General features: G+C 42.7%; 2 protein-coding genes and 1 pseudogene across 8 annotated transcripts; 2 read left to right on the plus strand and 1 right to left on the minus strand.

Annotated features, from left to right (window-relative positions):
- The first annotated feature begins 207,804 nt into the window (after positions 1-207,804).
- Positions 207,805-208,454, plus strand: LOC110139329 (cytochrome c oxidase subunit 5A, mitochondrial pseudogene; annotated as a pseudogene).
- Positions 208,455-225,926: 17,472 nt separating this feature from the next.
- On the plus strand, positions 225,927-318,780 carry B3GAT2 (beta-1,3-glucuronyltransferase 2). Of its 3 annotated transcripts, XM_020897083.2 has the most exons (4): positions 227,534-228,231; positions 259,279-259,423; positions 318,154-318,302; positions 318,391-318,780. In XM_020897083.2, exons 1-4 carry the CDS (start codon positions 227,632-227,634, stop codon positions 318,475-318,477), a joined length of 981 nt encoding a protein of 326 aa, XP_020752742.1. In that variant the 5' UTR covers positions 227,534-227,631; the 3' UTR covers positions 318,478-318,780. The 3 variants fall into 3 exon arrangements, with proteins under 3 accessions (XP_070306313.1, XP_070306314.1, XP_020752742.1); XM_070450212.1 differs by lacking the exons at positions 318,154-318,302; positions 318,391-318,780 and adding an exon at positions 317,917-318,056 and having other exon boundaries at positions 225,927-228,231; XM_070450213.1 differs by lacking the exon at positions 318,391-318,780 and having other exon boundaries at positions 225,934-228,231; positions 318,154-318,289.
- Positions 318,781-486,651, minus strand: SMAP1 (small ArfGAP 1). Of its 5 annotated transcripts, XM_020897082.2 has the most exons (12): positions 485,954-486,030; positions 429,921-430,054; positions 416,484-416,603; positions 410,707-410,792; positions 398,741-398,816; positions 395,254-395,334; positions 389,172-389,252; positions 350,021-350,111; positions 329,053-329,180; positions 323,094-323,265; positions 321,942-322,246; positions 318,781-319,710 (listed from the first exon to the last, which is right to left on the minus strand). In XM_020897082.2, the coding sequence occupies exons 4-12, from the start codon at positions 410,787-410,789 to the stop codon at positions 319,567-319,569; spliced, it is 1,161 nt and encodes a 386-aa protein (XP_020752741.2). In that variant the 5' UTR covers positions 410,790-410,792; positions 416,484-416,603; positions 429,921-430,054; positions 485,954-486,030; the 3' UTR covers positions 318,781-319,566. The 5 variants fall into 5 exon arrangements, with proteins under 5 accessions (XP_020752741.2, XP_020752738.2, XP_020752740.2 ...); XM_020897079.2 differs by lacking the exons at positions 416,484-416,603; positions 485,954-486,030 and adding an exon at positions 486,325-486,651; XM_020897081.2 differs by lacking the exon at positions 416,484-416,603 and having other exon boundaries at positions 485,954-486,027.
- Positions 486,652-487,587: the final 936 nt, after the last annotated feature.

Raw genomic sequence — 487,587 nt, forward strand, 5'->3', positions numbered from 1 at the left:
GAAATGAATTGCCAGTCCAGGTTTGATGCATGAGACAGGGTGCTCGGGGCTGGTGCACTAGGATGACCCAGAGGGATGGGATGGAGAGGGAGGTGAGAGTGGGGGTTCAGGATGGGGAACACATGTACACCCATGGCTGATTCATGTCAATGTATGGCAAAACCAATACAATATTGTAAAGTAATTAGCCTCCAATTAAAATAAATAAATTTATATTTTTAAAAATAAATAAGTAAAAAGAAAAAAAATGAAGTCTGTATGACAGTATCTTACAAAGTTAACCACAAGTTTCATCAATCCTACTTTTAAACATTTATCTAAAAGAAATCAAGATCTGATGACGTCCACATGAAGACTTGTACCATTCACAGCAGCATTATGCACAATTGTAAAAAACTGTAAATAACCCAAAAGTGAATAGATGAAAAAACTGTATGATATCCACATCATGGAATACTGCTCAGCAATAAATTTTTTAAAAAAAGAATAAAATATTAATACACAAAACAAGATGGATGGATCTCAAAAACATAGTACGTGAGAGAAAACACAGAAGACTACATAGCACTTAATTCCATTACATGAAATACTAAAAAAAGGTAAAAAGCATACTGAGAGAACTAAGATCACTGGCTGCCGGGGACTGGAAGTCAGAGCTCAGGCTCCAGTGCAAAGAGGCATAAAGAAACTGTTAAGGGTGATGAAGCCATTCTAGGTCTTCAGACAGTTCCCAAACTCATACATACATACCAAAATTCATCAAACTGTGTACAATATCCAACATTCATTACGTGTACACATGAAGTAGGTGACTGTTACAGTATGTCAGCTAAATATCCGTAAAGCTAAACAAAAATGACAGCAACTACAAGTATTGAGAACCACTTCACTTTTATATTTGAGGGCAGAAGAGTGTTTTGTTACTGTTATTGCTTCAAACTGCTATCACATGGCAACAATACAAAGCAGATCAACTTTTGGTCACCCCCGAGGAGACTGGCTGGAGAGGTAGGGATGGAAATGGGGTTCAGTGGAAGTCTGCACAAGGAACGGGTCCAGGACTTCTCCCACAGTGCTTCTAAAATACGAGCATTTCTCATGTCCCACAGACAGCAGAGAGATTCTTTTCTATCAAAAGCAAATAACCCATCTTTGCATGTGTTTATTGGCCATCTGTATTTCTCCTTTGGAGAAATGTCTATTTTGGTCTTCTGCCCACTTTTTGATTGGGTTGTTTTTCTGATATTGAGCTTCATGAGCTGCTTATATATTCAGAGATTAATCCTTTGTCAGTTGCTTCATTTGCAATTATGTTCTCTCATTCTGAGGGTTGTATTTTCACCTTGTTTATAGTTTCCTTTGTTGTGCAAAAGCTTTTAAGTTTTATTATGTGCCATTTCTTCGTTTCTGTTTTTATTTCCATCAATCTAGGAGGTGAATCAGAATCTTTCTGCAATTTATGACAAAGTGTGTACTGCCTATATTTTTCTCTAAGAGTTTTTTACTTTCTGGCCTTACTTGTCTTTAAGTCATGTTAAGGTTTTTTTGTGTATAGTGTTAGAAAGTGTTCTAATTTCATTCTTTTACACAGAGCTGTCCAGTTTTACCAGCACCACTTACTGAAAGTGAAAGTCACTCAGTTGTGTCCGACTCTTTGAGACCCCATGTACTATACAGTCCATGGAATTCTCTAGGCCAGAATACTGGAGTGGGTAGCTGTTTCTTTCTCCAGGGGATCTTTCCAACCCAGGGATCAAACCCAGGTCTCCTGCATTGCAGGCAGATTCTTTACAAGCTGAGCCACAAGGGAAGCCCACTTATTGAAGAGGCTGTCTTTTCTCCATTGTATATTCTTGCCTCCTTTGTCAAAGATAAGGTGTCCATATGTGCTTTCTGGTTTTGTGCCAGTACTATACTGTCTTGATGACTGTAGCTTTATAATATAGTCTGAAGTCAGGGAGTCTGGTTCCTCCAGTTCCATTTCTCTTTCTCAAGATTGCTTTGGTTATTCATGTTCTTTTATGTTTCCAAACAAATTGTGAAATTTTTTGCTCTAGTTCTATGAAAAATGCCACTGGTAATTTGACAGGGATTGCATTGAATCTATAGATTGCTTTGGGTAGTGTAGTCATTTTTCCAATATTGATTCTTCCAATCCAAGAACATGATATATCTCTCCAATATGTTTGTGTCATCTTTGATTTCTTTTATCGGTGTCTTATAGTTTTTTACATACAGCTCTTTTGTCTCTTTAGGTAGGTTTATTCCTAGATACTTTACCCTTTTTGTTGCAATGGTGAATGGAATTATTTCCTTAATTTCTGATTTTTCATTATTAGTGTATAGGAATTTAAGAGGTTTCTGTGTATTAATTTTATATTCTGCAACTTTACTAAATTCCTTGACTAGCTCCAGTAGTTTTTAGGGTTTTCTACATATAGTATCATGTCATCTGCAAACAGTAAGAGTTTTACTTCTTTTCCATTCTGGATTCCTTTTATTTCTTTTTCTCTTCTGATTGCCATGGCTAGGACTTCCAAAACATTGAACAATATTGAATAATAGTGGTGAGAGTGGGTACCCTTGTCTTATTCCTGATTTCAGAGGAAAAGCTTTCAGTTTTTCACGATCGAGAATAATTTTTGCTGTGGGTTTGTCATATATGGCCTTTATTATGTTGAGGTAGTAGCAATATTTACAATAGCCAGGACATGGAAGCAATCTAGATGTCATCAATAGATGAATGGATAAAGAAGATGTGTACATATATACAATGGAATATTACTCAGTCATAAAAAGGAATGGCTTTGAGTCAGTTGTAGGGAGATCAGTGAACCTGAAGCCTCTTACACAGAGTGAAGTATATCAGAAAGAGAAAAGCAAGTATACATTAAAGCATATATATGGGATCTAAAAAGTGGTTCTGATGAATCTAGTAGAGAATGGACTTTTGGACACAGCAAGGGAAGATGATGGTGGGATGAATTGAGACAGTAGCATTGATATACATCATGAGTAAAGTAGATAGTTAGTGGGGAATTGCTATATAACACGGGAAACCCAGCCCAGCACTCTGTGATGACCTAGAGAGGTAGGATGGGGGAGGGAAGGGAGGCTCAAGAGGGAGTGGACGTGTAAATAATTATGACAGATTTGTGTTGTTGCACAGCAGAACCAACACAACGTTGTAAAGCACTTTTCCACCAATTAGAAAATAAAAATGTAAAAACAGGAAATAGCCCAGAGAAAATCTCTCAGAAACAGACATGGGAGTTTACCCAGTTCTCTGGGTCACCTTCCACCCCATAGAGACAAGCCCTGTGAAGGGCAACAGCAGCCTTGCACACAGCTTCAGAATCCTCATGCGGGAACACATGAAGAGCCCAGAATCATCAAGGAGACATGATGAGACCTGCCGTGTGAGGACGGTGGAGGGTGGGGGAGGGGGGCAAGAAAAGCATACAGAACACGGACGTATGAAGCAGGAGGACCCTCCAGAATGAGTTCATTCATTAATTCATTCAACAGATACTGGGGAGACGCTTTCTGCAGTGTTACACTGTGCTGGGCTTTGTATTCTTAGTTAGACTAGATAGACTTAAATTAGTGGGCAAGTACTGCAGCATAAGATCGCCAATAGTGTGTTTTGGCACAAATCATTTACCCAGCGTAGACCTCAGGTTGCTCATTTCGCAGCTGGGCACAGAGATGTGTGACTCTGGGATGGGGCAGGCCATGACTTGAAGGGACCCAAGATGCTTCCTGGAGCTCTGGTGAGCTTTGTTTCTCTGCTGGGGTGAACGTGTTTCCTATATTTTATGACTTGTGCACTTTTTAGTATGTGTGTGTTTGTCAATGAAAAGGTTACCAAAAGGATGAATTTCAGTGCCTCTCCCAATCTGAGTGAAATTCTCTGATTCTATGACTACTTTAGGTAAACTACTATGGTAGAGAAGAGAAATGTGAGCAAGACTTTTAGAATGTGGTCCTAGACCCTTTTAACCAACTAACTGTGATCTTGAACCATTTTCTCATCTACACAAGGAGAAGTGGAATCAATTAGGTTTTCTCTAATATCCCCCATACTCTAAAAGTCTATGATTCCTGCTATAAACATTCAACTCCAACTGATGACGCTCCAAAGTGTGGTCAAGTAGCATCGCTCCCAGGCCTTCTGTGTCAACATGGAAGCACCACATGAGACATTGTTGGTTTGTGAACTGTGCTGATAATGATAAACATGACTTCTTCTCATAATTAACTTTAAAGTCCTACTTGGAATCATCTGGAAGCTATTAATCTACTTAGGGAACCATTCTTAAGAAAACAGTTAACACAAAGTTGAGATTCAATGGTTTTATCATCCACGTAAATATGTTTGTGGGAGCTCTCCGAAAAATATATTTCTTCTCCCCATGTGGCTTTATCGCCCCTTCCTGCTCCTCTCTGTTTTCTCGTCATAGAAAGAGCCTGATCCCTAGCTTTACTTCTCTGCTTGGAAAGCTCATAAAATTTTTTAATTTAAAAATCATTACTCTTTGGATCTGCCTATGAAGCTTTATTTGAAACAGAAATAGCAGGAGTTATTTGGGGGTTTTGACAAAGATTGTAAATTCTTTAATTCCTTTCTCTATAAACCATTTTATTTATAGGCCTAGTTAAGGGATTAATGGATCATCTAGCATGAGCTGTTTCTTGCCTCTGGATAAGTGGGTATTTTCCTCAAATTTTAAAAGTACTTCTTAAAGCCTTAAGGTTATTATCACTGTTAAGAAAGATGAATTTTTCCGAAAACGTGTTAGAGGCATCTCTCCCTAAGGAAGCCTCTTTGGAGACCCTCAAAGGCTATTATTTGGGTCAGTTATTTATATGCCTTCTTTGAACTCTATTTCTTTGAACTTTCTCTTTTATACTTTCTCTTGGAGAAAGGTAGACAGTCTGATGGTCACAATTTCTTTCTGAGCCCCTGGGAATGTGGACAATGACCGTTTCAATCTGGACATTTTCTGTCTTCCAGAGATGTTTGGCTCCTGGTTCTTCATCACCCCCATCTCTCTAGAGAGAACATTTAGAGGCAACATCTCTAGGGGTTCATGCTTAAGACACCAACCTCATGGGAAACCGCCTGAGACATTTAACAAACTAGTTACTAATGTGTTCTCATGACATCTTGCTTCTAAATTCCATTTTTCTTCCTCATTTCTTAGAATTCTTAGTACTAAAAAAAAAAAGTCCTTAAATTCAAGAATTCACAGTAAAAGATAGCTTGTCATGTTATTCTTGAAGTGGATCTACATTTCTACTTTCCCTCACAGAGTTTATAGACTCTGAAGAAAATTGAAGAGACCTTGAAATGAAATGCCCCTAAGTCATCTCAGAAAGGTAATTCCCTCACAAAATCCAGAAACCAGCCCAGCCTGTGTCAGCAATGGGCTGTGTATTACCTCCAAGCCTGGAGCGGACATAAAACTCTCTCTACTGTCCCGTTTTTCTTTTATTCTTTGAGAAAAATCTCCTTCTCCCCACTTTGCTGAACAGCATCCCTTCAGTAATTTTAGGTCCATCTTTCTTAGTTCTCTCCTTCCTAGAGAGGAGGGACCACAGAAAAACCTGCATCTCTTTGTTAATGTGTCTAGAGACTTCTTCCCCCCAAGGACAGATACTCAGGTTGGAGACGGCTCATCCTGGGTTGTGTTTCTGTAGGACCCCCACCCCCACCCCCAGATCTGTAACAGCAGCTGCTAGGTCCCCAGAAAAGAATTTGCAAACTCCAATGTCTCGCTGTTCCTGTCTGTGACACCAATTGTCTTGCTGTTCGCACTGTCCACGCTGTTTGCTAAACTCATGGTAGGCAAGGTGCGAACTAAAAAGCTGGAAGAAAATGCGAGAAGCTGTAGGAACTGCAGACACGTTTATTCCCTCCTGGCTGGCACACGGCCGTAGCCGCAGACATAACAATGCAACATAACCGCACACAACCCTTCTGGACTGCTCCCGGAGAAGCTTTGACAGGCGTACCGCACGTGGTCGCCCGCCACCCAGCGGGTAACTCATGATGCACATGTGCAGTGCTTTAAGTGATCCCGCTGTTCCAGAATCGTTATTTACAAAATGCGGGGTGAGAGAGCCCGACCATGCCATCGTGGCTAATTTCCCCACAGCCATCATAGGGAAAAGCGAGGCTTACCTCAAAAGGAAGTCTGGGCTTTCTTCAGATGAGAGAGTCACATGAAGCACCGTGGTGGAGGTGCACCCTATCCCCCACCACCCCCACCGCTCCATGCAAACCCCAGAGCGGGCCCGCGAACACCACCAGGCCCGGGATGGGTCTGTAGTCAGCAGAACCGCCTTGTCCACCCTATGCCCATCCGCGCTTTTGAGCTCAGCAGGATCTTTCCCAAACGTTACCAAGTATGACCTTTACAATGACCTTCTGTACAGGGCAGATTTTTTTCACCCTTATTTTCTAGAAAACGGAGAATTTATAGTGTGAGAGCACAAGTGTCAGTCGCTTTCCAATGTAGACCCCAAGCAAGCTTTTCTTTAAACCATTCCCATGTGTCAGGTTGGACTGTTAAATTCCTTTCTCTAAGAAAGTTCACGTGGCGTTTCTGAATTTACTAATGACAGTCGTGGCCCCTTTATTCTCTTACTGGTCAACAAGAGGAAAAGCCAAAGCGTATGATTTCAGGAAGATGATCGATTAGCAGCCAAATCTGAAACGTCCCGGTGAGGAAGGAGCCACCGCTACAAGCGAGGCAAGATTTGGAAACCCTGGAAGCAAGTCCTTAGCTCCCAGCTGGCTGAATCCTCAAAGGCTGTTGCTTCTCCAGATCTGACCAGACGGCAGCTTTTTAATGTAATCACCGTGGCTCCTCACCCCTGCACCTAAGAACATTATTAACAGGGAATGCTGTCCTGGGATGCTGCCCCCCCGGGGTGGGTGATAAGCATTCTGTCAGCCTTGGCGTGCATCCCTGCCAGTGCACACTTGGCACAGAACATGCATGCCATGGTGAGAAAGCTCACCAGCATTGTGGAATGGTTGTGTCTGATTATGAGGCTACATGAGATTGTTACACATACTAGCAACAAAAATAAGCCTTTATGGGGTATCTGGCATATTCAGGACATGGGGCTGGGCTTGGAAGGTACACAGTGGCACCAGGCACAGACTTTTTACCTAAAGGAACTGATAACATGGCTGGAGGTGTAAGACATGGGTCTAAAAAATGGAAATTACAGTTGCCATATAGGACCTCTAAATCCAAAATGAGTGGTTTAGAAAATGAGTCTCAGGAGCTCAAAGGCAGAGCAGCCGGAGGGCTGAGAGGGGCAGGGAAACCCAGAAACTTCGGGTAAGAAACTCACAAACTCTACTTTCTGCTAATTTCATCCTCACCACGACCACACGAGACAAAATTCTGCAACTGCCTGCATGCATGCATGCTCAGTCGCTCAGTTGTGTCCGACACTTTGCGACCCCATGGACTGGAGCCTGCCAAGCATCTCTGTCCATGGGATTCTCCAGGCAAGAATACTGGAGTGGGTTTTCACACCCTCCTCCAGGGGATCTTTCCGAAACTGAATGTCTCCCTCCTATTTCCCAGGTGGGGAAATCGAGGCTTGGAGTTAAGTAACTTGCCCAAGTCACACAGCTGTTGTCCAGGCTCTCTGACGCCAGAACCTAGCTCTTAACTGTGATCCCAGATGAGGATCTTGGACATGAAGGTGACTGGGAAAAGTTTACCCTTTGGGGAGAAAGATCAGTTTAGCCAGTGGAGTTTGCAGTGAAACCCAGCAGAGGCGGTGGTTGGCTTTGGTAGCTCAACGCCAGAAGGCAAGGGTGACCCCGTGAGTCACAGCACCAAGAAGGGAACCCTGAGGTGTCCACATACTAAATCAAACCCTCCAGGACACACAGCAGAGAGCAGCCTGGAATTCTGGGAGAGAATCTGGGCGGGGCAAGGCAGCATCTCAGCAGACACTGGTGCACCCACCAGGGTACCAGGAGGGTGACCCCCACACAGTCCGGGGAGGGGACCTGGAGTTCCCCACCCCCAGGGGAGGGTCAGCACCATGAGGACAGACCCAGAATCAGTGACAGATGCCAGTAGCACTTGACATCCAGGGGTATGGCGTGCCCTTTTTAGCATAAAGTTAACAAAAGATACACCAAACTACCACCTGGTGGGGAGGGACGCCAGAGTCATCATCCGAATGACTGAGTAGGAAGGAAATTGGACTCCAGACACGAGACCCACGGACAGAGTTGAGTCACAGCAAAACGAACTTGATGGCGAGTTGTACCCTTTCCTGACAAGGGCTCTAATGAGTTCTGTCTGGGAGAGAATCGAGCCGTGTTGAGGCCAGAATCGAACCCACAAGTGAGCATCAGGAGCCACAGGTGTGGTTGGTTAAGGCTCCTAAAGATGGGAGCAGAGCAGCACTGATAATCATTTGGACCTATTTTTAGCAAATATTTGACGAGCGCCTACTATGCACCAAGCACTGCTCCTAGGGATGGACAGATGGACTTTGCCCCCTTGGCGTTCGCATTCCAAGGGGCGACATCATATCATTAAGATGCGGCAGAAGAGGGTTCTGGGAAAAGCGGAGCCGGTTTCCAGATGGGCAGAGGCAGAAAGCATCATGGGTTGTTCAAAGAGAAAAGATTCGTTTGGTTTCGGCAGGACGTTTTTGGAAGGAATCTAGGGGATTCCATCAAAGGCTGAACCAAAGTCACCAGGTGTTTGGTCCTGAAAAGCCTATGGCCCACAAGCAGAGGAGACCACCCTGCGCAGGGAGGTGGGGTGAGGGGAAGCAGGAGGCACATGAGTCCTAGAGTGGACGAGCCCCATGGCGGTCACTGTGACAGAAACTCTCTGAATCGTGTCCAGCAAGCCTCAAGGTGCTTAAAGAAATGCAAATGGCCCAGGATCCAGTCAGCAAAGCTCTCGCACCTGCCACTCTGACCCTGAACATGCCCCAGAGCTTTCCAGGTTGAGGCTGAAACTCTCAAAGACCCCTTCCAATTCTGAAAGCCTTTAATGCCTCGGAGGATCCTCACCTGGGTACCAGAAATGAACCTTCAGTGACGTCAGATGGGTGGGGCGTGGGGTCGGGGGGCAGTCGGGGAGCAGGCAGCAGGATCCAGGCTCTGTCCTGATTCTGGAGTCCGCTGGGGACTTGAACTCGTCACGTCACTCTCCATGGTCCTCATCCCAGAGGTCGCCAAGCCGCCCCTCAGCTCTCACGTTCATTGAGCCTACAATCTCAGTTTGCTCGGACCATGAAAAACGTCAAACACAAAGACTGCTTACTTTAAAAAAAAAAATGCCAGCTCTCAGTGAAAATGTCTTAAAACAGTGTTAATTGCCTGCTCCTTTGCACCTCATCTTTGCACTGAGGCTCGTAATTTTGCAGAGTCCACGACAGGAGGTGTGGGTTTCAGTGTTCCGGCAGCATTTAAATACATGTCTTTTCAAGTACAATGTGAAGGAGTTAATTCCAAAAAGATGATAGTGAACAAATTATTAAATTTATTTTACACAGATTGAACTCATTGCACCGCGAACATGGAATTCTAATGCAACCAGAACTCCCAGGCGGTTTCCCACGCGGCTCAGCACGCTTTAGAGCCATAATGAATGTGCCTGTGCTAACAATGCCATCAACCATTCCTGAACCAAAGGCTGTCAAAGCTTTCCTTTTCCTTTATTCTAGGTAGAAAAAAAAATTCTCGGGGAAAGTTGTAATCAGAGGAAAAAGTGACAGAAGGTTGGCTAATTTGCCTCTCTAAGGCCTCTTACAAGTCCTGTGGTCTCGCTGCTTTATTATCCCAGTTTCTAATCACAGCTAAAACCATGGTGAGAATTCAAGCTAAATCTTGCCGCTATAAAGATATATTTTGCTTATTTCAGAAAAAAAGGACCCAAGTGTACAAACAAGTTTAGAAAATCTGTGCATTGGTGGCCAGCATTTCTTAGCCTGGCGCTGAAACTGCTGCCCTGCACCCACTGGAGGGCAGAGGTGATCGTGGCTGGCTGGTACGGGCGCTGCCTCTCTGCTGATGGAGTTAGACTTCTCATCTCAGCCTCTAGCAACCAAATCGGGGGGGAGGGGGGGGCAATAAAAGTGTTATCCTCTCCAAACCCACTTCTGCCTCCAGGTTTTGCTATTTCAGTGAATGGCACCATCCCTCCAGGGGCTTTCCTGGTGGCCCAGTGATAAAGAACATACATGCCAAGCAGGAGATGCGGGTTTGATCCCCGAGTCGGGAAAATCCCCTGGAGAAGGAAACGGTAACCCACTCCAGTATTCTCGCCTGGAGAATTCCATGGGCAGAGAAGCCTGGCAGGCTACAGTCCACAGAGTCACAGAGAGTCGGACAAGACTGAATGACTCAACGACCATCCCTCCTCCTGCTATCTAGCCTGAGACCACTGGTATTCTTCCCAGGTGACCAGATCCCAAAAGAGATCCGGGTCCTCTTGGATGACGCTAGTCATCACATGTGTTTTCTTTTTTTCTTATCTTTCATTTTTATATCATTGTATGTATTATTTTTTTTCTTTTTTTCCATTTATTTTTATTAGTTGAAGGCTAATTACTTTACAATATTGTAGTGATTTTTGCCATACACTGACATGAATCAGCCATGGATTTACATGAGTTCCCTATCCTGAACCCCCCTCCCAACTCCCTCCCCATCCCATCCCTCTGGGTCTTCCCAGTGCACCAGCCCTGAGCACTTGTCTCATGCATCCAACCTGGGCTGGCGATCTGTTTCACCCTTGATAGTATACTTGTTTCAATGCTATTCTCTCAGATCATCCCACCCTCGCCTTCTCCCACAGAGTCCAAAAGTCTGTTCTGTACATCTGTGTCTCTTTTTCTGTTTTGCATATAGGGTTATCGTTACCATCTTTCTAAATTCCATATATATGTGTTAGTATACTATATTGGTGTTTATCTTTCTGGCTTACTTCACTCTGTATAATGGGCTCCAGTTTCATCCATCTCATTAGAACTGATTCAAATGAATTCTTTTTAATGGCTAAGTAATAGTCCATTGTGTATATGTACCATAGCTTCCTTATCCATTCATCTGCTGATGGGCATCTAGGTTGCTTCCATGTCCTGGCTATTATAAACAGTGCTGCGATGAACATTGGGGTGCACGTGTCTCTTTCAGATCTGGTTTCCTCGGTGTGTATGCCCAGAAGTGGGATTGCTGGGTCATATGGCAGTTCTATTTCCAGTTTTTTAAGGAATCTCCCCACTGTTTTCCATAGTGGCTGTACTAGTTTGCATTCCCACCAACAGTGTAAGAGGGTTCCCTTTTCTCCACACCCTCTCCAGCATTTATTGCTTGTAGACTTTTGTATAGCAGCCATCCTGACTGGCGTGTAATGGTACCTCACTGAGGTTTTGATTTGCATTTCTCTGATAATGAGTGATGTTGGGCATCTTTTTATGTGTTTGTTAGCCATCATATGTCTTCTTTGGAGAAATGTCTGTTTAGATCTTTGGCCCATTTTTTGATTGGGTCATTTATTTTTCTGTAATTGAGCTTCAGGAGTTGCTTGTATATTTTTGAGATTAATCCTTTGTCTGTTTCTTCATTTGCTATTATTTTCTCCCATTCTGAAGGCTGTCTTCACCTTGCTTAGTTTCCTTTGTTGTGCAAAAGCTTTTAAGTTTCATCACATATGTTTTCAAACCCCTTCCCTCCTAATGCTGTTCTGCCTTCTCCTCTGACCTCTCCTCCTCATCAGAATCCTGGTGCATGAAAGCTTAGCCCAAGGCCTCCTCTTCCCAACTCCTGTTCTCTCTCTTCTCCACCCCTGCCCCTCCAGACACACACCTGTGTGCACCAGCCCTGGCCCCAAGGAGTCTCCACCAAAACCTCCCCACCTCCCACCTCCCAGCCAGCACTGACTCGCTTGTGCAGTTGGCAAGTTTACTCATGTTCACTGTGGGTTCTCCCTTCATTGGTGTAAATCTCTTTCCAAACAAAGTGAAATTCCTAGAGTACGACCATATCCCTGAATCGCATAGCTCAGCAGTCTAAATAGGCAACTCAGGAAAACCAGATACATCATGTACATGGGATATCACAGACCCTGCAGTATGAAAGCTTACATAGTGTTTGTGAGGGGCCAGACACTCTTTCCTTCAGGGTTTTTAAAACCAGTTTTTAAATTGGAGTATAATTAATTTACAGTGTTGTGTTAGTTTAGGTATACAACAAACTGCTTCCATGACACACACATACACACATATATATTCTTTTTCAGATTCTTTTCCCTTTGCAGATTATTACAAAACATTGAGTAGAGTCCCCTGTGCTATACAGTAGGTCCTTGTTCGTTATCTATTTTGTGCATGGTAGTGTGAATCTGTCAAGTTCTCCATTTATCCTGCCCCTGCCTTTCCCCTTTGGTAAATGAAAGTTTGTTTTCTGTGCCTGTGGGTCTATTTCTGTTGTGTAAATAACATTTGTACAATTTGTTAGATTCCACATATAATCGATATCATATGACGTTTTGCTTTCTCTGTCTGACTTACTTCACTTAGTGTGATTATCTCTAGGTCAATTCATATTGATGCAAATGGCATGATTTCATTCTTTTTTATAGCTGAGTAGTATTGGGTTGGCCAAAACATTCATTTGGAGTTCTTTTTGTAACATCTTATAGCCTGTATAAACTTTTTTGGCCAACCCAGTATTTATTGTATTTATGTTCCATACCTTCTTTATCCATTCCTCTATTGAAGGACATTTAGGCTGATTCCATGTCTTGGCTATTATAAATAGTGTTGCAATGAATGTTGGAGTGTATGTATCTTTCAGAATATGGTTTTCTTCAGATATATGCCCAGGAATGGGATTGCGAAGTCATATGGTAGCTCTCATTTTAGTTTAGACACTCCTCTAAGCACTGTAGATAGATTAACAACCATAAGAAACAGTGAATATTATATATCCACATTCCACTGCTGAGGAAACTAAGGCACAGAGAGGTGAGGTGACCTTCCCAAGGTCACAAAGCTGGTGGGTAGTGGGCTCAGGACTTGAACCAGGTCATCTTATTCCAACATACGTGCTCTTAAGAAACCAAAGAAAGAGTATTGGAACTGTCTACCTCCAAACACATCAATATATTTTTTGTTCCCTTTCATTACATTTTCAACTTCTGATAAAATAAGAAAACACTATGTGCAAAACAGAAAAAGAGACACAGATGTACAGAACAGACTTTTGGACTCTGTGGGAGAAGGCAAGGGTGGGATGATCTGAGAGAACAGCATCAAAATATGTACATTATCAAGGGTGAAACAGATCACCAGCCCAGGTTGGATGCATGAGATAAGTGCTCAGGGCTGGTGCACTGGGAAGACCCAGAGGGATCGGGTGGAGAGGGATGTGGGAGGGGGGATCGGGATGGGGAATACATGTAAATCCATGGCTGATTCATGCCAATGCATGGCAAAAACCACTACAATATTATAAAGTAATAATATTACTTTATATTATAATATAATATAATATAATATTATATATTATATAAAGTAATTAGCCTCCAACTAATAAAAATAAATGGAAAAAAAAAATTTTGTATCAGATGCAAGCTATTGTATATAGGATGGATAAACAACAAGATCCTACTATATAGCACAGGTAACTATATTCAGTATCCTGTGATAAACCATAATGGAAAAGAATATGAAATATATGTATATATGAGTTACTTTATAGTAGAAATTAACACAATATTGTAAACCAACTATACCTCAATAAATTTAAGAAAGAATTTTGTATTAAAAAAAAAAAAGAAAAAACATTTAGTTGACCGGTATTCTGGCCTGGAGAACTCCAGGGACTATATAGTCCATGGGGTCGCAAAGAGTCGGACAGGACGGAGTGACTTTCACTTTCGCTCACTTTAGTTGACCAGATAATCAGAAACACACCAGAATTCTCTTATTTCCTTGTCAGTAAAATGCTAGCTTTTCATGAGTAAAAGAAGCATTAGTGTTGGATTTATCCTGATGTGTTTGGGCACTTCTCCATTTTGCTAATTTGCTTTTATGTGGTCTGGACCCAGGAGAGTCTGCACCCAGGGGACAGACCAAGGGTGCAGCCACCTTAGAGAAAGCAGACGCTTGCTTGGGGCCTGTCAGAACTTGACTACTTTTTGAAATTTCCCCACCATAGCGTCATCCTTTAGAGTAAGTTTCCAATGTTTGTCAAAAATAAAATTCCCCTGGAAAAAGCAGCGCCTCACCTGCAGCAGAAGTCATTTCAATAAAGAGCTAACATTTCTTCTCAATTAGTGTGGATAGGTGAGGGGGTTATTAGTACCTAGTGTGTGCAGAGAGGCAGCCTGAGATGGGAAGGCGTACGTATTTCAGAATGCCTGGATTCAATTTTGAACCTTGGTGCTACATCTGAGGAGCTGCAGGTGGCCAATGAGGTCCTCCGGAGTCAGTGTCTACTGCACAAGGAGATGCTCAAATGAACGTTACAGGACATCTCCAGGTTACAGCACACATCCCACTCAGATGTGTGTATGTGCTGAGTCTGCTCTGAATCCCAACACCCAGAACATCGCTGGAACGCCAAGGAGTAAATGAATCAACAGTCTTCACTTAGAGCTGTGAGGATCTCCTCTTTCACAGCCTGGGACCTTTACACTCAACTGCCTTTCTGGTACTGTTACCCATATAGCTCATTTTCATTTAAAACCCAAGCCACCACAGTCCTCCCAACACCAGATTCTTCTCCTTACATCCTTATCAATATCCTTGGCTTCACCGTATCAACATCTCTGACATGTTCAAAGTCCGTGGTTTGAAATTATCAGCATCTCCTTTGCTTCTCTCTCTGAGCAGTCCAAACCCTATTAATTCTTTTCCTGGATGTTCTCAGCTCTCTCCTGTCCTTTCCATCTTCTCTGCCAACGCCCAGAATCACTCTTTTTCCCTCTCAGTGGCACATACTGGTTTTCCCTCTCCCAGAGAAGTCAGCCACATTTAATTTAGTGACACAATGCCTGAAGACCATCATCGGCTTTCTCAAAAGCCCTTTGGCAGCTCACCAGTGCATGTAATGTTTGATTCTGTTCCATGGCCTCGGGTGCAGGCATGGCCTGCGTCAGCCTGCATCCAATCAGCAGACAGAAAACACACCGATCAATTGAGCTGGTAAAATGTAATATAAAGAGCTGTTACTAGGGAAAAGACTGTTAACTACTGAAAGGTATAAGCTTTAAAATGTGCAAACGGAGCAACTTCAGGAGGCAGCTAAAGCCCTTAGGACTGAAGGAAAGTGAACTTGGAAATCTAGAGGAAAGGTCCTCTAATAATATCTAATAATGGACATCATTGCATCTACTATTTCATCCTATAGAATGTAAACCTCTTTCCCAGCGTAGTCCATTATGGAGAATATTGTACTTTGCTTGGTTGCTAAGTTTTGTCTGATTTTCTTTTGCGACCCCATGGACTGTAGTCTGCCAGGCTCCTCTGTCCATGGGATTCTCCAGGCAAGAATACTGGAGTGGGTTGCCATTTCCTTCTCCAGTGGAACTTCCTGACCCAGGGATAGAACCCGGGTCTCCTGCACTGCAGGTGGATTCTTTACCACGGAGCCGCTGGGGAAGCCCTATGGTGAATATAATTCTAAGTAATTATGTGTACAATATAGCATGTAAAAATTACTTAGAATATTATGACAACTATTTCTGTCAATATTATGTTTATTTATTTACAGTTAAAATACCTGTGTGTTCACACTGATACTGCTTATTCAAAATTCTTATTAATGGAAGCTCTTCTCTTCTTCATCTGAGTCTCCTTTTGTTCACAGCAAGGATCGTGAGTTTTCTCTATGTCACACAAAAATTTCTCAGAATCACAATGCCAAAACTTCTATCAGGATAGTTACTAAAAAAACTGTTTTAAATATTTTTCGTATACTGTTCCCATTCTCTCCTCATTTTTCAGAATTACACCGTGTCTCTAGTGTCAGAGTGTGGAGCCATCACATACTCCACTTCAGTCCTAACGCCTTTCCTCCGTCCTGTGTGGAAACGTACCATCTCCAGTCTCTTCAGCTACCACCCCATTTGGCTGAAGTTCACTTTCTATGTATTCCCAGGTAAAAGCTCCTGGGAACCTCCTCCTTCAGGGTCTCACATGTTCAGGCCAATTTGCTGCCATTCTAATTAAAACTTGATTTGAATAAATATATAAAGTCCTGGGCTCACTGTTTCTTTCCTTGCACATCCTGAGCATCGCTTTGTCTTCCTCTGGTCTGAGGCATTGTTCTTGAAGAGCCTGAGGATGGCCTATTCTCTGTCCCTCGTAAAGCTACTGCTTGGATATTTGTTCTGGGTCAGTTTCCCATCTATGCAAAGGGCTCTTTCTATACATGATTTTAATATTTTATGCCAAGAAAGTTTTCTTGAATTATGAAAGTATGATTAGGTACTTCTAACTTATTTTATTATTCATGGATTTCATATATATATGAAATATATATATATATGCTATATATATATACACACACATGCATTGGATTTTCCCTGCCTATTTCTGAATTTATCACACTCTTCTTAACACATTCCATCTCTTTATTCATTTCCTTTTTTCCATCTCTTAATTCATTTCCTTTCTTCCTTTCAATTTTTTGCTGTGGTAAAACACACGTAACATGCAATTTCCCATCTTAACCATTTTGAAGAGTGTGGGCTCGGGGCATTAAGCTCATTCTCACTGCTGTGCAGCCATCGTCACCATCCATCCTAAGAACTCTTTTCATCCTCCAAAACCGAAACTCTATACCCATCAAACAACATCCTCAAGGACCACTCTCCCCTCCCCACCTGCGTCTTCATTGTTTTTAATCTTTAAATTTTCTCCTTTGAAGTATTCCACGACATCCCTTTGGAGAAGGCAATGGCAACCCACTCCAGTACTCTTGCCTGGAAAATCCTATGGACGGAGGAGCTTGGTAGGCTGCGGTCCATGGGGTTGCAAAGAGTTGGACACAACTAAGTGACTTCACTTTCACTTTTCACTTTCGTGCATTGGAGAAGGAAATGGCAACCCACTCCAGTGTTCTTGCCTGGAGAATCCCAGGGACAGGGGAGCCTGATGGGCTGCCATCTATGGGGTCACACAGAGTCGGACACGACTGAAGCGACTTAGCAGCAACAGCAGCAGCATGACATCCCTTATAAGTGGAATCTAAAAAGAAATGATACAAATGAACTTACTTACAAAACAGAAAGAGACTCACAGACTTAGAAAACAAGCTTGTGGTTACTGGGTGGCACGGTGTGGGGAGGGATAGGTAGGGACTTTGGGACGGTCGTGTACACACTGCTCTATTTAAAATGCATAACCAACAAGGACCTGCTGTATAACACAAGGAACTCTGCTCAATGTTATGTGCCAGGCTGGATACATGGAAAGTGGATTCATGTTTGTGTATAGCTGGCTCCCTTCGCTGTTCAGCTGAAACTACCACAACCGTGTTAATCAGCTATACCCCAATACAAAATAATAAGTTTAAAGTCTGGAAATTTTTTTCCCTCCTTTTCATCATCTATTTATTGTAAAATATTACCTACTGTGCCTGTTTACTCTTTGCCCTGGTGGCTCAGTGATAAAGACTCTGCCTTCTAATGCAGGAGACATGGGTTCGATCCCTGGGTTGGGAAGATCCTCTGGAGGAGGAAATGGCAACCCACTCCAGTATTCTTGCCTGGAAAAGCCCATGGACAGGGGAGCCTGGCGGGCTACAGTCCATGGTATCGCCAAAGAGTCAGATATGACTTAGTGACAAAACAACAACAAACTTACAGTTAGTTTTAGTATCTGAAATGATGTTTTTTCTCTTATGCCTAATTCTTTCTTAAGTTCTACCACTTCATTACTGAGTTTTCTTCAATATTCATATCTTTTCCCTCATTTTGAAAGAATGTTATAGTTCTCATTTTTGTAAGAATATCTCCTGATGTCTTCATTATCTACAGAGATTCTACTTATTCTTTTTATCCTGCAATACATTTGAATATGATTTGAGAGCTGCCCTTTTCTGTTGCTTTAGAATAAGATTCTAAGAATTAATTTATAGAATGAGATTTTTCTAAACTTCTCAATAGGAGGCTTGGCTTAGAGTAGCTTTCCCAGTTGAACGTCTCTAGACCACCCTCTTCTGGTTATTTTGTTATCCATCCCACAGTAAGAGCTCCTGCCTCCTGAGATGGCGTGGTTCTAGTCTCCATCACCACTTCCAGGTGGACTCATATTCCTTTGGTCTCTGGCGTCCCTGACAAGTTCAGCTGAGATTCTCCCCTCGGTGGTTTATCCTCAGCGTGGACTGTCACCCAGCTTGTTCTGGGAGAGACTCTGTTTGGCTGCGTTGAGGATGAAGACAGCTCAGGCCATTCAAGCTCCTTTACTCCACGGGCACTCTGGGACCATCAACATCCGCAGTTTGCTGTTGTTCTCAACCCAGTGCTTTCCAGGAAAATCCTTGTTTGTTATTTGGAAGCCGGCAGGTTGTCAGACACCCCACTGCTTCTCTCTGCTCCACTTGGGCAGATGCCATTCCCAGGAGGTCCCATTGCTGTTGGAAATTTGTCACGACTCACCCAGGATTTGGGATTTGTGTTATGAAGACTGTCTGTGCCCTGGTGTTTTTCTATCCTGGCTGTTCTGCATGTTTCCTAGGGGAACCTGGGGAGCCACCTCTGTGTTCTTCACAGATCCTCAGGGAGTACCTTTTACATTTCCAAATCATACACCTATACATGCATGCATGCAGGCTAAGTCACTTCGGTCATGTCTGATTCTTTGTGACCCCATGGACTGCAGCCCACCAGGCTCCAGTGTCCATGGGAGTCTCCAAACAAGAATACTGGAGTGGGTTGCCATACCCTCCTCCAGGGGATCTTCCTGACCCAGGGATCAAACCCACATCTCTTATGTCTCCTGCATTGACAGGCAGGTTCTTTACTTCCAGTGCCACCTGGGAAGCCCGCCTTACACATGGAAAGGCTTTAATAAATATTTGCATAAATCACTTTAAAAGTCTGATGTCTCATTTCCTTCACACTTTATAATGTGAGAGCAATAAGTGGCAAAATTATAGAGGAAGTGAGATTTCTCTTTGGTATCAACACTCCAGCTTCCTGAGAACACCTCGAGCTATGCTTCTGACAGCCTTCTTTCACCTATGGTTTTTCTTCCTCTTCCTAAGGACCCGTCTGTTCACCTATTCACTGCAGGATTCAAGTGGCTACATCTGTTAAGACTTTTTTCTCCCAAGTGTGCAAGTTAGACTTTACTTTCTCAAACTGTCCTCATCAAGTTTAATGTCAAGTTTATAAAAACTAAACTCTTATGATGATTTGCCAGGTGTTCCTTTTTCCTCTATCTGCTGGAAGTGTGCATGAGTTTCGAATTACTCATTTTTTTAGTGTTTCCTGAATACATGTTGGAGAAGACTCTTGAGAGTCCCTTGGACTGTAAGGAGATCCGACCAGTCCATCCTAAAGGAAATCAGTCCTGAATATTCATTGGAAGGACCAATGCTGAAGCTGAAACTCCAATACTTTGGCCACCTGATGCAAAGAACTGACTCATTGGAAAAGACCCTGATGCTGGGGAAGATTGAAGGTGGGAGGAGAAGGGGACAACAGAGGATGAGATGGTTGGATGACATCACCGACTCAATGGACATGAGTTTGAGTAAACTCTGGGAGTTGATGGACAGGGAGGCCTGGTGTGCTGCAGTCCATGGGGTTGCAAAGACATGACTGAGCCGCTTAACTGAACTGAACTGAATGCGTTGATAAAGCAATATGTGTTTATTAATAGGAAGAGTTTTAACTACAAATTTATTAGTTTATCGGATCTGAAAATACTGACTTTTTCTGTTTCTTCTTTGGTAAATTATACTTTTCTAAGAATTTGTCCATTGCTGTAATAAATAAGGCTGTTTATAATACTTCTTATCATTTTGTTCTGCTGTTTTTTGTCCCTGTCCCTGTTTTTTGTCTTCTGGAGGTTTATTAAATGTACTTTTTTCAGATAATCAGCTTTTCCCTTTGCTGGGCCTCTCTATGGCATGTTGGTTTTCTATTTTATTAAATCCATTTTCTTTATTATTTCCTTCTTTCTACCTTTTAGGTGTTAATTTTGTTGTTGTTTTCTTACCTTTTGACTATAAATGATTACTTTATTGACTTCTATGCTTTCTTATCTAATACAAATACTCAAGGCTGAGTGTTTTTCTGGCACTGCTTTAGTTGCATCCAAGTTTCAATAAAAGAATTTCCATTTTTAATCAGTTCTAAATATTTTCTGATGTGCTATGTTATCTTTGGGCTTCCCTGGTAGCTCAGCTGGTAAAGAATCTGCCCATAATGCAGGAGACCCCAGTTTGATTCCTTGGTCAGGAAGATCCCCTGGAGAAGGGATAGGCTACCCACTCCAATATTCTTGGACTTCCCTGGTGGTTTAGTTAATAAAGAATCTGCCTGCAATGTGTAAGACCTGGGTTTGACCCCTGTGTTGGGAAGATCCCCTGGAGGAGGGCATGGCAATCCACTCTAGTATTCTTGCCTGGAGAATCCCCATGGACAGAGGAGCCTGGTGGGCCACAGTCCACGGAGTCACAGAGTCGAACGCAACTAAGCACAGTACATAATATCTTCCGGTCCATAAGTTATTTATTGAAAGACTCTCATCTTTCAATATTCTAACACAATTATAATGTGCTCAGAGAATATAGTCTCTATAATAACAATCCTTTAAAATTTGTTGAGACTTGCCTCATGCCCCAGGATGGATCAATTTGTGCAAATGTTCCATGGGTCCTTGAGAGGAGTAAATTGTGTTCCGCAGCTGTGGATATAATGTTCTCATGTCCACTAGATCGAGCTTGCTTAATTCTTCACACAGTTAAGTGAACTATTTTATGTACTCATTGACTTTTTTGTCTGCGTAACCAACCCCTAACACACAACACTCCCAGCCTCACTACGATAGTCTGTTTATGATACCATTAGTATTAAGGAGGCTGAACTTGGAGCTGGTGGCACATCTCCCCGTAAGAGAGCAGTGGGAGTAAACCCTCGACGCTCCTGCCTTTGCCTATCTCAGTCACCGTGAGCAGTTCAAGGTGCCGGGTCATCCTCATTGTGTCCACGTCCTCACAAGTCCTGTACATCCCCTGGAAGAAAGAACGTGAAAATGAGAGTTGCTCATTCGTGTTCGACTTTTTGAGACCCCAAGGGCTGAAGAGTTGAGAGGGTAACAGGCAGGAAGGCCAAGGGTCTCCAAACGGAGGAAATAGGCTGTAAGTATCAGACATTTTTCTCTCTCTTAAGTGGCAGGAGGAAACAAACCAGCAATATTTTTTTCTTCTCTATACACATTTAAAAGGAGGTTTCTCTTAAAATGCTGTGTTGCCATGACACCTGGTTTCACCTGAAGCTAACTATTCTCAAACCTTGAGTTAACCAATACATTTTTTCTTATGGAAATGTTTGTCTTAAGATATGTTAATTTACCCCAGACTCTGTAAATTCTGCCAAATGGCCCAACCTACTTACTCAGATGTTGTTCCCCTAATCTATGTAAACGAAACTATTTGTTTGGTAATCTGCCCTTCTACAAGATTCAAGTCAATCATTTATGGCCAGGGATGAATTATCTGGTGCCATTCTAAATTCTAAGACATTCCTTTCTTTTCATTAACAGACTGTGAGTGACTATATAACATACAGCTAAAGACTAGAAGGGGGGTACTCTTTCTGCCCCCTTCTGATGCCTATGTCAGAAGCTTTCTCTATCTCCTCTATACTTTAATAAAACTTTATTACACAAAAGCTCTGAGCGATCCAGCCTCGTCTCTGGCCCCGGATTGAGTTCGTCTCCTCCAGAGGCCAAGAATCCCGGTGTCTTATCGTTCAGCAACAACCTTTCAGAGTCCATGGAGTTCTCCAGGCCAGAATACTGGAATGGGTAGCCTTTCCCTTCTCCAGGGGATCTTCCCAACCCAGGGATTGAACCCAGGTCTCCCGCATTGCAGGCAGATTCTTTATCAGCTGAGCTACCAGGGAAGCCCCTACATCCCCTAATCTGACCTAATCCTGTTATAGCCACGCTCTCTGGGAAACAAACTCACTCAGCAGGACAATGCAGATAGTGGAGTGCAGTTTATAACACCGCCGGGCCCAAGGCAGAGTCTCCTGTTAGCCAAGGACCCCAACCAGCATTTGTGAAAATCTTTTATACTCCATATATACGTGTCCAAACCCATCACCCCAATTTCCTTGAGACTTACATAAACAAAGGAAGGGTAAATACAACTACAATAACCTCATCATTCACGTGTTATGTTTTCAAACAGTTAATCAATAAGCCCGCAGTTACATTCCAACCAGTTAATAATCGACAAGCCTGTGATTACATCCCAATAGATACAGAAAAAAATTATGACCTGTCCGGAGGCAGGGGTGATTACGGTGTGCTTCCTCTTAGGCAATGAGTAACCTGGATGTGATCTTCAAGGTTCCCCTGTCCGGAGCGGGTCTTATCCTTCCATTGTCGTTCCCACCGGCGCTAAGCAGAGTTCAGAGTCCACTGGAGAGGTGGCCGAGCACGATCAGCACGGACAGGTCTCAGATGGAGTCCAGGCCCTATGAATTCCTTCTTCAATCCCACACAGCAACTGCCCAAGAAAACCTCCAGTGTGCCCTCAGGAATCAGCCATAAACCATCAAAATCGGTGACATCTTCTCAGAAGGTTCCTGAATGTTCCCGCTTGTCTGGAGCCAGCCCCTGCCCTTGTGCTCATCCCTCTCAGCAAGCTGCTTGCTCGCATAGCCCCGGGTGCCCAGGGCCTGGAGTTGAGTGAGCACTCACACCATCGCTTCCAGACCATCACACTCCAAGCCCGGTCTCGGACCAGTCACAACCTCATCACATGTCGGAAACATCACCTCTCAAGTCCCAGCCCAGAACTCCCGAGTCAGAAGTGGCTCTGTGAAATGTCTCCAGGGTCTTACATTGACATCATAATCCCTGTTTCAAGCAAACCACTCAAGATAGGACAGCACCTGCAAGCTTCACACCTGTGCCAGACGTTGCCCTGCGTGACCTCCCTGACTGAGCCGCCTCTCTCCCACTTTTCCCCCAGTTCTGCCCAGGCCCCCTGCCTGTGGCTCCTCAAACACTGCGCCCTGCCCCACTGCAGGCCTTCTGCTGCCCGGGACACTCCCCCGTGAGAATCCGAAAGCATCCACGCATGCTCATGACATGGATGGACGGACGTGGGAAAATACCTGGTGAAACTTCATTGTAGTAGTTTTCTTCCTGCAGGAGGATGAGGGGCGACTCTGCCTTCTTTATTTTATTTTATTTTTTTTATTTTTTGGCCTCACTGGGTCTCTGTTGCTGAGAGTAGGTTTTCTCTAGCTGGAGGGAGCAGGGGCCGTGTGCTAGCTTCTCATTAGCTTCCCAGGTGCCTCAGTGGTGAAGACTCCACCTGCCCAGCAGGAAATGTGGGTTCTACCTCTGGGTCAGGAAGATGCCCCGAAGGAAGAAGTGGCAACCCACTCTAGTCTTCTTGTCTGGGATATTCCACGGACAGAGGAGCCTGGGGGGCTACAGTCTGTGGGACCGCAAAGAGTCCACACAGCTCAGCGACTAAACCACCGCCAGCAGCTTCTCAATGTGGTGACTTCTCTTATTGCAGAAAACGGGCTCTAGGGGGCATCATGGTTCAGGAGCTGTGGGCTTCAGCAGTTGTGGCCCGGAAGCTTGTTCGCCCCACAGCATGTAGAGTCTTCCCGGACCAGGGATCAAACCCATGTCCCCTCCACTGGCAGGTGTGTTCTTAACCACTGGACCACCGGGGAAGTCTGAAACCATGCTTTCTCATGCTCATTTTTATGAGTCTATAGACTTAGTGCCGTTATAGCTCAGTTCCACAGCCATTTCTCAGAGCACCCTCCCAGATCGCCCTGTAGACGTATAGAACTTGCCTGCTTCCCTCTAACTATTGCCGACCTTTTCCTCAAAGAAATATGATATATCATCCTATATTATTATATTACATTATTAAATTATATTATCAGCCATTTGTTTCATTTCTTTATTGTCAATCTCCTGTCCCCTTCTGTGTCTCTCTCTCTCTCTCTCACACACACACACACACACACACACACACATGCATACACGGCAACTTCTATTGTGTTTACTGCTGTGTCTCCAGCACAGGAGACACAATTTGTAAACATCAATGAAGTGTTTTTTAAGAAGGTAAAAAATGAATGAGAAGCAGAGAGACAGAGAACATTTTTCACAGTATAACATTTACACCCTTCCCATTTTTACTCAAAATATAAGTTCCTTACATGTTTTATAAGCTACTTTAATATCTCTCACTTCCTTCTGTCCAGAACTCACTGGTGGCTCAGACGGTAAAGCGTCTGCCTGCAATGCGGGAGACCCGGGTTCAATCCCTGGGTCGGGAAGAGCCCCTGGAGAAGGAAGTGGCAACCCACTCCAGTATTCTTGCCTAGAAAATTCCATGGACAGAGGAGCCTGGTGGGCTACGGTCCATGGGGTCACAAAGAGTCAGACACGACTGAGCAACTTCACTTCCTTCTGTCCAGTCTGAGGAAGACAGGTCCCCTTCAGGCTGAAGGCAGCTCACCATGTAGAATATATATCCCACTCCCTCCTAAATTCTCTCCAGCAGCAGCCTTCCTCCCTTCACCCCCACAAACCCACCCCTAACCGTGAAACTCACCAGGTTTCTGTTCAGAGGAAATGAACTTCTCCATCCACACTCAGCAGAGTGTCTCACCTGCCATTCACTTCTTAACTTCCTGACCCCCTCCCCCACCAACCCACTGACCACTGAAGCTAAGCTCCAGTCACCTCTTCTTGGCCAAATACACTTGCTGGCTTTGGTCCTGCTGGACTGTCCGAGGCCCTGCGCAGGCTCCGTGGGGATGCTGCCCAGGGATCATCCTGTTCCCCAGCCTCTTCCTGACCCTTTCTCAAACTCGCTGATGTCCGGGTTCTCCCGTGCCCTCCTGCTCTGTACAGACCCTCCCTGCCTGGTCCCATCCATTCTACGGTTCCTACAACACGTCGATGACCTCCAGGCCTCTGATTCTGTCTCGGAGCCTCCCATGAATCTCTTTCCCATAAACAGACGAGACGTGGAATAAAGTCCGCTCCTCGAGACCGTGGCGTGGGAGGTCCTCCTTGGCCTGGGATATGGGCCCTGCTGGTCCCTCCAGCCAGGGGGCCGCTTCTTGCTCCATCTCCTGCCCACGAGGGTCTTTTGTACTTGGGACGCTCTCATGCCCCTACTGCATCCTTTTCTTTGAAAGAAAAGCGTTCCTGCCTCCAGGATTACCCTGGGTGCTTTCTCATATTTAGTATGCTCTGTACATACATCTTTCAGAGAATTGTGTGTATTGTATGTGAAGTGCAGGTCACTGAGTTTTGTCCAACTCTTTGCGACCCCATGGACTTTAACCTACCAGGTTCCTCCATCCATGGGATTCTCCAGGCAAGAATAATGGAGTGGATTGCCATTCCCTTCTTCCCTTCTCCAGGGGATCTTCCCGACCCAGGGATCGAACCAAGGTCTCCCACATTGCATGCGGGTCCTTTATCATCTGAGCCACCGGGGAAGCATTGTATTAAAATCATACTCCAATGAAGTTCCTGCCCTTCCTCTGTGAGGTTCCTCCGGGCAGACGTTTTGGGTCCCGTTCATCCTGGGATCCCCAGCACCAAGTGCAGAGGCTGCCATATAAAAAGTGCTCAGCAAACAGGTGCTGAACTGGGCTCTCCTCGCACTGCCTGTATCAGACTCTTAGAAACACTAGTGCCCCAAGACGTGGTCTCCTCCACTTCTCCTGTAGGAATGAAACCACTGCAGTGAAAGCCTTTCTAGATATTTTCACTCATGGGTCCGTCTGTTTTCTGAGTGTCCTTTGGAAGTTGTTTGCTTAGATCAAATCAGGCTGTAAAAAGAGAGTTGAACGGCGATCATGGGTAGCCAGAGTATAGCGTCTTTAGAAACGATGGACAGCTCCGGTTACAGACTTGGTTTCTAGGGAGGGGAACTGGTTCTGCGTCATACTGCTGCAGGAATGGACTTGTGTAGAACAGACCCGAGTGTTCAGTCTCTCCCGCTCTGCCTGAAAGAGTGTGTCCTGCAAGAAGAGATAACCCGAGTTTATTAATGGAATGAAATTCTTCATAAGACCCTGTGGGTACTTTTAAAATAAATGGAAAGCACTTCCAATGATAGATGAGATAAATTTTGTCCAAGATGCCCTGGAGCTATTTCTTATATATTTTGGAGGATATAAGATCGATAAGTAATGGCTTATTGTATTTTCTTAAAAGGTATTAAAGGCACATAGTTCTTTACCATGATTTCATTCCTCATTTATACAATTTAAAATTACTCTTCTGAGAAGTGGTTTCACTTTCCCCATTGAGAAGTAAAAATGAGGACTTAAACCAGTAATAAAACCTTCATAAAGTCCTTTAAATTTTAATTCCATCCCCACCAGGTTGCTGGTTGCTGTAGTTAGTAGATTTCACATTTGATATTAATATCCACGTTTAAAGAGCTCTCTGGTTACTTACCACAATTCCTTTATTCCTTTTAGCAACTTATTTAAATTCTGAAAATGCCAGCATTATTAAAAGGTTTTTTTTTGCTCTTTTTTTTTTTTTTTTGCTCTTTTTTTTAGTACAAATGTTTTTTTGCTCTTTTCCTAGTACAATTTTACTGACTTGAAAGCACCATATAGTTAGTACATCTTCCAGTTTTACTCCTTGGAATTGGAATATTTTACTTCCTAGGAAGTAAATGCCTTTGAAATATATACACTTTGGTAATGATTAGTAACATAAACTAACTTCAGGCTTCCCAAGTGGTGCTGGTGGTAAAGAACCCACCTGCCAATGCAGGAGATATAAGATATGCAGGTTCAATCCCTGGGTCAGGAAGATCCCCTGGAGAAGGGAATGGCAACCCACTTCAGTATTCCTGCCTGGAGAATTCCATGGAAAGAGGAGCCTGGCAGGCTACAGTCCATGGGGTCGCAAATCAGACATGACTGAAATGACTTACCTTGCAAAACTAACTTCAAAGATTATTGGTAAGAAGGAATATATAATAATGTTTTCTTATTAAAGAAAAAAAGGTATTACAGTATAACTTCACAGTTTGTCATCATAACTACATCAAATATGAAAGCCAAAGAAACTGCACAATCTACAGCTAGTTTTTTCAATCATTGAGAATAATAAAACCTGTTCAGAATCCATCCTTCTCCCCAAAGAACGTGCCCTTTTCTAGCAGATGTTTCAGAGCATATCAACATGCAGAGATCTGTAGCCATTATTTATAATTTCTTAAAATGAAACCAGACTCTTTCCATACTAAGCATGTTTAAATAAGAGCCTATCAGTGAAATTCAGGGACTGTTATCATCCAAAATTGTCAGCCAAAAAAAATTTGTTTGCATTCTCCTGAAGAGAGGCCCAGGAACTTATATCAGATTTTCACTGTGATAAATAAAATGCCAAATCCCACTGAAATAAAGCCTGCACATGGGTATTGCTCTTTCCACCCTTTCTGTCTTTCCTTCCAGCATCTTCTAAACTCATTGAAAATTCATTGAACTAGAAATTGCAAAACCCAGTCTCTAGTTTCAAACTCTGTTATTTACTATGGATCATGTGGCTTTGGGCAAGTAGCATGTCTCTGAGATCTAGTTTTCTTATCCTAAAACATGAGTAGGAATGCTCTAAGTTTCCTCCAAAATGGGGAGATCATGACCTGAGTTGTCCAAAGCCAAGATTCTCCTTCACTGAATGGAGACAGACATCAATAAACCAAAGTAACAACCTGAACATGAAGAAAGAAATCATTTTCAGAGTTAAGACTTTTTTTTAATTCACTCAGCAACTCTGTACTGAAGAAGATGTCAAACAAGGAAAGAAGAATGGGATTGTAATTACTCACCGAGGAGGAGAGACACAGGCTGGGTGCCAGGCAGCGCTGGCTCAGACTGAGCGCAGTGGAAGACCGTTCCTGGGTGGGGTCCTTCTGCCAGCATCCTTACTGATTTCTTTATAAGGGGCGTTTGGCTACAGTTGATTAGATTTAATTTCCATTATAAACGATATTAAGGCAGCTGTCACCAACCCAAAGTGTCACTGTCTGTGTTCTGAATTACTCCGTTTTATAGCCTTTGTTTACTGTGCGTCTCAGTCACGGGCTCTAGTCCATCTCATACGGTACACATCACAGCTGCGGACCTTTTGATGGTTAAGAATCAACCTCAAATAAAAGAAGGTAGGCATGAAGACCTCCCCGCCAAGGGTTTAGTTCATATGATCTTGCACAGAACACAGTAATCTCTACCAAAATAGTGTTTTTCTCTCATTTGTATCTTTCTCTCTCATTCCTTCTCTCACTAAAAGACAACACTACAAAATGAATTTAACAATGGTCAGCATATAGTAGACTTTACTATCTGCCAACCCTTGAACTCAACTCTAACGAATGTATTTACTACATTAATGAATGAATAAAATATAAATATACTTAATGCTCATTATAAGCCTATGAAGTAGGAACAACTGATAACTCACTTTAAAAACGAGGAGACTGAGGCACAGAGAGTGTCACCCTTGACCTAAATATTAACTGATAGAGCCAAAACTTAAGCTCCAACATCAGCATCTGAGGCTCAGCTATCAAACAAAATGTGATACTACAGTAAGGATAGAACACTGACATTCATACAATGGTCAACAAGTATTTCTTGAAGTCATAGAAATGGCTAGATTCTGTTCTCCGGCATTGGAAATTCACAGGTTAAGTAAGATGCAATCCTTGCTGTCAAGCTTACAGTCTAATGCAATGCTGTCCAGTTTGGTAGCCAAAAACTACCATGTGGCTATTTAAATTTAAATCTACATAATTTTAATAAGCAATTTAAAGTATTTATTTAAAGTTAGTTTGTGGCATTTGTATATATTTATCGTCTAAATTTAAATAGTTTAAATAAATCTAAGATCCATATCTCAGTCATACTTGCCATATTTTGAGAGCTTACCAGCCACATGTGACTAGTGGCTACCAGGTTGGACAGCACAGATTAGAGCATTCTGCCACCCCAAAAAGTTCTCCTGGAAAGTGCTGACCATGCTTGGGTGGAAGTCAAGGGCACAGTAAGGATATTTTAAGGAAAATTGAATAGCCTTGTATAAGTGCTCGGCATGGTGGCAGGTGTCTCAGGAGCAAAGTAAAGGGCCCTGACTCAGGCCACAAGATCCAGAAATGCCTTCCACCGTAGGTGACATCCAAGCCAAGATCCAGAAGGTTAAGAGACAATTAGGCAGGCAAAGAGGCTTCCCTTGTAGCTCAGATGGCAAAGAATCTGCCTGTAATGTGGAAGACCCGTGTTCGATCCCCGATTCAGGAAGACCCCCTGGAGAAGGGAATGGCTACCCATTCCAGTACTCTTGCCTGGAGAATGCCATAGACAGAGGAGCCCAGTGGGCTAAAGTCCTCGGGTCGCAAAGAGTCAGACATGACTGAGCGACTAACACACAGCAGGGCAAGGAGAGGAAATGGGATGTTTGAGGCAGAAGAAAGATGCTTCTCAGCTATATTCTAGCCTGGGTCTTCCAGATCAAACACTTGGTACTGAGGTTCCATCCTCAAAGAACCTGGAGCCAAAATACAAAGCCAAAACACATGGGAGCTCAGGTACAAATGGGCTGATGCTTTATGCTCTGTACTGCGGAGATGCTGGGCCATGTTACACAGCGCAAGGCCTCCTGGGGCTTCGATCCTGTAACCCCATTAATTAGAGATCTTGAGCTCTAATTTTAAATAGCATCAGTGTGAAACAGTCCAGGCTGTGACTCAGTCCTTTTAGAGTAGGTTCTCTTCATTTCACTGTAGTCTATTTCTTAAAATGGAGAAATGTCAGAAAAGAACGACAGTAATTAGGCTTTCGAAGGTTTCTTTGCACGCCAAGCTGAATTCCTAACAGCCTGGTGGAGTATCACTGCATCACTCATTTGTATCACTCATTATTTTCACAAGAAAGAATAGTTCAGCACTGCACTTTGGCAAGAAAGACTATTGAATACTGAAATGATAATCTTGTAACTTTTCCTCCACATTTCAAGGGCATAACTTTGACACATTCATTTATATGGCAAAATCATAGATATTAACAAGGATTGAACTATATACACAAAAATCTATTCTCCAAGGAACTGACTGAGAAGAATATTATCCATTAATTCACCGGTGAGGGATTATATGAATTCACAAAGGAATTAGAGTTGAATGACTTATGAGATTAAGTTGAAGAATATACAGATTTTCACATCTAGGTCATCAGCTTTCATTTTTTTGAGTTGAATAAGACTAAGATTTTTGACTGAAAATGAACTTTGGCATATGAGTATGTCTTAGTTTAAATTTGCCCCATTTTTTTCTTTAACTTTTCTCTACCTGGAAAACCTCATGGCAGTGGTTTTGCTTTGTTCTATTTTTTAATTAGGTCCCTATGATTTTCCTTCTTGTATAAAAAGACAATGGCAGAGGGAAGGCAGGGAACAGGTCTGGGATCAAACATTTAAACTTTATAATAATCTCCTGAATTTTTTCCATAAATAGTCTCAGTGTGTGCATCTCTAGCTTTTTCAACCTACTGTTCTGTGAACCTCAGTCAGAAAGCTCACTGACCACCTTTAACAGCATCTTCCTTTGCAAAGCTCCTACAGGACACAGCACAGTTGCCTATTTATTATTACCCTGAATCCACAGAGGAGGCTTATATGTAGATGTAACAGCATCACCACCATCGTAGGAAGGGGATATCAAGCCTCAGATGGGCTAACAAGGAAAGCAACTCACTCCCAGCAGCAAAGAGAAGCCTCATTTGGTGTCAAGGGAAGCCACGTGGGGGATCCAGACTCCCCCTCCACCTGTCATTCACAAGGAAACACCCTCTCTTTCTCTGCTTAAACAGAAGATTTAATTAAGATCCAGATTCATATGATAAGAAAATGTCCAAATTTCAATTAAACATGACTCAACATACCAAGAACTGGGAAGATCTTAAATTGAAAATGAAAATAAAATGATAGGAAAATGAAAATGAAAAATACAACTGAGACATAAACCCACAAATTGCAAATAAACCAAAAGAAATCTATGCCAATGTATATCATAATTAAATCTCTAAAAGCTAAAGACAGAGAAAACATTTTGAAAGTCACTGGAGGAAACTCACACCCCACATGCAGGGGAAAGCAATTAGAACAAGAGCAGATTTTTCATCAGAAATCACAGAGACCAAAGAAAGTACTACAGCATTCTTCGAGTGCTGAAAGGGAGGAGCTGCAACCCAGAATCCTACACACAGCAAAAACATCCTGCAGTATCAAGACATTTTTAAATAAAAGAAATGAAGGAAAACTAAGAGAATCTTTCATGTGCAGACCTATCCTATAAGAAAAGCTAAAAGGAATTCTCTAGACAGATAGGAAATGATAAAAGAAAGAACCTTGAAATATCCGGAAGGAAGAAGACAGTAAACAAACAAAAATAGATAAAGCAATAAGCTTTCCTTTTCCTCTTAAATTTTTTAAATTATGTTTGGCAGTTAAAGCAAAACTTATAATACTGCTTAGTTTGGGTCTAAATGTATGTACAGAAAATATGTAAGACAATTTTATTATGAATAGGGAAGGGCCAAGGGAGGTAAAGGGAAGTTAGATTTCTATATTTCACTTGAACTAGCAAAATAATGACACCAATAGATTATGACAATTCTATATATAAATTGTGATACCTAAAGCATCCATAAAGTGACTATACAAACATATATATACTAAAAAACACTGTAGCTAAGTCAAAATGGAATCCTAAATTGTGTTCAAGTACTACTCCACAGAGAGCAGGGGAAAATAAAGCAGAGAAATTAAAGAGAGAGAAAACAGAATAATAAAATGACAAATCCTAACATATCAAAATCACATTAAATATAAATTGTCTAATTATGTCTATGAAAATACCAAAACTGGCAGTGTGGATTTGAAAACAAGGCTCAGCAATGTGCTATCTACATGAAGCTTCCTTCAAATATAATCTAGGCAGGTTGGAGTTTTAAAAATGAGAAGATACACATCATACAAGCATTAATCAAGGAAACATAAGTCACTGTATTACTATCAGGTAAAACAGACATCAGAGCAAAGAAATTTATGAAAGACTGAGGGGGCATGATATAAAAGATGTAAAAGAGCTAAATTCACCAAGAAGATATAAAAATTTCAAATATGTATGTACCAAATAAAAAAATTATAAAATATATGAAGAAAAAAGATAGAACCAGAAGAGAAATATATCACCTATAATTATATTAGGAGACGTTAATACTCCCTCTCAACATCTGATAGAACAATTAGAAAATCAGCAAGGATATAGAACTCACTAACCTCATCACAGTCTAATCAACATTTATAAAACACTCCACCCAACAACAGCAGAATATACACTATTTTCAAGAGCCCACAGAACACACATCATTGTAGACCATATCCTAAGCCATAAAAATATCTCAACAAATTTAAAATAATTGAAATCATACAGAGTTTGTTCTCTACCCCCACTTTGATTTCACTCTAGAAATCAAAAATAGAAAGATAATAAGAAAATTTTCAAACACTTGGAAACTAACCAACATATTTCTAAATAACTCATGAGTAAAAGAGGAAGTCTCAAAAGAATATTTTTAATCTATTGAATGAAAATGAAAATACAATATATCAAAATTTGTGGGACATAACTAAAACAGTGCTGAAAGGGAAATTTATAGCACCAAGTGAAAATGTTATAAAGAACAAAATTCTCAAATCAATCCTATTTCAAGAACCCAAGGGGGAAAAAAAGGAAAGCAAAATAAACCCAAAGCAAGCAGAAAGAAGGAAATAATAAAGGTAATGTCAGAAATCACTAAACTGAAAACAGAAAATCAATGGATAAAGCAAACATACAAAAGAGCTTGAAAAGATTGATAAGACTATGGCCAAACTGATACAAAAAAGAGAGAAAGAAGACATAACATGTTCATACCAAACCTTGTCTACAAATGTTTCTACGTGGATTTATTCATGATAGTCAAAACCTGGAGTCAGTCCAAGTGTCTTTCCACAGGTGGATTGTATGGTGCATCCATATCACGTAGTAGCATGCAGCAGTGGAAAGGAATGAACTCCTGATACACACTCTATGTGTTCTCGGGCTCAGTCATGTGAAGCTCTTTGGGACCCCATGGGCTGGAGCCCACCGTGGTCCTCTGTCCATGGAATTTTCCAGGCAAGATTACTGGAGTGGGTTGCCTTTCCCTTCTCCAGGTGATCTTCCCGACCCAGGAATTAAACCTGAATCTCTCGCATCTCCTGCATTGGCAGGCGTATTCTTTACCACTATACCACCTGGACAGCCCAATACACGCAACAAACTGAGTGAATTCCCAGAGGGTTACAGAGTGGAAAAAACTGGCCCCAAAGTTTTCATACTGTATGATTCCATTACATAACATTCCAACTGAAACTGATAAAATTGCAGAAGTGGAGAACTGAGTCAAGGAGGTGATGAGGTGGGGAGAGAGGAGATGAGGTGGGGAGGAAGCAGCTGAGAAGCAAGCCTCATGGTGGTGATGTTCCATGTCTCTATCCTGTTGTGATTTCCTGCCTGAGTTTTTCAAGATGTTACCACTGGAGGAAGCTAGCTGAGATCTCTCTACTGTTTCTTATAACGGCTTGTGAATCTTTCATTTTTATAAAAAATCAATTTAAATAAATAAATAGAATAAAGAAGAGACTATAAAAATGATCAATAATATTTAAAAAAGGAAAAGGAACATTTAGAAATTATGTAAAATTTCCAGGTGAAAACAAAGAATTTAACACAAGCATCCATTTTGACTTCTTCTTTAATTACCAGAATTCCTCCCTGAAAGAGTGAGAGGTGGAAATTGCTGCTTGGGCTTTGCGGGGGGCAGGGTTTGGGGCAGGGAGGAGCTAAGCAGCCCTCCTCCCTCCGCACAAACGCACAACACTCAGTCTCCTCCTTACAGCTCTGCTGCACACACTTGAAAAGTAATTAGCCTCCAACTAATAAAAATAAATGGAAAAAAAAAAAAAGAAACAAGAGCAAAAGCCCCAGCAACGATCCTGGAAATTCAGTTCTGCACAAAGAGTGTCCTCCGGACTCTTCCAAAAGTAGCTTACTGGGTTCACTGGCAACATGTGGCGTTTACTAAACCTCTCACAGACTTAAGCCCCAAAGAGCGATTTCTGGAAATTCCCCCATGCTAGGGAGGGTTAGAAGGGAGCCACAGGGTCCCACACCTGCGAAGCTGTCAGCAGCGCTGGTTTACCAGGAAAATAGGCTCAAAGGGCAGCAGCAAAGCCTTGATTTCCAAGTGGGTCTCCACTCCACCTTCCCTCTCTCTGTGGCCCAAGGGGCCAGGCAGATAGGCAGGGACAGGGACAGTGGGTCCAGGGCAGAAAACAGCGTCCCCCCAAAGTCTCAGTTCAGTCACTCAGTCACGTCCAACTCTTTGTGACCCCATGAACTGCAGCACGCCAGGCCTCCCCGTCCATCACCAACTCCCGGAGTCCACCCATCCCCATGTCCACTGAGTCGGTGATGCCATCCAGCCATCTCACCCTCTGTCATCCCCTGCTCCTCCTGCCCCCAATCCCTCCCAGCATCAGGGTCTTTTCCAATGAGTCAGTTCTTCGCATCAGGTGGCCAGAATATTGGAGTTTCAGCTTCAGCATCAGTTCTTCCAATGAACACCCAGGAATGATCTCCTTGAGGATGGACAGGTTGGATCTCCTTGCAGTCCAAGGGACTCTCAAGAGTCTTCTCCAACACAACAGTTCAAAAGCATCAATTTTTCAACACTCAGCTTTCTTCACAGTCCAACTCACACACCCATACATGACCATTGAAAAAACAATAGCCTTGACTAGATGGACCTTTATTGACAAAGTAATGTCTCTGCTTTTTAATATGCTATCTAGGTTAGTCATAACTTTCCTTCCAAGGAGTAAGCATCTTTTAATTTCATGGCTGCAGTCACCATCTGCAGTGATTTTGGAGCCCAGAAAAATAAAGTCAGCCACTGTTCCCACTGTTTCCCCATCTATTTGCCATGAAGTGATGGGACCGGATGCCATGACTTTAGTTTTCTGGATGTTGAGCTTTAAGCCAACTTTTTCAGTCTCCTCCTTCACTTTTGCCTGGCCACTCTCATCCTGTGAGGTCTTTCCCTTCACAGAGAGAGCAATCACTCACTCTCACAGTGAAACACCTTAGTCTCAATCCACGCCTCTTCAAATCAAGTCTGTAGGGCTTCCTAAATCAGAGTTCACCAAATCTCCTGTCATTAGTGTAGTCCCAGAGACACTGTGGACAACGTCTGTCAGAACTTTGAGCCCACATCTGCTATTTTCTCTGGTGCCAGAGTACAGGAAGGAGTTTCAGCTCAAATGCAACAGGATGAAATAGAAAACAAGACATCCCTGACAGTGAAATGGTTAAGATTCTGCCCTTTCACTGTAGAGGACACATTTTTATCCCTGGTTCGGGGACTAGGATCCCACATGCTGCGCTGCACACCCAAAAAAAATTTTGTTTTAATAGAAACTAAATGAAAGTAAAAGAAGTGTAAACAGTATTGCCAAGTTGACCCCACAATGTAAAATGGTACAGATTGGGTTGCTTGAACACCTCAGTTACACTCACATTTTCTCCTGATGGCACTTGACATGAACTTCAATATCTTTTGTGGAGGGATTTGTAATGTAAAACCATGAGGTAAAATCTTATGATTCAGAATGGTGTTTTGCTTTCATAATAGAAGCGTCTATCTATAAAGCAAAACTCCATGAAAGGGAAAGGAATCTTCTATTTTGTCTAGCAATACATTGACAAGTAAAGCAGGGGTGAGTACGTTTTATTAAAGTTTTATTATGTAAATAATAAAACTCACTCACAGTTGGACTTATAACCTCTTGAAAACGCTGTCATTAGAAACTCCTCATCATGCATATTCTCCTGTGAAAAGTTTATATTTATTCAAGAAGTCATCAAAGAGCAGTAACAAGCCCAGGACTCATTAGCCGTATGATCGTATATTAGCTGTGTGATCACTTATTAGCTCCATGACCTTGAGCAAATGACTTTTTCTTCCCCATTGGAATTTCCAGGTGAGTAATATCTGCCAGTCCTTCTTCTTGAGGCTTGCTGGTGGTTTAGTCGCTAAGTTGTGTCCGACTCTTGCGACCCCATGGACTGTAGCCTGCCAGGCTCCTCTCTCTGTGGGATTCTCCAGGCAAGAATATTGGAGTGGGTTGCCAATTCCTTCTCCAGGGGATCTTCCCAACCCAGGAATTGAACCCAGGTCTCCTGCACTGCAGGCAGATTCTTTACCACTGAGCTATGAGGGAAGCCTTATGATCTTGAGGCTTATGATCAGGCAAATCTCCATTTCACATTGATAATACCAAATTACACATATCCTGTTCTATTCCATTCTGCAATATGAGCTAATTGATTTAGGAACCAATTCAAAATACAATGAGGAAAAAAAATGCATATTCCCTAAACTCAGTTTTTGATGAATTATGTCTATTTGAAATAAAATCATGGTAGTTAAGGTTTTGATTAGAAATACTTTCCTTAATTCTAAAAACAGATTGCAAGAAAATCTGGTATGCGGGCAGAATTAGAAAAGATAAATGACTAACGGAGGGGAAAGTCGTTTAGCAGTAGATTCCTAGGAAGCTGCATTTGGAAAAGACCTGAAAGAACATTTGGTCCAGTCTGAGAATTTTGTATCCCCACGGCTAGGATGGATGGTTTTCTGGTGGGTTCATGAGTACTTCTCCATGTGACCAAGTCAAGACCATGCCGGGCAGTTCTCTTGCTCCCGAACAGCTTGCTTAGAAATGTTTTTCTTAGGATGAACCTGCTTCCCTTCTCCTCACTGTCAAACATCAATCTTACTTCTGCCTCATGTTGTAAAACAGAAGCATGGTCCCCTTTCCTGCATGGCAGCCCTTCCAAGGTCTGCAGACGGTCAGTCTGTGTTCCCTCATCTTCTTTATTGCACCTTAAATAACCTCTGTACAAAAATCCTGGTGCATGCTGCTCATAACAAAATCAGTGTAGCCACCACATGCCTCTTTGAGAATACCCCACAAAGAAGCAGGATAAGATCTCAGGGGAAAAAATATTGTTGGGTCTCAGACATTTGTACTTGGGTCTTGGCTCCAGGCATCTCTAAATGTGTGACCTTGGGAACATCCTCTAACTTCTAACTCCTTATATTGCCCTTGGAATGTCTTGCTATCAATGTGAATTTTATCAAATGACTTGGGTAGAGTTCTCTTTTTTTCTATAATCTGTCTCAAGTGAAAAAGAAAATGAAGTTCCATAAAGTGACAAATAACATTTTTGACAAATTCCCATCAGATAAGAGATCTCCTTTCAAACCTACCTTCATACCAATATTAACCAAGAATTATTAGTTAAACCTCTATTCTAGTTGGAGTATTGCAAGTTCTCATTAAGGGAAAATGTAAGGTAATTATATGGGGGTTTTAATGGGAAAAGTGAAGCTGTAGGGATAGAGTTTCTAGCATTTTTAACCATCACTCAATTTTATAGAAATATATCTATTTTAGCCATCACTGATTTATACATGTAATATTAACAATCAACCAATTATATATGTGTATCCATTCAGTTCAGTTCAGTCACTCAGTCTTGTCAGATTCTTTGCCACCCCATGGACTGCAGCATGCCAGGCCTCCCTGTCCATCACCAGCTCCCAGAGTTTACTCAAACTCATGTCCATTGAGTCGGTGATGCCATCCAACCATCTCACCCTCTGCCTAAACACATATGCACATTATATATATATGTATATATATATACACACACACACATAGACATATTGCATATATATACATATGTGTGTATACATATACATATAAAGTGGCTCTGTAGCTCAGAGGTTAAAGCACCGGTCTCCTGAAAATGCACAAATACTGCACAATATATACTCTTATTATGTGTGATGCACTATGGTATTTTGTATTCTAGTCTAGTCTCTTTCTTTATAAAAACTTTCTGGTTGTGACAATCTTTGTTGATTTCATACACCATTAATATGTTGTCAGGTATGGCTTAAAAAATTCTACATTAGGGGTCTTGGGATTTCCTTCAAACCATAACATTAATTCCCTGTATAATCAAGTTACTTGATGTTTCTGTGTTTCAGTTTTCCTTTAAAATGCCATTGAGCTTATAGATTTGCTTTAAGTATAAAATGAGATCTAAGTTTTAAGACTATTTTGCAAGAGGCAAAAAGACTAAAGAGGGAAGAAAGTTTTATTCAGGGATTCCTATCAGAGCCACAACTGCTCCAGCAACTGGACTTTGAATTGTAATACAAAAATATAGAGTAGGAAAACAATATTAAATAACGAGTTTAAGCTAAACATGCAGCTACCTCAAGACCTGGCAGTTGTACTCTTTGGCACTTATCCCAGAGAAATAAAAGATTATTTTCACACAAGACCTGTACACTTATATGACTTCTTATTTCCAGTATTCTTGGGCTTCCCTGGTTGCTCAGACAGTAAAGAATCTGCCTGCAGTGCAGGAGAGCTGGGTTCGATCCCTGGGTTGGAAAGATCCCCTGGAGAAGGGAACCCACTGCAGTATTCTTGCCTGGAGAATTCCAAGGACAGAGGAGCCTAGCGGGCTACAGTCTATAGGGTGGCAAACAGTCAGACCTGACTGAGCAACTTTCACTTTCACTTTTATTTTATTATTATTTTTTAAATTATTTATCTATTTACTTTACTTTACAACGTTGTATTGGTTTTGCCATACATTGACTTGAATGCTGCCATGGGTGTACATGTGCTCTCCATCCTGAACCCCCTCCCTACTCCCTCTTCATCCCATCATTCTGGGTCATCCCAGTGCACCAGCCCCAGGCATCCTGTATCATGCATCGAACCTGGACTGGTGATTCATTTCACATATGATAATTTACATGTTTCAATGTCATTCTCCCATCTCACTCTCGCCCTCTCCCAGAGAGGCCAAAAGACTGTTCAATACATCTGTGTCTCTCTTGCTGTCTTGCATACCAGGTTATCATTACCATCTTTCTAAATTCCATATATATGTGTTAGTATACTGTATTGGTGTTTTTCTTTCTGGGTTACTTCAGTCTGTATAATAGGCTCCAGTTTCATCCACCTCACTAGAACTGATTCAAATATATTCTTTTTAATGGCTGAGTAATATTCCATTGTGTATATGTACCACAGCTGTCTTATCCATTCGTCTGCTGATGGGCATCTAGGTTGCTTCCATGTCCTGGCTATTATAAACAGTGCCGCGATGAACATAGGGACACACGTGTCTCTTTCAATTCTGGTTTCCTCGATGTGTATGCCCAGGAATGGGATTGCTGGGTCATACGGCAGTTCTATTTCCAGTTTTTTAAGGAATCTCCACACTGTTCTCCATAGTGGCTGTACTAGTTTGCATTCCCACCAACAGTGTAAGAGGGCTCCCTTTTCTCCATACCCTCTCTAGCATTTATTGCTTGTAGACTTTTGGATAGCAGCCATTCTGACTGGTGTGTAAAGTGAAATTCACTTTTAAAGTGAATCAGTCCAGATGTCCTTTGGCAGGTGAATGGTTAAACAAATTCTCACGCATCCATACCCTGGACCTCTGTTTAGCAATAAAAAGAAATTACCAATATAGATTATAATCAATATAGATAACAAAATATCAATATAGATAACAATTAGAATAACAATATAGATAACAATTAGAATATAACAATATAACTATCAATATAGATAACAATTAGACTTCCGCTGAGGGAAAAAAAGTCAGTCCTGGAAGGTTGCATACTGAGTGCATCCATCTATGTAACATTTTTGAAATGACCGAATTTGGAAATGGAGGACGCATACACAGTGGCCAGGCCTGAGGAGTAGGAAGGCTGGAGGAACAGAGTGAGGGTGGCTTGAAAGGCCAACAGGACTGGTCCATGTGGCAATGGAACTGTGCATGTCTTGACTGTGATCGTGGCCACACGAACCTTCACGTGATGAAATTGTGTAGAACTAAACACACACACACACACACAAATGAGTGCACGCAAACTGGGGGAAACCTGAGTCCACTTGGTGGGTTGAATTCACGTCGGTGTCCTGGGGATGATACCCAAGTGGAGCTGTGCAACATGTGCCCGGGGGGGCAATGCACGCAGGGTGGGGCAATGCACGCAGGGTGGGGCATCCCTGATCTCTGCTCTCCGCTAGATGGGAATCTAGTTTTCTCAATAAAAATTCAGTTAGGAAAAGGTGATACACACGTTGGCATGCTCATCCTCATAAATGCCCCCCTCTGCACACACACACACATACACACACACTTTTTCAAATCAAAGGTGGAAGCTCCCCAGACTCTTGGTGGTGGTGGTGGTTTAGTTGCTATGTTGTGTCCGACTCTTGCAACTCCATGGACGGTAGCCCGCCAGGCTCCTCTGTCCATGGGATTCTCCAGGCAAGAATACTGGAGTGGGGTTGCCATTTCCTTCTCCAGGGGATCTTCTCTACCCAGGAATTGAACCCAGGTCCCCTGCACTGCAGGCAGATTCTTTAGCGACTGAGCTACAAGGGAGCCCAGACTTTTACTCGGTCCTGAAGACCCCAGGAGAAGCAGCATCCCGGCCCCTCTCCAGGCCACCAGCCCTGCCCTTTGTACAGGCTGCGGTCTGCTTCCTCCCTCCTCCTCCCAGACTGGAAACATTCCCTGCTTCTTCAAATTCATTAGTCATTCATTCACTAAAATAAGCAATCCATTTGAAAACATGAGGCAATGCAAGAGCAGCATTTGTGGTTCAGAATGTTATGGCCCATCCAGAAATCAAAGTTGCCGCGTGTAGTGAACACAGGTCTCTGCCCGACTGGACGCTGAAGACGTGGCTTCCTGGGGAGGGGACGAGTCACGGAGGGTGAGCAGCCGGAACACAGGCCAAATGCTGTCGGATGCTACGGGCAGGGTCTATGAGACGATGAGCAAGGACTTCATTTCAGAAAGTAGTCCTGTGAGCGGGCAGAGACAGGGGGCCCCAGAGAGGGACCCCAGAACACGCCAGGGGCAGGCGGACACCAGTGCCAGCTGCTGTATCTATGAGATTACTACAGGAACAGAAAGTTCAGGTTTAGAAACTTGATCCTTCACCGTGGATTGTCTGAGAAGCACCATGGACATCAAGAGGGGATGCGATTTGGGCCTCAAAGTGACAAATGAACCCTGATGGAAGCCGGTGCATCAGATTTGAAGCTGTGATAAAGATCTGAAGGACGATGTAGCACCATAAGTTATATCAGAACACTGAAATAAAAAAGAATGACTGGGAAAGCATTTCCCCCAAAATGACTATAGCAATTTCTGAGAAGAAAAACCACAAGAATTCCATTCTTCTCCCCCTCTTCCAGACAGGGCCTCTATTATTTTTCAAGAGAACATTAACTGAACTAGGAATGTTTAAATAAACACTCAGTGAAGGAGAGAACAGGCAAAACTGATTTTTTTCAAAATCAAAAAGCCATTTCAAAAAAGCCATTAAAAGATTTGGATGCTTGAGGTATTACATAAATTATCCTATTATTATAGTAATGAAAGGATTTCACATCCATCCATTTACTTCTGATTTGAATTCCCTCCATGAAAATTCTTTGTTTTTGAAAAATATTTGTCATACTGCACATATAATTCACATTAATCAAGGAGTGTATTTAAAAGGTAAGACTTTAAGTGCCTTATTAGGAGGGAAAAAAACTTGGCCTAACATAGGTACTTAACAATCTACTTCTTTTCAAAGTGTATTCACCAGCATCTTTTTAAAATTAATTGTCCTTAGAAACTTATAATAAAATGGTAATTTCACTGCACGGCTAACAATTTGGATCTCTTCTACCAAATAGGCTATTCAGTACATGACAAAGGATGTGTGAACACTTGTTGATTTCTTGTTGCTGGCAGACCCTGCAACTTAAAGGAAAAACCATTAGCATGGTGATCTGGAATAGCTCTCACAGAATGAAACACATACATCTAGACCCCAGGACGGCACAGAGTTGATCTTTGAGGTATTTTTCTGCTTTCCTACCAACTCCCTCCCCATCCTGTTCACATCCAGGTCCAATGCCTCAGGAAGGTGCAAATGGACCCTCCAGCTGAAACTCCAGTCTCAGTCCCCAGGAGCCAAGAGCAGAGAGGATTGAGGGTGCACAACGTGAATAAAGATGGGTTACAGACCAAGTTTGGAGGGAGGAACAAGGGAAACAGAAAGCAGGGGTCCCAGGAGCAAAGAGAAGTGGTCAGTTTCAAGGTGGTGGCTGTGTTGTGTTTCTAGGAAACAGGACCATGGACAGCACAGAGAAGACTCCCTAAGGATAGTGCCAGGCAGCAGAAGGTCAGACATGAGGAGGCCAGAGGCTCCAAGACTCTGAGACTCCTGTGGGAACACAGGGACCTGGGACCATTCCTCTCTGCCACTCAGCACTCTGAGGCCGGAAGGACCTTGGATGATGGAGTAGCATCAGGGAGGGAGGCAAGGAGAACTCCAGGCAGGGGTGATGGCAACACTGCATCCAGCAGAACATTGCACCCAGCGGAACACTGTTCCCAGCAGACCAGAGCACAGGAGCAAAACATGAAGTTGAGTAGTAAAATATAAAGTTACGTTTCTTTTTTTTTTTTTTTTTCATTTTTTTGGATTTTATTTTTTTTTTTAATTTTTATTAGTTGGAGGCTAATTACTTTACATCATTACAGTAGTTTTTGTTATACATTGATATGAATTAGCCATGGTACGTTTCTTGCCCACCTAAGACTACAGATTGAAACTCAGCCCACCGCAAATAAACACATGCACACAGTGTGTGTATGTGCTGTACAATAGTATGCTAAGTGCCGTTTCCCACTTTTTATTCGTTGTTGTACAAGTGCAATGTACTACATCATTAAAGTAATTCCCATAGATTTCCAAATTCAAATTGTTTATAAAACGGTTTGTACTAAAGGCAGAGGGATATATGTATATGTTTTGTACTAAAGGCAGAGGGATATATGTATATGTCTATGTATACATGAGAAACGTGCTGATGGGGGCTGGAGAGGGAGACATGTCAGAGAAAGAAACTCTAAGCCCCTTAATTCAGAATTTGAATGCACTCCAAATGGTTCTCTCCATTTCTTCATTATGATGGCCTAGTCAATCCATGGGCACAAGATATTACTGGAATGAGAATAGTTTGATATGGACCAGTAGATTTTCCAAAGTCTCTTACACTCACCAAGGGCAGATTTTTTTTCCTACTATTACATTTTAGACCTAAATAAAAGACTTTCCAAGTCAATCTAGGACAGGGGTAGCAAGCTGGTTTTTATACCTCTTACCTGTCCAAATACACCTACAAAATGATCTCTTCCTCCACATGTTATCGTCAACATCAAGACATGTTTCTTCTTGTTGTTCAGTCACTAAGTCCTGTCTGACCCTATGACCCCATCGATGGTAGCACACCAGGCCTCCCTGTCCTTCGCCATTTCCCAGAGTTTGCTCAAACTCATGTCCATTGAGTCAGTGATGCCATCCACCCATCTCATCCTCTGTCACCCACTTATCCTCCCATCCTCAATCTTTCTCAGCATCAAGGTCTTTTCCAACGAGTTGGCTGTTTGCATCAGGTGGCTAAATTATTGGTGCTTCAGCATCAATCCTTCCAATGAATATTCAGGGTTGATTTCCTTTAGGATTGACTAGCTTGACCTCCTTGATGTCCAAGGGACCCTCAAGAGTCTTCTTCACACCACAATTTGAAAGCATCAATTCTATAGCACTCAGCCTTCTTTATGGCCCACCTCTCACATCTGTATGTGACTGCTGGAGAAACCATAGCTTTGACTACTCGGAAACACATGGATCACAGCCTTGTGTGACTCAATGAAGCCATGAGCCATGCTGGACAGGACCACCCAAGACGGACGGGTCATGGGGCAGAGTTCTGACAACATGTGGTCCCCTGGAGAAGGGAATGGCAAACCACTCAGTGTTCTTGCTTTGAGAACCTCGTAAACAGTATGCAAAGGCAAAAGACATGCTTGGGAACTCTTAAGTAGGCACATCAAAATAAAAATTACAACAATGGCAAAGCAGATTGAAAGCCTTGAAGACCTAACCTGTTTTCCTCTGGGCTCTGAATTCATTATCTGAGAAGTAGTCTTGATCCAAGAGGCAAAACTATAGGATAAACAAAAACTTTGAGTAAAACCCCCAGTTTTAAATGAAGCTCAACTCAAAACAGGCCTAAGGAGAATCAGCAAGCCAATTTGTTTCCTATTAGCAAAAATGCAAAACGAAACAAAATCAATCAGTGCCCATGAGGTGAGAAACACAAGCAAATTGAAAAGGACCTCAAGTTTAGCTAAAAGGCAATTAAGATCAAGAGATATGGCTAAATGGAACACAGTGCACATACAGCCTATTAGCCTATTTCTGAAAACTTGAAAGCAAAATTGGAAACAAAAATTGCATTTAAAATTGAAAATGGCATAATCAGGGGTCTTCAGGACAACTGTTCCCCAAGTGCTGGTCCCCAAACCATGTCTTTCATGCCCTGGATATTGCTGGTCAGACCCCAGAGCCAAAGTCTTCTCTGCCCTTCATCCCCCACATCCGTTTCTGCTCTGACTTTGCCTGAAGAAACATCTTCTCCCCAAGTGTCTGGACTCCCAAGGCCAGACTCACAAAAGACAGAGCAGGTTCCACCATGGGCTGAGATGTGGAGATCCAGGAGCCATCTCCACAACTGCCACCATGCATGTGCACATATGCATACTCCATGCACATGGTACACACACACACTATACACACACAATACACACACACATATGTACTATACACATATATACTATACACATATATTACACATACATACTCCATGCACATGGTACACATACACACTCCACACACACACTATACACACACACTACACTCACACACTACACACACATAATACACACTTCACACACATGTTACACACACACTTCACACATACATACTCCACACACACACTATACACACACTACACATATACACTCCATATACACACATACTCCACATACATGCACTCCACACACATGTTACACACACACTACACACACATGTTACACACACACTACACACACATGTAATACACACATACACACTATATACACACACTACACACACACTACACATTTCCACTCCATATACACACATACTCCACATACATATACTCCACACACACACTCCACACACATAATACACACTTCACACACATTATACACATATTCCACACACATACACACACACTATACATATCATATATACACATACTCCACTTACATATACTACACACACACACATAACACACATATACACACTCCACATACACGTACTACACAATCACTCGGACACACACACTGCACACACTGCGTACATACTACACACACACCACACACACACAGTCCACATACTCCACACACATAGTACACACATGCACTACACACACACACTACACATATACACTCCATATAAACTCCACAGATACACACTCCACACACATAATACACAAATACACACTCCACACACACACATCATACACACTACACACATACTGCACACACCTAATATACACACCACACACACACACTCCACACACTTCACACCCATAGTACACACACACATATGTACACACACCTTATGTCCTAAAGCACATGCTCACCAATCCTATGAAGTCTAGAATTTCCCCCATAGGAGTGCTTCTGTTGAGCAAAAAGTTTATGTTCAGAAATCCCTGCATGAAAGGTACACCTCCGAGGTCAACCAGGGACGTAGTCAGTGTTCAGCAAGCCTACTGGAACACTGAGTGTGGGACAAAGCACGAGGCTCCCCCCGGGGAGAGGAGGACGGGGTCTGAGAGTGACCCCAGTGCAGCCGCTGGACTTGGACCTGTCAGGGGTGTGAGCACCAGGGGCCAGAGTGGGCTGAAGGAGGGGGAGCCTCCCAGGCCTTTGCTGCTTGGGAAGCTCACTTCTCCTTAGGGCCCAGGCTTCAGAATCAAAAGGTCTGGGCGGGAACCCTACTTCTGCGATTGTGGAAGTCTTCTCACCTGTGAACGGAAAATGAAGGAACTTAGGTTTTAAGACTCAGAAGATAGTGGCTCATTTCCCACGCACCGGTTACTCCATCTGCACTGTGTCTGTGCTTCGCAAACATCACCATGCTTCCCAAACACCCCCCCGCCCCCGGTATCTTACTGAAGCACAGTTGACTCCATCCACCCAGGCAGCCTCGTGTCTGAGTTTCTGGAGGGATCCCGGAGTCTCTGCCGTCTTGACCCACAGCGCACGCAGGGCAGAGCAGGGCTGTTGTCACTTTACCCTCCCAGGAACCTGGGAAGCGGGCCTGTTACCATCTATACAGAGCCCACCATAGGTGGGCTAAAAAAAAAAAGCACTAAGGCTGCCATATTATGAAACTTTTTCTAAAGTAAAGAGTTACACTGGCTTGTGTGTGGTTTCTTACACAAGTGGAGCATCACCCAGAGCTCGTTAAGAAAGCAGAATCATGGGCTCTGTGCTGGCTCCACTGACTCCTAACTGCTTTTTAACAAGATCTCAAGTGGGTCAAAGGAGTTGGTGATGGACAGGGAAGCCTGGCATGCTGCAGTCCATGGGGTTGCCAAGAGTCAGACACAACTGAGAGACTGAACTGAACTGAACTGACAAGTGCGTCACATCAACAAAAAAGTTTGAGAAGGTCTGGATTATACAGAAATTTGCCTTTTTTGTAATAGGTATGCCTGTTGCTTCCAAGAAATTTTCTCTGTATCCAGTTAAAATTTGTATAGAATAAAGATGCTGTTGCTGCTGCTGCTGAGTTGCTTCAGTCATGTCTGACTCAGTGAGACCACGTGGACTATAGCCCGCCAGACTCCTCTGTTCATGGAATTTTTCCAGGCAAGAATACTGGAGTGGGTTGCCATGCCCTCCTCCAGGGGACCTTCTCCACCCTGCATTGCTCCTGCATTGCAGGTGGTTTCTTTATCGCTGAGCCACTGGGAAGCCCATAGAATAAAGATAAAGGATAATTTTAAATTTTAATTAATTTAATTAATTTTAACATAATTTTATAATGAATAAAATTTTAAATTAATGGGGAATGATTAAATAAATTCCCGACCTCACTCCCCACCCGTGACATACATACACACACCCAGTAACAAGTGGGAAATGTCTTTTTGTCAGAATGGCTGAGTTCCTTCCTGAAGTCAGCAATCTTGACCACAAAAAAGAAAATCATTCTTACCAAAAAAAAAAAAAAATTTTAAGGCCTTTCAAAATCATTGCATTTCCTACAAGCTCAGCAGGTAAAGAATTCGTCTGCAATGCAGGAGACACAGGAAATGCAAGCTCGATCCCTGGATCAGGAAGATCCCCTCGAGGAGGAATGACAACCCACTCCAGTATTCTTGCTGGGAAAACCCCATGGACTGGGGAGCCTGGCGGGCTACAATCCAATGGGTCACAAAGAGTTGGACACGACTGAGCGACTAAGCACAGCACATCAAATAGGCAGAAAGTTAATAAAATTCTCTTCCCCTATTGATGCTACTTGAAATTCACAAATGGCGATGACACATGTCCCATCACACACGTCTGCCAGGCTATTCTCGAGAGAGACAGCCCGTCCCACGAAGGGGAGGGAAAACCAGAAAGTTCAGATCCTGCACTCAAGGAGTTTATTTTACCTAGGAGGTGACACAGGTTGAAAGGAGCTACTACAGAGGCAAAGGAAAAGAGACATGATCAAACATTGTGGAGAAAAGGCGTTTTCACCATGCATGTGTGAGTACCAGGGCAAGAGTCATTTCTTGGCATACTGGTAGTTGACTGCAGCAGCTTCACCTGGGCCCCAGGGGATGGGTGGGCCTGACCAAGGTGACCTGAGCATCCCGGCTTCAGGGTCTCCAGTGAGGGAGGAAGAGAACAGGGCTCAGAGACCAGGCCTGGAGCATATGCTACGGTCCCCACCTCACCACCCACTGCCTGTGCAAGGGAGTTGCTGTTGTTCAGTTGCTGAGTCGTGTCCGACTCTTTGCAACCCCATGAACTGCAGCACGCCAGGCTTCCCTCTCCTTCACCATCTTCCAGAGTTTGCTCAAACTCATGTCCATTGAGTTGGTGATGCCTTCCAACCATCTCATCCTCTGTCCTTTCCTTCTCCTCCCACCTTCAATCTTTCCCAGCATCAGGGTCTTTTCCAATGAGTCAGCTCTTCACATCACGTGGCCAACGTATTGAAGCTTCAGCTTCAGTATCGGTCCTTCCAGTGAACATTTAGGGTTGATTTCCTTTAGGATGGATTTGGGAGTCGATGGTCATTAATGCCTCTGTTACTCTCATCAGATGTGGCATAATAAATACTTTTAGCCAGGAAAGGCTGAGATGCAGACAGTGACCAACACTTTGTGAGAAAAGCATCATCCCAAGTTCACTGCCACCTCCCAAGACTGCCTTCCCCATCCTCAAACCCAGGAAATGCTGATGCAAAGAATAAGGGAAGCAAACTGGACCCACCAACACACCAGGCATATGCATTTCTGGCTTTTGGACCAAAAGTGTCAGGCAGGAAATGGGCAAGAGATGCTGTCTTTGTGTATTTCAACTCTCTCCATTTTCACTGCAGAAAAACCACTGGAAATCTGTATGTCCTCAGGCATGTATGTTTTTCATTTATATTCAAGCCTGCAAAATTATAATTAATATTGTTATGGTGGCCACTGGCCACTGCTGTAAAAGTACAATTTCTCCACGGGAAAGGAGTGTAGGGAAGTGTTTCCAGGCCCCACTGCTGCTCTTGTCGTTTCTAAAATTACCTGTCATTTCTGGTGTTCGCATTGTCAATCTGCACTTATTTTGAATCTGGAATGCATACTAAACTTTCATTTGAATAAATAGTAGAAATGGAGCCCACGGCAGCCAGAATCATCCCAGCTCCAAACACACTTCACGTCCACGAATTCTGAACAACGCAGAGGGGGCAGTGGGCACCCAATAGGTGACCCAGACAAAGACCCAACCTCAGGTGTCCTGGTCCCCTCGTCCTCAATTCTGCCAAAAGTGGAAGCTCCTTGTTTTAGAATAAGGTGCTGGCCTCCCCTCAACTGGGGCAGGCCTAGGTTCAGGGAGAAACACACACGTGTAGACGTGCTGCTCTATGAGAGCGTGAGTGACCGGGCCCAGGTGACCCAGGCCCACTGCACGTCTCTACGACCCAAGGAAGAATGGAAGGCTGGGAACCAGCCGACCTCGGAGGCTTGCCGAAGGACATGGAACCTGGTTTCAGCTGTCAAGGACCAGGGGGCTTCCAAAGGCAGAAAGGAGGGAGGGCCACCATCCACACAAGACAAGCACAGATGCAGAGACATGACCAGGAAGAGCCCAGACTCCAGGGTCAGGCTGGGTCCCAGTTCTGGCTCCCCCACTGCCCAGCTGATGCTCCAGGGCGGGTCACTCAGCCGTGAGCCCCCCGGTGCCTCCTAGACACTTACACATGTTCAGTGAGCTAGATTCGCAAAGTGCTCGAATCCGGTGGGTTGGAGAGCATTGCCCTGCTAATGAGCCCTGGAATCAGAATAGGGTCTGAAAAGGTAAACTGGGCTCAGCCGGCTGAGGCCCTAGAATGGCAGGCCCTAGGCTCCTCCTAAAAACCAACAGGAAGCCGTTGAGGGAGCTGAATGGCATAAAAGTCAAAGTAACAGAGACCATCCCCACTGATGTCCAATCACAAGGATTTCTTCCTGGGTCCTTCCCTCGAAATCCACTGTTTTGTTGTTTTTGTTTTTTTTGTGTGTTTGTTTGTTTTGTTTTTTATTTATTTTGATTGGAGGCTAATTGTTTTACAATATTGCAGTGGTTTGGCCATACACTGACATGAATCCGCCATGGGTGCACATATGTCCCCCATCCTGAACCCCCCTCCCACCTCCCTCTCCATCCCATCCCTCAGGGTCATCCCAGGGCACCAGCCCTGAGCACCCTGTCTCATGCATCCAATCTGGACTGGTGATCTGTTTCACATATGATAATATACATGTTCCAAAGCTATTCTCTCAAATCATCCCATTCTCGCCTTCTCCCACAGAGTCTAAAAATCCATTCTATACATCTGTGTCTCTTGCTGTCTCGCATATAGGGTCATCATTACCACCTTTCTAAATTCCATATATATGCATTAATATACTGTATTGGTGTTTTTCTTTCCCTTTTACATGGATCTTGGGAAACACTCAGTTTTCTCACTCACCATATCTTTCCATTCCAGTTTCCTCTCCTCATTTTCATAATTGTTTTGTTCAAATTTGTGAGGGTTTTGCATTCACACTGCTTCAACAATCCTCTAATTACTAAGCTAAATTACAAGTAAGACTGAAAATAAGCTAGTCCACAACAAGAGACATTACCCGTCTTATCTGTTATGAAGAATATCAGTTTAAGCAAGCACGCCTTAATTAGTATATACCCATTATCAGCAGAGTATTAGGTTCATTGAGTTCATAATTCAGAAAAGTGAGAACAAAGTGCCCCAGGCATGTGTTCCAAATGAGGCTAGACTCAGGAATACAGGATTAATCACCCTACCTAGTGTTCAAGCAGCAGATTTATTATATTTAATTAAGTAAGTCAATGATCTCTCAAACTCTGGTGAGGTGTCTTTGTACCAAGTGTGGAAACACAGATTTCAGCAGTGAAGGAAAGTGGCTAATCTTCAAACAGGATCATTTTCCTTACGAATCATTTCGTTCTGTTTGATCTTTTGTTTTGCAGCTAAACACTGGTAGCCCTTGCACACTCTGGGCCCCGACCTCAGCAGCCTCCTGGGAACACAGTCACGTCACAGGCAGCTCCCCGGGGCCCCTCCCCTCCCCACGCCCACCTCACCGCCTCTCTCCTGCAGCCAGCTCCCCGTGTCCAGTGTGGGTGCCGGCTCTACCACACGCAGGCCCCAGAGACACCTGCAGGGGACTCAGCACCTGGGGGGCGATCCTCGGCCAGTGGGAATGGAGATGAGCACACGCCCCTCCCCTGGCCTCCCCAGGTGGCAGTTCTGACCAGCATCATCCCAGTGCAGCAGCCTCAGCCATAGCTGCGCTGGTGCCAGGATGCATCCTCACCTGGGTTCTCCTTCCTCCTGTTTCACTTCCAGGCTCACTTCTGACATAAACTACATAAACCTGGGTCCAAGCCTTTCTCTCAGGCCCTGCTTGAAACCACAGATCCAAATACAAGGAAACAGAGTCGATTTTGGCAAATTAAAGTGATGTCAAATATCCATAAGAATCCATAACTATGGACTATAAAATTCTAACATTATAGAAGGTACACTTATTTTAATTTAGAAAATGAGCAGTGTTGTATAAATATTCCCAGCATCAGTATAACTTTATTTCCTTTTTTTATTATTTTAAATGCTATTTGGGAAGCTGTGAGCATACAGCCATCATTGTGTCACTGTCCCTGACCTTTCCCCAAGTCCTCAGCAACCTCATATTAAATCAAAGATTGTGCAAAATTGGGTGGTCAGGCAGCAGGTTAGGTTTACACAAGGTACAATGACTGTTTTCATTTCCATTCAGTCAGTCACTTGTGTCTGACTCTATGTGACCCCATGGACTGCAGCACACCAGGCTTCCCTGTCCATCACCAACTCCTGGAGCTTACTCAAATGCATGTCCATCGAGTTGGTAATGCCATCCAACCATCTCATCCTCTGTCATCCCCTACTCCTCCCACCTTCAATCTTTCCCAACATCAAAGTCTTTTCCAAAGGGTCAATTCTTCTCAGGTGGCCAAAGGACTGGAGTTTCAGCTTCAACATCAGTCCTTCCAATGAATATTCAGGACTGATTTCCTTTAGGATGGACTGGCTGGGTCTCCTTGCAGTTCAAGGGACTCTCAAGAGTCTTCTCCAACACCACAGTTCAAAAGTATCAATTATTCAGTGCTCAGCTTTCTTTATAGTCCAACTCTCACATCCATACATGACTACTGGAAAAACCATAGCTTTGACTAGACAGACCTTTGTTGGCAAAGTAATGTCTTTGCTTTTTAATATGCTGTCTAGGTTAGTCATAGCTTTTCTTCCAAGGAGGAAGCATCTTTTAATTCCGTGGCTGCTGTCACCATCTGCAGTGATTTTGGAACCAAAAAAAGTAAAGACTGTCACTGTTTTTGTAGTTTCCCCATCTATTTGCCATGAAGTGATGGGACCGGATGCCATGGAGTTAGTTTTCTGAATGTTGAGTTTTAAACCAACTTTTTCATTCTCCTATTTCACTTTCATCAAGAGGCTCTTTAGTTCTTCTTTGTTTTCTGCCATAAGGGTGTTGTCATTTGCATATCTGAGGTTATTGATATTTCTCTGGGCAATCTTGATTCCAGCTTGTGCTTCATCCAACCCAGCATTTCTCATGATGTGCTCTGTATATAAGTTAAATAAGCAGGGTGACAATATACAGCCTTCCCAATTTGGAACCAGTCTGTTGTTCCAAGTCCTGTTCTAATTGTTGCTACGTGACCTGCATATAGATTTCTCAGGAGGCAGGTCAGGTGGTCTGGAATTCCCATCTCTTGAAGAATTTTCCACAGTTTGTTGTGATCCACACAGTCAAAGGTTTTGACTTAGTCAATAAAACAGAAGTAGATGTTTTTCTGGAACTCTCTTGCTTTTTTGATGACCCAACAGATGTTGGCAATTCCATCTCTGGTTCTTCTGCTTTTTCTAAATCCAGCTTGAACATATGAAAGTTCATGGTTCACATACTGTTGAAGCCTGACTTGGAGAATTTTAAGCATTACTTTACTAGCTTGTGAGATGAGTGCAATTGTGTGCTAGCTTGAGCATTCTTTGGCATTGCCTTTCTTTGGGATCGGAATGAAAACTGAATTTTCCCAGTCCTGTGGCCACTGCTGAATTTTCCAAATTTGCTGGCATAGAGTGCAGCACTTTCACAGCATCACCTTTTAGGATTTGAAATAGCTCAACTGCAATTCCATCACCTCCACTAACTTTGTTCGTAATGATGCTTCCAAAGGCCCACTTGACTTCACATTCCAGGATGTCTGGCTCTAGGTGAGTGATCACACCATCGTGATTATCTTGGGTTGTGAAGATCTTTTTTGCACAGTTCTTCTGTGTATTCTTGCCACCTCTTCTTAATATCTTCTGCTTCTCTTAGGTCCATACCATTTCTGTCCTTTATTGAGCCCATCTTTGCATGAAATGTTCCCTTGGTATCTCTAATTTTCTTGAAGAGATCTCTAGTCTTTATTTGTTTGCATTGATTCCTGAGGAAGACTTTCTTATCTCTCCTTGCTATTCTTTGGAACTCTGCATTCAAATGGGTATATCTTTCCTTTTCTTCTTTGCCTTTCACGTCTAATCTTTTCTCAGCTATTTGTAAGGCTTCCTTGGACAACCATTTTGCCTTTTTGCATTTCTTTTTCTTGGGGATGGCCTTGATCACTGCCTCCCATACAGTGTCATGAACCCCATCCGTAGTTCTTCAGGCACTGTCTATCGGATATAACCCCTTGAATCTATTTGTCATTTCCACCGTATAATCGTTAGGGACTTGATTTAGGTCATACCTGAATGGTCTAGTGGTTTTCCCTACTTTCTTCAATTTAAGTCTGAATTTGGCAATAAGGAGTTCATGATCTTAGCCACAGTCAGCTTCCGTTCTTGTTTTTGCTGATTCTATAGAGCTTCTCCATCTTCGGCTGCGAAGAATATAATCAATCTGATTTCGGTGTTGGCCATCTGGTGATGTCCATGTGTAGAGTCTTCTCTTGTGTTGTTGGAAGAGGGTGTTTGCTATGACCAGTGCATTCTCTTGGTAAAACTCTGTTAACCTTTGCCCTGCTTCATTCTGTACTCCAAGGCCAAATTTTCCTGTTACTCCAGGTATTTCTTGACTTCCTACTTTTGCATTCCAGTCCCCCATTGTGAAAAGGACATCATTTTTTGGGTGTTAGTTCTAGAAGGTCTTGTAGGTCTTCATAGAACCACTCAACTTCAGCTTCTTCAGCATTACTGGTCAGGCTATAGACTTGGATTACTATGATATTGAATGGTTTGCCTTGGAAATGAACAGAGATCATTCTGTCATTTTTGAGATTGCACTCAAGTAGTGCATTTCAGACTCTTGTTGACTATGATGGTTATTCCATTTCTTCTAAGGGATTCTTGCCCACAGTAGTAGATATAATGGTCATCTGAGTTAAATTCACCCATTCCAGCCCATTTTGGTTCACTGATTCCTAAAATGTTGATGTTCCCTCTTGCCATGTCCTGATTGACCACTTCCTATTTGCCTTGATTCATGGACCTAACATTCCAGGTTCCTATGCAATATTGCTCTTTGCAGCCTCGGACTTTACTTCCATCACCAGTCACATCCACAGCTGAGTGTTGTTTTTGCTTTGGCTCCATCTCTTCATTCTTTCTGGAGTTATTTGTCCACTGATCTCCAGTAGCATATTTGGCACCGACTGACCTGGGGAGTTCATCTTTCAGTGTCCTATATTTTCACCTTTTCTTAGTGTTCATGGGGTTCTCAAGGAAAGAATTCTGAAGTGGTTTGCCATTCCCTTCTCCAGTGGACCATGTTTTGTCAGAACTCTCCACCATGACCCATCTTGGGTGGCCCTACACAGCATGGCTCATAGTTTCACTGACTTAGACAAGGCTGTGGTCCATGTGATCAGATTGGTTAGTTTTCTGTGACTGTGGTTTTCATTCTGTCTGTCTTCTGATGGAGAAGGATAAGAGGCTTATGGAGGCTTCCTGATGTTTTAGCCTTTGTCTTAAATAAAGACACATCAAGGATGACTCATGAATATTCTCTGATTACTAAGTAGTGACTTATTATCTTGGTGAGCTGATTTTCCTACAGGAATATCTTTATTAACCAAGAGAGCATGTAGAATACAACTTTGTGAGAAGCTTCATTATCACAGGTAGAAATAATGCACGAGCCTAAGCAATAAAATCTAAGTTATGAGGACAAGGGTCTTTTTGTTAGAAATGTATTAAATAGGGCTGAATATAATCTTGAATATTCAAAACAAAAAGTTCCTGGCACAGTGCCTGCTTACGTGATGAGCGGTAATTTTATTTCTCACAAGTGAATGAATGAATCAGAAAGGGGCTCCATCACCGTATTCCCAGCCCTCCAGGAGCATCAGCCCCCCCATCCCCCACCAAAACAGTCACCGTGACCCCTCAAGGTGAGCCTCAGAGCTGGCTCAACCAGTACTGTGAGCCACAGCATCCCTGGGGGTGCACCGATGCAAAACCTCTGGCTGATAACTAAAATGCCTTCAATGGGAAAAGGCTTTAGTTTCAAATTGGAGATTAAATGCTTAGGAAGAAAATGCCTACCAGAGGGAGATGACAATGCCCTGAAAGTCACTGCAGTATTAACCAATCATATCATGAGTGTAGATGACAGATACTATATTTTCTGCTGTCTCACTGTTTTGTTGGGTGCAAGCAGGTGGCAAACCTAAGATCTCAACCTGACTGGCTTCTGTGAAGGACAGGGCAGTCACCCCATGAGGGAGGGAGGGTAGAGAACAGAGCAGGGGGAAAGCAGCCCCTGGAAGCTGCATAGCTGCCTCTGCAAGGTGCAGTTACCTTGGACTGAGCCATGGGGAAAGAATCAGCTCTTGGAGGAATTGCTATCATGCATGCTAAGTCGCTTCAGCTGTGTCCTGCTCTTTGCACCCCTATGGTCTAGAGTCCACAAGTCTCCCCTGTCCATGGGATTCTCCTGGCAAGAACACTGGAGTGGGTTGCCATGCCCTCCTCCAGGGCATGTGGAGATTGAACCTGCATCTCTTAAGTCTCCAGCATTGGCAGACAGGCTCTTTACCACTAGCACCACTTGGGGAGCCCAACTGCTACCATGCAGAGCTCAAAAGACTCGCTGCTCTGTTTGATGAGCATATGAAGATTTTTCTGTTTTCTCCTAACTTACGGTCAAGCTCACTATGTGTGTTTATATATGTATATAAACTCTTTCCTGTAAGTCTCATTACCTGAATACATCAATCAGTTTCAAGCCAGGGAAAGAGAAAGGTTTCTGGTTATTTTGAATGGAGTGATTAGTAACGAAACTGTGAAAGCAGAATTGTGACAGTGACTTGGCCATAAACGTGTTGGAAGGACTGAGGAGGCAAAGCGGGGTGGAGGCGGTGCTGGAGACTTGCACTGTCACCGAGCATACTCAGGGGCCAGAACCACGGTCCACTGGTCCTGGTGGAACCACCACTGCTCCTCCTGACCACCCCCCCAGCAGCTCAGAGGTCTTCCAACACTGACCTCTCATCCACTGTCACTGTCAGTTGGCGGGAGCTCCAGAAGCAAGGAAGGAATCACAGTCAGGCAGATGACTGTGAAAGTTGGTCGTTAATTAGGATACATTAGAGATCCTTATGAAGTAACAGCTGAAGGGTGACGCCTTGTATTTGAAATGGAGGCATGGCGACCTGGTAAACTATACAGTCACTGGCCACTGCATTTACCTTGAACACTAACAACGTATCTACTCCTTGCACTAGCTACAGTGAATGAAGCTAGTTCTTTGAAAAATGGCTGCAGACAGGCTCTAATTTCATCCTGGTAAGGCGACAGTTGGGCTTACCTGGTGGCTCAGTGATAAAGAATCTGCCCACGAATGCAAGAGATGCGGGTTCGATCCCTGGGTCAGGAAGATTTCCTGGAGAAGGAAATGGCTACCCACTCCAGTATTCTTGCCTGGAGAAGCCCATGGACAGAGAAGCCTGGTGAGCTACAGTCCGTGGGGCTTCAAAGAGTTGGACACGACTGAGCGCCTAAACGACAACAATGACAAAGTCACAGGTGGGAGGTTAGGCTGTAAGCATCCTGAAGAAGGGGTTGGTGAGTCTCCAGTTGTACTTGGTGGAGTTGTATCCTGCAAGGCAGAGTTACTACCTTGGTGTTGTCTTTATTTGGAGATTGAGTGTGGGCTCAGGAGCTGTGTACAGGTGCGACTACCCAAGGTGGACTTTCCAACTGTATGTGTCACTCTGATTGGACCACTGGGTGCCCAGATACTTGGTTAAACGTTATTCCTGTGTGTGTCCACACCAGTGCTTCTGATTAGATTAACATTTGAGTTAAGTGTACGTAAAGTATGTTGCCCCCCACCTCACATGGGTGAGAAGACCTGAATGGGGTAAAATGCTGAGTAAGAGAGAATCTTTCTCTCTGAGCCAGGACAATGGTCTTCTCCTATCTTCAGACTCAGACGATAATTTACACATGGTTTGGTCATCAGACTTTCAAACCAGACTGGAGCCACACCATCAATATTTCTGGGCCTCCAACCTGTCAGCTGCTGATCTTATATTAATCTCTCAGCCTCCGTAATCACATGAGTCAATTCCTTAGAGAAAATATAAGCATGTACTTAAGAGCTGAGCATCTAAGGACTAGAACATTCAGCAGGTGAATTCAAGTGGAAGAAGGTCCCACTGGAGAACCCTGTTAGGGAATCACAGAATCAGGTGGAAGAAATAATTCAAAGCTCAAAGCAAACGGATGAAGATGTGGAAATAATAAGGGTAAAGGCAGATCAGTTGGAGATGAATCTAGGAGACCTAAACAACCCTAGACTTGAAGGCAGGAAAGGACAAAATGTGGTAAGACAAGGTAAAACCCAGCCCCACCGTGAATAACAGTCTTAGCGGAAAACGAGTGGAAACAATGAACAGCCTTCAAGGTCTTAAGAGGACGCTGAGTTAGACAGCCGAAGATGGAGCTCAGTGAACTCTGTCAAGGAGATGATTAAAATGTCGAGGGATAGAATTGGATAACAGCATGTCAAAGGTGGTTGGAAAGCCAAAGGTCTGGAGCATGTGTGTGTGTGTGTGTATTTATGTACACTTCTTTTATTCACAAATGGGTAGAAATTTTGTGATTTCTAGTAATGCTGGCCATAGGAGCGGTATGAAAAGAAAATTGGAATCTAGGAAATATGGGTTCTGGCCCAGCTCTGCCACTAACCAACCCTTGGACAAGTCATTTAATTCTATTAAACCTAAATTTCTCCATGATACACAATCCCATCTCTCCAGACCTTTGTTACCTAAAGATGTAAGACCAGATCACTGACCCCCCAGCCAGAATCACCAGGGGAGACTGCCAGGCCCACTCCTGAGAACTCAGCTCCACCTGATCTGGCATAAGCTCAATGGCGTGGATTTTTTAAAAGCTTGTCCAGTGACTCTGAAACAGAGCCAGTTTGGAAGCCACTGGTCTGTGTGATCTGCATGATCACCTCCAGCTCTAAAACCCGGGAGCGGTCCCTGAGCACCGAGAACAGAGGCTCTAGGTGCCCATTGTCAAATTGGGCTCTTGAGTCCCACGAGCCACAGCCTCAGAAGGGCTGTCTGGTTTTCAGATAGATCCACACACCAGGCACTGTCAAGTTTGTTTTACTATTTGGCTGGAGGAGAGAAAGGACACATGGCATAAACCATCTGTCTTTGCCTTTGTGTCCACAGCGTATCTCCAAGCCAAACAATTACAAGAACTGAAAGGGACCAAGCAAACGTCGGGAGAAAAGTCTATCACGAGATCTAGAAAAAACTGGTACTTTTTCAAGAGGCTGAATGAAAGTCCTAAGAGTAGAGAGAGCAGATGTTTTCATTTGATATTAACTTTCCTTTTCTGAGATGCCATGGTGAGCTGTGCAGTGGGCACAGGCATCAACACACATGTTTGGGAATCTGATGATGCAGTATCGGAGGGGAAACATCACACTTAGAACCCTCCTCATCCTATTAGTTACACTCACTAAGGATACAATATTGCTGGGCTCACAGTTCTATTAGGGGCTTCTTACAATCATAGACACGAAGATTTAATTTTGTTCAAAACATATGTATTCTGACTTTAGATTCAAAAATCCACTTTGTAGCTAAAAAACATTTTTATTATTTGTGACTTCTTTAAAATATTTTGACGGAGAAGGCAATGGCACCCCACTCCAGTACTCTTGCCTGGAAAATCCCATGGATGGAGGAGGCTGGTAGGCTGCAGTTCAGGGAGTCGCGAAGAGTCGGGCGTGACTGAGCGACTTCACTTTCACTTTTCACTTTCCTGCATTGGAGAAGGAAATGGCAACCCACTCCAGTGTTCTTGCCTGGAGAATCCGAGGGACGGGGGAGCACAGAGTCGGACACGACTGAAGTAGCTTAGCAGTAGCTGTAGGAGTAAAATATTTTGAAACGTCTATTAGACTTTTAAAAGATTCATACTATGTTTCCTTACATAATTTCAATTATGCTATAATAATTCATTTTCTCAAACCTCCCCAGGATATCCTGAGACTTTATGGGCTCACCACTATGATAATTTGATTTTCATTTATAGGAGAATATTACTACCTAGTGCTTCTTATTTTCTAAGAAACCCACTCTCTGCTCTTAAATTAGAAACCATGTATGAATTTTAACCTTTTTGGTCTGCAGTGAAAGTGTTTGAAAGGCTTCCTTTTCATAAGCAATATCATTATTCCATGATTTTTATTTATCTAATTTTGCAAAGTATCCCAGGGTAACAAAGCATCTATGAAAAGCAAATTAACACTGTGTACTGCTGTATATATACTTGACACTAATTAGCTTCTTCCAAACTCATCCACTCCTCAGTTGCTCTTCAGCCTTGTGACACACGTTCATCCTCATCCAAAAATCTGGAAAAACAAACTATTGAGTTCTGAGAGCTCACCAATGCTACTTCTTCCTTATTTAGAAGCCTATCTATATTTCTACCCTGAAATATGTGTGCCCAGCTTCTGCTTGAACTCCTGGGATCAAAAGAGAGCCAACACCAGTGTTGGAAACTCTAAGACTCATTTGCAAGAAGCATCCTCATATAGAGCTATTTACACCTGACTTCACAGTTCTGACATCTGAACAACAGAAAATGACTACTCTCCTTCCCCCAAGAGTTTTCCAAACATTTGAAGACTGTTGCGCCTACCAAGGTACCTTAAAGTTGCATGTGCCTACTGCTATCGCTCCCATAACCTGGTTTCTCTGGATCCCTATCACCCAAGACTTCTAGAACTACTGTAATTCCAGGAATGTTTTGTCCAGAGAGGGAAAAAAATTGTTTATTATAGAAGAAGCAAAAATTGTATTTTATGCTGTATAAGGACTTATCAGGCACTGCATGTCCTTTTTATGAGCCTCTTAGTGGAATACTGCTGTCAAGCAAAGAAAATGCAATAGACATCTTTGTATTCTCAGAAGCTAACAAATTACCAGCACATGATGAGTATTCAGTAAATGTTTGCCTTAATTAATGAAGTTGAAGATGCCACAGTTGAATTTTTAGAAATCCTGTCATCCTTAATTAATTGCATAATACACACCTCTCCAGTCCAAGATCTCTAAATGAATGAAAGTCCAGCTGTTGGCATAAAATAAAGGGTCTTGTGGATGCAATATGGAAGTTCTGTATGACTTTTATTTCCCCAGTAATTTTTCTTCTGTACAAAATCCATTATTTTTCAGGATATTATTTCCCCAACTTTTCAAAAATATGTCCGAAATATATGACATTATCACCAACCAATCCTTGTGAGATACGTGTCACTCTCTAGTCTTCCTTCCTTTTATAAAGAAAGGTTATAAAATTCCCTTAAAAAAAAAAATCCTTGACCTAAGAAACATCCCTTTAATCCTTAGTTGTCACACTCCAAAATCCTCTGTTAAGTATCTCTGAGACCAAGACTATTTTGCACCCAAAGATTGAGAGTGCCTTAGCCAGCCCCACAGGCACCCAAATAGCAATCCCTCATTTCTGTAACCAGTTTATCCAGGCCCCAGAGATCACCCTCCATCCTGTCCAACTTCAATTATGAAATTAAGGTAAACTTTAAAAGTGAAAGTGTTTGTCGATCAGTCATGTCCAACTCTTTGTGACCCTCATGGACTATAGACTATCAGTCATCTGTCCATGGAATTCTCCAGGTAAGAATACTGGAGTAGGTTGCCATTTCTTTCTCCAAAGGATCTTCCTGACCCAAGGATCAGAGGAGAGTCTCCTGCACTGCAGGCAGATTCTCTGCCATCTGAGCCACCAGGAAGCCCCAAGGCAAACTTCGGGCTTCTGTAAATTTCAGATCTCTTCAGAACATATTATGCAAATTCTCAAGGTGATAACCCTCAGACAAAGCCTCCAGGAAGTGGTAAGAAAGAAACTGAAGTTACTCAGTCCAGTCCGTGAACTGTAGGCTACCAGGCTCCTCCGTCCATGGGATTTTCCAGACAAGAACACTGGAGACCCACTGGAGTGGGTTGCCATTTCCTTCTCCAGGGGATCTTCCCAACCCAGGGATCGAACCCAGGTCTCCCACATTGTAGGCAGACGCTTTATCATCTGAGCCACCAGCGAAGCCCAATTCACCCTGCTTCTGCACAGCAGGCCAATAACTCAGGAGACAAAGTGCTGTGGCAAGGAGGGGAGACTTTATTCAGAAAGCCAAACGACCAAGGAGACGGTGAACTAGGGGAGACGAAGGAACCATCTCCCCAGGTTAGAATTCAGGCTTCTTTTACGCTGAAAGGGTCGGGGAGGCTGTTGCTGTAAACTTCTCAGTGCAGGAATCTTTTATTCTTGCCGCTGTCCACGTAGGTCTGGCCACAGTGTCCCTGTAAACCTCCAACAAGACAAATGTTATTTTCTGTTGTGCAATTTCTCTCGATAAGAATGGAAAAGTATTATACCTTTAAAGGTCCAAGCCTTGAGAATGGGCTTTCCTGCTTATTTCAGGCTATAGGTAACATTCTTAAGCAGAGGCAAAAACAATGGAACATAAAAGTAAAAGAAACACATCCAATAGAGTCAGATTTGGTCTTCCGTTTTATAGAAGGGCAGCTTGCTCCAAGTCCCACCAATGATCTAATGAAAGACCTCACTACTACAAAGGCCTCCAGAATAAACAGGCTCAACTCCACCTCACGGAAATGATTCAACCACTGTTGCTAGAGACATGGAAAAAATAGCAACCAGGAGTAACTGCACTCCCTAAACAAAATCATTTTATTCAAGAAATACATATTGTACTCCTTCCATGTAACAAATAATTTCTAAAAATTTAATTTTGAGCAAATTAAATTTGCTTGCATCTTTCCTCATATTGATATAATTCTGAGAACCAGAAGAGAACGTCATTTACTTGTCTCAGAGAAGAATCAAGCCTAAGGTTGAGGTATCAATATTCAAAGTATCTTTTGTTGACTCTATTTTATTTCTTCTTCCTCATATTATATAATCATCTTGGCTAAATCCTTGGGCCTGAAAACATCCTATTATGTTTCTGATCAGTTGCAGTGGATGTCGCTTTCATCTGCCTGGCAGGTTATATCTTGACAGCGTTCATTTCTTTCTTAAAGCTCCCATATTTCTGTTTAAATATAACCAGATTTTGAAACTCATTAGAAAACATTATAAAATAAAATTGTGCAAGTTCTTAGTGATAAGGGGACCAAAATGCCACCATAAATTCAAAATTCAAACCTAAATACCCTCAAGGGAAGGTACTCAATCAAGCCTTGCTTCATCAGACAGACTTCTGTCTACTGTCAAAATTTTATTGACAGGAAGAAATTGTAAATGTCTCTTAAAATTGTTTTGCAGAGGTGAAATTATTAATATAATTTCTATAATATTTTAGATGTTGGGAGAATGAAAGCTTTCATATACAAATCAAAGGGCGTTCCAGCTGACACTAGTGGTAAAGAAGATGTAAAAAACATGGGTTCGATCCCTGGGACAGAATGACCCCCTGGAGGAGGACATGGCCAGTGTTCTTGCCTGGAGAATCCTCATGGACAGAGGAGCCTGGCAGAATATAGTCCATAGTGTCACAAAGGGCTGTCCATGACTGAAGTGATTCAGCACTCATGCATGCAAATCAAGAAAAGAATGTACAATAGATTTTTTCCCCTGAGATTCTTTAGCCATTTTGTTCATCAGAAATTTTGTGTCAGTAACTTGAGGGAGCTCCCTGGCAGTCTAGTGGTTGGGACTCCGTCTTTTCACTGTGATTCTCAGGGAGCTGATACTGAGTGGTCAAAAGAAAGACAAACTCAAACCAGACCAAACCAAACCAACAAAAATGAGATTAATATTAACCACCCACTGCTCTGGTAAAAAAAAAAAATAGTAATTTAAAAAATATATTTGCATGAATTTATTACATAGTTACATTTGGAGAAAATCAAAATAAAAGACTTTGGAGGAGAAAATAAAATAAAGACATACCATAGAAAGAATCAAATTGATACACAAAAAGAAAGAAATAGTTGACAATCATTGCCCTTGCCAAATTGGTTCCCAAAAGGGATCTCAAATCACTGTGAAATTTGTGTGATAATCAACAATTTTTTATAAGGAAATTTATTGCTCTTCCTACATTTGTGCCAGTTCCAAAGACTGTCATAAGTTTTCCCCATTACAGTAATTATTGCCTGGTATAGGGCTTCCTAGGTGGCACAGTGGTAAAGAATCTGGCTGCATCCAGATAGGAAAAGAAGAAGTGAAACTCTCGCTGTTTGCAGATGACATGATCCTCTACATAGAAAACCCTAAAGACTCTACCAGAAAATTACTAGAGCTAATCAACGAATACAGTCAAGTTGCAGGATATAAAATTAACACACAGAAATCCCTTGCATTCCTATACACTAACAATGAGAAAACAGGAAGAGAAATTAAGGAAACAATACCATTCACCATTGCAACAAAAAGAATAAAATACTTAGGAGTATATCTACCTAAAGAAACAAAAGACCTATACATAGAAAACTATAAAACACTGATGAAAGAAATCAAAGAGGACACAAGCAGATGGAGAAATATACCGTGTTCATGGATTGGAAGAATCAATATTGTCAAAATGGCTATACTACCCAAAGTAATCTATAGATTCAATGCAATTCCTATCAAACTACCAACAGTATTTTTCACAGAACTAGAACAAATAATTTCACAATTTGTATGGAAATACAAAAAACCTCGAATAGCCAAAGTAATCCTGAGAAAGAAGAATGGAACTGGAGGAATCAATCTGCCTGACTTCAGACTCTACTACAAAGCCACAGTCATCAAGACAGTATGGTACTGGCACAAAGACAGAAATATAGATCAATGGAACAGAATAGAAAGCCCAGAGATAAGTCCACGAACCTATGGTCACCTTATCTTCGACAAAGGAGGCAAGGATATACAATGGAAAAAAGATAACCTCTTTAACAAGTGGTGCTGGGAAAACTGGTCAACCACCTGTAAAAGAATGAAACTAGAACACTTTCTAACACCATACACAAAAATAAACTCAAAATGGATTAAAGATCTAAATGTAAGACCAGAAACTATCAAACTCCTAGAGGAGAACATAGGCAAAACACTCTCCGACATAAATCACAGCAGGATCCTCTATGACCCACATCCCAGAATATTAGAAACAAAAGCAAAAATAAACAAATGGGACCTAATGAAACTTAAAAGCTTTTGCACAACAAAGGAAACTATAAGCAAGGTGAAAAGACAGCCCTCAGATTGGGAGAAAATAATAGCAAACGAAGCAACAGACAAAGGATTAATCTCAAAAATATACAAGCAACTCCTTCAGCTCAACTCCAGAAAAATAAATGACCCAATCAAAAAATGGGCCAAAGAACTCAACAGACATTTCTCCAAGGAAGACATACAGATGGCTAACAAACACATGAAAAGATGCTCAACATCACTCATTATCAGAGAAATGCAAATCAAAACCACAATGAGGTACCATTATACGCCAGTCAGGATGGCTGCTATCCAAAAGTCTACAAGCAATAAATGCTGGAGAGGGTGTGGAGAAAAGGGAACCCTCTTACACTGTTGGTGGGAATGCAAATTAGTACAGCCACTATGGAAAACAGTATGGAGATTTCTTAAAAAGCTGGAAATAGAACTGCCATATGACCCAGCAATCCCACTTCTGGGCATACACACCAAGGAAACCAGATCTGAAAGAGACACATGCACCCCAATGTTCATCGCAGCACTGTTTATAATAGCCAGGACATGGAAGCAACCCAGATGCCCCTCAGCAGACGAATGGATGAGGAAGCTGTGGTACATATACACCATGGAATATTACTCAGCCATTAAAAAGAATTCATTTGAATCAGTTCTAATGAGATGGATGAAACTGGAGCCCATTATACAGAGCGAAGTAAGCCAGAAAGATAAAGACCATTACAGTATACTAACACATATATATGGAATTTAGAAAGATGGTAACGATAACCCTATATGCAAAACAGAAAAAGAGACTCAGATGTATGGAACAGACTTGTGGACTCTGGGAGAAGGCGAGGGTGGGATGTTTCAGGAGAACAGCATTGAAACATGTTATTATCTAGGGTGAAACAGATCACCAGCCTAGGTTGGGTGCATGAGACAAGTGCTCGGGCCTGGTGCACTGGGAAGACTCAGAGGGATCGGGTGGAGAGGGAGGTGGGAGGGGGGACTGGGATGGGGAGTACACGTAAATCCATGGCTAATTCATATCAATGTATAACAAAAACTACTGTAATGATGTAAAGTAATTAGCCTCCAACTAATAAAAATTAAAAAAAAAAAAAAAAAAGAATCTGGCTGCAGATATAGGAGACACCAGAGAAATGAGCGTTCGATCCCTGGTCCAAGAAGATACTCTGGAGAAGGAAATGGAAACTCCCTTCAGTATTCATGCCTGGAAAATTCCATGGACAAAGGAGCCTGGTAGGCTAGAGTCCATAGGGTCACAGAGAGTCAGACACAGCTGAAGGACTGAGCACACACACTCACACACACACTCACACACACAGAGAGAACAGACCATAATTGTACAATATATGCATTGCTGTGGTTTTTCAGTTGCTGAGTCGTGTCCGATTATTTGCAACCCCATGAATTACAGCACTTCAGGCTCCACTATCCTCCACTATCTCCCGGAATTTGCTCAAATTCTTGTCCATTCAGTAGGTGAGGCTATCTGACCATCTCATCCTCTGCCACCCACTTCTCTGTTTGCATTCAATTTTTCAAAGCATCAGGGTCTTTTCCAGGGAGTCAGCTCTTTGTAGCAGTGGCCAAAGTATTAGAACTTCAGTTTCAGCATCAGTCCTTCCAATGAATATTCAGGGTTTATTGCCTTTAGGATTGACTCGTTTGATCTTCTTGCAGTCCAAGGGACTCTCAAGAATCTTCTCCAGCACCACAATTTGAAAGTATCAATTCTTTGACACTCAGCTTTCTTTATACTTCAACTCTCACATCCATACATGACTACTGGGAAAACCATAGCTTTGACCTTGTGGACCTTTCTCAGCAAAGTGATGTTTCTGCTTCTTAATACACTGTCTAGGTTTGTTATAGTTTTCCTTCCACAGAGCTAGTGTCTTTTAATTTCATGGCTGCAGTCACCATCCACAGTGATTTTAGAGCTGTGGATAGATAAGAAAATAAAATCTTATTTTTATTTCACTGCTTATTTAAGTCACTGCTTATTTCTGTCACTTAAGTGAAGTGAAGTGGAAGTCATTCAGTCGTTTCCAACTCTGCAATCCCATGGACTATACAGCCCATGGAATTCTCTAGGCCAGAATACTGGAGTGGATAGCCTTTCCCTTCTCCAGGAGTTCTTCCCAACCCAGGGATCAAACCCAGGTCTCCCACATTGCAGGCAGATTCTTTACCAGCTGAGCCACAAGGGAAGCCCAAGAATACTGGAGTGGGTATCCTGTCCCTTCTCCAGCGGATTTTCCCAACCCTTAAGTCACTGCTTATTTAAGTCACTGCTTATTTCACTTATTTAAGTCACTGCTTCCACTTTTTCCCCTTCTATTTGCCATGAAGTGATGGGACTGGATGCCATGATCTTAATTTTTAATGATAAAATATGCATACTTTCATTTCAAAAAATATTCACTGTGTACATACTAAGAGCCTGGCACTGGGCTGGATGCTAGAGATACAACTGAAGGCAGAACAGACCTCCCCCTGCCCTCAGGGTTCTTTTTGTCTAGAGGTACAGTTAGACATTCATCTCACAAGTGCATCACTGCAGCTGTGCCCAGTGCCAAAAGGCAAAGGTCCGGGTGTGATGAAAATGGCCACCCGCGGAACTTGACCTAACATGAGAGGGTGAATAAGAGCGGCTTGCCTTCCAAGCCAGGGAGATAATGAAGATGAATGCAGACAAAGACCTAGGAGCTTGTTTTGTTTCCTTTTTTAAAATTTGCTTATTATTTTAATTGAAGGATAATTGCTTTACAGAATTGTGTTGGCTTCTGCCAAATATCAACGTGAGTCAGTCATAAGTATACATATATTCCCTCCCTCTTGAACCTTCCTCCCACCTTAATCCTCATCCCACCGGGGCTCTGCTTTTTGTTTTATTTGTTTTTTTCAATTTGTATTTTATTTTGGACTTTAGGGCTTTCCAAGTGGCTCAGCGGTAAAGAATGTGCCTGCTAAGTGGAAGACATGGGTTCATTCGTTCCCTGGGTTGGGGAGATACCATGGAGAAGAAAATGGCAACTCACTCCAGTATTCTTGCCTTGATAATCTCATGGACAGAGGAGCCTGCTGAGCTACAGTCCATGGGGCTGCAAAAGAGTTGGACACAATTTAGCAACTAAATAGTCAACAATAGTTGATTTACAGTGTTGTCTTAGTTTCAGATGTAGAGCAAAGTGATTCAGTTATACATACACATGCATCTATTCTTTCTCCAATGATTTTCCCATTTAAGTTTTTATGGAATATTGAGTATAGCTCCCTGTGCTTTACAGATATCCATTTCAAATATATTAGTGTGTTTACAAAACAGAAACAGACTCACAGACACAGAAAACAAACTTCGGTTTCCTTTGCCACTTAAAAGTCTGATACTCTAGTGGACTGAATTTGCACAATTTAATGTTATACTAGACTGTGCCATGACCCCTCCCCCACTCAGGGAAAGAAAATTATTTTAAAAATCAAGGTGCTTTCTATGCAAAGAATCATGAAATAGATCTTTTTTCTGAGACTCTTCTCTAAAACTGTGCCAAGTTTGTATTTTTTTAAATGCTTACCACCTTATTAAAAAAAAAAGCATTTAAAGCATTCTTTTTTAAATGCTTACCACCTTATGGGGCTTCCCTTGTGGCTCAGATGGTAAAGAGTCGGCCTGCAGTGCAGGAGACCCAGGTTTGATCCCTGGGTCAGGAAGACCCCTTGGAGAAGGAAATGGCAACCCACTCCAGTATTCTTGCCTGAGAAATCCCATGTATGGAGGAGCCTGGAGGGCTCATGGGGTCGCAGAGTCAGACACGACTGAGCGACTTCACTTACCATCTATGAGACAGAGTTAAACAGAATGACAAAAGATGTTGTAAGATAGTCTCTTGCTTTGTATAATAAGCTATTTATTATGATAAATAATCTTGATTTTGACAAAGCACATCAAAAAAGAGATATGATTCACATAGAGCATAGATACATAGAGAATAGGTACATAGATTCACATAGAGCATAGATATATATAGCAGAAGCAGTGTTGTTAATGTCAACCATCAAAAGAATGACATCATTTGGTCATGGTTGTATCACCAAAGTAAAAGTATTTAAATATCCAAAAGCTTTCCAATTCTACTCAGCACTACTTAGAAGTTTAAATATAAAATAAAATGTGAAAATACAAGGCTAATTCATCCTGAAACTTTCTGCATTTGTGAACTAAGCTCTGTGGATTTGAAAGTTTGAATATGTTAGAAATCTCAGCTAGATAAGATGTACTCAACCTCCTTACCTTGTCAGATATGTTTTGATGATTACTAAGCAAGATGGGGAGTCAGTGCATACCTACATGTTCATTCAGAGAAGCATTATTACTACCTGGATGCTCTGGAAGTCCCTGCTTCCCTAGTCCAGTTTCCCACTCCATTTTTTGTTTCAGAATCTTTACCAGTTTCCACATTTCCTCACCTTCCTGCTAATGAGCTCTGAGAGGATGAACTCAGCTTCTGGCTTACTCAGATATTATCTGCCTCCACCTAAATATCAAGGGATGGACCAGAGCTTATTTCTCTTGTCCAAGTTCAGAAAGCAAGAAATATGGAAAAATTGGAGAACCTCTAGCAGCATGACAAACTGTGCTAAGGCACATCACAAGAATCCGGATGAAAAGATAAGATTGATGACTGTAATCAAAGAACTAAAAAAATGGAAAGATATTCCATGGTTGTGGATAAGAGACCTAATATTGTCAAGGTGTCCGTTTCCTAACTTGCTCTAAGAGTTAAGGTAATCCCAAGAAAAATCCCAGAGACTAGCGTTATAGATGTCAACAAATCAATTCTAAAGTTAACAGGGGAAGGCCCAAGATAGCCAGCACAATACTGAAGAAGAACAGCAAAGCAGAGGAGTGACGTTACCTGACTTCAGAACTTACTCTAAAGCTACGGTAATCAAAGCAGTGTGGTGCCAGTGACAGACTAGACAATAAGCAAGGGACAGGACAGACAGGCCAGAAGGAGACCTCTACAAATAGAGTCAACTGTCCCTTTGACAAAGGAACCAGGGCAATGCAATGGAGCAGAAGTAAGACACCAAATGGTGCCCAAACAACTGGACATCCACACGCAAAAAAAATAAATCTAGACACAGACTTTACACCCTTCACAGACATTAACTCAAGGTGGACCCTACACCTAAATGTAAAATACAAAAGTATAATAACTCCTGGAAGACAACAGGAGAAAGCCTAGATGACCTTGGGTATGGTGATAGCTTTCTGTATACAACACCAAAGACATGATTGGTGAAAGAAGTAATTGATAATCTGGACTACATTAAAATTAGACCTTCTGCTCTGCAAAAGATCCTGTCAAAAGAGTAAAAACACAAACCACAGAGTGGGAGAAAATATTTGCAAAAGACGCATCTGAGAAGGGACTGTCATCCAAAACATTAAAAGAAAAACTCAACAATAAGAAAACAAATAGTTCAATTCAAACATGAGCCAAAGACCCTAACAGAGACACCTGACTAAAGAAGTTATACAAAAACACATAAAATGGTGCTTCACATCACATGTCATTGGAGAAATGCAAATTAAAACAAAAATGAGACACTAGTATAGACTAAAAATGACCAAAATCCAGAGCATTCACAACACTAAGCACTAGAGAAGAGTGGAGCAACAGGAGTCGGCATCGTTGCTGGTGAGAATCCAAAATGGTGCAGCCACTTTGGAAGACAGCTTGGCAGTTTCTTATAATGGTAAACTTCTGTCCTCACAAAAGCCTGCACAAGGATGTTTATAGCAGCTTTATTCATAATTGCCAAAAGTTGGAAGAAGCCAAAAGATGTCCTTCAGTAGGTGAATAATTGGAATAAATACACTGTGGTGACACAGTGACAGACCATTTTCTTGGGCTCCAAAATCACTGCAGATGGTGACACAGTCATGAAACTAAAAGATGCCTGCTCCTTGGAAGGAAAGCTGTGATAAACCTAGACAGAGTATTAAAAAGCACAGATGTTATTTTGCCGACAAAGGTACATATAGTCAAAGCTTTGGTTTTTCCGGGAGTCATGTATGAATGTGAGAGTTGGACCATAAAGATGGCTGAATGCTGATGAATCAATGCTTTGAAACTGTTGTGTTGGAGAAGACTTTTGAGAGTTCCTTGGACAGCAAGGAGATCAAACCAGTCAATCGTAAAGGAAATCAGTCCTGAATACTCATTGGAAGGACTGATGCTGAAACAGAAGCTCCAATACTTTGGCCCCCTGATGCAAAGAGCCAACTCATTAGACAATACTCTGATGCTGGGTAAGATTTAAGGCAGGAGGAGAAGGGGATGACAGGATAAGATGGTAGGATGACATCACTGACTCAATGGACATGAGTCTGAGCAAGCTCTGGGAGGTGGTGAAGGACAGAGAAGCCTGGCATGCTGCAGTCCATGGGGTCGCAAAGAGTCAGACACAACTGAGCAACTAAACAACAATAACACTGTGGTACATCCAGACAATGGAATATTATTCAGTGCTAAAAAGAGAAAGGGAGGCAGAATTCAAGCCACTGCCGGACACAGAGGAACCTTCAGTGTATATGACTGAGTGAAAAAAGCCCAACTGAAAAGGCCACATACTGTATGATTCCAACTATGCAGCAGTTTGGAAAAGGCAAAAATATGGAGATGGGAAAAAGATCAGCAGTTACCGGGTGTAGGAGGGCAGAGATAGCGGAGTGGGGAGATATGAATAGGCAGAACACAGAGGATTTTCAGGGCAGTGAAACTACTCTGCATGATACTGTAATGATGGATATATGTCATTATACATTTGTCAAAATTCATAAAATGTACACCACCAAGAGTGAACTCTAAGGTAAGCTGTGAATTTGGGGTGATTATGACATGTCAGGGTAGCTTCATCCCTGGTTGAAAACACACCATCTGGTGAGTGATGTTGATAATGGGGAGGATGGGGACATATGTCCCGGAGGAAGGGAACATATGAGGAATCTCTGTACCTCCTTCTCAGTTTGGTTATAAACTTAAAACTGCTCTCAAAGATAAAGTCCTTGAAAAATAGTAACAGTCCTTGAAAAATACAAAACCCTATAAGGCAGAAAGACAGAAAGGGATCACCAAGTGGTCAGAAATCATAAAAACGTCACATTTAAATCTAAGGTGCAAATTTTACAATGTGCAGGGGCCCAGGGAGATCGGAGGGAATGAGTCATGGTTTCCCCTGAAGCTTGTCTTAAATTTCACTTATCCATATACCATATACCAGCCAGTGTTCTCTATACTTATCACAAAAGCTACTTTTATTTCATATATACCCAAGTGATTTTTTAAATATTTTATTACTTTAAATGAGAACTGTATTAATTTCTGCTCTTCTTAATATTTTATAAAAGTCAGAAGAAACCTGACTCTCAACTGATGTCATTAACTGATCTGTTTAGGAGAATACATACTTAAATAATCATTAAAAGAATACAGATATAAATTAAAATCCACAGGTTCCAATTTCCACTAACCCTGGGAAATTCACTTGGTATTTCTCTGTCTCAACTTAGCCATTTGTAAAACCAATGTAATAATATTCTTAATTTACTTCTAATGTCAGTAGAAACATAATTAAATGTTGGCAAACTAATTTTCTTTGCTTAAAAAGGCTAGATAATTATGTACTACTTTTTAATTTTGAAAGTATTTTAAGATGTTTAAGTGATTAAATCTGCAAACTTTTAAAATGATCTTTATTTTATTTAATTAATCACAGCATATTTTTATTTTAAAAATATATCTATAGCTTTTCAGAGTGATAAAATCTCTTCCACTCAGGTTAACACAAACTATACCCAAATATCCTTTCATAAATTTAAAAATGTATGCACCTCATTTCTAACATGTATCCATTGTTTTGTTTTTAATTTTGTTCAAAGCCAGTATAATTAAGATAAAAGGATTCATTTGTCAGTTAAGAATATATATCAATAGATTTTAAATTAGACTTAAAAGCCAGTCTTGCTCATCTTATTCCTTCAAATATAGTGTGAATATGTGTGCCTATGTATGTGTGTGTGATGGGATGTGGGGACAGGTGTGTAAATTCCACATTTGTGTGTTAGAAGCAAAGTTCATGAACTCCCCTACACTATTGGTAGGACTATAAATTGGTGCAGCTGCTATGGAGAACAGTATGGAGGTTCCTTTAAAAAGTAAGAATATAACTACCATACGACCCTGCAATCCCACTCATGGGCATATATCTGGAGGAAAAAGTGATCTGAAAGGCTACATACACCCCAGGGTTCATTGCAGCACTGTTTACAATAGCCAAGACATGGAAACAAGAAATTTCATTGACAGAGGTGTGGATAAAGAAGATAGGGTACATACATGTAATGGAATATTACTCAGTCATTAAAAAGGAGGAAATAATGCCATTTGCAGCAACATGGATGGACCTACAGATTGTCATACTGGGTGAAATGAGTCAGATGGAGAATAAGAAATATCATATAACATCCTTTATATGTGGAACACAGAAAGAAGCACAGATTTAGAGAATGAACTTATTAGCTGCTATGGTGAAGGATGGGCAGAGAGGGTAGTTATGAAGTTTGGGATGGAGATGTACACACCTCTGTATTTAAAATGGATAACCAAAAAAGACCTACTGTATAGTACATGGAACTCTGCTCAATGTTACGTAGCAGACTGGATGAGAGGGGAATTTGTGGGAGAACGGACATGTGTACATGTATGGCTGAGTCCATTTGCCATTCACCTGAAGCTATCAAAATGTGGATATAAATGTTAATATAAATACATCAGAGAAAGGAAAATAGGACTTGGGTATTTAAGAATATATATTGTCTTATTAGACCTCTTCTTCCAATAAATTAACAGAAAAATAAACAATTTAATGAAAGTGACTTGTGCCTGTGTTTTACCACAGCACCACTTTTTCCTAATATGCTAGCCTTGGTTTTGCCTAATGCATTTTCCTCACTCCCTTTCATGGCTTCAAATGATGAAATCTCCTTCTGAGAAAAAGTAATGTGGAGAAAACTGCCTTAAAATTAGCTTTCCACAAAAGATGACATGAAATATCAGTGCAAAGAAAGAGATAATAGAAGAGCTAAGGAAAGCATGTCAGGTTAGGCATTCTGCAGCATTTCCAAAGGCAGGATGTGTCAGTCCACTGATAATAATTTCAATGAGATTTGGGTGTTCCAGGAATGATGCTGAGGGACATTGGCAAAGTCTGCCTGCACCAACTGAGCTCCTTTCTATATTTCCTGGGTAAGGACAGCCTCTGTATCCAGTTGTCCCATTTAAGAACATCCGTGTTTGTTACGGACCCAGTGCTTTTGTTCATTCCTAAGTCATTAACCCAGCTACCTGTTCTGTCTCATTAAATCTCTCAGCAAAACATTCGTTGCTGCTTTGGAGGAAATATAAAATGCGATCAGGTCTCAGCTACCCACATGGAGATTGTGTGCTGCACATGACCTTTTACTTCCTCTCCACTAAATTAAAGGGTGAGTGATGAAGGGTTACATGACCTCATGCTCAAAAGATGATCTGAGATCATATTATAGCAGCCCCAAATGTTGTCATATTGTCCTTAATAAAGACCAGCAGTTGGGAGCCACAGAATGTGCTTGAGCAGTGGAGGGTGATCTTCTAACTGTACTTAGAGGAGATGTTCAGAAGATTAAGGTAATTTGACATTATTTTTATATGAAAATAAATAGACTGAAAAGATGGAGGTTGAAGCAGGGAGAGTAGTTGGGGGATCTGTTCATTAGTGGAGCAAAGATGAGGGCGCGAACTAAAATGACACGATTGGAGACGGAGGAATAAAGGGCAGATGGGAGAAGAGCTCAGAGGTGGAGGTCCAAGGAATCAGAGGTGACCCCAAGGCATACTGAAAAGGGTGACTAGGAGAACTGGAGTGGTGATAACAGAAGGAAGACCTGGGCGTGCTGAGGCTTTAGAAGCCAGTGGGTCAACCAGGTGAGACGGGATGAGGATGCAGATGTGGGCTACTGAGAGCATCCTCTTCGAGCACCCCTGAGGTGGACAGAGGGTGCCAGAGCCCCAGGGGCAGGAAGACCACCCTGTGGGGAGGTATAGGGGGCTGGGAGCAGGCAGAGCCCACCAAAGAACGCTCAAGAAGCAGAAGAGGGCCCCAGTCTCAAAGGTGGTGAGAGGTACGGAGGAGGGGATGAAGTGGGGCTGCAGCCTGGCCAGCTGGGAGAACTGTCGACTTCTCAGGCATCCAGCTCACGAGAACTGAAATGGACTCTAAAGACAGTTCACGCTGCTGCGTGTCATTGCTGCCACTTCCCTCGTGTTACAGGCTGTGGTCCTGTTTGTAACCTGAACCTGGATTGTAAAACCCACGTTTGAGAAGCTCAGCTGTTCCCCAGTCCCATGGGAGGCCAGGTCCCCGGTGTCTGAGTGATGCAGAGCCAGCGACGCCCAATTAGGTCTTCTCCAAGGAGCAGCCCTCACTTAGTACAAATCCAGTCCTTTAGAGGAGTGGTTGAGATACTTCTTTTCAGAACAGAGTGTTGGTTTTCTAGGAAGTGCTTTTATCACAGCTGTGCAAGAACTTTTCTAGGAGCAGAAAGGTGATCTGTTCACAAGTGGCCACTGACGTTAAATAAGTGGATGACCTCTTTCCATCCATCTTATTCACAACAAGTATGGTCCTTCTGTCTTCTTTGTTACTTAAGTGGACACAAGTACTTAAACCCACAACAGGCAAAGCAGCCCTGACCACATGCGATTTCAAAGTCGTCTGCCCCCGAACAAAGATAACAGCCACCACTATCCCCTGTGGCACAGCCAGTTCTGTAGTTCTGCCGTGTGACTGGCATGATCCTGGGCTCCAACTGGGGGGACTGTCAGATGCCAATGCAGTGAGGTTTATTCTCAGAGGTAGATTTACGCAGAAGCTAATGAGGGTGAAGTTTGCGTGGGTTCACTCCACATCTGCTGTTGTTTCTGCTTAGTCACTACTCTTCTACCATAGCCCACCAGGCTACTCTTGCCATGGGATTTTCCAGGCAAGAACACTGGAGTAGATTGCCATTTCCTTCTCCAGGGTTCTATGTCACATGTTCTTATTAATTTTGCAAAAGTGAAGAGATTTTAACACTGACCCACTTTGTGTACTGTCCCTTTCCACTCCGGCTTCCCCGACCCCAAACTCAATCTCTTTGTCCCCCTGCCTATTGGTTTTGTAGCCATGAGTATCTTTGGAATCCAGCCCAGAGGAGGTTGAGTTTGGGAATCTTTCGTTTGAGATGTCACTTTCACTTTACTTCCAGCTGTTCTGATGAAGGACAGAAGCTCCCTTTTCTCCACATTCTCTCCAGCATTTATTTATAGACTTTTGATGATGGTCATTCTGACTGGTATGAGCTGATGCCTCATTGTAGTTTTGATTTGTATTTCTCTAATAAGGAGTGACGCTGAGCATCTTTTCATCATTTGTTAATGGCTTTATGGCTACCTGTATGCTTTCTTTGGAGAAATGTCCATTTAAATTTTTGGCCCATTTTTTGATTGGGATTTTTTTTTTTTTAGCTGTATGAGCTGTTTATATATTTTGGAGATTAATCCCTTGTCAGTCACATAGTTTGCAAATGTTTTCTCCTATTCTGTAGGTTGCCTTTTCATTTTGTTTATCATTTCCTTTGTTGTGCAAAAGCTTTTAAGTTAAATTAGGTCCCATTTTTGTTTTTATTTTCATTACTTTAGAAGGTAAATCCAAAAGGATCTTGATGCAATTTATATAAAAGAATGTTCTGCCTATGCTTCCTTTAGGATTTTTATAGTATCCAGTCTTACTTTTAGGTCTTTAGTTTATCTTGAGTTAATTTTTCTGTATGATGTAAGAGAATGATGCAGTTTTCCCGGCACCACTTATTGGAGAGACTGTCTTTTCTCCATTGAATATTCTTACTTCCTTTGTTGTAGATTAATTGACCATAGGAGTGTGGGTTTATCTCTGGGCTTTCTAATCTGTTTCATTGATCTATATTTCTGTTTTCATGCCAGTACCATACTTTTTTGATTACTGTAACTTTGTAGCACAGTCTGAAGTCAAGGGTTCTGATTTCTCCAGCTTAGTTTTTCTTTCTCAAGATTGCCTTGGCTATTTGGGATCTTTTGTGTCTCCATAAAAATTTAACATTTTTCATTCCAGTTCTGTGAAAAAAGCCATTGGTAAATTTGATAGGGATTGCATTGAAATATATATATTGCTTTGAGTAGTAATGAACTTTATTTATGAAACAGAAATATACCCACAGACATAGAACACAAATGTACAGTTACCCAAGGGGAAAGTGAGGGGAGGGATAAGTTATGGGTTGGGATTAACATATACATACTGCTATATATAGAACAGATAACCAACAAGAACATACTGTATAGCACAGGGAACTATACTTCATAAGAGCCTATAAAGGGAACATATCTGATATAAATAGCTTTGCTATACATCTGAAACCAAACAACATTATAAATCATTTCAATTTTTAAAAATTTTAAAGAACAAATGAAAAAATGATATTGCAGAACAGTTATGACATGAAGTGGCAGTGAAAGAGTTTGGCACCAAAATATGTAGGGAAATCATATCATAGACATGGGTCTGTTATTAATTTTAAAAGTTGCATTATTTTTCTGTATCCTATGATGTTGTGAGAATGGGCTTAAAGGGCACACAGCTTGTGTGATCACGCAGAGTCCTGCAGGCAGTAACACCCCATGCTGGGTTTAATGCCTTGCTGTTACCATCCTGAAATCCTTAATTTTTAACCAAGGAGTCAAGACTTTTCATTTTACCCCGGGCCCTCCTAATCATGTAGCTGGTCCTGACAGCATCTCTCTGGTGGCGGTGAAAACAGAAAAGGATTAGGGCAGTATTTGAAATGAGAAATTTCAGGTCTTAGGAAGGGAAATAGTTCCCAACTTTTAAAACTGTATAATTCCTCGTGATTTCTCATTCTGAATAAAATGGTACACTTTCACACCTACTATTGATTTCATAAACTCGTCTTCTTCCTTAAAAACCTACCCTGCCCCCAAAATGATATCAGCACCCCACGTACACACCTCAGCCAGGGCGGGTCCTTCAGGCTTTAGTAACTCAGAGCTAAACAGCAGCTGGTACATCGTTCAGTCCAATTTGTGATTATTTCTCAGCTTTTTAGGTTTTATTCTTGGCAGAAGCTATGAAGAAGCAGTAAGAGGTAAAACACAACTTGGTCAATCCTTATCATTTATGAAGAGCTCCAGAAATCAAAGAGAGGGTTCTAATATTGTTTGCCATTTTCCTTTAAGAGGTGGCCCCATACCTTGGTTTCCAAGCTACACCCTGGAAGGAGGGGTGTCTGTCTGTCTAGTAATCTCCCTGTCTCCACTGGCCCACGGAGTGCCTTCCAAGTCTTGGAGCACAAGTCTCAGTTGTGGATTTCCCTGGTCTGTTTCCTTCTTCTCCATGCGCTGGTCATGGTGGGGAAGCTGGGGACCGCAGCCTCTTCCTTACTTGTCTGAGGAAGGGCTTGGTGCAGTCAAGCAGAGCCAAAGTCTGGATCTGTGTGGCCTTCACTGCATCCTTGCTCCATCCATCCCTGGGAAAGACAGCCCTACATTCAGCCTCCTGCTGGTACAGGGCTCACCTTCCAGTCTATTTTGAGGCTGAATTCACACAAATTATTCACTTTTATTAAAAGGCAAAATTGCTTTCTTCGGCTGATAAAACGTGAAAGGCACTCATGCCTTTGGATAATGTGACGAATTGTTTCCTAATATGTACAATGGCAGTGCACAGCCTATTTACCACGGTCAGTATATGCAAAAATAGAAGGAAGCGACGATTTAGCTCCGACTAACTTTCTTCAAGAAATCTATTACCGATGAATTCTAAAGAGTTGAGGAGAAAGCTAGATAGTGAGGCAGGGAGTTTCTTCAATATATTAATCTCTATTTTTTTTAGATGAGATTTGAAATGAGATTCAGATTGCAAATTACAGCTTTGGACAGGCTCCCCACTGCTGGCTAGTGAAATCCTCTGGCTTCTGGGGATGAAGCAATTTAGTTTTCTGTAATAGGACCATGAGAACCTTATTTCCCACTGCTAGAATTATATGTCCACAGCCTGAAATGCAGGAATCCAACATGGGTCACCAGTAGGGATACATTAAATGCAAAGAAAACAGGCATGGAAAAACCGTGATCCACCTGCGCATTTCAAATTTATCCTCAAGCCTGCCCTCCAGCTCATTTCTCTCGGTTCCTCGGATGTAGCTCACAAAATTGCATTTTCCCGTCTGTGAAAACAGTTAACCTCCTGGTGGCTTCTGGCCGTGTGACGTGTGTACAGAGTGATGGATGCCCCCGTGGTTCTTTGTCCAGACACAAGTGAAGTTTCTCCCTGTTAGCAGATGGCTGGATGAGAAAACGTGTGGTGACTAATTACTGTGCAGGTGACTTATGGGGCCTTTAGGACTCGCTTAGGAGATGGCTAACATCATACACCTTTCACATTTACAAATTAAATATATACTTCTGACTGCCTGCCTTCACAAGACATCACAAATTGCTTTCTCTCTAAGGGATATTTCCCTGATGGAGATCATTGATTCAGTCAGAGCATCTTATTAAATATACATCCTTTCTCAGTTTCATGGAAATTCTTTCATGGTTTCAATTAACTTTCCTGCTTCTTTTGGTTAATTGGTGGGGGTGGGAGCGGGACAGAGGGATACAGAAAAAGAGAACAGATTTTATAACCATTGCCCCAAATTGTTTGGCCTCGTGTGGCTTCTGTTGCCCTTTCTACTGCATCCCTAAGTGTTTCGAAACCATTTGTGTTGCTCTAAGACTGTTTTTCTTTAAGAAGTTCCTGCATTTGAAATTCAAATCTCAACAGTCAGCAAGCTGTTTGCTCCAACCTTGCCTTTTCAGCAGGCCCTTAGAGGTGGTCCCTGATGGTGTATTCCTCAAACTAGTTTTCTTACTCTAAAAGCCCAGAAGGCTCCTACTCCAGCTGGTGGAAAGAGAGAGGCTTACAACAGGGAGCTAATCCTCCTTGTTTGCAGGAGGCAGCTCCTCCTGAGAGTTCTTTGCCTCAAACTCAGGCCACACCACCCTCCCGGTTATCACCCTCCTCTGATGGATTCGTACCTGGTCTGTCTTGTCCTTCCCTGGGCCTGTGAACACAGGGTCCAGCTAGAATGGGACTCAGGCCCAGGAACTACCCAGGACATATTTCTCTGTGTCTTTCTCTTTCTTTTGGCCTCACTCTCCCTTTTAACATAAGCTTGGTGGTGTTTTCTTAAAATAGAAAGTATGAGATTTCTAAATCTTAAATAATCCCAACTTCAATCAGATTTATCAAACTATATTCTTCTATCTGTAATAGTCTCTTGACTACCTTATTTAGAGTTGCTTTTAACATCTGCTCATCCAAAAGGGCCATATTTACTACCTTCCTGAGGAAGGGGACCTGATGATTGCGATAGGCCAGCGGGCACGAGGTCTGGAGATCCCTGTGTCACCTGCAATGCTCACCAGAGATCAGCCGCCACAGAAGAGGCAGTAAGTGAGAAGGCAGAGAAGGACTGGGCCAGTTTTCCTCACCGGCTACCCTGGAACCAGCTCTGAGGCTCACGGATGCTGTCACAGACCCCAGCCAGCCCTTCTTCCACCTCGACCACCCATCCTGCCGGCAACAGAAACCCATCTAAGCCCCAATACGGTTTATCCCTCAAAGAGGACAGCTGGCCGCTTGGCGGCAAGCTGACAGCTTTGTACCCCCTCCATCCCGAAAGAATCATTGGTTCCCCTTACAGGGCTAGGCACGTATTACACCGTGGTTTTGCCTGTCCTGCCCTCAGACCCTCAGCCAACACCCTCTCCAAGGGCTGACACGACACCTCACCCACTTAGGCTTGGGACCCACACAAGAGAGCATCCACCAGGGGGCAAGCTTACAGGAGACACTGAGAGGGGCTGCTGCCCCCAGGAAATGGTGAGCTGGGTCTGATGATGCAGCAGCTGCAAATCATGCGGAGGAAAGACACAGGCCTGGATAACTTTTGTCCCAAAGCAGGAAGCCCAGCATAAAATCAGGTCCTGCACATTCTCTCCACTTTCTCTCCAGCACTGTGCTCCTGCTCCCCACCCTGCCCTTCCCCAGCACCTGAATCCAACCCAGTGATGCCATCCCAAAGGGTCAGCCTCCTGGGGCACAGACCGAGGCCTGGAAGGGCAGAAAGCAGGCCCAAGAGGGAGGGTGATGGAGAGCCCAGTCTCCCCTCCTCCTGCACCGCCCCGCAGGGCACACGCCCTTGGCCCTGGTGACCATACACAGCCTAAAAAGAACCCAGAAATGGCTTTCCAAGGGAAATGCTGAAGGGCCAGCTCTGGGGTCACCCTCTGAGAGATGGGCTGCCTTCAGCCATGGTGTGGCATTGGCCTTAGATCAGAGTCCTCAGTACGATGCTCTGTCACAAAGGAAGAAGTCACAGGGCCAGGAGCTGATAGAGACTGCTCTCTCTTTGGTAACCCTAAGTTTTTCTATGAGTCAGTTTCTGTTTTTTAAGTAAGTTCACTTGGCAATGGCACCCCACTAGGCTGCAGTCCATGGGGTCGTGAAGAGTTAGACAGGACTGAGTGACTTCACTTTCACTTTTCACTTTCATGCACTGGAGAAGGAAATGGCAACCCACTCCAGTGTTCTTGCCTGGAGAATCCCAGGGACGGGGGAGCCTGGTGGGCTGCCGTCTATGGGGTCGCACAGAGTCGGACACGACTGAAGCGACTTAGCAGCAGCAGTAGCAGTCATTTATATAATTTTTTTAGATTCCACATATAAGTAATATCATATGATACTTCTTTCTCTTTCCCTGTTTCTCTGTCTGACTTACCTCACTTAATATGACAATCTCTAGGCCCATCCATGTTGCTGCAAATGGCACTATTTCATTCTTTTTATGGCTAAGTAATATTCCATTGCATACATGTACCACATCTTTCTTATCCATTCACCTGTTGATGACATTTAGGCTGCTTCCATGTTCTGGCTATTAAAAATAGTGCTCCCATGAACATCGGGGTGCAAGTATATTTTCAAATTATGGTTTTCTTTGGGATTATGCTTAGGAGTGGGATCGCTAGACCACATGGTAACTCTATTTTTAGCTTTTTAAGGAACCTCTGTACTGTTCTCCATAGTCGGTGTACCAATTTACATTTTCACCCACAATGTACGTTTCTCAACATCCTCTCCAGCATTTGTTTTTTCTAGACATTTTTTTGATAATGACCTTCTGACTGGTGTGAAGTGATAGCTCATTGTAGTTTTGATTTTCATTTCTCTAATAATTAGCAATGTTGAGCATTTTTCATGTGCCTGTTGGCCCTCTGTATGCCTTCTTTGGAGAAATATCTATTCAGGTCTTCTACCCATTTTTTAAAATCTTTATTTATTCATTTACCTGGCTGTGTCGGGCCTCAGCTGCAGCACGTGGGCTCTCATTGAGTCATGCGGGACCTGCCGGTGTGATGCATGGGCTCTCTAGTTGTGGCTCACAGGCGCCTGAGCACACGGGCTCAGTAGTTGCTTCGTGGTAAGTGCAATTTTAGTTTCCAGATCAGGAATCAAATCTGTGTCTCCTGAATTGGCAGGTGGATTCTTAACTGGACCACCAGGGAAGCTCCTTCTGTCCGCTTTTGACTGATTTGTTTGGGATTTTTGATATTGAGTTATATGAGCTGCTTGTATATTTTGGAAATTAATCCCCTGTCAGTTTCATCATTTACAAATGTTTTCACCCAGTCCCTAGGTTGTCTTTTCATTTTGTTTATGGTTTCCTTTGCTGTGCAAAAGCTTTTTAAGTTTAACTGGGTCTCATTTGTTTATTTTTATACTATTTATACACAAAATTGTATAATTATATTAAGATAATCAGAAAATGCATCAGTTTATAAGTACATGTATTATATGAAAATAAATAAATTATTCTACAACTATATGATGGAGTATTATTTAATAATGCCAAATTATGATGTACAAACAGACATATTTATTCACAAGGAAAGATGACAACAGTAGGTTAAGAGAAAAAAGACAACAATATGTTTCACATATTACACAGTTTTCAGTTCAGTTTAGCTCAGTCGTGTCCGACTTTTTGTGACCCCATAGACAGCAGCACACCAGGCCTCCCTGTCCATCACCAACTCCTGGTTTTACACATTACAAAAAACTGTTCTACACAATTTTAGGCATTATCTGAAAGCAATATGTAAAGTAAGATAATGTTTTTATAAAAATACATGTGTATATATATATAGGTGCTCATATATAACACTGAAAAAGTCTGAAAGAACAGAAAATAAGCATAATTTTCTTATGGTGAGATTTCAGTGATTTTTAATACTTTTCAATATATTATAAAACTTACAAACAGGATACTTATAATAACGAAAAAAGTAAGTAAAATATTGGAAATATTCTGATATGTCTGGACCTGGTCTCATATGAGCCATTGTAAGTCCTCCATTGGATTTAGGATTCCACTTACTAGAGGAACAGTGGCGGTGCTACCATGCCTTATTTTTAGACAAACGTTATTTCTCTTTTCCTGTAAGTTCTCAATGTACCTACCTGAGAAGAGCTTAAGTAATCTTCATCTTTACACGTTATCCTAAGAAAGACAATTAAAAACTTCTAGAAACTAAAAATTCTGACAGGAAGAGTGCACATCAACGTTCAACAACTGAGCATTTCTCGTCCAGCAAGAGAGAGGGATGAATCAATATGACAGCCCAGCAGGGTACGCTGGGCATACCGGAGGGCTCCTCAGAAGGCGCCGACCTAGCCCTGCATCCCCAGCCCCGACTTCTCAGGGATGCCTGGGGACCCTCCAGGGGCGGAGGTTCCTCGAGGAGGACCTCGGCTTGAAGCTCTTCTGATCCGCGTCTGCAGACGGCAGCCTAGAGGACTCCACCCCATAAGCCTCAGTCCTCTGGTGCTTCATCTGCAGCAAAAAAGCCATCCTCCTCTGAGTGATTTCCTCCGCCTCACCGTTGGGAATGACATCCCTGGATGCAGAGCCGAGGCTGGAGGATTTCACCTCATCCGGGCCCCTGATGAGAAGCTGTTGGCGCCCCCTGATGTAGCAGACATGCTTTCAACCTACTGACGAGGGAGCGAGGCCGGCAGAAGGAGCAGCTCTTGATTTAGAATGTCATTTATCTTTCTTCCTGTCGCATACACACACTGGATTCTGTAAAATGGATGTACTGTAGCCCATGCTTATTCATGAGGGTTTCTCTAATTACCGCAAAACCCCGGATGTAAATCACTGCTGCCTGGGTGATTATATTCAAAAGCGTCCACGCTCTTTGTGCTGCTTCTCACACTGACATTAGTGGCTCATTAATATTAAAGAGACTGGCGACATCGTGAGTATTAGCTAATCACACCGAAGACTGTCTCTGGAATGTGTCAGTCTTAGATCTGGCGTCTGTTTTTACAACTTGACGGGCAGGATAGGCTGATCTGACTATTTTTAAAACTATCTATCAATCCCGACTTTGATGAGGAGAAATTCGTCCGCTTTACGATGCATGCCTTAACCAAGGTAAACATCACCTGAGAGTTGCTATTTTTGAGTTGCTATTTTTGAGAAATGAAACAGGGCATGTACACGTTCTGTTCAGTTCTCCAGGCTCTCAGACCAACTTTTGTAAAGCTAAAGGGGGCATCCCTGAAGAGTTTGTGTAACATAAAAGCACACATAAGGCCCACCATCCATCAGGTACCATGTGCCCGCACCTTTCTGGGAGGTGGAGGCACGTTTAACACACGCCTCAATATTCCTCGGCACGTGGAATTATACCCCTGATTCCTCATTTGCTGACGTCCAGGGACCTTCAAAACTGAACAGAAGAACATCAAAGTCAGGGTGCAGAGAACACGTTTTTATTGACTGCACCCTCTGGTCCCTGTGCACACAGAGAAAAGACTTGAAAGCTTCCTCCGCTCGATGCAGTGTTTATCACATGAGTGAGTGTTGTTATTGTGTCCAGGAAGAAATCAACCATCGCCACCTGCCTGCTTCATAAGGCACCCTGCCGGACCCCGTGAGAAAAGGTCACAGAGAACCTGCTCGTAGCCCCTACAGACCACCTGAGGGCCCAGAGTGATACTGGGACGCCATCAGCCAAAGGAGGCCTGGCTGGATGTGTCTGCAGACACCAGGGCAGACTTTGGAAGGGAATGCTTATAAGAGCTGCTTATTTGATGCCAGCCAGAAAGTCCAAGGGCTTCCCAGGTGGCTCAGTGGTAAAGAATCCGCCAGCCAATGCAGAATATTCGAGAGACGTGGGTTTGATCCCTCGGTCGGGAAGATCCCCTGGGGAAGGAAATGGCAACCCACTCCAGTATTCTTGCCTGGAGAATCCCATGGACAGAGGAGCCTGGCAGGGCTACAGTCCATGGGGCTGCAGAAGAGTTGGACATGACTTAGCAACTCAACAACAGCAACAAAAAAGTCCAAATGTTGGTGTTATCTTATACTCGTTAATTCTCCCTGAGCCTAGTTGCCTTACTCTCCAGAAGGCAGCTCATCCCTGTTATCCAGCCAGTAAGTCAAAGAGCCAAGACCCAAATCCTTACTCCGGATTCAGAATTCTTTCATTGTTTGCAAAAATAAGGACCTCAAGAGAAGCATGCTGCCTGCAGAAGTGAGTGCAATTTTTAATCTTTTTTTTTTATAACTGGAGGGATTATGAAAGGATTTCCTCCTCCATAAAAAGCCAAGGTTAAGCAGCGATTGGTAACAGATGAATTGCTCTGGTGTAGCAAAGTCTCTGGAAAAGAGGCGGGTTAATAGTGTTTCTTTCAAAATTCCCCCTCAAAGCTCTGTTTAACTCCTGTGTTATGTTAGTCGCTCAGTCGCGTCTGACTCTTTGTGACCCCATGGACTGTAGCCCACCAGGCTCCTCTGTCCATGGAATTCTCCAGGCAAGAATACTGGAGTGGGTTACCCTTTCCTTCTCCAGGGGAACTTCCCTACCAATGAACTGAAGCCGGGTCTCCCGCACTGCAGGCAGATTCTTTATCACCTGAGCCACCAGGAAGCGAAGTGAAAGTCGCTCTTGTTGTGTCCGACTCTTTGCGACCCTATCGACTACACAGTCCATGGAATTCTCCAGGCCAGAATAGTGGAGTGGATAGCCTTTCCCTTCTCCAGGGGATCCAAACCCAGGGATCGAACACAGGTCTCCTGCATTGCGGGCAGATTCTTTACCAGCTGAGCTACAAGGGAAGCCCAAGAATACTGGAGTGGATAGCCTGTCCCTTCTCCAGCAGATCTTCCTGACCCAGAAAGCAAACTGGGGTCTCCTGCATTGCAGGCAGATTCTTTACTAACTGAGCTATCAGGGAAGCCCTCCAGGGAAGTTTATGATTCAGTTCAGTTCAGTTGCTCAGTCATGTCTGACTCTTTGCGACCCCATGAACTGCAGAACACCGGGCCTCCCTGTCCATCACCAACTCCCTGAGTTTGCTCAAACTCATGTCCATCGAATCAGCGATGCCATGCAACCATCTCATCCTCTGTCATCCCCTTCTCCTCCCACCTTCAGTCTTTCCCAGAATCAGGGTCTTTTCCAATGAGTCAGTTCTTCACATCAGGTGGCCAAAGTATTGGAGTTTCAGCTTCAGTATCAGTCCTTCCAATGAATATTTAGGATTGATTTCCTTTAGGATGGACTGGTTGGAGATTAATCCTTACCATTATTTTAAGGTATTTATTTATTTAAAAAAAAGAATTCAATAATTTAGAAATGTTTGTATCTCTAATTTCTGATATTTTGAGAAGGCTGAATTAGCCAGTGTCACAGTCCAGGTCTTCTAGAAGGCAGAGCCCGAGGCGAGGATTATGTTGCTAACCATTTATTTGAGTAGCCCCAGCCCAGGTCTGGGAGTGGAGAGCAAGGAGAACGTGATGAGTGGCCCTCACGGACTGGACCGCCACGGCTCCACAACTGGCTCTGCAGAAACGCAGGAGACCCTGGACAGACATGGTCACTCAGCACATGGGTCTTCTCCAGGACGGCTGAGCGGAAGAAGTGCCCCAGGAAGCATCCACAGGCGGGACAGAGGAGCAGGGATTCTTCGTCCACCCCCTCCCATCTCCCTTTTCTCTTTCTCACTCCCCTCCTGAGTTCTCAATGGGTGCTCGGATCCTGTGCAGCCCCAGGGAGACAGCCAGCCCCACTCCCTGCAGTGATGTCTCTCCCAAGTCCAGAAGTGGGGCCCAGCCCATGCAGGAGACAAGGGAGAGGCATATTAAGAAAACTGGAGAAAGTATGCAGGATTTGTGTCCACCAGGGATGATTTACACAGCACAACTTCAATTTCTCATAGCATCTCTCATATTATTTAACGTGGTATCTTTTAAACAGTTAGTACTCTGATAGCTGTCTACTCAGTGAATTAAAAAGAGGTAAAAGGCACCGCCGGATGTCCCTGCTGGTAATCGCCACCACGTTTCAGGCTCAGAGTCTGTAGCAAGCAGAATAGTGGCCCCCAAAGACGTTCCTGCTCTAATCTTTAGAACCTGTGACTACGTTACCTTACATGGCAAAAAGGACTTGGTCAAAGCAATTCAGTTTGAGATGGGGATGTCGGCCTGGATTATCCACGTGAAGTCAAGCTAATCACGTGCATGTGTGCATGCTAAGTCACTTCAGTAGTGTCCGACTCTTTGTGACCCCATGGACTGCATAGCCTTCCAGGCTCCTCTGTTCATTGGATCCTCCAGGCGAGTATACTGGAGTGCGTTGGCATGCCCTCCTCCAGGGGATCCTACCCACCCAGGGATCAAACCCCTGCCTCTTTTATTTCTCCTGGATCTATGGGCAGGTTCTTTAGCCACCTGGGAAGCCCCAAGCTAAATCTATGGGTCCTTAAAAGTAAAAGAGGGAGGCAGGAGGCAGGTCAGAGTGATACGATGTGAAGATTCGACCTGAAGTCACTGCTGCGAAGGTGAAGGGAGGGGCCGCCAGCCAAGGAGTGGAGACCACCGAGCAAGGCTAGACGGAGACCCCACCCAGAGCCTCCGGAAAGGACGTCTTGCCTTTATTCCAAAGAGACCCATGACAGATTACTGACCTGCAGAACTCTAAGAACAAAATCATGCTGTTGAAGCTGCTAAGTCTGTGCTAACTTGTAAATGGCACCAAAACACATGAATGCAGCGTCTGGGGGAAAATATTAGGCTCTTTTTCCAAAGCTGTACTGTCCTTCCATCACAAACCTGAGTTCATTCTCACCATAGGATCACTTCTTTCATGAAATATGACTTAAAGAGCTCTGTTTTCATCTGATTTAAGTTTTATAACCTTTATTAGAAAAGTAACATGTTATAATGTTTAATGATGCAAATCAAAAGCCATGTTCATTAGGAGAAGGAACAATAGGAGAACTTCTGAGATGGTAAAAGAGCCCTTAACAAGAGCTGGAAGAAAAAGGAAATGTGCAAATAGCATCATTGTTGGCCAGATATTTATATCAAAGAAAGCATACTTAAGAGCAATGAGGTAATTTGGTGCAATATAGGTTTGACCCAATGTAAGGAAGAAATTTCTAAAAATTCAGATACCTATGAAAACACACTTGGGAGACAGCAATCATTCAAACACAGCTGATAAACATTTGAGAGGAAATTTAAGCTTCCAGTGGGTTATTGGACTGGATGACATTTATCATTCTCTGACCTTGAAATTCTATGATTAATCTAAGAAATAACTTTATTGACTTTATTTATATTCATGACACACACAAAAAAAGAAAAACAGACCTTACATATTATGAATATGTCTACAGGCAAATGTAAGATGGAAGAATAAAATGAAAAGTCAAGCTGAGATAAGAGGAAAATCCAAAATGAAATGTCTATTATCCAAACCATAGCTGGAACAATATATTAAGATTGATTTCTGTAAGGTATCTCTTTAAAAGAAAAAAAAATGTACTATATTCTTGAGATTACAGAGGCATAGTTAAAATAAGAAAGTGGTAGCAGGGAGGATTCAAAATATCAAAGAACTGTATACAAGAAAGACATAAACATGCTAAAGAGGAGATGGGTGACATTAATGATGATGGATGACACAATATTTTATAAGAGAAAAGATTATATTAGTGCTCTGGTTGACAAAAGGAAATGGCTTTGGCAGAATCTGCAATATGGGGAAAAAATAATAGAAATCTAATCCTTAGACAAGATAGCATGGTGAGAAGTGCACTTTAGAGTAGGTTTTCTGAAAATTATGAAGGATGGGAATGACAAGACCATTGACCACAGGAGGTTTTAATTGATCAGAAATCATTTAGAGGATATTCTATAGGAGAAAATGAAGGGAAATCTGTTTCCTAAATGTACGGAAATGTGCCTACAGCCTCACATGAATTATTGAGCAGTCAACATCCTGAAAGCGCATTCACACTGTCATCTTTGTAAATGAATCAGATGTGTAACGAGGAGCGGGCCTGCAGCAGAGATGCTGTAAAAGCATTCCAGCCTGTCGACACAGTCTGCTGCGCTTCCTGGGATTAAGACATGCCTCAGAGGTTGGCTTCCCTAACCTCTTTATGTCTCATCTTTCTCTCTGTGCAATAAAAGGTCTGATTCAGTGGGCTCTGTGTTCTTACAGCCCAGAGTTGGAGAGGATGCTTGTCAGTCATCGCCGCATAATACTCTGTTGATCCAAATCTAGTTTTTTTAACTTAAGCCTCACTGTGATAATTTATGCTCGTGTCTTTAAACTTCCACTTAAAATAATTTGAAAGTTCCCTCTTCCTTACACATTCACACTTACTCATTTCTTGGCCTAATCTCATAGTCCACAGATTACTATTAGGGTCGTAGCTGGTAAGCGTACTCTAAAACAACCTGGAGTTGTTTTCCACCTCACTCCATCACTCGCCATTGGTCACATTGGTTCCTGGACCACAAGGAAACCTGTGACCCTGTGCTGGATCTCCATTGCTGCGTAACAGGAGTCAGAGATGGGGGGACAGTCGGGTGAGACTGAAAAATGCAAAAACAACTCTGACTCCATAACATCCGTTACTTTAACTTTTGTATTCTATTGTTTTTGCTACAAGATAATCACTAAAGGAAGGTTGCCTGTAGCTTACAGTGAACATAATGGCCCACTTCCAGGAACTCTGCCGCCTGTGCAATGAGTATTAACCTAAATACCTTTATTTAGCCCGCAAGAAACATCCTGACCAGGCCCACCTGGGAACAGCTGCAGGCAGTAAGAAATTGGCACACCTCATCTAGAGTTTCAGCAGTGGCCACAGGACTGGACAAGGTCAGTTTTCATTCCAATACCAAAGAACAGGAATGCCAAGAATGTTCAAACCACCATACGGTTGTACTCATTTCACATGCTAGTAAGGCTATGTTCAAAATCCTTCAAGTTAGGTGTCAGCAGTACATGAACTGAGAACTTCCAGATGTACAAGCTGGGCTTAGAAAAGACAGAGGAACCAGAGATCAAGTTGCCAACATTCACTGGATTATGCAGAAAACAAAGGAATTCCGGGAAAACATCTACTTCTGCTTCATTGATTATGCTAAAGCCTTTGACTGTGTGGATCACAACAAATTTGTGGAATATTCTTTAAGAGATGGGAATACCAAACCACTTTACCTGTCTCCTGAGAAACCTGTATGAAGGTCAAGAAGCAGCAATTAGAACCTTATATGGAACAACTGACTTGTTCTAAGTTGGGAAAGGAATATGACAAGGCTGTAAATTGTTATTTAACTTCTATGGAAAGTACATCATGGGAAACGTTGGGCTGGAAGACTCACAAGCTGGAACCAAGATTGCCAGGAGAAATATCAACAACCTCAGATATGCAGATGCTACCATTTCTGTTATTAAAAGAAAATGAAAAGGAACTAAAGAGTCTCTTGATAAAGGTAAAAGAGGAGAGTGAAAAAACTGGCTTAAAACTCAACGTTCAAAAAAACTAAAATCATGGCATCTGGTCCCATCACTTCATGGCAAATAGAAGGGGAAAAAAGTGGAAACAGTGACAAATTTTATTTTCTTGGGTTCCAAAATCACAGCAGACAGTGACTGTAGCCATGAAATTAAAAGACTCCTTGGAAGGAAAGCTATGGCAAACAGTGTATTGAAAGCTATGAAAAAGTGTATTGAAAGCTATGGCAAACAAAGACATGACTTTGCTGACAAAGGTCTGTATAGCCAAAGCTATGGGTTTTTTTCCCAGTATCTTGTACAGATGTGAGAATTGGACCATAAAAAATGCTGAGCGGTGAAGAATTGATGCTTTTGATGCTGGAGAAGACTCTTGAGAGTCCCTTGGACAGAAAGGAGATCCAACCAGTCCATCCTAAAGGAGATCAGTCCTGGGTGTTCATTGGAAGGACTGATGCTGAAGCTGAAACTCCGATAGTTTTGGCCACCTGATGCAAACAGCCATCTCATTGGAAAAGACCTTAATGCTGGGAAAGATTGAGGGTAGGAGGAGAAGAGGGGGGCAGATGATGAGAAGGTTAAATAACATCACTGACTCAACAGACATGAATTTGAGCAAACTCCAGGAGACAGTGAAGGACAGGGAAGCGTGGCGTGCTACAGCCCATGGAGCCAAAAAGAGTTGGACATTCCTTAGCGATTGAATAGCGACAACAACTCTAGAATCTGGCTGGAACTAGGAAATATTTGCAACTACTTATCACCTTTTTTTACCTTGCCTCTTCATCTCACCCCTCTTTCTTCTGCCAAAGGACATCCTAGCATCCAGGCCTGGGTAAGATGGCTCCTTAGGATGCTAGTCCACCATCTTCTCATCAGCTGCCTTTCTGAATGAAGTCACTATTTCTTGACCCAACAGCTGTCTCTCGATTTATTGGCCTGCTGTGTGGCGAGCAGTACAAGGTTGGACTCAGTAACAAAAGGAAGCAGGAAGGGCAGCTTCCTTGAGAGTCTGTACAGAAATCCCTGTAGAGCCTACATTCCCATCTGGAGCCCCATCCACCGCCCCCGCCCCCAGCACCCCAGCGCTGAGAGCACAGTGGGGGTGTTTCACTAAAGCCTAGGCAGATGGAAGGCTCCTCTCTAAAGAAACTCAATAACCATCTGGGGACGCTTAAGGCTTTGGTGTGCACGTCAGGCTGAGATCCTGCACACACGAATGCCCTGAGGTGAATCCCCTTACGATGCCTCTATTGCAGCTGGGGAGACTGGGGAGGCAGTGTCCGCCGAGTCACTCAGCCAGGATCACGTGGTGAGTCGGGAGCAGAGCCAGGAGGTGAAGACCCGCAGGGAAGACAGGTGCTGCTCACTTGGGGGTGTGGGAGGCCGTGAACAAGTGCAGGCGGCGCGGGCTCCCGGGCCGGGCACCACCCTCTGCGAGGAGTCAGGAGGGGCTCGCGGTCTCTCGCGTTTCCTTGTCGACCATCCCTTCCCCTCCCTGAGTGCTCCGCCCTCTGCTCTGGCGGACCCCTTCAGCTGTAACCAAAGGTCCTGTGTGGTCCAGTAAGTTCTTCACCTCTTAATGTGTCTCACTCTGGAACTCAAGTTTTATCTCCCTGGTTGTTACTTTAAGGGGGGTGGGGGGGGGGGGGGTGTCTCAAAGAGTCAGATATGACTGAGCGACTACCACACACACACACTCTCCCTATTAAACTACCATCTTTTTCACTTGCTTTCAGTTGCTTTCTGTCTATTTATTTAACTTACCCCTACAAAATTAGTAATGCCTGATGATACCTCTTTGCATGATGTGTTACCTGCTAATAGTCAGGAGGAAGTGACTCCAAGGCATGCTGCAGTTGGCCAGAGGAGGGGAAACGTGTGCACACAATACACACAGGTTGGCGACAGCCGTAGGCAGTGGTGGGGAGTGGGGGGGGATGGGAAAGACTGCGGAGGAGGGGGCGGGTAGCTATTGCTTCCTTAGAACGTGAGTTTCCTTTCCCTTCAATCATTTAATCATTTTTTTTCCTTCCCCTAAACTAATCCTATGCATCGTTAAGAGGTTTTGATTAAAGGTTTATAGATCGAGTTGCTTGTGGTCAGTTCAGCAGATTTTATGGCAAATGTAATTCATTTTCTTTTTCTCTTGCTAATTAAGAAATAATGCATGAACTAAAAGATACACAGTAAACAGACTCTTTGAAAGAACTGTTTGACATAAAATGGCACTTCACATGCAATGCAAATGAATAATTACATTTTTCTGAGAGCAGTTACTACTGTTAAAATTGAGACAAAGAAAAGTCAGAGATGTTGGTAATATCTTTTTAAGAAAAAACAACTGCCTACACTGAAAAAAAGATGCATTGCAAAGAAACTTATGGGAGGCAAACAAGCAAAAATCACAAGTATCCCTTACTTAAATGCCCTGATTTTAAATTCAGAAGCAAGTAAACAATCATAAAAAATATATACTGTAAAAGCACCTCCAGCATAAGCATTTAAGCATAAGGAATGTCATTTCCCCACCAAGTCTTTTCTCTTCCTAACAGCCTTGCAGAGAGAGAAAGCTGCATTCTACAGGGGGAACATGCGTGGCTTGGATTGTGGGACCTGCGAGCCCTCTTCCAAGGTTTGTTGCATGTGATCTGGAAAGCTCCGAGTTAAGAGTTAGGGAGACATGGGGTCTAGTTGTCTGTCAGTCAGTAACACTGAGCAACTTCAATGGTTTAACACTTGGGGCCTCAGTCTTCATCTGTTAAAGTGAAGTGAAAGTCGCTCAGACGTGTCTTGACTCTTTGCGACCCCAGGGACTGTCCATGGACTTCTCCACGCCAGAATACTGGAGTGGGTAGCCTTTCCCTCCTCCAGGCAATCTTCCCAGCCCAGGGATTGAACCCAGGTCTCCCGCATTGCAGGTGGATTCTTTACCAGCTGAGCCACAAGGGAAGCCCAAGAATACTGACTGGGTAGCCTTTTCCTTCTCCAGGGGATCTTCCCGACCCAGGGATCAAACCAGGGTCTCCTGCATCGAAGGCAGATTCTTTACTAACTGAGCTATGAGGGAAGCCCACTCATCTGTTAAAGGAGACCACTTATGTTTTAATTTTAGTTTTATTGAATAATAGTTGATTTACAACGTCAGTTCCGGGTGTACAGCAAAGTGGTTCTATATATATTCTTTAGATTCTTTTCCCTTAGAGGTTATTACAAAATACTGTGTATAGTTCCATGTGCTATACAGTAGGTCCTTATTGTTTATCTATATTACATATAATAGCTTATGCATTTTAGCCCAAACTCCTAATTTATCCCTCCCCCCATTTCCTCTTTGGTAACCTAAGTTTGTTTTCTATGTATGTGGGTGTGTTTTGTAGATAACTTTATTTGTATCTTTTTATTTTTAGATGATCTATGAGGCCCATTGTAGCTACAAATCTGATAGTCTGATCAGATCAGGGGTCCACCCTTATTACCTCATTTGACCTAATTATCTCCTTAGAGGCCCTGTCTGAAAATCCAGCCACACTGTGAGGTTAGGGCTTCAATATATGAATGGGGGGAGGGGGAGAAGGGGGAGACACATTAAGTCCATGCCAGATAGATGAGTGGTAGGTAAATAGATGACAGGCAGATCCATCCTCCTCTCTCCCTTCCCACATCGTGGTGGTGGTTTAGTCACTAAGTTGTGTCCAACTCTTGTACCCCATGGAGCCTGCCACCCTCCTCTGTCCATGGGACTTCCCAGACAAGAATACTGGAGTGGATTATCATTTCCTTCTCCAGGGGATCTTCCCAACCAAGAGATCAAGCTTATGTCTCCTGCATTGCAGGTGGATTCCTTTTTTTTTTTTCCATTTATTTTTATTAGTTGGAGGCTAATTACTTTACAATATTGTGGTGGTTTTTGCCATACATTGACATGAATCAGCCATGGATTTACATGTGATCCCCCCTCCCGCCTCCCTCCCCATCCCATCTGCAGGTGGATTCTTTACCACTGAGCCACCAAGGAAGCCCCCTGGCCAACCCCTAGTCTGCTCCCGTCTCAGCGTAGCCTTTACTCACTAGTGAGACCCTCCTTGACAGCCTTCTTTGGGCCCCCACTAACCCCACTGAACCCGCATGAATTACCCACACTGGATTGTGTGTGATGTGTTGGTGGTTGGGTTCATGTCCCCTCTCAGTCAGGGAGCTCTTTGAGGGAAGAAATGCTGACTTGTCATTCAGGCTACTCTCAGGCCCAGGCTAAGTACTCACTGCACATCTGCGATCAAATGAGTGAAAAGACATGGGTCTTAGAACTAGACCAACCTGTGTGTCATCGCTTTGTCACTATTTCCTAGCTGGGTGATCTTGAGCTAATTTTGGTTTTTGGATAATCTGAATGTCAGATCACCATCTACAAAGTGAAGGTGATGCTGTGTAATTTTTAGGGCTGCTAAGAGGGTTGAGAAAAGCACGCATAACAGTGGCCAGCACTGGGCCTGGTGCATTTCCCTTCTCCCATATATCTGAGGTTAAATTAATCAGAAAACAGGTATTGAATACCAAAAAAAAAGTACAAAGATTCATTCTTATTCAGATTTATGAAAAATAAACAGGATGTATTCTCACCAGCTGGGGCTAATCTGGAGGGAGACACAATTTCACATTTTATACTTTTAAGAACTCAGGTTCTTTTTTGCCTGAAGAAACAGCTGCTTTCCAGGCAGCAAGGATAAGCTTTCTGGTAGTTCAAGGCACGCTAAAGAATCACTGTATGTTGCCACCAGTTAACGCAGCCAACTGAGGCACAGTTCAAAGGAGCCTGTTAATGGAGTGACTCCAAAGTCCCAAGCAGCACGTTTAAATGCTTGTAAAAATGAACATCCCACAGGGATGGATTTTTAAACACTTAAGGGTATATGAATCCTTAAAAGCACAAAGGAAGTAGGGATTTGGCAACCTTCCCTCACAGGCAGCTCTCCGCTGCAGAGGCAACCCGGGACCCAGGAGTAGACCTTTCTGACGGCCCTGGGGCTTCACCACTGACCCCACTGTTTGGGAAGAATCCACAGGAGCCCAGAGAACCAGGAGCCAGCAAGGAACAAAGTAGGAAGAGGTGTAGCCCGGACCCCACCCCCGCAGCTCCCCAGACAGCCACCCTGACTCTGCTCACGGACCCCACTGGACTCAGGCTCTGCCTCAACCCCTTTCTGCACTTCTCAGGACTCTCCCTCAAGACTCACCCTTGCTCTTACAAGGCAACGGGTGATTCTTTTCAGCAAAATCTACCTCCTGCCGGGCGTTCTGGCTCCCACAGGTAAGGGCCCACATCTCCCATCTATTTCAGGAATCCTTCAGAATTTAAAGGATATTTGGCCACTGTGTAGCCAAATGGCAACTGCCCTTTGCAGGATCTATTAACTCTACCTGTTTTACAGTGAAGGAGATTTTCCAGGAGGCCATGGCAAGTGATGGGGGGACTTCTTATGTCTCCACTGGGCACTTTTCACTGTGCTCACTGACCATTCAAGTTTGATTTTCTCAATTGATCAAATTTATCAGTTTCCTGTCACGCTGTTTTCATTGTTCTATAAGGACATTGCCTGGCATTTATAATTGTTCCAATTTCTTTAGCCACTTAACTGCTTTTCTCTTCTGTTTTAAAACCATTTCCAGATATGTCAAAATCTGAGAGTCCACATCTTCCTCTTCATCCAAAAATTAATCCCAGGGGTGATACCCCCAAGTTGTCACTGAACCAAACTTGAGTCAATAAACATGGTAAAGTCAACCTACTGACCCCAGGTTGTGGTGAAGGAAAGCGCAGTGTTCATTACAGGCACCAAGCAAGGAGTCCAGGGCAGCTAGTGCTCAAAACCCCGAACTCCCAGTGGGTTTCTGGGAAGCATTTTTAAAGGCCAGGTGGGCGAGCGTGATTGCAAAGTGTGTGATCAGCTAGCGCACAGTTCTCTGGTTGGTTGAGGTGAGGTAAGAAGATGGTGTCACAGGGATTAACTGCATCCTCTCAGGCTCCAGTAGGCGTGGGGACTATGTTCTCATGGTCATGAAGCAGTTAACACCTTCCATTTGGTGAGAGTCTCAGCATCCCTGAAACGACTCAGGAAGACATGCATCCGATGCTTTTATCTGGGTACTTGAGGGGGAGCTGGGGCAGGGAGTAGGGAGAGTGGTGTCTGGAGGGCCCCCAACGGGTCCTGCTTTACTACAAAGTTACAGCAAAATGCACAGCTGAGGGTCAGCCTGACTCACTCAGAAGCCACTGGGCTTTGGGTCAGGATGCTTAATTACAGAGCTGAGTGAAGCCAAGCATCTCACCCTCTCAGATTCCAAGATCATTTAAATGGATGACTGTATGTCTGACTCTAATCACAGGAATCCGGGATCAATTACGGAAGTTAGTCAATCCTGAAATTTATTTGCTATCCGACATGGCTGTTTACTTTCACTCTCAGATTTCACAGTCAACTGGAAAATGCGTGTAATTCCCTCCCCAGATAACCATCTCCAGGTGTAATCTTTCTCTCCAAGAGCCTGCAATAGTTTGGTATCTGCTGTAGATCTTGGCACTGGAGGGGTAACTAAAGTTCTGCAACAACCCTGCTGTGAAAAGTAACATAGGCTGGCTCACTCAGATTCATTTCAACCTTAGCTCCTTTTCTTCCTTGAGTATTGGTGCTGCTGAGTGCAATTCATCTTTTCTGACTACCAAGCCACTAAAAGTCTCACCCTGGGCACAGTTCAAGTCAAAGTGGTAAAAGCAGACTTCCAGGAGTGTCTGAGCAAGTCTCTGATTCCCTGATGCAGGCACCATCCCGGCCTCCTTCCCCTGCTTTTTCTTACCTGGGCTAGGGACGTGTTGACAGGAGCCGCAGCAACCACCGAGGGACCACAAAGCAGGAGATGAAGAGAACTGCAAAGTGGACTCAGATATAACTTGTCTCAGAACCACCACCTGCTCTGGCCTTGCTGCTTGAAGCAAAAAATGATAATAATCATAAATGAATGAATAAACCCATATGTGTTTAAGGCTCTATTAGTCTGGCTATATGTTATGAAGAGCTAGAAACAAGCTCTCCCTTTACAGTATGATAAATGAGAAGTTGTTCATCTCCTCTGCAGGACACACAGTCACCTTGAGGTCAGAGGCTGAGTGCTGCCCTATCGTGCCCAGGTGGCCCAGTAAAGAGTCCACCTGCCAAGCAGGAGACACGGGTTCAGTCCCTTGGAGCAGGAAGCGGCAACCCAATCCAATATTCCTGCCTGGGAGATCCCATGGACAGAGGAGCCTGGTGGGCTCCCGTCCATGGGGTCGCAAAGAGTCAGACACAACTGAGCAACTAAACAACAAGAACAACATGATGGCATAACAGTATGGTGGTTTCTGCCTAAAATAATAGTACGAATTTAAAGGGTATTTATCCTCAAAAGCAAAACATCACCTAAACCTAGCATACTAAGGAATCTTTTAGATGCAATCTTGCACTACATGCTTATATGGTGATACCACCCCGGATATAATCATTTTCATAATGAACATGAAAGAAGCTGGAAACTGTAAGACATTTTACAATCATGAGTATATTGGAAGCTACTGATTTGGCAACAGTAATTATTCTGATGAGTAACTGTCCTCATCCCCATGTACGAGTTCTTTAGGAGGAAGAATTGTGTATAATACTTGCTTTTGCTAAGAGATCAAGACATGTTCATTGGTGCTTTTTGGAAGGCAGAGGAGGTGATTTCTGCTTGACTAAATTTGTTCTTCTTTTATGAATCAGAGTCAACAGTCCTAAAGGTTTTGACTTCTCATAGAGTAATTAATCCTGTCCAACAACAAATAGTTTCCAGCTGCCACTGCAGTCCAGGCCGATGCTCAGCACCATGGAGCCCAGAGCAGTGAAACCAGGTTTCACCCGGGAAGCCAGCTAACCTTTGAGTTGCGGAGACAAAGTTAGTGCGCCTGAAGCAATCAGATAGCAAGACTGGGCAGCATAGAATTTATGCTGAACCCTGTGCTATAGGCGATGCAAGAACTTAGAAAAGGAGAAGCAGAGGAACACGTAACACACAGGCTACTTTCTGCACACGGGCCTACAAGACATGCATAAATTGGTGCTTTCATGCTTTAAAAATGCATAGCATTCAGTCAGTGACTCAAATGGGGTGGACAGTAAGAATAACTATACCTAAGAGATATATGTATTTGAATACAGTACGTGGGCAGGAGGATAGGGGAAGTGTCTGAGCCTTTGACTCAGACTAGAGGTCACCATGCTGAGGGCTTAGTACAGCGTGAGTAATACCCTGTGTACAAAGCTCCCAAAGCTCCCCTGTTAAAGTCTGAATACCTCCCAAGTAACTTCTCATTTGTTTTATTGTTTTATGACTTTCATAGTTAGACACATGTTTGAGCTCAACTGTTTTTAAAATACCAAGTTGCTTGTGTATTTAAAACTAGAATCTTTTAAAATTGTTCTAGGCAGAAGCAAATCTAAATTTTCTCTAGGAAAACGTAACATCACCCTAAGTGTCAAATTCTTCTGAAGTTTTGCTAATAAAGTGCCTAGCACTCCATCAAAAATAACTAGGCAGTACATATGTTCACCAAGGATATTCTTAGCAACACTGCTAGTTAAAACCTCAAAGTGAAATCTGTAAATAGTAGAATGCTAAATTAACTATGATATAAACACAGTAGAATACTAAATAACAGTGGGAATGAAAAAGCCACAACTACTACATGAAATAGTATGGATGAAGCTCGCAAACATGATGTTAAGTAAAAAATCAAAACACAAAAACTGTATACAATTGATATAAAGTCCAAAAATCAGGCAAAAACTCACACATTCCATGACATGACAGGGTAATGGCTCTGCTTGGGTGGGTGGAGTAGAAGAGAAGGAAGAGAGAGTTTCTGGAAAGGTTCACACAGGGCTTCTGGAGTGTTGGTGATGATTTTTTTTTTTTTTTAGGTGAAAGTTATATAAATGTGCTTAGTTTGTGGAAATTTATCATGCTATATGCTTATACATGCACTTTTCTGCTTGAATAGCATATGTCAATATTTTTTTTAAATAACAAAGTATACAAGGGTATAAGTGATTAAAATCCTACTCCACCACCACCACCCCTGCAAAAGAGTGATATATCCACCCATGATGCTCCAGCCAAATATTTTTGTTATCAGACATAGACTTTAAAATAACTAGGGCTTTACATTAAGGGAGAGATCAAAGACAATTTCTTGGAGTTCTGAAAACTATACAAAAAAGAACAAATTGAGAGTTCTGACCTGAAAAATACAAAAGCCAAAACAAAGCATTCAATTAATGTATTTAGCGAAGATCAGACACAGATGTAGGAAGAATACTAATTCCTCCTACATCTGTGTAACTGGTAAATAAGTAAGAAGAAATTGCTCAGCATCAACTATGGAAATTCAAAAAAGATGAAAAATACAGAAGAGAGAGAAGAGACATAAGAGATCCGGTGAGAAGTCCTAACATAGGTATAAATCAAATCCCATTAGTAGAGAAGAGAGAGAGTATGTTAAAAACAGTATTTGAGGAAATGATGGCTAAGAGATTGTTCTAAAACAGATAAAAAAATCAAGCCAAAAACTCAAGAAGTCTGACAAATTCCAAAAATGATAAAAAAAAAAAAAAATGTTCAGCACACCATAATAAAACTGCCAAAGACAAAGGGAAAATTCCTAAGAGCAGCCAGAGAAAAAAGACTGCTTAGCTTAAGAAAAAAAACAGAGTGAAAGATAAAACAATTACACTGACAGTCGGTTCTTAACATAAGAATTGGCAATAGAAGCTGGAAGCAAATGAAAAAATGCCTTTAAGTGCTGACAGGAAATGACTGGTAACCAATAATTCTATACACCATAAGAAGAGCTTTCACGAATGAATGTAAAATTATATTCTTTGTGTATTTATGTATTCCTTATATATTTATATATTCTTTGTATATTTATACAAAAAAGACCAGAAAATCTGTCATCAGCAGACCTGCACTAGATAAAATGCTCAGAGACATTCATCAGCCCCAGTGAAGATGTTCCCATAGAGAGGTCAGGGATATAAAAAGCCGTGAAAAGCAATTCTTGGCCTCAGAGGGCTCTGTTGAGATTAGCCTCATCTGCTCTTCTTTGTTGTCAACCACGCCTCTGTTCTAACGATAGAGAGGGTGGACAGCGACCCTGTTTCTCACCCTCTGGGTTGTGCTGCTTTGGACAATCAAGCCCACACCACACGGTCAAATGTGAGTCCAAGAAACATCTCTAGGATGGTTCAAGGTGGTTCCAGGTCAAAGACTCCAAGTAAAGGTGATTCCCACAGAGAACAAATCAATACCTCTGAAATCCAGCCCCGTTTATTGGACGTAAGCAACAACATCATCTGCCTCCAAACGGGTTTCATCTCATTCCAGCCACTGGGTCACTGGGAAGGAGACACAGCTGAAGCTCCTACTGATGCCTGAGAGGCCATTATGCCAGATGCCAAAACCTCCCTGAAGATGCTGGCTTTCTCGAGCACGTCAAGCTGGGCCTGGGCCTTCACTCCACAGCCCAGCATCCAGTCTCGGCATGGTGTACCTTAAAATCCCCTTATTCCCTCCATATTCCTTTTCCTCCTGTGTCAGCATTTCAGCTTTACCTGAATTTCTCAAAACTGCCTGTCACCTTTTAACAGCCTATTTCCACTGCCTCCAGTTCATCCCTCAGCCTCACTCTCTCCACTCCTCCACAGATGCTACTTTTTCCTGCTCACTTCTGAGTGCCTTCATTTCCAAAAGGAATTTGTAGCTCTGATACTCATCTTCAGTGACAAGAAACCAGGTGTCTTGTCTTCTGAAAAGGTTAGCACTCCTCACATCTCTTTGACTGCACAAGAAGTCATGTCCCCAGGAACCTTCAGAGTGGAGCTGAATGAAGCCGCTGTGAATTGCCCAGACGTCATCCCCCATCCTCATCCCAGAGGGGCCATCTGAAGCCCCACCGTGTGGACATCTTATTTCTCCCTGGAGTTAGGGTCAACCTCCAGGGTCTTCTCTGGCTCCCCCTGTACCTCACTGGGCCACGGAGCCGGGGGACCCTGGCACCAGCATCCACTTTCCGTGGCCAGCACGTATGCTGTGTGCTTACTTGCTCAGTCATGTCCAACTCTTTGCAACCCCATGGACTGTAGCCCACCAGGCTCCTCTCTCCGTGGGAATTCTCCAGGCAAGAATACTGGAGTGCGTTGCCATGCTATGCCCTCCTCCAGGAGATCTTCCCAACCCAGAGGCAGAACTCAGGTCTCCCGCATTGCAGGTGGATTCTTTACCAGCTGAGCCACCACGAAAGCCTAAGAATACAGGGGTGGGTAGCTTATCCCTTCTCCAGGGGATCTTCCTGACCCAGGAATCCAACCAGGTCTCCTGCATTGAGGCAGATTCTTTACTAGCTGAGCTAGCGCTGGAAAATGCCCTGCTCTCGGGACGTGCAGGTACTACTGGATTTCCACTCTCCCACCTTGACACAGGCCCCCTCTGGCTCCTCTTTTCTGGACCTTTAATCTCCCGTTCTGAAACAGGGACCATCTAGAACCGCAATACCAAATAACACCTTAGCACTTACAAACGTCACCTTCACACTCCCTTAAAATAGTAATTTCTTGGTAATTCCACAATTTTGTACTCTCCTGTGCTCCGGGATTTTTCTAAAAGGGAAATCTAATCAGTCACCAGCCCTAAAACTTTCCATGATGCTCCTTCTTGAAGCAAAATGATCTTAGTTATACGATGTCCCTCTGTGCCAGTACTCCCAGCGTCTGTCTGCTCAATGTTCTTGGGTTCCAGTCCAGTTTTTGTGATTCAGGGCCATTCTTGCCTGTCCAGCCCCACCTCTTACCACCCTTGGCTCCGGCATTCCTCTATTCCACACCTCACCCAGGCAGAACTGCCTTTGGAGACTCCACATTGTTTCATCAATCTGGAGCATTCTCCTTTATCCTCACTCTTGCTAACTCCCACTCATCCTCAACTTAGATGTCACCTCCTCCAGAACGTCTTCCTTGCCTTCCAAACCTACTTTCAGCGTAAACAAGCACACTGCACCTCCCTCAACACACAGAATTATTTTAAAGAATGTGAGAAAAAAAAAAAAGAATGAATGGGAGGTAAGAAAGCAGAAGAAGCATAGATATTTCTAAAAGAGGACCAACTAAATGATGGGGGTAGGGCAGCATGAAAACCAGATATAAGGAGGATGAGATTGCAGTCATGGCAACTGAAGTCACGGGGAAAGGGCTACTGTTGATGGCATCGAGTCCCTGAGGAACGTTGAGTGTTTTAGTCTCTATTATTTTAACAGGTACCATTTACTGAGTACTCACCACACACCGGGTGCTGATTTAAGTCCTTTATAAATGAAGAAACAAGGGGTCAACCAGCCTACAAAACTGCATTTAAGGAGGCACATTTTCTTCTTTAACCCTAGGGGAGCTATTTAACCAGAAGTTAGTTTATCTAGAGGTGAGGTTGGCAGCGTGAAGAGGCAGCAGGCCCCTACCTGCTGGCTCTTGCATTTTCAAGGAGAAATGAATGTCATCTGAGTATGGGTGGGGGGAACTTGGAAGAGTAGAGAATTCTTGAGCTCTGCTTGCATTATTTCAGGATAGCTCATTCATAGATGCTTCTCTTAGACCTGAGTACTCAGAGTGTGGTCCATGCATCAGCGCTGGTCTGCACTTATCAAGGACAGAAGTTGAAGGTAAGTATTCAGAGACTTTCCCAGCAAGGTAGCATTGCTGGATAGCCAAGCGCATGAGACAAGCTCCTTGCCACAATAAAGAGAGCCTAAATGAGTTCAAAGATTAGAGAACCACCAGTGTGGCAAGAACATTGGCAATTTTAAAAACAGTAACTATTTTACAAGACAGAAATAGACTCACCGACATAGAAAACAAAGGTATGGCTACCAAAAGGGAAAGGGAGGGGAGAGATAAATTAGAGTTTGGGATTAACATATACACATGATAATTACAAAATTGATAAACAATGAGGACCTGCTATATTGCACAGGGAACTATACTCAATATCTTGTAATAACCTATAAGGGAAAAGAATCTGAAAAAGAGGATAAATATGTAAAACTGAACACTTTGAAGTACATTTGAAGCTAACACAATATGGTAAATCAGTTATACTTTAATTTTAAAAAATTTTTAAATAATAACAAGCAGAGAGTTTGAGAAGCATGGGTTAGGGCGGAGAAAGGAGCAAAAAGCCCTGGAAGTCTGCGCAGGGGATTCCCACGACAATCCCACGTGACTGCTGGCATCACACGCCCGAGAGGAGGAAACCCAGCTCCCCTGGAAATGGCTTTGCACCTCCCGGGAGGGGCTGGGAATGAACAAGCATGGTTCACACAGAGCCTGGAGGAAGCAGAGAGCAAAAACGGGGACCTCAGAGTAAGGAGACCCTGCTTCCGCTTTCAGCTCTGCTTCTGACAACCTCTGCAGTCTTGAGCACCTTTAATTCCTTTGAGCCTTGTGGATTCATCTGGTAAAAAAAATTATATGAGGGAGAAGAGGGGAGAGGGGTTTCGCCCTGGATAATCTTAAGGCTTTTCTACTGTATCATTATCCAAGCAATAATTCAGAGAAATTCCACCCATAAACACTAAAGCAGATTTAACTTGTAGTGCTCAGGCAACCACAATAGAAACACAAATTATAGCTTTCTTTTCCTCTTTTTTCAAATTTTAAAAAAAATTTTTTAATATTTCAAAAATTTTATCAAAGCACAGTTAATTTACAGTGCTGTGTTTCAGTTGTACACCGAAGTGATTCAGTTTTATATATATAGGTGTGTGTGTGTGTGTGTGTGTGTGTGTATATATATTGTGTTTGTGTATATATGTGTGTGTGTATATATGTGTGTATGTATATATATACCCTTTTTCAGATACTTCTCCATTATAGGTTATTACAAAATATTGAGTATGGTTCCCTGTGCTATACAGTAGGTCCTTGGGTTTTTTAACTTTAAACTTTTATTTTGTGTTGGGGAAGAGCTGATTAACAACGCTGTGGTAGTTTCAGGTGAACAACAAAGAGACTCAGCCATCCAAATACATGTATCCATTGTGTCCCACACACACACCTTCCCATCCAGGCTGGTGCATACCATCGAGCAGAGTTCCGTGTGCTTATCTATTTTATATATAGTAGTGTTTGTCTATTTGGAGAAGGCAATGGCAACCCACTCCAGTAGGAGTTCTTGCCTGGAGAATCCCATGGACGGAGGAGCCTGGTGGGCTGCAGTCCATGGGGTCGCTAAGAGTCAGACACGACTGAGTGACCTCACTTTCACTTTTCACTTTCCTGCACTGGAGAAGGAAATGGCGACCCACTCCAGTGTTCTTGCCTGGAGAATCCCAGGGACGGGGGAGCCTGGTGGGCTGCCGTCTATGGGGTCACACAGAGTCGGACACGACTGAAGCGACTTAGCGGCAGCAGCAGCAGCTGCAGTGTGTATCTGTTAATTCCAAATGCCTAATTTATCCCTCCCTCCCCATTCCCCTCTGGTAACCATAGTTTTGCATCTCTGTGAGTCTGTTTCTGTTTTATAAATAAGTTTGCTTGTATCAATCTTTTACACTCCACATACAAGCGATATTTTATGGTATGTCTTTCTCTGAACGACTTCACTTAGAATGATCATCTCTTTCGGTTGTGGTCCCAACTTAAAAGGGATCATGTGTTCCTTATAAGTGAGTTGAGGAAATATCAAAGTAGTTTCCCATTACTTCTTCAATTTATACTGTGGATACAATATTCTTTTCTCCCATAGGAGATGGTGTGTTCCTGGTGTATTTTGCTCATGAGAAATCTTGGTTATATTTATATATAGAAATTCTCAGAAAAAATAATTGCCCATATGCGTCCTAAGTTCCATGTCTAACTGTTGCTATATTAAGCCCTCCTTGTCTCAGCTCTTTAAGAGCCAGAAGAAAAACATAATATTCACCTAATAAGTACATAGTATATTCACTTAAATATATAGCATTTGGGGGTTTAATGATGGTGTTCGGGTTTTCCTACACCCTGATTCTTCTGCTACTCTGTCATTTGACAGCTTATCTTTTGTGTGGACTGGGGAGGAACCGAAGAGCCCTGAGAAGCATACATTACCCTCCTCATAAAGAGTTAGATAATGAAGGACCCAGTTTGGGTCACAGCCCAAACGTTTCTATTTTGGTGAAAACATTTCATTATTTTCATAGAGGAGCTAATAAAATGCTACTGTGAAAACACTTCTCAGCGGCTCTTAGACTGTCCTGCATCCTTCCTTTACTCACTTTCAGTTCAGTTCAGTCGCTCAGTCATGTCCAACTCTTTGAGATCCCAAGAACTGCAGCACCCCAGGCCCCCCTGTCCATTACCAACTCCTGAAGCTTGGTCAAACTCATGTCCATCAAGTCAGTGATGCCATCCAACCATCTCATCCAACCATCTCATCCTCTGCTGTCCCCTTCTCCTCCTGCCTTCAAACTTTCCCAGCATCAGGGTCTTTTCCAATGAGTCAGTTCTTCCCATCAGGTGGCCAAAATATTGGAGCTTCAGCTACAGCATCAGTCCTTCCAATGAATATTCTGGACTGATTTCCTGTAAGATTAACTGGTTTGATCTCCTTGCATTCCAAGGGACTCTCAAGTCTTCTCTAACACCACAGTTCAAAAGCATCAATTCTTCTGTGCTCAACTTTCTTTATAGTCCAACTCTCACATCCATACATGACTACTGGAAAAACCACTGCTTTGACTAGATGGAACTTTGTTGGCAAAGTAATGTCTCTGCTTTTTAATATGCTGTCTAGGTTGGTCATAGCTTTTCTTCCAAGGAGCAAGCATCTTTTAATTTCATGGCTGCAGTCACCAGCTGCAGTGATTTGGGAGCCCAAGAAGATAAAGTCTCTCACTGTTTCCATTGCTTCCCCATCTATTTGCCATGAAGTGATGGGACCATATGTCATGGTCTTAGTTTTCTGAATGTTGAGTTTTAAGTCAACTTTTTCACTCTCCTCTTTCACTTTCATTAAGAGGCTCTTTAGTTCTTCTTTGCTTCCTGCCATAAGGGTGTTGTCATTTGCATATCTGAGGTTATTGATATTTCTCCCAGGAATCTTGATTCCAGCTTGTGCTTCATCCAGCCTGGCATGTCACATGATGTACTTTGCATATACATTAAATACAGCCTTGACGTACTCCTGTCCCAATTTGGAACCAGTCTGCTGTTCCATGTCCAGTTCTACCTGTTGCTTCTTGACCTGCATACAGGTTTCTCAGGAGGCAGGTCAAGTGGTCTGGTATTCCCATCAGTTTAAGAATTTTCCACAGTTTGTTGTGATCCACACAGTAAAAGGCTTTGGTGTAGTCAATAAAGAAGAAGTAGATGCTTTTCTGGAACTCCCTTGCTTTCTCGATGATCCAACAGATGTTGGCAATTTGATCTCTGGTTCCTCTGCCTTTTCTAAATCCAGCTTGAACATCTGGAAGTTCACAGTTCATGTACTGTTGAAGCCTGGCTTGGAGAATTTTGAGCATTACTTTGCTAGAGTGTTGGATGAGTGCAATGAGTTACTCACTTTAGTTTAAAGAATATCTCCAATTGAATTGTGATGAAAAGCAACTCAAGATTGCTTTCCACAGAACAAACTAATAAGTCCTTAAGTGAAAATGCCTCTCTTTGTAATCTTATGTTTTGGTAGGTATTACAGAAACTCTTTGGCTTCCATTTAAATAAGATGCTAATTTGTTCCTTTATATAATTTTTATAAGAAGATAATAAACCTAGATTCAAGATCATTTTCTAATCTGTGGTTTAATATTTACATACTTGAAATGTTATTTTGCTGCCAGCATCTGGTCAGTGTCATATTGTTTATTTCCAGATATGCTATCATATCCAGTTTGGAATAATAAAAAGTAGATTATGTCCATTCTTTTTCTTTTTCTTTTTTTTTTTTTTCCATTCTTTTTCAACAGAAGCAAATTCCACAATTCTCACTCAGTAGCCATCTTAGAAGACTTGAAATACAGTCAATGAAAATAAATTAATCATTTTTGCCATTTACTTTATCTACACAGTAATGTTAATTATCAGTTCAGTTCAGTTCAATCGCTCAGTCATGTCCGACCCTTTGCGAATCCATGGACTGCAGCACATCAGGCCTCCCTGTCCATCACCAATTTCTAGAGTTTACTCAAACTCATGTCCATTAAGTTGGTGATGCCATACAACCATCTCATCCTCTGTCGTCCCCTTCTCCTCCTGCCTTCAGTCTTTCCCAGCATCAGGGTCTTTTCCTATGAGTCACTTCTTCACACAAGGTGGCCAAAGTATTGGAGTTTCAGCTTCAGCATCAGTCCTTCCAATGAACACCCAGGACTGATCTCCTTTAGGATGGACTGGTTGGCTCTCCTTGCAGTCCAAGGGACTCTCAAGAGTCTTCTCCAACACCACAGTTCAAAAGCATCAATTCTTCAGCACTCAGCTTTCTTTATAGCCCAACTCTCACATCCATACGTGACTACTGGAAAATCCATAGCTTTGACTAGATGGACCTTTGCTGGTAAAGTAATGTCTCTACTTCTTAATATGCTGTCTAGGTTGGTCATAGCTTTTCTTCCAAGGAGCAAGCATCATGTTAATTATACCCAAGTGAAAATGTCTCTGTTCTGAACTTCTTCCCTGAAAACATTACATCTGAGTTTTTTCTCAATTTTCTGGTTTTATTTGGATAATCAGAAGGTTATCAAAAAAAAAAAAAAAAACCAACCAGAATTTTAGTATGTTTATATTGATAACTCTGTACATTGAATCTGAGATTTGGGCTTTACCAAGGCAAAAGGAAACCAATGTCAGTTCCCATTAACACTGAAGCTATAGCCCCAGTGTCAATTGTTCTCAGTTTCTTTAAAAGGGTAAAAAGGATGCCTTGAGGGCCAGAAGCCTAGGAAAGCTACATATGGAAATGCAGAAGTTGAGTAAAGAGATAATTGAGAAATAAAGGAAAAAAGTTGTAACATTCACCAACAATCTGAAGATTTAGTTCCTCTTATTTCTAAAATTTTCTGTTTGATCTCAAATCCATGACCATAAAATTATTTGGACCTTTTATGACTAAAGCCCCAATACACTAACTTGAAGCAGTACAAGTTGACCTCTGCTTGAAGGAATTCATCATTTATATTACAGGTTTTCAGAATTTTTGTTATCTGTATGGCCATATTTGAAGGGAAATTTTTGTAAATTAAAATCCCCAGGGAGCGATAAATTAGGAGTTTGGAATTAACATATACGCACTGTGCTATACTTAGTTGTTCAGTCGTGTCCAACCCTTTGCGACTCCATGGACCGTAGCCCACCAGGCTCCTCTGTCCATGGGGATTCTCCAGACAAGAATACTGGAGTGGGTTACCATGCCCTCCTCTAGGGAATCTTCCCAACCCAGGGACCAAACCCAGGTCTTCCACATTGCAGGCAGATTCATTGCCATCTGAGCCACCAGGAAAGCCCAAGAATACTGGAGTATTCCTTCTCCAGGGGAACTTCCCGACCCAGGAATCAAACCAGGGTCTCCTGCTTTGCAGGCAGATTGTTTACCAGCTGAGCTACCAGGGAAACTCCATATACACACACTGTGAAAAGAGAAGTGAAAGTGAAAGTCACTCAGTCATGCCCAACTCTTTGCAACTCCATGGACTACACAGTCCATGGAATTCTCCAGGCCAGAATACTGGAATGGGTAGCCTTTCCCTTCTCCAGGGGATCTTCCCAACCCAGGGATCGAACCCAGGTCTCCCGCATTGCAGGCTGATTCTTTATCAACTAAGTCCCAAGGGAAGCCCATACACACACTATTATATATAAAATAGATAACGAACAAAGACCTATTGTATAACACTGGGAACTCTACTCAATGCTATGTGCAATGATCTATATGGGAAAAGAATCTAAAAAACCTGAATACACACACACACACACACACACACACACACACACACACATATATATATATGTACATGTGTAACTGAATCACTTTGATGTACACCTGAGACTAACACAACATTGTAAATCAACTAAACTTCATTATAAAATTAAAATTAAATTTAAAAAATAAAAGTTCATAGGATTTGACCATCCCAACATCTCATTTGCCCTCTAAGATATGGAGGGGGTGATTTCATCAGTTTACAGATGAAAAGCCTGGAACAACCAAAGGCTGGTTTACTCTTTCGCCGAAGATCACACCATCTGTGACAAAGTTGGTTTCCCCACTCACAAGTATTTTCTAGATTTCCAGGTTTCGGCTGATGATCTTCCATCAGGTTTCAAGGTTACTGAGTGGGCATTTAATGATGAGGAAAACACATGCCATCGTAACAAAGAGAAGCATATGATGGCTGTGCTCAGACAATCAAGTGGTTTCAGTGTTTGTGAATCTCCATCTCCTCTGCTACCCACAGAAGCCAAGGGTATTTAATACTATCAGAGATGCATTAATACCTCTCACTGATGCTGGGCCATTTGTTACTGGTTTTGTTCAACTTGCAGTTCTTTAGTACTTGAATTAGTACCTGAACAAGTCTTCTTTAATACCTGAATTGTGCCCCATTTCAGAGTTCATATTCACTTACTCACATCTTCGAAACATAAAAGTTTATCCATATTACAACATAGAAAATTATGTGGTATATCACATTTAGATTGTCATCTAGGCAAAATGACTCCAGTTTTCAAAAGGAGATGAAGGGAGAGGGTCAGAGAATGTTGAAAAGATGAGAAGGGACCCAAGTTAGTCTGCAGAATTAACTGAGAGTTGAAATGAGGAACAGAGCCCTTCTTTCCAGTATTTTTAATATCACTCTGTCATTACCGACTATCTCACTTAGTAGTTTGATCACTGGGGACTTCCCTGGTGGTCTAGTGGCTAAGGCTCCATGCTCCCAATGCAGGGGGCCCGGGGTTCGATCCCTGGTCAGGGAAGTAGATCCCACATGCTGCAACTAAGACCCAACACAGTCAAAGAAATAAATAAAAACAAATATTGTTTAAAAAAAGAAAAGTAGTTTGATCACTGGTGCTGCCCTTTGTCACTTGCACATTTTTCTCTGACTTCTATATCCTGTTACATCCAATGATCCCTGTGTTGCTTCCTCATCCTTATTAAACATTTGTTTATCCTATCATTCAGTCTCAATTAGAGATGACGTAGCTGGAAAGAAATGCTTTGATTAACCTCTGAAGGTTGAAGCTGAAGTTAAATCCCACCTCTAAGGTGAAACTACCCCAGTTCACAAGAAGACACATTGAGGAAAGACCATGTGAGGCCATAGGAGAAAGTATCTTTCCCGTTGTACCAAAGAGGAAAGGGAAAGCAGGCCAGGAGGATGGTGAAAGGCTGAGGGTTCCTGGATTCGACTCCTCCTTGCAACCCCTGAGTTCTCAGAGGAGCTAAAAATGTAACTGAAAACCTGAGACTTCTTTAAAGATGATCAAAGGACTGGGCTTTGCACACAGACCAATATAGCCAAGGCTGAGGCAGCATCTATGGCCCTGCAGGAGTGAGGGAGCGCAGAGAACATCACAGAAAATGAGGTCGAGGCCGGGGCGGGCTCTGGGAGGCCCCTCCCGGTCTGCAGAAGTGTGGGGCAGGTGCCCCCGGCTCCGGGAGAGCCGCCCCGGCCGGCTCAGCTGCCCTGGCAGCTCACAGCCGCGGCCTCCCCGGGGCGCTCACAGCCAGCCCGGCTCTCTGTCTGTGAAGCCCCGAGCTCAAGGGCACTTCAGGACGCACCGCGCCTTCTACCACCTTGGACTCGCAAACGGCCATGTGAGAGCACCCTGCCCGTCGTGGGCTAGGGTAAGGTAGGAACAAGGAAGAGAAAAGGCAACGAACAGAAAACCCAGCACACTTCGTGCAGGGCCGCCCTGCTGTCTCCATGTGCCAGCGAGCCTGGAACACTGGTATTTAGTTAACATTATTTTTGGGAAATATTTTTAAGTACTTTAAAGACTTGTGCATCTTCTAGAAATTTATTTATATATATATATATATAAACTAAGTTGCCTCAGTCATGTCCGACTCTGTGTGACCGTATGGACTGCAGCCTGCCAGGTTCCTCAGTCCATGGGATTCTCCAGGCAAGAATACTGGAGTGGGTCTTATACACACACACACACACACACACACACACGTATGTATATGTGTGTGTCATCATAACTAGAGGGGCAGGATGGGGGAGGGGAGGAAGGTTCAAGACGGTGTGATATATGTATAATTATGGCTGATTTGTGCTGTTGTATAGCAGAAACCATCACAACACTGTAAAGCAATTTTCCTCCAATTAAAAAATAAATTTTTAAAAATGCTATGATAATATACAGTGCTTCCTTGGTGGCTCAGCAGTAAAAATCTGCGTGTAATGCAGGAGACCTGGGTTTGATCCCTGGGTCAGGAAGATCCCCTGGAGAAGGAAATGGCTACCCACTTAGGTATTCTTGCCTGGAGAATTCCATGGACAGAAGAGCCTGGGGGGCTACAGTCCACAGGGTCACAAACAGTCAGAAACAACTTAGTGACTAAACAACAGCAATATATATATATATATATATATATATATATATATATATATATATAGCAGAGAAATATATTTGCCAAGAAGATGCCCTTTGAATTACACTTATGACTATAGAATAAGTTATCATTTATGACTAGCACAGGCAGACATCTCACAGCAGCCAAGCCTCAGAATGCTTCTCACCTCCTTCACTTTCTGATTGTTTCCACCCACTGGCTCTTGCTGAGGACACCAGGCCTGCCACATCATGCAGAAACAGGACTATGTTCTAAACCACACAGTCCAGCATCCTGGCCAAAGTGTTTAAACCACAAAGACACTACATAAAGAGTAATTAGTCTATAAGTGGCCCAGCCACCTAGAAAGGAGGGTGGTATGAAAATTCTTCCTAAATTACTAACAATAATTTGAATTTAATGACCAGAAAGAAGCTGGGCAGTGGGTAGGGGCAGGTAGAAGTGACCACATGCAGAATAGAAGGCAGTGTGCAGACTCTTACTATACAGAAACAAAACCTAAAAGGGAAAAAAAGGGGGGTGTACAAGGCAGGATGAGTAAAGCCCTACAGAGCAAAGGTAGTGATAGCATGTTCAGTGGGTCACCTAACTCAGCTTGTCTTTGACTCTTCCCCATGGAGGATTAGGAGATCTTCTGGGTGCTAAATCACTTCTCTTTTCATAAGCTACACGTTTAAGGACATAGGGTGGTGGGATATACACAGGCTGGTGAAGGAGAGCTCGGAAGTTTCCTTTAGAAAACAAACAGTTTCATTATTTCCCCTGCTACCATTAGTCTTCCTCATGGGGAAGCAGACAACTTTATTTGAACATTTCTGAGTGATTAAAATTGTAAATAAGATGCTTTGCACCCGCAAGGTTGTTCATGAGTGTGCCCATATGCTACACACTCAAAGGGATATGCTTGCCCCCAAATTGAATTTTTGTTCCCGCATCCAGATTATCATCTTCCTTGAGGGTCTCATTAAACTTCTCCTACAATACTGTTGGGCATTCAACATCAAGTATAAACCTGACAAAGTTTTCTTGTCCATATGGTCCAGTCTGCCCCTACATCCAGCAGATTCTTACCCAGGGAACCGACTATACTTTATGCATACGTATTGAGTGCTCGTATGTGTGAGATGTCTTGCTCAGCTCTCTAGAGAAGTTTACCAAATTCATCTGGTGTTAAGAATCATCCAGGACCCATGTTTTTAAGAAGTTCTGGAGGCCCAATCCAAACACTGAACCAGAATTTCCAGGTAACAAAAAGCCATGTTATTCTGATCTCCAAGAGGGTTGGAGAACAGTTTATAGGGGATGGAAAAGTGAGCAAAAAGTTCAGCTCAAGGATGGGGAGAACGAGGTATGTCTGAAAGAGGAAGGTAAGACAGAAAGAAGATCACCTGCTGGGGGACAGGTGGCTAAGATGACGCATCACAGTTGACAGATTTCACACGGCAGACACTCCAGGATTTCACTAGGAATGTGCAGGCAGTTCAATCCTAAAGGAGATCAGTCTTGAATATTCATTGGAAGGACTGATGCTGAAGCTGAAACTCCAATACGTTGGCCACCTGTTATGAAGAACCAGCTCTTTGGAAAAGTCCCTGATGCTGGGAAAGATTGAAGGCGGAAGGAGAAGGGGACGACAGAGGATGAGATGGTTGGGTGGCACCCCCGACTCAATGGACATGAGTCTGAGTAAACTCCAGGAGTTAGTGATGGACAGGGAGGCCTGGGGTGCTGCAGTCCACGGGGTCGCAAAGAGTTGGATATGACTGAGCGACTGAACTGAACTGAACTGAACTGAACTATACAGATAGCAGTAGACACACACAGAAGAATGTGTGGGATTTGCCTGGGAAATAGGGAAGTGGTCCAGCCTAACCAGACTACAGGATGTGAGTTTGGCATAGAGTGGGCACACAAACAGTGTGGGGGATATTGACACACTACAGAAGGTCTGGAGTACCAAGGGCAAGAGTCTCTTTTTGTGCAGGGGCATAACCTGATAAAATCTGTTCCTTAGAAAGACAAATCTGCCAGAGTTAATTAGAATAGTCTAAAGTCATTCAAGACAGTAAATCCAGAAGCCCCAGAAGGATGTCCTCTCAAAGGACCAAAGGACAGGTAGGTAATAAAGGGCAGTGAGGAAGGACTGGAAAGACCATCATTTATGTGAAGTCCCTGGAGAAACACTGGTACTTCATCCTCACTGATCTATTTCTTATTTAGTGCAAATTTACTCAATATTCATTACAGAAATAGTTAGTGAGCCAGACATGTTGTGAGGCTCTAGGGGCCCCTCGCTGGGAGCTTCCTGGGGCAGACGGAGGAAAACTCGGCCATCATGGTGCACAGAGGCGAGCGGGGGCAGTGGTCAGGAGGGTGTAAACAACGCCTGGAACATTCCTTCTGAGGAGGCACCCATGATGCATTCTGACCTGCAGTAAGGAAAAGGCATCTCCTCTTTGCCACCAATCATATTCATCTCAATTCACTGACACTGAAAGTTAAAGAGAGGACTCCCCAGACGGAACCCTGGAGAAGGCTTCCGTGACTCGTGGAGTCCCCAGCCTGGACTTCACCATCCTCGGACACGGATTTAAGGGCTGCCACTTCCCTGGCCCCTCCACGCTGGGCTGGTGTCACCTACAGTTGGGTTTCACTCCCACGATCCCGACACCTGTCTGAACCACACACGGATAGGTTTTTCATCCCAGTCTTAAAAACAATAAACAAAAACGGTGATGACTGGGAACTGATTGAACTCTACTTGTCACAGAAAATGTTAAATGCCCTGAAACTCTGTATGTGTGGGTATAAATGCACACACAGGGTAACTGCATCCAGTGTTCGAACATACTCACCCAGGAGCAAGGTAGAACTCACCAGTCCCTCCATCAGAGTGCTGGCAAAGTCCCAAGCTTGCAGTACCTCTGAGCTTGCAAAAAGAAACTAGGGATGCCATCAGGTCAGTATGGTTTTTTCCGCTCTTGTGCATGGCACACCAGGGATCCATCGCCACAACACGCAGACCTACATCCCTGTGTTCTTTCATTGGAGCCGACAGGCTAACTGCACACAACTGTTCAGATCTCTGTGTTTCTGGACTTGATTTCTGCCAGGGAGGATGGATACTTCGAAAGGACTCCCTCAAGATACCTAATGCATAATGGTTAGCGGTGTCTTCCATGACCCCCTCCTGCCACAGTTTGTGTCAGAAAATAAAAGACTACAGCCCTGGAAGCCCCTCCTGTGTCACCATGAGACATGCCTTCCACCACAGCGGCCACAGTGAAGAGCAAGTCCACTAAAACCTGGCCAGTCCTTCTGAATACCTGGATTAGATGTATAGAGTAGCTAAAGGGGACCTAATAATTCCATCACGTGGAAGAAAATATCCTCTAAGTTTTCTAAAGAATTGTTTAGATATTAGAAATTTTTTCTTTCTACTTTCCTATGTGGCTCAAATTTTTAATAAGCCTTACATCTTTATAATGAATATGCTGTTTTTAAGAACCAGATTCTCTTAAAGGGATCTATATTGATTTTTGCTTGACTATGTGTTAAATTGATGGAAGAAGAGGCAAGAAACCAATAACGTGACTGCCAGTGGAGAGACAAGCTGGGTAGATGGAACACGGCAGGGGGCAGTGGGGATGGGGGAGGATGTCACTGCATGCTCTCTTGTGTCTTTTGGGTTTTGAATATGTAAATGTACTAGTTAGTCAAAAAAATTAAATTAAAACCCAAATCATTAGATAAGTAGGAAGATAATGAGGGAAGAACTCATGCATTTGGACATTCATTCCGCACACACCGTTCCCCGCCTCCCACCACCCCTGGTGTTGGACATAAAATAAATTCAATGGTGACTGTCCCCACAGATTGAGTCAGAAAGTAAGTGACAACTTACCGTGACTCTGACTTGGGTATGAAGCTTCCATAGCAAGATTTTTATCACTTTTTGAAGACCAATAAAGAGAAAGCCTCAGGGGATTTTGATACCAGTGGTAGAAATAGAATCATCCATACTTTCCCTTCAAAGTTAAACTCCCTGGTTAAAGGCAACTTGGCCTTCCAAAATTTACTCTGCTCTGTCCCTCTTTACTCCCTCTGTGAACTTGGGTAAGTTACTCAACGTTTCTAAGCCTCATATGTCTGCAGAATGACAATTATTATGGTAACCAGCTCATAAAGTTGTGGTGGTCATTAAACTTCCAATGTATGCAAAGCATTTTTCATAGGTAGCATTACTATCATCCAGAGAGGAATCTTGGCTTTTCAACAATAAAATGAGTCTACTGCAAACCTCTCACAAAGGTTTCTGTTAAAGAAAATAGGATTCCATTTCTGCTGGCAGATTCCTCTCCAAAGCTGTGTCTTTTGCTCCCCAAAATGAACATTAGGCTGAGAGTTTAGCCAGAAGGCAGGATGGGTCTCAGGGAGATGGGGGCACCTTCCGAAGATCCATGATAAATATCCTTTGGCTTTCTAACTCCAAGGGCTTAAATCCTACTTTGTAGCCAGGGCCTGAGGCATTAACCTTCTTGGCAACTTCAAAGCAAGTTGTGTAGAAATCAATTTCTTTGGGGAAAATATAATACACATTGGAGCACATTAAAATTCATGATTTTTCTGCATCTTCTGCACAGGTGTTTTTTCACTTTTTAACTTTACATTAAAAGAAGTCTACAGTGCCATGAAATAAAAGACTGATACATTTTACTATACATACCCAAAAGGAGCCCATCCGCATAACAAAAGAAATAAGTGGAGAGAAATATTTGCACTGATATAACAAAGGTCCGCAAAGTCAAAGTTATGGTTTTTCCAGTAGTTATGTACAAATGTGAAAGTTGGACCATAAAGAAGGCTGAGCACCAAAGAATTGATGCTTTCAAGTTGTGGTGATGGAGAAGACTCTTGAGAGTCCCTTGGACTGCAAGGAGATCAGACCAGTCCATCCTAAGGGAAATCAACCCTGTATATTCATTGGAAGGACTGATACTGAAGCTGAAGCTCCAATACTTTGGCCACTGGATGCAAAGAGCTCGATCATTGGAAAAAAAAAACCCTGATGCTGGGAAAGATTGAAGGTAAAAGAAGAGGGTAGCAGGGGATGAGATGGTTAGATAGCATCACCGAGTCAATAGACATGAATGTGAGCAAACTCCTGGAGATAGTAAAGGACAGGGAAGCCTGGCATGCTGCAGTCCATGGGATTACAAAGAGTTAGACATGACTTAGTGACTGAACAACAACAACCATATAAAATACAAAGCTAATCTTGCTAAAGATTAGCTAGAGAGCTGCAATAAATTGAGAAGAAACTCTCTTTGGAGAGTAATCTGGCAATATCTACCTGAATAAAATTTCATTGCCTTTGATAGAGCAACGCTGCTTTTGAGAACTTACCCTACAAATACATTTGAACACTAAAATTATGTGCATACAATGTTATTCATTCATTATTGTGTGTAATCAAAAGATTAGAAACAACCCAGATGGCCATTTGTAAAGGATCAATGAAGTAAAGAAACTATGGTATTTCTATACAATAGAAAGAATATTTGATACTGTATCAATAGACAGATCTAATTTTTAAAAGGAAAGTTCTCTATGTACCATTATGGGAAGAACTGCTACATATTTATTGGATGAAAACCGTGAAATTTAGTAGTTTGTCTTCTCTGACACATTTTGTGTAAAAAATGGACAACCAATAATAGCCAATGTTAGTATTTGCTTGGAAGTTTCAAACAAATTTCAGCCATAAAAATCTCTGAAAGAATTGATATTGCAATTGATATTGCAACTACTAGCAGTGATTAGGCAGAAGAAGGTAGGAACAAAGAAGATCAAGGCAAGGATGAGAGGAGGAAGAAATGAACATTTTTTCATACTTTTTGACTTTTTAACTCACAGAGGCTAACTTGAATTTTAAACAAATAAAATTTTTTAAATAAAAGAAAAGCTTTAAATGCCTTAGCCTTTTCCCTTAGAACATTCTTTCATTCTTTTTTTTAAAATTTATTTTATTTATTTATTAATTTTTAGTTGGAGGCTAATTACTTTACAATATTGTAGTGGGTTTTGTCATACATAACAGAAGGCGAGGGTGGGATGTTTCAAGAGAACAGCATCGAAACATTCTTTCATTCTTTTCACAAAGTATATTCAGAGATGACCCCCACGGCCACTGTGAGTGGCTAGAAGGCAGAGAACCACTACAGTTACTCTCTTGGGTCAAGGCTGGTCATCTTATCAGAAACACGAGTTTAGAAGAGGGGGCTGGATGCGGACACAGAGGACAGACTTGCAGTTGCCAAGAAGCGAGGAAAAGAGGGGTGAACTGGGAGACTGGAACTAGCAGATGCAAACTATTATGTAGAGGATAGATAAGCAACAAGGTCATACTGTATAAACCATAATGGAAAAGAATATGAAAAAGAATGTACATATTAACATATGTACAACAGAGTAACTTTGTTGTACAGCAGAAATGAACACAACATTGAAAATCAACTGTACTTCAATAAAATAAATCGAAAAGAGAGGAAGAGGGAGCCAGAGAGATCACCCTTTCCCCACCGCTGGCCCCTGCAACCCCACTGAAGCCCATCTCCATTTCCTTGTGATGAGAACTGTGTTTCAGGCTGGTGGTTTAGGCTGGAGCACCCTGAGCGTCAGGAAAGGCACTGCATGACCACAATTGTGTCATCTGTGGACAATGTCACTGAAAACAAGGGGTGTGGCATTCTCTAAAAGATTCTGCAACAGTCTGAATGTCTTTTAATAACCCTCCAATTTTAGTGTCAGCGCGGAGTTGACATCAGTTCTTTCTCATGATTGAAGACTTTTTTTTTAACCTTAGCAGTTTATCAGGGAAACATGAGTGACAGCACGACATGGGAAGAAATTAAGAATCTGAGTTCTGGGAGCCAGGCTGTGCTGTGCCGTGCTGTGTTAGTCACTTAGTCTGTACAGTTCTTTGCGACCCCATGGGCTGTAGCCTGCCAGGTTCCTCCGTCCATGGGGATTCTCCAGGCAAGAACACTGTAGTGGACTGCCACGCCTTCCTCCAGGGAATCTTCCCAACTCAGGGATTAAATCCAGGTCTCCCACCTGGCAGGCAGATTCTTTACCTGTTGAGCTAGCAGGGAAGCCCATAGCCTGGAGCCAAAACCTGGCTTGAAACCCCACTGTCTGTGTGACTCTTGGTAAACTGCATTGCTTCTCTGGACCTCAATTTCCTCTTAGGTATCACAGGAATCACAGTGGCATGTATCACATAAGATTACTGTGAGGATTTACCAAAAGGCTCAGAAAGGAATATGTACATTGGGAGCCACATTGAGCACTTTCTGTGCAGGACAGGATTCAAATCCAGCCCTGAGTCCAGAGTTGACATGACTAGAGCAGAAGAAACTCAAACTTGAAGGGACACAGAGTTCTAATTAAATGTCCATACACCCTCCTCTATTTCAGTGCAAAAAATAGAGGGAAACAACAGAATGGGAAAGACTAGAGATCTCTTCAAGAAAATTAGAGACACCAAGGGAACATTTCATGCAAAGATGGGCTCATAAAGGAAAGAAGTGGCATAGACCTAACAGAAGCAGAAGATATTAAGAAGAGGTGGCAAGAATACACAGAAGAACTATACAAAAAAGATCTTCAAGACCCAGATAATCACGATGGATGATCACTCACCTAGAGCCAGACATAGTGGTATGCGAAGTCAAGGGGACCTTAGGAAGCATCACTATGAACAAAGCTAGTGGAGATGATGGAATTATAGTTGAGCTATCTCAAATCCTAAAAGATGATGCTGTGAAAGTACTGCACTCAATATGCCAGCAAATTTGGAAAACTGGCCACAGGACTGGAAAAGGTCAGTTTTCATTCCAATCCCATAGAAAGACAATGCCAAAGAATGCTCAAACTACTGCACAATTGCACTCATCTCACACGCTAGTAAAGCAATGCTCAAAATTCTCCAAGCCAGGCTTCAACAGTATGTGAATCGTAAACTTCCAGATGTTCAAGCCGGATTTAGAAAAGGCAGAGGAACCAGAGATCAAATTGCCAACATCTGTTGGATCATCAAGAAAGCCAGAGAGTTCCAGAAAAACATCTACTTCTGCTTTATTGACTACACCAAAGCCTTTTGCTGTGTGGATTGCAACAAACTGTGGAAAATTCTTTAACAGATGGGAATACCAGACCACCTGGCCTGCCTCCTGAGAAATCTGTATGCACGTTAAGAAGCAACAGAACAGGATATGGAACAACAGACTGGCTCCAAATTGGGAAAGGAGTACATTAAGGCTGTATATTGTCACTCTGCTTATTTAACGTATATGCAGAGTACATCATGATAAACACTGGGTTGGATGAAGCACAAGCTGGAATCAAGATTGCCCGGAGAAATATCAATAACCTCAGATATGCAAATGACAACACCATTATGGCAGAAAGCGAAGAAGAATCACAGAACCTCTTGATGAAAGTGAAACAGGAGAGTGAAAAAGTTGGCTTAAAGCTCAGCATTCAGAAAACTAAGATCATGGCATCTGGTCCCATCACTTCATGGCAAATAGATGGGGAAACAGTGACAGACTTTTGGGGGGGGGCTCCCAAATCACTGCAGATGGTGATTGCAGCCATGAAATTAAAAGACGCTTGCTCCTTGGAAGAAAAGTTATGATCAACCTAGACACCATATTAAGAAACAGAGACATTCCTTTGCCAAAAAAGGTCCATCTAGTCAAGGCTATGGTTTTTCCAGTAGTCATGTATGGATGTGAGAGTTGGACTATAAAGAAAGCTGAGTGCCAAAGAATTGATGAAATTCTTCAAGAATTTTGAACTGTGGTGTTGAAGAAGACTCTTGAGAGTCCCTTGGACTGCAAGGAGATCCAACCGGTCCATCCTAAAGGAAATCAGTCCTGAATATTCATTGGAAGGACTGATGCTGAATCAGAAACTCCAATACTTCAGCCACCTGATGCAAAGAACTGACTCATTGGAAAAGACCCTGATGCTGGGAAAGATTGAAGGCAGGAGAAGTGGAAGATGGAGGATGAGATGACTGGATGGCATCACCAACTCAATGGACATGAGTTTGAGTAAACTCCAGGAGTTGGTGATGGACATGGAGGCCTGGTGTGCTGCAGTCCGTGGGGTTGCAAAGAGGACACAACTGAACAACTGAACTGAACTGAACTAAAAACACTGCTTGTGTTCAATGATGAAAGCATCTGTTCACTTCCTAAAGAGGTGCTGCTTGTTGCTAGATGAACATTTATGATGTTCTGCCAGATTCGTTGCCTCCTAAGAAGAAGATTTAACTCCAGGACCAAAGACAGACTGTCACTCAGAGTTTTGTGCAGTAGAAATTTTATTAAAGTGATAGTGACAGAAAAAAAGCTTCTGATGTAGACTTCAGAAGGGGGTAAAAAGATTGCCTGCCTTGCTGGCTTTAAGCAGAGTGTCATATACTTTTCTTATAGCTGCTGAGAATAGGAAAAAAACACCTCAGGGCTGTGAAAATTTCATCCAGACCCCTCCCTGTAACATATATCCTGGGATGACATCAGCACGAGATTAGCCAGAAGGAATGGGTTAACCCAGAGCTCAAGGCTGTGGAAGTTTTACCCAGACCTTCTCCCATTACATACACTCTGAGCTCAAAAAAAGGCATGTCCTTGAACAAGAGATGCTGCTGCCTATGAGGCCTACTTGTCTAAGGCAAAAGAATGTGAAAAAGAAAGAACGTTCACCTCCTCTTTAAAGGGGCTTTAGGCTTGGACTCCTTGTCAACCTGGCTAAGTTAACTCTCTCAATGTGATCAGAATTTCCCACTCAAAGAAAAACCATTGACCTTTCCTAAAGCATTATGGCTTTCTGCATTCTAGAGAGGCCACCACTGCTTGTGGTTGAACTGGAGAGAACAAAGACAAATCTACTTTTCAACCATGTGCCTCAGTACCTGGAGCCTGAATGGGGGACCTAAGACAGCTTCCTACTTTGGACTTAGAGGAACAAAAAAGAGAATCTAGTTACTCAAGTGGGGAAATGCTCAGGCTGCCTGCCTTCTTCTCTGTGGTGAGCCCTATCAGCTTGGCTGTCAGCATGACCAGCATCCGGAGTTGTCAGCACTGCAGGCTGGGAACTGATACAGCTTGCTGGATTTCCATGAGAATATACGCAAGGCCCTATTTTCGCAAGTCTTCAAAAATGCACAAAATCCTGAGTTCAGGTTTTTTGAGCACGAGCTACCCATTCTTCTTGCTTGGCCCTACAATAAACTTTTCTCTGCTCAAAAAACAAACAAGCTAACAAAAACCCTACAAAATCCTGCCTACTACATCCCACCAATTTTAATTATTCTGAAATGCCATCTATAATTTTTACTGTTACCATGTTTTACTGTTACCAAGTTATATTATGAGATAGGAATCATAACAAAGATCTAGCCAAACTATTATACTAAAATTGCTATACTAACAATGAATAATGATGTATTCATACCAATATATAGAGCTACAAAAAGAAGCTGCAAACTGGTTAGGATATCACTTGTAAGTGCATTCCAGCAGCTGTGGCTTCCAGATACGCTTCAGAGACTCACGTCTGGGGTGAACTCTGGCACTTTACATTATGCTAATGGAAAGTCATGTTCATGAGTCCATATCCTATTATGTACTGAGGTCAATAATCAGAGACAACATCGAAAGCAATTAAGTGATTCTTAAATTATTGTGTAGGAAGATAGTATTTAGATTTACTCTACTTAGATTTTCTGATCAATTAACAGGTCACAACCAAGCAGAGCTTACATTATTCCAAGTGCTCCAGTGAATGGTTTCCTTCATTAATAAAATGCAACCATCCTAAGTTCACTCAAGCAGCTGTTGCATTTATCATATTTATATTTACAAATGACTATAATGATTGCATAATGTTGTTTTTATCACTTTTTGGAAATGATCCAGGACTTGTTTTCTTAGAACTCCTGTGGGACCTTCCATTTCAGATGTAGAATACATAAAATATTTAGTGTGTTTCAACTGAGGAGAGGAAATACATTTCACCAATTATTTAGATGTAATAAATATACAATAAATCAGACAAAGAAATTCAGTCCTTTCAAGTCTCACTTATCCCAATACAGTGTCATAGGAAAGATTAAGATACAAAGTTGGGGAAAATTGACTTGCTATTATACTTTCTAGTAGCTGGGGTCAATATTTTCTGACAGTTGAGATAAATCCAAATCCCACAAGTGAATTTATATCCATCATAATTTTCAAACCAAAGTGGGCTTCACTGCTCCCCTGCACCTCCTCCCCACCCCCAGCAGCCACCTTTGTCTTCATCTTGTTGACTAAATCAGAGTCCGATGATTCTAAGTATCCTGAGAATTTCAAACCCATCATAGTCAATTTTACTGGAAACTGGAAATGTACACCAACTAGAAACTGGAAATGTATGCCAACACATTATACCTCATCATCATCAACTCACCCCTGCACTGACATCTCTGCAGCATGAAATAGCAGTTCCCCTTTAAACTAACACAGAGAAACTGTGATGCTAATGAGGGAATCAATATTCAAAGCATTCTTTCTATGTCTTGAATAACTACATCTTATGTAGCTTTAAACTATCTTGTGATATGCTTTTATACTTACGGTGTTAAAAATAATAGCTTTATCATAGAAATATATCAATTCAGAAAGAGAGAAATAAGCATTAAAGTATTTTTTAATTTGGGCAAAACAGAGGGTGGTGATGAAAGAATCACAGAATTCCTACTGGAAGTAACAAGATTTAAATTCCACCTGAAGAGAGCCTGTCTCTCTTCCATGCTCTTTCTCCTCCCTTTCAGCCCTCCACTCGAGCAGGGTATTCTCTCATTTCTTCCATCTGTTCAGACAGCTGCTCAAGACAGGCTATTTTGGATTTATTGATTTATTCATAAATTAATCACTTTGCAACAAGAATAGAGCAGATTAAATTACCCTATCCATGTAGGCTACTGTGAAAGAAAATAAGTTATATATACACACATACATATACATACACACATATACACATAACATATAGAGATACACATATATGTACATACATATACACAATACACACATATGCACACACATGAATGCATACACCCATACACACGTGTATACAAGACATACATACACATACATATATGTGCACATACCACATACACATATGTGCACATACCACATACGTGCATACACACGTGCACGTACATGCATACATACACATGTACACACACAGAGAAGCATTCTTCTCTCTCCCTAAGGCTTCCCTCCCATAGTATATGAATTATTTATGATTTTGCATCAGTTAAGAAACCTCAATAATGACAATGCTTAAGCAATGATATTTACCAAAGTATTTACAGTCATCGTTTTCACTAAAATGATTCTATTAAGGAGGTTTTTGGCCTTTGTGTACATAGAACCCTCCAAAAATCTCTATTTCAAGATTTTCTAACTCAAGACACCAAATATGTATGTAGTTTTAACTTAACAAGACAATATCTTTGGGAAACAGTCAGAGTATTTAACATCTTTTTCAGAAAACAGCTCATTAAAGCTGATTTTTGAAAGCCAAGGTCCAAATGCAAGTTGTTTAGTCATCATTGATTCACAGTAGGGGCATGATTTTAAGACTAATAATTAAGCAGTTACTTCTTCAGTCTGTGCACTGGATATTTTATTATTCAAATTTATTATTATTCTGTTTGTTAGAGTTACAGATATAAAGGCTCCAAAACAAGTAAGCTGGCACCAGTGCAGAGGAACCAGATGCCCTTGGGAAGCAGCAAGTGCAGGAAGCTGCAGCCCTTGTGAGAGGGCTGGGGTGAACAGGGGAAGGCTGCTGTTGTCACTATCGTACCTCTGCGGACACTAACTCAGCTTCAAAAACTGCTCCCCCGGAAAAGGCTCCCCAGGTGGTGCTAATGGTAAAGAATCCAACCCAATGCCAAAAAGCAATGCAGGAGATGCAAAAGACGTGGGTTCAATCCCTGGGTCTGGAAGATCCCCTGGAGAAGGGAATGGCAACCCACTTCAGTATTCTTTCTTGGAAAATTCCATGTACAGAGGAGCCTAGTGAGCCATAGTCCATGGGGCCACAAAGAGTCAGACACGACTGAGCGAATGCACCCTCCAGGAAAAGTCTATCAGTTATCATATTTTGTGATCATTTGGGGTATAAGGAGTTGGGAGAGGGGAGAATATATCCAGAAAAAGCAAATTTAGGTTTGTTTCATGTTGCTTCAGGACACAACTCAAAATGTGAAAAAAAGAAAAATCATGACATCATGATCATGGCACCATATGTGCATATGCATACTTTTTACTGACTTTATTCAATTATTATTATCATTACTTTAAATGCTGATCTGTTACCAATTCTATGTTCCTCCTTATTGTGAATACATTATCTTCTAAGACACTGATGAGCTGTAGAAATCCAAAAAACATTTTGGATTTATTTCTATAACATCTCTATAATATTAACAACACTGGCAATGATACCTACACATGAGTGAAAGCTATGAACAGAAGGTGCAAAACAAGTTCTCAAAATCATTTGAAGAGTTATTTTGCTGGCTATCTATGCCTACGTGTTGTCCGTTAATCCTCAAGACGTAATTAGTGCTCTTGGCAGGAAATTCGATAACCTATACGATGCTGATGATACACATGAAAATTCCTAGGCGCAGAGCCTCCCTCTTTGTACAGCCAACCTATCTCTACAAGCACACAAGAGAACACGGAGGCGTATACAGAGTGTCCACACACCCAGAAACAGGGGGCTTCAGCCAGGTTGGTTGGTTGGTGGGTCTTGGCAGGAAATTCGATGACATATACGATGCTGATGATACACATGAAAATTCCTAGGCACAGCGCCTCCCTCTTTGTACAGCCAACCTATCTCTACAAGCACACAAGAGAACACGGAGGCGTATACAGAGTGTCCACACACCCAGAAACAGGGGGCTTCAGCCAGGTTGGTTGGTTGGTGGTTTGGGTTTTAAACAGAATCTTTTTTGTCCTTCACAGAAGCTTGTCAGTTAAGTATACTGATAGGAAATGTTAATCCCTACACATTAAAAAAAAAAACAGTCACCAACACTAGACATCCTCTCTGTGGCCTTGAGCAGGCCACCTAACTTCTTAGAGCCTTAGGTGCTTCTGTTTAAAATGAGGATGTCATAATCTGTAAGCTTCCCTCCAGTCCCTAACTCTAGATCTATTTCACCCTTAGCACAGTCCTAAAAGGTCTGAATCCTCTCCTAACTCAGATTTCTCATTTGACACTCAGCTGGGCTGCTGACCTGGGGGCTAGGTAGCACCTGCTTGTGAGTGTCATAAGAAGCCATTTGGGTCCTGTAAGTTACAGCTGAGCTCTGCTTTCTGGACGAGCACGGCGGCCAACAAAGAACTCCCTTTAATTATCTGAGGCTGTGATCATTTCCAAAACCTACATTCACCAGTGTACGTATCGGGAAGCAGGGCTTCCTACATTCCAGCTGGCCCAGAGAGTGGCTGGGGGATAATTCCAGAGAATAATGCCAGTTATACTCAAATGAGGCCCTTCCAAAGGAGGGAGCAAAGTAATATTTTCCCCCAATTATAGCTCTCTCTGCCAGTCCCCTTATTTTACACACCACAAGTATGCAAATTAGCCTTTGGGAAAAATGTTGTCAAGCATATTGGAAAGAAAGGATGACAAAGCTGGGATGTGGATTAGCTATTTTAATAATACAAGGGGCCAATCACTTATTCTTTGGAGAGTGACTACAGCAAGTAATTAAATTTCTAAAGTGTCAATAAAGCGAACGTTGATTACATCCAATGTAAGAATCTGTAATAAAACAGAAACAACTTTTTCCCAGTATCTATTTTCAAGCTTGTGGCATAGGTATTTTTGCTGTTATTGTTCAGTCACTAACTCGTGTCCAGCTCTTTGTGACCCCATGGACTGCAGCATACCATGCTCCTTTGTCCTCCACGACCTCCTGAAATTTGCTCAAATTCACGTCCATTGAGTCAGTGATACTGTCTAACCATCTCATCCTCTGCCACACCCTTTTGCTTTTGACTTCAATCTTTCCCACACAAGAGTCATTTTCAATGAGTCAGCTCTTCCTCTAAGGTGGTCAAATTATAGGAGTTTCCATTTCAGCATCAGTCCTTCCAATGGATATTCAGGGTTGATTGCCTTTAGGATGGACTGGTTTGATCTCCTTGCTGTCCAAGGGACTCTCAAGAGTCTTCTCCAACATCACAGTTCAAAAGCATCAGTTCTTTGGCACTCAGCCTTCTTTATGGTCCAACTCTCACATCCATACATGACCACTGAGAAAACTAACTTTGACTATACAGACTTGGTTGGTAAAGTGATGTCTCTGCTTTTCAATTCGCTGTCTAGTTTGTCAGAGCTTTCTTTCCAAGGAGCAAGCATCTTTTAATTTCATGACTGCAGTCACTATCCACAGTGATTTTGGAGCCCAAGAAAATAAAATCTGTCAGTGTTTTCCTCCTCTATTTGCCATGAAGTGATGGAACTGGATGTCATGATCCTAGTTTTTTGAATGTTGAGTTTTAAGCCAGCATTTTCACTCTTTTCTTTCATACTCATCAAAAGACTCTTTAGTTCCTCTTCACTTCCTGCTATTAAAGTGTTATTATCTGCATATCTGAGGTTACTGATATTTCTCTGGGCAATCTTGATTCCAGCTTGTGATTCATCCAGCCCAGCATTTCCCATGATGTATTCTGCATATAAGTTAAATAAGTAGGGTGACAATATACAGCCTTGTCATACTCCTTTCCCAATTTTGAATCAGTCCTTGTTTCATGTCCAGTTCTAACTGTTGCTTCTTGACCTGCATACAGGTTTCTCAGGAGGTGGGTAAGGTGGGCTGGTATTCTCATCTCCAAGAATTTTCCAGTTTGTTGTCATCCACACAATGAAAGGCTTTAGCATAATCAGTGAAGCAGAAGTAGATGTTTTTCTGGAATTCTCTTGCTTTCTCCATGATCCAACAAATGTTGAAATTTGATCCTGGTTCCTCTGCCTCTTCAAAACCCAGCTTGTACATCTGGAAGTTCTCAGTTCATATACTGCTGAAACCTAGCTTGAAGGATTTTGAGCATAACCTCTTTATCCTGCGAAATGACCACAATTGTATGGCAGTTTGAACATTCTTTGACATTGTCCTTCTTTGGGTTTGGAATGAAAACTGACCTTTTCCAGTCCTGTGATCACTGCTGAGTTCTCCAAACTTGTTGGCATATTGAATGCAGCACTTTAACAGCATGATCTTTTAGGATTTTAAGTGGCTCAGCTGGAATTCCATCACTTTCACTAGCTTTGTTTGTAGTAATGCTTCCTAAGGCCGTCTTAGTTTCACATGCCAAGATATCTGGCTGTAGGTGAGTGACCACCTTTTTTGTATAATTCTTCTATGTATTCTTGCCACCTCTTCTTAATCTCTTTTTTTTTTCTATTAAGTCCTTATAATTTCTATCCTTTATCATGCCCATCCTTGCATGAAATGTTCCCTTGATATTTGCAGTTTTCTTGAGAGATCTCTAGTCTTTCCCACTCTTTGTTTTTCTCTATTTCTTTGCATTGCTCACTTAAGAAGGCCTTCTTATCTCTCCCTGCTCTTCTCTGGAACTCTACATTCAGTTGTGCATATCTTTCCCTTTTTCCTTTGCCTTTCGTGTCTCTTCTTTTCTCAGCTGTTTGTAAAGCCTCCTCGGACAACCACTTCACCTTCTTGCATGTCTTTTTCTTGGGGATGGTTTTGGTCACCACTTTCTGTACAATGTTATGAACCTCCAATCCCTGGTTCAGACTCTATCAGATTTAATCCTGTGAATCTATTTGTCACCCACTGTATAAGCATAAGGGCTTTGACTTAGGTCACAGCTGAATGGCCTAGTGGTTTTCCCTACTTTCTTCAATTTAAGCCTGAATTTTGCAATAAGGAGTTCATGGTCTGAGCTACAGTCAGTTTCAGGTCTTGTTTCTGCTGACTGTATAGAGTTTCTCTATCTTCATCTGCAAAGAATATAATTAATGTGATTTCAGTTTTGACCATCTGCTGATGTCCATTGTAGAATCATCTCTTGGGTTGTTATAAAATGGTGTTTGCTATGACCAGTGTATCCTCTTGACAAAACTGTTAGCCTTTGCCCTGCTTCATTTTGTACTCCAAGGCCAAACTTGCCTGTTAATCCAGTTATCTCTTGACTTCTTACTTTTGCATTCCATCCCCTGTGATGAAAAGGACATCTTTTTGGGCATTAGTTCTAAAAGGTGTTGTAGATCATCATAGAAGCGGTCAACTTCAGCTTCTCTGGCATCGCAGTTGGGGCATAGACTTGGATTACTGTGATAGTGAATGGTTTGCCTTGGAAACAAAGAGATCATTCTGTCATTCTTGAGACTGCACCCAATCTCAAAACCCAGATTCTTTTGCTGGCTATGAAAGCTACTCCATTTCTTCTAAGGGATTCTTGCCCACGGTAGTAGATGTAACGGTCTTCTGAATTAAATTCACCCTTTCACATCCATTTTAGTTCATTGATTCCTAAGATGTCGATATTCAATCTTGCCATCTCCTGCCTGACCACATCCAATCTACCTTGATTCGAGGACCTAGAGTCCAGGTCTCTATGCAGTATTGTTCTTTACAGTGTCAGACTCCACCTTCACCACAAGACACATCCACCACTGGGCATTGTTTCTTCTTGGCCTGGCAGCTTTGTTCTCACTGGAGCTGTTAGTAACTGCCCACCGCTCTTCCGCTGGAGGTATTGGACACCACACCCTAGCTGTGGGTGTCCAAGCTGAGGGTGCTCATCTTCCACTTTCATATATTTCTTTCCTGTCACACTATCCGTGGGGTTCTTGTGGCAGGAATACTGGGGTGGTTTGCCATTCCCTCCTCCAGGGGACCATATTTTGTCAGAACTCTTCATTATGACTCATCCCCCTTGGGTGGCCCTGCATGGATGGCTCATGGCTTCACTGAGTTACACAAGCCCCTTTGCCACAGCTAGGCAGTGACCCATGAAGGAGGCATAGGTATGGTACGTGCTTATTTTCTATTCTTAAATAATAAGACTTGCTTTCAATTATTAGCAAGAAAAAATTAAATTCTGGCTTCAAGAGAATTATCTTTAAAAGATGGTAAATTCCCTTGCTCTGAAATGGTTGTGATTTTGTTTTCTATCATCCAAGTCTTAATCTTCTCAAAATATGGCCAGGACTTTTATTTTATCCAATGTTCCAAGTCAGAATCTCCACACTTAGTTGCTAAAACAGGAGCATAGGAAATTTAACTTAGGTTGCAGAGATCTAAGTATGTTGCAAAGGTTTCCTGGCTCAAGAGTGTATTAAAATAAAATGCATTATATTTTATGCTGCTGCTTCCAAAAATATATTTTTCGTGTAATGTTCCAAATTAGACCTTGGAAATATGTAATTTGGAAAATGAAAACAATATTTGTGAGACCAGATATTATAGATAAAGAACAATTATTAGAATCCTGAGAAATCCTAAGAAGCCAGAAACAGTTTTCTACTAAGTTATCAACCAGGATTGGAGAGAACATTTGTCTGCTAAATCTCCTAACTCAGTGCCCAAAATCTGGACACATGAAGGAGAAGCTTGAATGTGTCCTGAGTAGCACTGAATGTAGTGAATGCCCCACAAGGAGGCTCAACGACCTGGAAGTTTGGAATAAGGCAAGGAAAAGTTTTGGTTCAATCTGAGCATTTATTAATGTCAACACAGTCTCTCTGAGTGCTGATTTCAGCATCTGGATATGATCTTTTAAGAATCTTTTGCTGAGCAGTACAAAAATGTGATCATGCACAAATGACTTTACAGTATTAATAGTATCACTATTTGTCTTGTTACTCTTCAGGGTTGTAGGGAAGGATGTTCAAAGACTTTTATATATGTATTATCTTTTCAATTTTCAAAACTCTATGAGATGGATTAGAAGGGTCCTCTCACCTTTGTTTTACAGGTAAGGATGCTGAGATGCACAGAGGTTAAGAAACCAGTAAGAGACAGGGTTGGTGATGAGTTAAACAAAAGGCCCATCCACATCTCCTGTTACCATTCCCCAAATGCTTTCACCCCTCTTATCCACTGCAGAGTTTCTCAAAAGGATCATTCTCATCGCCCTCCCTCAGCAAACAAAAAGCTCCAAAAGAATCCATGTATCCAGTGGGCAAAGATCTGAGACTGGAATATTCAAGACTCTGAGCCCCTTTCACATTCAAAGCATTTGCCTGAAAGGTAACTTGGGCTGTCTCTCCAGTGACATGATTCCACTTAACATGAGAATGACAGTCCTGTTTAACTGCATCATGGTTTATAATTTTTCACTTGGAAAGCTTTTTTCCACAGTCAGGTACAAGCCATGGTGGTTAAAAAAAAAAAAATTATGTATTTGTCAGTGTCTTAAAGGTAGACAGTTTCAATGCATTTCCCAGTAGCTCATCACCCAAGAGAAACTGGAGGGCTGTGGCTCACATGACCTCATTTTCTGGATGCACTGCAGTCTGGCTCACCCATTAGCATCTAACCTTTTGTGCGAGTAACTCAGACCCTGAGGTTTGGGGAAAACTGTCTGTATTAGGAGCTGCATCCTACCCAGAACTGTGTGGGTCAGGAAGCCAACAGGTCAGTGCTGGGTGTCTCTGAGCAGATGGCGTCTTCAGCAGAGTCAATGGCAGAAACCTGTCATGTGCCTGGTAATTTGTTTCAGCAGCATTTTCTGGGGTAGGTGGCTAAGGATTGAAACAGCCAAGGCTTTCATTTCTCTCTGCTGGTTCCAGCAAGAGCCAGCACTGTCGGAATCAAAGCTTGCTCTGTATCAAAAGGTGCTCTGTCTTTTAGGAACTTATTTTTATCACTTGACATTAGTTTTCAAAGAGTGATTCCTTTCACTGTCACCCTTCACATTCCTCCTTTGCTCTTGAAACTTGTTATGCTTGATACCTGAGGACAAAGCAGATATAAAACAGGGGGGAAATAGCGGTGGCGGGGGGAGGCTCTGTGAGTGAATTGTTGCTGCAGGAATTTGATGGAGATGATTCCCTTGATCATAATTATAACCACACAAATGTGGATGTGATGGCAGGCAAGCATGCATAAACACATTCTCCTACAAACCCCTGTGACCTCCCAGGAATGTCCTCTGAAGTCATGAAATCAGTGACCAGTAGATCACAGGTCACTTTTTCAAGGAGAAGAAAGGAGGCTTTTTTTTAAATAGAGCACTTTTCAAAGCTCTTAGGCACCTCTGAGGCAGATGTTGTCAAAAATACAAGAGTTAACCTGAAATCCCCACGCTACATGCACACACACTCCACAAGCCCTACTTGTTGTATGGCGTTTATTCTCTTGCATAATCAAGAAAATCATGGTTGTCCTACTTTGGGGAATTTTCCTAGCTTCATTAATCCCCGCATGTCAGAGCTGGAAGGGACCAGGTCTGCCATCCTGTTCTTCAAGACCCCTGCCCAGGAAACCAGAGCCTGGGTGCTGTGACTTTACCAAGACCCCATGACGTTGGCCACTGGACTTTGCATCTCAGTCCGCCCTCCTCCTTGAGGAACAAAGTCTGAAATATTTCATTCCTTCCACAGACCCTTAGTAGCCAGTACTGTGTGGCCCTAGGGAAGGACATGGGCAAGAACACATGGGCACCCATGGCGGATTCAAGTCAATGTATGGCAAAACCAATACAATGTTGTAAAGTAAAACAAATTAATTAATTTAAAAAAAAGAATAGGATAAGAAATAGTCTTCAAGGGTTGCTCAATTCTTAATGGTTTTGTTTTTAAGGAGAGACACTAAGTAATAAAGATTTTGTGGAAGATATTTTTTCCTGTTTGGTGATGTTAGAGAAAACTAATATTTAATATTCATATAGATATCACCCACAGTGTAGACACTCTTGAAACAAAATGAATGTCTTTGAAAGCTAGAAAGAATAAGTTGACAGCGTCTTGGAGAGTTTTCAGAAATTAGAGAAAAGATAACTGTACCATTTGCAGCAATATGGAATTAGAGATGATCATACTAATGAGGAAGTCAGACAGACAAAGACAAGATACGGTATGATGCCACTTAGATGTGGAATCTGAAATATGATGCAAAGGAACTTGTTTACAAAACAGAAACACACTCACAGGCATAGAAATCAAACTTATCATTACCAAAGGGGGAAAGAGGGAGGGATAAATTAGGAATTTGCAATTAACATATACAAACTGTGCTGTGCTGTGCCTAGTCGCTCAGTCACATCCGACTCTTTGCGACCCCATGGGCTGTAGACCACCAGGCTCCTCTCTCCATGAGCACTCTCCAGGCAAGAATACTGGAGAGGGTTGCCATGCCCTCCTCCAGGGGATCTTCCCAACCCAAGGATCGAACCCGGGTCTCCCACATGGCAGGCAAATTCTTTACCATCTAAGCCACCAGAAAAGCCCCTATATATAGTAGTATGCATACTACTATATATAAAATAAATAAATAACAGGGACCCTTTGTATCACATAGGGAACTATACTCAATATGTTGTAATAGCCTAGAATGGAAAAGGATATGAAAAGCTACATATGTATATAAACATATATATATGTATATGTATATAAAACTGGATCACTTTGCCGTACACCTGAAGGTAACACAATATTGTCAGTCAACTATACTTCAATTAAGAAAAAATTGTACACATTCTATTTGTACCCGTTTTTACATGTTTGTGAATTTCATGTTAAATTAATATATCATTAATATATCATAATTAGTGCTAAAATTAACACTAAATCCATAAACATTCAAGTACCTTCCATTTTATAAAGAATTCTATCAGAAATACATGGCCAAAAAATATTAATGTGTTTGACTTCACCCTTTTGTTCCCTGTTTCAATGTTTGGGAAGCAGAGTATACTGGGCTTATTAAATCTGGGGGGGAAAAGATCTCTAGGTACCAAGCCTTTGCTTCCTCTTCTCTCTTGCATTTCTGAACTCCTGTATGAATAGACAGGTTCTCACTGTTAGAGGTGATGCCCAGAGCCTCTGAAACGGACCGCTTCCTCCTCCTCCGCAGCGGGGTCAGGTTGGAAAGCCACGTTTGTGACTTGCATCGCTTCCCTTCTGTGCCCTCCATTTCTTCATCAGCGGTAGTTTCAGCTTCACTTTTGAGTGGCCTGGGGTTCAGTCAGATAGACAGAACATTAAATTCAAAACAGGAACAGAATCTGAATAGACCTCAGGCGGCTGACACATAACCCAGGGATGCAATCTATTTTCACTCACTCTATCTCCAGGCTCTTTGAAGGTTTTCCCATGAATAAAATCTGGTGGCTGAGTACCTGTGAGAGCTGGTGACCCACAGCAAAGGCTGGCAGATAGATGCATGTTGCCCTCGATGCGCTTTGCTTTTTCTCGTCCTTTTTGCGGTCACAGTCCTTTAACAATCCCCACCACATTTCCTTTTCAATTAGAACAATAATATTAGTGACCAGTATTAAATATTTACTATGTGCTGGAGCTGTGCTAAACACCGCATTGCAGTAAAACTACACAAGTGTACAAAGTAAATATTTGTATCCCAACTTCGACAAGGGCTTTAGTAACTTGACCAATGTCCCACAGATAAACAGCAGGATGAGGGAGTCCAGACCCCAGTGTCCTGGCACATGATCACTATGCTTATTCTATGTTGTGTGTTTAGTTGCTCATTGACATCTGACTCTTTGTGACCTCATGACAGTAGCCCACCAGGCCCCTCTGTCCATGGGGATTCTCCAGGCAAGAATACTGGGGTGGGTGGCCATGCCCTTCTCCAGGGGATCTTCCCAACCCAGGGATGGAACCCAGGTGTCCCGCACTGCAGGCAGATTCTTTACTCTCTGAGCCACCAGGGAAGACAGCTAAAGTTTTTCTAGGTTTTTCACACCAACTTTCAGTGGCACATTGGTGTCTCACTGTTGATGAGCCCTGTTTTAAGGCTGCCTCATCCATCTAGTGGTCTCAGAGTTCTGTTAAGTAGACCTAAGGAAGCCCAAGTGATTTCAGAGAATGCCTGGAGCACAGTTGTATTCCTTTTCTTTTGCTGTGTAGTAATTTACCACAAATTTAGCTGCTTGCAACAACACAGGGACGTTATCTCGCCATTCCCAGGGGTCAGTAGTCTGGAACCATTTAGTTGGGTCCCCTGCTTAGGGTCTCCTAAGGCTGAAATCAAGATTTCAGCTAGGCATGTAATCTAGAACCTAGACCTGGACTAATTCCTGCCAAGTTCCCTCAGATGACTGGCAGAACGGAAGTCCTAGTGGTGGTGGGACTGAGGTGCCCTTGTCTTGCTGGCTGTCGACCCAGGGGTGCCTTCAGCTCCTGGAGGGTGCCCTCAGCTCCTTGCCATATGCCTCCTCCTTCCCCACAACAGAGCTCACCCCTCGCAGGAATTCCACCTGCCATGCAAATCACAGCTTATTTCTTTAAAAAAAAATATTGCTTACTTATTTGGCTGCTCTGTGTCTTAGTTGAGGCACTCAAGATTTCTGAACTTAATTGCAGCATGAGGCATCTTTAGCTGCAGGATGCAGGTTCTAGTTCCCCAACCGGGGATCAGACCAGGGACCTCCGCATTGGCAGTGTAGGGAGTCTTTGCCACTGGACTGCCAGGGAAGTTCCAACACAGCTTGTTTTGTAATCCAGTCCACTGCGCTCTTCCTTTATTTGAAGAACAGATAAATATTAATGAATGAAATTTCACCATAATGGAAGTTTTCACCCATAGATGAAAAAAAGGGGTGGATTCGAGCCTATGTGTGGGTGGGAAGAAGCTCTTCTCCAACTCTGCACTCACTGCCTAACCATGCCCAACATCTGGCGGGATCTGACTTTCCTGGACCTATCTCCAGACCCTCTGCAAGGAGCAGTTGGGATCTCTGTCAGCCCCTATCACTCATCACTGGCCCACGTTTTATATCAATCCCAGGACACACCTGCTGACAAAGTCATTCTCACTCCCATTTGCTGATGGAAGTGTTTTGTGGATGACTATCTGGCCAAAAGTGCATGATTTCTGAATAAAATAACAAACTATTATGTCTGTATTTACTTGGATTTTTTATTTCAAGCTGAATTTCAAAGAATGAGTTCTAAGGGGCTATCCTATTAATGTTTTTTATAAGTTCAAAGATTGGTACCATTGTCCCCATCTAGTCAAGATGCCAACGATGCCAAAATCTATGCCAACACATCATCTTTACTATTCTCCACAATCTTTATCACCGTTTGCTTTTTCTACATAGCACGAGATAAATTGGTAAGGTGTCCCTAAATAAATTCCTTTAAATAAGAAAGAATTGGAAAATGCTTTGAAAACCCAAAGTTCCAAAGGCTTGTGGTATGTTTGATCAACATATATTCAGTTTAAGAACATGTTCGCAAAATTTAACTCAAAAATAGCAAGTGTATAGACTAGAAGGGGGGAATCTGGATTTTAGTTCCAGTTCCTATTGCTTACTTCAACTATAAACTAAAAGATTTAATTACCCAGGCTCCAGGGGGAAAGTAGAAATCATTGATTTGGGGTGATGGGGTGTTGCTACTGGACACCAAATGTCAGCTCCCAAAACTCTCCGCTCTTGTCTTCTCTGTCAATGAGAGTTATCCTTTGCTAATAAGATAGGACGCTGTTAAGGGGGGCTGGGGGCTTGATGAAGGCATGGAGACTATCAGACAGCTTTTAGCGTCTCTCAGTGGGCTTAAGTCTTGGGTTATGTCCCAAACGTGAGAAGACCCACAGAGGTCCCTAACCCCCTGCTGAGCTCTATGCCTGAAGATGGGCAAAAACTGTTCTTATTTTTGTCAAAACTAGAAATTCTATAAACTGTAGACTTTCATCTGATAAGCTGCAAGTGGATTCTCACATTAATAATTTTCAAAAGGATGGTTTGAGAAGGTTGAAGAAAAGACACCAGGATCCTGAGATCCAGTATAGATTCTCAGTAAGAACAAGTATTGATGGGCTAATCACATTTCTTGTGCAGACTGGGTCACTAGTTGAAGAAGGAAAGAAGACAGAAGACAAATCTTGTGTCTGAGTAAGGAGTTCCCAGAGGGAGTTTGGATGAATCGAGAGGGTGGGCGAGGGGGTGGGTGATGGGCAGAAAGACAGAAAAGAAGAAACAGGCTTAGAGACCCAGGAAAGTGCCCTTTACACCTTTATGTCCAGTCCCCTGGAGCCCCCTTGAGCACAAGCTGCTCTCTTTCCAACACCCCACATACCCGCGCTCAGAAGACAGGTGGCATTTTCTTTGCTCCAGCCTCTCCCCCACACCACGATTCTTCTCTCTTGAACACAGTTCTGCAGAGCTTCCTCTGAGGGGCCTGCCTTTCAGCTCTACCACCTGGAACCCTCTCCATCCTCCTGCCCTGACCTGCTGCCTCCCTTCACTATCTCTTGGTTCCCTGAGGACTTTGGAGTCTGATACTGTCTCCCTCCTTCCTCACACCCTGCCATTACCCTGAGTTACTGCAGGGAGCAAGAGCACCCAGTCAGAACCCTGGATTCACGTCCTCCACCTTCTCCCATGCATCTCGGAGCATCTCCCGCTAACAGGACCACATGGACTGCCACCACGAGACTGCAGGCCTCCATCTCTGAAATGCAGACTCTTCTCGACGACAGCCATCTCTCTGCCCGGATTTCTCTCTGCCCCCTCACCCCGGGGCCCACTAAGACCTCCACCTTCTCCACTGGAGCATGTCTCCTTGTCTGTACCATGCCCTCTACCTCACCCAGGTTTCACACTCCCTACTTTAACCACCCTCTCACGGTATCAGATTCCTGTTGCTGCTGCAACAGAATACTACAAGGACAGAGGCTCAGGGCAGGAACTTATTCTCTCGTGGGTCGGGAAGCAACAGCCTGAATCAAGGCACCCCAGGGCCGCACCCCCCTGAGGGACCTGGGAGAGAATGAGTCGGAGCCCTTGCTGATGGTCAGGAGGCGCCAGGCCTCCTTGGCTTGTGGTCGCAGCACTGCAGTCTCAGCCTCCGTCTCCACACTGCCTTCTCCTCTCTGTGCCTTTCAGGCCTCCTCAACCCCTCTCTTAAAAGGATGTGTGAAGACACTCGGGGCCCACCTGGGTAAGCCAGGATAAGCATCTCCTTTCAAACCTGTTAATGGAACCACACCTTTTAACATATACAGTAATATTCACAAGTTTCGGAGGTTGGGAAGTGAATAGGTTTTCACAGAGCTGGTTTTTTTCAGACCACTACCCTTGCTTCGGGCTTTCCAGGTAGCTCAGCTGGTAAAGAATCTGCCTGCAATGCAGGAGACCCCGGAATGATTCCTGGGTCAGAAAGTTCCCCTGGAGAAGGGATAGGCTGCCCACTCCAGTATTCTTGGGCTCCCCTGGTGGCTCAACTGGTAAAGAATCTGCCTGCAATTTGGAAGACCTGGGTTCCATCCCTGGGTTGGGAAGATCCCCTGGAGGAGGGCATGGCAACCCACTCCAGTATTCTTGCCTGAAGAATCCTCATGGACAGAGGAGCCTGGTGGGCTAGAGTCCATAAGCTGCAGAATCGGACATGACCAATTGACTGAGCACACGCATTCATCAATATCCTCTACTCCTTTGCTTCCCTGATCCTTCCCTGCCATCCAGAAACCCTCAACATTCTTCCCACCCACACCTGGGCCACTGCTTGCTGCTGGACAGTAATATACTCTCATGGAGAGATGCCACTGCCAATTCCCAGCATCCAGCCCAGGAAATTCAGATGTCACCTCCCTTCTGGGTTAGGCTACACTAGAGAGTCAAGTCAGAGCTATAAACAGGCTAGGATGAGGACTTGGATTCAGGTCGAAATTACTTACGTCTCCTTTGATTTGTTTCAACAAGCAAGGCAAATAGTACAGAAAATGGATGTCCCTTGAACATGGGTGGACACAGTCTCCACCACTGGCCTCTTATGGTCAGGGTATCATGTCTCAGCAGCTCTTGTGAGGAAGACCACAGGGCTCCAGGCCCACAGCGCTGTGGGCACATGCCCTTCATTTTTTTATTGGAGTTTAACTGCTTTACAATGTTGTGTTAGCTCCTGCTGTAGGCAAAGTGAATCAGCTACACATATACGTATACCCCTGTTTGTCACCACAGAACATTGAGCAGAGTTCCCCGTGCGGTGCGGTACGTTCTCACTGGATACGTGTTTTATACACAGTAGTGTATACATGTCAGTCCCAACCTCCCAGGCCTTCCTGCCTCCACTTCCCGCCTTGGCATCCATGCATTTGTTCTTTACATCTGTGTCTCTACTTCTGCCTTGCAAATAGGTTCATCAATACCACTTTTCTAAACTCCTCATATATGCATTCATGTACAATATTTGCTTTCTCTTTCTGGCATCACTCTGTATGACAGTCTGTAGGTCCAACCTCAGTGTCCATTAACAGATGAATGAATAAAGACAATGTGGTACGTATATACAATGGAATGTCGTTGTCGTTGTTGAGTTGCAAAGTCGTGTTCATCTCTCAGTGACCCCATGGACTGTAGCCCGCCAGGCTCCTCTATCCATGGGATTTCCCAGGCAAGAATACTGGAGTGGGTTGCCATTTCCTTCTCCAGGGGGATCTTCCCAACCCCAGGGATCCACCCAGGTATCGATCTAGCATCTCCTGCATTGGCAAGTGGGTTCTTCACTGCTGAGGCACCAGGGAAGCCCTGGAATACTACTCTGACAAAAAAAGGAATGAAATTGTGCCATTTGTAGACGGACATAGAGACAGTCGCACCCTTTCACGTGCCCGGCGGACTCAGCTCCCAAAACAACCTGTATTACCGTGTAGAGCTGTGTAGAGCTCCCCCGGAGCCACGTCACTCAGGCCCAGGACTGCCTTTGGCATCCTGCGATCCCCGCCGTGCAGGTCTGGCAGGCCCCCGTTCCTGCTCCCCTGGAGGTTTCCCACACCTGCTCAGCAGAGCGCCCAGCGCTTTCCCTTTGTGTTCAGAATAAAATCCAAAGCCTCTGGCCAGGATTACATCGGACTCCCCTCAGTCCCCGCTTTCCATCTCCATCACCCAGACTCCCAACCCCACGCCCAGATGCTCTGAGTGCCAGGAGTATGTTTCTCTCCTGCGCCTGCTAGTCCCCCCGCCTCCCACCGCCCACCAGGAACCAAACTGGCTGTGTCTCCCCTGAGGCCGCCCCGCCGTCCTCCCCCAGCCCAGCATCCCCATCACCACTGCCAGCCGCAGGAGAGGCGCCGCTCCTCTCTGACTCCAGCCCTGGATTCCCTCTGCCACACACTTCCTCATGCCAGTTTCCAACGAGCCACATTAGTGTCATCTGCTCGCTCCTACCACAGAATTCCACCAGGCAGAGGAATGTGCACCCGGCACTATGCCTGACACATGTCAGACATCAGTAAACGCTGGAAAACAGTGTCACTTCATCAATCAACTGTAGGCTTTGTTTTTTCATTCTTATTGAAATATAGTTACTGTTTTTTTATTTGAAAAAAAATTATCTTTTAAAGGGTAATTTTAAATTACCCTTTTCACTTTTAAAGGGTAATTTTGCTGAATATGTAAATCTAGGTAAGCAAGATTTTTTTCTTTTAACATTTAAAGATCCCACTCCAAGCTCTTCTTGCTTCCTTGTTTTTGATGAGAGTTCCATTGTAATTCTTTTTCTTAATTTCTTTATTGAAGTATAATTGATTTGCAATGCTGTGTTAATTTCTACTGTAAAGAAAAGTGACTCAGTTATATACATATGTACATTCTTTTTATATTTTTTTATTACAGTTTATCCCAGGATATTTAGTATGGTTTCCTGTGCCATACAGTAGGACCAAAATATAGTTGATTTACAATGATGTGTTAATTTCAGCTGTACAGCAAAGTGAGATAGACATATATCTTCTTTTTCAGATTCTTTTCCATTATAGGTTATTATAAGATAGCTTTAGACCCTGAAGCTTTCATCATCTGCACAAAATGAAATACCAGGAATGAGAAAGGTGCTAATCCCACCGCGGTCTGTACAAGTCAAGGTGACCACGGTATTCCACACGTGGATACCAGCCTTCCAGGAGGAAGTGGATCCTGAAGCCCACCCAGTGAAGCCCAAACAAACTGAAGGACTGAAAACCATGAAGGCTTATGAACAGCTGGAGAAACTAAGGATGCTCACCTCGAAGAAGGCGACCTTCACATACTTGAGACTCTGCCACATGGTCGCAATGGGGCTGCACCACAAGGCAGAAATTCCTAGCGGTCAGACAGGAAAGGGAGAGAGGGCCTTGAGGGCCTGAGCATGGGCGCGTCCCTGGGAGACCAGGAGGGCTGTGGACACTCATCATGAGGGCGCTCGGACCGGAGGCTTCCTACAGACTTTGCAACCCTGCCACCCCAAGAGCCGAGTTAATTAGCACGTCAGGCACTTGCTCTGCCGCATCTCTGGCCCAGCCTGGACTCTGTCAAGCTGCCAGGGTGCCCTCGGCATTGAGTAAGGCTCCCCAGCCGGGCCCATCTCTGCTACCTGAGTGGAGACGATTCCAGCCAAACCTTTCAGCATGACTGGGTTTCTTCTCCCTTCCAACTGTCTGTCAGTGATTACAAAATTACATATTTTGCTTTGTAAGACTGTGACAAACAGCCTCAAAAGTAATGCAAGAAAAAAAAAAAACAAGCAAACAAACAGCAACTACTTTATTAATATTTTCCTAAGAAACCTTAGAATGAGATTCTGGCCACTTCCTCAACTGATATTGTTCTTTCTCATTTACACAGAATGCTATCATTATTTTCCAGCTGACATGTCTGATTTATGGTTCCTAATATCTTCGAAGTAATGTACTTGGTAATTGTAGTCACTCTATTGATTTTCACAAAACTGCTTTGTTCTCTGTGAAGCCACATCTGAAGCTGGTGATTAACATACCCTCCATCCCCAGCTGCTGTTGAGGGCGTGGGTAAAGTAAATATTCGAACAGGGCTTCCCACCAGCTCTGGACATCATTCGCCCTGGGACTGAATCTTTCAATCCCGTAATGAATCTACACATTCACAACTGTGTGTTGCTAACAAATTCACACAGCCTTTGTGTGTTCAAACAAAGAGGTGCACCAATAAAAATAATCAAATGGAGCCAAGAAGGAATTAACTTACCTTCAGAGAAACACAGGTAGTTATTAACTGTTATTCTGGGAAAGGAAGGTCAAAACTACTAAGGAAGAGAACACTGAAGACAGACACTGATGTTTCATCTCTCTCTGCTAGAAGCCCTGTCCTTCTCAAGATGAGTTTTCTTGGTGGACTTCAAAGGTGTTCAGCTACCAGGCTGGGTGTCTTTTCATCCACGCATGTATTTCCCTGTAAGGCCCAACCCATGGACTAATTTAAAGGTGCTCATTTCCTCGAGGCTTAATGGGCCTGGCAAACCTGCTGCTCTCACCTTACAATCTGCTCAGCTTGCCACCATCCATATTCAGAACATAGCTCTGGGGACTGGGCAGAGTGGTCACCCACCGGTGCCACTGCAGAAGGAGATGGAAGCCGCACGCTGATGGTGTGGAGCCAGCTCAGGTCCAGCAGGTTCCAGTCTCTGCAACTTTGCTGGATGCTCCCTGGTCTGTTTTGCAACCGACGTCCCCGGAATAGCCCCACATCAGGAGTCAGAGGGAAACGGCCCTGCTTCCCGCTCCTCCATGGACCAGCTGGGTAGTAACAGTCAAGCTTTCCTCAACCTCTGCCTCCTCTCTGTAAACAAATGGCTAATTCTTCTCTCCATTTCACCAGATCGATCTGAGAATCCAGTAATACAGATAAGCAAAAGCTCTTGATAAGGAATGAGTCATGGACTGAATGAACATAAGGTCAAGGCATTTGTCACCCAAGATGCTGTGGGGAGATATTCCCTGCTGTGCCAGGGAGGCAAGATGCTGGGCAGGGCAAGTGTCACAGGTGAGCGCATTTGGGCCTGTTTTAAGTCCACAGGATTTTGATGTGATTTAAACATTAGGTCAGCCGAACATGGGGGCTTCCCTGGTGGCTCAGATGGTAAACAGTCTGCCTGCAATGCAGGAGACCCAGCTTCAATCCCTCGGTCAGGAAGATCCCCTGGAGAAGGGAACAGCAACCCACTCCAGTATTCTTGCCTGGAGAATCCATGGACAGAGGAGCCTGGTGGGCTACAGTCTATGGGGTTGCAAAGAGTCGGACATGACTGAGCGACTAACAGAGACACCCACAGTCGAACGTGGAATTTTCTTAAGCACAGAATCAGATGTCTCTGCAGATTGTGCTGCTGATAAATAAGGGGATATGTCCAAACTGCATGCACACAAAACATGCCCCCCACAGAAGGGGCAGGATGGAGGCAGCACCCACCCTGCTCTGGATGAATATGCCAGCCTGGTGACGCTGCAGCAAGGATTGACCCCCAAGGGCCCTGACTGTGTCTGTCTTACTCACCCCCGTCCCTCATCAGGGCAGTTTCCTGGGCTACCTGTGAGCAGAAACACCTGACTTTGTCCAGCAAAACTAAGAGGTGAACATATGTCCAAACTATGATCTTAAAGGAATGGTAGCCAAATGTAGTTCAGTTCAGATAGGGCCTGGAAGATGCTGACGGACCCCTGAGTCCAAGAGGCTGGCAGGCTCTCAGGCCCCTTCCTGACCTCAGATCTCCAGCTATGGGTCTAGGAATCCACATGTTGAAGGTCCTCTTGGTCATTCTTACAGAACCTGAGATTTGAGGAGCTTGCTGGAAAGTCTGTTTGAGAGACTGTTGTGGCCAATTTCCAGATATCTCCACGGCCAAGACTTGTGTCTGAGTATGGCTTCTGTATCTCCGCAGGGGCCTAAACGTGGGTGAGTCATTTAGCTGAGGTCTCATTCGTGAAGTGGGAATGACAATCTATCCTCAAAGGGTTGTTAAACGGGCAAAGAGGACAGTACACGTCAAAGTGCTGCATAAACTATGAGAGTCACACCAGTGATGGTGCAGCCACAATTTTTGTTGCTGGGGTGGCAGCTGCCTGAGCCCCCAGACACTGACCAGCGTAGAGATGAACCCTGACCACAGCCAGGGGATACGATCTGCAGCTGTGGGACCTGCTCCTGAAAGTTCTCTCACACACAGTCGGCTCTGGGGTCTCAGTATCAAGAATCAGACCCTTCTAGGGCCTTCCCTGGTGGTCCAGTGGCTAAGGATCTGCCATACAATGCAGGGGATGTGGGTTTGATCTCTGGTTGGGGAGCTGGGGCCCCACGTGCTATGAGGCAAATAATCCCACGTGTTACAACTGCTGAACCCACACACCACAACCAGAGAGCCTCTGTGCTGCAAGCAAGACCTGACCCTTCTCATTGGGGTTTCATTCAAAAGCGAACATCCTGTTAATAAGATTAACATTGTGTATTTACTACATGTTACTTGGCAGACACTTTTTGTAACATTACCTACTTTACTCCTCAGAACACCTGATGAGGTAGTATTGTTAGTATCTTTATTCCATTTTTTGTAGAAGAAAGCAAGGTACAGAAGAGTTAAGAGTGTGTACATGCTCAGCATTCAATCATGGTCTGACTCTTTGCAATCCCATGGACAGTAGCCCACCAGGCTCCTCCGCCCATGGAATTTTCCAGGCAAGATTATTGGAGTGGGTTGCCATTTCTACTCCACAGAAGAATGAAGAACTTGCTCCCAAATCACACTTTGATTGCTGGCTGGGTCAGGGCTAGAATCCATCCAGGCATCCTGACCCCAGAGCCTAAGATCGCTGCATCGTGCCCTCCTCTACGTACAAAGAGCACCTTGGGCCCGGCCTGTCCTGTCTCCTCTAAGACATGCAGACCACCGAGGCACAAAGAAACAGGGACTACAGTCCTGTCAGCCTAGCAACATCCCTCCCACAGCACTGAGCTGACGACGCCCTGGGCAACACTCCTTTTCTTTCTTTTTTCACTTAGACTTTGGTTATATACGGAAAGAGTAAAAATAGAGTCTTGATTGTATTAGTTTCAGTTTAGGAAGCCACTGCCATGCATTCACATAAGAAAATTACTCAAGAACCATTATGAGTCTTGCAGCCAAAATGTCATACCTGAGAGCAGGAAATGCCTGAGCTTCTAGATGAAGTGAGCCCAGAATTGAGCATTGATTTGCCGTTTCTTAAGGAGAAAGTGGAAAACCCTTCTGTTGTTAATATAAACATACAGAGCTTTCAGATCTCATAGGACTAGTTCAAGATCTAATTAAGTTTCTCAAGAGTGACTAAAAGTACCAACACGTTTTCCTTTCTTTGAAAGGGCAAAGTTCCGCCCGTCATTAGTGATTAATACCCACAGGCATTCTTCAGAGCCTCATCCAGCAGGCAGTGTCACTACCCAGGCGGCAAGGGGCTGAGCATGCGTCTTTCCTGAACCACAACGATGGAGGCCAGCCTGCAAGCCGGGGTGCAGTGGGAGACAAGCCCAGGCTGAGACCATCCAATAGCAAAATGAGAAGCCTGTAAAACAGTTTTAAATGGCCAAGTCAAGGTAGCAGTTCTTCTTCTCTAAAATATCATGTAGAAGCAACAAGGAAGGATAAGAGACAGAAATGCAAATTCTTTCTTTCAACTTTTTATTTTGTATTGAGGTATAGCCGGTTAACAATGTTGTGATAGTTTCAGATGGATAGCAGAGGGACTCAGCCATACATGTACATGTACCTGTTCTTCCCCAAACTCCCCTCCCATCCAGGCTGCCGCACAATATTGAGCAACGTTCCCCAAGCTGCATAATAAGACCTTGTTGGTTATCCATTTTAAATATAGGAGTGTGTGCATGCAGATCTCAAACTCCTTAACTCTCCCTTCTCTCCACCCTTCCCCCCGATAACCACAAGTTTGTCCTCTAAGTCAGAAATGTAAATTCTATCTTCACAGAAACTCTAGCATTGAAGAGCAGTCAGATGCATGAGAGTCAGGATGGGTTCTGGAGGATACTGAGAGACAAGAGCCATGGCCACAGAGCTCAAAGCCAAGCAGAAAGCATGGTTCTGTCAAGTGGTACCCTCTGATGGGCAATGTCAGCAGGAAGGGTGTGCATGTGAGAGTGGCAGGAGCTTCCCTGGACCTGATTCAGCAGAAAGGAAAATTAGAGAAGGCAGGAATGAGTAAACACTAATGGTCTGCAAATGTTAGACATAGCAAGTCAGTGAGACAGGACAGGGATGTGACACCCCAGCAGAGGAGACTGCAGCTGCTAGTATCAATCAGGAAGAGAGAAATCAAAATCGAAATAATTCACACTTAAAAAGCTGTAACATAAGGAGAACTCCCAAAACATGGCGCCATGAAAATGTTGCCATGAGACAGATGAGGTTGTGAGCTCATAAACGTACTGAGAAGCAGCTGCCAGGATAAAAGTGAAGCTCAGAGTAGAGGCAGGACTCGATGAAGGCTGAAAACACAACACCAGGAATAGCAGCATCCGGGAAAGAAGAGAAAAACAAAATTGTTATCAGAGTGAAGGCCACACTGAGAGCAGCCCCGAAGATAACAGACACCAGGAAAACAAGCAAAAGGGACCCAGAGGCCAGGACTGAGAAATACAAGCAAATAAAACGCTAATAAAGAGCTAAAAATAGTTATAGCTAAAATAATAAATATGGAGTGAAAGTCGCTCAGTAGTGTCCGACTCTTTGCAAACCCATGGACTATATAATATATAGTCTGTGGAATTCTCCAGGCCAGAATACTGGAGTGGGTAGCCTTTCCCTTCTCCAATGGATCTTCCCAACCCAGGGATCAAACCCAGGTCCCCTGCATTGCAGGCGGATTCTTTACCAGCTGAGCTACCAGGGAAGCCCATAAATTATTTAGTCACCTTATAAGGAAACTACTTGCTATTAGCATCGCCATTTGATAAAAAATAAAACCCAGGTCCTCCGCATTGCAGGCAGATTCTTTACTGTCTGAGCTACCAGGGATAAAGATTTTAAAAGGAGATCTAACATAGTTAGCTCTTGCCCACCACCACCACCAAAAAAAAAAAAAATTTAACTGAAATAATAGAACAGGGGGCTTAGGTGTCGCAAGTGGTAAAGAACCTGCCTGCCAATGCAGGAGAGGTAAAAGATGCGTGTTCCATCCCTGGGTAGGGAAGCTCCCCTGGAGGAGGGCAGGGCAACCCACTCCAGTATTCTTGCGTGGAGAATCCCATGGACAGAGGAGCCTGGTGGGCTGCAGTCCATGGGATTGAAAAGAGTCAGACACAACTGAAGCAATTTATCACCCCCACACACAATAGAACAGGACAGATATAATTCAAGACATTTTTCAAAAACAAAAGCTAGATTTGAACCTGCACCTGAAAGCATGTGCCATATTCCTTGAATTAAAAAAATGAAACAAACCCATGAACACTGTGACATTTCCTGAAAATGTGATTGAACTTCAGAAATAACGCAAGAGTTATGTGGATCTCAAGGCAAAACATTCAGCTACTAAAGGGAAAAAAAATCCTCTGACCTGAGACCCTAGAAAATAGTACAATGGTCCAAAGTCCAGAAAGTTACTAAGGAAAGAACATATGACCTAAGAATTTATACCCAGCAAATTTTATTATTCAAGTATAAACTGAAAAATATCCTGGAGAATATTACTGTCATGAACATCTCTTGAAGAAATTTTTAGAGGACATCTTTTACACAAACAAAAGAGGCTAACAAAACTACGAAGGACAGACTAGCAGTAAATCCTGGCTCTAACTCTAGGAATAAAACTAAAACAAATGTAGGAATTACAGCTGAAGAACAGAATCTAAATGCTATAACTATAGACAATATGACCATGATGTAATTAATAAGATTTAGGAAGAAAAGAACTGGTTAAGTAGTACATTGAATTCCTCATCTTTTACAGAAGTGGGTAACAATAGCAATTAAAGATATTACTCCAAAAGCAAAATGCATGTGTGTTTTATATAAAGGCAGACACATCATCAGATAAAGGGTGGTGGAGCAAAAGAAAAAAGAATGGAGAAGATGGAAATACAGTTATTTCATTTTTCATAAAGACAAAAATTAAAGATTAAAAATAAACCCTTTTTTCAAATTAGGAATAGAAGGGAACTTCTTTAATCTCATTAAAAGTATGTATAGAAAAGAAAAACATAAAACATATACTTTATCCTGGAATGCTGAAAATGTTGTTTTGGGAATTAAGAACGAGAGATGCTGGGACTTCCCTAGAGGTCCAGTGGTTAAGACTCCACACTTCCAACACAGGGGGGCACAGGTTCAATCCCTGATTGGGAAGCTAAAATCCCACAAGTAACACCAAAAGGGAGACCAAAAAAATTAATTAAAAAAGAAAAGAAGGATGTTGTGTACTATCACTGCTTCTACTAGACCTTTTATAGAGGCATTAGGATTGGAAAGGATGAAATAAATCTGTCATTATTTGCATATGATACACTTATCTACATAGAAAACACAGAAAAATGTACACCCTTGCTGGGTACTAAACCAATATGAAGAAGTCAGTTGCTTTTCTATTCACCTGACCTGATTAGTTGGAAACAATTTCTAAAGGCACCATTTTCAATAGCAGCAAAATATGAACTATCTACAGAAAAGTCTAAATATTTGAAAGCCCATCATGAAAAAAAAATACATAAATTTTACTTTACAGCAGTAAGGAAAAAAGTAATAAAGTAACAGGTATATGTGTTAGTGGCTAGGAAGATTAAATACTTTATTTTTTTTTCTTTTTTTTTTTCTCTCTTTTTTTTTTTATTAGTTGGAGGCTAATTACTTTACATCATTACAGTAGTTTTTGTTATACATTGAAATGAATCAGCCATGGATTTACATGTATTCCCCATCCCAGTCCCCCCTCCCACCTCCCTCTCCACCCGATCCCTCTGGGTCTTCCCAGTGCACCAGGCCCGAGCACTTGTCTCATGTACCCAACCTGAGCTGGTTATCTGTTTCACCCTAGATAATATACATGTTTCGATGCTGTTCTCTTGAAACATCCCACCCTCGCCTTCTCCCAGAGTCCACAAGTCTGTTCTATACATCTGAGTCTCTTTTTCTGTTTTGCATATAGGGTTATCGTTATCATCTTTCTAAAGTCCATATATATGTGTTAGTATACTGTAATGGTCTTTATCTTTCTGGCTTACTTCGCTCTGTATAATGGGCTCCAGTTTCATCCATCTCATTAGTACTGATTCAAATGAATTCTTTTTTAATGGCTGAGTAATATTCCATGGTGTATATGTACCACAGCTTCCTCATCCATTCGTCTGCTGATGGGCATCTGGGTTGCTTCCATGTCCTGGCTATTATAAACAGTGCTGCGATGAACATTGGGGTGCACATGTCTCTTTCAGATCTGGTTTCCTTGGTGTGTATGCCCAGGAGTGGGATTGCTGGGTCATATGGATTAAATACTTTAAAGATGGCAGTTCTTTCCCAACTGATTTAACTCAACTCCAACCAAAACTCAAGCAGGGCTTTTGATGACTTGAAAGACTCTCAAATCTCTATGGAAGAGCAAAGCACTAAAAGGATGAAGTGGAGGAATCAGTTCCATGAGATGTGAAAATTTACCAAATTATAGTAATTAAGAACGTGTGGTATCAAGGTGGTCCAGACAGGTTGACCAAGAAGCGAAGGGACACCTGAGCAGACCTACACAGATATGAAACTCTGATTCACGATAGAGACAGCTGAAGATCAATGGTAAACGAGGGAACAACTCAATAAACTGCCCAGGAAAAAGGCAATGAACCAATTATTTATCCATAAAGTAAATATGAAATGGGATTCCCATCTCTCACTATATAAAAGTTTAATTTTAAGCAGATTAAAGACGTCAGGGGTTCAAGATGGGGAACACATGTTCACCCATGGCAGATTCATGTCAACGTATGGCAAAAACCATGACAATATTGCAAGTAATTCCAATAATTGCAATTATTCCAATTAAAATAAATAGATTAATTTTTTTTTAATTTTGCCTGTCAGATGGCAAAGAGTGGTAAATTCAAAGATCCACAGACTTGTGTACTTAGCTGGTGGAAGTGTAAACTGGTACAACCTGTATGGACAACAATTTGTCAATCTATTTCTAAATTAAAATTGTACATTCTCTTAGAGTCTGTGCTTGCACTTCTAAAAGATATTCACCAACATGTGAAGCTAGGTGCAAGAAAGAAGTTGCTTGTAATATCAAAATATTAGAAATATTCTAAATGTCTCTCAAAGAAAACAATTAGATGAGCCCGAAGCCCTTAAAAAGACTAATTGACCTCAATATGTACTGATATGGAAGAATCTCCAAGACATATTCCTAAGGGAAAAAGGTTCAGACACCCCATTTGTGTTTTTAAAAACACAGAAAACATATACGTGTGAATGTGTGTATTTATACATATATGAGTGTATGTATATATAGGTATGTACGTACATACAGAAATAAAATATCCCTGAAGTACATGCAAAAAGCTGATTAGAGAAACTGACTTCAGGGATGTGGATAAATGAGTCAGGGGCTCACTAGAGGGAGTTTCACTTTTCCTGCACACTCTTTTGTATCTTTTGAACTTTGGGCGATGTGCATGTATGGCCTACTCAAAAAGCCAAGTCCTCTGGAAAGGAAGGCAGCCACTGGTTAAGGTGAACCCTGGAGTCTGGAAACCAGGGATCAAGACAAAAGAGAAGCATGGCTGCTTCTCAAGTTCATATCCAGAAGAAGGACAACAGGAGAAGATGCAGACAGCAGCTGTCACGGCCAGCAGAAGCCTGCAACTGTGGGGCTACAGGATGAGGCATTCACACTCCACTGGGCGAGAAGCCAGAGTCCAGATCGGCCGACTCGGCACCAGCTCCATTCAAGTTCTTGATGCTGAGCCAGTACTTGGTCTTAACGGGTAAGATTTTGTTACTGAACGCAAGTCTGTATGCCTGAAGAAAAGTGAGACCAAATAACACCTGAACATCAGAGTTTGCAGCAAAGAAAGCTTTACTTCAGGACTATGCAAGGGGATGGGTGACTCAGCTCAGTTCAGTTCAGTTGCTCAGTCGTGTCCAACTCTTTGTGACCCCATGAACCGCAGCACGCCAGGCCTCCCTGTCCATCACCTTCTCCCAGAGTTTACCCAAACTCAGGTCCATTGAGTTGGTGATGCCACCCAGCCATCTCATCCTCTGTTGTCCCCTTCTCCTCCTGCCCTCGATCCCTCCCAGCATCAGGGTATTTTCAAATGAGTCAGTTCTTCGCGTCAGGTGGCCAAAGTACTGGAGCTTCAGTTTCAACATCAGTCCTTCCAATGAACACTCAGGACTGATCTCCTTTAGGATGGACTGGTTGAATCTCCTTGCCGTCCAAGGGACTCTGCCCCCTAAAACCGCAACTCCAGGAAGGGTTTCAGCAAAGCATTGTTAAGGGTCAGGTGAGGGAGGAGCCTGGCTGGTTGTTGCAAACTTCTTGGCCCAGGAATCCTTTGTTGTTACAGCTAGCCACATAGGTCAGCTCAGGATGTTTCTGTAAACTTCCAAGACAAATGTTATTCTCTGTTCTGCAACTTTGTATCTCTATATGAATGGGAAAGTGTTATACTTTTAAAGGTCAGAGCCTTCAGAATGGGCTACTCTATATATTTCAGGCTGTAGGCAATATTCTTAACTTGAAGCAAAAGCAATAAAAGGCAAAATCAAAGAGAAAGAAACAGATTCAATATGGAGTCAGATTTGTTCTCTGTGATTATACATATATGTTTCCAGTGCCACAGTGCAAGTCTCCACCTACAGAGAGCCAGAGACAAGCTAATGGAAAAAAGTAGAAATGGCCAGCTGGACAGGAAATTGGTCATTTTCCGAAGGCCGCAGAGACGGCTCATCCAGGCAGGGCCCAGTGCAAAATGAAAATGAGGGTCCCTTGTTCAAAAAGCACAGGTAATGTGTTGTGAAACACACTAAAACGTAAAACTTTTCCCTCCTGCGTGCTCTCTTGATTTTTCATGGTGTTTTATATAAGCTGTGTAATGTCATTGTAAGTAAAGAAAATTAAATTTTTTTAATTACCGGCATACGTTTTGCTATTTATCTTTATATCATGTGATGCCCTTTTAAATGCAAATAGAAAAGCATTTAACTCAAATGCTGAATCACTGAAAGTACACAACTTATATTTTGTAGCTCATGCATGCATATGTATTTTGTTCTTACCAGAACAGTGGAAATGCCACACAAAATTTAACATAACTGTGTTGTTTCACTTCTTGATATGCACATATTCTACCAACACTCTCTACCTTCAGCTGGTTGTTGAGGAAGGACACCGAAAGGAAAGGAGCTGTGGGTTGCCCAGTCTTTCCCTGTCCTTTATGTCACTGACATCACGGTGAGAGGTTGGCTAACACAAGGAAGTGACATGAGGGGAAAAGGATGTGCTTGGGTTTATTGGTCATCCATGTACTTATGACACAGGCCTGGGCCTTGGGATCCTGGGCTCAGGGCTTGCACCTGGACACACCTCTTCCCAAGAAACAAAATGCAAAAGAAATTGTATGGGACCAAAAACAACTGCATGCATATGCAGTTAGGGCAAATTCTGGACAGAAGATACAAAGAGACCAAAAAAGGCACCTGCCACTTTCGAGGAGCCTGGAGCAAATGTAGGGTGTCAGGAGCAAAAGCAGGATACTGAGCATGCCCCCTGGACACAACACCACCTACGGGGTGGGCAAAACACGTAAGCCCCCACTCCAACTCAACCGCTGGACATCTCCCAACCCTCACCCCATGCAAGGAACAAGCTTGCCCCACCTATGGGAGCAAGGAAGCAATGGAACCCGTTGCTTGTTCTTGCTCCTCCCTGCTATAGCAGAGGTCCCAAAAGAACCTGGCCTGAATTTCTTGTCCGGCCTCTAATCAATTTCTGTTGGTTGGGGAAGGCCAAGAACCCTGGGCAGTAACATTTAGAATGCTAGTGCCTCCTTTCTGGGCTGGAAGCAAGCTCTGGTTCACATGGACATGCAGCCTCTCCATCTCCACACGGGCAGCATCTCCACGTGCTCAGCTCTGTGCAGGCCAGGTACTCCTCCAACTCCCAAAGCCCCACGTACTTGAATTCCATGCTCCCTGGAATTCCATATTCCTGGGCATCATCAACACTGCATGTGGGTGGGCCCAGACCCCCCTGACAAAAAACAAGCTCAGGGATAAAAGTATTAAGAATTTCCTGATGCTGACAGCAGGGCATTGAAGTTTGGGGAGCATTGAAGTTTGGGGCCTGATGCAATCACCGGCACCATGAAGCCAGCCCTCCGTTCCGGAATCTGCTGTTAAAGGAGAAAACTGGAATACAGAGACTGGCTCTTCCTCACCAGCATCGCTCTTGTCTATTTAATATCATAATAAATGTTTAGGAGGTACATCATTAGAGTCATCATATCGAAAATGTCTGAATGACAAGATTTATGCTGCAAATTTTGATTTTCCAAGGTCCTATTTTTCAGTTCATTATCGACCTGTCTCTATATGAGAGAACAGAATAATCTTCTGAGGGTTCTTAGTGACATTGCTACTGAATTTCTATGATTATTAATGCAGGATATGGAAATTTCCCCTCCAGAATAAGAATGAATTCTTAAGCCTGGAGTTACTCTTCAGGGAATAAATTCAAACTGATGGACTCTGAGATTAGCATGCGGCGAGTTTGGAAATGTGCCTGCTCTTCACCCATTGATTGGCAGCTGGTGAGGAAAACCCTGGGTTTCTCTGCATCCTGTATTTTGCAGTGCAGCTGAGGCCACACAAGCTGAAGAAGATTATTCGATCATCATGATGCTTCTTCTATTGAATACTCTATATTTTCAAAATATATTGAGTTCCAATTGCCCCAGAACCAATGTCGGCTCTATTACAGAAAGTAACCAGATGCCCAGGAAGGGGAGGAAAGGCTCTTCCTCTTGATGAACTGTATTGGGTGCAAATTATGTCTAGTCAAGGCTACGGTCTTTCCAGTAGTCATGTACAGATATGAGAGCTGGACCATAAAGGAAGACTGAGTGCCGAAGAATTGATGCTTTTGAACTGTGGTGTTGGAGAAGACTCTTGAGAGACCATTGGACTGCAAGGAGATCCAACCAGTTCATCCTAAAGGAAATCAGTCCTGAATACCCATTGGAAGGATGGATGCCGAAGCTGAAGCTCCAATACTGTGGCCACCTGATGTGAAGAGCCAGCTCGTTAGAAAAGACCCTGATGCTGGGAAACATTGAAGGCAGGAGGAGAAGGGGATGACAGAGGATGAGATGGTCGGATGGCATCACCAATTCAATGAACAAGGACTTGGGCAAACTCTGGGAGATGGTGAGGGACAGTGAGGCCTGGAAAACTCCAGTCCATGGGGTCACAAAGAGTTGAACACAACTTGGCAACTGAACAGACAAGAAAACTGGATGCAAACATATCTGCAGTGTGTGCATAAGTGCATGCTCAGCCGCTAAGTCATGTCCAACTCTTTGTGAACCCATGGACTGTAGCCCATCAGGTTCTTCTGTTCATGGGATTATCCCAACACATGGAAAGCCCCACGTCTGTTGAAAGGGTCCTTATGAGTGACGTGAGGCAAGTCACTGAATTCCTAAGTGTAAAGAGACTGATAACAACAGTATTTAGTTATGGGCTATGTGTGATTTAAGTAAGATACGGAAGACCTAGCCCAGCCCTGGTGCATAGAAAGTGCTCCTAACTGCCAGCTCTCGTTCTTGGCTGTTGTTTGTGGCCTGCTCCTATCTGTCATCTAGAGGAAGAGACGGGGACAGAGGCCCACAGGCACCGAGAGGCCCACCAGCCACCCACTGCTCCTCTCCTGTTGACATTCTCGCAAGTGTTTATAGCAGAACCCTCCAGCAAGCCTTCCGCCCTCAGAGAACTGTTTCCTGGACTCCTCAAAAGGCCCAGATGACACAGAGGCTGAGCATCCTGCCCTCCGGCCCCTGGATCCACAGCCAGGCACAGAAGCTCACTCTTCCACTGGCGGTTCTAGGGGCCCCTGGGGGCTCCACTTTGTCTTTGGCTCGGATCAGATTTTCTGTCCCTTTCGGAAACAAAGGTAAAGACTGGACCCTCAAAATATCAGAACACGTCTCACCACATAGTAAAAATAACACTAGAGACCAACAGTGTGCCAAAAATATGGGCCATGGAAATACCTTCTCAGAGAATGATGCAGGTGTCCTCAGCCCTAGAAACTGGAAACATTTACAATCGAGGCTCCAGGAACATACTCTCCACCTCTAGCCAGGAGGCTAGCCCCAGAAGCTTTTGGTAAGGAAGATCACAATAGCAATATCTAGCCAACAATACTTCACTTGGATTGGCTAATCAGTTTAATAATTATCCTCAAAGCAACAGCCTTTCCTCATGTTCTTTTACTTTTGGGTTCAACAGAGTTCTTTTTCTACTTGATATTTGTATATATTGCAAAATGATCACCTTAATAAATCCAGTTAACAGCTGTCACTATATGTAGTTACAAAATTCTTTTTCTTGTGATGAGCTCTTTGAAGATTCACTCTCCTAGCCACTTTCAAATATGAAATACAGTATCATTAACTAGTCATCATGCTGTGAACTACATCCCAGGACTTATTCGTTTCATAACTGGAAGGTTGTACTCTTTCACCACCAAAATCCATTTCTGCCACTCATCCTTACTCATCTTATATAAACGTGTAAGTAACTGCAATTACAATAGGCAGGAAGACTGCCCAAAAGGGAAAGGCAGGAGCCCACAGGAGAAACACGAATCAGAAAACAGGCTACGAAATGACCCACAGATCCCAGGAATCACAATGCATATTAAGAAATGTTTTGAGCTGAACAAAAATTAAAACAAAGCATATGAAAATGTGTGAAATGCAGCATTCCCTTCTGAGAGGGAAATTTATAGCTTAATTTGCTTATATTTGAAACACAAAATGCCTAAAAGTCGGTGATTTCGACTTCCAACTTAAACACCTAGAAAAAGAAAGGCACAGTAAGCCCAAAGTAAACAAAAGGAAGGAAATTAACAAAGATAAAAGAGACATTCCTACACCAATGAAATAGATATGTAGTAGAGAAAATCAGCAAAGGGAAATCTGGTTCTCGTTCTGATTTTTGTTGGAGCATATCTGCTGAATCAGCCATATATACACACATATCCACTCTTCTTTAGAGTCCCCTTCAACTTGGATGTGCTCAGTCGCTCGGCCGTGTCCAACCCTTCGTGATCCCAGGGACTGCAGTCCCGTGGAATTTTCCAGGCAAGAATACTGCAGTGGGGGCTATCATTTCCTACGCCAGAGGATCTTCCTGATCCAGGGATCAAAGTTTCATCTTGCGCCTCTCCTGCGCTGACAGGCAGACTCTTACCACTAGCCGCGCTTGGGAAGCCCAGGGTTCCTTGTTTTGTGGTTTTGTTTTTTTAAAGATAGCAAGATTTGTAAATTCCTAGTGAGGTCAGTCAAGAAGAAGAAAACACAAAACACAAATTACCAACACTCAGAATGGAGCCTAACTACTATTAAAAAAAACAAACAAACAAAAACATTAGTAATACCAGCCTCAAATAGAGTCCCCGGTGGCCCTAGAGGTAAAGAGCTTGCCTGCCAGTGCAGGAGACAGGAGAGACACATGTTCGATCCCTGGGTCGGGAAGGTTCCCTGGAGGAAGAAATAGCAACCCACTCCAATATTCTTGCCTGGACGATTCCGTGGACAGAGGAACCTGACGGACTATTGTCTACGGGGTAAAAGAGTGGGATGAGCGACTGAGCGCATACAAACGGAGCCGGGAAACCAGCAGGGGGAGCTCTGGTTCCAAATCGGGAGAGGAGTACGTCACGGCTGTGTATCGCCCCCTGCTTATTCAACTTACATGCAGAGTACCGCATGAGAAACGCGGGGCTGGATGAAGCAGAAGCTGGAATCAAGATTTGCGGGAGAAATATCAATAACCTCAGATATGCAGATGACACCACCCTTATGGCAGAAAGTGAAGAGGAACTAGAAAGCCTCTTGATGAAAGTGAAAGAGGAGAGTGAAAAAGTTGGCTTAAAGCTCAACATTCAGAAAACAAACATCATGGTATCTGGTCCCATCACTTCAAGGCAAACAGATGGGGAAACAATGACAGGCTTTATTTTTCTGGGCTCCAAAATCATTACAGATGGTGACGGCAGCCATGAAATTCAAAGCCACTTGCTCCTTGGGAGAAAAATTATGACCAACCTAGACAGCATATTAAAAAGCAGAGACATTCCTTTGCCAACAAAGGTCTATCTAGTCAAAGATATAATTTTTCCAGTGGTCATGTATGGATGTGAGAGTTGAAAGAAAGCTGAGCGGAGTTGGTGATGGACAGGGAGGCCTGGCATCCTGCAGTTCACGGGGTCGCAAAGAGTCAGACACAACTGAGCAACTGAACTGAACTGAAATGAACTGAGCACCGCAGAATTGATGCTTTTGAACTGTGGTGTTAAAGAAGACTCTTGAGAGTCCCTTGGACTGCAAGGAGATCCAACCAGTCCATCCTAAAGGAGATCAGTCCTGGGTGTTCATTGGAAGGACTGATGCTGAAGCTGAAATTCCAGTACTTTGGCCACCTGATGCCAAGAACTGACTCATCAGGAAAGACCCTGATGCTGGGAAAGATGGAAGGCGGGAGGACAAGGGGACGACAGAGGATGAGATGGTTGGATGGCATCACCAACTCAATGGACATGAGTTTGAGTAAACCCTGGGAGTTGGTGATGGATAGGGAGGCCTGGTGTGCTGCAGTCCATGGGGTCAAAAAGAGTCGGACACGACTGAGCAACTGAACTGAACTGAACTGATGATGGTGCCAGAGCCCAGCAGAAAGAAGGAAGACTCCCATCTTTCTTGGCAAGGACTCAACCGTGAAAAGCCAGGGGACTTTTTGTTTGCAGCCCTCCCAGCTTCATTTCCCCTCTATAAAGGTCTTCTCCTTCCCTCACTGGGGGTGGGGGTGGAGGAAGCGAGGGGAGGCTTGCAGCCTGCTCACATGGCTGCAGACCCCAAATTGCAATTCTCTACTGATCCCCGGATAAACGCATCTTTACTGAGACACATCTGGCAGTCTATCTCAGGTCAACACTACAAAAACTATGTTTTTCGAAAGGATGATGAGAATTGTTGTAAAAAGTTTTATGACAATAAAGGCGACAACCCATATTAAGTGGAAAAATTATTAGAAAGACTCAAATTACCAAAAGTGACACAATAAGAAAATTTTTAAAAACATGAATAGCCCAATATCTGTTAGAGAAATTGAATTTAAAATTAAAAGCCTTCCTACAATGAAAACATCAGGGCCAGATAGCTTCACTAATGAAGAACAGCCAAAACAGCTTCAAAAAAAGGACATTGCAGAATTCATACAACCTGATTTCAAGACTTAATATAAAGCTACAAAAATCCAGGCAGGATGGTATTGGTCTAAAAATAGATAAGTCAATAAAATGAAAAGAGAAAAAAATAGACTCATATTTATAAGATTGGTCAATTTTTAACATATACTAACAAGTTTACAATGAAAGTGAAAGTTGCTCAGTGGTGTCCAAGAACACTGGAGTGGGTAGCCTTTTCTTTCTCCAGGGGATCTTCCAGACCCAGGAATCTAACCCAGGTCTCCCACACTGCAGGGAGATTCTTTACCAGCTGAGCCACAGGGGAAGCCCAGGAATACTAGGGGTATCCTATCCCTTCTCCAGGGGATCTTCCTGACCCAGGAATCGAACCAGGGTCTCCTACAATGCAGGTGGGTTCTTTACCAGTTGAGCTACCAGGGAAGCCCATAATTTAGTCACCTTATAAGGAAACTGCTTGCTATTAGTATCACCGTTTGATAAAAGACAAAACAGAGAGTTTATATAACCAGCCCAGGGTCACACAGCTAATAAGCCACAGAGCCAAACTTCAAAGCCAGGCAATCCGCACCAAGATTTTATAATCATAACTCACTATACTGTTCTGTTGCTATGATGTGTTTCACTATTGGGTCAGCCTTATAATATCCTGGGAAATTTTGTAAGTAACTGTACAAATGGTGATATAAATCAGACCTATGATATTAATAGTCTGAGTGATGTTTGGGGGAAAGTTACTGAATATCTGATATTTTAATTATTTATAATATTTAATGGCATCAATACATAAGCCTAGGGAAACTAGATTTATTTTCCATTGAAAAGCAAAAGAGAATTTGTCTAAGATTTTAAGTAGTTTGGGAATACTAAAGAGAAATTAAGATGAGGATAGATATACCAAGAGGCACAGATAGTAAGTGTGGTCCAGCCCAGCACAGAGGGGTGTTTCATCACAGTTATTGTTAGCATGTCGGTACACAGGAGTAATAAAAAGAAGACTAATAAACATTTTATTGGTTTTATTATTGTTTTTAATTCTCTATGAATAATGCACCTCTTTATTGTCTGTACCCAGAGCAGACTACATTTACCAACCCCCCATAGCTACACCACTGCTTAAGACTCTCCATATTTATAAGCTTGATGTTCTAGATTTATGAGATACATTTAGGTGATTGATATGGTTTGTTGTATAGATAAATGAATTCCTTAAAGAAAATAAGGAATCCTGGATTTAGAAATGCAATTGAGAGCATATACAGTAAATCAAGTTGTTGTGATGCTGAGGTTTATAATAAGAAACATATATATTTGATCTGGTCCTCATTTCTAAATTTGGAACTTCCTAAGTGAAGCATACTATAAAGGTGTCATCTTTTATGTTAATGAGGTGACTTTTGGAATGTCCATAGGTCTCCTAAGGTTGGATCTGGTCAACAGAGGAGACAACCGTGTGATTAGAGGGTTAAAAATTTTAATCTTACCTTTGACCTCCCAGGAAAGGGGCATGCGAGCATCCTAAGTCACTTCAATCATGTCTGACTCTTTGCGACCCCATGGACTATAGCCCTCCAGGCTCCTCTAGCTATGGACTTCTCCAGGCAAGAACACCGGAGTGGGTTGCCATGCCCTCCTCTGGATCTTCCCAACCCAGGGATCGAACCTGCATCTCTTATGTCTCTTGCACTGGCAGTCAGGTTCTTTACCAGTAGCACCACCTGGGAAGACCCAGGAAAGAGGTGCTTGAGTTCAATTAGTACATGGATTTCCCCCACCCCTACTCCCCACCTCCAGTGGCTCAGAGGGTAAAGCATCTGCCTGCAATGCCAGAGACCAGGGTTCGATCCCTGAGTTGGGAAGATCTGCTGGAGAAGGAAATGGCAACCCACTCCAGTACTCTTGACTGGAGAATTCCATGGACAGAGGAGCCTGGTGGGCTACAGTCCATGGGATTGCAAAGAGTCAGACACGACTGAGCGACTTCACTTCTCATGAATGATTTAATGAATCCTGCCTGTATAACACTGGCTTTCCAGGTAGCTCAGTGGTAAAGAATCCGCCTGCAGGAGACGTGGGTTCAATCCCTGAGTTGGGAAGATCCCCTGGAGAAGGAAATGGCAACCCACCCCAGTATTTTTGCCTGGGAAATCCCATGGACATAGCAGCCTGGTGGACTACAGTCCGTGGGGTCACAAAGAGTCAGACACAACTTAGCACCCACGCATGACTGTGTAACAAAGCCTCCATAAAAACACAAAAGGATGAAATTTGGAGAGCTAGGTTGGTAAGCATGTGAAGAGTGGCTCTCTTGGGGAGGGCGTGGAGCTCAGTGCCTCTTCTGTGCGTCTCCTCCATCCAGCTGCTCTTGACTAGTCGCTCAGTCATGTCCGATTCTTTGCGACCCTGTGCCCACCAGGCTCCCCTGTCCATGAGGATTCTCCAGGCAAGAATACTGGAGTGGGTTGGCATGCCCTCCTCCAGGGGATCTTCCTGATCTGGGAACGAACCAGGGTCTCCCACACTGCAGGCAGATTCTTCAGCATCTGAGCTACCAGGGAAGCCCCAGGCTGTTCTTGGGTTGTATCTTTTTATACTACACTGGTGATTCAGTAAGTAAAACATTTCTGTTAGTTCTGTGAGCTTCTCTAGCAAATTAATTGAACCCAAGGGGGTTCACGGAATCTCTGATCTATCAGTCAGAAGGTGATAACTCGGACTTCTGACTAGCACCTGAAGGGGGTGAGCAATCTTGTGAAACTGAACCCTTAAGCTGTGAGATCTGATGCTACCTCTGGGGAGATAGCGTCAGAACTGAGTAAATCATTGGACACCTACCGGTGTAGGAGCATGGCTCAGTGGTAAGGGGGAAACTCCCAATCCATGGGCAACACCACATTTAGCCATTTGACAAATGATTGTTAAAATTTCTGGACTTATAAACAGAAAGCTAAGACTTGTGAGTTGCACCCAAGGGCTTAAGGAACAGTGCTCACACAAGCTTTCTCACACGCCAAGAATTCTCTGGGTGTTTTCAACATGAACTCACAACCACGCCGTTAGTATTCCAGTTTAGAGATGTGGAAACTGAGACCCAGCTGGGGATGGTAATGTCATCCATACAGGGTAGCGGTGGTGATTAAATGGGTTGCTATCTATGAAGACAAGTCAGTAGTCCAAGGATGGAGCTACTGAGTGATACAGCTCAGACTCAAAGCACAGCCTCTGCCTCCTGGGTCCGAGCTCCTAAAGTTCTGAATTCACAACTTTAATTAACTTAAATATTAGTTTGTAATACCAAAGAGTCCCTGAAAACTTTTACTTGTATATAAAAGCCATCCTCAAAAACGCCAAACATGCCAGAGATCACGTGGATAATGACAACCCTGAGTAAGATGCTATTGTTACAGAAAAAAACTCAACTGAAGTTAAATAACTTATCCAAGGTCATGCATGCGTGCTGTCTCTTGTGTCTGACTCCCCGTGACCTCACGGACTGTAGTCCACCAGATTCCCCAGGCAAGAATACTGGAATGGATTGCCATGCCCTTCTCTAGGGGATCTTCCCCTGGGAATCAAACTCACATCTGCCCTTGTCTCCGGCACTGCAGGCAGATTCTTTCCCACTGAGCCACCTAGGGAGCCCCGGTGGCGTTGACCATCCAAGGTCAAGTGCCTAATAACCGACAGGCCCGATATTCCACCTCAAGCCCATCTCAGTCTAAAGCTGGTCGTCTACACCAGCCTGACAGCATCCTAGCACTTGCTGGTAGCGTGGTCTGCACACCAGCAACACTGAAGCATCACGAGAGACGCGGGGTCTCAGCCCTAGAGAAAACCAGAATCTGCATTTTAACAAGATCCCCGGGTGATTCCCCTGCACTTTGGACAGAGAGGCTCTGCTCTCATCAACCTGACCCCCAGCTTCCAGCTGCTTGGAATTTTCTGGGCCTCTGAACACAGTTGAACTATGTCCCAGTGATATTTTCTGCTCAGACTCACAAGCCAAAGGACACGAACATGGGAGGGGGTAAAATAGCTGACTGCTGAGTGTCAGAGAATAAAGGCAACTGATAAAGGAGCAGGAGGAGGTGATTTTGCAGTTTCTGTGACTATTTCAATTAGAAATCTCGCCTTTATCTAAATCACTCATTGCATAGGTAAAGTCTGACTTTGTTATCATTTCAAGAGCCCTCGCCTATTCTCCTCAATCATATTTCAAGCATATTGTAAGTAGTATGTCTGTGAGTAGTAAGATGAGTCATTTCTTTAAAGAAGCCCTGATTACATGAACTTCTGACCTCCACTAGCTCTGTTGAAATGAAAGGGGAAAGAAAAGCGGGAATCCATCTTCTTTGGCTTAATATTAGTTTCTTCTTTTTAATGGAAGTATAGTTGACTTACAAAGTGGTGCTGATTTCTGCTACACAACAAGGTGATTCAGTTATACATATCTACATATATATATATATATACACATATATACATATACATTCTTTTTCAAACTTTTCCATCATGATTTATCACAGGATAAATATAGTTTATCCTGTTCCCTGTTCTATACAGTAGAACTTTGCTGTTTATCCATCCTGTTTATAACAGTTTGCATCTACTAATCGCAGACTCCCAGTCCAACTCTCATCCACTCCTCTCCCCGCTGGCAACCACAAGTCCGTTCTGCATGTCCTGAGTCTGTTTTTGTTTTATAAGCATGTTCATTTGTGTAGCTTTAGATTCTACATATAAGTGATGTCATATGATATTTGCCTTTCTCTTTCTAAGTTACTTCACTTAGTATGATAATCCCTACGTGCCCAGGATAGGATTGCTGGGTCCTACGGTAGCTCCACTTTTAGTTTTTTAATGAAGCTCCGTATGCTTCTCCATAGTGGATGCACCAACTTACACTCCCAGTAACAGTGTAGGAGGGTTCCCGGTTCCCTTTTCTCTGCACCCTTTCCAGCATTTACTGTTTGTAGAATCTTGGAAGATGACCATTCTGACTGGTATGAGGTAACACCTCATTGCAGTTCTGTTTTGCATTTCTCTAATAATCAGTAATGCTAAGCAACTTCTCATGTGCTCTTTGGCCATCTGCCTGTCTTCTTTGGAGAAATATCTGTTTAGTAGGTCTTCCTCCAATTTTTCAATTGGGTTGTTTTTTGTCGTTGACTTGTAGAAGCTATTTTTATATTTTGGAAATTAAGCCCTTGTTGATTGCATGTTAGCAAATATTTTCTCCCAGTCTGTAGTTTGTCTTTTTGTTGTATTTATGGTTTCCTTTGCTATACAAAAGCTTGTAAGTCTGATTATGCCCATTTGTTCATTTTTGCTTATATTTCTATTGTCTTAGAAGACTGCTTTAAGAAAATATTGGTACAATTTATGGCAGAGAATGCTTTGCCTATGTTCTCTTTTAGGAATTTTATGGTGTCCTGTTTTATATTTAAGTCTTTAGCCATTTTGACTTTATTTTTATTTATGATGTGAGGGTGCATTCTAACTTTGTTGATTTATATGCAGTTGTCCAGCTTTCCAAACACCACTTGCTGAGGAGACTGTCTTTTCTCCACTGCATATTCTTGCCTACTTTATCAAAGATTAATTGACCATGGGTGTGTGATTTATCTCTGGGCTCTCTATTCCATTCCATTGGTCCATATGTCTGTTTTTGTGCCAATATCATGCTGTTTTGATTAGCGTAGCTTTGTAGTATAGTCTGAAATTTGGGAGGGTTATGTCAATGGCTTAATATGTAAAGCATACATATAAATATCAGTCTTGCCACCAAACATTAGTTTCATTCAGTTGAACATAGGTACTGTGTGAGACTCATTCCTTTTCCTTTTCTTTCTTTCTTTCTCTTCTATTGGCAGTGCTTCAAGTTTAATCTTTCCAAAATTCAATGAAAACATTTTCCTTCAAACATTGCTTTTTATCTTACAGCATCTCCACTCACATCAAGCTTTTCCACACATGGCCCCCAGGGGTGCCTTACAAACCATCCCCAGCTCCTCTTTCTTCACCTCTTAAATGCAACACTGTCTTAGCTGTTTCTAATCATGATGGATTCTACTTCCCCACAGATCTTCCTCATTTGCTCCCACCTTTTCACCCCAATAGCCATGACCTCAGTGAAGGCCCTTACTGTCCATCTCCTGGACCATTGAAGCAGCTTTCTAGTTGCTTCTCCTGCCTCTGGTTCTCTCTTCAAATGGTAGACAATTTCCTCTCTAAGAAACAAGTCCAATCATGACACTTTCCTGAAAACCCTCCGATGGCTCCACTGCTCAAAGTCCAGGCTCTGCACCCAGCACCCGAGACCCTTCAGATCCGGCCAGCCTGCATCCTGGGCCTCACTCCTAACCACTTGCCATGTACCCAATGCCTTAGAGACCCCAAAGTGTTGACCACCCCCCATGTGCCTCCTCACACCATCTGTGCCTTGGGTGCTCAGAACCATCCCTATCAACCAAACTTCCAATGCCGAGCGCACGTCCCAGCAGAGACGCCACAATCTGAAGCGTTTCCTGCTTCTCCACCTCTTAAATAGCAGTCCCTAGACAGGATTGCCTCACCAGAAAACTTGTTGAAAATGCAAATTCTCAGAATCCACCACAGACCTTCTGAGGCAGAACCTCTGGCCACAGAGCAAAACGATCTGCAGTTTAACAAGCTGATTCACGTACATATCCAAGTTCACGTTCAAAGTGCCATGGTCATGCCACCACCCTACCTCACATCACGCTGTAATCACCTGTGGTTCCTCCTCCTCACTGCTTGACAAGGAGAGCCTCACATGCAGGGAATCTCATCCTTATTTCCTCAATGTCCAGAGCACACAAGTCTATCAACCTCTTCTGCAAATTCAGCAAGAAGTCATATTCCTGAATTTTTATACTCCTATTCATGACATTATTTTTTAAAAGACCACCATAACTTTCCTCCTGACTCCATCCAGCCCTCCTTTTTTAATTGCCAGATTCTACATGGATGTCAACCCTGAGAAGGATGGTTGAATAACTGCTTTTGTGTCCAAAGAACAGACTATGAAATCCTGCTCACCTAGCCAGGCAGCCTGAGCACCAACTTCTTTTCCTTGCAATGGACCTAGTGAGCAAGTTTTTAGGGAACTGGCCTTTGTCCAACAGCTTGAGGAACAGGTAGTCATTTATCTGTAATTGGCCCCAGACTGGTTTCAGAGGATAATTGTCACAAGGAAACCTTCAGGCCCAAACATTTCATGTTCTCAGTGAGGATAACCTCATGACAGATTGACGGAGGGGAAAAACGAGTCAGCAAAACTGGATGTGCTTGGTTATTGTCTCTCTTTAGACACACATATCTCACGCCATAATGCTATTTTAATATAACTTTGAGACGTGTTTATACAAAATGAGAGAAACATTGAAAACAGTGGTGGCACCCTGGTGTCTATATCACCCGACCCAGAGTATTAAATACTAATAAATAAGAAAGGGCAGGGATGGTATCAGACGATACCATCTGGTATCAGAGTATCCAGACCTGGGTAGGCACTTGATAACTGTTGATGACTGATTATTTTTCCCTTCATCCTAGTAATTCTATTTTAGTTAAGTAAGAGAACCCACATGCCATAAATATGCAGTTTTCACTTTCCTTTTTTATGTAAAGAGAATGAATAACCAGCCCCACTTGAACTACAGAGTGCAAATTCATTCTGTGTTTTGTTTCCAATTCCTCAGCCTCCCCCAGTCACACTGGGGATCCCCCACCCTTAATAATCTGCTGACCGAAGCCTGGGGCACAGAAGCGCTTGGGCAACTTCCCAGCACACTGGCTGTTAATAGGAACAGCAGACACACTGCTTCCTGGCTGGGAAATCAATAGTTCTTTGTTGATTAATAACTGATTTCTCCACTGATCAGGCGCACAGATCAATGCACCGCCCCACCTCCCAGGCCTTCCAAGGAGCCAAGGTGCATCAGGGGCTCCTGCCGTCTTTCTCAGGTTTCACCCTGCTCGGAGGATGGCCGAGACACTCCAAAAGGAATAGGAAGACTGGGCCACACCCAGAATCCCGCTCTCACATTTTAAGAACCAAGTGTCTCTGCACCACCCCCCGCCACACACTTCCTGTCCACTAGATGGCGCTGGAGACCCGTATTTGTTCTCGGTGCTTGAAGAGTGAAAAATAACAGGCGAAACGATGTGGAATGCTGAAAATTTATGAAAGTCAATCCTTTCAACATTCTGGCCTTGCGTGCGTCTTGGCAGGCCCTTGAATAAAAGGTCCATCCAAATGAATGTAAATATACAACATGCCCATTTATTTATGACACTGCCAGCCTGAGCATCCACAGCCTCCAAACAAGCACCTCCTGGCACTTTTGTGTATAAAATAAAGCAGCTGTTTGCACGGTGCATAACAATAAATGTATCCCCTAAAGAGCATGATTTCTGACACCGAATATGGAAGAGAAAGTCTGCGATGTCCCAAGACACTGCTCAGTAAAGCCAACCCACTGTCAGACCTCACACTCAGTTACTCTTAGCATCCTAACACCCAGCAGAAAATTAGTAGGAATTTAGTCAGAGGTGAGCCTCTGTGTTCCCACTGATCACTTTCTCCTTAGGACTGAAGGGCAAATTCATGTCAAAATCCAAGTAATTCAAGGCTATCGTGGCATTTCTTAGACTGTGGTAGCACTCCCCTTCTGATTATTGCTTCTCACATTTTGCTGGGGGGAAGAGGCGGGTATTGGCCAGTAAATGCGGCTTATTTGGAGAGCGATCGGAGTCTTCTGTAAAAAGATGAATCATGTCGTTCCATTGCTTGCATTCCTTTGGGCCCTGAGAGCCTGTCTCTGCAGCAACATAAATACACTGGGCTTGGCTGGGGGGCAGCTACCAGCTTCCCGTCCACAGAATGGACGGGGGTTAACCTTATTTGCAATGGGCCACCCCCTTCTCACCAATTTTGAACTGTCTGGTTAACTCACTTTGGAAAGGAGTATCAATAATTCAGCCCGTTAGCCCTTTGGCATGTCACCCTGACAGATGAAACAGCTACAGGGCCACTGATTGCGCAGCAGAAGAGAAGGCCCCCCTGCACCCCCACCTTCCTCCACAGGATCAGTGAGAAGAAGAAAGCCTGTCCAGAGACCGACACACCTGAGGGGAGACCCGAGCATCCGAGGGCCGGCCGAAGGCCTCGGTGCAAAGATGCGCAAGGCAAGTGATAGGTTCATGAGTACGGCTGAAGCAATCTGTTCCTTGCTCTGTGTTCCAGCTGTCTTTGGAGTCATACGAATTAACAGCTCCATAGAGAACTCTGATCATGCCACCTAATGTTTTTATTCCTCATTCTCCAAAACCGTGCCTCTGAAAGTGATTAGAAACAGATTTCTGTATTTCCGTAAGAAAAAAAAAAGCTATCGTTTGACCAAAGTGTTGTCCATCCTGGGCACCTGAAGCCCCTACCTTTGCTCGGCTCCTCTGGGTATTTTTGCTGGGTGTCCCCGAGTTCCCCCCGCCCCGGGGTCTGGGCTCCAGAAGCACCTCCATTTCTGCTTCCGCAGGGTCTCTCAGCCAGGAGCAGTCGGTGAGCAGCACGGATTCCACACGCCTATCGGGCCCCCACACCCCCGGCCACTGCGCACGCACAATCCCAGGCTACCCACCTCCCCCAGACTCTCCCTGCTGAATTGGGGCCCCACCCTGCAGCGTGACTTCACTGCCTGACGCCCTTTGTCTCAGGGAAGGGTCTCTAGAGGCTTTACAGGCGGCACTGATGAAATTGCTAAAGATGCTTAAAAGAACAAGTGCGTCCATGCTTTAGGAGTGAGAACAAGAGGGTGCAATGAGTGTTAAGCCATGTCTCTTCCTCTCAGCTAGAAGCATCTCCTAGGCTCCCAAAGGACATGATCAATCTTATTAATGATTTGCTCTGACCTACTAAACAGTCTTCTGCCTAATACTAATAATGCTGCTGCTGCTGCTAAGTCGCTTCAGTCGTGTCTGACTCGGGGGGACCCCATAGATGGCAGCCCACCAGGCTCCCCCATCCCTGGGATTCTCCAGGCAAGAACACTGGAGTGGGTTGCCATTTCCTTCTCCAATGTGGAAAAGTGAAAAGTGAAAGCAAAGTCGCTCAGTTATGTCCAACTCTTACCGACCCCATGGACTGCAGCCTACCGGGCTCCTCCGTCCATGGGATTTTTCAGGCAAGAGTCCTAGAGTGGGGTGCCATTGCCTTCTCCAACTAATAATACACATTTGCATAAAGTTTTTAACTTTGAAAAAGTCCTTGGTTCCTGTTACTCATTTAAACATCGCAAACCCACTTGATAACACATTGCTTTTTAAAAGTCACAAAAACTGGGATTCTGTGGACTTAACTATCAGTGACAGGGCCAGGTCTTTGGAGTCTAAATCCTGTATTTGTTTTCCTGCCTCTGTCTTAAAAAAGAAATTCACTGGCTTACCAGTGCTGAGTTCATTACCTGTGTTGGAATAATATTGGAAATAAATTTCAAAAATGTTGCAAAAATATTTATAGCTCACAAATCTATGGAGATGCCACAAGAATAAAGTAGGATCATAGCAGAGTGGAAAGATTAATAGCATGAGATTTAGGATCTGACAACAAACCTGTGCCAATCCTTACTACTCTGTGCAAAGTATTGAACAACCCGAGACTGCTTTCTCTTTTTTAAATAAATGTATTTATTTGGGTTGTGCTGGGTCTTCACTGTGGTGGCTTTTCTCTGGCTGCTGTGAGTGGGGGCTTCTCTCCTTGCTACATGTGGGCTTAGATGCCCCACAGCATGTGGGGTCTTAGTTTCCTGACCCAAGGATCGAACCCATATACCCTGAACTGCAAGGCAGATTCTCAACCACTGGACCACCAGGGAAGTTCCCTGTTTCCTCGTATGTAAAATGGAGGTAATTTCTACTGAATATATGGGGGAGGATTAGAAATCTAACAGATATAAAAGAACGCCTGTTAGATTTATTGGCACCTAATAAATACTAGCTTTTATCAGCTATTTTGATTTATCTTTATTAACATCAACATCATTGAAACTACAGAATTAATACAACTCCAGGATAATCTGTGAGCTCATGATGATGATTTCAGTAGGTGCAACTGTACAGAATATGAGAAAACTGGCCTTTCATCCTGACGGGTGGTCCAGATTGGCTGACTGGCTCTTACTAACAGCTTAATGTTTTTCCATCCTCTGGATACTGAAAGCTATTTTATTGTCTGTAAAAGTAAGTTTGGCCAGAGAAACAATTATTTCCAGAACTCTGGAAACTCTGGAAGACACGGGCAATTTGTTTTGTTAACAATCTGCCAATGATACACCAAACTCTGCCTGTTTTTCCCCCTTGTCCCTGTCATTGTCAATTACTTTGCACGATATCAGGATCTGGAAAACAGTTAATCAGGTTGGATTGCTAGGCAGCCTTGAGTTGGCTTTGATTTAATCACAAAACATGCTGCTGCATCCATCAATTTTCCTTTTATGTAAGCTTCATTATTGTGACATTTTACCATTGTTCATGGCAAACGTGTTTGCCGACTTCCATGTCACAGAAGAGAAATGTGGTGTAAACAGAAGAACCCATGGGGAAGGGCAGCCAAGACAAAGGTGTGAAGAGAATTTAAAGATGTAACTTAGTGAAAAACCCAACTAGTCCAAATCCGTGAAGCCTGTGTAAGAAAATGTGACCTATCACAAGCCAGTAACAGCAAGCTTGCATTCCACCAGAGCAGAAGTATGATGAAAACATCAGGAAGCATCTCAGAGGTGGGCTGAAGGCATTGATCAAAGAGCATTGCAGACACTGCTTGGAGAAAGATAGACATTGTGCACTTCAGATGTGGTGAGAGGGTAGATCTCATGGTAAGTGCTGTTACCACAAAAAAGTAGGGAGACAAAAAATTTGGAAGGTGCTGGATATGTTGATTACTTGATTATCATCTGTGTGATGGTAATATGAGGTCTACATACATCCAGACTCACCAAATCATATTATGTACAGCTTTTTTTTTTTTATTAGTTGGAGGCTAATTACTTTACAATATTGTAGTGGTTTTTGTCATACATTGACATGAATTAGCCATGGATTTACATGTGTTCCCCATCCCGATCCCCCCTCCCACCTCCCTCTCCACCCGATCCCTCTGGGTCTTCCCAGTGCACCAGGTCCGAGCACTTGTCTCATGCATCCCACCTGGGCTGGTGATCTGTTTCACCCTAGATAATGTACATGTTTCGATGCTGTTCTCTTGAAACATCCCACCCTCGCCTTCTCCCACAGAGTCCACAAGTCTGTTCTATACATCTGTGTCTCTTTTTCTGTGTACAGCTTTTATATACTGATTATACCTCAGTAAATCTAAGGGAGGGCATTTATTGAGAACACAAAAGCAAAGAATGGCACAGAGATCATGAAGGTAAGAAGACCATGGCAATATTCTTTTTTTAAGACCATGGCCTCATTTTGTTTTAATTAAGGGCTATTCTATTTGTTTAGAGGGTCTTCCCCGGTGGCAGTAGTGATAAAGAACCCACCTGCCAATGCAGGAGGAGACACAAGAGACACGGGTGCAATTCCTGGGTCAGGAAGATCCCCTGGTGGAAGAAATGGCAATCCACTCCAGTATTCTTGCCCGGAGAAGCCCATGGACAGAGGAGCCTGGCAGGCTACAGTCCATGGGGTCACAAAGAGTTGGACACGATGCAGCAACTTAGCATACATACAGCATCTTCGAGAACACCTGTGTATGAGGCAGGGAGACCCACCCTCGCCGCCCCTCGCTGGACCATGGCCGCTTCGGCTGGGAAAGAGCGAGTGTGAAGGCTGCTGTGTCCCCGTCGTCAGCGTGGCAACTGCCCCGGTATCCCTGATACTCCTCTGGGGCTCACCTTCTGTTCACAGGGGGGAGCTGAGACTTCGAAAGCCTTGCTCAGTCCACTCTTCACAGATGTCTACAGTGTTGGAGCCCTTTCTATGAACTTACTGATTTTCTCTCTTGGGACTCGCATTTAAGCTTCCGGGGTAGGCCAGCAAGGACAAGTGTGTCTACGTGGCCCACAGAGGAGTCTGTTTCCAGAAGCCACTGTTGTGCTTCCCTGGGCTGTGCTGGTGAACACTGGCCCCTGGGCCTGCTCAGCCTGGGGCGGCAGGAGGTGGTGCCGGAGCCCAAACAGTCTTGGAAGAGCCTGTGGACAAAATGTGTAAGACAGAGACCTGTCTCATTATGGTCGATCGGTGAATACAAAGGAGTGTGGGCTCACACGTGCCCGTGTGTGTGTGTGTGTGTGTGTGTGTGTGTGTGTGATGTCATCAAAACACACTGACCCAAGCTTGATCACTGTATTCACAAGCAGTGACTCTGGGGATCCTGGAAGTATTGAAAACTCAAACCCATATTTAAAAGTAGAGTATGATATTCAAAGGGAACTGTTTCCAGTCGGTGCTGTGTGCTAAGTCACTCAGTCATGTCTGAGTCTTCGCCACCCTGTGGACTGTACCCTGCCAGGCTCCTCTATCCATGGAATTTTTCAGGCAAGAATGCTGGAGTGGGGTGCACACCCTCCGCCAGGGGATCTTCTCAACCCAGGAATTGAACCCACATCTCTTGTGGCTCCTGCGTTGGCAGGCGGGTTCTTTACCACTAGCCTCCACGTGGTGAACTGAGATAAATGGGAGACAGGCTTGGAGACGGTTACCAAATTCTCTCCTGCTCTCGCTGGCACGCGGTGAGCCTTCCCATCTCAGACAGAAGAGGATCAGGGAGCTCGTGTTTGTGGCCGTTGGGGCATAGTCACTGGGTCCTTGGTGCCCGAGAAGGAGCCTCATCACCATCGCTGGCGCCTGAGCACCGTGAGGCCGGAGGGGCCTGGGGGCGCATGGGGGGCCAGAATAATGACCTGCTCGGAAGGGCTTAAAGGGCACCCTTCTCTGGGCGCGCTGCGGCGGTTCTGAGGGCGGCAAAGTCAACTGGGGAGGCGTAATTTTTTACATATATATATATACATATATGTGTATATATGAATACATTTATTTATATATATGTATTCAGAAAAAAGAATATCTATGAATTCTATATAGCTTCTGAATACATATGTATGTATATATATATATATGTGTGTGTGTGTGTGTATTTATTCTTTTTCAGATTCTTTTCCCTCATAGGTTATTATAAAACACTGTGTATAGTTCCCTGTGGTGTGTAGTAGGTCCTGGCCGGTTTTCCGTTTATATATAATAATGTGTGTCTGTCTGCTAATCCCAAACTCCTAATTTATGCCTCTTTCCTTCCCTTTGATAACCATGTTTATTTTCTGTGTATATGGGTCTCTCTCTGTTTTGCTTAGATTCATTGTATCATTGTTTTTAGATTCCACATATCAGCATATGGTGTGATATTTGTCTTTCTCTCTCCGGCTTATTTCACTTAGTATTATAATCTCTACTTCATCCATGTTGCTACAAATGGCATTATTTCATTCTTTTTTTATGGCCAATATTGCATGTGTGTGTGTGTGTGTGTGTGTGTGTGTGTGTGTATCACATCTTCTTTATCTGTTCATCTGTCAGTTAATATTTAGCTTGTCTCCACGTCTTGACTATTGTGAATACCGGTGCAACGAACATTGGGGTGCATGTATCGTTTTGAATTATGGTTTTCTCTGGATATATGCCTGGGAGTGGGATCACTGGATCACACGTCGGCTCTGTTTCTAGTTTTTTACGGAAACTCAGTACTCCGTAGTGGCTTCACCACTTCACACTCCCGCCAGCAGCGCAGGAGCGTCCCTTCCCTCCAAACCTCTCCAGCGTCTGCTGTTTGTAGACTTTCTGAGGATGACCATTCTGACAAGTATGAAGTGATACCTCTGTGTAGTTTTGATTTGCGTTTCTCTAATTACTCCTTGGAAGGAAAGTTATGACCAACCTAGACAGCATATTAAAAAGCAGAGACATTACTTTGCCAACAAAGGTCCATCTGGTCAAGGCTATGGTTTTTCCAGGGCTATGGTCATGTATGGATGTGGGAGTTGGACTGTGAAGAAAGCTGAGCGCCGAAAAATTGATGCTTTTGAACTGTGGTGTTGGAGAAGACTCTTGAGAGTCCCTTGGACTGCAAGGAGATCCAGCCAGTCCATCCTAAAGGAGATCAGTCCTGGGTGTTCATTGGAAGGACTGATGTTGAAGCTGAAACTCCAATACTTTGGCCACCTCATGCAAAGAGTTGACTCATTGGAAAAGACCCTGATGCTGGGAGGGATTGGGGGCAGGAGGAGAAGGGGGTGACAGAGGATGAGATGGCTGGATGGCATCACTGACTCGATGGACATGAGTTTGAGTAAACTCCGGGAGTTGGTGATGGACCGGGAGGCCTGGCGTGCTGCGATTCATGGGGTTGCAAAGAGTCGGACACGACTGAGCGACTGAACTGAACTGAACTGAATAATGAGTGATGTTGAGCATCTTTTCATGTGTCTTCTAGCCACCTGTCTGTCTTCTTTGGATAGAGGTCTAAGTATTGATACTATACATTTTTTAAACAAATTGAATTCCTTTATAATCATATTTCAGAGACCTCATTTTTTATGGGTACCTTGGTATATATGTAATTTAATGTCATTTCTTTTCACAACAATACTTTCTTGGTTTCCATTTATTTTATGTGGCTTACACAGTGTTATTTCTCTCCTTTCATCTGAATTAGCTAACAGGAAAACCCAAAGTGAGTCTTAGTGATCCAAGTGATGTTTGTCATAAAAAATGCAAGCTGTCAAAAACCACCTCCAAATCTGCACAGAGTCAACTAGCTTCACTGTTTCTCTATCTCCTAAGTTGCCACAGCACATTCATCCCATTAGGCTTTCCCAGTGGATGAAGAAAAAGGGAGAACCTGATCTCTTATTTTTTTTGCTATTATTAATGTTTCATTACATAAAAGGAAAATATCAAACAGATTGGGTAGAGTAGTCACTTTTGTAAAAGGAAGTAGGGCAGACAGCTTATCAGGCAGAAGAGAGAACTTTAGAAAGGCAGAGAATTTGGTGAACAAAGAATGCATTCTGATTAAACACACATTATTCACCAGCTCAGCTCAAGTCTGTCATTAACCCCCACAAAGGCCTTTCAAATGACATACCTGAAAATGAGTGAAAAAAAACATCCTCGAAAGATGACATCCATTTTTTATATAAAGGTGAAGGTTTAAAATAAAATATTAAATTGTGCCTGGCATCAGTCAGTGGTTTTTCAGTACCCTTACTCGAGTCAATGTCCAGGCAGGATGTGAATATTGCAGCACCTTTTGGAGGGAAGCTATGAAAAAAATTTTGGCCTGGTTCGATAATTTGCTGCAAACACAGACATAGAGGTAGTCAGCTATAGAATTTACAAAATGTTTAGGCATACTTTCATGCAGATTTTCTTCTTCCTTAAACATTAAAACAGTAGTAAACCTTCTTTTCAGAGACCTGACCTCAGGTATGGCAAACCTAATTTTTCAATAAAGGCAGGAAACGATAATACCCTTACAACATATGTACCATTTATCTTGAAAACTATATAAATATAATGTGTTTATTATCAGCAGGAATGTTATGTTTGGATAAATAACATTTTATGGAAATGAAGACTCTAGCGGAGGTGATGAGACTTAAGGACACACACAGCACATACAGGCAAACTCACTCTGGAAAGAGATCTGCACATCTATCCAGAGGAAACTCTAAGCTGAAAAGTTACACACACACCCGTGTTTACTGCAACACTGTTTAAGAAGCCATGACACAGAAGCAACCTAAGTCTCCATCAGCAGGTGAATGGATAAAGAAAATGTGGTGCATGTACACAGTGGAATATGATGTGGCCATAAAAAGGATGAAATAATGCCCTTTGCAATAACATGGATGGACCTAGATCTTATCATACTAAGTGAAGTCAGACAGAGAAAGACAAATACCATATGATATCACTTGTATGTGAAATCGAAGATATGATAGAATTGAACTTACTTACAAAACAGAAATAGACTCACAGACATAGAAAACAAATTTATTGTTACCAAGGGGAAAGTGAGGGAGGGGGATAAATTGGGAATTTGGAATCAATTTATACAAAACAGATAATCACCAAGGACCTACTACATTCTGTTCAGTCACTCAGTCGTGTCTGACTCCTTGTGACCCCACGGACTACAGCACAACAGGCTTCCTTATTCTTCATTTCCCAGAGCTTGCTCAAACTCATGTCTATTGAGTTAGTGATGCCATCCAACCATCTCATCCTCTGTCATCCCCTTCTCCCACCTGCAATCTTTCCCAGCATCAGGATCTTTTCCAAAGGGTCAGTTCTTCACATCAGGTGGCCAAAGGATTGTCGTTTCAGCATCAATCCTTCCAATGAGTATTCAGGATTGATTTTCTTTTGGATTGATTGGTTTGACTTATTTGCAGTCCAAGGGACTCTTAAGAATCTTCTCTAGCACCACAGTTCAAAAGCATCAGTTCTTCGGGGCTCAGCCTTCCTTCTGATCCAATTCCCACATCCATACATGACCACTGAAAAAACCATAGCTTTGACTATGCAGACCTTTGTTGGCAAAGTAATGTCTCTGCTTTTTAATATGCTGTATAGGTTTGTCATAGCTTTTCTTCCAAGGAGCAAGTGTCTTTTAATTTCATGGCTGTAGTCACCATCTGCAGTGATTTTGGAACCCAAGAAAATAGTATTTGGTAATAGCTTGTAAAAGAAAAGACTCTAAATGACCTTGCTATACAGCTGAAATTAACACAACATTGTAAGTCAAACAAACAAACCCAACAAAAAATTTTTAAAAGAAAGAAAGCAATTATGACTAAGCCTTTCAACCTAAATTAAGAGGTCTTTTGCTTTAAATATGAATGATATAGTAAAAAGTTATGAAACATTCAAAAATGAATAAGTAAGAAAGATATCCACCCAACACATATGCAGGTCTCTGCTTTGGGGATCTATGATTGATGTCCTTATAGACTTTGCTATCCTTATATCGCTGTGGTTCCCAGCAGTGCCAGAGATCAAATCACCAACATCCATTGGATCATAGAAAAATCAAGAGAGTTCCAGAAAAACATCTACTTCTGAATTATTGACTATGCCAAAGCCTTTGTGTCAATCACAACAAACTGTGGAAAATTCTTCAAGAGATGGGAATACCAGACCACCTGACCTTCCTCCTGAGAAACCTGTATGCAGGTCAGGAAGCAACAGTTAGAACTGGACATGGAACAATAGAATGGTTCCAAATCAGGAAAGGAGTACATTAAGGCTGTATATTGTCACCCTGCTTATTTAACTTATATGCAGAGTATATCATGCGAAATGCCGGGCTGGATGAAGCACAAGCTGGAATCAAGATTACCAGGAGAAACATCATTAACATCAGATATACAGATGACACAACCCTTATGGTAGAAAGTGAAGAACTAAAGAGCCTCTTGTTGACTGTGAAAGAGGAGAGTGAAAAAGTTGGCTTAAAACTCAACATTCAGAAAACTAAGGTCATGGCATCTGGTCCCATCACTTCATGGCAAATAGATGGGGAAACAATAGAAACAGTGACAGAGTTTATTTTATTGGGCACCAAAATCACTGCAGATGGTGATTGCAGCCATGAAATTAAAAGACGCCTACTCCTTGGAAGAAAAGCTATGACTAACTTAGACAGCATATTAAAAAGCAGAGACATTACTTTGCCATCAAAGGTCCATGTAGTCAAGGCTATGGTTTTTCCAGTAGTCATGTATGGATGTGAGAGTTGAACCATAAAGAAAGCTGAGTGCTGAAGAATTGACGCTTTTGAACTGTGGCATTGGAGAAGACTCTTGAGAGTCTCTTGGACTGCAAGGAGATCCAACTAGTCCAACCTAAAAGAAATCAGTCCTGAATATTCATTGGAAGGACTGATGCTGAAGCTGAAACTCCAATACTTTGGCCACCTGATGCAAAGAACTGACTCATTGGAAAAGACCCTGATGCTGAGGAAGATTGAAGGTGGGAGGAGAAGGGGACAACAGAGGATGAGATGGTTGGATGGCATCATCTGTTATAGCCACGTGTTCCAGGAAACAAACTCACTCAGAAGGACAATGCAGATAGAGGAGTGCAGTTTATTACACCGGCGGGCCCAAGGCAGAGTCTCCTCTTAGCCAAGGACCCCGACCAGCATTTGTGAAAATCTTTTATACCCCATGTGTACATGTCCAAACCCACCACCCCAAATTCCTTGAAACTTACATAAACAAAGGAAGGGTAAATACAACTACAATAACTCCATCATTCACGTGTTATGTGTTCAAACAGTTAATAATCAATAAGCCCATGGTCACGTTCCAACCAGTTAATAATCAATAAGCCTGTGATTACATCCCAATAGATACAGAAAAAATTTATGACCTGTCCGGAGGCAAGGGTGATTACGGTATATTTCCTCTAGGTAATGAGTAACCTAGATGTGATCTTCAAGATTCCCCTTCCCAGAGGGGGTCTTATCCTTCCACTGTCATTGCCATAGGCGCTAAGCACAGAGTTCAGAGTCCACTGGAGAGGTGACCACGCACGACCAGCACAGACAGGCCTGAGGTGGAGTCCAGGCCCTATGAATTCCTTCTTCACATCGACTCGATGGACATGAGTTTGAGCAAGCTCTGGGAGTTGGTGATAGACAGGGAGGCCGGGCGTGCTGCAGTCCATGGGGTCACAAGAAGTCACACAACTGGGCGACTGAACTGAACTCCCAGCAGTGACCTACCATGCTGTATGGTATTATTCTTAGCTTTCTGTGTATTAGGACGTCTTTGCATCTTAAAGAACCCTTGTGGCTGGGGAGAGTCTGCCCTCCCAGGGCGGCCAGCATTAAGAGACAGGAAAGGGTACAGCTGGGAGCAGGCCATTGACATGCAAACTAAGCAACCCAAAGCCCACGTCCCTAGGAGCCCAGGAGGCAACAGTCCTGTGCCTCCATCATCCCAGGGCAGGTACCAGGCAACTAGACACACCCCTATAGCCCAGAGCCACCAACGTTTGAATAAACTAGCCATTCCTAACCTGTTTTTCCTGCCTGCCTCGCCTTTCCTCAGGAAACCTCAGTAAAGGTCCTGGCATGATGCCCCCACCCCGGTCATCCACCTCCTGAACACCCGGGGCCTCTGCCACTCTGCCCCGCATGTGTGCCTCCTGCTTCAGGACCTGACTGTGTCATCACCCTAGTTCTCCTCAGCTCTGTCCCCCTGCTCCTGCGGCCACGCTGACCAACCACCTCACTTAGAAACTACGGACAAATGCTGATAGCAGACACACGTAAAATTCCCTAAGCAAGCGTATTTGCATAATTGGAGAGTCCGTTTTTCTGTCTGTCACAATGGTGCCCACTCCTTGGGATGCTCACCCCCGGGTGTAGTGCACTCACGAAATCTCACATTCACAGGAAAGACGCATCATCTCTCTCTGCCTCTCTCTCCCTCACTCCATCTAATGGCCTGCTTTCTGAACCCTAGGAAGTGCTGAAGGTCACCAAAAGATTGAGGAACCAAACACTAAAACTTGCTAAATCACGTCCTAAGATAGTTCAGAGTGCATTCTGAGATGGGTTCCAATCTACCCTGTAGAATGTCCTCAGCACTCAGAAGACCTTCCTACTTAAACTGCATCGTGTGGGAGACGGAACATCATTCAGAGTGTCAGGTACCCCCCACCTGACAGACAAGACTTTTTATCTCCATCCATAATTGAGTTGAAATGTCCTTCCTTATTAGAGACCAACTGTCCTTACTGGGATCTAATTATCCTGTTCACTGGCCAACAAGAGTCCTTTTTCTAAAAAAAAAGAAAAAAAAAATTCTCTTTTGCACAAAAATACATGATTTGCTTAATTTAAAAATTCCCAAGCAATATTTTACTGAGTTACCACAGACAAATTGAGTATAAGAGAGCCGTTCCAAGTTTACCACTCCACTTTAGGAAGGCATGATCTCATCCCCAATTGTACCGCCAATAGCCCCAAACCTGTGAATAATAGTCTCAATCAAAATAACCAATGAATCAAACAAAGTGACCTCAACAAGGAAGTCTTTAATTAAGTATCTGTGTTTCCTTGCAATGGAGTGGTGAGGGGATTTGATTTGCTATCAATCACTATGAGGAAAAAGAAATGAGGAGCTAACAACTAAACTGAAAGAAGAAATTTAAGTTTTTTTAATCAACTTACAATGTGTCCTGGGGTCAGTAGAAGTTCAGCCTCATCTTTTAACGTGTAGACAACTCTGACTGTCAGTCAGTTCAATTGCTTAGTCATGTCTGACTCTATGTAACCCCATGGACTGCAGCATGCCCGGCCTCCCTGTCTATCACCAACTCTCAGAGCTTGCTAAAACTCATATCTATTGAGTCAGTGATGCCATCCAAACATTGCATTCTCTGTCATCCCCTTCTTCTCCCACCTTCAATTTTTCCCAGCATCAGGGTCTTTTTCAATGAGTCAGTTCTTCGCGTCGGGAGGCCAAAGTATCGCAGCTGAAACTGCAATGAACATTCAGGACTGATTTCCTTTAGGACTGACTTGCAGTCAAGGCCTTGGATCTCCTTGCAGTCCGAGGGACTCTCAAGAGTCGTCTCCAACATCACAGTTCAAAAGCATCAAATCTTTGGTGCTCAGGTTTCTTTATGGTACAACTCTTACATCCATGACTACTGGAAAAATCATAGCTTTGACTAGACGGACCTTTGTCAGCAAAGTAATGTCTCTGCTTTTTAAAATGCTGTCTAGGTTGATCACAGCTTTTCTTCCAAGGAGCAAGCATCTTTTAATTTCAAGGCTGCAGTCACCATCTACAGTGATTTTGAAGTCCAATAAAATAAACTCTGTCACTATTTCCATTGTTTCCCCATCTATTTACCATGAAGGGATGGGACCAGATGCCATGACCTTAGTTTTCTGAATGTCGAGTTTTAAGCCAACTTTTTTCACTCTCCTCTGTCCACATCAAGAGGCTGTTTAGTTCTTCTTCGCTTTCTACCATAAGGGTGATGTTATCAGCATATCTGAGGTTATTGATGTTTCTCCCACAATATTGATTCCAGCTTGGGCTTCATTCAGCCTGGCATTTTACATGATGTACTCTGCATATAAGTTAAATAAGCAGGGTGACAATATACAGCCAACACAATATACAGTACTCCTTTGCCAATTTGGAACCAGTCTACTGTTCCATGTCCAGTTCTAACTGTTGCTTCTTGACCTGCATACAGATTTCTCAAGAGGCAAGTCAGGTGGTCTGGTATTCCTATCTCTTGAAGAATTTTCCACAGTTTGTTGTGATCCACACAGTCAAAGGCTTTGGTGTACTCAATAAAGCAGAAGCATATATTTTTCTGGAACTCTCTTGCTTTTTCTATGATCCAACAGATTTTGGCAATTTGATCTCTGGTTCCTTTGCCTTAGCTAAATCCAGCTTGAACATTTGGAAATTCTCAGTTCACATACTATTGAAGCCTGGCTTGAATTTTGAGCATTACTTTGGTAGCATGTGAGATGAGTGCAGTTGTGTGGTAGTTTGATCATTCTTTGGCATTGCCTTTCTTTGGGATTGGAGTGAAAACTGACCTTTTCCAGTTCTGTGGCCACCGCTGAGTTTTCCAAATTTGCTGGCACATTGAGTGAAGCACCTGCACAGCATCATCTTTCAGGATTTGAAATAGCTCAACTGCAATTCCATCACCTCCACTAACTTGTTTGTAGTAATGCTTCCCAAAGTCCACTTGACTTCATACTCCAAGATATCTGACTCTAGGTGAGTGATTACACCATCGTGATTATCTGAGTCATGGTCTTTTTTGTACAGTTCTGTGTATTCTTGCCACCTCTTCCTAATATCTTCTGCTTCTGTTAGGTCCATACCATTTCTGTCCTTTATCAAACCCATCTTTGCATGAAATATTCCCTTGGTATCTCTAATTTTCTTGAAGAGATCTTAGTCTTTCCCATTCTATTATTTTCCTCTATTTCTTTGCATTGATTATTTAGGAAGGCTTTTTATATCTCCTTGCTATTCTTTAGAACTCTGCATTCAAATGGGTATATCTTTCCTTTTCCTCCTTTGCCTTTCATGTCTTTTCTTTTCGCAGCTATTTATAACGCCTCCTCAGACAATCATTTTGCCTTTCTGCATTTCTTTTTCTTGGGGATGGTCTTGATCACTGCCTCCTGTACAATGTCATGAACCTCTGTCCATAGTTCTTCAGGCACTTTATCAGATCTAATCCCTTGAATCTATTTCTCACTTCCACTGTGTAATTGTAAGGGATTTGATTTGGGTCATACCTGAATGGTCTAGTGATTTTCCCTACTTTCTTCAATTAAAGTCTGAATTTTGCAATAAGGAGTTGGTGATCTGCTGTTGCTGCTGCTGGTAAGTCACTTCAGTCATGTCCAACTCTGCGCAACCCCATAGACGGCAGACCACCAGGCTCCTCTGTCCCTGGGATTCTCCAGGCAGGAATACTGGAGTGGGTTGCCATTTCCTTCTCAAGTTCATGATCTGAGCCACAGTCAACTCCAGGTCTTTTTTTTTTTTTTTTTTGCTGACTGTATAGAGCTTCTCCATCTTCAGCTGCAAAGAATATAATCAATCTATTTACAACATTGACCATCTGGTGATGTCCATGTGTAGAGTCTTCTCTTGTGTTGTTGGAAGAGGGTGTTTGCTATGACCAGTGCATCCTCTTGGCAAAACTCTATTAGCCTTTGCCCTGCTTCATTCTGTACTCCAAGGCCAAGTTTGCCTGTTACTCCAGGTATCCCTTGACTTCCTACTTTTGCATTCCAAGACCCCCATGATGAAAAGGACATCTTTATTGGGTGCTAGTTCTAGAAGATCTTTTAGGTATTCACAGAACCATTCAACTTCAGCTTCTTCAGCATTACTGGTTGAGGCATAAACTTGGATTACTGTGATATTGAATGGTTTGCCTTGGAAATGAACAGAGATTATTCTCTTGTTTTTGAGATTGCACCAAAGTACTGCATTTCAGACTCTTTTCTTGACTTCTAAGAATCTTCTTGACTTCTTGAATCTTCTAAGGGATTCTTGCCCATGGTAGTAGATATAATGGTCATCTGAGTTAAATTCACCCAATCCAGTCCATTTTAGTCCACTGATTCCTAAAATTCTGATGTTCACTCTTGCCATCTCCTATTTGACCACTTCCAATTTGCCTTGATTTCTGGACCTAACATTCCAGGTTCCTATGCAATTTTGCTCTTTACAGAATCAGACTTTACTTCTATTACCAGCCATATCCACAGCTGGGTATTGCTTTCACTTTGGTTCCATCTCTTCACTCTTTCTGGAGTTATTTCTCCACTAATCTCCAGTAGCATATTGGGCACCCACTGACCTGGGGAGTTCATCTTTCAGTCATATCTTTTTGCCTTTTCACGCTGTTCATGGGGTTCTCAAGGTGAGAATACTGAAGTGGTTTATTGTTCTCCAGTGGACCGTTTTGTCAGAACTCTCCACCATGACCTGTCTGTCTTGGGTGACCCTACATGGCATGGCTCATAGTTTCATTGTTAGACAAGGCTGTGGTCCATGTGATCAATTTGATTAGTTTTCTGTGATTGTGGTTTCCATTCTGTCTGCCCTCTGGTGGATAAGGATAAGAGGCTTATGGAAGCTTCCTGATGGGAGAGACTGATGGTGGGGGGAACTGGGTCTTGTTCTGATGGGTGCTCAGTAAATCTTTAATCCAATTTTCTGTTGATGGTCGGGGCTGTGTTCCCTCCTGTTGTCTGACCTGAGACCAAACTGTGGTAGGGGTAATGAAGATAATGGCCACAGTCTTCAATAGTGGCCCAGTTCAAATGGGTGTTCACAAGTGACACCCACTGTGAGAGTCTTAATCACCTAGGAAGAAATCAATTATGTTCAATACTTTCCACTGACAAGGGTCAAAGAGCCGCATGGTAACTTCAAGAAGTTTCTTAGCAATGGTTCAATCACAAGTGCCTTCTGATTTCCTCTGACTTAAACCTGGGGTACATTTGACCAGAATTACCTCTTTATCAAGTTGGAATCAATCAAAGTCTTATCATCAGCTTACTCTCTCTTGAAAATATTTTCATGTGGTTCTTCAAATGTCAAATCTATTATATGTGTGCTTTCTGAAATTTGCTTATGATAACCATCTTATAGCAGAAAAGACTTGACTACTTACAAAATTCAAGTAATACAACCAAGTAAAATACATTCAAATAGGTTTTTTTAAAAATTCATAGATAAAATAAAAGTTAAACTGGAACCAGGAGTGAGGTAGGCACAAAAAGTTAGGCTATATAACCCTCACATTTGGAAGTATAAACTATAATTTTGTCTTCAACCCTATAGAAACCAAGTATTTGCTCTAGAATTCTTCAGTTTCATATAAAACCAAATAGAGCTCAAGGGAGCAAGCACCCATAAAAACTAGCTAAAAACCAGCCTTTGAGATTCCAACATGAAAATTAAACAGGACAAAACTTTCCTACAGTCTTTACAGATCAACATGCCCCAGAAGTATAGTGTGAGGGGTTGGGAGTGGGGAGTGGGGGATGGGGTCTTACAGAGGGGATTTGTGTCTCCTGAATCCAGTCAGTCCCAACCCACAGAGACACCAGACTTAGCAAATCAGACAGCCAAGAAAGAGGCACCTGTGCCTGACTCTGCCCACTGGGCACACTTTCTCCTTCCTCTGTCACTGTGAAATGCTCTCATTGAGAAGATTCTATTTTGTCTGTTTTTCATACAGTCTAAAAAGAGCCTCAAAGGTAAAAGCCTAACCAGCAAAAACTCAACCCGTACAAAGCAAAAAATAATAAGACCCACATATGGAAATCCACTTCATTAGTTTTTCAAAGAATATTATGAATATTGAGAAAGTAATATTATTAACTCCAAATTAATGAATCCCATTCACATTACTTTGTTGTTGTTGTTCAGTCACCCAGTCGTGTCTGACTCTTTGTGACCCCATGAAATGCAGCAAGCCAGGCTTCCCTGTCCCTCACCATCTCCCGGGGTTTGCCCAAGTTCACGTCCATTGCATCGGTGATGCCATCCAGCCATCTCATCCTCTGACGCCCTCTACTCCTTCTGCCTCAATCTTTCCCAGGGTCAGGACAAGGAAAAACTATAATATCCCATTACCTAGAATATCATAAGATTCCCTCCCTGCTAAAGAAGTGATGGGCTCTGGAGAGCGATAGGGGGAATCCTGGCAGAGTCTGAAGTCCCTTTCAGACCCTACATGGTACACGGAGGGGAGGGGAGGAGACAGAGCCCTGGAAGGCAAGAGAGGGCCCTTCACACAGCACTTTCTCTCCACTCTCAAGGCCACTGATACGGACCAAACTAGAGCAGTTAGAAGGAGCAAGCAAGGATGAGTCAAGCGGCTCCAGATGCCACCTAATGGTATCTCTCTCTGTGTGTGTCTCACACACACATGCATGCACGCACTCACATTCAGCCAGACCCAGTGGGCCCGCAGACGATAATGTTACAGAACCAAACTTGGATCCAGTCGCCCGAGTGCAGTAACGCTAATCTAGCCATCATCTCATGATGGTTTGGAGTTACACGTTTTCTTGTCAACTTGAACATCACTCAAACTGCAATATATAATCCAATCAACATTTTTGACCACCTTCTACGTGCGGAGCCTCAGCCTCAGTGCTGTGGGTGATAAAAATACACAAACATGCCCCCGGTAACTCACGGAAGGTGGGGAGTTCAGAGGAGTTTGCAGGAAAACAGCAAACACATATAAAGTACTGAGCAGAACATGCCAATGCCAAAGGGTGCCCAGGAGGAGGGACTGCCACGCAGGAAGCAGAGAAGAGCCCTCGATTGTCCATGCAGGGTCCAGACATTGAACTTGGATAGGACTCCAACAGGAGGGCAGAAGGTGGCGGCCGCAGACTCGACAAGGCAGGAAAGTGAGTGGAAAGTATGTGATGAGAACAGTGACTGAATGTGTCCTTGTGGTTATTACAGTCACACGATTGCTGTCGAATTTTGTTTGTAAAAGACTTAATTGTCTTGCAACTTACCCCAAAAGGTCAGTAAAACCTTAAGTAATTAATTCTAATTCTTATGCTAAGGCCATGAAAGATTCAGTGCTTCACATATAAATTTTCATGGGCTGGTTCGAGGTCACCTTTCCCCACTCTAGGGGAAGGTAGAGTGGTGAGTTATTTACAACCCACCTGAGACTCTTATTGGGCTTCCCTAGGGCTTAGATGGCAAAGAATCTGCCTGCAAAGTGGGAGACCTGGGTTGGGAAGATCCCCTGGTGGAGGGCCTGGCAACCCACTCCAGTATTTTTGCCTGGGGAATCCCCATGGACAGAGGAGCCTGGCGGGCTACAGTCCATGGAGTTGCAAAAAGTTGGACACGACTGAGTGACTAAGCACTAAGAATGTTAACTTGCCTATTTTGCAGCATTCTGGTGTGGTAAATTTCCAGATACCTTGAGGAATGTCCATGAGAAACAATCACGAAGCTGTTAAATGAATCCCTTTCACAGGAGAGTCACATTTTAGAGTCCCAGTTTAGGTGTGCCCAAATTGTCAATTGCAGCATCTGTTGTGGTACATTTTGCATTTAATAGTTACAGTGGCTACCTCTTCATTGAAATAATCAGTTTATATACAGAGAAGAAAATTGGTTTTGCAGCCCAGAAGTAGTGCAGTAAGCAAATGAAGCAGAATGAAACGTGATTATAACAAAACTGATATGGTAGGTGACATATTTAATAAAACTCATGGCTCTTCATAGATAAGGAATTGCTAATATAGATGCGTCAAATAAAATGTTAATTGTACCACAGGAGAATTACACAGTATCTCATCGTTAGTGGAAAAGATAGGAAGACGACATAATTGCTTCACTGAAAAATTAAATAGTGTTATCTTCTTTGTAAAAAGTAACGCCAGGAATCTTAATAAATTCTTAGCTTAACTTTTCAGGAAAAAAGTGTATTTTATTTTTAAGTGGTGCAATGCAAAACATTTTAAGTAGATGATATAAGTATCACCGAGATTCATATTTCCAAACTGTAGAACAATGAGGAAATGAATTCACCTATTTAACATACTCTCCCAGTGTGACAAATCAAAATCATTCCATTGTAGGGCTTAAAAAATTGAAAAAGTTGAATTACTTTCCTGGGCTTCCATCCTTAAACAATACAAGTTAAGGTTAAAAGCTTAGATAACAGAGATTTGCTGGGATTTGATTCCTGAATTTCATGCCTTTATTTTCTAGTTAATTTGGTACTGAGAAATTTTTTTTCCCTCTGGAGGTCCATTTTAGTTCATTTATATCTTAGTCTTCCCCCTAAATTATTTGCAGTAATTCAGAAAGATGCTTAAAATGTTGTAAGATAAAAGTTGATGAGGAGGAAAGGAAAACAAGGAGAGGAAAACAGTGTGAAATAAAAATTTATATTTTATGTCAATACAAGAAATATCTAAACATAAAAATTCTTCACTGCCCTGTGGCCTCCTCCGCCCCAACCTTGCATCATACATATGCGTTATGCCTCCACCAAGCCTCCCCACCATCAGGAATACCTGTGCTGTGCTTAGTCGCTCAGTTGTGTGGAACTCTTTGCAACTTCATGGACTGTAGCCCACCAGGCTCCCCTGTCCATGGAAATCTCCAGACAAGAATGCTGGAGTGGGTTACCATGCCCCCCTCCAGGGGATCTTCCCAACCCAGAGATCAAACCCAGGTCTCCCACATTGCAGGCATAGTCTTTACCGTCTGAGCCACCAGGAAACCCAAGAATACTGGAGTGGGTAGCCTATCCCTTCTCCTGGGGATCTTCCTGACCCAGGAATCGAACCAGGGTCTCCTGCATTGCAGGTAGATTCTTTACCAGCTGAGCTACCAGGGAAGCCCCCAAGAATACCCACTCAACCATAAAAAGCAACATTCTCCTAACAGCAACAAGACAACTCCTTAACACATAACATCCTTTCTTGACCTTGTGAGGGGCCACGATGATGCTTAGATCTGCACTGGATAAACTGTCAGTAATACCTCATTTAGTCTCACAAACTTGTCTAACCATGTCTTGACTTCTAAGGGGCGCAGCAGTTCTCAGAGCTTTTGACAGGCTACCGCCCAGGGTTGTATTCCTCAATTTGGCTCGAATGAAGTTTTCCATTTCTTTTTTAGATCAACCGATGAGTTTTTCATGGACAGCAGTGAGGGGCTGTGTATGAGGCAGACATGATGTGCTGTCCACAGATTTGCCTCTATGGCTTCTGGGTAGTTTAGTAAAGAGAGTGGACCATGCGTCAGAGTCCTTGTGGCCCATCAAACTTTCCCAAAATGGTCACAGCAGCATTTCCTCGCTCCCAGTCGGGAGGCGGGCTCTCTTCGCATCCCCTTGAGCCTGGTATGACTCTCTAGCCAGCTGCCCCAGCACACGTAAGGCAATAGAAGAAATGCTATGTGGTGTCTGTGGCTACATCATTAAAGCTGATACATCCCCTCCCAGCAATCTCTTTCCCTTCTCTTTCCCTTTAGTTCTCTCACACTAAGGACCCAGCCACCACGTGTGCGGAATCCCTGGCCACAGGGAGAAGCCACATACAAAGGTTCCAGCTGACAACACCAACCAAGGTCGCAGCCAAAGCCAGCATCAAAGGGACGAGCTCACAGAGGATTCCAACACCCCGCTGAGACCCCAGACATGGTGAGCCGAGGAGGCAAGACACCTCACTGTGCCCTGGTGGGTTTCCTGGCCCGCAAACTCCCTGAGCATCATAAATGATCATCTTACACCACTGAGCTTGAGGGTAATGTAATATGTGGGCATCGCCACTGCCACAGACCTTTAGAGGAAAACTAATCTGGAGAGGCTCAACCATTCCCAGCTCTGAGGCTAGAGACAAATTTCTCTCATGTGTCTTCACTGGGAGAGCACTGTGAGGCAAGGAACAGGGTTCTCAGTGATGTTCGGATGGCAGACATGGGCAAGGTCTCCCCTGATAGTAATTCTCTGATTGTTGGGCTGATTGCATCAGGGCGAAGGACAGTGTGGCCAAAGCAAATACCAGAAGGGAGCATCAATGCAGTTCACATCTCTAGCTCTCCGATGGCCCAGCCTGCTGCACAGATAGCTTATAGTGGGGAAAGTATGCACTTAGATGCCACTCAAAGATGCTAGCACCAGAGAGGCCAGAACTTAGCACAGAGGGGAGGAGAGGCTGGTGGCCAGAGAGGTCACATGAAAGTGGAACAACAGGGAACCTTTGGGACTTCCCTGATGCTCTGGTGGTTAAGACTTCCACTTCCAGTGCGGGGGTTTCACATTCTATCCCTGATCTGGGAGCTAAGATGTCCCATGCCTTGGGGCCAAAAAACAAAAACAAATACTAAAAAGTAAACAATATTGTAGCAAATTCACTAAAGACCTTTTTTAAATCGTCCACATCAAAAAAAAATTCTTAACAAGGATATTTTTTTTCTTACTCTTCATTCTGTTTGAAAATGTGACCCTAACCGTGTCATTAAGAGTTAATGAGGCTTTGCATCTTATATGAGAAATTTATAGTCTTCTAAATTTGTCTTTTTTATTTTTTTTTGGTTATTTTAACAAGCCTTATATTAATAATATACTTTGTCCTTGTCAAGCTCTCTCCCAAATATAGATATCTGGGGACATATACAATCTTATTTTCCTGTGTTTGTCCTAACCACAGGCACTTTTTAGTTTAATTCACTTTTTAGTTGACCCGTGTTGCTTCTCTCATGCTCCATTCATTACCAGTGTCCTTTAGTTACTGAATTCTGAGAGCTGACATCTGTGTGATGACCAGGCATAATCAGGGCATTGTGGCTTCTGATTGGCTGAATTCCCTGGAGTTCTAATTAGTCAGAACCTCAATCTGTGGTGTCTCTTCTCATGCAAGCACTTCCAGTGACATGACGCTGAGTTCATTTGCAATTTTAAATGGCACATACAGTATTTATTTGTTCTAAGTAGCTGGCAACGGCTAGTTGCACAAACCTTAACGATTAGGTCTCTCCCTACAAGACAGCAAGACTCTGTCCTCATGTGTATATTAGAATGTGTGCACTAGAGTGGCTGAGCTAGAAGCGTGCCTGAGTGAGACCCCCACCCGGGCAAAGCTTCAGAGGTGGCCTGCTTGCTTCACGGGTTGCGTGAATTCTGCATCCATTTGGCCATCGCCATAAACATCCTTTCTCTCAGCTGAACTGTTGATTCATAGAAAGTCTGAAGTTATACCCCTTGAAAGGCGGTATCTCTATGCTGTCAGTTAAGTTCAGAGACTTAGTGGGGATGGGTTTTACTAATACATCTTCTTCTGGAGATTCAGATGGGATGGGATGGAGTGCCAACTATGCGACCTGCCTCTCCAAACGCTGCCACTCTGGGCAGCACACCATAACCAGACTGGTCTCAGTAGTGTCAGTAAAGGATTTATCCTTGTCCAGGGAGATGTTTTGGGCTTCCCTGGTGACTCAGAGGGTAAAGAATCCGCCTGCAGTGCAGGAGACCCGGGTTCGATCCCTGGGTCAGGAAGATCCCCTGGAGAAGGGCATGGCAACCCACTCCAGTACTCTTGCCTGGAGAATTCCATGGACAGAGGAGCCTGGTGGGCTACTGTCCATGGAGTCACAAAGAGTCATCACGACTAAGTGACTAAGTACACAAGGAGATGTTTGGCCTTTGCCCTTGGACCCTGGAGGTGTAATCTCTAAACCCTTGGGATGTGCTGCCTCATGAAACTGTTCACCAGGGAGCTCTGAGTCACCCCAGCAATGTGATTTAGAGGGAAGGGGCTTTCAGCCCTTTTAGAGGGCAGTCAGTATGGAATCAGCCCAACCTCCCAGAGGGCCAGAGGTTGAGGTCAGCCTTGTGGGTGGCCAGCCAGCTTTACACAACTGAGCCCCTGTAAGGACTCTGGACACAAAGACTTGGGTGAGCTTCCTGGTGGGCAGTTCTCTGTGTCTGTATCCCTCACTAACGCCAGGAAAGTGACGCTGTCCATGAGGAGAGGACAATTGGACACTCTGAACTTGGATCTCTCCAAACTCTGCCCCAAGAGCTTCTTCTCTGCTTGATTTTAATCTGCATCCTCTAGATCTAATAAACCAGGACCATGAGTTTAACTTTCAGTGAGTTCTGTGGGTCCTTCTTGTGAAGTACTAGATCTAAGGATGGTCTTGGACTCCCAAGTTTGCAACTGATGTGGGAAGTGGGGGCAGTTTTGTGGACTGAGATCCTTCTAATGTGGCAATGACAGGGAATCCTATAACCTTCTTGAGCATTAACCACAGATGTTATCAAGGATTGTAGAGAAAATACAACAGGAGGAGGTAGTAGACACACGTGAACTGAGGAGCAGTTCCTCAGCCACAACTGGTGGGGCTTCCTGAGGCTGGGTGGGAGGTTTAACAACCAGGTCAAACGGAGCTCAGTCAGACACAGCCCACTGTGCGAGGGTCTTGGGAAAAGATCCACATACCCACCAGGAGAAAATGCCCAGGTTGGAGACTTGGTCCAAACTTCAGGGGCTGTACCCTTCAGCAGGCTGCCAAAAGTTTGGAAAAACCCAGACTCAGATGCCTCCTGGAATCCAAACACCTTTCCTACAAGTGCCAGAGCCCCAGGGTTGGACCTTCCTTTCCTTTTCTTTATACCTGAGTCTTCTGAGAAGGTTTGCAGAGGCCCACAACTAAATCCTAATTAGTTAAGAAAACCACCCAGCATAGGCAGAACGGAGCTAGTTATTCAGATTTAACACTTGCTTAAGCCAGTTTCTTAGGAGGGAGTCACATACCAAGACCATCTATGATGACTCTGCCATTGGAGAAAGTGGCCAACAAGGAACCAGACCACCAAGAGGCAGGAACACTATCGTAACTCCTGAGCTGACTCCCTGCCATATCTCCTGGGTCCAGAATCAACCAGTCATTGAGGTCAGACCAGAGTCGGTGCACAGAAGTGTGACCTCTCCCCTGCCCATGTGAGCTTGCATTCTGGCTCATGCCATCATGGGCCCAATTTGTCCAGATACCAAAGAGTTTAGGTACCAGAGATCAGGGGTTCTAAGACACACGACTGAGATGACTTTCAGGAGCCATCATCTACGAATGAAACCCGTGCATTAACACCTCCCCCATGGCTGATTCATGTGAATGGATGGTAAAAACCACCACAATACTGTAACGTAATTAGCCTCCAATTAAAATAAATAAATAAAAAAGAAAGAAAAATAAATAAAAATAAAGATTAACACCTGTGGGTCTTGTGAGACTTGCTGCAGGTATTTTACGGAAATTTCTCTGAGCATGGGGCTTTCCTGGTGGCTCAGTAAAGAATCCACCTGCAATGCAGAAGACACAAGATAGGCAAGTTCAATTCCTGACTTAGAAAGATCCCCTGGAGGAGAGCGTGGCAATCCACTCCAGTATGCTTGCCTGGAGAATCCTATGGATGGAGAAGCCTGGTGGGCAAAGAATCAGACACGACTGAGGTGGCAGCATGCACTCTCTGAGCATACTGGGAACCCCATGGAGGGACGCTACCTGAACCATAGTCCCTGGGTCAGCGGCTGTATCACTTGGGAACTAGTGAGAAACACAGATCCCCACAGCAGACCTGCTGAGTCAGGAGTTCTGGACATGGGGGCTCTGAACACTGTGCTCTAGCCAGCCCTGCAGCTGGCTGTTTCTGATGCATGCTCACGTCTGAGCACCATCACCATGGAGGGGAGGAGAGGCCACCGCTGGAGCCGGAGGAGGGGTGGGTGTACGGCTTCCCCTGGGTCACCCCTGCTGTGTTTATCCCACTGACCATTAAAGCCTGCCTTAAACAATCAAGAAAAGTGAAAGAGTGGGAGGAAGGAAAAATGTTAAACAAGACAATAAAGAGAAGGTAAATTTAGCAGAGGAATGAACAAAGAAGACAAAAGGAGGGAAAACAGAAAAGGAGCAAATGTTTAAGAAGAAAGTAAAATTAGACAATGCTTTGGCCACCTGATGTGAAGAGCTGACTTATTGGAAATGACCCTGATGCTGGGAAAGATTGAAGGCAGGAGAAGGGAACGACAGAGGATGAAATGGCTGGATAGCATCACCAATGCAACCGACATGAGTCTGAGTAAACTCTGGGAGTTGGTGACGGACAGGAGGCCTGACGTGTTGAAGTCCATGGAGTCAGAGTCGGACACAATTTAGCGACTGAACTGAACTGAAAAGACAAGGCAGATGCAGGAAGCGTGAACTGGAGAGGTACAGGCAGCACTGCAGGAGTTTCAAATCATGTGCAGATCCAGGCAGGGCTGTGCTCATGTGGCCACTCCACCGCCTGCAGTGAAACCACCCCTCGGGGCCTCAGTTTCCCTATCTGTAAAGTGGGTACAGAGGATTCAATGATGTGTTCGTGTATGCTCAGCCTCTCAACTGGGCCCAGCTCCTCGCAAGCCCTGTACTATGCATCCTCTGTCCATGGAGTTTTCCAGGCAAGAATACTGGAGTGGGTTGCCCTCTCCTACTCCAGGGGATCTTCCCAACCCAAGGGATCAAACTAGTGTCTCTTGCATCTCCTACAATGGCAGGCAGATTCTTTATCACTGCACCATCTGGGAAGCCCCTTCAATGACATAAGACACATTTAAAGTGCTTACCACAGTGACTGAAACATAACAACTACTCAATCACACTGGTTCTCTCCCTCTCTCTCTTTTTTTTTTTTTGGTTGCTAAAGAATAGTTTATTTACAAGAAGCCTAAAAATGTTGTCAAAGGATCAGATCGCCAGTCAAGGTTGGATGCATGAGACAAGTGCTCAGGGCTGGTACACTGGGAAGACCCAGAGGGATGGGATGGGGAGGAAGGTGGGAGGGGGGATCGGGATGAGGAACACATGTAAATCCATGGCTGATTCATGTCAATATATGGCAAAAACCACTACAATATTGTAACATAATTAGCCTCCAGCTAATAAAAATAAATGAAAATAAATAAATAAATAAATAAAATTAAAAAAAGAAGGATCAATTTTTAAACATTCACAAAGGACCAGAAATTTATGTTCCACTCCTAAAGAAAATATAAATACATCTACCTCTGAACACATACATACAAATGTGATTTTTCATAGCCCACATGCATACTTTTAAAGGAAAAATAGAATTTTGCAGCCTCATGGGTGCTTAAACTTTAGCTAGTCTACCAGTTTATTTTTTCAAAAAATAAAACTGAGGCTTAAGGATGTTTTATTTATTAGCCTTGTTTTTTTTTTTAATTAGAAATAAAAATCTATCACTAAAACAATGGCATCACTAAGCCACAGTAAATTCTGAGGTATAGAAAGGTGTGTTTGTAAGGAAACAAGTAAAAAGCAGCAGGGAGAGGGGGAGAGGGAAAGACAAACAGAAAAGTGAGGAAACTGTTAAACCCAGTGGAACCGAATGATTGCGACCCTCATCGAGTCTTGGGAGGAGCTGGCTTCTGGTGCCTGCCTCCCGCGGCTGGGCTGGATCCAGGCTCTTTTCTGAGCCCCTTGGGGAGGCGGCCAGCATCCCTTCAGCTGTGTCTTGCCTCCTGACTTGCTCCAGAAGAGAAACTTCATCCACACTTGTGCCAGCCAAGGCCTTGGCTGTCAGTGCAGCCGACCCCGGCTGAGCAGCTCTGATCTGATCAGTCTGAGACCCAAGCCTTGCAGGGCTGCTGTAACCTCAGGGGCGCCTGAGGCGCTGCACCCGTCTCCTGGTTCTCTTCCTGGCCCCAGAGGGGACCCAGGTGGCCAGGCAGTCAGGCAGGTCAGGTAACTACCCTACCTCTCTTGGGCATGCCATATAGGATGGGAGTGACCGTGTTTTCCTAGGAATACAGACAGCTGGTCTCCTTTCTCCCGGTGTGCCCTTGGGCCGTGCCTATCCTGAAGGTCCCCAGGTTTACACGGATGAGGGGAAGGCCCCTTTCCAAAACGCCCACCCCAGCTGTGTATCAGGGCTCAGCTCTGGAATACCAGGGCTTATCCAGACACCAGTACACATGTGTCTTCATTCTGCTGCTTGTGTGTGCGGGGGGTTCCCTTGGTAATCACTGAGGTAGACAGGGGTCAAGATTTTGATGGTCCCTTGCCATAACATGGACAAAATTTCACCTATAAGCCTAACAGCAGAGATCGGCCCCTTTTTAGGGGAAGACAGCAGGGATACCCTCTATGGAGGAGGCCCCACCGCCTTCAGTAAACCTCTGTGAAACCACGCAGGACAGGAATCAAAGCAGCAGGAGCTGGTCAACCGTGCTCCTGGGAACTTGGGTCATTCATGAGTGCTTGGACTGAAGGCTTTAATTGCTAATACTCACAGAATGCATTGATATAGCGGCTGAGTTCATTGTTTCAGGGTTTCCAAATATTCATGCAAGCATTCAACAGACATTTAAGGGCCACCTACAAAAACATAGCAGGCATGCTAATTGCCATCACAGTGCTGGGTCTTGGGGACAGGGGTTTTTATAAAAAAAATTTTTTTAATCTATACCTCAATGAAAAACAAACCAGTCATAGAGGGGCTTTTTAAAAAAAAATCATTGAAGTACAGTTGATTTACGGTGTTGTGCTAGTTCAGGTGTACGGCAAAGCAAACCAGTTATCCGTGAAAGTCGCCCAGTCATATCCAACTTTTTGCGACTCCATCGACTGTATAGTCCCTGGAATTCTCTAGGCCAGAATGCTGGAGTGGGTAGACTTTCCCTTCTCCAGGGGATCTTCCCAGCCCAGGGACTGAACCCAGGTCTCCCGCATTGCAGGCAGATTCTTTACTAGCTGAGCCACAAGGAAAGCCCAAGAATACTGGAGTGGGTAGCCTATCCCTTCTCCAACGGATCTTCCTGACCCAGGAATCAAAACACGGGTCTCCTGCATTTCAGGTGGACTCTTTACCAACTGAGCTATCTGGGAAGCCCCAGTTATACGTATATCCACTCTTTCCTTTTTTTTTTTTTTTTTTTTTTGGATTCTTTTCCCAAATAGACCATTACAGAGTATTGAGTCAAGTTCCCTGTGCTATTAGAGGGCCTTTCAAAACTATTTTGAGTGGGTATAGTATGATTCACAGAGTCCTTGGGTAAGGGGGTTGGGGGCGTGTTAATGAGAGACAAACATAAGAATTTAATCTCAAGTCTCAGGACTTACTCAGAAGTTCTGACTCATGGGCCAGAGTTGATGACCTGATTGCAGTCCATCCAGCTCCAGGGAGGTTGGCAGCAGTCCTGTTGGTGCCTGCACTGGGGGTGCAGAAGGAAGCACTGTCCTAAAACCTGGATGGCTGGCTCTGTGTGGGTCCTGGGTCCGTGTGTGCCCAGGGCTGTGACCGTGCCTCCATCCCCCACGTCTGTTAATGTACCCTTTCCACAGTCCCTTTTCTTTAGCACAGTGCTGCCCCCCCCACCCCAAAACAGCATGAAGTGAGCAGTGGATGCTTGTTTTTTATTGGAGTAGAGTTGATTTAGAATGTTGTGTTCGTTTTGGGTATATAGCAAAGTGAATGTTATATGTGAGTATATGTGTGTGTATGTACGTATGTATATATATACACACATACACTTTTTCAGTCTCTCTTCCCATAAAGGTTATTACAAAATATTGAGTATAGTTCCCTGTGCTATACAGTAGGTCCTTGTTGTTTCTCTTTTACATATATAATGTGTATCCGATAATCCCAAATTCCTGGTTTATTCCTCCTCTCCTTTCCCCATTGGTAAACATAAGTTTGTTTTCTATGTCTGTTGGTCTACTTTTGTTTTGTAAATAAGTTAATTTGTATCATTTGTTAAGATTCCACATACAAATGATATCATATGATATTTGTCTTTTGCTGTCTGACTTACTTCACCAAGTATGATAATCTCTAGGATCCTGGATGTATTTCAAATTTCCTAGTAAATTAAAAAAGTAGAAAGGAACAAGTAAAGCTACCTTTAAAAATATATTTTATTTACTCCAGTCCATCCAAAATATGATCACTTCAACCCACCATCAAAATAATAATTAATGAGATATTTCACATTCTGATTTTGCACTAAGACTTTGAATCTATGTGTCATTTCACACGGACAGCAGGTTTTTCCGTCCAAACAAGGGCCTTACAGGCACTCAATGGCCACGTGTGCTGGCCAGTGGCTACCCTGCTGGACCCACAGCCTGAGCCACTCTTTCTCCAGTTTTCTCCTTCCTTCAACATCCGAACTCTTTCTCTACCATGGCTGCCTCTCTTGTATAACTTATAAACATCTGTCCATGGTGCTCAAAACTTCCACAAAGGCGTTGTTCTCATTACCTGCATCCGAAACGCAAAGTTGCTCGCTACCCATCACCATCTTACACATTCACAAATGTCGCCATCACAAGAGTCTCTGGAGCAGGCAGAGCTGGCTAGGATTATTTGCTTCTGTCTTGGTCCATTTGAACTGCTTGAACAAAATACTGTAAAAATGAGTGGTTTACCAACCACAGACACTTATTTCTCCCAGTCATGGAGATTCAATGTCTAAGATCAAGTGCAGCAGGGTCAGGGTTGAGTTCTCTTCAGGGTTGTGACCAGCTGGCTTCTCTTGTATCCTCACATGTTGAAACAACTGCTTAGCTCTCCATCCCCTGGCGAGGGCACCATCCCATCATGAGGGCTCTTCCCCTAATGTGTCATCCAAATTGAATCACTTCCCCAAAGTCCCACCTCCACATAGTATCATGCTGGGGATTAGCTTCAACATATGTCTCTGAAGGAGGACAAAAACTGTATAAAGCATCCCTCCTGGTCAATTTCTCTAAAAGCAGCATTAATAACAGCAGCTAACACACAACTCTTATCAAGCACAAGCATTGTTTGAAGAACTCTACCATATCAACAAACAATATGCTAAATGAATTTTTAAATATATATTACTGGAGGTTGTCCACTAATAGTCAAATGCCCTTGTTAAAATGGAAAAAAGGAAGCAATTCTTTTAAACCCAAGCCTTGTATGCCAGATTACATGAGTTACAGACTGTGTAAGTACCCCTTATTCTGTTGGCAACAACAAAGAGAAAGCAGTATCAATAAACCCTTAGGCCCCAAAGAGATTACTTTCTCTAAACATTGACCGGCATTGTTAAATTGTTGTGCCGATTACAAACAGAATCTCACGTGTAGTTGAAAATCCTCATGAAGACCCCCAGGTAGTTCTTGTTTTGAGTGACAAAATGCAAGAGGTCAAAACTGGGACCCTGATCATTTGACCTCAAATTTATCATCTGACCTCAAACCCAGGTCTCTTTCTCTCTCCAATTTGTGCTTTTGTATAACAATGACCACTTGATTACTCATCTTTAAAAATGTGTGTAATCAATTCTATCTAACCGTCACCGACAGTGCATATTCAGAAACCAAGAGTGCACCCCACATGATGACTATTATCGTCAATATCATAGCTGCAGCCACACTTACAGAACAGTTACTATGTTATTGTTCTAAGGGTTTGACACCTATCAACTCAACCACAAAGACTTTAAATGCTAAAATAACTTACAGATACTTATTATCCATTCAACCCTTTTTACGTCTGTGGAGAACAGCTATATAAGAAAGAATGTTAGCTGTGGAATAAAAAAAAAGGAATTGGATAAAAATTCAGTCCATACTTACTGGCTGTATGACTTTCAAAATGTTTCTCACTCTCTGTTCAGATCTTGTAGGGTTGTGGTGTGGAGTATGTTTAGTGCACTGAACAGAACCTGGTTTGTGATAATCCCTACAAAGCATCTCTTAGTTTCAGGAGCAGCAGCAGGAGGTGAGTGATGGTGTCAAATTCATCACATAGGTAACCAGTGAGTGGGTATCCAGGATGTCTACTCAGGTCTCCTTGTTCTGAAGTGAAGTGAAGTGAAAGTTGTTCAGTTGTGTCTGACTGGTTGCGACTCCTCAACTGTATAGTCCATGGAATTCTCCAGGTCAGAATACTGGAGTGGGCAGCCTTTCCCTTCTCCAGGGGATCTTCCCAACCCAGGGATGAAACCCAGTCTCCCACATTGCGAGCGGATCCTTTACTAGCTGAGCCACAAGGGAAGCCCAAGAATACTGAAGTGAGTAGCCTATCCCTTCTCCAGGGGATCTTCCCAACCTAGGAATCAAACTGGGATTTCCTGCCTTTCAGGCAGATTCTTTACCAACTGAGCTATCAGGGAGGCCCCTGCTCTGAAGCGGTTCTTTATCCTGAGTGCCGTGTGCACTTGGCAAGGTTGACCTGGGATTCAGGTAACTCCTAAACTCGGTAGCCAGCAGGGCTGGCAGAAGCATCTCCACACCGAGGTTTCAGTGTTTTATTACTGCCACTTTCTAAATACTCAAGTGCTACAGCGTGACAACACCTTGACTGCAACGGCCCTGACACCTAGGTGATTGAAGATTGTGTCAGAAGGTGGATTTCATTTGGAATTTGAGGGATTTGTTTTCGGTTAGTTAAAGAGAGACTCTAAGCAACTATACCATAGTTTGGGAACAATAATTGCACAGGCTTAATTGCAGTCTATTTAAATAGAATTCTAAGCACTTTCCTTGCAAAATAATGGACTCAACTTTGCAGCCCTTAATTCTATTTCTGCTTCAGAATCAAGAGATTTTAATGAGCTTCTTTTCTGACTAAATCTGTGTGGGTAAATTCCTAGATTGAGGCTATAAACTTCTGATGAGCAGAAGAATAAAAGCACAAACACCCTGTTCATTGTGCTTAAGGGATTCATATTTCATTTAGAACCCTGAATACACATCCAAGCCAAATCATACTATTTTTGGCACTTCAGAAACAGAAACTAATAATGTACATGTTTCAGGTGTCCAACTGCATGCTCATAAATTAATTTTTTTATGAAAATAGAGGCAACTAATTCAAGCTATTGGGCCACCATATTTAGAAGAAATTGTACTTGAAACATTGACAATGTTCTATTATTTTAATTCTTATATTTTGGAGGTGACATGCTTATATAACGTGCTTTTACCTACAGGAACAAGATTTACCTTTAAAACATACGGGAGATATTTTCTTATTTGAGAAGATGCTATAAATCCTCTTTAACCTTGTGTGGTGTAAAATGTTTGTGTCCCTCCAAAATTTACATAATGAAATCCAGCCTCCCAATGTGATGGTATTCAGTAGTGAGATCTTTGGGAGGAAATCAGGTCATAAGAATAGTGATCTCAAGAATGGGATTAGAAGATCTCATCACATACACAAAAAAAAGTTGTAACTATATGGTGATAAATGTTAACTAAACTTATTGTCATTATCATTGCACAATATATGCATATATTGAATCATGTTGTATATCTAAAACATATAATGTAAATGTCAATCATACCTCAACTAAAAAAAAACTGTGGGATTAGTACCCTTGTAAAAAGGACCCCAGAGAGCTCTCCCACTCTCTTTCTGCCCTACAAGGATACAATGAGAAGTCAGAAGTCAGCAACCCAGACGAGGGCTCTCACCAAGCACCAAATCTGCTGGCACCAGCCTTCAGAATCTTGACAAATAAATTTTATTATTTATATCACCCACTATTGGTTACTTTGGTGTAGTAGTCTAAAGGGTGGCAGAATATGCCACCTAAAAATATATCACTTTGACATAAGGATTATTTCAAGCTAAAGGCACTTAAAAGCCAGCAGATAGAAGAGAGACCCTCTAATCTGCCCCCTTTCTTCCTGAAAGAAGGAGATAAATCTCCCTTGTGAAGATGTATTCCCTATACCAGTAGAAAGGAGACATTCTTATTACCAGAGATGAGGAGCTGAGGTTGAGGAAATCTGTACCAACAGACCTTGGGAAAATAATTGGGATCTTCCGTTAGCATCCCCACATACAAGCCTCTCTGTTCAAGCTAGTATAAAAGCTTCATTTTGCCACTTCTTTGAGATCATCATGGGCTGCCATATCACATAAAACTTACACATTAACTTTGTTTTTTCCCTCTTTTCCTGGCTAATTTTGTTTCTTTCCAGTCTGTTTTAGGCCTACTTAATTCTCAGGGTCAGCTCGAGACCCTACATGTTGCCTCCCTCACAGTTTCTGGACAATGAAGGTGTCACCTTCAAAGCCTGGGATGCCCCATGTCTACTGTCTCAAGGGCTTGTGGGGAGGGGTCCTGGGAGAACTGACCAAAGCTAGCAGAACATAAAAATTCTTAAAAAGTCAGCTCTCCCGAGTCTCTAGCACTAATCAAGAGGGAAGAATTTTCTTCTTGTCCTTTCTGTTCTATGGTCAAATTGGCAGGAGAAAAACATTTGTAAAAATAATTAATTCTCTGCGTTGCAACTCTTGTGAGTTTTGTTTTGGGTGCCCAGAGATGACTGATCCTTTCCCTCTCGGGGACATTTTCTTCTATGTGTGTTTTACGTACTGAAAGCTTGATGGGCTTTGCCTTTGCCAATGGTCAGAGTGAAGGCCCCAAGAATGGGCAGGGCAGAATGCGGCAGCACTCCATTGGCCGCTGGCATCCTACTGCAGTTAGGGGTCCTCTGGGAGCTTTGCCTAAACCTTTGTTTTGGCTGCCAGTGGGAGTAGCTCTGAACCTTGAGAGGGCTGCATCTTTTGCATCATCTTTAGGGTTGGCTCATGGGATCATAGGGAAGCCATTGAAAGCCTTGTTGGTTTTAAGCCATAAAAAGGTTTCTTGGCCTGGAGTCACATTGAAATAGTCACATTGAAATCTTGCGAGATTTGAACTTTTATATCTCAAACAACTTTTTAGAGGTCTGCCATCCTAAACAAGGGACTTCTCACATGGTGCTAGTGGTAAAGAACCTGCCTGCCAATGCAGGAAACATAAGAGACACCTGTTTGATCCCTGGGTCAGGAAGATCCCTTGGAGAAGGAAATGGCAATCCACTCCAGTATTCTTGCCTGGAGATTCCCTTGGACAGAGGAGCCTGGTGGACTGCAGTCCACAGGGTGGCAGAGAGTCAGCTGAACATAAAGCAACTTAGCACACATGCATGGACATCCTGAACAAATGTCCTATAGTCCCTTATGGGAAGATCAGACTGAAGGGGAAGAAATTAGGCAAAGATGAGCATCAACTCATATAAATTAGTAAATGTGTTTCTCTATTTATACCTAACTCATAAGTACGTCAGTCGCTCAGGCTTGTCCAACTCTTTGCAACACTATGGACTAGAGCCTGCCAGGCTCCTCTCTCCATGGGATTATCCCAGCAAAAATACTGGAGTAGGTTCCCATTTCCTCCTCTGGGGGATCCTCCCAACCCAGAGATAGAGCCCACATCTGTGGTTCCTGCCCTGGCAGGTGGATTCTTTACCACTGAGCCACCTGAGAAGCCCTAAGAAAAATAAGAGCTTAAGTATTCATATAAATCTCAGAAACATAGCAATAAATCCCAATGTTTTTCAAGTTTGTGTGGTCTGGGATAATTTTCAATAAATAAAAGCTAGTTTAGGTTGGGATCAAGATGGCAAAGGAGTGAAGCAGAGCTCACCTTTCTCCACAAAAACATTGAAAATACATCTACAAGTGGAATGATTCACACAGAACAGCTACTGAATGCTGATAGAAGACCTCAGATGTATAAAAAGACAAGAAAACTTCTATGTAACTAAATAGGACAAAAGGGAAAAGAAAAAGAAGGAGTCAGAACAGGGCCTGTGCCCTGGGGAGTGAGCTATAGAAAAGGAAAGATACCCACCCCCTGGGAAGGCCGCTCACCAGTGTCGAAATTAGACTGGACAGAGGGGGAGCTCAGAGCCTAAGAAGGGAGGGCAGCAACTGGTTTGTGAACAGCAAAACATAGAAGGAATCAATAGCAAAGAAAGAACCAATAGCAAAATAACTGAGGCAGAAGAATGGAAAAATGACTTGGAAGATAGAGTAGTGGAAATCTCTGCATGGAAAAGAATAAAGGAAACATAATGAAAAGAAATGAGGACAGTCTCAGAGATCTCTGGGACAACATGAGTTGCACCAACATTTGAATCCCAGAAGAAGAAGAAAAAGAGAAAGGGCCTGAGAAAATAGTTAAGGAGATCATAGTTCGAAACTTTCCAAATATGGGAAAAGAAACAGTCAACCAGGTCCAGGAAGTGTAGAAATTTCCATACAGGATAAACCAAGGAAGAAAACGCTGGAACAATCAAATTAACAAAAATACAAAGACAAAATATTAAAAGCAACAAGGTTCATAAAAATAGTAAGTAAAGTAAATAAATAAATGCAACAAAAGAAAAGCAATAAGTAACACACAAGGGAATCTTCATAAGGTTATCGGCTGATTTTTCAACAGGAGTTCTGCGGGCCAGAAGGGAGTGGCAGGATATATTTAAAGTGATGAAAGGGAAAAATCTACAACCAAGAATACGCTACCCAGTGAGGCTTTTGCTGAGATTCCACAGAGAAATCAAAAGCTTTACAGACAAGCAAAAGTTAAGAGAATGTAGCAACACCAAACCACCTTTACAACAATTGCTAAAGTAACTTCTCCAGGCAAGAAACAAAAGAGAACAAGAGAGGAAGGGAAGAAAAAAGACCTCCCAAAACAATTAAGAAAATGGCAATAGGAACATATATATCAATAATACCTTAAATGTAAATGGATTAAATGCTCCAGCCAAAACACATAGGTTGGCTGAATGGATAAAAAAACAAGTCCCCTATGTGTGCTGTCTACAAGAGACCCACTTCAGAACTAGGAACACATACAGACTGAAAGTGAGGGGATGGAGAAAGATATTTCATGTAAATAGAAGTCAAGAGGAAGTTGGAGTAGTAATACTCATATCAGACAAAACAGTCTTTAAAATACAGACTGTTACAAGAGACAAGGAAGGACACTATATAATGATTAAGAGATCAATCAAAGAAGAAAATATAACAATTGAATTATTTATGCACCCAACATAGAAGCACCTCAATACAAAAGATTGGAGAAGGCAATGGCAGCCCACTCCAGTACTCTTGCCTGGAAAATCCCATGGATGGAGGAGCCTGGTAGGCTGCAGTCCATGAGGTCACAAAGAGTCAGACACAACTGAGCGACTTCATTTTCACTTTTCACTTTCATGCATTGGAGGAGGAAAAGGCAACCCACTCTAGTATTCTTGCCTGGAGAAACCCAGGGACGGGGGAGCCTAACCGGCTGCCATCTATGGGGTGGCACAGAGTCGGACACGACTGAAGCAACTTAGCAGCAGCAGCAGCAATACAAAAGATAAATGCTAACAGCCATAAAAGGGGAAATCAACAGTAACACAATAATAGTGGGGCACTTTAACACTCCACTTACGCCAATGGACAAATTATCAAAACAGAAACTTACTAAGAAAATACAAGCCTTAAATGACACATTAGACCATATAGACTTAATTAGTATTTATAGGACAATCTATCCAAAAGCAGGAGACTAAACTTTCTACTCAAGTGCAACACGGAACATTCTCCAGGATAGATCACATCTTGGGTCACAGATCAAGTCTCAATAAATTTAAGAAAATTAATACTGTAATCCAGCATCTTTTCTGACCACAACACGATGAGATTAGCAATCAATTACAGTGGGGAAACTGAAAGAAACATAGACACATGGAAGCTAAACAATATACTACTAAATACCAATGGATCACAAAAGAAATCAAGAGGAAATTTAAAAATACATAAAGACAAATGAGAATGAAAATGCAATGACCCGAAACCTATGGGATGCAGCAAAAAATAGTTCTAAGAGGTAAGTTCATATCAATATAATCTTACCTCAAGAATTAAGAAAAATCTCAAACAACCCAACCTTATGCCTAGAGCAACAAGAGAAAGAAGAACAAAGCCCAAATTTAGTAGAAGGAAAGAAATCATAGAGTGAGAGCAGAAATAAATGAAAAAGAAACAAAGAAATAATAGCAAAGATCATTGAAACTAAAAGCTCATTCTCTGAGAAGATAAATTTGATAAACCTTTAGCCAGACTCATTGAGGAAAAAAAAGAGGACTCAAATCAATAAAATTAGAAATGAAAAAGGAGAAGTTAAAATTGACACCACAGAAGTGTAAAGGATCATAAGAGACTACTACAAGCAACTGTATCCTAATAAAATGGACAACATGGAAGCAATGGCCAAACTCTTAGAAAGATACAATCTTCTCTAAACTGAACCAGCAAGAAATAGAAAATATTAAAAAAAACTGATCACAAGCAATGAAATTGAAACAGTGACTGATAATCTTCCAACAAACAAAAGTCCAGGAAAAGATGGCTTCACAGGCAAATTCTATCAAACATTTAGATAAGGATTAACACTCATTCTTTTCAAATTCTTCCAAAAGACTGCAGAAGAAGGAACACTACTAAGCTCATTCTATGAATCCACCATCACCCTGATACCAAAACCAGACAAAAATATCCACCAAAAAAAAATTACAGGCCATTATTACTATTGAACTTAGACACAAAAATTCTCAACAAAATCCTAGCAAACAGAATCCAACAGTACATCAAGAGGATTATACACCATCATCAAGTAAGGATGCAAGGATTCTTCAATATATACAAATAAATCAATGTGATACACCATATTACAAAATTGAGGGAAAAAAACCCATATGATCATCTCAACAGATACAGAAAAACCTTTGATAAAATTCAACACCCTTTTATGATAAAAGCTCTCCAGAAAGTGGGCATACAGGGAACATACTTCAACATGATAGAGGCCATATATGACAAACCCACAGCAAATATCATATTCAATGGTGAAAAACTGAAAGCATTTCCTTTAAAATCAGTAATAAGACAAAGATGTACACTCTCACCACTATTATTCAATATAGTTTTGGAAGTTCTAGCCACAGAAATCAGAGAAAAAAATTAAAGTAATACAAATTTAAAAGAGGAAGTAAAACTATCACTGTTTGCAGATGACATGATACTATACATAGAGAACCCTAAAGATGCTACTGAAAACTACTAGAGCTCATCAATGAATTTGGTAAAATTATAGGATACAAAATTGATACACAGAAATCTCTTGCATTCCTATACACTAACACAAAATATCAGAAACAGAAATTAAAGAAACAATCCCATTTACCATCACAACAAAAAGAATAAAATACCTAGGAATAAATCTACCTATGGAAGCAAAAGACCTGTACTCAGAAAACTAAAAGATACTGATGAAAGGAATCAAGGACAACATAAACAGAGGGAGAGATATACCATGTTGATTCACCATAGTCAAAAATAAACTCAAAACGGAATAAAGCCCTAAATGTAAGAATGAACACTATGAAACTCTTTCAGGAAAACATAAGCAGAACACTCCTTGACAGAAATCACAGTGAGACCTTTTCTGAACCACATTCTAGAATAATGAAAATAAAAACAAGAATAAACAAATAGGATCAAATTAAAAGCTTTTGCACAGCAAAGGAAAACTATAAACAAAATGAAAAGACAATCCTCAGAATGGAAGAAAATATTTGCAAACAAAACTACTGACAAGAGATTAATCTCCAAAATATACAGACAACTCATGCAGCTCAACATCAAAAAAACAAACCTAAGAGAAAATGTCCAAATAGACATTTCTCCAAAGAAGACATGCAGATGGCCAACAAACACATGAAACAGTGCTCAACATCACTAATTATTAGAGAAATGCAAGTCAAAATTATAATGAGGTACCAACTCACACCAGTCAAAATGACCATCATCAAAAAATCCATAAACAATAAATGCTGGAGAGGGTGTAGAGAAAAGGGTACCCTCCTACACTGTTGGTGGAAATATAGTGGTACATCCACTATGGAGAATAGTATGGAATTTCCTTCAAAAGCTAAAAATAGAGCAATCATGTGACCCAGTAATCCCACTACTGGGCATACATCCTGAAAAAACCATAATTCAAATAGATACATGCACCCCAGTGTTCATTGCAGCACTATTTACAATAGCCAAGACATGAAAGCAACCTCAATGTCCATCAACAGGAGAAAGAATAAAGAAGATGTGATACATATGTGTGTGTATGTTTACACAATGGAATATTACTCAGCCATAAAAAAGAACAAATAATGCCATTTGCGGCAACATGGATGAACCAAAGATTGTCATATTGAAGTCAGACACAGAAAGACTAATATCATATGATATCTCATATGTGGACTCTTACCAAAAAAATGGTACAAATGAACTTATTTACAAGACAGAAGTAGTCACAGATGTAGATAACAAACTTGTGGTTACCAGGGAATAAGAGGGGCAGGGATAAATTGGGAGCATAGAGAACCTACTGTGAAGCACAGGGAACTCTACTCAATACCTTGTAAGGGTCCATATGGAAAAGAACCTTTGAAACAAAGAGCAGCTCTTCAGCCTTAACCTGTGTGCCGCCATCGCCGTCATGCTAGGCGCCACTGTCTGCCACTGTTCTGTAGCTGCAGCCGCAGTCGCCCGGGCCAGCCCTCGAGGCTGCTGCACCCCACTCTGGCCCCCGGTCCCGCCACCGCTGTCCAGTCACTTCGCTGCTACTCCCATGGGTCACATGAGACAGGCAAGGAGTTTGATGCTCGCCGGGTGACATACTTCAATAAGCCAGATATTGATGCTTGGGAGTTGCCTAAAGGGATGAACACACTTGTTGGCTATGACCTGGTTCCAGAACCCAAAATCATTGATGCTGATTTGCTGGCATGCAGACATTTAAATGATTTTGCTAGTGCAGTTCACATCCTAGAGGTTGTTAAGAACAAAGCAGGACCTCATAAGGAAATCTACCCCTATGTCATCCAGGAACTTAGACCAACTTTGAATGAACTGGGAATCTCCACTCCAGAGGAACTGGGCCTCGACAAAGTGTAAACCCCATGGGTAAGATGGGCTTCCCAAGGACTTATTGATAATGCTACTTGATTGTAAACACTCACCTGGAAATAATAACATATTACCTTATTCGAACAACTTTTCTTTTGTTGAGTACCAAACCATGTAATGTAACTTGGACTTTAATAAAAGGGAAATGAGTTTGAACTGAAAAAAATAAAATAAAACAAAGAGTAGTATATGTACATATAACTGATTCACTTTGCTATACACCTGATACTAACAAAACATTGTAAATCAACTATACTCCAATAAAATTTTTCTAAAAGGCCAGATTAAGTTTGTTGGCTTAATAAAAATAGGCATGACTTCAGAGTTGTCTGCATTAAACATACTGCAGTCATGCAAATTTTTCTACCTAGGTTTACTAGTCAAACAAGCTTATGTTATCTCTATTAGATGTTGAAGATTGTAAAATTATAAATTCAACATGAGACTTAAACATAAAATAAAAAATAAATTATGAATTTATTTCAAGAAAGGCAATAAAAAAGTTTAGGAAGAGCCATATGTTCCAACTTTTAGATTTTTTGCTTCTCTGTGTGGGTTTTTTTTCATACTTCTCTGATTTGTCTACAGGAAAAGCAACTCAAGATGACGGATAGCTTTCCTGACTGTCTCATGAAATTTTGATGAGCAATTCAAGCACAGTTTGCTAAAAAACAAATGAATTAAATGGATGTAAATGGGATAAAAGTATATAAGTGAACTTTCTCAATAGTAATTGCTTTATAAAATATGTTAAAAATAATTTCAAAGCCTTTTTTGGTATCTTAAAAGTTACACTAACAAGTTAAGTGATGGATATTCATTGAATATCAAGGCCCTTTCCAAATACCATAAAATACTGAAACACTGATTTCTAAACTTAAGTTTATCTATTCATGACTTCTTCAATTTTACAGAACCAAAGGATATTTGAGTCTGCTGATATATATATTTATTTTGTCACATGGAAAATTTGTATTATGAAAAAAAATATATACCTACAAATTATGAAATGATATATTCTTTAAATGTATTCACTTGCTATAGAATGCTAGTATTATGATAGGCAATCAATAAATAGAAAGGAAATTACTAGAAACTAGAAAGGTGAAAGGAAAGTAGTATGTATTTTTAATTAAAAAATGAGGGGGAAGGCATGAGATATGAATGACTTGTTTCTGTTAAGGGAAAAAAAAAGACTAGTTTTGTCCTAAAATAAAGTGACTGGTTGTTCCAGGCCCAAGAAACAAGAAATGAAAATGATTAGCACAAAATCTAAAAGGATATATTTAGGAATTTGCAGAAGATCTATGGGGGAAAAGTTTTTTATGTTGCAAGGTCAAAGATGACTCAGATGAAATGGATTTATTTATGAGTTTTCTAAATGAGCTCAATAATAGGCTGATGAAAAGCTAGTATCTCATTTGCTCTCAGTTAAAATGAAAAAGTTGCAGTTCTGCTTGGTGGGGGATCAAGGCAATGGGGTAGGAAGACCCTGAACTCATCTTCTTCATGGTAACACCAAAACTGCAACTACTTACATAGCAACTATCTACTCCCTGAATACTAGAAGAAAGATGCAGAGGAGCAAGAAGACCGGTAGGAGGAGTGCAGATATGGTTTTTTGGGTCAGCAACCCACAAATGGAGGGAAACCACAGCCATCACCATCCTTAAGAGTGAGGAGCCTGGGGCTCCCAACATGGAGAAAGAGCCCCCAGCAAGTCCAGCTTTGAAAACACGTAGGATTTGGGGTTGAGGGAGCAGAAGGACAGTAGGCAACAGACTGTGCTCTTAAAGGGCATGTGCAAAATCTCACATGCCCCGAGTCCCAGCACAGATGGTTTGACAGGAGCCTGGGTCACTCTCATTTACTGATATTGGAGGCAGTCCTGAAGAGGCCGGAGGCATGTGGGGTCCCCCTAGGAAATGAGATGCTGGCAGCAACCATCTGGGGGATCTCATTCAATCGTGATAGCACCAGCAGTGGTTAGAGCTATTTCTTATTTTGTTTTTTTCTTTTTAATTTTTTTGGCTGTCATGCACAGTATGCAGGTATCTTTGTTCCCTGACCAGAAATTGAACCTACACCCCCTGCACTGGAAGCAGGGAGTCTTAACCATTGGACAACTAGGAAATTCCTCATTTTATTTTTAATTGAAGTATAGTTGATTTATAATATCGTGTTATTTTCAGATATATAGCACAGAGATTTAGCTATATATATATGTAGATAGATAGATATGTTGAAACTAATGTATTTACTTCAGATAGACATCACAGTAACTTTGTCATTATATACATATAATATGAAATACATATAAAATAATCTGAAAAGAATATATATATATTATTTTTAGATTATCTTCCCTTTTAGGTTATTCATAATATTGAGTATACTTTCTTGTGCTATACAGTAGGTTCTTGTTGGCCATCTACTTTTTAAATTTATTTATATTTTTATTGAAGGATAACTGGTTTACAGAATTTTGTTGTTTTCTGTCAAACCTCAACATGAATCAGTCAGATGTATACATACATACCTTCCCTTTTGAAACTCCCTCCCAACTCCCTCCCCATCACACCCCTCTAGGTTGATACAGAGCCCCTGTTTGAGTTTCCTGAGACATACAGCAAATTCTGTTGGCTCTCTATTTTACATATGATAGTGTAAGTTTCCATGTTACTCTTTCCATATATCTCATCCTCTCCTCCCCTCTCCCTATGTCCATATGTCTATTCTGTATGGCTGTTTCTCCATTAATGCCCTGTAAATAGATTCTTCAGTACCATTTTTTTAGATTCCATATGTATGCATTAGAATATGATATTTATCTTTCTCTTCCTGACTTACTTCACTCTGTATAATAGGTTCTAGGTTCATCCACCTCATTGGAACTGATGCAAATGCATTCCTTTTTATGGCTGAGTAATATTCCATTGTGTGTATGTACCACAACTTCTTTATCAATTAATCTGTTGATGGACATCCAGATTGCTTCCATGTTCTAGCTATTATAAATTGTGCTGCAATGAACAATGGGATATGTGTGTCTTTTTCAATTTTTATTTCCTCGGGGTATATGCCTAGGAGTGGGATTGCTGGGTCATATGGTGGTTTTGTCCCAAGTTTTTAAAGGAATGTCCATACAGCCTTCCACAGTGGCTGGATCAATTTACACTCCCACCAAGAGTGTAAGAGGGTTCCCTTCTCTCCACACCCACTCCAGCATTTGTAGACATTTTGATGATGGCCATTCTGACTGGTTTGAGGTGATATCTCATTGTAATTTTGATTTTAATTTCTCTAATAATAGGGGATGTTGTGCATATTTTCATGTTCTTGCTAGGCATCTGTATGTCTTCTTTGGAGAAATGTCTGTTTAGGTCTTTTTTCTCCTTTTTGATTGGGTTGTTTTTCTGGCATTGAGTTGTATGAGCTGCTGGTATATTTTGGAAACTAACCCTTTTTCAGTTGTTTCATTTGCTATTATTTTCTCTCATTATGAGGGTTGTCTTTTCACCTTGCCTGTGGTATCCTTTGCTGTGCAAAAGCTTTTAAGTTTAATCAGGTCCCACTTGTTTACTTTTGTTTTTATTTCCATTACTCTAGGAGGTGGGTCATAGAGGATCTGCTTTGATTTGTGTCATCGAGTGTTCTGCCTATGTTTTCCTCTAACAGTAAGACAGTTTCTGGTCTTACATTTAGGTCTTTAATCCATTTCAAGGTTATCTTTGTGTATGGTGTTAGGAAGTGTTCTAATTTCATGTGGCTGTCCAGTTTTCCAAACATCACTTATTGAAGAGGCTGTCTTTTCCCCATTGTATATTCTTGCCTCCTTTGTCAAAAATAAGGTACCCATATGTGCATGGGTTTATTTCTGGGCTTTCTATCTTGTTCCATTGGTCTGTATTTCTGTTTTTGTGCCAGTACCATACTGTCTTGATGACTGTAACTTTGTAGTATAGTCTGAAGTCAGGAAGGCTGATTCCTCCAGCTCCAGTCTTCTTTCTCAAGACTGCTTTGGCTATTCGCGGTCTTTTGTGTTTCCATATGAATTGTGAAATTTTTGTTCTAGTTCTGTGAAAAACACCACTGGTAATTTGATAGGGATCACATTGAATCTGTAGATTGCATTTGGTAATATACTTATTTTCACAATATTGATTCTTCCTACCCAAGAATGTGGAATATCTATCTGTTTATGCCATCTTTGATTTCTTTCATCAGTGTCTTAAAATTTTCTGAATACAGTTCTTTTGTCTCCTTAGATAGGTTTATTCCTAGATATTTAATTCTTTTTGTTGCAATGATGAATGGGATTGATTCCTTAATTTCTCTTTCTGATTTTTCATTGTTAGTATATAGAAATGCAAGTGATTTCTGTGTATTGATTTTGTATCCTGAAAATTTCCTAAATTCACTTATTAGCTCTCGTAATTTTTTGATACTCTCTTTAAGATTTTCTACATATAGCATCCTGTCATTGGCAAATAGTGAGAGCTTTACTTCTTTTCCAATCCAGATTCCTTTTATTTCTTTTTCTTCTCTAATTGCTATAGCTAGGCCTTCCAAAACTATGTTGAGTAATAGTGGTGAAAGTGGACACCCTTGTCTTGTTCCTGATCTTATAGGAAATGCTTTATGTTTTTCACCATTGAGAATAATGTTTGTTGTGGGCTTATCATATATGGCCTTTGCTATGTTGAGGTAGATTCCTTCTATGCCCATTTTTTGAAGAGTTTTAATCATAAGTGGGTGCTAAATTTTGTCTCTTTTTCTCCATCTGAGATTATCATATGGTTTTATCCTTCAATTTGTTAATATGGTGTATCACATTGATTGATTTGTCTATATTGAAGAATCCTTGCAACCCTGGAATAAACCCAAGTTGCTCATGCTGTATGGGCTTTTTGATGTGTTGCTGGATTTTGTTTGCTAAACTTTTGTTGAGGATTTTTGCATCTATGTTCATCAGTGATATTGGCCTGTAGTTTTCTTTTTGTGTGTTGTCTTTGTCTGGTTTTGATATCAGAGTGATGGTGGCCTCATAGAATGAGTTTGGAAGTGTTCCTTCCTCTGTAATTTTTTGAAAGCATTTTAAAAGGATAGGCATTAACTCTTCTCTAAATATTTGGTAGAATTCACCTCTGAAGCCATCTGGTCCTGGGCTTTTGTTTTTTGGGAGATTTTTGATCACAGGTTCAATTTCAGTGCTTGTAATTGGGTTGTTCATAATGTCTATTTCTTCCTGGTTCAGTCTTGAAAGATTGAACTTCTCTAAGAATCTGTCCATTGCTTCCAGGTTATCCATTATATTGCCATATAGTTGTTCATAACAGTCTCTTATAATCCTTTCTATTTCTGTGTTGTCTGTTGTAACTTCTTTTTCATTTCTAATTTTGTTGATTTGATTCTTATCTCTCTTTTACTTGATGAGTCTGGCTAAAGGTTTGTCAATTTTGTTTATCTTCTCAAAGAACCAGCTTTTAGTTTTATTGAATCTCTCCTATTGTTACTTTCATTTCTTTTGCATTTCTTTCTGCTCTGATCATTATGATTTCTTTCCTTCTTCTAAGTTTTGGGGTGTTTTGTTCTTTTTTTGCCCAGTTGTTTTAGGTGTAAAATTAGGTTGTCTATTTGATGTTTTTCTTGTTTCTTGAGGTAGGACTGTATTGCTATAAATTTCCCTCTTATAACTGCTTTTGCTTCATCCCATAGGTTTTGAGTTGTCATGTTTTCATTGTCATTTGTTTCTAGGATTTTTTTTTAATTTCCCTTTGGATTTATTTTCGTTATTTAGAAACATATTGTTTAATCTCCATGTGTTTGTGTTTGTTTTTTTTTTTTTCATTTAATTGTATTAGTTGGAGGCTAATTGCTCTACAATACTGCAGTGGTTTTTGTCATACATTGACATGAATCAGCCATGGATTTACATGTATTCCCCATCCCGATCCCCCCTCCCACCTCCCTCTCGACCCGATCCCTTTGGCTTTTCCCAGTGCACCAGGTCCGAGCACTTGTCTCATGCATCCAACCTGGGCTGGTGATCTGTTTCACCCTTGATAATATACATGTTTTGATGCTGTTCTCTTGAAACATCCCACCCTCGCCTTCTCCCACAGAGTCCAAAAGTCTGTTCTATACATCTGTGTCTCTTTTTCTGTTTTGCATATAGGGTTATCGTTACCATCTTTCTAAATTCCATATATACAGCCGCTATGGAAAACAGTGTGGAGATTTCTTTAAAAACTGGAAATAGAACTACCAAATGACCCAGCAATCCCACTTCTGGGCATACACACCGAGGAAACCAGATCTGAAAGAGATACGTGCACCCCAATGTTCATCGCATCTCTGTTTATAATAGCCAGGACATGGAAGCAACCTAGATGCCCATCAGCAGACGAATGGATAAGGAAGCTGTGGTACATATACACCATGGAATATTACTCAGCCATTAAAAAGAATTCATTTGAATCAGTTCTAATGAGATGGATGAAACTGGAGCCCATTATACAGAGTGAAATAAGCCAGAAAGATAAAGACCATTACAGTGTTTGTGTTTTCTACAGTTTTTTTTTCTTGTAATTGATATATAATCTCATAGCATTGTGGTCAGAAAAGATGCTTGATATGATTTCAGTTTTCTCACTTTCAGTATATATGTGTCTTTAGGTCTGAAGTGGGTTTCTTGTAGACTGCATATATATAGGTCTTATTTTTGTATCCATTGAGCCAGTCTGTGTCTTTTGGTTGGAGCATTTAATCCATTTACATTTAAAGCAGTTGTTGATATAGATGTTCCTATTGCCATTTTCTTAATTGTTTGGGGTTTGTTTTTGTATATCTTTATCTTCTCTTGTATTTCCTGACTACCTAAGTCACTTTAACATTTGTTGTAAAACTGGTTTGGTGGCACTGAATTCGCTCAACTTTTGCTTGTCTGAAAAGCTTTTGATTTCTCCATCAGTTTTCAACGTGATCCTTGCTGGGTAGAGTAATCTTGGTTGTAGATTTTTCCCTTTCAGTACTTTAAATATATCCTGCCGTTTCCTTCTGGCCTGCAGAGTTTCTGCTGAAAGACCAGCTGTCAAACGTAGGGGGTTTCCCTTGTATGTTACTTGTTGCTTTTCCTTTGCTGCTTTTAATGTTCTTTCTTTCTGTTTAATCTTTTTTAGTTTGATTAATATGTGTCCTGGTGTGTTTCTCCTTGGGCTTATCCTGTATGGGACTCTTCATACTTCTTGGACTTGATTGACTATTTCCTTTTCCATATTAGGGAAATTTTCAACTATAATCTCTTCAAAAATTTTCTCATACCCTTTATTTTTCTCTTCTTCTTCTGGGACCGTTATGATTCGATTGTTGGTGCATTTGATATTGTCCCAGAGGTCTCTGAGACTATCCTCAGTTCTTTTCATTCTTTTTAATTTATTCTGCTCTTCAGCAGTGATTTCCACCATGTTACCTTCCAGCTCACTGATCTGTTCTGCTTCATATATTCTGCTATTGATTTCTTCTAGAGTATTTTTAATTTCAGTAATTATGTTGTTTGTCTGTTTATTCTTTAATTCATCTAGGTCTTTGTTGATTGTTACATTTTCTCCATTCTGTTTTCAAGGTTTTCGATCATCTTTACTGTCATTATTCTGAATTCTTTTTCAGGTAGTTTGCCTGTTTCCTCTTCATTTATTTGGACTTGTGTGTTTCTAGCTTGTTCCTTCATTTCTGCAGTACTTCTCTGCCTGTTCATAATTGTTTTAAACTTACTGTGTTTGAGGTCTCCTCTTCCCAGGCTTCAAGGTTGATTCTTTCTTCCTCTTGGTTTCTGCCCTCTAAGATTGGTCCCGTGGTTTGTGTAGGTTTCGTAAGGGTGAGATATGTGCTGAGTTTTGTTTTGTTTTGTTTTTTTCCTCTGATGGGCAGGGCTGAACGAGGTGATAATCCGTTCTGCTGATGTTTGTATTTTTGCCTTGTTTGTTGTTTGGATGAGGCATCCTGCACAGAGTGCTACTGGTAATTGGGTGGTGCCAGGTCTTGTACTCAAGTGGCTTCCTATGTGGGAATCCTCACTGTTTTATATTCCCTAGGGTTAGCAGTTCTCTGGGAGTGTAGGGTGTTGGCATGAGCGCTCCCACTCCAGAGGCTCAGGGCTTGATCTCTGTCTGAAGCGAGGTCCTGAGGCAAGTGACACCTCATTGGGTGCAGCGGGTGCAGGAGCAGTCATCCGTTTTCATGTATAGTATTCTCTATCTGCTAATCCCAAACTCCTAATTTATCCCTTCCCCCACATCCCTTTCCCTTTCGGTAAAGATAAGTTCTTTTTTCATGTCTGTGAGTTTCTGTTCTGTAAATAAGTTCATTTGTATTATTTTTTTAGATTCTACATATGTGTTATCATATGATTATTTTTCTCTGTCTTACTTCACTTAGTATGATAATTTCTAGGTTTATGTTGTGGGAAATTGCATTATTTTATTCTTTTACAAGGTTGAGAAATACTCCATTGTATATATGTACCACATCTTTATCCATTCCTCTGTTGATGGACACTTGGGTTTCTTCATATATTGGCTATTGTGAATAGTACTGCAGTGAACACTGGGGTACATGTATTTTTTCAATTATGGTTTTCTGTGTATATATACGCCAAGGAGTGGGATTGCAAAGTCATATGCTAGCTCTGTTTTTAGTTTTTAAAGCAAATTCCATTCTATACTCCACAGTGGCTGTACAAATTTACATTCCCACCAAGAGTCAGAGGATTTCCTTTTCTCCACATGCTGTCCAGCATTTATTATTTGTAGATTGTTTTGATGATGGCCATTCTGACTGGTGCGAGGTGTCACTTTATTGTAGTTTTGATTTGCATTTCTCTCATAATTATCAATGTTGAGCATATTTTCATGTGTCTTTTCACCATTTGTATGTCTTCTTTGGGGAAGTATCTGTTTAGATCTTCTGCCCATTTTTTTATTAGGTTCTTTGATTTTTTTGACAATGAACTGTATAAACTGTTTTGTATATTTTGGAGATTAATCCTTTGTCAGTTGCTTCATTTGCAAATATTTTCTCCCATTCTGAGGGTTGTCTTTACATCCTGTATATGGTTTCTTTTTCAGTGCAAAGCGCTTAAGTTTAATTAGGTCCCATTCACTTATTTTTGCTTTTATGTCCATTACTATAGGAGAAGGAGCCAAAAAAATCTTGCTGCAATCTATGTCAAAGACAGTCCTATGTTTTCCTATATGAGTTTTAAAGAATCTAGTCTTACATTTAGGTCTTTAATCCATTTTGTGTTTATTTTTATATATGTGTTAGGGAGTGTTCTAATTTCATTCTTTTATAACTAGTTGTCCAGTTTTCCCAGCACCACTTATTGAAGAGGCTGTCTTTTCTCCATTGTATATTCTTGCATTCCTTGTCACAGATTAATTGACCAAAGATGCATGGGTTTATTTCTGGGCTTTCTATCCTCTTCCATTGATCTATTTCTGTTTTTGTGCCAGTAGTATACTGTTATGATTATTCTAGCTCTATAGTATAGTCTGAAGTCAAAGAGCCTATTCCTCTGGTTCCGTTTTTCTTTCTCAAGATTGCTTTGGCTATTCTACGTCTTTTGTTTTCCCATACAAATTGTAAAATTACCTTTTCTAGTTCTGTGAAAAATAAAATCGGTAAATTGATAGTGATTGCATTGTATCTGTATATTTCTTTGGGGAGTATAATCATTTTGACAATATTGAAGACTTGAAGACAATACTGACTCTTCCAATCCAATGACATAGTATATCTTTGCGTCCATTTGTGGCATCTTCAACTGCTTTCATCAGCATCTTACAATTTTCAGAGCACAGGTCTTCTGCCTCCTCGGGTAGGTTTATTCCTGGGTATTTAATTCTTCTTGATGAGATACTAAGTGGGCTTTTTTCTATTTCTTTTCTTATTGTCACTGTATAGAAATACAACTGATTTCTATGTATTAATTTTGCAAATTTACAAAATTGATTAATGAGCTCTAGTAGTTTTTCTGGTTGCAACTTTGTTGTTGTTCAAGTGCTCAGTCATGTCTGACTCTTTGCGACCTCATGAACTATAGCACATCAGGCTTCCCTGTCCTGCACTATCTTCAAGAGTTTGCTCAAACTCATGTCCATCGAGTCGGGGATGCCATCCAACCATCCCATCCTCTGTCGTCCCCTTCTCCTCCAACCCTCAATCTTTCCCAGCATCAGGGTCTTTTCCAATGATTTGGCTCTCGCATCAAGTAGCCAAAGTATTGGAGCTTCAGCATCAGCATCAGTCCTTCCAATGAGTATTCAGGACTGATCTCTTTAGGATGGACTGGTTTGATCTCCTTGCAGTCCAAGGGACTCTCAAGAGTCTTCTCCAGCATCACAGTTCAAAAGCATCAATTCTGCAGTTTCAGCTTTCTTTATGGTCTGACTCTCACATCTGTACGTGACTACTGGAAAAACCATAGCTTTTACTATACGGATCTTTGTCAGCAAAGTGATGTCTCTGCTTTTAATACTCTGTCTAGGTTTGTCATAGCTTTTCTTCCAAGTTTGCCTCTTTAGGATTTTCTATGTATAGTGTCACATCATCTACAAGCACTGACAATTTTACTTCTTTTCCTCTGTGAATTTCTTTTTTCTTCTCTGATCACTGTAGCTAAGACTGCTGAAACTTTATTGAATAAAACTGGCAAAAGTGTACACTCTTGTCTTGCTCCTGATCTTAGAGCAAATGCTTTCAGCTTTTCACCATCAAGTATGATAATTACCTGTGGGTTTGTCATGGGCTTCCTTGGTGGCTCAGAGGTTAAAGCGTCTGCCTGCAACGTGGGAGACCTGGGTTTGATCCCTGGGTTGGGAAGATCCCCTGGAGAAGGAAACGGCAACCCACTCCAGTATTCTTGCCTGGAAAATCCCATGGATGGAGGAGCCTGGTGAGCTACAGTCCATGGAGTTGCAAAGAGTCGGACATGACTGAGTGACGGCACTTTCACTTTCACTTGTCATATATGGCCTTTACTGTGTTAAGGTAGGTTCCCTCTTTGACTCCTGGTCAGGAAGATCCCCTAGAGAAGGGATAGACTACCCACTCCAGTATTCTTGGGCTTCTTTGGTGGCTCATTGGTAAAGAATCTGCCTGCAATGCTGGAGACCTGGGTTTGATCCCTGGATTGGGAAGATTCCCTGGAGGAGGGCATGGAACCCACTCCAGTATTCTTGCCTGGAGAATCCTCATGGACAGAGGAGCCTGGTGGTGTGTGGTCCATGGGGTCACAAAGAGTGACCACTCATTGGACACAATGAGTGACTAAGAATAGCACAGCACAGTCTCCCTCTATGTCCTTTTTCTGGAGAGCTTTTATCATAAATGGATGTTGAATTTTATCAAAAGTTTTTTTTGTATCTAATGAGATGATCATTGGTTTTTATTCTTTAATTGTTAATGTGATGTATCACACTACTTGATTTGCAGATACTGAAAACTCCTTGCATCCCCGGGATAAATAACATTTGATCATTGTATATGATCTTTTTCATCTATTTCTAGTATTTTGTTGAGGATATTTGTGTCTAACTTCAACAGTAATAATGGCCTGTGATTTTCTCTTTTTGGCGGTTATTTTGTCTCTTGCTGTTATCAGGGTGATGGTGGCCCCAAAGAATGAGTTCTAAAGTGTTCCTTCCTCTGCAACTGGTAGAATAGTTTCCAAAGATAGGTGTTAGCTTCAGTTCAGTTCAGTTGCTCAGTCATGTCCGACTCTCTGTGACTCGATGTATCACAGCATGCCAGGCCTCCCTGTCCATCACCAACTCCCGGAGTTTACTCAAACTCATGTCCATTGAGTCAGTGATGCCATCCAGCCATCTCATCCTCGGTCATCCCCTTCTGCTCCTGCCCCCAATCCCTCCCTCCCAGCATCAGGGTTTTTTTCAATGAGTCAACTCTTCGCATGAGGTGGCCAAAGTATTGGAGTTTCAGGTTCAGCATCAGTCCTTCCAATGAACACCTAGGATTGATCTCCTTCAGGATGGACTGGTTGGATCTCCTTACAGTCCAAGGGACTCTCAAGAGTCTTCTCCAACACCACAATTCAAAACCATCAATTTTTCAGTGCTCAGCGCTCTTCACAGTCCAACTCTCACATCCATACATGACCACTGGAAAAATCATAGCTTTGACTAGATAAACATTTGTTGGCAATGTAATGTCTCTGCTTTTTAATATGCTATCTAGGTTAGTCATAACTTTCCTTCCAAGGAGTAAGCATCTTTTAATTTCATGGCTGCAGTCACCATCTGCAGTGATTTTGGAGTTCAAAAAAATAAAGTCTGACACTGTTTCCACTGTTTCCCCATCTATTTCCTATGAGGTGATGGGACTGGATGCCATGATCTTAGTTTTCTCGATGTTGAGCTTTAAGCCAACTTTTTCACTCTCCTCTTTCACTTTCATCAAGAGGCTTTTTAGTTCCTCTTCATTTTCTGCCATAAGGGTGGTGTCATCTGCACATCGAGGTTATTGATATTTCTCCCGGCAATCTTGATTTCAGCTTGTGCTTCTTCCAGCCCAGCGTTTCTCATGATGTACTCTGCATATAAGTTAAACAAGCAGGTTGACAATATACAGCCTTGACGTACTCCTTTTCCTATTTGGAACCAGTCTGTTGTTCCATGTCCAGTTCTAACTGTTGCTTCCTGACCTGCATACAGGTTTCTCAAGAGGCAGGTCAGGTGGTCTGGTATTCCCATCTCCTTCCAAATTTTCCACCGTTTATTGTGATCCACACAGTCAAAGGCTTTGGCGTAGTCAATAAAGCAGAAATAGACACTGGTCTTCAAAGGCAAATGCTCTGTGGACCCGTCTTTCTGGGGCTAAACCTCCGGGTTGGAGAGCCCCACTTGGGGCTCAGAACTCTCATTCCTGAGGGAGTGCCTCTGCAATGTAATTATTCTCCAGTTTGTGGGTGACCCACCTGGGGGTGTGGGACTTGACTGTATTGAGTCTGCCCTTCCTGCCTATCTCACTGTAGTTCCTTCTTTACATCTTTCGTTGTAGAACATCTTTTCTGGTAGGTCCCAGTCTTTTTCACTGACAGTTGCTCTGTAGACGGTTGTAATTCTGTTGAGCTCCTGGGAGGAGCTCAGGGTCTTTTTCTTCTGCCTTCTTGGCCACTTTTTTGAGATTCCTTTTTAAAAGTTACAGCAAAACAGACTTTAAAAGAGCCTATATGATAAATCACTATTCTTCTGGTACGTGATGAAGCCAAGATTCATCAGAGTAGACTTCTTTTACAAATGAATTCATCTTCCTTCAATTATCTTAGATAAAAACGGGGGCGATTCCCAGAGGGAAATTATGTTTCAGTAAAAGCTGTAACACACCCTCTTGGTTAAACTGTGCCGGGTTCACTGACTGGGCCTTTTCTCCTCTTTGTTTATGGTTCCTGTCATTTTGTGCATTTTGTCATTAATTAATATTTCTAAGTTTTCTCCCACCTTCTCAACTTGACATCACTGTAAACTAAAACTGCCCTTTATCAGCCTGCAAGCTGAAGCTGGATGATTTGATATAAATTTCAAAGAAATCACCAAAACTGATCATGTATCGAATACAGCCCTCATGCCTGCTGTAGGCCACTCAGAAATTTCACCATGATATCACCTGATGCCATCACCAGAGATGGTCAACCTACAAAAAAAAAAAAAAAATTAGATTGCCCTTCCCTATTCTCACTCTACTATCTAAAGTTGCTTCAGGGGCTTCCCTGGTGATCCAGTGGCTAAGAATCCCTCTTGCAATGCAAAGGAGGCCAGTTCAACCTCTGACCCCACACCTCACAGAACAGCTAAGCACATGAACAATAGCTACTGAGCCTGTGCTTGAGAGCCTGGAAGCCGCCACTAGGGACGCCTATGAGCCTAGGGCCTTTGCTCCCCAACAAGAGAAACCGCCACAGTGAAAAGCCTGCAGGCCGCAACCAAGAGTAGCCCCTGCTCTTTGCAACTAGAGAGCCCGTGCTCATCAATGAAGACCCACCAGAGCCTAAATACTTAAATACATCTTTTTTTAAAAAGTAAAATAAAGATGCTTCAAGCCTAACATCTAAAAAGTTCCCAACTGACTGCCCTCTGGACTCAAACATTGAGTTTATTCTAATCATTAACCTTTGTCTGTCTCTGTTTCCATAGAAATGCCCATTATTAAATGACTGTTACCCACATCATGTAAAGGCCTAATTTAGATGTCCCCACCCCACAACTTCCACCCACACCATTGCCTCCTGAAATAGGACATAACTGTTTGACTGACTGACCAATCTCAGGACTAAGAGACTGCTTCATGTGATATGGAATAATCTACCCACCCAGCTTCTAGTCCAACAGTCCCATCTTGGTAAACAAATGGTAGTATACAATCACTAATGTAGTTTAACCTTTAATTATGGAAAATTTGGAACATGCATAAGTAGGTCCAATAATATTAGTAGCTCCCATGTGTAATATCCCAGTTTCAGCATCAGCTCATGGCCAATCTTGTTTCACGTCTCTCTCCCATTTTACATGTATAAGCAACTTTACAGTGTTTAAAATACTTTCATCAACATTATTTCCTTTGATTCTCATGAAAACCATGAAAGGTAGATTATGTAGTTTTACAGTAAAATCCTTTTTCTAACAAGTTACTATTTTAATGTAAATGCTAATATTTAAGATAGTGAGGGGGAAAGATATAAAGGATGATAATAAACCTTTATGCAAGCTTTATTGGTTTACTTTTTGTGTGCATCCTAATTCATTAATAAAGAGAAAAGGAGGAACACTGGCATGTTTTATCTTCCGTTATTATTCAAACTAAATGAAATTAGTTTTCTATAAAATTGTTAGGCTCAATCACCAATTTCTAATTTTCAAGAAAACTACTTTTACTGAATAAACTTGATCCCAACTCATTCTATAAGAATAGAGTTTTACTGTCAAGCTCCTCTAATGTCACATTTTGTATATAATGGCTGCAAATATCTAAAATTTTAAGGAAACATTAAAATTTAGAACAATTCTAGGACAAAACTGATGGTTGGAAAGGATCCAGATGCATGAAAATAAAACAAATGAGCCATTTAATTTGTGGTTTGGATGTCATTTTTCTGACAGTTATCAATGAAATTGCCATGTATCCCTGGAATTTAGGACTATCCAAATTATTTATTTTGACATTGTTCTTCCACATAATTGTATCTGATATCGTAACAGAAAATATTTATGTTCACATGAGGTGGATATTGATTATCAATACATTCCCATTACATTATTCCTCCCACATGAGTTAGTTGATTCTTTTTAGAATCTGCTTTGCATACCTATATTATCATACAGATATTGACAAATATTTAACTGTGTATAGATTTTTTTTCTTGATCTCCTTCCCACTTAAGAATATCAAGGATGTACCCAAATGCTCTTGTGGAAGTTGATTTTTCACAGTAGCAGTACCGCAGGCTCAAAAGTCAAATGGGATCAGCTCCATACAGAGCTCTAATCGGGTTGCAGTCTTTCTGCTGCCAAAGTAACAGTTGCATTTTACTCATCAAAGCAAAATGTAAACGTTTAGTGATTCTGCAATATGTTTTTTGTTAACTCCCCAGATGAGGGGTTTTTTTTACCCTTTGTTTGTTTATTTGAGAACAACAGCTGAATGCTGAAACACAGTAGCTGATGCCAACAATCCAAGGCTTCATTAGTACAGATGAAGCAATGCTCACTTTGTTACACAAATAATTAGAGAGATTAGATGAAAATAAACACTAAGAGGTTGTACAGAAGCTCTGGAGTTAGGTAATTATTTTCATTACTCTAGTGACTTTACCAACCTTCATTAGTAGCCACAGAGCACGTTTAAACTGTTTTATGTAAGAGCATCATAAACATTATGGGAACATACTACAGCTATCAGTGATTATGCTTCAGAAAAATATTTTGCTCACGTTTCCATTTAAAGAAGCTGTTTCCATTCTGGTGCCCTGATAAATTCTCTCAATATTTTTAAAACATAATACATTTTTGCACTTAGTAGTATTTTATCCTGGTTTTTGGCTTCAATGGACATTCTTAATTTTTATATCATTGTATCTTTGCCAACATTTGATCATGAAAGATGCAGGTCCACATTTTTGAGTCACTGAATGGCATATTCAGTGACTTGAAGTAAATGTCACTTGGACAGGGGCACCGTGTACTGGGAGTTGACTTCCTCTTTCTCCCCTTCTCTACCCCAGTTGGAGAAGGCTCTACCACACACACTAGTATCTCCTCAGGTGGGGCCCTATTTTGAGGCATTGTTATGATGATCACGCAGATCCCCTGGTGTAAGATGTTCACTGAGGAAGTGTTAACCTGTATTTAAATACCATTTACTGACTACTTATATGTTGTCAGCTGCTCTGCAAAATACTTTACCTAACATATCCTATTTAATCCTTACAAGATTTTGATGGAGTGTGTTCTATTACGTCCATTTTTTTCCAGATGAGGACACAGACTCTGAAAAGCTCATTGACTTTCTAAAGTTGCCCAACCAACCCAGCTGGGGATAAAACCCGGGTCTACTCCAAGAACCCTCCTGTTCCCAGCAGATGAGTGGGTGATGTACGCCTGGGGGCAAATGCTGATTAAGGAGAACAGAAAAGATGCACAGACCTCCTGGATGTGGGCGTGCTGGTTAAGGGTTGTGTTGTATGACATCTGTGAATCCTGGGCCCCAGTCAAAATCTCAAAATAAATTCCAGAAGTTGATGATTTTGCAAGTGTTTCCTCTCTGAGCAGTCCTGGTTCTGGAAAAGAAGCAGTCAGGAAATAGGTTTCAAGGTTCAGAGGGAATAACCAAGGTCCCTACTCACGAAGGTTAGTGAGGCTTTTAAGTTCAATTCTGTGACCACTTCAGTTTTACTCAGGTAACACAAGGGGCATTTTTCTTCAACTACATGTGGAAATTCCAACAGGATGAAAGAGACATCAGTCATCTTCGCAGGGTGGGCAGGTGTGTGTGCTACTTTGAGAAACGCCTCCACCGAATTCCCTCCCCAGCCTCCTCCCGTGCCTCCCCCAAAATGCTGACCCTGACGTCCCCAGGCGCACGCCCCGGGGCCTGACTTTTCTCGAGGTTGTGTTATTTTCAGAGGCCCGCTAAGCTATCGGCGACCATGGGAAGGAGTCTGATGGATTCATTGTTTCTTATGTTTGGGGGCACTGATCTAAAGTGCGGTTTAAAGTATGAGCTAGTAGCTGATACTGGAAGGTGGAAGAGGGGATCCCTAGTGAGGGCGGCGTGTGGGGTTATTATTATACATTTCACTCTCGGGGTTCAGACTGTGGGCTGTAAATTAGGGAAATTCAGGACCCACCAAGACCGGATGACAGGCGGGAGCAGCCAGGACGGGGCTGAGAAACCAGGAGCCTCAGAGCCGCTGGACACGCGAGCATCCGTCCCAGAGCATTCATTCCCCGTGCGCACGCTCAGAGCGCGATAGCCGGGGTTTATTTATGAAGACGACTGAGGAAGACAGACAGCGAGGGAAGATGGGCTTAGAAATTATTTATCACAGGCTGGGGAAAGTCTTTGCCGCCGCTCCGCGAGCACCTCCCCTGCACGTGCCCAGGGAGCGCGATCCCGCTTTCATCTGTCCCATCGCAGGCAGCCAGAGGCTCAACCAGCCGGCCCGCTCGATAGCAAACATCCAAACCAAGCGCCTGCGTCTTGCTCGCGTCTTCCAGACACTGTCACGGTTCCACATGTCGCCGTGCCAGCGCTCCGTTTGGTTCCGAATGCACCATGTTTGCCGCCGGGAGGGCCGCCCGCCCAGTGGCCTGCGTCGGGAGTGGCTTTTGCAGGCCGCAGCCACCGGCTAGACTCCGGGCACCCACGTCTCGTTTCCGCTGGGCCATCGCCACTGACCTCGGCGAGATCATGGCCCACTCTGAGTCCCAGCTTCCTCATCCAGAAAATGAAGGTGATTCTACTTCCCAGACCTCATCGAAAGGATCGCTGAGAGGGTCAAACGAAATCATTCCGGGGGCAGCCGACTGTGAGGAACTGTGACCCAGAGTACAGAAGGAAAATAAGTTAAACCTGCTAACTCAGCTGGAGTTTTAGGAATTTTCCCGCAATGATCTCACTGCAGCCAGGCAGCAAAGGTTCGGATGGATCTTTTCTTCCGGTCCATCTCACCAGTCAACCCCCCACAAGGGCACCTCTCCCGTTTCTTGGGGGGTGTCCATGATCTCTGCCTTTCGGGGAAAGCGCTTCTTGTCTGCGCGGTGCGGTCCACCCCCAGCACACAAACCCTGCGCCGGGAGCCAGAGAAGGTACCCTACGCCCTCTCCCGCCGCCCCTCTCCTCTCACTCCCCACCCGAGGTCTCCCGCGTTTTCGGCACGTGCCTGTGTTTTCCTGGCTGGTCTCCAAAGACCTTGCAGCATTTCCGAAAGCTAAGAGCGCGGAGGTCGGGGGAGCGAGCGAGCGAGCATCCAGCCCCTCCCCGAGGCCGCGGCGCCCGACAGGGACCCTCCTCCCGCTCCCCCTCGGCGGTGCGGCAGCCGCCTCCGGAGTCGGCTCGCCCGGCCGCCTTCCCGCCTCCCCGCGCAGCCCCACGCCGCCAGTAGCAGCGCTGCTGTCTCTCCACAGGAGGACTGGGGGGGACGCTGGAGTCTGCAGCGCCCCCGCCCCTCGCTTCTTCTTTCTTTCCAGGCTTTGGGATCTTGCTGTCGGAGCCGGGAGAGGTTGTACCGAGAGCAGCGCAGAGCGAAGAGACCCGGGCACAGGCTTCCGCGGCGGCGCGCGAACCGAGCTGGGCGCACGACATCCCAAGCTTCGCCTCCGGTTCTCGCCGCCCCGGCTGGGATGTAACGAAGGAGAGCACTCGTCGCCTGTCCCCCACGCCTGTCTCCCCACCCCGAGAGCGCACCAGGGACCCACGGCTGGAGTCCCTTTGCTTGCGGCGCCGCGGGACCGCTCTCAGCTCCCACGCTTCGGAAAGAGCGCGGTTGGATCACCACCTTCCCGGCGCCCAGCACAACTCCGGGGCCGGCGGCGCGCGCGGCTGGACCGAGTCCCGCTTCCCGCCGACTACCCGCCTGCCTGCACGCCCTGTAAACCGGAGCTCCCCGCCACCTGCGCGGACCCCGCACGCCCGGCTCCGCGCCCCCGCAGCGCCCCGCCGCCCCATGGAGTGCGCGCGGGCCGCGGCTTCCTGAGCGCGGACGCCAGCGCCGTCCAAACTGCACGCTGGGGTCCCCCCACTCAGCCCCGCTTGGGGCGTCGGAGAGGTCGGGGGAGAGCGCACCATGAAGTCTGTGCTGTTCAGCCGCTTCTTCATCCTCCTGCCCTGGATCCTGATCGTCATCATCATGCTCGACGTGGACACGCGCAGGCCCGCGCCCCCGCTCACCCCGCGCCCCTATTTCGCGCCCTACTCCGGGGGCCGCGGGGGCTCCCGGCTCCCGTTCCGCCGGGGCGGCCCGGGGCGCGGCAGGGAGCCACGCAACGAATCGTGGCCGCGGCCGCCGCCGCCGCCGCCCGAGCCGCCGCTGCCCACCATCTATGCCATCACTCCCACCTACAGCCGCCCGGTGCAGAAGGCCGAGCTGACCCGCCTGGCCAACACGTTCCGCCAGGTGGCGCAGCTGCACTGGATCCTGGTGGAGGACGCGGCGGCGCGCAGCGAGCTGGTGAGCCGCTTCCTGGCGCGCGCGGGGCTGCCCAGCACTCACCTGCATGTCCCCACGCCCCGGCGCTACAAGCGACCCGGGCTGCCGCGCGCTACGGAGCAGCGCAACGCCGGCCTGGCCTGGCTGCGCCAGAGGCACGGGCACCAGCGCGCGCAGCCCGGCGTGCTCTTCTTCGCCGACGACGACAACACCTACAGTCTGGAGCTCTTCCAGGAGGTAGCGGCAGGCCCGGGCGGGCGGGAGGACACCCCTCGGGCTGGTCCTGCCACGGCTGCCCTTCCCCGCGCGCCCACTCGGGACTCCGGGCGCAGCGCCGCGGCTCGCGCTGACCCCCTGGGGCTGGAGGCGGGTGGGAGGACCTCCGGGACTCCTGGAGAGAGTCTGGCGGGGGCTTTGCTTCCCCCGACTCCCAACACACACAACACACACACACACTCACTCACTCATTCACTCACTGGCCCCGCGATTGGGCTGAAGCGATGGTGCGGCTGTGAGGCTCCTGGAGGATCTCTAGGACCTGGGCTCTGGAGGGCCTGAGGATGGAGCCCCGTGAGGCTGCAAGGAGGGATTCTGCGCCCTGGGGGCGGGCTAGGTGGTCTCTAAACGGCCTTTTAAGTGCACATAGGTGTGAGTGTGAGTCTAGAGCCGTATCAGGAGGACGCTGAAGGTGGTGACTAAGAATCAGCCAGACACCCATTTCCCTGTTTGCTCGGCTGGAAATGGTTACTAGTGTAAACACTGACTTTTAGGGAGTTCTTCCCCACCATCTCTCCCTGTAGCCCACAAAGGCCCTCCATGACTCTAAAGATGACCCCCTTTCCGAGGAAACCCTCTGGCAACTGAGTTCGGACTGCCCTGTCCTGCCGTCTGGTTCCGTTTTTTCACAGCCCGAGGTTATCAGCGGGACTGCCGGTTCCTTCTCCTGACCCTTCTCGAGGCCCCTCTTTGGCCACTTTTGCACCGGCCGTTGCTGCTTGGTCCTCGCCGTGAGGTCCCCAGCGCAGCCTGGCCCGCGGATCCTGGGACGGCACAGTGTCCCTTGGAGCCCACAGCCGCACAAAGCCAGCAGGCACCGGGTTGGAACAGGTATTCGTCCCTGAGGCTGGGGCTTTGCAGCCTGAATGCGTGCGCATGCGTGCGCGGTCTGCTCAGGAGGCTGGGTTGCCCCCTTTTGACAGTTTTTTTGTTCCTCCTGCACTCATATAGCCGGCAAAGGTCTTGGACTTTTTGACATGCCTTGGGACTTCCCCAAAATATCTTGGAATTTTTGACATGCCTTCCTCTTCCCCAAATCTTCAGCATCCTGACTCAGACTCCATCATCCCTCTCCTTCCCCTAAGTAAACTGGGTGATCTGTATGTCTAGACATCCCCTGGTGGCACTAGTGATAAAGAACCCGCCTGCCAATGCTGGAGGCATAAGAGGCAGATTTGATCTCTGGGTCAGGAAGATCCCCTGGAGGAGGGCATGGCAAGCCACTCCAGTCTTTTTGCTTGGAGCATCCCATGGGCAGAGGAACCTGGCGGGTTACAGGCCACAGGATCGCACGGAGTCGGACAAGACTGAAGCAACTTAGCACGCTCTTCACAGAAATCACAAAGGTCCCATGCTTTCATCCTAATATCTCAATTTGGCTTTCATAACCTCAGGATAGAGGTATTCTGTGTCTCTCCAGCCTCATTTTTCTGCCTGTGTGGCTTTAAAAATCCATTTCTTAGGGGCAATTGTTGCCTTCATTTCTGTTCATCCTCTCTTGAATAAAAGGATCAGTAATTGCTCTCCTCTCCTCTCCTCCATGCTTTCACGATGGAGGGCTTTCTTCCTGTATTTCTTCTGAAGAAATCAATTCGCTTGTCATTATAGGGTATGGTCTTCATTATAACCAAGATTCGAAATATCAGCTCTTTTTTAAGTTGAGTTTTATCGTGATTCTGTCTGCATATTCTTGCCCCCAAAAGACATGGTTTGCATTCTGAAGCACATTTCAGAACACCATCATTTTAACCCCCAAAGTCTTTTTTTCCTTTTATACAACTTGGAGGTTGCTCTGCTTGTGAAAATGTGTAGTCTTGGGTAAGCAAAACAGTGCACATTTTTATTAATTAACCTTCTAGGGGAATGGGCTGTGGAGGGCGGTGAGTTTCCGTTTCTTCCCCGCTTCCAGCCTGCTGGTGTGAGGTGTTGGATGGAATGGAGGCATTGGCACAGAGGGGCAGAGAAGTGGCCCAGAACACAGTCTTTCTTTGATGCTTCCCAAACTGAAAGAAGTCTTGTTTGTGGTGGATATGAAGCAGCAAGAGGTTTTTTCATTGCTCCATGGGGGAAAAGAAAGAGAGAAGATAAAAGAAAGAGGAGAGGATGGGGACAAAAAAAAGTCAGCCGAAAGGAAACTATATAGGGGGAAAAGATGCTAAACTTTTAAGACACTAATGTTTTGTATGGTTAGAAGTAATGAAATATTCAAAATAAACTTATGAACATGTGTGTCTCTTATTTATGGAGAGGTGCCAAGTATACAAAATACACAACAGAAGGGATTTTTTTAAAAGCATAATATGTATGATACACTTTGAATTTAAGTTCTGTAGCTTCTCGGGGTTCCTCCCAAGCAGGAATTTTAGTACTAATCCCTTTCTGGCCCACCACCCCTCCCCCAACATAGCGTTTTTGAACAAAAAAGGCATCTCTCTGTTCACCAGGCATGTATGTTGAGACATTAAGTTCTCTTTATTACAGCACATTTTTTTCTTTGCATGGCAAGCAAGATTGAACTCTCTAAGAAGTCAGATTAGGAGAAATTATGCATCCTTAGTCTTGTATATTAATGGGATGCCCTACCTCCACCAGTTCTAGATTAATGATTCCACGTGGATTGCAGTCTAGACATTGCTCTCTTGGCGAAAAGGTAGGACCAGTTGAAACATCTAAAAACTATAGCTCCTTGGGGGAAGGGAAGATGCGGATCAGGGATGCTGGAGGGCCCAGCGTATATCTCAGCCCTTTCTATGGCACACACACAAATTAGTTTTTAAGTAATTCACAGTACCTCAGGAAAGAATGTCCCGAGGCAAGCTTCATCTTTTATTCATGGTGCTTCTCATTTCCATGGTTGATGTTAACGTAGATAAGATAAAAGGAGGAAAATGAACCAGGTACAAATTAGCTCTCTAAGCATTGGCTGCCAATGAAGGAAAGGAAAAGATGAAAGGTTTCCAAATTAAATTTAAGGCACAACAGGCACTCTGGTGCAATTAATCCTCCATGGTAGCTTAGCTGGAACTGAGCTTTCTTCTCCCATCCAGCTAGCCAGCCAGCCAATTGTCAGGCTCCCCTTTCAACTGAGCTGTGCGGCCAGGAAAGAAATATTTGCATCAAACAACCCTACATTTAACAGCCAAATCCATCTGCAAAGGAAAGCTGTGTGAATTGTGGCTGCAAAAGCTGAGCTGTCTGTCCATCAGAGATGGAGGTGCTTGGAGTTCTCCGGTTCCCAGGGGCCTCTTCTCCTGGCCCTGATAGAAGTTTGCACTGCGGCTCTCAGGTAATCCTGGCTGCCTGCAGCCTGCACACCCCATCCATCTAACTCTCCGGAAAAGCTTATTTGCAAAGGATTTACCCGGCTTTCACAGAAGCAACAGCCACAGACAAGTGGGACTGTAGCTGGTCACATTTTTTCAATAACACTATTGATCAGATTTCTGTCCTCTGCTAGGAAACCTGCCAGGATTTCTTGAGTTTAAAGAGGCCACTTTTCCATGGTGTATATGTACCACAGCTTCCCTATCCATTCGTCTGCTGATAGGCATCTAGGTTGCTTCCATGTCCTGGCTAAGGAGAGGGAGGTGGGAGGGGGGATCGGGATGGGGAATACATGTAAATCCATAGCTGATTCATGTCAGTGTATGACAAAACCCAGTACAACATTGTAAAGTAATTAGCCTCCAACTAATAAAAATAAATGAAAAAAAAAAATAGTACCAAAGGGGAAAAAAAATAAATTAAGTATTTGCAATTAAATTAAAAAATAAAGAGGCCACTTTTCAGGTGAAGTTGCTTTCACCTTGGGGAAACCAGTTGAACCGAAAGGTTAAAAAAATATCACTTTCCAAGCAAGGGAAGAACTTTTAAAAATTTAACTTTCAGTCTAACGAGGTGAGGCTGGAAGACAAACTGACTTTGAAACCGGTTACAGGCTCAGGAAAGGTCTCAGTTAATGAGATTGCATTTGGAAGACATTTCTGGCAAGTAGTGAACTAGACAGGCCCTTTGGATGTCATGTTGGGTGCAGTTAAGCTGTTTGTGTGCTGGGCAGGGGATGGGGGGGGAGGGGCGAGTTCCTGCTCTTTTCTGATAATTTAGTTACATGTTCCACCCTTTACGTGCAGCTCATTGGAGCCATAATCCAAAGGATATTGAGATTCACAGTGTTTGGCACTTTCCCCCCTAAATAATAGAGTCTGAATGTATTTCCTGGAAGGAGACAGGAGAGCTCCCTTTCCATTTCCCCTTGACACAGTTACTTAGTGTAGAGTGATTACCTTCTCGAAGTGAAGAAACCTCAAAGATGCTTTTAGAGAGCACCATCCAGAGATGATTTTACCCGGAACGCGCCCCTCACGCGTTATTTCTTCCCTCCTAAGAGCATGTTAACAGTCACGCTGTGAGTCTGATCACATGTGAGAATTTTGCGAAATGGATGTCTAGAAGGATGGACAGCTTTCCTAGTCTATCAGTGTTAAATCTGTACATTTTCTTTACTTTCCCTGGATGTATGGTACTTGAGCTGAGGCTCATTTTTGACAAGGTTTTCCTTGGACGCCAGCAGTTTTCATCTGGATCTTGATATTGGATCAGAAATAACCCCTCGGGTTTCAAAGGCCTTCTCCCTTCTGCCTCTCCCTGTTGTCTTTCTTCCGTCATTCTTCTTCCTCCAACCTGCTTTCCACTGATTATTCTTTCTCATGAATAGACATGAAGACAAGTCTGGATTATTGTGAGTGGCGATGAATGTGTGTCTTTTAAGCATTTAGACTGTTGTCTGCAGCTTCTTGGATCCTGGTGGGTGACTCCATTTTCTTCTGTCTACCCCACTTACCTCTAAATTGCAGGCTAGTAAATTTTCTTTTGTGTGAACAGTAATGGAATAGTAATTGCTTTGAAGGCATGCTGCAAAAGCAGAATAGGAGAACCAGAGTCAACAGCCTTATTTATTAACTATTCCAGGTGCTACTCTAATAGTGGGTTTTTTCAGGACAGAATTTAGTAATTTTCAGATATGTTTACTCAGACCTTCTGGACTCTGATGAACTATCTGCTTGGTCTGCATAAATTAAGATAACATTATTTATATTTGATTTGTAGTGCTGTCAAAGCATGCAGTTTAGGTTTTATATCATTCTCAAGTTTCCCCCCTGAAACACAAAATTGTCATACCAATCCATGGGTAGGTAGGTAGGCTGGCAAGTAGGTAAGTTTACAATCGATTTCCAGTTCATAAAAATACACTAAAATACTCCATTGTTCCTACCAGGTAATTTTTGTGTACAACTTGGAAATAAACATGTAAAGTACTCCTTATCATGGTTACAAGCAAAATGAGCACTTACTATGGCCCAGGGTCCACATTTAGGGTGTTACGTGATTCACTCATTTGATCATCATGACAGCTGCTGGGTAGGTTCTAGTATGGCCCCCAGTTGCCCCCATTATAATGCTGATATTTAGGTGTGAACACAGTTCTTTGATGATTACAGGGATCTTTAAAAATGCAACCTGAATCTAACTTGGTCATAACCCTAATCAGTGTAATCAGTGTCTCCATTTTATAGGTGACCTGCCATAGCAGGAAGTCCCTGGAAGGGTCAAGCAGCTGTCTGAGACAGGATCTCCTGAGTGGTACCCCGGGTCTGGAGCCCAGGGTACCCAGAGGGTCCGGTGTGGCCCATCTCACTAACCTGCACCGTCAGATGGGCGCGTGTCATCCACTGCTATGAGGAAAGCCTCTGACCGGCAGAAGTCCGCTCATACTAGTCTAGCTGCTGCGATACTTGAACTTGGGAAGATCTGCCTTCCTTTTATTAAATTTATTCTTTATTGAGGCATAGTTGATTTGCAATGTCGTGTTCCTTTCTGGCATACAGCAGAGTGCTTCAGTTATACATATAGGTCTATCTTCTTGGCTGTATCAACTCCTGATTTTCTCTCTTGCCTTTTTCTTCCTGGCGTAACTTGGTTTTATGAAAACTTCATCTCCTCACTATCTCACTAAGGGACCATTTGACTTTTAGACTCTATTTTCAAGTCAGCTGAAAACTGCTAAATAAGCATAATAACCTGAAGTCTTTTATGGTTTTGAACTGTATATTCCTGGGAACAAGTAAGAATTAACTTCTGGGAAACTTCCCTGGTGGTCCAGTGGGTAAGACTCTGTGCTTCTAATGCAGGGGGCATGGGTTTGATTCCTGGTCAGGGAACTAAGATCCCACAAGCTCTGGGGCACAACCAAAAATAAAATAATAATAAAAATTTTAAAAATAATTAATTTCTGCAAGAAAATACAGCATTAACTTTTTTCCTCAATCAATGTACATACATCAGCAATGGTAATCTGCTGAGTAGGTCAGAGTGGACAGAGTGAAGAGAAGAATACATTTCAGGATGTAATGGAAATGGGGGTGACACTGGATTGTTTCCGGTGGGCTGGGTGGCTTACCATCGGGGTGGAGGAGAGGGGCTGGGCACTTCAGCGAATCTGAGCTGCCGCTGACATGGGTGGCAGGCGGAGGGGTGCTGGGGCAGCTGTCCCCAGAACACAAGCTTGTCGGATCCGTTGGTCTGGTATTGCTGGCCACACCACCCAGCTTGCCTGCCTCCTCCCTTGTGGGTGGGAGGTTTCTTGATTGTTCTGTTTGGTTCTTTTGGTACTAGAAATTTCTCTGTATTAAATGCAAAATTAGTAAATCATGAGTTTCTGCATGCTAGGAAAATCTTAAGGATGGCTGAGCTAAGGGAAGGTGAACATGCGCCTTACCCCAATTCGGGTTATATGGTCTTTTCCCAAAATAACTGAAAACTCAGTCATTTTTTCCACCTCTCTCTATCTCCTCTATCTGTGGACAGAGAACTTTAAACAGTATCTGGTGGCTCAGTGGTAAAGAATCTGCCTGCTAATGCATGAGATGTGGGTTCAATCCCTGAGTTGGAAAGATCCCCTGGAGAAGGAAATGGCAACCCATTCCAGTATTCTTGCCTGGAGAATCCCATGGAAAGAGGAGCCTGGTGGGCTACAGTCCATGGGGTTGCAAAAGAATGGGACCCAACTTGGTTCTGAACAACAAACAGCAACAAGTTACATGCAGCATCTAAGACTGTCCTTACTGCAGTCTGCATTGTCAATTGCATCTTCATCTGTCTAGTGAAAGCTGCGCGTGCTGAAGGCTGAACATTCTCCACTGAAATCTCCCTGATCTAAGTTATCCTCAGTAGTGTATCACTCCACCAGATTCCTAGTGCCCACTTCAGCTTAAACACGACCATGTTTAGAAGATGTTTGAAAGGAACAAATCAGTATCCTTCTCCCCTACTTAACAAGTGTTAGTTGCACACCTCGTATGTGCCAGACTCTGTGTTAATTACACCAGGATGGAGTCCTCCTGTGACCACAGAGTATCCCTGCCCTCTTCATTTAAGCCTCTGGACCTAATCTGTATGCTAAGATCAGAGCCTGCTGAGAAAAATGCAGGTGCCTGGGCGTGTAGAGCAGAAGCCCCTGATGGAGTCATGAGTTGTAGTTGTGGTTGTGGAAGAAGTGACATTTGAGCTGGCATCTAAAGGATGGAGGGGGTCTGGCGGAGGGGGAGGGAGTGGGGAGAGTGGGTAGAGGGAGCCGCATTTGAACCAGTCTGTGAATTTGGAAAGTGTTACACAGCAGTGTGAGGGGCATGCCTTTACTTTTTCACGTATGCTTTTTAGATCCCCCTGCAGGCAAATCTTTAATCTCTAATTTTTTAAGAAGAACTTGGATAAGGTAGACACTAGATCAATAGAAAAACTGTAGATATATAATGCATATCCGATTGTACCAAGGACTCATTAATGTAGACGGTCATGATTCGTCTTAGCAGCTAACATCAGTATTGAAGTTCACTGCTCTGCTACTAGAATTTAAACTCTGTCAAGGTAGGCATTTTCTTCTGTTCACTGCTGTGTCTCTAGTGTCCAGCATATTGTAAGTGTTCATTCAATACCTACTGAATGAAGGAGTGGATTGCAGGAAATGTTGGCGCTAAGGGAATCCTTCCCAAAGGAAGCTGTTTCTAGAAACAGAGATTGTTGGATCACTGCCTTGAAGTTTGTTCATGTGACTAGGGTTATACTGAGCCCTTTAAGTAGTAGCTGGAAGAAAAATTGGCTCCTGCTCTGACTCTGAGAGCTTTCAGTGCTAAGAAGGAGAGATGGGGAGGGAGACCCATAAGACTTAGTCTGTAGCCAGGCATCCCTGTGGATGCTTGAGACAAGGAGAGGGTGTGGGGTGACTGCGAGCCCACAGGATGTTTGAGAGGCGGGAGGCTGGTGGGGGGCTCAGGTGGGAGCTTGGGGCTTAAACAGCCCCAGGTTCCTGTCCAGGCTCATCGCCTGCTGGTCATGGGACATGCGAGAGGGTTGCCTGCCTCCTCCGATGGCTCCGAGAAGTACTGAACGGAGGAGGGCTATAAATGTTCTTTCCTGCTTCTCTACAGGAGACTGCCCAGGCGATGGGCCCCCAGAGAGCCACGCTGTCTCCCCTGGGGAGATGCCTCTGAGTCCTCTGCTCCTGAAACCTAGACTGTTTCAGTCTGGAGAGGAGGATGGGGCAGAGGTAGAGGACTTTCCCAAATTAGTCTGTGCCAGGAGGAACTGCTGGATGGGGGATTTGAATTACACCACTGGGTTAGGACAATGATGAGAAAGACACGAGTTTAACAGGGCTTGTCTATAAGGAGTCCTGGAGGAAGCAACATGTGAGAGAGTAAAAAGCATCTTAAGGAGGTTTTAGGCTGGAAGGAGGTAGCACCGTGTTCTTTGTGGGTGTGGAGCTGGTTTGGGACGGGGTGGAAGCTTGCAGTTTGGGTGCCTGGGTCTCAGAGGAGGACATATATGCACTTCCCTGCAGCTCTTGGTTGTGATTGTCAGTAAAGCCCTTGCCCCTGGCGTGGACCTGAGATGCATCACATAATGGATTCTTTCTGGCATCAGTGAATGAAGCAGGGAGATAGTCTGTTACGTAGGAGAAGGCAGCTTAATAGGAATGAAGTGAATCTGTTTTTTTTTTTAAGTTTTTACTGGGATATAGCTGCCTTACCGTGTTGTGTTAGTTTCTGCTTACAACAAAGGAAGTCAGTTATACATTTGCAAATATCGCCCCTTTTACTGATTTCCTTCCCATTTAGCTCCCCACAGAGCGTTGAGCAGGTCCTCGTGAGTTATGTTTTATAAACAGTATGAACATATGCCAATCCCAATCTCCCAACTCATCCCACTCCCCCCTTTATTGTCCGTGTGTTTGTTCTCTATGTCTGTGTCTCAATCTCTGCTTTGCACATGGGTTCTTTGAACCACCTTCCTAGATTCCACATATATGAATTAACAGATGATACCTGCTCTTCTCTTTCCGGTTTACTTCACTCTGTGTGACAGTCTCTAGGTCTGTCCACGTCTCTGCAGATGGCACCATTTTGATCCTTTCTGTGGCTGAGTAATATTCCATTGCATATCTGGGCCATAACTTCTCTACCCATTCCTCTGTTAATGGACATCCAGTTGTTTCCATGTCTTAGCTGTTGTAAACAGTGCTATTGTGAACACTGGGGTGCGTGTATCATTTAGAGTTAAGGTTTTCTGTTTTTTTAAAGCACATGATTAGAAGCAATCGCTTGATTTTTAAGGTCACTTGCTGGATGGGAAGTTTAGGCGTATGGGTCTCTCCTGCACCAGTTGGCTGAGGCGGCAGGGAGGCTCCAGTCTGACAGACTCTCCCTTGCCCGGCCCCTCCAGTCTAGACTGGATCACAGGCGTGTCTGCTGCCTGGCACCAACTGGGAGGTCCACCCTGAACCGCCTTCTTGTTTTTAAAATACTGCTTACATTTTCGTAAATAAAAACATCTTAAAGCTCATTCCCTGCCATCTTGAGGAAGATGTAGCAGTTGGGAGAGAAAGCAGGCGTGTGTGTCCGTGTGTCCTTCCAGCCGCAGGTCCCTGGGCTGTGTGGATGCACAGAGTTCTTTCCTCTCCCTGTTCTTTCTCTACAGACCCTGTACCATCCCGGCCAGTCTCTGGTCAGACGTGTGGCCACCCCCAGGGGTCCTTGGCATTTTCTGTTCATCTAACTCCTAAAAGAATTTGATAAAATTGCATGCCTTCTAGGATATTTTCAAACTGATGACTACATTTTAAAAATCATGTAAAATAGTTGCAAAGCATATGATTTCCATATTGAGTCAATTTCCATATTGAATTACTATGTTGTACACCTGAAAATAGTATAATATTGCAAATCAACTATACTTCAATTAAAAAACACGTTTATGATTGAATTAACTGTATACGTCCCTGATGGTTCAGGCAGGAAAGAATCTGCCTGTGATGTGGGAGACCCGGGTTCGATCCCTGGGTTGGGAAGATACCCTGGAGAAGGGACTGGCTACCCACTCCAGTAGTCTTGACTGGAGAATTCCATGGACAGAGGAGCCTGGTGGGCTACAGTCCATGGGGTCACAAAGAGTCGGACACAACTGGCGACTAACACTTTCACTTTCAACAGTATATTTAGTAGCAGTAATCAAGTTACCAAAACAATATAAATGTTACAAAGTTGGATAATTAACTATTAAGTATAAAAGCTACATATCTTGGAACTTGATTTCTTAATGACATAGGTGAAGCATTCTGTTGCTAATGATGCATACTCTGCGTCATTGAGAGTATTACTTATTGCTGGAAAGAGATGGGATTTAGCATAAGTTTGGTTCCCTTTACATCACCCTTGTTTCCATAAAATAACCACGATGGAAAGCATTTTCTTCCAGCAGTGTTCTTCAATTTTTTGAACCCTCAAGCTCTAAGCCAAAGACACTATGTTGATCTCTTAGCAGAGATGATTTTAATAATCTATTGATAACATTAGTTCTTTAATTTTGTTGAAAAAGCTAATTAGAAATGTTCTGTCTTCTAAAAGGATGAGGTTACCCATTCATTAGAGAGAGGAACTTCCTTAATAAAGACAGCAGTATTTCTGATTATCTGTGATTGCTCTTGGAGGTTTGATCACAGTGAGACAATATATTTAATATGATCCGGGATGGATATGGGACTTCCCAGGTAGCACTGGTGGGAAAGAACCTGCCTGCCAATGCAGGAGATGGAAGAGAAACAAGTTTGATCCCTGGGTCGGGAAGATCCCCTGGAGGAGGGCTTAGCAGCCCACTCCAATGTTCTCGCCTGGAGAATTCCGTGGACAGAGGAGCGTGGCAGCTACAGTCTACAGGGTCTCAAAGAGTTGGACACAACTGAAGCAACTGAAACTGGCGCAGGGCAGTTGGGACAAAGGAAGGTGAAAGCAGGACTGACCACTCGGTCCAAGAGGTCAGCTCCGGTGGGGCATACGGCGAGTTGCCCAGCGGCTGGGATGTGTCCCCTTAAAGCTGTCTGCGCTCACATGGTCCATGAGAGTCTTCATAGACATCCAGGGCCCAGGCAGCCCCAGTCTGAAAACGGTTGCTTTGGTGAGAGGAGCATGAAGTTAGGAACCGGAAACTGTGGGCTCCAGGGCCAGCGGAGCCCAAGCCCTCCGTCCTTCACCTCGCAGGGGTGTTCATCCTTTGCTGTGGGCCAGGCGCCCCCTCCCGGTGTTGAGATGGTTCCTTCTTATCATGTGTCTGAAGTTAGGCCACAATGCCCTTTTTACGAACGAGGATCAGCTGTATGGCTGGCCAGGGGGTGACGTGTCCGGGATTCAGTGAGGGAGATGCCCGTGGGTCAGAAGGGCAGCTTCCCTGCCCGGCTGGACCCCTGCTCTCCAAGGGGTCTGGCCCCAGGAGCGGGGAGAGCCGGCAGAAGACAAGACTGGGCCCCTCGCTGCCCCCGCTACGTGGCCCCAGCGGTCAGCCTCCAGGGTCCACGTGTGGACACGCGATCATCTAGATAAACTCGGCATTGCAAGACTAAAATGCCAGAGTCGTTTTTAAAGGTCGGGCGACAGTTTGGGGATATTTTTGTAACTTTGCAAAGTTCTTCCTTTGCATCTGTTCTCACTGGTGAAAGTGCTCCAGGCGTCCTTGGTACGCCTCTCTGCGGGGAGCTAAAGCCTTGCCTTGCTGAGATGCTCAGGCACACCCCCCACCCTGACCCCGTGCTCAGAGCTGGGGCTGGGCCTCATCCCCTGACCCTTGGCTTCATGCCCGTGACCCCTGCTGTACATATTGAAAAGACGGGGTTTGAGATTTTTTCAACCTGTTTCCGCCTTGCCTTTTCCCCTCTATTGAGGGGTTTTTAAAAAAGGATTTTAAAACAAAAACCTAATGAGAACCTACTGTATAGCACAGGGAACTCTATCCAGTGCTCAGTGATGCCTACATGGGAAGAGAATCTAAAAGAGTGGATGTGTGTGTAACAGATTCCCTTTGTTGGACAGCAGTAACTAGCACAACATGTAAATCAACTATACTCCAACGAAAATTAATTTTTTAAAAACCCACAAAATTAAGATGAAGTCAGATTGACAATCTTTGTGGTTTCTGCAGGTGATGATTTGGCGTTTTACGGCAGTCCAGAGTTTCCTCTGGAAACCAGTTGTCTTGTGGGTTAAAATACAGGCATTCACTTGGTTGCTCTTGTAATGCCAGTGAGATTTAAAAATAAATGCCTCTTCTCTGCTTCTTGTTAGATCTTTCTTCCCTCTTTGTGAAGGGCTGTAGGGGAGAAACAAAAATTGAGTATTCTTATTGTATTCTGGTAAAATATATATTCCATGAAATTTACCACTTTAACCATTTTTAAGTGTGCAGTTTAGGGGCATTTAAGTGTATCCACTCTGCTGTGCAACCATCTCCCTCTCCATCTCCAGAAGTTTGTCTTCATCCAAGCTGAAACTCTGTCCCCTTTAAACAGTGGCTTCCCATGTTCCCTCCTCCAGTCTCTCGTAACCTATAGCCTACTTTCTGTCTCTATGAGTTACACTATTTCAGATGCCTAGTATAAGGTAGAATCATACACTCTTTGTTCTTTTCTATCTCACTTCCTTCACTTAATATCTCCAAAGTTGATCTACATTGAATCAAAATTCCATTCTTCTTTACCATTGAAAACTCTTCCATTATATGTATAGACAGCATTTTCTTTATCCACTCCACCACCAGTGGATCCTGGGCTGTTTCCACCTTTTGGCTGTTGTGAGTGCTTCTTTGAACGTTAGGATGCAATTGTATGCTTGAGTGTCTGCTTTCAGTTCTTTGATGCGTACATATACACAAGTGGAATTGCTGGATCACGTGGTATTTCTGTGTTTAAAAGACTGTTTTTCCAGCTATTGTTGTTTATTTTTTATAATAACCATCTAAGGGTTGTGAGGCGGTATCTCTTTGTGTTTTTTGTTTGCATCTCCCTAGTAATTAGTGATGCTGACCATCTTTTCTCATGTTTATACTGTTTGTAGACCTTTTCTGAAGAACTGTCTGTTCGTATACTCTGGTCATTTTTCAGTTAGCTTGTTTGGTTTTGTTTTGTTTGTTTTTGTTGAGTTTTAGAAGTTCTTTATACATTCTGGATAGTAGTCTATATCAGATATGTGATTTGCAAATATGTTCTCCCTTTTTGAAGGGTGCTTTTTTTCAAATTTCATTGATAGTGTCCTGTGATTCCCTAAAGTTTTAAATTTTGATGGAGTTCACTTTATCTATTTTTTCTTTTGTTGCCTGTGCTTTTGGTGTCATGTCCAAGAAATTGTTGCCAAATTCAGTGTCATGAAGCTTTTCTCCTATGTTTTCTCCTAACAGTCACATAATTTTAGCTGTTTGTTTAGGTAATTAATGTTGATTTTATTGTTGTTGTTCAGTTGCCCAGTCGTGTCCCAACTCTTTGAGACTCCATGGACTGCAGCATGCCTGGCCAATCTGTCCCTTATCATCTCCTAAAGTTTGCCCAAGTTCATGTCCATTGCATTGTTGATGCCATCCAGCCATCTCATCCTCTGATGTCCTCTTCTCCTTCTGCCCTCAATCTTTCCCAGCATCAAGGACTTTTCAGTGAGTCAGCTGTTTGCATCAGATGACCAAAATACTGGATTTTCAACTTCAGCATCAGTCCTTCCAATGAATATTCAGCATTGATTTCCCTCAAGATCGACTCATTTGATCTCCTTGCAGTCCAAGGGACTCTCGGGAGTCTTCTCCAGCACCACAGTTCAAAGGCGTCAATTCTTCGGCACTCAGCTTTTTTTATAGTCCAACTCTCACATCCATACGTGACCACTGGGAAGATTGTAGCCTTGACTAGACGGACCTTTGTCGACAGAGTAATGTCTCTGTTTTTCAATACGTTGTCTAGGTTTGTCATAGCTTTCCTGCCAAGAAACAAATGTCCTTAATTTTTGTACACAGTATTACGTATTATCTTTTGCAGCACCATTACTGAAAGGACTGGCTTTCCTCGTTGATGGTCTTGACACCCTTGTTTAAGGTCATTTGACCATATATACATGGCCATTTATTTCTAGGTTCTTTGTTCTACTCAACTAGTTGCTATGTTTGTCTTTTGCCAGGTCTATTCTGTTTTGGTTATTGCTGATTTCTAGCAAGTTTTAAAACTCGAAACTGTGGGTCCTTCAACTTTCTTTTTCAAGGTTTTTTGGACTGTTTGGGTTCCCTTAAGATTGCATATGAATTTTAGGATGAATCTTTCTATTTCTGCAAAAACCATTGGAATTTTGATAGGGATGGTGTTGAATTTGCATATTGCTTTGGGTAGTATTGGTATCTTGACAATATTGTCTTTGAATCCATGAACACAGAATATCATTCCATCTTTGTATGCCTTCTCTAATTTCTTCCAGCAGTGTTTTATGGTTTTCAGTGTATAAATATTTTGCTTCCTTGGTTAGGTTTAGTCTTAATAATTTTGTTCTTTTTGATGTTACCTGTTAGGGGTTTTAAAAAACATAAGTTAGTTTGGGTTTCTGTGTCATCTCTGAAAAATATTATTGTATGCTACTAGTAGAACTAAAAAATCCAGGACTGAGAAAAGCTTTAGGTACACAAGCTGCAGAATTAGACCTCAAAAGTATGGTACATTGTAGAAAAAATGATGGAAAAAATCTGTTCCATACGCCATTTATGCATGTTTAAAAACAGCACACTAAGTATTACACATTTCATGAGGGTACACACAAATAAAATAATTCAAGATCTTCTGAATTGTGTTCCTTGCAAGAGTGGTTTCTGGTGAGGCCTGTCTGGTACGTGGGTGCTCGGTCTCTAAGTGGGGTCTGACTCTCTGTGACCCCATAGACTGTAGCCTGCCAGGCTCCTCTGTCCATGGGATTTTCCAGGCAAGAATACTGGACTGGTTGCTTCTCCAGGTCTGTCTAGATATGATTTTAAATGCCTTGATTCTTGTTCATGTTCATATCCAAGGCTGACCTCAAACATCATCAGAAATGAAACTTGTCCTGAAACACAGAAGGAAGAGCATCCCTTATTCCAGGCCTGGATTTGTGAAATTTATTTGGCACAGATTTTCCTAGAAACTAAATGTCTTTTGTTTCTTCAACATGTAAGCAAAGGATTTCTTTGCTGACAGGTCCCAGTGTCTAGGCTAAGGTCGGAGGCTCTGTCCCTGAGCAGCATGGTGATGGCTGATACACATACTGTTCTTACCACATAGGTGCCAGAGCCGTAGCCCTATGAGGCACCTCTAAAATGTCACTATGCCCATTTCCATAGGTACAAATAAATAGAGTATTTATGAGAATTTCAAATTTTAAAAAAGCTTCACAGTTAGAAGCAGTGGATTAGAGATGCATATAGTAATGAAAATACATCTTTTTCTGTGTTACAACACAGAAAAATAGAAAAATATATTCCATAATGCCATTTATATACATTTAAAATACTGCACACAAAACACTATATATTTCATAAAGACACATACAAATGAAACAATCCATAGCATGTATACTAGAATAGATGCCTGAAGATAAGGATAAAATTTGAAATTTCTCATAAATACTCTATTTATTTGGGAAATTAGAATTTGCCTTGAGGTACTTTGCTGTATTGATCATGGTAGCACTCTAGTGCTTTATTAATTGGAGAAAAAAATTAAAATTTCAAACCTGCTGCTAAGAGATCATTTTGTCAAAGACTTTGGCAAAATGGTGGTAAAGTTCCCACTTTCTGGTGAACTAAGTCTGAGTAAATGTGAATGTTGCACAGTGATGACCAGTACCTCCAGCTCCTGGGAGTAACTCCCCAGGGAGGATGTCCCCGGCACTGTGGCCCTCCCCCACTCAGGGTCACGCGTGGTGGCTCGCCCAGTTGTTTGTAAGGACCAGAGAGGGAACTGACTTACACAGACAGCGTGTAAGTCCATATCAGGAAGTCCAGATGGAGGGCAGGGTTCAGGCTGACTTAGAGAGTCAGTGGCATCATCACGGGCCCAGGGTCCCATCTCCCTGCATGCTCAGAATGTCAGCTTTTGTGCCGGCTCTTTTCCTACCAGTCATGGAATGGCTGCTGCAGTTCCAGCCATCACATCCAGACATGGCTATGTGCTGAATTCCTTAGGAGTGGGAAAGCCTTTCTCACAAGCAGCCCAGTGCCCAGCACCCTTCCTCTGATGACTGGAACTGCCAACATTCAGAGTAATCACTGATAAGTTAGGATTCGCTCTTGCTCTTGGAAGAGGGTCGCCCTCTCCTCAGTCATGTTTGGGGAAGGGATGGAGAAGACCAGTCACTGCTAAGCTAAGCTGAAGCTCCGCCAGTAAGGAAGAGGAGAGAGTAGGCATTGAGCAGGCAGCCAGCAGTGTCTGCCGCAGTCTCTGCTGTCTTTCACATCATTTCTGACCCTTGGTAAAGGTTGTGATTTTCTTCATTTGGTTCCTGCTCTTTGCTCAGTGAGTTTATGCCTAGCATTAGTTACTTGATATTGCTACAGCAATGTTATTTTCCATGGTGTTTGTTGGTATATATGGAAGCTATTAGTTATCAGTCACCTCTGTTCAATTTTCTGGTATCTGTGTATCTCTGTAAGTTTCCATGTTCCCTTTCTGGAATAACATTAGATGATAATTAAATCCTGGGAAAGAAACCCAGAGGACATTGAACAGGGGACAGAATGGAAGAGCAAGAAGACAGACAGTATTTTATTATATTCCATTTCTGTGAAAAGAGAGTTTACATCTCGTTGTCTAGAGGGAAAGGAGGATTGTGTGTCTTTCTTAGAACTCACTTTAAGACACTGCTGTGTGTGACGGGGGCTCTTTAATGTCCCAGAATATTAAACCTGATGCTGAAACTGCTGCTGCTGCTGCTAAGTCGCTTCAGTCGTGTCTGACTCTGTGCAACCCATGGATAGCAGCCCACCAGTCTCCTCTGTCCACAGGATTCTCCAGGCAAGAACACTGGAGTGGGTTGCCATTAACAACATCTTTTAAGAATATCTGAGTGTTTGGGGGACCTCTTTTCCCCACTATTTTCTCTGAGTAGAATGGGAGATGGATAGTTGGTTTTTACAAAAAAAAAATTAAGAAACAAATGAAAGAATTTTAATTTCCTCACATACTCATAGTACTGAGGAAACCAGAATAGAGGTCTTTACGGTCAGTGCTCATTCGGGAAAATAGGTTGAGCACAGCCAAGGGCACAGCCATAGGGAACTCTGCATCTCCCATGCAGTGACTGATGGAAGGGATTTAAAAATCCAGTATATGCCCCCCAGAACCCCCACCCTATACACACACACACACACATGCATGCATGCACACACACACACAGCACATTCTGATACCATATTCATTTCTTTAATGCTTTCAGTTCAGCAGTATTAGTTTATAACTTTTTCCTGAGTGTGGGTTGGCTTCTTTGTATCAAAGTCTGTCTGTTACATGCAAAGGCTGGCGGACTACTGAGAGGAGCCATCAGGTGTGGGTTGGAGCTCCAGGTGCCCGAACTGAGTGAGCTGTGCAGTTGGACAAACACTTTCTTCATGGACTGGACATAGTGCAGAAGTGAGTGAGGTGCTGTCTGCCATTAAAGACCCCAGGACTCGGGAAATGTGGCAGGGAATGTGAGCAAAAAGAGCAGGTTTTAAAGGGGGAAACCACTTAGTATATTGAAATATGTTAGCATGCTGATTTGTGAAAGTTTTCTGCAAACCTAACTATATATTTGATTTTTTTCATTTTTCAGTTACTACTGCATTTAAAAAATGTTTATTACAATTTTTAAAGTGCATTTACAAAAGTAAATGCAGTCCACTTACAGTTATGACACAATAGCTGTATTCTCCATGCTGCACAATGCATTCTTGAAGACAGTCTTAGACCCAGCAGTGTGAACCTCCCACTCCCTCACCTCTATCCTGTCCCCCCACATCCCCCACCCCGCTGGGAACCACTAGACTGTTCTCTGTATCTGTGGGTCTGCTGCTTTTTCTGTTAGTTTGTTGTATTTCTTAGATTCTACATTTAAGTGATATTGTACAGTATTTGTCTTCCTCAGTCTGACTTACTTCACTTGGTACAGTATCCTCCAAGTCCATCCACATTGCCGCAGATGCCAAGGTTCACCCTTTTTTCTGGCTGAGTACTATTCCACTGTGTTTATGTACCACATCTTTATCCAATCATCTGTTGATGGACACTTAGGCTGCTACCACATCTTATACATTTGATTTTATATAAACTTTTCCTTTTTGATGTCCAAATAAGGATTAGCAGAGTTGTTGGCAATTAATTAATTATATTTATATTTTCAATAAGCATCCAATTTTACTAAACTATATAGGTTAATACAAGGAGTAGTGGGACAGATGAGGCTTATTTTGAGTTTTTAGAAGGAACATAGCTTAACCTTGATGGCAGGAGAGAGGATGGCTCTGGGTTGGGGCGGAGAATGCACCTCCAGAGGAGAGCCTGCTCTCCTGTCCTGCATTGTCACAGTAGCACTCTACCCTGAGGCTGGGTTTCTTTTCTGCACCAATGCCTCGTTTCCTAGAAGCCCGGCATGGGTGTGTGCTAAGTAGCTTCAGTTGAGTCTGACTCTTTGTGACCCTGTGGACTGCAGCCTGCCAGGCTCCTCTGTCCATGGGATTCTCTAGGCAAAAATACTGGAATGGGTTGCCATTTCCTTCCCCAGGGGATCTTCCACACCCAGAGATGGAACCCTTACATAAGAGACATAAGGATACTCTCTTACATCCACCTGCATTGGCAGGAAGTTTCTTTACCACTAGCACCACCTGTGAAGGCTTCTAGAAGCCCGGAGGAAAACGGAAATTTAAATAGTCCTAGATTTGGCTATGATAAGTCCACACAGACAAAAAAATTTCCTCGTGACCGGTTGGTCTCGCCGACAGTCATCTGTTTCCTCATAAGTACATTGAGGCTAAACCTTTTTAGCAAGAATACCACAGATGAGATACTCCCTTCTCTCCTGTGTCCAGTGATGTGGCACCAAGGTCAGGTCATCTTATGGACTCTGACGCCAAACTGGACCACTTGGTCAAGGGGTGGCCGCCAAGTCTCTCCATGGCAGAGGCGCATTTTTCTTTTATAGTCTGTAAGTGCCCCATAGATGGACACTCTGAAGAGTCACGAGTATCTTCTTTCTGGAAAACTCTTACCCAGGAGTTTGGGCACCCAGCGGTGATTCTCGCTTGAATCAGTTATTGCCCAACTTGGGGCCACCCCTTGGAGCTTCTCTCTTGGTGTCTTTCTGCACTTGTTCACTGGTGTCCTTCTTAAAGGACAGCTTCTCTCTAACCAGCCCCCCAAACTACAGCCACTCTACCCCCCGTGTTTCAATCTGTCAGTGTCATTCATTTCGATGCTCAAATTGTTTACAGCTTGGCCAGCAACCCGTCTTTATATTCTGTCGTTTAGCACTTCCTTTGCTTCTTTGATGCAAAGCATTCTAAATTCAAACTTTGTCCCCCTGTGGGACCTGGAATCAGCCACTTCTCCAAGGAGACCTGGTTCCCTTTAGTGTGGAATGGTATTTACAAACCAGGATCTTGGTGTTAGGTGTGTTTATTGCTACTGGGGTGTTAATAGTTTTAGGACTTTTAATCATGAGTTCATATTAAAACCTTCAAATGGGTTTTGTTTTTAAAACCCCAGCTTCACTGAGGGGTAATTTACTGACAACCTCATTTTAAGTGTAGAGTTTGGTACATCTTAACCCCCCTCTACAGGCTGGTACACACCATCTGACATACCTGTTTGCAGGCAGCTGTGTGTGGTAGCTCTAATCTGCTTTCTGTCTCTACAGATGAGTCCGCCTATTCTAAAGCTTCGTAGACAAGGAAGGATACAGTATGCAGCCTTTGTCTGCTTTCTTTCACTTACCATTGTATTTTCGTGATTCATTCATATTGTTATGAATATCAGTAGCTCATTGCCTTTCATTGCTGAGTAGTAATCCACTGTATGGATACATCACAATCTGTTTTTCTGTCTAAAAGCTGTATTGGGGCCATGTCCAGCTTATGGCTGTTATGAGTAAAACTGCTGTGGATATTAAGATACAAGTTCTGTGTGGACAGGTGCTTTCATTTCACTTGGGTATACATCGACATAGAATGAGTGGATCAAGATATCTGCTAACCTGGTAAGACGCTGCCCAGGGGTTTCCCAAACCATTTTTACACACCTGTAGGGAATGTTTCCTCACATTCGCATTGATCCTTGGTGTTGGCAGTCTTTTACTTTTTGCCATGCTAGTGGGCAAGCAATAGTATGTCACTGCAGCTTTCATTTCTGTAATAACTGAGGGTATATGCTAACTGATCATTCCTGTTTCTGGGATGAAATGTCTGTTCAAATCTTTGGCCAGTTTTTAAACTGTCTGTGGTGGCTATGCTTTAGGCTCTTTATTGAGCTGTGAGAATTCTGTGTACTCTCAATACAAGTCTTCTGTCACATATATGTGCTGCTGCTGCTAAGTCACTTCAGTCGTGTCTGCGACCCCGTAGACGGCAGCCCACCAGGCTCCCGGGTCCCTGGGGCTCTCCAGGCAAGAACCCTGGAGTGGGTTGCCAGCGCCTTCCCCAGTCACATAATGGATGGGGGTATTTTCTCCCCGTTGGTGACTTGCTTTAAAGTTTGGTGAACAGTATCTTTGGGAGAGTTAAAAATTTTAATTTTGATTAAGTCCAATTTGTGAATTGTTTAGGGTCCATATTTGTAAGATCTTTCTGAGGAATCTTTGCCTATATATATAATAGTTTGCATCTTGTAATCCCAAATTCTCAATCCCTCCTTCCCCCACCCCTCCACAAAAGTTTCTTTTTTAATTCATGGCTAATTCATTTCAATGTATGACAAAAACCACTGCAATGTTGTAAAGTAATTAGCCTCCAACTAATAAAAATAAATGGGAAAAAAATAAATAAAAATAAAAACAAACAATGTTCTTCTGTAAAAAAAAAATAATTTATGAAAGTTTTTTCACCAAAAAAAGTTTCTTTTTTAAAAAATTTAATATTATATCTATTAATATATAATTATATAATATTTATACAAACATATATAATATATTCAATTAATATAATTATATAATTAGTATATTAATTAATTGATATAATTAATATTATAATATTAATTTCTGCTGTACAGCAAAGGGATTCAGTTATGTATATATGTATATATATTCTTTTCCATTACAGCTTATCACAGGATATGGAATACAGTTTTCTGTGCTATGCAGTAGGACCTTGTTGTATAAACACTAATTTGCATCTGCTAATCCCAAACCCCCAATCCATCCTTACCCCACTGCTCCACAAAGGGTTTCTTTTCTATTTCCTTCTACAAGTTCTCTAGCTTAAGCTTTCGTGCTTATGTCCATGATTCCATTGAGTTAATCTTTATGAATATTGTGAGATACAGGGGTGGAGATGATTCCCTCCCTTCCCTCACCCGTGAAGGTCCTTTTGTTCCAGCACAGTGTGTTAAAGACTATCCTTTTCCCCACTGAGTCCTCTTGGCATCTTAGGGGGGGAAAATCAGCCAGGCATATGTGGGAAGAGCTGTTTCTAAATTCTGTCATCTCTTCCGTTTACCCCCGTGTCTGTCTTTACACTGACATCACGGTGTCTTCATTTGTGATAAGCAGAGCTCAGCCAGCTCCTCCCAGGACTCACAGTCAAGTGCCCTCAAGCAAGTGACATAATTGAGTGTAGCTGGCTGTGTGTGAGCAGTATTGCATTTTTTGTATTAAAACTAAAGGACTAAAACTTCAGCCTGATTTATTGTCATTTACTAACGTTAATTACGTCCCTTACCCATATATTTCTCACAGCTGTTATTGTTTCTAATGGGGTCTTTTACATACATAAGAAAGCCTTCCCCAGTGATCAGTGCAAAGAAACAGAGGAAAACAACAGAATGGGAAAGACTAGAGATCTCTTCAAGAAAATTAGAGATACCAAGGGAACATTTCATGCAAAGATGGACTCAATAAAGGACAGAAATGGTATGGACCTAACAGAAGCAGAAGATATTAAGAAGAGGTGGCAAGAATACACAGAAGAACTGTACAAAAAAGATCTTCACGACCCAGATAATCATGATAGTGTGATCACTCACTTAGAGCCAAACATCCTAGAATGTGAAGTCAAGTGGGCCTTATGAAGCATCATTATGAACAAAGCTAGTGGAGGTGATGGAATTGCATTTGAACTATTTCAAATCCTAAAAGATGATGCTGTGAAAGTGCTGCATTCAATATTCCAGCAAATTAGGAAAACTCAGCAGTGGCCGCAGGACTGGAAAAGGTCAGTTTTCATTCCAATTCCAAAGAAAAGCAATGCCAAAGAATGATCAAACTACCACACTCATCTCACATGCTAGTAAAGTAATGCTCAAAATTCTCCAAACCAGTCTTCAACAGTACGGGAACCGTGAACTTCCACATATCCAAGCTGGATTTAGAAAAGGCAGAGGAACCAGAAATCAAATTGCCAACATCCATTCGATCATAGAAAAAGCAAGAGAGTTCCAGAGAAACATCTACTCCTGCTTTATTGACTACACTAAAGCCTTTGACTGTGGATCACAACAAACTCTGGAAAATTCTTAAAGAGATGGGAATACCGAAACACTTTATCTGCTGCCTGAGAAATCTGTATGCAAGTCAAGAAGCAACAGTCAGAACTGGACATGGAACAACAGACTTGTTCCAAATTGGCAAAAGAATACATAAAGGCTGTATATTTGTCACCCTTCTTATTTAACTTCTACACAGAGTACATCAAGCAAAATGCTGGGCTGGATGAAGCACAAGCTAGACTCAAGATTGCTGGGAGAAATATCAATAACCTCAGATACACAGATGACATCACCCTTATGGCAGAAAGCAAAGAACTACCAAAGAACCTCTTGATGAAAATGAAAGAGAAGAGTGAAAAAGCTGACTTAAAGCTCAACATTCAAAAAATGAAAATCATGGCATCTGGTCCCATCACTTCATGGAAAGTAGATGGGGAAACAATGGAAACAGTGAGAGACTTTATTTTCTTGGGCTCCAAAATCACTGCAGATGGTGACTGCAGCCATGAAATTAAAAGACTCTTGCTCCTTGGAAGAAAAGCTATAAGAAACCTAGACAGCATGTTAAAAAGCAGAGACAATACTTTGCCAACAAAGGTCCATCTAATCAAAGCTATGGTTTTTCTGGTAGGCATGTATGAATGTGAGAGTTGGACCATAAAGAAAGCTGAGCGCCAAAGAATTGATGCTTTTGAACTGTGGTTTTGGAAAAGACTCTTTTTTTTGGAGAAGATTCTTGAGAGTCCCTTGGACAGCAAGGAGATCAAGCTAGTCAATCCTAAAGGAAATCAGTCCTGAATGTTCATTATAAGGACTGATGCTGCAGCTGAAACTCCAATACTTTGGCCACCTGATGTAAAAAACTAACTCAGTTGAAAAGACCCTGATGCTGGGTGGGACTGGGGGCAGGAGGAGAAGGGGACGACAGAGGATGAGATGGTTGGATGGCATCACCAACTCAATGGACATGAGTTTGAGTAAGCTCCGGGGGTTGGTGATGGACAGGGAAACCTGGCGTGCTGCAGTCCATGGGGTCGCAAAGAGTCAGACGTGACTGAGCGACTGAGCTAACTGACTGATACACTGTTTGCATATTAAATATACAGGAACAGTCCTCATCCTTGTCTATGCAAGGATGTGCTTGTAGAGTACTAGAAAAAGTACCTCTAGTAGTATTTATATTACTAGAAGCACTATAGGACTTCTACTATACAGGAAGGCACACAGAAGCACATCCACTCATAGAGGATGCACACGCATGACAACGTACATCAAACACATGAACTTACTTGTGTGACTGGACATGCAAACGCAGATTCACATCACTGAAATTGTACAGTGTCTTTATTTCAGGCTCAGGAGGTCACCTATGAAGAGAAGAAAAGGAGCTACTACCCAGATGTAACTGGATCACTTTTTCAAGAGGGAAGATAGAATTGAATCAAGTAAGGAACCTGCGCCATCAGTGTCAGGCATAAGTGAAGTCGCAGCTTGCCCTCCATCTCCTATCGCTGGCGACCCTTCAGCTCCACGGTCTCCCACCCCCTCTGTCTCCCCCAGTCACTCACTCTTCTTCCCTGTCCACTTGATGCCAGCCCCTGCATGCCCTACACTTTTCAAGGCACTGTACTGTAAAGGTGTTTTATTTTTTGTACCTGTGTAAAAAGTATTATATGTCTCCTATAGTACAGTATTATATACACGATTGCTAGTTGAATACCTGGGCTAACTTTGCTGGACTTAGGAACATGCTCTCAGAATGAAACTCATTCTTACGTAGGGACTTACTGCACTTGGAATGTGTGGCTCATCTGGTCTGCTTTCTAGGTGCCTACTTTGGAGAGAGGACTGTCACCTGTGAGAGCACCGACTGGCAAAGAATCACATGTAGGTTCAGCTTTGGGGGCGGTGGTGGGGGGCGGAGAAGGGGCTGGCCTAGCGCTGCTGCAATCCAGCTGCTGTCGCCATAAGGGAATCCAGCCCAGCACACCAGATCGTCAAGGAGGCCAGAGGCTTGGGGCTTTACTACGTCTCCATTTAAAATGCAAAACCTCTGTATAGGCCAGTCCAGACTCTCCTCTCAGGCCATGTACGGCCAGATGCCCCACTGTGATCTCTGGCCCACATGGCGACTGAGGGCAGGGAAGTGAGTGAGAACTTGACCCTAGGCTAGTGAATAAGTCTGCATCATACCCTACCCATCAGGGCTGGACGAACAAGGAGTAGCCACTCCAGGTGCTCTGGAAAGAAAATTTTAAAACAGACTTCATATTTAACACAGTTTTGGAATTACAGAAGAACTGAAGAGAGTGCCCACATATCACACACCCAGGTTTCCCTGTTGCTGACATTATATATCAGTATGTTACATGTGTTACATGTGTTGTAATGAATGAATCAAATTCGCTAGAGTCTGTTCTTTATTCAGATATCCTTAGTGTTTACCAAGTATCCTTTTTCTGTTCCAGCATCCTTTTCTGGATACCACATTACATTCAACCATGTCTCTGTAGGTTCCTCTTTGGCTGTGATAGTTTCTCTGATTTTCCTTGGTTTTGATGACCTTGACAGTTTGGAGGAGTGTAAGTGAAAGTGTCAGTCGCTCAGTCCTCTCCGACTCCTGGCGACCACACTGACTGTAGCCCGCCAGGCTCCTCTGTCCACGCAATTCTCCAGGCAGGAATACTTCAGTGGGTAGCCATTCATTTCTCCGGGGGATCTTCCCGACCCAAGGATTGAACCTGGGTCTCCTGCACTGCAGGCAGATTCTTTACCACCTCAGCCACCAGGGAAGCCGTGTTTTTAATGACTTTAACGCCTTAGAGGAGTACTGGTCAGGTATACTGTAGCATGCCACTCCACTGAAGTTTCTCTGAGGTTTTCCTCATGATTAGAATATGGTTGTGGATTTGGGGGAAGAAAAGCGCCATTTTCATAATATCAGGTTAAGGGTACATACTATCTACACTTTTGTATAGCTCATTATTTTGCACTGTTTCTTCTCTAGCCACTGGGACCTCTTTCAGCTGGCTGTGTCCTTCAGACCGACCCTCACTGATGTGGGTTTGTGTGGGATCTTTGCCTTTTAAACCCCTCCTTACTTTCTGGCGCTGCAGGATGATTTAGGCTCATCTTGTGTATTCCCCATCTCTGTGCTGGAACTGGCCATTTCTCCAAGGAGCCCTGGTTCTTTTATTAGAAAGATTCACAGAAGTTAGAAAAGCCCGTGGAGGGACAGTGCCACTTGCCGCATATCAAGGGCACATACTATCAGCGACTTAAACCCGTGGACGGCGTCCTTGAGGTTTCTGCACTGTGACGTTTCTTTCACACTGATCTCTCTAAAAGGGAGCTCCTATGCAGCCCACGACGAAGGAGCTCCACCTCCTTGGTTGAGAGGAGGGCCACCTACATATGGAATTTGGAATTCTTCTGAGTGGGAAGTTGGTATATTCCCCCTTTGATGATTTATTCACACATTTGTTTATATACTTCAGTTGTATTTGTGTTTAGTGTTTATTTTGTAGTTTGTAATCCAATTTTGTTGATCAAGTTGTTCCATCTTTGGCCATTGAGTAGAGTCTGTGGGCCTTCTTATATGTCCCCATCAGTGTGTTTGTTTTGTGTTTTTGAATGCCTCCTTGCTTTCTGGCTCTGAAGATACCCTGGATCATCTTGTATATTTCTGCGCCAGCCCTGGAGTCAGCTGCTTCTCGAGTAGCTCTGGTTCCCTTTATTAGAGCACAGTGTTAGGAACCATGATCTGGGGCCAGGTGGGCCCGTTGCTGCTTCCAGGCCCCTCAGCGGACAGAGCAAGGAACTGTGTGTGTACTAACCAGCGTACACACGTGTCTGTCTATTGCTGTTGTTTAGTCTCTAAGCTGGGTCTGACTCCTTTGCAATTCCATGGACAGTAGCCCGCCAGGCTCCTCTGTCCATAGGATTTCCCAGCCAAGAATACTGGAGTGGCTCGCCATTTCCTTCTCCAGATCTTCCAGGCCCATGGATCCTGCTTGGCAGGTGGATTCTTTACTACTGAGCCACATGGGAAGCCCCATCTGTAACCATCTCTGTAGTAAGCTGTAACCATCTATAACCCTCTCTATATGAAGCTAAACATGAGTTCATACTGATGTCTCCAGCTCTCATCCATAGCCACCGGGGTCATGCTGGTCTTCTCTTTTGCTGTCTATAAGTTCTCACTCCAGCAGTGAGAAGCCTGGCTCCCAGCAGCCACTGTCCGAAATGAATCGATTTTATTAAGGAATGCGGGAGAACGTTCCTGTCCACGACCTGAAGCACTTGAGTTGCCTTCTTCCTGGAACGTCCTGGGTCTTCGTGTCCACAGCGGCCAGTGCTTCTTGTGCTGTGGGCTTAGCTCAGGACAATGTCCCGGAGGAAGCCTCAGCAGGTTCCAGACCAGATCAGAATCTCTGAAATGTACCTCATAGCACCATCTGCTGCCTTAGAGCCCTTGTCAGCATAAGATTTAAGTAGCTTGTTTTGCAGTTGGTTGTGTTACTGGTTTTTCTTTCCCGGAGCATTGGCTTCATAGGCACGGACGTCATCCACCTCGCTCAGGGGGTGGCACTGGACGCATGCTAGGTGTGTGGCTGATATTTAGTGGAAAGATACAGGAGGTGTGAAGAGATGTGAGGTGTGGTCTTCTAGACCTTCTACCCAATGGCACAAGAGCAGGGTTGAGTATATAGCATTAGGGGCGTTTCTGCTTCTAGAATTCTTAGCTCCTTTAAGTAATTAGCTTCTGCCCCTCAGAAGCTCATGCTCCATAAATGGTTGCATACTGTAGTCAAAATTATCTGGAAAAAAAAGAAAAGATCCCAGGCAATATCCAGTTATGTGAAGGACACTGTGTGGAGTGATTAGCGCTGAGCCAGGGAACTGTTAGTTGAAGGAAATGGATGGTGAATCAGATGCAACAGAGAAAACAGACATGATGCTAATTTTCAGACTTGTTCCAAAGAAAATTTATGGATGTGCTGGATCATATAAATGTAGCTTCTCTGTTGGAAAATACCAGGTGTTTATGCACAATATTGGAAAGGACCCTGGGCTCCAGGTGCACACTCTCTGCTTCTTCATCACATTTGCAGCTCTCTTTCCTGTCTGTCTTTAGTTCTAAATGTGTATGCTGCCACATTTAGGGTGATTTTTTTATTGTCGGTTTGGGGTGGCTTTTTCACCACTGAAATGATTAGTTTAAAAAGAAGGACATGGGATGTAAAATTCTTTACTGTATTTCTACTCCTTGAAGTTGCCTATAGCATTTCATGTTTCATAAGATCAAGGATTTTGCTCATTTCCCTTTGGAAAAAATAAATACGACTTTCACTTACCAGTAGGTCTTAAAGGAAGGTAAAGACACTTGTTTAACTTTCTGTTTCACTCTAAGGGCATTCTGATGATAACGGACATGTGATCTGAAGTGTTCCAGTCCTGCAGCTGGCTGCTAGCTGTCTCCCAGACAGGGACCAAAGCCCTGTAGCTTAAAGCTGCAGAAACAAAGTTGGCTTAAGGAAACAGCAGCTGGTTGCTGGGAAGAGTCGCCAGACGTGGAGTGCAGGGCAGTTCCTTGCCTCCCTGCTCTCCTGGAGGAGATGCAGACAAACCAACACCCCCTGCCCTGGGGAGTTTGAAGGCATTTAGCCTGGAGGAGTGCGGAGACGTAGCTAACACATCTTGCGGTCCTTCAGCCATTGGGTCTGCTGGTGATCTGGGCTGGTTGCCTGTGAGTCCTGTCCATTTAACTGGGAGTCACAGCGGGAGGAGTAAGTGATAGAGTGTGGCTCTGGTGTTGAAGGGGAAGAAAATGCCTTTGGGGCCAGACGCTGTGAGTCATTAATATGCAAAGTGCTTCCTCACTTTCTTAACATCCAGCGCTTTACTCCTCGATTTCAAACTGGAGCTCACACCAGGTACCTGGAATTGTGCCGTGACATAGCTGCTGCTCTGTGCTAAGAAAGTAGGAAAACTTTTAAATATCGGGAATTAGTTTTAGGAAAATGCTTTTAGTTTTAATAGGAATAGTCATCATTACATCCCCCTCCCCTCAGAAAAGCATGTAGCTGCCAAGGACTCCTTAAGAAGCAGCGATGGAATGAAAAGGACGCAGAACAAAGATGGGTCCCAGGGGCGGCTTGCAGATGCTCTGCAAATAGCGCTGCTATTTTCCTGTAAAATGCCTGGCACACTCTGTAATGCAATGGTCCTGCACCGCCAGGCTGTATGATGAAGGAGTCCACACTCAATCTCAGAAGCATGCATACACGGCAAAAGCATCTGGATCTTTCTGAAGTTGTAGACTACAGGCATCCCTAGGCACCCACGGGAGATTGGCTCCAGGACCCACTGTGGGTACAAATCTGAGGATGCTCAAGTGCCAACCTGGACCCTCCATATCCACAGTTTCGGCATCTGTGGGTTCAACCAACTGTGGATATGATGTGCTGCCTGTATTTAAGTGACTGACATTTTAAAATTTAGCATACTTGGAAATATAATCCTGCCATATCACCTGTGTTCAATAGTCATTGCTTCTCCTTTAGCACCCGATCCGCTGAAAAAAATAAAACATGAACAGATGTTTGGTCTGAGCTACTCTCAGGAATTTGGAGCATGCAAACAAACCCTACATGTTCTAGCATGAAACTGGCACAGAAGTGTGAAGAGTTACTTCTTTGGTTCATCTCGTTACCCAGAAACCTAGGCCATTCTGGAATCTGTGGGCAAAATCCTTCATGTCTTTCACGGCCCCGTTTGAAGTGAAAAGCCAGGCATTGAACCCATCTGGTCATGTTTGCTAGTCCCAGAGGGAGTGTTCCCAGTTACGTGTGTTCTACTCTTTAAGGAAATTTCTCTTTTCCTGTTTCCGATCTCCTTCCATTCTTCTCCTGTCTGCCTGCCCCTTTGCCCGTGAGGTACCTCTTCACAGCACAGCTCATCCTGATTTCTTGCTACCCATGACTCACATATCCGGTATCACATGGTGCTCACATCCTTATCAAGAATGTTTCGGCCTTTGCTATATGCAGGCACAGCCTATGCGTTGTCAGGAGGACATCCACCCAAGTCTGAGATGGAGTCTGCTTACCAGCTTTCCACATTTAAACATTTAGTGCTACAGGGAAAAGCAGTTTAGGAGCTGAAACATCACAGGCATTTTAAGGAAATATCAAAAAAAGGACACAGCACTATTTTCATGCCTTGTTAGACACAAGGCCATTTTGTCACTGTAGAAAAACATGTATTAGATTTAATTTGGTTTTTCAGTATGCTTGGCATATTTGAGATATCAAACGAAAAAATGGAAATGTTTCCATTTTCTGCAGTGTGCAAGAAGACAGGGGTCTGAAGGTGGAGTGAATTGAGAAAAGAACTGTATTTCTGCAAACTTTGAGTCTTTCCCCTTAAAGAAATCTAGGAGATAAACTTCTGGTTGAGGGCTCTTTGACCAGAGCTCCATAAAGCACAAGAGCGTGTACCTGGAGAGGACCAGAGATTCCAGTCACTGGCATGGGGCATTCCTCGCTAATTTGGCCAGACTGCCTTTGAAAGGCAGGCGAGTTTAGGGTACATTTTTCTTTCTGTCAGTCCGGAGGGTGCCTGGTGTCTGAGCGGAACTCCTGCTGTTACTGGGCGTGCAGTTCCCCGGGGGTCAGCCAGGCCCCTCATTTCTGGAGGTACCGAGTATTGTTGCAGATTCAGCTTTGAGACACGGAGACAATATCTGACGGCCACAACTTAGCTTCCAAGGAGGTGAGCGATGTTCAGACACCAACCCACTTTATATCTCAGCCCTGAGCCCCTGACTCAGTCCAGGGCGGCACAGGGCAGTGAATTGAAAATCTCCATTCCATTTCGTCTGCGGCTCACTTTCCTTTCCTCTTTCCAGGGCCTTTTCCCTAAGGAACCTTCAACCACTTCTCTTTCCGCTTTTGTAGATGCGAACGACTCGCAAGGTCTCGGTCTGGCCGGTGGGCCTGGTCGGCGGGCGGCGCTACGAACGTCCGCTGGTGGAGAACGGCAAAGTCGTGGGCTGGTACACCGGCTGGAGGGCAGACAGGCCTTTCGCCATCGACATGGCAGGTGAGGCGCGCGGATGGCGGGGTTTGTTCCTGCAGGGCTGTTCCCGCCGCCTCTCCTGGGTGTAACTGCACCGGGGGAAGGACGCTTTGAAAGACTGCTTCAGTTCAACTCCAGGCTGTATCACGCTCAGCCGATGAACTATTTAACCAAACCCTCAAAGCAGGCTTTGGGGGTAATTCAAGGAGAAATCGATTTTTGGGGTGACTAGAAAATGCTCATTCTACTTTGTCACCTGTCTATACAGCCATCCCTTTGTCCTGGGTGGGCTGGGGACAGGGGGGCTGGTGGGGACCACACGTGGCCCAGGCTTCACAGGTTCTGCAGCCTGCAACTCTCTCTGCTTTAAGTCCAACTGGTTATAATATATCACATGTGTGCTGGTTATAGTATAATCACATGTGTTGTAATATATCACATGTATAATATATCACATGTGTACTGCTTATAGTATAATCACATGTGTTAAAATATATCACATGTGTACTGGTAAATGTAACAGGGATATGGTATAGGCAAGCCAATCATTTTGATGATTGCTGATACATTTAGTGCTTATTGATACATTTAGTAACTAAAATATAAAATTGGATGACTGGTTGTTCAAACAGGGATTAACATTAAATATAACTGTCTTTTGAAGTTCTTGAAATGAAACTGTCTTTGACATTGGTTAAAGACCAACCAACTAAATTGAATAAAACCTACAGTAGACCACAAATTCTAAAATGCTGCTTCATCACAAAGTGACTTATTTTCTAGGGGTTATATAAAATGATGCCTGTGATTACTCTAGAAGGATGAAGTTTGAAATATGAGGCTTGGAGGCGAAAAAAAAAAATCACTGACATCTATAACCTAGAAGATGAAGGCAGAGAAGCTTCAAAATTGATCTCATCCATCTTCAGGTCTGAAACAGAGCTCTGTCTGTCAGCCTGGGCTTGGTCAGCTTTTGTGTGTTATTTCCCAGCTGTAATCAGAGTCACTATGTTTGGAATTCTGATGGGATGGAGACTGTGTTCTGACTCGCTTTATCACTTTAGTTCTGACAGTACTATAAATTTGAGGGAGTAAGGCTATGAAGAGGACTAGGGATGAGAGCTGCTGGGGAGAGCCTTGTGGACGGCTGGTCCACTGCCCTGCGTCACGGGAGAAGACAAGCTAGGACATCCTAACTCAACATTTCCTGAGTGCCTCGTTTGGGGACCAGGTGTCATGGCCTGTGACCCTTCCCTGATCCTCCTCTCCCAAACCCTTTCCCTGCATCCTAATCTCTCCATCTCTCTTCCAATCCAAGCCTTACTCCTCACCCCCCAGTTCTTACAGCCCCAGAGCTGGGCTGGCATCTCAACCAAAGCATCTTCCCGAAGGCAGACGGAGAGGCAGGTCAGCCGTATTTGGAAGGTCTCAAGGATTCTCAAAAGAGTTGTCTCCTCAGTCCAGTCTGAGTTTGTGGCTCTGAAAGCATAACTGACTGACTATAACTTATAACGTGTCTTTTGAGAATCAAGGTTTTTTGTTTTTTCTTTTCTGTTCAGAAGTATCCCTTTGAGCAGATTTGAGTACTATTAGGAAAAATCTTGTGCTTCTGAGGGAGTTGGTCTCCTCATGTGGAATGAGGGAGTGAGTGACTGGTGAGCTCTTCTCTAATGAATTCCTCCCTTCCCTGGCTTCCAACCTTGGAAGTCCAAAGAAAAGTCCAGGTCCCTGGATTCTAAGTGAGGGTGTGACTGCTAACACAGCCAGTTGGCAGATAGCTGGTCCTAATTGTCCCCAGAGCCTTGCCTGAACTTCCCAGGAGCATCTCTGCCGATCACCCTGCAAGGTAACTTCAAGGTGAGAATAACATGGATACATCTTCTGGATTTTCCTGTAAGAACTTTATGTAGATGATCAAGTATCCAGTAAACAGTAAGCCCATTGAGTGTTTTGCATTGCTTCCCCCAGAATTTGGATCCAGATAGATATATCCAAACTTCAAGAAAGGCACATGGGTTTTGTGATTTAGGCTGGATAGTGATAAGATATTTGATGTTCTTTCACTGCCAAAATCTCTGGGAAACCTTTCTCCATGACATGACTTATATTTAGATTTTTCTAAGCCCCTTATTATATTTCAAAGCATAAGAGCTATCATAAAAAAAAATGAATGATTTGCTTGTTTTGTATTAATTATAATTATTTTAAAATAGGAATAAAATTTCTGCCTCAAAGAAAACAACTTTTGAAACACTAAATTATTTTATTCATGCATGAATTTGCTGTGCAAATTAGTTTTCAGTAAATTATTGATATTTTTGGAAATCTTTACCTGACAGTGATTGGTAAGATTGATAGATAAAGATCTGACTTTGAGGCAGTTTGTTCTTATCCTAAAATGTGAAACTCCACAGCTTTGTTTAGATTCCATATAATCCATTTATTCTTAGTGGGACAAGAGGAAGATCCTTTGAATGTTCTTGTACAAATGACACTTCCCACCCCATTTTCAAGGTTCAGGTACCCACAGTCACAATCTCTGGAGAGAAGGAAGCAGAAAGCCTGCTTCCCTGCTGCACCCAGGAAAGCCTGAGAAGCGTTGCTTTAAAAATGGTTGTGATCATTGCATGGCAGGCCTGCATTGGAGCCCGGGCCTCACTTGGATTGCCACAAACTGATTAAAAATGTAACTGGCGGCTGCATGGGGACCTGGCTTCTTGGGCCAGCACCAGCCTGAAGGCCCATGGAATGTGGAGCCAGCCATGTGAGATTGTTACCCCGCCCTCCTGCAGGCCCACAGCCCCACGAGATGAACATCCCTGTAGCCAGCCAGGCCAGGGTCCAGGCTCCCACCAGCACACACTCACAGTAGCCAGCCCAGCCACAGAAGAAGGCACGCAGCCCACAGAGGAGGCACCCCTAGAGCATATAGCTCTGGGAGAGTAGCCTTTGGGGCCCCATAGGACATCTACATGAGGCCACTTCTCCAAGATCGAGAAACGTTAACCAGCCCACCTAACACAGAAATAAACAAAACTGGGCAAAATAAGGAGATGGAACAATATGTTCTAAATCAAAGAACAGGACAACCTCAGAAAGAGAACTAAAAAAAGTGGAGATAATGAATTTATCTGATAAAGAGTTCAAGGTGGTAATTATAAACAAGTTCATCAAACTCAGAAGAATGAATGAACATGGTGAGAATTTCAAGAAAGAGCTAGAAAATATAAAGAAGAATGAAGCAGAATTTAGGAATACAGCAAATGAAATAAAAAATACACTAGAAGGAATCAACAGTAGATTAGATAATATAGAGGAACAGGTCAGTGATCTGGAAGACAGAGTAGTGGAAATCAAGCTGAACAGAAAAAAAACTTTAAAATGGTGGTAGTTTAAGAGACCTCTGGGACAACATCAAGTGTACTAACGTTCACATTAGAGGCTCTCAGAAGGAGAAGAGAGAGAGAAAGAGGTAGATAACTTATTTGGAGAAAAAGTAGCTGAAAACTTTCTTAACCTGGGAAAGGAGATTGACAGCCAGGTCCAGGAAGCAGAGTGTCCCAAAAGAGATGAACTCAATGAGGTCCACACCAAGACATTATAATTAAAGTGGCAATTATTAAAGAGAGACTCTTAAAATCACCAAAAGAAAAGCAACTAGTCACATACAAGGGAACTTCCATGTGACAATCAGCTGTCTTTTTGTCAGGAACTTTGCTGGACAGAAGAGAGTGGCATGATATATTCAAAGTAATGAAAGGAAGAAAAAACAGGAATACTCTACCTAAGAATACTCTACCTAGCAAGGTTAGCATTCAGATTTGAGGAGAAAGGATTTTAAAGGTAAGCAAAAGTTAAAGGAACTCAGTACCACTGGGCTTCCCTTGTGGCTCAGCTGGTAAAGAATCTGCCTGCAATGTGGGAGACCTGGCTTTGATACCTGGGTTGGGAAGATCCCCTGGAGAAGGGAAAGGCTACCCATTCCAGTACTCTGGCCTGGAGAATTCCATGAACTGTATAGTCCACGGGGTCTCAAAGAGTTGGGCATGACCGAACCACTTTCACTTTCTTTCACTTTCAACCAGCTTTGCAAGATATGTTAAAGAGGCTACTTTAAACAGAAAAGACCACAACTAAAAATATGAAAATTATAGAAGGAAAAAAATCTCATTGGTAAAAGAAAATATATAGTAAAAGCAATAGATCAGCTGCTTAAAAAGCTAGCAGGAAGGTTAAAAGACTAAAGTATAAAATCATCTGTATCCACAATAAGAAGTAGTTAAGAAATACACAAACAAAAAGATGTAAAATAATAACACTAAATAGACTAAATGTTCCAATCAAAGAACATAGAGGAGCTGAATGGATAAAAAACAAGATCCATGTATATGCTACCTACAAGAAATTCACCTCATCTCTAAAGACACATGAAGACTGAATGTGAAGTCAAGGAAAAAGGTATTCCACATAAATGGAATTGAAAAGCAGGGAATAGCAATACTTACATCAGATGAAAGGCTTTAAAACAAAGAAGAAATGAGACATAAAGGAATATTATATAATGATAAAAGGATCAACCCATCAAGAAGATATAACAATTGTTAATGTATAGGCACCCATTATCAGTTCAGTTCCGTCGCTCAGTCGTGTCCGACTCTTTGCGACCCCATGAATCGCAGCACACCAGGCCTCCCTGTCCATCACAAACTCCCAGAGTTTACTCAAACTCATGTCCATCGAGTCAGTGATGCCATCTAGCCATCTCATCCTCTGTCGTCCCCTTCTCCTCCTGCCCCCAATCCCTCCCAGCATCAGGGTCTTTTCCAATGAGTCAACTCTTCACGTGAGGTGGCCAAAGTACTGGAGTTTCAGCTTCAGCATCAGTCCTTCCAATGAACACCCAGGACTGATCTCCTTAGGATGGACTGGTTGGATCTCCTTGCAGTCCAAGGGACTCTCAAGAGTCTTCTCCAAAACACCACAGTTCAAAAGCATCAATTTTTCGGCGCTCAACTTTCTTCACAGTCCAACTCTCACATGCACCCATTATAAGAGTACCTAAATACATAAAACAAATATTAACAAACACAAAGGGAGTAAATAATATAATACATTACAATATTATTAATAATAGGGACTTCAATGCCCTACTTATATCAGTGGACAGATAATCTAGACAGAAAATCAATAAGGAAAACTGACTTTAAATGACACATGAGAGCAAATGAAGTTAATAGATTCAGAACACTTTATTAAAAAATAGCAAAATATATACTCTTTTTAAGTGCACATGGAGCATTTTCCAGGATAAATCACACAAAACAAGTTTCAGCAAATGTAAGAAAATTGAAATGATATCAAATGTATTTTCTGATCATAAAAGTATGAAAATAGAAATCAAATACAGGAAAATAATGCAAGAAACCCAAATATGTGGAGACTAAACAACATACTACTAAACAACCAATAAGTCTTGAAGAACTCACAGAGGAAATTTTTTAAAATACCCAGAGACAAATGAAAATGGAAGCATAAAGTACCACAGTCTATGGGACACAGCAAAAGCAGTTCTTAGAAGGGAACTAGAGGCCTAAAGGCCCACCTCAGGAAACAGGAAAATTCCCACATAAACAATCTAACATTACACCTAAATGAACTAAAAAAAGAAAAACAAAACCAGAAGATAGTCAAAGGAATGAATCATAAAGATCAGGACACTAATAAATGAAACAGAGAGCAAGAAAAAACAATAGAAAACATCAGTGAAACTCAGAATGGTACTTTGAAAAGATAAATTGATAAAGCTTTAACCAGACTCAGCAAGAGGAAAAGAGGGGATCCAAATAAATAAAATCAGAACTGAAAGAGGAGACATTGCAACCAACACCACAGAAACACAAAGGATTGTAAGACATCACTACAAAAATTTCCAATAAAATGGATAATATATTATAGAAGAAATGAATAAATTCCTAAAAATGTATAATCTCTCAAGACTGAATCAGGAAGAAATATAAAATATGAGCAGACCCAGATACCACTAATAAACTGGAATCAGTAAGTTAAAAACTCTCAACAACTAAAAGTCCAGGACCAAACAGCATCATAGGTGAACTTTATCAAAATTTAAATAGGAGATAATGCCTATTCTTCTCAAACTATTCTATTACAAAGAGGAAGGAATGTTTCCAAACTCATTTTATGAGGCCAGCATCATTTTGATACGAGACATCACAGACACCACAGAAAAAAGAAAGGGAAAAGAAAGCAAAAATAAATTAATAGGACATTATTACTAATGGACATAGATGCAAAAGTCCTCAACAAAATGTTAGCAAACTGAATTCAACAAAACATTAAAGTGATTATACACCATGATCAGATGGGATTTATTCAAAGGATGCAAGGATGGCTCACTATCCACAAATCAAGCAATGTAATACACCACATTAACAAGCTGAGGAATAAAAATCAGTATCATCTCAATAGATGCAGAAAAAGCTTTTGACAAATTCAACATTCATTTATGATAATAACTCGTAAAAAATTGGTATGGAGGGAACATACCTCAATATAATGAAGTCCATATACAACAAAAACACAGCCAACAGTGAAAAGTTTAAAGAATTTCCTATAAGATCAGGAGTAAGACAAGATAGCCACACTTATCAATATAGTAGCCAACTGCTAGCCACAGCAGTTAGACAAGAAAAAGAAATCCAAACTGGAAAGGGAGATGTAGAACTATCACTATTTTCAGATGATGTGATACTGTATTTAAGACATCCTAAAAATGCCATCAAAAAACTGTTAGAAATAATAATTGAATTCAGTTAAGTTTCAGTATACAAAATTAACATCTGTTACCTTCCTACCTGTTGACGATGAACTATCAGAAAGAGAAATTAGGAAAATAATACCATTTACAAGTGCATCAAAAAGAATAAAAAGCCTAGGGATAAATCTAATTCAAGAGGTAAAAGACTTGTACTCTGAAAACTATAAGACACTGATGATAAAAGTTAAAGACAGCACAAATAGAAAGGTATACTGTGTTCATGGATTGGAGGAACTAATGTTGCTAAAATGACTAAACTACCCAAGACAATCTACAGATTTAGTGTAATCCCTATCAAAAGACCAACAGCATTTTTCACAGGAGAATAATTCTAAAATTTATTCGGAACCACAAAAGAACCCAAATAGTCAAAGCAATCTTGAGAAAGAATAACAAAGCTGGTAGCACCATGCTCCCTGATTTCTTACTATACTACAAAACTATAGACATCAAACTAGGACAAAAACAGATGTGCAGATCGATGAAACATAATGGAAAGCCCAGAAATAAACCCATACTGATACAGTTGATTAATATAAAACAAAGGAGGCAAGAATGTCCAATGGGGAGAAGATAACCTTTTCAATACGAGATCTTGGGAAAACTGGACAGCTACGTGGTGAAAGACACTGGACTGCTTTCTCACACCATATACAAAAATAAACTCAAAGTGGATTAGATGTAAGGCCCGAAACCATAAACCAAAGAAAACAGAGGCAGTGTCCTCTCTGACATCAGTCCTAACAATATGTTTTTGGATCTTGTCATCTCTGACAAGGGAGGCAAAAGAAAAACATAAATGGGACTGCATCAAACTAAAGAGCTTTTGTGCAATGAAGAGAAACATCAAGAAAATGAAAAGGCAGCCTGCTGAAAGGGTGGAGATATTTGCCAATGATATATTTGGTAAGGAGGTAATATCCAGAATATACAATGAGCTCTTATAGCTCAACATCACAAAACAAATTGACTGACTGAAAAGTAGGCAGAGGACCTAAATAGACGTTTTTCCAAAAAAGACATCCAATGGCCAATAAGTATGTGGAAAGGTGCTCAACATCGCTAATCATCAGGGAAATGAAAATCAAAACTACAAAATGTCCCCTTACACCTGTCAGGATGGCTAACAGTGAAAAGGCAAGTAACAAGCATTGGTGATGATGTGGAAAAAAGGAAATCCTTGTACGCTGTTGGTGGGAATGCAAATTGGTATAGCCACTATGGAAAACATAGTATGTTTGGAGTATGGAGACTTCTCAGAAAATTAAAAATAGAACTACCATATAATCCAACAATTTTACTTCTGGATATTTATCTGAAGGAAACACTAATTTGAAAGAATACAGGGCCTCAGTGTTCATTGCAGCATTATTAACAATTGTCCAGGTATGGAAGCAACCAAAGTGTCCATCAACAGATGAACAGATAAAGAAAATGTGGTGTGTGTGTGTGTGTGTGTATTTATATATGTATATGTAGATATACATATATGTATATGTATACATATGTATATGTAGATATACATATATGTATATGTATACATATGTATATGTGTATATGTATATCTATACATACATATATATGCACACATATAGGTGTATACACATATATATATTAATACAATGGAATATTACTCATCCATAAAAAAAAAAATGAAATCTTGCCTTTGTGACAATGTGTATAGATATAAAGGGTATCATGCTAAGTGAAATAAGTTAAGAGAAAGACAAACACCATAGGATCTCACTTATATGTAGAATCTAAACAAAACAGGACAAAATATAAACAGCCTGATAGATACAGAGAATATAAAAGTAGTTACCAGAAGGGAGGGGGTAGGAGGTGGGCAAAGTAGGTGAAGGGGATTAGGAGGTACTGTTGTCTAGTTATAAAATAAATAAGCCATGGGGATGTAGTACACAGCATAAGGAGTATGGTCCATAATATCGTAGTAATTTTGGGGACAGATGGTTACTGGGCTTATCATGGTGATCATTTCATAATTTATGCAACTATCATATCATGTAATACACCTGAAACTAAGATAATATTATACATCAACTATATATCAATAAAAAAAATTTTTTAAGAAACAAAAGTAAGTAAAATCACACGTATTTCCTAAAACAACAAACCTGGACTGAACGGGCTGTATGCAGCATTTCCGCGCTGTCTTGCTCTGCGGGGTTGAGCACACTCAGCAGAAGCCCCTGACAGTCTGTCCTGCTTGCGTTTCTGTGAAGCCACAGCCTCGCCCCCACCAGAAGCTTATTTGCGTATCAGACATTGGAACTAGAATGTTTCCTGTCCTTCACGGAGTTTGACCCTGTCATTATTTTGCCAAATCGAACACTACAGAGGTGAGTTTTGCTCTGAGACAAGGAGATCTTGTTCTGAAGTTTTCTTGTATGTGCAATGATGGTGGCAGAAATGATTATTCCTCTTGCATTGGGACATAATTTTTAGAAATTTGAATGATTACTGTTGGGGGATAGTGTGATTTTCTCAGTTCTGCCTCACTGCAGCAAATATGTGAAACAGTGTGACAGCTGGATTACAGCTCAGGGTTTTATTCAGCAAGCAAAGGAAAGTACACCCTCAAAGCGTGAGTGTGGGCAGACCCCAGAGGAGAGGCCTCAATTGTCTTGGCTGCCTCCTTTTATTCACTTGTCTTCTCCCTGCTGAGCCTGCCCTCTGCAAACTGGGCTAGCCAAGAAGGGGGCGTGTTTGTTTCACCCAGAGTTCTCACTCCCGGTCTTCAGGTTTTCTTTTGTTCCATTTTCATGGGCTTTTCCCTTTCTTTGTCTTTAAGCCACTGCCATTTTGGACTCCTTTTTCCTATTCTAACTACCTAACATTCCCCCCTCAAGAGATGGGAGGCCCAATTCTTTGGGAATAGGGGTGTCGCGGTCTCTCTGGCTACTTCCTGCCAAACTGGGATGGTGAGGGCTATTTGGTCTCCCCCTCTTGCTAGTCTCAGGCCTCAGAGTCCTTATAGTGGTGTCCATCTAAGGGTGAGTGATATTTTCTGTGGTCAGGTGTAGTTTTGTTTCCTTGTTGAACTAGCCCTGCATTGTGTAGCTTGTTGACTCGGGCAGAGACAAAACGGGTTAGACTGGTGATAGTACATGGAGCACTAGTGAAGTGAGTGAAGTCACTCAGTCATGTCCAACGCTTTGTGACCCCGTGGACTGTAGCCCACCAGGCTCCTCCGTCCATGGGATTCTCCAGGCAAGAATACTGGAGTGGGTTACCATTTCCTTCGCCAGGGGATCTTCCCGACCCAGGGATCGAATCCATGTCTCCCGCATTGCAGGCAGATGCTTTAACTTCTGATCCACCAGGGAAGCCCAGTAGGGGCATCAGCCAACTGCAAATCCCTCCTTGCCTGGAGAAGGATCCCCCAAAGAGAGATTGTAACCACCCTTGAGATCTCCAGCTTGTTCTTTGCAATCCCATAGGATCTGAATGTTTTTCTTGAGGACTGTGAGACTTTCTTTAACTTAGCTGGAAGTATTTACCCAGAAACAACACATCTCATTCAAAATGGCTCAAGTCCCTCCTTGTTCAGGGATCAGGAGCTCTATCCCTGTCTGTTTTGGAGTAACAACCCCTGCCAGGCTGCATTGGCTCTTTAGAGTTATCCTGAGAAATCTTATCCCCGGAAGCTTAATTTTGGGGGTGTTCATTAGAATGGCACTCATTTGTAGTCCTGAATAGGTGTCTGACATCTCCCAGGGGCTCACAGGTGTATTGAGTGCCCTCTTCTGTTTTATTATATGGCTTGACTCATGAGTAGTGAATCCAGGAGTCATGTCCTGGTACCTTGACTGCTGCGGGGGTAGAAAGTATTACAGGGAAGGGGACCTTCCATGTGGGCTGGAGGTGAGCCTTTGGGGACCCATCTTTCCAGACTTTAGTTAGGACTTGTGTCCCTGGAGCATATAGTGATGGCTCTTTAGAATATTTTGGGTCCTGGTTGACACCCCACAAGCGTATATCCTGTTGGAAATGCTCAGTGTCTGTGGTATAAGACTGGAGGGTCTGAGCCTCTGAATCTAGGAAGAGGTTATTGATATAAACAAGAGGCCTCCCATACAGCATCTCATAAGGACTCAGACCAACCTGTTCCTTAGGGTGCGGAGGAGAGCTAGTGGTAAGCCTCCTTCCATCCCAGGGAGGTCTCCTGGGCTATCTTTTTATCTCTGGTTTCAAGAATTGTTTGCAGAGTTTTGCTTTTCCTAAAGACTGAGGCCTCCAAGCACAATGGAAGTAGTAAGTAATGCCCAATGCTTTAGAGACCCTTTGGGAGACCTTACAAGTAAATGATGTCCCCTTGTCACTTTGTAATGACCTGGGATGGCCAAATCTCAGAGTGATTTCATGGAGCAGTGTTTTTCCCACCTCCTCAGCCTTCTTAGTCTGGATGGGAAAGCATCCAATCCATTCTGTGAATGTATCTATCATGACTAATAGGTATTTATACCCTTGAGAAACTGGCATCTGGGTGAAGTCCATCTGCCAGTCTTCTTCTGGATAGGTCCCACGTCATTGGACGGGCTGGGCCAGCTGGGGTCTTCGAGCTCCTTGGGGGCTGTTTAATTGGCAAGTGGGACAAGAGGAGGCCACTCGTCTTATAGTCGTTTGGAGGCCTGTTCCTCTGAAGGAACTCTAGTGATCTTTGGAGGGCCTTCTCCCCTAAATGACTGGTGGCATGTAAGGAGTTAACCAACTTCCATTGGAGGTTTCCAGGCAGAAAAAGGAGTCCCTCCTTTGGCAATCACCCCATATGATCTTCTTGAAAGCCCTCACTCTTAGCTGTAAGAGTGTCACCTTCAGTATATGAAGGAGTTTCTGGCAAATTAGTCTGTGGAACTAGAGTGGCCACCCCTATTAGGTCATGGTTCTGTAATGCTGCTCTTAGCTGCCTGATTAGCTGTTTGGTTCCCTCGTGCCATTTCATGCTCCCTTTTTGGTGTCCTTTACAGTGGGAGACTGAAACCTCAGTGGGCAGATGACTGCCTCCAAGAGCCTAAGGACTTGATCACCATATTTGATTGGGGACCCTTGGGTGGTCAAATGGCCTGTTTCTTTCCAAGTGGCCATATGTGTATGTTGCACAAGAAAGGCATACTTGGAGTGAGTGTAAATAGCTACTTTTTCCTTTTCCCAGCTCTAAAGCTTGAGTCAGGGCTATGAGCTCAGCCAACTGGTCTGAAGTATCTGGGGGCAAAGATTTAGCCTCTATGGCCTCAAAATTGGAGACTACTGCATATCCAGCTTTTCTTTTTCCATCCAAGACAAAGCTGCTTCCATTAGTGTACCAGATTTCCTCAGGATTGGTCAGAAGACCTTCTGACAATACCTCTCAAGGTTTTGAGACAAGGTTCAAGGTTTCTAGGCAAGAGTGAAAAGGGAGAAAGCCCTCGGGGGTAGGCAGGAAGGTAGCTGGGTTAAGAACCTCACAAGGGGATAGAGTCCAGCCTGGATTTTCCATCAGCACTACTTGGTATCTGGGGATCCTTTGATCAGACATCCATAAGTGACCTCTCCCATTTAGGAGTTGTTACACTTGGTGGCTGGTAAAAATAGTTAGTTGTCCCCAAGAGAGAGTTTTAAAGCATCTTCTATCAGGACTGCAATAGCTGCAAGATTTCAAAGGCAGGGAAAGATTTCTTCCCAATAAGGGAGTAGGGCACTCAGGGACCACCAGAAACTGGTGGGAAAATATTTGTCCATCCCAGCAACAAAGAAGTGCTTGGGTGAATCTTTTTGTTATTGTTTTTCCTGTAGCACGCAAAATGGTACAGGTTTTGGAGGAAAAGACTCTGGAGTAGGACGTCAGGACAAAGTAGGTAGTCCCTGTGTCAACCAAGAAGTTCTCGGACTTACCTGCCAGATTCAGCTGTACCCTTGGCTCCAGCCCTGTGATTATCTGTGACAGGCAGGCTGGCTGGAGCAGGCCGCTTCAGTCCTGTTGAACCGTCGTGAGGGAAGGTTTGGAGCTTGACCTTGAGGTTCTTGGGTCCTGAGGGCTGAGTGCCACCCAATGTCCCAGTTGATGGCATTTGTAGCAAACTGTATTAGGAGACTTCTCACGGTCTGGACACTCTTTGGCCCAATATCCCACCGGTCTACAGATTAGGCTTTTGTCCTGGGCCTTGTCCTTTAGGGACTCGGGGTTTGCCACAGGGCTTCCCTGGAGGGGGCCAGCATCTGGGTATGCCTTGTCTCTTTCCTTTTTGCTCTTTCCCGGGTCTTGGCCTCCCTCTCCTGTTCTCTGTTATAAAAAGTACTGGTGGCTGTCTGGACCATCATCTAAAGAGGCAGCAGGGTCCTGCTGCTGTAGCTTTTGTAACTTTATCCTGAGCCTGATGCACATTGGGACAGGAATTTGTCCTTTAAAATCACCTCCCCTACTAAGAGTCTAAGTCCAGAATGGTAAACTTTTGGAGGGCCTCCTTTAGACTTTCCAGAAAGGCAATGGGGTTCTCGTTGGACTCCTGAGTTATTGCTGAGACTGGGCACAGTCCCACAAGTAATAGGCTTCCTCCAATTTCCATGGGTGGACTTCCTTAGGGGTGAGTCTTTCTGAAGCTTATACTACCCAGTACTGGTGCAGATCCCCAGGCAGGTTGAGATGGAGAGAGGAGCTGAAGGACAGGAGGAAAAAGCAGCGGGAAGAACGTGCCGAGGAATCCCCTTCGTAACTTGCTGGGAAAACTGCTAAATGTCTGATCTGTACCTACAGTTTTCACGGGCTCCTTGGCACAAAGGAGGGTAAGGACAGAAGAACCGTCACCCGCTTGGGCAGCAGATCCTAGGGCGCAGCAGGTAATGGAGCCTTTGGGACACGCTGGGGAGTAGCCCCTACCAGAGTCCCTCAGTTGCTCCCACGGCTGCTCGCCTGTTCACAGGAGGTTGGAGGAAACAAGAAACGAGAGATCATAATGGAATTAAGATCTTGTTAGTCATGTGTCCTTCTCGCCAAAGGGGCGAGGACCTCCTACCTTAACTGGCAGTCTTCTGGAACCTGAGACTGAGCTGTGTGAGCTTTCTGCCGAGTTTGTTTCTGCTGCCCTGGTTTCCAGCACGCTGGGCTTCTTGTCACTTCCCCTGCACTGGGTTTCCTTTGGTTCAGCTTCCACCACATGAGCTTTCACCAAGTGGGGCTTCTGCTGTGCTCGGCCTCCGCCTCGCAGGGGCCAAGCCAAGGTTGTTTCAGCCCGGTCACATCCGAGTCACGGCCCCAGATATGTTGGAAGAGTGTAATTTCCTCGGTTCTGTCTTGCCGCAGCAAAGATTTGAAATGGTGGGCCAGTGTTACAGCTCAGAGTTTTATTCAGCAAGCAAAGGAAAGTACACCCTGGAGGTGTGAGGGCAGGCCAAGCCAAAAGGAGAGGCCTCAATCATCTTGGCGTCCTCCTTTTATTCACTTGTCTCCTCCCCGCTGAGCCTGCCCACTGCAAATTGGGCTAGCCAAGAAGGGGGCGTGTTTGTTTCACCCGAAGTTCTCACTCCAGGTGGCGAGTTTCCTTTTGTTCCATTTTCATGGGCTTTTCCCTTCCTTTAAGCCATCGCCATTTTGGACTCCTTTTTCCTATTCTAACTACCTAACAATCACTACTGACATGAGATCCGAGATCCTCACCTACAGGATGAAAGGCGTGCACGGGAGGCTGTGGGGTGCAGTGGGCTTCAGCAGCTGGGCAGTGGACCCTGCTCTGCCCAGCCAGCAAGACCTGGTATTACTTCTCCCGGTTTGTGCCTCAGGATTTCATTCACACCCCTCAGGCATCCGCCACTGGCTAGTTCTTAGTACCTAAAAGCAGGGCTATCCTCACAATGTTTTTAGCTCTGTTTTGAAGTCAGGGAGTTACTTTCAAGAGACCAACTCACTTTGGCTGCTTCCAGGGAAGCAGCCATAAGCAGTCATAAGAACCGCTGCCCTCCTCCAGAGTCTCTGCCCCATGGCCAGCTCAGCAGGCAGACCTTAAAAAAAAAAGTTATAAGTGATGACTGTTCACTTGACAATGAGTGGAGGATGACAGGTGGACCCACTGAAGCTCTCTTGGTGGGGGGCGGGCGCTCAGTGGAGGTAACTGTTGAACAAGATGTTCTTTTTCTTGACACCTGTTGACAAGGACCCTGGTCTGGGTTATTTACTCAGCAGACCCTTTTTTAGTAGATGATGCAGTAACATCAGATGATGCACTGACCCACTGGCCAGTGCAGGTAGATGTAAGAGACACAGGTTCAATCCCAGGGTCAGGAAGATCCCTGGGAGGAGGGCGTAGCAGCCCACTCTAGTGTTCTTGCTTGGAGAACCCCATGGACAAATGAGCCTGGGAGGCTGCAGTCCATAGGGTTGCAAAGAGTCAGACATGACTGAAGAGACTGAGCATGCATCCATGCAGTAATATCAGCCCAGGTCAGATGGTCATCAAAGCCAAATGAGCTGAGCCACAGTGGATGAAGGTTTTCTTTGCTCTGTGAATATAAACTGTGCAAGAAAATGGGGAGAGTGGCCTTCTTGCCACTTTGGAGCCATGTGTAATCTGTGTTTGGTTTTCAATCTGTGAGTGATTTTTATGAAACAGATAGTTATTGAACCTTCTCCATTGAATGGCTTGATGTGTCCCATAATACCTTTTGGTGTGTGATCTGGGGACTGACGTGGGACTCTGCCCCTGGGTCAGTGCAGCGTGGCTGACCTGGCAGCGGCCAGTCCTGACCTCAGGCAGAACCACAGGGACGGTGGCTGGAGATCTCCAGAATTAGGTGTCTATTCCAGAAGCCCTCAGACATTCGCTGACCCTGGGGCTTGTTCAGCACTGGTCACATGCAGCCTGACCTCTCTGGGAGAAGTGGGCGAGCTGGGTGAGGAGCAGCTGTGTGCCCATAACCAGGGTCCCCTCCTGGGGTAGCTGGGGATGGGATCTCCACACTGGGGCTGGGCAAGGGGGAGGGCTGGGCAAGGGGGAGGGGTGAGGGAGGGGGCTGCAGGAAAGAGGGCAGAGTGTTTTCAGGGCCCATCCCATTTCAAATATAGCAGTTTTGCGTTTATAGATTGTAACTTCCCTTGAGTTCAGTTGAAGATTTCAGATTTCAATTGAAGATTTCCCTCAATCTTTCATTTAGGACTAAGACTTTTGAAAACCATGTTTTCCCTGATAGCAGCAAAGTCCTCAGACTTAGCAATTAGTTTGCTGAGCATTTATGGGCAGCAGGTGTCCTCAGGAGCTCTATGTGCTTTCTCATGTAATCCTCGCCCCAGGAGGCTTGTATTATTATCCTCATTTACATACTAGGAAGTGGAGGCCCAGGCAGGCTGAGTAACTTGTCAAAGGCTGCCCAGTGATTAGATGGTGGAACCAGGGTTCAAATTCAGGTCCAGAGATGGTCCTGACACTGACTCACCTACAGCCAAAGGACTGGGCTCTATATCTGAGCTTATCCTTCTCATCCACAAATCAGAGGCTGTGGGGTTCTTCCCAGAGTCAGACCTCACACTCAGACCATGGGATACAGAACTGTAGACACCCAATTACACAGATGACTGGTAACCAGGAAGCAGGATGCACTCAGCGGGTGGGTGTGGGACCATCCACGGTGGGGGTCACATCCCTATGGGCAGCTGTGGGGATGAGGCGCTGGCTCCAGCCCCTCCTTGAGCATACCAGGATGTGCTTCTTGGTTTCCTCACCTGTGGTTTAGGGATCAGACCACCTGCCTGGGGAGTGATGCTGAAAGGAGAAGAGACACTTGCAGAGTGCCTGCTGTTCTGCGAACCTTTGAGTCTGTACCTGTGTGTCTGTTTCAGGTCCGTCCACCTGGAAGGTCAATACTGAAGTCCATGCAAAGCCCTTGCTGGGGGGTCTTGATGGACGTTTTTCCTCCCCCTGACTGGTGGACCTCCCTCCTCTTCATTCAGCGAATTGGCTCAGTGGGCAGGATGGCATGTGGAGATAAACATTGGCCCCAACTTTAGAGAAAATACCTGCCACAGAGAATGGTCAACAGGAGAAAAACAAACCAAAAAAATATCAGTTAAGAATTCAGGAGCAGATACGCCCTCACTTTTGCGGTTTCCCAGCTGAAAACACTAAACAAACAAAAATGCAGTTGTGCTTTCAAAAGCAAATGCCAGTTGTAACGTATAGATTTGCAGGGTGTTCTGTGTGGCTGCCCCACCTCCCCCACTGCTGCAGAGGGAGCATCTGTTTTCTGTACAAATACCATGGCTCCTGGGGAAGGTTAAGACAATTTTCTAATCAGGCTACAGGAGGTAGGGCAGAAATGTCCTTTTTACTACTTTGACTTTCCCTGGAGCACCCCAGGAGGACATCCGTAGATGTAATTTTCGTATGAAATCTATTAAAGAGGCAAACAGTTCGTTGGGGGGAATGATGAGAATTAAGGGCCGGCAATCTGTCCAGCTAACCCAAGGCTGTTCGCTGAACCTGGCTTCAAGCGGTAAGGCCAGCCGGGTTTTCCCTCCACCCCAGACTCTGCACTGATCTCCCCTTGGTGCAAATTCGCCCAGCATTGCCTAAGCTAGTAACACCATGCAGAGCAGAATATGGAATGTCACCGTCTTCTCACGTTTGCTTAGTGAGTTTGTAGTCACTCCTCAAGACCATTTCGTGGCCCCGGCATTACTTTCTCCCGGGGAAGTTTGTCCAGATTTTCCTTCCTTAGCAGGTGCGCGTCCCACCCGCTCCCCAGAGCCCTGCCCTTCCGCACTTGTCCTCACGGTGGCGCTCCAGTGGGACTCCTGCCCCCTGCCCCCTTTGCCCTTCCGCACTTGTCCTCACGGTGGCGCTCCAGTGGGACTCCTACCCCCCACCCCCTTTGCTCTTCCACGCTTGTCCTCACGGTGGCGCTCCAGTGGGACTCTCGCCGACCCTTCCCCTTTGCTCTTCTGCGCTTTGCCCTTCCGCACTTGTCCTCACGGTGGCGCTCCAGTGGGACTCCTGCCCCCCGCCCCCTTTGCCCTTCCGCGCTTGTCCTCACGGTGGCGCTCCAGTGGGACTCCTGCCCCCCGCCCCCTTTGCTCTTCCGCGCTTGTCCTCACGGTGGCGCTCCAGTGGGACTCCTGCCCCCTGCCCCCTTTGCTCTTTCGCGCTTGTCCTCACGGTGGCGCTCCAGTGGGACTCCTGCCCGCCGCCCCCTTTGCCCTTCCGTGCTTGTCCTCACGGTGGCGCTCCAGTGGGACTCTCGCCGACCCTCCCCCTTTGCTCTTCCGCGCTTGTCCTCACGGTGGCGCTCCAGTGGGACGCCTGCCCCCCGCCCCCTTTGCCCTTCCGCGCTTGTCCTCACGGTGGCGCTCCAGTGGGACGCCTGCCCCCCGCCCACTTTGCCAGGGGAGAGGGCCCCAGGGACACAGGTTCGCCCCTGCCTCTCCAGGCCTCACACTGTTGCTGACAGTCATAGCTACAAAGTCTGCCGAGGTCATGAATACTAACTTGTCTTTCTTTTCTAGTTTAAGGTTTATGTAAATTTAAGTTTTACAGCTTCTTATTCCTTCTGAGACCATATCACCATTATCTCTTGTGAGATTTTTTTAAGGAGGGGATATTGAGCTGCACCAGCAGAGAACTCTCTAAGGAGAGTCTTGCTTAGTGGTTCTCAGCCTGGCTACACATCAAAAATGATCTACAGAGCTTTGGGAAAATACCCAGAAATGGGTTCCATCATCTATCAATTAAACCTCTGGATAAGGGCCTGGTGTTGGGGTGTGTATATATTTATTTTAGGTCTTGAGGTGATTATAAACTACAGCCAGAGACCAGAACGGCTGGTGTAGGTGGTCAGAAGCTTCCAGTTCCCTCTTCTGGTTCGTTCTAGTCCAGTCTGTAGGTTGGGCCCCTCCTGGGCCACCCGTTGAGTCACTCTAGGAGGTTGAGGCAAGATACTCCCACGCTTTGGTTATCTTCACCACCGCTGCCTTCTCGTGCAGAAAGGGCTTGCATAACTCAATGAAGCTATGAGCCATGCTGTGTAGGGCCACCCAAGACGGATGAGTCATAGCAGAGAGTTCTGACAAAACATGATCCACTGGAGGAGCGAGTGGCAAATCACCCCTGTGTACTTGCTGTGAGACCCTCATGAAATGTATAAAAGAACAAAAAGATATGACACCGAAAGATGAGTCCCCCAAGTCTGAAGCTGTCCAATATGCTACTGGGGAAGAGCAGAGAACTACTAATAGCCCCAGAAAGAATGAAGCTTCTGTGCCAAAGGTGGAAACAACGCTCAGTTGTGGATGTGTCTGGTGGTGAAAGTAAAATCCAGTACTGCAAAGAACAACACTGCATAGGAACCTGGAATGTTAGCTCCATGAATCAAGGTAAATTGAACATGGTCAGGCAGGAGATGGTAAGAGAAAACATCAACATCTTAGTAATCAGTGAACTAAAATGGATGGGAATGGGTGAATTTAATTCAGATGAACTATATATATATACTACATTGTATTATATATCTACTACTGTGGGCAAGAACCCCTTAGAAGTGGGTAGCCCTCATAATCAACAGGAGTCCAAACTGAGGTACTTGAGTGCAGTCTCAAAAATGACAGAATGATCTCGGTTCGTTTCCAAGGCAAGCCATTCAACATCACAGTAATTCAAGTCTGTGCCCCTACCACCGATGCTGAAGAAGCTGACCAGTTCTATGAAGATCAAGAAGACCTCCTAGAATTAACACCAAAAAAAGATGTCCTATTCATCAGAGGGGATTAGAATGCAAAAGTAGGAAGTCAAGAGATACCTGGAGTAACAGGCAAGTTTGGCCTTGGAGAACAAAATTCTCCAAGCAACAAAATGCCCTCAAAACAGGGCAAAGGCTAACTGAATTCTGCCAAGAGAATGCACTGGTCATAGCAAATACCCTTTTCAACAACACAAGAAATGACTTCACACATGGACATCACCAAATGGTCAATAACAAAATCAAATTGATTACATTCTTTGTAGACAAAGATGGAGAAGCTCTATACAGTCAGCAAAAACAAGACCTGGAGCTGACTGTGGCTCAGATCATGAACTCTTTATTGCAAAATTCAGACTTAAATTGAGGAAAGTATGGAAAACCACTAGACCATTCAGGTATGACCTAAATCAAATCCCTTATGATTATACAGTGGAAGTAACAAGTAGATTCAAGGGATTAGATCTAAGATCATGGCATCTATCCAGTCATTGGGCCTTAGGAAGCATTACTACCAGTAAAGCTAGTGGAGATGATGGAATTCTAGCTGAGCTATTTCAAATCCTAAAAGATGATGGTTTTAAAGTGTTGCACTCAATATGTCAGCAAATCTGGAAGACCCAGCAGTAACCATAGGACTAGAAAAGGTCAATCCTCATCCCCATTCCCAAGAAGGGCAGTACTAAAGAATATGCTAACCATGAGACAATTGCACCCATCTCCCACGCTAGTGAGGTCATGCTTAAAATCTTGCATGCTAGGCTTCAGCATTACATGAACCAAGAACTTTCAGATGTCCAAGCTGGGTTTAGAAAAGAAAGAGGAACCATAGATCAAATTGCCAACATTTGCTGGATCAAAGAGAAAGCAAGAGAATTCCAGAAAAACATCTACCTCTGTTTCAGCAACTATGCCAAAGCCTTTGACTGCGTGGATCATCATAAGCTGTGGCAAGCATTTAAAGAGATGAGAATACAAGACCATCTTAACTGTCTCCTGCGAAACCTGAATGCGGGTCAAGAAACAGCAGTGAGAACCCTGCAGGAACAATTGATTGATTCAAGATTGAGAAAGGAGTATGACAGGACACTGTCTGCTGTCACCCTGTTTGTTTAACCGCTACAATGAGCACATCGTGAGAAATACCAGGCTGGATGAGTTACAGGAGGAGAGTGAAAGAGCTGGTTTAAAACTAAATACTAAACTAAGATCATGGTGCCTGGCCCCATTACTTCATGGCAAATAGAAGGGGGAAATGTGGAAGTAGCGACAGATTTCATCTTGTGCTCTGAAATCACTGTGGATGGTGACTGCAGCCATGAAATCAGAAGACAATTGCTTCAGAGCAGGAAAGCTATGAGAAACCTAGATAGTGTGTTGAAAAGCAGAGACATTTCTCTGGCAACAAAGGTCTGTATAGTCAAGGCTATGGTCTTCCCAGTGGTCATGTATGTTTGTGAGAGCTGGACCATAAAGAAGGTGAAGTGCCGAAGAATTGATGTTTTCAAACTGTGATGCTGGAGCAGACTCCTTAGAGTCCCTTGGACAGCAAGGAGATCAAACCAGTCAATCTTGAGGGTAATCAACCCTGAATACTCATTGGAAGGACTAATGCCAACATCAAAACTCCAGTATTTTGGGTTTCTGATGCAAACAGCTGACTCTTTGGAAAAGTTCCTGATGCTGGGAAAGAATGAAGGCAGAAGAGGGCCTCAGAGGATGAGATGACTGGATGGCATCATTGATGCAATGGACATGAACTTGGGCAAACTTCGGGAGATGGTGAAGAACAGGGAGGCCTGGTGTGATGTAGTCCATGGGGTCGCAAAATGTCAGACACAACTGGGCGACTCACAACAGCCGCAAAAGTTTTGCTGCTAATATTGCTGTGCCCACTCAGTTGTGTCTGACTCTTTGCGACTCCATGGACTGTAGCCTGCCAGGCTCCTCTGTCCATGGAATTTTCCAGGCAAGAATTCTGGAGTAGGTTGCCAATTTTCTACTCCAGGGGATCTTCCCGACCCAGGTATTGAACCTGTATTTCTTGCACCTCCTGCATTGGCAGGTGGATTCTTTATCACTGGGCTGCCTGAAATAACCATACTAAGGTTTGAGAATGCTTAATAAAATGGAAAACACTTCCAATGGTCAAGCAAGAAAAGACTTTGAGCACAGGAGAATCGTTCTTAAAATTATGATGACTGAAAAGCATCACTAACAATATAAAGACTGCCTATATTCACTGGAAGTGCAAGTTTAATCTGCTTTTTCAATTGTGATATAATACATATATAATTTACCATTTTAACTATTTTAAGTGTACAAAGGGGTCAAGCACATTCACACTGCTGTGCAGTGTCCACCACTGTGCATCTCCAGAGCTTCTTATTCTCACAAGATGAAACTCTGGACTCATTTGATGTCTGGGGGGAAAAAAAAAACACCTAAAAGTTGAGAATTACGGTTTATTTGAAGATATTACCAAGGACTTTGGCCCAGAGCCTCTCAGATGGCTCTGAGGGACTGTCCCAAAGAAGTTAGGGACGAGCTAGGATACACTGGCATTTTTGAAAATGCCTGAAACAAACAAATAAAAAAACCCATAGTCAAACACCAAATATGCAAATAACCTCAGATATGCAGATGACACCACCCTTATGGCAGAAAGTGAAGGGGAGTCAAAGGGCCTCTTGATGAAAGTGAAAAAGGAGAGTGAAAAAGCTGGCTTAAAACTCAGGATTCAAAAAACAAAGACCATGGCATCCAGTCCCATCATTTCATGGTAAATAGATGGGGAAACAATGGAAATAGTGACAGACATTTTCTTGGGCTCCAAAATCTTGTGGATGATGACTGCAGCCATAAAATTAAAAGATATGTGCTCCTTGAAAGAATTGAAATGACAAACCTAGACAGCGTATTAAGAAGCAGAGACATTACTTTACCTGCAAAAGTCCATGTAGTCAAAACTGGTTTTTCCAGTAGTCATGTATGGATGTGAGAGCTGGACAATAAAAAAGGCTGAGTGCCAAAGAACTGATGCCTTCAAACTGTGGTTCTGGAGAAGACTCTTGAGAGTCCCTTGGACAGCAAGGAGATCAAACCAGCCAATCCTAAAGGAAATCAGTCCTGAATACTCATTGGAAGGACTGATGCTGAAGCTGAAGCTCCAATACTTTGACCACCTGATGTGAGGAACTGACTCACTGGAAAAGACCCTGATGCTGGAAAAGATCGAAGGCGGGAAGAGATGGGGACAACAGAGGATGAGGCATCACCGATTCAATGGACATGGGTTTGAACAAACTCAAGGGGGTAGTGGAGGACAGGGAAGCCTGGTATGCTGCAGTCCATGGGATTGCAAAGAGACGACTGAATGACTGAACAACAAGAAGCATGTAAGGATTACTGCTAGGAATCCCCCGGTGGCCCAGTGGTTAGGACTCCATGCTTCTACTGTAGGAGACATGGGTTCAATCCCTGGGTAAGGAACAAAGATCCTATATGCCATGCAGCACTACCAAAATAAATAAAAGACCTTAGTTTAAAAAAAAAAAAGATTACTGTTAGTCACAATACAACTTAATGAATTTAATGCTTTTCTCTATAGGAAGGTGCAGAAGTCTTGTCTCAATGAAATTATTCCTTTGATACGCATCTTAACTAACCAGGGCCAGTCCCCTGTTTGGGTCAGTATCCTATTTTTCTGCCTCAGGGTACATGTCATCAGGGCAGCTGTAGTAGCTGATGGCTTGATGGCTGAAGCATTTGTTGTTTACTGAAATGGCACATGACATTCTTTTGTCCACACGTGAAACAATAACTTCCCCACTCACTCCCCTCCCCAGTCCCTGATAGTCACCGCTCTCCTTTCTTATGTCTAGGTTTCTCATATAAGCTGTCTTATACAGTGCTTGTCCTTTGTTGAGCGAATAGAACCATGTTCCCCCTATACATCTTTGATGTTAGTATGCCTTACCTCCTTGCCACTAACTTACTAGAAAATCATTCATGGATATTTTTAGTATTCTGTTAATTAAACCTCCTGAATTTATCTTTTACTCTTAAGATCAAGGTTTCCATCCTTATTCAGTATCCTGATTGCTTCCTCAGAAGATTTAGTTTTCTATGATGGTTCACTGTTTTCAGAGTAGAGATTTAAATGAATTGTTTATAGATTAAATAAAGAACACTTCTTAGAAATAAAGCATGTTTAATTTTTTCTGCAAAGAACAATGGCTGCTAAAAGGCTTTTGAGGAGTTTTAAAAACTACACAGCAATAAAAAAAAAATGGTTTACCCTGAACCAATCTTAAATTCCAGTCAGTATTCTGGAGCAGATTAACAGACCTATTTAACAGGCAGGCCATGCTTTTTCGTTCCTGTTCTGTGCTAGAAGAAAATCATCCTAAAGTATAATTGGAAGTAAATGCGGAAATCATAGTTCTGTCTGCCTGTTGAGAAGCAGGAATCTTTATCATGGCCATTAAAAAGCACAGCCATGCATACATTCCGTCTTAGAAACATGAAAATCTGTAGTTGAACATTTGCATGAAACAGTGGCAATTTAGAGATGAGAGTAAATAGATAAAGGACACATTCCTGTTAGACAGTCCTTTTTGCTTTGTGTATCTGATTTAAGTCTAGTGAAAATGATTCTTGAAACACTATTGTTAACATATTTGCTTTTCAGTTGAATGTTTGAAGATGCCAAGATTAGAAGGAATAAGATTATGAAAGTGAGTACTTAAGTATCAGTTTTCCATTTTTAATAGAGATGTAACTAATATATGACATTATACTAATATCAGGTGTACAACATAATGATTCAATATTTGCATATATTGCAAAATGACCACAAGAATAAGTAGTTAACATCTATTGCCACATATAGTTACAGTTTTTTTTTCTTCTGTGATGAGGACTTTTTTTTTTTTTTTGATGAGGACTTTTAAGATTAAGATGCTACTCTGTTAGCAGTTTTCAAATATATGATACAGTATTAACTGTAGTCATCATGCTGTACATTACATCCTCAAGACTTATTTTGTAACTGGAATTTTTACCTTTTGACCACCTTTACCCATCAAGCTCACCCTCCACCCCCCACCTCTGAACCAACAATCTGTTTCCATTTCTATGATTTGGGGGTTTGTTTTTTAGAATTCACATATATGAGAATCACAGGATCATATGTTGTCTTTCCCAGACTTGTTACACTAAGCATGATGTCTTTAAAGTCCATCTATGTCATTGCAAAAAGCAAGTTTCCTCCTCTTTAATGGTTGAATGATATTCCATTATATGTATTCACTTATACCACATCTTGTTTGCCCACTCATCTGTCAGTGTCTTAGGTGTCTTCCATGTCTTCAGTGCTGTAAATAGTGCTGCTATGAACATTGGGATGCATGAATCTTTCTGAATTAATGCTTACATTTTCTTGTGGTAAATACCAAGAAGTGGAGATTCTATTTTTAAAATTTTAAGGAAACGTCATAACATTTTCCATACTGGCTGCAGCAGCATTTACATTCCCAGCAGCAGTGCACAATAACTCCCTTTTCTCCACATCTTCATCAATCACTTGTTATTTCTTTTCTTCCTGATAACAGAAATTCTAACAGGTGTAAGATGGTATCTGATTGTGGTTTTGATCTTCACTTGCCTGATGCTGAGTGGTTTTGAGCACCTTTTCATGTACCTGTTGCTTATTGTATATCTTCTTTGGAAAAAAAATGTCTATTCAGATCCTCTGCCCATTTTTAAAATGAGATTGTTTGTTTTTTGCTTTCAGTTTTATGATTCTTTATGCATTTTACATATTAGCCCTGTATAGGATATATGATTTGCGTTTTCATTTTGCTGATGATTTCTTTTGCTGTGTAGAAGGTTCTTGGTTTGATGTTGTCCCACTTTTTTATTTTCTGCTTCTGTTGCTTTGGCTTTTGGTATCAGATACAAACTATCACTGCCAAGACTGATGTCAGATAGCTTTCCACCTATGTGGAAAGTTTCATTGAGGAGTTTTATGGTTTCAGGCCTCCTATTCAAATCTTTAATCCATTTTAAGTTTTTGTGTATGATATAAGAGAATGGTCCAGTTTCGTTCTTTTGCATGTGGCTGTCCATTTTTCCAGCACAATTTATTTACACAATTTATTTAAGAAACTGTCCTTTTCTCCTTGTATATTCTTGGCTCTTTGTCATAAATTAATTGACTGTATATATATATTATATATATGTGTGTATGACTTTATTTGAGGGCTTTCTGATCTATTTCAACAATGTGTGTGTCTATGCTTATGCCAATACCATACTGTTTTGATTACTATAGCTTTATAATATAGTTTGAAGTCAGGGAGTATAATGCCTCCTGCTTTGTTCTTCTTTCTCAAGATTGTTTTGGCTACTTGGGGTCTTGTGTGGTCTTATACAAATTTTAGGGTTGTTTTTCTGTTTTTGAGAAAATGCCTTTAGGATTTTGATAGGGATTGTATTGACTATAGATTGCTCTGAGTAGAATGGAAATTTTAACAGCATTAGTGCTTCTAATTCACAAGCATGGAATATCTTTCCATTTCTGTTCTCATTTCTTTCATCAATGTCTCATAGTTTTCCATATACAGATATTTAACCTTCTTGGCTTAGTTTCTTTTTTTTGAAATACAGTGTTGTGTGACAGTTTACATTGTTGTGTTAATTTCAGGTGTACAGCAGAGTGATTCAGTTATACATGCATATATATCTATTTTTCAGATTATTTTCTTTTATAGGTTATTACAAAATATTGAGTATAGTTCCTTGTGCTGTACAATAGGTCTTTGTTGATTATCTATTTTATATATAGTAGTGTGTATATCTTAGCCCCAAACTCCTAATCTATCCCTCTCCCCCTACCTTCTTGGTTAAATTTCTCCCTAGATATTTTATTCTTTTTGATGCAATTGTAACTGGTATTGTTTTCTTAATTTCTATTTATGATAGTTTGTTATTAACATAGAGAAATGCAACAGATCTATGTATATTGATTTTGTATCCTTTGATTTATTGAATTTGTTTATTCTAACAATTTTTGGTGGTGTCTTTAGGATTTCAATGTATAATATGTCATCTGCAAATAGTGACAGTTTTACTTCTTCCTTTGCCATTTGCATGACTTTTCTTTCTTTTCCTTGCCTGATTATCTGACTAGGACTTCTAATACTGTACTGAATAAAAGTGGTATCCTTCTTATTCCTGATCTTAGAGGAAAACTTTCCACTTTTTACCATTGAGTATGATATTAGCTTCATGATAAACTGTGGAAAATTCTTCAAGAGATGGGAATACCAGACCACCTGACCTACCTCTTGAGAAACCTATATGCAAGCCAGGAAGCAACAGTTAGAACTGGACATGGGACAATAGACTGGTTCCAAATAGGAAAAGGCGTATGTCAAGGCTGTATATGTCACCCTGCTTATTTAACTTATATGCAGAGTACATCAGGAGAAACGCTGGGCTGGAAGAAGCACAAGCTAGAATCAAGATTGCCAGGAGAAATATCAATAACCTCAGATATGCAGATGTCACCACCCTTATGGCAGAGAGTGAAGAGGAACTAAAAAGCCTCTTGATGAAAGTGAAAGAGGAGAGTGAAAAAGTTGGCTTAAAGCTTAACATTCAGAAAACTAAGATCATGGCATCTGGTCCCATCACCTCATGGGAAATAGATGGGGAGACAGTGGAAACAGTGCCAGACTTAATTTTGGGGGGGCTCCAAAATCACTGCAGATGGTGACTGCAGCCATGAAATTAAAAGACGCTTACTCCTTGGAAGGAAAATTATGACCAATCTAGACAGCATATTAAAAAGCAGAGACATTACTTTGCCAACAAAGGTCTGTCTGGTCAAGGCTATGGTTTTTCCAGTGGTCATGTATGCATGTGAGAGTTGGACTGTGAAGAAAGCTGAGCACTGAAAAATTGATGGTTTTGAACTGTGGTGTTGGAGAAGACTCTTGAGAGTCCCTTGGACTGCAAGGAGATCCAACCAGTCCATCCTGAAGGAGATCAGTCCTGGGTGTTCATTGGAAGGACTGATGCTGAAGCTGAAACTCCAATACTTTGGCCACCTCATGTGAAGAGTTGACTTGTTGGAAAAGACCCTAATGCTGGGAGGGATTGGAGGAAGGAGGAGAAGGGGATGACAGAGGATGAGATGGCTGGATGTCATCACCGACTCGATGGACATGAGTTTGAGTAAACACCGGGAGTTTGTGATGGACAAGGAGGCCTGGCGTGCTGTGATTCATGGGGTCACAAATAGTGGGACATGACTGAGTGACTGAACTGATATTAGCTGTAAGCCTGTCATATATACCCTTTATTATATTGAGGTACATTCTCTCTATGTATACTTTGTTGACAGTTGTTTTTTTTTTAATCATGAATGGATGTTGAATTTTTGTTTAAAAAGCTTCTTCCTGCATTTATTGAGATGATCATGATTTTTATCTTTCATTTTATTTTTTTAAAATATAGTCATTTGAAAGTTGTTTATTCTCTTAAGTTTTTTGTTTATTTTTTAATTATTTATTTTAATTGGAGGCTAATAACTTTACAATACTGTGGTGGATTTTGCTATACGTTGACATGAATCAGCCATTGGGTGTACATGTGTTCCCCATCCTGAACCCCCCTCCCACCTCCCTCCCCATCCCATCCCTCTAGGTCATCCCAGTGCACCAGCCCTGAGTGCCCTGTTTCATGCATCAACCTTGAATTGATGATCTATTTCACATATGGTAATACACATGTTTCAGTGCTATTCTCTCAAATCATCCCACCCTCGCCTTCTCCCGCAGAGCCCAGAAGTCTCTTCTGTGAGACTTCTTTGTCTCTTGCTGTCTCGCATATAGGGTCGTTGTTACCATCTTTCTAAATTCCATATATATGTGTTAATATACTATATTGGTGTTTTTCTTTCTGACTCACCTCACTCTGTGTAATAAGCTCCAGTTTCATCCACCTCATTAGAACTAATTCAAATGCGTTCTTTTTAAGAGCTGAGTAATATTCCATTGTGTATATGTACCACAGCTTTCTTATCCATTTGTCTGCTGATGGACATCTAGGTTGCTTCCACATCCTGGCTATTGTAAACAGTGCTGTGATGAACATTGGGGTGCACGTGTCTCTTTCAATTCTGGTTTACTCAGTGTATATGCCTAGCAGTGGGATTGCTGGGTCATATGGCAGTTCTATTTCCAGTTTTTTAAGGAATCTCCACACTGTTCTCCATAGTGGCTGTACTAGTTTGCATTCCCACCAACAGTGTAAGAGGGTTCCCTTTTCTCCACACCCTCTCCAGCATTTATTGTTTGTAGATTTTTGGATAGCAGTTATTCTGACCAGCCTGAGATGGTACCTCATTGTGGTTTTGATTTGCATTTCTCTGATAATGAGTGATGTTGAGCATCTTTTCATGTGTTTGTTAGCCATCTGTATGTCTTCTTTGGAGAAATGTCTATTTAGTTCTTTGGTCCAATTTTATTGGGTCATTTATTTTTCTGGATTGAGCTGCAGGAGCTGCTTGTATATTTTTGCAGATTACTTCTTTGTCAGTTGCTTCATTTGCTATTAATTCCTCCCATTCTGAAGGCTGTCTTTTCACCTTGCTTATAGTTTCCTTCATTGTGCAAAAGCTTTTAAGTTTAATTAGGTCCCATTTGCTTATTTTTGCTTTTATTTCCATTACTCTGGGAGGGGGCTCATAGAGGATCCTTCTGTGATTGATGTCAGAGAGTGTTGCCTATGTTTTCCTCTAGGAGTTTTATAGTTTCTGGTCTTACATTTAGATCTTTAATTCATCTTGAGTTTATTTTTGTGTATGGTGTTAGAAAGTGTTCTAGTTTCGTTCTTTTACAGGTGGCTGACCAGATTCCCCAGTACCATTTGTTAAAGAGTTTGTCTCTTTTAAAGTTTGTGTTTCCTTGCTAATTTTCTGTTTGGTTGATCTATCCATAGGTGTGAATGGGGTATTAAAGTCTCCCACTATTATTGTGTTATTGTTAATTTCCCCTTTCATACTTGTTAGCATTTGTCTTACATATTGTGGTGCTCCTATGTTAGGTGCATACATATTTATAATTGTTACATCTTCTCCTTGGACTGATCCTTTGATCATTATGTAGTGTCCATCTTTGTCTCTTTTCACAGCCTTTGTTTCAAAGTCTATTTTTTCTGATATGAGTATTGCTACTCCTGCTTTCTTGTGGTCTCCATTTGTATGAAATATCTTTTTCCAGCCCTTCACTTTCAGTCTGTATGTGTCCCTTGGTTTGAGGTGGGTCTCTTGTAGGTCTTGTTTTTGTATCCATTCAGCCAGTCTTTGTCTTTTGGTTGGGGCATTCAACCCATTTACATTTAAGATAGTTATTGCTAAGTATGATCCTGTTGCCATTTACTTTGCTGCTTTGGGTTCGAGTTTATAAACCTTTTCTGTGTTTCCTGTCTAGAGAAGATCCTTTAGCATTTGTTAAAGAGCTGGTTTGGTGGTGCTGAATTCTCTCAGCTTATGCTTGTCTGTAGTGCTTAGATTTCTCCTTCATATTTGAATGAGATCCTTGCTGGGTATAGTAATCTGCGCTGTAGGTTTTTCTCTTTCATCATTTTAAGTATGTCCTGCCATTCCCTTCTGGCCTGAAGAGTTTCTATTGAAAGATCAGCTGTTATCCTTATGGGGATCCCCTTGTGTGTTATTTGTTGCTTTTCCCTTGCTGCTTTTAATATTTGCTCTTTGTGTTTGATCTTTGTTAATTTGATTAATATGTGTCTTGGGGTGTTTCACCTTGGGTTTATCCTGTTTGGGACTCTCTGGGTTTCTTGGACTTGGGTGGCTATTTCCTTCCCCATTTTAGGGAAGTTTTCAGCTATTATCTCCTCGAGTAACTTCTCATGGCCTTTCTTTTTGTCTTCTTCTTCTGGGACTCCTATGATTCGAATGTTGGGGTGTTTCACATTGTCCCAGAGATCCCTGAGGTTGTCCTTATTTCTTTTCATTCTTTTTTCTTTTTTCATCTCTGCTTCATTTATTTTCACCATTCTATCTTCCACCTCACTTACCTATCTTCTGCCTCACTTATTCTGTTGGTTCCCCCTAGAGTGCTTTTGATCTCAGTTATTGCATTATTCATTATATATTGACTCTTTTTTATTTCTTCTAGGTCCTTGGTAAACATTTCTTGCATCTTCTCAATCCTTGTCTCTAGTCTATTTGTCTGTAACTCCATTTTGTTTTCAAGATTTTGGACCATCTTTACTATCATTATTCTGAATTCCTTTTCAGGTAGATTCCCTATCTCCTCCTCTTTTGTTTGGTTTGGTGGGCATTTATCTTGTTCCTTTACCTACTGAATACTTTTCTGTCTTTTCATCTTGTTTAGGTTGTTGTGTTTGGGGTGCCCTTTCTGTATACGTGAAGTTTGTGGTTCCTCTTTATTGTGGAGCCTGCTCCCTGTGGGTGGGGTTGGACTAATGGCTTGTCAAGGTTTCCTGGTTAGGGGAGCTTGTGTCTGTGTTCTGGTGGGTGGAACTGGATCTCTTCTCTCTGGAGAGCAATGAAGTGTCCAGTAGTGAGTTTTGGGGTGTCTATGGGCTTGGCATGGCTTTGGGCAGCCTATATTTTAATGCTCAGGGTTGTGTTCCTGCATTGCTGGAGAATTAGCGTGGTATGTCTTGCTCTGGAACTTATTGGCTCTTGGGTGGAGCTTGGTTTCAGTGTTAGGTATGGAGGCTTTTGGATGAGCTCTTGTTGATTAATGTTCCCTGGAGTCAGGAGTTTTCTGGTGTTCTCAAGTTTTGGATTTAAGCCTCCTGCCTCTGGTTTTCACTCTCATTCTTACAATAGCCTTAAGACTTCTCCATCCATATAGCACAGATGATAAAACATCTAGGTTAATGGTGAAAACATTCTCCACAGTGAGGGACACCCAGAGAGGTTCAGAGTTACATGGAGAAGAGAAGGGGGAGGAGGGAGATAGAGATGACCAGGAGAGGAGGGGGCGTCAGAAGGGGAGAGACCAATCACGTCAGTAATCACACCCCTAAGTGAAAATGGGTACTGAAGATTAAATTCTTAAAGGTACAAAATTGATAACAAATACCAAAAAGCAAAGATTAAAAATCTAGAGTACAGGTTAGACTCTCAAAAATACAATATTAAAAATACAAAACAAAATCACAAAATTATAAATGTGTGTATATATATATATATATATATATATATATATGAAATTTGCATTAAAAATAGGGTCTTTTTTTGCAAGGTAATATTAGGTTATAAAAATAAAATTAAAGGAGTAATAAAGAACTAAAAAATTTTAAAAATTTTAAATGGTAATAGTAGAAATATATCTAGGAATTTCTCTGGAGCTGTTGAGGGCAGTGTGGGGTCAGTTCAGTTTCAGATAGCTCCTTGTTCTGGCTTGTACTTGTTCTCAAGGTCTATAGGGCCCCTCCAATGCTTAGTCAATGTTAACTGCAGGGTTTTAATCTGTTGCATCCATCATTTCCAGAGCGGTTTCCTCTTCTTTGTTTATTTTGGCTTCCTCTGTTTGCAAGTCTCTTCAGTGTCTAATTTCTGCCCTGACACAAGGGGACAAAACTGGTCACTTTCTTAGATTCACTTGTTCACTTCTGCTGTGGGGAGGGAGGAGCACTGCAAAAATAATCACTGGCGTGTGTGGGGAGTGCTCGCAGTGTGTGGACCACCCTGGGTTTGCCCCAGCTCACAGTGTGTGTGCCTTCCCAGTCTACACTGCTCAGGCTCCAGGTTGCTCTGCAGGGTACGGTCCAAGGTGGGCCCTGCCTTTGTTGCACTTCCCAGGTCTAAGCCACTCAGGTTCAGTTTCTCAGGTACTCCGCAAGGGCACAGACCCGGCTGGGCCTGCGTTTTGTGCCCTTCCTAGGTCCAAACAGCTCAGGCAACCAGGTGCTTGGCGACCGCACTCTTCCAGGTTGGCCATGCATCTTAATCACCTCCCCGGTCCCAGCCGCTGAGTTTCCCGGGTGCACCATGAAAGCATGGTCTCAGGTGTGACGTGTGTCTCCTCTGGGGAGCTGATGTCAGCCTGTGACACTCCTGGCAGATGTCAACCGTCCAGGATCCCAGGAAGACATTGTTAGCAGCTGGGAGCCTGCTCACAGTTTGGTGGAGGATGCCATCTCTGGGGCCAAGATTGCCCCTTGCCTGCTGGCTCTGGCTATTGCCCACCTGCCTCCCTGCCTCTGGTGGGGGGATGGGCTGATCCGCAGCCAGCTAGCTATCCTTTGGTATTCGCTCAGTCCTTGTTCTTTGAGCGGGCCAGGCTGCGCATTAGAGCCTTTCACAGGAAAGTTCTCTCTCTCTTTTTTTTTTCTCTCTGGCTATCCCATAGTTTGGTTTGCTATCTGATGTAAGCTCCCTCAGATTGCCCTCAGGGCATTCAGGCCTGGTACCTGAATAGGTATTCAGGTACCTGAATACCTGGTACCTTCTTACCCTAAGGACCAATGATGCAGCCCGAGCCTCCCTGTTCAGCCCCTGCTCTCTGCTGGTGGATGTGAATGTTTGGGCTACTTCTCTGCTGGGAGTAGCGGTTAGGCGTGTATTCTGTGTTTGTTTGTTTGTTTTTCCTTTTTCCTCCCAGTTATGTTGCCCTCTGAGACTCCTAAACTCCCCACAGACCCACTGGTGGGAAGGTTTCCTGCCGTCTGGAAACTTCTCCTCCTTCGACTCCCTCCCCGGGACGGGTCTCCATTCCTAACTCTTTTGTCTCTCTTTTTATATTTTGTCCTACCTCATTCTGAAGAGAATGGGATGCCTTTCTGGGTCCCTGGTGTCCTCCGCCAGAGTTCAGAAGTTGTTTTGTGGAAGTTTCTCAGCATTCAAATGATCTTTTGATGAATTTGTGGGGGAGAAAGTGGTCTCCCCATCCTACTCCTCCACCATTTTGGGACCGGCCCTCTATCTTTCATTTTATTAATGTAGTGGATCCAGTTGGTTTTCAGATGTTGAAACATCCTTGCATCCTTGGAATATTGTTTAATTCAACTTGCTAATATTTTGTTGAGGATTTTTGCATCTAAGTTCATCAGGAATATTTACATATAACTTTCTTGCCTTGTGGTGTCCTTGTCTGGTTACAGTATCAGGGTAATGTGTGTGTGTGTGTGCTCAGTCATGTCTCTCTGTGAACCTATGGACTGTAGCCCACCAGGCTCCTCTGTCCATGGAATTTTCCAGGCAAGAAGACTGGAGCAGGTTGCCATATCTTACTGCAGGGCTCTTCCCAACCCGGGGATCGAACCTGACTCTCCTGTGTCTCCTGCACTGGCAGGCAGATTCTCTACCACTGTGCCACCTGGGAAGCCCATCAGGGTAACCCTGGCCTCATAACCCTCATAAAATAAGCTTGGAGATGGTCCCTCTTCTCTTTTTTGAAAGAGTTTGAGAAGGATTGGTATTAATTCTTGAAGATGTTTGCTCAAAGTCACCAGTGAAGCTGTCTGGTCCTGGACTTTTGTTTGTTGGGAGGTTTGATTACTATTCAGTCTTCTACTAGCAATTGATCTGTCCAGGTTTTCTATTTCTTCATAATTCAGTTGTAGTAGACTGTATGTTTTAAGGAATTTACCCACTTCTTCTAGGCTGTCCAATTTGTTGGTGTATATTTATTTGTGGTAGTCTCTTGTGATCCTTTGTATTTCTGTGGTATCACTCTCAGTATCTCCTCTTTCATTTCTGATTTTATTTATCGAGTCCTTTCTCTTTTTTCCCCCCCTTGATGAGTCTAACTGTAAAGGTTTCTCTATTTTTTATCTTTTCAAAAAACCAGACCTTAGTTTAATTTGTCTCTTCTGGGGTTTCTTTAAAGTCTCTATTTCATCAATTTTGCTTTGATCTTTGTTATTTCCATTCATCTACTAACTTTTGGCTTTATGTGTTCTTTTTTAATTCTCTTGAGGTATAAAGTTAGATTGAGATCTTTTTATTTCTTGAGGTAGGCATTTATATCTGTGAACTTTCTTCTTAGAATTTCTTTTGCTGCATCTCATAAGTTTTGGTATGTTGTATTTTCATTTCCTAAGGTATTTTTTAATTCCTCAGCAGTTGTTCATTTTTAACTTTCATGTCCCATGTTACTGTAGCTTCTTCTTCTATGCCTAGTCACATCAAAGGATTATAATGGGACTCGGGGTTTGAATAAAGAAAGGCAGTTACATATTTGCTATTGGTAGAGTAAAGATCTTTGAATAGCCTGTCCTATATAGAAGCAACGAGAATACTGCAACAATTCTCAAAATCAACTTTTTTAGTAATATGGAAATTAATTGAAGGTGTGCATTAATTTGGAGAGTGTTTATTCAAGAAAAATGGCTATTATCTTTGTAAGAACACTGAGTATTGCATTGTTTCAATTTTCCCTGTTCCTACCCATTCTCCCCAGTGCCATGATAGCCTTGAAAAGTCAAGAGCTCCACAGTAAAGGCAAAAATCAATAGCTACTGACCCCAGCATTCACTAGGAGGAACAAACAAGAATTCATTCAAAGCTCTGCTCTAAGAGAATTGCCATTATTTGACATAATAGTTCTCTAGAAAATTCTGTTCATCAAATTTGTTTTCTTCTGACCTCACTCAGAGCTCACCCAGGGCAAATGGCCTTTTCCTCAGGGGCATTTTTTTTTTCCAAAATAAAAAAACAAATGCAAAAATTCCCAATAACAAAACCAAAACCAAACCAAAATAAACTAAAACAGAAATAAAAATATTGATTGTTAACCATCACAGCTCCCTGAGGCAAGCACTAACTTAAGCAAAACATTTAAAATAAAATGTTAGAGGAAAATTTATTCCATAGTAAGTAACTAAGTGTTAGTTGCTAAGTCCTGCCTGACTCTTTGCAACCCCATGGACTGCAGCCCACAAGGCTCCTCTGTCCATGAGATTTTCTAGGCAAGTATACTGGAGTGGGTTGCCATTTCCTTCTCCAGGGGATCTTCCCAATCAGGGATCGAACCCGGGTCTCCTGCACTGCAGGCAAATTCTTTACCAACTGAGCTACAAGGGAAGCCCCTTAAAAAAAAAAATTCCATAAGAGGCTTTAAAAATCTCTGAAAGCGTACTGGAATTCTAGAAGGCCATGTGTATGTATAGATCTGTATGCATTTCCAGAGCTGTGCATCTGCTTACAAAAAACAATTCAAGGCCCTGAGTTCTCTCCAGCCCATCAGACCTCTGAGCAAGCAGGAAGTGGTGAAGGGTAAGGCAGAGTTGTAAACTGCTTGGCTAAGTGTTGAACACAGGCCCAACCTGCACACAGAGCCCCTTGGCAAAGACTAAGATTTGGTTCCAGTAATTTAAGGACACATATGTCCAATATTTAACTGGCCTCTAAGCTGACTGAGCAGAGATTTCAGTGGCCACACACAGCAAAGAACACAGACTTTATGGAGTTAGTTCAAGAGAGTCACAAATAGTAACATCAACAAAGAGTAACAACAACATATTTTAGAGAGGTGAGAATATCTGATGTCCAGAGTTGTCACATTCTATTGTTTAAGGTGTTCAGTTTTCAACTGGCAATTACAAGACATGCAAAGAAACAAGTGTAGCCAATGTGCAAGTTAAAAAAAGTGTCCTTGAGAAAGTCTAGACACGGAACTTACTAGACAGGGACTTTCTCACAGCTGTTTTAAACATATCTAATCAACCAAAGGAAACCATATCTGAATAACTAAAGGAAAATACGAAAATGCTGCCTCATCAAATATGGGATATAAAGAGGTAAAAATAAAATTAATTAGAAAATGGAAAGGAACCAACTAGAAATACTAAGTTGAAAAGTTCAATAACAGAAATGAAAAATTCCTTAGGAAGGTCAGAGAAGATTTGAACAGACCAAAGAATCAGTGTACTCTAGAGATATGTCAATTGAGATGACTGAGGAACAGAAAAGATGAACAAAAATGAACAGAGAGCCTAGGAGACTTATGCATCCAAAGTGCAGCTGTACACACACTGTGAGTCCCAGAAAAAGAGAAGGAGAGGACTACACGGAACATCTGAAGAAAAATCGTCCCCCAAATTTGTATGAAAAGCATTAACCTACATAACCAAGAAGCCTTACTGGACTCCTAGTAGGACAAACTCAAAGAGATCCACACCTAGATACAATAATGAAACAACTGAAAGACAGTGATGAAGAGAATCTTGAGAGCAACAAAATAGAAGTGACCCATCACGTGTGAGTGAGCTTCAGTAAGATTAACAGCTGTTTTCTCATAGGAACCATGGCAGCTGGAAGGCAGTAGTTTGACATATTAAAAATATTGGTGGAAAAAACTGTTAAACAAGAAATCTATACCTGCCAAAATTACCCCTCAAAAATGAAAGAGAAATTAAGGTATTCCCAACATACAAATATCAAAGAAAAGAAAAAATACTGCCAGCAAATATGTCCTGCAAGAAATACCAAAATGAAGTCTTTAGGCCAAAATGAAAGGACACTCTCCTGTTAACTCTAATCCATGTGAACAAGTAAAAGCACTGGTGTAAGTTACTCTAGCTTTTAACTGTAACTCTTCTTTCCTTCTCTGACTTAAAAGGGTACTGCATAAAATGATAATTAGAAATCTAGGTTGAGAGACACACAATGTTCATGGATGTAATTTGTGTGACAATAACAGTACAAAGGAGGAGGAAAAAGAATGGAAATATGTAGGAGTAAAAATTTTGTATACTAATGAAATTGTTTGTATTAATCTGAACTAAATTGTTAGAGGTTAAGATGCTAATTGCAATCCCCAGGCCAATTCCTAAGTAAATATCTCTGAAAACTATTGTAATGGCATCACAGCAAAATAATACACTGAGAAGTACCAGTTTAATGCAAAAGAAGATGGTAATAGAAAAATCGAGTAATAAAAATACATTAGACATATAGAAGACAAAGTGCAAACTTGAAGATGTAAATATTAATTTATCAGTCAAAATATTACATGTGAATGGATTAAACAATCCAATCAAAAAACAGATGGGCAGAATAAATAGAAAAATATGATGTATTTGATATCTAAAAATATTATAACTAAATGCTATATACAAGGCAAACATTTTAGATTCAAAGATACAAATAGGTTGAAAGCAAAGGCATATCTAAATAGGAACCAAAGGGGAGAGAGAGAGAGAGAGAGCGAGAGGGAGAGAGAGAGAGAGAGAGAGAGCTGGAGTGGCTACCAGACAAGATAGACTTTAAGAAAGAAGTTGATACCAGACACAAAAAGGTTGCTTTATAATGATAAAAGTGTCAATCTATCAAGAAGATGAAGAAGTTATAAATGTGTACACACCTTAAAATGGAGATCCAAAATACATGGAGCAAAAACAACAGAAATGAAGGGAGAAATAGACTTAAAGGTAATAGTTGTAAACATCAATATCCCACTTTCAGTAATAAAACAACTAGGTAGAAGGTCAATTGGGATAGAACGCTTGACAAGCACTATAATCCAGTGAGACCTACGACATCTAGAGAACACTTCACCCAACAGCAGCATTCTTTTCAAATGTGCAATTGAACACTCTCTAGGATAGACCATAAAATAAGTATTAGTTTAGGCCATAAAATAAGTCTTAATAAATTTAAAATAATTGAAAGTATACAAAGTATTTTCTTGGGCCACACTGGAATGAAATTAGAAATTGATACTAGGAATGAGTCTATGGAATTCACAAGTATGTAGAAATTAAACAGCACACTTATAAATAACCAAGAAATCACAAGGGAATTTGGAAAGTACTGTGAAAAGAACGAAAATGAAAGCATACTGAAATCTATGTACAGTTCAAGCAGTGCTTAGAAGAAATTTATAGATGCAAATGCCCCTATTAAAAAGAAGATCTCAAATCAATTGCTTAATCATTTACCATAAGAAACTATAAACAGAAGCACAAAGAAAAACCCAAATAAGCAACAGGAAGGAAATAGAATTAGAGAAAAAAATAACATATAGAGAATAGAAAAGCAATTGAGCATATCAACCAAATCAGAAGTTTGTTCTTTAAAAGCATCAACAGAATTGACAAATCTTTAGTTAGACTGCCCCAGGAAATAGAAAAGAAACGTTGTATTACAAGAATCAGGGATGAAAATAGGGACATGACTACCAACCTTACAGATGTTATTTTTTTGTATGTCAACAAAGTTGTATGTCAACAAATTAGCCTCAATGACATGGACAAATTCACCAAAAGACTATTAAATCTGACTCGAAATAAAAAATCTGAATAAGCCTGTAAGACATACATCAAATTAGCAATAAGAACTTCTCACAGAAAAAAAAAAAAAAACAAAACACCTCAGTTCTAGATAGCTTCACTGGTAAAGCCTACCAAACATTTAAAGAATAGATAAGAAAAACCCTTCACAAACACTTCCAAAAAAACAAACATGCAGAACACATTTGAAGTCATTCTGTCAGGCCAGTGTTACCCTGATTCAAAAACCAAGCAGCGCAAAGGAAAAAAACTTGGAGATTAATATCCTTTATGAATATGGATGCAAAATTCCTAAACAAAGTACTAGTAGAGTTAACCCAGCAGCATATAAAAGGAATTGTACACCATTACCAGGTGGAATTTATCCTTGGAGTATAAGATTAGTTCATGTGCAAGAGCCAATAAATGTAATATACTATGTCAATAAAATAAGGCACAAAGCCACATAAATCAATAAATGCAGGAAAATCATCTGACAAAGTTCAACATTTTCTCATTATCAAAACACTAGAAGGTCAATAACTGAGGAATGGAAAGGAAATTTCTCAACTTGATAAATAGTGTTTATTAAAAAAAAATCAACTCAAGAGTTGAAAAATGAAAGTTTTTCATCTCAGTTCAAGAAGAGGACAAGGATGACCCCTCTTGACACCATTGAACTATAAATTATAGGAAAACTAGGTGAGAGAAATAAATAAAAGGGATCCAAGTTAGAAAGGAAGATCTTTTACTTAATAAAACAGTCTCTTACACAGCAAATCCTCAGAAATACACACATGTGCATGCATACACACATACACACACACACAACCAATAGTGCTAAATGAATTTATCAAGTTTTCAGGATGTAAGACCAATATATGCATATCAGTTGTATTTCTGTACAACTGCATAATCTGAAAATGAAATTGAAAAACTCCATTTACAAAAGTGTCAGAAGTAATAAAATACTTAGTAATAAATTTAACAAATGAAGTATTAGTTTTGTATACTGGAAACTGTAAAACATCACTGAGATAAATTAATGAAAAACTAAATGGAGAGACATGTTATGTTCATGGATTTAGAAGACTTAATGTTATAGGGAAGATTTATTAATATTACTGAAATGGCATTATTCCCAAATTTCATAGAGTCAATGCAGTTCCTCTCAAAATTTTGGCTGCCATTTTTTTCCAGAAACTTACATGGTGATCTTAAAATTCATATGGGAAAGCAAGGGACTCAAGAACCAAAGCAATCTTGAAAAAGAACAAAGTTGGAAGATTTAGACTTCCTGATTTAAAAACGTACTATGAAGCTGAAGTAATAAAGACAATATGGCACTGCTTTAAGATAAGCATATCAGTTAATAGGATAGAATTGACAGTCCAGCAGGAAACCCTTACATTCAGTCAAGGGGTTTTGTCATGGGTGTCAAGACTGCTGAATAGAGAAAGAAAAGTCTACCAAAAAAAAAAAAAAAGCCCAGAGTTATAAATATACCAAAGCCACTGAATTTGTATCCTTTAAAAAGGTCACTGTCAGTATATGCATTGTATCTTAATAAAGGGGGAGTAGGGAAGATTTCCTCAGACACACACACACACCACTGCAGAAGGCAGTGTGAGGTTTGCTGGGAAGAGCTATGAGAAGAGTGAGCCACCTCAGACAGAAGAGTTGTCAGACATACCGGTCTTTCTCGGGCAATTTTTCTGAGACTCTTGTGTGTCTTCAGTTTAACTGAGAACTTAGAATCTTTTCTTCTTCTCATTGTTTAAAACAGGGAGAGAGAGACTTTGGAAAGTACCTGGTACCTACTGGCAACACAGAAGTGTACCGGAAGCCCAGTGTTCTAGGACAACCGACCACAGCAACTGTTCAAGAAAAAAAAACAAACTGTAGTATCTACCCTGTGACCAGATGATAGAGAAATTGTTGCCAAAAACAATCTTTTGGAAACTGGAAACAGTTCTATTTTGTAGGAACCCTGCTGAAATTAGATTATGTTTAGTTAGTAAAGAGAGGATGTGCTGGCAAGACAAGTATGTGCTGAGAGACTAAGTCCCTACGCAACAGAAGGAGCTGACAAACACCACTGATGACAAAAACAATAACGATCGCTGAGTGGGGAAGATGTTTGCTGGAATTTGCTCTTTCCTTCCCAATTTGTCTGCCCTTTCCTTCCTTCCTTCCAACATTTTTTCCTTGTTTCTTTCTTTCTTTCCCTTATTGCAAAGATCAGAACCTTCAGGACACTGTTGAATAAAGGTCAAGAACAGACATCTTGCTTCATTCAATCTTCAGTGGTTTAATTAACAGTCTTTCACCACTGAGTATAATGTTTGTGCTAGGGTTTTGTAGATGCCGTTTATCAAGTTGAGGAAGTTCATTTCTATTTTTATTTTGCTGAGAGGTTTTTCTAAAATCATGATTAGAGGTTAGATTTTGTCAAGTGTATTTTTTTCACTTATTGAGATAATCAGATGTCTTTTTTCTTCTTTTTTAGTCTCTTAATTTGATAAGTTACATTGATTCTATGTAAAGTTAAACTAACATAGGAGTCTTGAAATAAGCCTCACTTGGCCATGATTTGTTGCTGTTCAACCGCTAAGTCGTGTCAGATTCTTTGTGATCTCATGGACTGCAGAACACCAGGCTCCACCATCCTCCTTTAGCTCCCAGAAATTGTTCAAGTTCACGTCCATTGAGTCAGTGATGCTATCTAACCATCTCATCTTCTGCCACCCCTTTCTCCTTTGACCTTCGATCTTTCCCAGCATCAGAGTATTTTCCAGTGAGCTGGCTCTTCACATCAAGTGGTCCAAGTATTAGAGCTTCAGCTTCAGTGACAGTCCTTCCAATGAACATATAGGGTTGATTTAAGATTGACTGGTTTGACCTCTGTGCAGTCCAGGGGCCTCTCAAGTCATCTCCAAAAAAAACCAAAAACTAAAGTCTTCTCCAGCACCGTAATTAGAAAGCATAAATTCTTTGGCATGCAGTCTTCATTATGGTCCAACTCTCATATTCATAATGACTACTAGAAAAACCATAGCTTTGACTACACAGATCTTCATTGGCAAAGTGAGGTCTCTGCTTTTTAATATGCTGTCTAGGTTTGTCATAGCTTTTCTTCCAAGGAGAGGTGTCTTTTAATTTCATGCCTGCAGTCACCATCCACAGTAAATTTGGGGCCCAAGAAAATAAAATAGGTCATTGCTTCTGCTTTTTCCTCTTCTATTTGCCATGAAGTGATGGGACTGTATGCCATGATCTTAGTTTTTTTTTATTATTAGACTTTCACTCTCCTTTTTTACCCTCATCAAAAGGCTTTTTAGTTCCTCTTTGCTTTCTGCCATTAGAGTGATATCACCTGCATATCTGAGGTTGTTGATATTTTTCCTGGCAGTCTTGATTCCAGCTTGTGAGTCATCCAGCCAGACATTTCACATGATGTACTCTGCATATAAGTTAAATAAGCAGGATGACAATATACAGTCATACTCCTTGTCATACTGTCTTGCTCCTGTCCCAATTTTGAACCAGTCTGTTGTTTCATGTCCAGTTCTGTTAAATTTTGACCTGCACAGGGTAAGAGTTTTCCAGTTTGTTGTGATCCACAAAGTCAAAGGCTTTTGCACAGTCAATGAAGCAGAAGTAGATGTTTTTCCAGAACACCCTTGCTTTCTCCATGATCCAATAAATTGGCCATTTGATCTCTGGTTCCTCTGCCTTACCTAAATCCAGCTTGTACATCTGGAAGTTCTTGGTTCATGTACTGTTTAAGCCTAGCTTGAAGGATTTTGAGCATCTCCTGGCATGTCAAATGAGCACATTTGTACAGTAGTAGTTCGAACATTCTTTGGCACTGCCCTTCTTTGGGATTGGAATGAAAACTGACGGTTTATCTCTTAAATTTTTGGATTCAACTTGTTAGAACTTTAAGAATTTTTCAGTTTTCATGAGGGGTGCTGGTCTGTAGTTTTCTTGTAATGTTTCTGTCTGATTCTGGCATCAGCATACTACAGGCCTCATAGAATTTGAAAAGTATTCTTACCTTTCCATTCTCTGGGAAAGTTATATTATTTCTAACTTAAACATTTGGTAGAAATCACCAGTGAAGTTGTCTGGGCCTGGAAGGTGTTTTTTATTTATTTTATTTTTTTTTTTGTTTTCCTAAGAAGATTTTAACTATAAACTTAACTTCTTTCACTGATTCAGGGCTATTCAGATTATTTTTCATGACTGAGCTTGATGGCTTGTACCTTTCAAGGAATTTGTCCATTTTTATCTAGGCTGTGAAATCTACTTCCATAAAGTTGTTCACAATAACCTCAGTATCATTTTAATGTTTGTAGAATCTGTATCGATACTCCTCTTTCATTCTTGGTATTCGCAATTTGTGTCTTCTTTTCTCTTGATAAGTAAAAATAGATATTGATCAGTTTTACTGAGTCCCCCCCTCAAAGGACATGGTTCTGATTTCGCTGATTTTCTCTAGTGTTTTATATTGGTATTTTAGTAATTTCAGGTCATATTTATTAGTACCTTTTTTCTTTTCACTTTGGATTTTATTTCCTCTTCTTTTTCTAGTGCATAAAGACCAGTGGTCATGTCACTGAGTTGAGACCTTCTTGTCAAATAAAAATCTTTAGTGCCTGGTGTCAGCAGCATGGCAGCGTGAGACGCTCCCTTTCTCTTCCTCAGTCTACAACCAGTAAAACATCCATAACTCAACAAGGTTTCCTCTGGCCAACATACCAGGACGCCAGAGAGTCCCAGACTCCTGTGTGGGACTAAAGGTAGGTGAGCTGGGACACAGCAGAGGCCGAGCCTGCGATCCTGACCCTTTGACCGTGGCAGGTGAGCCTCACCCCCAGAGAACCAGTAGCAGCAGGGACGTCAGTGCACTCGAATCTGGATGTCGGATGCAGCGTGGCCCTTAGCTGCAGGAAACCAGGCAGGAGAGGGAGCAGAGGCTGCGGCCCCATCCCTCCCCAGCATCCCTTCCCCAGCATCCCGCCACAGCATCTGCGAGTCTAATCCCTGCCTGCAGGCGCACCTCCCTACCCACCCCTTATGTGGCAAAGGCACGCACAGCCCCAGCTCCCCCCCAACCCCAACTCTCTATCTCCCCCTCACTGCTGTAGAGCCTGTGGCCCAGGCAACCCGGATGCAGTGGAGGCAGCATCGAGTTGCTGGGACATCAGTGTCCCAAGCTGTGATGCAAGGGACAGCAGCAATGCAGGCAACAGCATGAAGCCAGCAACCCCAGAGACACAGCAGCAACAAGGGTCTGGGGACAGCTCTGGCAGAGGCAACGGGCTGGGGAGTGCTGACTCAAGTACAGAGGAATCCAAGGTGAGAGAGGCCAGAAACTTGTGCCACAGTGCCACCTGCTGAAAACCAAAGACAGGCCTCTCATTTCTAACCTGTCAAATTGTTGGAATCAAGTTTTGAAAAGCTTTACCTAAATGAGAAAGCTGTTCACTAGTTGAAATGCACCAACAAACGAACAACTTATCAAGTACCATTAAGAAGCATGGTAACTCAACCTCACGAAAAGAAAACAGCCAGAAACCAAAATTAAAATCATGAAATACTGCAGTCTAATGGATAGAGAATTCAAAGTAGCTTTCATGAAGAGATTCAGTGAGCTGCCAGAAAAACTCAGAAAGGCAGTTTACTGAGCTAAGGAATAAAGTTAACACATGGAACACTTCACCAAAGAGATTGAAACTCTAAAAAAAGAACTAAATGAAAATTCTGGAGTTGAAGAACTCAACAAAGGAGATGAAGAACACATTAGAAGGAACTGGAAATACAGCAGACTGCGTGGAAGAGAGAATTAGTGAGCCTGGAGACGTGAAAACAGAAATGATACAAATAGAAGAGGAAAGAGAAATAAGATCTAAAAAGAAAAAAAAAAGAAGAAATTCTGTGAGAACTGTCCTACACTTGTAGGAAAGACAATGTTACGGTGACGGGTATCCCAGAGGGAGAAGGGAGCAGAGAGTGTTTTTTAAGGAAATAATAGCTGAGAATGTCCCAAACCTCAGAAGAAACAGGGTATACAAGTTTATAAAGCTAAGAGAACACTTAGTTGCCTCAATGCTAAAAGATTGTGTTGAAGACACATTATATTAAAACTGTGCAAAGTCAGTGACAAAAAGGAATTTTAAAGGCAGCCAGGAGGAAAAGGATGGTCACCTACAAAGGAAACCTCATTGGACTACCAGCAGATTTCTCAGGAGACACCATGAGGCAGGACAGAGTGGAATGGCATACTCAAAATATTGAAAGGTAGTAAAACTGGCAGCCAATTCTATCCAGCAAAGGAAAGTAAAGACCTTCCCAGAGAAACAAAAAGCTGAGAGACTTCACGCTAACTAGATATGCCCTATGAGAAATGTTGAAAAGGAGCTTTTTGACTATGGTGATAAATAGAATGCAGAAAACTGCAACTTCTCTATCAGGATAGGTTGTTAAAAACAGCCTAAAGATTAAAGAGGAGAGACTATAAAATAACTGTAACTATGTCAGTGTGGAAAGGAACTCACAATTTGGGACCCCTCTTCATGGATCACAGCCTTGTCCTGGTGAAGGGGCTTGCATAACTCAATGAAGCTATGAGCCATGCCATGCAGGGCCAACCAAGATGGACAGGTCACTGGAGGGTTCTGGCAAAACATGGTCCACTGGAGGAGGGAATGGCAAATCATTCCAGTATTCTTGCCAGGAGAACCCCATGAACAGTATGAAAAGGCAAAAAGATATGACACTGGAAGATGTGTCCCCCAGGTTGACAGGTATCCAGTATGCTACTGGGGAAGAGTGGAGGGCAATTACTAATAGCTCCAGAAAGAATGAAGCTGCTAGACCAAAGCAGAAATGATGCTCAGTTGTGGATGTGTCTGGTGGTGAAAGTAAAGTCTGGTGCTTTATTGCAATATTGCACACAAACCTGGAATGTTAGGTCCATGAATCAAGGTAAATTGGACATGGTCAAGCAGAAGATGGCAAGAGTGAACATCGACATCTTAGGAATAAGTGATCTAAAATGGACTAGAATGGGTGAATTAAATTCAGATAACCGCTATATATACTAATGTGGGCAAGAATCCCTTAGAAGAAATGGAGTAGCTCACATAGTCAACAAAAGAGTTTGAAATGCAGTACTTGGGTGCGGTTTCAAAATGACAGAATGATCTCAGTTCATTTCCAAAGCAAACCATTCAGTGACGTAGTAATCCAAGTCTGCGCCCCAACTACTGATGCCAAAGAAGCTGAAGTTGAATGGTTCTAGGAAGACATCTACAGGACCTTCTAGAAATAACACCAAAAAAAGATGTCCTTTGTTTTCATAGGGGGTTGACGTGCAAAAGTAGGAAGTCAAGAGATACCTGGAGTAACAGGCAAGTTTGGCCTTGGAGTACAAAATGAAGCAGGGCAAAGGTTAACAGAGTCTTGTTGAGAGAACGCACTGGTCGTAGCAAACACCCTCTTCCAACAACACAAGAGAAGACTCTACACATGGACATCACCAGATGGACAACACCAAAATCAGATTGATTATATTCTTTTCAGCCAAAAATGGAGAGGCTCTGTACAGTCAGCAAAAACAAGACCTAGAACTGACTGTGGCTCAGAGTTTAAACTCCTTATTGCAAAATTCAGACTTAAATTGAAGAGAGTAGGAAAAACCACTAGACCATTCAGGTATGGCCTAAATCAAATCCCTTATGATTATACAGTGAAGGTGGCGGATAGATTCAAGGGATTAGATCTGATAGACAGAGTGCCTAAAGAACTATGGACAGAGGTTCATAACATTGTACAGGAGACAGTGACCAAAAACATTCCAAAGGAAAAAAAAAAGCAAAAAGGCAAAGTGGTTTTATGAAGAGCCTTTACAAATACCTGAGGAAAGAAGAGAGGCAAAAAGCAAGGGAGAAAGGGAAAGATATACCTAACTGAATACAGAGTTCCAGAGAATAGCAAGGAGAATAAGCCTTCTTCAATGAACAATGCAAAGAAGCAGAGGAAAACAATAGAATGGGAAAGACTAGAAATCTTTTCAAGAAAATTGGAGATATCAAGAGGACATTTCATGCAAAGATGGGCATGATAAAGGACAGAAACAGCAAGGACCTAACAGAGGCAGAAGAGATTAAGAAGAGATAACAGGAATACAGAGAAGAACTGTACATGACCTGGATAACCATGATGGTGTGGTCATTCACCTAGAGCCAGACATCCTGTACTGTGAAGTCAAGAGGGCCTTAGGAAGCATTACTACCAGTAAAGCTAGTGGAGGTGATGGAATTCCAGCTGAGCTATTTCAAATCCTAAAAGATGATACTTTTAAAATGTTGGACTCAATATGTCAGCAGATTTGGAAAACTCAGCAGTGGCCACAGGACTGGAAATGTCAGTTTTCATCCCAATTCCAAAGAAGGGCAGTGCCAAAGAATGTTCAAACTACCAGACAATTGCACTCATTTCACATGATAGTTTAAGTTTATGCTCCAAATCCTTCAAACTAGGTTTCAGCAGTACATAAATTGAGACCTTCCAGATGTACAAGCTGGATTTAGTAAGACAGAGGAACCAGAGATAAAATTGCTAACAATAATTGGATCATAAAGAAAGCAAGGGAATTTCAGAAAAACATCTACTTCTGCTTCATTGACTATATTAAAGACTTTCACTGTGTGGATCACAACAAACTGTAGAAATTCTTAAAGAAATAGGAATACCACAGCTTAATACCTGCCTCCTGAGAAACCTGTAGGCAGGTCAAGAAGCAGCAGTTAGAACCTTATGTGGAACAACTGACTGGATTAGAATAGGGAAAGGAGTACATCAAGGCTGTGTACTGTCACCCTGCTTATTTAACTTATATACAGAGTACATCATGTGAAATGCCAGGTTGGATGACTCACAAACTGGAATCAAGATTTCCAGGAATATCAAGAACCTTAGATATGCAGATGACTCCACTCTAATGGCAGAAAGTGAAGAGGAACTAATGAGCCTCTTGATGAGAGTGAGAGGAGAGTGAAAGAGCTGGCATGAAACTCGACAATAAAAAAAACTAAGATCATGACATTTGGTCCCACCACTTAATGGCAGTTAAAAGGGAAAAGGTGGAAACAGTGACAGATTTTCTTTTCTTGGTTTCCAAAATCACTGTGGATGGTGACTGCAGCCATGAAATTTAAAAAGATGCTCCTTGGAAGGAAAGCTATGACAAACCTAGACAGCATGTTAAAAAACAGAAACATCACTTTGCCGACAAAGGTCTCTACAGTCAAAGCTATGGCTTTTCTAGTAGTCATGTATGAATGTGAGAGTTGGACCTAAAAGAAGGCTGAGTGCCAAATAATTGATACTTTCAAACTATTGTGATGGACAAGACTCTTCAGAGTCCCTTGGAAAGCAAGGAGATCAAACCAGTCAATCCTAAAGGAAACCAACCCTAAATATTCATTGGAAGGACTGCTGTTGATGCAAGTTCTAATACTTTGGCCACCTGATGTGAAGTGCCAACTCATTGGAAAAGATCCTGATATTGGGAAAGACTGAAGGCCAAAGGAGAAGGGGGCAGCAGAAGATGAGATGGTTCAATAACATCACTGACTCAATGGACATGGATTTGAGCAAACTCCGGGAGATAGTGAAGGACAAGGAAGTCTGGTGTGCTGCAATCCATGGGGTTGCAAAGAGTCAGACATGACTTAGCGACTAAACACACACACAATTTAAGACAACAAAAACATAGAAGAGGAAAAAAAAAAGAAAAGAATGGAATGACATAGGCAAATGAAAATGAGATGCAAGTGGAAGAAAATGTATTATTTTATATTTGAGGCATTTTATACAATTCTCATTGTAACCACAAAACATAAATGTAGGGTAGAAACACAAACATAAAAAATGAGGAACCGAGAAAAACATCACAGATAACCACCAAACTAACATGGCAGACAAATATAAAGAGAAAGCAACATGGAGATACAGAGCAATGAGAAGCAAAAGACTAAAATGGCAGTACTAAGTCTGAATTTATTAATTACCTTGTATGTAAATGAGGTGAATTCACCAGTCAAAAGACATAGAGTGGTTGGATGGATTAAAAATAAGACCCAAGTATATACTGCCTCCAAGAGACTCACCTCAGCTCTAAAGACAAACACAGACTCAAAATGAAGGGATGAAAGATGATACTCAAAAGCAACCAGGTATAGTCATGCTCATATCAGCTAAACTAGTCTTCAAGCCAAAAATGGCAAGAGACAAAGATGGACAGTATATAATGATAAAAGAAACAATTCATCAAGAAAATGTAACAGATATGTGTGTAGGAGTGTGTGTGTGTGTGTATCCTAACATAGAAGCACCAGAAAATACAAAATAATTATTAACAAACCTAAAAAGAAAGATTGAAGGCAGGAGGAAAAGGGGACGACAGAGGATGAGATGGTTGGATGGTATCACCGACTCTATGGACATGAGGTTGAGTAAACTCCGGAGTTGGTGACAGACAGGGAGGCCTGGCGTGCTGTAATTCATGGGGTCACAAAGAGTTGGACGCAACTGAGCGACTGAACTGAACTGAAAAAGAAAAAGAAAAGTTTACAGCAACACAATAATAGTAGGAGGCTTTAACGCTCCACTAACATCAGCAGGTAGATCGTCCAGACAAAAGTCAACATGGAAACAACAGCCTTAAGTGAAATATTAGGCCAGATAAACTTTATAGATTTATACACACTATTCCATCCAAATGTAGCAGAATGCACACTCTTCTCCAGTGCACATGGAACATTCTCAAGGAGAGATCATATGTTGGGTCACAAAACAAGCCTCAATTAAGAATACTGAAATCATAGCAAGCATCTTTTCTGACCAGAATGGTATGAAACTATAAATCAACTATAAGCAGAAAACTGGAAAAATGACAAATATGTAGAGACTTCTGAACATGCTACTGAATAACTCTTGGGTCAATGAGGAAATCAAGGGAGAAATTAAAAAATACCTAAAGACAAATGAAGATGAAAGTACCAAAATCTATGGAATGCAGTAAAATGGTACTAGGAGGGAATTTTATAGCAATATAAACTTGTCTCAAGAAACGAGAAAAATTCGAACAATTTAACCTTATACCTAAATGAACTAGAAAAAGAACAAATAAAGCCCAAAGTGAGCAGAAGGAATGAGATAGTGAAGCTAACAGTGGAAATAAATGAAATACAGACTATAAAGACAATAGAAGAGATCAAGGAAACTAAGAGCTGATTCTTTGAAAATGTTAAAAAAAAAAGCAAATCAGATAAATAAAATCAGGAATGAAAGAGAAGAAATTGCAAAGGACACAACAGAAAAAGTTTTATAAGCGAATACTATGAATAGCTGTATGTCAACAAATTGGATAACCTAGAAGAAATGGATGAAGTCTAGGAATCATATAATCTTCTAAGACTGAATCATGAAGAAACAGAATCTATGAATAGGCCAATCACTAGGAAGGAGATTGAACCAGTAATCAAGAAAACCCCCCTAAAAACAAAACTCCAGAACCAAATGGCTTCACAGGAGAATTCTACCAAAAATTCAAAGAAGATTTAATACCTGTGCTTCTCAAATTCTTCCCAAGAAACTTGAACAGGAAGGAATGCTGCATAACTTAATAATAATGAAGTCAACATTACCCTGTTCCCAAAAGCAAAAAAAGAAACAGACAAAAGTGAAAATTACAGACCAGTATCTTATGAGCATAGATGCGAAAAATCTCAACAAAATATTAGCAAACTAACTACATTAAAAGGATCATAAATCATGATCAAGTGGGATTTATTCTAAGGATGCAAGGACGGTTCAACATCTGCAAATCAATCAGCATGATACATCACCTTAACAAAATGAAAGATATATGTATATTATATATATAATATATATATAATCAATAGATTCAGAAAAAGCATTTGACAAAATACAACACCCATTCATAGAAAAACTCTCAATAAAATGGGTATAGAAGGAACATATATAACATAATAAAAGCTATATATGGCAAACCCACAGCTAACATTATATTCAACTATGAAAAACTGAAAGGTATCACTAAGATCAGGACAAGACAAGGTTGCCCACTCTCACCACTCTTATTAACATTGTATTAGAAGTCCTAGCCAGAGCTGTCAAGAAAAAGATATAAAGGGCACACCAATTGGAAAGGAAAAAGTAAAACAGTCACTACTTACAGATGATATGATAACTATATATACAAAACCCTAAAGTCTCCATCAAAAAAAAAAAAAAACTATTAGAAGTAATAAATGAATACAGTAAAGTTTCAGGGTACAAAATTAGTATACAGAAATCAGTTGTTTCTATATACTAACAATGAATTATCAGAAAGAGAAATTAAGAAATACCATTTATAATTTTAAAAAATACCTTGGAATAAATTTAACCAAAGAGGTAAAAAACCTGCATACTGAAAGCTATAAGACACTGATGAAAGAAACTGAAGATGCAAAGAAGTGGAGTTAATGTATGCTCATGGGTTGGAAAAATTAACATTGTTAAAATCACATGCCTCAATCTACAGATTCAGTGCAATCCCTATCAAAATCCCAATGACATTTTCCACAGAAAATGGATAGAACAAAGAATTCTAAAATTTATATGGATCCACAAGAGACTCCCAAATAGCCAAAAAACAAACAAAAAAAAATACAGTGACAAAGAATGAAGCTGGAGGTATCATGCTCCCTGATTTCAAATTATACTATAAAGCTATAGTAATCAAAATACCATAGTATTGGCAGAAAAATAGACACATAGATAAATGGAATGGAATTGAGCCCCCAGGAATAAATCCACATGTATATGAACAATTAACACATTAAAAAGGAGCAAGGAACATAAAATGGTGAAAGGACAGCTCTTTAATAAATGATGTTGGGAAAACTAGACAGTGACATGCAAAACAGTGAAACATGACCATCAGCTTACACCATACACAAAATTAACCTAAAATGGATTAAAGACATGAACATAAGGTCTGAAACTACAAAGCTCTTAGGTGAAACCATAGCAGTATATTGTTTACATTGACCTTAGCAATATCTTACTGGATGTGTTTCCTCAGGCAAGGAAAACAAAGGCAAAAATAAACAATTGGGACTACATCCAACTAGAAAGCTTCTGCACACACAGCAAAGGAAATCATAACAAAACGAAAAGACAACCTACCAAATGGGAGATATTTGTAAATCATATACCTGATAAGGCACTAAAATCCAAAATATGTAAAGAACTCATACAGCTCAAGAATAACAACAAAAATCCTGATTAAAAATTGGGCAGAAGATCTGAATACTTTTCCAAAGTAGACATACAGATGGCCAACAGGCACACAAAAAGATGTTAAACATCACTAATTATTAGGGAGATGCAAATCAAAAGCCCAATGAGATACCATCTCACACCCGTGAGAATGGCTATCACCAAGAGGGCAAGAAAAACAAATGTTGGAAAGGGTGTGGAGAAAAGGGTACACTCCCACACAGTTTGTGGGAATGTAAATTAGCACAGGCACCATAGCAGCTATGGTATGTAAAATGGAATGGAGATTCCTAAAAAACATTAAGAATGATTAACTTCTAGCTATTCTACTTCTGGATATTTATCCAAGGAACACAAAAACACTAATTCAAAGAAACATACAGCCTCTGTTCATTGCAGTATTATTTACAATAGCCAAGACACAGAAACGGCCTAAGTGCCCCTCAGTGAATGGGAGTGGATGAAGAAGATGTGGTAATATACCCAACAGACTCCGCTATTTAAAAAAAGAAAAAGATGAAATCCTGCCATTTGTGACAACAACAGATGGACTTTGAGAGTTATTATGCTAAGTGAAATAAATCAGATAAAGACATTTAAATATGGTATGATTTCACTCATGTGTGGAATCTAAAAATACACAAATACAAAAATATACAAACAAACCAAACCAGAGAGACACGTAGATATAGAGAACAGAGTAGTGGTTGCCAGAGAGAGGGCCAGATGGGTGGAGTCCGCTTTTTGTAATGATCACACTGCAATGTATATGGAAGTTGAACTATAATATTGTACACATGAAACTTATGTTTCTAGTGATTCTGTTTTATACATATATATTTTTTCATTCTACATTCTCTTCCAGATAGGTTATTACAAGATATTGAGTACAGTTCCCTTTGCTGTACAGTAAATCCATGTTGGTTATGTATTTTATATACAGGAGTATGTGTATGTTAATCCCAAGCTCCTAATTTATCTTCCCTCTTTCCCCTTTGGTGACCATAAATTCATTTTCTATGCCTTTGGTGACCATAAACTCGTTTTCTATGCCTGTGAGTCAGATTCTGGTTTTGTTAATCAGTTCACTTGTATCATATTTTAGATTCCACATAGAGGCGATATCACGGTATTTGTCTCTGTCTGGCTTACTCCATTTAGTCTGATAATCTCTAGGCCCATCCGTGTTGCTGCAAAAGGCATTCTTTCCTCCTTTTTCTGACTGATACGCCATTGTACCACATCTTCTTTGCCCATTCCTCTGTTGGACATTGAGGTTGCCTCCATGCCTTGGCTATTATAAATAGTGCTGCTCTGAAAAGGGCCGCTGAGTCAAGCACGCCTGAGCGACTAAGCATAAACACAAACATTGGGGAGGGGGAGGCATATATATTTTCAAATTATAGTTTTCTCCAGGTACATGCTCAGGAGTGGATTGCTGGATCTTCTGGTAATATAACATCATAAACCAATGTTACCTCAATAAAAAGATTTTACAAATGTTTAGTGCTTTATAAAAAACTCCATTTGACTGCTCAGGTCACAGTTGTGGCATGCAGAATGTTCATCCTGGCTTCTGAAATCTTTGTTGCATCACGAAGGGTCTCTTGTTGAGGTGCACGATTCTTTAGTTGTGATGCATAGGCTTAGGTGCTTCTTGGCATGTGGGATCTTAGTTCCCCTACCAAGGGTTGAACCCGCATCCTCTGCATTGCAAGGCAGATTCTTAGCCACTGGACAACCAGGGAAGTCTCTAGTGCTTTTAAAAATAATTTTTCACCTAAGTACTGCTTTAGATGAATCTCACAAATTTTGATGTTTTTGTTTTGTTTACTTTTTTCCATTCTTTTCTTTGATTTGTATTTAGAATTATGTGGTTTAGTTTCCAGATATTTGGGAGATTTTCCAGATATCTGTATATTATTGATTTCTATTTTCATTGTGATTAGAGAAATATTTGGGGCAATTTGCATTCTTTTACATTTATTGAGACTTGACTTATGGCCCAGACTAAGGCCTATTTTAATAATATCCCATGTGCACTTGAAAAGAAAGTGTATTCTGCTGTGTTGGGCGGGGTCCCTGGTAGCTCAGCTGGTAAAGAATCCGCCTGCGATGCAGGAGACCCTGGTTTGATTCCTGGGTCGGGAAGTTCCCCTGGAGAAGGGATAGCCTTCCACTCCAGTGTTCTTGGGCTTCCCTGTGGCTCAGCTGGTAAAAAACCCACTTGCAATGTGGGAGACCTGGGTTTGATCACTGGGTTTGATCTTCCCTGGGTTGGGAAGATCCCCTGGAGGAGGGCATGGTAACCCACTCCAGTATTCTTGCCTGAAGAATCTACAGTCCATGGGGTCGCAAAGAGTCAGACTAGACTCAGAGACTAAGCAGAATTTACTAAGTGACAAATTTAAGGTCAAGTTGGTTGACAGTGTTGTCTTAATATTCTTTCCTTTTTCAAATTTAAACATTCAGTTGCTATTTCTTCAAAAAAATTTTTTTTCTATCCCCTGCTCCCACCTTCCATTCTGTTTCTATGACACATGTGTGTGTGTGTATTAGTGTTTTTCCTTTTGTGTTTATTTGGTTTCTATTATTTATTAATCTTTTATTCTGCAGTGTCTTATAAACTATTAATCCCACCTAGTGTATTTTTCATTTCATTGTATTTCATCAAAGTGACCTTTGTTCTACTTTGCATGCTTAACCTTTCCCCTACCTTTTTGAACATCTTAACTGTTTTTATAATGTTTTAATATCCTTGTTCTATACTTCTATCATCTGTGTCATTTCTGTTGACTGAGTATGGGATTATAATTCCCTGCTTCTTTGCTCATCTGGTCATTTTTGTATCTGAGGCATTTAAAAGTTTGTTGATAGGTACTAGAAAAAAATATGTGTTCAGTTACTTATAATAGATTGTATTTTATATATATTTATTTTACATACATATATACACACAAGTATGTAAAAATTAATGTATATATAAATATTTTACATACATATATACACACACATAGGCTTCCCTAGTGGCTGAGGTGGTAAAGAATCTGCCTGCAATGCTGGAGACTTGGGTTCAATCTCTGGGTCAGGAAGATCCCCTAGGTCAGGAAATGACACCTCACTCCTGTACTCTCGCCTGGAAAATTCCATGTACAGAGGAGCCTGGTGGGCTACAGTCCACATGATCGCAGAGTCGGACACGACCGAGCAACTTCACACACAAAAAAACAGGAAATACACACCCATATGTAACTATACACATGTGGGTGTGTATATAATTATGTGTTTGTAGGTCATATGAGTAATTTACTATTAGCTTTTTCGCTGGGATACATGAAGTTACTTAGAAACCTTCTGCTCTTTTCCAGGCTTACCTTGAGGAATGTAGGCAAAACCAGCCCAGGCTTCCTTTTAGTGCCCGTCCAGCCTCACGGTGGACCAGCGGCCGTGTGGGCACTCTCCCGGTGCCCTGCTGTTGCCCACTGCACAGCCCGCGGGCTGTGGGGCATGTGGCCAGTCCAGCCCCGACAGGCCTCCGGGGACCGATCCACCTGCCTCTTTCCAGTGCTTCCTGTCCTGGCCTCGGGAGTCTCAGCAGCCTCTGCTGACCAGGCCCAGTGGGACTGGGGGCAAGCGCTCTGCAGACAGCCACGCTCCTGCTCCCCAGGGTGATGCCCCATGACTTCCAGGTGTCTTGTCCTCCCCGAGTTCTTAGCTCGGAGGCAGCATGGCTGTGTGTGTTCCCCTCCCAGGGGTGTAGCCTTGAAACACGCATCAGGAAGCAATCTGGGGCTCACATCTGTCTCTCTTCTTGGAGATCTGTCCTGTGCACCTCTTTCCCAACATCTAGAAACTACTTTTTCAAATGTTTTGTCTGGTTTTTATGGCAACAGAGAAACCCAGGCCTTGCGGCTTTAGCCGTATGTCCTTAGGTGGTGAATACACGCTGGGCCAGCCCGTGCTTCTGACTGGGAGGGACTAGACTCCCCCTGCCCTATTCCATCTGTGGAAGCCAGGAGATCCTGCTCTGTGAAAGGGAGCAACCAAATGAATTCTTTTTAATGGCTGAGTAATATTCCATGGTGTATATGTACCTTCATTTTTTACCCAACTGACCAGAATAGAGAGTCCTACTCCCATGATTTTTGTAAGGCTCCCAGAATCTCAAAAGCTTCTGAAAAACATTTTTAAAGCCAACATTTCAATTTCACTGACAAAAAGGAAGGGTATATACTTGAGGCATAAATACCTGGAAATGAAGAAAACTGTTGGAAACAATGGTTTAGGATGCTTGCTCAGCTTTCAGAAGGTGAGTCCTCACTCCGAGGTTTACAGCAGGTTGAGACGATGCCCAGGGCTTGGCCTGAGTGGTTTCTGGTGCTGCTGTGACCGCTTCCTCTGGAGACCTCACCGAGCAAGGCCTGGCAAAGGGGGAAGGGGTCTGAACTGCCCCCCAACCCACTTTGTATTACATAGAAAACCACTCTGCTGTGGTGATGAGCTGGCCACCAGCCTGTACCCCACGCTTCAGTGGGGCCAGGACAGGGCCTTGCAGCAAAGCAGCGTGCAGCTTCCCATTGGCCGTCACCTTTGCCTGAGCAGTGGACTCTGCCTCAGAACTGCTGTTAAGAGCCTGCAGGATATTCCTGAGCTAAGGAAATCGAGAAAACACTGAATCCTCCAGTGGTCATGATGATGAATGTGTTAATCTTAGGGAAAAGGAAGGGGAACAGATCAAAGCGGCTTCATATAATTTTCACAGTGGCTTCTGTACAATTGGGATCCTGTTTTTGCTTTTTTTAATGAGAATGAGAAAATAAAATCAGTACCTTGAAGCCATGTGAGAAATACACCAGGAAAAATATACCTCCTGCCCTTGAGAAGGGCAGGTGCTGAATTAGGAAAAGAGAATGAAGCTTACTGAGAAAACATTTAGAAAACCAGAAACCTTTTAATCCTTAATCTGAGTTGACTGAGTAGAAGTCACTTTATTGTGTTAATTTGAACCTTTGGCTTTTGGGGGACCCATGACTGTTGGAGCTACATGAGGAAGGCTTCAGATTTGTTAGCAAAGTGGGGTGAAATACAGGTGACCTATGCCACCTCCCCTCATGATATTAATAATATTTACGATGGAATTTACATTTATGTGTTTTAGGGTCTTCTGAACGGAGCTGTGCAGTTAGTGGGGTCTTTCTGTTCCCTAATTTCACATCAGACCTGAGGGGAGAGGGTGTGACGCCTCTCGTGGATGAGGAAATGGGGGTTTCAGAATCAAGAAAGGCTGAGTGGCTGGGCCAGTTCTCAGCCACAAGGACCCACAGGAAATGGAGGCTGCTGACTCCGCATTCTGTCAGGACATGCCGTCCCCGCCGGGACTGGTGGATACATCAGGCCAGTCCTGGGATGGCTGTAATTTGCAATCATCTCCTTGTTCTGCCCCACTCAGGCCCTCTGTACCCACCGGAGTCTGTAAGTGGCACAGTGGTGTCTCCCCAGAAGGCAGCGGGGCTGGGAGCACGGGTCGGGCCAGGTGGCACCTGCAGAGGTTGAGAGGATGCCGCTGGGCATTCCCACAGCTACCCCGGCTGACTGCAATCATCCCATGCTTGGCTAACGATACTTTTGCAAAAAGCAGCATAAATCACCTCAGTTCATGTAAGGAAGGGCAAAAACTTGCTAAGAAAATGTTCCTGGGGATTGGTCCTCCTAACTGTAGAAGGTGCCTGGCTTTACAGTCAGCTTAGGCGTGAGGGGCAGAGGTCAGGCGTCAGCCTTCTAACAATCACGACGTCTGTGACGGCTGCTTGCAGACACACCTTGTGGCACTTCATGGCCGAGTCTTTAACACTGACTTTGTTAAACTACAGATTAGATAGTAATGGCTTTTCCTTAAGGTCAGATCATTTAAGGAAACTGACACTAATCTGTTTCCCTGAAAAATGAAATACAGAAACAGAATTTATCAGATGGGCTGATATCTCCTGAACTTACAGCCCCGACCCCCTTAAGATGGAATCAAATTGAAAACTTCCAGCAAATGATGATCACAGAGTATTCATTTCCCAGCTAACTGACTTGACTTGTATTGCGCAGTCTTCTGACCCCAAGGGCCATCAGAGCAGTGCTGCCTTCGGCAGGGGCAAGGGGAGGTTATCAGAGGTCCAGCAGGGTAGGGACTCCCCCAGGGACAGGCAGTCTATGCGCTTTTCAGCTGCGTTCAGCCTCAGTCACTCCCAGAGGGTGAAAGCAGAGGTAGGATGACGTCCATGAACTGCACAAGCTATTTTAACAACATGCCAGACTTTATACTTTACAGTTGGCCCTCCCCACCCCCGGGCACAGACCTTGATCGGGGCAGCAGACTCTGGTGTCAAGGCAGACTGTCCTTCTGAGACTGTCAAGCAGGTAATGCTCTGGGTCACCTCTGTGAACCAAGACTTGGCCCAAAATAGGTACTGAAAAAACAAGTTCTGATGTGACCAAAATTATATATGTATATTTTTTTAAGTACACCAGTATCTTAGACTTTTTTTTTTTAACTTTTCTTATAAAGGATTTGCTGTAAGCCTTCAGGTCATCTTGTCCAACCCCAAAGCTGTATTTAAGCGCCGTGGGTCCCAGCCCGGGATGCAGGAATCTGACTTTTTGAAACAGATCACGACCGTTGAAGAACTGGAACCAAAAGCAAGTAACTGCACCAAGGTACTCCCTTCACTTGTGCCAACTGCCCTCGCCCTTACCCTTGCCATGTGTCCGCCTGAGCGTGCCTACCCACCAGGTCTCCCCCCAGGTCCTCGTGTGGCACACTCGGACGGAGAAGGCAAACCTCGCCAACGAGCCCAAGTACCACCTGGACACCGTGACGATTGAGGTGTGACGGGGCTGCCCTGTGCCTTGGCTGTGGGACGCCACGCGGCGGGTGCAGATTTGGCTCCTGTCTCCATTTGTTCTGCATGTTCCCCTACGACCTGGACACTCTGTACAGTACAGCTGAGGGCACGCAGGGTACCACTCTGAGAATCTTACTTTTATTCCCCCTGTTTGGCCTTATAATTGTTACAACTGAACAGGTTTTTGAAACAGATGACAAGTTCCCAATTGTGACTTTGCAACGTGAAGTAATTTTTGTCAGGTTGCTGGCAGTGTATGTCACAGGAAATAAAACCCACACAAAAAGGTCTATGGATTCATCTGTTTAATACAGGGATATGACATCTGTCAGTACTAGGCACCATAAAATGTAAACACAATCACTGTCATAAACCTGGATACACCTTCAAGGACTGAGTGGCTTGTTGAGTTACCCTGTTTGCGTCTAGTGCGGAGAAAGGTCTCTTGCTAGCACTATGTACACATGGGAAAGGATCCCAACTCCAAGGAAGGCAGGTAAATTCTGACTTCTTCAAACACGCATTCAACTAAGTTGTGTCATAACACCCAGGTTTATCTTCCTTTCACTAACCACGTTCCCTGTTAAGCACATCATAACAACAGCACAGTGAGGTGAATGTGACATAAAAGAGTCTGGGTACACTAGAAAACAGTGCTCAGTGATACATGGACATTCTATTTATATGATTAAACATTTGATCATACAGTACCTTCCTACAGGATTACTGGCTAATCTGGGGGTGGGGCTCATACTGTTAGAGGTATTACTAACATGATAACTACTTCCCTTATATGCAAACATGAGAGCTATAATTTCATCGAGAGGGAAACTGATTATGCACGTTGACTGAGCAGCTTCCCAGAGACTGTGTCTGCGAAATCCTGGGAACTGTGAGCAAAGCTGCCCTCGACAGGGATGGTTTCTCAACCTGCTTTTCACCACGGCACATTCAATCAAACAGACCAACACGGTCAATCAGGTCTTCATATGAACAAAGGGGGGAAAAGAAAAACAGGTATGTACATGAATGGACAGGGGAGGCAGGTGTGTAGGAGTGGGAACGCTGGCGGGGGCTCACTTCCACAGCTGCGTGCTGAGCGTCTGCCCCGACGAGCTCCCGGACCACCCCGCGGCCCCTGCCGAGGTGCTGGGCGACGGCCCGAAGCCCGCTGCCGATGCCACGCCACCCAGGCTCAGGCCAGCCATCTGCTGGTTCACCTGTGAACACAGAAAAGCCACCTTAACTTCCAGCCCTTGTTTCTTCAGCCACCACTACACCCTGTTTCACAGCCAGCGTATTTCACCAGAGGCAGCCTTTACTTGAAGTTGACACAGTGAGACTTGGAAGTGTAATAACCGTTCTAAGTACTTTTCATCCATGTGAAAAGCAATCCGAGCCCTGGGGTAAAAGCAGATGACCACACAATGCTTTCTCGTGGCCTCCATTTCCTTCCATGTGTTAGCCCTGCCCACCAAGTGATCTCAAATCAGTTTATAGTTATTCACTTTCTGGCCTCAGTTTCTTCTCCCCCAAAGATGAACCACAAGTGAAAAAGTACCAAGGCAATCTTTGAATACTACTCCAGCTTTCAACTACACGAGAACAGAGTGCTTTTAGCTACTGAAGACTAAGGGAATGTTTGAAGGTAAAATACTCCAAACCATGCACTGTGTATGACGGCAATTCTCCTGCCAGTACTCAAGTCTTAAATACCTCTGTGTACTTTCTAAATAGTAAAAAGTCATAACACATATTTCTCTTTTGCTTAGCCAACTACATAAATATCTAAAGTTAATTTTCATATATGACAACAGGTGTAGGGTTGCATGTACTTTTCTTCCAGACTGGAGTCGTGTGTGTACATGATAAGCCTCCTGTGCTCTGTTATGTCTGGCCCTTTGCCGCCCCTGCATGGCAGCCCAGCAGACTCCTCTCTCCATGGGATTCTCCAGGCAAGAATACTGGAGTGGGTTGCCACTTCCTGCTCCAGGGGATCTTCCCATCGCAGGAACTGAACCTCCGTCTCCTGCACTGGCAGGCGGATTCTCTACCACAAGGACCACCAGGGCAGCTCCTGAGCCTTCCCCTTCTCGCTTCTAAGACTGATGGGGAGTGACGGAAAGGCAGGGAGATTTACCACAAAGTACAGTGGACTCAAACCTGTGCTCAGGGTTGAACGGTATTAATAAAAACAGTTCATCTGTCTGCAGTTCTTCAAAGACAGTAATATTAACCACATCACGGGTGAGGCATTGTGTTTGGAGGGGCAGGCCACTTCTTCCCAGGTGCTAAAGGATGTTTTAACCCCCTTTCATGGCCCGCAAGAGCGTCCCCCTTGGCACGCCCAGAAGTAAGGCAGGTAGCCCCCCCCCCCCCCCCCCCCCCCCCCCGGTTCAGCGGCCACCCTAACCTGAGCAGGGTCTGCACCAGCATTCTGGCCACACAAAGGTTCTTACTGACATTTGGTACTTACAATTCCCAGGGAGCAGAGACCAATGTCATTTAAACACTCCTTTAAACAGTGATAGTAAAAATTACTTGAAAAATTCATGGGCTATACAGTGATTTTGCTAATGTTAATTAAAAATCACTATACACAGTCCTATTCTCTGAATGCTGCTGAGAACAGAAATCAAGGGCAGCCAGATACCAGAGGAACATCAAACACGAAGCATACAAAGAAGAAAGGTGGGAGACGAACCTGCATCTGAGGTCTCCGTCTGTGGAGCCAGAGAGAAGTCAGAATGGGTTTGAAAGAGGAAACACTAACATGCCGTCTCCCAGCTCTGAACTAACAGGCAGAAATGGGATCTGGTAACATGAGACGTAGGACACAAATAAGGACTTGTTCGTATCTTACGGTAATTACTGAACTAGTGGGTATGCTTTTTAAACATAAATGTGATTATAATGTAAGAAATACAACTCTACAAACATATTTGAACAAAAAGATTATACATCCATGCACAGTAGCCATGGAGAACAGCCTAGATCTCTCAGAAACAGTGCCGTGAGAATGCAAGGCTGGGTTTGTTTTTTTCTAATTTGTGAAAGTTACCAAGAACCCTTGAAATTATTAGCAAAGATAGATTGATCTAAGTTGTCTACACAAACTCCTAACCAAGGAGCTGGGTTAAGGCTTGGCACGCTAATTTTAAAAGATGCCCAAGATAATGCCTGTCTGTTATACAAACAAATGAGGGACTCTCACCATTACAGCTGTGCTGGCATCCAAAATGGAAACCACACAACAGTCTCTACAGGATGTTCTAAACACAGGCGCAATGGCAGCTCATTTGTCTATCTGATCAGACAGTTTTGACCTTTTATAACATTATCCCACTCAATTCTTTCTGCCAGACTGTTCAGAGTTAAAAACAAACAAACCCGTTGAGCAGACAGACCTGGTCTGACCCTGGAGAGGTGGGGGCGGGGGGTAGGTGCCTACCTGGGGGAGGTTCCACGGGCTCTGCGGAGCTGGCTGCAGGCCAAATTTCCCCTGGGCTGCGCCCATGTGCGCGACCATCCCTGGGGGCCCGACCACGCCCTGCGCGAGCGGCATCACAGCAGTCTGCGTGCTGCCCATGAAGCCGTTGGGCACCGGCACGCCCACCATCATGCCCGCGCTCGGCCCCAGCGAGCTGCCCACCAGGCCGGGCGCCGCAGGCACAGGCACGCCCATGGACGGGAAGCCTGGAAACGCAGCAGGTGTTTGTGAGGTAAACGGTAGATTCGTGGGTCCCATAAACACACCTGCAGCAAAAGAACCAAGCAAAGAAACGCATGAGACAACAGGGCTATCGCACACTGCTGCCCTCAGTGAGCACAGACAAAGGACGCCCACCTCTAAACTGCCCACGGCAAAAACTTTAATTCCGGTCTGGCTGCTCCTACAGTTCAGGCCAGCTCTCACCTACACCCTCAGAGCCGGTTACTTCCAGAAAGCAGACAAATCAGCTACGAGCCAGAGCAAATTAGCAGGGATGAATCTTGTGCAGCGGCCACAGAACATGCCCACTGTGAAGATCTGCACACTCATCTCTCACAACCAGATAAACAGTCGGAGACGACAGCGTCTGGCTTTAATGGAAGCAGCTGGGACGTCATATAATTTCAGTTCACGTGAGATGCAGCCCATTATTTCAGAGGAAATGACAGATTAAAACTGCAAACAGTAAATCTTACCATGCTAGTATTTCTTTATAATTATATTAAAAAAAAAAAAAAAACACTCAGAGTTCTTTTGATTTCATGTGTTATCTCAGACTTACTGCTTAACTTAGAGAAAAAAATACCACAGTGTACAGTTATAAGCTTCATGCAAATCAAGCTTAAATAATGCTTCAAAGATAATCCATTTCCTGTAAGGCTTGTGAAACAATATTAAGTAATATGACACCAAGCTGTTAATCCCAAATGAATAAACTTTTGTGCATCCTGTCTATGCTTTCTATTTCCCAATGCTTCTTTCATGTCAGTTTTGTAGTTGTGCAAACTGCAACAACAGAAGCACTCATTACACAGGAATAATACGAAAGAAATATAATTGACATTCTAAAACCACAACGGATGCACTGAAAGCAGGTTTCCGGTGAATTACCAGGAGCACTCTGCTGCTGGATGGCCCCGGCGCCATACAGAGACAAGATGGAGTCTTTGGAGAGCTGCTTCTTGGCCACCTCTTCTGACTTTGCAGCTTGCTCCGTGAACAGATCCAGATCCCCAGATGTCACTGCAGACAGAGTGGCAGCTGCTGGTGCAGAGGACGTCCCCTGAGACAGATACCAAAACAGGCTGTTGAATTCCACATCACAAACCAGAGCTCACCCATCTTGGAATCCACATGAAGCTGTGAAATTAGAAACTAAACCACCACAGAAGGTGAAATGGAGACACTGAAGAGAATCACTCCCAAGCCCACGCAGGACCAACAAGCAGGTAAAGGGGTGACACTTCCTGTTTTGAATCTGTAAATGTAAACGAAGCAGACAGAACCTCTGATGCAGAACTTTGCCCATCACATCCTGACCGCAGTGGCTTCAACAACAGGCATGTGGTGCGGCCCGAGGACCAGGATTCCTGGGGGATGTCTGGGCATCTCCTGCAGCAATTACTGCTTCAAAGGAATGGGGATCCCTTAGAATAAAGAACATTTCTACAGCTACAGCAGACTGCAAGAAGGTCCCATAATGACTGGTTTTGTCATCTCTGGGAGAAAAATAAGTTTTGTTCTTCAAAAGCAACATCATGATATTTTTATGAACCTAATCCAATCCATTTTAACCACAACATTAGAATGTTTCCAGACTACCCAGAAATGAGGAACAGCAAAAGTGCAACCACCTACACTCTCCCTGACACTTTGCATTCTGCTATGGACAGGGATTAAGTACAAATAAATACAAATATACATGTGAACATTTAACACAAAACAAAAATTTTCACTTAATCTCCTATATCTTACACACACATGCTATAACACAGCCACAACTGATACCTCATTTTAATGATCTATATGGTCATTAAATACTTAATCACATTTGTATATAAGGAATTGACTTAGATACCAAGTTTCAAAGAAATCTATGAAGGCTAGTAAAAAGTGGGTAAGTCTTCTCAAATTATAAAATAACGTGAGCAGCAAACAGAAGTTAAATCATGTCTATGATTTGGCTTGAATTTTTTAAACAATCAAACATTTAATGTCTTCACTAAAAAAACCTTCCAATAAATTAGAATCCTAGCATTATGCTCACAAGCTAACTTAAGGAGAACAGTATTTTGAATCTATTGTAACAAATTAAGCAAGAATTTTAAGATAGGAAAAAAAAAGCCACATATCTTTGCAAAAGATCTGAAATGTGTAAGAAATCAGACATGATGGGATTCAAATGTAACAGTGGGCTTGAATCAAATACATCTGCAGCACCAATGCAGCAGAAGGCAGGGCTGAGAGCGTGGGTCTCACGGCTCCCACAGGCCCTGGACTATCACTCCACTTTCCCATGCTCTCCTCGGGGGCCTGGGGAGGACAACGGCCTCACAGCTGAGCCTGGGGAGCACAAGGCGTGCTCTGCTGTTCATGGTGTCAGGTAACAGATCACTGAGTGATCTTCCATCCTAGTTTCTGTTTCTGCTTAAAAGGAATGAGCATCCTTTAGCATAAAGAACATTTCTACAGCTATAGCAGATTGCAAGAGGGTCCCGCAATGACCGATTTTGTCATCTTTCGGGGAAAAAAAGTTTTTTAAAAACAACATCATGATATTTTTATGAACCTAATCTAATCCACTAGATCTTCCATTTTAAGTTTCTGTTCAATCTGAAAACCTGCCCCAAACCCTGAGGTCTATTCTTCACGGAGGGTATACACAAGTATGAGAACACCCAAAGTGCTGGGGAGGCCACGGCTGCGTCTCACACTAGGGCAGGCTCCTGCTGCAGGGAGATGTTTCTTCTGATGAACTCCTGCCTCCGTGTGGACACAGGCTGGGCACGGCACAGCAGGCAACCTGGCTAGTAAGCCTTCCCCCCGCCGTCTGCTTGAGGGGCTCCACGAGCTGGCACGGCCACGCAAAGGCAAAGGAGGACAAGGCTGCCCGTCAGCGCGCACTCCTGGAGGCCGCAGGACCCCAGCCAAAGCCTCTCTGGATCTGGGGCGAAGCCAAACCACAGTCCTGGGTCCAGACGCTGTGGGGACGTGTATATTACAGACAGGACAGGTGAGGAGCGGCCTCCGCAGGTCTCCTCTGGGGACACTGTAATGATTCCCCTCAACCTGCAGTACTCGTGGACTCTCAGGTCAGCCGAGGGCTCCCGGCCCCTCGGGGAAGCCCCCACAGCCAGATGGAGAGCCGACGGGAACACAGCCCAGCACATACTCACAGGAGGGAAATCGACCAGATTTCATACCACACTCGGAAAATCAGGACTGAAAGAAGACCGGGTTCAGAACCCACCAAATTAGGAGACTACGTACAGCGTGTGCATAAAACACATGCTTGAACTCACCCCTCCTCCCCTGATTTTTAAAGACATCATTTTGAAACCATGTCTGGATTAGTCTTCACAGGTAGTTTGGACGGAAGATGATTCTGTTTATCAAAGTATTTTAGAGGACTCAATAAAACGGACATAACTTTGGTCCAAAAACAGTATTCCAGAAAAAGAATTAGGTGTGGTTTTAACAAACCGCCCTGTTTCCTCCAGCTAGAGGCAGGCGGCCTGAGCCTGAAGGCCAGGGCGACCCCGGGCAGAGGGGAGCGGTGCCCGCAGCTGGGCTCATGCCGCCAAGGCAAGAGCCTGCTCCGGCCCGCACCTGCTCTGACTTTGGACAGGGCCTCGGCCGGGGGGGGCAAGGCAGCTCTCACCCGCCGAGCACACTAGACCAAAAGAAAGTACTTTTCATGCTTGCATTGTCACATATCCCAAACATGTCTTTCTACAGCTACAGTATTAGCACTAGACAATGTTTTACTACCACACACATACCCACACCTGTGCACATTCACAAGGTAATTAACGTTAACTGGAGCAATACTAGCAACACTCAGCTCCTCCCTTCCTGTGTTGGGGAAGGGAGGAGATGGGACAAAGCCATAAAATAAAGCTATTTTTTCTGAAAATAAACAGTAATGCTGCACTTAAAACTAATGATTCCTAAGAAATCTATTTGCTCAATTCTAGTGTTAATTATACAATGACTATCACAATGATAATATATGTAACAAAAACATATGTCATTAGTCTTCTTAATAAGACATGAGTTCTTCCTTGGTAAAACTTTCCATCCAATATTCCCATTTGGCTCAGGTTTTCTAGAGAAAGGGAAATATTTTACTTCAAAAATTATGCTGTACTAAAACAAGCTAGTTGCTTATTTTAAATTTAAAATATTAAGTTGTATGCTTAAAAGTAACCCATGTTCCTGAAAGTTTCCATATTTCACCTTACAGAAAACACTGCATGGTATCATTTATATGTGGAGTCTTTAAAATAAAAAAGAAAGGCAAACCCAAAGAAACAGAGAAGAATGGTGGTTGTCAGGGGGTGTGGGAGGGAAGGAAATACAAGGGAATAAATTTATATTCATAAGATCAATGAGACCTGAGGATCTAATGCATAACATAGCTATAGTTGATTATACTGTACTGAATAAATGAAATTTGATGAGAGTAGATTTTAGGGATTTTCACCAAAATGAAATTTGTAAGATGATGGATGAGTTAAGTTGGTGGTAGGCATCTTTTCAATTACACTTTAATAAAGCTGAAAAAAACATTTAAAGTTATTTAACAACTTGTAATTCTAAAAAAAAGATGTGACTGACAAAGAATTAAATGTTCAAAATATACAAACATCTCAATATTAAAAAAAAACCAAACACCCAATAAAAAAAAAGGGCAGATCTAAATAGGCATTTTTACAAAGAAGACATACAATGGCTAAAAAGCACATGAAAAAAATGCTCAACGTAACTAATTATTAAGAGAAATGCAAATCAAAACTACAGGGAAGTATCACCTCACTCCAGACAAAATGGTCATCATCAAAGAGCCCACGAACAATACGCGCTGCAGACGATGCAAAGAAAAGGGAGCACTCCTACACTGCTGCGGCTTCCCAGGGGCTCAGTGGGGAAGAAGCTCCCTGACAGGCAGGAGAGGCGGGCTCAGCCTCTAGGCTGGGAAGACCCCCTGGAGAAGGAAACGGCACCTCACTCCAGTTTCCTGCCTGAGAAATCCCATGGACAGAGGCGCCTGGCACGCTACAGTCCACGGGGTTATAAAGAGTTGGACATGACTTAGTGACTAAACCACCACCACCATCTACACAGTTAATAGGAATGTAAACTGCAGCCACTATGGAGAACAGTATGGAGGTGCCTTTAAAAACTAAATATAGAACTACCACATGATCCAGCAAACCCACTCCTGTGCATATATCCAGAGAAAACCACCATTAGAAAACATACATGCACTCCAATGTTCAATGCAGCACTATTTACAATAGCCAGGACACGGGAGCAACTTACACATCCATCAACAGATGAATGGATAAAGATGTGGTACATATACACAATGGAGTATTTGTTGTTGCTTAGTTGCTAAGTGATGTCCACCTCTTTTGCAACCCCATGGACCACAGCTTGCCAGGTTCTTCTGTCCATGGGATTTCTCAGGCAAGAATACTGGAGTGGGCTGCCATTTCCTTCTCCACGGGAGTTTCCTGACCCAGGGATCAAACCTGCCTCTCCTTCATTGGCAGGTGGATTCTTTACCACCAAGTCACCAGGGGGGCCCAATGGAATATTACTCAGCCTTTAAAAAGAATGAAATAATGCCAATGGCAGCAGCATGGATAGACCTAGAGATTATCATACCAAGTGAAGTCAGACAGAGAAAGACAAATACCATATGATACCACTTATATGTGGAATAAGTTTATTCCACATGAACTTATAAGAAATAAGTTCATTTACAAAACAGAAACTTATTTACAAAACAGAAACAGACTCACAGACATAGAAAACAAACTTATGGTCACAAAAAGGGAAAGAGAGTGGGAGGGATAAATTAGGGGTTTGGGATTAACATACACACACTATGTATAAAACAGACAAACATCTAGGACCTACTGTATAGCATGGGAAACTATACTCAACATTTTATAATAACCTATAAAGAAAAGGAATCTGAAAAAGAACATGTATGTGTAACTGAATCACTCTGCCATAAACCTGAAACTAACACAGCATTGTAAATCAACTATACTTTAATTTTTTTTAAAAAAAGAATAAAGGCAAAAAAAAAAAAAAAAAAGAAATTCCATGTAATGTTAAGAAGGTAAGTCAAAATTTCTTAATCACTGATACTTTTTAAAAATCTTGATCACAGATGTTGTCTTCTAAATAATTTTTTAAAAATCATCAAAATAAAAAAGGAAGATTTGCTATAAAATCACTTATTTGTCTTCATTAAAAAAAGAATATGAGTATTGAGTTTGCTAGAATTTCTTGTTCTGCATTTTCCTCCACCAATGAACACAAATGAACTTATTTACAAAACAGAAAGTACGAAACAGAAGGAAGCACTGTCCAGGGCTGGACCGACAAGAGCACAAGAAAAAAGCAACTGGATTCTAGCACATGTTCACATGCCCACAGTTCAAAAACCTCCTACGGAAGTACTCTGTGGATCACAGGCAAGGCTGAAATAGTTCGACTTTTCCCACTTATTCATTCTAAACTCTGTTTGCCTAAAAAGAGTTAACAAACTTCAGACGCTGACTACTTAGGCTTTGTGAGTCAGAGTATCTACTACTGCCTAGCTGAAAATACTCAACTTGCTTCTGCTGTTGGAAAGCAGCCACAAACCATGCTTAAGTGAAAGGAGTGGCGGTGCTCCAAGCATACTTTGTCTGCAAAACAAGCTGCAGGCTTAGCTTGCCAGCTCCTGGCCTGAAGATCAGGAGGCTTTCAAATCTGAAACAACTCAAAAGGGAAACTTTCCAAAAAGGAAATACACAGCGATCCTGTAAAAGCGCACACTCACACGTACCTGAGCTGGGGGCATGACAGTGGCAGGTAAGGGGTTAGAGATCATCGGTCCAAAGATGTCCAGGTCATCGTTCAGGGCTGGCCCCGTGACTGCGCTCCCATTGGTCACTGGCGCCTCGGCAGGCCCATCTGAAAAGAACACAGAGTCTCGTGCTACAGGTTCTACAACCTCTTAAAGTACCTGGAACACGGCATTATTCTAAAACTTAACTTATGGTTAAAAGAAAAGTTCAGAAAGTTAACAACAAAATAAGTATGCCCTCCTTTAAAAAACAAACAATACGTATGTGTACATATATATACACACATATATACACACTTCCCTCTTACCCAGGCTCTACCCTCTTTCCCAAAGAAACCACTTTTAGTTTTGTTTGTTCTCAAATAGTTTTTACCCACTGGTTTCTAGATATGTATGCAAACCAGGTTTTCACCAGTGGTACTAGACTATTCACACTTTTCTGTGTCCTGATGCTTCCTTACATGTAAGGTGCTGTTCTAAGTACTTTACACATATTAATTCATCTAATCCCCATAACCGTATGGGGACTGGATGAAACAGACCCACATTTGAAGGAAGAGGCTAAGCTGGGATTTGACACCACGTTCCTACAAATGCTGCCTCTTCATAAATGCACACGTGTGTGTTTCCAATAGCATTTCATATCATGTTTACCTAACCTTGGAAGTAAATATTAATAATTTTAAATGTCTGAAATGTTAAAATTTAAAGTTACATAAGGGATACAAAGAAAACAAACGTGCCCTACATACTGATTCTGTAGGAAGTATCCCCAAAACACTGAAATAAATCCTTTATAGAGACATGGTGACCTTCTGCAATGGGGGCAGTGGGCCTCTGGGCGGTGCCAACGCCCCAGATCAGCCCCTGTTCCCCATGGCGGCCCAGAATTTACAAGGTGTGAAGCGGAGTACGGGTGGGATGCAGTGCAGAGTGCTGTGAGACCGGCGTTTCAGGGAGTGGGGCCCGGCACAGCCCAGTCCTCTGTGGGCATGACCTCAAGGAACAGCTCAGAACATCACAACTCCATCTTGGGGACTTACATCCCAATAGAGCTTCCACTTTAACAGCTTCCAATCTCATTATGGAAAATAAGTCTTTTCCATCAGAGGGGACTGGAATGCAAAAGTAGAAAGTCAAGAGATACCTGGAGTAACAGGCAAATTAGGCCTTGGAGTGAATGAAGCAGGGCAAAGACTAACAGAGAGTTTTGCCAAGAGAACACACTGGTCATAGCAAACACCCTCTTCCAACAACACAAGAGATGACTCTACACATGGACATCGCCAGATGGTCAATACCGAAATCAGATTGATTGTATTCTTTGAGGCCAAAGATGGAGAAGCTCTATACAGTCAGCAAAAACAAGACCTAGAACTGACTGTGGATCAAACCATGAACTCCTTATTGCCAAATTCAGACTGAAATTGAAGAAATTAGGGGAAGACACCAGGCCATTAATGTATGGCCTAAATCAAATCCCTTATGATCATACGCTGGTCAAGGGATCTGATTTAATAGAGTGCCTGAAGAATTATGGACAGAGGTTCATGATATTATACAGGAGGTGGTGATCAAAACCATGGCCAAGAAAAAGAAACAAAAAAAGGCAAAAATGGCTGTCTGAGAAGGCCTTACAAACAGCTAAGAAGAGAAGCAAAAGGCAAAGGAGAAAAGGAAAGATATACCCATCTGAATGCAGAGTTCCAATGAACAGCAAGGAGACATTAAGAAAGGCTTCTTCAGTGAACAACGCAGAGATAGAGGAAATGGGAAACAGAATGGGCAAGACTAGAGATCTCTTCAAGAAAATGACAGATACCAAGGGAACATTTCAAACAAAGATGAGTACAATAAAGGACAGAAATGATATGGACCTAACAGAAACATAAGATATTAAGAAGTGGCAAGAATACACAGAAGAACTATACAAAAAAAATCTTAATGACCCAGATAACCACGATGGTGTGATCACTCACCTAGAACCAGACATCCTAGAATGCAAAGTCAAGCAGGCCTTTGGAAACATCACTACAAACAAAGCTAGTGGAGATGACGGAACTCCACCTGAGCTATTTCAAACCCTAAGAGATGATGCTGTGCAAGTGCTGCACTCAATATGCCAGCAAATATGGAAAACTCAGTAACGGCCACAGGACTAGAAAAGGTCAGTTTTCATTTCAATCCCAAAGAAAAGCAATGTCAAAGAATGCTCAAACTACCACACAATTGCACTCATTTCACATGCAAAGTAATGCTGAAAATTCTCCAAGCCAGGCTTCAACAGTACATGAACCGAGAACTTCCAGATGTTCAAGCTGGATTTAGAAAAGGCAGAGGAACCAGAGATCAAATTGCCAACAACCACTGGATCATAGAAAAATCAAGAGAATTCCAGAAAAACATCTACTTCTGAATCATTCACTACGTTAAAGCCTTTGTGTGGATCACAAGTTGTGGAAAATTCTTAAAGAGATGGGAATACCAGACCACCTTACCTGCCTCCTGTGAAACCTGTATGCAGGTTAAGAAGCAACAGTTAGAACTGGACATGGAACAGCAGACTGCTTCCAAATTGAGAAAGGAGTACATCAAGGCTGTATAACGTTACCCAGCTTATTTAACTTTGATATGCAGAGTACAGCATGAGAAATGCCAGGCTGGATGAAGCACCAGCTGGAATCAAGACTGCCAGGAGAAATATCAATAACCTCAGATACAGAGATGACACCACCCTTATGGCAGAACATAAAGAGGAACTAAAGAGCCTCTTGATGAAGGTGAAAGAGGAGAGTGAAAAAAGTTGGCTTAAAACTCAACATTTGAGCCAAGATGGCGGAGGAATAGGACAGGGAGACCACTTTCTCTCCTACAAATTCATCAAAAGAATAACCGATCACAGAGCAAACTTCACAAAACAACTTCTGATCGCTAGCTAAGGTCATCAGGCGCCCAGAAAAGCAACCCATTGTCTTCGAAAGGAGGACACTCCATTGCACTCCAGAGACAAGAAATCAAGTTCCACGCACCAGAACACAGACACAAGCTTCCCTAACCAGGAAACTTTGACAAACCAATCATCCAACCCCACCCACTGGGTAAAACCTCCACAATAAAAAGGAACCACAGACCTCCAGAATACAGAAAGCCCACTCCAGACACAGCAATCTAAACAAGAAGAAAAGGCAGAGAAATACCCAAAGGTAAAGGACATGAAAAGTGCCCACCAAGTCAAACAAAAGAGGAGGAGATAGGGAATCTACCTGAAAAAGAATTTAGAATAATGATAATAAAAATGATCCAAAATCTTGAAAACAAAATGGAGTTACAGATAAATAGCCTGGAGACAAAGATTGAAAAGATGCAAGAAATGTTTAAATAAAGACCTAGAAGAAATAAAAAAGAGTCAATTAAAAATGAATAATGCAATAAATGAGATCAAAAACACTCTGGAGGGAACCAAGAGTAGAATAACGGAGACAGAAGATAGGATAAGTGAGGTAGAAGATAAAATGGTGGAAATAAATGAAGCAGAGAGGAAAAAAGAAAAAAGAATCAAAAGAAATGAGGACAATCTCAGGGACCTCTGGGACAATGTGAAACGCCCCAACATTCAAATCATAGGAGTCCCAGAAGAAGAAGACAAAAAGAAAGGTCATGAGAAAATACTCGAGGAGATAATAGCAGAAAACTTCCCTAAAATGGGGAAGGAAATAGCCACCCAAGTCCAAGAAACCCAGAGAGTCCCAAACAGGATAAACCCAAGGCGAAACACCCCAAGACACATATTAATCAAATTAACAAAGATCAAACACAAAGAACAAATATTAAAAGCAGCAAGGGAGAAACAACAAATAACAAAGGGATTCCCATAAGGATAACTGCTGATCTATCAATAGAAACCCTCCAGGCCAGAAGGGAATGGCAGAACATACTTAAGTAATGAAAGAGAATAACCTACAACCCAGATTACTGTACCCAGCAAGGATCTCATTCAGATATGAAGGAGAATTCAAAAGCTTTACAGACAAGCAAAAGCTGAGAGAATTCAGCACCACCAAACCAACTCTTCAACAGATGCTAAAGGATCTTCTCTAGACAGGAAGTGCAGAAAGGCTGTATAAACGTGAACCCAAAACAACAAAGTAAATGGCAACAGGACCACACCTATCAATAATTACTTTAAATGTAAATGGGTTGAATGCCCCAACCAAAAGACAAAGACTGGCTGAATGGATACAAAAACAAGATCCCTATATACGCTGTTTACAAGAAACCCACCTCAAAACAAGAGACACATACAGACTAAAAGTGAAGGGCTGGAAAAAAATATTTCACGCAAATGGAGACCAAAAGAAAGCAGGAGACACAATACTCATATCACATAAAATAGACTTTCAAATAAAGGATGTGAAAAGAGACAAAGAAGGATACTACATAATGATCAAAGGATCAATCCAAGAAGATGTAACAATTATAAATATATATGCACCCAACATAGGAGCACCGCAATATGTACGGCAAATGCTAATGAGTATGAAAGAGGAAATTAATAGTAATACAATAATAGTGGGAGACTTTAATACCCCACTCACAACTATGGATAGATCAACTAAACAGAAAATTAACAAGGAAACACAAACCTTAAATGACACAATGGACCAGCTAGACCTAATTGATATCTATAGGATATTTCACCCCAAAACAATCAACTTCACCTTTTTCTCAAGTGCACACAGAACCTTCTCCAGAATAGATCACATCCTGGGCCATAAATCTGGTCTTGGAAAATTGAAAAAAATTGAAATCATTCCAGTCATCTTTTCTGACCACAATGCAGTAAGATTAGATCTCAATTACAGGAAAAAAATTGTTAAAAATTCAAACATATGGAGGCTAAATAACACGCTTCTGAATAACCAACAAATCACAGAAGAAATAAAAAAAGAAATCAAAATATGCATAGAAATGAATGAAAATGAAAACACAACAACCCAAAACCTATGGGACACTGTAAAAGCAGTGCTAAGGGGAAGACTCATAGCATTACAGGCCTACCTCAAGAAACAAGAAAAAAGCCAAATAAATAACCTAACTCTACATCTAAAGCAATTAGACAAGGAAGAAATGAAGAACCCCAGGGTTAGTAGAAGGAAAGAAATCTTAAAAATTAGGGCAGAAATAAATGCAAAAGAAACTAAAGAGACCATAACAAAAATCAACAAAACTAAAAAGCTGATTTTTTGAAAAAATAAACAAAATTGACAAACCATTAGCAAGACTCATTAAGAAACAAAGGGAGAAGAACCAAATTAACAAAATTAGAAATGAAAATGGAGAGATCACAGCAGACAACACTGAAATACAAAGGATCATAAGAGACTACTACCAGCAGCTCTATGCCAATAAAATGGACAACTTGGATGAAATGGACAAAGTCTTAGAAAAGTATAACTTTCCAAAACTGAACCAGGAAGAAATAGAAGATCTTAACAAACCCATCACAAGCAAGGAAATTGAAACTGTAATCAGAAATCTTCCAGCAAACAAAAGCCCAGGACCAGATGGCTTCACAGCTGAATTCTACCAGAAATTTAGAGAAGAGCTAACACCTATCTTACTCAAACTCTTCCAGAAAATTGCAGAAGAAAGTAAACTTCCAAACTCATTCTATGAGGCCACCATCACCCTAATTCCAAAACCAGACAAAGATGCCACAAAAAAGAAAACCACAGGCCAATATCACTGATGAACATAGATGCCAAAATCCTTAACAAAATTCTAGCAAACAGAATCCAACAACATATTTAAAAAAATCATACACCATGACCAAGTGGGCTTTATCCCAGGAATGCAAGAATTCTTTAATATCCGCAAATCAATCAATGTAATACACCACATTAACAAACTGAAAGATAAAAACCATATGATTATCTCAATAAATGCAGAAAAAGCCTTTGACAAAATTCAACGTCCATTTATGATTAAAACTCTCCAGAAAGCAGGAATAGAAGGAACATACCTCAACATAATAAAAGCTATATATGACAAACCCACAGCAAGCATCACCCTCAATGGTGAAAAATTGAAAGCATTTCCCCTGAAATCAGGAACAAAACAAGGGTGCCCACTCTCACCACTACTATTCAACATAGTGTTGGTAGTTTTGGCCACAGCAATCAGAGCAGAAAAAGAAGCAAAAGGAATCCAGATAGGAAAAGAAGAAGTGAAACTCTCTTTGTTTGCAGATGACATGATCCTCTACATAGAAAACCCTAAAGACTCTACCAGAAAATTACTAGAGCTAATCAATGAATATAGTAAAGTGGCAGGATATAAAATTAACACACAGAAATCCCTTGCATTCCTATACACTAACAATGAGAAAACAGAAAGAGAAATTAAGGAAACAATACCATTCACCATTGCAATAAAAAGAATAAAATACTTAGGAGTATATCTACCTAAAGAAACAAAAGACTTATACATAGAAAACTATAAAACACTGATGAAAGAAATCAAAGAGGACACAAACAGATGGAGAAACATACCGTGTTCATGGATTGGAAGAATCAATATTGTCAAAATGGCTATTCTACCCAAAGCAATCTATAGATTCAATGCAATCCCTATCAAGCTACCAACGTTATTTTTCACAGAACTAGAACAAATAATTTCACAATGTGTATGGAAATACAAAAAACCTCGAATAGCCAAAGTAATCTTGAGAAAGAAGAATGGAACTGGAGGAATCAACCTGCCTGACTTCAGGCTCTACTACAAAGCCACAGTCATCAAGACAGTATGGTACTGGCACAAAGACAGAAATATAGATCAATGGAACAGAATAGAAAGCCCAGAGATAAATCCACGAACCTATGGACATCTTATCTTCGACAAAGGAGGCAAGAATATACAATGGAAAAAAGACAACCTCTTTAACAAGTGGTGCTGGGAAAACTGGTCAACCACTTGTAAAAGAATGAAACTAGAACACTTTCTAACACCATACACAAAAATAAACTCAAAATGGATTAAAGATCTAAACGTAAGACCAGATACTATAAAACTCCTAGAGGAGAACATAGGCAAAACACTCTCTGACATAAATCACAGCAGGATCCTCTATGACCCACCTCCCAGAATATTGGAAATAAAAGCAAAAATAAACAAATGGGACCTAATGAAACTTAAAAGCTTTTGCACAGCAAAGGAAACTATAAGTAAGGTGAAAAGACAGCCCTCAGATTGGGAGAAAATAATAGCAAATGAAGCAACAGACAAAGGATTAATCTCAAAAATATACAAGCAACTCCTCCAGCTCAACTCCAGAAAAATAAATGACCCAATCAAAAAATGGGCCAAAGAACTAAACAGACATTTCTCCAAAGAAGACATACAGATGGCTAACAAACACATGAAAAGATGCTCAACATCACTCATTATCAGAGAAATGCAAATCAAAACCACAATGAGGTACCATTACACGCCAGTCAGGATGGCTGCTATCCAAAAGCCTACAAGCAATAAATGCTGGAGAGGGTGTGGAGAAAAGGGAACCCTCTTACACTGTTGGTGGGAATGCAAACTAGTACAGCCACTATGGAAAACAGTGTGGAGATTTCTTAAAAAACTGGAAATAGAACTGCCATATGATCCAGCAATACCACTTCTGGGCATACACACTGAGGAAACCAGATCTGAAAGAGACATGTGCACCCCAATGTTCATCACAGCACTGTTTATAATAGCCAGGACATGGAAGCAACCTAGATGCCCATCAGCAGACAAATGGATAAGGAAGCTGTGGTACATATACACCAAGGAATATTACTCAGCCGTTAAAAAGAATTCATTTGAATCAGTTCTAATGAGATGGATGAAACTGGAGCCCATTATACAGAGTGAAGTAAGCCAGAAAGATAAAGAACATTACAGCATACTAACACATATATATGGAATTTAGAAAGATGGTAATGATAACCCTATATGCAAAACAGAAAAAGAGACACAGATGTACAGAAACAGACTTTTGGACTCTGTGGGAGAAGGCGAGGGTGGGATGTTTTGAAAGAACAGCATGTATATTATCTATAGTGAAGCAGATCACCAGCCCAGGTGGGATGCATGAGACAAGTGCTTGGGCCTGGTGCACTGGGAAGACCCAGAGGAATCGGGTGGAGAGGGAGGTGGGAGGGGGGATCGGGAAGGAAAATACATGTAACTCCATGGCTGATTCATGTCAGTGTATGACAAAACCCACTGCAATGTTGTGAAGTAATTAGCCTCCAACTAATAAAAATGAATGAAAAAAAAAAAAACTCAACATTTTAAAAACTAAGATCATGGCATCCAGTCCCATCACTTCATGGCAAATAGATGGGGAAATAATGCAAACAGTGATAGACTTTATTTTCTTGGGCTCTAAAATCACTGCAGATGGTGACTGCAGCCACAAAATTAAAAGACGCTTGCTCCTTGGAAGAAAGGCTATGACCAACCTAGACACCATATTAAAAAGCAGAGACATGAGTTTGCCAACAAAGGTAGGTCTAGTCAAAGCTACGGTTTTCCCAGTATTCATGTAGAAATGTGAGTTGGACTCTAAAGAAAGCTGAGTGCCAAAGAATTGATGCTTTTGAACTGTGCTGTTGGAGAAGCCTCTGGAGAGTCCCTTGGACTGCAAGGAGATCCAACCAGTCAATCCTAAAGGAAATAAGTTCTGATATTCATTGGAAGGACTGACACTGAAGCTGAAACTACAATACTTTGGCCACCTGATACGATGAACTGACTCATTAGAAAAGACCCTGATGCTGGGAAAGATTGAGGGCAGGAGGAGAAGGGGACGACAGAGGATGCAATGGTTGGATGGCATCACCAACTCAATGGACACGAGTTTGAGTAAGCTCCGGGAGAAGGTGAAGGACAGGGAGGCCTGCATGCTGAGATTCATGGGGTCGCAAAGAGTCGGACACTGAGCAACTAAACTGAACTCAACTACCACATACTGGATATTTCTTTCACAACCCACAGGAACTCATAGATTTCTTCTCTTCCTTGAAGTTTAACTATGGAAATCAGTATCTTTTATTTCCCTGTTTAAGCTTCAGGGAAACAACTCATCATTAATTTCAAGGAATAAACAGTCACAATAATCTTTACTACTTAATTTGTAAAACTGTGTGTGAAAACCACGAAAGGTTAGTTTGGAAGAGACCAACTGCAATTATTTCTCAATCATTTTCAGTGATATCACATTATCAGAGCAATAAGAAAGAAATATTCAGTGCATACATGTTTATGTGTTACACATGTTAGATCTCTATGAAGCACTATGGACAATTTTTAAAGGTCAGGCAATAAAACAATGCACAGACTACTACTAATTTATAATATACAGAATTTTAAGCTAACACACAACCATGACATAAAATTCAAACATGATTTACACATGAAAGTAATATTTCCCATTTCTAGCTCATTCAAAACAGCAACATTCAGTTTGAAATTAGACCTCTTTAAAGAGCTACTGTATGTTTTCCAGTCCATTACCTGATGTGCAGCACATCAGATAGTACACAACAGATAGTGTAGTAAATGAACCAGAAAACACGTTTTAGAAAGACAGGGTTTCCTAGATTAAAAACACAAACGAAAGAACACGTTCTCTGCGGCATCCACAACTCAGTAACGAAACACAAAGGACAACACTGCCACGAGTCAGTGGTGCTCGCGCTCCTAGGCTGCAGAGATGAGGACAGGGAGGCAACCTTATCAGGCACGCTCACTCTGTCACACCAACAAGGAAGCACCGCATCAGCAGGAAACAGGACCACCTCACACGCAACTTAAAACTCACACACAGGAGCAGATGTCCTCCAAAACAAACCATGACCAAGAGGAAGAAAAGTAAAAAAAAGAAAAGAAAAAACCAACAAGTTGAGCCTAAATAACTACTCCCAGTTTTTCAGTTAAAATTTGTTGTTGTTTCAAGTAACAGCAAACACTAACAATCAGGAAAAATTTATATTTCAAAATCTTAAGTGTAAGAAAATACTATTAACATTATCATTACTATTATTATTATTTTTGGTGAATCCAGAGAAATGTTGTCAACTGATTTTTTGCCACAGAACATGTCAGTTAACTTACACAGCACCAGTAAGCTCAGGATGTGATATGTTAGAACAAAGACGTTCATCTACTACAGGCAAATAATCTATTTTCATTCTTTTATAAACTGTACATCTTTCAGAAATTTTAATTCTGTTTGCAGCAGTACATTATATGCCACTTAAGGATACTAACTTACTCATACTTTGAAGGCTAAACCCTGATCAGTACTTAGTGATATATTATCTACTCTGCAAAATGACACGTGGCACTTCACTTGGTTTTCACCTTTCACAGCCTGAGGGCCACATACGTGACTAATAAAAGTAAGAGCCAGCACTCAGCGCAATGTTCGCTTTGTGCCAAGCCTGAAAGAATACAAATACAAACATGTACACTTGTTCAATCTTTATTATAATGCTGTGAAAGAGGTACTAAAACTACCCTCATTTACAGATGGCAAAAAAAGTTAAACTTGTCCAGTATCACAAAGCTACAACAAAGTCTCAGATTATAATCTTAAATTCAGTTTTTACTATAAGAGTGACACAGTCCTGTCAAAGATGCAAACCACACAAAAACAAAAGTTCCCTTCCAAAAAAAAAAAGCTCCCTTCCACACACGATAGTGATGGTTGCACAAAAATGTGGAAGAATTTAAAGCCATGAAAACTTAAAAACTGATTAAAATGGTAAATTTTAATGTGTATTTCACCCAATAAAAAAATTCCTATCATTCATTTTCTATGCTTATAAGCATGAGTAAAAATATGCTTAAAATAATGTATATACAACAAGAGTTTTCCTAAATAAAGTTATGTATGCATGGGTGGGACAGACAGACTGCATTTGATGACACTGCATGGACCTACAGTAACCTGCAGCTTCAATCCTCCAACACCAGCATGGAGGCAGCTTGCAGACCAGAATCATTACAGACACAAAGCGGTACCAGGCGCAGTCCTGACCCCAGCTCGGACAGGGCTCGCTTCCTCTGGTCATCAGCATGCCTGCTGCTTCCACCACTGCACTGGAGGACAGCTGCATTCTCTCCTTCCATTAAGTACGTGTGTGCTCAGTCCTCAGTCGTGTCCGACTCTTTGTGACCCCAGGGACTGTAGCCCGCCAGGCTCCTCTGTCCATGGGACTTCCCAGGCAAGAATACAGAGGGGGTTGCCATTTCCTCCTCCAGGGGATCTTCCCGACCCAGGAATCGAACCCATTTCTCCTGCACTGCAGGCAGATTCTTTACTACTGAACCACCAGGGAAGCCTTTTATATATAAACTGGCCTTTGGAAATCTCAGAAAGGCATTCAACACAAAAAACAAAGTGGGGCTTTGTTTGTAATCAGCTCCTGCAGCTAGTGAAGGGGCCATGAAAGTCAACTTATGCGAGCCCAAGGGACTTCGGGATCCTTTAGAGTGAGGCGGTGGAAGCCTCTGCTTAGGGACGGTGGTTTCTATGGCAAGACTGATACCTGTGTCAAGTGACTGGGCTCCACAAACCTAAGGTAAAGAACTCTCCCAGGCCTGTGTCCCGCCTCGCAGAGAACATGCAACAAACCTGTCCTCTCCTCTCTCTCCTGAAGTCTCCTCTCCATAGGACCCTCTAACATGATGGACTAAAACCCCCATCGATTCTCCTTGTTACTAAAAAGCCAAGCATTCACAGAACTGTTGAAAAACAAGTCCTTTTAACTTAAATGAAAACATCTCAACCTTGCAAAATCAGTAAACAAAATCCCAGCGTATTTCCCCACTGAACTTCAATGATGGTTAATTTGACTTACCACATTTGGCTTGCTAAACATATTCTCTACAAAGAATTCTCAAATCACCTCAAAACTTTTATTTTTTACTACAGGATAAGATTTTTTTTTCACCTGTTTTTTTCCTCCATATTTTAAGCTATGTGATTAAAGTACCTCTGTTAATAGTTTCCTGATAGGAAGTTGGTTAAAATTTCATCTGTTAATAGATCACTTAGATAATATAATGTATGCATTTTCTGTTGGTTTTTCAGGCACAGCAGATGGAGATTTTGTAACAAAGGCTTGTTACATGGCAATAGGGTAATGATAAAATTGCAGTTTATCGTTTCATGTTAATAATTTGAAGACTGGAGAAAATGTTGAAGATTAAAATGACGCTCAACCTTTAAAAACCACTTCTATTTTTTATTTTCAGTATTTAAAAAGGACAACTGAAGACTATATTACTATCATTATAAATATGACCTATTCCCTAACCTTTTTAAAAGAATATTCACATGCTATCACTTCTGTCTGTATAAAGGATGGGAAGGGCTTGCCTTCATTACCTCCAGTTTCAGAAATGCAGGGTCCAGAGATTAAAGACTTGGGGTCAATTCTCTAGTGAAACAGCAAAATCTGGACTAGAACCAAGTCTTCCGACCCCAGGACTAGTGAGGCTCTTTTCTTTAAGCTGCATTTCACAGAAGTCATGCAGTTACAACTGTATTATAACTACAAAGAAACCATCTAAACTCTGAACATTAGAAACCAGCTTTGAGCTTGTAATTACCTGTACTGTTAAGAGAATCACTGAGGTAACAGCTCAGGAACCGCTGCACAGCAGGGCCTCAGCACGCCGCCTCTCCCTGCTCCGTCCTCCGCCAAGCCCGGCATCTCCCCGGTGCGCAGTGCGAGGGCAGGCGGCGTGGCCACAGCGGGCGCCGGGCGGCCGGCGGACACAGGCAGCCCCGCCGCAGGCACTGAGGCCCAGCGCGGCCTCTTCACCAAGCGCCCACCAGCAGCACAGGCTTTGCGGGTTAAAGGAAAGCTCAGAGACCACAAAAGCCACAGAACATCAAGGTGTTAAAAAAGCTTTTCAGATAAATATTTTAAAATTTAGAAAGAACGAGTCTTACTCAAATTAAATGGTTTAAATACTGTAAATTGGAATAATTTAAGAAAAATAATTAAATCCACATCAGTTACATGTGTGTGTGTGTGTGTGTGTGTGTGTGTAGAAGCCGTCTGTGCACACAGCGTGTCAGGAATGGTCCCTGCTGGCTCCTTGCTGGGGAGGAGCAGTGCTGCTCCATCAACACGCAGAAACAGTAGCTGGTGGACAATGAACGTAATGGGAGCTCCGAGGACAAGGAAAGCCTGAGGCAGAGGGAAGAAGCTTAGCTGGGACAACCTCATAAAGAACGATAATGAAGGACCAAGGACCCCTTGAAGAGGCCATGAGCAAACAGAAATCAGGACAATGCAGTAACAGAGAAGAAACTCCAGTCTTAATGGCACAGCATCAAGTTTACAATCAGCCGCCCGCGGGTAACTGTTCTTTCTCCTTTACCTTAAGATTTCAGACTAATGTTGGTAGACGACAGTTTATGCTGCAAACATTCTAGAAACTGAAAAGAAAGGTTAAATGTCTGAGCTAAAGAAAGCAAGTTGTTAAAAATCAGTGCTGCAGCTCACATGAACAGGTCTGCCTAGCACGCAAATATGACAGCCTTGTGAAGGCCATTTCTACTAACAAGAAACCCTCAAGGCAGCTGTCTATTAGCCTTGAGTATATAAGAACTCACCTGACACCAAAAATCCAAGTGAGTAATGGTAAACAAAGCACTTAAAACAATCTTTAGTGCCTTCTTCTTGGTCTATTCCAAGTGCCTTTGAATGATACTGTATATAAACTAAAAGGAAATAAGAATATAACACTTTGGATTTTAACAATATTTTTAACACTAACATTTTTAAATTCTATTGCCAGGTACTCTGATCACGCTTTATATGAAGTGTCTGAGTTAAATCCTCACGTCACCTCCAGTGAGTTTAACACAGTTAGACTGGGGTTTCAACACACCTCTGCTGGTATAGCTGGAAACCTCCACTGCTCTCAGCCTTCTGAGCAGCTTCTGCTGGCTCCCCCACACAGAAGCAGTGCCCCTCGCTTGTCCCAGGTTAAACCAGCTCTCGGGGCAGCTGTCCCGCCTCCCAAGAAGAGGGTACCAAGGGTGAGGCTGGCCTCGCTGCCCAGTAGGGCACAGTCCCAGGTTCCCGCTGAGCCCACGAGATCCAGGCCCATCTCTCCCGCACCCCCGCACGCACGCACACACACACACACACCCCTCGCAGCCACTCCACCCCAGCTGGCGGGCCAGACCGATCCCCGCCTCCTCCCCAGGCCAGGCACCTTCCTAACGCTGCGTGCAGTCTGTGGCAGCATCTGAACACCCTGAACACGCTCCCCCGGCCCTGTGCCCAGAGCTGAGCGCCCCCATTCACCCTCTGCCCTCTCAGAGACCGGGGCTGCCTCCTTAAAGCAGATGCTCAACAAAGGATGGATGAAATGCTTTCCAAACACACAGTACAAGAATGTTTCTTGGTCACAGTGGGTAAAACTGTTAGGCGAAGCACACTGACTGAAACCCCCAACCCTGGCCAGACACCACAGTAACCATTTCCATGAGCTGTTTTATGACAGGAGGTCCTGGTAAGGAACACGGAACTAATAAGCCTCCGCCAACTGGAAGAGTTCGGGAAAGGTCAAAAGGAGACACCACATGACAGACCACCTCCCAGAATCCTTCTCTCTGGCGTCCATCTTGGCTGACCAGGGCGTGCACCACCAGGAAGGACTCAGAGTCAGAATGATTGGCTAAAGACAATCTGAAAACTAATCCCATCACCGGAAAACCCGAGACTGAGAGCCATGTGGCAGAGCAGCTCTCCTGGGTTCCCTTTCCCAATAAAATCTCTTGCTTGTTAGCACATGTGTCTCCTCGGACAATTCATTTCCAAGTTGTTAGACAAGAGTCCAGTTTCAGGCCCTGGAAGGGGTCCCCCTTCCTACAACACAACGCTAGGCAGGCAGGTGATCCTACTTCTGTTGGGAGAAGAAGGAAACAATGACTTGGAGTGTGAAAGTCCCGGCAGTATGGCTACAAAGCCCTCTTGGTCTCCATCCTACTCAACCACGCCATGTTTGGCCCTGGCTGATCCTTCCTCCCTGGGGACCTGCTGTGAGTCCACGTATTCCTGAAGACCCTGCAGCCCTGCGAGGGAGACCCCTGCCGCTCCTCCTCGTCTCCCCGCTGCAGCCCCATACACCGCGGGCTTCCACGCAGCGTCTGCACCGGCTGAAATGCCCTCCCTGGCTTTCTCTCTCAGGCCACCACGGGAGTGAGGTCACACTTCTCCCTCTAAATCAGAACTGCGTCCTCAGAACACTCTGCCCATGGCCCAGAGCACTGCCGCAGTCACAGTACTGCGCATGCGTGCGCGCACACGCACACGCCTGCTCACGTCTCAGGCAGCCTCCTCAACGACCCCACTCCCCTCTCCCACAGCTCTGCTCCGAGTACCTCCTGACGGGACCGCTGAGCAGGTTGCAGATGGGCTTTAAATCACAGGACACTTTATAAAGGGGAGGCCCGAGGACCCGGTAGTCTGGGGGTCGCTGGTCTTTCCCAGCTGCCACTCACTCTAAACACGACCCCAGAACACAAGAGGTTTTGCCTGGCCTCACTGTGCACAGCATGAAAAACTCATCTGCCTCTGACTAGCAAGAGGCCTGAATTGAGGAAAACAACGTGCCAATTGTGGACTTTAGCATTATGCCAGGTTTCACACTGCACTTTCACAGCCAGCGCTCTCCCAGTCCCACTATTCCCTGAGCAACGGTGCTGTCTTCTCGTTTCTAGATTGCACGCGTATGCACCCCCGACTTGTACGACTAGACACACAGAGCCGCGTTCTCTGGAATTTACCAGAGTTCCATGAACTCGCCTGTGCTCAATAAATATTAACTGAATTCATCCTTTACCTGTGTCAGTGGCATTAGCTGGTCACAATCAATTTGCACAAATAATAAAAAAAAGTCAAAAAGAGTTGTATGAGATTTGTTATATTACTAATCTAGCACCAGCAGCTAAGAACATGATAAGTGAGTGATGCTATGTTTTTCCTTACTGTTCCTGACTGAGTGTGAACACTTAGCCTTGAGCACACCCTTGGACACCGAAAACTGCCAACCCTAATTCTTCACTGGTACCTACTGAGGCATCACCCTAGGGAGGATCGAGTCTGAAGCAGAAACGGATTAAAGGCGGCTCCTTTCACGAGGTATAGTGAGACACTCTCCTTAGTGGCAAACTCCTTAAAGCTTTATAAATCTTCATATTACTCAAAGAACCCTTTTTATTTTCCACGCAAGAAACCATTTAAAGCTTTTTCCTTAATAAAAATGTTATGGCTTCATGAAATGAAATAAACTCCCATGTGTGTTACTTTGTAAACTCAAGTCATAAATGCTCATTTGAAGCATATTAATTTTCGGGCTTCAAATTGTTCTCAAAAGTTGAAAAAAAGATGACTGAGAGTTAAGTGAAGCCGTTTATTTTTCAGTTAATTTTTCTTCCTGCTAAGTAGGGTTTCCCAGGTGGCACTGTTGGTAAGAACCCATCTGCCAATGCAGGAGACCTAACAGATGCAGGTCCGCTCCCTGGATTGGGAAGATCTTCTGGAGGAGGGCATGGCAACCCACTCCAGAGTTCTTGCCTGGAGAATCCCATGGACAGAGGAGCCTGGCGGGCTGCAGTCCACGGGTCACAAAGAGTCAGACACGACTGAACTGACTTAGCATGCAAACACTGCCAACTAGGTGGCCTTTAGGCTAATCTTCTCACCTGACCGAGAGGCCTCACAGCTGGTGTGACCCCTCCCGCTGCGTCTGCCCCTCCAGTTCCGAGCTCCGCTTGCCGCGAGCCCGGGCAGCCTGCCCAAGGCCCCACAGACACACTCGTCCTGCCCCGCACACATCACTGTGCTGTGTGTCATGCTGCCCACTCAGTCACGCTCTGGACGATGACCAGGGAGCGGTTCCTATGTTCCCTCGCCGGGTGAAGGCCCCAGAGCCCGTGCACAGTCCAGGCACCACCTCCAAATCCAGGGCCCCCTGTTCCCGACGGTCCCACGCACCCCCCGCGCACGATGGCCTGCGGTGAAGCCTCCTGCCTGGGATCGGGGCCGGCCGAGGGCACGTCTGCGGGAAGACAGAGCTAAAGCCGGCAGGCCACGCTTCACCCCGCAGCCACAGGCCTGCCACGCCTTACGGCTGGAGCAGGTGCTCACCCTGAAGACTGCTCTCAGACGGGACCTTCTAGAAAAAGAAGTTCGAGGCCATCCTACCCAGTTGCTAAGCAATCTGTCGGCTTTTGTCATATGAAAGCCAAGTCGCCGCCAACAGAGGCCAGAAGACACGCATAGCGCGGCTCCCAGTCCTGGAGGAGTCCCACACACAGAGGATGGGCAAGCGGCACCCCGGCAGCAGGAGCTGGTGTCAGCTCTGCGCTCAGATGGCAAGGACACGGTCTAGTCAAGCGGCTGGGCTGGTCGGGCTGGCCCTCGCCAAGAGGGGCCTAAGACCTGGCATTTCCAGGAGCAGAGGGCAGTAATAACCAAGTACCGACCCCACTTCTAACACTAGACAGTAAGGCACAGAGTAAACAGTACTCCCACAAGCTCCCAGTGCACATCAGCTCCTGATCATGCAGTCGTTCTTGCAGGCACAGCCAGCAGCACAAAGGCCCCTCCTGACTATCTTTAGCGTCCAGCAGAGCCTGGCCCCCTCACCATCCACGCTCTTGCCAACAGCGACATGCCCACCATGGGGGCGAGTGGAGTAGCTGCCCCAGAGACTGTAAGGTCTACAAAGCCAAAAACAGCTAGTCCCTTTCAGAAAAACATTGCTGACTCTTGCTAGAAAGCACAGGGAGAGTATTTTATGACGTTGGGATGGAAGTAGATCAGGAAAGGGGAGCTGAGGAAAACAGGTTTATCTCGAGCCACTGGCCTGAAACAAAAAGGTTCGCTAAAGGACCATTTAAATGGGAAGTTCATATTTCTAAAAACTTATCTTGACTATCATCCTGTGTGAGATGACGTGACCCCGAATACACACAGAACCCAGGGATTCCCGGCCCTCAGTGGCTGTGTAGCTGCACTAACCCTGCGGGGCTTTTCTCCGCCTTTTCTGCAAACGTGCAACGTGAAGGCCATCTCTGCCCTCACCCACATGGCCCGCCGACTTTTCTGCGAGGCCATAAAGCGGACCGCACACCCCTGCTGCCCCTGCGCCAGCACACCTCCACCTGCGGGGAACCAGAGCGCCACGCTCACCCACGAGAGGCTGCTGCTCCGTCCTCATTCAGGAGCACTGTTCTCTCAAAGCCACAGCCTCTTCCAAAAGAACTTAGGTGACTGGTAACTAGCAGGAGCAGAGCTGTATGTGCTCTGCGTGAGGCACCAGGCTTCCTGCTGCTACCACTTCATCGGCAAGGCCCCTAATCCCTCTTTCTGACCCCATCACCTGCCCGGCCACCTGCAGAACTCTTCCAGCACAGAGCTAGAATCATCAGTCAGCAGCAAATCCCCCTGATATGTCCTTACCCTCTCCTTCAAGCAGTCCCACACCCTCCTACCATAAGCAAAGCTTGGCTCTCCCCTCAGGACACAGTTTCCTGAAGCTCTCCCACCACTGAAACAGGCTCAAAGAGCCCCGATGAGACCCAGCCACGGCTGACCTCACAGAGCCTGATGCCAGGAGAGGGGAGCCGCAGTCTGAAAGGCCCATGACCCAGGGACTCTGAGACCGGGCGGAGGAAGACAGGGACTCAGTGAGGAGACACGTTCTGCGGCTGTGACCAGCTGGAAGGCAGGAAGTGCAGCAAGTGACGCTCCACAAAGACAGCTCAGTATTTCTGAGGCCAGAGGTCAAATGCCAGGAGAGGGACCACGCAGCATCACCGTGGCAACAGCTGGGCACCGGGGGCCAGTCTGCCATCTGTCTCCCAGATCACCTCCCACCACCGTGCCCAGCCACTGGAGACCTCACAAGAGTAACTCTGCTTGTTCCAAGGGAGTAGGCTGCCTGTTCTACAAAGTCACTCCCAAAAGGAAACATCCTACACTGTTCACTGGTCAGCAAACCCTACTGTCTCCTTCTTTAAAACAGGTCCAGAGCCGGCTACTTCTTATAACTCCCATGCCACCGCCCCACTCCGCCACTGCCCCCCAGCTCTGTTACTGGTCCCCCTGCCCCTACAGCAGCCTTGCCTCACTACACCCGACTCTTAACACAGCAGCTATAAGAAGTCCTGAAAAACTCAGGTCAGAGGAGGTGCTTCTTTGCTCGAATCCCTGCAATGCATTTCCAGGACACTCCAAGCAGACGCCAAAGTCCTGTCGCAGTGGACCTGCCTCCCTGTGGCCCCGTATCCCAGGCCTCCCACCCTCCGGTCTCACCCATGCGGGGGCAGGGCTGCTGCAGGGCCACCACACCCACGGCCAGGGAGCCCCAGCTTCCTGAGGTCCTCACTCCAGCGGTATCTCAGGGAGCCCCCAGCACCCCCAGCCCTATTTAAATCACCACCACTCCTCTTTCTTTCAGCAACAGCACTTAGCAACATAACCCACACCGCAGTTGGCATCACTATTTTATCACTGCCGCCCCAGAGGGAATGAAGGCTCCCAGGGGCCAGGCCTTCTCACCTGCCCTCCTTCACAGCTCTCCCCTTAGCGTCCAGGTGCCTGGACACCGGCAGACACTGTGTGCCAAAGCTGTGGGCCGCTGCGTCTGTGAGGCTGAGAGTCAGGCTGGGCTTGAGCCAGCATTCCAGGTTATGAACCGGTAACGAGGCAGCAGACCGGAGGGGAGACGCTGCGTGAAGACAACGACGCATGCAGTCTCAGCAGGATCTGTTCTCACTTTGGTGATAATGTCTCGTTCCCCCTTTCTCTCATTTAGAGGAAAGGAAGTAAAATACGTAAATGAAGAGAACTTGTATTCAACATGATTCTATTTAGAGTGCCTGGACTGAGCCCTATTTTCAGGGCTCATAAAATCATAGTTATTTTTTTATGTTTCTAATACATACCTCTTAATTTTACCACCACAGAAGATTTTCATCGATAGGGAGTTTGTTTGCATGATATACTAACTTCAAAGAAATGACTAAAACATTCAATTTTAATTCTTAAAACAGAAAACAGTCTTCTGAATAAGAACAAAAATCAATTTTTAGAGAAGTTTTATGAAGTTCAACTCCATCCTTCAACTATCTTTTACTGTTTTCCTTTAGCCGTTAATCTTTCTCTAAGCTAAAAAGATTTTTTTCTAAATTAATTACTGCAGAAGGCTCAGATAAAAATAACTATTTTATCAAGCTACTTTAGAACAAAGAGGAGAGGCACTTAAGAAGAGCTGACATTTGCAGATAAGGACAATACAAGCACCCTGTTTACCTGCCAGGCAGACAAGATCCATCTGTCAGCCCCGAGAACAAAAATGACATTAAACCAAGCACTTCTTACTGTCATCACACACATAACGTGAACCTAGATACTGGATTGAAGCATAAGACGTGTTGCTTCAGTTATCCAAAATAAAAGCTTTCTTTAAAACAGCACCTTACAATAAGGCTACACCAGAATTATTTTGCTAAGGGATCCCCTCCAACCCCGCAAAAAGCTAAATAAAGAGAAGAGGGGTGGGAGCAGAGGCAATCTACTCCTCGTTTCAGTGCTGAGACAGCAAGGCCCACCCAGCCTTGGAGACCGCTCTGGCAGCTCCTCTCTCCCCAAGAGCTCAGCACCCACATTTCCGTGAAGGCACTGCTGACAGACGCCAGCTCCCTTATGAAGAGTTCCCTTTCCGTGGGAACACAGCAAACTAACCACACCGTGTTCAAGTTCAGTTAGCAGGTCCCTTGGCACACTGCCGATAAAGCCGTTCTAGTCAATGCGAGTCAGGGTTTCAGCTGTCCACGGCTCTAACAGTGACGTGCGTTCTTACTCACCGAGTCCCAAAAGGTCAACGGTGGGCTCTGCAGCTTTCTTAGGGCTGGTACTTTTTTTAGGTTCCAATTGCTGATCTTCTTTCTTCTGCAGCTTTAAAGTAAATAATCAGATTTATTATTTTCTTTTAAATAAATGGAACAAGACTGTTAAGCCTCAATCAGGCATACTTTTGATAGCGTTAATATAATGTAGCATATAAGGCATAGTATGATAAACCTAGAGCGTCTATTATCACAAACTGGTAAACATAATCATTCAACTTGAAATGATAAACTGGACATATTAGGACCCCAAGATAGTAAAAACAGAACTGTAATCTTAATGTACTCGTTCTCAAGCATCTAAGCCCTTTCCGTGAACGTCCCAAACTTCACAGAAGCTCCTGCTCCCTAGGGCGCCGGGCGGGCCCTGGAGCCTGAGGGCAGGGCACATCCCCCTTCCCCAGGCTGCCAACACAGGCGGGCGCCCCCGGCCCTACCGGACCCAGCTGACGCGCGGGGCAGCAATCGCTCTACCGAGCCCCGCAGACATGCCGCTGCTCACAAAACGAAGGTCTGCGGCAATCTGCGTGCAGCACTTTTCCTGCAAATGCTCACTTTGTGTCTCTGTTACAAACATTTCATCACTATTATATTTGTTATGGAGCTCTGTGATCACCACAGCATCTGTTGATGCTACCCTGGAAATGTTTTGGGGCGCCGTGAACCACACCCACATAAGGTAGCAAACAATCAATAAATTTGTGTCCTGACTGCTCCACAAATCGATGGCTCCCCATCCCCTCCCTCGTCTCTGGCCTCCTTGTTCCCTGAAACACAGCGAGACTGAAACCAGGCCAGTTAGTAACCCTACAGGGGTGTCCAGGTGCTCAAGGAGAGGAACAGTCGCACGTCCCTCACTTTAAGTTAAAAGCAACAAATGATTAAGCTCAGTGAGGAAGGAACGGTAAAAGCCAAGACCGGTCAAGAGTAGGGCTTCTGTACCAAACAGCCAAGTTGTGAATGTAAACCAAAAAGTGTTTCTCCAGTGAACACACATGGTAAGAAAACAGATATAGTCTTAGTGATGACACAGAGAAAGCTTTAGTGGCCTGGACAGAAGATCAAACCAGCTACACCGTTCCTTTAAGCTCCCTTCAACCTTAGAAAGCTGAGAGGGGTAAAGAAGCTTCCGAAGCTGAAGCGGGCAGAGGCTGGCCGGTGAGATGCTGAGGACAGAGGTCGCCTCCACAATGCAGGAGTGCGGTGAAGCAGCAAGTGCTGACGTGGCGGCTACAGCAAGGCACCCAGAGCTCGCAGAGACAGTGCATGAAGGCGGCTACATGGAACAACAGATTTTAAGGCAGATGACACGGTCTTCAATTCGAAGAAGACGCCATCTAGGACTTTCATAGCTAGAGATGGGAAGTCACTGCCTGGCTGGAAAGCTTCAAAAGTCAGGGTGACTCTCCTGTTAGGGGCTAATATAGCTGTTGGCTTAAAAGCTGAATGCCCGTTTACCATTCAAAAATCCTGGAGCCCTTAAATTACGCTCAATCTATGCTGCCTGAGCCCTGTAAGTGGAATAAATAGGCTGCATGACAGTATCTCATAGATGGTGTTTCTTCCTCTGTTGAATCTGAAAGTCACCTGAAAAGGATTTGCCATTCTAGATGCCATCAAGAACATTCGTGATTCATAAGAAGAGGCCCAAACATCAACATTAACAGGAGTCCGGAAGAAGCTGGTTCCAACCCCCATGGATGTCTTTGAAGGGTTCAAGACTTCATAGAGGAAGTAACTGCAGACGCGAGAGCAACTGCACAAGAACTAAAACTACAAGTGGAGCCTGAAGATGTAACCACAATGCTACAATCTCAGGGTAAACCCTCGCAGGTGAGGAGCTGCTTCTTACGGATGAGCAGACAGCTGTTTCTCTGGATGGAATTCACTTCTGGTGAGGATGCCGTGAAGATCAGTGAATGGTAACACAGGATTCATAAACTTAGTTGACAAACTGTGCTGACGAAGCGTCACTGCGGGCGGAGGGTCTCACCTCCACGCTGCTGATGGCTGACTGATCAGGGTGGTGGCTGTTGAAAGCTGGAGCGGTTGTGGCAATTTCTTAAAATAAGACAGATGATGAAGTCTGCCACATCTACTGACTCTTCTTTTACAAACAATTTCTCTGTGGCATATGATGGCGGTTCAATGGAATTGTTTTAAAACTTGGAGTCATATTTCTAACTGCAAACTGATTCTCTGTAAGCCCCTCTCCCAGCACTCTTCATCTGCTCACCCCACCCTTGCCTCTGGCAACCTCCAACCTGTCCTCCAGTCCAGGAGCTTCCACACATGACGGAGGCTACACATATCCTTCCCTCTCTGACTTACCTTACTGGGCATAATGCCCTCACAGGCCATCCATATCGTTACAAATGCTGACACTTCCTTCCTTTTTATGGCTGAATAATATTCCACTGAATACACCACCTACCTCTCTTAGGCCAAAAAAATTAAGCATTCATTCAATCACTCATTCATTTCTCAAACCACTCATACAAGATCATTTCTAAAACTACCTAAAGAACTCACAGCTTAGTTGTTACATGAGTTCATTGCTTGTTAGCTACACAAATATATAAATTTCTAAGAACATATATCTCCCCTTACTTGTTTTTGGTCACTACTGTCTCTCAGAATATTTTTTTTAATTAACTAGCATACCATAACAGATACCAATTCTTTATTAACCTTCTCAAACACATAATTATTGGCCTGTAACTGTATATAATTCTCAGAAACTTAACATAACCCATTTTACATTCTCTTTTTCAACCTCCAGCACAGGTTAAGACATACCCTGCTTATTAGCAAAATAATTTCAAAGAAAGCACACTCTACAGTAACAAAATAAGCAATTCTTTTCAACTGAATACTTAAACTGCTATACCTTCCTTCTCTGTTTTTGTTTTTTAACTGGACAACCTGTGTTACTACAAACGCTTCGGTCTGGAAGGGAACTGGGGACTGAATGGCCACAAGCACACAGACATCAAATCCTCCCGGGGCAGGCCTTCCCTGGTCACGGCCCTGGCTGTGATGCTCTAGGTATTATATCTACAAGTATCATGTGTTTGCTGTTATTGCTTAGTCCCAAGCCGTGTCTGTCTCTGCATCCCCATGGACTGAAGCCCGCCAGGCTCCTCTGTCCATGACTTTTCAGGCAAGAATGCTGGAGTGGGTTGCCATTCCCTCCTCCAGCGGATCTTCCCCAGGGACTGAACCCGTGTTTCCTTTGTTTCCCGCCCTGGAGGCAGATTCTTTACCTGCTAAACCACCAGGGATGTAAAACTGAGGTATGTGAAATACAGCTACCATATAAAGTACAGTTTCTTAAAGCCAAAGTTTAGAAGACCTAAGAAGGAAAATGCTATTGTCTCGTTAGAATTTTGAGCTGGCAAAGAATACAGTGTGAAAATAGTAAGTCAAGAGCTTGACAAGCACATTTTTCCTCATGAATTGTCTCCCTGTTGATATTCCACACTCAGCTTAAACATGTCAAGCAGTATGTACAGAAGCATTCCACTTCAAATTCTCCTGCATATCACGTATGGAATTTGCCTTTTAATAAATGAAGAATGAAGCTGGCTGTCGAAGAATAAAATTAGGCAATCTATAATTTATTAAACAAACTTTCCTAATAAACAAGAACACAGGTTTACTTAGACAAAGCAATTTTATAAAATGTAATTTCCTTAGATTCATATTGAGCAAATGTCTCATTCAAATGTTTAAAATCTGTATTAGCAGAGGAATCTGTATTGGGAAAGTCTTCACCAGGCCAATCTTTTGTAACTCATAAAACTACACCACAGAAGGTAACTGAATCAAAACCATGCAGTTTCCAACTCCTACATTTACCACCGTTTCTACCCTATTAAATAACAGAAATAAGAGCTCAGCCTCTAGAAGGTGATTCACTCTTCTTAGCTGACCAATTAACATAAATAATAGTGTTAATACATAAGAATAGGGAAGCTATACAACTTTTCAAGGTCTAGACGTAATTATTAGAATTTTTCTTTAAAAACCATTATCTCCGATTCTGCCTTAACTAGTTTGTCTATAATCAATTTCCTTTCACATTCACAGACTCATACAGGTAGATGAGACAAAACACACTGTTTACCTGTCTCATATTAAAGTGATACAAAGGCAGCAGTATTTACCTTGCGGTCTGCAGGGAAGACAGGAAAGTATGTAACAAGTAGGGACTGAAAGGCACCCGAGGAAGAAAACCAAGTGTGGGAGAGACAGAGGAGCTGCCCACCTAACCCGCAGGTGCAGGTCGGGGGTACAGAGGTGACCAAAGGCGAGACTCAACTCACCTTGAAAATTTATCTAGTTCCTAGCAAAATCAAAGCTACTCCTCCTGGGGTGGTACACCAGGAACACGAGCGGCCCTGAAAAAGGAAAAGGCGACCACCGCCACCTCGGGCATGGGGTGTGCGGCCAGGACACAGACAGACCAACGCCCGGGACGACAGACCTGAACCTGCCACCTCCCCACAGCCCGAAACCTGAATACTCCCTAACAAGCTGCTCGACAACACGGCATTCCCAGAACACTCTCTCATCTCGGAGCCTTACGAAATCCCAACGGCGGGATTTAAGCTTTACTTCAATTTTTAGTAAAAATTTATGAATGATGAGCTACTCAAAGCTGTCGGATTGTATGCCACTCCAAAGCAGACTCAGAATTCAGACCATGTCATCCATGCTGTTCACACATTAAAGCCACTCAGTGGCATGCTATCAGTAATTAATATGTCACTCTCTGACATTCCTACTATATTCTGATAGTTATAATGACCATGTTTGTATGTGTGTGCTTTCACAATCAATTACATACAACCTGAGAATTAATCTTGCACATGACTCCTGCTTATTCCCCCAATCTTACTGTTTTATTATTTAGAATCTTGTTAGTTTCTTTTTTCTTACCTTTCTTTACAGATTTTTTTTCACATTAAGGCTATCATTACTTAGTGTACTCTGCTTCTGAATTTTATATTCTTTCTTAAATTTCATTTTTAGAGTTCAATTTAGAACTGTAATCTACATTTGACTGTGTGTCCCCACTCATATGGACATCTTTGAGTAAATGGCTCTCATGGCCTAGGGACACTACAATACAGTCTCAAACAGTATATCCCTGGGCTGGATAAGTAGCAAAAATTTATATAAATTTCAAAACAAGACAGAGCCTTAGACAACATTTACTCAAGTCACTACATAACACAGGAAGCATCGCTGGGACATCTCACCTATGGGGCTGCTCTTGGTAAAAATCCCGGTACTACTATGGATTCAGTGTACATGATGGTACAACATATTTTATATGCAAAAATCTAAACATTAGAAAGGTTCTCTTCAGACAGCCTGTCCCATCTACCCACTTATCCCTGTTCTCCACAACACTGCCACTTAGCAGAGAAATGAAGAGTGAACACCCCTCAGCAGCCCTGGCAGCCCATTTTTTCCCACCCAGCTCACTGCCACCTAAAATCCCCTGAGGTCATCTTTTATGCCATGACACTCAGGGCACTCTTGGGTCCAGCTCATTTATTTCAGGATTGCATTGTTGCCCAAGTCTGGGTTGGTCTCTTGTGGGGTCACTGCTCCTTTCCCCTGGGTCCTGGTGCACAAGGTTCTGTCTGTGCCCCCAAGAGTCTGTTTCCCAGTCCTGTGTAAGTTCTAGTGGCTCTGTGGTGGGGTTAATGGCGACCTCCTCCAAGAGGGCTCATGCCATGCCCAGGTCTGCTGCACCCAGGCCCCTGCCCCTGTGGCGGGCCACTGCTGACCCACCTGGACCTCCACGGGAGACACTCAGACACTCAAAGGCAGGTCCGGCTCAGTCTCCGAGGGTTCTCCTGGTACGCACAGGTTTTGTTTAAGCCCCCGAGCATCTCTGGCTGGTGTGGGGTTTGATTCTAACCGCGATTTCGCCCCTCCTAACGTCTTGTCGAGGCTTCTCCTCTGCCCTTGGATGTGGGCTATCATTTTTTTGGTGGGATCCAACATTCTCTTGCCAACAGCCGTTCAGCAGTGAGCTGTAACTGGAGTTCTCGCAGGAGAAGAAGAGCGCGTGTCCTTCTGCTCCGCCACCCGGCACGAATACTGACATGGCTTGCCACTGCCTTCTCCAGCAGACAACGTTTCGTCAGAACTCTCCACCATGCTGGTTGTGGGCTTTCTCTCTGCCAACTTTTTTCCACCCAAAAAGTCCTGAAATGTTGCCACTCCTTTAAATCCAAGACTACAGACAGTTTCACTTTTGTAAGGACTGGTATATTGTGGTCAGTGTATGGTTTTCAGTAACACAGCAACATTTGCTATGTGTATAACAGCATCTCAATTGGTCCAATGATGTGGAAAAGTTCTGTTTGAAGAAATCAAACTAAACATAAAATCGCCAAAGCTCTGGTGGTTGAGGCATAGGTACACAGGCATTAGTCAGCAATTCTGACTGCAGTATACTCTTGATGACGGCAAGAGAGGAAGAATGAAAGGTTGGCTTAAAACTCAATATTCAGAAAACCAAGATCATGGCATCTGGTCCCATCACTTCATGGCAAATAGATGGGGAAACAATGGAAACAGTGTCAGACTTTATTTTTTTGGGCTCCAAAATCACTGCAGATGTTGACTGCAGCCATGAAACTAAAAGATGCTTACTCCTTGGAAGAAAAGCTATGACTAAGCTAGACAGCATATTAAAAACCAGAGACATGACTTTGTCAACAAAGGTCCCTCTAGTCAAAGCTATGGTTTTTCCAGTGGTCATGTATGGATGTGAGAGTTGCACTACAAAGAAAGCTGAGAACCGAAGAATTGATGCTTTTGAACTGTGGTGTTGGAGAAGACTCTTCAGAGTCCCTTGGACTGCAAGGAGATCCAAGCAGCCCATCCTAAAGGAAATCAGTCCTGAATATTCACGGAAGACTGACGCTGAAGCCGAAACTCCAATACTTTGGCCACCTAATAACGATGAACCAACTCACTGGAAAAGACCCTGATGCTGGGAAAGATTGAAGGCGGGAGGAGAAGGGGATGACAGAGGATGAGATGGTTGGATGGCATCACCGACTCAATGGACATGAGTTTGGGTAAACTCTGGGAGTTGGTGCTGGACAGGGAATTCTGGCGTGCTGCAGTTCATGGGGTCACAAAGAGTCGGACACGATGGAGTGACTGAACTGAACTGACTGTTATCTAATCTGCTGGTATTTTGCGTTTAAGGTTTCCGGAGGAATTGATTCTGTCACACAATATCTTAACTAACTAATCTTTGTTGCCTTGTCATTTGAAAATGTGAACAATATGACAGTGATACACGCAGTTAATAAAAAACGGTGGAGAATGAAGTCCGAGATCGAGCCTGCGGGATTAAGCATGCTCCGTCGACACCGACTTCACTTCTCTCTCTGGACTTCTCTGGGCACAGCCATCCACCCAGCGCACAGTCCACCCAGAACCCGTTCACCAGGCCCCACTGCCTACATTTGGACTAGAAGGAGATCTGAGAATTGCGACCACTAAGCTTAGGCTGACACAAACTGTTCTAGGGAATCTAATGTGGCTAACACTGTGAAAGAAGGAGTAAATGAAAAAGAAAACTCCATCTACATTCTGCACAGAATTCATGCCAAGTTCAATGGTACAAGCACTCATCACCCACTTACATTTTCCTTCTAAAGCTCTGGATGTCTGCCTCTCTCTAAACTCCTGGCTCCTGTCTTAGGTCTCAGTTTGGATAGCATCTCAGAGAGTGGCCTATATGCTTCACACACCAGGCCCGCCAAGGTTCTCGCTGCTCCGCACGAACACCGAGCACCTAAGTGAGTAAGTTCCCTTAGAATACTGTGCAGGCATTTTTGTGAGGATTAAAATAACCTATAGTTTTTTTCATAGAGCTGGTACATAATAGGGGCTTCAAAACTGGCAGCTGGTGGTGGCTGTGGGGCTACCTTTTACAAATCCCCGCCAGAATCGTAAGTATTAGGGACACAAAAATGAGTAAAACGTGATGCCTAAGCTTGAAAAGAATTCATTCTGGTCAAGCAAACGGACACAGACCTAGCCAGCGCAGTGACGAGGAGGAGCTCAGGGGAGCCGCGGCGCAGGGGCCAGCATGTGTCTGAGCACCGTCCTGCGACCGCCTGCCATGCGGCCCGGCTGCCTGGGACACCCCCACTCAGTGTCTGGGAGTCCAACGTCAGCTTCCACTCTTTAAGGGACCCAGTCTGGAGTACCCACACCAATTTCTTATCCCCGTATGCACAGCAGTTTGGAGGTTTGCAGGGAAGGGAAAAGAAGGTAGTTTTTTTGTGTGTAATTCACCACTTACTTATTACAGCAAAAGTAGGAAAGAAAGGACAAATTAAATGGGGCCCCACTGCAAGGGGCCAGCTCTCAGCCATCACACCTGCGCACACCTCGGGGCTTGGTGCCAAAGCCTCCAGCCCCCTGCTTCTGGACTGGGTTACCCTCACCGCAACCTGCTGAACGTCAGCCCTCAAAACCAGGGTTTGGAAGGATAGGAGGGACGGAAAGGACAGCATTAGCCAACACCCACATCTCAAACCCAGCCTGGACACTTTCCAGCTGTGTGGGTCACTAACATCTCTGAGTAGCTATAACACGCACAGCCCCCCGAGAGCCCAAACAGGGCTTAACACTCAGACACCTGGACATTCCCCATCTTCTTTTTGAATGTGATCCTGCAAACACAACGGGACAAGAGAACGCAGGCTGATCTCGAGAGAGACCACGTGCATCCCCACAGGGAGCTCCGCGCTGCCCTGTCTCACCTGAGCACAGAACGCCACCCCGGGCCCCCTTGTGGGATGAGTACGAGGCACACGGGCCTGACACCCCCGGCCGTGATTTCTCCTCTCAAAGCACATGGCGGCAAGGGCATGCTTCTAGATAGGAGAAAGACCCAGGACTCCTTTCCCACCTCTGCCAAGGACCTCTCATGGTTCCCTCCCCTCTCAGTCTCCTCACAGAATATGCGCGTTATCTAGAAGGGAGGCCGGAACAGCGCAGCTGCTTCTGTGCACTGTTCCCAGCAGGCTGCCACTCGGGACCCGCTGCCACACTGCCGACCCCTGGACAGCAGCCAACTCCAGCAACAGATATGGGACTACAAGGATCTAAAAGCAACTGCCCACGCGCACAGGTGGGGCAAGCAAGAACAGCAAGACACAGGAAGGCCCCAAATCCACTGATACTCTGAGGAGCCAGGAGCAAAAGCAGGGTCCTGCACACCATCCCGGCACAGAGCACCACCGGGGGAGCAGACCACCTAAGCCCCTCCCTCCTGCCTGACCCACTGGCCCGCCCCCCCACACACCCCATCTACAGGACTCGCTCACCTCTGCTCAGGGCCGAGTCAGGGAACCTGTTTCCTGTCTTTACCCCTGGAGTCCCAATTAAAGCCTTGCCTGAATCTCTCATCTGGCTTCTTATCAATCTCTATTGATTAAAGAGTCCAAGGACCTGAGGAAGTGGCGGTGCGAGGGCTGCTGCACAGCGAGCAGACCCGCGGTCCGGACGGCAGCTCGTGCCCCAAGCTCTTCGTCTTCCCCCGCCTGCCAGCCCGAGCCCAGCCCGCGGCCTTAGAAAAAATAAATAAATAAATAAAGAGTCCAAGGACCCACAACACCTGGTTCAGGGAGCCATGCCCACTGTTTTCCACTATTCTTCTAAGAGCAAAATACATGTGCATGTACACACTAAGAAATACAAACTGTAATTTAGGTGATTCCACAGACAGGTGCTCCTGTGTTTGCAATTAAGACTTTCACTGCACAATATAAAGATGAATGATAAGGCTTCCCTGGTGGCTCAGCGGTGAAGAATCCACCTGCCAATGCAGTAGACACGGTTGGACCCCTGGTCTGGGAAGATCCCACATGCCACGGAGCAGCTAAGCCCACGGGCCACGACTACTGAAACCAAGCTCCTAGAGCATGTGCTCTGCAAGAAAAAAAAGCCACCACGATGAGAGGCTAGTGCACTGCAACTAGAGAGGCACCCTGCTGCCACAACCAGAGAAAAGCCCACGCAGCAACAGAGACCGAACACATTCAAAAATATATAAATAAAAAACTTTTTAAGATGAATGATAAAATTCAAGTTAATTATGTAAATTTAAATGTTTTCTAACAACACTAAATAGCAAATAAATTTTAAGAGACAAGTGGTGCAACTGTAGAACAAAAAGAACTTTATATTTCAGTATCTTTCATAGTACTTCTTTCTTGGTTTTGAACAAGAGACTTCTAATTGTTATTCTGTAGTGGTCCTGCTAATTATGTGGGTGGTCCTGGCCCTGAGCCTCAACTTTTGTTTTGTAAACAAAATAATAATAATGCCCAAATGAGCTCATGACTTCTAAGGTAAAAATTAATATAAACATAACCAGAATAGCTTGTGGTCTAGCATGTGAACGGTCTGATAGTCACCACTCAATTCTGACAAGTAAAAAGCTGATAGAACTGAAAAACCAGCAACTCTTCTTAGATCCATCAGGGCAAACCACAGGGTCTCCCCAACTCTCACCCAAACTGGAGCTAGGAGAATACAGGGAATCGTGACTCATGAGAGTTGAAACCAGCACGAGGGAGTGCTGGAGCCCAGGACAGGCTACCCCGAAGTATGCCTCAATGACATGCTGATTATTCTAAATCAACGCTGCATGAGAAACAGCAGTGGGGGTGAGGTGGGAGAGAATAAAAATCCTAAACACTCTGACCCTCCACTGTCCACCGGAAAGCAGGAAATGAATCTCCATGTGGACAGATCCTCCCTAACTGGGAGGAGAGAAAGCGGCATCAACACACTTTGATACCTGGGGAAGGGAAACACCCACCCTCAGTGCCCTTGGCCATCCTGTCCCACCTACGATGGGAAAACCAGAGGCACTTGTGCAGTGCACAGCCCAGGGATGCAGCCTCACCAAAAGACGAGACCTAATCAGTCTCCTGAACACTGCCCCGCCCCCCAAAAACCCCCCTTGTTACCACAGGCCCACTGACTGGGGTGCCTTTGCCAGTACATCACATTACACTCAGCCTCAGAGAAAACGAGGCATACAAAGAGGCAAAAAACACAGTCTGAAAAGACAGACTAAGCATCAGACCCCGATTCAGATACAGCAGGGATGTAGGAATTATCAGACTGAATTTAAAACAACTACATTTACTACGCTAAGGGCTCTAATAGAAAAAGTAGATGGCATGCAAAGAACAGACAGGTAATGTAAGCAGACAAATGGAAATTTTAAGAACCAAAAAATGGCACAGATTGAAAACATGTAACAGAAATAAAGAATGCCTTTACTGGGCTTAGCAGCAGCAGACTAAACATGGCTGAAGAAAGGATCTCTGAGCATAAGTGTGCATCAAAAGAAATTTCCACTGTGCAAAAGACTGGGTTGGGGGTGGAGAAACATCATCTAAGCGGGACAACTACAAAAGACGCAATTTGCACATCCTGGGAGTTACCAGAGGGAAAAGAGAGAGAAAAGGGGGACAGGGGAAATAGCTGAAGCTATACAGACAGAGAATTTCCCCCAAATTAATGCTGGATATCAAGGCACAGATCCAGGAAGGTCAGGGAACACCAAGCAAGACATATGCTAAAAACAGCTATGCTGAGGCATATCATTTTCAAAGCACATAAAATCAAGGATAAAGAAAAACTCCTGAAAGAAGCCAGAGGGGGACAAACAAAACCTTACCCAAAGAAAAACAAAGATAAGAATTACATCTAACTTCTCCTTAGGAACCATGCAAGCAAGAAAGACACCCAACTCAAATATCAAATATTTAAATTGTTGAAAGAAAAAACCCCATAAATTTATAATTCTTTATCCTGTGAAATTATCCTTGAAAAGTAAAGACTTTCTCAGAGAAACAAGGGTTGAGGGAATCTGTTGCCAGCAGACTTTCCGTGCAAGAAATGATAGAATTCTCTAGAATGAAGGGAAATGATGTAGATCAGAAACTCAGATCTACATAAAGAAAGGGAGAAAATCAGAGGATGAACAAGAGAGGATAAGATGGGATAGTTATTACAACAGTGCCTTGTGAACTGTAAAAATAAAAACACAATGTAAACATCTGAGATTTAAATGGTACAATTATAACTCGACTCTCCCTACTCCTTCCCAGCTAGTATCTCAGAAGCTGGCGGCTTAACTGATCATCCTGTCACCAGGTGCTCGGCGGGACACAGGATCACCAGACATGCTGCAGTGGCGCTACACTAACGGCAGCCTCCTTTACCAGATCCCACACACTGCTTCAAGATTTCCTTCATAGGCAGACTGTGAGCTCTCTAGAAATTACACCAACTTATTACTAACTCATGGGAAACCTAGAGGTTTGCATCCTGTCACTGTTTGCATTAAGATGATACATTAAGTCTACAGCGGAGACAGAAATTCAGTAATTCAGTATTAGAAACCATTCACTCAGTTCTCAAACACAGATGTGGTGTTTCTCTATTTAAAGTTCTTGGTTTTAACAAAGTAAAATACCCACTAATAAAATGAAATCACTGTTAGCAAAGAACAGAACTGATATTCTACAGATACTTTCAGAATGATACCTTATATATTATTAGCAAGATAACATTATCTGATATTTAATATGTCAAATTCATGTTAAAGTATTCTATAATCTGCTAAGAAATCCAACCAAAGATACAGTTTCACATTACCAGAACCAACACAACCACAACTAACAACTGGTATTTATTAAGTTCACATGCAGTAAACCCATATTCTAATTTTTTTACTTTTACTAGTTAGCGATAAAATCTTAGAGTCACCTTTACATGTAAGGGTTTGGCGACTGCTCTTCAGGACAAAACACAGTGATCGAAGCTGCCTTCTTGCCACAAAGTTACTAACATCACCCCAGCCCCTACTGCAAACACTGCTACAATTACTTCCCTTAGGCTCCACACCCACCTGCCAACCCAACCTGGCCTGTTTCTTTTTCTCCTAGAGGATAGAAATCCTCTCTCTTTGGCACCTGGCTGTGGCTACTTCAGAATAACACAATGCTTGTCTTTCAACACTTCATTTCCAAGCTTTATGTCTTCTTTTTAAACCAGAGAAAAGGTAGATAACCCCAATCTCCTATCTCACAGTTCTGCCAGAGAAATGTGGGACTTTCAGTTTAGTGTCACTACACCGGGAGGGATGGGAGGAAAAACTTTCAAGGCAACTAAACACATTGTACAAGTTAACAGGTATTTTACCAACAAACGAAGAAAGATTATTGGGTATGAAAAATTACTGCTCCAGTTCCAAAGGGAGAGACCAAAACGAAAGCTGCAAAGGACTCCCAGCAGGTCCGGGGAACCGACAGAAAAGACTGCCTGCCCTGCCGCACGTGCATGCTCCCTGTGTGTTCCAGGTCCCCATGACCTGTAACCCCTCACCACCAGCAGAGCGGCAGGTCAGGAGCCCCGGCATCGCTACCAGACTACCTCATCACACTCGGTCCCCAGGTGCTTATGTCCTTACCAGCCTCGGGCAAATAAAAACCTAACATGGGTCCTAAATACCTCGTCTCTACAGAACTCCTGGGTGGATGTAGGTATGGCTGGGTGTCCCTAAGGCCTCGTGACACATTTCCATATAGCTTACCAGTAGTGCACCAGAATCTCAGTGCAGGAAAACTCCTTTTAAAGTGGCAAAGCCCCTGTACATATTCTAAGATTATTAAAAGACAACTTAGTTTAGCTGTTAGCATATTAACTAACCCTCTTAGAACTGCAAATTAGTTTAGCTGTTAGCATATTAACTAACCCTCTTAGAACTGCAAATTTATTAATGATTCATTCACTAGCATCTCGTCAACACAACAGCTATAGATACTACTTTTTTAAAGTATCTTCTATAGTTTGGCTAAACACTTTCCAGTATTACAAAGGTGGTTTTAGCTTTTTCCCTTATTTTTTAAAAGACTTCCCCATGGTGGGTAATTAAAAGTTCAGTTCAGTCACTCAGCCTGTCCTACTCTGTCCTCTTTGCGACTCCAAGGACTATCCCATGGTAGGTAATTAAAAGTATCAGTTGGAGGGAAAAGGCATCCTGAATAGGAAGCTGTTTACATGCTCCCTGCAGGCTCCCTGGTCAGTTATGTGTTTAAGCACCTCTGAGGCCTTGGTCCATTCAACACTCACTCTAGGCAGTCAAGTGACATGACAGGGAGCTGTCTGCACCCCAAGCCAGGCCGACAGCCTGCAGCGCAGCCCGCTCCAGTCTGAAGTCCCAGTGCCCATCCTCCCACAGCTCCCTCCACTCCCCAGAACCACCGTGTCCACTCCCCACACAGCCTCCCCACCAGCCCATCACAAAGAGGGCCATTTCTACCTCATCATTTTCCACAGTAAATTCGGACTCTACCAACAGTCATTTGCTGGGTAATTAGGCCTCAGCACAGGTGCTCAGCAGCGTCGGAGGCAATGACATTCTAGTCTGCACTGTGGGGACGTGTGGAAAAGGTGCAGAGCAGAGAAACTAATAAACAGCCACGAAGGAAGCAGCAGACAGTGTTAGGTGCCACTGCTGCTGCTCAGCCACTGGCCCCAAGGACTCAGCACGCCAGGCCTCCCTGTACTTCACCATCTCCCCAGCTTGCTCAAACTCGTCCATTCAGCCAGTGATGCCATCCAACCAACTCATCCTGTCATCCCCTCCTCCTCCCGCCTTCAATCTTTCCCAGCATCACGGTCTTTTCCAAGGAGTCAGTTCTTCACACCAGGTGGCCAAAGTATTGGAGTTTCAGCTTTAGCATCAGTCCTTTCAATGAATATTCAGGACTGATTTCCTTTAGGATGGATCTCCTTGCTGTCCAAGGGACTCTCAAGGGTCTTCTCCAGTATTACACTTCAAAAGCATTAATTCTTCAGCACTCAGCTCAGGTTCAACTCTCACATCAGTAAATGACTACTGGAAAAATCATAACGCTGACTAGATGGACCTTTGTTGAAAAAGTGATTTCTCTGCTTTTTAATACAGAGTCTAGGTTTGTCATAGCTTTTCTTCCAAGGAGCAAGTGTCTTTTAATTTTGAGGCTGCAGTCACCAGCCATGGTGATTTTCAAGCCCAAGAAAATAAAATCTGCCACTGTTTTCACTTTTCCCCATCTATCTGCCATGAGTGATAGGACCAGATATCATGATCTTTATTTTTGAATGTTGAGTTTTACGCCAGTTTTTCACTCTCTTCTTTCACCCTTATCAAGAGGCTCTTTAGCTCCTCTTTGCTTTCTGCCATTACAGTGGTATCATCTGCATATCTGAGGTTGTTGATATTTGTACTGGCAATCTTGATTACAGTTTGTGAGTCATCCAGCCTGTCATTTCACATGATGTACTCTGCATGTAAGTCAGATAAACAGGGGGACAATATAAAGCACTGATGTACTCCTTTCACAATTTGGAACCAATCTGTTGTTCCACATCCAGTTCTAACTGTTGCTTCTTGACCTGCATACAAGTTTCTTAAGAAACAGGTAAAGTGGTCTTGTATTCCCAGCTCTTTAAGAATATTCCACAGTTTGTTGTGATCTACATAGTCAAAGGCTTTAGCGTCGTCAATGAAGCAAAATTAGATGTTTTTCTGGAATTCCCTTGCGTAAATGTCACAGGGTAAGTTAAAACAGGGCATCACAGTCAAGAATGACCAGGGGCCTCTGAATACTCTCTATTAGGTGCTCAGGGTAAGCCTGTGTCTAAGGTGCTGTTTACAGTAAACTCTTAACGACTGGAAGGCAGCACCCAGGAGAAGATGTGGGAACACATCCCAGGCAGTGGAAGGTGGCAATAGGCCGTTCTGGGGACACAGCAAGGGGGTAGCTGAGGCAGAGTGAGGACGGGAGGGGAGATCAGATGTGAGATGTGTGTGGGGCCCTCACACCAGGGCCCTGTCCCGAGGAGCTGATACCATTCTGTGCGCAACGAGAAGACACGGGACATGATCCCATTTATGTTCAAAAAGACGGCTTGGAGGGAAAAGGAGGGCACCCAGAGGGAAAGGGGGGCCCCCAGAGGGAAAGGGAGGGCCCCCAGAGGGAAAGGGAGGGCCCCCGGAGGGAAAGGGAAGGGCCCCCGGAGGGAAAGGGAGGGCCCCGGAGGGAAAGGGAGGGCCCCGGAGGGAAAGGGAAGGGCCCCTGGAGGGAAAGGGAAGGGCCCCGGAGGGAAAGGGAAGGGCCCCCGGAGGGAAAGGGAAGGGCCCCGGAGGGAAAGGGAGGGCCCCGGAGGGAAGGGGGGCCCCGGAGGGAAGGGGGGCCCCCGGAGGGAAAGGGGGGGCCCCCGGAGAAAAGGGAGGGCCCCGGGGGGAAAGGGGGGCCCCCGGAGGGAAAGGGGGGCCCCCGGAGGGAAAGGGGGACCCCCGGAGGGAAAGGGGGGCCCCGGAGGGAAGGGGGGCCCCCGGAGGGAAAGGGGGGGTCCCCAGAGGGAAAGGGAGGGAACCCAGAGGGAAAGGGAAGGGCCCCCGGAGGGAAAGGGAAGGGCCCCCGGAGGGAAAGGGAAGGGGCCCCGGAGGGAAAGGGAGAACCCCCGGAGGGAAAGGGGGTGCACTCGGAGGCTACTGCAGCAGCCTGGGGACAGAGCACGGAGGCCCCATGTGGGGTGGGAAAAGCGAGGCTGGATAGAGGCAGCCACTGGGATTCACTGGTGGAAGCAAGTGTCGAAGGAGCAGGGAGCACTGGAGCAGTTGCCTTAAGCAACTCAGTGAGCCTACTAGTAAGGCAGCATCCTGACACGGGGGGAGCAGCAGGCAGAGGAGCCACACCTCTGGTACACAGCTGTGACAAGGGGGCCAGTGAACAGAGAATACCGGTCAAGCCCAGATGCGGAGCTAGGAGGCTGTCTGCACACGGGACAGTAAAAGCTGTGGGGCATGCAGAGAGAACGGAGGAGGGCCAGGAGGTACCTGGGGACTCACTTCTCGGGATCTGGGAGATGAGCTGGAGCCAACAGAGGCTACTGAGAGAGAACAGGAAAGAAGCGAGGCTAAAACCTGGAGAAAGAGGCTCGTGGACACCAAGACGAGCATGTGGTCAGGAAGAGCAAGTGGTCCTCTGTACAGAAAACTGGTGAGAACACAGCATGCAGAAAAATCCACGGGACTTGGCAACATGGAGGTACCTGGCGACCTCGATCCGGGGAGACCATCAGGAGAGAGGTGCAAGCGGAAACTGGGGTCGAATGCAGTGAGGAGGAGCTCTCAAACAGGAAAGTAGTAAGAAGGCTCAAAGAGGACCCTTTCAAAAAAAAAAAAAGTGGTAGCTGGAGGTGATCATAGTTGGAGATAATAAGATACCGTAGAGAGGAAAAACCGAGGAAACCGGGTGGGGGACGAGGTGGCAGGACCCTGGGAAGGAAAGCGTTCCTGCAGAAGCTGCAGGTCTCGGTCCAAAGAGCAGCCTTCCCGCGGGAGAGGAGGGCGGGCTGGGCCATCCTCAGTCCACAGGAAACAGAAACACAACTGAAGCAGGACACGGAGTCTGTTTACAGGGGCGAGAACACGTGAAATTAAGTCTGGAAAATCAACGCGAACACGCCAGACAGGAGGGAAGCACAGTTGGACGGTGAGGTGACATCAAGGCCCACGTGAGACCTGCATCACGAGCAGATGCAAGAGCAGGCGGCAGGCAGAGGCTGCTCAGCGGAAGGCGTGGGTCAGGGCGGCCGGCCAGGGTCAGGCCCCAAGGGCCAGGCTGAGCGGGGCACGCAGCACGCGGACAGCCCAGGACCGAGCAGCTGAATCAGGGCACGCCATGCAGCTTTCCATCTTGGGGCCCATCTTCGGAAATGGTCTTCCCTTTGCACCTGGCTTTCCCCGATCAAATCCTTGTGCGACTGTGGACTGCACATAATGAGAGCCGTTTTCCAACTACATTATCTGCATGGAATCCTTTCATATTATGGGGGCTCAACTGCAGTGACCAGAGAGTGAAGATTTTTCCATAAGAACCGCCTACATGCAATGGCTAATATGAAAGGCAAAAAAAAAATAATAAAACCTACCAGAAAAGCAGGATGAAGGGAAAGCGGCATGAAAAGATCAAGTGACTCTAAAGCAGATGGGCCAGACACACACACACATACATCTTCCCCCTTCCCTCCCTCCCAGGAAGACTTGAGGATCGCATGGGTCAGGAAAAGGGAAGGACAGAAGCTAAGGGACTTGCACAATGAGCCTCACGCCCCTGCTTGTAGGGTCTGACTAGTTCCAGGGAAGCAAAGAGCAGAGGGCAGGCTTGGGCAGACACCCCCAGCAGAGACAGAAGGTTTCCTCCTCTCTTCCCCCTCTGCTCTCATCCTTCTCCAGACCATAAGCTCCCAGTGGGTACTTGCTTGTTTCTGATGTCATCTTTACACCCCCAGTGCTAGAACAGGGTTCATCGCATAAGAGATAGTTAATAAATATGTAATGCACTTAGACGGAGAAGGCAATAGTAACCTGCTCCAGTACTCTTGTGCCTGGAAAATCCCATGGAGGGAGGAGCCTGGTACCAGGCTCCAGTCCAAGGGATTTCGAAGAGTCAGACACGACTGAGCGACTTCGCTTTCACTTTTCACTTTCATGCATTGAAGAAGGAAATGGCAACCCACTCCACTGTTATTGCCTGGAGAATCCCAGGCAAGAATCCCTGGGATTCTCCAGGCACAGGGGAGCCTGGTGGGCCGCCGTCTATGGGGTCGCACAGAGTCAGACAGGACTGAAGTGACTTAGCAGCAATGCACTTAGAACACCTGTGCAGAGAGACAGAGAAGGACTGACAGTCCTGGAGAGAGCCAGCACAGACAGAACCTAAGGCCTTGTCCCTGGAGGCTGACAGAAACGACCTCTCTCGGGTAGACTGGCCCCTGACCTGTGCGGCTGCCAGAATGAGAACAAGGCCATATCAAGACGATCAGTTTCCCAAGAGCAAATCACAACACATTTGACTAGACTGTAAGCTCTAAAGGACAGGGATTTTTGTCTGCGTTGTTCACTGCTGACCCCAAGACCCTACACCCGTGTCTGTTACAGAGCAGGCACTCCTTACGCATCTGCTGAATAATTTGGGTCTATCTTCAAGACTGGGCAGGTAAGTGGCCCATCCAAATACGCGTACAAACTCTTTTAGCTACCATTTTAAATTTTAATCATAAGCACAGGGTCTTTCTGACTCCAAAGTCTATGTTCTTTTCAGGGTACCATGCTGCTATTACTTAGCAGAGATGGAATGCTGAATCATTCCAGAAACACTCATATTAGAAACTGTGGCCCTAAGACACAAGCAACTCGCTATCTCCTGATGGGTATTAGCAGTTGTTTTAGTTAATCCATAGCAGACGTTCGGTAGAAGACAGTAACTCCCTATCAGTGACCTCCTTTTTAGAAAGACCTGCTTGATCACTGTGGGACTCTAGGTAAATTTCACTCTCTGAATCTTTTGTTTCTCCTAGTGTAATGACTGCAGCTTCTGTGAGAATTATCCAGCACCCATATAACGCTGCACTTAGCAGACACTCAGCTAACCCCAACCTTTCTCCCTCCTTCTCCCTCCACTTTCAGCTGTAAGAATAACAGGCTGAGAGGCCCCAGTTAAGAGCAAACACCCTGAAGGCAGGAAGTTCAGACTCAGACCTCAGCTTGGCTACTCAACAGCTGTGACCAGGAATAAATAGGTCACCAGAGGTGCATCTCCAGGCTCGCAGCAGTAAGCAAACACCCTGAAGGCAGGAGTTCAGACTCAGACCTCAGCTTGGCTACTCAACAGCTGTGACCAAGAATAGGTCACCAGAGGTGCGTCTCCAGGCTCGCAGCAGTAAATGAGGACAGGAAGGGTGTGGCACTCACAGAGCTGCTGTGAGGACTATGAAATAAAATAACGCGTGCTGAAGGCTCAGAACAACGACCTGCAGAGTTAAGCGCCTGCAAGCACGGACCATTTCTATTACCCGCAATTGCCCATCAAATCTAACTGTCGATCCTTCCATTTGGCTGCAACATTCTTAAGCACAGGCTTTAATAGAGGAAGGCTAGCTTTCATCAAAGCATTTATTGAGGAAATATTTCTCTTATTTCCTATTTAAGGAAATTTTAATTTACTGTGAGGGACTGTAACACATACATGCTCCTACTGACCAGACTTTTCCTCTCTTTCATTAACTAGGAAATGAAAGCTCTGCACATAAAGTAACTGGATTTCTTCCCTATTTATTGCCTCGGCTGCAATAAAGGTTTAAACGATTGCAAAAACATTTTAGAAATTTCATGAAGAAAGAAAAAGTTTCCAATTTACTGTAAGCCAATAACTGAACCTGAAATCTGGTTTTATGCCTCAATTTACACACTGTTTTTCATCCCAGTTACTTTAACAATGAGTAAGAATTAAGAAGCCATTACAGCTTTGGCTGGTTCCTTTTTCTTCTAGGACTGAGGGTCTTTTAGCATATAGTTATTTAACAAACAAAATAAGGTTACTATCTATCATCTTGCTACTGCTTTCTGTAAGACATAATTCTTATTCCAGTTGCTCAACTCTTTCTTTTTTAAACTAGGTAAAACAGTAAGACAAGCACAAACCATCTTGGCTGAAAGAACTTTCATGCAGTACTCAAAGTTGTTTCAAGCTGATTAAATTATTTACTCTTTTAAAGGTAACCTCTCAACTGCCAGGACATTCTGGACAGTTAATTAGCACCAACCAACAAAAATACTAGTTTCCATACACATACCAGATTCTTCTTTTTAAGTGACACCACTAAGTTTTGGTGAAAAACATTAAGCAACTATAACTATCATGTGATACTGAAGAGAACATAAAGTGGTACAATCACTTTGGAAAACTCTTTGGCACAAAGACTAAAGCTGAACATATACATACCCTTGGACCCAACATTTCCCCTTTGGTATATACCCAATAAGCTATGTCTATTTTTATGAAAAGGAATGCACAAGAATGTTCACAGCAGCTTCATTCATCCAAGTCCTAAACTAAAAACTACTCATGTCACCCAACCATCAGCAGAATGGAAAGCCTAAGTCTGGCACACGGACAACAGAATAATTCCTAGCAAGAAGAAAAGAACGCACAACAACAACGATGACTCTCACAGACACCACGATAAGTAATAAACTATAGCAAAGCAGGACCGTATGAGGCCTTCCTGAGACAGACCCCCTCCCATGTTCCCTGCCTGCTTCTTGGGCATGGAAAAGTTGAAGTCTCCCAGGCCTTCCCTGAGTCACAAAAGCCCCACTTGGGAACTGATAATTGAAAAGATGCATTAACTACTTGATGACCATGAGCACGTAGCCCCCAGACTTACTAGAGTCTGAAGCTCGATGATGTTAACCCCTGTGACACCACCCCGTTATCTCACCATCAATTAACCCGAAAACTGTGCATAAGCTGAGCACAGATCACAGATCCGCAACCACCCTCCTTCACCTGGCCTTTAAAAGTGCTTCCCTGAAGCCCATCAGGAGTTCAGGGCTCTTGCCCCTGGACTCCTTCCTTGGGGCTTGCAATAAATGCCGCACTTTCCTTCACCACACCCTGAGTCGTTTTAACTGCATGTGGGCAAGTGGACCCAAGTTTGGTTGGGCAACAAAACCAGATTTGGAAAAAGTAAACACTATCTGATTTCATTTACATGAAATTCAAAAGTAAGCAAAACTTATATGAAATGAGAGAAACCTGTGCAATGACTGCCTTCAGAAGGGGCTGGGTGAGAGGGCCGGGAGACTGCAGAGATGCCACAGGGGTCTGCATGTGATCTGCCCACTGGCTGCACAGCAGACAGACTTGCAAACACTCACTAGCTATAAACCTAAGATCTCTATGTAATAATTCAATAAAAAGATTAAGAAATTAAAAACCTAACTTCTAAAATGAAACCTATAATTGCTTAAGCAATTATAAAATATCACTTTCAGATAGATATATACTCAATATAACTTCAAAAGTTTTTTCTCAAATTCTGTTAAATTGCCCCTTTAAGAAACTGGACATCTTGAAAAAGATGGGGAGAGAGTGCTGACAACAATTCCAGGCTTCCCTGGAATGATGCTCTGTGACACTGGGCTGAACTGAGGACAGGATGGACAAATTAAACTGACATTCTCTGAGAATTAAATTCAGCAGCTAGTAATCATGCCCTTAGAACATGCATTGTGCTCAGTCCTGTCTGACTCTGCGACCCCATGGGCTAGAGCCCGCCAGCCTCCTATATCCAGGGGATTCTCCAGGCAAGAACACTGGAGTGGGTTGCCATTTCCTCCTCCAGGGATCTTCCTGACCCAGGAATCAAACCCCCGTCTCCTGCATTGGCAGGTGGATTCTTTAGTACTACTTTGGCCACCTGATGCAAAGAGCTAACTAACTGGGAAAGACCGTGATGCTGGGAAAGAATGAGGGCAGGAGGAAAAGGGGAGGACAGAGGATGAGATGGTTGGATGGCATCACTGCAATGGACATGAGTTTGAGGAAGTTCTAGGCCTGGTGATGGACAGGGAAGCCTGGCAAGCTGCAGTCCTGCTGCTGCTAAGTCGCTTTAGTCGTGTCCGACTCCATACAACCCCATAGACGGCAGCCCACCAGGCTCTCCCGTCCCTGGGATTCTCCAGATAAGAACACTGGAGTGGGTTGCCATTTCCTTCTCCAGTGCTTGAAAGTGAAAAGTGAAAGGGAAGTCGCTCAGTCGTGTCCGACTCTTAGCGACCCCATGGGCCGCAACCTACTAGGCTCCTCCATCCATGGGGTTTTCCAGGCAAGAGTGCTGGAGTGGGGTGCCATCGCCTTCTCTGAGCTGCAGTCCATGGGGTGGCAAAGAGTCAGAGATGACTGAGGGGCTGACCACCACCACCACCACCACCACAGAACTTAATCACTCCCTTAAGCTACAGTAACTGCCTGTATTCATTAGCTCACCTGTGACCGTTCAGCCTATTTAAAATGAAAAGGAATCTGGAGATTTAAATGCTATTTAAGGATTCTTCCATAGTGGTGAACAGAAGGCTTCTAAATAATGCTTATTTATAAGAAAGGAAACTCACTCTGTATAATTAAGTTGAAAATAACAAAACAAAACACAAATAGCTGCTAGATTGTCCTAGGTGGAAACTCTCTCACGGGCTCAAAATTATCTTAAAAAATATAAAACTTCTTCCAATTTTTCTCTGGTCTCTGGACCAAGATATATTATACTTTTCACCATTAAATCCACAGTTTTTTCTCCTTTCCTCCTCTTTACAAAGCCTCAGACCAATCATGACTATTTCTATACATTTTACTATATAGAAACGTGATATGAAAATCTATAAATATCTAGCAATAAATCCAATATATATTGCTTGTTTTTGATAAATTACTATTTGGTGTGTATTTTAGCTCAAGTTCCCTTAGTCAAAGTAAGATACTCCTAAAATCAGTTATGTTTCTACTCACATTGTAACAGTCAGTTCCCCATCACATCCTATCACTTCAAATATACGATGAAATATTAAATCTGAAACCCTAAAGATTAGTCAGGCCCAGTACTGAACTACACTTCTTTGTGGAGAGAAACCAAACAGAGCCCGGTGGGAGGAACACAGATCATCGAGGCTGCTGACCCCAGTCCACCGGCTGAACAGGGCCACGCCTTCCCAAACCATCTCGCACAGAGGCACGCGACGGCCAGCTCAGCAGGACGCATCTTTCTTACAGGCAGAGTTTAGTCTTAAGGAACAGTGTACATTTTTTGAAAGATCAAAGGCAGAAGGAGACAGTTGGATGGCATCACCAATGCAGTGGACATGGACGTGGGCAAACCCTGGGAGATGGTGAGGGACAGGGAGGCCTGCCGTGCCGAGGACGGGGCAGCAGAGTCAGACGAGACTCGGCAACTGAACAACAGCAACAACAGTGTATACGGTGCCCTGGCTCAAAACCTTAAGAGACATTAATACTGTTCTGATGCCGCTTCCACACGTTGTTCCAGTAAAACCTGCACCACAAACACTCCCATCAGCAGTCAACTCAGCCCTCAGTTCATCCGGATACTAACACTTTCACCTAACACTTTATCAGGATAAAGAGTTCTCACTATTTACCACCTGGCTCTAAGCAACTCTTCTACATTTTTTTATATTTTCAAGTCATTTTATGCTTACAGTCAAGAACAATAGAGGGAGAGTAAGAAACTACATTAAAATTTTCAAAATGTATTGAAATAAAAAACTCAAAATCATATTCCATACGATTCTGGTTGATAGTACACAGACCTGAACTAGACAATATTCTCTGAATGAAATACATGTGAACACAGAACATATTTGGTTTGTATACACTGACTCCCGATTTAAAATATCTCCCTAATTAATGGCTGCTTCTGGTTCTTCTTACTCTTGCATCATCGAAACATGGAACTTAAAAAAAAATTCTGACAACTCATAATTTTGTTGATGACAGAATGACTATTTCTTTGCTATGTAACTGCAACAACAACAAAAACATATTGAGAGAAAAGAACAAGGTATCTAATATGGGTGAATCTCAAAGCCATTATGCCAAGTGAAAGCAGCCATCCACAGAACTGACGCTGTAACATACCATTAATATGCGCGTCCAGAGCAGGCAAACTCACAGACAGAAAGATCAGCGGTTGCCATGGGGTGACTGCTAATGCCTATGGGCTTTCTTTTGAGGGAGATGAAAATGTTCTAAAATGACACTGGTGATGATTGTACAACTCTAAAAATACACTCAAAACCTCTGGACCGTACATGTTAATGGGTGAACTTTACAATACGTGAATTGTATCGCAATAAAGCTGTTATTTAAAAAATCACATGGTAGAAAATTTACCAACTGGAAAATATTAGCATGGTTTTCCCACAAACTGGGATAAAAAGACTACTATGATTATATTGGTAAACATCCCACTGCAGTCTGAGGATGCCAACACCCCCGGGACAGTTCTCCATGACTGTAGATCCGTGTCCTGCAGCCCAGCTCCTCCTCCTCCTCTGAAAGAAGGTTAGGAAAACAGGAAAGAGGAAAGACGACTGAGGGAAGCAGGTCTGAAATAGACTCGGCCTCAGAATCCCACTCCCACCGCCAAGACTATGCTCTGGACGCCAAGTCCTAAAAGGAGCGTCTATTATAACCTCCCCATTGCTTTGCTTGCAAATACAAAAGGGATAATGTGACAGCCACAGCAATAGACTTTCATTGTAAATGTGATCTGCATGTACCCTCCCCAATTTTAATGTACCAGCATACGTAAAAATGGGCTTCCCAGGTGGCTCAGTAGTAAAGAATCCACCTGCCAATGGAGGAGACATGGGTTCAATCCCTGTGTTGGGAAGATCCCCTGGCAAAGGAAATGGCAACCCACTCCAGTACTCTTGCCTGGGAAATCCCAGGGACAGAGGAACCTGGTGGACTACATGTGGTCGCAAAAGAATCGGACATGACTTAGCAACTAAACAACAACAATACTTAAAAACAGGATTTAGCGGGTGTGTGTGTATGAACTAAACAACAACAACACTTAAAAACAGGATTTAGCGGGTGTGTGTGTGTGAACTAAACAACAACAATACTTAAAAACAGGATTTAGTGGGTGTGTGTGGGTATGTGTGTGGGTGTGAGCTAAACAACAACAATACTTAAAAACAGGATTTATCGGGGGTGGTGTGTGTGTGTGTGTGTGTGTGTGTGTCTCTCTCAAGCAGCATGGACGCGGTCTAGCCAGATGTGAAGAATAAAGAAGCCCCTGCTGCACTGCTCTCGAGCAGCATGGACGGGTGTGTGTGTGTCTCGAGCAGCATCATGGGTGTGTGTGTGTGTGTGTGTGTGTGTGGTCTAGCCAGATCAGCACTGGCTATTCAGTGATGTGTGTGTGTGTGTGTGTGTGTGTGTGTGTGTGTGTGTGTGGTCTAGCCAGATCAGCACTGGCTATTCAGTTGAGGGAGGAGGGAGATAGATTTTTTCCAACTAAGATAAACAGTAAAGTGCAGAGAGTGCAGAGTTCTAAATTCTAACCCACAATATCATCTTGCTTTGCTGTCACTAGTAACAACTTTTTCTATAAAATGACAGGTACGGAGAGTAGACAGTCCACATCTGAGAAACTACATGTAACATGTGGAGTGACCACCGCATACCCCTATGACCTATATTAAAACACCCTTTTCCATTAAAAAGCACCAGGGTTCCCGAGTAAAGTGGACACAGGTCTGGGGCAGGCAATGTATAAGAGGAGCTTAAAACAACTATCAACCCAAATCTCAAGGAAAGTACCATACGACTAGAGCTGTATCCCAGAAAAGACACAGGGACCAACTGGAAGAGGTTTCCCATCAAAAGTTAACAACTGCAATGGACAGAAACATACTACTTGGCCTGACCAAAAAGTTCATTCAGATTTGTCCATAAGATGTTACGAAAAAACCCAAATGACCTTTCTGGGTAACCCAATAAATATGTTTAAATTCATGAATATACTGTGAGGAGCACCAACCCCCCCCGCCACCCATTGCAACCCTAACTGGACACAACCAGAGGGTGCTAATGAGTCAAACCAGTAAATTAAAGGGAAAAATTAAGTCGCCTCTCCTATATGAATTACCAGCTAATCAAAACTACCCACATGTGTAAGAAATGCCAAAGATAAAGGACTGGCAGAGGATGGAGGCTGATCAGCAAAACTCACACTGTGGGAGGAAAAAGACCCTATTTCTCCCACACATAAAATCACAAGAAAAACAGAGGTGAACTTAAATATATCAACCTGATCTGCAGTTTGAGGCAAACTAACAAACTTGGGGGAAAAAAACAGCACATGATGCATACCTGGAAAGATGAATCCTTTATAGGATATTTGATAAGAATAAGGAATCACTGGGTTTCAAGGCAGTCACACGATGATGGTTCATCCCAGATGCTCTGCTTCTCCCCCTTTACAAACACCCCCCCTCAACTACACAGCCCAGCAGGAGGGGCCCTGAGGCTGGCCCCACCCCAGCTGGGCACCTGAACAGACCCCTATCTGCTCTCAGTGCGGCGTTCTGCGCCTCGGGCCCCTGATATTGACTCCAGAGATCAGAAGAGCAGCAGAAATCACTTCGGGGGAAAAGTGGACTTTCCCCAGATGCTTTCAAATCAGTTATGAAGAAAGGACAGCCTCCCCGTCTATCCATCAGCAAGAAAAAAAAGGGGCCCTGGATCAGTCTCCACTCAGAAGAGTGACAGAAGTTTGGCTCTGACAGACCACACCTCCTGCTGCACTCCACCTCCATCGGGTCTGTGTGCTAACACAGCACGTGGGGCCACCCTGGGTCTCCTGAGTCTCAGTGACGGGGTGGAGGGTGTCTCACACAGCACGTTAGAACCCCTGCTTCTGGGATGATTACTAACACCCATCTATTCACTGGAGGGAGAGATGGAACTGGGAGGATCTGTTACAGTCAATGCATCAGACAAATATCTGAAAGAGAGATCTGTCCAAATTCCTTGTAAAATAAACAGATGCATGTTCATCATTAAAATCAAACGACTAAGATGTTAAACTCTTTACCAGTGCAATAAGTTTAAAGTCTAATGATCAGTTTAAATATCTTTTAGGAAACAAAATGCATTTGGCATTGTAATGTCACTTTAAGCTTTTAGCTAACATAAACCTCAAACGCAGCACAAACAGCACACTAAGACTTTATTAGAAAAATTCTATATACGAAATGATTCTCAGAGGAAGGAGGAATTTCTGCTTTAGTACTGTATCCCTGGTACTGTGTATACAGTGATTGCCTAATAAATACTTGCTTAGTGAATAAATGGCTTCCCTTGGTGGCTCAAATGGTAAAGCGTCTGCCCACAATGCAGGAGACCTGGGTTCGATCCCTGGGTCAGGAAGATCCCTTGGAGAAGGAAATGGGAACCCACTCCAGTACTCTTGCCTACAGAATCCCATGGACAGAGGAGCCTAGTAGGCTACACTCCACGGGGTTGCAAAGAGTCGGACACGACTGAGCGACTTCCCTTTCTTTCTCTTTAGTGAATAAATGCATGAGTCTGAGATAAGAGCCCCGTGGCGTTTGACAAGGCTAACTGTTAAAAGCACAGTAAAATGTACTAAAACTGAAACGTCTTAAATCGTCCTCCCTCAGGAAGCAGACAACAATGCTCTCCAGCCAGCAGGCTACGGCTCAGCTCCACTGTCCGGGGCTGGTCCACGGGTAAGCGCCTCCCCGCCCTCCTCCTCCTGCACCCAGGGCGCAGCTTACTAAACCAGTGCTCACAGCAGTGTACTTCCTGGGCTGAACCAAGCTATCCAGGGCTCAACAGGAAACTTCAGGTTCTCTCGATACAGTTTCTGCTGTGTGAGCCCCTCCCTGTCTTCAGTTTACTCCAGGTAAACTGAACTGGGTGTTACTGCCAAACTATGCCCCCCAGTGTCAACCGCCTCCTCGTGCGCCTCTGTCTTCCTGCATCCAGGGCTCCCTGACATCTTCAAAGCTCCTGCCAAAGGTGAGCACCTCCATGAAGACTCTCTTCATAACCCCATGCACCCTCCCACTTCCCTGTCTCCGCCCTCTCCAGCTGCCCTGTATCAGCCTATGCTAAAGTGATTTTTCATACAGCCTCTTTTAATCACATGCTCTTTCTGAATTTTAAGGTTCTGGAAGGTACGCTCTGTCTCCATCATTTTTATGTTGCTTCCAAACCTTCAGGAGCAGCCTAAAAGTTGCCACACTCAATCCAAATATTTCCTCCCAGAAATCTTTTGATGTATCTCTCCTTTAGACAAGGAACAGTCAGAACATTTAATCTACTCAAAGGCAACCAAACTATCTGGCCAAATTCCTCTTAAGGTCACTTTTATCGGCCTTACACTTAAATCACACAGAATACCCCAGCAGCTGACACAGCAACACCCACTGGTTCTACAGCGCACTTCACGCCGTCGAGAGAGGAGGGCTGCGTGCTGCTGGGCGTTCAGAAGTCAGGTCGTGTACTCGGAGCTGCACTCAGGTGAACTGAGGCCACGGATGGAAGACACAGGGGGAAGACTCTAACAACACCCAAGTACAGCTGTGCAGTCCCTGAATCGCAGAGGAAACACGTCCAGAATGAAAGGCCGGGGGAGTCCCAGCATGGAGGCTGCACAGCGGTCTCACTGACGCTCTTCATTCTCGGCTTCGCATGTCTGCAGCACATGAAGGGATGTGACGCTTTAAAGACGTTTTAGCTCAGCACATGAACTCCAGGGATGTCCACACCCACTGGTCAGTGATGAAACTTGCCGTCGTGATCCATACACACCAGCTTTTCTGGATACTTCTGGAGCAGGGCCTCAAGACTGCTTACCATGGCTATCAGAAAAGACAGTGCCTATTTCTACAAATTCACAGCTAAGAATGTGAAATGCAGCAGTAGCTAATAACACGGGCAGGATGGCAGCAGGAGGCTGCAAGCCCAGGCACGAGGCCTCGGAAACACAGTGGGCAGCCCTCTGTAGGAGGCGGCAAAGCAGAGAGAACCACGCAACTCACCGGGCCAGAGCCGTCTCTGCTGCATGTAGCTGGGAATGCATCAGGAACAGAGCTCAGATGCCAGCTCGTGACGGGTGGGAGGTCACCACCCGGTGGACAAGCGGACTCCCCGAACCCGCCGGGGGCCTCTGGAGTTTTTGTGTGTTCAGAAAAAATTCTTTAAAAAGCAAGTAATTACTAAGGAAAGCATGAGTTAATATATCCAGGGCACTCTAAGTTTAACACAAGTGCAAGTCCTTCCCCACCAGTTTATTCTTTTTTGGGGAGTGGGAGGTGGGTAGGAGGCGTAATAGGAAAATAAAAGGGTAAAAAATGATACATCAAACTTTTATGTTTAGAAATCTGATGAAGGAAACACAACATGAAGCTTTAATCCTTCTGAGCGATCTGTTACGGTGTTACCAACGGCTGGTGGGGAGAAGCCATGGAGAGCACTAGAACCCTAGTTTTCAGTTCTTTGGGGTATGTACCCAGAAGTGCAACTGCTAGATCAAATGGTAATTCCATGTTTCTTTGAAGAATTACCACACTGCTTTTCACTATGGCCACACTATTTTGCATTCCCACCAACAGTGCACAGGGTTCCAATTTCTCCACATCCTCACCAACCACTTGCTATTTTCTGGCAATTTTTTTGATAGCAGTCATCCTAATGAGTGTGAGATATAAAGTACTTAAAGTACCCTTTTAAAATCCTATAAAATTTTTCAAAAGAACTGAAAGTAAAAACTAAAATGTTAAAAGTGGTGAGACTCTGGATAGTGAGATAACAGGTCTTCCTTTGTACTTTTTTTCTTGTATTTCCCACGGTTTTTATAACAAGGGGGAAGTGGCTATTGTAAAAATGAAGCGGATGTTGTTAGCACAACGATAGAAGATTTACGAGGCGGCGTGGCCTGGGTCACAGGACAGGTGCAGGCGTCAAGGCTGAGAGGAGAGCGAGGCTGGCAGGCTCAGAGGCCGCACCTGCCGGGCCTCCCTGGAGCGTGTGTGTAGACTGGGGAGGGCTGCCTGAGGCAACCCTCTGATGGGCGCCGGCGCCTGTGCTGCAGTCTGCAGGCGGCAGTGCCTGGCTACCTCCCAGTGTTTCCCAACGCTCAGGCCTCCGCTGAGCGCTGGCGAAGCGCGCATCTTTCTTCTTGGCACCCAGTCTTTCTGGCATAGCAATGCTCAGAAATGAATGCAGTAATCTAGACAAATAACTTTAAGTACCACAAGAGTGATACTCCAGAAAGGGAGTAACAACAAAGCTTACAGCTACAGGGCTAAATGCTGTCAGGGGCCCGAGAGCATGTATCTAATTCAATCTTCATTCTAACAACCTGTTCTATTTTTACCTCCAAAATGAAGGTGACTCTTTTTTCAATTTTAAAAATTTTTTAAAGGTTACTTTCTATTTACAATATTTATTACAAAATATGTTGCAACTATGTATGTTTGTTTACAATTTTGTTTGTAATATATTTTGTGTTGTACAATATACACCCTTGCGCCTGTCTTAACACCAAAAATCTCCACCTCCCACTCCCACCACCTACCTATACTGCCCCTCAGCCACTAATTTGTCCGCTCTACCCAAACTACAGATGATTCAAATCATATGGGAATTAGATGAAAAGATGCGTGATTTTAAAAAATAAACTTGACTCTGGGAACCTTAGAGTTAAGAAAATGGTGGTTTTGGTTTCAAATTATCTTATGTCTGCCTCCTACTTAATGGCACTATTATAAACTTTTTCTTTCATATTACTTCCTTCCAGCATCTGAGTAAAACTGCTAAGAAACAGATTTGTGTCTATACCTAAAAGCTGCCTTGATCTCACTCACTCTCCATCTAGGTGTGCACCAGACTGGCTTTCTTTCTTCCACTGAGACCAGTTTCATGGACCTGGAATTTGAATCAGTGATTCTCAAGTGAGGAGCAATTCTGTCCTCCAGGACATTCAGCAACATCTGAAGACATTTCTGATTGCCAGAACTGGCAGGATGCTGCCAGACTTCCTGCAGGACACAGATGTGCCTCCACCACACGATTCCTGGTGTTTAAGGCGATGCTTGCCACAGCATAGGGAGAAAAGATGCCTATGTAAATGTAGGTAGATTTACATATGAGGAAACTGAGGTTCAGAGTGATCAGATATTTAGTAAACAGCAGAGAATGGAAGTCAAGTCTTCTTACCAAGCCCAGGCTCTACCTTCTTTACCTTCTAGTAGTTTAATATTTTTCAAGACTTTTTAAAAGTCCATATCCTTTGACTTAGCAATTCCAGTTTTAAAAACTTATCCTAATAAGCTATCACACAGTTGTACACTGATTATGTGTGCAGGTTTTCATTATTCAAAAGAGATAAATTTTAAAATAAATCTTCCTATTAGTCAGAGGAGTGTTCCATTCCCACTCAACGGGTTACTAAAGAGAGAAAAGCATACACATCTTTATCAACAAGAAAGGATACTCAAGACATACTGTTATAGGACAGAGGAACAGAGTAGGTTACAAAATACATGCATAGTCTGATCCCATGTGGATACACACATTTCCATGGAAAACAATATGGAAGGATGAACATCAAAATGTTAGTGATAATTTTTCTAAGTGGTTATATCTGTGACGATATTACTTTTTCTTTTTGCTTATGCATTATTTTCTAACTTCTTAAAAGTAGACATGGTTTGAGGACTATGGGGAGGTAGAAGGGAGATGCTATTAAAAATCCATAAAGTTTCTATCTACCCTGTCTCTTGGTTAAAGAATGAAAATCTCTATAAAATTTACTGGACAGGAATATGATTTCTTTTGACTTAGGAGTAGCAGTAGTGATCTTTTCCTTTTCAGAGAGAAAAGATTTACTAAAAAAGAGAAACCTAATAGCTAAAGAAAGTTGCCAAAAGCAACTAACAATCTAGGCTCTAATAAAACCTGGAACACAGAAAAGCAGGACCAAAATGCTTTCTAAGCCTAATGCACAGTTATGCTGAATCTATTTTTTTAAAATCTACAAACAAAAGATTGTTATCAAACTGATCTCCAATACCAGGTTTTAAGCTGGAAATGAAATGATTTGTAGAAGATACAAAGAACCTTCCAATCCCACTTATAAAAATACACTGTTAAAGACATCTGCCATGCTTACTTATTACTACCTAGATCATATGTCTCCACTTCCACAAGAGCATTAACTACTGGAAATATCTGATTCTCAAATGTGCACAGATATCATGTGAAATGTTTATCTAGCTTAAATGATACTGAAAACTTGGTGGTTGTGTAAGCATCTCTGTCAGATTGTTAAACAGCAGAACCTATTAATACAGCATCTGGCAATGAGCCACTTAATTTCACTTTAATGATTTACTATGGATGTGAGAGTTGGACTGTGAAGAAAGCTGAGCACTGAAGAATTGATGCTTTTGAACTGTGGTGTTGGAGAAGACTCTTGAGAGTCCCTTGGACTGCAAGGAGATCCAACCAGTCCATCCTGAAGGAGATCAGTCCTGGGTGTTCATTGGAAGGACTGATGCTGAAGATGAAACTCCAGTACTTTGGCCACCTCATGCAAAGAGTTGACTCATTGGAAAAGACCCTGATGCTGGGACGGATTGGGGGCAGGAGGAGAAGGGGGTGACAGAGGATGAGATGGCTGGATGGCATCACAGACTCGATGGGCATGAGTTTGAGTAAACTCCGGGAGTTGGTGATGGACAGGGAGGCCTGGCGTGCTGCGATTCATGGGGTCGCAAAGAGTCGGACACGACTGAGCGACTGAACTGAACTGAAGAGCTATCTGACTGATTGATATACAACTGGTTGCTTACTTTTACATGGCTGTACTGCAATCTCAAGTTCAGGAGCTTTGCAATTTTACTTTCTGCTTATATTGAAAGGTTAGACCACTTATTGTATTTTTTAAGTTTTATTAACATAGAAGTTTGTTCAAAAAGACAACTCTGCTGGTTGTTTCTGTTTTTTCCCCAATTGCTTAAAAAAAATACTATCCATCTACATCATCTTCTTAAAAGATTCAAATACGATTTAACATTATTATATGTGGTAAGTTGATCTTCTCTCATAAACTTCAAGAAGTTAGTGGCAAGAATCTGTACACACACACAAAAAAAAACACTTTTTATATTTTGCATTAAAAAATTACAACACATGCTTGGGGGACCACAGGCCATTCATAGCAATCAGTTTAAAGTATTTCACCGAGACACATAGGAGAGACTGGTCACAGGACACACACATTAGGACTGACATATATGCACTATTACACATGAGACAGATCACTAAGAACCCCTGCGCAGCACAGGGAGCCCCACCCCGAGCCCTGTGGAGACCTGACCGGAAGAAGGAAGCCAGCACGAGGGCGCGTGCGCACACAGCCGGCGCACTCTGCCGCATGGCGGAGACTGACAACACCGCAAAGCAGCTCTGCTCCAACAGAAACCAATGTTTAGAATGCCCAAGATGAAAAAAGGAATGCTCACACACACAAGCATAGAAAGCTATGCTGCAAAAGGTTTAAGACAGCTATCATTAGGTAGAGGGATTATAAGAAATTATGTATCTTTTTAAAGTTTTGCTTATTTATACATTTTATTTTTTTCAGACACAGAATATGTAATATTTAATAAAGAAATAATAAAAGTTTGAATATTAAAAAATTTTAATTCATAAAAACATTAAGATATTCCAAGATAGGTGAATAATTATTACTAAACTCATCTTAATTATCTCAGAAAGACCTTGAGAAAGTCCATGAAAATATAAAACTCTTTACTTTGATGTAATAATCTAAATTTTTTTGTTAAGATACTCATTGCATATAAAACCAATAATGCATTTACACTTGTACAACAGGTATCTAAACAGAAATATCTAATACCTTAAAGTAAGCCATATTTTCTGAAATATAATATATTCAGACACACACAGATATACACACACATACAAACACACAAAAATACATGTTCTATATAAATACAGAAGTAGCTAGCATTAGGAAGAACTGAATACTTTTTTCCTAAATTAGACTTTGTCTTTTAACAGGAAGAATAGCTGATTGAAACAGAATAGCAACTAAGGTGGATGAGAAATCAGTCTGAAATAATAAAGAGAATTCACTGACTAAAAATCAACTCTGGAGCTGTGAAGGCCATCTCTAAGGATATAGTCAAGATGATTTTAGGAACCTGTCCCTATGTTCAATAGATTTAATAAGTAATTCTAAATTTAGAACTATTTATTACCATATGGATCACAAGAGATCATCAAGGCAAGGGTTATTCATAAATGAGGAAAAAGCAGATCCAGGCAGTTAACTGACTCTGCCAAGAGGACAGTGAACCCCGACCACGGGCTTGACCGTGACTCCCCTCCTGACCCTGCTTCTCCCAAGTCTCAACGAACACAGCCACCTGCTTTTAACACTGGCTGGAACACATTCATGTTTACTGCCTGTGTGCTACAAAGGAAGAGCTGAATAGTTGTGAAAGATACCTTATGACTTAAAAGATTTAGTATCCTACCCTCTACAGAAAAACATTTGCTGATCCCTACAGTTTTCTTAACATACAATTTAAAAGTTGCAGAACTTAACACATAAATTCTAATAATAATAAACTACATTGTAATAAATAGCAATAAAACCAGAACTACTACTGTGATTATTATTTTAAATTACTTGAGAAGGATTTAATTTCTCCATCCCAAGAATTGACTATTTGTCCATTTTCCATGTTTTGATATGCACATCTTTAAGAAAAACTATAAAACTTAGACCCTCCCAAAGGATAAATCAAGATCTGCTTATTTAAACTGAAAGAGAACTCATGTACATTCCTATAATAGGGTACTTCTCATCTACATAAACATATTTACAGATCACCAGCTACTTGGGAGACAGTCTAGTAGATAAATCTAAATGAACTGAATTAGAAATGTCAAACACAGGACAGAATATTTTAGAAAAAGTCAAATATATACACTATTTTCCAGCAGAATATCTAAAGCACAACAGATGGAACATCTATTTAAATGTCTAAAACACTTGCCCTATTAATCACTTGATTCAGTAAATTTTTAGGTTTTACCTTCCTCTTCCCAGAAAAGAAAGTGAGCTGGCTCCAGCTAACCCCATTAGTAATAGATGCTTTTACAACACAGTAACATAAACCTCAGTGAGACCTAAGTACAAAATACAATTTAAACAAAAGTAGTAGGCTGCTCAGGGAAAACAAGTGTATTTACAGAAGGAAGAAGTCCCTAAGGTAGGAAATCAATAAAAATTATGAATCTACTAGTTAGAAGATAATATGGGATGGGGTTATATACAAACACCATTCTTTTTTAGGGAACCCTGGACTGTTCATTATAAAATGATGTAGAATGTACAAAAGAACAAAAAATTGCAATAAGAAAGCAACCTGAGGGCACATATGTCAAATCAAAACACACACACACACACACACACACACACAGACTTGAGACTTAAAAGAAAACCTGGGTTCAAACCCCTTAACTGCCAACAACTGTTAGCGCTGAGCAAGTCACTTTTCAGTGACTCAACGTCCTTCTAGGTTTTAGTCTAGTCCTTTATAAAATAAGAGATCTGGACTCGAGAGCAAAGTTCCTTCCAGTCCCCCAATTAGCATACTTCCAAGTAACTGCTAATTAACTCAGTGCTGCATGTCAAGTTCATGTTAACGGCTTTAATTATGTGTAGAAGGAAGTGGCCTGAGAAGAAGGCATTCTGGAAAAATAAACCCTATCAAGCATCCCTCTTTCAAACGCATGAAGATATACAAGATGGAGCTTAGTCTGCTCTGCCTAATAAAAGAAGTGAAATCCTATTTTCCCAAACTCCATAAACTATCTAACTAAACTAGATTACATTAGCCAAATCATACATGCTCTCTGATTCTTGGTTCCTCCACCTCCAAAAATAACTGGTCTTTGTAAGGAGTAAAGAGAACACACACGTGGGTGAAGAGCTGAAAGCCGTCCCTCTGAGGTCAGGAATAAGACAAGGCGGTCACTCCACACTTGTAAGAGCACACGCACAAGTGTACATGCAAACTGTACACTAGCCCAGTTCCCGGCAGATAACAGATAGCCAATAAAGCCAATCCCTTCTTATTAATGAGGATGCTATTCTGACTACTACTGATGCGATTTTCACTGCTATTACTACTAATTTCTCCTCTGTAGATTATTCAAGAGGGCTGCCCTGGTGGCTCAGTGGTAAAGAATCCACCTGCCAATGCAGGAGACGTGGGTTTGATCCCTGGGTTGGGAAGCTCACCTAGAAAAGAAAATGGAACCCACTCTAGGATTCTCGGCCTGGGAAATCCTCCGGGCAGAGGAGCCTGGCGAGCTACAGTCCATGCGGTGGCAGAGCTGAACACAGCTTACAGACCAGACAACAACAACAAGATTACACCAGCTCCCTGAAAACCTCAGCTCAGAGAGAAGGTGAGGAGAAACACCTGACGCGAAAGAAGGCAAGCTTACTGGCGCCATGGCCCTGCTTCCCTACTGTCAGACTGCTAAATGCACTCGTTGTCCTCCTTCTCATGCAGCTTCTACTATCCTGACCACGCAGTTTTGACAGGAACTGAGGTTTTTCCCTGTGGGTGATTCTTCCTTCAGCAAGGTTCCCACTAGCAGCAGCAGCAGGGGTCCTGAACTCTGCAGGATGAGCAAGAGTAACAGATGAGGTGTGAACTGGGCTTAATAAAACCTAACACTGAAGGGAGAGGTAACAGAAGAACGCCAGCTCCTCCGTTCCCACCCCGGAAGTGCTCCTGTCACACCCGCAATCACAGCCTGCTCACAGCCACCTGGCGGCCCCTTCCCACAGCAGGCAACGGAAGGCAGGCACTTACACGCAAGACAGCGAAAGACAAGGTCATTTTTTTAAAGAGAAAAAATATGTTTCAAAAGTGGTTAAATTTTAAATCTTTCCAAGTACAACAATAAGGCATTATATAAACTCTGACATTTTCAACTTTTGGAAACATAGATAAAACCTACCAGTGATTTTTAAATTCCTTTGTAATCAAATAGAACACTATTAAGAGATTTCACTTACAGCTTCTTACTGAGAAGAGAAAGTTTCCAGAGGAGAATTGAAGCCATTTAAGTAACTGGAGTTATAATTACTAACTTAATCACTCCTTATAAAAAGTTTTATAATATTTAACATCTGACTGAAACAAAACCTGGATGCATCCTGTGTTAGGCAAAGAAACTGATCTAACAATATAATTAAAGAATCAAATGAGGTAGGAAATAATAAAGTCAAATGTATGACAATGTCCCCGGAATTCTGAGGAAGGGAGAAAGTGCATCTACTTGGAGTGGTTAGAGGACCTTCATGGACAAGGTGGAGGCCTAGGTAAGTTGTGGGAGAGCAAAGGACAGCCTTGGCTAGGCAGTTCAGTGAAGGGAGATGGGAAGTGTGTTCAGGGGGCAACAGACAAGTCTGCCTGGTACTGGGAGGGGGGCGAGGGTTAAGGGGACACACACTAGGAGGGAGGTGAAGGTGCCGATGGTGGACGGCGGGGGGTGCTACATAAAGACTGACGATCCTTGGGAGTCTTAGCAGCATGTCTTAAATGCTGAAGGCACGTTTATAACTTTCTGAAGGTATAGGCTATTCTAATAAATGTGATGGACAAAGAGCCAGTGAATACTGACTTGGACACTTCAAATGAATGCAATTTGTACTATTTAATTTATGCCTTCATAAAGTCGACTATTCACACTGCAACAATTAAAATCAAGGACATGCTCTCTTTACTAATAATCCTCTTTCCATGCTTCCATTCTTGTGTGAGGAAATGCATTTAGAGCCAAGCCACCAGGATTATTTAACCAAGTCCTTTACAAAAATCCGTAGGCCTGATCACATCTCTCCTGCTCATCACTGCAAAAGAACCTTCCAAAAGAATCCACAGCCTTTCCTTCAAAAAGAATCAATCTGGACTTTAAAGTCCTCTACAATTTGAGCTTAATCTACCATTCTGGCCTCTTTCCCACGACTTTCTATACACAGACATAGATCTTTCTTCACTCTATTACTCACTCTTTGCTAAATAAACTCTGTCTACGTTCGGCTTCTATGTCCTTGAGGTGTTCTCCCCACGGGACACACTCCCACCTCACAACCTCAACCCTACCTGCACTTCAGTCCACTCAGGTGCTACACTCAGCGTGGCGTGTCTTCTGAAGGCCTCTGCAGGGGTCCCTCTGCACTCTCTCAACTTTCCTGATTGTGAAGTCAGTGCAAGAAAGCTACCACCACCGCTCTTTACATCAGGAATAATACCTGCCCTTGAGGAACTCACAGGAATCTGTACCCACACATACGTACCTGATTACAAGTCGTACAGGGCAAGACAGATACAGGACACACTCTACAAACACTGGTTGAAAGAATGATTATTGCACATCATGAATATCACCAAATCGTCCATATATAACTATACAGGTAAGGTTGTAACCTGGGTGGGTTAAAAAAAAAGAAGAGATTTTACCTTTTCGGTTGTAAGAGGTTTTGTAGGCTTTTCTGGCTCCTTTTCTTTCTTTCTCTCTTCCTTTTTTTTTTCCTTTTCTTTCTAAAACACAGCCAAAAGTTTTGATAAGTTTACTTTTTTTTTAAATGTCAGCTCTTCATACATTTTTATTAGTTGGAGTCATCATTTGAATAGAGTACAAATTTCAATGATGACACTATTCAGTGATACTGAGATATGAAAGAAAGCAGAGCAAATTCATACTGTCATCAAGTACGTTAATAACACAATAAAGAATAACTTTCCTTAAAAAATTAAGACAGAAATGAGACAATTTAGAACTTCTTTGATATTTCAGAATTTGTTTAAAGCAAATGCAATTTCTATTCAATAAATTCTCAATGCATCTTTACATAAAGTTAGGCTTCCTAACAGCAACCATGAAGCTGAAATTTGAATATGAAAAAAACATAAACTAACTCATAAAACAGAATTCTTTATCAACCAAATGAAGGCAGATTACAACATGTAAACATGAGAAGAAAAATGCAAAATCACTAATTTTTTTTCAATCACCATAGTGTTATATTTTTAAAGGGCAAATATGATAATTTTCTCATGAAAATAATGTTGAAGACAGTGCTTGGGGACCAGAGCCAACTGACTGGTTTGCATATTTGATCCAACCCAGTTGAGGTAAACTATAATGATGCTATAAAGTTCACAATTTGCATTTTCAAGAAGGATGAAATAAGATATAATAATAAAAACTTAAGGTCTATAAACAGGTGGGGAAAGGAAGATGAAGCAGATTAAACAACGAGCATTTGTAAGGCATATGGAGGGAAGAGATGCCAGAAATCTGCAATCTGGTGATAATGCAACCGAGTGCTGATCTAGACCTTAGCTCCCTGGTACCAAACATGAAAGGATAAACTGCCGAACCTAGAAAAGGCAGGATGATAAACACATGAAACTTGGTGAAAATGCCTAAATGTTGCATCTGCACCTGTGCCTTTAAAAATAGTGCTTGACACCACCTCTCTCGAGAGAAGAATCTTTACTATTTGTAAACTGGGAAAGTCAATACCAGCAATTCCCAGGCCAAATGGCAGAGATATAATTAAAGCTCCTATGGGCCAGGCACTGTGAGAAGCACCTACTGTCTAAGTTAACGTCTATAACAATGTCAGAAGAAAGTCAGGATAGCCACTTTACAAAGGCAGAAACAAACTCTCAGGGAAGTGCTGCAGAGCCCACCGCAGCAGGGCGGAGGGGCTGCGGAGCCTCCGTGCTCGCGGCCGTCCAGTGGGCTCTGCTTCCCACGCCGCCCTCCCCACGGGACAGCGGGCACCTCCTGAGCCCCGCTCAAGGGCTCGACACCACGCGCCTCGCTGAGACCCGCACAAGGTCCTTCCAAGGTAAGGACTATCACCGCCACTGTGCAAGTGACAAATAAACAGGATGTGCAAAAGTCCTTCAGGTGTCATGAAATGTTGTCCAGACACCAGTCAAGTTTAGGGAGGAAAGCAACATAACTGGACATCCTCACTAACATGCTGGAGGTGGATGGTCCTGCAGCCTCTCAAAGCTCTTAGTTATTTATCAAGGATGTCACAGTCATGAGAAGGGGAAGAAGCCCGTCTCTCATCACCACGACTGGTGGGTACAACTGAAATCACCAAAAATCAATTAAACTGGTTCAGTTCAGTCGCTCAGTTGTGTCCGACTCTTTCCGACCCCATGGACTACAGCACGCCAGGCCTCCCTGTCCATCACCAACTCCCGGAGCTTACTCGAACTCAAATCCATCAAGACAGTGATGTCATCCTCTGTTGTCCCCTTCTCCTCCCACCTTCAATCTTTCCCAGCACCGGGGTCTTTTCTAATGAGTCAGTTCTTCCCGTCAGGTGGCCAAATTACTTGAGTTTCAGCTTCAGCATCAGTCCTTCCAATGAATATTCAGGACTGGTTTCCTTTAGGGTTTTTGCCTTTTCATACTGTTCATGGGGTTCTCAAGGCAAGAATACCAAAACTTTTGCCATTCCCTTCTCCAGTGGATCACGTTTTGTCAGAACATGGTGTGGCTCATGTGACCGTGGTCCATGTGATCAGTTTGATTGGTTTTCTGTGATGATGGTTTTCATCTGGTCTGACCTCTGACAGATAAGGATAAAAGGTTTATGGAAGCTTCCTGATGGGAGAGACTGACTGTGGGGGAAACTGGGTCTTGTTCTGATGAGCAGGGCCACGCTGAGTAAATCTTTCCCTAGCCTTTCCCTTCTCCAGGGGATCTTCCCAACCCAGGGATTGAACCAAGGTCTCCCGCATTGCAGGTGGATTCTTTACCAGCTGAGCCACAAGGGAAACCCAAATTAAACCAGCTAGCTGTGTTTAACTGAGGGAGAGCATGATTTGATGTCTTGAATACTGGAATTTCAGTTGTCAAAACATGGCTGTAAGCAACAATTTTATGACATGAGCCTTGAAGTCACATTAAAAATATGGGTTCTAGCCAAAATGGCCATCATCAAAATATCCACAAACAACAAAAGCTGGAGAGGGTGTGGAGAGAAGGGAATCCTATACTATTGATGGGGATGGAAACAGGTACAGTCGCTATGGAGAACAGATGGAGATTCCTTAAAAAACTAAAAACAGAGAGACCACATGACTCTGCAATCCTGCTTCTCGGCATGTATCCAGAGAAAAACATGATCCCAAAAGATACATGTACCCAATGTTCACTGCAGCACTGTTTAAAACAGCCAAGACATGGAAGCAACCTGCATACCCACCAACAGAGGATGGATAAAGGAGACGTGGTACATACAGACGATGGAGTATTACTCAGCCATCAAAAAGAGTGAAACAGCCATTTGCAGCAACACGGATGGACCGAGAGAGTGTCACACTGAGTGAAGTAAGTTAGAGACGGAAAAATATCATGTGACATCCTTTATATGTGGAATCTAAAAAGAAATGACACAAATGAACCTACAAAACAGAAACAGACTCCCGACTCGAGAAGGAACTCATGGTTGTTGGCAGAGGGAGGGTGGGGGAAGGGATAATTAGAAGTCTGGGATGGACGTGTGCTCACTGCAATGTTTAAAACGGACAACCAACAAGGGCCTACGGTATAGCACAGGGGACTCCGCTCAGCCATGCTGCAGCCTGGATGGGAGGGGGGTCGAGGGGAGAGAGGACACATGTAGTGCACGTACGGCTGAGTCCCTTCTCTGCTCACCTAAAACTACCACAACACTGTTTGTTAACAGGCTATGCCTCGATACAAAATAAGTATAAATACAAAAAAATTATTTTTAATAATAAAGAAAGAAGACAAAAATAAGGAACTTAAAGCCAGGCAACTCATCAGGTGACTGACCTATTTAAGATATGTTTCCAAAGGGAATGGTAAATATATATATATATATTTTTAGGTTGGAGGAAATAAATCTTTAGTATCAATGCTTCTGATGAGTTGTTAAAGCAGTTGCTATTTCTTCTTTGGCTCTTAGTAGGATGAACAGAAACCTGAAAAATTTCTGTAAATTCTTTCTGGGAGACAAATCTCTCTCTCTCTCTCTCTCCTGGGAATGCCTCAAAACCAGAGCTGCTAGAAAAGGTAGATAAATGTGCTCTGAATAGATTAGTTTTAACCACTCTATGAAACAAGCAATATTCAAAATCTTATAAATAAGCTAAGATGCACCAGTGGTAGACCTTTCTAGGACCCTAACGCTTAGTGAGCATTATTAAACTTTCATTTTCTATGTTTTCTCAAAAAAAAAAGGGGGGGTGCTCTAAACGCAGATCATATAGTTTGACCTACAGATAACACCCATCTTTAGAATCAAAAGCTGCTGACAGACCAGAGTATTGTGAGAATCTAAGTTGTTTTAAACTATTTTCTCAGCAAGAATAAAACACAGCAGCGTTTGATATTTCAAAACAGTAGTTCCTGAAATTTGGTTATTACATAGTCAAATGATATAGTGAAATAGGAGACCTTCTGCAAAAGAGAACAGGAAAAAGTGTTCAAGTCCTATAAGGCAAAGAAAAGTAGATCTTGGGTTCATTAAAGATAAGGTCTCTAAAGTTTTTTATTATACACTTCTGTCTTAAAATGTTGTTCACATACATATTCAATATATATATGTATTTATTAGTAAAGCACATGTAGTACTCTATTATACACATTATAAAACATAAGGAAAATTAGAAATTTTAAGAGGGTAAGAAAAAAACAGCATGAATAAACTTTCTGACAGACTGTCCTGAAGGGCCCCCTGGTGTCTAAATGCTGTCAGGCAAGATGACGTCGCTCAGTCAGGTGAGACCCCGCTTTCCAGGACCTGGCGGCCAGCGACACACAGCAGACCCGTGACCTGAGGGTTTCCACCCTCTGAACAGGCACCGCGGCCACCCTTCCACACCCTCGAGGCCCCCTCCGCCTCCTGCAGGGCTCCGGCTCTGCTCCTGACCACCCGAGTCTCTCTGGCTCCAACCACACCCTCCACGCCCCAAACCAGCCCTCACTGTCTCCTGGGGGCCCCCTGGCTGTGCAGTGAGGTTCAAGTGTGCCCAGCTTTCCGCTTTCATGTCTCCACTTAGCACACGGTCCGCGGGCCGCACTCCTCTGACCGGGCTCTCTCCTCGGCCTCCAGACCTGTGTCCCCAAGCTCCTGCCAGACCCCTCACCGCTGTGCGGTCACCGCACACTCAACATACCCAACTCTGAAGTCCACCGCCTCCCTGCTCTCACCTCAAAGCTGCTCCTCCTCCTCAGCCTGGATCCCTTCTCCCTGGACAGCGCATCATCTGCTGAGATGCTCAGGCCTGCAGCCAGGAGTCACTCATCATACCCCTCATGGACCTGACCTGCTCCAGGTCTTTGACGACCACTCTCCCTTCCACTGCCTCTGCCTCCAGTCCAGATAGAATGCTCCCATCATTCTACCCCTGAGCCAGAGCAACAGGTCCTCAGGCCTCTTCTACATCCAGCAGAAGAAAGTTCCCTCTCTGGAGATGGTGGAGCAGACAATTCAGAGGTGAGAATCGGTTCCGGATGCTCGTTCTGCCCGTGGAAGGCACTGAGGAGCCAGGGCCCTCGGGTCAAAGCCCAGACGCACCAACGGGCTCCCAGGACGCTTCTCCCCCACTTCTCCCCCGGCCACAGGTGCCCCAGCCTGCCTTCTCCCGCAGACCCTGCTCAGCCTGCTCTGCCCGCAGGCTTTCTTCACAGGATGCTGTCTCTGCTCCGACTGACCCCAGTCCTCACAGTGAACGTCCAGGAAGACTGTAGACGCATCAGAGGGCGGGCCCTGGGCCAGAGCGGCGCCGTGAGGGCTCAGAAATCACGGCCCCCATTCGGCTGTGTCAGACACCCCTGTGAAGGTCCCCATCTTCCTCTGTTAGATGGAGGTGTCTCCACAGCAGAGGTCATTTAGCAATGAGGAGACACAGAAAAAGTGTGAGGCAAAGGATGTCTCAAATTCACTATGGTCATTATAACAACAAAAAAAAGATAAAAAGAGTCAAAAAAATAAAAACCTTCCACTATCTCTAGGGATGAGTTTGAAGTCCACAGTGGTGCAGCGCCGCGCTGCCTTCCCACTCCCACCCACACACCCCACAGCCATCACCCTGCAGCCAGGACTCCACGCACACGCTGCATCGTGTGGCCACCGTGGCTTAAACGGCAACATGACATCAACGTTCTTCAAGAGTTGACAATGACAGTCATAGAAAGAACAATTTCAACCAAAGACTCTTCCCAGTAAATCAAAGAATTCAACAGCAATTACAGAAAAGTCCCTTTAAGCCTAAGGTGGTTATGGAAACAACAGCAAAAAACTAATTGCTTATTAAATGCTGAGATATATCTATGGTACCGATAAATTAGTCATTCTGAAATTAAATAAAGATTAAAGCTCTTTAATCCTACCTATAGCATAGGAAAGTGGTCTTAAAATTATTGTATTTAATGTATTTAATACTGGAGACCATTCAAAGCATAAGCAACTATTACAGCATCCCAAATGATGGCACGTTCACACCGAGCGCATGGACACAGCTGGCTAGAACACCACCATACCTCCAATTTGTTTTTCTCAACAGCAGCTTGTAGAGAAGGAGAGGATACCAAAGGCTGAAGAGGAGCATCAGAGGAAGCGATCTGTGGAATGCAGGTGCGAAGTCAGGAGGGAAAAACAAAAAGAAAGGAATCAGAATTACAGGCACAGGAAAGAAACACTCATGCATTTCTGAGCTACAGAAGCACTTAGAAATATGTTAAAGGAAAGTAATGCACCAAGAAGAGTGCTGCTTTTAAAGTACTTCTGTAGGTAAAAGTATTTATTACAAAAAAGTGTATGATTTAAAATGCATTTCACTCTAACATAAAATTTAAAATGCACTCAGACAAGATCATCCCCTAAGTATCTGAGAAACAATTAAGCGTGTCTGGCGGTTCTCTTTCCGTCAGTGTTGCTGCCCGAGTGCTCACGCTCTGACACGCTGTTCCAAGTGGCTGGACAGCACGAATGAGACCTTGTTCCCACTGACCATAATTGCTTTAAGAATGGAAAATAACACAGAGCTGAAACAGTAAAAGTTAACGAACATTTTAATCAACTGTTTAAGAAAACAGAAAGAAGGCTGGGAGCAGAAAGAGTGAATTAAGGCAGTGTAACAGCTAAGCAGCAGGCTTACTATAAAGCCATGTGTACACTGGCTTCTTGGAGCCCCGTGCCCACAAACACCACTCCCAGGGCTGCGCTGGCGGAACTGCCCCAAAGCACTGTGAGACAGTTATATATGCAAAGGCAGTTACATATGCAAAGGCAATTTATACAGAGATAATTTCACCTAAAAGTCTTTTCAATCATCTTACCCAATTCCTACAAGCATGGTTATCACTTTAATGGAAGCATAATCTTCCTGCTCTCTTTACTGCCAAAATATAACTGAAATACGTTTACAAAATGTGTAGTAGATCTTTGGAGCTGTTAAACTGACATCTCTGTATTGCTCTATCACATCAATAGTGCCTATGAGCAGTCTTTAAAAATAAAAGGTGCTATTACAGAAAGGTCATTACGCAATGTCAAAGTAACAATGTGAGATGCTAAGTTCTCATTCAACCTGCCTGTTACTGAGTTAGTTATGGCTGCAATTCTGAATCACAACCCAAGCCCATAATCTTTAGAGGGTCTTCGCTGGCACACTGTTAGCTCTGTTAAAAGTATACAAACTAGCCATTCAATGACAACTAACTGAAATTACACATAGAAGAAAATATTTAATAAGACAAACTGTGCCTTAAAGACCAGCTGCAAAACTAAATTATCCCACTGGACATTTCCCTGCTAGAGATATGGAGAAAACAAGAGATTAAAAAAGCACATAAAATCACTTAAGATGGTAACCTGTATCATAAAAACCTTTTTGCCCAAATTTATGTAAAAGCTGAACATAAAAATATAACAACGAAATAAAGGCACTTAATATGTTGAGTGTTACTAATTCAAGATAATTCACTGTAGAAGTATTTTTTCTCCTCCTGAGAGGATGATAACTGATTTGGCCACTTTTAAAATTAAGATGTTCACTGTTCATGGAATCTTGATTCAAACTGGAATCAAGATTGCTGGGAAAAATCAATAACCTCAGATACAGAGATGACACCATCCTTATGACAGAAAGCAAAGAGGAACTAAAGAGCCTCTCAATGAACGTAAAAGAGGAGAGTGAGAAAGTTGGCTTAAAACTCAACATTCAGAAAACTAAGATCGTGGCATCCAGTCCCATCACTTTATAGCAAAGGGATGGGGAAACAGTGGAAAGAGTGACAGACTTTATTTTCTTGGGCTCCAAAATCACTGCAGATGGTGACTGCAGCCATGAAATTAAAAGACACTTGCTCCTTGGAAGAAAAGTTATGACCAACCTAGACAACATGTTAAAAAGCAGAGACATTACTTTGCCAACAAAGGTCCATCTTGTCAAAGCTATGGTTTTTCCAGTAGTCACGTACAGATGTGCGAGTTGGACCATAAAGCAAGTTGAGTGCCGAAGAACTGATGCTTTTGAACTGTGGTGTTGGAGAAGACTCTTGAGAGTCCCTTGGACTGCAAGGAGGTCAAACCAGTCAATCCTAAAGGAAATCAACCCTGAATATTCATTGGAAGGACTGATGCTGAAGCTGAAGCTCCAATACTTTGGCCACTTGATGTGAAGAACTGACTCATTGGAAAGGACCCTGATGTTGGGGAAGATTGAAGATGGGAGGAGAAGGAGATGACAGAGGATGAGATGGTTGGACGGCATCACCAACTCAATGGATATGTGTTTGGGTGGACTCTGGGAGTTGGTGATGGACAGGGAGGCTTGGCGTGCTGCGTGGTTCATGGGGTCGCAAAGAGTCGGACATGACTGAGAGACTGAACTGAGGAATCAAAGACCCCCCTCCCCCGAAAAAATGACTGCAACAATAGAGACAACTAGCCTTAAATGGTATTTAACTGGGATAAGAAAATTTATCAAAAAAAGAAACTTAAAAAGAAACAGTAATAAAACATTTGATCATTACAGCAAGGTCTCAACTATTAGGGAACAAATGCCTGATAATAACCAATTAAAAGGCTATGTTTTCGCTCATCATGTGCAGGAAAAAGGTCAACAAAACCTTGTCTGATAGGGGACACCTCACGTTAAAGAGACATCTGCTTCTCAGGCACTCAGGCTTTAAAGCACTTTCCCATAAGACCACCTGGTGCTGTGATTCATGCATGCTAAGTTACTTCAGTACTGTCCGACTATCTGTAAAGCTACGGACTGTAGCCCACCAGGCTATCCTGTCCACAGGAATCCTCCAGGCAAGAATACTAGAGTGCGTGGCCATGCCCTCCTCCAGGGGGTCTTCCCCACCCAGAAATCAAACCTGCGTCTCACGCCTCCTGCACTGGCAGGCAGGTTCCTTACCACCAGCACCACCTGGGAAGGTGCTGTGATAAACACAGATAAATAGGAGCAGCATCATGATTATAAACAGGAGCAGCATCATGATTTCATCAGAATAATTAATGCATAACTCCCTTGTTGATTGTTTGCAAACATAGTGCAAACAACTGTGTTTTCTATTTTGGACCAAAGTAAGATAAAGCTGTTCTGGAAAAAAGAAAAAATGCTGCGTTTTAATAAACACATCTGGTCAGATCCACCAAGGCCCTTAGAAGAAGACAAATTTGCCTTTTCCATTCGTTTCCACAGTCCAATAAAATAATTTTCTCTCCTCAATTTTTCAATTAGTGTCTTTACGCAGATTTCATAAAATTAACTTAATGCCATTTAAGCAGTTATTAGACGCTTACTTAAGAAGATGCTCCTTTCTGAATCAAGAGTTCTGCTTTATGAAAGCTGACTTTGTGACAAAAACTCCCAATGTTCAAATTTTTAATGTATGTAACCAGGACATTTTTACAAATTTACAATTTTACAATAAATAAATTGAGCCACATGTTAAAATTTCAAAATATACTCAACAAACATCAACTGGTGATAGAGATGAAGATTTTACTTACATTTGTAATAGCTATAGCATTTTTATCGTAGTATTTCTTCTTTTCATATTTATCTCTGATGAAAAATTCCACTGCTCTGAAAACAGATAACTTAAGGAAAAGCATGAGTTCAGTGACATGTACACTCCCCTTTATTCATTCCACAAAGCCCAGACTCTAAATTCAATACTCCTACCCCCCAATCTGTACTTTCCTCACACACTATTTCCACAACTAAATTCTATAACCTACTTTTCCTTCTGCCAAAGAATCTATCTTGTTCAGGAAATTTCTCCCATTCAACAAAACCACTCAGCCAAATTCGAAACAGAAAAGTAACCACATTTCTCAGTTCCCCCACAATCCTCAGCCTCTTACCCTTCCTCCCCACTCAACACTAAATTAAGGTTCATTTTGGATTTTCAGTTTAAATAAAGAAACTAACACTCCTGTGGTAACCACAGCATACCAGATGCCGGGCTGGTGCGCTAGCCACAGTTTTCCTTTAATCTCTCCTCCATGCAGTCATGTGCATATTATAATCTCCATATCACAGAGGAGGAATCAGCAACTCAGAAAGAGCAGACAACTGTGATTTCAATACTTATGTCCTTTCCCACCACACATGGCTGCCTCTGACTGCATCAGTGAGGATCCACTGTATCTTAGAAGAATGGCGACCAATCTTTTCCTACAAAGCTTTCTAGAAATGGAAAAGTCAAAAAGCTAAAACCAATGTCAGTGCTATTTAATTTTTTGAAGTTGAGTGGACCAGCCTTATTTGTTGATGGGTGAATCACTTCTAGTGGGATTCAGGAGTTTTGGGTCAGCTGATACAGATGACTTCTCCTACCAGTCAACCAACAACTGTTTTATGGGACTTCTTCCATCAAGGATTCTGAACTTTTTTATTTTTTAGTACCATGAACCTCTTTGATAGTCAAATAAAGCCTGTGGACTCCTTTCTGAGACAGTGCTTTTAAACGCATAAAATAAAATACACAGAACTACAAAGGAAATGAACCACACTGAAATACAGTCTCTCTATGGATCCCCAGATTAAGACATCCTCTGTTCAAAGAAAAGCAACCTGAAGCAGTAAAACAGTACACTTTCAGTCAGTTGCTCCTTATTGGAAGTTAACAGAAGCTCTTTAAACTGACAGCTGAGGCCACAGGTAGTAGCGAGAGTTGACCGACCAGTACACAGTGGGCACTGAGAGAGAGCTGTCAAAGGGGCCAGGGAAGGCGAGTGAGACAAAGGAAATCTAAACGCTCAACTTATTAAGCAAGCTGAATAACTGAAAGCCATTTGTAAAGACAGCTCTCTATAAACTGTGTATATGAAAGGCACTTCACACTACCTCTTTTTCTCCTCTTAACCTATAAAGAGGTTTTTTACATTTACAACTAAAGCCAGGCACAGGAAGTTTAAGGAGTACTCTTACTCTACAGTACAAGGGAGGGGGTACTGTGATGACTGGAAACCAGGAATGTCTAGCATCCACCCTCTCAGATGCCACTGGTTACCACAAGTTCATTTGTGAATTAGTCATTTAATTTCTGCTAATGATAATAAATGCCTTTTTATCTAGAGAAGGCCAAATGGGGGGGGGGGGGGGAAGCACTTTTATTTTCAAGAGCCTTGGAGATCCTTTCAAGTCAAAGGCCCCAGAGCTGTCAGAAGGCTGATTAGTTAGATATGTGAACATTTTTGGCAGTCAGTACCAAAAAATCACCATAACACCCCAAGATTTTCATAAAATGCAATAACATAGCTTTATTCCAACTATTTCACATGTAAATAACCTAAATGCTAAGTTTGCACATGAATTTAAATCCATGTTCAATATTACATTTTTCTGTTTTTGTAAGAGGATAAAATGAAATCAAAAAAGCCAGCCCTTTGGATGAATGTGGATATATGAGCAATTTTTACTGTCAAGACAACAATTTACTGCCACAACAGGAGAGAGAAGAAGAATTTACTTAGATTGATGTCATTTTCACAGTGGATAAAATGAAACACGTTTGTGCCGAGTGCATGCTAACTCGCTTCAGTTGTTTCCAACTCTTTGTGACCCCATGGACCATAGCCCACTAGGCTGCAAAATAGACAAGTTAAAGTTCTTACTGCTAAGTCGCTCAGTCATGTCCAACTTTTTGCAACCCCATGGACTGTAGCCTGCCAGGGTCTTTTGTAAATGGGGCTCTCCAGGCAAGAGTAGTGGAGTGGGTTGTCATGCCCGCCTCCTGGGGATCTTCCCAACCCAGAGATGGAACCCCTGTCATCTCTTAGGTCTCCTGCACTGACAAGCAGGTTCTCTATCACTCGCACCACCTGGAAAGCCTGGCGAAAGATGTTTACTGTTTTTAAAAATTCTGTATTATTTTTAGAACAGCAATTATCTTTACTTCTAGATATAAATATTACATAGTATGTATACAGGTTTTCTTAACTAAAATCTAAATTCTTAAAGTATAATTTTTATGTTTAAACACCTGAGAGAAGAGTAATACTGATGTTTTTTCTCCCTAATGACAGAAACAGCAGTCTATTTTGGATATTATTTAAAATATACTACATATTAAAGCTTGAAAAGATAATACTCTCATCTATGAAATGCTTATGACAAAGGAAAGATCACTGTATATGACCAAAGAAAACCCTAATATTAGACAGAAAATTAAGAACAGTATCAAAAATAATTTAACCACCATTGTGAAACTAAAATTAATTGAAAACTATAATAGTTTTAGAAACACTGTATTTGAAAAGAGCAAATTTTTAAGTATATAATCTTTTAGAGTAAAAAACAATACTAATATCTGATGAAATATGTGAATTTTCAGAAATAACAGATATACATGAAATCTTAATTTATACTTAATGTATTTTAAGTAAGTAATTCAAATACAATAGAGTTTCATTTCTGTTTATGACTAAAAAAACCTCTCTGAAATTTTCTAAGCAGTAAGCAAATTAACAAATTTGGAAAACAAAACAAATTTGGAAAACTCAGCAGTGGCCACACGACTGGAAAAGGTCAGTTTTCATTCCAATCCCAAAGAAAGGCAACGCCAAAGAATGCACAAACTACCACACAATTGCACTCATCTCACACACTAGTAAAGTAATGCTCAAAATTCTCCAAGCCAGGCTTCAGCAATACGTGAACCGTAAACTTCCAGATGTTCAAGCTGGTTTCAGAAAAGGCAGAGGAACCAGAGATTAAATTGCCAACATCCGCTGGATCATCGAAAAAGCAAGAGAGTTCCAGAAAAACATCTATTTCTGCTTTATTGACTATGCCAAAGCCTTTGACTGTGTGGATCACAATAAACTGTGGAAAATTCTGAAAGAGATAGGAATACCAGACCACCTAACCTGTCTCTTGAGAAACCTGTATGCCGTTCAGGAAACAACAGTTAGAACTGGACATGGAACAACAGACTGGTTCCAAATAAGAAAAGGAGTACATCAAGGCTGTATGCTGTCACCCTGCTTATTTAACTTATATGCAGAGTACATCATGAGGAACGCTGGGCTGGAAGAAGCACAAGCTGGAATCAAGATTGCCGGGAGAAATATCAATAACCTCAGATATGCAGATGACACCACCCTTATGGCAGAAAGCAAAGAAGAACTAAAGAGCCTCTTGATGAAAGTGAAAGAGAAGAGTGAAAAAGTTGGCTTAAAGCTCAACATTCAGAAAACTAAGATTATGACATCCAGTCCCATCACTTCATGGGAAATAGATGGGGAAACAGTGGAAACAGTAGCTGACTTTATTGCTCTGGGCTCCCAAATCACTGCAGATGGTGGTTGCAGTGAAATTAAAAGACACTTACTCCTTGGAAGGAAAGTTATGACCAACCTAGATAGCATATTAAAAAGCAGAGACATTACTCTGCCAGCAAAGGTCCGTCTAGTCAAGGCTATGGTTTTTCCAGCAGTCATGTATGGATGTGAGAGTTGGACGGTAAAGAAAGCTGAGCACTGAAGAATTGATGCTTTTGAACTGTGGTGTTGGAGAAGACTCTTGAGAGTCCCTTGGACTGCAAGGAGATCCAACCAGTCCATCCTAAAGCAATCAGTCCTGGGTGTTCATTGGAAGGACTGATGTTGAAGCTGAAACTACAATACTTTGGCCACCTGATGTGAGGGCTGACTAATTTGAAAAGACCCTGATGCTGGGAAAGATTGGGGGCAGGAGGAGAAGGGGATGGCAGAGGATGAGATGGTTGGATGGCATCACCGAGTCGACGGACATGGGTCTGGGTGGACTCCGGGAGTTGGTGATGACAGGGAGGCTTGACGTGCTGCAGTTCATGGGGTTGCAAAGAGTCAGACACAACTGAGCGACTGAACAGAACTGAAGCGAATTAAAAACACTACATCAAAAAATAAATAAATAAAAAAATAAAAATAAAAACACTACACCAAATGACAGTTATCTGTTTTTCAAGGACATAAAAAAATAAAAATTAAATCATAAGGCAGGACAAAGCACTAGGGTAGTACTCACAATTAAACATAAAACACTGCTTTATAAAAAGCAAACAAAGCACACCGCCAAGCGGGCATCACCTGAGTGAGCACTGTGGTTTAGGGGACACGCCACGTCCTCGGGTGCTCTCTGGTCCTCCATGCCTCTTAGACCAAAATGTATCATGCAGCTCTCGTGTATTTTTGTACCAGGTCTCAAAAGCAACCCAACCCTGACTGTTCATTCACCTAAAGAAGTAGTAATTTATTCCAGGGGTCAGCAAACTTTTTCTTAAAGGGCCAAACAGCAAATATTTTAGGTTTCATGGGACAGCTGTTCTATGCTGCAATCACTCACGTCTGCATTCTTAGCTGCAATGTAGCCACAGATAGCTGACAATGAGTAGGTAAGGCTATGCTCTAATAAAACTCTATTTACAGAGTCAGGAATCCTCTCCTGGGCCTGCAGTCACTGATTCTTGAATTCTTTTCCAGTGCCAGTGGGCCAAGGACACCTCTACTGGATTTATACAGGGTCTCCATGTCTGCAAACTGGCACTGCAGCAAATGTGAGGGATTTTCCAGAGAAATCTTGAGAATAATTCTGCATTATATGCTGACTATAGTACTAATTCTCAAAGAGGATGGTCTCCAACATACTTCCTCATTTCTGGTACCAGTAGTACTTGCTATTTAACTGGCAGTTATTGTGACCTTGAAGCTTGATCTCTTCATACCTAGCTAAGTGAAAACCGCAAGAATTCTCCATCTCACAAAGTTGTTGACAGTACTGGGGATAATATATATAAAGCACCCAGCACAGTATCTAACAAACAGTAAGCATTCAATAAGTGAAGTTAGCTTGTATTTTTGTGTAACTTATCTCAGCTTCCTCACCTTTAAATCAGAGATGATATCAAGACTCACTTCACAAGATCACAGTAAGAATTAAACATGCTCATGTGTGGAAAGACCTCAGAACAGGGGGTGGCACAGAGCGACTGCTGTCCAACGCTCAGCTCTTATTATGAATCACTGTGCTCTGACAGGCCTTCAAACACAAGGCCCACGGCAGAGAAGGAAACAGACAACTGCTGCATCATCAATGCTAGAACGGCTTGCCTATCATCAGCCTCAAAGAGAAGAGCAAATGAGAAGTATCAACTAAAGAACCAGTAAATTTGGAGACTGGGGAGTACTGATCTTCATCTTCCAGCCTCCAGGTGCCATCTGAGACAAAAGGACTTACTCAAACTGACAGATCAAGAGGACAACACCCCCTTTCCGCCACAAAAAGAAACAGAACAGTGGTGCCTTCAGTAGACCAGGTAAGGAATATCACTACTGACAATGTAAGTGTAGGGGGCTGATCGGGGATCTAGTAAACAAACAACAAAACACCCCAGAATATCCTCCTTGCCATGGTCACAAACCATTCAGCACAGCACACTTACTGTCAAAATCCTCAACACTAACAGACTGCATCAGACAAGTCCAGAAAAATGTTCCCATCACTATGTGTTTTATCTTTTCACATGTATTTATTTGTATCTTAAGATTTCTTCCTTTCTTTAAAGATGCTATTTAAAAGACAATTAAATTAATACCTATTCCCAAGAACAAAATCTTCCAATTTCATACACACACCACTGACAGCAGCAAAATTTTCAAAAGCTCCAAGGACACGCACTGCTGATTAGCTCTGGTGCACACTGGATCTCATGGAACTGAGGTAATTAAAGTTTTTAGATAAGACAAAATATCCTAATAACGAAAAGCTTAATGTAAAGCTTTATCGCTTGTCATGCACTTGCAAACACCACCTAGAATTAACCACATGCCACATGAGAAATTACACTTTCACGGCAGCTTCCACCTAACTTCTGTAAATGGTAAAGCTTAAAGTGACAAATCCTGTTATGAATGCAGGGAGGCCCCCTATTATGCCAGTGTACTCAGTTTGGTTCCACTTGCCTCTAAGGATGAGACAATCATATTTTTCTTAATTCTAAACTTTTCAATTAATTTCAATTAATTGGAGGCTAATTACAATATTGTGGTGGTTTCTGCCATACACTGACATGAATCAGCCACAGGTGTACATGTGTCTCCCATCCCTAACCCCCCTCCCACCTCCCTCCCCCCCTCTGTGCTGTCCCAGTGCACCGGTTTCATGCATCGAACTTGGCCTGGTGATCTGTTTCACATATGGTAATATACATGTTTCAGGGCTATTCTCTCAAATCATCCCACTCTTGCCTTCTCCCACGGAGTCCAAAAGTCTCTACTTTGTATCTGTGTCTCTTTTGCTGTCTCGCATATAGGGTCATCATTACCATCTTTCTAAATTCCATATATATGCATTAATATACTGTATTGCTATCTTTCTTTCTGACTCACCTCACTTTATATAACAGACTCCAGTTTCATCCACCTCACTACAACTGACTCAAATGTATTCTTTTTAATGGCTGAGTAATATTCCATTGTGTATATGTACCACAGCTTTCTTATCCATTCATCTGTTGATGGACATCTAGGTTGCTTCCATGGCCTGGCTATTATAAACAGTGCTGCGATGAACATTGGGGTACACGTGTCTCTTTTAATTCTGGTTTCCTCTGTGTGTATGCCCAGCAGTGGGATTGCTGGGTCGTATGGCAGTTCTATTTCCAGTTTTTTAAGGAATCTCCACACTGTTCTCCATAGTGGCTGTACTAGTTTGCATTCCCACCAACAGTGTAAGAAGGTTCCCTTTTCTTCACACCCTCTCCAGCATTTATTGTTTGTAGACTTTTGGATAGCAGTCATTCTGACCAGCATGAGATGGTACCTCATTGTGGTTTTGATTGCATTTCTCTGATAATGAGTGACGTTGAGCATCTTTTCATGTGTTTGTTAGCCATCTGTATGTCTTCTTTGGAGAAATGCCTATTTAGTTCTTTGGCCCATTTTTTGATTGGGTTGTTTATTTTCCTGGAATTGAGCTGCAGGAGCTGCTTGCCTATTTTTGAGATTAATTCCTTGAGACAACTATATTTAAATCAGTAAAAGTGCAAAGATGTTAGGCTTTTCAAACAGCATTGAGCTTTAGAATGATCCATGAAATACAGAAAAGGGGACTTGTTTTCTTTAACTAGTTTCCATATTACAAGCTCCAAATCACAGTGTTTCATACTTAAAAGAAGGGATAAAAGCATTATGTAGCTGTAATAAGTATAGAAAAAAAAATTTTTTTTAAGACTACAGTATTACATTAGATACAAAAGCTGGTCTCATGATCCAAGAGATGTCATCTTATGGTGTTATCATTAGGAGTCATCTATCTCAAGTTTGTCTAGACAAAATCCCTCTTTATGCTTCTGACAACCTTAAGATTATCTTTTTGTAAACAGCAAGATCTTGCCAACAACAAAGGTCCATCTAGTCAAGGCTATGGTTCTTCCAGTAGTCATGTATGGATGTGAGAGTTGGACCATAAAGAAAGCTGAGTGCTGAAGAATTGATGCTTTTGAACTGTGGTGCTACAGGAGACTCTTGAGAGTCCCTTGGACTGAAAGGAGATCCAATCAGTCCATCCTAAAGGAAATCAACCCTGAATATTCATTGGAAGGACTGATGCTGGAGCTGAAACTCCAATACTTTGGCCACCTGATGCAAAGAACTGACTCATTTGAAAAGGCCCTGATGCTGGGAAAGATTGAAGGTGGGGGGAGAAGGGGATGACAGAGATGAGGTGGTTGGATGGCATCACCAACTCAATGGACATGAGTTTGAGTAGACTCTGGGAGTTGGTGTGCACAGGGAGGCCTGGAGTGTTGCCTTCTATGGGGTCACAAAGAGTCGGACATGACTGAGCAACTGAACTGAACTGAACCAGCAAGGGGTAAGCACCTCATATGAATATGACCATAATCTCCAAATGTTTTACAAGTAACATTTAGCTTGAAAAATCAAATACACATGCTTGAACTAACAGTAGCAAAGAAACACATAATCCAAGAGCCTGACTTGAATCATACCAGGTACTCAAATGTTGCAACCTCCACCTAGACTTTATGATCTTAGTTGCAAAGAATCCCAAACTATAAGCCTATTTTTAAAAGCCGGCTCAAGTGTGACAACACTGGTTTTACTCAGACCAGCATCATTAAGTAATATTCAAGTGTCCTTACACAGGAGGGAAAGTCTAGAGGCTTTGGAAAGTTTCTTAAACAGCCTCTTTGAGCATCCCACCCTCTCACCTACCAAGAATAAACATATTATGTTCTGAGTTGTTTCCAAAATTAAAAAAGATAACGTATATAAAGTGCCAAACTCAGGGCTTGGCTCACAGCAAACCCTCACTGAGCAGGAAAGCTACCGCAGTTGTTGTTTCCAACACTGTACCTTCACTGTGTCAAAGATCAAGGACTTACTAATATTAGATACCGATCAATCCACAATAAAAATCTCTCCTGAAATGTTTAGATAAGGATCAAATATCTAAGGACAAATCAACAAAAAATTCCAGAAAAAAATTCACCATCTCACTGTGGTGGTAGTTTAGTCACTAAGTCGTGTCCAACTCTTGAGACCCCGGGGAATAGAGCCTGCCAGGCTCCTGTCTATGGGATTCCCCAGGCAAGAAAACTGGAGAGGGTTACCGTTTCCTTCTCCAGGGATCTTCTCGAACCAGGGATCAAACGCAGGTGTGCTGCATTGCAGGCGGTCTCCATGCACAGCAGGTAGATTCTTTACTGACTGAGCCACCAGGGAAACACCATCCCGTTAATTCTTTACTTCTATTAGGTTCACCATAAAATGGATGGTAATTACTTAAGAAATAGTATTCCGACCAACATGTACCACAGGTGCCCAGAAGGGGGCAGTGTAAGAGGGTGCCAGAGTCCTGTCCGCGCCTGAACACCTTCAGGCCTTTTCAAAAACAACACAAAGGTATGGTGATCAATGAGATACCGTGACGCTACATTCATCCACCTAATACCACATAAAGGGTACTACTCCAAATTTCAAGACTGTCAAGTAATTTATCACCTGGTATTCAAGAGAAGTCCAAAAAAACAAATTTAAACCAAGCCAGTCTCCCCTACCCACCCGCAACACACACACACACTAAAACTTCCATCCAGAAAAGGGAGTTGCTTCAGTTTGAGGGATTTTATATGTAACTCAGACTTGGGGGTGAAGAGCCGAAAAGGAATAAATTAACACAACTAGCAAGCAGTGGTAACCGCCCCATGGAACACAGACTGTCTGCTCTGTGGGACTCTCCTGCCACCACGCTCTCTTCCTCAGGGTTCAGTCCCATGCCCTCACTTCCAGAGGAGAAGGGAAAGGCATTTCCAGGATTTCCAGGATTCTCAGTAACATCCTCAGAAAGAACAGAGGCACTGCGCCAGGTGACATAACTGACCCAAGCACTCTTCCATCACCCACACGCTAAGGGGCTCTCCAGCCCACACTGCATGCTCTGCTCTTTCAGGGTCCAGACTCCCGTCTCCAGCTTCCAGACGGGCATCTCCACAAGTGTGTCCACAGACACGTCATCCTGCCCAAAGCAGTGACTCACCGTCTTCCACATGTAACCTTGAAACCTTCATCTGGTGCCGAATTCCTTCCCCCGATGAGTAAGTCTACCTCACTCACAGAACCTTAGCCAAGCTAGAAAATGTTAACCTACTCCAAACGTCCCTGCCTTCCCAATGCCTTTCCAGTCTCTCCAGCTCCCTCTTGCCTACTCTGAACCCACTACATAACTGGTTATCTTCATCACTGCTCATTACAGGGCTGCACTAGGATTTTGCATGACCTCTGACCCCACAACCTCCTCCAACTCCTCTTCCTCCTGATAGAAGGTGACGGTTCTAATGCTTCTCCCGCCTCACAGCTTTACAAATCCTTCAATCCTCGGGGTCAATGAAATGAGGCACTGCTCTATATTCTATCTATAGGCGGTTCTAGATGTCATTGAAAACCTTTCACAATCTGGAATCATAATGAGCTGCTTTTGCCACTTGCCCCATAAAACTTAAGATGTTATCACACCAAAACTTTAAAATGTCAAGTGTCCTCACACCTTCGTACTTCTGCTCACACAATTTTTATACCTGAAATGTACCACCCACTCTTACCCTAGGATCTTGTTATAACAAAAATAGCCTCGGATATCAGACTGCTAAATGTGTGGGAAGGAGATGGGAGAAGCAGAAAGAGAAAAGGCCAAACGCTAACTTCTGGAATATACCTCAAAAGATTTCTACACACATAATGAAAATATATATGGCCTGTATCTCTGTGAGAAAAGATGCACTTTTTTCATTGTATGATCAAACAAACATACATACACACACATGGGGAGCACACAGCTGATCTTTAAGAAACTACATCATATTGCCAAAATCATAAAAATCATCTTTGGATAAAATTATGTGGGTGCTCAGTTGTGTCCGACTCTGAGATCTCACGGACTGTAGCCCACCAGGCTCCTCTGTTTATGGAACTCGTTCATGGAACTCTCCAGGCAAGGATACTGGAGTGGGTAGCCATTCCCTTCTCCAGGAGATCTTCCTGACCCAGGGATACAACCTAGGTCTTCTGCATTGCAGGCAGACAGTCTTATTAGATAGTCTTATTCTGATGAGCTCTTTCTCAGACTTCAGTATGAGTCTGAGAAGTCCTATAAAATCAAATGATTTCTCTTTAATATGTGAAAGTATTCTGACTAAAATGCCGTAAGGAAATACCCCACTCGTCTGTGAGGGAAGCTGCGGATGCAGAGCTGTGCATGCAGCCTGTGACCCAGAGAAGGTCATCAGGGACCCGAGCCCACACCCTCGTCACCATCCGCTTCTACTCAGCATGGGACTCGTCTCGTCCACTGCTTCACATGAAGGTGATCTCAGGAAACCCCTCTGGAAATGATTTGCTTAAACAAAAATACTCAAGATGTTTATAAATCAAATCTCTAATACCAGTCAAAAGTGCTAACCTATATGTTCCAATCAAGAGTTGCAGATCAATCAAGAATTGGATATAATATTTTATACTTAATAATAATTATATAAAAACACTATGTAAATCATATATTACCAGATTCCTATTAAAAACCAGGAGGCACGGTGGTAAAGAATCCACCTGCAAATGCAGGAGACATAAGAGATAGGGGTTGAACCCCTAGTCAGAAGATCTCCTGGAGGAGGAAGTGGCAACCCGCTCCAGTACTCCTGCCTGGAGACTGCCATGGACAGAGGAGCCTGGCGGGATACAGTCCATGGGGCCACACGAGGTTGGACACGACTGAGCACCTCACAGCAACAGCGTTAAAAACTCACCACATATAAAGCACCAGTCAGGGCAAATCAATCTCTATTTTCATGAACAACAGTATGATAAAATTCACATGTTCCTAAATACAAAGTTAAAATATAAACTATAAAAATGGAAAAAAAATGAACTGATTCTTTTAAAACCCAAAATAAAGAAATGTTAAAGGATACTGATCTGTCTGTGGTCTTCGAAAGTTCTCTGGAAGATTGGCTTCATATAGTAGTCTTGCTTTAGTATTTCCCATATCTTGCATGCACTGTAATTAAAAACATCAAATATTTTCATTACTCATATAAACAATAAAAAGTAATTCTTATACACATACATACACATATATACAAACACCAGATATTATCATTTCCAACATATAGTCTTTTCTTTAGAAAAATAATTTAAATCATAATCATGAAATTACTCAAGTTCAAAACAGAAGCATAGTTTTAACCTTTCATATTTCTTTAACATATGTAGAGCCACAGTTTTCTAATGCCTTTTTCCATGACTACAATACCACCTTTTTTATACTTATACTTCCTTAAAGTGGGTTCCCTGGCAGTTTATGGTACGATTGTTGTTTTACATGTTACCACTTGAACAACACTGCCATTGTTAAGGCCAATAACTCAAGGTCAAATTTTCTTTGTCTTGAGCTTCAAAATACTCTGAAGTTTTCATAATTTACAATCAAGACCACATGGAGAGCAGCAAGAGAGAAATGCTGGTGTCCTGGACTCTACAGAATGGACTCATGTCTTTTAAGATTACTAACTTCTTTAAGGGTTATTAGTTTCTTGAAGATTCTGCTAAAAGCTTTGGATTCTCCTCTCCCTACCAAAAAAACAGTGCCTAATGGCTAAGTTTCACATACAAGTTCATGAACTCATAGGACTCTCCCTAAAAATTCTATCAATCCTAAGAGCAAGAGCCACTGCTAAGGAGGCATAAGATAATTAAACTGGTTGAAGTGATTATTTTCTTTCTTATTTTGCAATGTATTTTTAAACTTACTTATTTTTAATTGGAGGACAGTTGCTTTACAACACTGTGTTGGTTTCTGCCATACATCAACATGAGTCAGCCACAGGTATACACACGGCCCCTCCCTTTAGAGCCTCCCTCCCGCCTCCCGTCCCGTCCCACCCCTCCAGGCTGTCACAGAGCCCCAGTTTCAGCTCCTGCAGTCATGCCGCAAATTCCCACAGGCTACCTATTTTACATATGGCAATGTAAAACATCTGGAAAGAACTAGACCAAGAAAAGGCTGCACAGTATCTGCAATGAAACAGAAAGATACAGCTCACAGAAACTACAAAAATAAGAAAACAAAGTTTCTAACATGGGAACTAGAGTACATAAAAATTTTAACAAAAAATTTAGTAAGACTAAAAACAGTATCTGTTGTACATGTCATATCTCATTGATCCGAAGTTACATTTTTCTTTATATTATAGTACTCATAGAGTAAAAATGCATCTTACAACTGATCTAGTCCTGTTAACCTGTTTTTCCTAATTAGTCTATAAAATGTAGGTGCTTCTTGCAACCAGTGATATAATCTTATATTCAATAAATATGATTCTATACATTTTATGCAAATATTACAAATATTTTCTTTATCTAATATAAGTCATTAACGTTTTATTTTGGTAAAATAAAAAATAATTAGGAATATGGTATAAGTGTGGGGCTTCCCAGGTGGTGCTAGTGGTAAAGAACCCGCCTGCCAATGCAGGAGACACAAGAGAGGCGGGATCCATCCCTAGGTCAGGAAGGTGCCCTGGAGAAGGGCATGGCAACCCACTCTAGTATTCCTGTCTGGAGAATCCCATGGACAGAAGAGCCTAGCAGGCTACAATCCACGGGGTCACAGAGAGTCAGACATGACTGAAGTGACGCAGCACAAGACAATAGTTTACATTGGTTTTCCCAGGCACCTCGTCAGTAAAGAATGCACCTTCAATGCAGGAGACCCTGGTTCCATTCCTGGGTCAGTAAGATCCGCTGGAGAAGGGGCAGGCTACCCACTCCAGTACTCTTGGGCTTTCTGGTGGCTCAGCTGGTAAACAGTTCTCCAGCACTGAGGGAGACCTGGGTTTAAGCCCTGGGTTGGGAAGATCCCCTGGAGAAGGGCATGGCAACCCACTCCAATATTCCTGCCTGGAGAATCCCATGGACAGAGGAGTCTGGAGGGCTACAGTCCACGTGGTCGCAGAGAGTCCGACATGACTGAATAACCAAGCACAGAGCACACAGCATGCATGTACATTATACCAAGTTATTTAATTTTGCTCTAGGAATGCTAGCCATCACAACTAGACAGGAAGGAAAAAAAGAGGTACAAAAATCTGAAAGGGAGAAGTGATACGACTGTAAAGAGCCATTTCTACAGGCGACCACTGCTTGTAGTGACTTGATGCTGGGGGGTGTGCATGCGTGCATGGCATGTGTGTGTTACCTAGGCTTGGGGGAAATAAGGCTTCAATGACATCACAGATAGAAAGAGATCACTGTGAAAGGAGGAGGAAGGCACTAGCAAGCTCAGATAATTTCTAAGTTTCTGAAAAGTAGAACAGAGTAGGGTTGGAGGAAAGTCTGCAGTGAAAAGATTAGCGGAGATGAAACTGGTTTAGTCACTGGAGATGGCTAAAGACAGGAGGCAGAAAAGCAGCTGGCAATCTGGGGAGGTGACGAGGGTGCAGTACAAACTAGCAGTCCTCAAAGTTTTAAGACACTGTGAGTTAGCGCCCTACTGTACACATTAAAATTTATTCCACTGGCCTTAAAGACTAAATTCCGGTAATCAGCAGAAGGAAATAATGAAACAGCCTAACAGCTACAGTAACAAGTATTAGCCTCAATACCTTATTGACATACATAAATAAATATTATAATAAATTATACATATTGTGTAATATATAAACTGTATATATATTACAATATATAAATTGCTTATATATATATGCCATTTAAAATTTTTAAAAATCCTGATTTAGATATTACTACCCTAATTTGGCAGGAAAGGAAACTGAAACTGCAAAATGTTGTGACAGGTCTAAGACTTTCCATGAATATTTAACTTCTGACAGAATCCACATTAGCCATCAGCTCTCTAGACACCCCAGGCTGCAGCCAGTGGAACAAGGAACTATATCATGCAGGGCTTAAGAATACCAGGCTGACTGCTTTAGAGGCTCAGTCTTCATTTTATAGATGAGGAAACAAGCCCAAAGAGGTTCCCTACTGTGTAATTAAAGGAATCAGTTACAGAGTTTTTAAAATATTTAAAAATATATATTTAAACAGCAAACTACACCTCATCTCAAAATTAGATTTTTAAAAAACAAGTCAAGCATCCAGTAACCAGAAATGTATTGATATTCTTGACAAAGAAATCATTGTAAGACTATATGAAATACAAAGTCAACATTCATTTTTACTTTAAGAAAACTATATTAATGTATTGAAAGATAAGTGAAATGTATACTCCGTAGTTATGATAAATGCCATTTAGGTAAGACATATTTAAAAATTAATATTATTTACTATGCCAGTTAAATTCAATCTGTCCTCCTTTTACATATCATATGGTCCTAGAAAGATAAATTTTACACTGTACATTTTGATGAACCACCTTCATCTAAAATCATTATAATCACCACCATTATAACTGCAAAGGAAGGTTTCACTCGGAAATGGTATAATAAAACTCACTTAAGAATAGCAAAACCCATTATTAAAAGTATCTGTCATCAATCTATAATCTTTGTGATTTTAGCTTCTCCACATAATCCAATACATATTAAAACATCTGACCAAAGGCTCACACATCATTTGAGATTCCATTTTTTAAAATATAATTTGAAGCAAAATGCTGAAAAGCATCTATAGGCTAACATACTATCAAGACAATCTAACAAAGATGATGTATTTCTATTCCTGAAACTTTCTAAGTAGACAATATTATATCACCCAGTCCTAGTTTTTGCAGGAAAAAAACAATAAAACTTATATTCTAAGAGTTCAATATTTTTAACATTTTACAGAGACTAAAGAAAATTTAGGTTGTCAAGTTTTAATTGGCATTTTATTGGATTGTGTAACTTAATAAACATAAAAAAACTAAAAAAAAAGTGGGAATAGATTTTTTAAAAAGACAGTATCAGTAAGTAAGCAAACCAATGTAGTAGGAAATTTTTATTTTTATGTAACACTACTGTATATGTACCTTTTTTCTTAAAAAAGGTACTGTTTTACATCAATGGGGCATCTCGAGGGGGAAAATATAGTAATGAAGTGGCACACAAAAAGTTTTACTGAAAGGGGGGCTGTGAAATAAATGCTAAGATAAAAAGCAACAGGAACAAATAGAAACCAAGTGTGCCCAAGTTTACATCATGTCATGGTCAGTATCAGGAAATAAAAATAAAATGCAAGAAAAATGACAGGCCACCTAAAGTTCCAACTCAATGCATTCTCCTGAGAAAACTTGTCAAATTTTTTCTTCAGTCTTCCAAAATCCTGGAAAGCAGAGCTCTTTGTGGAATCCAGCTAAGGGATGTGACTACTCCAGGTCACGGCTCCTATTTGTCCAAGCCCAGCTAAAAGCTACGGGCTTCCCTGATAATTCAGTTGGTCAAGAATCTGCCTGCAACGCAGCAGACCCCGGTTTGATTCTGGGGTGGGTAAGACCCGCCCAGTCCAGTCCAGGACCAGGGTCTGTGTTTAAGAGCTAGAGCTTGTGGGCCTCACGTCTCCTTCATCCTGTGCATGCTCCCCTTTCCCTATCTGTCCCTGGAATGTTCCCTGCATTTTCTCCCTCAGACACTGAGAAGTACCCAGGCAACAACCACTTATAGTCAAAGTCCACTCGGGAAACTTCCTGTGTAGTTTTCCTAAGTTTTTAAGTGGGTACTGACTTGCCCTTTGAGGTTTACTGGCTCTTTTTAAAAAATGGACTAAGTGGAAAAAAAATAACAGCAACAAAATAAAGGACAGAAATTCCTAACAGCTTTGTTGCAAATGATTAGTTTACAATGTGGCAATTAGATCTTCCAAATTCCCAATGGCACAAATGCAAAACATTAAAATAATCAACAGAATATTAAACATTACTGTATAATGGAAAGATGCTACACATCTATGTTAAATCCGGAAGAAAAAAGGTAAAAACATGATATAAAATATTTCAGGAAGAATATACAAGAAACTGAAAAATAAGGTTCTTCCTACAGAGGAAACAGCCTGGCATGCTGCAGTCTATGGGGTCGCAGAGCGGACATGACTGAGCGACTGAACTGAACTGACAGAGGGAAACCAGATGATTGGGGGACACAATGAGGAGGGAGAACACTCATTTATGCCTTGTGTACCTTAGACCTTTGCACTAGGCCCACCTGCTTCCCACTCTCCAACACAGTAAAACCATGGGGGGCCCGCATCAATCCTGCTCTTTCCCTAGATAAAGTCCTATCCAGAGGGAGCTCAGCCAGGGCGCCCGAAGAGCAAGCGCACCAGAGCAAGGAGCTCGCCCTCACTGGGCACTCCGTCTCCAGTAAGAGGACAGGGCACCACAGACCTTTGGGGCAAGCAAAGCTAACATGCTTTAAAACCCCACCCAAGAATGTCTGGCACTCAAAGTACATTCAGAACAAAAAACACAGCACTTATTTACCACATATTTTCCCAGGATCAATACTTGCATGACTGTTGCTCAAGATGGTATCAGTGAAATTTCAAATTATTTGTTTTTGCTTAGGATTTCAACGCATTTGTTTCTGTGTGGGAGAGGGAATATTACTTGCTCTATTATTTTCTATTCATATTTAGAACACAAAGACTAAAAGTTTCAAATTTCCCTAGGTGAATATATATATATTTTTTAAAGTCATAATTTTAAAAAGACAGTGAATCCTTGTAGTTCCTGGAAATTCTTCATATAATGACTCACCTCTACTACCACTTGCAATTTTCCAGAATAGTTTTTATCTTCCTCTCAAAAGCCACCAGGATTTCCTGCATAGAAGCAAGCTTTTCAGGACTGGTTTCAAGATCTTTTGGGTTCCAGCTGCTGGAAAAGAAGGGCCACCAGTTTTGGTCTCAGGAACTCTTTGGAAATATTTAATACAGAGTCCATTCCTTCAGTTTTCATGAAATTGTATTTATGGGGAGCTGATCTCTTTGTTTGTTTATTTGTTTGTTTTTAAGGACAAAGTAAGTAAACCACACATATTTAAAACTTAAAATTGTTAAATGATGATGTGGAATCAGAGGTACCAGTTTTCTTATTTTTCACAATTTCTAGATATTCTCAGATCACGATTCATATGTTGCAGCACTGGCTGGCTACTAACAAATTCAGAGAATGAATTCCTTTTCTTTTAAGCAATAAAATTAAACACTGCTGTGACAAAACTGGAAAAGTTTCATATGACAGTCTTTTATTATCTCAGCTTACTCTTTAATTCTATTTCTGTCCTAGGTGTTTAGGCCCAGCAGACGGCATCTGGACTCTTGCCTCTTCTATCAGAAGACTCAGGGATTCTAACTTTCATGCCTGTGCAGGTTTACCCTGAATCAACCTTGTCACCACTGCTTTAGCTCAAGATTCAGTCACCCACTGGCTAGGCCACTGCAGGAACAGGCCCGCTGGACTTACATTCTTAGAAGAACATGATATTAGACACTGCTCTTCAACTCAGCCCTCATTACAACATCCGAGGCTGTTCCTCCATAAGCCACCCCTCACAGGACCAAGGCCAAACCAGCCCCAGCCTGCAACTTTCACCTCTGCCCCCCATAACTGCACCAGTCTCTTCTATTTTACTTCCTCAAACATGACACACATTTTCCATCTTCCTGCCTAGAAGCCCCTCTCCACACTGTTGTATGCCTTTAGAAATTGATAAACAAAGGTCAAGGTCAAAAATAGTAATGAGACATTTAAAAGACATGTTTAGAACTTACGATATCCCTGGATAGTGGTAATACCTTTTTAAAAGGGAAAGAAGGAGACACTCCTCAGGAACGTGTTCAAGATGCTCATCACTGAGCCAACAAGCCTGACCCTGAGCCAGGCCTACAGAGCGCCTGGCCAGAACTGCCAGCACACCTGCTGTTCTCAGTCACTTTCCAGTCACACCAAGCAGGAACTCTTAACTGCTGTGTGTGACCAAACGAACAAAATACTCGTGTTCCCAGATGATCCACTCCACAGGAATTCACTCACTGCCACCCAACAGATTCCTGCCCTACATAAAAGCGCCCACTCTGGGATATCTGTCCTGCTCTTCAAGTAGCTTGAGATTCCTCTGGCTATACCCTCAGTCCACCGAGACTAGCCAGCACAGATTGAACAGGATTAAGGAGTGACTTCCATTAAGTAACATCTCACCATTTTGTTTACTGCTTTGATCCAAGAACTACAGCCAGTCACTAAGACAAGGAAATTCTATTACTGATATTGCTGAAAGTTTAACCTCAAACACAATTAAGAAAATCAACAGGAAAATCACAATGTTGCACATTCAAATTTTTAAAAAAAGGATTATTTGTTAATTTCCTCCAATGGATTGTTTAAAATGCAAACCCTTCACTGCATTTCACAGATTACATGTTGTAATAGTGTCGTATTTATTTCCCTCCGCACCTGCAGGTAAAAGATAAACCCAGCAATGTGCTGCCACCTCGCTCTGCTTCTGAGAACACAGACACATATCATGACCCTGGCAAGGAGTCAGTGTAAGCTGAATCTCAGTCAACTTAAAAAGTTCAGTATGTACAAGAGGCCACAATTTAAGAAATTTCATCAGCTTGATGAAACTATAATGAGCACTCCTCCCATAAAATAAGAAAAAAATTGCTTGATCTGGGGTCTCCTGAATAAGTATGTACCAAGAATTGTGTGCTGAAAGCTTATTATGTCTGATTCTATGTGATACTATGTAAATTTATCTAAGGGTCAAAACCTTGAGGGGCTTTCCTGGTAGCTCAGCTGGTAAAGAATATGCCTGTAATGCAGGAGAACTTGGTTCAATTTCTGGGTCAGAAAGATCTTCCGGAGAAGGGATAGGATACCTACTCCAGTATTCTTGGGATTCTCTACAGCTCAGATGGTAAAGAATTTGCCTGCAATGCAGGAGACCTGGGTTCAATCCCTGGTTGGGAAGATCCCCTGGAAGTGGGCATAGCAACCCACTCCAGTATTCTTGCCTGGAGAATCCCGATGGACAGAGGAGCCTGGCGGGCTACCATCTACAGGGTCGCAAAGAGTCAGACACGACTGAGCAACTAAGCACAGCAAAACACAAAATTGTGAGAGGTTATCAATGGTGAAAAATTGAAAGCATTTCCCCTAAAGTCAGGAACAAGACAAGGGTGCCCACTCTCACCACTACTATTCAACACAGTTTTGGAAGTGTTGGCCACAGCAATCAGAGCAGAGAAAGAAATAAAAGGAATCCAGATAGGAAAAGAAGAAGTGAAACTCTCACTGCAGATGACATGATCCTCTACATAGAAAACCCTAAAAACTCTACCAGAAAATTACTAGAGCTAATCAATGAATATAGTAAAGTTGCAAAATATATAAAATTAATACACAGAAATCCCTTGCATTCCTATATACCAACAATGAGAAAACAGAAAGAGAAATTAAGGTAACAATACCATTCACCATTACAACCAAAAGAATAAAATACTTCAGAGTATATCTACCCAAAGAAACGAAAGACCTATACATAGAAAACTATAAAACACTGATAAAAGAAATCAAAGAGGACACAAACAGATGGAGAAACATACCATGTTCATGGATTGGAAGAATCAATATTGTGAAAATGAGTATACTACCCAAAGCAATCTATAGATTCAATGCAATCCCTATCAAGCTACCAACGGTGTTCTTCACAGAACTAAAACAAATATTTTTACAATTTGTATGGAAATACAAAAAACCTCGAATAGCCAAAGTAACCTTGAGAAAGAAGAATGGAACTGGAGGAATCAACCTGCCTGACTTCAGACTATACTACAAAGCCACAGTCATCAAGACAGTATGGTACTGGCACAAAGACAGAAATATAGGTCACTGGAACAAAATAGAAAGCCCAGAGATAAATCCAAGAACCTATGGACACCTTATCTTCAACAAAGGAGGCAAGAATATACAATGGAAAAAAGACAACCTCTTTAACAAGTGGTGCTGGGAAAACTGGTCAACCACTTGTAAAAGTATGAAACTAGAACACTCTCTAACACCATACACAAAAATAAACTCAAAATGGATTAAAGATCTAAACGTAAGACCAGAAACTATAAAACTCCTAGAGAAGAACATAGGCAAAACACTCTCTGACATAAATCACAGCAAGATCCTCTATGACCCACCTCCCAGAATATTGGAAATAAAAGCAAAAATAAACAAATGGGACCTAATGAAACTTAAAAGCTTTTGCACAACAAAGGAAACTATAAGCAAGGTGAAAAGACAACCTTCAAAATGGGAGAAAATAATAGCAAATGAAGCAACAGACAAAGGATTAATCTCAAAAATATACAAGCAACTCCTCCAGCTCAACTCCAGAAAAATAAATGACCCAATCAAAAAATGGGCCAAAGATCTAAACAGACATTTCTCCAAAGAAGGCATACAGATGGCTAACAAACACATGAAAAGATGCTCAACATCACTCATCATCAGAGAAATGCAAATCAAAACCTCAATGACGTACCATTATACACCAGTCAGAATGGCTGCTATCCAAAAGTCTAAAAGCAATAAATGCTGGAGAGGGTGTGGAGAAAAGGGAACCCTCTTACACTGTTGGTGGGAATGCAAACTAATACAGCCACTATGGAGAACAGTGTGGAGATTCCTTAAAAAACTGGAAATAGAACTGCCATATGACCCAGCAATCCCACTCCTGGGCATACACACTGAGGAAACCAGATTTGAAAGAGACATGTGTACCCCAATGTTCATCACAGCACTGTTTATAATAGCCAGGACATGGAAGCAACCTAGATGCCCATCAGCAGACAAATGGATAAGGAAGCTATGGTACATATACACCATGGAATATTACTCAGCCATTAAAAAGAATTTATTTGAATCAGTTCTAATGAGATGAATGAAACTGGAGCCCATTATACAGAGTGAAGTAAGCCAGAAAGAAAAACACCAATACAGTATACTAACGCATATATATGGAATTTAGAAAGATGGTAATGATAACCCTATATGCAAGACAGAAAAAAGAGACACGGATGTACAGAACAGACTTTTAGACTCTGTGGGAGAAGGCAAGGGTGGGATGTTCAGAGAGAACAGCATTGAAACAAGTATACTATCAAGGGTGAAAGAGATCACCAGCCCAGGTTAGATGCATGAGACAGGTGCTCAGGGCTGGTGCACTGGGAAGACCCAGAAGGATGGGATGGAGAGGGAGGCAGGAGGGGGAATCGGGATGGGGAACACATGTAAAGCCATGATTGATTCATGTCAATGTATGGCAAAAACCACTACAATATTGTAAAGTAATCAGCCTCCAACGAATAAAAATAAATGGGGGAAAAAAAAAAACTGGAAGAGATGCCCTGACAATCATGCTATTCTCCAAGCTATTATTTAAATGGATTTTGTTCTTATAGTCTACTGGTTTGTTTTTGAGGTAGGAAAAAAAAAAATTGAGAGGTTAAACAATGTTCTAACACACACAGGTGAAATGTGGTTGAAGCACTTGGTTAAATCACGGAGTGCTTCAAATTAACTGTTTTAATGGCAATTTTACTCTACTAAATATTGCTTTGTCATGGGAATGCTGTAACAGCAGTGATGGCTTTTGAAATTCCAAGAAGCTCCTTACCAAAAAACACAGAAAGAAGTGCTAGATTAAAGAAACCAAAACCCATGCACAATATTTACAGTGAAATGTAGTAATGGAAGAAACTCACAAATCCCAAAATGCCATTAGGTAGTGGTGAGGTATCGAGGCATCAGAGAAGGCAATGGCACCCCACTCCAGTACTCTTGCCTGGAAAATCCCATGGACAGAGGAGCCTGGTAGGCTGCAGTCCATGGGGTAGCGAAGGGTCGGACACGACTGAGCGACTTCCACTTTTCACTTTCATGCATTGGAGAAAGAAATGGCAACCCACTCCAGTGCTCTTGCCTGGAGAATCCCAGGGACAGAGGAGCCTGGTGGGCTGCCGTCTATGGGGTCGTACAGAGTCGGACACGACTGAAGTGACTTAGCAGCAGCAGCAGCAGCAGCAGCAGGGGTGAGGCATAATGACCAGCAGATGTGCCCACAACACCTGAGGAGGTGTTCAGTGGATCTGAGAACAGAAGACCAAGACAGTGGAGACATACACACTGGAGATTACTGTGAACCAAGATGAAGATGGTACAGGAAGCTGAGAGGGATTTCACCCACCCCAACAGCAAGGAAGTGCAAGGAGCTGGGAATGGGGAGAGACTCCACAAGAACCACCGAATCTCCCTGTCAGAACAGGGCCCCACACTGAGCAAAACTCCTGGGAAATGAATCCAAGTGGAGCAGGACAGGAATCACGGAGATAAAGGAGGAGAAGGTTCAGATAAAAGTGGGAGAGAACAAGTGGCTTTCTGTTTTAAACATGAAAACAACTGAAGAGACAGGTCTGTGTGGTTAGAAAATCTATTTTGAATAGTAATTCCTTTTAAAGGTAATGAAAAAGCAATGTCACATAAAAATGATCAACAGAAAAGAATCAAGGTCAAATCTCATACAAAGTTGTCAGGAGAATAAGATGTGGAACAGTGTCTCTAACAGTGAAGCCACACAAGAACAAATATGCCCAGAAAACAGTCCAAAACCACAGACTACTAATCAGAACAAACTAAAAGTTATAAATACAAGATACCAAAGAATATATACATGAGTCCAAAGACACATGTTATGAAAGAGCAACTAAATCAGAAATCAGAAACACACAGAATTAAAACAAAAACTCAGGAAAGAATCAGAAGTTCTTAAAAAATTCAAAAATGGATATGAAATTAAATAGGTGATCAGAACAAATAAACACAGCAAATAATGGTAGAACTCTGGACAGGCAAAAGAAGAAAAAAAGAAAACTTAATGGAAATAAAAAGTAATGAAAAGTATCTAAGAGAAAGTGACAAATATTAGTGTCAGGCAATGAAATCCAGGTAAGAGGGTCAATGAAAAATGAAACTCAAACAAGGAAACAGGATACTAAAAAATTTATTTTTAAAAAGTCACTGGAATAAAAAAAATTTTCTTAATGTCACTGAAATAAAAAATTTGAAACTACACGTTAAAAGAATATATCACATGCAGGCATTTCCTGTCTAAAAGAAACCTATGTTTCAAGACAGAGACAAGTCAAACAAAAAAGTACTAAAGAAGACAGATCATGCAACCATCTAGCAAAAGAGAGCTGCAGTGGCTTCAGGCAAAGGACACATCTAACCACCACTGTGAAACAGAAAATGAGCCAGTTACAGGGTTTTACATTTTCTGATAGCCTTATTATAAAAAAAAAAAAAAAAGGTACAATTAGTGTAAATAATGTCTTATTTAATGCATCTTTCTCCCCTGCAGAGCTCCCAGGAAAACATAATAACTGATTTCACCTGAATCTAAAGACTTAAAATGCTGTCATAATGTCATTTTTTTTTTTTGCAATGAACTGACAATTTAATTACTCACTAACAGCTAAGACCAGGCCCAGAGAAAGGATCAATCTGATACATTCTTGGATCCTGTCCCAGTAAAACCAACCTGTACAACCTCACGATTCAAGTAAAACTTAAAGTTCAGCTGTCCACAATACTCTAGTTCCAGGTTTCCATTCTATTAAAAAACTGCCGAGGAGCTCAGAGCAGACTGGTTTCATCAACTGCAAATCATCTTATTTCACAAAATCAATATGCTTTCAAGGAATAAAACTTATTATAACTTCATCCAAAACAGACTATGTCAGAAAGTCGAAGAGGAGAAAACTTCTTCAGTGCACTCAGTCACTTTCACCCCAGCCACTATCACCTCCCGCCTCTTCAATCTTTCACACACCTATTTCACCACTGAAGACACACACGGCATGACCACAACATGAGAAGTGCCTGTCACTTTAGTTGCTTTTTCAGCTACCCCGAAGCAGTTAGAGTAACTATCGCGTCCCTTTTGCCTGTTCTCTCTGATTTGGCCAGATCAGGAATTCAAGCTGAGCTGACAGAACACAGTAAAGTTTACTGATGGAGATCAACAGAAATCCACGATTTTAGCTTCCTTAGGAAAAATCCTTTTCTAAGCAAAACCAAAAATTTAAATGAAGACAAGCAGGTCAATGTTATGACATAAACTAAAGGCTGTACCAAGTTACCCTATAGTAGGTTTCTTTGGGAATGACAAAGTTATCAGAGAAATCTCTATGCATTTAGCTAGTGATTTTCTCCTTATGAAAGAAAATAAGAAGAGCAAAAATGTTTATCCAAAACATTTTTAGAACCTGTCTTTTTACTTAACCCAAGAATCTTGTCACATTCTTTTGAGTTATTGGAGATTTCAGAAAAGTCTTATCCTTTAGGGTAGAATTTGACTCTTGGAAAAAGTTGAATCACATCTGTAATAGTGGCGTGTCGTTTTTATTCTAATGCATATAGTGAAAATGATTTTTGAACTGCTGTGGCAACCAAAGACGATTTAAGCATACCATCCAAAAGTCTCAAAAATGGAAGAGACTGCAGTCACTGAAACTGCTCCTCACCCGCCATCCAAGGCGTGAATCCCACCCACATCTCCAGGTGCGTGTCCAGCCTCCGCACACACCATCCCAGTGACGGCGAACTCACTCTTCTCCAAAGGCAACTCATTTCAGTTTGGAACAATCTGAGCACTGAAAAGTGCTGCCTTCTAGTTTCAGCATATATTACCTTGGAACCTCCATACACACTAGCTTAAGTCAGACTTCCTATGGTAGCTATATTTTTGGAACTTTATAAGTATAAAGGAACAATGGGAAAAAAGGACAAAAAACGGAAAGCAACAGAAGCAATGAAAAAATTAAGAACTGATGGAAAACAAAGGCACAGGAAAGAAAGCCATTCAAGGCAACCAGATGACGGTTTAAATTTTAGATGGATCAAGCTACAGGTAAAAAGACACCTACCAATCTTAACATTTATAAGTGTACACATTAATTCCTATGACTGTGACCAAAGTTTCCCATATTGAAATACTGAAACAGTTTCATAAATCCTTTTTTCCTGTTTCTGTATAAAACACCTAGGCTTCATTGATACTGTTAAAGAACAATGGTTATTGATATTCTGCTCTTTATTCTACTCAAATGTATCATGTTATCTAGCAAAAAAAACTCCATGCCTGGTCGTTTCTCTTAAACTCTATCATAGCATTAGCAGTTGGCTTTCTTTGTTTTATAAAAAGCATTTTTCACAAGGCAACAAGATTTTTAATTACTTCACAAGAGTTCTTGAAATACAGATATGAACAGATAATGTACAGCCATGCTAAAATTCCAGTGCCATGGAATCAACCTACTGGGCTAACTCCAGCCTCACCAAACATACTTGGGAAAATTACCAGTTACTTCATGCTAAGGATATCCACATTGGAAAAAACCCTGATGCTGGGAAAGACTGAAGGTGGGAGGAGAAGGGGACGACAGAGGATGAGATGGTTGGATGGCATCACCAACTCGATGGACATGAGTTTGAGTAAGCTCCAGGAGTTGTTGAAGGACATGGAGGCCTGGCGTGCTACAGTCCATGGGGTAGCAAAGAGTGGGACACAACTGAGCGACTGAACTGAACTGAAGGATATCCAACGTTTCTTAAGGTGTGATAAATCCATGAGTATCAGAGGTTTCAAATAGAAAATCTAAAAGAACTGATCCAGAGGTCACTACTAGAAAAGAGGGGGAAATCATCTGCACAGAAAAATAACAACTGAACCCATGAGAGTAACTGAGTTTTCCCTTGGAGTAAGACAAATGAGCAAAAAGGCTAAAGACAAAACCGCATAACGGCTCCAGCAGGAGGGAAAAGCAGAAAAAAAGTTAAAAGAAAAAAACACAGTGACTAAATAATGAAACAAAATCGAGGATGAGGGACAGTAAGTTTAGACTCTCTTACACAGAGAAAGCTTCAGGAAGGCAGGGAGGAGCGTCAGGGAAGCAGGGACCACGTGGGTGGCATGGACACGGCCACGTGTGTTAACTGCGCTCTCTGTGAGCACAGACCCAGCAGACGGGCAGAGTAAAGATGAGAGCAGAGGCCAGCCAGGTAAAGGAGAGAGACAGGAGGGAGAGACCCTGCTCAAGAAATCCAGCTGCTCCAAGAAGGTCACGGCAAGTCCCTGGAGGACAGCGGCTGGTGAACGCACACTGGTAACAAGTGAGTGAACCAGCATCGCAGGGTTGAGGGCTGTCTGTCAAGGCTCAAAGGGTACAAGCAAAACTTTTGTGGAAGATGGGGACAAGACGGCAGGTTTCAAAGAGAAGGAAAGAGTTTAAAGAAGCCTCCAAATGAAAATAGTTTCTTGAATTAGCTAGAAAAGCAGAAAGGAAGCTGAGAATGAAAATGAAGGCAAAGAAACCAGCACCCACCGCCTTCCTCCACTCTGGCCCTAGAACAGGAGAACCAGCTGCTGAAGTCAGAGCAGAAATACTCGGAGGAGGGTGGACAGAAGACGAGAGCGAGGAAAGCTTCTGTTCTTCTGATGCAAGAGTCAACAGTGACGTGAGGAGAGCTCAGCTCAAACACCTCTCCCTCTCGTCCAAAGCGTGGTCAAAGCTACAGCACAAACGGGCAAGGTATAAAGACACGGGGGGAAGTGCCTACAGAACGCTGAAGGCAAGCGTACCGTGCCTGCGGAGACTGGACGCACTTGAGAAACGCATACACTGTACACTGCAGCCGTGTGAGCTTGGGGTTCCCCCGCAAGTGCCAAGTACTGACACCTTATCAACAAATGTCACCAGTAAGTCCCAAACAAGGAACATGTGCAAGGAGATAACTGAAAGATTTACAGACACATAAAGTATGAAAAGTGGTCCAAAGTTACCAATAAAAACACCAGATGCACGGAGTATACTTTCCAATGTGGACAAAGTCTCACTAGGATGTTTCATTAAGCAGCACAATTTACACAACTCTACAAAGTGAGCCAAGAAACTTTATTCTTTCTTCATCCTCTTTTTTTATTTTTTAATGAAAATACAGTTGATTTACAATGTTATTTTCTGGTGCACAGCAAAGTGAGTGATTCAGTTACCACACACACACATATACATATATTCTTTTTCATATTCTTTTCCATTGTGGTTTCTTACAGGATATTGAATACAGTGTTACACTAGGACCTTGCTGTTTAGTGTAGTCTTCATTTTAATTCCTTCAATACAGACAATGAAAAATGAATAATTAAGAATTTTTAAATAATGAGGGGAAAAGGGAATCAAGACTTGGGATTAATGAACAAGTACAAAACTAAAAATAAAAGCTATACTATTTATAAAAGTATTAACACATTGATCCTTTCCAAAAATTTGAGAAGTACCCAACAATAAACCCAAGACCAAAGACATTTAACCTATGAACCACAATTCAAAACAATTTTTTATTATAATTTAAGGTGAATAACTCTTATTTCCATACTAATAAGTTTTGGTAGATAAATTATTTTCTTTTAAAAGGAAGCATACAGCAATTCTAACACAGCTATGACAGATGCCCTAAAAGTTGACTCCCACAGACACTGTATATGACGTATATATAATATCATACCCTCGAACCCCACCATTTTAGGTAAAGGACTTGAGAATCCAGATTTCAATACGTGAAGACACCCCAAGGACATGGGTGAACACCTGTACAGACGTTTCCCAAGGCACATAAAACACACTTCTATCTGTATTTGCTCTATAATTATACCTCACTTTTTATATACTTCATTTTTTTTTAAGTTAAAAAAAAGCCAAAGTTGGATTAAGATCCCATAGACCATAGGGCAGCGGCCAAAGGGAAAAAAAGAGACTGGAAAGATCCTCAAAGCAGCAATATTGAGGATTTTGCACAGCGAACCAAACAGACTAATCCTACTAGCAACTGACAAGCCAGCGTGACGGAGTGTGCAAGATGCGCCAGTCTGAAAACAGCACAGCACTGTAAATCAGCTCTACTTCAGTCACAAGTGAGCCCACGAGTGTTACCAACGCTTTACCCACATCACCTCACAGCCCCGCCGGAGGGCACTGGGACCGCCTCCCCTCACAGATGTGGGCACCGAGGCACCTGCGGCAAGACGCCCGGTCAGGACCGCCCGGCACCACCCCGGAGTCGGACCCCACAGACAGCTTTCTCAGTCACCTTGTTCCACGGCCTCTCCAGAAGCAGCTGCCTTAAAACAAAGCTTGCCTCATCAGTATGGAGCCTCGGGGTCTTTGCCAACCACTTTCTTCTTCAGCACACAGCAGTCCAGAGCTGATTTTTAAAGAACAACCCTGGTCTGCCTGCAAGCACTGCCAAGGCCCACACAGGAATACCGAGGGCTCAGCTGTCCTTGTGACTGGGCTTCCCCACCCTTCTTTTCTTTAAAGTGAGCCTCACTGTCTTCTCAGCTCAACTTCGCAGGCATGCCCTCTAACCTCACCCTCCTCAGCTGCAGGAGGCGCCCCAAGGCTTAGGAAGATACACAGCACATCCCCTATGAGAAGTACTCGTCAGAAGTCTGGCATTCAGAACTAATAATCCTTATTTGAAGAAGCTGACATACAAATAGTGTTCAAATATAACTTCAAAGACTGTACACTACTTAATAATTGCTTTCAAGATCTTTACATATTTAATAAACAGCATCTTGCTTTATAACCTATCCCCCAGAAAACCAGTAACTATAGTGCTGACTGGGAAGTTATGCCCTAAACTACTAGAAAAGAACAGCTGTCCACCTCAAACAACCTGCTACTCAGTTCCTTTCAACAGCCTAGTTGAGAAAAATAATATTTCTGGAGAATTTAACTGTCTAGGGATTCCATGTTTTCTCCTTGGTTTGAAATGAACCATTAAAAAGGCAACACATCTGGTCTTGAGTGTTCTTTATCTTCACAACCATTACAAACTCAAGTGACATTTTCAAGCTACACTTCATGTTTTCTTGAAGACAACTTAAGAAACAATCTCATGAAAATCTGTTACCACAGTTACTATAGAGATGTTACTAAGAACACTGCCTTAAAATGAAATGTTCAAAAAGCTCTGCTTCCTTGATATAAGTAAATTTTCTCAAGGATCTCGAAAAGACACAGTTTCATATATCCTTTTATATTCTAGCCAACAAAAAGTTAAAACACTAACAAGATTAAACTAATTAATTATGCTTGACTTTATGGCCCAAAGATCTCTATTTTTTTCCTTTGAGTATTTTTGAGGTTTAGTTTTTTAATATTTAAATTTTTGCTACATCCAGTATTTACTTTGGCATAAATGTCTTCAGTATAGAAGCTGTACTTTCTTTAACCAAGTCTATGTACCTTTTTTAAATGATCACTCTCTCCCAGCATTCTATTCTATTCCTTCTACCCTTACTTCACATATCCATGCCAATTTGTGTGTTATTTTCGTTTTATGATTACTGAGGTTCAACTACATACACTTGTAGCCTAAATAAGGCTTCAAGCAGACTATAAGTAGTTTGAAAAGGGCATAAGAAAAAGTCATAAAATTTCACTGTGAACTATAAATAAAACCAGTAGAAATAATTATTTTTGCATTAGCAATTAACCTTAAGGATTAGAAAGTATGATTTTGAAAATTTAATACTGTCACACTGGAAAAATGGCAAGCCCTTAAAAGTATAAATTTATCTCTAAAAAGCTAAACCGCTTGAAACAAGCCCAGTCACGAGAATACTGGCTAAATGGGCTGTCTTCCAACTCCTATGACTTGTCTGAGAGTGGAGAACAACCACTCCTGCACAGAAGGAAGCCCATCCTTCCCCTTGGCGCTGCAGACAGAGGTGGTTTGCTCTTCGTCTTTACTCAGGCGCCCTCTACTGACAGCAAAGCAAAACAGGCTACGGAAATACACTTGCAAATTTCATCAGCACAGGGAAAGAATTTATTTTTTAAATACTTCAAAATCAGTATTTTAGATAAAACCACATTAAAAACGAACTTTACTATAGAACCAAGAAAAAATAAACATCTGTGAACTGACAATTCAAGTTAACACTCAAATCTTACATGTGGCAAATGCTATATTTCAACATACTACTTTACCATCGATGCTAATCCTTAGATGCAAGAAGGATTAAAGATCTTAAATCCATTTTAAATACTTTCTCTGTAGGGGAATGTTTACCTGGATCTGTTCTGGCGTCCATTGGTCTAGGTTGACTGACTTGACCCTGGATATATGAACCCCAAGATTCCTATGGATGCCAGCACATCTGATGCAAATAAACACACCAATATTCCAGGAAGCCCATCGAGGACCTGATTACAGAGAAGAAACAAAGAAAAGCTAGCATTAAAAACTAAAAAAATATCATAACAGCATATAAGAAGCATTCTGGTTCTTCATACAATTGTAACGAAGGGTTATAGAATTCACGGACTCAAATTTTCAAAGGGCAAAGCAGCAGCTTGCTAAGAAGACGTGTCTTGGTTGTGCTGAAAGGCTATAAATCAAACTTCAAGAACTGTAATGAGTTTACTAATTTTGCCTTCCTAGGAACTTCCCCCAAAATCTTAAGAATTTAAAACTACCTTATGTGAACAGTTTTTTAACTAGTGTATTTGATTCAGGAGTAGTAACAGCCCACAGTAAAGGTAAGTCCTTTATTAAATGTGTAGGGTATTGTTTAAAAGACTACCAACAAGTAAAAATCAAAGAGGTTTTTAAAAATTAAACAGAAAATAGTAAAAAACAATGAACCTAAATAGAAAAATGGACAAAAAAGATACAAATGGGTAATTCACAGAAAAAGAAATGTGTGGCCAATAAACACATAAAAATATGTACACTCTCACTGGTAATGGGGGGAAAATGCCCTTTAAACAACTTCTACTTTGCAATCAACACCTTGAGGAGGGGAACATTTTTATCAATTAATACTATTAATAATTATAGGACAAAAAAGGACTGCCTCAAGAAGCCTTTTATCAACATGAATAAATCCCAAATATAAACCTGAGATTAAGAAAAGTTACAGATGAACTGAGGTATGTTACAAAATGTTAGTCTTTGGGTCAAAAAACTGATTCAAACACCATAAAGAAACTCACCTAAATATGTAAGATACAAGCCTTAGCTGTACTATTCTTCATACCTTTGACTGTACTATTTCTTGATAATCTTAAATGTTCTCATGGTTATCTTCATACATCACTTGTACAATTAAAGTAAAATGGAAAATAAAAGCAATATCTGGAAGTCATATCAAATTTTCAGAAGCTCATATATAAGATTTCTCTAAATGGCTTATGAAAAATACAGTAAGATATTAATAAAAATCAAGCTTTTTAAAAAATTTAGGTTTTTTTCTGTTTAAGTACATACTTTCTATCTAAAGATGAGAATCTACAAAGTAACAGCAAGGCTAAAAATTTCAATGTAGTTAACACTAAACACATTCCTCAAAAATTCCTTAGGAGATAGGTTATGTGTATACAACTTATGTCAAAATATCTTGCTTTTAAATTTGAGAAATGACACCTATAAACAGACAAACATCTGGGACATGCTCTATTTAAGTCTCTATTTGACCACCAACAGTGTCAAAATGAGTTAGCAGTCAAAAGACCACTGCTGTCCATGTACTCAGCCACTTCGGAGATGCATAAATTACACTGGACCTAGTAACAGAGCTGTAAGGTTCTCATCTGCCCAAAGGAGTTAGAATGGCTGCCCTCAACACTTAGGTGAGATGTGTACAGAAAATATTTCTAAAGTTTTAAAGCATTACTTAATGCAAGTTACTGCCATGTTAAGAAATTCTGATGATCAAAATATAACACTTTTTTTCCTCTAGACAAGTTCCTATATTGGTCTGTAAAACAACTGTATCTTAACTTTCCTCAAAAGTAACTCCTATAAAGGCCAGAGCATGACAAGAAAACAGAAATTTTCAATACACTCCAAGAAGGGCTTCATTTTTGTGAAAATAGAATGATTTCCCTGGGAATAATGTGCCAGAACCTCAGCCAAATACCAAGGGAAATTTTTCTCTCTAGCACGATTTTCCTAATGTGAATGCTATGACTGAATGAACTTGCATAATACGATGCAACTCCCCATACGGGCAGAGAACTGCTGTACCCAGTACAGTGGTGCGTTTTTATAACAACAAAGGATAAGAAAGGGACTGAAACGTATAAAAGCCGTGGGCAAGAATAATGCTAGCAGTAATATTTTTAAAAAAGGCTATATTGCTACTGAGCAAAAGCTAGATATAATTAAATGTTAGATGATGTTTAAATCTTATTAATTTAAGGCTATAAAAACCATTTTATTGATTCCTACAAGGAAGAAAAAAAAAACTTGGTTATCATTTGGGAAACTTTAGCCCCAATGTAATTTTGTCAATGTATCTTTCTTTAGAACATAAATTATCATAACTGAACAATATGATCAAGAACCCCTAAAAATACTTTAAAAGTCTAACCAAAATTACAAATGGAACGTGCACTCTATAAAATTAGCCCTGTAACTTTACCTAAAATTGCCTTGATAAAACAGTAGTTGCTTAACATGGCAGTCATTCAGTTACCAACATGAAATCCTTCTTTTCATTCACCAAACAGGCTTCCCTGGTAGCTTGGTGGTGAAGAATTCACCTGCCAATGCAGGAGGGGCAGGTTCAATTCCTGGGTTGGGAAGATAACCCCAGAGAAGGAAAAGGCAACCCACTGCAGTATTTTTGCCTGGAAATCCTCATGGACAGAGGAGCCTGGAGGGCCACAGTCCACTGACCCACAAAGAGTCGGACATGACTTAGCGACTGAATAACAACAAATTCAATGAGTACTTACCAATTCTGTGCCAACTAAATGCTTTAAAAGACTACTGATGCAATGATAAAAGGCTAAGTTCTCACACTCAGGAGACCATACCAATTTAAATAGATACAACCATTTTTTTTTTAATTGGTGAAATCTAGTTCAGTTCTAGATGAATAAACCCTTCCACCAACAATATGCTTGTACACACACAAAACACACACATACGTGCTTACACATGTTTCTCAATTTATGCATATGTTTAGTTTAAACAATATGACATGTCTATGTACATACAGACATTCACACATACACAACACACCCTTTACCAACATTTTAAACAGGTCACAACTCATTAATTTAATCTCAACCAAAATTTATTTTTAGAAGGAAAATGGTATAAGTGCATCAGATGAAGAGTAAATATAACTTTGCTAAAACTTTTAAAAAATCAGTAATAGACATATATGTACAGACACACAAATACACAAAAATCAGGTCACATTATAAAATGCTGTTTCTCTGGATCAGAGTCAAGCAAGGCTGAAAAACACTACAAAGAAACTCATACATATACTCAAGAAGCTGTGTAACCACAATATTTATATATTTATAGTAGCATGATTTCTAGAAAGACTGACAACTTAAATACTCACCAGTACAATTATCTCCATATCACAGAAAATTATACAACAATGAAAATGAATAGACTGCACACATCAACCTGGTTAAATGGGACATCTGTAATCAATTTTAGCACAAGGTGATATACATAAAGGCTTCCCTGGTGACTCAGATGGTAAGGAATCTGCCGGCAACGCAGGAAACCCAGGTTCGATCCCTAGGTCGGGAAGACCCCTGGAGAAGGGGCTACGCGCTCCAACATTCTTCAGGGGCAAGCAGACAAGGCTATGGGAAGGCAGGCAGGTCTCACAGAGGGGGGCCAAGCTTGAAACGAAGCCTAAACGCTGGCCAGGAGCCCTGACACAGTACGCCAAGACATTTCTCAGCAAAGGCTGAGTAAGGTGAGGGTGGTAGGGGAGTCTGGCAGAGCAGAAGGGCAGGGCACTGAAGAACTGGGGGACCTTTCAGGAGCTGACAGAGGAGCCACATAATAAAGGCCTCAGACGGCAACTGAGGGGCCGACCCTGGCCCCCAGGGAGAAGACCTCAGTCCTCGTCCAAGAGCGCCTGGCCTTTCCTGCTTTTGCACATGTTGCCCCCTCTGCTCCTAATGCTTCCTGCAGGCCGTGAGGTGCCAGGCTCACTCGTCACATGCCGCCTGCTCTGGGCGACTTTGGTCGTGACCCCTCCAGCCACAGCTGCCTCCCCCCGCTACTCTCCATCACTCATAACAGGACAGTCTCCTCTGAAGTCTATGTAAAAATCTAAGGTAAACAAAAAGACAAATACAGGCAAACACAAATAGATGAACAGCTGGAGGGTCTAATTATTTCAGCAGCTAAGTTTCAAAACAAAAAAAAATTAAAGAACTGCAGCGTCAGTTTCAGATCAATGTCTCTCAAAATCTAAGGCACATGCATGTACTGGGGGACACAATGAAATCAAGTGGCCCCGGACAGTGCCTGAGACTCTGCAACCTGACAAGCAACCCGAGACACCAGTGCTGCCATTCATAGGCCAGACTACTTTTTGTATAGTGTCTCATAGAGAAAACAGTCCTTTTTCTGGCTGAGAGCATATATCTGCATTTGTTCATATGTGTTCTGTCCTTTTCCGCTTCCCATTTTATGTTTTTTCTTGTTTCTTTTCATGTGATTTTGTTACCAAATTGAAATAGCTATAGTTATTTTTACTGCTTTCTTTTCCTTTAACCTTTATGCTATAATTGTTTTAGTATATAATTGTTATATTTATTATATATTATATATAACTAATATATATATGATTTATATATAACTTAATTATATATATTTATTTTATAATATATAGTATATATTACATAAATTTATATATTATATAATATAACTATATTTATATAGTTAAATATATATATTTAAATATTTATAATTATAAATATATTTATATTTAAATACAATTATATAATATATATAAATATGTATTCTATATTATTTATATTGTATATTAACATTAATATATAATATATTGATATTATATAACATATAACAACATATTATATAATGTATATTATTTAATATATATTTAAATTATTTATAAATAAATTAATATATTTAATATATTATATATTTGATATATTAAATATATTTTAATTTTATATTTTATATAAAATAAATTTTTATATAACAAATATATTTATAAATATATAAATATAAATAAATAAATTATATAAAATAAAATTTTATTTTATATTTAAAATTATATATTTAATATATATCAAATATGTTAATATATTTACTATATATTCAATATATACTAAAATTATTTATAAATATATTTAATATATAATGTAGTAATGTTAATATGTAATATGCCATAAGATATAATATATATTATATTATATATTTATATATGTAAATCTAATTATATTTATTATTATAATTATATACCCATTTTTATACAATTATAATTACTAATATATAATTCTGATATACAGTCACAATTTTATATTTGCCAACTTACTCAAAGTTTTGTGTACATTTGCATTTCCATTTCAGGTAGAAGATTTCCCTCCAACATCTCTTATAAGGCAGGTCTGCTGGTCATAAACTCCCTCAGCTTTTCCCTGTCTGGGAAAGCCTTTATTTTTTCTTCATATTTGAAGGGTAACTTTCCTGGGTACAGTAGTTCTGCCTGACAGTTTTTCTCCTTCAGTGTTCTGAGAATGTCATTCCACTCTCCTGGCCTACAGATTTTCTGTTTGAACAAACTCCAGGAGATAGTGAAGGACAGGGAAGCCAGACATGCTGCAGTCCATGGGATCACGAAGAGTTATACACGACTGAGTGATGTTGAACAAATGACGGTTCCTTTGCAGGCAACCATCCTTTTTTCCTTGGCTGCTTTAAAAGTCTTTCTTTGAGACATACAGATGGCTAACAAACACATGAAAAGATGCTCAACATTGCTCATTATTAGAGAAATACTAATCAAAACTACCATGAGATACCACTTCATATCAGTCACAATGGTCATCATCAAAAAGTCTACAAACAATAAATGCTGCAAAGGGTGTGGAGAAAAGGGAACCCTCCTACACTGCTGGTGGGAATGTAAAATTGGTTACAACCATTATTAAGAGCAGCATGGAGGTTCCTTAAGAAACTAAAAATAGAACTACCATATGACCCAGCAATCTCACACCTGGACATATCCAAAGAAAACAATAATTTTAAAAGATACCCCGATGTTCACTGCAGCACTATTTACAACAGCTTCCCGAAGGAAGCAACCTAAATATCCATCAACAGAGGAATGGATAAAAAAGATGTGTTACATATGTACAGTGGAATGTTACTTAGCCATAAAAAGAATGAAATAATGTCATTTGCAGCAACATGGATGGACCTACAGAAATCAGAGAAACACAAATATTATATATCACTTTTGAAGAATGTAAAAAAATGATACAAATGAACTTATTTACAAAATAAAGTAGAGTCACGGATATAGAAAACAAACTTATGGTTATGGGCGGGGGGGCAAGTTGACATATACACATTACTATATATAAAACAGATAAACAAGGACCTACTATATAGTATAGGGAACACTATCATTACTCTTTAATGACCTACACAGGAAAAGAACAGGAAAAGAATCTAAAAAAGAGTGGATATATGTACTGGTCAGATGGCATCACCAAATCAATGGACATGAGCTAACTCCAGGAGACTGAAGGACAGGGAAGTCTGGTGTGCTACAGTCCATGGGGTCGCAAAAGGCCAGATACAACTTAGTGACTGTAACTGACTCATTTTACTGTACCTGAAACTAATACAACACTGCAAATTAACTACATTCCAATAAAAATTTTAAAAAAAGAAAAGCAGTGAAAATCCAGAGAAGGACTGCCTTTAAAAAAAAAAAAAAAAAAGATAGTCAACGTGTCAAAACTTTCCGAGAAGTCAAGAAGAATGGGGCTAGGGCAGATGTGTTAACTAAGAAGGTACAGGTAACTTCATGGCTGGAAGGCAAGGAAAGAGAAAGAATTAGTTCCTTCTGAATTCCATTACCAGGTTGTGGGGAGGGAGGGCACTTACCCATTTTGAATTCTATTACCCTGTTAAGCCCTTTCTCCCTCTCAGTCCCCAACTCCACATCTGTAACATATCTACAACCTTGATCCAACTTTATCTTGCATCACTCCAACTTACTCACACACTCAGAAAGCCAGTCAGTCAGGCAGAGAGCAGAACAGTCACTGCTTCCCCTTGAATACAACTCAGTTATTCCATCCTGAAACTTTTCTGCACACTACCTCTCTTGCCTCGAATGTTCTGCTTGTGGACCACACAAGTCCTACCTCATCTTCAAGGCCTAACCAGAGTCCCATATTCTCCATGAAGCCTTTCCTTACGATCCCATACCTCCATTCTCCTTATAAATATCTATAGCCCATGACAGCTGGTCTCAGACAAGACACCACAACAGATACCTGCTGTTTCTCCACTTGTAACCAGTTACATCTACTGAAGTGAAAGGCAAGAGTTCTCATCAGGAAGGCAGTGTGTGGCCTACATCACCTAAAGTAACGTAACAGGTCTAGATAAGTGAGCAGGCAACACATTAAAAAAAACCTGCTAAGTCTGATGACTTGGTCAAACACAAGTCCTTTAATACCTGAAGCAACCCATGATTTATTTAAAAGTAGAAACAAAAGCAAAACCTGTGAGGCAGATACTGTTCTTTTTAATATCCTTTTTCCATTCTTCCTTTAAAAAAAAAAAAAAAGCCCCTGAGTTTTAGCTACAATCAAGGCTACACTGATAGAGAAAACATTTTTCAGTCTCCTTTGTAGCAAGTGTGGCTGACGGAATGTGAACTGAAACGATGTGTTTTGCCATTCACCAGGGGAAAACTGGCCCAAACTGGGCCTGTGTTTCTCTGGCCTCTTCCCCTTTCCCATGAGCTGAGAAAATGATGAGAAGGGAAGCTGCTGCCTTGGATCCAGATATGAAAACCTCATGGTGAGGAGGACAAAACCATCAATACTAGTTCATCTCCATACTAATGTGAGGAAACAAACTTCTATCCTGCTGAAGTCAGAGTACCTGAGGGTCTTTCAGTTACAGCCTTTTCATACTGTTCACGACAGAGGATGAGGTGGTTGGATGGCCTCGCCGACACTATGGATGTGAGGCTGAATAAACTCGGGGAGTTGGTGGTGGACAGGGAGGCCTGGCGCGCTGCAGTCCACGGGGTCACAGAGAGTCGGCCACAACTGAGCGACTGAACTGACTAGGAGCTGTGGCAGCTACGCCTGTCATCTATCTAATTCAGTGTGCACCTTATACGTGCACGCTGGCAGCAGGAATCGGAGCATACCACAGATTTATTCCTTATTTCAGGGCCAAAACTGTAAAAGAGGTGTTTAAGAATAATAAAGTACATTTTGATCAAACCTTAGTTTTCTAGATTCAACTTAAATCACCAAATATGTGCTAAGTGTCTACTTTTACCAAGGTATTAAATGAAGGAAACAAAACACAGATTCCTCCATCAAAGAGCTTGCACTTTAGTAAGTCACTCAACAGTTACGATGTATGTGCAAATGATGTAGGAAAAATAAAGGGAAAAGCAAAGAAGAAAAGATGGAACAAAGGCCAGGTATATTAGCACAGGCTTTGCCGAGACAGCGGCATTTGAGGTGGTCACTGGAACAAAGTCCAATTACAGCAGGTATGGTCTGGACAAGGTATAAAGACAAGGTACACTCTGGTAAAACGCACAGTGCCCCCAACCACCTTGAAGAGTTTCACCTGTGCTGTAAAGTTACGGCCAACAAATACCATACTGCAGCCCCTGATTACTGCTAAGTTTCTTCATTTAACTACGGATCTAATTTTTTTTCAGTTGTGATACATACACACCTAACATTTATATGACAGAAGTGACTACTAGCTTTCAAACAGATATTAAATACAGTTTTAAGAAAAGAAACTCTGTAGAAACTGGAAAAAACGAGTTTTGTTGAATGATAAATCATTAGGTATCCAAATAATGTAAAAACATATATTTTTTTAAAAAGAACAGGAATTTTACTGAAAATTCATTATACTTGCCTTGTGTATCTCACAGTATTTGAGAAATGAAATCGTATGCCCTTCTGAAAAGAAACTTGAGTTTCTGATTACCATGAGAGACTAACAAACAGAAAAATGTCTTTGAATCTTTGTATAAATAAAAAATTTCTTTCAAGACTTAATCCTTCCATAAAGCCTCCTCCCCCTTGCCCAACACGTTTAATAACATGTATCACGGTGATTTACCACTAGTTGCTTCAGCTTCCTCCTCTGTGACACAGTGAGCCCTGAGCACGGGGATTCATTTCACTGATCTCGTCTGCTCTGTACCCAGCACAACGCCTGCCATAAAACTGCAGACAGACCTTGAGTCACCTGAGTTACTGCTGCCAAACACACAAGCAAGCATGTAACAGGAAGCTAGCAGCTTACTGCACATGCAAAACATTATTCATGGTACTCCAGAAACACCGCCCGATATAATCCTAATAAATGTTGCTGTTGTTCAGTCACTCAGTCGTGTCTGACTCTCTGCAACCCCATGCTTCCTGCACACCAGGCTTCCCTGTCCTTCACCATCTCCCACAGCTTGCTCAAACTCAAGTCCATCAAGTCGGTGATGCCATCCAACCATCTCATCCTGTCTTCCCCTTCTCCCGTTGCCTTCAATCTTTCCCAGCATCAGGGTCTTCTCCAATGAGTCGGCTCATCTCATCAGATGGCCAAAGTATTGGAGCTTCAGCTACAGCATCAGTCCTTCCAATGAATATTCAGGGTTGATTTCCTTTAGGATGGACTGGTTGGATCTCCTTGCTGCCCAAGGGACTCTCAAGAGTTTTCTTCAGCACCACAGTTAGAAAGCATCAATTCTTCGGCTCACAGCCGTACACGACTACTGGAAAAACCATAGTTTTGACTATATACACCTTTGTCAGTAAAGCAATGTCTCTGCTAACACACTGTCTAGGTTTTCTTCCAAGGAGCAAGCATCTTTAAATTTCATGGCTGCAGTTATGGTCCACAGTGATTCTGGAGCCCAAGAAAATAAAGTCTGTCACTGTTTCCATTTTTTACCCATCTATTTGCCTTCAAGTGATGGGACCAGATGCCATAGGAAGTAGATAATATTCCCAACACTGTATTTTGGGGACTGAGAAATGTAGAATTAAAAAAAAAAAAAAAACTAGCAATCAGAGAAGAGAGAGAACTAAGACTATTCCATGACCAAATTCCAAAACACACTTGTGAATATTCTGCATCGCCTACCATGATAATTCCATCCTTTGAAACAAAATTCCTTTCCACTGGATGACTGGTTTTACTCTGCACGGTCACCGTTTGAAATGCTAAGTCATTTACTGTAGAAGCTAGTAATACAGATTTAAAGATGCAAACAATCTCTTCACATCTCCGGAAGTCTCAATCCTTCCCATATTATTATAAGTTCATTTCTTTCCTCATTACACCTAAGCTTACAGGCAGGAAGAACTGGATTTGGCTTGGTTTTACTGCTGAAGGAAGCTGCACTGGACAGAGAATTTGATCAAGGGGGAGCAGAGGAGAGGAGAAGGGCAGAACCCTCTGGGCAGGGAAGGCGGCTCACAGGGCAGCGCGCGGCGGGCTCCTGGGGACAGGGGACAGGGCCGGCAGTAAAGGGGCCCTGAGAGGACGCACTCACACCAAACACAGCTGGGACCAAGCAAGCACAGAGCCCGTTCTCCTGCACCACCGGGGGGCCCTTCACTCTTCACCCCAGAGCACCAACTACCTTTCGCTGCTTGCAGTAGACCAGGTTATGGGCCAGGTCTGCTTGACGACAACCGAGGACCGGCAACAGTCTATGAAGACGTGTCTTCCACAGCAAATAACCAAGCTACTAACTTGCAAACAAACGAGTGTGGGGGCAGGGGGGGCTGCAAATAGGCATGAGGGATCTCTCTGGAATAATGGAAGTGTACTAAAATTTTATAGCAGTGACAGCTACAAAACTCTGCCAACATATTAAAAATCACTGAATTACATACTTAAAGTAAGTGAGCTTTACAGCATGCAAATTGTATCTCACCAAAGCTGCTTTAAATTTTTTTATACATTTCTTTAAATATGAGAATGAAATACCATGTGTTCCTTTTACTGCTTTTTCTTTACCAGAACAGAAAGCATGGCAGCCAGTGGCAGAACTAGTGAGCTGACCCTGAGAAGTGTGAGAGGATGATCTCAGGATGTGTGAAGCGGATGACGTGCAGTCCTGTCAGACACAGAAACGCTGGCCAAGAAGACACGCACACAGCTCCCGTTTAGATGGCTTCATAATCAAACCCAAGTGTACACAGATGCTCCATTATTACTATTTCAACTGCAGTTATTTCAGAGGGCCAGCTTCTGGCCGGCAAACATACTCAACAGAACATTTAGTTCACTTTTTAAAAAACTATATAATTTTTAAAGGCTACACTCCATTTACAGTTATTACAAAATGCTGGCTACATTCCCCACGTTGTACAACACATCCTTGACGCTCTTTGGTTTGTCCTTCAGTCGCTAAGTCGTGCCCAACTCTGGGTGACCACATGGACTGCAGCTCAACAGGCTCCTCTGTCCTCCACTATTTCCTTGTAGTTCACCTCATACCTAATGGTTTTGACTCCAATTCCCCTTCCCCTATTGTACCTCTCCCCATTTCCACCGGGAAACCCCAGCTCGTTCTCTTTACCTGTGCGTCTGCTTCTTTGTTATTATATCCACGAGTTTGTTATATTTCTTAGATTCCACATATAAGTGACATCATACAGTATATGTCTTTCTGTCAGACCTCTTTCAGTTAGCATAGTACTCTCCAAATCATCCATGCTGCTGCAAGTGGCATTATTTCATTCTTTTTTATGCTTGAGTAATGTTCCATTGTATAAATATACCACATCATCTTAATCCAATCAACTGTTACTGGGCACTCAGGTTGCTTCCACAGCTTTGCAAATGTAAATACTGTTGCTATGACATCAGGGTTTTGAATTAGTGGTTTTTGTCTTTTTAGATATATATAACCCAAGAGTCCCTGGAGAAGGAGATGGCAACCCACTCCAGTGTTCTTACCTGGAGAATCCCATGGACAGAGGAGTCTGGGAGGCCACGGTCCACAGAGTCGCAGAGAGTTGGACACGACTAAAGTGACTAAGCATGCACAACCCAAGAGGAGAATTGCTGGGTCACATGGAAATTCTATTTTCAGTTGTCTGAGGCACTTTCACTCTGTAGTTTTCCATAGTGGCTGCACCAATGCACATTCCCACCAGCAGCGTGCAAGGGCTTCCTTTTCTCAACATCCTTGCCAACACTTGTTATTGGTGTTCTTTTTCATGATGACCATTCTGACAGGTATGAGGTGATATCTCACTGTGGTTTTAATTTGTGCTTCTCTGACGATTAGCAATGTTGAGCATTTTTTCATGAACCTGTTGTCCATCTGCATTTCTTCTTTAGAAAAATGTCTATTCAGTTTACTTGGGTCGTTTGTTTTTTCTGATGTTGAGATGTATAAATTGTTTACATATGTTGGATATTAATATCTTATCGACTGTATCATTTGCAAATATCTTCTCCCATTCTGTAGGCTGTCTTTTCATTTTGTTGATGGTTTCCTCTGCTGTGCAAAAGCTTTTAAGTTTAATTAGGTCCCATTTGTTTGTTTTTGCCTTTATTTCCTTTACTCTAGGAGAAAGATCTAAAAAATACTGCTGTGATTTATGTCAAAGAACGTTCTGCTCTAGGTTTTCCTTTTTAGTTTATTTTTTAAAATACAAAATATTTTAACATACAATGTTTCACTAGGAAGGAAATGTTTTTTTAAAAATCCTTTTTTTTTTTAATATGAAAGTAACATTCTTTGGTATGACCTACTTGTCTACAGTTGATCTACCTCACATTTACATTTCTCTGCAAAGTGGCATCAGGAACGTTACCACATGACAGGCAGTGATAACATCTGACAGAATTTCTGCACAACTTTCCAAAATTCAAAGAGTCATTACAATGCTCATTAGAAGAAAGGTTCTGTGTGGTATTTTAATCAATCATTTCCAGGAGACTAGAATATAAAGCATTAATACATGCCAAGCAATTATAGTCACTTAAAAATGAACTCACAGCAATTTTCTATCTTAGGTAATTTATTTTTTCTCCTAAAACTTGTCTGAAATAAGACTGACAGTAAATAGTAAAAAAAAAAAAAGGGGGGCGGGTGTATAGTTTTACTTTTCAAAAAAATAACTGATCTTTAACACACTGCACTCATCATTGTTCAGAATCTTAATTTGGTAAGAATCTTATATAGACCCAAACCAGTAACATAACAAAAAACAAAGCTTTTGAAAGAAAATCTCTAGAATAAAGAAATTTTAAAACTTTTCTATTCAGAAAGATGGCACTTAAGTTGTAATATTTAAATAATTCCCTTAGGATTTTTTTAAGTCTCTTACACTGAGAATAGCAGCACATGCATTTATCCAACAAGCACCTGTTGAGTGCTGACCACCTCAAGGCACTCCTGTGCCAGGCTCTGAGGAGTCGGGGTGACCAAAGCAGATGAACTCCTGCCCTCGTGGAGTCTGCACTCCGGTGGAAAGCGGTGCACAGCGCACCAGTATGTGAGAGGAGCAGTGTGCCAGGGGCAGCAGACACCGGAGAGAAACATAAAGGAGAAGTGGGCAGGGAGGGCAGGGGGAAAGGCAGGGCGCGTCGCTGCCACTCGGACCAGAGACGGGAAGGAGGCAGGGGGACAAGCCCTGCAGGCACCGGGGCATGGGATGGCAGCGCGGGGACCGCTGGCCACAGGACTGAGAGGGAGGACGTGCTCCCCCAGCTGAAGGCCACCCTGACACACATCTCAAAAGTGCTGAAGGCATGCCTAAGAAACGCCAAGGAGGCTTCTGCGTTTGTTTTTAACACTGCCTATGAACGGCCACTTTTACATCCCCACATCAAATACAGTAATAAAACAGGTACTACTAAATATTTGTAAATGGTTAAAAGCAGAGACATCACTTTGCCAACAAAGGTCCATGTAATCAAGGCTATGGTTTTTCCAGTAGGTATGTATGGATGCAAGAGCTGGACCATAAAGAAGGCTGAGCACTGAAGAATTGATGCTTTTGAACTATGGTGTTAGAGAAGACTCTTGAGAGTCCCTTGGACTGCAAGGAGATGGAACCAGTCAATCCCAAAGGAAACCAACCCTGAATATTCACTGGAAGGACTGATGCTGAAGCTGAAGCTCCAATACTTTGGCTACCTGATGTGAAGAGCCCACTCACTGGAGAACTCTGATGCTGGGCAAGATTGAAGGTGGGAGAAGGGGACGACAGAGGATGGGATGGTTGGATAGCATCACGGAGTCAATGGACATGAGTATGAGCAAAGTCTGGGAGATAGTGAAGGGCAGGGAAACCTGGCATGCTGCAGTCCATGGGGTTGCAAAGAGTCGAACACAACTGAGCGACTGAACAACATCAACATGGTCTCTAGGAATGAACCAAGCACAATCAGTGTGTGTGTGTCTGTGTCTGTGTGTCTGTCTGTGTATATTTATATCCATGTGTGTGTGTCTGTGTGTTTAGGTGTGTGTCTGTGTATATTTATATCCAGCATTTTATTTCAGTGTCCAGCACATGCCTAGTAAGAATGAAAGACAGACAGTAAAAGATAAAGCTGGGTAAGAAAAATAACGAAAGGAAATGTTTTGGAAATGCACTGTTTTTCCATCAGGCACTGGAATGGGTAGTTACAAGGCAAAAATAAAATTGTAATCTACCCCCTACTCTTTCCAAAATTTCATTTCAAGTCTAACTGCAGGATACAGAACAGACAAACATACTCACAGAGGCTCATTATCTTAAGAAAGCTGGTTGTGTTTGCAAACACTCTGATTTGAACCCAAAGCTTTCCTTAAATATGTGACACTTTCCTGTATTTGTCAATCCTAACAAATGGAAAATGTATCCCTGATATTACTGGGACAACTGATGAGATCTGAGTAAGGTCTATGGGACAGGTAATAGAATTGTATCAATAGTAATTTCCTGATTTTGGTAATTTATGACTTTAAAAAATTCCTTGTTTTTAGAAAGTAAACACTGACACTAAGATTATAGGAGCATTTTGCTTGTAACTTATCCTCACACAGTTCATAAAAAATAACATGCTTGTTTATGTACTAAAAAAGGAGCAAATGTGGTAAAATGCTAGCATTTGGAGACTAGATAAAAGATGACGGAGAGTACTACATCAATAGTTGCCTTCATTTCATTAAATGTTTTCACTTGTAGAAATGAATAAATGAAACAGAAATTTATGCATTACCACTCAACAGACAACTGTAATAAAAAAAATTTAGAAAAAATTTATCCCTGTATTTATACAACTTCTCTGAACATAAGTTTCTTCTCTGAAAATAAAAATACCACCATCTCCCATATTCAAATGATCACTACAAACACCCTTCCTGGCTCACATCATTTACTACTGATACAGGCCATGATTTTGGCTTCAAAATCTTCAATTGCCTTAAATCATGCTATTTCAATGACTATATGATACAAAATAACCTATTTAAGGAGAAATAGCACATTAAAAGCACACATTAGACACTTCTCAAGAAGAGAAACACAGAAAGTCCTTTTTATAAAGGAAGAAAGGTGGTATCTCTCTAACACCAATCTCTTCTCTAAGCATCAGATTCTTGATAACCAACCGGGCTACCACAGTGCCATGTCCAAGACAGAGTTCGCCTCTCCACGGAGCACCCCCTCCCACGTCTGGCCCCCGTCCCTCACACACAGCTCCTCCTGACTCCGCCAATTCAGTTGGTGGCAACACTATCCACCTGATGACTCCACAAACAGGTCATCCTTACTCCTCTCTTTCAGCCTCCACAACCATTCAATCAAACAAAAGTTTTAATCATTTTAGCTGTTCTGTTGCTGCTATTTATTTATTTTTTTGGCTACATTGCACAACTTGCAGGATTTTTCCCAACCAGGTTAAACTCAGGCCACAGCAGTGAAAGCCCAGAATCCAAGCCACTAAGACACCAGGGAACTCCCCATTTCAGTCACAGTTATTTTTCAAGTCCGCGACTCGAACCTCGTCCCAGCCGGGCCTCCGCCCCTGTTCAGGAGCTCACCAAGCACCACCCGGAGCGCTACACTGTACAACGTCCTCAGAAACAGCTTCCTAACCCCAAACATTGCCTCTCAGATTTATGAACCCAGCAAAGTTTAATTCCCCTAAACATCACCTAACAAGGCACTTCAGCTTCACCTATCTCCCTAGCCTCATCTTTTGCTAGATTCATTTCCATTAACAACAAAATATTTTTAAGATTTCTCCTAACTACTTAATTATTACATTTTGGGTTTTAGCTTCTAGTTAAGTTACTTCTAATCTTTCTTTCAGCATAAGCTCTCTGAAAACCTCAAAAACATTTAGATACATATTCCACAGCAGATACAAAATTTAAAAATTCTCTAACTCAAAAGCCTTGTGAAAAAACAAATCATTAAGAAAAATGGATCAGAGTTATCAGAAATACAAGGTTAATCTGGGCCTATGGGCAACTTTCCTACAAGTTTAAAAGTGAAGTAAGGCTGAAAGTGTTACTCTTTCAGTCGTGTCTGACTCTCTGTGACCCCAAGGACTGTAGCCCACCAGGCTCCTCTGTCCATGGAATTCTCCAGGCAAGAACAGTGGAGTGGGGTGCCACTCTCTTCTCCAGGGGATCTTCCAACCCAGGGACCAAAGCGGGGTCTTCTGCATTGCAGGCAAATTCTTTACCATCTGAGCCACACTAATATCCCCAGCTTATCACTAAACAAAGAAATTTAAACTGAAATAGGAGAAGACTGTATATATTAATGTTACCTAGTAGCACTGACCAAGAAAAAGCAGAAACACTAGAGAGAGTTTGTGGAGAGGAGGGAGCACTATTCTGCTTTAGTCATTTCTCTCACAAAATCTGCTCTGTGAAAATCAGCAAATGCAAGTCATATAGCTTCTTCTTTCCCAATAAACAACACAAACAGATGAAGGTGGTCAAAAGGCTGAAGCGTTTAGATCTAAGGTAGAAAGCACCAGGGATGTAATGTACAATGATGACGCCAGTTAACAGTGCTGTATGATGGGCATGCTGCTGAAGAGCAGATTGAGTTCTCATCACAAGGTAAAACAAGCACACCTCCATGCACATTTACTTTCATCTATGAGACGGTGGAGTTAACAGAACTCCCTGTGGTAATCACTTCTCAATGTCTGTAAGAGAAATCATCATGCTGTACAGCTTACACTCACACAGCAGTGCATGCCAACTGTTCCACAATAAAACCAGGAAAAAACTATCATTCCTTTTAACTCAAAAAATGTTTAATATAAATCATTATTTTAAGTTCAACATCCTTTTCTTATCAAAATAATAAATCATATGCTCTGTCATAGATAATTTCAAAAAATTCTAGAGAATGGCTAAAAATGGACACATTCAGAGATGAAGTTTATTCATTTTGTCAGATTAAAATCAAGCTCAAAATGTTGCGTGTTTATGTGATAAAAATGTAACAAAATCTACAAAATCTAAATTCCAGTACAACTAAATTTACTGTTATCAAAACTTAACTTATAACAAAAGAAATTATTAATGGCAAAAACAGCTGATGAAAGCCAACTACTGCTAAGATCACAGGGAAACCCAGAACAAGGAAAGACAAATATATCTGGTAAAATACAAACTGTTAGATTCCTAATCATCGATTTTATTCTAATATTCTTCTAATTCCCAATGATTAACTCTAGAAACTATACTGAACATTCACTTCACTCAGTTGCTCAGTTGTGTCCAACTCTTTGTGACCCCATGAACTGCAGACTGCTCTGTCCATGGAATTCTCCAAGCAAAAACACTGGAGAGAGTTGCCATTCCCTTCTCCTTCTCCAGGGGATCTTCGTGACCCAGGAACCAAACTCGGGTCTCCCACACTGCAGGCAGATGCTTTACTGCCTGAGCCACCAGGGAAGCCCATATTGAACACTGATCTCCTGAATATACCCTACACCTGTACATTAGCAACTCAACTATTCCACTTTTTCTCTCATTTCTGAAACCTAGAATCCATTATTATTATTCATTCATGCCAAATTTCTAACAACACTCCCAACATAAAACAATTCAGAGGATGGTGTGGGCATCCTAATCTTAATTAACAGTGGGTGCCATCTGGCAGTATGACAAACTTTTCCCCTTTGTTTATTAATACAGAAGCATTAAATAAAAACTGTTATACAATTTTTAAAATTTTAACTATGAAAATACTTAAGTGTACGGAAAAGCAAACAAAGGAGCAGCACAGTGCTTTGGCGACCCTATCTGTGAGACGGTGCTGAAAACAGATGGTAAACAGTAATAGCTGCAGGAAACATCAAGGGGGATAATCTGCATCAAACAGTATCTGACACACAGTCAGCCCTTGATAAGTATTAATTCTTCATTAATTTATAACCCAATTAAACATGCTAGGCATTACCCTCTGAAGATTGGCCTAAAGGTTAAGATTTTTCATTTTAATTTTAAAGCAAGATCACTTGGATCATATTAAAACAAAAACTAAAGCAATAAACCCCAACAATAAATGTTTCTTAAAAGAAATTAAAATAAGATCCACCAGCGCTGTTGCCAAAATCTTGACCTAACACCAGGCCAAGATCTGAAAAGAATCAGAATTTTGGTGCCTCTGTTTCCCTTTGGGTGTTTCTAACTGCACCATTATCCAAAACTTCTTAAATTTTCTCTGGCCTTAACCAAGGGCCACCACTCATCGCCAGCCAGGCCTTCATTCCTTGGTAAACGTGCCAAACTGCCACACGGCACACCACTGCAGCGGGCCCTGGGTTCACGCAGCAATCACTCACTGAAGGCAGCCTGACAGCTCTTCTACAGAAAGACCTGGGTTTGAATCGCCAGGACAGTAAGGCTGTGCAACTACAGACAAGTAAGACGGCTCCTCCAAACCTAAGTTTCCAAAACTACTAAATAGGGCAATTTCATCTACACCCTTTAGGGTCCCCTGAAATTACAGCACCTGGCATATGTCAACTTCAGTCCCCTTTACGGACAAGGCTGTCTTGACACTCCTTAAACATTTCAAGTGATAAAATCTTACCATCCTAGAGCCTACACCAATCACATGCAATTATATCTATTAGAAAATTCTCTATTATACTAATATGAAAATGCCACAAGTTCAAAGGAGTAAAAGATCAGATGAGCAGAAACAGCTGGAGGCAGCTTCATGAATGTGCCATGAGTGTAACCTGAAGGAGGCCTGGGAAGATGAATAAGACTCAGGTGAGCAGAGGAGACTCAGAAGGCTAATCATTCAGTCAGTCATTCATTAACTTACTGTCATCAAAAATGTGCTGAATGCTTATTACATACCAAAAACTTGCTAGATGGTGGGAATCCAGTAGGAAAACAGAACAGATTAAAGTCCCTTCCTTCATAAACTGCATGTTCCAGTGGAGCAAGAGATACAAACAAGTCAGAAAATGTTCAGGATGTCAGCCTATGATAAAGGTTATGGAGGAATAAAAAATTAAGCAAGTATGGAGAACAGCAAGCACTCAGAAAAAAGACAGGATGCTATTTTCAATACAAGCACTAGGGAACACAACACTGATGAAGTGGCATTTGAGGAGAGCCCCAAGACAAGGAGACAAGCAGATATCTGCAAACAGCATTCCGGATGGAGAAAATAAAAAGCACAAAGGCCCTGGTGCAATTCCAATAGGATTAAAAACTACACGCAAGTATGGTGAAGGCACACAGTAGCTTTGGTAAACAGCATCTAACAAAACACAAAGGATGAGAGCAACAGTGAAAATACAGGCTGAAGGCACTGCAAAGAGTCTGGGCTCCTAAATCTGACGTTACGATGTTAGCAACAAGGACTCATTGAACAGATGAACAGGCCAATGAAATGAATGAAATCATACCTTAAGAAGAGGCATAATGAATACTCAATTACTTATTTTGCTATTATTACCTGTTAACTACACAGGAACAAAAAATAACTTGCTTTTTCTTCATCTTCTTCAGATACTGGCTCAATTAACATCAACTTTCAACATTAAGTGAAAAAATGAATTTTAATAGTGTCTATTTCTCAGATATATATTTTACATATTTTTAAAAAAGCCTTGGTATGGGCAAAGTAGAAACTGTTGGCTAACATGATAATCAGAATTAGCTATGAAGTTCAACAACTTTCTTGTCTTTCAAGTTCACAAATAATGGAGATGGTCGATTAAGCCCACTTAAATGTCTTTGGTATCAGTAAGAAATCAATGAAAACATTGATGTATCAAGATTTCAACAAATATCACTGTGGAACATATTAGTCTTGCTTGCATTTTTAGCATGAAGAATCAATGTGAAGACTAAGCCAAATTCCGTACCCGTTTGAGAACTGCATGCTCTAATTACATACACAGATGTTTTCAATAGTACAAAATAGAATGATATGATCTCTGAAATATGAAGTATATAATAATATGCTGTAGAGTATAATCATGTTTTAATTTGACTTGAAAAAAATCTGTGATATCAACAGTCAGCAACGTAACATCAAATTTACATCTGAAGAGCTCATCGTAGGAGACTTCCTCCACACATCTGGTCAGCCTGCAGGGGACAAGGACTGGGTGGGTGGATCGCCTCGGAGGCATCACCAGTCAGCAAGGCCAGCCTGGAACGGACCCTGGGGCTGCAGGGCACGTTCTGCCATCTCCTCCTGTGTTGTGCCAGTAGCTCGAAGTCTTACAAGAAAACAAATGCTTTGAATAAATTCAGTACAACTATTCTCTCCAAGAAGCCTAGGGAAAGTTAAAGTTTCAGTAAAAAGAAACTAAAGCTTTAAAAGTAATTTTCTTTCCCTGCCCCTTTACTAAAATACTCTACTGAGTTCCGTTTCTAGCCAACATGAAGGAATGGCCACTGAATTTACCCTACTGATTTAAAACAAAAAACTTAAAAACCAGACAAACTATGTAAGACAACATTCCTGAAGAGACTGGGAGCCAAGAGATGGAAGACCAAGAGCGTCCCGCCTAGGGAAAGTCCCCGCCACGCCATGGCAGATGAAAAACAAAGCCGGGAGCCGCCCGGGGTCTCCCTATGGAGATGATGGAGCTAGGAAGCCAGAGACCAAGGTCACTAGACTTTCCACGGCAGAGGACAGAAGAGAAGGGATGCACACGGAGGACACCCCAGGTCTACTATTAATGCACAATTTCCTGCACAAATGTCAGGAAACCAGAGGGCAGAAAAAGAAATCCCAGAACTAGAGGGAACACGGCAGAGGGAAAACTGTAAAGCTCCAAACAGGAATCGTGTCTGTGCCCATTGATCAGACCAAAGACCTCAACACTCATGGAGCACCAGACGTGGAATTCAGAAGAATGTTGCCTCATCTGCTGGAAAAACTAAATCTAAAGTAAATGCTACTCTAGCTTCTCCTAAAAAAACAATAAAAGCAAGATTTGAAAGGATTGGACTATTTCCAAATAACTGAATCCAGAATCAACAAGCAAAATTCACAGTATCTAGCATCCAATAAAAAATTATTAGGCATGCTAAGAAGCAAGAAAATACTATCTACAGACAGGAGAAAAGTCAATCAGTTGAAACTGACCCCCAAATTACATAATGATAGGATTAGTAGGCAAAGACATTAAAAACATTATTATTACCCATGATTTTCATACATCCAAGAAGTTACAGAAAAGAATGAACAAATTAAGTAGAGGCATGGAACTGGATAGGGAGAGAAATATATTCATGTATGCACACGCGCGCGCGCGTGCACACACACACACACACACACAGCTACAGTTGCAAACTTTTAATCCCAGAAGTAAAAAATACACTGGAGAGAATTAAGAGATTAGACAACACAGAAAAATAAAAACTAAAGAATCTGAAGATAAAGCAATAGTAACTATCCAAAATGAAACAAAAAGATTAAAAAAAATAAATAAAAGAAACCCACACTATGGGCTATGCAACAGCTTCAACTGCTTAATTAACTTTAAAAAAAAATATCTATGTATCTGGCTGCCTCGCGTCTTAGTTGTAGCACAGTGGATCTTCACTGCACCATGTGGGATCCTCTCTTGCAGCACCGACTCACCAGCTGTGGCGTGCATGCTCGGCAGCTGTGGCTGCAGGCTGAGCCGCTCCAGGACGCCTGGGCTCTCAGCTCCCCAACCAAGGATCAAACCTGTGTCCTCTGCACTGCAAGGTGGATCCTTAACACCCAGACCACCAGGGCAGGACCCCTAGTTAAATCAGAATTCCTGAACTAAGAAAGGAAGCCAATGGGAAAAATAAAACAAGATTAAAGAAATGACTGAAGAAATATGCTAAATTTTGTGAAAACTATAAACGTGCAGAACCATTCAGAACCTCAAAGAATCCCAAACACAAGAAACTTGAAAAAAAGTCACTCAAAGGTACATCATAGTATAATTGCTTAATGAATGAATAGAAAAATCTTAAAAGCAGAGGAGGGGAAAAAAATACATTATGTACAAAGAAACAAATACAATGAGGACAGATTTCTAATCTGAGACAATGCAAACTAGAAGACAGTGAAACCTTTTAAAAGTACTGCAAGTAAAATACTTCCCACAACTGTTTACCTGGCTAAAATATCTTTCAAAAACAAAAATGACATAAAGATTAGGACAGAAATCAGTGAAATGGAAAATAGAAAAACAACAAAGAAAAGCAATGAAAGCGAAGATGATTATTTGAGGATATTAATAAAATTAATAAACCTGTAGAGCAACTGATTAGAAATAAAAGAAAACACTAGTGACCAATATCAGCAATGAGGGAGGTGATGTTATTACAGATCTTACAGATATTAGAAACAAAGGCCTAGTATGAGCAACTTTAAGCTATTAAGTTCACCAATTCCTTGAAAGACATAAATGAGCTCTTTCTCTAGGAAAAGATAATCTAAATAGCTCAGTATCTATCAAGGAAATTGATCAATAGTTGAAAATCTTCCAACAGCAACCACAACCACACAAAGTCCCAAAACCAGAGAGCTTCACTAGGGAAATCTACCAAATAGTTAAAGAATGATACAAATTCTATGTAAACTCTTCAGGAAACTGGGGGGAAAGGGGTGAAGGGGTACTATTTCCCAATTTATTCTATGAAGCCAACACAACCCTGACACCAAAACCAGAGGGCATCAGAAGAAATCAAACTCGCAGATAAACACTCTGCATGAATAATTGCAAAAATTCTCAACAAAACGTTAGCAATTAAAATCCTGGAATATATGAAAAAGATAATAGATCAAGACCAAGAATAATGGGGCCCAGAAATATAAGGTTATGTTAATATGTAAAATCAATATAATTCACTATGTTAAATAAACATAAAAGAAAAAACTATTATGATCTCAGTAAGTGCAGAAAAGATATATGATAAAATCTAACATCCATTTCTGATTTTTTAAAAAACCTCAGCAAACTAGGCAAGAAGGAAATTTCCTCACCTTGATTAAAAACATCTATGAAAAATGAAAAGCTAATATCATATTTAGGGGTAAAAGTCTGAACGCTCTCACATTTAATGTAACATCATGAACGAGACAAGCAAGTCCATTCTCTCCATTTCTATTATACTGAAGGTTCTAGCTAGTGAAATAAAAGGAAAATTAAGGCAACAAAATTACAGAGGAAGTAAAAACTGTCTTTACTTGAGGATGACAATCATCTACATAGGAGATCTAACAGAACCCATAAAAAGCTACTAAAACAAGTATGTGAGGTTTAGCAAGGATATAAGATAAATATGGGGGGAAAAACTATTATATTTCTACATTCCAACAAGAATCAGAAATTGAAATTTTAGAAATATTTATTAGGTTCTGCAAAAGTAACTGAGGTTTTGCACTGCTGAACTTTGTCACTTGACATTGGAATATGTTCTTAAATAAATGTAGTTATGTTATATATCATTTTAATGCACATTTCTTGCTTTATGTATTTTGCTAATGACTTATTACTTGCTGTGTATTTCATATTTATTTTAGACTCAGGGAAATACTGTTAGTCAAAAAACTAATTCAAGTGATTTTCTTATTCGAGTTCAAAATGGATTGTAAAGCAAGTACTTGCAACTTCAACGATGCATCTGGCCAGGAACTGCTAAAGAACATACAGAGCAGTGATGGTTCAAGTTTTGTAAAGGAGACGAGAGCCTTGAAGATGGGCGCAGTGGCCGGCCATCGAAAGTTAACAACAACCAACTGACAAGCTTACCAAAGCTGCTTCTCTTACAACCACACAAGAAGCTGACGAAGAACTCAATGCCTACCATTCTGTGTCAGCCAGCTTCTGGAGCAAACTGGAACGGTGCAAAGCCTTGATAAGCGGGTGGCTCACGAACTGACCACAAACCCAAAAACATTTGTTCTGAAGTGTCCTCTTCTCTTATTCTATGCAACAACAATGAACCATTTCTCGATCAGACTGTGATGGGCGACAAAAAGTGGATTTTATACAACAACCAACGACAACAAGCTCAGTGGCTGGCCTGAGACGAAGCCCCAGAGCACTTCCGGAAGCTAAATGTGCACCAAAGAAAGGTCATGGCCACTGTCTGGGGGACTGCTCCTCGTCTGATACACCATAGCTTTCTGAATCCCAGAGAAATCATTACATCTGGGAAGTATGCTCAGCAAACCAATGAGATACACTGAAAACTGTGAAGTCTGCAGCCGGCACTGGTCAACAGAATGGGCCCAATTCTTCTCCATGATGATGCCCAACACAACCAACACTTCAAAAGTTGAACAAATTGGGCTACGAAGTTTTGCCTTATCTGCATATTCATCTGACCTCTTGTCAACCACCACTTCTTCAAGCATATGGAAAAATCTTTATCTCCTACTCAGTTTTGCTGTGAACCTAAAATTATTGTAAAAAGTCTATTTTTCAAAAGTCAATAGTAAAAGAAAATAAATTAGAAAATGAAAGACATGAACAGGTATCTCACTGAAGAGGATACACAAGTGGCAAATAAGCACATGAAAAGCTGTTCAACATCATTAGCCATGAGGGAAACACAAATCAGTACCACTCAGCATCACTGCACATCGAACACAATGGCTAAGATTAAAAAAACAAAAAGCAACAACGCCATATGCTGACAAAGATGTAGAGATGCAGATCACTCATACATTGCTGGTACAAATATTACATAACACAGCCATCTTGGAAAAGTCTGCCAGTTTTGCAATGAGTCAAACATGCAGTAACCATACAACTCACCACCTGCACTACTAAGCACTCACCAGAGAAGTGAAAACTGACGCAAATGTACAGCGTCATCTATGAGGGTCAAGACTGGAAAGAGCCCAAAGGTCCTCGCAAATGTGACTGATCATACAAACTTCGGGACACACATACATAAGCTCCACTCCTCACTAAAACACATAGAAAGCACGAGTCACACTGTCACAAAGTCTTAGTTTCTCTACTCTAGCTCTGATCTATAGCTTTCTATGGGAAAAGATGCTATCACCTCAACTAAATGGCACACAGAAAATATGACCAGTATTTTTAACCCAACTTTAATCTTTGAAACAGACAAAACACTAGAAATGCTCAATGCTCTACACTGAGGAAACTGCACTGTGACCATTTGGTAATAAACGTGCAGAAATTACATGGTACAAAAAAAAACTTAACAAACTCTTACTAAACATATTCCCTCAGTTAACTAGGATTCTTCCCTGATAAACTGTTTTCATGTGAAAAGGGTATATGCCAAAGAAAGAAATTCATTGTAAATGTAAGAACAAAGACGACTTCATGAAAATGATAATCCTTGCTATTTAAAATTTAAAAATCAGAACAGCACTGTCAATTGAACTTTCTGAGATACAAAAACATTCTTTAATCTTCGCTGTCCAACACAGTAGCTATTAGCATTACATGCGGCTTTAGGGCCTTTATACGCAGTCAGCAAGACTAAGGAGGAACCGAGTATTTAAGTTCAATTAAACAGCATATGGCTAGTGGCCACCACACTGGACAAAGCAGATCTGGAGCTTGAAGAAAAGTTCAGAAAAGAATACAAACACAAGCAATATAAAAGTAATCATCAGAGTTTCCCTGTTGGCTCGGCAGTAAAGAATTTGCCTGCCATTGCAGGAGTCACGAGGCCAGTCCCTGGTCTGGGAAGATCCCACATGCCACAGACCACAGAGCCCGTGCCCCACGACCACCGAGCCCACGCCCCACGAGTACCAAGCCCGTGCCCCACGGCCGCCGAGCCCGCGCCCCACGAGTACCAAGCCCGTGCCCCACAGCCGCCGAGCCCGCGCCCCACGAGTACCAAGCCCGTGCCCCACGGCCGCCGAGCCCGCGCCCCACGAGTACCAAGCCCGTGCCCCACGGCCGCCGAGCCCGCGCCCCACGAGTACCAAGCCCGTGCCCCACGGCCGCCGAGCCCGCGCCCCACGAGTACCAAGCCCGTGCCCCACGGCCGCCGAGCCCGCGCCCCACGACCACTGAGCCTGTGCTCCACCGCTGCCGGCCGGGCCGGGAGCCTGCGCTCTGCACTGAGGCCCTCCACACCCGCTCGCCACAACCAGGGAAAGCCCAGACAGCAGTGAAGACCCAGAACAGCCCAAAGAAAATTAATTAAATTATGAAAAGTTAATCACCAGTATTGCGGACAGAGGAGGTCTATTTCTCACCCACGGCACTACAGGCCTTTGAGGCAGAATATCATTGTACCCGACTTCCATAAGGAGAACAGAGTCCTTTCAAACAATAAAGATGTTTGTCCCCAAATGTGAGTTTTTTCTGGCCACTCTTGATATAGGGTATTATTTCATTCAAAGAAATAAATAATAATTTGACTGAGGCCACAGAGTTCAGCGCAACAGTACATTTTCACCAGCAGAGGGCAGAGAGACGCCACAATGCCACACAATGCCGATTTCAATGTCCACATGTATCGAACTCAGACACTTAGTATATTCACTTCCACAGAAGGAACAGTATTCCTTGAAGTAAGAGTAAAAATGTGTTAAAAGAAATGTATATTTTTCAAAAATAAACAGGTCTCTCCAGAAAAGTTCCTGTCAATGTTACCAGTTAACTAAACTCCTCTAATGTAACAAAATAACCCTGGGAAATAAAATGTCAACCACGCCTTAGTTTCAAGGCCATTCACACATGTATTAACACTATCCAAGTTCTAAATAATTTTCCTCCTAGTATTAAAAGTTGTCAGAATCCATGGGAAGACAAAGGAGTTGATTCAAAAGTAAACCTAACACAAAAAACCAACGGACTCGGCAAAGGTGATTCTCAGGAAAGGCGCTGAGAACGGCCCAGGCGCCCGAGGATGACCTGGGAGAGGCCCACAGGGCAGCAGGTTAGGCTTCAGAGTCCCTCGGGGAGCTGGGGAAACAGCCTTCCCGCCCCAGGCCCTGTACAGCCCCAGGGCCGCGAGCACTGCCCGCCTGAGGCCCCCGGGGCTCCCCTCCCTCCGCCCTCCTCCCTGAGTCCCCACCTCTACCCGGAGCCTGCCCGCCAGCGCCCGCCACGGCCTCAGAGACCCCCAGGGCAGGCCTCCCGGGGCAGGCAGGCCCAGGGCATCAGCACCCCTGCCGACCCCCCTCGTCTCCCCAGGCAGCCGTCCCAGCCCCTCCCTCCCCAGACTGAGGGTGCTCCGCTCCCTGCTCAGCTCTCCCTCGCTCCCTGGCTCCCAGGCAGGCCCTCAGCTCTGTGCTGCTTCTTGCTGCTGTTCAGTCGCTATGTCCAAACATTTGCGCCCCCACTGACGGCAGCACGCCAGGATTCCCTGTTCACCAATTCCCGGGAGTTTGCTCAAACTCTTGTCCACTGAGCCAGTGATGCCCATCCAACATCTCGTCCTCTGTCATCCCCCTTCCTCCCGCCTTCAATCTTTCCCAGCATCAGCGTTCGCATCAGGTGGCCAAAGTACTGGAGCTTCAGTTTCAACATCAGTCCTTCCAATGAACACTCAGTGCTGGTTTCCTTTAGGATGGACTGGTTGGATCTCCCTGCAGTCCAAGGGACTCTGTGCTAGGGTCTGCCAATCCTCTTAGAGTGGAGGCTCCTGCAGGACAGAGCTGGGAGAGCTCCTGTCCTACGCCTGCTCCAGGAGACCAGCAGACAAAGGGTAAAAACTACAAAGAAACGTCACTACCTTCTGTTCCTCAGCTTTCCAAAAAGTATTCTTGAGTGGAGGTAGTCCCAGGCTCTGCTCAATTTCGCTGTTTACCAGACAAAACACAATTCACAAATGCTTCCTTCAAAGTCATAAAAATGACTGAATGCTAAAAAGCAAAAAGGCCTGGCATTAATTGTCAAGTCCTTGCTTTGTGCAGGACACTTCACAAGTTCACTTAATCCTCACAACTCCCTGACTCAGGCATCACCATTTGACATGTAGTGACACTGAGGCTTAAAAGTTTAAACATTCCCACCACAAGGAAGAAACAGGGGAGGGGGGAGGAAAGGGAGGGAGAGAGGGAAGAAGGAAGGAAAAGAAGAGAAAAGAAACTCCAGAGACAACAATGAGAGAGCTGATTTCAACGCAGAGGCCCATGCTCTGAGCTACTGAACTAGGATGCCTCTCAAGGGTAAAGGCAGACCAAAAGTTAGGAAATACATAACTACATTATTTTTATTATATTTATATTAAACTTAGGAAAAGGGAATAAATATGTTCAGCTCAGTTGCTCAGTCATATCCAACGCCAGGCTTCCCTGTCCATCATCAACTCTCGGAGCTTACTCAAACCCATGTCCACTGAGTTGATGATGTCATTCAACTATCTCATCATCTGTCATCCCCTTCTCCCGCCTTCAATCTTTCCCAAAATCAGGGTCCTTTCCAATGAGTCAATTCTTCACATCAGGTGGCCCAAGTATTGGAGCTTCAGCATCATCAGTCTTTCCAGTGAATATTCAGGATTGATTTCCTTTAGGATTGACTGGTTTGATCTCCTTGCAGTTCCAGGGGCTCTCAAGAGTCTTCTCCAACAACACAGTTCAAAAGCATCAATTCTTTGACGTTCAGCTTTCTTTATGGCCCAAATCTCACATCCATACATGACCACTGGAAAAACTATAGCCTTGACTTGATGGACATTTGTTGGCAAAGTAATGTCTCTGCTTTTTAATATGCTGTCTAGCTTGGTCATAGCTTTTCTTCCAAGGAGCAAGTGTCTTCATTTCATGGCTACAGTCATCATCTGCAGTGATTTTGGAGCCCAAGAAATGAAAGTCTGTCACTGTTTCCATTGCTTCCCCATCTATTTGCCATTGAGTGATGGGTCCAGATGCCATGATCTTAGTTTTCTGAATGCTGAGTTTTAAGTCAACTTTTTCACTATCCTCTTTCACCTTCATCAAGATGCTCTTTAGTTCCTCTTTGCTTTCTGCCATAATGGTGGTGTCATTTACATATCTGAGTTTATTAATATTTCTCCTGGCAATCTTGATCCCAGCTTGCACTTCATCCAGCCCGGAATTCTGCATGATGTACTCTGCATAGAAGTTAAGTAAGCAGGGTGACAATATACAGGCTTGACGTATTTCTTCCCCAATGTGGAACCTGTCTGTCATTCCATGCCCGGGGTTCTAACTGTTGCTTCTTGACCTGCATACAGATTTCTCAGGAAGCAGGTCAGGTGGTCTGGTATTCCCATCTCTTGAAGAATTTTCCACAGTTTGTTGTGATCTACACGGTTAAAGGCTTTAGCATAATCAATAAAGCAGTAGTAGATGTTTCTCTGGAATTCTCTTGCTTTTTCTATGATCCAACAGATGTTGGCAATGTGATCTTTTGTTTCTCTGCCTTTTCTAAATCCAGCTTAAACATCTGGAAGTTCACAGTTCACATACTGTTAAAGCCTGGCTTGGAGAATTTTGAGCACTATTTTGCTAGCGTGTAAGATCAATACAACTGTGCAGTACTTTGAACATTGTTTGGCATTGCCCTTCCTGGGGACTGGAATGAAAACTGACCTTTTCCAGTCCTGTGGCCACTGCTGAGTTTTCCAAATTTGCTGATATATTGAGTGTGCAGCACTTTCACAGCATCATCTTTTAGGATTTGAAATAGCTCAACTGGAATTCCATCACCTCCACTAGCTTTGTAGTGATGCTTCCTAAAGCCCACTTGACTTTGCATTCCAGGATGTCTGGCTCTAGGTGAGTGATCACACCATCATAGTAATCTAGGTCATTAAGATCTTTTTTAAACAGTTCTGTGCATTCTTGCCACCTCTTCTTAATCTCTTCTGCTTCTATTAGGTCCATCCCATTTTTGTCCTTTATTGTGCCTATCTTTGCATGAAATGTTCCCTTGGTATCTCTGATTTTCTTGAAGAGATCTCTAGTCTTTCCCATTTTATTGTTTTCCTCTATTTCTTTGCCCTGATCACTGAGGAAGGCTTTCTTATCCCTCCTTGCTATTCTTTAGAACTCTGCATTCAAATGGGTATATCTTTTCTTTTCTCCTTTGCCTTTCCCTTCTCTTCTTTTCTCAGCTATCTGTAAGGCCTCTTCAGACAACCATTTTGCATTTTTGCATTTCTTTTTCTTGGTGATGGTCATGATCATCATCTCCTGTTCATCTCCTGTGCAGTGTCACAAACCTCCGGCCATAGTTCTTCAGGCACTCTATCAGATCTAATCCCTTGAATCTATTTGTAAATTCCACTGTATAATCATAAGGTTTGATTTAGGTCATACCTGAATGGTCTAATGGTTTTCCCTACTTTCTTCAATTTCAGTCTGAATTTGGCAATAAGGAGTTCATGATCTGAGCCACAGTCAGCTGCCGCTCTTGTTTTTGCTGTCTGTATAGAGCTTCTCCATCTTTGGCTGCAAAGAATATAATCAATCTGATTTTGGTGTTGGCCATCTAGTGATGTCCATGTGTAGAGTCTTCTCTTGTGTTGTTGGAAGAGGCTGTTTGCTATGACCAGTGCATTCTCTTGGCAAAACTCTGTTAGCCTTTGCCCTGCTTCATTCTGTTCTCCAAGGCCAAATTTGCCTGTTACTCCAAGTATCTTTTGACTTCCTACTTGTGCATTCCAGTCCCCTATGATGAAAAGGACATCTTTTTTGGGTACTAGCTCTAGAAGGTCTTAAAGGTCTTCACAGAACTGTTCAACTTCAGCTTCTTCAGCATTACTGGTTGGGACACAGACTTGGCTTACTGTGATACTGAATGAATGGTTTGCCTTGGAAACCAACAGAGATCTTCCTGTCATTTTCGACATTGCATCCAAGTACTGCATTTCACACTGCGGACGTACAGGTCAGCAGTGGCCTGCAGCAGGGTCAGGAGCTCTGGGTGCAGCAGACCTGTGTCACACAGCATGTGGCTAAACCCTCTTGCAGGATGTCACCAATAACCCCACCACAGAGCTGCCAAGCAGACGCCCCACAAACTGCAGAACAATTATACCAAAGAAATTCTCACACTGCTAAGAAATTTCTAGGAACCACAACAGATTTCCCAATCTGGGGATCTGGCAAAGGGACTGAGAACCCCTGGGAATTTGACTTTGGAGGCCAGTGGGATTTGATTACAGAACTTACACAGGACTGGGGAAACAGACCCTTGGAGGGCACAAACAAAACTTTGTGCACACCAGGACCCAGGAAAAAGGAGCAGTGACCCCTCGAGACTGAGCCGGGCTTGCCTGTGAGCGTCCAGGAGTCTCCAGCAGAGGCGTGGGTCGGCGGTGGCCTGCGGCAGGGCTGGGGGCACTGAGTGCAGCAGTGCCGTATGGGGCCTTATGAAGGAGGTGCCCTTACCTTCATTACCTCCACCACAGTTTGGTCAAACAACAGGGAGGGAACACAGCCCCACCCACCAGCAGAAAATTGGATTAAAGACTTACTGAGCAAGGCCCCGCCCACCAGAACAAGACCCAGTTTCCCTCTCAGTCAGTCTCTCCCTTCAGGAAGCTCCATAAGCCTCTTCTTCTCAGAGGACAGACAGACTGAAAACCACAATCACAGAAAACTAACCAATCTGATCACGTGGACCATAGTCTTATCTAACTCAATGAAACTATGAACCAAGCTGTGTAGGGCCATCCAAGCTGGACGGATCATGATGGAGAGTTCTGACAAAACGTGGTCCACTGGAGAAGGGAATGGCAAAACACTTCAGTATTCTTGCCTAGACAACGCCATGAACAACATGAAAAGGGAAAAAGATAGGACACTGAAAGATGAACTCCCCAGGTTACTAAGGTGCCCAATATGCTACTGGAGATCAGTGGAGAAATAACTCCAGAAAGAATGAAGGGATGGAGCCAAAGCAAAAACAATACCCAGCTGTGGATGTGACTGGTGACAGAAGCAAGGTCCATGCTGTAAAGAGCACTATTGCATAGGAACCTGGAATGTTAGGTCCGTGAATCAAGGCAAATTGGAAGTGGTCAAACAGGAGATGGCAAGAGTGAACGTCGACATTTTAGGAATCAGTGAACAAAAATGGACTGGAAAGGGTGAATTTAATTCAGATGACCATTACATCTACTACTGTGGGCAAGAATCCCTTAGAAGAATAAATATGTAAATAAACTCAAAATATCACAGACACTAAAAAACTAAGAAGATTCTTAGAGAACTAAAAAATCTACAAATACAGCATTCCCATGATGTTTTTCAAATGCTAATGTACTTTGGCAAAGAAGTTAAACTATGGTAATCATTTAAGGCTCCACTGGTCATCAGCACCGTATAAGATAAAAGGAGAAAATGAAATGAAGCTGCATTTTAGATCCCTGCTTCAATAGACTGTCCTAAAGTTGAAGCCTCGTCAACCCCACTTCTCACTTTGTTCAGGTGATTGAGCACCATTCAGAAACTCAGCTTAAAATCTCAGAAGTTTGAGCAAGCATGTTACCGCTTTCCTTGATTTTATTTTACTTACTTTTGGCTGGGCTAGGTCTTCATCGCTGCGTGCAGGCCTTCTCTGGAGGTGAAGAGTGGGGGCCTCTCCTGTTGTGAGCACAGGCCCCAGGCCCTGGGCTCAGCAGCTACAGCTCGAGGGCTCTAGACCCGTGGGCTCAGGAGCTGTGGCCTAAGGGCTCAGCTGCTCTGGGCCTGTGGAATCTTCCCAGAGCAGGGATCGAACTGTGTTCCCTGCATTGGCAGGAGGATTCTTATCCACTGTTCCACCAGGGAAGTCCTCTTTTGTTTACGTTTTTAGAAATATTCTAGTCTTTTCTCTGTGCAAAATTTCTCTCAAGCAGAAAGAGATTCAATATTTACAACTACCTCCCTTTTAAACTATTCTTGACAGATTCCATGATATAACATGTGCTTTTAATACAGCTTTTAATACATGTGCTTTTAATACAACAAACAGCACTCCAAGTTTTAAAGCATGTCTGCATTACTGCTATTGCCAAATCTATGTTCAAATAAACTGGCTGAGTAAATATATAATATGCAATCATTCCTCATTCTATTAATTTTTTCTTAATATTCTGCCATTACACGGATATAGTTTGGTTAAGCATAAAAACCCAGAATTTATCTCCCTTCTCATTATGTACAACAGCTGAATTTAAAGAGAATGAAAAAGCTGAAAAGCTGAGTGATACCTTATGTAAATGTCAAGGGTAACTAACACATTCCAGTTGTCCGGAAGACCATCTGCTACTCTGGCCTCACAAAGTAGAAACTGTGGTTCACCGTCATATCTTCTCACTATTAACAGCTTGATGCAAAGCATTTAATCTATTAATTAATCAGTTAATTAATCTCTAACAGGAGATTAGACCAGGTACCTGAAAGGACTCTTCTACCTCTAAACTTTCTATAATTTCAGTTACAAAAAAATGTAGATGAGAGACTGAAAAATCTGTGCAAAGTGCTTAACTATCACTTACTCGTGGACTTTTAGAACATCTAGGGGTGAACGGTGTGGCTTGCACCAAACTGAGGAATGAATATTGCCTGGAATGACAACAACTGGTTATGAGAAAAATGTGAAAATGATAAGACAACCCCACCCCCAAATGAACGAGCAAATCACAAAAGACCAGTAATGACTAACAGTATATTTGACATGTTCAATTAAATGAGTGTCAAAAAACGCTGTATGAAAGTGTGATACGTTTGCACCACTTCCATTTAATGAAACTTTTCATGAACAGGATCCTCAGTGACAGGCTGGGTGCCCACAGGAGGAGGCAAGCCGGCCCCGCTCGCCCGGCTGCACAGCCCCACTCAAGGACACCTTCCACAGAGGAGACCCACTTTCAGCAAATGAGTGCACGCACCAAGCTCTGACAGCAAGACTCTGAAACCACGAGAGTCAGAAAGCAAACACTCAACAGTGAGGAGGCAGCTCAGTTTAAAACACTTCTAAAATTACTATAAAATACTATTAGCCAGTGTGCTGTGTAGAGAACACTCCTAAACCTCCTTCAGTACCCCACTGTCCTCACTCTCGGCCAAAGACTTCACCTAGTTGTCGCTCCCACTTCAGACCCTTTCGGTCTCCCTCCGCATTAACTGCTCCACAGTCTTCCTGACTTCTCTTGTCCACAGCGAACCACCTCCCTCATCGGGTATCAAATGTTCCCCTCGGTCATGCGGTAAAAAAATTATCACCGACACACACCACACTTCCCCCCTGGTGAGACTGCCCCTTCTCGGCCATGGAGAGGGAGCTCACTGCTGGCCCCACAGCCTGCTGCCTCCAGGACTAAACCACCACGGGGGGACACGGACCCTGCGGGGCAGGGGCACCTCACCCAGGCTCCTGGATGATGACCCGAAGAAAGAGACACCACCTTCAGGAAGCCAGACAGCAGGTCACACAGCCTGGGAGCTGCTGAGGCGCACGCCAAGAAATCAGGGAGGAGAGTGGGAAGGGAAGATAGCGCGTGTGAGGAGAGCCAGGCCCAGGCCCAGGCCCAGGGACACAGCGCGAAGACAAGGCGCTAAGCCGTCAGCCGGGCTGTGCTCATTTTCCCAGGTCAGGCTGTGGGTGCGCTGCTCACGCTGAGACCAGCTGAGAGAAGCCATGGAGACAGTACCAGTGTGCTTACACCACGGCCACTCCACCCAACTTCTGGTGTGCCAGAGGACAGAGAGCTAAGAAAGCTGTATTTCTCAGATTCCTCTGCCGTTACGACTTTTGAATGAGAATGAGTTTCTACCAATTAGATGCACTCATGCAGTCAATAGCTCACTTGGTAAAGACTCCACCTGCAATGCAGGAGACCTCGGTTCAATTCCTGGGTCAGGAAGATTCGCTGGAGAAGGAATAGACTACCCACCCACTCCAGTATTCTTGGGCTTCCCTTGTGGCTCAGCTGGTAACGAATCTGCCTGCAATGCAGGAGACCTGGGTTTGATCCCTGGGTTGGGAAGATCCCCTGGAGAAGGGAAAAGCTACCCACTCAGTATTCTGACCTGGAGAATCCCCTGGACTGTACAGTCCATTGTATCGCAAAGAGTTGGACACAACTGAGCGACTTTCACTTACGTAATCAATACTTGAAAGCCAAAGTGAGATGGAGACTATCTTCCTGCCTTTCTCACTTTTTTTCTGCAAGAAAACCAGCTGGTAGAATCTCTGGTCTCTAGTCGAGTCTGGGTGAGAAGCACCGGTTTTCACGGGTGACGGGAAGACCCCACGCTCCAGTACCAGCTTGTACGTGTAGGAGGGCAGCTGCAGCCTTCTAATCCCAGGATCACAGCTAGCTTGTTGTTTTCTGACACTCAACCGCCCAAGGACAGCCTTTGGGCGTGAAGCTCCCTGGCGCATCAGTTCTGCTGTGATCTGGGACTGACTTTCCCGCCCCTCCCAGGCCTTTCACAAGGACCTAATTTCCTATATTAAAGCATTTCTGCCAACACACCTAGAGCATTCTATTTGCAGTGCTGAAGCTCTACTAAAACAACCTCAAACATACAAAAATAATATGTGATTCCAGTACTCAACGCCAGTGGCTTTTACAAACCTGACTAAACAAAGTTTTACATCAGCTAAAAAAAGAAAAAGACAAATATTGGGTGAGGCCTTATTTCCCATAAAAAAGAATCACCAAAATCACAGTGATCGTCACCAAACACTTAAGATACTACATGAAATACTTCCAAGACCACTGAGATAAATTAGCTTTGCAGATGCTGCTTGTATCATTTCATAAATAATGTCTTAAACTGGCAACATACAGCATTCTCAAGCCGAGCATGTGTCTCCCCTCGCTCAGTTCCTTATTCACTCAACAAATATTTATGAAGCACTTATGTGCCAGGAAGTATCCTAGGCAGTGAATAAGAAAGACAAAAATGCCTGACTTCATACATTCTAGAAAGGAAGACAACTATTAAACAAAATTAAGTACATACTGAATGAAGACCTAGCCTAAACAAGGTGTGGAGGCCAGGCCCACATGCACACCTGAAGGAAGAACATTCCAGAGAGAGAAAAAGGCACCAGGGCAGAGCCTGGTGAGTATATTCTGAGGCTGAGTGGGCGGTGTGGACCACCATAAGAGCTTCAGTTTTTACTCAGGCAAAAATAATGGAGGGTTTCAAGTATAGCAATGACAGGATCTAGGTACCTAACTTGACTTTTTAAATAGATCATTCTGGCAGCTGGGTTAGAACAGACCATAGAGGCAAGAATAAAGCTGGAAGACTATTTTAGCTATTGTGGGGACAACTCCAAAGTTCTGGGACTGAGCACAAAGGCGGAGCAAGATGGGGAAGTCTGCTCGAAGAGCAGGCCTGGGGGAAAAAAGATGAATTAAGTTAAGACATGTTAACTTGGAGCCACTGAACGAACAGCACATGCAGTTGGATAGACCAGTGTGGAGTTCTGGGGTGGCGGCTTTCTATCTGAAGACATCTGCCAGGGGGAGTCATCCACTTACAGTCAATAATTAAAGCAGGAGACTGGATGAGATTGGCAAAGAAGGAGTAAACACAAACAGAAGTGAAGAGGTTCAAGAACTGAGTCCTGTGGTAGATTCAAGAACTGGCTGTGCAAGTCTCCTACCTCTTCAGATTAAAAAAAAAAAATGCTATTTTGCTTAAATTAACGCTAGTTCTTTTTCTATACCCTACTATGGAAAGTCTTAAATACAGAAAGCCCTGGGTCAGGATTCATTAGTGCCTTCAGTCCAGTTCAGTTCAGTTGCTCAGTCGTGTCTGACTCTTTGTGACCCCATGAACCGCAGCACGCCAGGCCTCCCTGTCCATCACCAACTCCCGGAGTTTACTCAAAGTCATGCCCATCGAGTTGGTGATGCCATCCAGCCATCTCATCCTCTGTTGTCCCCTTCTCCTCCTGCCCCCAATCCCTCCCAGCATCAGGGTCTTTTCCAATGAGTCAACTCTTCGCATGAGGTGGCCAAAGTATTGGAGTTTCAGCTTCAGCATCAGTCCTTCCAATGAACACCCAGGACTGATCTCCTTTAGGATGGACTGGTTGGATCTCCTTGCAGGCCAAGGGACTCCTTACACAACTTCAATCTGTACGACAATCAGCAGCTGTGCCTAACACAACAGGTGTTAGGCTTAGAAAACACATGTGACATGAACACTTCTTCAGGTACCCTTAGATAAAACACAACTTAGGAAGCAGTATTAGAGGTTCTGGTGCACTTTCACAGTTTGCTGCATTTCTTTTCACTATATTCTTAAAAAAAATAGGATGAGGAAGAAGTAAAATTAGCACCACACTCATTACTACCTCTTCAGATGCTTTATTAACAACTGCTAGTCAGTACTTAAACAGCTGCACAACCCTTTTTCTGATCCAGCATCCAAAAATGACCAGGGTGTACCATAAAGAGCCAACAGCTAATTTACTTATTCCTTAATCACTGTCTTTGTAATAATAATTTATTTGAAGTTTTTTTTAACTTTTTTTGTTCTCCTGGTATGTTTATACAGCCTCTGAGTATGTTCAGAACATACGGTATATGTTGAAAAATATGCATTCAGTACAAGATTACATAAGTGTCCAGATATATACTGTCAGTCAAGACTAGTTAACAATACAGTCTTCTAACTGAAGAGGAAAAAAATGCAGATCAAAGTGAACTAAACATTTTTTAAGTCCAGAACAATCCTCCTTATTTGCTGATAGATTGTTTACTTCTTAGATACAAAAACTAGAATTTTTTTCCTAACTTTCATTATCAAAATTTTCTAAATACAGAGAGTAGCACAGTGAATAACCACATACCCAATGCCCAGATTCAACAATTGGTAGTTTCTTGCCATATTTTTATCTTTTGTGTGCTGAAGTGTCTTAAAAGTAATTTCAGGCAAAAGACATCACTCCTAAAAACTTCAGAATGAAGCTTTAAAAAATATGAATTTTCCCTCCATAATCACAATTCCCACACCTGCCAAATTAACCATAAGTTCTCAACGTCGCCTAATGCTACCTATTTTACTTCCCACAGCCATGCTTCCAAACTTTTTTTTTGGTAAAGGACTTTTTCAAAAAAAGCATCCTCTCAAGGACCATTCAGTGTGTTCAGTTATGTCTCTGATGTGCCTTTTATCTTAGAAGATACCCCCTCCCAACTTTTTCCCCATTAAACTTAGTAAAGAGATACTAAACCCAGGCTTAACATAAACAATAATTACACTCTCCACTTTAAATATTTCCAGGGAACACATACCAATATGAAATGTCTCTAATCAGCATAATGCTCCTTCCTTCATGTGAATTCTAAAAGTAACCTGAGTATGAATATTCAAGGTCTCCCATAAAGACTAGGCTTCCCAGGTGGCTCCAGTGGTAAAGAACCCAGCTGCCAATGTCGGAGACACAGGAGACGCAGCTTCACTCCCTGGGTGAGGAAGATCCCTCGCAGCAGGAAATGGCAACCACTCCAGTATTCTTGCCTGGAAAATTCCATGGGCAGAAAGGAGGCTGGCGGACTACACACCAAGGGGTCACAAGAGCCAGACACGACTGACGGACTTTCACCATAAAGATTAAAGCTCAGCTGAGTGGTACTAGCCTGAAGACCTGTTTCCAAGGTGTGACGTAACAGTAAGCACTGCTTGGGACTGATACTCTCCCTCTACAAAAACTCAAACTCAAAGAACCTGATGTGATTTGCTTTATTCAATTTGAACATATAGTAACTTCAGCTGTTATATACTAATATATACACATATGTTTTACACATTCATTTAAACATACGAAGCTTTTTTACATGTTTTTCCAATTACATTTATCTCTCAGGCTGCAGACTATCACCATACTTCAAATATCTGGTAACAGTTTCACTATGAAATTTAAGAACTTCTATGATGTTTTTGGCCTGTTAATGTGCCTTGTAATTTTTTCTTGATGGCTAGACATGCTGTGCTGGGTAAAAGAAACGGCTGTAAAGAGGCCTTAGTAAATGAAGATAGGGGCATTCCATAGCCCTGGGATTAGGTTTCAGTTCTCCAGGGAGTCTCTGCCTCTGTATTGGGAACTTCACCAATCACTGCCACCCTTCCTTCAGGGCGACAGGATGGCTAGACTAGGCAGGCGTTGGGATTTCTAGAGATGGTGAGTTAGGAATTTCTGTGGCCCAGGTCTGTGCTTAGTCACTCAGTAGTGTCTGACTCTTTGTGACCCCATGGACTGCAGCCCGCCACGCTCCTCTTCCAGGCAAGAATACTGGAAAGAGTTGCCATGCCCTCCTCCAGGGGATCTTCCCGACCCAGGGATGGAACCCAGGTCTCCCACATTGCAGGCGGATTCTTTACCATCTGAGCCACCAGGGAAGCCCCCTGGAGCCCTACTTCAACCCCACATCTCTGATCTCCTCCTGGTCCTGTCATCATCCAGCCTGGGGCCCAGCTCCGAGAGGCGCCTCTTTTCCCCAGGTCAGTTAAGCTATATTTAAATAGTTTCTCCCCAGGGTCTACCTTAATGCAAAGAACAGAGTGCTCTGGTGTTATTTCTAAACAGTCCTCTCCTCCTTCTTCTCCAGCCAGAAGCACTAGGAGCTTTTCTCCCATATTTACTGTGTTGGGCTTCTACAGGTAAAACTCACAAACACATCTGACCCTCCCCATTTACTGAGTCCCCCTGGAGTCCTCCAGAAATTCATCAATTACAGTTTGGATTTTCCCAGTCCAGTTCTGGTTCCCAGAATTGTGACGGAAGTTGGGATTCTCTATATTCACCTATCTCTGCAATTTGGGGGACTGCAGTTTGCCCTACGACCTCATTTCTCTGACAGATCTAATAAGAACTGCAGATTGTTCAGCTTGCTCAGCTTTTTTCTTCTTGTTTGGAAGAAGTGGAGACCTGAAGCTCCTTACAGTCTTGAAGCCAGACCACAATCTGGAAGTCCTCTCAACTATTTTTTGAAAACTACCAAAACATTTATTTTAGGTAAAAACCAGATTCCTGTTGCTTTCAGGCATACTTTTAACAAATCAGTTAAGAACAGTCAAAATCTTGTCTCTTGGGAGACAAGAGATAAAAGCCAAAAAAACAGGCAATCACCTGATAGCCTTGTCTTCTCTACGGAAGTGAAACCACTGACTCCACTAAAAAACAAATTCCAAATAACAACTAATTTTCATTAATTAAGGAGGGAAAACTGCTTCTGTACAAGAGTTGAGCACCATTTCACAGGGAAAAAAATATTTATTTTAAACTGATAATATTGGGCAAAGAAGAGCAGCAATAGACTAGTGACCTTTGCCTATAAAAATAGTAATTTAATGAAAACAGAAAAGGAATCCATGTCACCATCAACTAAACAAATTGACAACAACCTGAAAGTGGAGATTTATTTTATTTGGTGGGAATGTTAAGGACTCTTGAGCCCAGGAGACAACATCTCAGGAGCCCTGAGAAACCTTCCGAGGAGGCTACAGCCTGACTCCCTCTCCTGCCTCCTGGGAACAGTTTCTGTATACACCCAGCTATCCGGCTGTGTATACAGTTTCTGTATACACAAGGCTATAGTATACACAGGTTTGCAACAAAGGGGGCAGGTAGTCTGAATATCAAAGATTACTGATAAGTAAGGAAAACCAGATATCAAGCCAAGGAATTTAGCATTCTTCTGTGTATGGGAAGATTCAAACCTCTGGGCTCACTGAATTCATTCCTTTCATATGCACCTCAGCTACCTAGGACCAAATTCTGTTTCTTGATTGTTTATAGTCTTAATTTCTTGCTCAACACTGCTGTTCAGTCGCTAAGACCTGTCCAACAGTTTGTAACTCCATGAACTGCAGCACGCCAGGCTCTCCTGTCTTTTACTATCTCCCGGAGTTTGCTTCAACTCATGTCCACTGAGTCAGTGATGCCATCCAATGATTCTATCCTCAGTCTCCTGCTTCTCTTCCTGCCCTCAATTTGTCCCAGCATCAGGGTCTTTTCTAAGAAGTCAGCTCTTTGCATCAGGTGGCAGAGTGTTGGAGCTTCAGCTTCAAAAACAGTCCTTCCAATGAATATTTAGGGTTGATTTGCTTTAGGTTTGACTGGTTTGATCTCCCTGCAATCCAAAGGACTCTCAAGATCATTCTCCAGCATCACAATTGGAATGCATCAATTCTTTGGCACTCAGCCTTCTCTATGGTCCAGCTCTCACATCCCTACATGACTCCTGTAAAAACCATAACTTTGACTACACAGATCTTTGTCAGCAAAGTGACATCTCTGCTCCTTAACATGCTCTCGGTTGGTCATCTTTTTTCCAAGGAACGAGTGTCTTTGAATTTCATGGCTGCAGTCACCATCCACAGTGATTTTGGAGCCCAAGAAAATAAAATCTGTCACTGTTTCCATTGTTTCCCCATCTATTTGCCACAAAGTGATGCCATGATCTTACTTTTTTGAATGTTGAGTTTTAAGCCAGCTTTTTCACTCTCATTTCATTTCACTTTCATTAAGAGGCGCTTTAGTTCTTCTTCACTTTCTGCCATAAGGGTGGTGTCATCTGTGTATCTGACATTATTGATATTTCTCCTGGCAATCTTGATTCCAGCTTGTGCTTCATCTAGCCCAGCATTTAGCATGATGTACTCTGCATAGAAATTAAATAAGCAGGGTGACAATATACAGCCTTGGCGTACTCCCTTCCATGTCCAGTTCTAACTGTTGCTTCTTGACCTGAATACAGATTTCTCAGGAAGCAGGTCAGGTGGTCTGGTATTCCCATCTCTTTCATAATTTTCCAGTTTGTTGTGATCCACACAGTCGAAGGCTTTGGCATAGTCAATGAAGCAGAAATAAACAGATGTTCTTCTGGAATTCTCGTGCTTCTGGCTTTTTTTCTATGATCCGATAGTTGTTGGCAATTTGATCTCTGGTTCCTCTGCCTTTTCTAAATCCAGCTTGAACATCTGTGCTTGGTTCACACAGTGTTGAAGCCTGGCTTGGAGAATTTTGAGCATTACTTTGCTAGCATGTGAGATGAGGGCAACTGTGCAGTAGTTTGAACATTCTCTGGCATTGCCTTTCTTTGGGATTGGAGTGAAAATTGACCTTTTCCAGTCCTATGGCCAGTGCTGAATTTAGTAACATTGTATAGGAAGAGTGATCAAAACCATCCCCAAAAAGAAATGCAAAAACACAAAATGATTGCCTGAGGAGGCCTTACAATAGCTGAGAAAAGAAGAGAAGCAAAAGGGAAAGGAGAAAAGGAAAGATATACCCATCTGAATGCAAAGTTCCAAAGAATAGCAAGGAGAAATAAGAAAGCCTTCCTCAGTGATCAGGGCAAAGAAACAGAGGAAAACAATAAAATGGGAAAGACAGAGATCTCTTCAAGAAAATTAGAGATACCAAGGGAACATTTCATGCAAAGATGGGCACAATAAAGGGCAGAAATGATATGGACTTAACAGAAGCAGAAGATATTAAGAAGAGGTGGCAAGCATACACAGAAGAACTATACATAAAAGATCTTTATGACCCAGATAACCACGATGGTGGGATCACTCACCTAGAGCCAGACTATCCTAGAGTGCTAAGTCATATGGGCCTTAGGAAGCATCACTACAAACAAAGCTAGTGGAGGTGATGGAATTCCAGCTGAGCTATTTCAAATCCTAAAAGATGATGCTGTGAGTGTTGCAGTCAATATGCCAGCAAATTTAGAAAACTCAACAGTGGTCAGAGGACTGGAAAAGATCAGTTTTTTATAGTATTAGCTCGTTTAATTTTATTATTCCTTTCAAGTACATTTTCATGCCTAGTATGAGTTAAAGGTCGAGGTACATTCTGTTGTTGTTTAAAAGACTACCCTTTCCCTATTTAATTACCTTGGCACTTCTGTTAAAAACAGCTGACCTGTATATGTAAGTCTATTTGTTTTAATTTTGTGCTCCATCAATCTATGTCTGTCCTTAGACCAGTATCACACTGTCTTGATTACAGTAGCTTTATATTAACTGTTGAAGTCAGTTCATATAAAAAACTGAACGTTCTTTTTCAAAATTATTCAGATTTGGGAGTCTCCTCTGCATTTGTTTATAAATTTTAGAGTCAACTTGTCAATTTCCACCAAAAAAAAAAAGTCTTCTGAGATTCTGACTGCAATCATGGTGAATCTACAGATTTGGAGAGAACTGACATCTTAAAAAGACTGTGTCTCCATGAACATGGTGTGTCTCTCCATTTCTTTAGGTATTCTTTAACTTCTCCCAGTCTTTGGTAGTTTTCAGCATACAAGTCTTGCATATATTCTGTTACATCTATCACTATGTTTTCAGATTTTATAAGTTGCAAATGGTAATTTTTATTTCAACTTCCAACTATTTGTTAATGGTATATAGGGATAGTTAATTTTTCTATAATCACCTTGATAAACTCAGTTATTGGTTCTAATACTTTTTTAAAATAAATTTCTAAGGATTTTCTAAATAAATGGTCATGTTGCAACTGTTAAATTACTTGAGTGCTTCAGAGATTTTAAAAATAATTTCTGCAAAAATGTCTAACATAAACTGTATTCACTTCACCATCCTATAGGGTTCCCTTGTAGCTCAGCTGGTAAAGAATCTGCCTGCAGTGTGGGAGACCTGGGTTCAATCCCTGGGTTGGGACGATCCTGTGAAGAAGGGAAAGGCTACCCACTCCGATATTCTGGCCTGGAGAATTCCATGGAGTCACAAAGAGTTGGACATGACTGAGCAACTTTCACTTTCATCATCCTATGCCCTCTTAAGTATATCCCAAGCGGTACCTATTATAAATATCTAGGTTCAATATACAACTTTTTATCACAAATCCACTTGTAGTATGCAGAACGATGACCCCAAAGACATCCAGAATCTAGATCTGTAAATATGTTACCTTCCATGGCAAAAGAAACTTTGCAGATGGTGTTCTTTTGAATTATCTAGGTAAGCTCATCATAATCATGGCAGTGATGAAAGCAGAGAGGCAGAAAGCGAGATATATACTTCTGCTAGTTTTTTGGCACCATGCACTATCATCACCCTACACCAAAAGCACCTTTCACAAGTAGAAATGAATGAACTACTACCAAAAGTCTAGACTACACACACACACACACACACACACACACACTAGCTGAACGTTACCCAATCAAAAGAAGAATGATTCAATGGACCCAGAAAATACTACACTTAGTGAAGTAAATCAGAAAAGGCCAAGTATATGGTATCACTTATATGAGGAATCTAAAAACACACTGAGAATATTCTGGTGGTCCAGACTCACAGATACAGAAAACAAATAATGATTATCGAAGGTGAGGGGAGGGACAAATTAGGAATATGGGATTAACAGACACAAACTACTCAACATAAAACATATAAGCAACAAGGATTTATTGTACATCAGAGGGAATACATTCAACATCTTATAATAACCTACAAAGGAAAATAACCTGAAAAAATTTATAACTGAATCATTATGCTGCACACCTGAAACACATTATAAGCCAACTATACTTCAATTTTTTTAAAGTCCAGAATAAATCATAATTTTTTATAAATTTTCTTACATTGAAAGATAAAGCTATCCTAAATATGATTTGTTACAGAACTTTAAAAATTCCTTCAATTATCTTTTTAAGTTTGTATTCAAGCTGATCACTTGAAATGCACGCTTTAAAAAAGATCAATGGGAAACATCTGAGGATCTGTCATCAATCACTCTTAGAAGCAATCACTTGGATCTCATAAAATGAAGACCAAAGTTGTTGTGGAGCGGGGAGTGGAAAGAATGGAGGTTTACTAGCAAAATTATAATTATCTCCCCTTTGGACCCTCAAAGTCCTTACATTTGCCACTCGAAATGCATGTGAACATGAAATTAGCACATATTTCCAATAAGACCTCATGTAAGCTCTTATTTTGTTTTAAGCAAAATACTTTAAAAAAGTCATTTCTATATGATATTACAGGTAAATGCCATTCACAGTTAACAAAACTCCATGTAACATCTTAGGCAAAAACTACTGACAATGATAAATATATATGGCTAACTGAAAATGAACCTACAGGTCTCTTCTTTAAAATGATGAGTGAAAGCATATCTTGGTTTTTGACTGGAAGAGGTGGTGACTTCTTTGATTTTACTCTACTCCAAGAAAGCAGTAAAATGAAAAGGTTTCACATAAAAGGACTTCTCAACCAGTAAAGAATATTCCTGTTAGCTACATGATATGCTGAAGCTAATTAAAAATAGTTAACAGGTAAATTTGCTCAGCAAGACCTAGGTCATCAGTGAAAAGTCTTTAAAAAGTATAAAGGTCTGATCATGATTCAAAGTTCAATAAGACCCCCAAATATTTTATAACCTTAGTAATAATAATAGACCCTCAATAACAAGTTTTTTAATTAACAATAATAGTAAATACTAGCACAGAAGTAACAAGAGGCAGGGAATTCAGGAAGCAACACAGACCATGAGGGAGATGAAATAAATCTTTGCAGTAAGGCTCAACAAGGACAGGGACAACTGGTCACCAAGCAAGTTAGAAGCAAAGCTTAGACTCACACCTGGCTTTACTAACTTATCCCAGGACACTGCTTTCCAATTCTACTGTGCTAATTCTATGGTACAGGGAGATAATCAGTACCTGACCTAAGGGTGTAACTGCAGAAACAGAAAACAAAGAAGTTATATGGAAGACCCCCTTCCAAACAAAAACACTAAAGGACTTCTCTACTGATTTGATCAATTCATAGAATAAAGTTTAGTGATCAGAAAAATTCTGTTTTGTTGAAATTAGTATTTTGAAGTTAGGCTGGTTATGCTATTAAATGCAAAGAGATAAAGCAAAACAAAGGCTCTGTCCGCACTTGAATACATTTAGCAATAACCTCTCTGAGAAAGACCTTACGTTTGGTGGTGGTGGTGGTGGTGCTTTAGTTGCTAAGTTGTGTTCATTGGCTCTTTGCAAACCCATGGACTGAAGCCCGCTCTCTGTCCACAGAACTTCCCAGGCTACTGGAGTGGGTTGCCATCCCCTTCTCCAGGGGATCTTCCCAACCCAGGAATTGAACCAGAGTCTCCTGCACTACAGGCAGATTCCTCACCAACTGAGTCACCAGAGAAGCCCTTATGTCAGCTTGAAGGTGATGATCTCTTCCCGCAGAATAATCTCTTCTATCACAAATTTCAACTACAAAAGCATGTGTTTTCTTTCAAGCATGTAACATGCAGCTAGCAACACACACTCTGGAGCTAGATCTCCTGGGTTCAAAATCTTGACTCTATGGTCCAGATTCCCAACTCCATCTCATCCAGTAAAGCTGGGAATTTCCTCTAATGTTTATATCTGCTCCTCTGGCTGATACCCCTAGGCTGGGTTCTAGAGCTAGCTGAGATACGCTGAGACGCTGACGTGGTCTGCCGATACTGTCGTTGTTTAGATGCTAAGCTGTGTCTGACCCTCTGTGACCCCATGGACTATAACCCCCCAGGTTCCCCTGTCCATGGGATTTCCCAGGCAAGAACACTGGAGTGAGTTGCCTTATCCTCCCCCAGAGGAATCTTTCTGACCCAGGGAGTGAACCTGAGTCTCCTGCTTGTCAGGGGGGTTCTTAACCACTGAGCCACCTGGGAAGTCAGGTCGGCCAACACACTGGAGGAAAATACATACTATCAACAATGTTGTAGAGTCCCCAGATCTACCCAAGAGTGTGCTACTTCACTAAAAGGACTCACAAGATTCAATGTACGTGTGTACTCATGGCTACGACTTCTTACAGCAGAAGGATACCAAGCATACTGGCAAAAGGAAAAGGTACAAAAAGCGGTCCGGGAGAAATCAGGCACAGGTGTGCAAGTCCTCTTCCGGCGGGCCTGCGCTCAACATACTTCTCAGCAGTGAGTTCTGACAGTGGGTGTGAAATGCTGCCAGCCAGGGAAGCTCATCAGAGATTCCGTGCCTAGGGCTTTTACCTGGGGGCTTGTCTAGCCCAAATGCAATCTCCAGACTCCCAGAAGAAAAGCAGGTGTCCAGCAGAAACCATACTATTTGCACAATGAGTTTAGGCACAGTGACTGACATCACTTAGGGTGATGAGACCCTTCCACATCCAAGCTCCCAGATGCCAGTCAGGGGCCAACTCTGCAATCAATCCTGCTTCCAACAGACCAGCAAATCCTTTATGTGGACCTCATCTAACTGTTCCTCGATTTATTCCCAGCTCCCAGAAAAGTGCCTGAAATATATGGTAGCCATCAAAAAATTTTTTCATGAAAAAATTCCTGGCTCTACCATTTCCTAGCTGGATAACATTGGGTAAGTTACTTAAGTTCTGTGTGCCTCAGTTTCCTCGCTTGTACTACCAACCTCAAAAGATTATGCTGAGGACTAGTTATATGTTAATTAATATGTGTAAAATATTTGATTACACCAGTGGCTGGCAAGAATGAAGCACTATATAATTTGTGTATATATAACCTTATTTTTTTTTGTTTGAACTTTCAACCTTACAGTTTTACCTCCTCCAAGTCACACTGAATTCTCCCAATACTAAATTTCTAGTGAACCGATAATCTACACATAGATTAGAATTTAACTGATCACCGTTTCGTATCCACTGAGATCCGTAACTACTTTATGGACCACATCCAAACTTTTTTAGCACATTTGACAGTACCTGACACGATACTTAATCTTGCAGTGCCCAGAAAATACTGACTTACCAACAAAACTATGTTTGTTAAATCAACTTTTGACAGAGGTCAGAATGTAACACAGTCAACACTTTTGATAACAATTGCAACTTAAAATGGCTTCCAAGTTTCTTTGATCTTCCTCTATTAAGAGAAAAATGAGTTGATTCCATCGAGGCAAAAGACTGGTAATAGCAGCAGCAAGGAAAAGGCTTGGTTTATAATGTACAGAATTACAATGTCAATTATTTGACTTTGCCTTACAGAGAGAAGGGGCTGGAGTCCATAAAGGTCAGGAAGGGCTGTATACACATCTTGTATAGCAAGAATTAAGATATAAATTCACTTAAGTACTGAAATCAAGGCATGAAAGCCTATCCTTTATAGTAACTTTTTTAATTATTGATTTATTTTTGAGGCTACAAAATGCTGATGTTTAGACACTCATTGAACATAAATGATGGATCGTTCCTAACATATTTCACTTGTTTATAAGCGATCAGTTCTTTGGATTGGATGATAAGTGCTTTCTAAAGCTGTGTTTGTTTCCAGCCCACAATAAGGTGAATCACCGTGAGTTTACATCTATCCCCTCCCTCCCCAGCCTCCCTCCCCCTTCCCACCTCCCTAAAGCCTCACAGAGGCAGGGCTCAGCTCCCTGCGTTACACAGCAGCTCCCCACGAGCAGTCTCCTTCACAGACGGTAACGTATATGTGTCAGTGCTACTCTCTCAGTCCACCCACCCTCTCCTTCTCCCCCACGCTGAAAGGGCAGTTCTCTACATCTGTGTCTCTATTCTTGCCCTGGAGATAGGTTCATCAGTACCATTTTTCTAGATTCCATATATATGCATTAATATACAATATTTGTTTTTCTCTTTCTGACTCACTTTACACTGTATAACAGGCTCTAGGTTCATCCACCTCAATTCAACAGACTCAAATGTGTTCCTTTTAATGGCCGAGTAATATTCCATTGTGTATATGTACCCCAACTTCTTTATCCATTCATCTGTTGATGAATAGGTTGCTTTCATGTCCTGACTGTAAAACACCGGGATATATGTATCTTTTTGAATTATGGTTTTCTCAGGGTGAACATTTTCAATCTTTAAAAAAAAGAAAACAAAGACGATGAACTGGGAGAAAAAAAGCAGGGGACCACATGCAGCCTAAGTTATAAACTGATGAGTCAGAGAGACCTGTGGTTTTCATACCAGCTCAAACACCAGAAGTCTACACATAATCAAAAGGGGAAACCTGAGGATCCACAGAATTTGGGAACAGAGCATCAGACTGAAGTTTAACATTCTGAGAGAAATCTTAGATAGGTAGGTCTCTTCTCTGGGTGCAGCAGACCTGGGTATGGCATGAGCCCTCTTGGAGGAGGTCCCCATTAATCCCACCACAGAGCCACCAGAACTTACACAGGACTGGGAAACGGACTCTTGGAGGCACAGACAGAAGCTTGTGCACCAGGACCCGGGAGAAGGCCAGTGACCCCACAAGAGACCATCAGGAAGCTTCCATAAGCCTCTTATCCTTCTCCATCAGAGGGCAGACAGGCTGAAAACCACAACCACAGAAAACTGACCAATCTGACACATGGACCAGAGCCGCGTCTAACTCAATGAAACTATGAGCCATGCCGTGTAGGGCCACCCAAGATGGACGGGTCATGGTGGAGAGTTCTGACAGAATGTGGTCCACCAGAGAAGGGAACGGTAAACCACTGCAGTATTCTTGCCTTGAGAATCCCATGAGCAGTACGAAAGCAAAAGGATATGAAACTAATAGATGAACTCCGAAGGTCAGTAGGTGCTCACTATGCTACTTCTCCAAGATGGAGAAGAGTGGAGAAATAACTCCAGAAAGAATGAAGAGACGGAACCAAAGCAAAAACAACACCCAGTTGTGGATGTGACTGGTGATGGAAGTAAAGTCCGATGCCGTAAAGAGCAATATTGCTTAGGAACCTGAAATGTTAGGTCCTCGAATCAAGGCAAATTGGAAGTGGTCAAACAGGAGATGGCAAGAGTGAATGTCGACATTCTGGGAATCACTGAGCTAAAATGGACTGGAATGGGTGAATTTAACTCAGATGACCAGTGTATCTACTACTGTGGGCAGGAACCCCTTAGAAGAAATGGAGTAGCCATCACAGTCAACCGAAGAGTCCGAAATGCAGTACTTGGATGCAATCTCAAAAATGACAGAATGATCTCTGTTCATTTCCAAGGCAAAACATTCAGTATCACAGTAATCCAGGTCTATGTCCCAACCAGTAACTGCACTCATCCCACATGCTAGCAAAGTAATGCTCAAAATTCTCCAAACCAGTATGTGAACTGTGAACTTCCAGATGTTCAAGCTGGATTTAGAAAAGGCAGAGGAAGCAGAGATCAAATTGCCAACATCCGTTGGATCATCAAAAAAGCAAGAGTTCCAGAAAAACATCTACTTCTGCTTTATTGACTATGCCAAGCCTTTGTGTGGATCACAACAAACTGTGGAAAATTCTTCAAGAGATGGGAATACCAGATCACCTGACCTGCCTCTTGAGACACCTGTATGCAGGTCAGGAAGCAACAGTTAGAACTGGACATGGAACAACAGACTGGTTCCAAATAGGAAAAGGAGTACATCAAGACTGTATATTGTCACCCTGCTTACTTAACTTATATGCAGAGTATATCATGAGAAACGCTGGGCTGGATGAAGCACAAGCTGGCATCAAGATTGCCGGGAGAAATATCAATAACCTCAGATATGCAGATGACACCACCTTTCTGGCAGAAAGCAAAGAAGAACTAAAGAGCCTCTTGATGAAAGTGAAAGAGGAGAGTGAAAAAGCTGGCTTAAAACTCAACATTCAGAAAACTAAGATCATGGCATCCAGTCCCATCACTTCATAGCAAATAGATGGGGAAACAGTGCAAACTGTGACAGACTTTAATTTTGGGGGGCTCCAAAATCACTGCAGATGGTGACTGCCACCATGAAATTAAAAGACACTTGCTCCTTGGAAGAAAAGCTATGACCAACCTAGACAGCATATTAAAAAGCAGAGATATTACTTTGTCAACAAAGGTCCATCTCATCAAAGCTATGGTTTTTCCAGTGGTCATGTATGGATGTGAGAGGTGGGACTATAAAGAAAGCTGAGCACCGAAGAATTGATGCTTTCGAACTGTGGTGTTGCAGAAGACTCTTGAGAGTCCCTTGGACTGCAAAGAGATCCAGGCAGTCCATCCTAAAGGAAATCAGTCCTGAATATTCATTGGAAGGACAGATGCTGAAGCTGAAACTCCAATACTTTGACCACCTGATCTGAAGAACTGACTCATTAGAAAAGACCCTGATGCTGGGAAAGATTGAAGGCGGGAAGAGAAGGGGACGACAGAGGATGAGATGGCTGGATGGCATCACCGACTCAATGGACATAAGTTTGAGTAAACTCCGGGAGTTGGTGATGGACAGGGAGGCCTGGCGTGCTGCAGTCCATGGGCTTGCAAAGAGTTGGACATGACTGAACTGAACTTAAATTACAATTACAGACTTCTGTTTACATAAATTTATCCTACAAGTATTAACATCATTGAAAACACCAGTTCCTGAAGGTGAACTGTACTTTTTAGTAAGAATTACTTTGATATTTCAGGGTTGCTCTATAAACCTCTTTTAAAGTAACAGTTAATGAAAAATGTTCACCACCCTCAGCTGCCTGTAGTGGCCTCTAGGACCGGGTCTCACAACACCATTTCACTCTTCTAATTTGCGAAGAGGTCAGAAAGCCTCTGGCTCCCTTGACGGGAAAGGACTGGACCTAAGTTAGGTCTGCAGCGACGGGCACGTGGGTGGCAGAGGCTTGCAGCTGCCGTCTGTCCACAGTCAGGACAGCCGACAGACATGTCCGACAGGCACTGACCGGCCACAGCAGCCTGGTCCTCCAATCCGCTGCAGGGAGGGATGCAGCCGTGGCAGTGGCGGGAGGCAGCAGTGTGTGGCCTTGAAATCAGAAGGCCAGGAGTGGCCCGCTGACCCCGGCTCCTCCAGCCCTTTCGACAGTGCTGTGAGGGGCCTACTCCTTAACAGATATCTTATGATGGCTCCAGTGGCTCCCCTTCCTGTCCTATGTGCTGACCTACAACACAGTCACATTAAGACCATTCCCCTCCTCTTACACTCTGGCCTGGACCACGGCGATAACCAAAGGACTAGGTGGCTGCCTCTCGCCACTCCAGCTCTTCCTCTGACCAGTCACCGCCAGGTCTGACCATGCTTTAAGACAGTCTACCCACAGGCCGAAACGTGTACTCTCATCCACACACCGGCCGTCTGTCCTCAGCTCTGTGCTTTCACATCCGCCCTTTCAAAGGTATTTGCTGAGCTGCATCTACCTGATGCATCATCTCACCCGCTGTGCCGAGGGCTGGGGCTACAAGGCAAAACAAGACAGACAAGGTCTCTTCCATCTCAGAGCTACAACCCAATCCCTGATTTCCCAATAATTACCCAAATAATGTTTAATTACAACTGTGATGAGTGTAATAAAAGACTCAAGGTGCATCCCACATGTATAAGTGGAAACCTAATCTAACATGGGAAGAGCAGGGAGAATCAATTCCCTTGAAGAAACACTTAAGCAGAAACCGGAAGATAGGTAAACTGACCAGATAAAAAATTGTCAGCTTCCTGGGCAGGAGAAAAGAGCATATGCAAAGGCTCTGAGGCAGCGCTCCAGGAGCTGTGAAGACAATCAAGGGACAAAAGCTCGGAGCAAGGAGAGCAGCAGTCCACAGGAAGGGGCCAGGGAGGCACTGCTCACGGGCACTATTCTAACAGTGTGCTGAGTACACTGCTGAAATTATTCGTGTGCAAAAATGCAGCCCCACCAAACAAGCTCCTTTAGGGTCTGACAACAAGTTCAGCTCTCTAACCCAATACGGCATTTGGCAGTGTCCTCAAGTCCAAATCGTGGAGTGAAGAAATGCGAGTTTGATCTGGGTCAAGAGCTTAACCTCTCTACACCAGGCAGTCTCTAGGGTCCAAGCATCTTCTGCTTCCAACCACCCCAAAACGTATAAGGCAAAAGATGCATTTTTCATGCTGACCTATACATGCTCAGAATGACAGCTAGTATTTACCCTAGACGAAACTTTAAACACTGAAGAGTACACTTTAAGGCAGCAAGGGGCTCTAAATCCTCCCTGAGCCATGAAGTGCCACCAACTAGTCACCGACAGAACTGCTTTCAAACCCCCTCGGAGAGCCCGCTGAGGCCTGAGAGAGGACGGGCGGCACCACCTGCTTGCTCTTATTCTCCGGTGGCTCAACAGACTTGCTCAGAGTAGGACCAAAAGCAGGAAACTGGCACCTATGCCATCCTTCTCTCCTTCCTCCCTTCCCAAATACTATCAGGAAGCACACACCAGTGACTCAGTAAGAAAATGTCAAAATCCAAGTGACAAACTTCTGCCGGTTGGTATAAGGCAACAGAACAGGGAAATCTCTAGCCCTAAATTCTAGTTCTGGTACAAAGAGCAATAAAGGAAACATACTTTTTAAGAAAGAAAATTAAGTTAACTAGAAAATAGCTTCAAAATACATGAAAAGCTTGATGCAGTTTACTAGGAGATGAAGAAAAAAAAATCAATACACATATACAGTATGGAACCACTTATAATAACTGAGCTGTAAAAATAAGACCTTTAGCATGTCTTTTCAAAGTACATTTATTTGTAAAGCAATTATCCGCCAGGGGCTTCCCTGGTGGCTCAGTGGTAAAGAATCTGCCTGCCACTGCAGGAGACATGGGTTCCATCCCACGGTTGGGAAGATCCCCTGAAGAATGAAACTGCAACCCACTCCAGTATTCTTGCCTGGGAAATCCCATGGACAGAGAAGCCTGGCGGGCTACAGTCCATGGGGTCACAAAAGAAGTGGACACAATTTAGCAACAACAGCAATTAAATAAAATAATTTTATCCTCCAACTTTTAAAAAAAGTACATTTAATCAGAATTTCACTACCTACATTTACTATGTCAATTGGCACATGCGTGCATGCCAAGTCGTTTCAGTCTTGCCTGACTCTTTGCAACCCTATGGACCATAGCCCGCTAGGTTTCTCTCTCCATGGGCTTCTCCAGACAAGAATACTGGAATGGGTTGCCAAGCCCTCCTCCAGGGGGATCTTTCTGACCCAGTAATAGAACCCAGGTCTCTTATGTCTCCCTACATTGGCAGGCTAGTTCTTTACCACTAACGCCACATGAGAGGCCCTGTCATCTCATATACATAATAATAAATCCAAAATCAAGAAATAAGCCAAGATCTCTACAAAGAGAGCCCCTTAGATTATACCAAAGACTCAAAAACTTTACAAAATATATTTAATCATAGCAACTGCCTCACCATGTCAATTTTTTTCAATTATTACAACTATGAAATCAAGTTTCATTCAACCAATAAGTGGTTTGAACTATTTGCTTTTTTTTTCCCCCTTGAAGGACCAAGATGAAACAATGAAATAATTTAGAAGATCACCTTAACACTATCCTAGATTCAGCAGCATCAGGAAAAAGCGCTGACCTTTCTAAATCATGCCTGTGGCTCACACCCTTCACACCACATCCTCGAGCTCTCGGTACTCTCTTCTGTCCCACTTCCTCCACTTCTCAAAAACAAAACCATGCACACAGACCAAACAAAGCCAAAACAAAAAAGACATCCATTCAATACATATCTACTGACCTCGGTGGCAATCCAACATGTGAGCAAAACTAACGCTCCCTATTCCTCAGGTCAGAAAAAGTAAAAGTTTTGTCCTAATGTGAGAAGTACCTGATTATATCCTTCTCCCACCTCAAAAACCATAAACGCAAATGTCAACATGTGATAAACAATGGCTTTCTCTAAACCTATAAATTATTTTAAGAAATATTAGTGAAAATCTGATTTTACAAAGTACCTTTTGGCAGAAAGAAATCTGAACAAAAATTATTTTTGAATGGTTTCTATAAATAAAGGGAACTGCTAAAACTGTTATTCAATTTCTAATGAATAGATTTAATACTTCCTAGCATCTCTAACTATGTGATTGATTCATTACTCAAAATGCATACAATATAAACTCATATACTGGCCTTTTAAAGGCCCATTTTCCAGTATTTCACTAATGCAGTGATGAGTACTAGAGCCTCAATACAGAAAGGCATTCCTTCTCCAAAAACGACACACGTAATCCATATCAGGTAAACAAATACTAGCGCGATAATCGGGCGTTTGCAACTCACTGCCTGAAAGGTTGGCCCCAAGTGACTTTACTATGCTATTGAAAAGTGCTTCATAAACGGTCCGGGTCCAGTCCAGTCACATGACCTCCCAGTAGCCGGGGACCGTCACGGCAGTAAAGAAACCTGCCAATGGCGTGTGGCTGAGTCTTGTCAAGTATCACCTGCCCACTGAGACGTGACTCATTTACACAGCGTTGAGGAAGGACAGGAAAGCTTCAGGAAAAGTCCAGGTCAAACAGTGCAGAAGTCTTCAATTACCTTCCCGGAGACTGACTGAGGCTCCGGAGAACCACCAGGGACACCAAGTCACGAATAAGCCGGGTTTTATTTCCTAGCCGTATGAAGGGTTTGTTTTAAACGAACAAAAAAACCCTCTGAAACGTGTTTCCCGTGAGATTACTTATAAGACATTAAATATACATCAGTTCTCCAAAGCCGAAACATATAGGCTAAAAATAGTGTGTCTATTTCAAAGGCTGAGGCAGAAGCCCTCCAACTGAACAAACTAAAATTAGGTTCCTCTCATGTCTGGATCTGAAGAACACCCCTTCGACGTTCAAGAGGCACACGGACCACGGTCCACATATAGACTCCCCTGGACTACCTAGTCGGAGAGAATCGAATTAAAACCTTCAGCAACAGAAAAAGCCCGGCGTCCAAGAAGACTCACGTTAACGAAACCCCTTCTCATTCGGGCCAAAATCCAGGCTGGACCACAGCACGAACGCCCAGCCTCAAGCCCTTCCCCAGCTGCCTCGCTGAGCTCGCCCCGGGCGAGGAGCGCCGGGAGGGCCGGCGGGCAGACCACCGTGAGGACCGCCCGGAGAACGGCCGGGGGTACCGCCGCGAGGACCGCCCAGAGGGCTGCCCCGAGGACCGGCGCACCGTCAGTCCGCCCGGCCGCCCAGCCCCGCAGCGCCCGGGCGGAGGACGCGGCCCGCCCGGCCGGCCCACCCGCCGCGGCACCTGCCGGGCGGCCCGCGCCGGCCCGGCGGGAGCAGGGGACCCCGGAGCCCTGGCCCGAGGGTCGCGCCGCACTACCTTTGGCCTCGCAGTCGGCGCAGTACTTGTTGTCCTCCTCCCTCAGCAGCTTGGACAGGATGAGCTGGTGCTGCTCGTTCAGCTTCTGCGCCTTCTCCCGGCACGAGCGCGTCGCCATCGCGGCGGGGTGGACGCGGGCGGCAGCCGGGCAGGACGGGCGGGGGTCCGCGCAGCTGGACGCGCCGGGGGCCGCCGGGGCCGCTCGAACTCGGCCGGGAAGCGGCGGCAGCGGCGGCTGGAGCAGGAGGAGGGGCGGCGGCGGCGGCGGCGGAGGCGGCAGCGCCGACGTGTCCCGCCTCCTCGCCGGGCCGGCCCCGCACGCACCCGAGCCGGCGAGGGGGAGGGGCCGGGGCCAAGGCTTCCGGGCGGCGCCGCCGGAAGGAACAGGCGCTAACGCGCCGCGCATGCGCAGGGCCTCCCGCGAGCCCAGCCCGCTGGGCGCTTCCTCTCCGGTCCGGCGCACAGGTGGTTCCGGGAAGGTGCCGCGCCTTAGGCGCGTATGGCCTTCCGCCCTCTCTGCAGACGCGATCGTCGCTGGGGACCTCGAGTCTGACCCCGTAAAGGACGACCTTTCTGTGTGCTTCTTTGCCTTTGCACCTACGGCACGACATCGGAAAGGCAGAAGTAATCGTAACTGGGCGGATTCTGTCAGTCATTCAAGGTTTCTTCACCTGCACTTTAGAAACAGACACTGGCCTTGAAGCTGGAGGCCCATATGGGACCTAATAGGCAAAACTGCCTCTTCTACTGTAGGGGATGTGACATGTGTTATTGAAGGCCGACGTCGGTTGGTGGCCACTGTGCGCCTTGAGCACAGTTCTTATCACAGCTCTGAATAGTGTTGTTCGCATCCTACACGTGGGGACATCCTAGCTTCCCAGGTGGCTAGGATGGTAAAGAATCTACTTGCAATGCAAGAGGTTTGATCCCTGGGCAGGGATGATCCCCTGGAGAAGGGAAAGGCTACCCACTCCAGTCTTGCCTGGAGAATTCCGTGGACAGAGGAGCCTGGTGGGCTACAGTCCATGGGGTCGCAAAGAGTCGGACGCGACTGGGCAACTAACACTGACACACACATCCTACAGAAGAGGGCCATGTGACCTGGAGGAGTGAGAAGTTTTGGCCCCACTGCTCCATGTAGGAGCTGAGATTCAGCCCCAGAGCAGTAAGGCCTCCCTCGTGTAAGGGCGAGAAGGACTGGGGCCCAGGAACGAAGGGCCCTGGGCTGGGTCGCTTTAAGAAGAAGCTGTATCACAATCACTT

Source organism: Odocoileus virginianus, chromosome 19 (assembly GCF_023699985.2).
Source record: "Odocoileus virginianus isolate 20LAN1187 ecotype Illinois chromosome 19, Ovbor_1.2, whole genome shotgun sequence".
NCBI classification, from domain to species: Eukaryota; Metazoa; Chordata; class Mammalia; order Artiodactyla; family Cervidae; genus Odocoileus; species Odocoileus virginianus.

Bases quoted from the DNA above. Each gene is read 5' to 3' on its own strand.
- B3GAT2 (XM_070450212.1), top strand. From the start codon at position 226,566: ATGATCTCTGCCTTTCGGGGAAAGCGCTTCTTGTCTGCGCGGTGCGGT. The intron at 228,232-259,278 runs GTAGCGGCAGGC...CCGCTTTTGTAG, and splicing joins GTCTGGAGCTCTTCCAGGAG to ATGCGAACGACTCGCAAGGT. The intron at 259,424-317,916 runs GTGAGGCGCGCG...TATACTTTACAG, and splicing joins TTTCGCCATCGACATGGCAG to TTGGCCCTCCCCACCCCCGG.
- SMAP1 (XM_020897079.2), bottom strand. From the start codon at position 486,442: ATGGCGACGCGCTCGTGCCGGGAGAAGGCGCAGAAGCTGAACGAGCAG. The intron at 410,793-429,920 runs GTAAACATTCCC...TTTTAATTACAG, and splicing joins GGACGCCAGAACAGATCCAG to TGCATGCAAGATATGGGAAA. The intron at 398,817-410,706 runs GTATCCTTTAAC...ATCTGTTTTCAG, and splicing joins CGAAGACCACAGACAGATCA to AGCAGTGGAATTTTTCATCA.